This window comes from Gallinula chloropus (assembly GCF_964237585.1).
Source record: "Gallinula chloropus genome assembly, chromosome: 3".
NCBI lineage: Eukaryota > Metazoa > Chordata > Aves > Gruiformes > Rallidae > Gallinula > Gallinula chloropus.
The window spans coordinates 120,369,816-120,900,575 of record NC_140087.1 but is presented as its reverse complement, the minus strand read 5'-3'; the positions used below and the strand labels follow the sequence as shown (position 1 = coordinate 120,900,575).

The window sequence follows — 530,760 nt, the reverse complement described above, 5'->3', positions numbered from 1 at the left end:
AAGCATTGCATGCTGGGATATGTAGTCCTCCAGCACAGGTTTGGGGTGGCGGGGGGGGATGCTCCCCAAATGGCATTTGAGGGCTGTGTTGAACAACGGGGCTCTAACGGGGGGCTTGTGGTCACCTTAAGCTCTGCTTACTCATCCCCTGGGTGGCTGCGGGTGACCGTCCTCGCACCTCAGCAGTGCCTCCAGCCTTTTTTTGGGGGGGCTACTGTGGTATTTCAAGCCGGGCAGGCTGAGACCACAAACCTCACCTCCAGATTTGGGGGTTCCATCCCTTAGAACTCACGTGGCGTCGAGTTTCACGCACCGTAACCCAACGTACAGAGCGTGGTTTGGGGTGGCGGCTGGGTCTGGCTTCACCAAGCAGCCCCTGGTACCCATCAGCACACCACTTTCAATGGGCCTGTTGTGTTTCGTGGCTCACTGAGAGGGCTCAAAGGTAAAGAACCAGAGGTGATGGGAAGAGTCATACAGTTTGTCCCCCAGCAGACAGCTCCACTGCTGAACCACAGCTCCTGATCGCAAAGACCAAGAAGGAAACCCAGATGCAAATTCCAAAACGAACCCCCAAACCTCATTTACATGGCCATGCTTGAAAAACCCTTGCAGCTGCTATTTTAGTTCCAAACACAGATTCTCTCGGTGTCATTTTGAGAGGCCAGGTTTCAACAAGGGCAGGGAAAATGAATATTTTTTTAAAGAAATCAGAATTGTAATCCTTTGGCCCTTCAACATCGATGGAGGTTTTATGACAAATAAATAAATAACACATTTCCAAGTGGTCTGGAGATAAGATTTCAGAAGGCAGCGCTTTTTCCCCAGAAGAATTGAGTTTAATATCTATCGTTTCATGCCTGGCTGACCTGAAGACTATCTTGTCAAGGCAGGTAGAAAACAAATCTGAAGCTGGCATTTAAGTGACACTGGGATTAATGTCCATGAAGAGCTCCAGAGCATCCTGAGTTAGGAAGTTGCCTTGAAATTTGTAGTGGTTTGGGTTTTTTTTTTTTAATAGTGAAATAACAATGGGTCAGACTGAGCTTGAAACAAAAATTGAGTATATTTTGTCTGTAGCAGCAGCAAACATCAGCTCCTCCAGAGGAAGCTACGAAGATGATTAAGAGCCTGGAATATCTTCCCTATGAGGAAAGGCTGAGTGAGCTGGGACTGTTCAGCCTGGAGAAAAGAAGACTAAGGGGGCATCTTATTAATGTTTATAAATATCTTAAGTATGGGATGCAGAGGGAATTAGCCAGCCCCTTTTAAGTGATCTGTGGGGACAGGACAAGGGGCAATGGCTGCAAGTTGGAGCACAGGGAGTTCTGCACCAACATGTGGAAGAACTTTTCCCCAGAGAGGGTGAGGGAGCCCTGGGACAGGCTGCCCAGGGAGGTTGTGGAGTCTCCATTGCTGGAGCAATATGAGCTGGGGAGCTGCTTTGGCAGGGGGGTTGGACTTGATGATCTCTCGAGGTCCCTTCCAACCCCTGTGACTCTCTGATTCTACGATTCCTCAGCACACTGCGGCACAGCCCTGCACCGTGCAGGGTTCCTTGTCTAGAGAGGGGACATCCCGCTCTGAGCCTGCACAGTTGCTTCTCGCCCTTGTGAACTTGAGGATCCGATTACAGGATGAAAACGGGGCTTTGAACTCCTTGTGGTCTTTCCCAGCTGTGGGCTCTGCAAACTGCACCAACGGTTTCTGAAAGCCAGTGCTCTGCGATGCAGAGAAACACGGTTGTGGCTTTACAGCTGGGCACCATGAGCAGCAAGCAAAGGCTGGGTGGTTGGTGGTTTTTTTTTTGGGGGGGGAGGGTGTGTTTCTTTTTTACCTCAGTTTGAGCACCCTGGAATCTGGTTTCAACCTGCCAGATGTGCAATACTGCTGTGGATAGCAGGTGTCACCCAAATCCTCCCGCATCTTCTCCTCTGGGAGTAGTTATCCACCCGTCTCTCTGTGATACATAAAACAAGGGAGGAAGTCTTTTGGGGAAAGGATTGCATATCACCTTTATATTTGGTAGGAAGAGGTGCCAGTATGTTTCAAGCTCTGTGTACATGGAGAACACAAGTGCAAGCACGCAGCTTTCTTCTCAGAACGAAGAATTCATTTTAAAATCTCAAAAATCACCCTTTTCGCCTTCCTTCAGTTCTAAGTCACTTCTTCAAAGACAAAGACATCCTTAGAGCACAAAGAATCATCCTCAGCCTCAACGATGGGTTTTATCTGGTCTCAGGGAAGAAGGAGGGATAACTTCTTATGGGTCTCTGCAGTCCTGGCTCTGGACTTTTCCTTTCTGCAAGCCCCTACCTCCTGCAAGGAATTGCAGCAAGGCAACTTATCTTGCACTGGCACCAGCTACCTCAGTGTAATTACCCCACTGTGAATTCCTCGACAAGCCCTTTCCCTGGCTCAGTTGTTTCACAATCTGTGGGAAGCATCTCCCTGGAGGGGCACAGCTTGGAGGGAGGATATTGTTTCCATTCACAGCACTGGAACATGCTAATTATGCTGGGAGGAAAAGGGAGGAGGGGGTGGCAGCTTTCACTTGGGAGGGACAGGCTGGGCAAATAGTTTGTGAAACGCCAACTTAACCCCATCTTGTAGGGAATTGTCTCCAGCTCTTTCCCCCCTTCCTAGTTACTGTAATGAGGGCCTGACTTCCCAGATTAGCTCTGGCTATTTAAATGCTAATTTAATTAACAAAACATCCTTGAGGGAGAGGCATTACTTGTCCCTCCCATTCATTTATCGAGTTTCTGAATGCAACACTATTTTCATCAGGTTGAAGAGCCACAGTTACTGCTCTACCTACCTGGTCATAGCAGGGATTAAAGCAGTGATGGGGTGGAGAGAAAACCAGATCCTTCATCTCTCTCATTTTAAATCAGCAACTAAATACAATTGATTGTTTAGAAGGAACCAAGTCAAAAGGATTTCATCTGTCCCACATAACTGTGATGCCTGGGGTGTGTGTATCACCAGGCAAAGTTGGCTTTTAGTTTTTATCTTGATGAAGGTGCCTATGGAATCGATCTCAGATCATCTAGATATGATTATACCTCAGGGCAAGGCAGAAAACACGTCAGCCTTTTGGATATCTTCTTCCAAACCATAACAAATACCAAATCAAGTGTATTTTAAATCCATTGTTTTCATTTGTTAGACTGAGTATCAAAAGAGACCCATCAATTATGAATTTGCTGTAGACCTACTTTCTGCCCATAAATCATTCAGATGATGGAAAACTAAACCAGGGGATCTTATCAATGTTCAGTTTGTTGTAGGCAAACTCTACAGTGTCACTGGGGTCCACTTTTGCAAGAAGCTGAGCACCAACTGGGACAGTCCCAGTCAGAGACTGAGAGGCATTCAGGGCATCCAGCAGCTCTTTTGGTGGCCAGGTCCTCTGCACCAAAGTATTTAATGAAATGTTTAAAAAAATAAGACCTGTTGCATATTTTTCATAGATATTTGTTTTTTCCAGTCCCTGGGTAATGAGCTTTATTCTGATGTGCTAATGTTGACCTCAGTTTTATCTTGCTTTTCAGCCTGAAGGTAAGAATATATAAATCTAGTAGAAATTTGTAGGCACTTCCAGGCAAAAACAGAAGGTCAGTTTGTCTGTTTGTTATAAACTCCTTTCACCTGTAATTGAGAGCGAAATCACTGAGGGAAATCAGTATTAAGAACAGGTCAAAATAGCTGGATAAAGCAGAAAATCAGTTTCTCCAAATCAGTTGTGTCCAAATTCTGCTTGTTGTCCACATGTTGTTGGTTTGTTGGGTTTTTTCCTTAAAGGATTCACTGAAATTTCTCATGCAACACTCTGTACCAGCATACAGATTCAGGTGACTCACGTTAATTTTAGCAAAGCACTTTCTGTGCTCTATTCTTGTAATAGGAATGTTGTAAAATAGAAGGATGGATCATTTCCAGGATCATTTTACTGATCCTGGGATGGACTTTTAAAGCGTGGCCTCTTGCCCTCACTGGGAACAGCATCCAGGCTGGGAGAGTTGGGCTGGTTCAGCCTGGAGAAGAGAAGACTCCAGGGGGGACCTTATAGTGGCCTTCCAGTCCCTGAAAGGTGCCTGTAGGAAAGCTGGGGAAGAACTGTTCCCCAGGGCAGGGAGCAACAGGATGAGGCGGGATGGTTTTAAACTCAAAAAGGTGAGATTTAGGTTGGGTGTTAGGAAAAAGTTCTTCCCTTTGAGGGTGGTGGGTCACTGACCCAGGTTGCCCAGAGAGATGGGGGAGGCTCCATCCCTGGAGACATTCAAGGTCAGGCTGGATGAGGCTCTGAGCAACCTGCTCTAGTGAAGATGTACCTGCTCACTGCAGGGGTGGGACTAGATGATCTCTAGAGGTCCCTTCCAACCCAACACATTCTGTGATTCTATCCCCAGGCAAATAAATGAACTCTTGAAGTGTTCTTGCAATACTGGATAATAACAGAGTGAAACCTGAAACAAACTTTATGTAGACAGCCACCACTTTTTTTAAGTTATTCCAAAGTTCAAAGTCCTGGTCATATATTTTGTGACATTATAGGACATAATCCTCTTTTCTATATTACTCAGAGGGAATCCCAAACCGATAGCCAGGTTCTGATCACTCCATAAACCTATTTATGGCAATGAAATTTCTTATATCTACACTTATGGTTTAGCACAGGACAGGGACGGTTGGACTCAATGATCTTAAAGGTCTTTTCCAACCTTGTGATTCTGTGATTGTAGATACAAGCTGCTTGTTCTGTAGTGGGCTTTAGACACAAATTCAAGCCACCACCAGCAACGCAGGGCCAGGTAATATCAGCAATTTATGTCCTGGTAGGATGAGGCTCCTGATGAGAAGTTTCTCATTTCACTGGCCACGGATTTCTATTTATTCTTATCAGCTGGTCAGTTTGCTGACACAGCCCTTTTCAAATCAACTGGTTTTACCAGGCACGCTGCATTCTTGAGCAGTTCTTTCCCCAGGAAAGGATTTCATTTGCTTGAAAATAGAATGGGTTTGTGTCACTGAGGAGAATGGACAAGATCTACAGAGCTTGGAAAAGACAAAATTAGCAGGACAGTATGTTTAATACTTGCAGAACAAGCTTGTAATCCTTGAGAAGCAGAAAAAAACCCCGTACCTGAAGGGAGCAGAGAAACAGGAGGGATATTGACTTGTTCAAAGGGCAGAGACTGGCAGGACAAGGGGGATGGAGTGAAGCTGGAGGAGGGAAGGGTTAGAGGAGAGATTAGGGGGAAGTTCTTTGCAGAGAGAGTGGTGAGGGGCTGGAAGGGGCTGCCCAGAGAGGGGGTGGGTGCCCCGTCCCTGGGGGTGTCCAAGGCCAGGTTGGCTGGGGCCCTGGGCAACCCTGTGTAGCTCCAGGCCTGGAGGTTGGTGTCCCTGCCTGTGGCAGGGGGTTGGAGCTCTATGATCCTTGGGGTCCCTTCCAACCCAGACCAATCTGTGATTCTATGAAAACCCCAGAGCAAGGGCAATTGCCATCCACTGCAGAATGCATGGCTAGGGAGCTGTCTGATGTTCACAGTGTTTATCTCCTGGTACGTCTGAGATACGTGATCGGTGGGGCCTGAGCTGCCTTGACTTCAAAGGGTGGAATACATAATGTGCTGAATCATGTTGTCCTTGCTTCTTTTTGCAGAGGAGACACCTGCAAAAGCCACAGGTTTTGGGTTTTTATTTTCTTTACACATCCACAGTTATTTTCTTCTTCATTTTCCCACTCTCCAGAAGCTATACAGCTTCAAAGTGTGTCCTAGTGATCCAGACACTGGCCAAGCTCCTAATCCAAACCCAGATCTACATTTTCCAGCTGTGGTTACACTGGGGATAATAATATTAATTTAAAAAACCCCAACAAATTAGTGTTTTACTTCTCTTCATCAAATAGCACCGCAGGCCTAAATGCCAACTCCAGATACCTCCCAAATTTAATGAGCTGGTGATTTGATGCAGAAACCTGGGGAAGTGTGATAAATGGGAATGCTGCTGTCAGCGCCGGGAGGTTGCTGAGGAAACAGGATTCCTCTGTAGCTCTATGGACAAGAGTGACACCCGGTGGCTATGGAGCAAAGTTAAATCAGGTCTAACTGCACAGACTCACAGAATCAGTAAGGTTGGAAAACACCTCTGAGATCATCAAGTCCAACCGCCCCGCTACCACCATGTCCCTAAGTGCCTCATCCAACCTCTCCTTGAACACCCCAAGGGACGGTGACTCCATCACCTCCCTGGGCAGCCCCTTCCAATGCCCAACTGCTCTTTGGGAGAAGAAATGTCTCCTCATTTCTAACCTGAACCTCCCCTGGCACAACTTGCAGCCATTCCCTCTCGTCCTGTTGCTGGGTATCTGTGAGAAGAGGCTGAGCCCCAGCTCCCCACAACCTCCTTCCAGGGAGCTGGAGAGAGCAAGAAGGTCTCCCCTCAGCCTCCTCTTCTGCAGATTAAACAGTCCCAGCTCCCTCAGCTGTTCCTCATCAGATTTGTGTCCCAGCCCCTTCCCCAGCTTCATTGCCCTTCTCTGGACACACTCCAGGGCCTTCTTGGAATGAGGAGCCCAAAACTGGACACAGTATTCAAGGTGTGACCAAAGCTGAGCACAGGGGGATGATCACCTCCCTGGTCCTGCTGGCTCTGCTATTCCTGACACAAGCCAGGATGCTCTTGGCCCTCTTGGCCACCTGGGCACACTGCTGGCTCGTGTTCAGGTGTCAACCAGCACCCCCAGATCCTTTTCCTCTCTGCAGCTCTCCAGCCCCCCTGCCCCAAACCTGTAGTGCTGCTGGGGGTTGTTATGACCAAAGTGCAGGTCCTGGCACTTGGCCATCTTGAACTTCATCCCATTCGAGGTGCAAGTACTGTATTTGAGGTGCATGCAGTATTTGAGGTGCAATTGTAACCTTCTCCTTTCCTGTCCTTATTTACTCATTTTCTCTTGGTGCTTTTAAAGAGCTGGGGACTGGGAAGTACTTCTGCCCACTTCCAGCATAAGCATCCTTCCCCTGGACCAGCTCCTTTGGGGTGAAACCGGGAGACCAAAGGCATGCTGGCAACCCTCCCACAGCTCCTAAAGCACTGGAGCTGATACAGATGTGCTCCTAGTAACCCCAGTTTGGGCAAAGGATTTCCAGTCATCCTGACACAACCTTTATGTGGCCCTTCCCAGGACCTGTGCTCATTAGGATGGTTTTTAATTGTGTTTCACTTAAAATGGCAACAAATTCATTAGCACAGGTTATTAGAGAGGTAAATATTGAGAGGGGGTCTCCTTTTTGCTTCATGCCTACTAGGTATTGCTTATCATACACTAAAGAGTAGTGGGTAAAAAGAACCATTGTGGATGAAATCCTGGTAATACCTTCAGCTGAGTGATAATTTCTGGCTACCTACCTCAAGGAAAGTATTACAACCCAAAAAGCAGTAATCTTTCCTGAAGGACTAAACCCATATGTTATTTGGACTTGAATTTGGACGTCCTAAAAATGACAATGGAAATGCCCAGGTGCTGACATCACTCAGTGACCTTTGGCTTTAGTGAAATGTGGAGTGTTGGCAGTGTACTGCTAAAAGCTGATGTCATGGGTCTTTATGGAAATGTGCCCCTTGAGCAAACCAACCAGTTTGTATCCTAAATCAAAAGTCACCGTGGTGTTTCTGTGTGGGTGAGCCTGGATATTAGATGTTCCCTCTGGTACCTATCCATACCTCAGTGTTAGATAGAGGGAGCTCAAGCTGGGGCCTGGGTCTAAGCCCAGTTCTGACACTTGGACCTGACTGCTGACTGTGCTTCCAGACCTCCATGTCACTGGTGCTGGTGATACCCAGATTTAGGAGCTTGCTGATGCTGTTTCTGATTGAAACCGTGGAGCAGAGGAGGCTTGTTAACGAGGCAGGTGAATGTGCCCTGTTCCCTCACCCATGGGTGTCTGCCAAATAAGAAAACACAACATATTGCCTCTTAGACTTTGAGAACATCTCTCCTGAATGAGAATACCTGGGATAGGAAGGAGCATCGGGTTTATGCCAATGAGTTTTTAGAGTTTTCAAAAAGGGAAGGAACCACGTTATTATAAGCAAAGAGCTTATAGTAAGAGAGGTTGTTGCCCAGCCCAAAACCATCGCAACCAGAGAAGCAAGGAGCAATGTGTTGCTGCCAGAAGCACCAAGCCACCTCTTCCACCATGTTTCAGCTCAAACTCTTTGTGCAGACATCCCTCTTGCACAGAATTGCTTCATGTAGCATGTGACCTGTTGTTTGCCTGTAGTAGATGTTGGGTCTTAAGAGGCTCTTCTATAGTCAAACAACTTCACAGCTACTATGTCACTCCTAATATTCAGCAAATATTGGATCAAAAAATTGCATCTGGAGAATGAGATTGCACCCCCACCCCCCAGCTTCTGCTGTGACAGACCAGGCTTTTTCTTCTTTACCATTCCCTTCTTCATCTTCACCTGTCTTTTCCCTTCATGAAGTATTGTCACTGGTGAAAATGTAGCAAAATGTGTGTTTTCAGAATCTTCATCTCAGAAAGACACAGCCCTAAGGTGACACAGAAATCCTGGCTCAGGCTCAATACAGAACCTTGGTTCTCGGAGATTTTCTGCTTCTTTGTCTCCCTTGTGAAATTAAAATAATGAAAAGCCAAATAAAGGCATCAAAAGAGAGACAGGACAAGGGGCGATGGCCTCAAGCTGGAGCACAGGGAGTTCCCCACCAATGTGGGGAAGAGCTTCTTCCCAGTGAGGGTGAGGGAGCCCTGGGACAGGCTGCCCAGGGGGGTGTGGAGTCTCCTTCTCTGGAGAGATTCCAGCCCCATCTGAACACCGACCTGTGCGCCCTGTCCTAGGGACCCTGCTTTGGCAGGGGGTTGGACCCGATGAGCTCTGGAGGCCCCTTCCAACCCCTACGATCCTGGGATTCTGGGAAAAGGTAGAGCATCAGGAAGAATCAACCAGCTAACAAGTCCTAAAGCTGACCTGGATGTTTCATGATGGTTCTGTCTGGGGAGATGGACCGAGCCTTCACTGCCTTAAATGATTTGAGACATCTCCTGTAACATTAAACATTTCACTGTACATGCTCCAGGTGCTAAGTCACTGCTAGGCTCTGGTTAAATACTGAATTGTCTGTATTAAAAAGATGAAGGAAAGCCATCGTGGTGGCCAAGAGGTTGGTGGGATCTTTTCCCACTGCCTTCCACAGGAGCTCCTTCACCTTCAGCTTTGCAAATCCCTTTCTTCACCAGTTTTCAACTGCTCTGCCATGCTGGAAGCGGCCATCCCTTACTCTCCCACCCTATAAGTCATCTGAGTTCATGGGTGATGCTGTACACATAGCTGAGGGCTGTACTTGGATTGTAAGAGACACCTGCAAGTTGAATATTCACACAAATTAGCTTAACAAATTACCCTGCACAAGGAGCCCATTTTCATTAATTCAAAGCAGAACCAGAAATACCAGAGTGGTTGCCACTAGACTTGTCAGAACACACCTGGATTAATTTCATATCAGAATTTGCCTTTGATGATAATATCCTACAGCCAGGAGAGACCACTGAGGTCTCTGACCCCTCTGCTCTACATAAACTATGAACTTGCAGTTCTTGAGTTCTTTCCATAAAATCACAGACTGGTCTGGGTTGGAAGGGACCCCAAGGATCACAGAGTTCCAACCCCCTGCCACAGGCAGGGACACCAACCTCCAGGCCTGGAGCTACACAAGGGTGCCCAGGGCCCCAGCCAACCTGGCCTTGAACACCCCCAGGGACGGGGCATCCACTCCCTCTCTGGGCAGCCCCTTCCAGCCCCTCACCACTCTCTCTGCAAAGAACTTCCCCCTAATCTCTCCTCTCCCCCTTCCCTCCTCCAGCTTCACTCCAGCCCCCTTGTCCTGCCAGTCTCTGCCCTTTAACAAGCCCATTCCCCTCCTGTTCCTGGGGTCCCTTCAGGGACGGGGAGGCTGCACTGAGGTCCCCCCACAGCCTTCTCTTCTCCAGGCTGACCCAGCCCAGCTTCCTCAGCCTCTCTCCGTAGGGGAGCTGCTCCAGCCCTCTGAGCATCCCCGGGGCTCCTCTGACCCCTCTCCAACAGCCCCACATCTTCCTTGTGTTGGGCCCCAGCTCTGGCCACAGGACTCCAGCTGGGGAGGGCAGAGCAGAGAGGGACAATCCCCTCCCTGTCCCTGCTGCCACCCCTCTGCTGATGGAGCCCAGGATCCCATCACCCTTCCGAGCTGCCAGAGCCACTGCTGGCTCATGTTGAGTTTCTCATCCACCAGAACCCCAGGTCCTTCTCAGCAGGGCTGCTCTCCAGCAGCTCTTCTCCCAGGCTGTATCCATGGCTGGGATTCTTCAGCCCAAGTGCAAGACCTGACAATTTTAATCCGAGCTGCTTCCATTTTACCTCCAGTTTGAGTCAGACCATTCTGCCCTCATGATCCAAACAGTGTTTTGAATAGACGAGATTATTGCTTCCCACTCCATGCTTTTCTTCTCTACAGAGATGCTCAGAAACCTGCTGAGAAATTGGATAGGAACTGAAGAGCACCTTTCTCACTTTCTTCAGCTCTGAAAACCGCAGCATCCAGTCAACTGCAGTTGGCAGTGAGGAGGAGGGAAGTGTCTGGAAGATAATTTTCCTTTCCTAAAATAGTTGTTAAAAAACATGTGGGAGAAATCACCCTTTGGCTGGTGCAGGTCTCTTTCCAGGAAGGACAGGGAGAGTTGGGCTTCCTAGTAAAGATTTAGATGACCTAACTTAGTGTTTGGTAAAGTTAAAGAAAATGCCCAGAAAGCCACTGGTGTCGTGGGCTGCATCCCCATCAGCAGGACCAGCAGGGCTGGGACAGGGGGATTCTTGTCCCTCTGCTCCACTCTGGGACACAGACCCCCCGGCAGCGCTGCCTCCAGCTCGGGGGTCCCCAGGACAAGGAGGACATGGAGCTGTGGGAGCCAGTCCCCAGGAGCCCCAGAGATGATGGGAGGGCTGGAGCCCCTCTGCTCTGGAGCCCGGCTGGGAGAGCTGGGCTGGCTCAGCCCAGAGAAGAGAAGGCTGCTGCTGGGGAGAGCTCCCAGCCCCTTCCCGTCCCTCAAGGGGCTGCAGGAGAGCTGGAGAGGGGCTGGTGCCCAGGGCAGGGAGGGCCAGGCCCAGGGGAACGGCCTTCAGCTGCAGGAGGGGGATGGAGAGGGGCTGGGAGGCAGAAATCCTTCCTGGGCAGGGGGGAGGCCCTGGCACAGGGTGCCCAGAGAAGCTGGGGTTGCCCCTGGGTCCCTGGCAGGGTTCAAGGCTGGGTTGGATGGGGCTTGGGGCACCCTGGGCTGGAGGGGTTGGGGGTGGGGGGTTGTCCCTGCCCATGGCAATGGGCACTGGGGGGGCTCTGATGTCCCTTCCCACCCAAACCAGTCTGGGGTTGTGTGATTCTGTGACTCCCACTCCAAACAATCAGATGGCTTTTTTTCCATTTGTAGGTTGCAGATGCTGCTGCCTTTCCAGGTGTTACAGAAACCAGTGCAGCTCCCCTGCCCTCCCAGCACCTATCCCATGAACGACGAGGTGTGTGGCTCCAGGAACAGGCTGCTCCTGCTTCCCATAGACGCTTAACCCATCTCCCCGTGTATTTTACAGGAGGTCTCAGCATTTGGCTCTTCAGAAAGTCTTCCTGACCCTTCTTTTACATGCATTGATATTCTCAGGCAGAAGGGGGAGCCCATACATTAATTTTTGTGTGTAACCATCTCAAAACAGTCATTACAAAGCCATGACACCAAGTAGATTTTTTTATGAACATAAGAGCTTCTCCTTAGCTGATGTCACAGCCACATACAACTAGGGGAAGGCTTGTGAAGCCCAGATTACTGTTATCTATTCCTCTGCAACAATGAGAAATCAAGGAAGATTTGAATTCTAAACAACTTGATCATGTGTCATCACGCTGGTTCAAACTCTAGAAGATGGAATTTAATTAACAATGTGTTAAACAAAGAAAAATACAGAGGGGAAAACAGATCCTTTAGAAACAGAATAAGTCAGAGGCGTGTGACACTTATTTTTTGCTAATTTACTTACACACCCACTGGGAACCCAGGTCAGGTACTGCTACCCTTCTTTGCATAGAAACGGTATGTCAGATGTTTCCTAAGGATGCATGTGAACCTTAAACTGTTAAAACAAGCTTTGGACTTTTGTTGGGTGCTTCTAGAAGGATGAGCAACTAAATCAAGGCACTGTGCAGTCTTTTTTATCACCACCCAAACACCCTTCAAATCCTTTCTCAGCGTGGAAGCTCCCAAGTCATGTTGCTGTCATGTCCCCCTCAGTCACAGCTCCTTCTCCACCCCAGCACTAACCTTTTCATTGAATCACAGAATCATTCAGGCTTGGAAAAGACCTCCAAGTCCAAATGTCCCCCTACCACCTCTATCACTGACTAACCATGTCCCTAAGTACCACATCCAACCTCTCCTTGAACAACCCCAGGCACGGTGACTCCACCACCTCCCTGGGCAGCCCCTTCCAATGCCCAACTGCTCTTTGGGAGAAGAAATGTCTCCTCATTTCTAACCTGAACCTCCCCTGGCACAACTTGCAGCCATTCCCTCTCCTCCTGTCGCTGGGTATCTGTGAGAAGAGGCTGAGCCCCAGCTCCCCACAACCTCCTTCCAGGGAGCTGGAGAGAGCAAGAAGGTCTCCCCTCAGCCTCCTTTTCTGCAGATTAAACAGCCTCAGCTCCCTCAGCCACCTTGCATCAGACTTGTGTTCCAGGCCCTACCCCAGCCTGGTTACCCTTCTCTAGACACACTCCAGGGCCTCAATGTCTTTCTTGGAATGAGGAGCCCAAAACTGGACACAGTATTTGAAGTGGGGCCACAACCAGAGCTGAGCACAGGGGGATGATCATCTCCCTGGTCCTGCTGGCTCTGCTATTCCTGACACAAGCCAGGATGCCATTGGCCTTCTTGGCCACCTGGGCACACTGCTGGCTCGTGTTCAGGTGAGTGTCAACCAGCACCCCCAGATCCTTTTCCTCTGTGCAGCTCTCCAGCCCCCCTGCCCCAAGCCTGTAGCGCTGCCTGGGGTTGTAATGACCAAAGTGCAGGACCTGGCACTTGTCCGTGTGGAACTTCATCCCATTGGCCTCTGCCCATTGATCCAATCTGTCCAGGTCTCTCTGGAAGGCCTTCCTACCCTCTGGCAGATTGACGCTTCCCCCCAACTTGGTGTCATCTGCCATCTGTGATTTGGTCCATACATGTCCATCCAGGGAAACCCTAAGTCCACTTTAGCTCCAAGGACTGCTGCAGTCCATCTCTGAAGGAGATGAACTTCATTCCCAGCCTCACATTGCGCAGTCTTTCATTCTCACACCTTGCCCATGTCTCTCCTGCCCTTGCCAAAGGCAACATCAGGGAGATTCCAAGAGGGATTATGTAAGAAACGAGCCTGGATTGTCTTTCATGCCTGGTGTCCTCTCAAAGATAGAAGGATGGAGCAGAGAGAGAGACACCAGGACAGTGCCCATGGGCTGCACTCAACACTGTGCAACTCTGAGCACTCTGGGTGATTACTTTGGTCTCTTCGATGGATGAGACAAACAGGAGTCCACAGCAGCACAGACACAGCCAAAATCCCCAGAGGATCAGGAGGCTGCAGGGAAATGTCCAAGTAAGAATCTCGGTGCTGCTGAAGTGGGCGACGAGTGAAAATGTTGCCACTAAAAAAAGAAATAAATTTGGAACTGAGAATGAAATTGGATTCCTAGCTTCCATTTAAAGGAAGAAGATCAAGTTGTCCTGCAGAAATGCAGTGACAAAGTACCCCTGGAAAGTGTGAAACTCCTAAGAGATATCAATTCTATGTCAGAAATGTGGCTCACGATAAAGGTTTCGACACTGTGGAATTAATATGCAGGTTTGGAGGGTTAAAAGAATCCCAGGTCAGAGTGGGAGCTGGAGACAAAACTCTGAGCTGAGGACTTGTAGGAGTTTCCTTAAAACTAGAAGGATTGAGAATCACAGACTCGTAGGGGTTGGAAGGGACCTCCAGAGCCCATGGGGTCCAACCCCCTGCCAAAGCAGGGTCCCTAGGACAGGGCGCACAGGTCGGCATCCAGACAGAGCTGGAATGTCTCCAGAGAAGGAGACTCCACACCCCCTGGGCAGCCTGTCCCAGGGCTCCCTCACCCTTACTGGGAAGAAGTTCTTCCCCACATTAGTGGGGAACTCCCTGTGCTCCAACTTGAGGCCATCACCCCTTGTCCTGTCCCCACAGACACTGAGCAGAGGCTGCCCATGGCCCCCTGGGTCCCACCCTTCAGATACTGATAACCACTGAACTTTTCTCAAGGCTGAACAGCCCCAGGTCACTCAGCCTTTCCTCATAGGGGAGATGCTCCAGGCCTCTTTGTAGCCCTCCACTGGACTCTTTCCAGGAGAATTTAGAGAATACTGACTATAATCTGCCCAAGAGTACAAATGAAATTCTTACTACTTACAACTTGGATGCTGGGGTAGAAACAAACTTTTATTTGAAACTTCAGTGCAAGCTTTGCCAAAAAAGCCCCAAAACCACTCATTCTGCTGAACAAGGACAGGTTTCAGGCTATGTGGTGGAAGAATCCCTCCTGGAGTTGGTGTTTCTGCACCTGATGTAAAGATAAGCTGCAAATTGTTTCAGGAAATGGTGTGTCTGTTCAAAGGCTGACGATCCGTCAGTGTCTGATGTGCTGCTAGAGATTACATGCAGAGGAACTGGAATTTGTGGAGATAGCAAAGCAAAGAAATACAAATAACAGGCAGGCACATGTGTAAGAATAGAAGTAGAAAAGGAAAAGCAAAACTTTGAAATGGAAAATGCCACAAATAAAAATTCAGGAGAGAAAACTTTAGCTCCGTTGAACAGAGAGACCCTGGTCCTGGGAAGTCTGCTGGGTAGTAGTTTCATGGCAAGGAAAATAAAATTTCCAGTAAGAAATTATGCAACAGTGCAATTGAAATGCACAGGGGCATTATACTGCAGCTTAAAACCATTCCCATCCCAAACCCATCTCTGAACTCGGCATTGGTGAGGCCACACCTTGAGTGCTGGGTCCAGTTCTGGGCTCCTCACCATCAGAAGGACATGGAGGTCCTGGCGAGTGCAGAGAAGGGCAACCAGGCTGGGGAAGGGGCTGGAGGGCAAATCCTCTGAGGAGCAGCTGAGGGAGCTGGGGGTGTTGAGCCTGGAGAAGAGGAGGCTGAGGGGAGCCCTTCTCCCCACCTCCCCTGCCCTGCCAGGAGGGTGCAGAGAGGTGGGCGATGGTCTCTGCAGCCAGGGGCCAGGAGATGGGACAAGGGGCAATGGGCTCAAGCTGCCCCAGGGCAGGGTCAGCTCAGCTGGGAGGGCAAAGTTCTTCCCTGGCAGAGTTGTGGGGCTGTGGCACAGGCTGCCCAGGGAGGGGGCTGAGTCCCCAGCCCTGGGGGTGTTGAACAGGGGGGAGATGAGGTGCTGAGAGATCTGGGTCAGCACAGGACAGGGACGGTTGGACTCCAGGAGCTTAAAGGGCTTTTCCAACTGTGTCATTCTGTGATTCTGTGATCAATTCTGTGATGGCTGAGCATCTTCTTGGACATGAAGACGGTCTTGTTTTCAACTCTCCAGCCTGTATTGAAAACAACTTTCACCTGCCTGTGCCCTAAAGCACTCGTAAGGGGGTTGCAGCAGCCCAGCTCCGTAGGACTAGCATTAGGAAAATCAGGTTTGCTTGGGTAAAACTGTAAGCAAGCCCAGTAAAGTTTTACAGACTTGTTTTACGAGCAGCTGTAAGTGATTTAGAAGATTCCCTCTCCAGACACGTTAGTTTATTTGGGTGCTGCTGTGGCGCAGGGGCTGCCAGCAGCACTTCCCAGCCAGGACTTTCCAGCTGGAGCTGCACTTCCCTGTTACATGTCTCCTGGGGGTGTCCCAGGACCTAATTTCTTGTCTCACCCCTGATTGCACCCTCGCAGCATGTGTGTCCCGGAGCTGGTGTGTTGGGGGCCAGTTGGGCTTAGACTACTGTCCCATGGGAGTGACAAGGAGCATGGCTGAGCTCCCATGCAGGAACATCACTGGATGTGGGGGTCAAAGCAGAGCAGTGTGTTTCCTTGTGTTTCCTCATGGGCTTTTGAGGATTGGGACATCCTGCAAGTCTGGATGTGCTGCCACATCAGTGTCACGAGCCTTTTGGGAGTAAGGTCTCAGATGCTCTGGGGGAACCCTGTGTATGGCCACACAACAACAGTGGCAGTGGTGCTCTGGTTCTCCCGGACCCCTTGGGGAGACAGCACTGCCTCTATGCCAGCCCTGCTCCTATGTTCCCTCTCAAGTGCTAAGAAGTTGCTAAGCAACCTCAATCCATCTAGCAACCAGCATCACCACCGCAGCAGGGATGCTTGGGTACCATCTTGCCCTGCTGCAGCTATTGCACCTGGGAAAACCCCATCCTTCCCTGCGTCCTCCAGCCAAGAGTGACCCCTGGGCTGTCCCCAGCTTTGCACAAACATGCAGATGTACCAACAGATAAAAAATGGACAGACCTGCTCTTTACACAAAGCACCTTAGCTTTGGGTCATGGTGAGTCATTTGGGCATGGTGTGGATTTACATCAGCATGAGAAATATGAGATATATCTAGATCCAGGTCTCTGCTGTCACCCAAGGGTTGGGTGATACCATGTGGGTTGATAGGGAGTGCATGGGGACAGAGTAGGAGAGGGGGAGCACCTTTCTCAGCTCCCACAAACCCTCAACATGGGTTATTGTCGTAGGCAGATGGATCTCACCTGACTTAGCTGAGATATTAGATATGTCCATCTGGGCTTCTCACCTTTGGTATCCTGGCAAACCTTCATTGCTGAGGCTTTTCTTTTCTTTCCCCACAGAAAGTAAAAAGCTTGGCTAAAGGTTAGTAGTCATGGACATTTAACAGCAGCTTCCTTTAAAACTAGGAAATCGTCGCCGTGTTTCTCTCCAGTGAAAAAAAATTGCTCCTTCTTTTCCTTCTAGTGCCTCCCTCCTTCCAGCAGAGGGGTATTGCTCCCAGCAAGGCACCCACAGGTATTTAACAGATGGCTATTTGGCTTGGGGACAAAGCTGATGTGAACCACACCAGCATTTTGGTGTGGTTCCCTTGGTGCATTGCTTGCATCGGTCCACCCTCGCAAGCCTCCTGCCTTCCTTCAGTGTGGAGTTTTGAGTTGCTCCTTCTTCCCACAGACTTTTAGGGATTTTCTGAGTGCCACTCCTGGACTGCGCTGGCGTCTGTGCAGTGCTGAACCCTCCCTCTAGTGGCTGCCGCACTGAAATGTCGAGAGAGAGAGATGCTCTGCAAGCCTTGGATAATCCCTTGCTCAGGAATGGACAGCGGTGCCAAACCCAGATCAGGCTGCTAGAGGTTCCTGCAGGCTGGGAAGCCAGCACAACCCCTCCCTCCCCAAACAGCACACGCTACGCTCGTGCCGTGCCCTTGGCTGTGTGTCACGCTGATGCAATTCCCATCGTTCCTTGATTTCGATGGACTATTCACAGGGTGGGATTTGTCCTCTTGAACTGGCAGAGAGGGGTGTGAACTGGGTCAGGCTTCCCGTCTGCGGCTCGCCGGTCAAGGGCACTTCTCCCTCTCATGGGTTTTGTGCTGCTAACGTTTTGGATTCATCCAGACCAGGCATGCCAGGGTAAACACTGGGTTGATTTTTAAATCTCATTACGGTTCCTCTGTGTTTCATCATCCTGCAGACACGCTGTTTGCTGCAGCATCACTCCTTGCAGCGGGAGGAATTGCAGTCAAAGCCTCTGCGGCTGGTGGGAAGGGAGAAGCGCTGCTGTCCAGCACACAGGACTCCTGCTGGCATCTCCACCTCTACTCCATCGCCCTTAACCTCAGCCAACATAAGTGTATGTGCAGGGATTCTTGGGGTTAAACTACCAAATCTTGTGCCAACCATTCTTCTGCCCAAGCAGAAGATGCTGTGTAGAGATGTTGTGAAGACGAAGCTCACGCAGGGGTGCAACGCAGCATCTCCTCCTGGCTCAGGTGCAACTAGAACAGCACATCTGACACTACCCAGTATGAATACATCTGATGGGAGCTGCTGGAGCCTGAACAGTCCCAGGGAATTGTGCATGATATTGCTCACCTCTGCCAGATCCTAGATCCAGAGTCCTCCGAGGAGAAACAGCTTTGATAACCTGGGGTGACTATTGAAGCATAAGCACTACTAAACCTTCTGTTGGTGGTTTGAACAAAACCCATCCACACTGAATGGAGCAATGGGTCTATCTACCCACAGACCCACTCTTTCAACAAGCAGAACATGTGGCTGTGCTGATTAACACCAAGAACGATTCCCAACTATGGCAAACTTTCTGTAGTTGTCTTTTAAGATCGTGAATCTTTCCTGGATTATTTCTGCTCTGATCTCGGTCTCAGGGCCATTTGTCTGGCTAATTAAAAGACAAACGTTTTTGTAACTGGGGACCAAATTTTCAGCAGCCATTGAGTTATTTTGCATTTCGGTCAGCTTGACTATTAAAATAAACTGGACAGTTGGAAAAGCCCTTTAAGCTCCTGGAGTCCAACCGTCCCTGTCCTGTGCTGACCCAGATCTCTCAGCACCTCATCTCCCCCCTGTTAAACACCCCCAGGGCTGGGGACTCAGCCCCCTCCCTGGGCAGCCTGCGCCACAGCCCCACAACTCTGCCAGGGAAGAATTTTTCCCTCCCATCTGAGCTGACCCTGCCCTGGGGCAGCTTGAGCCCATTGTCCCTTGTCCCACCTCCTGTCCCCTGGCTGAAGAGACCATTGCCCACCTGAGGTTACCCCTTGAATCCAGGAGCTGGGATGTCTCAGGGACTGCAGGAGAGCACCTTGGCCACTGCATGTTGCATGGGATAATGGATAAATGGGAGCCACGATGTGTCCCTGGCTTTGCTCTCTTACATACTGGCCCAGGGATGGAGATATATAGGATGGCATACGTTTTAGTAGGTGTATAACTTCTCCTCCGGGCTGGAGTGAGCTGAGGTTCAGCTGTGAAACAAAAAATGAATACAAAATATATGAAAAGCTCTATCTTAACCCCAAGATATGTTAATAACAGCATGCTTGCCACCTTTTGCATGCTCACAGAAGAGCCCCACTGCCTTCCTTTGTGCTCCCCATCAGCCGGGATGCCTGCACTACCCAATGCTGTCTGCATCGACAGGCAGGTTATTTCCCTACACTACAGCCAGGTATTTATAGGCAGCAGATCTAGGCAGTAATTAGGCCATAGGATAATCGCAACTTGCACCGGGACCGCCGAGCATTGCTGGTGGGGAGCAAGAGACCTTTGCCCAAAGGGCACCAAACCTCCTTCTAGCTGCATGGCTCCTCAGATGGAGCAGAAGATGCCAGCTCAGTGTGTTGGATGACAATCCTTGTCCCTCTTGAAGGTCATCGAGGGCGTATCATGGTAAAGAATAGATCCTTTTAGGCCATGTGAGATATTTATATACATAAAGGCTGCCGGTCGCTGGGAAGCTGCCCAAGACTTTAATGGTTTAATTGCTGTTTCCTGTATGTTCCCCTCTCTGTTGTTCATCACAGATGACAATTGTGGTTTCGTGTCCGTGGGGCTGGGCTGGGTCTCCCTGGGAATCTCAGCTCCTCGTGCAATTACCGCTCTGCCGGTCTGGGTATGTCCTTGAAGTCTGCCCCCAATTAAGATCATCCGTACGGGGCCTTATTTCCTAATGGGAACTCCTACAAGATGATGCTGGTCCCTCTTTGAACCTGAGGCATGAGTGAGGGATGCAGCACAGATTTGGGCATCCTTGCAATAACCTATAAAACATATTGTGCATGTTGGGGTGAGACCATCCCTGTCCCCATCCCTGGATGTGTTTAAAAAAAGGGTAGATGAGGTACTCAGGGATATGGTTTAGCTTAGGTCAGGAATCGTTGGACTTGATGATCTTAAAGGTCTTTTCCAACCTTGTGATTCTGTGAGACAAGATGCATGGCAAAAAACAGGGGAGGACTGGGAAACAAGTGCATTCAGGTACCCTGGTACTCACTGGTGGTGCCACAGAGCTGCATTAGTGTAAAGCAGGGCACAATTAGACCTTTTAAGACTTGTGTGTGCTAGCAGATAAATACAGCACTTGCTCCACCCTGATATTGATCCTGAAATAAAACCATGCCACGCTCCACTCCCAGCTCCATTATCTCCAACCCCAAACGCCCAGAAATCACAGCCAGAAACCCCCAGATCACAAACCCAGTTCGAAGTTCTCGATTGTATTTTTAGTAGCCTTTCTAATGTGCTTCGAGTTTGCCTTCTGGTTTGTTTTAGCTGCTTAGAGTAAACTCAGCTCATCCCTCAAACCTTTAAAAATCAAGATATTTTAAAAAAAATCTGTTGCCTCCAGGTCCTTGGGCTTTAAGAAAAACAACATATATGTCTGTATGTGTATTCCCATGTGTATTTATACCTTCAAAAAATGAGATGCATGGCAAAATTACACGAGCTGGCAACCCAACCACCCCGTCACAAGCATCCCTTTGAAAGGGTGACAAGCCACCTACGCCCAGCATCGTGCTTTGTCTTCCCAGGACCGAGATGAGAGGACAAATGTTGGCTCAGCTAAATGGAGCCCTGTCAGCCCTGATCCTTCACGTCACCCACTGGTGGGTTTCACACGTGCACATCACCCCCCCTCCTCACCTGCTCCTCCTTGCCCTGAAACATTTAGATACCTCCCTGAAGTCAGACTGGGCTCCAGCCAAGGACTGGATGTTTGCTTTAAATCACAGAGGTCTTTTCTCCGTGCTTTAAAAGCTGATCCCGGGCTGAAGTCGTGCCAGGATGAGTTTTATCAGGGATAGGAGGGAGAACCTAACAGAAATATTATAAATCTTTCAGAGCTTTTATTTTTATTTTATTTTTTTTTTTAAAAAGGGCTTTTCTCCCATGGGCATTTTAACAAAGAGAGTTGCCCCAGGATTGAGTCGGTGCCCACCGCACGCCCCCTCACACGTCTCTGGTTAATTCATCTTCTTGGCACTTCTTCCTCAGCGCTGTTGCTCTGTAAATCTGCTGGGAAAACCTGCTGGGAAAGTGTGTGTGGGCATTTGTGTGCACAAGGATGGTGCCACCTCTGGTGCGGGGAGCTGCGTGACATGTTGATTTTGGGGACAGGATGCAGCATCAGGACCACCACTGGGTAATCCCAGCCAAGAGACCTGCTCTTCTGCCTGTCCTGGCTGAATAAGCTGAGGCTGTTCAGTCTTGAGAATAGAAGACTAAGGGGGGATCTAATTAATGTCTATAAGTATCTTAAGCATGGAATGCAGGGGGAATTAGCCAGCCCCATTTCAGTGTCTGTGGGGACAGCACAAGGGGCAACGGCTGCAAGTTGGAGCACAGGGAGTTCTGCACCAACATGTGGAAGAACTTTTACACAGTGAGGGTGACAGAGCCCTGGAATAGGCTGCCCAGGGAGGTGGTGGAGTCTCCTTCTCTGGAGATATTCAAGACCTGTCTGGACGCCTATCTGAGTGATATGTGCTAGGGACCCTGCTTTGGCAGGGGGGTTGGACCCAATGATCTCTCGAGGTCTCTTCCAATCCAGCCTGGTTGCCCTTCTCTGGACTTGCTCCAGGACCTCCATGTCCTTCTGATGCTGCGAAGCCCAGAACTGGACCCAGCACTGGAGCTGCAGCCTCCCCAGTGCCCAGCCCAGGGGCGCAATCCCTGCCCTGGCCCTGCTGGCCACGCTGGCTCTGACACAAGCCAGGATGCCATTGGCCTTTTTGGCCACCCAGGCACACTGCTGGCTCACAATAATCACTATTAGAGATAATCACTATTAAAGATAATCACTGCTGAATGACCCCTTCCCACTCTGTATCACATCCTGTCCCATCACCCCATGTTAAGCAACCCAGGACATTTCCCTTCTCTCCAGGAAAACCTGACCAGCAAAATTCCTCCCTATACAGCAGAACCCACAATAGTAGGGGAAGGGACAAGAAAAGGCAATATAATAAGGCAGATATAGTGCTATCTATAAATACTTCACCAGGAAAGGTATGCGACTGGTATTTTGAACAAATCCCCAGCCAGAGTTTTAATAAAGTGCCTTTAGCATGCCACATAGCATGCCATGTTTAAATCTAATTCCAGTTGTCAGTCAAATCACTGTATGTTATTAACCTATGGGCATAATTGCCTATTCCAAGGCTGCAGCTCTAAGAGGCTTTATGTACGAGGGTAATAAATGAAATAACTTTGGTGGTTCCGACTCGCAGTTGAACACACTGACATTGAAAATTACACACACACACACGTATCACTTTTGTCTTTCCCCATAGAAGGTATTATCAGCATGACTATGGGTTGGGAGGAGGGCTGATATTAGCTCCTCTCTGCAGCTGATGCCACAGAATCACAGAATCCCAAGGTTGGAAAAGCCCTTTAAGATCATCAAGTCCAACCGTCCCTGTCCTGTGCTGCCCCAGATCTCTCAGCACCTCATCTCCCCCCCGTTAAACACCCCCAGGGCTGGGGACTCAGCCCCCTCCCTGGGCAGCCTGTGCCACAGCCCCACAACTCTGCCAGGGAAGAACTTTGCCCTCCCAGCTGAGCTGACCCTGCCCTGGGGCAGCTTGAGCCCATTGCCCCTTGTCCCATCTCCTGGCCCCTGGCTGGTTGTAGGTGGTGATAAGGTCTCCCCTCAGCCTCCTCTTCTCCAGACTAAACATCTCCAGCTCCCTCAGCCGCTCCTTAGATGATAGGACAAGGGGCAATGGCCTCAAGCTGTGCCAGGGCAAGTTTAGATTGGATATTAGAAAAACATTTTTTACTGAAAGAGTTGTGGGGGCCTGGAACAGGCTGCCCAGGGATGTGGTTGAGTCACCTTCCTTGGATGTGTTTAAAAAAACGGTAGATGAGGTACTTAGGGATATGGTTTAGCTTAGGATGGGATTGGTTGGACTTGATGATCTTAAAGGTGTTTTCCAACCTTGTGATTCTGTGGTTCTGTCATGATTTGCCCTCCAGCCCCTTCCCCAGCCTGGTTGCCCTTCTCTGGACTCATTCAAAGACCTCAATGTCCTTCTTATGTTGAGGAGCCCAGAACTGGACCCAGCACTGGAGGGTGCGACCTCCCCAATGCCAAGTAAATGCTTCACATGGAAATGCTTCATCCCAGCTTGGTTTAAAATCAGAAGTCTCCATCTGAATGAGCAAACATTCATAAAATTGCCCCCATGTGTAGCAGCGATGGAGAAATCCTCCTACCCTGCCATGGCTAAAGTGATTTATATTAGATTTAGGTGCTGATGGCTGCTGCCTCTTCATCCCCAATCTCTTCTTTCTTGCCCACAATGTCGTATTTGTGACTGTCAGAGGCAGCGATGCCGAAGGGGAGGCTGGTTTGTTGGTTTGCTTCTGATATGTCACCACTGGGGCATGGTGAACATGAAACACCAAGAGCAAACAGGTGTTGTCCAGCCTTTTTGTGCTGCCAAAAACCACAGCACAAGTTGGAGAGGATGGCAAAGGGTCACCCACCACCAAAGGATGTAGGTGCTGCAGGCAGCAGGTCCTGAAGAGCATCCTCTCAGTGTCTCTTGGGTGTGACCAGACTTTAAAAGATGTCATGGTCCCCCCCAGCTGTACTATGTGGTGGGAGCATCTTGCTTGGCAGTGTTGAACCCCTTGGCCTTTATCAGTTGGGCAAACCATTTTCATATTTGTATACAAGGGCTGGGGGACATCTCTCTTCCTTTCAGCCTTCTAGAAGGCAGGTGGATGGTTTTCACTTGCCTGCTGGACAGCTTCCCACATGGGTAGAAAGAAGGGCATCTCCAGAGGGCTGTTTGTCTTGGAGACAGAGGATGGCTGTCTGTCAGTGATGGACATTCACATAGTGAAATTCACAGGGCCTCTGGGCAGCTGAGACCCCTCTGCCATACCTCTACCTACCTAAGCTAAAGGCTTGGAACACACTTGCTGAGGATCAGCACCTGCTTGAACTACAGCAAAGGATAGGAGGAACATCCTCCACTGAGCCTCCAGCCTGTCCCCATCCCCCTAAGTACCCATGGGAGAGACAGCAAGAGCGGGACAAATCCCTTAGCCAGCCTGCTCAGAGCTTGCCTTGGGTATGGGGAGAGGCTGTGCCACTGTTCAGCCCCAGCAGCCAGCCCCTGGGATATTTTATCCTCTTGCTATCCTGCAATTCAGCTGGAATGGTCTCAAAACACCTCAGGAGAGACGCGATTGCAGCCGTCTCCCTTGAAAACACCATGTCCTTGCTGCAGGACAGGAACAGTCCAGGTTCCTATTAATGTGGCTTTTAGTGCTGGCACAGGTTCATGTCCTAAAATCAGGGTGTTTCTAATGAATGATGTGATGGACATTTTAGGGACAAGGGTTTCTGGGATCAGTATAGGTGTGTTTATGTGTCATGATGCCGTGATGCATATGTTCACCGTTCCAATCTCTCCTGGCACTGGTAGCAATTAAAGACCTGTGATTTCCCCTTGGATGAGTTTGGACTCTTGCCCTCTGACCCATCAGATCTTGTGGAGAAGGTCAGGGTCTGTCCTTCCAACCGCAGCACAACAGGAACCACAGGAGTCCCTCACTTTTCTTCATCCCCTGGCATATGGGTCCATTCCCACCCTGGGATTCAGCCCTGGGTCCCCTTCCCCTGTGTGCAGTGGATTTTGGCTCTGACCCTTGACTGCAGAAAGAGCTCTAGGTACCGAGATGCCATAGCAGCATCACCACCCCATAACTGCAGCACACCTTGGGGACCGTATGTACACACAACTGTGCAAGTGCCATGGTAACAGTGTGTCCTCCCTCATCACCAGCTGCGTAGTGAAGGCTGGATCTGCCTTCCAGATCCAGGGCGGGAGGAGATGCGAGTGGCTTCTCCTCCCAGTCTCTGCACTGGGCAAAGCTCATCAGCTTCTCTCCTTTGGTTGCTCATCACCCGCAGGGCTTGGAGCAAACCCGGTCACGCTGAGCATCTCATCTCATCAGTGCTGATCCATCGTCCTCGGGGTCCCTGCGGTCTTTAAGCGCAGCTCCTGCTTGGAATTAATCTAATTCTGGGAATTTAGGGTGATGGGGAAAAGATATTTTGAGGGGATGCTTTGAGATGCCTTAATGGGAAAAACTGGATGGCCATGGTGTGTGGGAGCATGGTTAAACTGCCATCCCCTCTCCTTGGAGATCTGCGTTCGGCTTCCCTGTTTGACCCCTTAATTCCCAGCAGTGATGTCATCGAAATCCCTGTTTGTGGTCTCTCTGGTAGTCTAAATTTAGAGCATTTGAGGTGGTTTGTGACTCTGTTGCTGGGAGGGAGGCAGAGTAGGAGGGGATCGGGGAATGACATGTGAGTCCTGTGTCATTGAGGCTTGTTTGGGCTTTGAAGATGGTGGAGCGGTGTGTGGAGATGACTGTGCTGTCCAGGAAGAGCAGAGGGGGGGAAAAAACACCATGGGACTTGATCCTTTTTACAGTCTAAGCAATTTAATTGAGCTTGTTGTTTAGCCAAGACATTAAGAAAGGATTTCCCCTTGAATCCTGATTAAATTTCCCAATAAAATGCCCAGTTTGACTGCTGCTGCTAGGACATGTGTTGGTTTGTGGTTCAAGGAAACACACAGCATAAAAATAAACCCCAAAAAAGGAGCTTGGATGCTGTGGGGATGGGGAGGAAAAGGCCTTTCCACCATGGAGACCATCATCCTTCATGAACAGGTGAATGGCAGAGCTGGATGGGGCTGGGACTCAACAGAGAGCTGAAAAATGAGGGAAATAAATAGAGGAATTTCCCACATCTCCCTTCCTGCCTCCCCGCTGGAGCCAGAGCATCTCCAGGCAAAGCAACGCTGCAACCATGAACGAATCGGTCAGGGGGTGGGCGTGGGCGGAGAGAAATAAAAATGGCATAAAACTGCAGATGGAAGGAGCTGCGAGCTCTGCTTCTCCACTCCATCCATCTCTTGCCTCTCCCAGCGTCGCGGGTACCCAAGAGTCCCTCTCCCTGGCCTTGCCAGCCCCTTGCAGCACCACGACCTTCAGGCCAGACGCCTGAAGGTTATTCAGGGGCATCGCTGTGTTAATCAAACGTTCACACAAGCTGCTTAATTCCACTCCCCCCCCCCCTCTATAATCCAACTGGGGATGGAGACTGGCAGGTTTCGAGCCGTTATGTTTACATCGGACTGCGGGTAGAGGGAGGAAGGAGGGGATGGGAAGGGGAAGGGGGGTGGGGGGAGCTGACGTGCTTGGAATAATCGTGCCACCTCCTCCTCCATCCCTTGGAGAAAAAAAATCAAACGCATCTGTCCACCCCCCCCACCCCCACCCCCCCAACCCTCCACTCCACACCATTTCCCTACCCAAAGTGTCCACCCAGAAGAGGAGGGGCAGAGCTGCAGCTCATCTCAAGGGGGCAAAGGTCTTTGAGAACACCCCCCCCCCCCACCCCCCCGGCCTGATTTATTCAGGGCATAGCAATATTTCTTGGGATTAATATTAATAAGAGCCTCCTGCCCCCCTTCAATCCATCCCCCTGAGCTGAGCCTGAGGGAGGCAGCCGGGTCCCGGCGGGGTACCAGGCCTCCAGCTTTCGTGTGCGAGGTCATGGCGTCTCTTCAATCCTGTCCCTTTCACAGGCAATAAACTGCTTGGTTATTTATTTGGGGTTATTTAGATCTTGTTTGTCTCTCCTGTGCCGCAGCTCCTTAATGGAAAAGCCGTTTCCCTGGCTCTCCGGGCGAGGGCTGAGTGCGGCTGGGGCCGGCGGCGCTGCAGAGGGATGCTGGGCGCGTAGTGCGGCAGGGATCTGCCGGTAGGGATGGAGGCGGTCGCTCAAATAGAAGTCACCCCAAATGTCTTTTTTATTCATTAAACAGGAGCCCTCTGGCAGCTCAAGACTCTCCTGGAGGTCCAGGATGCGAAGGTGCCCAAGGTTGAGTGGGTGACGGTTGGCCGCCCAATGAAAAGGTTGAGGATCTTATTTTGGGGTGGATTTTAATAAGCATCCCCCACCTGGTGCTGAGCATGGGTCCTTTTTTGGGGGGGGAACCTGTCTCCAGCGCTGGAAGAGACGGGTGAGAAACCTCCAGAAACAAAGGAGAGGATGCGGGAGCCCGCAAGGAAAGAGCTTTATTGGCACGGCACGACCCGACGAGCTCCTTGCAGCATCCGCACCCGCTGGGATGCGAGCCCAGGGAGGGCTGCCCGAAATACCTGCAGTACCCCGGGATGGGGGGGTGTGGCGCAAAGAGGCGTCCCAGGGACCCTGAGCTGCTGTCAATGCTCCCACAGGCACCGTCCCAGAGGTGAAGGTCCGCACACAGAGCTGCAAAGAGAGATGGAACCCCCCCCACGCCATCATCAAAGGGCCCCCAGCTCGGGTGCAGCTCTGCAGCCACCCCGCAGGGTAGGGGACAGTCCCCTCCAGTAAGGCCCTTCCTTGCCCAGTGCTGGGAGCACTGGGATGGTTACTGGGCCGGTCACGGAGATGGAGGGATGCGGGGCAGGTTGGCCTCCAGCTGCAAAGAGAAGGGATGGGAGAAGGGAAGGAGGGAGGGAGGTGAAGGGCAAGGGGGGGGTGGGGTGGTGATGGGCTCCCAAGCATCTCTCTAGCTAAAAAGGTGGGGGAAAAAAATCAACTAAAAATAATAAACCGTGAAAAGGGAGGGGGGAAATCAAAAAGCTGGGTGGTGTCAGGGCAGCCCCTGCGGTGCAGGCAGCTCTGCGGGGGCACCCGCTCCGCATTAGGCCGCGGGGTCGCAGCATCCCTCTGTCACCCTCCCCCCCCCTCCCCGCCGCCTCGGGCTTCCAGTTTCTTCGATTTTATTTTATTTTCTGAATAATTCAGGTGCTGTTATACCCCTTTCCCCTCTCCCCCCCTCCCTCCCCTTCTCCCAAACCCCCCTTCCCCTCTCCTTTCCCCCAGCCCCCTCCCCTCGGCTTCTCGCACACACACACACGCCTCTCGCCGGGGCTGTGTTAGGGGTATAATGAGGCAGCCGATGGGTAATTGGGATCTTTTGTAGGGAGGATGTATGGCCGGGGCAGCTGCCGGGGGGTTGGGGGGGGGGGAAGGTGAGGGGGGGGGGGGCAGCTGGGGAAAAGAGGGGAGGGGGGGAACGGGACACGACAGCATTACCATACAAAGGGAACAAATGACATGTTTATCCCTCCAAGAGATTTACGCCCGGCCTCGCCCTGCAGACACAGCGCTTCACCACCCCCCCTCAACCCCCCCCCCCCTTTTTTTTTCTTCCCGGCACTTTTGATTTAAATTATGAAGATTAAAGGAGAAGGGGGTGTGCAGAGGGGAAAGACACACAGCCACCGGGGGAAAAAATGATATTAATAATAATAAAGCTTTAAAAAATAAAGGGGGGGGGGGGAAGAAGCCGCTTTGCCCCAGCCTCCCCCCCCAAACCCCCCGCCGCGGTAGCAGCGGGAGCCCCCGGTGACCCCCGAGACCTGCCCTTGCTTTTAGCAGGGGCTGGGGCGGGGGGGGGGAACCCACCCCCCTCCCCATGGCTCTGCGGGGAAAAGGAGAGAGAAAAAGGCAAAGCACAAAGCGGCGGCACCGGAGCAGCCCCGGGGGCAGCAGCCGCGGGTTCCCCCCCCCTCCCCCGGGCCCACCCGCGGGTCACCCCGAGTGACAGCTCCAGATTTCACTCGCGGGGTGCGTGTGCGCGCAGAGACCGGACCCCCCACTCCCATCCCCTTCTCCTTTTCCCGGGGACCCCCCCAAAAGGTGGCTTCCACCCCCCACACCTCCCCCCTCAATCCCTCTCCGCCCCCCCCTCCCCACACCCCCTCCCTCCCTGCGCTGCGGGTGCCACCTGCGCCGGTGCGCAGCGCAGCGCATCCTTGCGCGCAGCCCCGCGGCCGGGCTTGGGGAAGGTTTGGGCGGGTTAGGGGGAGGTTGGGGGGTGTTTCCGCGGGTGCGGAGAGCCGCGGAGCTCGATGCTGGTCAGCCTCGTTCTTGGCATTCACCGCGTGCCTTAATTGTATGGACATTTAAATCAAGGTCCGCTGTGAACACGGAGAGAGGGGCCTTTCCTTGGGAGGGAAATAAGGGGAAAGGGGGGGGGGATTATTAAAGAAAATTAAAGGGAAGGAAGGAAAAGGAGGTGGGAGAGGGGCCGCGCTGCCCACCGCCCCCGCGGAGCCCAGCCTTTTGTTCTCCGCGCCCCGCGGAGGGCTCGACGCGCCCTTCCCGGATGGGCGGGGGGGGGGGGGGGGGATGTAAGGGGAAGGGGGGGGGGGGATGTGTGTGGGAGGGGGATAAAATCCAACCAACACCCCCCCCTCCCTCCCTCCTCCCGGGAAAAAAAAAAAATCATAAATATATAAATATATATTAATTAAATATATAAAATAAACCAAGCCAAAGGCTGTGGGGTGCTGCCCCGGGGAAGGGGCCGGGGTGGCGAGGGGAGGGTGTGTATATGGAGGTGGGGTGGGGGGTGGGGGGGGCCGGCGCTGCCCCGTTACCTGCCCTCCGTCTCTGCCCGCCGCTGCCCGCTCTCTGCCGCCTTCCCCGAGCCCCGCCGCGCTGCTATAAAGGGGGGGTCTGGAGGAGCGCAATAAACCTTCCCCCGTTCGCCTGCTGCAGTCAATCCTTTCGCTCAGATCCCAAGTGGTGCAAAAAAAAGAGGAGAGGGGCCCATCTGGCTTCTCATCAGCTTTGTCAAGTCTTGCATACGCTAAAATGCTAATGACCTAGATAGCTCATGCAAAATGCAGCAGAGAGAGAGAGAGAGGGAGAGGAGAGAGGGAGGGAGCAGCGAGGGAGGGAGGAGGGAGGAGGGAGGGGGAAAGGCAGAGGGAGGGGGAGAGCCCGGGAGCATCACACCCCCCCCCCCCCTTCCCCATCATCATCCATCCCCCCCCTCCTCCCCTGTCTTTGCTGGCCAATGCACCTTGGTAGGTACGAGCCGGGGCTTTGATTTGAAAGGTCACCCGGGTACGGGGAAGGGGGGTGTGGGGGGGGAGACGGGCAGAGCCGACGGATAAACGGCCGTGGCTTCACCCCCCCCCACACACACCCCCCCCCCACACCCGCTCCAGCCCTCCAAGGGAGGAAAGAAAGGGCGCGGGTGGGGGGGTGGGTGAGGGGGAGCGCAGCCCCCATCGCATCCCCCTTCCCCCTGGGTTGCTGAGGGGTGTCGTGTCTGTCACCCCTCCCTTCCCTTCCCGGCCCGACCCCAACCCCAACCCCAAACCGCCCCCCCTCCCCGTAAGAGAGGAGAAGGAAATACCCCCTGCGGCAGCCCCGCCGTGGTCCCTCCGTCCGGCAGCCGGTTGCAGCAGCGCGGCCAGGCGCGTAATCCCGCGGAAGATGCTCAGGGCGGGGGAGAAGTGCCCTCCCCCGCGCTATGCGGGGAGGTGAAAATTATATATATATATATATATATAAAAATATATAAAAAGAAAAGGAAGGAGGGGGGGGGGAATAAAGTCGGGCCGTCGGCGGGGAGCGGAGCGGGCGGCTGGAGGGGTGCGGAGGGAGCGCGCAGCGCGGAGCAAGCCGGGCGGGCGCTGCGCGGAGAGAGAGGAGCTGTCAGCGGCGCCTTCTCATTTATCATTAGCCAGCCCTAATCTTGCTCGCTGTCCTCCTTCGGTGATGTTGATCCACTTTCCCTCCCTCCTCCCCCAGCTCCCCCCCCCCCCCCTTCCTCCCTTTCCCCGCACACCCCCCTCCCCGTAAAGGATTATTCAGCCAAAAAAAAAAATCAAAAAAAAAAAGGGGGAAAAAAAAAAAATCACAGCTGCTGACTCCGTGCGCCGAAAACAAGGCGGCTGCAGCCCCTCGCCCCCCAGCCCTTCTCCCGCAGAGATGCTCCGGGTGTTGTCCGCAGAAATGCTGCCTTTTAAAACAAGGAGCGACCCGCGGGGAGAGAGCCTCCAGCCCTGCCCAGCTCCCCCCCGCCGCCCCCCGCCGCCTCCCGCACCCTCCACCCAGGTCGAAGGCTGGGGCGGTGTGTGTGTGTGTGTGTTGGAGGGGGGAACCCCCTGTCCTAAACCCCCCCAGCATCACCACCACTACCACCACTACCACCACCTCCTCCATCCCTGGCCTCCCCCAGCCCCGCTGCAGAGAAAGGATGCTGCAGAGCTGGGTGCAGCTTTGCAAGGGGGTGGTGGTGGAGAATTAAAATAAATAAATAATATTTTTTAAAAAAAGGACCACTTTTGGATGAGGCTTTGCTTCTCCCCCCCTCCCTGCCTCCCTCCCTCCCTCTCCACCCCCCATCCCCACTGCTGGTTTCATGGCTACGCTACTGTAATTATGAATTCTTCTTCTTGCGACTTGTGCGTGTGCGTGTGTGTGTGTGTGTGTGTGAGGGGGCTGGGGGTGGAAGTGGCTGTGTTTTGCGGCTGACATCACTGCAGTGGCGTGGAGCTGACAGCTCCCAGGGCTGCGCTCGCTCCTCAGGGCTGCAGTGGCTCCTCAGCTTATTTTTTTTTTTTTGCATCCTCCCTTGCTGACAATTTGCAGGGAAGGGATGTGTGTGTGTGTGTGTAAGGGAAGGGGGGGGTTGGGATAAGAAAAAAAAACCCCAACAACCCCAAACAAACCAACAAACCCACCCCATCTCAAGGTGAATTTCAAGGAGAAGAGCGTGGGTTTTGTGTTTATGGAGGGGTCTTGCTGTGGCTATCTATCCATCCAGCTATAGGGGTATCTATGGATTCCCAGCATCACCGGTACTTACTGAGCGCCCCTTAGACCCCGTAACCTTGTCAGGGCGCTGCGCAGCACAACGTGGGCTGAAAACCTGGCCAAAGCTGGTTCTGAAGGCAGGAAATCCTTTATTACTTGCCAGATGATTTCCGGGCATGTGCCCACTCCTGGGATTTTTTTTTTGCACAAGCAGCAGCTCCCGTGCTGTTGAGATCATTTCAGCTGCGTGTCGCCGCATCGCACACACACACACATATATATATATCCCTTCCCATTGCAGGAAGACAAATCAAGGCTTTTTTTTTTTGGGTCTTTTTTCTTCCTCCAGCCCTCCTCCCTCCCAAATCTAGGCCTAGAAGTTGCTGTGAAAAATCCGCATGGAAGTACAAGCAGGTTCATACCCTCAGCACAGACTCTGTGTGTGTGTGTGTGTGTGTGTGTGTTCAGAGACAGGCAGAAGCATCCAGCCCTGAATAAGCACAAGAGCCCTGTGCACATTGGAGGGGTGGGGTGGGGATGGGGATAGGGGGGGTGTCCCCGCGGATGCACTTGGAATCTTCGTGCTGAGCTGGCTGAGAGCTGCGGCCCTTTCTTCTTAGTGCTGTTTAACAGGAGTACCATTTTGTTTCCATTACGTTAATGACATTTCATCTAATGCACCAAATCGGAGGAGTTTTCAAGGAAATACTGGAAATTAGATGTCAAAAATTGCTCGGGAGAGTCACCGGCCCTGGCACAAAAAAATCTCCCTGCCTCCTCTTTATAAATGTCCCCCCCCCCTCCTCCAAAAAAATAAGGATGGTGCAATATTCTTTGCCTAAGCAATAAAATAACAAACCCCACGTACCCCCTGAAGGACCCGACTTCTCCTATCCCTCCTTTAAACCCTTTGCAATTCAAATCAGCAATCGTATAGCACGGGTTTTAAAGGTCTCGCTGACAGAAGCCAACAGCCAGAGCATCCCTCTGAGACCGCCGGCGCTTCCAACCGCAGCTGGAGCCACGGGCCGCTCGAGCATCAACCCCTGCCCGGCAGGCAGCTGCCTGATGGGGACCGCGCCGGCTGCCTGCGCCGGGGACGGGGTCGCGACGTGGTGTTATTTATCTCTGTCTCAGAGATTTATAGAGAGCTGGGGTTGTTTCGCTGACAAATAAACGTACACGTTCCCTGGGAGGTAAGTTGGTTGGAGGGGGAAAGTTGTAATTTCAAGTGCCCCCCCCCCCCGAAATGACTTCTGCCTTTCTATTTTTAAACAAGTAGCAGAGCTTTATCCCCCTGTAAGACCTTCCTTTGGAGGATCCCAAAGCGCTCTGCGTTGAGCATTGATCCCCACTGGCAACTGACATGAAGGAGCGAACCGCAACTCCCCCCTTATGCAAGTGGGGAAACTGAGGATCAGGGGCCCCAGGGATGTTTTGCTGCTCATCCTTTCTAGCTTCAAACACAAGCGAGATGCCTTCAGAGCCAAGCCATGGGGATGGAGACACTGCTCGAAAAGCATGGGGGTAGCTAGAGATGTAAACCTTGCCCAGGGTTCCCGTCTCCTGCAGCCTGTGGTGATGGGTAAAATGGCTTTGTAACATGGAGATGGGGATTTTCAGCCTGAATTTCACACAGGGGGCTTGATACAGCACTATAAACCTGCGCTGGATTAAGGCTCAAAGGGATCTTTCAGGGTCTTTCCTAGTTCACACTCTTGCCCGCTCCCCATCACGTTTACCGGGCGTAAAACCCACTCCAACCCGCTCCCTTAAAAACATAAATCCTTGGACTTAAGCGATGATCCATTCCCTCCCTCTGCCCTATTAGCACATTAAGAAATTAAACGATAAAACTCCTAAAGATCCGATTGACCAGAATCGCCTTGCTCCATATGGCGCGGCATATGTGTCCGGCCCTCCTGCGCATCCCGTCCGGGATCGCCTGGATGCCTGCTCAGGCAGGCTGGGATGGGAAAAAGGGTTTCAAGGCAAATTCAGATGGATTTAGAGTTGGCTTTTATTTTTTTATCCTTTCCCCCCCTCCCCCCGTCCCCACCTTTTCACGACATTTCACTTCTCTGCTCCACCTCCAGTGCTGGAGGTGATGTATGTCCCTAAATAAGGATGCAGAGCTTTGCCTTGCTGGAGAAGGTCAGGTGAGGCTACTTAACGCTTTGTAGGATGGCTCCCAAAAGACAATGGGCTTAAGGAAACTAACCCAAACCCCAAAACTAAGTCCGCACCATCAGCTTAATGACTATCTGGACCCTGTGGCACAGGGGACCCTGGGGAATGGGCTCCTGTGGGTGAGTGCTGAGCACCCAGATAGGGTGGAAAAGTCCCTTTCCTGCTGTAGCAAACAAAAGGCTCTGGGCCTCATTGGGAGCTTTCCCAGAATGATGGTGGGTTTCTAAACATCTTTATAAGCTTTTTTCCTCTGCTTTGCTGAAAACGAAACCTCTTTCTTTTTTCATTCTTTTTTATTTCTTTCTTTATTTTCCTGGAAGTCACCTGAATTTCTGGATACTGGGAGGCGTGAAGGGGGTGAAGACTGCAGAGCTGGGGCTGGCAGCACCTTGCTGGGTTCAACCCCACACCCAGCACTGCAGAGTTGGAGGGGCAGAGCCCGTACCTAAAAAACCTTAACTCTAAACATGACCTAAACCAGCTTAGCGTGGATATACATGAAGGAAGGGATTACCCCCTCCCCACCTCTCTCTCTCCCCCCCACCCAGGAGCAATAAATCCCATTAACTTCCCATCCCTAGGAGGGGGAAACTCCGTACCCGCTGACCCCCAAAACAGGGACCCGCTGCATTTATTTAGTTATTCATCCCAAGTGAAAATCCCAGCCTGTGGCAACGTCTCCCTCAGAAGCTCTGTGCTGAGAATTAACCATGGTTTCTGCGGAAGGCATCGGCATCGCTGCGAACCAGCCTGACCGCGTTACTCCGGTGCGACGCCCGTGTCGGCTGCTCACCTCCTCAATAGTTAATTCCTGGAGACTGTGAGAAGGTTAAATATGTATCAGGAGCTGATGCAGTCACCTATATACCCCCTCCCCCACCCCCTTCCTTTTTCTGCAGGATTTCTCAGGGCTACGTGAAGAATCGGGAGCGAAATTCAGCGAGAGGGGGGATGAGAAACCTCTCTGCCTGAAAAAAACCCCAGCTTGATCCCGAGTTGTAATTTGCTTTAAACCAGGAGAATTACTCACCGAGGTGATAGGTAGGAACCGCACAAAATAGAGCTGGGGGGGGGGGGGGGAAGGAAGAAGAAGCTGTTAGAGACAACAGCAGAGGAAAAACTGTTATCTATGGAAACAGTCTGGAGACTGATTTATACGGCGTATAAATAGAGCAGGAGAAGCTTTCTTGATGTAGGCAGTCATGGTGAAGCCAGAGTTTCTTTCCACGTTCATCTCAAGACAAAAAAAAATTGCCCATCGAGGTAGCGGGTCCTGCTCAGCAACGTGCCACATCGCACCGATTACCGTCGGAAACGGGCCCAAACCTTCGCTCCTCAACACCATGCTGGGTGCAGGGGTGGAACACCAGCCCAGCCATGTCCATCCCCCATCCCCTTCCTTCTCCAAGAAGCCATTTCATCTTAATTAAACCCCCCCCCCCCCCCCAGCTCTCACCCGAGCAGCCCCCTCTAAGCCCCCAAACATTATTGCTTTGTTTACTACTGGGCGAAAGCTGAGGGATGAGATCCCTATTCCAAGTACTTATTATTTTAATAATATTATTTAATCCACTGGCTGCAGAGGGGGAAAAAAATCCCCCAACCCAACGCCCCAAATCTCTTGTACCCTGTGATTTATTTCTGAATTTTCCTTGAGGAAGGAGGGGGAAAGAAAATAATCACCTAAAGGTCTCTGAGCTGAGGGTTTAAAATAAAGCATCATATTTAAGGAAATTATATTTGGAGTAGCAGAGAGGGGGGGGAAAAAGGAAGATGTAGTGCAGGGCTGGAGCATTTTGAGTAATGTAACATGTATTTTAGAGAATAAAATGTGTGTGTGGGGTGGGGGGGGTAGCAGGGAGATTTCAGGGCTCATCTCAAATACACCCCAGGCTGTGGATGCCGCAAAACCCCACAGCGCCGTTTGTCCCCTCTGCATTTTGTGGCAACCCCCCATCATTTTATGAGCATTTTGCAAAGCAGATTAAACACCCCCCCCCCTCCAAAAAAAAAAACCAAACAACCCAAACCCTCTCCTTGCTGGAATTTGCTATTTATTTTCCCAGCTGCTCCACTACGGCAGCGTCGGCCTTGAAATCCCGCAAGCTTCGGGTGGGTTTTTTTTTTTACGGTGACATCTCCCGGCGTATACATTATCTTGGCTCCTATTGTTCTATAGGTCAGCCTGAGGAATCAGGTAAAAGCACTTTCCTAGTCCCTTTTGTGCCGTACGCCACAATATAAATGTCTGCCTAGCCTGTGCTTCCCGTGCGCAGCTTCAAACCGGCGCTGAACGGCAGATGGTTCAGGTAGCGGATTTAAAAGCTCTCCTCATCAACGTCCCCCCCACCCCCCAGTCCTGACCTATATCGCAGGATGAATGCCAGGCATACCTTTGCTTTCCCTTATGTCGATCATATATCTTTGGATTTCCAACCTTTCCCCCACCACCACCCTCCCCATCCATCCCCCTCCCCAAACCATCAGCTGTCAAAAAGAAAAAAGGAAAATGAAAAGAAGAAAAAAAGGAGAGAAAAAAATTAAAGCAATACCTTCCCAGCTGATATTTGCACAAATATACATATATATATGTATATATGTATTTTTTTAATGTATATACAGGCGGGATGAAATGATTTCTAATGAATTATCTGTGAGGGAAAACAGTTCTGTAAATCAGCGAGGGCTGCAGGCGATTTTTCCCATATGTCGGCTCGCGTTTGCATCACAGAAATTTGGGCTTTGAGGGGACAAAATATCGCCTTTCCCTCCCTTGCTTGCGTGCTGGAGAGTGGGATCTACATAACCCGATGCATTTCAGCGAGGATATTGTCTGCTTTTATTGGACTATTATTAATGCAAAGGCGAACGCATCCTATACTGTGCTGAGCGCCCGGAGAGCGAGGCAGGCAGGCAGAGCTGCACGTTAGAAGCCGAATGATATTAAAAATCCCTTCTTTATGGGTTTTTTTCCTCTCCCCAAACCCCTCCCCAAGCTTCCTTCAGACCTTTCTCCAGGAGGTTTCTACGAGTGAACGGGCAACTTGCACAGCAGAAAAAGAAATAAATCTGCAAAATACAAGCTGCGCTCTGAGCACATCCCTCCCTTCCCCCCCTCTGTAAAATAGCATCTGAATTCCTAATGGCAATAAGGATGAATTACTTAATGTATGGAGGGGGGTGTGTAGGGGGGGGATGTGCTCAGGGTTAAAAAACACACTCTGTAATAACGCCAAGCTTTATTGTCACCGTATTTACCCACAGAAGTGTAAAGCTCGTCGTGCGTGAGAGAAGCCAGAGCCCGAGATGAGAAATTGCCACTGTAATACCCTGCAAAATGCAGGTTAAAACTTCTGACTGATCCAGGTTAGGAAGAAATCGCTCTCCTAAATTCAGTTTACAAAACTGAGATGGAAAGTAACTGGGGGGGGGGGGGGTGGGGGGGCTGGGAGAGGAATCACAAAACCAAACTGAAATTGCCACAGAGATCTCTTATTCCTGCTTTATTCCTGAACTCCTGGGGATTTTATTCCTGAGCTGGTGGTGCTGAGGAAATGTTTCCATTCTCTTTTGAAAAAAAAAAAATAAAACATTGCTGCAGTAAAAATCAAACACCAGGTTCTCCATCGTTTAGATGGGGATAAACTAGAGCAGGGCGGGGGGGGGTGGGGACGGACAGGGATGGGGACTTGACCCGCCTCGTGTTGATGCCAGGAGGGAGGAGAAGGCCTCCGGTGACGGTGGTCCTCGCTCTGCCGCGCCATACCCCGAACAAAGAGAGGTTGCCCCTATTTGTATACGGGTCCTGTATATCGAGCGATGTGCCGCTGACTTCAATGGGAACAGGATGCTTTCCATTTGCCCACGGGAATATTTCTGGCCGTGCCGCCTTGGGCAGGGGGAAGGGAAAGAGGATAACAGTTTTGGGGGCTTTAAACATTTTTTTGGTGAAAGAATAAAAATAATAAATAATAAAAAAAATTTAAATAATAATAACAATAATAATAAGCCAAATTCTTTCTCCTCTGCCCCCGTTTCCATCCCCTCCCCTCTCCCTCTCTGGCTGCGCGGCGAGGATGCAGCCATGAGACAGAAAGACGGCGATTATATAATAACGTAATGCTCAGATGAAAAATGTCATAACCATTTGTCACCAAATGCCCCGTGCACCGAGATGAAGCAAACAGTATGAGACTGACAGGGCTGATGAAAAACAGCACTTAAGCTAATTTTTTTCCCCTGCTAAACTCTGTTGTGCGCTATGCAAATATGATTGCGAAAGTGGGGCATTATCAACACTTAACGCTAGTTAACTTTGGGAGATGATACTCAGAGCAATCAACATAAACTTAGCATCCAGTAACTTAAATAACAAAACTGTTTTGCCGCGCTCGGCGCTGACATTTGGGTTCCAGCCGGTGTAACGCCGCGTGATGGATTGCGCCGTGCCCGCCAACGGATTAAAAATACACTCGCTTCAGATCACTTGTGGCGGTAAGCGGAGAGGAACGGGTTTTAAACCGGAATAACAATAATAGCAATTATATACCAATCTGGCCTGAATCATCTCGCCCCGCTAGCAGTTATTGATTATTAATAGGGTAATATTTGCAATGAGCCCGCCTTAGACCGCATCCCTCATCCCGCTGGCTCAGTGCACAGCAAGAACCAACCCGCTCCAGACAAATTCACGGTCCAGCGGCGGGCGCTTGCCGGCTCTTAAATTCATCAAGTTCCTCAACAGCCTGTTTTTCTTTTTCCCTAACAGTCCAGTTCCTAACTCCACGGCATCATTTCATAATCAAGGATTTCCTTGCCTGTTTTTTTAATATACCTTTCCCCTGCCTCCCCTCCTTGGAATGTAAATTTCTCTTTATCCATCAGAGCTGCGCATTGCGAACCCTAAAGGTCAGCCTTCCAAAGGAAGGAAGAATAACCTGCAATTTGTTATTTTTAAAAGCTTGCAGCAGTCGGAGAGGCGGCGTATGAAAAGATGAACTGATTTACAGGAGAGGACGGGGCGCGCATCTCCCTCGTTAGCATTCGCCCCGTTCCCTGCAGCAATAGGGAATAATAATAATACCTTAAGACCTCCCAGCGGGGCTCAAAGGAGCTGGAAAAAAAAAAAAAAGGATTTAGGGTGCAAACTGAGGGGAAAAAATACCAAACCCGTGCTGCAGATGAACCCAGGGAGAAAAGTTGAAGCTGAATTTTATGTCGCGGTGTTATTGATTGGGATGTTAACAAACCAGGAGCGGAGGGAGTGGAGGGAGATTGGATGGCAGCCAGCTGCCGCTGCCGGTCCAGGCCTGGAAGGATGCCTGCTCAGATACGGCAAAAACCCACTTCCCATCCTAGGTCTTCCCAGGGCTTCTTCAACAGCATTTATTAATTAAGACTCTAAGTCAAGTACAGAGAATTAGCCCTATTTTGCGTGTGCAGAACTGAGGTGTGGGGAGGAGAAGCGCCGTAGTGAGGGTGGTCCAGGGAGTCCACCAAGCATTGAGCACCATCTTCATGGTGTGACCCCCCCCCTCTTTGACTGTGCCTCCTCTGGTGTTCTCCTTAATCAAACTGTTGGTGATCCTATCTAGTTCATGAATGAAATGCAACAATTTGTAGGAAATATTATGGATCAGAGGAACAAATGGCACAAATTCCAAAATTCAAGAGATGTGTCTACACATACAGTTGGTGGAGAGACTGGAGACACGAGCTGAGCACCAAACCACCATGGGATGCCTGGCAAAGGAAATAATTACATCCAAGGCAAAGTCTTCCTTCTCATCTCGAGGGCTTTTTGAGACTAGAACTGTAATTTTATGGATTAAGAAACCAAGAATGACCCCACTGGTTTTGGTGGATCAGATCTGAATTTATGCTGGCCCTGTGGAGTGTGGGCTAGGCCTGTTGCTGGTCAAAGCAGAGAGCAGAGAAATCCCTAGTGAGACCCTTTTGCATTACTTAATTCATCATAAAAACAATAAAACTCTTTGATACAGAGGAAGGGCGAGGCTTAAATGTCACCCAAGTCCCTCTGCTCATGGTGGGGTGGGATTCACCCCTCCAAACCTCAGCTATTTTGATGCCAAGTGCCAAGACGTGCTCCAAGGTGTCTCCAAAGCTGTCAGCTCTTTGCAGACACCGAGGAAAGACTGAGACTGCACAGGTACCCCATTGTCACAGCTCCCCCACCCCAAAGACATGGCCCCCGTGGCCTACTGCACAGGTGTATTTCTCAGTAAATGCATGGTAAATGCTATGATTTATCCCAAAGTGTCTGTGTATCTGCTCTAGGCCTGGTCAGGGGGAATGAGAGATGGGGAATGAGAGATGGGGAAGAGGGTCAAACAGCTTTTTAGGTCAGGGATGGGGAATTTTTGGTTCATTAGCCCGTGCTGCCACAGCAGCTCTGCTTGAGGCTTTATTCTGCTTTGTCTCCCTGTGTTTCAGTGGTAGGGCATCACCGAGGTGGTCACCAAAGCCAGGTTCTTGCTAACCCCAAGATACCACCAAGGTGAGTTGGCTGGCCTTTCCATCTTCCCCACACCCAGGGTCTCACTGGACTTAGCCCACCTGCAGCTCCACACCTCCGAAAGGGTGTCTGACCCCAGGAAGTAACCGTAAACCACCTCGCCACGGCAGAAAAACCTTCTGTAGCCGCGGCTGCTCAGGAGGGGAGCTGAGGTCAGCCAGCACATTGCTGTTTGATGAGAGAGCTCTCCTCGTTCTCACCCAACACAGAGGCACTTCACCGCTGAATTTCTGAAGCCGTAACAAGCCCAGTCCTAGTCCCCGGCTGCCTCTCACGGCCATCAGCAAGTCCTGGAGAGAGAACATAAATGCACTTGTTCTGCCTTCCTGAGTGCACGGAAACCGTCTCAACAAAGAGGATGAAATTTTTCTCGTGGCTTCCTGTAAATGAAGGGAGAGAAAGCAGGGCAGCTTCTCAAGCCACTCCACCCCGCAATTCGTAGCCTTCAAGAGGCTTGCGGGACCGCTGGGACAAGGGTTTTCTGCCCCAGATGAACCCGGTTCCTTATCACCTCTGCCCACATTTCCTTTTCATAACAAATAGCGGCCCAGGTCTCTGAAGGGTGAGCAAGAACAGCGCCCCAAGGCCTCTTGTTTTGCTCCCCACCATACCCCCAAAATCCACGTCCTCCTCTGCGATGGGTTTTTGTGTTGCCTACAGTAGCGGGATGCTACTACTGTAGGCAAGACAGTACCACTGCTATCACCAACCTCGAACAGCAGAGGAGTTGTGTTAGTGGGCTTGTCTTGGGCTTCATTTTCAGTAAGGCAGAGAGATTTGGGCACAAGGGAACCGTTCCCCATCTAGCCGACGCTCACCCTGAAGAACCTCTTTCAAAGTCCCTTTCTGCACTTAAAATGGAAGCCAAAAAAATGTCCCAATCACTGTCACATCATCTCAAATCACTGCTGGGTTTTGGTGGGTTTTGTTGGGTTTTTTTTTCCCCCCACTTCCAACATCCAGCATCAGCCATCATCCTATATTTTATACGTGGTCAGCAAGAGACAAACCCTTTCATAATAGGGCAGGAGCACATCCAATTAAGCTTGCAAACAATATTACATTTTCCTATTACTTCATGGAGAACATCCTTTCTGGTAAAGAGAAGCCCAGAGGTTATAGAAATTTTAAGGATTTCTTTTTCAAACTGTTACAGGGCTGAATCTATGATCTCAATTTGAATTAGCTGGTACCTGCTGGTTGGGCTGTTTGTTGTTGGATGTCACCGGCAATTGGTGATACCAGAAAGGCTGTAACACAATAGACTCAAAAGGCTCTGAGGTCAAGGGCAATGAAGTTTAAAATATAATCTCTTCTTGCTTGGAGATATTTTTGCACATATATATATATATATCCTGAAAAGAAAACTCAGAAGAATAATGCTTTCAAACACAGCCTGGAGAAAGTCACAGGGAAAAAAGGCAATATATTTTGTAATGAATTCGTTTAAGCAACTGAGGTGATACTGTTGATTTGCTGCTCCCTGGATTGTAATTTATTAGAAATTGCTTCTGATGTTTACAGGATGCATAAAGAGTAGTTCAATGTAAATAAGGCGCTGCTGTATGTTTAAGTGTCCCTTCTGGTGAATTAAATAACTTTGTGAAAGGACTTCTTGCATATATTTATCCCACTTCCTACTCAATGTCATCTTGGCTCAGTTTAACAGGAGGAGAAAAATTGGATTGCACGGGAACATTTTCCCATGCTCGATGGACCCACACTGTGATGCAGTTTGGGAAAGCCCTGATCGCCCTGCATCTTCTCCCTTATCACCCTGGGGACCTGGATGCTGCTTTCTTTTGGGGTGAGATGCCACCATGTGAAGCAGAAATGGTCCCTCCCCTCCCTTAACCAATGTGAAAGTGCTGAGCCCAGCAGACAAAAAAGCTTCCGCTGCCGAACAGGGTGGGACGGTGGCACGTAGGACAGACAGAGCACATGATGTTATTCAGGAGCCACCTTTTCTCTGGAGCTATTTGCTTCGTATGAAGCTTGCTCTCAGTGCAGAAATAAACCTGAAAATCTATATACAACCATCTCAAATTGATCTGACAACTCTTGCATAGCCAAGGCTAATCAGAAGGAGTTGTAATGCGCAGATTCCTTAAAACATCTTAAAATGAATCACAGGATCTATCCCAGAGCTATATATTTTAAATTTTTTTTTCACAGTGTTTAAAGGGGGTTATGCAGACATAATTCAGCTGGGTCGAAGAGTCTGATCTGAGATTTACATGATGGGTAATGCTTACTTCTCCAGTAATCAATTCTTGCAGCGCGAGGAGGAGCCCTGAAACACACAGCCTTGGTGTGAAGCACATTAATTCCCTCTAACTGGTTTATTCCTCCACCCTTCGTTTGTGGAGCGCGGTTTCGCCTCACGCCCCTCGCAGACAAACCCAGCAAATCAGGTCTGTTGATTTAACCGATTTACAGCCGAACTTTAAATACCAGCACCCGCTTCCACTGTTAACCGTGCCCTCCTGTTAATGCAGAAGCATCCTGCAAGCCCCCAGCCAGCTGTCAGAGCACGTCATCCCACGTTTTCTCTCCCAGCAACGCCGCCAGCGTGCTCGAGCAAGCCCTCGGTCTGGTCTGCTGATAACAGTGATCACCCTCCTCTTGGCACTGAGGCTCAGCACAAGCTCTATATCCCTTATGGTCTTCAAAATGTAGGGTTTTTTTTTTAAACTAGGGTTTTTTTTCCAGTGTCACTGTGATATTCCGGAAATAAGCAGGAAATTCCTTCCTTTTCAGGACAACACGTGTTTAATCTTATCCTTGTGCTTTACTTGGAAGGATTCAGGCACATACGTGAAGCTGAATTGGCTGGGGCTGCTTCCCCATGATGCAACCACACAGTGCTCACTGCCCAGCCCAGAGACAAACCCACGAAGCTGTTTACGCCTCTTGCCATGGGTTGTAGCACATAGAGGCAGAGATTTAACCACACACCATGTGGGCCACACTCTGGAGATGTTGGTGGCACAATTTGTGCTCCTTCATGAGACTAGAGCTTGCTGGTCACCCACATAAACAAGTGAATTTTTCAACTAATATCTGTCATGGTGTTAGTTGTTGCTGGTGAGTCTCTCAGCACCTCCTGACATTGAAATGTTTGGTTTTTTTAAAAATAAGGATTTGTTTTAGCTGTGCTGTTTTCAAATAAGGTGATTTAGACCCCTTCTTCTTTGCCACCAGATTTGGTCAGGAGGTTTTACTCCATGCTGGCAGTGTAAAAAGAACTTAAAGGAGGAGTAAGCCAGGACTGAACCAAGCTGTGTCCACAGACTCAGATCTGAGGGTATAGCATTGCTGAGTCTGAGCCCACATTGTGTAGGGACATGGAAACACCTTTCTTGCCCTGAGGCTGGATCATGGTTCCCAGCTCATGGGAAATGTTCTTTGTATTCTATATTTTAATGAGTACATTCACAGAATCATAGAATCCCAGGCTGGTTTGGGTGGGAAGAGAACTTTAAAGGTCACCTAGTCCAACTACCTACCCTGGGCAAGGACATCTTCAACCAGATCAGGTTGCTCAGAGCCCTGTCCAACTTAGTCTCGAGTGTCTCCAGGGATGGAGCCATCACCACCAATCTGGGCAACCTGTTCCAGTGTCTCAACAGCCTCAGTGTGAAAAATGTCTTCTGTATATCTAGTCTGAATCTACCTTTTTTTTAGTTTAAGTTTACATTATTGCCCTTCTCTTTTGCTAATGTGTTTTTGGTTTTTTCTTTTGCCAGAAGCTCCAACCTCTTCCCACTGGCAGAAGTACCATGAGATGCAGGGCACGGCTGTGTGCTCTGGGAACTTTCTTGTCAGACTTGCATTTTCTTTTGAGGTCACAGCTTTTTGCCATCCTTTCCTAGGAGCTTTCTTTCTCCTAGGAGGGTGGTGATGGCACGGGAGCAGCTGGTCGAAGAGGAGCATCATCTGCAGAGCACTCTGTGACAACACAAATGCTCCTTTGCTCCAGGCTTTTGAGCATGATGCAAGAGAGAAAAAATACAAATAAAATTTCCTCCCTCTTAGCAGATGCAGCCAAAGATGGTTTTGTTCTGATCTGTCCAAATTCAGATATTACAGAGCTGCATGGATGTGATGGGGGTGACTTGTCACTGGGCTCCTGCAAGTTCAGGCTTGAGGGTCTGAATGCAAACCAGAATCCCCCACTCAGGACTTTTCTTCACTTTGAAGTGTCATATAACAAACATGGTAAAATTCACATGACAGTTGAAATATTTTTGAGTATTTCACCCTCCTTTCTGGGGTTTCCATCCCCAGGAAGTGTTTCAGGAGCAGGGCTGTAGTGTCATTCGCAAGCTGGGCTGGCAGCCTGCATGTCCTCCAAGGGAAGTGTGTCAGGGAATGCTGCACAACAAAGCAAGAAATTGCAAGATTATGATGGAAAAATGTGGAAAATGGAAAAAAAAAGTTCTAAAATAGAAGGAAAGGTGTAATAGTCAAGTCATGGTCTGGCATCTCTTCTGCTGGTCCAGCAGGAGTGGCCACATGGCTGTGTATCTACACACAGGGATGAACTTGTTTGGTTGGGGCAATGTGCCAAGGGTTTTGGGGTTTGCCTTGGGTTCACAATGGGTTAAGAGTGTGTGTGTGAGCAGCTCCCCCCCGCTCCATCTATCCACGGGAATTCATTATGCCTGGGAAGCTTGATCACAGTGGAGTTTGAAACGATGCTAAAAAGACATCATGGGGTTTCCTGGTGATTGTCCTCTATAGTTCCAGATGAGCTAAATTTGAAGAAGTTCCCCCATAGGCACAAGTCTTTAAGCTCTGCTTCAGGTCATCTGGAAGTCAAAATCTCTTCTCTTTCTGCTTCTTCCACCCTCTGTGACCATATGCTGGGTTAGAATTCAATCACCAGTGCTGGTTCCTGAAGCAGCAGAGACTCCAACTTATTCTCCCTTCTGTATCTCAGCAAGGAGATGTTTGTGACACAAGCTGAGTTACAATCAGACTGATTCATATTTCTGAGAAGAAGCCTAATGTTCCTTATGTTTGATCTTGCAAAATGCTGGTTACTTTAGCCCTGATCCATGACCAGAAATCATGCATGCTAGGTCATAGTATGTCTGGAGGATGTTTGCAACATGCCTATAAATTCTGGGAAGTATGGAATGTGTTATTAAGATGAAGTAGTTTGTTCTAGTGCCCATTCTGGGTTAAAACATGAACAGGAGTGATGTCCAGCCAAGGAAGGACCATGCCCATGACATTGTCCAAGGAAGAACCATGCTTGTGGAAGAAGGGACACCAAAGTCAATCATGAGCTGTGGAGGAAAAGGAAAGATGGTGTTTCCCACTGTTGATGCTAACAACCCGAAGCAACCTCATTCATCTGAAATTAGTGCTCTTTTGTGACTTTGTAAATGGTTTGCAGTGACACAGGAAGGAAAAGTGGTGCCATCCCAACAGGATGAGGAGATCCATTTGGACCATGTTGTCTCTCCAGATCCCCATTCCCTGTGTGCAGCACTTATGCTAATGGAGCCGTGTCTAATGGCAAGAGGCATCCTCTTTTTGCAGCTCAAATGCTCACAGGACCTCTTAGATTTGGCTTTTTTGGATTCTCTGGTGGGACAGGAGAGAAGAAAGCAGGGATGGGATTAGAGAATGGGAGCTCATTAGCAGAATGCTCCTGCTACCTCTTTTCTTCTAAAGCCTGATGAATGCCACAAATAAGAGTAGAAAATCAGAAATCAGCTCTTGGAGAGCTGTTAATACCTTGGAGTTAGGCTGGGATCCTGCCATCCCATGGCTGAACCGCGGCACCGTGGAGAATGAACCTGCAAATGAAGACTCCCCTGCTACGCTGTGCTGGTTCAGCTGAGTTGAATGTGTCAGCATCAGCACAGACAGTTTAATATTTATAACATGTTTTGACCTGTAATATATTCAGCCTATTTTTAAGCTGCATGGCTCTGCAACAGAGGGACATCTCACGCCTCTGAGCCCTATGGGAAGCTCCCGGCCCCTGGAGGCAGCTAGGAGAGCTTTGCAGCTGATGTCCACACTTGAAGGAGAAGGTTTCCAGCCTGGCTCTGGTTGGACACCCAGGGCTGGGAGTGGGATTTTGCATGATTCATGGAGTGGGAGAGCATGTGGTGTTGGGTTATGGATAAAGGATGCCTGGGAATGGCATGGGCTTGGCCAAGGTGGGATCAGCTGCAATTGCATGACATGTATCCACCTAAGTTAGGTTATCTTGGAAAATGTTTTCGCTGTTGCTTTAGGAAGAAATTCTCCTGCAAGCAGTTTTCAACCCCAGGTCAGTTTATTTGCACTAAGAATGTTTCAGATAATGAGGAAACACCATTGTGAGCCCAAATAAACATCAAATCAAGTTCTTAAAGTGGGAGATAATTTTCCAGCAAACGAACTAGTTAAAACTCAGGTTCTAATGAGAGACCAGAAGGAAAACCTATAGCAAAAGGAAATGAAACCTGTCTTGTTTGGATTATGTGATTAGAAGTTTTACTATTTTCAGTGTCACTAATCTGAAAAAAAAAGTAAGCAATGTCAGCAGAAAATTAGTCAACGTGGGAGGACAATTTGGTGAATATTTTGGGGTTTATTTCTGCATTGGAAATGGGTTGTTAGTTAAAAAACACGCAGGGAGATTCAAACAGTTGATGTTTCACCTCTTCTGTTGCATGCAGAGCTGTGAGAAATCAGCAGCTTTTTGGAAGGGAATTTGCACAACAGCAATTCTTTTCACAGGAAACCTAATGTCTCTCATAAGAGAGTTGGGTTTTGGGTTGTTTTTTTTATATAATTGAAATTTTGGGACCCTCAGAATTGTTCCTAATTATGTATGTGAAAGAGAAGGGACTGATAATGAGGAGGACTTTACTTCATGTCTCCCAGGAAGCCTCACCTAGAAGAGATTTGTGCCTACGTGGGGCTTTACAAGTTGCCTGTGCATTATTTGAAATGTAAATAAAATATCCCCAACTGCTCAGACAGGGAAAGGGAGGGTAAGAGTGAGCTGTGATTTGCCCAAACTCAGGTCTAAGACGTAAGATGAGGGCATGGGTCTCCTGGCTTGATGTCTTGTGACATCCTGTACAGCATGCAGGAAGGGGAAGAGATTTGGAGGTTGCTTTTCACATGAGAAGTCATCCCATTTTCAGCTCCATGTAACCTGCATAGCAGCTGATGTGGCCGAGCTGTAACCAGATCCCCTACAATTTTGGGGAAAGCAGACACGATGGCAGCAGGTCTAACCCAAAACTTAGTAATAGGTTAGGATGGGTTCTGAGATCAGAGATCCTGATTCCTACTTAGACTTAATTCTCTCCCATCTTGTTATCAGTGTAAACCAGCCTTAAAATGACTGTGCAGTATCAAATTCTTCCCTTATTTCCCCAGTGGTTGCAGAGGTCTCTAAGGACAAGCCCCATGAGTGGCTGTGTTGAGCAAGGCTAAAGAAGAGCCAGGGGATTTAGGCTTTATCTCAGACATAGTATTTCAGTGCATCACCTTGAATGAACTACTGCTGGAGCTGCTGACGGGTCAGCGATTTCCTCACCAAACCTCAGGAACAGGTGAAACGCTGAGTAGGGCTTGGAGCATCATTCAGAGGAACTTTTAAAATAGCAATCCCCATAATAGGATTAAACAGAGCCAACCAATAGGGGCAAAGGCTTGAAGAGATTATGGGAGGCATGTGGGAGGAAGGATTAGTGGGAGATACAACAAAACCAGAAGCCACGAGAGTGCACTTAACGCTAAAGGCGAGCGGTAACACGCGCCACGCACGCTTGCGGTTAACCTGTCCACCTCTACTCCAGGACAGCCTGGACTCACCCTCTCCACCCATGAGAATGGTCCCCATGCTGTGCTTTGAGATGCCATCCTCACTTGGACACCAGCTCATGCCCTACTCTAGTACTGACGTGGTCCAGGGGCTGAGATCTGCTGGGACCTTGGACAGTTGTATGCACCAAAACTATAGTATTTAAGGCCAGTCTGGTAGGCATGGAATGAGTGTTCTCTCAACTACTCTTATTTTTCTCATCCCAAAATGCCCTGACAGGTGTGACAGTGAATTCAGGCATCAAAAATAGTCATCTGAGTATGGACCCAGATTCACCCTTTTGGTTCCCTTCTGAAAAATGAATCTGTTAATGTATCTGTTCCACTTATGACACTCTTATGAGACAGCAGTGTGCCCAGGTGGCCAGGAAAGCCAATGGCTTCTACTTCAAGCTTGGAGTTCAGGTCTCCTCTGGAGAGGAAGATTCGCTTGCAGAGGGCAATTTTTCTTACCTACCATGGGATGGGATGAGCTGACCTCTAGCAATGCCTGTCTTCTGCTCAAGAAAGGTTCCTTGCATGGGAGGACCCTTCCCAACTACCAGCTTCTTAGGTCATGAGACATTTCTTTTTAGCCACCTTCAAAAATAAACCCAACCCAGAAACAAGCCCTTGAGGCCACTTGGCACTTTGGGGAGACTCTAGAAAAGTCCTGTCCTGTGGGGCAAACACCTAAAACATCCTGCAGACCATCATCGCTCAGCTGTCCTGTGCTTGAGCTGCGGGGCTGCGAGCGTGATGGGAGCTTCTCCTTTATCTGCTTTGAATAAATCCCAGATCTCTCCTGCACTGAGCTATCCCTGTGTCATCCTTCCAGGCAGCCTGCCTGCAGCAGCAGAGACAGCTTTACCGGTCTGCTGAGGTCATTCCACTGCGAATGATCTTTGTGAATGATGGGGAAATGCTCCTGTGTCTCAGCAAAGAGCTGCAAGGGGCAGTTACAGTAGTTTAAGATGCATATCTGAGGTTCAACCTCTCCTTGTCATGCAAATTAAGTCAGCCAAAGTGCTCTCACTAAGCCTGCATTTATTTTATGTATAAATATATCTATATATATGGCTAAGATTAATTACCTGAAGCAAATTTCAATGGAGAACATTTATTTTTGTAAAAAAACCCTCAACAATTCTGTTCTTCAATGAAGAGACCAGGGAGAGAAACTGCACGTGGAAAAAGCCTCCAAGCCCAATTCCTTTTTTGTTTTGTTTTGTAAAAAGAAAAAAACAGCCTTGACTACCCTTTGAAAAAATGGTATGGGATTATGTGGTTTTTATCTTTGTTTCCTTTTAAAATGTATTTTCAAATACATCTTTGAGCATTTCTGAGAAGCTCTGAAAATAAAGTTAGCCAAACAAAGCTTAAGTTAGTCATCTAGAGAGATATGGCAGGATTCTTTCTTCTGGACTGAAATTCTTCATTTTTTCAGCTAATCCCATGCAGATTCTTATGTTGACCTGTTAATACAACATGTGAGCTTCTGTCTGCTTCTCCACACGAGCTGAATATCACTGCAAGAAGCAAAGACTTCCCTTCAACAACAGTCACAATTCATGTTTCTCATGAAAAGTCACATTTTCAGACTGTTTTCTCCCAACCTCCTTCTTGAATCCAGTCAAGAGTCAGAGGATAAGGCAGGTATCTGAACCTCAGGTAAACACATAATGCTGATGAGTTGTGGGAGGTGAAGATGAAGAATGGAGTCATACCCACATGAGGTGCTCTGCGGAGATGGGTGCTGGATCTGCTGCTCCTCAAGGCCTCAGTTGCTCCATTGTTTTGGAAAATTAAAGGATCCCCTGGAGGAAAGAGCTCTATAGGTAACTATTTGCATCCTACCTAAGGATGCATTAATAAAATTATGATTTCAGGGAAAGGAAAACAGTCCTTCCAGCTTTTGGAAGCTCCTGATTTTCTGACTCCTGCCTATGGATGTCCTGAAGCTATTCAATATTGGAAGGGGATTCCTTCCTGCCCAGAGGCCATCACAGCCATACACTCTATCCTGGCCCTGCTCATGGCAAGGGAAGAAGGGTTTCTGCATCATGTGGGTCTCCAGCTGCTGGGTTGTGTTGAGGACCACTGCCAGCCTCCACAGCCCTTGGTGACGCTGAATTTTGGAAGGTGACTTCCCCAAGCACTTGCCAACTGTGGCTGAATTTGCCTTGCAGACTATTAGACAAGGAGGGTCTGTAACATAAAACAAGAGCCTGATGAAGGCCCAAGGGCAGTCATGTTTTTACTGACTCTCATTTAAATTTAATTTAGCTTTAATTTCAGTATTGTGGCATGGTCCATAAGCAAACAACTCCAATTGATGCTGCTTCTTGTTTTACCCAAGTCTGGGGTTTAGCCAGAGGGGTGGCAAGTAGCCCTGGATGGCTGGTGGGGATGCTGATGGGTGAAGCCTTGCCAGACTGAGAGACTCCCGTTGTGGCTGGCATGTGGGTGATCACATGTGGCTGCACTGAGATGCTTATCAGTGCTGTTAAAGCCAGCTATAGCATAATCTTCTTGCCAATGCTGGGGCAGGGGCATGAGATGTCACGCAACCCTCTGTCACCCGAGGAGCCTCCTCTACAAGTTGGCTGAAAGTGGATGCAGCTGGCGAGCCCTCGTGGTATGCTGTGGGTTATTTTTGGAGGCAGAGCCATGGAAAAATGCTGAGGACTCTTGTTTTGATCACTGCTGCTGTCCCTTGTTGGCCTTGCTGAGTTCTGCTTTGCATCTGCAAATGCTGCCCCATACTCAGAAAGCATGATGACGGTTGCCTGTCTTGCTTAAAACCCTACTGAGGTGGTTTATCCTGGTCTATATTGGGTGCAGGTTCCTCATCCACATCTCAGAGGCTTGTTAACCATTATCCTGCAGATTTATCTATGTAACCACCCAATGAGACCTTTTCCACTACTACTAAGGAGGTGGCAATGCTGTTGATGTGGATAGGATCCCCCCTTGAAAACATACTAAAGTTTTATTCCCCCTCTCAAATAGTGCTGAAGCACCTCAGACCCACACAAAGGTGCAACCAAGGTGGACCAATGAGAGGTGGAGGAGATGACTTGAATAATACAGTATAGCTGCTCCATGGCAGAGATGAGCTGCATCCTGGATTTTGCCCTTTACAAGTAACTTTATGCTTAAACCCAGGAGCAAACTGGCAGAGTCATGCCATGTCCATATAATCAGAATCGCCATGTGGGTGGACACATCCCAACTGCCTTTTGGGACAGGCACTTGTGCTGAGCAAGCCATTGTAAGATCTACCAATAGAGGTAGGGTTTAAGGTTTCCAACTACATCCTGCAGGTACCACTGCTGAATTCCTGCACTCCCCCATGGCTGGGTTTTCTTCCTGTCCCTCTGACTCAAAGATCTCTTCAATGCACTTTCCATGTCACATCCCTGAATATTAACACAGCAAAAAAAGAAAAAAAGGACCTGAGAAGGTACATATCTCTTAATGACTTAAAAAGCCTTTTTTAAAGGACTGCAGATGGATTTATATATTTATTTTTATAGAGCCACTCTTTGGGGACGTACTCTTGGTGTAAACTTGAGCTCTTACAATCCAACATCTGAAATTAAAAAAAAAAGTTGAGGTGGTCCTTTCGAGCTCAATCTTATAAAACACTGAGTACCATCCCCACCTGGAATAACTGTTCCTTTATTCCACCTCTGGGTGCAATGGAGTATCTTGCCAACCTTTTTTTATAGAGCTGAACACTGTGTTCCCATCTTCGTGATGCTCCTGTTGTGAACCTTGAAGGTGGCTCTGACACTCTGCTCCTCTCTCATGAGAAACACAGGCTACAAGATCTTCCTGAACAGCCTCTTCTTATTAAATACACACATTTTTTTTCCCACAAAATTCCCTTGAAGCATGCAAGTGCTTTCACCTGTTTACTGAAGTGCGTATCATATTATCCGTACCAACATTAACGTATAACTTACATATAGCAAAAACCTCTCAATATATATCAAGGGTTTTCTCAGTGCTTTCTGTAACATTTGCATTTTCAAGAGGAAAGGCCTGATCAACCTAAGGATCAGTGCTGGTGTTTCTCCACCAAGCAGACTGGTGGAGTTCAGTGCCTCTTTGCTCTTCCATTGCCCACAGGCTTGTGTGGGTATAGGGCCTCCATCTCCATCGCCTTCTGCCTCAGGCAGTTACAAATTGGATTTAATACCCAAGCATCATGTCCTTGGGGACCAGTGTTCATCTCACAGTAGGCTCTGTCACAAACAGTGAATTTAATGGATGTTGGACCCCAGTGGTCATTGGCAGCATGTCCCTGGCGTGGGTTTGACCTGGGACGAGTAGCATTGAGCTAAGGGGCTCTGAGCAGCCTGATCTAGTTGAAGATGTCCCTGCCCATGGCAGGGCATTCGACTAGATGAGCTTTAAAGGTCCTTCCAGCCCAAAACATCCTGGGATTCGATGAGTCTGTTAAATAATCCCCAAACCCAGATTAGCATGGGGTTAGAGACTGTTTTTAATAGTTCTTCTGGGCGCGATCACCTTGTTCAGGAGAAGAAGTGGGTTTGACAGTATGGATGTCTCCATTTGCTCTGGAGGGCAAATCATCTGAGGAGTGGCTGAGGGAGCTGGGGATGTTTAGTCTGGAGAAGAGGAGGCTGAGGGGAGACCTTATCACTATCTACAACTACCTGAAGGGAGGTTGTAGAGAGGTGGGTGATGGTCTCTGCAGCCAGGGGACAGGTGATAGGGCAAGGGGAAATGGGCTCAAGCTGCACCAGGGCAGGGTCAGCTCAGATGGGAGGGAAAAGTTCTTCCCTGCAAGAGTTGTGGGGCTGTGGAACAGGCTGCCCAGGGATGTGGTTGAGTCACCTTCCCTGGATGTGTTTAAAGAAAGAGTTGGTGAGGTACTTAGGGATATGGTTTAGCACAGGACGGGAACGTTTGGACTTGATGATCTTAAAGGTCTTTTCCAACCCTGTGATTCTGTGATTCTGTGATGTGCCTCCACCAACCCAGCTGTGCTGAGGCCAGAGTGCAGCCCCTGGTGCTGTTTGTTTTACCAGGGCAAAGGCAGCCTTAGCATTACCGTTACATGTGCCGGCATCCCAGCCATCTCCCAGTGCTACCCTGCACTTATTTTATCCTGGACTCTGGCTGTATTTTCTAAAGCTGTGCTGTGAGAAAGTTGTAATTGGACTCTTGAAATTTAATTTAGCGGTTGCCTGGTTGTCGGGCAGTTTTTTTGCTCATCATACAGCAGACGTAATCATATTCCATCAGAGGCAGAATAAGCCAGCATGTCCTGCATTGCTAAGTGTAGCACAAGCCTGTTGTGTTTCCCTCTTGGTTTTTTTATTCATTTGGTTGATTTTGGGGTTTTTTTTTAATGACAGATGTATATATTTGGTTTTGTGACTCTTGCCTGTGGAACTCTGTTGAGTTATCATAGTACATGGGGAAATCATGAGAAGATGGTTGGAAATGCCAAGATGGAAAGGCCAAGCAATGGTTTAGGTAAGAAAAAACAACAAACCTCATCCCTGTGGTTGTCATATTGCTAATAATATGTATTTTGCAAAGAGGGAAGGAGAAAGGTGTTTGAGAGGATGGAGAGGAGTTGGTGTCACAGATGACTCAGGAGCAGAAGAAAAAGTGATTTAGTGCCTGTCCATGTGGATGATCTTCCCTTCTCCTGTACTCCTGAGATATGAACACCTCCAGGGAATGTGGCAGCCCTGCTTGAAGAGGGACATGGCCACATCAGTGGCTAGGCTCCCTGCCCAGTTCAGACCAGTGGTGCATCTGCCTGTGCCCATTTCTGCTGAAGTACCCACAGAAAGGCCAAGGAGCCACATAGTGAAGTTAACAGGGCTAAGATGCATTTTCCAAACATGCATGGAGAGCTTGAAGTACAGGGAAACCCCACATATTTCAGCTGTTCCTGCTTTTACTCTGTAGCTCTGAGTCAAGATAGAGAAAATTGAAGGGTTAAAACCACCACAGAAATGAGTATGTTCAATGCACACGCCTTTAAGACAATGTCACCTAAAATTAATGACTATCCCTGCTACAGCTTAAATTTACTAATAACCACTGAAATGATGAAGTGACAGCCAACAGCATCATTTAAGCCACAACTATTTGTGAGCTTGTTACTGAGGAATGTGACCCAGGTTTGGGGAAAGCACTGATTTGGGTTTTGACCAAAAAAAATATTAAAATCTCTCTTCTGCAGGTGCAAAGAGCATATTTGCTCCAGTCACTGATCTCAGCACCATAACACCACATGGAGATGCTCTTGGATGGAGGGCTGCTGTGAAGTTGGTGGAAGATGCCCAGATCCCTTGGAAAAACTCAGCTGCCTGTCCCCTGGCAGCTGCTTGCTCCTGCAACGGTCTTCGGTTGACATTATCTCCTGGCTTTGCCACTAAATGCTTCTCTGTCCTCTTTTGCTCCCTGTTGGAAGCCCTTTCCCTCTGGCAGATTGATGGTGTTACTGGGGTGTCCCCAGCGGCCGTGCTGCCATCTGTCCCCACCTCCCACTGGCACAACCCAGAGGCATAACTGCTTTGGGATGGGTTTCCTGAGTGCTCCCAGGGGTCAGGTTTTCCCTCTAATGACTGCTGAGTGGAGAAAACATCTCTCTTGGTGAGATGCAAACACCTGAAAACCATGCCCAACCACAGGACAGCCAAGCATCCTGCCTAGTTAAGACATAGTGGATACAGTGGGTCTTCCCCAGTGCTGGAGGGTGTGCTCCAATCTGTTGTAAAAATAACTTATTCCAAAACGATCTGGTCCCAGGAGGGAGCAGAAGACCAAATCTCCTGGTTCCTCTCCTAGCTTCGTCTTTTATCCATCCCTGTGGCTTTTCTATCCCCTGCCTGCTGCTAATCAGCATTCCTTGCAAAGAGCAGCTGCTAATCTGCTGGCGGTAGTTAGTGCGTGCGGGAGGATGGGGAGGTGGTGGGGGGCAATGAAGCGATACCCTCCCAGCAGCTCCTGCCTGGGCTGCTCTCTTCAGCATCACCAAAACGCCCCAAACTGCTCAGAGCCACGGTGGCAAAACCGGATTCAACCAGGTGCACCAAGTCCCATCCATCAAAGAAAAGGCTGTTTCAAGGCCCTTGCTTTTTAGGTAGGGGGGAAAAGAAGTATTTGTATATGTGTGTTTGCGTGTGCGGGCGTGTGTGTATATATAAATACATATATATATTTTCCCCTCTGAAACAACTCGCTTCCCTTTGGGAATAAAGGGGATCTTTAAAAATGCAAAAATTCCTTCCAGACAGTTTGTCATGTCTTACTAGAAACAGCCGATCCCATTAGCAATTTAAATGATGCCTCCCATTAGCATAATTTTTAATGAAGCAGAGCACGTGTTTCACATTTGTGTTTCGGCTGCGGTGGGGGGGAAGCACTCGGACACTCACTGAACAGAGTAGGAATTGGCTTTGAGGAGATAAGGAGAGATAAGGAGGTTGGTGGCCCTGCCTGTGGCAGAGGGGTTGGAACTCTCTGATCCTTGGAGTCCCTTCCAACTCAGACCAGTCAACATTGCACACTCTTGACCTGCTCTCCTGATTTCTGAGTCCTGGCCAGGACTTTATTTTAGATATTTCTCTAAAAAATGGGTTTGTGTTACAATGATTTTCTCCAAATTCTATGTATGATTTGGTGGAAAACCTACACTGACAAAAAAGGCCATGGGAATAAACCATCACCCATCACCAACCTCAGCCTGCAAGATCTGTAGATGCAGGAGGAGTGAACGAAGGAGAGGTGTGTATGTGTTGTGTGTGTGTGGTTTTGCTCCTAGAGCAGCAGGTGTGAGTTATGGGATGTGCATCCTGAAGGTCTGTGCATTATTTCTGCAGGGGATACTGTTGGTGAATAGCTAAAGTCATCTCCATCATGCGGCCAGCTTCACTGGTGAGAGTAAAAGCGGGGCCCACTGGAATATGTTTAGGATTCAGAAAAGGTTGCAAATCACCCTCTGTCAGCTGTGCATGGAAAAACTGTGATTTTAATTTATATTTTTAAAATTTTTCTTCCAAAATCTTGAAAATAAAGTCTTTGGAACCTTTCAAACATGATCTAGAAGCTTTCTCAGGCCCTTGCCTGACAACCCAGGCTGTGATTGCAACCCCAAGTCCTCCCTACCCAGGGGAGGATCAAATCCAGAATGACTGATGGCAATAAATGCTAAATAAAATCACTTGCCACCCTACATCTGTTATTATTATTTCAAATTCCTATTTGCTTTACAGTACCCTCGTGGCAGCGTGCAGGAAGGGAATGCCAATGGGTTTTCAACTCCATCAAGCATCGGATAAAGCCAATGCTGTTGCTTAGGGTTTATATATATATTTTTTTTTTTTTTGCTAAAGACCTACATGTCTCCTCTCAGATGAAATGGTAACTGAAATTTGCTCATCTTCTGCTCTGGTTTCACCCTGTTTTTCCCACCTCTTCCCCGCCTGCGATGCCGATCGGCTGCGCTCCGCCAGGTCCTCGCGCACGAGCCATTTGCGACGTTAGAAGGGAAATTGTGCGTGGGTGTGAAATCTTGTGTGCACACATGTTCCACATTTTGTTTGCTTAAAAGCCCGTGCAAAGCTTTTTTTCTCTCTCTCTCCCTTCTTCTTCTTCTTCTTCTTTTTTTTTTTTCCCCTTAATGGGAAAATCCTCCTGGGAACCAAAGTTACACAGGCAATAACACACAACACAAACCAGTAACTGATCCCTCATGGGAAGGACAGAAATGCCCTTGTGCTGGGACAACCCTTTGGGAAAGCAGAAGGTCACTTGGACCAACCTTTCCCCCCTTGCCAGCCTCCCTGTCTCGTGCGCGAATGGTCTGCCACCATACGGAAACATCCTCATTAGGATAATAGGCAGATTTCCAGGATCCACTTCTGATTCCCTCGTCCTGGAACGGTCCCAAATATCACAGATGTTTTGACGGCTCTCCCAGAGGGTGGCAGCAGCTCGTCCTCCACTTTCGGCACGTTGAGCCCTGGCATGCCGTGAGCAGCAGGCTGCTGATGCCCTGCTCCACACCCGGGATGGCAGCCCCCCCCCTCCCCACTGCTCCCAGCGAACCAAAGACCTTCACCCCAGCAGAACAACGTCTCAGTGTAGGGTATAGTTCCCAGCTGGGTTTTTCACAGCTGTGTGGCATCCTGGACACACTGTCTCCAACCTGTGCATGCTGCAGCAGCTTCTGGGGAAAAATAACAGTATTTTTAGGATAGGCTGAGAGCAAGCACTGCTTCTTGAGAAGGTCTGTGTGGCCCTGTGTGGAGCCAGGAGTTGGATTCGATGAGGGAAGGGTTAGATGCAATATTAGGGGGAAGTTATTTACAGAGGGAGTGGTGAGGGGCTGGAAGGGGCTGCCCAGAGAGGGGGTGGGTGCCCCGTCCCTGGGGGTATTCAAGGCCAGGTTGGCTGGGGCCCTGGGCAACCTTGTGTAGCTCCAGGCCTGGAGGTTGGTGTCCCTGCCTGTGGCAGGGGGGTTGGAACTGTCTGATCCTTGGGGTCCCTTCACCCAGACTATTCTGTGATTCTGTGATTTTATGACCCTTCCAACTTAGGATATTCTGTGATTCTGTGATCTTAAGAAAGATGCAGAGGAGAAGGATGGAGGCAGGTTGATGCCTCCTTTCTACAGGCCAGGAAATTATGGGTAGCAAGCAAAGTTCTGATTATGGCAATGACAGTTTGAGCACTGGGGCAGAAAGCAGGCAATAAACCTTCAGCATCAAGGTGGCCTTCAGCATTAGGGTGACCTTCCTCACTGCAGCCCAGCGTGGGGCAAATTCAACACTTTATTTCCGTTATGGGTCCTATCCTGGTGGTTAGAGGATGGGACAAGGAGTGGAGAGAGATGAAACCATGTCTTCATTTGTCAGGTAACCTGAGGAAATTATTTCCCTTCCACCTACCCTTCCCACCTGCCTCAGAAGAGGCTGTGAAGGTTACATAACTCGGGATTGCCAAGTGCTTGGGAAAGTTCAAGTGAAAGACAACATCGAGCTGTTATTGTTGCTGATGTTTTATTTTTCTCTGCCAGTCAATTAAGGGGGAAAACCTGACAACCAGAAGTTATTCATTGCACTCTGTAACAGCCTCTTGTAGGGCATATCTTCCTTGGGAAGGATACAAGAGCTGCCTGTTGTTCTCTTCCAGAGAAGACTGGAAATATCAGACAATAAGAGAGAAGCATCTCTGCACGTGTCCGACCTGGCCCATCTCCCAACCTGGTGTCCTCATTTATATCTACTCAAAGCGACTGCAAAGTGGGTGCAAAGCGCTGTTCTGGCAGGGGAGCATTGCTGGTTGGTGCAGCACTGACACTGATGCCCCAAATCAGAAACCATGGGGCTCATCTGTGCTTTTGGGACAGCTGAGATGGGACCAGGTGGGCTCTGAAAGGCTTTATCTCCCAGCCTGGATACCTGGTGATGGGGAAAGGATTATGCTGCTGCAGTGATATGGGATGCCCAGGTCAAGTCAGTGGCAGGCAGGAGATACTGTTCATTTTCTTTTTTCTCCATTCATTAGAAAGAAGTTACAGAAAATCTGGAGCTGCTCAGCATTGCAGCACTTAGTTGATGTGTCCTGCTCAGTGAGATGCCTGTGGACTTTGTGGCATGGCAACAAATTCCAAGCTTACAGTACAAACAGCAGATAACCAGGAGAAGAACCATCCTTAATGCTGCAGGCACTTGTGGGCCTTTATTCAAAGCCCTTCACAGATACTAATCAAACTGCACTGAAGTACCCTGTGAACTAAGTTAGGGCTCCACCTCTAAGGCTGTGCAGTGCTCCCAGGGCATGCCCACAAGTCCATCCATCCCCTGGGGCACCCACTGGAGCAACCCTGATGGCGTTCCTTGGTCCTCATGTTGTATTCTCACCTACACTGTTGAAGCTCCTGGGCCTAGAGCTAGTCCTTGGAGAGCTGGTGTTGTATTTATCCAGTGAGTGAGCAACTTGGAAAGCACTGTGTGGTACAGCATAGACACAGACATAAAGCTAAAATAGAAATGTATATATTAGATATTGAAGTAAATAAATAAAAATATATAAGTATACAAATAAATTATATATTTAAGTACATAAATATATATAATGAAATATATATATAATTGAAAATATTCCTAAAATATAGCCCTTTCTGTATCTTCTCCACATGGCTTTTTTCCTTTGAAAGAAAGCCCATGGTCATTCATGTTGGGGAACCATGAACAGCCATAAGATGGGATCCCACATGCTCACGAAGAACAGCTCCTTCCTTAGAGTGCCAAACTGACTTCAAGTGTCATAAATTCCAGGACAGACCATAATTATTCAAGTTAGATCTTGGCCTGGGCACTGCAGTTAATTCTGTAAATCAAAATGTGTGCTGGTACCACAAATGATCATAAGTGGTTACAAGCCAAACTTCTCTGGAGGATGTTGCCATCAGCAGCACAGACCTACACAGGACCATTCAAGCACAGAATGGAACAGCCATCTGCAATGTTTGGTGTCAGTTGGAGGCTGGAGGTCCCAATGTCATGCAGCTAAGATTTGTGATTGTCTATAGAAGGAGGTACATCCACCAAATACAGCCCAATGAAATGGCTGACCTATCTCTTCCTTCTCAGAGGGCTGTTTGTCCTGAAACGATGTGGATCTGGCAAACAGAGGGATCTCAACTGGTACCTGCAGAGGTTAAGGGATTTAGAAATTACACTCTGCCTAAAAGAGATCCTTGAACTGGTAAATGTCTACTCTGCTCTGGTGATACCTCACCTGGGGTGCTGTATCCAGCTTTGGAGTCCTCAACACAAGGACATGGACCTGTTGGAGCGCATCCAGAGGAGGCCACAAAAATGATCCAAGGGCTGGAGTACCTCTCCTGTGAAACCAGGCTGGGAGAGTTGGGCTGATTCAGTTTGGAGAAGAGAAGGCTCTGGGGGGACCTTAGAGCAGCCTTCCAGTCCCTGAAAGGTGCCTGTAGGAAAGCTGAGGAAGAACTGTTCCCGAGGGCACGGAGGCACCTCGCAGGTAGCTCCTGGTTTGCACTGGTCACTTGGTTAAAAGCCTATGAACTGCCTTTTCAAATGTGCTGCAGAGTAGATGTTTTTTTCCCTGCTCAGTTTGTTGCTAGGAGGATGTTGTGAAACACCAGAATAAGCCATTTGCAATTGTAATGCCAAGCAGTCAAGCACAAGCATGTGAGCATCTAACTGGGCAGTGGTGCCTGCGGATTGGCAGCTGGCTCTTTAGGTATAGCCCTTCAAGCTTATTAAATTGATTGCTCTTTGGAGTTTTAAATCTTTCCTACAGCACCATATCCACGGGCATTCACGCCTACCGGTTGCTCTGCTGAGGTTAATTGGGATGTCTCTGTGGGACGTGGAACTTTGGTCTGTGCCACGTGCATTTCCTGTGGCACAGGAAGAGGAAACATGCTGGGCTCTGTCGAGGGGTTGCACTGGCACTGTGGGATGGAGAAGCGATGGGATGGTTCAGCAGCCCCATCTGAAGCTTCTGAAGGGGATGGTACTTGGATTTATTGTCCTGCGCAAACCGCTTGGCAGAGGCACTACTTCTCCCCCACAAGGATAGTGGGAGGCTCATCATCTTCCTCTCCGCATAGTTGCTGGCGAAGCCGTGAAATTAATGTGACCATATGGAAGTAGGCTGCAGATCTTGACTGTCTAACACACTCTGCTTTCCAAAATCATGCTCCTGACACAACGCAACCATGGGCTGCTCCAAGCCCAGGGCTTGCGGCAGGAAGGCAATTTCGTTCCTTTACATCAGCCAAGGTACTCTTTAGGTGTGAAAGATAAAGGTCTCTAGCAATTTATAACTGCTAATGTTCTGGCCCTGAAATCATCGTGGAAGACATTTTATTTTCTGTTTATTCATCCTGACTTGAAGTGAATCAACTTCTGAGCTCACACCATGTGACGGTGGCAGTGGCGCATGTGTTTTCTGTGCCAGGAGAGAGAGTATCCAGGCAACTAGACCAGATATCAAAATCTTGTCAGATTTTTCCCACCCGGTATTTTGTCTGTCTTAGGGGCCTTACTACCACTGAGTTTAGGACCCGTTGATCTTGCAGCTGCCTTTTGCAGACAGAGCGATGGCTCCGTTCTGCAGAGGGAGACTGGAGCCACAGAGAGCTCTGAAGGAAACCTGGCTGGAGCAGGGATTGAATTGAGACATCCCAGGTCATCAATGAGCAACAGAGACCTTTGTTTAAAGGCTGGAATGGTTCCGAGTGTGAGGGGTTCAAGTCAAGGAAAAGAAAATGAATACCAAGGATCATGGGAGAATTTGGGCTGGAAGGGGCCTTGGGAGGACTCTGGTCCAACCTCCTCCTTTTGCAAACAGGGTCAATCCTGCATTTAGACCAGTTTGGTCTTGAAAACATGCAAGGACAGAGACTGCACAACTGCAACCTGCTCCACTGTTTGTGCCCTTTGCCCACGTCTGAAGCCTGCGTCCTCCTGCCAAGCTGTGCTGGTTTGGGCTGGGATAGAGTCATTCTCTTCTCAGCAGCTGGTATGGGACTCTGGTTTGGATTTGTGCTAAAACAGCACTGATAACACAGGGATGTTTTTGTTCCTGCTCAGTAGGGCTCACACACAGCCAAGGCCTTTGCTGCTCCTCAGCCCATCCCAGCAGCGAGTGGGCTGGGGGTGCATAAGGAGTTGGGAGGGGTCACAGCTGGGATAGCTGAGGGATATCCTCACCAAAGGGATATCCCAGACCACATGGCATCGTGCTCAGCATATAAGGGGCTTGGGAGTGGTGACTTTTGGAGTGCTGGTGTTCACCTTCCCAAGTCACCGTCACACGTGGTGGATCCCTGCTGTCTTGGGGATGGCTGGACACCTGCCTGCCCACGGGCAGCAGGGAAGGAATTCCTTGTCTGGCTTTTGCTTTACCTATTGAGCTCGATCTCAACCCACGAGTTTTCTCCCTTTCACCCTTCCCATTCCCTCCCCCATCCCACTGGTGAGAGCGAGCTGCCAGCTGGGAGTTAAACCACAACACAAACACCAGCCCAGTGAGTCCCCACACCTGAGAGACCAGGCTCACTGAACAGAAGTTTCTGCTTTTTCTGTTGAGACCAATGAGTTCTAGTCCCAGCATCAAAATCTGGATATAGATAAAATACAGATCCCTGAGTACAAGTTAGAAGTGGGTTCTAAGCTACCTAATACCCAATCAACACCTAAGTTTTGCCCCTGTTCTGAAACACACAGTACTTGTTACCTGCTCAGGACAGAGAGGCAGATACTCTGAAGACCTCCACAAGAAGTTCCTTAGACTCTCCATAGCTTCCCTGAACTTGTCATCCCTCCCTGAGCAGGAAAACCAGATCAGTTCACCTGTCACTGTAATTCCTCCTCAGTAGGTGAGAAGCAAAAGCTGAATCCTATGGCGTTAACTTTTCGTGCTTATCCTTTTCATCCCTGCTTTTTGTTCAGCACTTCACTGTCAAGAGGAGAAATCAAGGAAGACAGGCATCATTTCGTGTATGACCAAACAGCCAGAATGAAAACGGAGTATCTGACTTCTTTTCCCCTAGTAGTCAGGAGTGTGGAAGTCAGTCATGGCCATTGCAGCTGGATACCAAACTAAATTAGACTTTAAACAAGTGAGGAATTTTGAGATCTGGAAATTGTTTGATAAAATGCAGGGCTTCACCTCCCTCTCCATCTCTGTTAGGGAAAGAAGAAAGTTTTTTTCTACTTTAAGATTAAAAAAAAAAGTATTGTTGACCCAACAATCTCAACATGATTCTTCTGGGGCACAAGGGGAAATCAGGAGAATCATACCCATTTTTAATTCCTTGTCATTTTAGCTTAATGTCCTCAGGTTTTATTTCTTCAGCGATTCTTCTTAAATGCACTTTTTTTATCCAAAGCTTATGTCCTAATTAAAAAGCACAGTGCCCTGAAATAAGAGATGGCATGCATGAATGTCCTAAAAGAAAGGAAAATAAATAAATAACGGCCCCGCTAAATTTTCTACATAATGCCCATGAATGAGGAAGCATCCCCCTCTTCATTTTTTGACCTATGGATATCATTAATATGGACTGTTCCAGCACAATGAACTGGAAAGAATGGTAATATTTTTAATTTCCTCTCTTCAGCAGAAAATAGTTGCTTTACCATATTAATGTCCGCATGGGTAATACGCTGACTTCTGGATGACATGAAATGGGACTTTATCTTGGGTTTTGTGGGTCTGTCAGAATAGAGTTTGATTACTTTGGGAAACAATATTCATGCTGCAAATTCTAATAAGTCTTCAAGAGATGACTCACAGAGGCTCTCACCAGCTCAAAATTCCTGTGGGCTGCTTGGACACCCCTGGTTATAAGGGCAAGCACTGGAATAGGCTGCCCAGAGGGGTGTGGAGTCTCCTTCTCTGGATGGAGATATTCAGACCCATCTGGATGCTGACCTGTGTCCCCTGTCCTAGGGATCCTGCTTTGGCAGTGGCTTGGACCAGATGATCTCTTGAGGTCCCTTCCAACCCCTATGGTTCTGTGATTCTGTGAAATCCACAGTTGTTTGGTGGCAAAAATACAATTTTGCAGTATGTTACATATGTAATTTACCCAGATTTGACGCTGTTTTTCCCAAGAATATTCTACAGATTCTTGAAGTGTCTCTATTGAGTTAGAAATGAGGTATCAGAGCAGCTTACATTGACCAGTGACCCTACAACTGAGCGCAAGTGAAAGGTGAGAAGCAAAACAGACTCAGAAGTTTGTAAGGGAACTTGTTAGTATTCTCAGCCTTTCATTTTCCTGCTTAGATTTATTTTGGCAATAATCTTAGTGAAGAAATGCAGGAGAAACAGCAAAATCAATAGGCCTTTTCTCTTTTTTGCCTTCCACAGAATTTTCTACTTGTGGGCTATGTGGTCCCATCCGATGCTCGTTGTGGAAAGCTGTTTGTTAGATGACTGAAAGGAGCTCATCTAACTTACCTCTGCACTGTATCTTTTCAAAATAGAGGAGAAAACCAGCTTGGAGTTTGGTTTATTTGCAGAAAATCACACTGTAAGTAACATGCTGCAGTTTTCCAGCCCTCAACCATGGGCAAATTTATGTTTGATCTTTCTTTGTTATATATAAAACATGGGAAGATTTATCCAAGGAATTATTTCGGCTGAGGAAAATGCCCCTCAGGTTTTTGGTGGAGGAGAAAGAATGAAAAAGCAAGTCCACTGCTGCCACGCAAGACAGGATGTGGGATTTATGACAGGGTCCCAAAGGAGGAGTTGCCCATTCCCATGTGTGATCTGGACACCATGGTCCCGTGATGCCTCCATGCAAAGCCGGGGATGAGGTGCATGGGGTGAAACCCAAACCCTTGATCAAAACCACCCAAATGGACAGGACAAATTGCAAACATGAGCCAAGGAAAGAGCTGACAATGTGTCTTGTGCTGCTGCTTCAGGATTAAAGAGGAAGGAAAGAAGAAATCTGGATTTGGGGGTTATCAAAGAGCGAGTATGACAATGGGACTCTGGAAGAGTATGCACTTGTGAAAGGCTGTTCTGGAGCAAATGTAGGTTGCTCCACAGGAAGAGGGCTGGAAGAAAAAGGCTTTATCTGGGGGAAGAATTAGGTTAGATACTAGGCAAGTTTTTCCATTCTAAGAGTGGCAGAAGGCTATTCCAGTAAGGTCTTGGAAAAAAGGTATGGTTGTGACTTCTTCAACAAGAGTGATTTTGGGCAACTTCATGGACCTAACAGGACTCATGTCATGTTTCATATAGGTCCTAGCTGTAGGTGATCACTCTCCCATGTTTTTGTGTTGGTGCATGGCCTGGGGAAGGTCTCTGAGAACCCTTGTTGGGTTGAAGGGGTGAGACAAATATCTCCCTGGAGCAGGACGAGCCTACTTCATCCCACCTTTGGGCAAGGGGAGACTGAATGCTGGCTGAGAGAGTTTTTGGAGGTCTGTCTGTCCGTCCCTCTGGCTCTTAGCCCTCGGAGTAGCACGGAGCATTTCCCCTCAGTGCCTGGCCCAGGCACAAAGCTCAGGAGATCTAACACGAGCACGCAGGAGGGGGCACGGCTGCAAGCATAAATGATCAAAGTGTGGAGCAGGCTGATGTGCATAAAGATGCTCTGATACAGCAGAAGAGATCCCCTCTAGCCCTCGCCGATGCTAATGCATATATTTACCTCCTGATTGACTTCATAATTAATTGACTACGCGGGGTAGATCCTTCTCTCACCTCTTGTGCTCTGAATAGGGCTGCAGAAGCCCGCAGAATGACATGGGTGTAAAACCAATCCGTGCAAGGGATGAATGAGGCCCTTTGTCTTTATTTTCTCTGAAAGTACATAAATGCCATAAGGAGCCTGTAAGGATATAAATAAAGGCAAAAAAAAAAGTATTTTTTTTCGATTCCCAAAATGCAGCAGGAGGAAGTCAGCATAGAGAAGGGCTTAAGCAGTAGTTAAAAAGAAGAAGGGTTTGTGTTTTTGCCTCTAAGGTGGATATATTTAAAAAAATACGGTAGAAAGGTAGGGGAAATTAATACTTCCATCCCAACCAGAACAAGGAGAAGAAGCATTTGTTATGCAAATCTTTTCATTATTGCAAATCCTGAGTGCTGATAAGAGATAAGCGTTGTTCGAGCTTTATTTCAAGTAGCTCCTGCACAGACGCGGGTGTGTGATTATATTGCCGGGAAAGAAAGAAACAAACATACACATTTTTCCCCTCTACATTTATTTCTGTTACTGGAACATGAATTCTGGAGCCTGCCTGAAAAGGCATTTGGTCCATTGAGGCTTGTTCATTTTACTGCTTTGTTTTCTGCTAAGGTGACATCTGCTCCTGAATGACCTTAGCATCTTTTCTCTCTGCAGCCTGGCCCGGGTGGCCGTTCCTTTTATGCGCATACATTAATGTTTCGGGTGAATCGCAGCTTCATGAGGTCTGTTCTTTATCCCTTTCATTTCCACTAATCCTGGAGTCTGCAGGAAACAAAGGGCTGGATCCTTGTGGTGTAAACGGCCAGACCCAACCGGAGGGATTTACATCGGCTACGGCGCGACACCAGTTATCTCCAAAACCCATTACCCACTTTACCATCTCCACCATCAAATTCCTTGTCCTTGTTGATAATTTATTGCTTTCCCCCACCCCCCCCTCCTGCTTTTTGTCTCTTTAGGAGGCAGCTGTAGAATTGGCTTGTGGCAGAGGGTGCATGGAGCAGTGGGAGCTCCCCTCCTCAGCACCCCCAGTCCCAGTCGGACACGTCCCCATTGCACGCTGCAGGATGAAGGAGGTGGTGGGTTGAAGGGTTGATGCCACCTGAATGCCATGGGATGCTGCTTTCTTCCCCACCACTGTGCCAAGGTGCTCCAGTGCAGGATTGGTCCCCAACCGCTGCTGCCTTCCCATGGAAGTCACTGAGGTTTGATCAGCCCTGCATTCAGCTGAGACACAGCTATCAGTCTCCGTGGCTATTAAATTACTTTTCCACGTGACAATGGAGATTCCAAAGTTTGCAGTATAATTTCTCTCTTCATCTTTGAGATTATTTCCCCCCTCCCCTCATTGTTTTACCACTCTCTCCCCATTCAGAGACTCGGTGTTGCAACAGGAATATTACATTTGCCCCATCTGCCTTTGTCTGGCACCTTTGTTTTACGCATCCCCACCAAATGAAGTCAATTTTATAACTGATTTCTCCGACCTGGCACCAGAATGACATGCCTACAGTTTCTGCTACAAATTCTCCTTGCTGTCTGCAATAAGTTACTTAACCATTCCATTATTTCATGTCGGGTCCCAGTGGGTTTTAACTGCACAGGACGTCTTTCTGATGAAATTGGCAACAGCTTTTAAAAAATCCAAATCAATTATATCTCCTGGGCCCCACTCAAGACTTTAAAAGAGGTTAGTTAGGCAGGATCTTCATTTTACACATCTGGGTGGAAAATGCACAGGCATTTTTCTTCCTCCCTCACCCCTGCAAGTACAGACAGCTCACATTGTTTCTTCAGTAAAACTGTTTATCGTTGGGAGAGTCGGGAGCTCACCCAGGGAGGAAATTTGGCTGATATATATGGCAAGGCTCCAGTGGCTTTAATGAATGCAATGTTGATCACTTGAACAACAGGATCAGCAATATGGCATGGATGCGATAGCCCTTTTTTCCAATCCTGGTTATAAAGTACCAGATAACACTGTTATGTCAGAGGGCAACTCCCATCAGAGGGGAAGAATTATGATCTGGGTGTTGGATCTGGTTTCTTCTCCCATCTTCTCCCCAGGAAAACTGGTCCCTGGAGCTGGTCCAATTCTTTTTCCATTCAAAGTAACTCAAACCCAATATTACCTATCTTGGCAAGCTTTCTGGTAAGAAAACAACTAATCCCAATGAACTTTTAAACAACTAGATTTCTCAACCAAGTGCTACTCAAAGTATTTTCTAAATGAATACTGAAATTCTCAATTATGGAAAGGAAGAAAATTGACTCCCTCACTTCTTTGAGGTCATATCATTATGCAAAAACCCACATGTGCACAACTTCCCACTTTTTTTTTTTTTTTAAAAAAAAAATCAAACCTAAATTTGACTTGTTCTAAGTACCTAATGGGAGCTGCAATTTCTTGCTAATTATATAATTACTCCAGATTGTTATGTAGCACTGGCAATTAAACACTCGAAATACTTTTAGCTGGAAGAAAGTAATTACGTAATTCCAGTGAATCTTTGCAAGCAAAGCTGCATTGGTTGCTGCTCCCTTTCCCCTATGACTTCATGGCTGCAGCTGCTCACACAGAGATGCAGCGGTGAATTCCTGAGCCGCTGCAGACCAGCGGAGCTCAGCCAACATTGGCACATCACTTCATAGCACCTGACAGCCAATTTTTTATTTAATACAGACAGACAGAGTGGTATGGGTGTGTGAACGTATATATTTGCATTATATTCTGGTTTTAGAAGCCTTTTTCCTGTTAGAGCCTGGCAGGGCCTTGCTCAAGGGAGCATCCCAGAACTGCAGCTCCCCAGGTGACTTCCCTGTCACACTACATGACGTGGTCCCAGCCCTGGGACTTCCCAGTGGGTATTTTCAAGGGAAGTCTTTCCCTACACCCAAAAAAGAGTTTATTCTTTGTTTATTCCATGGTGTGGCATCTCCCATACAGGCACAGTGACAGCTCAAGTGTAGCCCAATTGCTATTCACCACCACCTTCTGCATGTCTGGACCAAGGCCCCACAGTTACACATGTCTGACCAACATCAAAAGGGAAGTGTCCTTGTCCCAAACATCTCAATGTAATGTCCCTTGACACCTAATGCTTTTAATTCATGAGGCAGTTCTGTCTCTGAAGTTTCCACAGTCCCTGCTCTCACGCTAAGACACTCAAAAGTTGCATTAGACTTCAATCCTACACTCCTTCCCTCATAATGTCATTCATAATAATGATAAAGAAATCTGGCTTGTCTTCTAGGCTTGGTATCTATCAGGGAGCAGCAAGTAATGATGCTGGCAACAACTACCAAGTTCTATGACTCTTCCCCACATCCTTCATGGTGAATGAAGTTGTATGTGTACACACAAACTGTGCAAGATTTCAACATTGCATTAACATCTCCAGTCAGCTTTTGAGTAGGCTTTGAAGATAACTGTAAGGCTTCACACAGGGAGAAGGGGAAAGGAGACACAGGTTAAAAATAAATCATAAGAACAAAATCAGTTAAGCACCACACTGAATTTTCCACAGCACTCCAGAAAGATAAAAGCTGGAACCTGATGCCCTTCAGTTGGGAAGAATTCATTGATGTCCACTGATTTAAACAAGAACTTCCCTGCTCTATTGCTTATATGGGAGCTATCATGGTTCAAAGACCAGGATTCTCCATGGATTCTGATTCTGTTGGACATATGGGAAGGTTCTAGCAGCTTCTTGCAAGAGTCACCCCTGCAACCCCTGCTATGAAAACCTTGCCATGCAAACCCAATGTAACAGTGTAGGCACCAGCTTTGAACAGGTAACTGGAGATCTTCATCCTAAGCTTATTGCACTGTTGGAAATGTTTGGCTTGGCTCCAGCAAACTTTGGTTAATCTCTGTATTAGACATATGTATATATCTATACAGTAGAGATCCATCTCTATACCACCAATAATTTCAAGCCTCTATCTTGCTGTCCTGGTGGAAATAAAAACCTCAGTGAAGTAGACATGGCTTTTACTTGCATGAAATCCAACAAGTTTTGTCCTGACTTCACTAGAAACCATTTCCATCCAAACCCACCTAGCACAGGTTGACCTGGAAAAAAATGCCTCTGTCACTGAGATGATCAGAAGTGATCTGTTTTGACTTGACAGCCCTCCCTGCCCCAAATTAAATAAATCCAACCTCTTCCATTTTCTTTGCCCCTCCTAAGCCAGGGGCAGTTCTTTGTTTAGTCATTCCTGGGGCTGAAACCAGCATGGAATGCTAAATGGATTAATTAGTACTACATCACTCTAAATTTAGACAGCTTCCTTTCAGAATTAGATTTCTTCAGGTTTATGCCATTACATTTCTTAAATGTACATTCTCAATCACATTAGCAATTATGAATACATTACATTTATTTTCTTTTTGAAATATTTTACTGTTGTACCTTAGGATATAAAATACATACACTGTCTTACCCAGGCAATTGTGAGGTCACTACCGCTCATGGTACTATTGCAAATCTCATGATTTTTAAAGATAATCCTGAGACACCCCCAGGAGCTATCAAGTGTCTCCTTGTATGAGAAAAACAACTTTAATTTTTCATGCAAGTTTTTATCTCTTGGAGTTGCAGAGATATTATTGAAAGAAAAAAATATGGAGCATCTGCAAAACCAACCAGGAGGTGAATAAAAGCATTTGTTTGACATTCAAATTAAAACTTGCTTTGTCTAAGGAAATCATATAATTCTGGGGACTAATGTCATGACCTCTCACCATTGGAAGTTAATGTTGATGAAAACTATATAAATTGATACAAGAACCAAACAATCAAAGTTCCTCCTGCAGGGAAGGATCCTGGGACATCGGCATTCTTTCTATATTTATTTCTCAGAGACGAATAAAAGTGTGGAACAGCATCAGACCTTGTTTTGATCTACATGAAACCTTCATAGACATCCCTTCTTCTGAGAGATTCTCCTCTGTGGACAGTTTTGTGAGATCTTCCTGTACTGAATCCGTTAAAAGGAGATTTCATTGACATTGTAGTGTTATATGGTGCTAATTTAATTGCTTTACTGAAATCCAAGGACATTGTATTTACTCAAAAAGTGACAATTTTTGGCACTGATTGCCCATTGACAAACATTGTTAAGGTGCTGGCTGTTTGGTATGAGTTACTTCCACAGTGTCTCGGACAATCCCACCCATACCATGTTGTTAAGGCCTTGCATTGGCTGAAAGAAAGCCGAACAAGAGTGTCTGCAATTTGTCTCGATATCAAAGCCTTGTTGGTCCTCCCTGTTTGTGGTGGTTTGACCCTGGCTGGAGGCCAGATGCCCACCAATGCCATTCTGTCACTCCCCTCTTCAGCTGGACAGGGGAGAAAATAGATATTGAGAGGCTCAGGAGTGGAGATAAGGACAGGGAGAGATCATCCCACAATCAGCATCACGGGCAGAACAGACTCAACATGGAATAAAAAGGAAAAAAAAAGTATCTAAATTACTACACACACACACACACACACACAGAGTAAAACTAGAGCAGGCTAATGAGAAGTATAACCAGATCTTAAAACACATCCACCCACTTCTCCCTTCTTTGCAGACTTAACTTTATTCATGATTTCTCTCCCCTTTCTACCACAGGTGGCAGGGGGTTTGGACGGAATGGGGACTGGGAGTTTCAGTCAGTTCCTTACCCCCTCCCCCTGCTGCACCGTGGGGTCCCACCCACAGCAGACAGTTCTCCATGAAACTCTCCAACATGAGTTCTTCCCCACAGGCCTTCAGCTCTTCCCCAGCTGCCCCAGCGTGGGTCACTGCTATGGGTGCAGTCATCAATCATACAATGTTGCGCAGTCTCTCAGGCCCAGACTGCTCCAGCCTGGTCCCCCATGGAGTCACAAGCTCCCTCCCCGACCCCAAAAAACCTCCTCTGGCGTGGGTCTCTCCCTGGCTCATCTCTGTGTCTCTGTCCATCCCCACAGGCTGCAAGTGCTGGCAGGGGTTTGCTACACCTTTCCAGTCCCCATGGACACTGTCACAGTGTGTGACATCTCCGTTGACACCGATGTCCCCATGGAATAGGACAGCCTGCCAGGCAGCACCATCTTACTTAGCTCTGTTGCAGGGATGGGGGGAACTCAACAGGAATGGAGGGAGGGAGGGAATAAGGGTGTTGATTATATAGTTTGTACTTTTGATGACTGTTTTTTTTCTCGTTTTTCCATTAAAATCCATTTATTCATAACCTTTCTGTGTCTGCATGTGATGAGCAGGGAGTGCATGGGCAGCAGAAAATGACACCAAAGGGGTGCAAGAGCACCCCCCCAAATCACATCCATTGCTCAAATAGAATCCAGTTGTCACTATTAATTTACAAACTGGGAAAATCGAGCTCTAAAGCAGAAACAGCCCTCTCAGGAAACTGCCTTGGCATTTTAGTTCAATCAAACTGCCCCAGGGTGGGTCCCTTCCATGGGGTCTGTTTCTTGGGCCCAGAGTGCTTCAGTCTCGTCACCCACAGGGTCACACGTCCCCACAGCAATCCCGCTCCGGTGTGGACCTCCCTCTCCATGGGCTGCAGGTGCTGCCTGGAGCTTGCTTCAGCATGGGCTTCCCACTGCATCACAGCGTCGTCCATGTGTCTCCACCCACTTGAGCGTGGTGTCCTCCATGGCCTACGGGGGGGAACTTTGCTTCTCCTCATCCTCCATAGAATGCTGGGGGACCACTTGCTTCACCGTGGTCTCCTCCACAGGCAGCTGTGGCTTCCCCTGGATCCCTGGCAGGGCTCAAGACAAGGCTGGATGGGGCTTTGTGCAGCCTGGGCTAGTGGGAGGTAGATAAGTCACCATCCATGGATGAGTTTAAAAGAAGGATAGGTCAGGTACTTAGGAAATACGTTTTAGCATAGGACAGGAACGGCGATGAGCGAGGGGGAGAGGTCTGTGGCTGAGCAGGTTTGCTGGGGGTGGTGCTTACGATCATGTGGTGAACAAGCTGGTGCAGTGTGGTCCTGAGAAACTGAGAGACATCTCTCAGAAGGAGCAGCATAGGCAACATGTGATGAACTGACCAAAACCCTTGTTCCCATCACCTCCTGTCCCACTTGGGTGGGCAGGTCAGGGGGAGTTGGGGGCAGGAGGGAAATCATGAATAAATTTGAGCAGAAAAAGGATCTAGGGGTGGGGGGAAGAGTTTGAAGACTTAGTTTTATTTCTCATTATTTGACTTTGCTTCAATTGGGTACTTTCTTGGAGGAGGGTGATATATTTCCTCCCTTGTCCAGCTGAGAAGTGACAGAATAACTTTGGTGGGCATCTGGCCTTCAGACAGCTCAACCTACCACAGGCACAGAGAATTGGTACTCACTGAAGAAAGCACCAGAGAGGCATCACAATGCCACCAAACACAGGCATGGCCCCAGCACCCTTTTTGGGAGTTTCACCCCACAATCTTCTCCCTTCACTGCTGCCATGGCACTAGCTGGAGAGCCACCCCTAATGAAGCCAAGCCATATTATCTTTGTACTTTGCATGGTTGTATGGTTTTAGCAGCTCATCATCTTGCAACTGCCAGTAAAGTACATATATCAGAGCGGTAATCAAGGTAGAATTCTGCTCTTAATTATACCCTTTGCGACACGTTGAAATCAGCAGTGTTGCACAGCCATGTCTGAATGCTCAAATGAGAAAAGTGGCAAAATGGAAGTGAAAGGAATTTGGTAAAACTTTCCCCTTTCTGATGGATGTTCAGGAATTGTGTTTGGTTTTATGGAACTCTTGCTGGAGGCAAAATTTGGTCTTTTTGCTCTCTTTTCTTGCCTTCTCTAATGAAGTCTTTATCTTTTTGTACCACAGGACGTGCTGGTTTTAAAAAAAGACTGAATGTCAAAACTACTAAAGGCTAACTTTGAAAACCAAGTAAGAATTCATTTAAAATCAGCATCAAACCCATGCATCTCCCTAGTGCTCTCCACAAACTCCTCCAAAAATTAGGTGTTTCAACAAGAGCAGTTAATTATACAGACATAATGTGGAGCAAGACATTTATCAAGTCCCCTAACAGCTGATGGAATGATCAGAGAATCACACAGTGTTTGCAATTAAACATAGAAATATTCTGGATTTCTGGTTGTGAGTTGCACTGTCAGTGGTAATCTTACAGTGGGGTGTAGTACAGCAGTTGTAAAAGCAAAGACACCTCCCTGGAAGATCAGGTGATGAAAAAACACATTGGGACCCTGGTGTAATAGAAATCTGTGCTGGTTTTTCATCAGCATCAGGTGAATTAACTTGTTTCTTTGCTCTACACTTTCCTAAGTTTCTCAGTGAGACAACTGCATGTTGTCAAAGACCAGGTTGGATGGGGCTTTGGGCAACCTGGTCTAGTGAGGGTGTCCCTGCCCATGGCAGGGGGCTGGATCTAGATGATCTTTGAGGTCCCTTCCAACCCAAACCATTCTATGATTCTATGATTCTCAGCCTAAAGAAAGATTAAAAAAAGATAAAAAATCCAATCATTATTTTTATCTACAAGAAAGTTTGCATAAAGCAAAGGAATAAATTAAGGAGTTGCCCCATTTCAAAATAGTAGTATTTTTTTTTACAAGCAGATATCTCTCCTTTCCTTTGACAAACATTTGGCTTAGGTAATTCCTGAGAAAATTTTGTTTGGTAGAGGATCCTACCTATTCTCCATGCTGGGAGTATGAGTCCCATGTTAATGCCAACACAGATTAAAAAGTGACTATAAAATTTTGGGGAAAGCTTCCTTTGTGAGCTCTGGAAGGCTAACAACCTTCCTTACTCCTACATATTTGCAATGAAGTTGAAAAGCTTTCACAATATCCTGTGGAGACATACAATTTGTATTCAGAACAGGCTTCAGAAGTGACAGTAAGATTTTTCCATTGGAGATTTCCTCAATTAACCCCAAGACATGCAAATTGGCGTTTTTACTAATATTCTCCAAGGTCTCAGGCTTGTGATGAGCAGAGCACCGTCTCTCATTAGCACACCTGTAAGAGCTTTGCAAACAGGAACGTGCACCTCCCAGAATCTGAATGTTTTCCAGCTCCATTTCCAAATCAGCAGCTCCACTCTTGTGGGAAGCAGATGAAGCACAGACCCCACCAGAGCTTTACAGTTGTCAAGAACATGCAGACCGACACAATCACAGGGTTTTGGTGGCAGTCATCTCCAAAGACCTTTAGGAGTAGGACTGAGAAATTCTATTTATATGTTTTATATGTTTATATACCTAATATATAAGTCATAGAATCATGGAATGGTCTGGGTTAGAAGGGACCTTAGAGATCATTTTGTTCCAACCCCATTGCTATGGACAAGAACACTTCTTCCCACCAGACCACGAATCTCCATCCAACCTGCTCTTGAACACTTCAAGGGAGGGGCCATCCACCACTTCCCTGGGCAATCTGTTCAATTTAGTCCAATTTTCACAGAATCACAAAGTTGGAAAAGACTTTTAAGATCATCAAGTCCAACTATTCCTGTCCTAAGTTAAACCATACCCCTAAGTACCTCATCAACCCTTTTTTTAAACACATCCAGGGAAGGTGACCCAACCACCTCCCTGGGCAGCCTGTTCCAGACCTCAACAGCTCTTTCAGTAAAATTTATTTAGTTAGTTAGTTAGTTTGGGTTTTTATTTATTGGTTTGTTTTTTTGTTGGGTTAATTTTAATCCAGATCAGTTTTGTGGTCTTGCTCAACCCACAGACATCCAAATGTTTGCCATGGTATAAAGAGAGGAATGATGCCTCCAAAGAACAGCTGCAAGCCTGGGTAGGTGGGACAGCTTTGGTAAATCTTATGGTGATTTTAATGTGTCCTTTGCAGGCCTGACCTGTTAAACCTTCCTTGTGTCTGAATCTCACAAGGACTGATGAAAAAATCAATTTCTGTGTTCTCCTGATGGGCTCTGTGTGGGAGGAAGGTTTTGAGTTCATGGAATCATTGAATCATAGAATCATCAAGGTTGGAGAAGACCTGATGTCCAACTGTCAGCCCTACACCACTATAACCACTAAACCATCTCCTGAAGCACCACATCTATCTGATTTTTAAACATCCCCAGGGATGGCGAGTCCACCACCAACTTGGGCAGCCTGTTCCAACACTTCACCACTGTTTTGGTGAAGGAATTTTTCTTAATATCAAATCTGAACCTTCCCTGGTGCAAGTTCTCTAATAATGTAGTAAATGTGGTTCTACCTGAAGATGTCTGACTTATCTATCCCTCAACTGTGAAAGAAAAGCAGCAATCTCTCCCTTTTTCTCCTTGTGCTTTCAAGGGGTGTCTTTCCTCAGTGATTAGATGTTCCCTGTGTGTGAGGGATCTTCCAACCTACAAATCACAAGAGGATGGAAAAGTCCTGTACCACTGTAGGAGATTTGTCTGCTCTGGAGTAGAACAAGGCTTAAGGCACATTTTCCATGGGGAAGGTCTGGATGATGTGTCGACTAGGACTATGGGGCATGATGGAGAGGGTATGTGCAGGAGATATATAGTGATATCATCGGAGATGGTGGGTGCTGCCAGGCAGGAGAGGAGTCCTCTGCCTATTTAGTGTAAGGGTCATTAAATGAAGTGCATGAACAGCATTAGATAAGAGTTCCCATGCTCAAGGCAGTGTCCTTTCATTGCCATGAGTCCAAACTCAAGCTCCCAGCTGTGAAGTTGCTCTCTTCACCTTTAGCTTGTCCTTCTTGTCTGTACATCGTCCTGTTGTGAATGTAAAGGAGAGTAGTTGCCTGAAAACTGAATCCTGTCCAAGAATTGTGCATTCTGGAGTGAAGGGTATGACTGAAGGTGAGAAAAATACAGTTTGTAAGTGGGCAAGATCTATTTCATAGAATCATAGAATCATAGGGGTTGGAAGGGACCTCCAGAGATCACTGAGTCCAACCCCCTGCCAAAGCAGGGTCCCTAGGACAGGGCGCACAGGTCAACATCCAGATGGGGTTGGAATCTCTCCAGAGAAGGAGACTCCACACCCCTGGGCAGCCTGTCCCAGGGCTCCCTCACCCTCACCGGGAAAAGTTCTTCCCCAGATTGGTGGGGAACTTCCTATACTCTAACTTGAGCCCATCGCCCCTTGTCCTGTCTCTACAGACACTGAGAAGAGTCTGGCCATTTCCCCCTGTGTCCCACCCTTCAGCTATTGATCCCCATTGATCAGATCCCCTCTCAGGCTTCTTCTCTCCAGGCTGAACAGCCCCAGGTCACTCAGCCTTTCCTCACAGGGGAGATGCTCCAGGCCCTTGATCATCTCCATAGCCTCCTCTGGACTCTCTCCAGGAGATCCCTGACTTTTTTTTCCCAAGGAACCCAGAACTGGACACAACACTCCAGGTGGGGCCTGACCAGGGCAGAGCAGAGGGGGAGGATCCCCTCCTTTGACCTGCTGGCCACAATCCTCCTGATGCCCCCCAGGATCCCATTGTCTCTCTCAGCCCCCAGGACACACTGCTGGCTCATGGCCAACCTGACATCCACCAGGACCCCCAGGTCCTTCTCCACAGAGCTCCTCTCCAGCAGGTCATCCCCAGCCTGTACTGATTCAGATGGTTATTCCTTCCCAGGTGCCAGACTCTACACTTGCTTTTGTTGAACCTCTTTAGGTTTCTCCCTGCCCAGCTTTCCAGCCTGTCAATTCAGATCCTACTTTCAGTGGGCATGTGAAACAGGCAGTTGGTGTGTATGTTGATGTGCTCCTCACATCCATACAACTGGTGTAAAAGACAAGATGGATGAACTGGATGGTGTGCCTTCAAGTACAGGATGTAGTAGGCATTGCAGCAAATTACTGGGGAGAGGATAATCAGGACACTATCTGAGTAAACTATAAATTATAGGAGAGAGGGAGTAATTTGCATTGTGCCACCATTACAGAAAACATAAGAGCTGCATTAAATAAGTAAGCTAAGTCTATCAACAACAAGCAGCACTGATGCCAACAGTCTGAAATCCCACACTCAAAGAGAGGACAGTAACGGAGTTACTCCTCCATGGCCAGGGTAGGGATGCTGGAGGTGTGGTCAGTGGAGAAGGAACCAGTGCAGCCCAGATTCGCTCTGGTACTACCAAAGAGACAGTCTGTACAAGAAGCCATAATGTACTGAGATTCAGTGTTGTCAGAGGAAAAAAAGAAAGCCAAAAATATCACCAGTGCAGCCTTGGGTTTAAAAAGGAGCCCTGGAAAAAAACCACGAGGCAACTTGTTAAAAGGAAATTAGTAAGAGCCACGACTGGGTGAAATGTTTGCAAGCAGCAGAGATATTGTTTAAAGACACTGCATTAGAGGCTCCTGGAAAATACATAGAGTGTATCAAAAAAGACTTTTAAAAGACCAGAAGAAAGCTACTGTAATTAAAGATCAGAGCGAAGGAGGCTATTACAAGTAAGAAGACTTCATGTTCAAACAAGGAAAAAATAGAGAACATACATTCTATTAAAAAGGTAGACTAAAAAAGATTGGAAGAACAACTTTCTCAGAGCATGAACAAATTAGCAATCCTTTTCCAAACATGACTGGATTAAGAAGCCTGCCAGGCAGCACAGAGGGCCAGGATGTAAAGAATGGTCTGGGTTGGAAGCGACTCCAAGGATCACAGAGCTCCAACCCCCTGCCACAGGCAGGGACACCAACCTCCAGGCCTGGAGCTACACAAGGTTGCCCAGGGCCCCAGCCAACCTGGCCTTGAACACCTCCAGGGACGGGGCACCCACCCCCTCTCTGGGCAGCCCCTTCCAGCCCCTCACCACTCTCTCTGTAAAAATCTTCCCCCTAATATCTAATCTAACCCTTCCTTCCTTCAGCTTTAATCCATCCCCCTTGTCCTGCCATTGTCTACCCTTCTAAAAAGTTGATTCCCCTCCTGTTTGTATCATGTGAAGAACATCAGGCCATAGTGTATGTATTGAAGAATGCCAAAGAAACCCAAATCTGAACTGTTTGTCCAGAGGAAATGGCCAGTAATTAGAACAGAGAACAGAGAGGTGAAGTGCATGAAGTTGGGGAAGGTTCCACAGGGGTCTCACTTAGCAGAACTGCTGGAGCTCTTCACCCAGCACCAGTGAGTGTGTAAATCTGGTTGTCTTCCTATGGGTTTTTTCAAAGACCCTTACCAAAGGCTGTGCAGAAAAGCAAGCTGCCATGGGCATGAGATGGTGTGAGATGGTTTGTCACTGATTAAAGGACAAGCAACAGAACATTTTGCAAGAGAGGATGGTTGTTAACGGGATCCTGGGGCTGGGAGGTGGGCAAATCTGATGATGTGGATTATGTATTTGTGGAACAAATCTGGTGATATTGATGGTATATTTGCTGATGATATTGGATCATTTGAGGTTGTGCAAATGAAAACCAACTGTGGAAACCTCATAGCACTGAGAGGCCAGGTGATAAACTGGGAGATGAGATTGAGCATCTGTCATGGCAAACTGAAGTGCATGGGGAAAAGCAGCTCTAAACCTCTGATGTGTACTGAAGCCAAGTACTGTACTGCCAGGTAGTGTAGCTGATGGAACTGCCATCCTTGGAGATACCCAAAACCCTGAGCGACCTAAGCTGGCCCCACTCTGTGTGTAGGGTTTGAGTGGAGGCATCCAAAGGCCCCTTCCAAGCCAAACCACTTAAAATCCTGGGATTGCTTTGCACCTCTGTGGATCATGGTGCCCCCATGCACTGAAGAATGTGTGTTTTTCATGTCCCCTTCCCCCTTTAAAAAGGAGACTGTGAAACTGGAGGAGTGTCAATGAAAGGAGTGAGGATGATGGAACAAGATATACAAGAACATCAACATCAGCACAAGAGGAGATGAATCTGACTGAAATGGATGGCTGAGGCTGGAGAAGAAAGGAGGGATGTCTACAGATCGACGAGTACTGGAGGGAGATAAGCAGAGAAAGATTATCACTTCATAGTACAAGGTCAAGGCAGCACCTGAGGAAATATTTACATGGGCAAGTAGTGACAGGACAAGGGGTAATGGCTTTAAACTAATAGAGGGTAGATTTAGATTGGATATAAGGAAGAAATACTTCCTGGGGAAGGTGGGGAAGCCCTGGTACAGGCAGCCCAGAGAAGCTGTGGCTGCCCTGGCAGGGTTCAAGGCCAGGATGGACGGGGCTTTGGGCACCCTGGGCTCCTGGGGGGTGTCCCTGCCCATGGTAGGGGGTGGTACTTGGGGGCGCTTGGAGGTCCCTTCCCCCTCAAACCAGTCTGGGATTATATGAAATACCAGGGCTGCTGGTTCACCATAAGGCAAGAGGAGGTCCTGGAGAAATGTCATGGTATGTTTGCCTTATTCTCCAATTTTTCTACAAGTGTTTGTGATTGACCTCATCAGAAAGAGTAGACAGAGGGGTCCATGCAGTCCTGCCGAGGCTGGACCTGTGCTCCAGTGAGCCTGGGGAGGGGACACAGCAGAAGACTCAGGCACAGGAATACCTCTGCAAGGCTTAATTCAGCCTAGCATCTTCTATAAACTGGTAGAGAGGGGAACCAGCCAGCTCAGTTCTTTCTCTGGCCTCAAACACTGTGTGCATCCATTAGCACACACCCTGCCTGCTCACACGTTTCTGTAGGTGAACTCAAGACTAGTGAAAGCGTTCTAGATGGAAGTTCATGGTGGATAAAGAGAAAAGCTTCTGCCAGTACCCCTGTCCCTTGCGCTCTGAAACCTTCTCTCTTCCCTATCTGCCTTTTTAACTGGAAGAGCACTTGGCAATGTCTGGATTTTCATCCAGCAGGTTCTGAAGGACAGAGGAAGGAGGAATCACAGAGTCGTAGGGGTTGGAAGGTACCTCCAGAGCCCATGGGGTCCAACCCCCTGCCAAAGCAGGGTCCCTAGGACAGGGCAGTGTCCAGATGGGGCTGGAATCTCTCCAGAGAAGGAGACTCCCCACCCCCCTGGGCAGCCTGTCCCAGGGCTCCCTCACTGGGAAGAAGTTCTTCCCCACATTGGGGGGAACTTCCTGTGCTCCAGCTTGAGCCCATCGCCCCTTGTCCTGTCCCCACAGCCACTGAGCAGAGGCTGCCCATGGCCCCCTGTGTCCCACCCTTCAGCTATTGATAAACACTGATCAGATCCCCTCTCAGGCTTCTTCTCTCCAGGCTGAACAGCCCCAGGTCACTCAGCCTTTCCTCACAGGGGAGATGCTCCAGGCCTTTCATCATCTCCATAGCCTCCTCTGGACTCTCTCCTGGAGATCCCTGGCTTTTTTATCCCAGGGAGCCCAGAACTGGACACAACACTCCAGGTGGGGCCTGACCAGGGCAGAGGAGGTTTGGTGGTTTTTTGCAGGAGTCCTTACTCTCCCTCACAGGAAGCTGTATTTGTCTTTGGGGAAAGGTGACTGTTGCATGCTTTCCTGGCATCCAGTTAGATCTTGGAATGCTTAAAATGATAGGAAAAATGCATTTCCCATTGACTTCTTTGGGAGCAGCTTGCACATTACTGCAGGCAGATGGTATGATGTATATTAAATTATCACTTATGTCGGGGGGCTTATTTTAAGGATGGAAGTGTCGTCTCTTGGTATTTGTGCCAGAACTGCTCATCCCTAAACCAGGGTTTTTGTATCCTTCCAGCCATCCTGGAAAATATTTGAAGGAACACATCCAAGGACAGGTAAAAACTGTATCATTTTGCTCTTGAGCTGGGGAGCCTGCTTTGGCAGGGGGGTTGGACCCGATGATCTCTGGAGGTCCCTTCCAACCCCTATGATTCTGTGATCTTTTAATGAAAAGGGAAAGCAGTTTTATAATCCCTGTGAATAAAAGAAGGCCCCAAACTGGCATTAATTGTGCCAAAGGCAAATGCCCCCCAGACTTCATTGTAAATCTCCTCTGCTCGGGTGAAGGTTCACACTGACGAGCAGTGACAACATGAATAAGTAGTGCAAACATGACTGGCAAAGACCAAGGAGTCTAAAGCAAATGCTGAGTCATCAGCAATATTTATAACCTTCCGCGCTCAGAATAGATGACACCAAGGGACTGCAATTACAGAGAGATGACAAATGCTGAATTTTTAATGATTCCAGCTGTAGGACACTTCATCGGCCAAGAACTCTGCTGCTCAAAGTCATGACCTGGGTTTAATCTGTGTACACAGGTTGTAAGTTGCACCCAGTCCAGTTTGTCCATAAGAAGTACTGAGGACCTCAGAAGTTATGCCCAGTTTTGCAGGTATCCATACCCCATTCCCCCCCCAGATCTCCTCCTCTCCATAATCTGCCTTTCACAGAATCACAAGGTTGGAAGAAACCTTTGAAGATCATCCACTCCAACCATTCCCATCCTAAGCTAAACCATATCCCTAAGTACCTCATCTACCCTTTTTTTGAACACATCCAGGGAAGGTGACTCAGCCCCTCCCTGGGCAGCCTGTTCCAGCCCTGAAAACTCTTTCAGTTAAATTTTTTTTTTTAATATCCAATCTAAACCTGCCCTGGCACAGCTTGAGCCCATTGCCCCTTGTTCTATCTCCTGTCCCCTGGCTGAAGAGACCATCACCCTCCTCTCTACAACCTCCCTTCAGGTAGTTGTAGGTGGTGATAAGGTCTCCCCTCAGCCTCCTCTTCTCCAGGCTCAACACCCCCAGCTCCCTCAACCATTCCTCAGAGGATTTGCCCTCCAGCCCCTCCACCAGCCTGGTTGCCCTTCTCTGCACTTGCTCGAGGACCTTTACAAATAGACTGCTCTCCTGTGTTGCTCACAACCCTCTTACACTCATTTTGGTGCCTTACACCATCCAATTATCAAAACACACTCTCCTCTGTGTGATCTGTACTTTAATCCCCTTCACTGGTGCTAAACTAGCCTACTGATTCCACCTCCACCAGCACAAAAAGCTGTATTCAATACACAGCCCCTGCTCTGGGCTCATTGTGGCTTTGGGATACTCTGTCCCATTTGGAATGTTAAATTCCTGGGGGGGGGCAGAAGAGGTGACAAAGTCCCACTTGCTCCCCTGGGATCGTTGATGATCTGGACCTGTGCCTTCCTTTACTTACTGCATAGCAATACTCTGTGAAGTGATTCCAATAAAGAACTGAATCAAAAGCCAGCACATCCCATGGATGATAAAGAAGATCATTTAATAGGCAGTCAGATATATTTTACATATGCTGATAATTTCTTTTCTTCCAAATAGAATATTACCTGGCATTTGATTTCCCTCAAGAATCCAGATGCTGCCAGGAAACATCCTGATATTTCAGTTTTAAACCAAGAGGCATTTCAGGTGTCTCTTAATCCATTTTATTATGATTTCTCCAATGAAACTATCACAAATATACAACCTTTCCATTTACATCAGCACCTGAGTGCATTTTGCCAGGCAATGACAGGCTGCGCTGCGTATCTATTCCCAGAAGAGCCTTCTGGGTTGCAATTCAATAATCACTGTTATTGCTGGATGCCAGAGCAAAAAATAAGATATCTGTGGTCAAAGCCTTGAAAAATTCCTCATCCCCTTTAATGAAATACCAGTTGTATTTTATTTTCATGCCATTTTCTGCTGCGGGGAGGTGAGGAAACAGCTCACGCTTCATAAAAGATCATCCTTTCAGAGCAGAGTCATCGCCTGGGTTGTAGGAACTGCCTGCTGCAGTGGAGGAAGGAGCCCACCAGAGGGCTCAGGGATAGCAGCCTGCATCCTTGGACCAGCAGCCCTGGACCAGCATCGCTGGGATGCTGCTGGGCAGTGCGAAGCAGTGCCCGGAGGGAAAGCTCGTCTGTTCAATCTTATTCACCGGGCTCCTTCCAACATCTCATGTAGGGCGAGCAAATAAAGAAGCAGTCCCAATACCATCAGCTTTTATTGCCGTGGATAGTATCCTACGTGTGTTTTTAATCCTTCACCTGGGTATTTCTCACAAACTTGACTAACAGCAGGGAGTGTTGCTGGAGGGTGATGTATGATCACACTTAAAGCTTATGAAGGTCCCTTTTGTTTGGATAGTGCTGGCACAGCGGGCTCTGCCCAGCACCACATGAGCACATTTATAAACAGCTTATTACAGCACAGAGCACAGGAGTTGGGGTGGGTTTTTTTTTTTTAGCCCTGTATGGGAAACCAGCACTATTAAATATGTTTATTTCCTTGAGTAGGGCAGTGTAAACAGCTCCTCTGCCAGTTTCAGCCTGGAGAAGAGAAGGCTGCAGAGGGACCTCATTGCAGCCTGCCTGTCCCTGAAGGGAGCAGAGAAACAGGAGGGGAATTGGGTTGTTCAAAGGGCAGCCACTGGCATTACAGGGGGGAGGGATTAAAGGAAGGAAGGTTTAAATTATGTATTAGGGGGAAGTTTTTTAGAGAGAGAGTGGTGAGTGGCTGGAACAGGCTGCCCAGAGAGGTGGTGGATGCCCCGTCCCTGGGGGTGTTCAAGGCCAGGTTGGATGGAGCCCTGGGCAACCTTGTGTAGCTCCAGGCCTGGAGGTTGGTGGCCCTGCCTGTGGCAGGGGGTTGGAGCTCTGTGCTCCTTGGGGTCCCTCCCAACCCAGACCATTCTATGATTCTATAATTTCATGATTTGTCATCAGTGCCACTGTATACTGACCAGCGCCGGCTGCCGAAGCCAAGCGCTCTACAAGACACTGTGTGATGCATTTAACCAGCAGAGCATGTTTCCATGGCACAATTTTCCACCAAAAACCCCTGAATTGATTCCATTGTTTGGGGGTTTTAATATATTTTTTTATTGTGTGTTTTTGCTGTCAGATGGAAACAGAATCACAAAGAAATCCACAATATTTTGTCCAAGTGTAGATCTGTGCATGTAAGCAAAACAGGCTGCCAAAAACACACGTTAGGTGACATGTCAGACTTTTTCTGCTCATCTCTCACAAGCCATTGTGCTAAGAAAAAAATACCCTTGCTTTACTTCCAGAAGGGACTTTTTAAGAGGTTTTGGAGATATCCTGTGTCACATGCAGAATTTATTACAGGGCATGATAAAGGAAATGCAGTTAACAAGCCATTTATTTGTGTTTACATGGTAGAACACATCAGCACGTCCAGCAGTTCCACTCTCATGGGAAGAAGATAAAGCACAGACCCCACCAGAGCCTTACACTTGTCAAGAACATGCAGACTGACACCATTCAAGGCCAGGCTGGCTGGGGCCCTGGGCAACCTTGTGTAGCTCCAGGCCTGGAGGTTGGTGTCCCTGCCTGTGGCAGGGGGTTGGAGCTCTGTGATCCTTGGGGTCCCTTCCAACCCAGACCATTCTATGATTCTATGATCTCTAGGTTTTGGTGGCAGTCATCTCCAGAGACCTTTAGGAATAGGACTGAGAAACTCTATTTATTTATATTCCTTATATAGAAGTCATAGAATCATGGGATGGTTTGGGTTGGAAGGGACCTTAAGAGATCATTTTGTTCCAACCCCACTGCTATGGACAAGAACACTTCCCACTAGACCAAGGTGCTCAAAGCCCCATCCAAACTGGCCTTGAAGACTTCCAGGGATGGGGCACCCACCACTTTCCTGGGCAAGCTGTTCAAATTACTCCTATTTTATTTGTTTGTATAAATAATCATAGAATCATAGAATGGCATGGGTTGGAAGGGACCCCAAGGATCACAGAGCTCCAACCCCCTGCCACAGGCAGGGCCACCAACCTCCAGGCCTGGAGCTGTTACTCTCTGATTCTGTGACATAAGGAAAATGTGGAGTGGGGAATGTAAAATAGATGTGATGGGAATGTGAAGGACACTGTGCTCAATACTTTATGTCAGAATGGGTGGCCAATGTGTAATGTGAGTAATATTTTTATGGGCTTGAAATTTGCTTTAAAATTTGGCATTTTTCCTAGGTAGAGGAAACAATTTCTGTCTAACTTCAGTTATAAAAACCTCCAAATAATCTATGAATGCCAAGCTACTCACCATGGCACTTGAAATGAGTTGAATGAACTAAACCTCTCTGGAGAACAGTCCATCCTATCTGCTCCACTCTGCTATTTTAAGATGGGATGAATTACTCTGTAAGACACCCCTCTTGCTTTGTTTGTACAGAAAACATGTAGGTGTCCAGCTGGGATGGGATGCTGTACTTCTAAACAGCTAAAGTTAGGTGCTACCCATCCCACTGAACCTCCTTTTCCTTCTCCCTCACCTGCAGTGATTTCATGGAAGTCCATCCTGCAAAACAAGAGTTGAGGGTGATAAAATCACAGACATCCCAAAGTGAACTGCACAGGAAATATTTATTGAGAGATTTATTACCAGAGGTACAGCTTTCCCAAGAGAAGGGCAGCATCACAGTGGCTTCTGAGCATGGAGATCTCTGTTACCCTTTCAGATCTGAGGCAGGAAACGATGTGAAGGATGATCAGCCCTGATGGGTGCACCACCAGCACCTGCTCAGTGCACCCAGTGATTTGCTCTCTCCTAAACTGGAACCTGACCTCCAGAATATTTTGTACCACAGGGGGAAATCTTGATTTACAAACCCCAGGGCTGAGCCTCAGCTGCTGGTAACTTCTCTAAGTCCAGGAAATTTATGGAGCTGTGAGAAGCTACACCACTGAAGACCTCTGCTAATGCTTGGGCTACTGGCTACCTGGCTGCAAAGTGTTAATTCAGTTCTAGCAGGTGTTTGCATCTCCACAGGACACAAACGAAGAGATGACAGACAACCCAGCACAAAGATGTTTGACAACTAAAGCCTTTTCATGTCTGGGTAGGACTTGGCTCAGGATTCAGACACGTTTTAGGTGTCCACATACACACGTGGCACCTGAACTCTGAAGACAGGTAGGGGTTTTCTGTTAGATGCTCACTGGAAACCAGGGATCATTTCACAACTGACTCACTCTCCTCACACTGCTGATGGTAGGACCTTTTTCACCATGTGGGTGCTGGAAGCCCTTTGAAATGCTTCACAGCATCTGAGATGTCTGCATGGAGCTTGCAGGTATGACAGGTGTTTGGGAGATGTCAGCCCAGAAGGTGTCAGCCCAGAAGGCCAACAGCATCCTGGGCTACATCACAATGAGTGAGCAGCAGAAGCAGAGAGGGGATTCTGCCCCCTGCTCTGCTCTGCTCTGGGGAGACCTCACCTGCAGTGCTGGGTCCAGCTCTGGAGCCCTCAGCATAAGAAGGACATGGACCTGTTGGAGTGGGGCCAGAGGAGGCCACAACAATGATCTGAGGGCTGGAGCAGCTCTCCTGGCTGGAGAGTTGGGCTTGTTCAGCCTGGAGAAGGCTCCAGGGGGTCCTTATAGCCCCTTCCAGTACCTGAAAGGTGCGTATCACTGGCCCAGGTTGCCCAGAGAGGTGGTGGAAGCCCCATTTCTGGAGACCTTCAAGGTCAGGCTGGATGGGGCTCTGAGCAACCTGACCTAGTGAAGATGTCTCACTGCAGGGTGGGACTAGATGACCTCTACAGATCCCTTCTAACCTTACACATCTATGATTCTATGATTGTGAGATCAGTGCCAACCCGGAGGAGCACCTAAAGCGCAGGTGATGTGCCCCAGGGCATCATGAATGGTGCTACACACTTAAGCACAGGCAACCTCACTGTCTGGGTGAGAGATGCAGCTGGTGATACAGCAGTTGAGGTCTGTTACTTCCAAAAAAGCCCTGTGGCACTTACAGCCTCCAGTCCCTTTGATTGAAACCCCTTTCAACCAGTTCGCGTCTCTTCTGACACAAGGGCTTGTTCTGAGGAAAAATACATGTTTTTTTCAGCAATCTTGTTACCTGACCAGTCCCAAAACGTGACTGCAATGAGGCAATCATCTTAAGGTCAGTGTGTTTCCAGCCATGCCACGTCAGCATCGGTCCTATGCTTCCTTATTTGACATTTTTATTATCAAGGACATGAAAAATGATTTCCAAGTGCTAGCAGCTGACCCAAAACCTGCAGGAGCAGACAGGGGATTGGAAGAAGTCTATATGAGTGATTTAAATGGTGCTAAGGACAAGGCATAGAACATAATTTTCAATATATCTGCCATAATCTTCTATCTATTTCCATATATTGGTAATAAATTCCTTAGGAGCCCTCGGGAGCTGCAGCGGTGTGTCTGTGAGGAAGGAAGGTCTAATGCTGCCCTTGGATGGATGTAAAACCTAAGCAGGAATCACAGATTCACAAGGTTGGAAAAGACCTTTAAGATCATCAAGTCCAACCATCCCTGTCCTGTGCTGACCCAGATCTCTCAGCACCTCATCTCCCCCCTGTTCAACACCCCCAGGGCTGGGGACTCAGCCCCCTCCCTGGGCAGCCTGTGCCACAGCCCCACAACTCTGCCAGGGAAGAACTTTGCCCTCCCAGCTGAACTGACCCTGCCCTGGGGCAGCTTGAGCCCATTGCCCCTTGTCCCATCTCCTGTCCCCTGGCTGCAGAGACCATCGCCCACCTCTCTGCACCTTCCTGGCAGGGCAGGGGAGGTGGGGAGAAGGGCTCCCCTCAGCCTCCTCTTCTCCAGGCTCAACACCCCCAGCTCCCTCAGCTGCTCCTCAGAGGATTTGCCCTCCAGCCCCTTCCCCAGCCTGGTTGCCCTTCTCTGCACTCGCTCCAGGACCTCCCTGTCCTTCTGATGCTGAGGAGCTCAGAACTGGACCCAGCACTGGAGGTGCAGCCTCACCAGTGCCCAGTCCAGGGGCACAATCCCTGCCCTGACCCTGCTGGCCAAACTTTGGCACTTGCTTTGGTCTGACTGGTACCAGGATGCTGCAGTCATTATTCACATCTTCAGCTAAGTTAATAAATAATAAACCCAGGAAATATGTCAGAGGAAAACCTGGAAAGGTTTCAGAGAAGAATAATTAGAGAACATACTTCATTGCAATGATCTCCCCGAGTCCTGTTTACCTTCTCTTCAGGGATGGCTGCAAGTCTGCAGCAGAAAGTGGGGTAACAAAACCTGGCTGAAAGAAATCTCTTCATTCTAGGAAAGGTAAGCAAAGATTTAATGAGTGGGAGCTGAAGCTAACCTAAAAATAAAGCGTGTATTTTTAACAGTAATCAAGCACTGAACAACCTGCTAAAGCCTGTGGAGGATCTTCTTTCAAATTAAAAAGGGATTGCTTTTCTGGGAGATGCACACTGAGGCACAAACCCGCCTTCCTGATCAGCATCTTGCCATGGAGGAAGTTACATGGGGCTCTGTTGGCTTCAAGATACAGCTCTGTCACCCTCACTGTGTAAAAGTTCTTCCCCAGATTGGTGTGGAACTTCCTGTGCTCCAACTTGACACTATTGCCCCTTGTCCTGTCCCCACAGACACTGAAAAGGGGCTGGCTAATTCCCTCTGCATCCCATACTTAAGATATTTATAAACATTAATAAGGTCCCCCCCCCTCAGTCTTCTTCTCTCCAGGCTGAACAGCCCCAGCTCACTCAGCCTTTCCTCACAGGGGAGATGCTCCAGGCCCTTCAGCATCTCTGTCCCTCCTCTGGACTCTCTCCAGGAGATCCCTGGCTGTTTGATCCCAGGGAGCCCAGAACTGGACACAACACTCCAGGTGGTGCCTGACCAGGGCAGAGCAGAGGGGGAGGATCCCCTCCTTTGACCTCCTGGCCACACTCCTCTTGATGCACCCCAGGATTCCACTGGCTCTCTCAGCCCCCAGGGCACACTGCTGGCTCATGGCCAATCTTTCCATGCCCCACTCTGTCACTACCAGCCTCACAAATGAAGCAGCTGAATGCCAACAAAGCCATTTTCCCTGCAAAAATGAATGTACCAATGAGGACACCTATGATTTAAGAGATACACACCCCATGTAAGTACACAGGGGCAGCCTGTGAGGCGTGGGGGATCATCACCAGAGCAGAGACAATGCTGGTGTTTCAGCAGCTGGCATTGCAGAGCAGGTCAGGGCTCTGGAAGATCTCAGCCACTCCACGTGTGAGGCTGAACAACCAAACATTCAGTCTGTCCTTCTGCCCTTCACCTCTGACTGACCTCAATTCACTGAGGAGGATGGCAAATGGAAATGTAAACGTTCACAAGGAGGCAGCAAGGATGCTCCCAGCTAAGGCTTCAGGCTGGGCATTGTCTCACATGTACAGCTAGTTTAACTCTTGCAGGAAAATTGCAGCACCAACCATCAGAACATAAACCAGTGCCCTTTTTAGCAACACATCCTGGGCAACCAGTGGCACCAGTATAGATATAGATGGTGAAACAAAGGATCAGTCAGTATAGAACCAGTGGGTGCCATCATCCTTAGTGGCTTCTAGAGCTGGGAAGTGTCAGCATGACTCTAAATACCAGAAGAGCTAATTAGGTGAACGTGTTTTAAATGAAGTTCACACTTTGTTATCGAGCACTTCTGGTTCTTACTACTTTGTAGTGTCAAAACATCACACAGTTATTTATCACAGGCATCTCTGTGTTCACTTATTCTTTATTTAATACATTTTCTTCAGGTTCTTGCAAGAAATGGAATAAAAATTGGAAAACTGACTGCAGTCGTGGGACTACTTGTGCTCAAAGATGTTCACCTTTCAAACACACTCTGAAAACAGGGATGGGACAGCTTGTTTCTCTGGTTTCCCATCTGAATTCTTCATTTTAAGGAAAGCCTGACTCCTAAAAGATGATTTTCCTGCTTTTTTTTCTAGATTCTTTTAGGAGCATCTGGGAATTCTCAATATTCCTGTAAATACCCAACTCCTTTATAAATAGGAATTCAATGCCATGTCTCAGGAGCATCATAGCTGTGTAAAACCCAGCTTGATGATGAGCTGAATGGAACTGCATTCCTTTGTCACAGACCATTTCTGAGAGAATTATCTGGCCTTCCTCCCACAGAACAGGCATCAGTCTGTTGTTTTATTACCTTCTCTCCTATTCAGCCAGAAATCCAACTTCTTCAACCCCCTCCAGATGAATTTTACATCGAATCACTCTAATTCCCTTTCTCTGCTTCTCCTTACTTGCACATTGCCAGTTCCCATTCCCTGGAATTCTCAGTGCAAGACCCATGCCTAGTTCACAAACCCTCTTTGCAAGGTGTTGTTCAAATTCCCCTTCTGTCTGTTGACCATAAGCACAGAATGAGCTTCAATTAACACACAAACACCACTGTTCTAGCCTTGGTAAGCCTTCTCCAGTTAGAAACCTGGTGGTTACACATTCAATACACATTGTATTAACCCCTAAAGATACAGTGGCTATTTCCCACAAGTACTTCTACTCAGTTTGCTTTTTGTTTCTGTATTTTTGCTGCAAACATGCATGCAGACACTGTTCTCCAGAGATGCATGCTATTTAGAGCATCTTCACACAAGAAAGCACTCCACAAGACTGGCATGATGCAGTATATTGGCTAAACAGGTAACACAGGGGAGTGCTGCATCTATCAAGAGCTACAAAACTGTGGGGAAAGAAAAGAAGATGTTATTGTACAGTAAAACATATGACTGTGTGCAGAGCCTGTGAGGCATGTTTTGCTGAGTGTGCTGGCACAACCCTTCCTTTCCTAACTGGGAGCATGGACAAGCCAGAGGATGATGTGGATGTGCCATAAAAGGGGTGCATGTACAAAAACCCTGCCTGAGGCTGAGCCCACGTGAAATTATACTGGGTATAAGTGTGCAAAGGGGAGGGGTGAGCAAGGGGGGGCTGCTGAGCAAGGGGCACTACCCTGCAAGGGGTACAGCTGAGCAAGGGGCACTGCTCAGCAAGGGGGGATGGCTGAGCATGGGACATTGCTCTGTGAGGGGGGGCTGCTGTGCAAGGGGCACACCTCACTGATCTTTACCTTACCAGGAGTAAGGCCAGGGTCAAAGCTCGGCAGGCAGAGCTCAGGGAGCATGGACAAGCCAAGGGATGGTGCATGTGTACTCTTAAGAGGGGCACACATCCAAAAACCCCTCCAGAGGCTGAGCCCATGTGAAACTATGCTGGGTATAAACGTGCAAAGGGCACTGCTCAGCAAGGGGCACTGCTCAGCAAGGGGCACACCTCACTGATCTTTACCTTACCAGGTGTAAGGCCAGGGTCAAAGCTTGGCAGGCAGAGCTCAGGGAGCATGGACAAGCCAAGGGATGGTACTCTTAAGAGGGGCATGCATCCAAAAACCCTTCCAGAGGCTGAGCCCACATGAAATTATGCTGGGTATAAACGTGCAAAGGGCACTGCTCAGCAAGGGGGACGGGTGAGCAAGGGGCACTGCTCTGTAAGGGGGGCCACTGAGCAAGGGGCACACCTCACTGATCTTTACCTTACTGGGAGTAAGGCCAGGGTCAAAGCTCGGCAGACAGAGCTCAGGGAGCATGGACAAGACAGGGGATGGGGTGTATGTACTCTTAAGAGGGGCACACATCCAAAAACCCCTCCAGAGGCTGAGCCCACGTGAAACTATACTGGGTATAAGCGTGCAAGGGGCTCTGCTCAGCAAGGGGCATTGCTCAGCAAGGGGCACACCTCACTGATCTTTACCTTACCAGGAGTAAGGCCAGGGTCAAAGCTCGGCAGGCAGAGCTCAGGGAGCATGGACAAGCCAAGGGATGATGCATGTGTACTCTTAAGAGGGGCACACATCCAAAAACCCCTCCAGAGGCTGAGCCCACGTGCAACTACACTGGGTATAAGCGTGCAAGGGGCTCTGCTCAGCAAGGGGCATTGCTCAGCAAGGGGCACACCTCACTGATCGTTACCTTACCAGGTGTAAGGCCAGGGTCAAAGCTCGGCAGGCAGAGCTCAGGGAGCATGGACAAGCCAAGGGATGGTGTGTATGTACTCTTAAGAGGGGCACACATCCAAAAACCCCTCCTGAGGCCGAGTCCACATGAAACTATACTGGGTATAAGCGAGCAAGGGGCTCTGCTCAGCAAGGGGCACACCTCACTGATCTTTGCCTTACCAGGAGTAAGGCCAGGGTCAAAGCTCGGCAGGCAGAGCTGAAGGAAAGGGCTGCTCCTCCGGAGAGGGGGGGTAGGAAGGGGGTGGAGAGAGGGGAGAGAAGCACAGGGCGGCAGCTACGCCCTGAGCGAGGGACGCCAGCGTGACCCGGGGCTCTCGGCACCGCTCCCGGCACACGGCCCCGGGGCACAGGGAGGCGTGGGCCCCGTCAAGAGCCCGCAGGCCCCGGGGTGCCCCGGCTGTGGGAGATGGAAGGGGGGGGGGGAACACACACACAGACACACGACACACCCCGGGAAGCAGCGGCCCCTCCCCTCCCCTCCCCTGTCACCCCGCCGGGGAGGGGCGCCCCCTAGTGCCCGGGCCCGGCTCTGCGCTGCGCTCCGCTCCGCAGGGGGCGGGACTCGGGCCTCGCGCCCCCGCCGCGCGCCGCCCTCCCCGCCGCCGGTCCCAAGGGCCAGCGCGCGCCGAGCCGCTCACCCCGCCCCGCGCCGCGCCCGCCCCCCCCCCCCACTCCCCACCCCCCCGCCAACCCCACCGCACCCCTCACCCGCCCTGACCCCCGCCACCGTCCGGCTCCCCTTGCGGGGTGATGCCCACAGCGCCGCGGCGCCTCCTCCTCGCCCTCTGCGGCTCCACCTTCAGGATGGGCGACTCGGCCTCTCGGCTGCCGCAAAAGGAAGAAGCGCTCCCCGGCAGGAACCAGCGCATCCCGGTGGCAGGTAGGGACGACCCCAGCCCACTCCCCCTTCTCCCCGCTCGGCCCTGCGGTGGCGGGGGATGGGAAGCGGCCACGGCTTGAGCGAGGGAGGCGGTACCGCTCCCTCAGGTGGCGGGGGGGAGGCAGCGCGCATGCGCGCAGCCCTCCGAGCAGGGCGGGAGGAGCTCGTTGTATTGCCTGCGCGCAGGGCTATGGCGCATGCGCGGTGTGGGGCGCGTCTGGAGAGTGCGTGGGGGGGTGTGAAATGGCGGCCGTGGCCCAGCCGCGAGGGGTGCGTGTGTGGGGAGCCTGGGGCTCCTCCGGGAGAGGCCCCGTGTCGCCGGGTTGCTGCATAATGATGTCTCCTGGGCTCTCCTGTTGTACGAACAGGAGCTAGTGGGCTGCTCAGGCAGCTGATAAGCACATACACCTGTTGTTTCTCCTGTTTTCTTGTTCAGTTTTTAGCCCAAATCGGCCTGTCCGGGGTTTAAAACAGCTCTCCCCAGCCCTTGTTTTTCCCCTTAGGTACCAATACCTCAACATAACATCCAGACATGACGGGGATGTTCTAACCCTAATGTTTGCAAAGTGTTTTAAAGTTGTTAGCAATTCTTCAAGCCACTGGCCAGTAGCCTCCTTGGTTTGAGCAGTTGTGTGCTGTCAGCAAGTTTGCTTAATGGAATTAAGCAATTTCGCCTTGTGTCAGCCCTCCTAGGAACTGAAAACGTTGTGAGATGCCATCTCCATGAGGTAGGAAATACAGTGGCATCTAGGTGCCCTAACACGTGGTCATTCTCCCACAAGATGTATTTATATCCAGGCACCAGGCTGTCAACTTAAAAAATACTTAAACACATAAGGTATGTAAATGCTGGTGGGAGAACAATAAACGGATGGTGGTGTAAGTCCAGGGAGAGAAGTGTTGGAGAGCACAGTAAGATCTTGCATTGTATAGATAGTGGGTAAAATGCTGGAGGTAGCAAGAAGGTAGTGGTGAAATTAAAGGTGTGAGGAAGACTACTACACCTGGTGTGGAGGATGTGTACTCAGAGGAGTGTTGCAGAGATAGGGTTGATGTCAGTAGGGCAATGAACTCAAGATATGATACCAAGAGTAGCGTGTTGCCTAGATTAAAGTAGCACCTTCATGTTGCTTGCTGATAAAAGCCTAGAAAGAACATACACTAGACCCATGTTATGCTCTGTAACTCCATGGGTAGAACAATTTTGTGCTGCTGAACAAAAAGTGTCCTCAGAAGGTCAAATAGGGTGTTGTTTTAAATTCTGTGACTGAACATGGTATTGTGTACTTAATAACAGCATGGACTCCAGTGTTCTATGAAAATAAAGATGTAAACTGCTTTCAGAGAGAGACAATTGAAATTTTAACATTGTGTAACAATTACTCAGCAACAATTCTTTTGTATAAATTGCTCTTAGATTGCAGAATCAGAGGACCATTGGTTGGAAGGGCGCTCCAGTTCACCCTCTGTGCCAATGCTGTGCTGCTTTCTTCTAAAAGGGTTTTTCCTCATGTCCGATATGAACCCCTTAATGCACAGGCAGGGCTGCTGCCCTTTCTGATGCTAACTGGTGCTCTTCATTTGCCTGAGTTGTCATTCCTGCTCCCTATTAAGCTGCTGTGAAGTTGCCCCTCTGTTTACCCTTCACTGCCTGAAAAATGCTCCCAGCTTCTGGGAGCTCTGGAGGTTTGTGGGCTGTAGGCCACTGATCAGCTTTCCCATTGACCTTGCAGATCCTTGCCCTTTTATTTATGACTCTCTTGATCTCAGGACCCCAAACTGGATGTGGTATTTCAGGTGAATTATTACCAGTACAGCATAGAGTGTTTTTTCCTTACTCTGCTGTCCGTGCTCCTTGTAACACAGCCCAATAAACAGTTTGCTTTATTTGCAGTGAGAGCACATTCCTAGCTCGTGTTTAACCTGGAACCCAGCATAACCTTCCAGCAGGGATGAGATTATTTTGCACTGGTGCAGAACTTCTACTTCTCCTTTTTGACCTTTGTGAAGTTTCTGTTGGTGTAGACCTGGAATTTTTCAAGGTCTCATTGGACTAGAGGCTCTGTTGTTTGGCACAGCCATTCCCCCTCTCTCTTTAGCGTTGCCCTCAAATTTGCTGAGCGTGTTTTCTGTCACATCATTCATGTTACTGTTTAAGATATTGAATGATATTGTCCCCAGCATTGTCCCCTGGGGTAACCTGCTGCATGCTAGACATAGAGGTATTGATCACTGCCTTGTGTGCCTGGTGGTCCTGCCAATTTTTGACGTGTCTAGTGCCGAGCAGTCTGCTCTTCAGCCAGTACTTTCTCAGCTTCCAAATGCAAATGCTGTAAGAGGTGGTGTCAGAAGCCCTGCTAAAGTCAACATGCATTACATCCACAGCTTTGCCCTCATCTGCATAGCCAATCATTTTGTCATAAAGCCAACCCAGCTGGTCAAGCATGATTTGCCTTTGGTAAATGTGTTGACTGTTCCTGATTACTTTCCTGTTCTCTTTGTGTTTGGAAATGATTTCTGAGGACATTCTCCGTGATCTGCCCTGGGACTGAGCCGAGGCAGAGCATTATACAGTTCCTCAGCCCTCTTCTTGCCTTTCTTAAAAATGGCTGTCACTATAGCCCATTTCTGGTCATCAGAGATCTCCAGGATTTTTCAAGGAGGTCTATGAAGGTGGTTAAGGGCCTGGAGCATCTCCCCTGTGAGGAAAGGCTGAGTGAGCTGGGACTGTTCAGCCTTGAGAAAAGAAGACTAAGGGGGGACCTTATTAATGTTTATAAATATCTTAAGTATGGGATGCAGGGGGAATTGGCCAGCCCCTTTTCAGTGTCTGTGGGGACAGGACAAGGGGCAATGGCTGCAAGTTGAAGCATAGGGAGTTCCACACCAACATGTGGAAGAACTTTTACCCAGTGAGGGTGAGGGAGCCCTGGGACAGGCTGCCCAGGGGGTGTGGAGTCTCCTTCTCTGGAGAGATTCCAGACCCATCTGGACACTGACTTGTGCAATATGAGCTGGGGAGCTGCTTTGGCAGGGGGTTGGACCCAATGATCTCTCGAGGTCCTTTCCAACCCCTACAATTCTATGATTCTATGATTTATATCTAGATTCATGACTGTTGTGATGTCACACCAGCGAGCTTCCTCGGCAGTCCTGGAAAAACTCCACCATTTTTCCTCACATTGCTGCTTTTCTTTGTGTCTGTGCCAGTGCACGCTGAGGGTTTGGAGCAGTCATTCTGAAGATTTAGGCAAAAGAGCTTTTGAGTTCTTTAGTCTTGCTGGTACTAGCTCTAGTGTGTCTTCCCTAGTCATCAGTATACCCAGATTTTCTCCCAGCTTCTGTTTGCTCCTGTAATTCCTTGTTACTGTTTTAACTCCAGCTTTAGCATTTTTGATTTTGTGCCTAAATGCCTAGGCAAGGCGTTTTCTATACCTCCTTTGTTGCTCGTTATTGTTTCGACTTTTTGTATGCTCTGTCTTTGCATTTGGGTTCATTAAGCAGCTCTGTGCTTTTGATGCATCTCCCAGTTTTTCTGCATGGTGTTTTGTTCCTCAGCTCTTTTGGAAAGTGTTTTTGTCAAAAGTCAGACCACTCTGAAGGGCAGTTTCTCCCTTTGAGAGTCTCTTAGGGCGTCTACCCAGGAATTCTCTAAGTAAGCTGGAGTGAGATCTGAAAGTCCAAAATGCTAAATTTGCTGTTGACCTTTCTGGCCGTGTTTTGGATCCTGAACTTCATCAACCTGTGGTCACTGCAGCTCTAGGCCATCTGCTGCAGTGCCACCAGTTCTTCCCTGCTTCTGAATACTGGTTGCAGAGTCCCAGACTGGTGGAGGTTGGAAGACACTTCTGAAGATCACCTATTCCAACCCCCCGTGCTAAAGCAGGGTCACCTCAAGTAGGTCGCATGGGATCATGTCCAGGCGACTTTGGGATCTCCCCAGAGAAGGAGACTCCCCAACCTCTCTGGGCAGCCTGTTCCAGGGCTTGGGCACCCGCAGAGGGAGGGAGTTTTTCCTCCTGTTGGGATAGACTTTCCCATGTTCCAGTTTGTGCCCATTTCCCCTTGTCCTGTCACTGGGCACTACTGAAAACAGTCTGGCCCCATCCTCTGGACATCCCCTTTAGCTATTGGTGGGGAACTCCCTGTGCTCCAACTTGAGCCCATCGCCCCTTGTCCTGTCCCCACAGACACTGAGCAGAGGCTGCCCATGGCGCCCTGTGTCCCACCCTTCAGCTATTGATCCCCATTGATCAGATCCCCTCTGGGGCTTCTTCTCTCCAGGCTGAACAGCCCCAGCTCACTCAGCCTTTCCTCACAGGGGAGATGCTCCAGGCCCTTCATCATCTCCGTAGCCTCCTCTGGACTCTCTCCAGGAGATCCCTGGTTTCTTCATACCAGGGAGCCCAGAACTGGACACAACACTCCAGGCAGGGCTTGACCAGGGCAGAGCAGAGGGGGAGGATCCCTTCCTTTGCTCTGCAATGCTTCTTCTGATGACATTATATAATATATATACACACACAGATACAAAGTTTTGCACACACACAGAGTTTTTTTTCTCCTAGATAGCCAGAGATAGCAGAGATAGTGAATTAAATGTCCTGTACCACATGTCCCAGTGAGTAGTGTCAAGAAACACCTTCCCTCTGTGGTCCCAGCTATGTTTCTGGCAGAGGTACTTAGGCTGTGACATGCTATCTGCAGTGGGCTATCTTTTGTGAAGGCAGTAAAGGTACAGCTCATGGATAGACAGTCTTACAATTGTTTAAACCCATTAAGCTTCTTAGCTTTATAGTTATAGTTTAATAGAGCAATAATTACTGATGTGGAGGAGGTCACAGTGAATTTTACTCTGACCTTCCAGAGAAAAAAAGAGCACCAGCTTTTCCAGGAATTAATTCTTGCTTTTATCAGCTCATGCTCTTTAAAGAAAACATTGATTAAAAATGTCATTTGACAGAGGAGCCCTGCTAAAATCTTAGATTTTTTTTCCAGCATTTCATAACTCTCCATTAATAAGGAGCATATTTTGAATCACTTTGGTTTCTACCTCTCACCATTGCAGTACAGTTTTCTTCTTGAAGATGAGAAGCATGGGTGTATATGCTTTCTGGTTTTCATGAAATTCGTTTAGATTGTAATTAAATTGCTCGTTAATCTGTTCTTTTAAAAATGTGAAGACTTCACCCAGACACAACCCAAGCAAAGCAAATAGTTATTGTCAGCAGAAGGCACTTTTTAAAATTATTTATTAATTTTGGTTTCTTTTCTTGAAATTGTCATGAATTTCTTAGGGTGTCCCTTAAGTTTTGGATATTGGAAATAGAGACTGGATTTTACTAGTGATAATGTCAACTGCTGTCTTGTTCATGCTCATATTTTTCTGTTGGTCAATCAAAGGGTAACTGACATTTTGGGTTGAAGTGTTGCACCAGGAGCTATTGTGATCATCTCCTGTTTACCTGAGAGCTTTTCAAGTTACTGGTACCATGTCTGATTCTATTTTTAACTTCATGCACTTCATTGGGTGTCACAGGCCAAGAGGGAGAGGAAACTATTGGAGAGTGTCCAGAGGAGGCACCAAGGATGGGGAAGGGTCTGGAGAGGGAGTCTTATGAGGAGAGGCTGAAGTCCCTGGGTTTATTCAGCCTGGAGAAGAGGAGGCTGAGGGGAGACCTCATGGGGTCTGTGGCTTCCTGCTGAGGGGAGCGAAGGGGCAGCGCCGATCTCTCTCCTCTCTTTGGGGACCAGGGACAGAACCCGAGGGAACGGCGTGAAGCTGCCCCAGGGGAGGTTTAGGCTGGGTGTCAGGAAGAGGTTCTGTGCTGAGAGGGGGGTCAGGCACTGGCACAGGCTCCCCGGGGAAGGGGTCACAGCCCTGAGCTGGGCTGAGGTCAGGCAGGAAGCATCTGGATGATGCCCTCAGTGCCACCTCTGACTTGGAGCCTGTGTGGAGCCAGGAGTTGGACTCGATGGTCCTTGTGAGTCCCTTCTATGGTTCTGTAGTTCTGTATGATTCTGTGTACAGAAGCTTTACAACAGTGACCACTTGCTTTTCCTTCTGAGACACGCTTCTTTCATTAAATTTATGCAGAATGGTATGCAGGTGTTTTACATGAATTGCTTTACTCTGCCTGTTCTCTCCCCTGCCTGCTGAAGTAGCACTCGCTTTTTGCAGCGTGTAGACAGATTTGATTTCACCCCAGTTGACTCTGTGTGAGGAATAGTATACCTGATATTCTTACAGGGACTTTATTTCCCAAGAGATTTTTAAATGAGATGATTTTAGGTATCATATGTCCCGTTAGGACTCCATTAGTTGGTTTCTAGTGTTGCATTTAGTTGGGTGTCTTTTGAAGCTTAACAGTTCCCAAGCACAAAGAACACTGAGAAACAGAAATAACCCTTTATATGTTTTTGCTTCTATACCTATTTCTTTTAGTGGAATTTCTGCCCATGCTGATCTTTTTTTACCAATCTTGTAACACCGTACAGAAATTATTATGGCCAAACTAGTGGTCTGTGCTCCAATACTCTTAATTTTTCTCCTTCCATGCCCTTGGGGGAGATGGCCAGACTCATGAATCGGTGTTAAGGCTGAAAGACTGTAACTTTTCTTATCTCAGAATCACAGAATGTTAGGAGTTGGAAGGGACCCCGAAAGCTCATCTAGTCCAACCCCCCTGCCAGAGCAGCATCACCCAGACTGAATCACACAGGAACACATCCAGGTGGGTTTGAATGTCTCCAGAGAAGGAGACTCCACAACCTCTCTGGGCAGCCTGTCCCAGGGCTCTGTCACCCTCACAGGGACAAAGTTCCTCCTGACATTCCCATGGAGCTTCCTCTGCTCCAGCTGCGCCCGCTGCCCCTTGTCCTGTCGCTGCCACCCCTGAGCAGAGCCTGGCTCCCTCCTCCTGACTCTCACCCTTTACATATTGATAGACATTAATGAGGTCACCCCTCAGTCTCCTCTTCTCCAGGCTAAAGAGGCCCAGCTCCCTCAGCCTCTCCCATGAGGAAGGGGTTCCACTCCTTTCATCATCTTGGTGGCCCTGCACTGGGCTCTTTCAAGGAGTCTATGCCTGTTCATGGCCTGGTATGAAAACTTCCCAATGGAATTTGATCCCTGTGGGGATCATCCAGTAATTTTCTCAACAGATAGTCAACGTGTTGACCTTAAATTACGCTGACTTGGAATGATACAGGGCATTGCACTGACAAAGCAGACAGGGTATCACTGAGCTATGATCATTGAGTAACTTACTCTTACATCATCAGTACTTCCCTGCCAAGGGTGAATGGTAAAACAGAGAACTGCTGAGTTGGACAGCTCAATACCTTGCTGAATTAGTATGTCATAGAAATCTCCACATGCTCACAGCCTCTTTGTACTGTACAGAATTTGGGGGGTGTGTGTGGAAATCTAGTACCTTATGCTTATTCTGTGCCTAAATATGTATGAGGTGTTAGGTCGAGAAGTTTTAAACAGATTTTCCCTGATATCCTGACAGTTTGCTGGCTTGTGCAAGGCACAAGATTTTGCAACAGAAATGCAAACTGAAAACCAAGTTTAATGTTTTCTAAGATGTTTTTTCAGTAGAATATAAGGAATAAAATGAAAACCAGTAGATTTTTTTTTCTTTTAATCATTAAAATTCTGTTAATTATGGGCAAATGTAAAACATTTTTTAAGACATGAATTTAGTATCAGAATATTGTAGGCCTAAAATAGGGATTCTTGAGTCACATTATGCCTCAGAACAAAGCCTACAAAGGAAATAGAATTTCTTTAAAGGTTTAGAAGGATTAATCTATTTAAAGTTTTCACAGAATCCCAAGGTTGGAAAAGCCCTTTAAACTCCTGGAGTCCAACCGTCCCTGTCCTGTGCTGACCCAGATCTCTCAGCACCTCATCTCCCCCCTGTTAAACACTCCCAGGGCTGGGGACTCAGCCCCCTCCCTGGGCAGCCTGTGCCACAGCCCCACAACTCTGCCAGGGAAGAACTTTTTCCTAACATCTAATGTGAACCTGATTCCACCTGATTTCCACCACTTTATTTACCTGATAGAGTGTTTTACATAAAGAATTAACTAGTTACCCATTTTTACTGAAATTTATACAGAACATGGGCCAAAAAATGTCATGATCTGACTTGCACTGATGTACAATTCAGGACCATGGTGAATAACAATGTCATATATGGTCTAGCATTTCTCAAATTTCAATTTACCTTTCTAATTCAGAAGAGTTAATTTGGTATTTCTTCATTCTAGGAGATGGTTTTTGCCTCAAATACACTCAAGCCATTAATTTCCATAAATTATTAAATTTCATTACAATTTCCCTGTGTATGCTGAGATTCAGAGCAGAGCAGAGTAGGTTTCTTTGCAGAAGCAACTCACCCCCAGTAATCGTTTATTAAGACAACTTCTGAAATTGGTGGTTGCAACATCTTTATAGGTACATGTCAGAAGGATTTGCTTGGAAATCTTGCCTGTAATAACATGTTCCTTTTCTAACGAGGGTGAGGGAGCCCTGGGACAGGCTGCCCAGGGGGTGTGGAGTCTCCTTCTCTGGAGAGATTCCAGCCCCATCTGGACACCAACCTGTGTGCCCTGTCCTAGGGACCCTGCTTTGGCAGGGGGTTGGACCTGATGGGCTCTGGAGATCCCTTCCAACCCCTGTGATTGCCCTTCCCCTTCCCCTTCCCCTTCCCCTTCCCCTTCCCCTTCCCCTTCCCCTTCCCCTTCCCCTTCCCCTTCCCCTTCCCCTTCCCCTTCCCCTTCCCCTTCCCCTTCCCCTTCCCCTTCCCCTTCCCCTTCCCCTTCCTCCTTTTCCTTTTTCCTTTCCTCCTTTTCCTTTTTCCTTTCCTCCTTTTCCTTTTTCCTTTCCTCCTTTTCCTTTTTCCTTTCCTCCTTTTCCTTTTTCCCTTCCTCCTTTTCCTTTTTCCTTTCCTCCTTTTCCTTTTTCCTTTCCTCCTTTTCCTTTTTCCTTTCCTCCTTTTCCTTTTTCCTTTCCTCCTTTTTCTTTTTCCTTTTCTCCTTTTCCTTTCCTTTTCTCCTTTTCCTTTCCTTTTCTCCTTCCCCTTCCCCTTCCCCTTCCCCTTTTCTCCTTTCCCCTTTCCCTTTTCCCTTCACCTTGTCAGTTATTTATATCTAAACACTCAACAGCTCATTTTCAAGCCGAGGGTACAACTATAAATATTGTACCAGCATTGGAAACCCCAGGAATTACTTCCTAACCACCCACCCATTGCATTTGCATTTGGGAAGGTGTTGCAAGAGGAACAAAAGGTTAAGTCAATCTAAGGGGATTTTTATATGTCGTTTGCGTGTGCTTTTTGCTCTTGGCAGCTGGAAAGCAGCAACAGAGAAAGGAAGTTAGCATGCACAGACGAGGCTTGGTAGATTAAAAGCAGGCAGGAAATCTGTTTACAGAGCTGTGCATCCAGCTGCCTGACACTGCTCCCAAGGTAACACCCCCGCGATGATCAACCTGCCGTTGCCTTCTGACCTCTAACTGCACGGCAATAGAAAGGGCTACGTCATTCCATCACTAAGCCTTCTCAAAAAATAAAAAATAATAATAACAATAAAGGATAAAATTGTCTTTCTCTTCTTGGGAGTCCCTGGAGTTCCTGGTGGACTACTTAGCATGCCGCTCACAGTCGGATGTGTGCGCTGGCATGAAGCAGCGCCGTACGGTGCCGTACCCCCAGGACTGCGTCGGGAGGAAGCTCTCCCCAGGGTTTCTCCTGGCAACAGAGCGGGTTGCTGGGAAACAGAATTACTTAAATGGGGAGAAACTTTACCCAACTGGCAGCCTCTTGAATGCAAATAAGGCTTGGAGGAGACTCCTCTTTCTGATCCCATAATTTCCCCCTCCGAAATGAAAACTGAATCCAGAGGTTCTTTATTCAGGGCTTTATGTGTGGATGCTGCTCTGAGGAATCATTCAAAGTTGTGTAATCAAAGAGGGTAATTATTTTCAGCAGAAGGTAGAGGCGTGTTGCACAGGATTCAATAGCTTCTGGTTGCTGTGGGTTTGAAAAGGGATGGAACATCTGAATTTGCCAAATTTCTGTTGTTAAATAAACCTGACAGTTAGGATGATTAAACACAAGGGTTATATTTACACAGGTTATTTTTTTCACTAGAGAATATTTGGTGTTAATTCGTGTGAATCTTGGGATACATTACACTTGTTTGGCTACTTCTGTCCATTTATCTTTAGTGCAGTCTTTGCATGAATGACATTGACCTGACATTTAGGAAATTTGGTGGTTTTGACTCAGAAAATAAGAAGGTTGAGAGGAACATCTCACTTTTTTTCTCTTGATCTCCAAGCTACCACTTAAAAATTAGGTGATACAGGGAAGACTCAGTTGTTTTTCAAATGATGGACCTTTGCAGCTATTCACACACAAGTAGGCATTGCTAAAATACTCTGTGATGAGGAAGTTTGCAGGTGACACTAAACTAGGAGGAAGTGTTGATCTGCCTGAGGATAGGGAGGCTTTTCAGAGGGATCTGAACAGACTGGACCCATGGGCTGAGACAAATGGGATGAGGTTTAACAAGGCCAAGTGTAGAGTGCTGCACATGGGACAGAACAACCCCCTGCAGCGCTACAGGCTGGGGGAGACTGGCTGGAGAGCTGTCAGGAAGAGAAGGACCTGGGAGTATTGGTTGACTGCAGGCTGAACAGTGTGCCCGGGTGGCCAAGAAGGCCAATGGCATCCTGGCTTGTGTCAAAAATAGTGTGGGCAGTAGGTCTAGGGAAGTGATTGTGCCCCTGTGATGCAGCTCTCCCCAGCAGCAGCCTTCTCCGGGCTGAGCCAGCCCAGCTATCCCAGCCTGGCTCCAGAGCAGAGGGGCTCTTGCACCTCTTGACCTAACGAGTTCATATACAATGTTCCATGGATCCACTGACTTGTATTCAATTATGTTGCTCTTTATGTTGGTTAAATCTTCCATTTGAAAGGGTTTTCCAAGAGCGAATTGTTTAGAATCTTTGAAATGTTCTTTTAATTCTGACCCTGTTATTTATTGCTCTTCTCTCTTTTGGTGTCTACATCGTTATTTAGCATCTCTCCTTTTTCTTTTATTTCCTTGATGAGAGGAGAAAGTGGTCCCATGCCACTTTCTCCTGTGCTCTGTTAATGAGTAAAGCTGTTTTAATCTCTTCTCCTGAAATAGGTCGTGTTTCAGAAAATCTAAGCCTAACTTTCAACACGATTAGATCTCTGTTACATGTGGCATTCTTAAAGAAAAAGGTAACTGCTATGGAGAACTGTTCACAGAATCACAATCACAGACTGGTCTGGGTTGGAAGGGACCCCAAGGATCACAGAGGTCCAACCCCCTGCCACAGGCAGGGCCACCAACCACCAGGCCTGGAGCTACACAAGGTTGCCCAGGGCCCCATCCAACCTGGCCTTGAACACCCCCAGGGACGGGGCATCCACCCCATCTCTGGGCAGCCCCTTCCAGCCCCTCACCACTCTCTCTGCACAGAACTTCCCCCCAGTCTCTCCTCTCCCCCTTCCCTCCTCCAGCTTCACTCCAGCCCCTTGTCCTGCCAGTCTCTGCCCTTTAACAAGCCCATTCCCCTCCTGTTCCTGGGGTCCCTTCAGGGACGGGGAGGCTGCAGTGAGGTCCCCCCACAGCCTTCTCTTCTCCAGGCTGACCCAGCCCAGCTCCCTCAGCCTCTCTCCATAGGGGAGCTGCTCCAGCCCTCTGAGCATCTCCGTGGCTCCTCTGACCCCTCTCCACCAGCCCCACATCTTCCTTGTGTTGGGCCCCAGCTCTGGACACAGGACTCCAGCTGGGGCCTCCCCAGGGCAGAGCAGAGAGGGACAATCCCCTCCCTGTCCCTGCTGCCACCCCTCTGCTGATGGAGCCCAGGATCCCATCGCCCTTCTGAGCTGCAAATGAGCCGTGCTCATGATTTAGGTTACAGTTACACAGACAGATTAGCTCAGTGTAAGCCAGGTGTGGATTTACAGCATAATAACTACTCCAGGTAGCTGCCACCATGGATGCCTTTGTTGTGCAGTGAACACAAAGTAATCTGCCTTGGGTTCATTGAAAGTTAAGCTGTGTTACATTTACTACAGGGTGAAAAATTGTGGTTACCACAAGGAGATGCAGTAATAATTTAATTTAATTTGCTTGAATCATTTTTAATCTTTCTTTTTTTTTTCCCCTCTAGAACAGCACAACTAAAATTAATTGAGGGAATAATTTTTTCTTACTCTCTTTATCAGCTGCCAGTTCACAGAATTGTGTTTTTTTTCCTTCTCTTCTTTGATTTTCTTGGGGAAAGTTCATGTACAACATTTTTACTAATAAAACAATTTCCAGAGTCAGTCAATGCTAAATGAGGGTTAAATTGTTCACACATAGAACTGTAGATTTTTAGTTCCCTCAGAACCCTCAGGAAGTACAATAGTAAAACACCTTATATATATATTTTTTTATATACTTTAATTGATTTGGAAGAAGATAACTGCAGAATAGACCTTACATTAGACTGCCATAAGGCAGATTTAACATTGTTTGAATGTTTTAGCTATTAACCTCTATGTTTTAATCCTTTTGGGTTTCTTTGATGTGTAGTATTTACATTGAATTTTTTTTCAGCTTAAGAAGTTTCTGTGGTTTAATTAATGCCTTCCTGTCAAACTTCCACCTTCAAACTGCAGTGGGGTATGTTGCTTTAACTGTAGGTTTATGTCACTTTCATTAACTTTATTTTTGCTTTGTGACCACTGAGTTGGCTTGTAATTTGATGTGTGATAGGTGTTTTAGCTTTTAATGCTAATATTTTATTTATTATATTTATTGCTGAGACCAATGGGATGAGGTTTAACAAGGCCAAGGGCAGAGTCCTGCCCATGGGACACCCCGACCCCCAGCAGCGCTACAGGCTGGGGCAGAGCGGCTGGAGAGCTGCTGGGGAGAAGGACCTGGGGGTGTGGGGGGACTGGGACTGCCCAGGAGCCAGCAGTGTGCCCGGGGGGCCAGGAAGGCCAAGGGCATCCTGGCTTGTGTCAGAGCCAGTGTGGCCACAGGGCCAGGGCAGGGATTGTGCCCCTGGGCTGGGCACTGGGGAGGCTGCAGCTCCAGTGCTGGGTCCAGTTCTGGGCTCCTCACCATCAGAAGGACAGGGAGGTCCTGGAGCGAGTGCAGAGAAGGGCAACCAGGCTGGGGAAGGGGCTGGAGGGCAAATCCTCTGAGGAGCAGCTGAGGGAGCTGGGGGTGTTGAGCCTGGAGAAGAGGAGGCTGAGGGGAGACCTTCTCCCCACCTCCCCTGCCCTGCCAGGAGGGTGCAGAGAGGTGGGCGATGGTCTCTTCAGCCAGGGGCCAGGAGATGGGCCAAGGGGCAATGGGCTCAAGCTGCCCCAGGGCAGGGTCAGCTCAGCTGGGAGGGCAAAGTTCTTCCCTGGCAGAGTTGTGGGGCTGTGGCACAGGCTGCCCAGGGAGGGGGCTGAGTCCCCAGCCCTGGGGGTGTTTAACAGGGGGGAGATGAGGTGCTGAGAGATCTGGGTCAGCACAGGACAGGGATGGTTGGATTTTATGATCTTAAAGGTCTTTTCCAACCTTGTGATATGTAGAATTTCAGTGGTGGACATATTTCTATATTATTTTCATTTTGTTAGTTGCACATTTTTATGGTACATTTGATATGAAACATGCATTTAGATTTCTAGTATAATTAAAATAATACACATAAATAAGTCCTTTGTTGGTGTAAGATAAAACCCTGTGCAATACAGAATGTTTATATTCTATATATAATTCTTATGTCTTGCTCATGTTTTATTCCTGTTGCAGATATGCAAAGTTAGGAGTTAGTGGTGTTTCATCTGTCTGGGTGAAGAGATTATTTTTTCTTAGTTTTGAAGATAGGATGTTATTTTCTGTTGAGGGATCATAGAATGGTTAGGGCTGGAAAGGACTCTGAAGTTCCAACCCCCTGCCATGGGCAGCAACACGCTCACTTGACCAGTCTGCTCAAGGTCCCATCCAACGTGGCCTTGAACACCTCCAGGGAGGGGGCAGCCACCACTTCCCTGAGCAACCAGGGAGATGTGGCCATGTAGATTATATCTGCATTTTTACTGCAGTTTGGAGCTGATTTTTCAGGGAATTTGACTTTCCAGGAGCCTTCACAGATGTTTTAAGGACTGCCCAATTTTTCAGGAATAGCTGTGAAGCAGAACCCTAGTGGGAACTGATTTTTCTGGTGTCCCTCAAATGTGAGACAGAAGGCTCTCCTCTTGAGGATGCATTCTTTGTTTTGGGGTATAGATGTGGTGTCTGTGATTCTGGTTGACAGCTTCTGCTTGGAACCCATTGAAAAAATCAGGAGTATGGTGTGCAAGGGATGCTTGTTCTGGTTAGGCAGTAGAAGTGCTCATAGAAAGCCTAAATATTAGTAGCAAAAGCACAACACATTGTGACTACACCTCTGTAAGCAGAAAAAACTCAACTACCACTATGGGATGTTAGATGTTTTCCACAATCATAGCCAGCTCTGGCCATTAGGTAGGAGAAATGTTTGAGTATTGTGCTGTTGTTCTCAAAGGCAGAGGTTAGTTCTTCTTAATGGCAGCACTGGGCTGTCTGCTTTCATTGAGGCATGATCTGGATGATGGTAATGTTTCTCCAGAGATCTTCCCTTTTCTGACATTCCCCATTCATCTTTTACTATTTACAGGCTCAGAAATGCCCTTGTTGGTTCATGAAATATTCAACTCTTGAAAATTTTATCCCAGAACCTGTTTATGCATCTGTGGGTACTTCAGTCGATGCACAGCCTGTTCCTAGAGCAGGAGAAGGAGTCAGGGAGGACAGTCGTTGATTAGCTGCCAGGCTGGATGAGGAAGGAGTGGGGTGACTCCAGACAGTCCTTGGGGACAGCAAAACAGAATGCAGAGATGGGGACAGGTTCCTGCTGTAGTGCAGAGAAGGATCATAGGATAATCCAGATTGGAAGGGACTTCGGGAGATGATTGATTTATGAGATCAGTAGAGTGACAGCTGATCTGCTGGTCTTGTAGAGAAAATATCTGTAATCACCTGCTACTTTTAAATATTGAGTTTACATTCTTAGAAAGGACAAAGTACTAAGTCATGGAATCAGTGGATGATTTCCTGATATGTTTCAGCACATTTCCCAGGGGACAGGAGATGGGACAAGGGGAAATGGCACAAAGCTGTGCCAGGACAGTGTCAGATTAGAAGGTAGGGAAAAGTTCTTCCCTGGCAGAGTTGTGGGGCTGTGGCACAGGCTGCCCAGGGAGGGGGCTGAGTCCCCAGCCCTGGGGGTGTTTAACAGGGGGGAGATGAGGTGCTGAGAGATCTGGGTCAGCACAGGACAGGGATGGTTGGATTTGCTGATCTTAAAGATCTTTTCCAACTGTGTGATTTTGTGGCACTGTTTTAAACAGGGTGGGGTAGGGCTTTATACCTTTTATCTTACTGTTGAGTGAGGTAATGCATTTGTTTTCATACAAAGTTATCTAAATCTCTTCCTGTTTGATTTAATTTGGTTCCTTCTGTCATTGTCATGAAGCTGCTTTTCAAACTCCCTGTAAGATGTTCTCCCTGATGGAGTCAGATGCCACCCTGCTCTGAAGAGGTGTCTCCTGACTCCAGGACTGAGCCCACAGTGTGGGCACTGCAGGCTGCTTCTGTGCCAGTAAACTGAACTGCATCAGGGCCCCAGCTCTGCAGATGCCTCAGAGCTGGGGTTAAGTTGGTTAAAGCCTTGGTTAAATTGTTAGAGAATCCTGGGTCTGCCTTCGTCCTGGTCAACCTGTATGTTCCTCTGAAATGTCTGGACACAGCTCAGGAGTTAGTAAGAATGTGGAACTATTCCCAGCTGGCTGTTCGAGGCAGACATCTGTTTTTGGAGGGTACAAATGTGGTGTGGCTGTGCCTGGGCTTTTGACACAGGCCCAGAGCATGGGACCTGTGCTCCCAAAGTATCCATCAGCAGGGCTTAGGTACCTCCCCAATGTTTGGTGGTGTGGAAGTGCAGATTTTCAGACTCCTGCATTTAAATGACTAAATTTCTCCTTAAGTCCTCATTAAGGAGTTATCCTGGTGTTGAGCATTCCCTGTGCCAATTAACACCTTACTCAGTGTTTGATTTAATTTGCAACAATTAAAAGCAAGCTTTTTGAATGAGGGGAAAAAAAAGAAGATCATCAAATATATATCCTGTCTATGTGGAAATCTGTGCAGAGCCATTCCTGGGTATCCCTGTTGTAAAAAATATTAAGTATAATGTGAGTGGAAATGAGGAAATTGTGCTCTCCGGGCTGATGGCTGGATGCAGATGAAGAATTCTGAGATATTAATCTCTACAGAACCATTTAAAATACTTGATTTGTGAAAATTTGTCATCAAAGAGAACGTTGAACACAAACCAGGACTTTTCTGATTAAAGCCCTTGCTTGGTGCAAAACAATATATTCATATTCCTCCCACATGGAGTGATAATTATGAGAGGGTAACCTGACCCTAGTTTGGATAAATTCTCTTTCTTAGTGATTTCATTTTTCAGAGACTCCTTTTCCATAATCACTGAAGATAGTTGAGAGTTTCCATCCACTTCATTACAAGTCTATTTTCCCTCCACCCAAGTTAACCAGAAACTGATTCCCTCATGAGTAACTACTACATAAAGTGCTATGCAGATAAGTTTCATGTTGCACCCTGTAATTGCTTTTGTAAATGACAGTCACAAATGCCTGGGAAGCTGAATTCCTAACATTTTGAATTTTATAAGTCTATTTTTTCTCCAGAGATCTAAAAGGAAATTATAAACAGTTAAGGGTACAAACGATGTTTAAACTTCTGTGTTTAAAGCCCTTGATTCTGTGTGGCACTTGTATATAATCTTGGCTTGTATCAAGAATAGTGTGGCCAGTAGGGCTAGGGAAGTAATTGTGCCCCTGGACTGGGCACTGGGGAGGCTGCAGCTCCAGTGCTGGGTCAGTTCTGGGCTCCTCAGCATCAGAAGGACATGGAGGTCCTGCAGCGAGTGCAGAGAAGGGCAACCAGGCTGGGGAAGGGGCTGGAGGGCAAATCCTCTGAGGAGCAGCTGAGGGAGCTGGGGGTGTTGAGCCTGGAGAAGAGGAGGCTGAGGGGAGACCTTCTTGCTCTCTCCAACTCCCTGGAAGGAGGTTGTGGGGAGCTGGGCTCAGCCTCTTCTCACAGATACCCAGCGACAGGAGGAGAGGGAATGGCTGCAAGTTGTGCCAGGGGAGGTTCAGGTTAGAAATGAGGAGACATTTCTTCTCCCAAAGAGCAGTTGGGCATTGGAAGGGGCTGTCAGGGAGGTGATGGAGTCACCGTCCCTTGGGGTGTTCAAGGAGAGGTTGGATGAGGCACTTAGGGACATGCTTAGTGAGTGATAGAGGTGGGAGGGGGATGGTTGGACTGGATGATCTTGGAGATCTTTTCCAACCTTAATGATTCAGTGATTCTATGACATCTCATCTGTCTATTGATCGGTCATCCTGAGAGACCTGAGGTGCACACTGGAGGTCCTTGCAGTTCTAGTCCTTCCTGTTTGTGCTTTTAAAAGCCTTTATGCTGGTTTTCTTGTATATTTTCTCCATTTCTTGTGGTTCAATCTTGGGATGTCCACTTCAGCTCCTGTCACCTTCCTTTGCAGCCATATGGCTGCAATACTCGTGGGTTTTTTTTGGTTTTGTTTTTTATTTAGTAACTTTTCCAACTGTATTTCTCTCAGTATTCCTTCTCCTCTTCTATTAGTCTCTATGTCATAGCTGCATTCACTCACTCACAGACCCTTAGAGATTCACCAAGGTTTGGCTATTTAATAACAAATGAAAAACAGAAGTGGAGAGTCATGAGGTAATTCATTGTCATCATCTGTCCTTAAGAACAGCCCAGGTAGCCTTTTTTCTGTCATGTGAAGTTCTTGTACCCTTTAATAGTAAATGAAGCAACAAAGCACCTGGCTCCAAAATTCGACTCCTAAAAACCACCTGGCTTATTCTCAGAGCTACTGGCTTTCCTTATCTCTAATGGGAATGCCCAGAAATGACAACAGGAGTGTGGTAGAAGAAAGGCTGATAGAGTTAGCCCTGACATGACTAACATGCCAGGTTAAGAATGTGTTTATTCTTAAGAATAAATTGGTTTTGGGGGGGAATATCATGTGCATGCTGCTTTTGAGCAGTATTCTTGTATCAGGAGGTCAGGATGAAGCATGAAACGGCTTTCATTGATTTGTAGTGTTTAGGTGTCTTGTCAAGGAAAACAAAAAGGGAAATGAAAGTCAAAGCTGGCATCAAAAGAAGTGTGGGAAGCAGATGGAGAGAGGGGATTCTGCCCCTCTGCTCTGCTCTGGGGAGACCTCACCTGCAGTGCTGGGTCCAGCTCTGGAGCCCTCAGCACAAGGAGGACATGGACCTGTTGGAGAGGGGCCAGAGGAGCCACAAAAATGATCCAAGGGCTGGAGCAGCTCTGCTGTGCAGCCAGGCTGGGAGAGCTGGGCTGGGTCAGCCTGGAGAAGAGAAGGCTCCAGGGGGACCTTAGAGCCCCTTCCAGTCCCTGAGAGGTGCCTGTAGGAAGCTGGGGAAGAACTGTTCCCCAGGGCAGGGGGTGATGGGACGAGGGGGGATGGGTTAAACTGGGAAAGGGGAGATTTAGATTTGGTATCAGAAAAAAGTTCTTCAACATGAGAGTGATGAGACACTGGCACAGGTTGCCCAGAGAGGTGATGGAGGCCCCATCCCTGGAGACATTCAAGTTCAGGCTTGATGGGGCTCTGAGCAACCTGATCTAGTGAAGATGTCCCTGCTCACTGCAGGCCTTGGGACCAGAGGGCTTTTAAATTTCCCTTTCAACCCAACACATTTTATGATTCGAGTTTTAAAAGTGTCGTGGTGAGTTTTCCAGTGGCCTTTTATGTGTCCAACCACGTTACCAACTGCAGTTTATCTGATCGGTATTTAGGCTTATGCAGTTACCATGTTTCATGAGAAAATGTATTTTCATGAGAAACAGTATCTTTGCATTTTGTACATCAATTCATTTCACAAAACTCACAGGGTAAATTTGCTTTCCCTGCAAGTGAAGAACAGGATCTGTGGTTCTCTGGGGAAGGAGAGCCAGTCTTGTGGGTGACTTCTCAATTAGATTCCAAATATAATGAATGAGTTATTTCTTGTACTCCTGGGTTTTTCAGTTTGTGAGGTGGGACATCATGCTCATTTGACAGGTATACTAGGACAGGTATCTTGGATATACTATTTTTGTGAGTCACAGGTGCATTGAAGAGAGATGTAAAAAGACATGAATAAAGGGATTTTTCAGAAAAGACAGAATAAGGAGACACCAGGAGGCTTTTGTTGAGATAACTTTAAATGAATAAATTCTAGGGGTGTCTAAATGAAATATAGAAAAGAAAAATAAATATGAATTTAGTGATGACCAAGGCAGAGATAAATATGAGGTTTTTTTCCCTAATTCATAAAAGAAAGATCAAAGTGATGTGTAAGAATAAATGTTGGGATATTTCTATGAGCTTGGGGATGTAGACGGTGTTGAGGGACAGACCTACATGTTGTTCTGTAATGCTAAACCTGTCAACAATGAAGATGGTCAGATTTGGACTAAAGATGGATAGGAGAAAACTGGGAGAGAAGGAGAGGAATCCAAGTCTCTCTCTCTCTCTTGTGCATTGGAAGAGAATAACCTGAAAGAAATATCAGGAGCATAGCTGGAGATATGAGAATGTTCAAGAAAAATCATTAGAGTCAAAAAGTACTTTGTAGAGTTACTAATACAGAGCATGATGTCATGACAGTCAAGTAAGTCATGTTACTTGAGTTCTGGACTGATCCATCTCCTGTGGAAAAGGCCACTGTCTTAGTGGGAGAAGGAAAGATGAAAGAACAGATATCAGAACTGAGGGAAAATAAGGAGAAAAGCAAATTGGAGAAGCTACTCAGGGGAGTAAGGTGAAAAAATAGGCAGGAAATGTAGAAAAGAGCCCTGAACCATGTGGTGTGGAGAAAGTTTTGTATTTTCTTCCTGTCTGAGGGATACTGGATTAAGTGAAAGGCTAGATTGATCCAGGCTGGAAACTTATTTATGAGAAGGAGGAGAAATTGGTTGTATTGAAAGGTTTTGTAAGCTGAAATTGGAGGAAGATGCATGGTGGAAGGTGTCGCTGAGGCTGGTGTAAGAGATTTCAGTGGAGTGATGCAGGAGAGCAATTACAGAGTGTTTAAGGGAAGACAAAGGGAATTAGGAGAGCCACAGTAAACTGCAGATTTGAAAAAAAACCCTGCTTTAAGACAGGAAGAGGGCAGTAATTTCTGCAAATGAGATGTCCTGCACTTGAGCAGTGTATATCAAGAGATAAAATAAGGCTCTCCTTCCTATTAGCAAGGCTCTTCTTTTCAGGGAAGCATTTGGCTGCTAGGGAATGTATGTGTTTTTCCTGCCTTACTTTCACTAAGAGGAATGAAGGAATAGTTAACAGCCGTAATCACTGCTGGAAATATATATATATATATTTGGAATATAGCTGAAACACTCTGTTGTCAATACATAACAATTTTTTTGGAGAAAAACTAATTAAAAGATGGGTTTCAAATAGTGACTGCTGCAGTAGTACAGCCTTTCAGAGATAATTCTGCTGACAGTAGTTCTATGAGGTCTTTTTGTTCCCATGTTGATGCCTGATGGACTTTCAGTGAAGGCAAACTGACATATCAGAGCTTTCTGTCAAGTGCACAAAGAAAAGAAATAGGAAAATTATACAGAGGTACATTTTTTTCCCTGGTTTGGCCTGTCATAATGATGGTGAGTGCTAATTGAAACGATGGGATATGCAATATTTTGAGGCAAAAATGTGATTTTTGGAATGTGATGGTGTTTCTTCTGGAGTTGGGAGGCTACTGGGGGGAAGAAAAAAAAAGGGTGGATCTGTTGCAGTCACTGGAAACAGGCCAAAGGGAACCTTGGGAGGATGTCTAATTATGAACCTGCCTGAGGGTCGGGTAATTAGCCTATTAAAAAAAATAAATCAGCAGTTATGATTCCAGAATCTCTTGCAGAACGTGGCAGTTATCTTTGGAAAGGGTTTTCATAAGGGTTCTGCTAGATCTCCATGATCTCCTGAGGTCCCTTCCAACCCCTGCAATTCTGTGATCTTTATTGTTCTAGCTGAACTTGTCTGATTTCTTGTCCTGCTCATGGTAGTTACATAGAATTTATATTGTCTCTTTCTTTCTGTCTCCTTGATTAAATAGCTGTAGTTTGGGATTTAGCTCTGGTTTCAGACCTGAATTTTAGATACCTGCATACAGATGTCTGTACACTCTGGATGTGTGAGCTCCCGTGGTGTTATGTGGAGGTAGAATCCCGGAGTGAAGCCTGGAGAACTTGCTCATGGGCTACTCAAATGCCCTGGGAGAGCAAGGGAATTCAAATTTCTTCATGAGTTTCTCAGGAGGAACTACTGATTTCACAGCTGAATTCCCTTACTTGGTGTATCGCAAGTGTGTGTCTGATGCAAAGATGGAACAGATTCAGTGACTTTGGATTTGCCCAACAATCCCACCCAGCCGTCTCGTTTGCCATTTGTCTGCTGCCCAAAGACCTTTGATGAATGATTAATGGAGCATGTCCCCTATGAGGAAAGGCTGGGGCTGTTCAGCCTGGAGAGAAGAAGACTAAGGGGGGACCTTATTAATGTTTATAAATATCTCAAGTATGGGATGCAGGGGGAATTGGCCAGCCCCTTTTCAGTGTCTGTGGAGACAGGACAAGGGGCAATGGCTGCAAGTTGGAGCACACGAAGTTCCGCACCAACATGTGGAAGAACTTTTACACTGAGGGTGAGGGAGCCCTGGGACAGGCTGCCCAGGGGGTGTGGAGTCTCCTTCTCTGGAGAGATTCAAGACTTGTCTTGACGCCGACCTGTGCAATATGAGCTGGGAAGCTGCTCTGGCAGGGGGTTGGACCCGATGATCTCTTGGGGTCCCTTCCAACCCATACGATTCTATGAATGTGGATATGAAAGTAACACTTTTAAAACTACAGTGAGACAAAGTGTGCCCTGACCTTAAATTGAGGAAGAATATTTCCCCCCCTTTTTTTGGCCAAGTGAACTTTAACCCTGAATCACACCTCTGGGAGGATTGTATCACTTGTTCCCAAATAACAACTTATCTCTAAAACATCCAGGACTCTCTAATTCAATCTCTCATCAAGAAAACTGTAGTATCCATAAACTCATAAAATTAAACATTTAGGGAAGTTTTTTTTTCCCCCCAGATAATCTGTTTTGCTCATTAATGCAATGCAAATGCTTTAAAAAATTGGCACTTTGCCTTGGCAAATAGCTGGAAGATAAAAGAAAGTTGTTTTTTTTCCCCTGTAATTCTCCTCCTATGAATTCTTGTCATTTAGAATCTCTTGAATGAAGTTCCAAATCTTAATTTGCTAAAGACTTAAAAAGTCTTGTGGTATATGGGGGAAAAAAAAACAAAGGTTCCCACCAAAGTTAACCGTTAATGCTGAGCCGTGAATGCCACAACAAGAACTCTTGTGCTTTTGAATTACCAGATGACATCACTGGCATCTACGGATGTGTGGAGATGGCTGAAGATTTTTTTGTGTGTGTGTATTAGCTGGCATCAGACGTGGTATTAATTTTCTGCTGGTTTTTAATAGTGGTGGAATTGGAGAAGAGCCGGAATTGTTTTCAAGCTGGAGTTTAGGAAGTGAAAACGCACACGACTTGCGCCTGGGATCGTAAATTCAAATCTCCACGTCTCCTGCTCCTGGCACCTTCCCATGATTCTCAGGAGGAGAGAAGGGAAAACCATATTATTTTAAGGAGTATTTGGTGCCTATTAAAATTGGCACGTCCGCCCGCCTTCGAAAGCATCTTGATTTACTGCAGGTTGTTCGTGTGTCGCATGCGGACATGGGGGGTTGTGGGGTGGGTTGTTTTTTTTTTTAAGAGAACAGATTTCTTATCGCTGCGAACAGCGAATGGCTTCCAGTCCTCCCCGCTCAGCCAGCGAAAAAACACCCCTTACACCCATTGTAAAAGGTAGGAAACCATGAAATTCTATAAGCCGGTTTGGCAGAAGAAGCGGCTGTTGGTGCCAAGATTTGGTTTACTGACCCACAGCTTCCCTGTTTTTAAAGATATTTAATTGATTCGCAAAGAGCATCTTTTCTCTTTTTTTTTTGGGGGGGGGGTGAGTGGGGGGGAGAGCGGGGAGGGGGGAAAACAAGAACTCAGACAGGCTGGCACAGGCTGGAGCTCCGCCAAGGCTGCGCGGGAAGGTTGCCATGCTGGGAGTGAGCGAGCGAGAAGAGGCGAGCCGAGCGAGGGAGCGCGATGAGGAAAAGGGGGGGATGAAAAAAAAAAAAGGCAAGACTTGGCACGGCTCAGTCAAATCAGCTTCTTTTGTCTGCTTTCTCGGCTTGAGCTTCGGGAAAGAAAACCGTCCTGGGGTACAGAAAAACTCAGAACTTTTTTTTTTGGTGTTTTTTTTTTTTTTTTTCCCAAACTTAGATGGCTTTTGAAGTCTCTTGGGTTGGTACGTGAAGTGATGGTCAGTTAGCAGCGCTAAGAGAAATAAGACTTCATTTAACCAAGCCTCCACAATCTCAGTTTATACTTCTGGGAAATACAATATTTGATTATTTATTTTTTTTATCCCCCCTTTTTCTTCCCCCCTCCCCTCCCTTATTTCTAACTAAACTGTAAAGGGAGCCGAGTCACTTGGAGGATTACAGCCTTAAATAAAAGGAAGAATTTTCATTTCTTTGCAACAAGAGAAAAAGTTTTCATCGTCACCAATCTTCTTTAAAACCAAACCTGACCTCCTTGGGAGCATGGTCAGAATGGGAATCTCAGCGTTTCTCTCCTATATGCTACAGATAACGAACTTTTAATGGAAGCTCCTTAAAGATTTCGTCTGACCCAGCCATGGATTAAGAGTAGAGGCAAAGTTGTGACAGCTGAACATAAAAAGTAAGTATGTTCTTAAAGCGACAATATTTATTTTTGCTGCTTCCTGCTGTCTTACCTCCATCTCCCAACTAGTAGTGACAACACTGAAGACCAGGAGGGCAAGCTGAAGATGCCCAGCCTATGCCTGAAGGGCAAAGAAAAGAAATGAGAACGTGGTTATTTTGTTACTGGTCTAAAACATTTCCTCCCGTGCATCTTACTAGAAAGCATGTGGAATTGCTGGATTTTCTACTTGTGGAGGAAATCAGAAAAATATTGAGTTCTGCCAAGTGAAGATACGTGTGACGATGACAGAGCTGGATTTGAACAGGTGACACTGGATACAGAAACTTCAATTTGTAGTTACAATACCTGTTTGCTGTAAATGGTGAAAAAAAAAAAAAACAAAACCCAAACCCTGCTCTTTTCTCATCCGTGGATTAAAAAACCCTCAATAAATCTGTGACGACTGAAGCGTGGATGTCTTGTGATTTCAATAAAATTAAGGACCTAAAAATCCATTGTTTGTTTTCTCCAAGGGTGCCTGGATTTTCAGTGAGACAAGTACCTTATTTCTGATTTCATAGGAACAAATACGAGCCCACTGCCTATTAGGCCTGGATGTGGTTGGATTATACTACCTCTGCTGTGACAATCAGCAATATTATTTCAGAGAGTAACTGTAAAGCATAGATTTTTATGGATCGGCTTCACTTAGAGTAAGTATCATGCTATCCTTAAAGAATAGATTGTTCAGCCTGTGAGATGTGTAATTTCTGGCATACTGCTGAAGTGCATTTTCCTAATTCTTAGATGCTGAAGGAAAAGCAGAAACAACAGTAATGGAAAGCATTTTAACAGGAATGTGTTTGTATTTTAACTGTACATCATGGCATTTTGATTGCTAGGCTTCTCCAGGTAACTGGCCTTTTTGATTATGTAAAAGAACTTGGGTTACTTAATACTACACTAGATTGGCTTCATAGCCAGATATCTCAGATTTTTACTACATCAGGTCCTGTAGTTAAATCGTGGGTAAGATGCTGCTGTGATTACCACTTGATGTACTGAAACCTTTTAACGTGGTTTGTCAGTGATTTTTAGAAGGAAGTGTCTCCATCAGATGATACTATAACCACAGCAACCCTGCTTTTCTAAAATGCTAAAAAAATACATTCCATAACCATGTGTTGGAATAGATATCCCACCAAATCCATACTTGGGGGAAAGGAAGTGTTTGATGGAGTTCAGTTTTGCTTTCTGGGTGGTTAGCTAGTGTGTTGTTCAGGCGTTAGCATGTGATGTGATCAGGGGAACAGAGGGATGTGCTGGATGTAAGTTTTCAGTCACGACAGAGCAGTAAGTTTGTCTGTCTGGGTACTCAGTCTGAAACAAAATTCCTGCATTTCTTAGAAATAGTGTGTAGTCTCAGAGCATATGCTATTTCATCACATTTCAACCCAAATCTTTAAGGGGTCTCCCTATTAAAAGTCAGAAAGCAATAGAAAACAGTTATCGTGGTGCCTCTAAGTGAAAACAAGCCCTGAGCGTTACAATAACCCGATTTCTCTCCTGAGTGCTTCTATAATTTCATAAATGATTTCTCAGGTTTTAAACATCATCAACACGTGGATCCTTGCAATGCGTTTGCAGACAGAAATATTTATACAAATATTTGAGCGTAGACTGAAGCTGAAGTTATTTTGAAAGCAGTTATTGCAATTTTGAAAATATTATTTATCTTTGAAAATTTCTCCTCAGTACATTTTGGTTTCCTACATGAGATACACTCCACTGCGTATTTCTTTTGGCCTGTGTAAGAAAGAAAGTATGTTTTCTTTCTTCTTTGCTTTTCAAAGTTCATCTAACTGCTTATTATTGGAAAATACCCCAACTTGGCAAGTTAAAATCAGAGTTTGAATTGCAGGGTTGAAGAGGTTGGTTCCAGAATGCTGATTGGATTGTGTGAAAATGTGATGAGCGAGTGTAATTTGATGTGGTTTATTATATTTATATATTTTACTTACCAACTGCATAATGATGTGGAGTTTTTGGGATACTTTAATCAGATTATTCATTATCACCGTTCATTTATGATCCTTGATTGCTAGTTAAGTTTAATAACTTCCTAAATGAGCAATTTGGGTTTAATTCTTAACGAATCGTTAATCCATAGTTTGATTTGGATTGTGCAGTACCTCGGTGCGGGGATGAGGATTAGGGTTTAGGGTTTCACTTGATTTTTCTAATTAAACTAGAGAGAAATAACGTGATGTCACAGAGGAGCGTCGCATTTGAGGCTGTGATGGGCCTATGTCTGATCCCACCTGTATGTATTAGTAATATATAAGCCAAGATTTTACTCTTCTGTTCATATTGAAGCAGATTGAGACCAAAATGGGACTGTCAGGGCTTAGCTTGTGCCTTCAGTACTCATCTGTGTAAACCACATTGAACACAGATTTGTAGGAAGGTTGAATGAGCGCTTACTACGAACCAATAGTTCATAGTATGGATGAGGATGAGGAAGAAAGACACAGTTCTAAGTGTGGCTGGGTTTTTTCCTAAATATGACTGTAGGATAATAGTATAAATCTTAAAATACAGTGGATGCAGATTTTGCACGTTGTTTTCCATGTTGCTATCCACATGGAAACCGCTGAAGATCAGCTTGGTATTCTACACCTGGTAGATTTCCCTATTCTGCCACTGCTGAGGTAACCTCATCTTCTATATCCAGTATTTAAAATAAAACCCCATATATGTTTCAGGGCTCTTTCCATTTGCCATTACTCCAGAGTAATTGCTCATTTTACAGCCTACTATGTGGCAAGGTGTTTCCCCTCAGTATTCTGAGTTTTCAGGCACTGGTATCATCATTTAAATAATTCCATATAACTGTAGTATGTATTTCTTCAGATCTTGCTCCATTACACAGCAAGGTATGTAAAACTGTCAGTGTATTCCTAATATTTTATCTAGAAGTCCAACCTTGTCCAAGGTGGAAAAGTGTCTGAGAAACTGCAGGAGCAAAGCTGTAGTATTCCCCTCTTTCCTATCATCTGTACCTTTATCATAATTTAACATACATTTCTTCTCCACTTACTTGTGGAAACACACTTATTCTTCATTTTAATGAAAACCCTTTGTTCCATACTATGTGGTCATGTCCTCCACATTGTCATAGCAGGATTGACTTGGAATTCCATGCCTTTATTCCAGCTGGAGGTATAGGTCACAGTCTTTACCCATGGGGTAGAAATTCTGAGCAAAATCAAGTTCTCTTTGTCCACTATAACTGTTCAAACAGCACACAAGCACACAGTTAACAACAGTTAACTAACTGTTGTTACCATTATGGAGGAGTAAGTACCTCTAGAAGGAGGTTTAGGTGGCTGTCACATTGGTCCAGTGACCTGACTGTAAAGGTAACCCAGAGCACCTAGCTTGGACTAAGACATCTGGCAGTTGTCTAAACTTGAAGAAGACCAATCAAATTCATAGTAAGTTGATTTACAAAAAAAATAAAGCTTTAAAATGAAAGATGGCAGTGAGGACTTGGATGGGCTTGTGCTCCTCTACAGTGCAGTATTAGCTATATTCAGTTTCAGGGTTAAGAAGATGGGACAACAAATGATAAGAAATGAAAATATTAATTTGTAATATTTTTAAGTTGTCTTAACCATACTGTCTGCTATATTTTATAGCTAAGGAATAATCCAAAGTTTAGGACCTGACTTGTAGCAGTTTTTTTTCCATATTTGACAAATGCTAAGGAATTGGAAAAAAAGTTTGTGTCTTCCACCCACTTAATATAGTGGAGAGCTCCTTGTCTTGGACACCTTTGTCTTGAGCCTTTTATGTTCACAAAGATGCCACGTACTGTGGGTAGAAAAAAGAATAACAAAAATGGATTGGCCACTGTGTTTTTTGTCATCTAAGTCATGGAGATTTTGGGATTGAAGTGTGGACCTGTTTTGAATGTTAGTTTCATTACAAGGGCATGAGTTACAGGTCTTGGAAGAAATCCCCATTATTGTCCCTTCTTTACATTTGTTAAATTACTTGCCAAGATGAAGCAGAACAAGGCTATAATTCCCTTTAGCTAACTTCATTTCATTTTCTTAGTGTGATGAAGGTCAACTTTTCTGGGTCTTTGGTTTTAAACATAGTGAAGACAAAGACAGTTGAATCCCATCTGTTCTGAGCTGGAGAGTGACTTCTGCATTTGCTACCTCCTAATAAAAATATAATTCCCTTATCTGTATTGTTTCAGTGAAGGTAAAACTGCTTGGTGACACGTTTTCCATATTCTTAAGTATCTTCAAATAGATTAATTTGATTTTTTTCTCCATTTTTTTCATACACCATGTTGTTTTTCCAAGTCTATGTGAGAAGATACTCTATGCTTAATAGTTGTTCAAAGAGAATCTGTGAATTTCCTTTTCATCAACCATGAAATAACAGCTCAGAAGAGGTTCATATTGATGCTGTCCTCATTCTTCTCTTGACTGTGGAGGATAGGAAAACAACTTTTTAAGGAAATAGGATATATTGTCCAGGAACATCAGGGGAGTTTAGGTGTCTAACAGCAGTGTATACATCCTAGGCTGGCTAAGATATCTTCTATCTGATCTAAGGCTGTCTGAGATACCTTCATGGAGCTGGCTGGCAGGACACAGGGTGTACAGAAGAACTGGGATCTTTTGGAGGTAGAGCTGAAGCCAGGTAGGGGCATCTGGAGTGGTACTGGGCATTGGGAATTCTTTTTTCTTTATCATTTTACTGATGGAAACCAGAGACCTTTTTCAGAGATTCTTCTTCTATCAAGTATCTAGTTTCCAAAGTGAAGTATCTAATTGGAAGGACCACAGCTCTACAAATAATGTAATCCATCTCCTGAGTAATGACAAGAGAACTTGTGAGTACAGGAGCAGGATCCCTTGTAACATGTCCTCTTGGTCTTACATTTTGGCACATGAACACCAGTTGTAACACTTTTGTTCACAGCAGTGCAGTGATTTGCCTATCTCCAGGTCTTTTTTCTTTCTCAAACCTGTCTTTTTTCCCTCTAATTCTGGAATTTTTCAGTTCTAAAATGACTGATGTAGTTTATTTTAGTTGCTCTAACTAATTCTGCTGTGTCTCCATTCTTCCCTGTTTTTCAGGGATTCAACACTGAACAAGTCCCTCTTGAAAAGAGAATTTCTTTCTCAGTAAGGGACAGGGGGTTACAAGGCATCCTGCTACAAAGAATTAAGGCCTAAATTTGATCTTCTACTTCAGCAATCTCATAAGGTAGATAAAGGGTGTTTGAGTTCTTTGGGCTTGCTTTAGAACTGCTGTATTATGAAGTCGTTCTTTGCCACCCTCTGAAGATGTTTGTGGTTCCAGGGCTATTAATGGGTAGACAATGGCAGGACAAGGGGCTGGAGTGACGCTGAAGGAGGGAAGGGTTAGAGGAGAGATTAGGGGGAAGTTCTTTGCAGAGAGAGTGGTGAGGGGCTGGAAGGGGCTGCCCAGAGAGGGGGTGGGTGCCCCATCCCTGGAGGTGTTCAAGGCCAGGTTGGATGGGGCCATGAGCAACCTCATGTAGCTCCAGGCCTGGAGGTTGGTGGCCCTGCCTGTGCCAGGGGGGGTGGAGGTCTGTGATCCTTGGGGTCCCTTCCAACCCAGACCATTCTATGATTAATTGTGAGCACAAAAAGAAAACAGAGCTTGAAATGTGTTAGAATGTGTGTGAATGAGGATAATTGTGGCTGCAGAAATAATAGAGAATAGCATGGTGTAGCAGTAGAGCGATGGACTCTCAATTCCCCAGAGTATTTTGATTTAGCTGGGGCAGTGAGTGCTTCTCAGAGCAAAGGTTCTAGCTGGGGTAAAGGATGTGCTTCCTGGATGGGCTTTATGGGAGTGGTAGGAAATGTGCTTTGTACTATTTTGGTGTAAATTAGATGCCAGGAGGTATCAGTCTCTCCAGCTTGGTAAGCTGGATTCTGAAAGGCAGCAAGATTTGACCGTTTTGCATGACCACTTCTGATCAGTCTGACTGGTAATTTGCTTGGGGACATTATCTGCCTGGCAAGACGACTCTCCTGGTGTCATCTTTACTCCTAAATTCTTATTCCTGCTGACCCTTCAACCTGTGTGAAAGTCTGGCTTTGTTTGAAGTTGCAGCCTCTGTATTATGAGATATTAGGTTTATAAAAACAGCAAGTACAGTGTTTGTAAGACAATGTTTGCCCTGTGTGCTCTTAACAACTTGTTAATGAAGCATATTAATGAGAGAAATTAGAATAGTCACGAAGTTGGGATGTCATATTCACTTCATTCCTTATTTATGGGGCACCTGTGGAGACTTCCAAGTCCACTGTTTTCACAGATGTGCACTGCTGTAAGGAAAGCAGGTGTGACAGGTAGATGTTTCAGATGCTGCAGGAAGGTGATTAGAAGGAGGTCTACAACTTAGGAGGTAACCAGATCCCAAGAACAGCGTCTGATATGGAGATAATATATTTACTGACTTTGAAAGGAAGCTGAAGGTGTTTATTTTGACTTCACCAAACTATCATGAGAAGATGCATCGCTGCCATGCAGATCCTTTAGGAAGCTATTAGTAAACTCTTGATTTAATATGCAGAAGCTATCTAAGATTACACTATCCTTATGTAAGACAGAGTAGGTCTGTTACAAGCCGTTTCCCTGACTTTTTTCAAAATGTTTCAGGCTGTAGAAGAGCAGTGTGGGTGGCACGGAGTGTGGGAGAGCAGGTGTGATTTATATTTAGTTGGCAGGTTATCTCTCTTCTTGTGGATACATAATTATACAGAACCAGTAGGTTGGAAAAGACCTTTAAGATCACGGAGTCCAACCGTCCCTGTCCTGTGCTGACCCAGATCTCTCAGCACCTCATCTCCCCCCTGTTAAACACCCCCAGGGCTGGGGACTCAGTCCCCTCCCTGGGCAGCCTGTGCCACAGCCCCACAACTCTGCCAGGGAAGAACTTTGCCCTCCCAGCTGAGCTGACCCTGCCCTGGGGCAGCTTGAGCCCATTGCCCCTTGTCCCATCTCCTGTCCCCTGGCTGAAGAGACCATCACCCACCTCTCTTTACCCTCCTGTCAGTGTAGGAGGGTGTCACATATGATGTTTCAAACTTTTGATTTGCACAGCCAGTGCTTTTGGCAGTGGGGATTCCAGCCCACATGACAACATCTGCAGAGCCTCTGAGGAGGGGACAGACTGAGAGAAAAATCCTGTGTTCAGGAGAAGCATATTCAGAAAAACCTTCACAATTTGTTTGTACCACATTGGTAGAGATACATGGAACTGAATGTTATAGGATGGAAAGTTGTGCACTGAAGTGGGCAGTATCCACATATATAAAATCTCTAGGAGGCTTATGGCTGCACAGAAGACTTGTCTTAGGGGGTTTTCCTATTTGTAAAGAACAGCATCGTGTTTGTCCATATATTGTATCCTGTTCCTAGTTGGAAAGGGTTGCATTGTTCTGTCCCGAGCTGTGAATTGCTTGTTTATTGTTCATCTAGAAGAGGACTGGTTTCTAATCTCCATTGGTGAGAAGGCAAGGGAGCATTTCAAAGAACAAGAGCACCTCTTCTTTAACAGTAACTATTATTATAAGTCTTGCTGCTTTCACTGACATTAGTTATCTTTCACTCTACCTTGGACTTCTGGACCATGTCAGGTACCTGTAATTTGGGAGGTGGAATAGAGGGGGTGATAGGTGGATGCTGTTGATGAGTTGCTTGTGTATTGTCTTCATACAAAGACAATCCTGCATGTAGTGCCCTGTGCTGTCGTGTGTGTGGTTCTGAGATTGAAACAGCCACTTAATCCTTGGTTACAAAAGCTGTTGCAAGCCAAACTTCTTGGCTACAGCCAGCTGAGGTTTTAGAAGAGAGCCAGTGAGGACAGATAGGTCTCTTGAGGGCATCTCTTTCTTCTGCAGCTGGGTGGTTGTGATGCTTCAAAATAAGAAAGCAGAGATGACATCATTAGAGAGGTACAGGTGAGTGCTGGGCTGAAAGTGTGTTACCTCAAGTGCTTTAGTGTTTCAAAAGGAAACCAGTGCTGTTTGCCAGTAGAACCAACACTGGATTATATCTGAAGTTAGAGATGGAAGCACTTTTCTTCCTTTGTCCATAGCTTTATCCATTGAGTGAGAAGATCTTAAGAGTAATCCCATGTCCTCATGCTGACCTTACGCCAACATCTCCATTTGTGGCACTATCCAAGGGATTAACCCATTGGTAGCAAGCTGGGAAACCACCTTTATAACCTACAGATAAAAGCTTCTTGGTCCCAGAACACATGAAGTTATGTCTATATGCCTTTCTATTAGTTGTGCACAGTTGTGGTGCATTTCAGTGCTTGAGGCTTTTTATTCTGATAAATAATTTTATTCTCTTTTTCTGAGTGATTTTTGTGCACTCAGTGTAGGAATCACAGAATCACAAGGTTGGAAAAGACCTTTAAGATCATGGAGTCCAACCATCCCTGTCCTGTGCTGACCCAGATCTCTCAGCACCTCATCTCCCCCCTGTTAAACACCCCCAGGGGTGGGGACTCAGCCCCCTCCCTGAGCAGCCTGTGCCACAGCCCCACAACTCTGCCAGGGAAGAACTTTGCCCTCCCAGCTGAGCTGACCCTGCCCTGGGGCAGCTTGAGCCCATTGCCCCTTGTCCCATCTCCTGTCCCCTGGCTGCAGAGACCATTGCCCACCTCTCTGCACCCTCCTGGCAGGGCAGAGGAGGTGGGGAGAAGGTCTCCCCTCAGCCTCCTCTTCTCCAGGCTCAACACCCCCAGCTCCCTCAGCTGCTCCTCAGAGGATTTGCCCTCCAGCCCCTTCCCCAGCCTGGTTGCCCTTCTCTGCACTCGCTCCAGGACCTCCATGTCCTTCTGGTGCTGAGGAGCCCAGAACTGGACCCAGCACTGGAGGTGCAGCTTCCAGTTCCCTGGAGGTGATTGTGCCCAGTCCAGGGCACAATCACCTCCCCAGACCTACTGGCCACACTATTTCTGATACAAGCCAGGATACCATTGGCTTGTATAAAAATAGGAACTTTTTATAAATGAGCCTATGTAAAGTCTGTTGTACTTCTTCTCCACACCCCTCACTTTGATTAAACTCATAAACTCCTAGCATTTAAAATACACTGTGCTACTGTAATAAGATATATTGTCCCAGTGTAATGTTTTGCCTTTCATACGATTTCACTCTGTACGATATAATTCCTTTTATTTCTGTTATAACACTTTTTCTGTGTAAATTCATCTGAAAGGGAAATGTTAAAAGCTGATATATTTTATAGCAGAGAGAGCAACGTGCTTCCCTGCAATCCTGTCCCAGTCTCTTCTTTCACATCGCTGTGGTGCAGGGAGGCTATTGTGGTACTTAACTTTTATAGTGGGGAAACATTTTTCTTGTTATTTAATTCAGATGCTGACATAATGAGTGCTTGGCTGTAATGAATATTTGATGTGTTTATGCTAATGTAAACGCCCAACTATCTTGCCACTTCTCTTCAGCCTTTATAACTTCTTAGACAACAATTTTCAGAGCCATGCACTTTGTCTGCCCAACACTGTTTGATGAAAAGGGAGAATATGTTTATGGACACTCAGTTAACAACTTCTAGAATCCATTTACTTGTGGTCTTGGCTGATATTCAGTGAGATTTTTAACTTGAAATAGACTCTTTAGGCTCTTGTGAGAGAATCGGGCCAGGATCACAGAATCACAGAATCAGAATCGTAGGGGTTGGAAGGGACCTCCAGAGCTCATCGGGTCCAACCCCCCTGCCAAAGCAGCTCCCCAGCTCATATTGTACAGATAGGCGTCCAGATGGGTCTTGAATCTCTCCAGAGAAGGAGACTCGACACTCCCCTGGGCAGCCTGTCCCAGGGCTCCCTCACCCTCACTGGACAAAAGTTCTTCCCCATGTTGGTGCAGAACTTCCTATGCTCCAGCTTGCAGCCATTGCCCCTTGTCCTGTCTCCACAGGCCATTGAGAAGAGGCTGCCCATTTCCCCCTGCATCCCATACTTGAGATATTTATAAACATTAATAAGGTCCCCCCTTAGTCTTCTTTTCTCCAGGCTGAACAGCCCCAGCTCACTCAGCCGTTCCTCACAGGGGAGATGCTCCAGGCCCTTCAGCATCTCCGTAGCCTCCTCTGGACTCTCTCCAGGAGATCCCTGGCTTTGTTATCCCAGGGAGCCCAGAACTGGACACAACACTCCAGGTGGGGCCTGACCAGGGCAGAGCAGAAGGGGAGGATCCCCTCCTTTGACCTGCTGGCCACACTCCTCTTGATGACTCCCAGGATCCCATTGTCTCTCTCAGCCCCCAGGACACACTGCTGGCTCATGGCCACCCTGTCACCCACCAGGACCCCCAGGTCCTTCTCCACAGAGCTCCTCTCCAACAGGTCACCCCTGATTCCAGCAGTTATTCCTTCCCAGGTGCAAGACTCTCCACTTGCTTTTGTTGAACCTCATTTGGTTATCAGTATCTGCAGTGTGGGTACGTAGGACTCATTACTCCCGTTTTCCTTCACAGTCAGCAGGCAGAGGTAGGCACTCTTAGGCAAACGTGTTCATTATATGATACAGTGCTGTTGGAGCCTCAGGTGGAACAGTTCCTAGTAAAACACGGTATCTCCTAATTAATTTGCTCGTAGAAGTGCTGAATTATGACTGAGGTGCTCATGAGCAGTGAGTTTGTAAATCAAAGGCTTTCTGCAGCTCTCCTAATCTGGAGCAGATAAATGGTCTTTAGAAATTACTGGCGGTACGCAGAATAATTTGTAGGCACATAATTACATCTAGCCCGTTGTGTAGGGCTATGAGTGTGTGTGTGTCTGTCTGTCTGTCCTCTGGGTGATGCCATCAAGTTACTCAGACCCATGGGACACATTTCAGACGATGGTCTGTACCAGGGGATGTGGCACGTTGTCTCTGTCATCTGCCCCACTGTCCTAGCAGTAGGTACAACATGAAGTAATGCACATGGTAAGAACTTGGCACTGTGTTCCAAGAAAAATCTGGTCCAACTGGAACTAGTCCAGAGGACAGCAATGATAGCCATCAGATGCTGAGAAAATACAATCATTGAGAAAGCAAATTTGAGTCGTTGAGGAGGAGAAGACTGAAGGAGGACATGAGAACACTGGTCAGTGATGTGAGAGGCTGCTGTAAATCGGGTCATGATCCATTCTCCATGCTTGTGGTGGTGCAATCAGGATACTGTGGGTTTAAACTGTGTCAGAAGAGCTCAAGATTAGATATTGGGGCCAAAGTTCTAATGGTACAGGTCGAGCAGTACTGGAATAGATATTCTCTTGTTGTTATAGATGTTTTAGTGGAGGCCTCATCTCTGGAGATATTCAAAGTCAGGCTTGATGGGGCTCTGAGCAACCTGGTCTAGCGAGGATGTCCCTGCTCACTACAGGGGGTGGGACTAGATGTCCTTTAAAGGTCTCTTCCCACCTTACGCATTCTGTGATTCTATGATTCTCTGGGTCTTTGTCACATCAAACTGTACCAATCTTTGAAATCAGGTTGGACAAGCAGCTGTCAGAGATGAGAACTGATAGTCCTACTGTAGTCCTACCATCAGACAGACTAATGGGCTACATTTTTTCTCCAGGACCTCCAAACCTTGTTTGCTTGTTAATACAATACATGAAGAGATACAAAGTGACCCAAAGAGAAGGACGCTTTGATGAAACAGGAACATTTCTAAAACTACATTCCTTCAGTTGGACTTGCTCCTGGTTTGTTCTGCTTTCAAAAGTGGTCCCTCTGCTTAGGAAGGGTAACAAAATTTGAGTAAGGCTGGAGTTTTGTAGCAATGAATCTGGATGATGGTAACTGGTAGGGGTGGCAGAATCCTGTTGAGCAGTTGAGATGAAGCTGGAGTAGCACCCTGCCCTGAGGTCCACTCGACATAAGAGTCATAGAATCATTGAGGTTGGAAAAGACCTCCAAGATCATCTAGTCCAACCGTCCCCCTACCACGTCTATTATTCACTAACCATGTCCCGAAGTACCTCATCCAACCTCTCCTTGAACACCCCCAGGGACGGTGACTCCACCTCCTCCCTGGGCAGCCCCTTCCAATGCCCAACTGCTCTTTGGGAGAAGAAATGTCTCCTCATTTCTAACCTGAACCTCCCCTGGCACAACTTGCAGCCATTCCCTCTCATCCTGTCGCTGGGTATCTGTGAGAAGAGGCTGAGCCCCAGCTCCCCACAACCTCCTTCCAGGGAGCTGGGGAGAACAAGGAGGTCTTCCCTGAGCCTCCTCTTCTCCAGGCTGAACACCCCCAGCTCCCTCAGCTGCTCCTCAGAGGATTTGCCCTCCAGCCCCTTCCCCAGCCTGGTTGCCCTTCTCTGAACATGCCCCAGGACCTTGATGTCTGTGAGGGTGACCCATGGAAGGTCTTGTTTAATACTTTGTTTGCTTTATCGTTTTTATTTTCTTCTTACAATATTTTGAAACAATTCTGTGACAGGAAGGAGAGATGTGTTGAGTCTTTCAACCTGCACACCCAGCTGTGTCAAAGAACAGCACCTCTGCCTGCATGACGTGGATTTTGTGGTCTTGTAGTGCAAGGAAGGTCATGATACTCTGGCCAGCCTTTCCCTGGTAACCTTTCAGCCTGTTTTCTTACTCTGATTTTTAAGAAAAGGAAAATATTTCTTCTGCTCTCAGTTGATCTTGTCTACTGTGTGTGTAGCCAGAATATCTTTATCACAACAACCCAGATGATCCTGATGGCATAATGTTACCTGCTTTTGAGGTCTATGTTAGAAGTGATGAGTTTTGCATGTGGTATTTTCCCTGAGCTGTTTCATTCTTTGGGATGAGGTGGAATCCCACTGTTGGGAACTGTGCATGATTTTAACAGAAAACATTGCAGCTGACCATGTCTTGTAATGAAAGGGCACAGTGCTGTGCCCTGGAGTGGCCAGGCTTATATTTGCTTTGTGGATTCCTTTTGAAGGAGCTAATTGAAATAAATCTTCTGGGTATCCAGCAGCCAAATGTAGTTTTAAAATGGAAAAAAAAAAAACCCAGGGAAAAAAAAGCAAAAAAAAACCCACACCCCAACAACAACAAAAAACCCCAAAATAATCAGATAGTGAAAAAAATCAAAGAAAACTGCAAAAATGGTAGGAAGAAAAACAAGTAAAGCAAGGGGGAATAAGAACAAATGTTTTTAGATGAGTCTTCCAAGAAGTGCCTACGTAGATGTTTTCTGCAGTCCTGTTTCTTTTCCTATTAGGAACAGAAAATCTGTTGATTACAGAAGTTCTTTTACTCCTGTATCATCGATTTCCCTTTTCCTACATGGTCATGTAGTAAATGAGCAGCCTCTTACCCTCAGAGGGGAAAGGAGGGCACTTCATCTTTGTCCTGTATTGCTGCAGGATGAGGGAATGTAACCAATTAAAATAATTTAATTTTGGACAGCATATTAAGAGTCAGTAATCCTATTGCATTATTACAGCATATCAATTAAAGTTATTTACACCCTTTGCTTGCTTGATTTTTTAAAAACATATTTGGAGTTTCCTTTGTTCAGTATGATCTCTTGTTTGTTTGTTTGCTTTTGGAGAACTGCAAAATCCTTATGTGCTTTTGTATTTCTTTTAATTCCTATCTTCCTCATGTGTGTTATTGCACTTATCTTTCACATAGGAGGTTTTACTGAAGAGATGAGAGGGGTGTGTATAGAAGTAGAGATGAGCGTTTGAAGGGGGGTGTGTGTGGTGAGTGGGGAACTTTCTGCTCGTATGGTGCTCAGAGATAATGAAAGCATTTACATTTGTGTCATTGCAATCAGATAGCACAGAGCTTGTTTAATGATTTGGATGTTGGCTGGTGAATTTCCCAGGCATTCTGGTTTTTGACTTTATACACTTGCTTAAATTTGAGTTTCTGAGTGACATTTAGATCAAAGGCTCTGTAATTCACAGAATCATAGAATCCCAGCCTGGTCTGGGTTGGAAGGGACCCCAAGGATCACAGAGCTCCAACCCCCTGCCACAGGCAGGGCCACCAACCTCCAGGCCTGGAGCTACACAAGGTTGCCCAGGGCCCCAATTTCTGCTTTATTTAATCTCCTCACTTTTCCAATTTTTCTTCCTTCGTTTTTAATGGTCACCATAATTTGTTTATTGTCACAGTCCCGTTCTCCCTTGCACTCTAACTGAAGTCAGCAGACCTTTGTTTGGTAGCCTCAACATCCAAGTTAATATTTCTTCTGCTTTGCTTTTTATTGAGAATTACACCTCCAAACATTCTGTTCTTAATCATTCTGTACTGTTAACTCTGTTTTGGCACAGTCTGAACTTGCATGTCTGGGAATTCCAGTCCCTGAAGGAACCTAAAGGAAAGCTGGGAGGGACTGTTTGTAAGGACACAGAGTGATAGGATGAGGGGTGATGGTTTTTAACTAGAGCAGGGCATGTTTAGATGAGGCATTAGGAAGAAGTTATCCCTTCTGAGGGTGGTGGATCACTCTCCCAGGTTGCCCAGAGAGGTGGGGGAGGCCCCATCCCTGCAGACATTCAGGGTCAGGCTGGATGGGGCTCTGAGCGCCCTGCTCTAGTGAAGATGTCCCTGCTCACTGCAGGGGTGGCACTAGATGGCCTTTGAACATCCCTTCCAACCTAATACATCCTGGAATTCAATGACTTGAATATAATAGTGGGATTTGAACCTTTGCTGTCTCTTCACAGCTTCTTGTGCCCTTCTGTCTGTTACACATAACGTGGAGTTTATTTTTATGACAGTAAGTGAAAGGAAAACCTTCTCCTCCCCTTCACAGCCTCAGAAGTGTCACCTTTCCTGTAATTCTTTATCCAAAGATTTTTTTTGCCAACCTGTTGCAGATTCCTGTTACAAGGACAATTGCAGATATTTTGTGCAGTTCAAATATTTTGCTATTGAGCTGTAATTTTGCTGGTGGTGGTAGCAGTTATTCCATAAAGACATCCGTGAAGCAGTTGGAACCCAGTGAGTTCTGTGCCTTAGGTAGCAGGAAGATCCTTTCAGGGCTTTCCAGATTTAATTTCTGCAGTGTGGCCAAATATTTCAAGCACATATGTTGAAACTGGCTTTCAAGATGTGTATTTAATCTTTGATTTGATTGGAAGGTGCAAGAGACCGGTCCTTTGGAAAATCAGGCTCCTCTAATTATGTAGGTAACATATCTTAAAACGTTAGATTCTGTCTATGAATCATTCTCTCCCATTACTAGAGATGACATTTCCATTTAATTTCCCAGTGGGATTCCATTTAATGTTTTCAAAACAACGTCAGTTGAAATCATATTTGTTTTGGTTGTTTGCCTTTACAGCAAAATCTTTAGGAGAGGAATTGCAAAGTTCTTGAAGTAGGGAGAAAGAAGAGTTTCTAGACTTAAATATTAGGAAAAGCTCCATTTGCTATTTTCTTTTCAATTCAGTGCCTTGAATAGATGTCAGACTTGGGAGGCAGCTGTGGTGCTTCTAAGTATGATACCAGAAACAAAGGATTTGGGAGTCTGATGAATTATCTTGGAGTGTTTGTATTGTCTTACCAGGAATATATAATATTGGTATTAAATAATATATATAATATAATAGAATCATAGAATCACAGACTGGACTGAGCTGGAAGGGACCCCAAAGATCAGACAGTTGCAACCCCCTGCCACAGGCAGGGACACCAACCTCCAGGCCTGGAGCTACACAAGGTTGCCCAGGGCCCCAGCCAACCTGGCCTTGAACACCCCCAGGGATGGAGCACCCACCCCCTCTCTGGGCAGCCCCTTCCAGCCCCTCACCACTCTCTCTGTAAAAAACTTCCCCCCAATCTCTCCTCTCCCCCTTCCCTCCTCCAGCTTCACTCCAGCCCCCTTGTCCTGCCAGTCTCTGCCCTTTAACAAGCCCATTCCCCTCCTGTTCCTGGGGTCCCTTCAGGGACGGGAAGGCTGCAGTGAGGTCCCCCCACAGCCTTCTCTTCTCCAGGCTGACCCAGCCCAGCTCCCTCAGCCTCTCTTCGTAGGGGAGAGGTGGTGCTCCAACCCTCTAGTCATCTTCATGGCTCTAATAATATATAATCTATAATATATATTATATAGTAGTATACTACACCATATATTATAATATATCATTATATAATATGTAATATAATATATGATATGAGGTAACTTGAATTTTTATTCAATTACTAGCTATGATGCAATATAGTTGTTTATTCTAAAGATATCAGTTCTAAATAAAAGATGGCCAAGTGATTTTTGGACCCTGAGACCAGGTGACACTGTCAGTCAGTCCCAGATGTGGATGGAGGCACTGAGACAAGATGCTCCCTGTTCTCTGAGAGTCCTGTGCTTTCAGAGGTGATGAAGGTTGGCTGTGGCTTAACGGTTTATGAGCTGTCACTGATAAGATTCTCCAAGATGTTTGAGCCTTTGCCCTGTTTTAGGTTGGGTGAAATGTGCTGTGTTGAGCATAATGTGAAAATTATATGTGTTAGGAAAAATTCTAGATAAAGACAAACTGCTCATGCATTTGGGAGAGTGTGAAGAGGGAGAAGATGAGCAGAGAGGGGAAACAACACATGTGTGAGGAATGAGAGAGACGTAAAATCCTAGTGTGCTGCTTATTAATAGGATTTATTGCTGCTGCTTATAACAACCCTGATTGAACCAGTTTCCTTTACATTTCTTACTTGATACATTTTCAGGAAATTAGAAGGAAATATTAAATGTGTTACGTTCTACCCCATGTCCCCTTTCTCCTCTCCTGATCTTCTTACTGGTTAGATTTTAAATATTTATGGGGAGAAGAACATTTTAAAAGAGCATGTAACACAAAGGTAATAATCACAGTGCCATGCTGGTTTATGGGGCAATAATCCAGTTGCCTTGTTTGAATAAACTACTCAGCCTTCATTCTCCTAGGCTTTCCCTTAGGGAATGGTCCTGGATTATTGCCTTGTAAAGCAGCGCTGCATTCCTGTTGTTGATTAATTATAAATCTTTCCCTATCACCAGTCATGGAGACTTTCTGTCTTACAGCATCCCTGTTCCATTCCTGCATGGCTTTCTGCTGCATTCAAAGAATTCACCAATAAAAGCTGATTTCAGCCTGATTTGTGGCACTCTTCACGTTAAGCTCCATTCTGGGAGTTTCTGTATGAGCATGTTGTACATTTATTTTCTTCAGATGAAGGCGAATCACAGCATCCCCCCACCTGTGAGCAGCTTCTGACTGAGATTCAGCCTCCTAAATGTCACTGAGGTTGTTTGGTGTTAGCAGGAGCACAGTGAAGGAGGATCCCCTGCCTTCCCATGGGAGGCTACTCAACTTTAGATGACATACCTGCTTCTTTTCTGCAGCTACTGGGATGTGTAAGCTGGTAGTAAGTGGATGCTAGCAACAGGCATGGGTTAGTACCACCCAAATTTTACATTTTGATTTTTTGAACCTTTAAGGAGTTTGGGATCTCATTAGGTTTGAACTGGGAATGTGGGCTCCACTGCCACATCAAGTTTCTGTCCTTGCTAGCACTTAGCTAGAAGGGCCTTGTGAAGGGCAACCAGGCTGGGGAAGGGTCTGGAACACAAGTGTGATGAGGAGCGGCTGAGGGAACTGGGGGTGTTCAGTCTGGAGAAGAGGAGGCTCAGGGGAGACCTTCTTGCTCTCTCCAGCTCCCTGAAAGGAGGTTGTGGGGAGCTGGGGCTCAGCCTCTTCTCACAGATACCCAGCGACAGGAGGAGAGGGAATGGCTGCAAGTTGTGCCAGGGGAGGTTCAGGTTAGAAATGAGGAGACATTTCTTCTCCCAAAGAGCAGTTGGGCATTGGAAGGGGCTGCCCAGGGAGGTGGTGGAGTCACCGTCCCTGAGGGTGTTCAGGGAAAGGTTGGATGAGGTACTTAGGGACATGGTTAGTGAGTAACAGAGGTGGTAGGGGGATGGTTGGACTGGATGATATTGGTCTTTTCCAACCTCAATGATTGTATGAATCTATTCTATGATTCTATGAATGCTTATCCTCTTCTATGTGTGGGTAACTGATCCTGTTGGGGACTTCCTGAGAATTGTGAACACTTTCCCCCCTTCCTGGGACTTTTTGGGAATGGGAACAGTCCAGAAATAGCTGAAGGAGCAAGAAGCCAGACACAGCCACAGTCATATGGTTGCGGGTGTGACATACAGGAGATCTGGCTGCAGAGTTGGTTTTGAAGTGTTGCCAAACAGGGTTACAAATAGATAGACACTGTCCTAATTGGAAGAGTATAGGATTTGTAACATATTTGTTGTTTGTCCTGAAGAAGAGTTTGAACAATATTCTTATAAATTACATCTCTGGGAGGGGGAAGGAGGGAGCAACCTACATATGGTGCTGAGTTTGCTCAGTGTACAGTTACTGAATGAGTGTTTTCTGATGTACTGTGTATGATTTATGCTTGGTGACATGACCATTACCATTCCATATTTAGTTATATATTGACTTGGAATCAATGTTCTTCATACTTGAAAGTTGTTTGGAAATTAAACCTGGAGTTCTCATGACCACCAGCTTTCTAAATAGTGTTTGATGCAGAGGACCTATCACACATCCAACTCAGTCATCAGAGATGACTATCAGTTGTTTTCCTACTGGAGAGCACAACACTAACTAGGAATAGTTTCATTTCATACAAGGAAAAAATTCTTCCCATTGGGAGTGTGAGTTGCCATCCTTAGAGATTTTAAACACTTGTCTGGATGTGGCCCTGAGCAGCCTGACTTAATGTTGAATTTGTTCTGCTTTGAGGAGGTGGTTAGAGTTCAGACCTCAATGGTCCTTCCACACGACATCTTTCTGTGATTGAAACAAATGGTCACTGTCTTTACATCCCTTTTACAAACTGCCCAGGTGGCCTTGGATCAAATGTGTTGCTTTTGTGTCAGACAGATTTTTGGGGGTCTCACTTGCTTGTGGGAGTCATGCTCTCTTCTCTTACTCCTGCTTTGGTAGCTGGATGGAGAAACTTGTTACTTTCTGGTTATGTTGGAAAATACATCCCAGGGGACTGGTTGTGCTGCACAAGTGCTCCACTCCCTCAGTTTCAGGTACAACATCAGAAGTTGGTTGAATAGTTTTGTGATTGTCAGATACTTGTAAACCACATGTCATCAGTAAGGTGAGAGTAAATAGCATGGAGAATATTTGCAAGCTTTGCAAATACTTGATGGAATGGAGATCAATGCACACTGCTTGACCCTTCCCAGGATCACACCCTGAAATACATTTCTGTGTTAAGATTAGGCTACATCATCAGAGGAATTGAATGGTTGTCTGGTCTTGAGTCAGTCTGACCACATCCACAGTATGAGTCTTTCACCTGACAGAACACTACAGCAACACTCAGAACATCTTTTGGAAAGGTTCCTGGTCCATCCTGATGCTGACTGAGTAGCTATGAGGATAGGCTGAAAGAACTGGAGCTGTTCAGTCTTGAGAAAAGAAGCCTGAGAGGGGATCTGATCAATGGGTATCAATAGCTGAAGGGTGGGACACAGGGGGACATGGGCAGCCTCTTCTCAGTGTCTGTGGGGACAGGACAAGGGGTGATGGGCTCAAGTTGGAGCACAGGGAGTTCCCCCCAATGTGGGGAAGAACTTCTTCCCAGTGAGGGTGAGGGAGCCCTGGGACAGGCTGCCCAGGGGGTGTGGAGTCTCCTTCTCTGGAGAGATTCCAGCCCTATCTGGACACCGACCTGTGTGCCCTGTCCTAGGGACCCTGCTTTGGCAGGGGATTGGACCCCATGGGCTCTGGAGATTCCTTCCAACCCCTGTGATTCTGTGATAAGTACACCAGCCAGTCTGCAGGGCCAGGGGCTTGGATCTAGTGCATAAATGACATCCTACTTAAATTTGCTTAAATTAGAATTTCTCCCCTTCCCCTTCCACCCAGCTTCATGATTTCTTGTTCATCATTTGTCTAGGAGGCAGATTCTGCTCCTCTTCCTGACAGCTCTGTGACCTTACATGCTAAGATACACTACTTTTTTTTTGACATGCCATATGCAAGAATCTCTCTTGTGCTTGCATGAATTACAAGGAGGTTATTAGCTTTTAGAGGGGTGGGCTCCTCTTTCTCACCCAGCAAGGCAGGAGGCAGGTTTCACAGCGCAGTTCTGTGCACTGCATTTGGTAGTTTTTATAAATATACACAGTGAGAAATGTATGTTATAGGCATATAAATGAGACAAATCACTGCAGCCCACTGTTGACTTGTTTGAGATCAGAGATAGGCTGGAGCACCTCTCCTGTGAAGACAATCTCAGAGGGTTGGGGTTCTTCAGCTTGGAGAAGAGAAGGCTCTGGGGGGACCTTATAGTCCCTTCCAGTGCCTGAAAGGTGCCTGTAGGAAAGCTGGGGAAGAACTGTTCCCCAGGGCAGGGAGCAATGGGATGAGGGGTGATGGTTTAAACTAGAAAAGGGGAGATTTAGGTTGGGTTATTAGGAAAAGGTTCTTGCCTCTGAGGATGGTGGGTCACTGGCCCAGGTTGCCCAGAGAGGTGGTGGAAGCCCCATCCCTGGAGACATTCAAGGTCAGGCTGGATGGGGCTCTGAGCACCCTGCTCTAGTGAAGATGTCCCTGCTCACTGCAGGGGGTGGGACTAGATGGCCTCTAAATATCCCTTCCAGCCTAATACATTCTATGATTCTGTGATTCTCTATTAATTATTCACCACCTAATGGTGACAGTGAATTATGTGGGCTTGATTCTCAATCTTATATTTGAGGAAAACCGTGATACTTACTTCTCAGAGTTCTCAGTGCATCAGAGGCTTGGCAGAGCCTGAGTATGGAATGGTACCAGGCATGGTCACCCAAGAAGTCTGATTTTTAAGTTCTTTGATTTAACTGATCAGTACTGATGGCTACTCACCTTTACAAAGGTTTTTGAATCATGAATATGTGAAAAAGAAGTACATAAATAAAGGTAACTCATAGTTTGCCTATGTAATAATATCAGAAGGATTTTTATGACCAGTGTGTGCTGATGAACAATGTTGTGTTGAAATTTTATATCGATAACAACTATTTAATAATTTGTAATGTTGATTTTTATTTTTGCTGTGTCTAAATTTGGCCAGAACCAGGGCAGGAATGTAATGGATAAATATATTTAATATATATATTATATATATTATTTAATAATGAGTAGAGTTAGGAATCCCAGAATCACAGAATCGTAGGGGTTGGAAGGGACCTCCAGAGTCTATTGAGTCCAATCCCCTGCCGAAGCAGGGTCCCTAGGACAGGGAGCACAGGTCGATGTCCAGATGGGTCTGGAATATCTCCAGAGAAGGAGACTCCACACCCCTGAGAACAGCATAGGTTGTAGGAGGGTCAGTTTTGGGAAGCAGGAGGAAGGCATTGCGTACTGAAATAGCTGAACTGATAGGTTTGGGTTGCAGCAACTCTCCGAAAAGGCTTGCAGTGAAGAACCAATTGTATTTTGGAAAAGAGGACTCCTTGTGCTATCACCTGCATTTGATATCTGCAGGTTAATAAATGTTTTCCCTTTATTTATCATAGAATCACAGATTCAGAAGGTTGGAAAAGACCCTTAAGATCATTGAGTCCAACCGTTCCTGTCCTGTGCTGATTCAGATGTCTCAGTACCTCATCTACCCTTTTTTTAAACAGTTGTAGGTGGTGATAAGGTCTCTCCTCAGCCTCCTCTACTCCAGGCTGAACACCCCCAGCTCCCTCAGCCGCTCCTCAGAGGATTTGCCCTCCAGCCCCTTCCCCAGCCTGGTTGCCCTTCTCTGGACTCACTCCAGGACCTCCATGTCCTTATAGTGAGGGACCCAGAACTGGACCCAGTACTCAAGGTTTGACCTCACCAAGATACTGAAGAAAATATTATTCCTTAAAAATTAAATACATTTCTGCACCCCTACCCCCTAATTGTTATTGTTTGTACAAATAAAGTCAGAACAGAAGCATGTTTTAACTTGGCCAGGAGCACTGTAGTCGGAAGGATATATGATACAAATAATTTGGCTCAGTTTTTCCCCTCATGCACCACTGTTCCCTGGTTCACTCGCTGCCCTTGTGAACTGTAGTTATTGTTCTGGCATTGTGGATGTTCTTTGAAGAGGCAGGGTTGCCTGTGGCAGCTGAAGAAAAATCAGAAGCAAATTTAAATGATTAATTAATGTAATCTAGTGTCTGTTTTACCAAAGGCTTTCAGGGACTTATTTGGCTCGATTAATGAGAGAAATTCCAACAGCAGGTTTTTGAGAAGAGGTTTCTGAAGACTGTAGAAGACACAGCTGCTGGAGGGAAAGCGATCCTGCATCTCTTTATGCTAAGCCACCCAATGAATTACTACTCAGAAAAAATGTTCTTTTAAAGCTTTTATTTTTTCTTTAGTTATTATTTATTATTGGTAAATATCACAGAATCGTAGAATCATAGAATCATAGAATGGTCTGGGTTGGAAGGAACCCCAAGGATCATAGAGCCCCAACCCCCTGCCACAGGCAGGGCCACCAACCTCCAGGCCTGGAGCTACACAAGAATCACAGCATCATAGAATGTGTAAGGTTGGAAGAGATCTTCAGAGGCCATCTAGTCTCATCCCCTGCAGTGAGCAGGGACATCTTCACTAGAGCAGGTTGCTCAGATCCCCATCAAGCCTGACCTTGAATGTCTCCAGGGATGGGGCCTCCACCACCTCTCTGGGCAACCTGGGCCAGTGACCCACCACCCTCAGAGGGAAGAACTAGTCCAGTTCCTTGCTCTGGGCCTGGCAAACTTCAACGTTAGGGCCTTGCTCGGTTAAGCACTGAGAATCTCTGAGAATGTAGATTTCATGGGGTTATTTCTTTCTTTCTGGTGATATTTTTATTTCAAAAATACCCAACTAAATGTTTTAATACTTCTGAAGCATTTGCAGGTTTTTCTTTCAAACGACAACAACAAAAACCTCTAAATTGATTGTTTCCAGCGAATTTTTAATGTAAGAAATGTTAGCAATTGCTGTTGAAGGATGTCATCAATGCCTATCCAGCTGCAATTGCATTATTAAATGACAGTGAAAATGTTTGTTAGCCCAGAAGTTACAGCTGTCTATGGGGATGCAAAATAACTTGAGTTGAGATACAGGGTTGGTGGGTGGAACAGTGATGAACACTGAGAAAGACACAGAGAGAGATCTTCAAAGTTGCTTTAATTGTTTTTCTCTAGCCTCAAAACTATGCAGATGCACAGACTTTCTTCCTCATTCATAGAATGTGTTAGATTAGAAAGGACCTTCAAAGGCCATCTAGTGCCACCCCCTGCGGTGAGCAGGGACATCTTCACTAGATCAGGGCACTCAGAGCCTCATCCACCCTGACCTTGAATGTCTCCAGGGATGGGGCCTCCACCACCTCTCTGGGCAACCCTGTCCCAGTGACCCACCACTCTCAGAGGGAAGAATTTTTCCCTAACACTCAACCTAAATCTCCCCTTTTCTAGTTTAAACCATCACCCCTTGTCCTGTCGCTCCAGGCCCTCAGGACCAGTTCTTCCCCAGCTTTCAGGGACTGGAAGGCTATAAGGTCCCCCCAGAGCCTTCTCTTCTCCAGGCTGAACCAGCCCAACTCTCTCAGCCTCTCTTCATGGGAGAGGCAAGAAACTCTGCTGGATTCATCATGTGTTGCTGCTTCAAGCAAAGGTAAAGCATTAAAATAGTCAAACTGATAAATGAGAATAGTAAGCTGTTGGCCTTTGAGCTTATTATGGGTTCCCAGACTGTCTACCTAGATCCTCTAGCAAAAAGAGATGCAGTCTAGAGTGACATTGGTAGCTGAACTGAATACATCTGATCCCCCTGTTTTGGGGAGCCTCACCTTTCAGAAAAGATGGAGCAGGACAGCATGAGGTATTGATGGTAAGCAAACTCCTCACTCTGAAACCTTTAAGTGGCACTTCAGAGAACGTGGATGGCCATACCACTGTGATTCAGAGTGCCTCAGCCAGGTACCTCATCATCACCCAAACTACTCACCTCTGGCAAACTTAACTGAAATCTCTGTCTCCCCTTAGTGACTTCTGGAGGATGAGTGAGTTCTTCTACCCAACAATTACTCCCATTATCTTCCCCTAGGGGTTGTGCAAGCAATAAATTAAAATTACCCAAATTGTTTTGGGGCTTGTGTTTGTACTTTGAGCTTCTCTCTTTGCTTTTCACTCCCAAGTAGCAAGCCCACTGAACTCTTCTTGTGGTGTTCCTCAGATTTTATTTGTATAGCTGAGTTTTGTATTTGTGTAGTGTGATTCTTGCTGCACAGCCACGTTAGTTCTTGCTCCTAGAAGAAAGCAGGAAGAAATTTAACCACCACCATATCCCTGCTTTTAGTCTTAATTGCTTTCAGTTGGATCAAAGGCTGCCTACTAAAAGAAAGAGAAACTTCTAGGCTGAATTTAAAAAATCTTCACAGACTTATCATCAAACCCCAAAGAAACATCAGTTCTCTTATTTTTTTTTACTTTCTTCTATTTTCCCAATACCTGTAATCCGTCTCATGTTTCTATTGACTTTTTTTTTTTAAAAAAAAAAATCCTTGCATTCTTTTTGATGTTTAGCCTCAGAAAGTGCTTTTCAGAAATGGTGGCTTTTCAGTATGTTAAAAATAATTTAGCTTTAATATTGTAGCTGCATACAGAATTTTAATAGAGGTAGATGAATTTTATAGCTTGCCGTTTTTCTGGGCATTCAGATGGAAGAAGTGGAGTATTATGTGTTGTTATTAAAAATGAAACTTTAAAACATGAATCCACCCAACAAATAAAGAATCCTGGAAAGCATTTGATGTTGGTTGCAGGAATAATGCCACTGCTGTATCAACTCAGTAAAGCATTTTATGCTTTTCTCTGGTTTATGGTCTCTAACACTGCGTTGATTTTTACCCAAAGCTTCTGTTGGACTCTTCTTGTTGAGATTATTTCTTCTCTCTATATGGGGGCAAAGAGACACTTTTCACTGCTGCCTGTTTTCAAATTTACTTACATCTCATTTTCATGATCCTGTAGTAATGTTGGATCAATGTCTGATCGTGTGATAGTTTTAGCATAAAGATCATCTGACTCCATCCTCCTTTAATGGGCAGAAGCAGATGCTGTATTTGATCAAGGGTTGTACAAACCTTTCACCCGTTTTCATTATCTCTTTTATTATATTTTTGGGTGGTAAAAATGCTGGAGCAGTTATGATAGACTGCTGAGCTGTACATCACACATCATTTAAGCAGCTACCAATCCTTGAAGACGTTGAGCTATTGTGTTAAATTCTTCCTGAGTTAGATTTTTTGGTTTACATTGTTTTTAAGGTAGAAGTTGTTTTGATCATTCTTTAATAAAAGAATGATAAATTTAATATAATGTCCTTCATCATTATTGATATGTTGGGATTGTAGTCTCCTAGCAACAGAAAAGATGACAATTTGGGGGAAAAAAAAAGTGTAGAGAAATCTACTTCTTCCTACTTGCTTATTATTTTCAAGCTCATACAAATTGGGAAAACTGCAGCCAAATTAAAAGCAAAGTCTTTGCTCCTAACTACTTTATGGATTTTCTCAATACTTTTTTAGTGGAGAAGCAGGCAAAGTACTTGTTTTGTGATCCCTGCAGCCCAGCTGTGCGTGAGGAAACGGTGAATTTTTCTAATGAGGTTGAGCTTAAACACCATTTTTAACCACATAATATGAGGTCATTGATTCTGTCGGGTCATCCCAGCCTTGTCAAGGGTGAAAGAGGCTCCAAGAGTAAATAGTCCCTCTGTGCTGGGGAGAATCGGTCTTTAGGGTCAGTGGTGACTGTAGGTCAGCTCATCCCTCGCTGTATTTCCCCTCGGTGGTTGGTGTAAGTTGGGTCAGTGATGGATGAGTTCCCACTCTGTATGGACAAGAAGCTCCTTCCTGGAGGGTGTGTAAGAGATCACCCACAGCTGGAAGCAGAACTCAGGCCTCCTTGTCTCCATCCAGGTGCCTCATATGCCAGACCAGAAGTCATTAATCTATAGCTGATAAGTAACATCTTGCCTTTGAGACTCTGATATTGGATCTAAGTGGACATGGGGAGTAAGGGATGATCTTGCCCCCGGCATGTTACAGGACTGTTGGCTGTGTGTCTGCCAAAATTCAAGGACATCTGCTGTTAACCCATGTTTTGCTTTTGGTTAGTGTTGCTACCTGCACGTTGTTCATCTCTGTCATAACGCCACAACTCTTAGAGAGACAAAAATGTGTATTTAAAGTACTGAATAGATTAAAAAAATTAAACCCATGCACAGCCCCAGAATTCTTCTTCCCCAAACCAGTGCATGGCTTCACATACCCTCTTCTCCAATGTCACTTTCTACTTGTTTAAAAGAAGGCTTCTAAATGTCCTTTATACCCATGACTTACAATGTCCTAGTGCTCCAGATTTCTGACCCACGGTCGATATGGGTCTTGGTGTTCATTTGATTAATTTTGACTGCTTCATTAATCCATTATGATTTTATGTTTGGCCTAATCCACCTCTTCTTTTCACTCTGTCTTTTACCAGCACGTGATCCCTGCATCATGGATGCTCGTAAGCATTCATATCCAAACTAAGTTAATCTTGCATTTAGAAAACAAATACTGTTTTAAAATAAGCAGAAAAAGCTCATATGAAGACATAACCTTTTCATTTGATATCTGTAGTAACTGCAAGCTTTTGGGATATGGAGATAATTAAAAAGTTACTGTTGAAAAATTTGGATGCTAGCAACGCTGTCTTGATCTCTCAGCGTTGTCCCATTTCAAGTCATGCTTTGAGTTGTTTTTTTGTCCTTATTTACACTTTGTACACTGTGGGGTTTTTTTCTGCACCAGTAAAAATTCCAGTTTCTAAAGATATTTTAGGTGAGGGTACCAAGTTGCACTGTTGAAATTGGGACAGGCTATGTGAGAATCTCTTCATCCCACATATCTGGGCAGTTCAGAAATCTTTCTACACTTTATAAGATGCTGTCTTGAGCCATGAGAGACATTTCAAAGAACTTTCCCCTTCTCACAGGGGTATTTTGCGTAATCATCTTTGCTGGAACAAGTTCCTTTGGCATGCTAATGAATTCTCAACTCCAGGAGGTTCTTTCTACAAAGTTGCCTTACATCAGATTTAATGCTGTTAAAAGCAGGCAAGCAAATTTAACCCACAAAACATGTGCCATCTTCATTTATGTTGTTTCATGACAATGTGACGTGAAGAGATGATTGATTAAGGTAACTGATTAGAGAGGGAGAAGAGGAACAGGGTAAGGTGTAACCTTGCTCTGCTGGGTGTAAGCAAAGCCCTGGGATGTTGCCATTGTTGGTCTGCATTAATTGCTCGGTAATTATCAAAGAAGAGAAACAATTTATGGGAGAGGATATTAGAAGGGATATTGGATAGCTCTTGTTTTAATTAAAGAAAAAAAAAAAAAGAAGAGTAGGCTTTTCTGGAAGCTGTCCTCTTTTGCTGATTTTCATGAGTTTTTTCAGTCCCCCTTTAAAATGGGCCAGTTTGGGGTATCACAGAATCACAGGATCGTAGGGGTTGGAAGGGACATCCAGAGATCATTGAGTCCAACCCCTCTGCCATGGGGAGGGACACCTTCCACTAGATAAGGGTGGCCAAAGCCTCATCCAACCTGGCCTTCCAGGGATGGGGCTTCCACACGTTCTTTGGGCACCTTGTGCCAGGCCTTCCTTACCCTCATAGTAAAGAATTTCTTCCTAATGTCTAACCTACCCCTACCCTCTGTCAGCTTGAAGCCATCACCCCTGGGCCTGTCACTACGCTCTGCTGTGGGGTAAGTGATACTCTCTTTGCTTCAGCGATTTTTGTGAAAAACAGAAGGTATTTGGCAATGCATTGAAAGTAAATTTGATCCTGGCCCTGTGGGAAAGCCTTCTTGCCTGAATCTTGGATCGACTCTCAATACAGACAACATGGGGAAAGAACTGTCTACGCTGACGAGCCGTACTGACCCAAGGATATGGGCACAGTTCCTGGCATGATGAGGAAAGGAATAAAACTACCTGAAAATCAGAGGAGCACTTCCAAAAATGAGAAACATCAAGTGCCTGGCTTTCCAATGGCAGCAGTATGGGCAAATCACTTAAATGTGTAATTGGAATGGCTTACCTGGGGTATTGTGTCCAGTTCTGGGCTCCCTGGGATAAAAAAGCCAGGGATCTCCTGGAGAGAGTCCAGAGGAGGCTATGGAGATGATGAAAGGCCTGGAGCATCTCCCCTGTGAGGAAAGGCTGAGTGAGCTGGGGCTGTTCAACCTTGAGAAAAGAAGCCTGAGAGGGGATCTGATCAATGGGTATCAATAGCTGAAGGGTGGGACCCAGGGGGACATGGGCAGCCTCTTCTCAGTGTCTGTGGGGACAGGACAAGGGGTGATGGGCTCAAGTGGGAGCACAGGGAGTTCCCCACCAATCTGGGGAAGAACTTCTTCCCAGTGAGGGTGAGGAAGCCCTGGGACAAGCTGCCCAGGGGGTGTGGAGTCTCCTTCTCTGGAGAGATTCCAGCCCCATCTGGATGCTGACCTGTGTGCCCTGTCCTAGGGACCCTGCTTTGGCAGGGGGTTGGACCTGATGATCTCTGGAGGTCCCTTCCAACCCCTGTGACTCTGTGAGTCTGTGACTTGTGCATTGCTGGGAGCATGGGATTTGACTCAGTGACTGAGATGGTCCCTTCCTAATAGAATAACAATTAAATGATAACTTACACTATAAAATAGTTTCCAATTTGAATTGTGTTTATCTTAATATCTGACTTTTTTTTTTTGGAAAATGATTTGACTACTTAGCCTTTATGAATAGCACAACTGTGGGCTGAAGATAAAGTTTTAACTCATTCAGGAAAATATTCTTCCATTCATAGGGAGTCTGAGATGTGTTATTCCATTTTATATTCTCAGCGAAACGCCTTAGTGAATAAAAGCTTTTTTTTTTTATTAAATTCATGCTATCATATCTTCTTTTTTTTTTACATTTGGTAAAGATTAATATTACTCTATCGTTTAGTCATAAAAGAACATGCCCTTATAATGAACTGTGACAAGAGAGAGGTGAAGAAGTACTTTGATAGACAGATCTGATATAATGACATGGAAAATAATATACAATCCCCTGTCCTTGTATCTTGATCTTTTATATATGTTCAACTGCAGGAAAAAATAGAGGGGAAAAGCTTTTCATTAAAAGAAAAAAAAAAAAAAAACTACTAGACAGTTTGCTTACAGAAAGCTGATTTGAATGACTGCAGAGGAGGAGTAGACAGTCACAGAATCACACAGAATCACAAGGTTGGAAAAGACCTTTAAGATCATCAAGTCCAACTGTCCCTGTTCTGTGCTGACCCAGATCTCTCAGCACCTCATCTCCCCCCTGTTAAACACCCCCAGGAGTGGGATCTCAGCCCCCTCCCTGGGCAGCCTGTGCCACAGCCCCACAACTCTTTCAGGGAAGAACTTTGCCCTCCCAGCTGAGCTGACCCTGCCCTGGGGCAGCTTGAGCCCATTGCCCCTTGTCCCATCTCCTGTCCCCTGGCTGAAGAGACCATCGCCACAAGGTGGAGGGAGAAATGTTTGTAGGAAACCAGATTTTTCTGCTTTGCTTCATTCCAACATGTGTAAAATCATAGAATCATATAGAATCAGAATCTCCTGAGTTGGAAGGGACCCACAAGGTCCATCGGGTCCAACTCCTGGCTCCACACAGCCCCAGCCAAGTCAGAGATGGCACTGAGGGCATCGTCCAGATGCTGCTTGAGCTCAGCCCAGCTTGGGGCTGTGACCCCTTCCCTGGGGAGCCTGTGCCAGTTTCTGACCATCCTCACAGTAAAGAACCAAGGATATACATCAAATCACATGAAGCTTTTACTACATACAACTGTGAGAATTAACTCTCATATGGAGATGTTCTCCTCTCTTTGCTCCCTCCTTCAGCATCAATCCCTGAAATTCCCTTTAATTCTCAGATGCTGCAAAAAAAAAAGGTTAAAAAGTTTGTGAAGGTGGAAGTAAAGATAGCTGATACCAGTTTGACATTGCTCTTCCCAGGAAATATTTTCTACTCAAATACTGTCCTCACTTGTTCTAGTTCAGCGTGACATTTACATGTTAATTTTATTGGTGGCTGGAAGTGTCACCCTGAATCCAAAAAGCTGCTTGGTTTTGAAGAGACCAAGCTTGTTTTTGCTTGTAACTTTAATCTCTCTAAAACTCCTTGAAAGACTGATTTGAACTCGGTAGTCTTTGTTTCTTTTGTTTAAAGAGGTGTTTAATTCTTCTTTAAAAAACTTTTCCGAGGAGATATTATCATTAAAATGACTGGATGAAACTCAACGCCATGAATAATTCATAGTGCAATTTTGAAAAGAGAAAAAAAAAAATTGCCAGGCAAAACTACAATAATTAGTTTTATGTGATAGGAAAAGCATTATTTTCATATTTAGACAGGAAGTGAACATTTATTTAGATACACTATTCACGGTATACTAAATGATGGCATAAACTACTGTTTGTAATTTAAAAAAAATGTCAAGTTAATTTGAAAACCATCCCTAAGATGCGAAGTTATATGTTGCCACCTACCTGATAAAATTGATTACTTTGTATATTTATGCATTTGCTGTAAAGTGGGTGGTTTTAAAATGTGATTGCACATTTAAAATTAGACTTAAGCCCATGATGTTGCCTTTCATTATTTTTTTTCCCCATCTTCTTCATAATATTTTGAGTAGCAATAGCTATAATTTTCTGAGGACACAATGACAATTCTCATGAGTTTACCTCCAGTCTTGTAGATAATTTTAAAGAAGTTATGGGATGCTTGGATGGAGTCATGGCATCAAAATATTACTTGCCTGAGTCTGGGACTGGAAGCTGCCTAAATATTGTCCTACAAACAGTAACCTACAGCTCCCCAAAGGAGACCGTTTGGCAAGTCTTGAGTGAAGCTGTCCTCTTTATTACTGATATCTTGAAAAATCTGCTCCTTCTCTCAAACAAAGAGTAAGGAGCTGTGCTAAGTACCCTGAACCTAAACCCTGCATTTCGGAGCAGCCTGAATTTGTGGTGATTCACTGAATCAAACCAAATGACCTTTTCTTTTTGTTCTTCAACTTAATTAATCACTGTGTATACAACAAAGAAGAAAAAAAAACCCCAGATTTCTTTCTTTAAGTTGTGATTGGCAAGGCTTCCAGGCTTCTGTAGGAAGAGGGGCACAGATGTTTTCAACCTTCTCTGTTGACCGCAGACCTTGAGCTGCTGGATGTTGGCATGTGTTTTTCAAGAAAGTAATTTGTGGAGCTTCACATCACAGAGTCACAGAATCACAGAACTGTAGGGGTTGGAAGGGACCTCCAGAGATCATCGGGTCCAACCCCCTGCCAAAGCAGGGTCCCTAGGACAGGGCGCACAGGTCGGCATCCAGATAGGGCTGGAATCTCTCCAGAGAAGGAGACTCCACACCCCCTGGGCAGCCTGTCCCAGGGCTCCCTCACCCTCACTGGGAAGAAGTTCTTCCCCAGATTGGTGGGGAACTCCCTGTGCTCCAACTTGAGCCCATCGCCCCTTGTCCTGTCCCCACAGACACTGAGCAGAAGTTGCCCATGTCCCCCAGTGTCCCACCCTTCAGATATTTATAAACATCCTGTGCTTAGAAAGGTTTTGGTGAGTTAATTTCATCTTCCTGGCAGCCCCTGGGAACAAGCTTTTTAATAAGGCTTGAGTAATAAACACAGCACATTCATCACTCAGTCCCATGGGACACATTTCAGACGATGGTCTGTACGAGGGGATGTGACACGTTGTCTCTGTCATCTGCCCCACTGTCCTAGCAGTAGGTACAACATGAAGTAATGCACATGGTAAGAATTTGGCACTGTGTTTCAAATAAAATCTGGTCCAACTGGAACTAGTCCAGAGGACAGCAATGATAGCCATCAGAGGCTGAGAAAATACAATCAGTGAGAAAGCAAATTTGAGTCGTTGAGGAGGAGAAGACTGAAGGAGGATGTGATAACGCTGGTCAGTGATGTGAGAGGCTGCTGTAAATCAGGTCATAATCGGTTCTTCATACCTGTGGTGGTGCAAACAGGGCACTGTGGGTTTAAACTGTGTCAGAAGAGCTCAAGATTAGATATCGGGGCCAAAGTTCTAATGGTACAGGTCGAGCAGTACTGGAATAGATGTTCTTTTGCTGTTATAGATGTTTAGTGGAGGCCTCATCCCTGGAGATACTCAAGGTCAGGCTTGATGAGCAACCTGATCTAGCCAGGATGTCCCTGCTCACTGCAGGGGGTTGGACTAGATGTCTTTTCAATGTCCCTTCCTACCTTATGCATTCTGTGATTCTATGATTTGTATATATATTACATACAGCAAAGCTGCAGGAATACTTTTCTGTGGTGTTGGCTGTTAAGTGATGCTGGGTGAACAAAGCTGACTCTTGTGAGCTGTAAGCCAGGAACCCTTGGATGTGTGTTGGTGGCCTGCAGGTCTGATGGAACAATAGCTCAGGTGTAGTTGTTGGGGGTTTACAGACTGTTAGACCCAGAAACTGGGTTAAAATAAAAGTCCTATTCACAAACCAGAGCTGAGCTCCTTGCACAAAAAAACCCCTAATGACATAACTGCATCTGTATCGTGATGCATGCACACAGCAGGATGACTGTAATGGATGTGGACACTCACAATTCTGGCATTTCCAAACTTTTGAGCACCTGATTTTGCAATTTTTTAACATGACTTGAATGAATTATTTGAATAGAGGACTGCTGTGAAAAAGGGCTTGTTGAAATGCAGTCAATGGCTCAGAGCAAACCGATGGAGTTTTTATTCACATCTTCTATAAATCTGAATGGCAGGCATGTCTGAATCTCACAGTGGGCTGTGCACGTTGCACTTGGTGTTTTTCATATGAGCAGAAGCAAGAGAACCATTCCTTTCCATGTTAAAGTATTACCATATGGCTTTTACTTAACCTGAAACCTTTTCAAAGCTTTCAGTAGAGTGAGGAGTTCAGCATGGCTCTGTATTTGTGGAATCCTTTCTTTGCTATCCTTTCAGTTTAAGATCTTTTCCTATTTTTGGCTGTGCTTTAATAAAACTGTTAGCATCGTGAGCAGTACCTGGACATTTGTCATGGGAAGAGCATTAAAGTCCCTTTCAACCCAAACCATTCTAAATAAGGCATGCTGAGAGGGATTTGGGGGTCTTGGTTGTCAGCAAGTTACCCGTGAGCCAGCAGCGTGCCCAGGCAGCCAGGAGGGGCAACAGCACCCTGGGGTGCATCACACACAGCGTAGCCAGGGAGGGGATTGTCCTGCTCTGCACTGCGCTGGGGTGGCCTCACCTCCAGTCCTGGGGCAGGTTTGGGTATCACAGGACAAGAGGGACAGGAACTACTGGAGAGTGTCCAGAGGCAGTGAGGATGGGGAAGGGTCTGGAGGGGAAGGCTTACAAAGAGAGGCTGAAGTCCCTGGGGTTTGTTCATCCTGGAGAAGAGGAGGCTGAGGGGAGACCTCATGGGGTCTGTGGCTTCCTGATGAGAAGGAGTGAAGGGGCAGCACTGATCTCTCTCCTCTCTTTGGGGAGCAGGGATAGAACCTGAGGGAACGGTGTGAAGCTGCCCCAGGGGAGGTTTGGGCTGGGTGTCAGGAAGAGGTTCTGTGCTGAGAGGGGGGTCGGGCACTGGCACAGGCTCCCCAGGGAAGGGGTCACAGCCCCTAGCTGGCCTGAGGTCAAGAAGCATCTGGACAATGCCCTCAATGCCATCTCTGACTTGGCTGGGCCTGTGTGGAGCCAGGAGTTGGACTTGGTGGTCCTTGTGGGTCCCTTCCAGCTCAGGAGATTCTGTGGTTCCATGCACACTGGTTATTGCTGTGTGTTGAACATCATATATATCTAAATTATTCCCAAGGATTCATTTTAGTGTGGTTTTTTGTACCTCCACTGTGATTGATCTCTTGAAGTCCCTTCCAACCCCTATGATTCTGTGATTCTGTTATGAAATTCCACACCAATCTGGGGAAGAACTTCTTCCTGGTAAGGGTGAGGGAGCCCTGGGACAGGCTGCCCAGGGGGGTGTGGAGTCTCCTTCTCTGGAGATATTCCAGACGCATCTGGACACCAACCTGTCCTAGGGACCCTGCTTTGGCAGGGGGTTGGACCCCATGGGCTCTGGAGGTCCCTTCCAACTCCTACGATTCTGTGATTCTGTAGCTACCTCATTAATGACTGATACTTAGTTTAAAGACCATGAAAAGGTTTTGTTACATCAGCTGGGAAGATCCACCATTGTTCTTTGTACCATGCAGTTTCCTCTTACATAAGAGGCTATAAAATGTTAGCAAATAATTTTTTCCTCTGTTCCATTAAAGGCATCATCAGAATAGTCTTCACAGCAGCTTTGACACCTTTTGTAACTTCATATTCCACGCAGAACAGTGCGTACTCATTTCATCAAAGCTTATATATGCAAACTTTTGTTGTGCTAATGTAAGCTCCCTCAGGGTTCTCCGTGGCACTAGCACAAATTTTAACATTTTGACTTCTGCACTGCTGGATTTTGTGTATGTCACCTAAAAAGCAGCAAGAATTTTGTATCTTTTTTTGTTGTTGTTGTTGTCATTGGTAGTTCTTTGTTCATTCAAAGGCTTTTCAAGGCATTTTCCTCTATTTTTGTGGATGCACTGATTTCTTCCCATGATTTAAAGTCAGAGGAAGATTTTCTCTGTTACTTTTTGAACTGGCAGGCTCTTTTTGAGCTTTCAAAGGCACTGCAAGACACAGGGTTGTGTCGTTATCAACACCCTCAGATTCTTTCTGCAATAACAAAAGAGCCATCCAAAGACTCTGTAGCAAGAGGAGAATTTATTGTGGATGTGCAGAAACCCTGCCTAAGGTTTCTTCTCATTGCTCCTAAGGTACCAAGTAGCAACATAACAATAGCATTGCTATAAGTAGTACATAACAGTCACATTGCATATGCAAAATAAACCATCAGTTCCTCGTGCAGGTACATTAGCCCCAGGAAGAGATAGAGCAGAGTGAAAATATAGGTGATAGGGGGACGGTTGGACTAGATGATCTTGGAGATCTTTTCCAACCTTAATGATTCTATGCTGATGATTTTTGGTTTTGTATATGAAATTTCTACCATATGGTGGTTGTGGCTTGATGTAGCTTCTACTGGGTTGAAGGGGAACCAGCAACCAACCTTGCCATCCCTCAGAGTAAAGAGTTTCTTCCTCACATCTAACCTACCCCTGCCCTCTGTCAGCTTGAAGCCATCGCCCCTTGGCCTGTCCCTGCTCTCCCTGGTGACCAGCCCCTCTCCCACTTTCCTGTAGGACCCCTTGAAGGATTGGTAGGCCGCAATTAGGTCATCCTGGAGCTTCTCTTCTCCAGGCTGAACAAGCCCAACTGTCTCAGCCTGTCTTCATAGGAGAGGTGCTCCAGCCACTGATCATCTCCGTGCCCTTCTCTGGCCTCGCTCCAACAGCTCTTAGAACCCAAGGTGCTGGAAGGGGCTGCCCAGAGAGGTGGTGGGTGCCCCATCCCTGGGGGTGATCAAGGCCAGGTTGGCTGGGGCCCTGGGCAACCTTGTGTAGCTCCAGGCCTGGAGGTTGGTGGCCCTGCCTGTGGCAGGGGGTTGGAGCTCTTTGATCCTTGGGGTCCCTCCCAACCCTGACCAGTCTATGATTCTATGATTCTATGACCCCCAAGCAGGACACAGCACTGCAGGTGGGGTCTCCCCAGAGCAGAGCAGAGGGGCAGAATCCCCCCCAAGCCCTGCTGTGGCCAGGCTGTTCCTGCTGCAGCCCAGGACATGGTTGGCTTTCTGAGCTGCCAGCACACGCTGCCGGCTCACACTGAGCTTGTCATTGATCACCACCCCCAATTCCTTCTCCTCAAGGCTGCTCTCCATCCATTCTCCACCCAGCCTGTAGTTGTGCTTGAAATTATGCAGACAGAGAAACAACAGAGTAAGAACTAAGGTTCTTCTGTAATAACTGTGAGCCTACACTGTCATGACACTGCAGGTCTTGAGGTGTGAGTTTAGATAGCTGTAATAAAAAGGGGAATTTTCAGGTAACTCAGATGTTTGGAAGATGGCAAGCCCAGGGTGAATTCATTGGCTTCTGTGGTTTTAGCTTAGAAAAAGGTCTATGTCTCTTTGATATGACATAATAAATAATCCCATCTTCAGTACAAGTTATGACTTAAAAAAATGCCAAGGATCAAGGATCTGATTTGACTCTTCCTTTTATCAGTTGTGAATTTTTTGACAGCTTGCAGCCTTAAAGCCAAGGATAAGTGTACCAGCAAGATACACTGTCATATTACAAGATTTAATGTTAGTAGAATGAAGATGAACTTCTAAAAATAGGCTGATATTTGCAGTTCAGTTTCTTAAATATATATATTTCTACTCTAAGTGCTTTTATGGTACATCTCTGGGTTATTCAACACATCATCCTTTAAATTTGGCCTAGTGTAATTAGGGAGAAATATGATGTTTATTAATTTGGTGTTTCATTGGCATTTTCTGTTTACTTTGCTCAAGTAACTACTGAGAATAAAGCAATTACTTTTTAGAGGTGTGAAAAACTTTATTGTTCCATATAGATGGTAAAAATTCACTCTGCTTTATTTACCAGGACAATAAATAGTAATTATTTATAAATGACTATATGCTCTATATTATTATGATCTTAAAAGTCTTTTCCAACCTCATAATTCTGGGATTCTGTATATGTATATTTATAAATACCACATGTTTTTAAAGAATATAAAATTACTTACATGTTCTTAATATAAAACATCCTTTTAGAATAAGAAATTGTGACCTTTCATGGTGTTTTAACATTCGCTGTCACATGGAAGTGGTAATTTCTCTGGGATGTGTTTTAAAAGTGGGTCTCACTTTAAAAAGTCCAGGCAAAATTTCAGTTTGATTCTCATGGGAACAAGATTGGGCCAGTATCTCTTAGATGCCTTTTAATATGGTGATTGACATTTTAAACCAGTTGGAGGTTTAAAAAAAAAACTCCAAGACTTTGAGGACTGAAATTGAGTTAATTGCAATAAGTGAAGAGATGAATGCATGAGCTACTGATTTTATGAATTTTATGAAAAGAGCACCTGTAAAGTCACAATGGGGGAATCTTTTAGCATACATATTTCAAGTCCTTTCCAGTCCCTCAAGGGGCTCCAGGAGAGCTGGAGAGGGACTGGTGCCCAGGGCAGGGAGGGTCAGGCCCAGGGGAGCGGCCTTCATCTGCAGGAGGGGGATGGAGAGGGGCTGGGAGGCAGAAATCCTTCCTGGGGAGGGGGGATGCCCTGGCACAGGGTGCCCAGAGAAGCTGGGGCTGCCCCTGGATCCCTGGCAGGGCTCAAGGACAGGTTGGATGGGGCTTTGGGCACCCTGGGCTGGGGAGGTCCCTGCCCATGGCAGGGTGGGACTAGAGTAGCTCTGAGGTCCCTTCCCACCCAAACCAGTCTGGGATTCTGACATCCCATGACATTCTACCCAGACAACAGGAGCAAGTGATTAACAACTGATTTTATAAAACTAAATAAAAAACTTGGAACTATAGTCAATATAATTATTTAGGAAAAAATATTTGGGATATAGATTGCTATAATACTTTCTGCAGTTTGTATTTCCATTTTTCAGTGTTTTAATGTTACCTTCTGAATAAATGTTGAAGCATTGGCAGGATTAGTTTTGGGTTTTTTTCCCCAGCAGAAATCAATAAATAAAATTGTCTCATTTCCCTTTTCCTGTCACTTTCTTTGACAGCTGTACAATTCCAAACTAGTTCTTACAGTTTGAGTAGAGAAAATCGCATTAAAACTGTGAAAAAGAGAGCCAGAACTAAATGTAGATGTACTTATTCTGTTCAGCTGTCCAAAACTTCTGTGCCACTTTTCATTCCTTCCTTCATGAGCTATTTCTGTGAAAAAACAAGCATCAGCTCTGCAAATACAATGTTAGAAACAATACACCAGTATTGGTGCTGATGTGTTGGTGCAACCAGTGTTGCTGTATGGTCATCTATGTCTGTAAAAGGAGAAGTAGTTACTGTCCCAGATTAGATATACTAAGTCAAGCTGAAGTTTGGGAGTAGAAAGAGATAAAAAATTGGTGTATGCTGGCTGTGCACGTGCTAGTAAATTAAATAGGGCTGAGAGCTGCAACTCATAGTCTGTAGATCTCACGTATCTCTGATATGTACTCACATATCTCCATACCCTTATAGGCTTTGGTGCCACCCAACTTGCATTTGATCAAACACATTTTGGCCCTGAAGGCAGGAGCCACTGCAGTAGTTGTGCACCCATCTGGATATGGCTTTCCTTGTTAGGAAAATGAGGGAGGTTTGAGGGATATGACTAGGCTGACATTGTGCTGGAGAATGAGCTGTGATGTCCTGCACTTCGCTGTGATGGCAGTACCTAGGTAGTTCCTGGGATGAAAAATGGATGTTGTTACCTCTACCCCATAGTCCTACACATTTACCCAGTCATTGGACTGTCCTTTAACCTCTAACTGCTTGCCAAGTCTATGAAAAATGGATTTTATGTCATAATTTGGAGAAACAAGGGAATATTGGGATACTCTTAATGTAAAATTCAGCACAAAATAAACAAAAATAAAATATAGTAGCAGGTGGTTAGAGAGGTTCAGAAGGTCTCACAATTTGTTTGAAAGTGTTAAATACAAAAAGTTTTTACTTGGTGGCTGTAATGGGAGATAACAGAGAAATTCAGTGACAAGTCATTGCCATGATCACATCTGTGTTCTGTGTAGAAGAGGGAAGCACAATGAGCGGACCTAGGAGATGATTCTGGGGGGAAACAACATGCCTATCATTTATAATTTTAGCTGTAAAGCCAGAAAGGAAAAGATCATAGAATCATAGAATCTCAGAATCTCCTGAGCTGTAAAAACCATTGAGTCCAACTCCTGGCTCCACACAGGCTCCAAGTCAGAGATGGCACTGAGGGCATCGTCCAGATGCTTCCTGACCTCAGCCCAGCTCAGGGCTGTGACCCCTTCCCTGGGGAGCCTGTGCCAGTGCCCGACCCCCCTCTCAGCACAGAACCTCTTCCTGACATCCAGCCCAAACCTCCCCTGGGGCAGCTTCACGCTTTTCCCTCAGGTTCTGTCCCTGGTCCCCAAAGAGAGGAGAGAGATCAGTGCTGCCCCTTCACTCCTTCTCGGCAGGACGCCACAGACCCCATGAGGTCTCCCCTCAGCCTCCTCTTCTCCAGGCTGAACAACCCCAGGAACTTCAGCCTCTCTTTGTAAGCCTTCCCCTCCAGACCCTTCCCCATCCTCACTGCCTCCTCTGGACACTCTCCAATAGTTTCCTGTCCCTCTTGTCCTGTGATGCCCAAAACTACCCCCAGGACTGGTGGTGAGGCCACCATAGTGCAGTGCAGAGCAGGACAATCCCCTCCCTGGACTGGTTGTGTTGGAGAAAAAGCAGTAAACCTGCTACCTATTGTGGAGTTGAAGGTGAGAGAGAGGTTGTCTCTGACGTTGAAGACCAGTGCCTGAAAAGAGGAAAATGATGATTTAATACACACACACAGATATATAAAATACCTAACCTTTCACATAGATGTCAAAATAAAGGTACATCTTCTGTTTTATAATCTTCACTGATTACATTAACCAACACAGATTATTTTGGTCACTTCTGTGCTCGTATTTAGCTGAGTTACTTCCTGATATCACACTATTCACTCAAGCCAGGGTGTTGGGAAGAATAAATAGAAGATAGTTTTTGGCTGAACTTCAGTCTATAATCTGTAGTCTGGGTTGAACAAAGTTTTGCTTAAAATACTCTTGTTCCCAAAATACCCCTACTGAAAATCTTACCTAAATACCTATGTCCCTGGGTTTTGGCAGCATTTGTTCTGTATCAATAGAACTGCTGCACAGAAATGTCAAGAGCATTTTAAGTTCAGATCTTGATGCTAGCTTTCAGGACAGGATGCAATAAATACCATATCCAAAGCTATTTTTTTTTATTCATACCTATTCAGCTATAATAATAGCTGGACAAAGTGCATTTTTAAGTCTTACTATCCTAAGAGGCTCTGGTTGCTGGTTTGGTTTATTTTCTGGGTTCCAGCTCATAGTTAAAGTTCTGTTAAGTTGCTCTTCTTGCTCTTTACCATCATTCTTTTCTGCTGAATCCTTTGGTTCTTGTCATATCTTCATGGTTTTACGTGAGATCCCTCTCTAGGTCTGAAAGCTTTTTGGATTTAAACCAAGCCCAGGAACTGCTGGAGGCTGAAGCACAGTCTGGGTCCTCTCTTTATCTCTCTTCGAAGAGCTTAGATGTGGTGATTTAACTCTTCAGTTGTTTGAACTTCACTCATATGGACTCTCTATGTTCAAGAAATCCTGTTATTACCAGCACTCTGCGTTTGTGGTTCAGAGACTCATGAAAGATTAAGCAAACAGACTGTGTTTACACAGCTTGAAAGGTACACAAGTACAGATGAAAACAGTAAATTCTGGCATCCCTTCCATGTCTCACTGTCTCATCAACACTGAGGTTAGATTGGGATTCCAGAGTCCTCCTCCTGTGGCTCTTGGCTTGTCTGAAAGATGGTCTTTCTCCTTTGTCTAGTCTAGTCTTGTCTTGGCTAGCTTCTTGTTTGAAAAAGCAGCCCCTTTCTCAGCTCCATTATGATAATGTTCTTTTGTTTTCTAAGATGCTCAAAAGGCTTTTCAGTTTTATAGAGGAACTGATTTCTCCCATCTGTTTTCAAAGAATTACTCTGGGGTTTTTGTTTGAATGAAGGATCCTTAAAATTAAAGAGGTGAGTGCTGTCCTTGGCCTCATGGAGACAGAATCCTAGGACCACGTTGGATGGAAGGGACTTCCTCAGGTCCTTAGTTCAACATCCAGCAGTTAGAGCAGGTGGCTCAGGGCTTTGACTATTCAAGAACTGACAGGTACCACTGTCTTGCTGAGACAGAATGATAAATTTATTGTTCTTTCTTATTTTGAGTTGGAATCTGCCATGTTTTGACTTTTGTCTGTTGCCTCTTCTCATTATAATTTACACCTGCAAGAGGAGTCTTGTTTCCTACCTGCAGTTAAGTAGCCAGTAACAAAATTGACTCTTAATGTCATGCAAACCAAAATCTTTCAGCATCCCCTCACTGTATCAGGAATAGTGGACCCAGCAGGACCAGGGAGGTGATCATCCCCCTGTACTCTGCTCTCATGAGGCTGCACCTTGAATATTGGGTTCAGTTTTGGGCCCCTCACTCCGAGAAAGACATGGAGGCCCTGGAGTGTGTCCAGAGAAGGGCAACCAGGCTGGGGAAGGGGCTGGAACACAAGTCTGATGCAAGGCAGCTGAGGGAACTGGGGGTGTTCAGTCTGGAGAAGAGGAGGCTGCGGGGAGACCTTCTTGCTCTCTCCAGCTCCCTGAAAGGAGGTTGTGGGGAGCTGGGGCTCAGCCTCTTCTCACAGATACCCAGTGACAGGAGGAGAGGGAATGGCTGCAAGTTGTGCCAGGGGAGGTTCAGGTTAGAAATGAGGAGACATTTCTTCTCCCAAAGAGCAGTTGGGCATTGGAAGGGGCTGCCCAGGGAGGTGGTAGAGTCACCGTCCCTGGGGGTGTTCAATGAGAGGTTGGATGAGGCACTTAGGGACATGGTTAGTGAGTGATAGAGGTGGTAGGGGGATGGTTGGACTGGATGATCTTGGAGGTCTTTTGCAACCTCAGTGATTCTATGATTCTGTGATTGTGTCATATGTTGCAGACCCCTAATGATGCTGATACTCTCTGTAGAGCTCTGTCTGTCTGTCTGGCCGTATATATACAGTCATTATAGCAACTGGCTGATGCCCTAAAGCCCTGGGCAGCATGCAACTTCATTAAGTAGTTCTGTAGTAACAACTTCACAAAGTTGAACTCTGCGTGGGTTACATAGGTGGAATCACACATTCACACATTCTTAAAACCAAACTCATTCTTACTGGAGTTTGATGGAGATTTTGTGTATTTTAAGTGAATATATAATTTCTAATTCAAAGCTTATAGTGCACATATTTGCTGGATACAGCGTTTGTCTCCATAAGCAGTGCATACAAAGAGGGTGACTGCTGTCCTGTGTTTCACAAAGGCAAAATATCTAAAAGTAATAATGCTTTTGGAAATGGAAATGATGGAAATCCCATAAAATAAACATAGAATGAATGAAAAGTGAAAAAAAAAAACATCTGGAATGTGTTTTTTGGGGTTTTTTTTTAAACTGCCAGGATATGGAATGAGGTTTCAGATGTTAAATGCCATATTGTCTTCTTATTACTTGTATAGTGTTCATTTTAAGTTGGCAATTAGAAGAACAAATGATGGAATTTAGAGGACAAGCAGAGCAGATCAGCAGCTTGAAGGTTGTATTTGCAAGTCCTTAAAGATGAAGGTAGCAGAAAGCCAAATGGTTTCCAAAAAGGGACATTTCATGGAGTGATTTATCTGATGTGGCATTGCCATTTGTTGTATAATTTCAGTCTTGTTGCTATGGGAACCAATTTTACTGTTGCAGTGATTGTTAATCAGGATTTGTAGTTAGACCATTTTTACCACAAGGCCTTATATCCTTCCAGATTAAATCATGGTGCTCATTGACAGTCCCGTACATCAAACATTATTGCCAGAAATAAAATCTGACCAACCTTCCTGTCATTTTTCTCACCATTACCAGAATCAGAGAGCAGAAGCTTAAGTTAACTTTTACAGGAATTCAAGGATTCTGCTTCAGTGACATGTGTCAGGCTTGTACAATTCCAGGAAAAGAGAAAGAAAGAGAGAAAGAGAGAGAGAAAGAGAGAAAGAGAGAAAGAGAGAGAGAAAGAGAGAGAGAAAGAGAGAAAGAGAGAAAGGGAGAAAGAGAGAGAGAAAGAAAGAAAGAAAGAAAGAAAGAAAGAAAGAAAGAAAGAAAGAAAGAAAGAAAGAAAGAAAGAAAGAAAGAAAGAAAGAAAGAAAGAAAGAAAGAAAGAAAGAAAGAAAGAAAGAAAGAAAGAAAGAAAGAAAGAAAGAAAGAAAGAAAGAAAGAAAGAAAGAAAGAAAGAAAGAAAGAAAGAAAGAGAAAGAAAGAAAAGAGAAAGAAGGAAGGAAGGAAGGAAGGAAGGAAGGAAGGAAGGAAGGAAGGAAGGAAGGAAGGAAGGAAGGAAGGAAGGAAGGAAGGAAGGAAGGAAGGAAGGAAGGAAGGAAGGAAGGAAGGAAGGAAGGAAGGAAGGAAGGAAGGAAGGAAGGAAGGAAGGGAGGGAGGGAGGGAGGGTGGAGGAAGGAAGAAAGGAAGGAAAGCTTCTGCCTTACAGTATAATAATGTTATTTTTCATTGAAGTGGAAATGAATTGAGGACTCTGGAGATACATTTCCTATGTGTTGCTTCTTTAAGCATCTCTTAAGGTAGAATTATAACTTAAGGTCATCTAAACTTAAGAACTTTTCACCCTGTGTTATGAAAAGAGACGTATTTGTGTTTGTAGAGGGAGGATTCAACACTTGAAGCTTAGGTATCTCAGTGTGAATATTCTGTGTCTTCTCAGTCTTCCCCCTTGCTTTACAGCTGTCCTTGCAAAGAGGAATAGGGACAGAAGGGCTGATGTGGTGGTGGTTTTGGCATCCTCTGCTGTAACTAAAGGAGGATACGAGGGTTGAAGAGTGTTCCTTCTCTGGTCCTGGTCCTGGTCTATTCTCTCTAAGGTGAATAGAAATGGGAAGAATTCTTATATCTCTTCAAATTTACTCTTTTGGTGCCCTGAAGAGCTAGACTGAAGGGTTTGTCTGGACACTAATGCCTTAGATTAGCAAACATACTAATTTCTGCTTGATGTCTTTGATATATCTTACTAGTATCTTTGCTACCAAAAAAAGTGGTTTCCATTCTGAAAATAGCTACTGGTGAATTGTGAACTGATGAAACACTGAAAATCCACAGAAAACTTGGAAAACATATGAGAATGGTGAACTTCCCATTCCTCTCCTTTTGTTTTGATGCTGAAGAATCCCAGAATCCCAGAATCGTAGGGGTTGTAAGGGACCTCCAGAGATTATTGAGTCATATCCCCTGCCAAAGCAGGGTCCCTAGGACAGATCACACAGGTTGGCATCCAGAGGGTTCTGGAATATCTCCAGAGAAGGAGATATTATTGGTGCTGATCAATAATACTGTTTGGTGTTCTCTGGTGATCAGTTTAATGGAGACGTTAGGTGAAAACACAGAATCACAGAATCACAAGGTAAGATCATCAAGTCCAACTATTCCCATCCTATGCTGACCCATATCCCTAAGTACCTCATCTACCCTTCCTTAAAACACATCCAGGGAAGGTGACTCAGCCGCTTCTCTGGGTGGAGGTGCTTGTCTCTGAGCCCAAACCCACCGACCTGGAAGGGTAGAGCTCTGGTCCTTCGCTCCCCCTGCTCATCTCCTTCAACTCTCACAAACACAAAGTCATCAACATGAAATTTTGTGATGGATCACGAGGTGAAATGACATGGAACACATCCTTTGAGTACCGACTGGGCTGGGGATTATTTTCATCTCTCTTGAATTCAAGTGGCGTTTGGGCAGAGTTTCTAAAGCCCTAAACCCCATCGCTGCAGTGGCCTTCCCAGCTTTCTGTTTATCTGACAGTATATTATTCAGTATGCTCCAGCCAGGTAGCATTTTATGTGGCGTGTCACAAAACCCTCTTGGCTTTCTCCACCCCCCACCCCCTGAGGTACCAAATTCACAGCTTCTCTCATTTCAGCTCAGCCCCATTGAGCCAGGAACATCTATGTAACAGTTTTGTTTTCACTTCATTGTATTCCAAGTGCACTGAGGGATGCAGACTCAAAATATTAGCAAGGTGCTAGTCTCGTTTTTATTTGTTTAATACATTTTTTTGGATCCCTTTCCTGATTTTTCTTTCTCCCTCCTTTCTCCTTTTCCACGTTCGCTGCTGCCGCCGATACCCAGCCCCCACTATAATTCTGATTGGCTAAATTAATTCTGCAGCATCCTGCTGTGAATAATTATGTTCATCCAGTGTAGAGCTGGATGCCTTTCTCTCCCCCTACCCCCCCTAAACTTCCCCCCCCCTCCACCTCCTCCTTGCCTAAATTATAATGTGACAATTGAAGCTCACAGCTGGCTCATCAGAGGTGGCCAGTTTGGGAATTGGCACATCTGAATGTGCCTCTCCGTTAACTCTCTGCCTTGATTGCTTAAGACAAGACATATGTAAACCCCATGATTATTACCATTTTGTGCATTTCACAAAGATGCTGCTTTAAACTGCAAAAGCTGTTGTGTTTGTTGGGGGAAGGGAAATTACAGGAATTTTTTATTTTATTTTTTTTTTTAGCCTCTTTTCCCCTCCCCACAGTTCCCTCCAACAATAAATAGCTGTCAGACTTATGTCAAGAATGAAATTATAGGAGCACATGAGGCCTTGATTACATTGTTTTGGATAGATTGCTATTAGCATACCGCAATGAAGTCTAATTTTTCAGTGCTTTAGCTCAGTCAAGAATCAAGTGACACACGGGAGGGGGGGGGGAAGGGGATATCGTCTACAAGAAATGAATGATGTAATTGTGTGCAATCCTTCTGTAGCCTGTTTCAGTTAGCAGTGGTTAAAAACAAATAAATAAATAAGTATATTCTGCTGAACTGTGTTATTAGTTGGGAGGTAAGGCAGAGCTGGCCACAAAATGATGAGAGGGCTGGAGCAGCTCCCCTACGAGGAGAGGCTGAGGGAGCTGGGCTGGGTCAGCCTGGAGAAGAGAAGGCTGTGGGGGGACCTCACTGCGGCCTCCCCGTCCCTGAAGGGACCCCAGGAACAGAAGGGGAATCAACTTTTTAAAAGGATAGAAACTGGCAGGACAAGGGGGAATGTATTAAAGCTAAAGGAAGGAAGGTTTAAATTAGGTATTAGGGAGAAGTTCTTTGCAGAGAGAGTGGTGAGGGGCTGGAAGGGGCTGCCCAGAGAGGTGGTGGATGCCCCATCCCAGGGTGTGTTCAAGGCCAGGTTGGCTGGGGCCCTGGGCAACCTTGTGTAGCTCCAGCTCTGGAGGTTGGTGTCCCTGCCTGTGGCAGGGGGGTTGGAGCTCTGTGATCCTTGGGGTCCCTTCCATCCTAGACCAGTCTATGATTCTATGATTCCATGTTTCCGAACAAAACATTCAGGTTAGATGTCATTCTTTGTGAATTTATTAAAGACATCTCAAAAGCAAATTGCTATTTAATCCATTCTCATGCAGCTTCTAGTTGACTCGGTGCATTCAGATTTTAGACTTGAAAAGAGACTATTTTTTTGCCTTATTTGTTTGCATAATTCATCTCATATTGCCAGTTTCGGCTACTGTTCATCCTCTGATGATGCAGGCTTATTATGGGATGATGTGTAGGGCAAGTGCCCTTGTTGTGGTTTCCTTGTTTACAGTTTCTGACCATGTGCACACATTGCTTGCTTAGTTTGAAAATCTTTTGTTTCATATTCCATGAGTGACCTGACCTTTAAATGTTTCACTCTCTGTGGCTCTTAAAGTGGCAGTTTTATTGGCCATTGTCTTAACTACCTCTGTTTTGGTGGGGTGGAAATAAATAAAACTTGCTTTGTGTGATTCTTGAAACAATCAACCTGGAGTTTGGAAAGGGTCAAGAGTGACAACTGAGAGCAGCAAGAAGAAGGCATGAGCTGTGCATGGTGATGCATACAGACTCTACTGGCACGAGCTCGAGTTGGCCGTGTTGTTTCAGAGTGGCAAAGTAGTGGGTGAGATGCACAAGGCATCCAAACTGAGCTTTTAGAAAGGATTTATCCCACACCACCATGAATTTTACAGATGACACACTATGCAGAAAGTTCTTACTGAAACCCTAGACATTTTATCTGTCTAATTTGAAATGCTGAGCGCTTTGTTATGACTTCAATTAATATCACTGCATTGGCCACAGGGGGACATGGTAATTACAACTAATTCAATCTGAAATAGCCCTAAAATGAAACAGAATTCCTTGCTTATTCAGTCAAAAGTCAGCTATGAGATATAGTTTTGTTGGATACCTCTTCATACTTGAAGAAAACATGGTTTACTTAGTTGGGAAATTGGGGGAGCTCTTGGTTGAGTGTCTCGTGGAGCTTGTTGGAAAGGCTGCTGTGAATGCCAGGAGTTTACAAGAGCTCAGATGGTGCTTAGAGAAAGTCAGAGAAGAAAAGTTCATGAAGACTCTGAGAGTGGCCTTTAGTCTTGGTAACTGGAAGTGGGAGAATGTATGAGGAAACACCACAGTGTGCTTACTCTAGTAGACTGGGCAACACCAAAGTGCTATCATGGAAGGGGACCCGGGTATACTTTTGGTCAGATCCAGTGTGTATGTTCATAGGTTGGTATGGAACAGTGACCACCTTGCATTTTAGTTAGTGTCTGCCTAGGGTTTGTCTTTATGACTACTGCAGGTGGATGGCATTAAATTCTAAAGCTGAGAACTAGGTGCAGACTGTAACGAAGAGTGAGAGAGAAAGAGGGGATGTCAGGTGGTGTGGAACCAAAGAGCTTTCTAGGTCAAAGCTGGTAACTCCACTCGTGCCCAGCATTTCCCTGTGAGCATGGACTCATCACTAAATCTTCCTAGTGGCATGCTCCATGTATGATTAGTCTTCAGAGTCTTAGTTGAACCTTATTGTGGGTCTCCTCATGACCTGAAATGACCCAAAACCACTTCAGCCCTTGCCTGATTGTCTGACTCATGAAAAGCCCATGGTATTCAGATTATAGAACTGAAGAATCTTAGAATGGTTGGGTTGGAAGGGACCTGATGAGTTGCTACAATCTCGTGGTGTCCCACTGGAAACATATCTGGCTTTGGGTAATTTTTTTTTTGCAGTTTCTCAGCTGTCTTGGCCTGTGATGTGATGATGAGGCCAAAATAGTAAATTCAATGCTTGAAAATTTACTGCGGCAATTTTGAGGAGCATTTAATATGTTCTTTGGTTACAACTCAAAGCTTGGTAATCAATTCTCTACTGGTTATGACATGACAGCCAGGGGAAAAATGAAAATAACACAGCATGGTTTGGTTCTCCATCATGCCTGGGGCTTCCAAAGTGAACTTGGTAGTTCTCTACTGCACCTTTTATACCCACTGTGGTGAATTCTTGCTGAGATTTTGGTACAACCTCATCAAACATATTGTCTTGTCACTGGATCAGCTGACTAAGTCATCTATTTCTCACAGTTAGGTGAATAGGGCTTTTGAAATTGGTGTATAAGGTCTTGAAGTGACACAGAGCTCAAACAATTAAAATTATTGTTAAACAGACAAATTTCAGTTCCGTTGAAATCAGAGGAGAATGGAACTAACTGGAAAAGGACAAATACACAGAGAAAACCAATTTTGGATTCTAAATGGCAAGATGAACTCAGATAAGAAAGAGAACAATAAATAACAGGTCTTTAATATTATTGTAAGTATTTTAAACATCATGTAGAGAATCTGAATCTGATGAATAAAGAATCTTAACAATTCTCTATAACATTACCACATTCTAAAAACATAAAAATACTTATTCAAGGAAGGGCTAAGCAATCTTTCTTGCTGAGCCATGTTTTCCATGGAGTAGTTCTACTCAGTTGTTCGAAACGAAAGTCCCCCTCAATAACAGCAGTGCAGCCACTTGAGCCATGCTGAAGTCAACGCTGTGTTGCCCTTGATGACAGTAGGAACCAAATGTTGCTCAGTTTGAATAAAGATCTCACATGCTAATGTGAAACAAATCAAACCAGATTTTGTAAATTCAGAGGATGCTCGTTTTCCTGTCTGAGGTGTCTGCATTTTTAATTTCGCTGGTGTGAATGTGTTCTAAATATAGAAGCACAGAATCACTGAATGCTTTGGGTTGGAAGGGACCTGAAAGATTATCATGTTCCAACCCCCCCTGCCAAGGGCAGGGACACCTCTCACTAGACCAGGCTGCTCAAGGCCCCATCCAACCTGGCCTTGAACACTTCCAGGGATGGGGCAGCCATTGCTTCCCTGGACAACCTGTTCTGGTGCCTCCCCACCCTCATAGTGAAGAATTTCTTCCTAATATCCAATCTAAATCTACCTCCTTCCAATTTAAAACCATCCCCCATCGTCATATCACTCCAGGCCCTTCTAAAAAGTCTCTCCCCAGCTTCCTTGCAGGCCCTTCAAGTACTGGAAGGTTCTATAAGATCTCCCTGGAGCCTTTTCGTCTCCAGGCTGAACCAGCCCAGCTCTCCCAGCCTGGCTTCACAGCAGAGCTGCTCCAGCCCTTGGATCATTTTTGTGGCCTCCTCTGAACCCATTCCAACAGGTCCATGTCCTTCTTATGTTGGGGACTCCAGAACTGGACACATTACTGCAGGTGGGGCCTCACAAGAGCAGAGTAGAGGGTCAGAATCACCTCCCTTGACCTTCTGGCCACTCACATGAGTACTTCTTATAAGTCACTGGAGTTTAAAAGGAATTAATCAGAGGAATAGATCTGTTAGACATTTCCAGTGCTTTGCAAAGAAAAGCAAGAGAGTGCAAACTCATGTTGGTATCTGTATGACTTAATAAAAGAAGCAAATGATGTGCAAACAGAGCCAGAGGGAAAATTGTTGTATCACTTATTTCCTGAGAAATGTGAGTTTCAGGCACAATTAACCCAGCGTTCATACACTTGTAACAATACTATTGATTAGCTAATCAATGATAACTAAACACACACCTCTAAATTACGTAGTTTAAAACACATTACATTATATCAATGGAAACAAACCAATTAAAGTGCTTTAAATGCATACAACTAATCAGGAATTTAATACATGCTAATTGTGACCAAAATCTCAATGAATGTTTTGCTACATTACATCATATTCCAGACTGTAATAAAACCCCATGAAGTTACCATGTTCATCCCGATCACATCAAATGATCTCTCAAACATGTTATCAAGAAATGATGGTAATTCTCAGCTCTTTCTCAACATTTTCTTGATACAGATATGGACTTCATCTCTTTATGTGTGTATATATGTCTATATATATATTGATATTTCTATATATAACGCCCAGCTCAGTGTTTCCTAATTCTAGGGTAGCCGTAGGGTGATATTGCCAAATCTATCTCTGTGTTTATAATGTTGTCTCTATCATAGAATCACAGAATCATAGAATGGTCTGGGTTGGAAGGGACCCCAAGGATCATAGAGCTCCAACCCCCTGCCACAGGCAGGGCCACCAACCTCAGGCCTGGATCTACACAAGGTTGCCCAGGGCCCCATCCAACCTGGCCTTGAATATTTCCAGGGATGGGGCATCCACTACTTTTCTGGGCAGCCTCTATCACCTGCTGTTAAAAAGTATGATTGAATATTTTAACCTGCCACGAATGATTAATGCTGGAGAGGATTAAGTGGATGGAGCCCTGGGCAACCTTGTGTAGATCCAGGCCTGGAGGTTGGTGACCCTGATGCCTTGAAAAGCTGGAATCAAGCCTCACTGGCCTTGGTGAGGATGAAGCAGGTATCCTTTCTTGCAGCGCTGGGCACACAGGGGATCGATCGCTCCTCCGAGTGTGTGCGCCCTTTAAAGCCAAATCTCTCATATTGATACAGATTAACTCTACATATCCATTATAATTTCTAAGGAAAGGCAGGGTTATGCAAATTATTTCCAGGAATTCATTTACATTAATTCCTCCCAGGTAGAGCATGCTCAGTGACACTCAGGGGGTCTTCTGGTGGGCTTCAGGGATGAAGGTTGGACGTCTTCCTCTCCCTCAGTGCATGCTCTTTGCGGTTTTCTCCATAGTTACCAAATGACTATATTAATTGTCTCTCAAGCTACATCTACATCAATCTATTCAGCATTATTACGTTTCTGTGAATCAGCCCTGCCTGTGGCAGGGGGGTTGGAACTCTGTCATCCTCTGGGTCCCTTCCAACCCAGACCATTCTATGATTTATGCTGGATCGTAAATGGCTGACAACAGGGTAAATATATTTGTGTGTAGGATCTTTTCTCTGAGTACAGTATGATTTTATGTGCTGAATTATTATATGGCTAACAAATCATAAGTCTCCTTTTGGAAAATGACCATGTAATAAGATGTGTTTGTATCATTTTCTGTACTGTTGCATTCCTTTTATTTACCTGTAAACTATGGTGATTGTCTTTAAATAGATAAAAGATTCTTAAGTATGTGGCTCTCAAAATGAAATGGAAATTGGACACTTTACAAATCTCTTTCTGAAGTGATTAGTGTAAAAATGAGTAGTAATGTCAAAATATCAACTTGATCCATGCAGGAAAAGGTGGGAAATAGGTGGGGGGAGATTTGCCAAAAATCTGAAGAACAGCCAAGAGATAAAAATACACATTGGGGATTGGATTCAGTTCCAGTTAATACACCTGAGTGTAGATGTCTTTAAGTGCAGTAGTTGTTGGTGCAACCCAGAGAGTTGCCCTGCTAGTGACGTAAACATCTGCTTAGAGCTCTGCTACTCGTGGGGCTGGTGATGTGTGTGGAGGGGGTAGAAACAGGGACATGGAAATGGAATGGTGACACTAAGAGATTCTGACTCATTAACACATTGGATATGAAAAAGGTATGAATGACATTATTAAGGATTTTCCTGTCAAACACAAGAACCTGGGTGAAACATTTGTTAAAAAATGTCTTTCCATGACTGATTTGGGTGGGAAGGGACCTTAAAGCCACTCTAGTCCCACCCCTTGCCATAGGCAGGGACACCTCTCCAACCAAGGTGCCCCAAGCCCCATCCAACCTGGCCTTGAACCCTGACAAGGATCCAGGGGCAGCCACAGCTTCTCTGGGCACCCTTGCCAGGGCCTCTCCCCTCCCTGGGAAGGATTTCTGCCTAACATCTAATCTAAATCTATCCACGTTCAGTTTAAAATCATTACCCTTTCTCCTACCACTGCCACATTTTTCCATGTTTTTACCCATTGTCCATTTCATAAATCAATAAATAAGCAATCACTACAGCAAAGGAGTCCTCCAAGTGTCCCAAAAATCCACAGGGCTTTGAGTTATTCTTAATCCCCAGCACTACTGGAAGAGATTATCACGAGATGACATCTTTCAGTGAGCGTACTTGGGAGAGTGTGCTGGTAAAGGAGCCTGAAAGCAAGCAGGAAAAAGGCTTGAGATCTTAAATATACACAGAGAGGCCAAATGACAGATGAAGTACCCATAATATGCAAGAGGTGGAGGGAAAATACATAAAGTGCTAGAAATTTTATTACAAAATGATATTGTTATTTCGTGGGCTTGAAATACAGAGTCGCAGGAGATGGGAAATCTCATGGAGTTACCAATGTGATGGTATTAAAATGTCACACACATAAAATAAGGTCGTTTTTCTGCCCTACTTGCCTGCTTTGAGTGCTGTGTTCTATTTTGGATGTTCCTTTAAAAATAGCATGAACGAACTAGGTTGACTCTATGTGTAATCAACAAACACACTGAATTTTGCAGAATGAAATTTAAGAAGATATTCCAGCAGGATTCACAGAATCACAGAATCATAGGGGTTGGAAGGGACCTTCAGAGCCCATGGGGTCCAACCTCCTGCCCAAGCAGGGTCCCTAGGACAGGGATCACAGGTCAGTGTCCAGACAGGGCTGGAATCTCTCCAGAGAAGGAGACTCCACACCCCCTGGGCAGCCTGTCCCAGGGCTCCCTCACCCTCACTGGGAAGAAGTTCTTCCCCAGATTGGTGTGGAACTCCCTGTGCTCCAACTTGAGCCCATCACCCCTTGTCCTGTCCCCACAGACACTGAGCAGAGGCTGCCCATGTCCCCCTGTGTCCCACCCTTCAGCTATTGATACCCATTGATCAGATCCCCTCTCAGTCTCTTCTCTCCAGGCTGAACAGCCCCAGCTCACTCAGCCTTTCCTCATAGAGGATAACCACTAAACCATCTCCTGAAGCACCACATGTACCCAGTTTTTAAACACTCCCAGGGACAGCAACTCCACCACTGTCCTGGGCAGCCTGTCCCAACACTTCACCAATGTTTTGGTGAAGAATTTCTCCTAATATCCAATCCATCATACCTTGAAAATGTTTTACAATGATATCTCAGTGAAGAAACAGTCTGTGAGTGATAAAGATAGAAGGAACACTCATCTTGGAAAAGTTATCAATAAACTATCTAAGAAAATGCAAATTCCAGTTTTCATTATTATTAATTATTGGTATTGGGCACAGTCTTGTGGGGAGCAGAGCAATCTGGCTCCAAGCCAGTAAGGCACTTAAGTATTTTCTTATCTTCATGCACTGAAGTCAATATTACTATTCACATGCTTAAAGTTAAGCATGTGTAAAAGAGCAGGATGTTCAGCCCTGATCAGGACTGAACCCACCAGAAAAGCACAGTTAATGGAATATGGAAATATAAAAATAAAACCCAAGGCCGGAATGTTCTCCAGATTGAAATCCTGTTCATTTTTAAATAGCTCCATTCCTCTGAGATTTGCTCCATTTCATCAGGTTGACAGTATGACAGCGCCTGTGTGTCCAACAGAGGAGAAAGATTGGAGGATTACAATTCAAATATTACCTTCTAATATTTATCCCTATATCTTATACAAAAACTGTTCAATGTTAGGGGCTCCATTCATGCCTGATGCAACTCTGGCTGAAGCCAAAGAGCTGCAGCAGAGATGAAATTAGCCTGACGTGCACGAGCATGTGCTTTTTTTTTTCCCAGAGATGTTGCTAGACTTCAGGATGTTAAGCTTTTGTAAACCTCCATTAAAGAGCTTTTATGAACTACTGTTGAGGTTGCCATAGAAACAGCAGATCATAATTTCTGTGAGAATCTAAAACCTTTTTCAACACATTTGATAGTAATTTTCTCGAAATGACCTCCAGGTAATTAGTGTGATAGTTTGACCCCTGCTTTAACATTATTTTCTAAGAAACAAGCTGTATTGCTCCTTTAAAAAGCTGAATGTGGTGTTCGTACTGAGCAAAAAAGACCTTGAAAGTTTGGGATCTACTGAAGTGGGTATTGTAGAGGTGGCCAGTTCATGTTTCTGCTCCTTTTAACGCATTTCTCTGACTTTGTGGGAGAGAACATGTATGTGGATGACCTCAGGAACATATGAAGTGAAACCAGATGAAAATGGAGCTGTCTATCTGTCCAAATCCTACCAAGAATCCCACTCCATCTGGAGTCCTGTGTCCAGAGCTGGGGCTCGCAATACAAGAAAGATGTGGGGCTGTTGGAGAGGGGTCAGAGGAGCCACGGAGATGCTCAGAGGGCTGGAGCAGCTCCCCTACAGAGAGAGGCTGAGGGAGCTGGGCTGGGTCAGCCTGGAGAAGAGAAGGCTGTGGGGGGACCTCACTGCAGCCTTCCCATCCCTGAAGGAGCAGAGGAACAGGAGGGGAATCAACTTTTTAAAAGGGTAGACACTGGCAGGACAAGGGGGAATGGAGTGAAGCTGAAGGAAGGGTTAGAGGAGAGATTGGGGGGCAGTTCTTTGCAGAGAGAGTGGTGAGGGGCTGGAAGGGGCTGCCCAGAGAGGGGGTGGGTGCCCCATCCCTGGGGGTGTTCAAGGCCAGGTTGGCTGGGGCCATGAGCAACCTTGTGTAGCTCCAGGCCTGGAGGCCTCTTTTAGTTGAGGGCGCTAATAAAATGAACCTTGCATAAAGAGGAATAATGAGGTATTTCTGTTCAGAGTGCAGGCAGGGTTCTCACTGGGGTTTTGGGAAAATTCAAAATATTGCTAATTTCTTGACAAGCCTGTTGAAGCTCAATAATGAACCCAGGAAAGAAATGTGGGTGATGGTGAGGACTGAGCCATTACATCATTTAGTGGAAGTGATTGAAGCACCCTCATAGTGCTTGCCTGCAAATATTAGTTCTCAATGATTTTTTCTGGTTTCTGCTAAGACTTTTTAACAGCTCCCATTTGTTCAGGGTAGTGAACTGCCTTCTGGAACTGAACTATTTACAGACTATCAAATTGTTAACTTTTTCCTCTGTTTGTAGTTGCTAATGAACAGTTGAGCAATTTGAGGTGAAATTAATGATAAAAAGTTTGTTCATCTGCATAGAAAGTGGATTTTCTAATTTTGCTAAATGGATATCAAATGAAAGCGGAGAGAAAAGTACAGATGAAAGGGGAGAGAAAAGTACAGCTAACATTTGTTTGCAGCTTGGAATCACAGAATGCTTTGGGTTGGAAGGGTTGTTAAAAATCATCTTGTTCTACCCCTCCTGCCCCCCGCCATGGGCAGGGACACCTTCACTAGGTCAGGTTGCCCAAAGCCCCATCCAACCCAGCCTAGAAGACCTCCAGGGGTGGGGCTTCCACCCCCTCTCTGGGCACCCTGTGCCAGGTCCTCACCACACTCATTGTGAAAACCTTAAACCTAGTCTAATTCTACCCTCTTCCAGTTTATAGTCATTACCTCTCATCCTATTGTTATATTCCCTTGTAAAAAGCAAAAAGTCCCTCCCTAGCTTTCTTGTAGGCCCTTCCAGGTACTGGAAGGCTGCTATAAGATCTCCCTGGAGCCTTCTCTTCTCCAGGCTGAACAAGCCCAACTCTCTCACCCTGTTCTCATAGGGAAGGTACTCCAGCCCTCTCATCCTCATCGCCTCTTCTGGACCCTCTCCAACTGCTCAACATCTTTCTTATGTTGGGGGCCCCAGAATTGGACACAGGTGGGGTCTCATGAGAGCAGAGTAGAGGGGCAGAATCATCTCCTGACCTGCTTGCCACTCTTCCCTTCATTGGCCTGCTGGCACATGCTGAGTTTCTCATTAACAGACACCCTCAAATCCTTCTCCTTGGGGCTGCTCTCAATCCATTCTCCACCCAGCCTTTAGTTGTGCTCGGGATTGCACCAACCCAGGTGCAGGACCTTGCCCCTGTCACATGGGGCCACCTCTCAAGCTTGTCCCTCTTGCCTGTGAATCAGTTTGTGTACACTAAGACTCAGAGTCACAGAATCACAAGGGTGGAAAAGACCTTTAAGATCATCAAGTCCAACTGTTCCTGTCCTGTGCTAAACCATATCCCTAAGTACCTCATCTACCCTCTTTCTAAAACACATCCAGGGATAGTGACTCAGGCCCCTCCCTGGGCAGCCTGTTCTAGGCCCCAGGAACTCTTTCAGGGAAGAATTTTTCCCTAACATCCCACCTGACCCTGCCCTGGCACAGCTTGAGCCCATTGCCCCTTGTCCCATCTCCTGTCCCCTGGCTGAAGAGACCATCGCTCACCTCTCTATAACCTCCCTTCAGGTAGTTGTAGCTGGTGATAAGGTCTCCCCTCATGGGTCTGTATCTGTAACCTCTTGGTCTCAGGTGAAACAGAAAATAAGTCTTCTGTCTTGCCTACATCATAACCTACATTCTTTGTCAGTTTGTTATATTGTTGTACTACCCCTAAAATACCTAAAAGTCTGCCTATTAATGAAAACCCCCCTAATTTGCCTTCCAGATAGGTAATTCTTAAAATTCTCTAACCTGTTTTCAGTGTAACATTGAAGATTACATTAGTGTTGTAATAATTAACTTGATTAATTATTTTTATGGGAGAAATGAAAATACTTGTAATAAGCATAAATATAGAGTTAACAAAAATAGATTTGTTTTTCAAGGAAGCTCTTAATTAAACACCAGTAGAGAATGTGTGATATTACTGTGCTTTTAGATGCCTGATTTCTAAGAACTTTGTGTCTCTTACGTATGTTTGCTCTGTGAGTAGAAAGAAAACCAGTGAGAAACATAGTTTAAATCTTAGTTACCTGCTTCAAAATTTGACTGTCCAACACCCAAATAATTTCATTCCTTGAAGCATTGCTGAGAATATTTATTTAATTAAATATCTTCTGTTTCCTTGTTAATATGTGGTTCTTCTTGGCTATTTTGTTGTTTCCTTTGTGCAGAAATCATCCAATAAATTTGTATCAGCCCTGATGTATTTTCTTTATTAGATGCTTGGGATGATGAGTCCCCAGCCAGGCCTTAGTTTGATTTACAGTGTACAAAGAATCGAACCTTTTTACAAATTAAAACCGAAATGAAACAAACCACAACAGAACAACCTTCACTGAAGCTCTGGGAAGTGCTATCATTTCTTCCTTTCCTTTTGAAAAGCAATATGGAGAACCTGTAAAGGTGTCACAGTACATACTTATCATAAATTTCTTCTCCAAAAGAGTGGTTGGGCCTTGGAAGGGGCTGCCCAGGGAGGTGGTGGAGTCACTGTCCCTCAGGGTGTTCAAGGAAAGATTGGATGAGGTACGTAGGGACAAAGTTTAGTAAGTATTGTAGGTGGTAGAGGGGACAGTTGGACTAGATGACCTTGGAGGACTTTTCCAACTTTAATGACTCTATGATTCTATGATAACATGAATTCTAAAACTATTTGTTTATACTCAATTACATCATCTTGAAGGAAGAGTTTTCATCAGCTTAAACCTGAAACGTGTTTGTCTTCCTTCTGTTAGGATTTTTATTTGTTTAGAATTTTCAAGTTGGATTATTGAGGTGGGTGTATCTGGGATTTATGGTAAAGTACTAACGTATGGGAGTGAGTAAGTGCAAATTATGTGTGCCAGGAATCAGTAAATAAAGTCCACCACTTCTGCTATGACCTCAATTTGCCAAGCTATAGCCTAATTGTCCCCCACCAGTTTATTACATAGATCAAAACAATGAGTATTGCTTATATTAGGATTTGAAAATATCTTAGACAAACTTTCCCTGTCTTTTCAATGGGATAGAACATCCTGGTAGTGGATTTTCACATATTTTGGTTTGCTTGAGGAAAGCACAAAGCTTTGAGGCTTCTGCTTTGAATTCCAGATGGAGAAGTCCAAAGGAATAGCTGCTGTACTGAGCAAACCAAGATTGACATTGAAATTCCTATTTCCAAACAGAGATTCAACTGGAAGCCTTTAATGAAATGATTGCAAAGATTTTTATTGGGTAAAACATTGCATTTTCTTTCTCTTAAATGGTTTTATAAGTGGCAGAATCGAATTTATAAAAACTGGGTAGATAAATACATCGGGATGGGAAAATTGTCTTCTAGCAGTGGAAGTCTGGCAGTATTGTAAGTAATGTGAAATAAATTGTGTGTGAGCAATGGCCAAGCTTAATTATAAGTGTAGTAACAGTGCAGCTAACACGCTGAGTTTCTAATTGAAAGAACCAGGGTCATTGTTTTCATATTTCCCTCATAAGGAACGGTCCTGATTGATTTCTCAGAGTGATTTCTAGTATTTTGCTGCTCGATTATACTTTCAAGTTTGGTCAGCAAATATAGACCTTCTTTTTTCATAATATTACTCATGCAGTACACCTTTTCCTGGTAGATTATGCAGTCAAATCAGATCTTCCTGTGTGATTAATGTGCAGCAGCGTGCAGTCGCGGGTCAGGGGTACATTTCTGCAGAGTAAGAGCTGCTTAAGCACAAACATAGCAAGTTCCTATGTTTTCATCTCTCTCAAATCTCAGCTTAGCTTTTCACAGGAATGGGTTTTGAGATAAGCTCTGTCTTATTGCAGGAGGCCCACAAAATCACAAGGGTGGAAAAGACCTTTAAGATCATCAAGTCCAACCATTCCCGTCCCATGCTAAACCAGATCCCTAAGTACCTCATCTATCCTTTTTTTAAACACATCCAAGGAAGGTGACTCAACCCCCTCCCTGGGCAGCCTGTGCCACAGCCCCACAACTCTTTCAGTAAAACATTTTTTTTCTAATACCTAATCTGACCCTGCCCTGGGGCAGCTTGAGCCCATAGCCCCTTGTCCCATCTCCTGTTACTTCGTTGAAGAGACCATTGACCACCACTCTACAACCTCCCTTCAGGTAGTTGTAGGTGGTGATAAGGTCTCCCCTCAGCCTCCTCTTTTCCAGGCTGGACATCCCCAGCTCCCTCAGCCACTCCTCAGATGATTTGCCCTCTAGCCCCTTCCCCAACCTGGTTGCCCTTCTCTGGACTCACTCCAGGACCTCCATGTCCTTCTTATGGTGAGGAGCCCAGAACTGGACCCAGCACTGGAGCTGCAGCCTCACCAATGCCGAGTACAGGGGCAAAAAAGCCCATATGCAGCAGTGCTAATGAGTGACTTTGACTCCCATTAGCCTGTTTGTTCTTCTATGTCCTTCACCCAGCTGAGAACCTGTACATTTGTAATGTGCTACAAATAATAAAATAACGCAGGCGTAGTACCTATTGTGATCAGAGCCCCATCAAGCCTGACCTTAAATGTCTCCAGGGATGGGGCCTCCACCGCCTCTCCGGGCAACCTGGGCCAGTGACCCACCACCCTCAGAGGGAAGAACTTTTTCTTAATACTCAACTTAAATATCCCCTTTTCTAGTTTAAAACCATCACCCCTTGTCCTGTTGCTACATGATGTCCATTTCTGAGTCATGTCTGGGGCTGAAGTCTTGCCCGCTGTTGTCTCACCCACTTCTGAATTATTGCCCACAACTTAAGGTCCTAAACTGGGTAGTTCCAGTTCAGGAAACGTGACAGATGTAAAGGCTGACACCATATTTTATGAATCTGACTTTAACATGTTTAGAGTTCACACAGCTTAGATCCGTGATTGTAACTACTGTGACTTCTTAAGTCACTTAATTTCCCTGTATTAATTTTTTTTTCCTTCTCAAGAACTAGCACTAATTCAAATTATGTCTCTTTCCGTTGCTGATTAAGTCATTAACATTTAATACTGATTTGAACATCAAAACTGCTAATCAAGCACAAATATTAATGGCTCTGTTTTGTAGCTTTTCCTCTGACCTAGGTGCTGAGCTCTGTGGATCTGTTACGGCCCATGAGTTCTTGGGGCACAACCTATTTCTGGTACAGCAGTTTGGCTGCTGAGTATGAGGAAAGGTTGGAGGGATTTTTTTACCTTCCTCCTTTTGTTCCCCGAAGTGATCCCTTGCTGGTGGTAATGAGTTTTACTTATGTTAATGTGAGCCCTGTCCCTTCCTAGTACACTCATAGAATCACAGAATTGTAGGGGTTGGAAGGGACCTCCAGAGCCCATGGGGTCCAACCCCCTGCCCAAGCAGGGTCCCTAGGACAGGTCAGTGTCCAGACGGGGCTGGAATCTCTCCAGAGAAGGAGACTCCCCCCCTCCTGGGCAGCCTGTCCCAGGGCTCCCTCACCCTCACTGGGAAGAAGTTCTTCCCCAGATTGGTGTGGAACTCCCTGTGCTCCAACTTGAGCCCATCACCCCTTGTCCTGTCCCCACAGACTCTGAGCAGAGGCTGCCCATGTCCCCCTATGTCCCACCCTTCAGCTATTGATACCCATTGATCAGATCCCCTCTCAGGCTTCTTCTCTCCAGGCTGAACAGCCCCAGCTCACTCAGCCTTTCCTCACAGGGAAGATGCTCCAGGCCCTTCATCATCTCCGTAGCCTCCTCTGGACTCTCTCCAGGAGATCCCTGTCTTTTTTATACCAGGGACCCCAGAACTGGACACAATACCCCACTCATTTACTTGGCAATCTGTCTACACTTTCCCCTCCTCGGTCATCAGTCCTGACTCTACATGAGGACTTCTCCTTGGGAAGGTGGATGGATACCATTCCAATGACAGCAACCATTGTGCTGCTGGCTTTAATAGAAGGAAGGCTGTCTGATTAAAGGAATACAATGTACTGTTCTGCTAATTAATCAGTCTAGATGACCTCAAATTTATGAATCTTTCTAAACAGGATTTTTTCATTCATGATCTTTCTTCTTGAGCTTGAATATTATTAAATAGGTGCTTTTAATAGTGTCACTTTACTCCACTTTTCTTCAGCAACCTGCCTTCTTTCTAGTGGCAATTTGGTGCTGAGAGTATAAAATTTGCATGTGTGCCGTGCACCAGAATAACCATGACATCACTATAAAGATGTCACTCTTCTTGGAGCACTTAGTGCAGGATGTCTCAGATAACTTAAGCATCTGAAATAGCATTAGGTATATTTAAGTCCTTGAATATTTCCAAATGTGTCACAGGATTACAGTAATGTTGCAGCATTATTTTTTAAATTTTATTAATATATATTTTTAAATATAGGTCCCAATAGTACTCTTAGCCCTTCTGAACCTTACCCAGAGCAGAATGGGATCTTTGCTGGTGCTTTAATTTGGTGTGGAGCATCTTGCTGAAATTCTGAATTTACTCTGAAGAATAATTGTCTTCAGCAAATAATTTAACTGTATGATTATGGGCTGGTTCAGCCTGGAGAAGAGAAGACTGTGGGGAGACCTCACTGCAGCCTCCCCATCCCTGAAGGGAGCAGAGAAACAGGAGGGGAATGGGCTTGTTCAAAGGGCAGAGCCTGGCAGGACAAGGGGGATGGAGTGAAGCTGAAGGAGGGAAGGGGGAGAGGAGAGATTGGGGGGCAGTTCTTTGCAGAGAGAGTGGTGAGGGGCTGGAATAGGCTGCCCAGAGAGGGGGTGGGTGCCCCGTCCCTGGGGGTGTTCAAGGTCAGGTTGGCTGGGGCCGTGGGCAACCTTGTGTAGCTCCAGGCCTGGAGGTTGGTGGCCCTGCCTGTGGCTGGGGGGTTGGAACTGTGTGATCCTTGGGGTCCCTTCCAACCCAGACCAGTCTATGATTATCTATGATTCTGGCCACTTTCTGTCTTCCATCTGGCAGTGTCCTTTTGATGTGTATGTGCCCGTGCCCAGCCCCTTGGATGTGACTGCTCTTTCCAAGCAGGATGAATGAGTTTACCAACTGGTCTCTGTTTTCTCTTGCATGAGGAGAGCTTATTCAGCACTCATCTGAGTATGCTGGAGGGCATAAGCAAAAAATCATTTGACTTTAAAAAAAAAAAAGAAATCAACCTCTCAGGCTGAGAGAGTTTGGATTGTTCAGCCTGGAGAAGAGAAGGCTCCAGGGAGACCTAATTGTGGCCTACCAATACTTGCAGGAGTCTTATAGGAATGTAGGAGAGGGGCTGGTCACCAGGGAGAGCAGGGACAGGCCAAGGGGCGATGGCTTCAAGCTGACAGAGGGCAGGGGAGGTTAGACATGAGGAAGGAATTCTGTACTCTGAGGGTGGGGAGGCCCTGGCACAGGGTTCCCAGAGAGGCTGTGGAGGCCCCATCCCTGGAGGTGTTCAAGGCCGGGTTGGATGGGGCTTTGGGCACCCTGGTCTAGTGAGGGTGTCCCTGCCCATGGCAGGGGGTTGGAACTAGATGGGCTTTCAGGTCCCTTCCAACCCAAAGTGTTCTATGATTCTGTGATTCTAAAGAGAAGGGAATCCAAAGCACTCTGAAGCTTCAGAGAATGGTAAACTGATGGCCCTAAGCCTCTTACACCCTTTATATTCCTGTGGCAATGGTGATGCAGGGTGGTGGAAAAGAGAGAGAGATTAAAGAAGGAGGTATATTTGAGAACAGTTCCCAAACCAAACACTGCCTGTCACTTTGTATAATTTATCAACAAGCCGACAGCCTATTTCAGATTTGGATACCTCCCAGAATTTTCAAATAAATCAAGTCACCCTTCTCAGTGTAAGTAGTGCTTTGCCCCTTATCTTAGCTCTGCTGTTTGTGGAGTAGCGTAAAGGGAAGGTGGCATAATCTAGCTCTAAATTAAATGGCTTGGCTTCTTTCCAGTACCTACTTTTGCCTGCTACCATGAACTGTGTCAAGATCTTTTTTCCTCTCAGTTGACTGCAATCAAAATGTCATTTTGTCATTATTGATCCTTTTTTATTAGTGTCTGAAAATGCTGTGCTTGAAAGTGCTGCTTCCTTGGTCCAAATTTACCATCAATATACCAAAGTTTCCTCATCCTGACATCTACATGAGTATCTTTTCTTATTTCCCTTATCTTTTCATGTATTACTTTTAGTGAAATTCATGAAAAATGTCTGGTCTGGATGAGGAGGGAGGAGGGAAGAAGTCAGGACTTGTGTAACCTGTCTTCATGCTTATCTTTCTTATGTTTGTTCCTTCTTTATCTCCCCAGTAACTTGTTGAGCTGTGATGTCTCAGAAGCTGTCAGTCATGACATGAAATTATGATAACATCTCTCTTTCCAGTGCACCCTTTTTTCTCTCTTCTGTTATGCCATCACAGTGGTGAAATAAATGATCTATTTGTGTTATCAATTGACTTACCTTTGTACCTTCAAATCTCCCCCCCGTGATGGAACACCTCGTCTAAATGATCCTGGCCTGAGTGACATTACATGTAAAATTGACTACTGCTGTTCTGCTGATGGAATCAGAGTCATAGAACTGTCTTGGTTGGAAGGGACCCTTTAGATCATCAAGTCCAGCCATCACCCTGACCTGCCAACCACCACTAACCCATGTCCCTCAGCACCACATCTAACTGTCGTTTAAATACCTCCAGGGATGGAGGTTTTACCACTTCCCTGGGCATCCTGTTCCAACATCTAACAACCCTCTCTGGGAAGAAGTTTTCCTAATATGCAATCTGAACATCCTCTGTCATAACTTGATGCCATTTCCTCTTGTCCTGTCTCTTCTGACTAGGGAGAAAAGGTCAGCCCCTATCTCTCCACAACCTCCTTTCAGGGAATTGTAGAGAGCAATTAGGTCTCCCCTCAGCCTCCTCTTCTCCAGGCAAAGAACTCCAGTTTCCTCATCTGCTCCACATCACATTTATTCTCCAGTCCTCTCATCACCCTTCTCTGGACACGCTCCAGGACCTCAATGTCTTCTCTGCAGTGAGGGGCCCAAAACTGAACACAGTACTCAAGATGTGCCCTCACTAGTGCTGAGTACAGGGTGACAATGACTTCCCTAGGCCTACTCACCACACTGGTCCTGACACAAGCCAGGATGCTGTTGGCCTTGTTGGCCACCTTGGCACACTGCTGGCTCATGTTCAGCTGACTGTCAATGAACACACCCAGGTCCTTCTCTTTGGATCAAAGAGCCAAACTCACATTTTCACACTTTTTGTTTCTATCTGTTGATGATAATTTTCTCCAACCTGGGCATAAATTGTTACATTATCCATTATGCAATTTTTTTGGGGGGGGAGGGAAATTTGTTGGAATAAGATCTCTGTCCTTTTCATCAGTTCCCTATTGACTTCTCAGAAATTGCTGTTGACAGAGAGCGGTCGGTAAGCGGTTTGTTTGCAGGATACGTCTTCCATGGGAGCATCATTTAGAAAGGACCTTTGGCCAAAGGTCTTGACTATTGCTGTGATTTTGTTTTTCACTTGTTGATTTCCAGCTGACCTGTGCTGGCAGCTTTGAGGTAAAAAAGTTTGAAGTAGCAAACTGAGGTAAAGAGCAGGAATTATTTTTTTCTGCTTTCTCCATGGGAATAAAAAAGAAAAAGAAGAAGAGAAAGTTACAGAAAAAAATCTCATTCCCTTACTTTTATAGTCCTACTGACTGTGAAGCCTATTTATCCATTGACTCAACTAGACAACATTCTGGGTCCATGTCTCATGTGAGTACAATTTTATATAGAGAGTAAATATGTATATATTTAGGTGAAATATGTATATATAGGTAGTCAGCTACATACACATATATTCTTTTACCTATTTGTGTCTATTTGTATAAAGCAAATTGAGAAGACGTGTATTGCTATGGGATTACTTAGTGTTTAGTCTTGGGAAAACCCATGGTAGAACAACACTCAGTGTTTAGGCTGTCCACCAAATCTTCTGCTAGTATTATAAAATTCAGAAGATAAAACTGTTTTCACTTCCAAATATACTCATCATCCAGGCCTGGAGGTTGATGGCCCTGCCTGTGGCAGGGGGGTTAGAACTCTATGATCCTTGGGGTCCCTTCCAACCCAGACCATTCTATGATTCTATGAACATTGTGGTCTAGATCCCTTTTTACTTTTGAAATAGAGGGAACACAAAGGAATTCCCAGTGTGGTGTTCCACCCTAGCCTTAGGATAAAAAAGATCTAAGCTGAATGAGCTAGGCTGGTTCTAAGGTCAGTGAGCTGGCTGCCAAAAGGTGTTTCTAGATTCCATCATTCAGCACTTTCAAACAGAGAAGGGGAATTCATTTGGTTGGTGTCCACTTTCTCTCCATTGCCCACAGAAAGAACTTTATATCTTCATTAAGAGGTTTTAGATAAGGATATTAGGTGAGATAAATCTCAGGGTTAGAGTTTGCAGGTCTTGTTTTCCTTCTATTCAATCAGTTGACAATTTAGATTTATTATTTTTTAGTAAACAAAGACAACAGTCCCCAATGCTTATGGCACTGGTACCTTACAAGGTGGGAACTTCACAGAATCACAGAATCACAAGGTTGGAAAAGACCTTTAAGATCATCAAGTCCAACCATTCCCGTCCTATCCTGACCCATATCCCTGAGTACCTCATCTACCCTTTTCTTAAAAAAACCCCACTTACTCTACATGTAGTTACACCAAGTTTTATTACTTATCTGTGACACATTTTAGAGATTAGTTTCAAAAAGGCTGTATATTAAAAACCACTTTCTACGTGAAATATAACAAGGAAAACACTTTAATTGCATTTTGATTTTCAGTTCACTGTCCAGTAATTTTATATAATTGTTTATTAAAGATTATTGTAGTCACTACTACAATAATTAAAAGTGGAAAAGCAATAAAAAGAAACAATCTTGTGGCACAACAATGTAGCTGCTAGATTTTCTGTGTTTTCTTTTGCAGTTACTAATCAACAAAGACATTTTTCAAGTCAAAGACATTTTGCAAGAACTGCATTACCAGCTAAACAATTTCAGCTGCCTTTGATAATATTGTAAAAGGAAACTATTTCCCATGGTTGACTGAATGATGTAGCTTCTTCGACTAGTAAAACCCTTAGCTAATTAACTGGATGCTTTCATATCAGGAGCTGATTATTGCTTCTGGAAACAATCATTTAGCCACTGAGAGAAGAACAACACATGGTAATAAAGATATTTTTCCTTACAGATCAGAAATAAAAAAGTTTCTAATGCATGATGTGTGGGGACAGGACAAGGGGTGATGGGCTCAAGTTGGAGGCCAGGGAGTTCCCCCCCAGTGTGGGGAAGAACTTCTTCCCAGTGAGGGTGAGGGAGCCCTGGGACAGGCTGCCCAGGGGGTGTGGAGTCTCCTTCTCTGGAGAGATTCCAGCCCCATCTGGACGCCGCCCTGTGTGCCCTGTCCTAGGGACCCTGCTTTGGCAGGGGGTTGGACCCGATGATGTCTGGAGGTCCCTTCCAACCCCTCTGATTCTGTTATTCAGTCACCATCAAGTTGTTTTGATGGTTCCTCTAAGCTTTCATGGATTTCTGTCTTTAAAATGGGGATATAATGTTTCCTTGGGAGTTCTTTCACAGAAACTATATGAACTAATGAAACTGGGGAATGTAGTAGGGTGACAAAGATGTTTAAGTAAGTTCACTGGGTTTGGGAAGATGTTTAAGGGACAAGACAGTAAGTATGACAACAGTTGTGACTCCAGATATTATGAATCTTAGTAGACATAATTGCACCATGTTAGAAACTTACATGAGAAAGTTAGATCTTCTTGATCAGTTAGGCATTATTTAGCTACTTAAAACCCATCCATGTGTAAGAAACAAGAGCAGGGAGCTGGGATGATACCCATACACATTTGTTAGAGATTAGTATAAGCACAGGGTTTCTAAATGATCTGAGTTTGGCTTCAAATTAAGTGCATTTCTGAATTACCAACAGAATGAAAAATTATTTTTTTTAAAATAATGACCACAAAAAATAATTGAAAGTGCCTTGCTTTGAAAGGTATTGCTCTTAGAAAATGTCAACGATTTTAGTAAAGAATCTAGAGATTTGCTGATAGAAGCTTTTGTAAAATATCTTGGAAGATTTTACTAGTTGAGGTATCCAATTGTCAAAACTGTTTTTGATGAAAGAAATCCATCAGAAAACATTTTTATCCATGATCAGCACCAAATATTGATATTAGAAATACCCCATCTTTCCTTACTATTGTGAATTTACAAATTGATTTTGTTTGTTCCAGAAAAATATAATTATAGGGAAGGAATTATTGGTATAACTTTTATTTTGACTTGAAGAGACAAAGTTCAGTAAAATCAAGGTTAAACATTATTTTTACTTAAACTAATGAGCTGCCTTGAATAGAGAAATCAAATGTAAATTTATTTTTATAATGAAAGACAGAATTCACACAGACCAGACCATGTTTTTCCAACCAGAAGCCTGCTTTTGGGAATCTCTATGCATCTATTTCAGTATTTGGCTGTCCATTTAATTGTGGACACTTATCTGGAAGTATTTATTATGCTGTTACCCTAGACAGTGAAACCATCTAAATCCTTTGTAAATCTTTTGCTGACAGTGATGTAAATGTAATTCAGTTATATAGACATCAGTAAAAGAATAACTCAGAGAATCACAGGCGCTGGACATGTGGTGACATACAATCTTTAGAGTTGGGATTGAAGTTCATTATTCTTAAGTTATTTTATTTTGACACTTGATGTTGCCTATATGTTTATTTGGATACTGACAGGGATGGCAGCTCAGTCATCTGCTGAGATTTCTCTTTTCACGGAGGCATATTATATGTTAGAAACACACACTAACACAGGATGGACAGGACAACAGGAGGTCTCAGGTCAAACATCCTGCTCACAGCAGGGTCAGCACTGAATTTAGCCATATAGCAATATGTCCAGTTGTGGCTTGGAAACCTCCAAGTAAAACATTCTACAACCTGTCTGTACGAACTGTTCAGTGCTCCTCAGAGTCTCCTTTCCATCCAGCTGGAACATCTCTCCTCTTTCAATCTGTGACTGTTGCTTCTCCAGATGTGCAGCTCAGTAAAGAAATTGAGTTTCTCAGTCACCTTTTGTGCTTCTTTGAGAAGAGGGTGGTATATTGGGAACACATTGGCTACAACCTGTTCACAGATGCAGTAAGATGTGTCTCTCACTCTTCCCTCATAAGCAGCCAAGAGTCACTGGGTGTTGTTCTGACCTGGTTCTGCAGCATTATAAATCACAGAATCGTAGGGGTTGGAAGGGACCTCAAGACATCACAGAATCATAAGGTTGGAAAGGACCTTTGAAGATCATCAGGTCCAACCATTCCCATCCTAAGCTAAACCAGATCCCTAAGTACCTCATCTACCCTTTTTTTGAACACATCCAGGGAAGGTGACTCAACCCCCTCCCTGGGCAGCCTGTTCCAGGCCCTGACAACTCTTTCAGGGTCCTCATCAGGTCTAACCCCCTGCTAAAGCAGGTTCCCTGGGACATACTGCACATGTAGGTGTCCAGAGAGGTCTTGAGTATCTCCAAAGAAGGACAGGTCTGGGTGAACTTGATTTACGAATCTACAATTGTTTGACTCCCCAGAGTAACTCTTACTCCTAGGAAAGAGAGCAGATCCTGTGATGTGAACAGGTAAAACCATGCCCTTTGCTTCCTATGGTCTCTATTCCGCCTACACTGGCAATAAATTCAGGTCTTGTGTTCCTCTGTAACATCAGAGTGAACAGCTTTTACCTTTAATGCTGTGTGAGGAAATAAACCATTGAATTGACAAACTTACTCAGCGTTTGATCGTATCAGTTTTATAGTATTTGAACATTTCTCAGTAAACATAGCGATGGGGCACGAGTTACAGCTGCAGTGTTTTCTCACATCGCTTTCTGTTCTTTCATCAGCTTTGTGCTCTTCATTTATTGCCTCCCCTGAGTCATCAGTATTGGTCTAATGGACTGGAACAGCCTAAGGTGGATGGTAATTACTTATTGAGTTGCTGATAGCCCAGATGAGAATAGGACTTATTAGATCAGTAATAATGGAAATCTGTGTTTAATGCAGAAATTTTACAGTCTAAAAGTGTCTGAATTTATCATTTTTTTTTCCATGCAGGCAGTTAAAATATTGTTATAGAAAGGTTTAAAATTAATCAGATGAATCATGTTGTCAAAAGAAGACATTCTGGGCGGTAAACATAGTAAAAGTGCACTGATTGTGGTCGTTCCTAACCAAACAATAAGATGAAAACAGTTTTGAAATGGATTATTTAGTATTAAAAAATAGGAATAAAAATATTCTGTTCCCTAGCAAGTAATATATGCAGCCTCCTTCTCTCTGCCAAACACATGGAACCCTAAAGTGTCAGAAAAGCATCCTGAGAAACACTTCTGTTGCCCCTTCTCCCACACTGGGATGATCAGGGCTCAAGTCCAATTTAGCTTCTGAATTTCAGGTGTTCTGGGTTGAGATCTTGTTCAGTCTTTTTACCTACCATCATTAGGCTGGCTGAGTGCTTGGATGGGGAGTTAGGAGGGAACAGAACCTGTACAAAGTGGCCACTGATATTTTGTTTTTCTGTTCAGATTAATATGATCTGGTTTTTATTTCCAATCTTTAAACTTTCATGTATTGTTGACAGCGTAGACTTGGCTTCTTTTCATTATCCCCCAAAGTCATTTTCTAATTCATCATCATGAAAAGTCCTTTAATAAAAGGTCTGCAGCTGTGCTGTTAAATAAAATAACACTAATAACAATAATAATTTGTATTAAACACCATGCCTGATCAGGAAAGTGGTGCTTTGCTATAGAGGGTAACACAGCACATCTAAGGAGACAAGACCCTTTGCTCAGAAAGATTGTAAACTGCTTTAAGAGTAGATACAACAACTATAGATAATAAAACCCAGCATGATTAGAAGGTTGAGAATAATTGCAGTCATACCCCTCATCTACAGATGTTCCCAGCCTAATATTTGCCCTGAAATTTCACTGGGTTTACTACAATATTTGTTTCTCTAGTGAGCCAGTTGTATAAATAAAGTGGTAAATAAGATATCAGAGCAAAGAGAGCCTGAGAACCAAGAATAAACGAGGTCTCTCTTACATGATCACTAAAAAGATGAAGTATACACTTCTATGTGCTGTATTTTTCTCCAGTAAAAGAGAAAAGGTTTTAAAAACCTTTTTTAGGGGAAGCATAAGTGATGCTAAATAACTAAAATTAGAAACTCTGTTATCTTTTCAGGTTCTTACGTGCTGTTACTTCAAACAAGAGACACATCTTATAAATATCCAGCCAGATGAGCAGCCCCACTGATGAGGGAAGCAGTTTATATTGCTGCTGGGTGGTTTACCATAGAGAATGGTTAGAGATGATCTTTACCTGAAATAGGAGATAACTCTTTTGAGCTCCAGTGTCACAAAAACTGATTCTTTCTAAAACAAAGAGCCTGTCTTTTCCCTCTAAATTCCTATTTTTATGATGCTGCTGAGCCATTCTGACAGGTAGCAATAAATACTTCTTAGAATCTCAGGTTTTCAGTAAACAATATTTGAAATGTCTTTATTTTTTTAGATCAAATCTGAAAGACCCTTAAATGTTTTTTCCATTTCTAAAAGAAACCTTGCATTTAAGTAAGCCAAGAGCAGACTCTGATTTCTGTTGTGTTACTACATCCTTTAAGATTTACTCTTTACCCTATTTAAAATTCATGGCTGGACTTGTTGGGATTCATAGGGTCCTTTCCACTGTTATGACCATGAATTATTTTTAATATCAAATAAATCCCAGGGAATCTCAGCTCATTCCAGGATTTGTTACCTTGTTCCTTCCTCATCTTTCAAACAGACTAATCCTTCAAGGCCCATCATGCAGTGGTAGATATGGATTAATACCACAAGCTGTAAGGCAATATCAGATATTGTGCAACATCTGTGTGGAAATATTGAATGAGCTGTATCACAGGGCTTGTTCAAATGCTTTGTATTAATTTAAAAAACACCCAAACCAACATGTTTTTACATCCAGGCTACATGGAGTGTGTTCTGACTCTAATAGGTTAAAAGCAAGTGTATTTTATCTAACTAAGCATATAGTGTTATGGTTTCTTATAGTCAGTATTTGAAGAACTGTCCAGAATTGCCATGTTATTTTGTTATCTTGGCTTTTCTTTCTTTGTTTGTATAACAAAGAAAAAGCTTGATTTGGTTAGACATTGGAAGGGGCTGCCCAGGGAGGTGGTGGAGTCACCTTCCCTTGGGGTGTTCAAGGAAAGGTTGGATGAGGTACGCAGGGACATGGTTAGTGAGTGATAGAGGTGGTAGGAGGATGGTTGGACTAGATGATCTTGGAAGTCTTTTCCAACCTTAATGATTCTATGATTTTATGATAATCCTAGATAATCCTAGCCAGGAACTGAGTGCTGACTTGATTTCTTCTCTCACTTTCAGTTGTCAGATGAGGGAACATTTGGTATTTGAAGGCAGTTCATTCCCTACTTTGGTGGGTGGTTATTGCTCATTATATTGATATATATTGCCTTCTTTATTATTTTTTTAGGGTGCTTAGAGAGATTATATAGAAAAGCATTTCAGTTTACATTCACTGTTGCTTCAAGTTTCTTTCAAGCCAAGAAATCTGAACTCCTCTGGGTAGACAAGTTTGTGTAGACATAACCTATACATCTCAACAATATGCTGTAAATCAGTGACTTATTTTCAAAACTACAGAGTTAATAATATTTCTGTCAGGAATTTGCAACTGAGATTAATTACTGAAGTTTAATTATACAGTCCTACATGAATGTAGATATATGAATATATTCAGGGTAGTTAATTTGAATTTGCAAGGTTGTCTTGTTTGTACTTGCATTACTAAATACTTTTGTCCTTGTTAGATATTAGTGCTTGACCCTCTTTCCATCAGCTCACGTGTTGTTTACCTTCATTTGAAATAAAAATTGTAGTGCTTAGGTAGGTATATTTCCTGTTTCAGTTTTCTTTACTGTCAGCTGTGATGAAGTGCCCCTGTACTCAGCATTGTGAGGCTGCACCTTGAATGCTGGGTCCAGTTTGGGCTCCTCAGCATCAGAAGGACAGGGAGGTCCTGGAGTGAGTGCAGAGAAGGGCAACCAGGCTGGGGAAGGGGCTGGAGGGCAAATCCTCTGAGGAGCAGCTGAGGGAGCTGGGGGTGTTGAGCCTGGAGAAGAGGAGGCTGAGGGGAGCCCTTCTCCCCACCTCCCCTGCCTTGCCAGGAGGGTGTAGAGAGGTGGGCGATGGTCTCTGCAGCCAGGGGACAGGAGATGGGACAAGGGGCAATGGGCTCAAGCTGTGCCAGGGCAGGGTCAGCTCAGCTGGGAGGGCAAAATTCTTCCCTGGCAGAGTTGTGGGGCTGTGGCACAGGCTGCCCAGGGAGGGGGCTGAGTCCCCTCCCCTGGGGGTGTTTAAAAAAAGGGTAGATGAGGTACTTAGGGATCTGGTTTAGCATAGGATGGGAATGGTTGGACTTGATGATCTTACAGGTCTTTTCCAACCTTGTGATTCTGTGATTCTGTGAAGTTGCTGATACTTCTAGGACAGGTAGCGTAGGCCCTATGACATGCATCTTCAGTTTCCTTCTCTGCTGCTGGTTTCTTTTGTAGCCAGGAGTATGTCAGGTATCTCCTAATTCTGCTCTTCTGAGGGCTGTGAGAATAAATTAATTAAAACATATCAAGTGTGAAATGCTGTGGAGGCTTTCAAAGCAACTTCTGACAAATTGGCAGGGTGTATTTTAAATTCTGCTTCTTGAATTTTTCAATTTTTCAAATTGTTTTTCCTTGAAGTGATACAGCAGGAAAATTCAATCAACTGAATGTTTGTAGAAAGCAAACAGAAAAGTGAAGCAAACATGGTAAAAGCAAATTAATTTCAAGATGTGAATGGCTTTCCTTAAAAAATGCTTCATATTATCACCAGTAAGTATTCATCCAACTCTACACTGGGAGTATTAAGACAAAATTTTGGTTTCACAAGAGGTAGGCAGTGAAATTTGAAAAAAAATGGTATCTACATACTCAGTGCCATCAAAATTAAAGATACCTGTGCTAGCTTGAACCCATTCACTTGTTCATAGAATCATAGTATCACAGACTGGTCCGGGTTGGAAGGGACCCCAAGGATCACAGAGCGCCAACCCCCCTGCAACAGGCAGAGACACCAACGTCCAGGCCTGGAGCTACACAAGGTTGCCCAGGGCCCCATCCAACCTGGTCTTGAACACCTCCAGGGATGGGACATCTTCTTTCTGGGTGAACCACTCCAGGGATTCTAATCCCACAGAGGTCATTACTGACCTCATAATTCTTTTATTAACTTATCAGCCTACCTGATAAGTCATCATCTATGTTTTGGTATTTTTATAATATTCTACAAGTAATTTATGTTTCCAGGTTTCAAATACCAAAGTAAAGTTCAGCAGCTTCTTAACAAAGACAACAATTACATTGTTATTATTCCCCGACTGCTTGTTAGACTGGATCTAGAGTGTTTTATGGATCTAGAGCAATAAACATTATTTTTGAGAGGTATTATAAAGTGTTGAGAAAAACATAATTAATTAATTATTATTATTGGAAATGTTCAGAGTTTTCATGTGAGAATGTCGAAGAAACTTAATTATTATGGTTTTTTTCACCGAGTAACTTGATATTTTGGAGCTCTGATAATGTCATGCAGACCCTTTCGTGTGTAGGTATCAGCAATGAATCTTTGCTAGTCATTAACAGGCAAAAATTACACCTGAATTTTGGCAGCATCTCAACCCTATTACATCTACTTTTGTATGAAGACAGAGATTACTTCTTGTCCCAGGTGTAGCTTTAAATTAAACAATAGCACAAAATTAGGAACCATAACTTAAAGGTTCAGCCCTTTATGCAGATTGCTTGATGTAAAACTTTTGCCTATGGCTCCATTTGTGGCAGGTTGTAGCCTCTCAGAAAGCTACTTGAACTTTATCAAATCTAATTACTGTGACGGTCTCAAATAGCAGTGCCCAGATTCCTCCAGCACTTGACACTTGACAAACCTCCACAACCTTTTAATCCTTCTAGCAACTTCCATACTAGTAAACTAAGCATCAAATCATAGAATCATAGAATCATTAAGGTTGGAAAAGACCTCCAAGATCATCTACTCCAACTGTCCCCCTACCACCTAATTACTAACCCATGTTAGTAAGTACTAAGTACCTCATGCAACCTCTCCTTGAACACCCCAAGGGCCGGTGACTCCACCACCTCCCTGGGCAGCCCCTTCCAATGCCCAACGGCTCTTTGGGAGAAGAAATGTCTCCTCATTTCAAACCTGAACCTCCCCTGGCACAACTTGCAGCCATTCCCTCTTGTCCTATCACATTCTGTCTTGTCCTATCACAGACCCAAGGCCTGTTCTCTGGCTTTGACGCCACTGGGGTAGTTTAGCCTCCTTCATGCTATTAAACTCTCTTATCTTCCAAAACATCATGGGCACATCCAGACCCTTCCAGAAATGAACCTTACCCAGCTCTAACTCATGAGCTCTGCTGGGAATTGCCTGGGAGAGCACTGGAGAACCACCATGAAACCATACCAAAGACCGTGTAACCACGTAGAGCAATTGTGATCCAGCCTCTGTGCCTCTGCCACTATTAGTTTATTATCCCAAGAGAAGCCTTTAGAGTTAATATTAAATCTTGTGTCAGTTCTCACTGCCCAGGAACATTCACAGAAATGCATTGAGCAAGGAAATCAGCTGGCATTTGTGTTTTTGACACTCAGGTGGAAAGCCCAAACCAGATCATAGAATCCTAGAATCATAGAATGGTCTGGGTTGGAAGGGACCCCAAGGATCACAGAGCTCCAACCCCCCTGCCACAGGCAGGGCCACCAACCTCCAGGCCTGGATATACACAGGGTTGCCCCATCCAACCTGGCCTTGAACATTTCTAGGGATGGGGCATCCACCACCTCTCTGGTCAGCCCCTTCCAGCCCCTCACCACTCTGTCTGTAAAAAACTTCCCCCTAATATCTAATCTAAGCGGTCAGACACAGCCTGAATACCTTTCATAGAGTTGTATGCAACCAAGAGGCAATGAGTCAGGTTCTTCAGGCTTAGGTGATGAAATGCAGATTAACTCTTTTTAAAACCCATTGTTTTTTCTGGAATATTAGTTGAAATAATACACAGGAGTCAGATTTTTGACTGATCTTACAATATTAAGTGCTGAGCTCTTAGGACAATCTGCCATCGGTTCAATGGGAGCTATTGAATGATTTTGAAAAACTGTCCTTGATTATGTAGCACCATAAGCTGCAGCTGGTCAGAATGCATGTGGCAAGAGGAAAACATACCAAAATTGGAGTCACATTTGCAACACTATTTCAGGAATATAAAGATAAAAATACTGTAGGACTGTTGGAGTTTTCTGCAAACAAGGCATAATAAGCTCAGGGTGTTTGATGTTATATTTACTTCTGGTAAATCAAGACACATTAAAGTACTGAAACTGTGATTATGTTTTGTCATTTTATGAAGGGAAAAAAAAAACACATTTAAAAAAATGTGGATCCATTATATCTACCAAAAATCTGCTTTGTCTACCATGAAATCACAAACATTAGCAGGGATTACTCATACAATTGTATGAGAAGCAACTGGTGAAGTTATAAAGCAGGATTTCCCAGCAGTTCTCTTTTCTTTCATGGTTTAACTGAGGAAGGAAAGCTGTTGGCAGCCACCAAAGTAGAAGATGCACAGACATGGGACATTTCAGAAGCAATGAGAGCTGAGCAAACTCATCCAGGAAGGAAGGGATGTGATGCAGTCAATATTCCCATGTCCCTCATTTGTTACAACTTGTGAAATCATTACATGCAAGTGAGTTGTAAAGGAGTGGTATCGGTTCAATGAGTTGTATGTCATACCATCACCATGTAGTGCAAGCCTACCCTGAGCTGTGGATGAGAAATCAAGCTTGCTGTAGGACTTCCCAACTGCATATTATAAGCTGCCCAGAGGGGCTGTGGAGTCTCCTTCTCTGGAGATATTCAAGACTTATCTGGACACCGACCTGTGTCACCTGTCCTAGGGACCCTGCTTTGGCAGGGAGGTTGGACTCAATGATCTCTGGTGGTCCCTTCCAACCCCTACAGTTCTGTGACTCTGTGAATCTGTGTTGTATGACAATTAGAGCAAGAATGGATAAATTCCTACATATGGATAAATGCCTACAATTGCCTGAAAGGATGTTGTAGAATCTTAGAACCATACAATCACAGAACGGTTTAGGTTGGAAAACACCATCACAATCATCCATTGGAAAAGATCACTGAGACCATCCCCACTTCCAGGGATGATGACTCAACCACCTCCCTGTGCAGCCTGTTCCAATATCTGACAAGCCTTTCAGCAAATAAATTTTTACTAATACCCAACCTAAACTTCCCTGATGCAACTTCAGACTGTTTCCCCTTGTCCTGTCACTAGCTACCAGGGAGAAGAGACCAACCCCCACCTCACTACTATCACCTTTTTGTTAGTTGTAGAGAGTGATGAGGTCTCCCCTCAGTTTCCTTTTCTCAAAGAGAGGTGGGTTTTGGTCTCTTCAGCCAGGGGGCAGGAGATGGGACAAGGGGCAATGGGCTCAAGCTGCCCCAGGGCAGGGTCAGCTCAGCTGGGAGGGCAAAGTTCTTCCCTGGCAGAGTTGTGGGGCTGTGGCACAGGCTGCCCAGGGAAGGGGCTGAGTCCCCACCCCTGGGGGTGTTTAACAGGGGGGAGATGAGGTACTCAGGGATCTGGTTTAGCTCAGGATGGGAACGGTTGGGCTCGATGATCTCAAAGGTCTTTTCCAACCTTGTGAATCTGTGATTCGTTACACCCCGATTTATTCAATTAACAAGCTCAATGTATCAGTTAATTTCAGTGTATAATAATAGAGCTGAGGATTCAAATTCTGTTATTAAATTGTTCAGAGCAAAAGAAGACTGGAAAGAATGCTAAATTTCTAAAAAGATGCACTTTATTAATTAGTCCTTTTTTTAGTTAATAGGTGGAGAAGGAAATCTTTAGAAGATTGATTCTGTATTCAGAGGAATGTGTTGTGTATTTGGATAACTTATACCTTATATTTCTCAGTTGGAAGAAAGGTTAAGTTCCTGTTATTTAAGGGAAGTGGATTTCACTGTAATTAGGGAATTAATTACACTGAGTCTGCTAACAGAATAAATATTGGGGTGCAACTAATGCTTCAGTAATAGCACAGTCAGCTCTTACTGTGCTTGATGGGTTTGTTTTATCCTCCCAAGAGTGACATTCTTTAGAAACATGGGATTCCCCCCAAAAAATGGTACTAAAATTAGGTTCTGCAGTGAAGATAACAAATCAGTTCTTTGCAAACAGTAAAAAAATGTTGTATTCCTTTGGCCAAAATCCAGATGCTCACAGTACTGAGCTAGTCACCCCTGACTCTGTAACCCTCATGGGGGAGATAAATTTCCTCGAGGTATGATTCTAGGCCTGGAGGTTGGTGGCCCTGCCTGTGGCAGAGGGGTTGGAAGTCTGTGACCCTTGGGGTCCCTTCCAACTCAGACCATTCTATGATTCTATGATTCGAATACTTTAGGGGACTGCTTTAGGATGAGGTGAATTCCCAGCCTATATCACTACACGCTTTCTTTTGTTTATATCTCTCCCTATAATGGGTTAAAATGTTTATTGCAATGATTTCCAACCTAAATTCTAGCTTTCAGCTGAAATTCTTTGCAATTTGTAGGGCTATTCATAGAAACTTTAGGGTAAAGAAGCTAACTTCAGCACAAGGAAGCTAACTTTAGCATAAAGGAGCTAAAATCTCCCATGCTTCTTCTTTCACAGTCAATGGAGAGACAGAGAGTGGGAGAGAACCTCATTCAGAAGGCAGTTCAAAGCGAAAAACTAATTTTAGCTTCTCTGAATTGCTCTCTGTGATGCCCTATCTCCCTGCTCATCATATAGAAGAATTTAGGGAATTTAACTTTGGGGAATATATCGCTTATGCCTGCCAAAATAACTGCCTGTTCCAGTTTCTTTCTTCTCCGAGTGAGAAATCATTTCTTGGCACAGCTCGAATGTAAGGTTGAAGTCTCTGGGCTACTGAACTGTGGGGAGGATTGGACTGTTTGTGCTCCCTTTTCCCTTGATGGCAAGATGCTCTGTGCAGCCCATGTCCCCCCAACAAGAGCCAATATCTTCCTCTCTCTTGTTCATCTTGTTCTTTGAATATTTCATGGAGCAGCCTGTTCCTCATGGTGCTGTGAGAAATGGAGCATTCTTGTCCATGGCAGATGTCTCAAATACTAAATGGCTATCCATGCTGATGACACTCCCAATTGCCCTGTAAACATAAATCTTCCCATGATACAGCAATGCCAGTAAAGAAGTGTTGGTGTATTCAGTGGAGTTTAGAAATAAATCCCTAGCTGTGCTGTTGACAGGGTTAGTATTGTCCTCCTCGTGTAGTATCTTGATACATAGAATCATAGAATCTTTAAGACTGGAAAAGACCACTAAGATTATCACTCTACAGATGGTATTTTAGTAAAGTTCTGTATATCATGTGCTCTTCACTAAGTTTTTTGGGAATAGCTAAAGGCTGTAGTTAGTGCATCTGCTTTAGGTTCCCAGATCAGGCAATGTAATAAATACTTTTAGAGGAGATGCCTTGGACAGGAACGATGACTGAGAACCTCAGAGGGTGGCTACCTGAAAGGAAGCCTCATCATCTCTGTCAAGTGATTCAGTACTATAAATGTGGATATTCTTGATAGGAGACTTTAAAATCACCACCAGAATGCATATTTTTTCCAGGTGAATAAATCCAGGTAACTCATGGCTGTGAACACATAGTAAATGAAAGTCTTGCCTACAATAGATAAAAACAGCAGGTGTGTTGAAGGTGATCTCGCCACTTACTTAGAGATACACCTTTTGTTCTGCTCTCCTGTATTCATACTGGCTTCATCTCCCTCAAAAGCCAATGTCTACATGTAGGATAATTCTGAGCCTTTCAGGGTTGATTTCAGAAGTGAATAAAGCCTGGTCAGCAAGGCAGAATCAAATCCACTTTGCTTCCTTTCCTTATAGCTGATCCAGTTTCTCTTCTGTGACCACAATCCTGCTCAGCAGATCTCTCCAACAACAATCACTAGACAAGCCAGGTTCTTTGTGGAAGTATCATGCATAGGACTTCATATCAGATGCTCTTATCTAATACTTCTTGAGGGTTTAAGTCCACTCCTTAGCCTGAGTGTGGCTTTGCGATGATACTCTTCTGGGAACGGTTGAAGGCATTTTAAAAAGGAAACTTTGGTCTCTAAGAGGCCAGGTTTCCAAGCAGAGGTGCTTAAAGATGGAGCAAAACGAATGTTAAGATGCTGTGTAAATAGCAAGCAGGGCTGCAACAAAGATAAAAACAGTTCAGTGCTTAATCCTGGCACCCTGAGGGAACCATGTGCCTTATGCTCAGGTTTTCTGAACAGCCAAATGCACTGTCATTCATTTCAAATCCTTCTGCATCTCCTCATAAATCACTTAGGCACTTTGGAAAGTACAAAATGTGAACTGGAATTTTACTGTGAAGCATCTCTCTCTGATGGATCCTTGAACTGTGGATATGGTTTTGTAGTAGTCAATGGCTAGCTTGGTGATTGATGGTCATTAGCTTCAGTAAAAAAACATGGTCTGAGCCCAGAATCTTGGGGTATTTACTTTACTTAAGATAAAAGTGAGGGAAAAAAAAGTTTTGGTAAGTATGAAATAGTTTATGATGCATTTCTAGTTGCTTGTCATGTTTTGACCCCAGCCAGCAGCTCAGCCCCACACAGCTGCTCACTCACTGTCCTGCAGTGGGATGGGGGAGAGAATTGGAAGGGTAACAGTGAGAAAACTCGTGGGTTGAATTAAAGGCAGTTTAATAGGTAAAGCAAAAGCTGCCCACGAAGCAAAGAAAGACAAGGAATTCCTTCCCTGCTCCCCATGGGCAGGCGGGTGTCCAGCCATCCCCAGGACAGCAGGGATCCACTGCGTGTGATGGTGAGGTGGGAAGGTGAACACCAGCACTCCAAACATCCCCCCATTCTTCCTTCTTCTTCCCCCAGCTTTATATACTGATCATGACATCATATGGTACAGAATATCCCTTTGGTCATGGGGGTCAGCTATCCCCACTGTGGCCTCTCTCAAGTCCTTGCCCACCCCCAGCCCACTCACTGGTGGGGTGGAGTGAGGAGCAGCAAAGGCCTTAGCTCTGTGAGCCCTGCTGAGCAGGATTGAAATTATCCCTTTGTTACCAGCACTGTTTTCAGCACAAATCCCAAACAGATCCCTGCACTAGATACTATGGAAAAATGTACTTTATCCCAGCCAAAAGCATCCCACTCTGCGACACAGAACACCAGCCTTATGCTGCAGTTCAAGATGAAGTTGTAGCACATTTTTATAACTGGGGTAACAACTTCCCATTTTGCTTCAAGAACTGTCTTTTTTAAAAGATCCCCCATTCACTGAATGTACCTTGAAAGAACCTGTCTCATGATGCTGTTTCAAACCACTTTGGACGAACTGTGAGGCTGAGGTGCAGTTCTGGAGCTTTGAGAGAGGCATATTCATCCTTTTAAGGAGATTGTCAATTGATGCTCATTGTGCTGGTTTATAACATTCCCTGTTCACTGTTTGGGGATTAGACCCCATGATCATAGAATCACAGAATGGTCCGGGTTGGAAGCGACTCCAAGGATCATAGAGTTCCAACCCCCCTGCCACAGGCAGGGCCACCAACCTCCAGGCCTGGAGCTACACAAGGTTGCCCAGGGCCTCATCCAACCTGGCCTTGAACACCCCCAGGGATGGGGCATCCACCACCTCTCTGGGCAGCCTGTTCCAGCACCTCACCACTCTCTCTGTAAAAAACTTCTCCCTGATATCTAATTTAAACCTTCCTTCCTTTAGCTTTAATCCATTCCCCCTTGTCCTGCCATTGCCTACCCTTTTAAGAAGTTGATTCCCCTCCTGTTTGTATGCTCAAAAATCACAATTCCCTTTTTTTTAAAAAAAAAAAGAAAGAAAAGAAAACCCCACTAGCCTAACCTTGGCTCTCCCTGATCCTGCTTTTGCTTTGCTGACTGGGGATATTCCCAGAAAAAGGCTGATGTTCATCTGAAACAGATTGCGAGGGGAGGCCCAGGACCCGTCAAGCTTTGCTGAGCATTAGGTCTGGTCATTTATCACTGTCAGATGGGCGAGGGGGGGAAGAAGCACTGGACCGTTCTTGCTCATCTGCTGACTGACAGCTGACTGAAGCCTAATGCAACCTCCGGGCAGATAATCTGCCATCAAGGGGGAATGTGTATGAGGGAGATACTCTATCACAGGCTGCACGCTGCTTCTTGCTCAAAGCTACTGACATCTTCACAAGGGAAGGGGATTTAAAAAGAAAAAAAAAAAAAATAGAGGAAAGAAATGTCAGTTGTGCTTTAAGAGACTGCAGTGTATTGTAATGCTGCCCTAAAACCAGGCTGTACCTCATTTCCATGCCTTCCTGTAGATTAACAGCGTGGTGGGGACGCGTGGTCAGGCATGGAAACGATAATGTGGTGACGATGCTTGGATGAGGAGAAGCCCCGTTCGTTTCACCTATCGCTTTAATTCACAGGGCTGCAGATATGCTGCAAAGCTGTGTAATTTTTTATAAAAAAACAGAAAAACACAGGCAAATCCCCCCCCCAAATCTGCCAAATATAGGCCTCTGAGTAACCTGTGTATGTGAGGAATTTGAGAAATATCTTGTGAGGGGAAAAGGGAAATGAAAGCCAGAAAAATCTAATAAGTAAATGCTATTTTCTGCAGTGTTTTATGTAACAAATCCTTGCTATGAAGGTGATTAAAGGCCTGGAGCATCTCCCCTACGAGAAAAGGCTGAGTGAGCTGGGGCTGTTCGACCTTGAGAAAAGAAGCCTGAGAGGGGATCTGATCAATGGGTATCAATAGCTGAAGGGTGGGACACAGGGGGGCCATGGGCAGCCTCTGCTCAGTGTGTGTGGGGACAGGACAAGGGGCGATGGGCTCAAGTTGGAGCACAGGGAGTTCCCCCCAATGTGGGGAAGAACTTCTTCCCAGTGAGGGTGAGGGAGCCCTGGGACAGGCTGCCCAGGGGGTGTGGAGTCTCCTTCTCTGGAGAGATTCCAGCCCTGTCTGGATGCTGACCTGTGCACCCTGTCCTAGGGACCCTGCTTTGGCAGGGTATGGACCCCATGATCTCTGGAGGTCCCTTCCAACTCCTACAATTCTGTGATTCCTGTAGGTGATAACTTTGAGCAGTTCTCTACAAGATGGGCTCCCAAACTGGCATGTGAATATCCTGCTTTCAAAATTTCTTGCTCTATGGCCCAGTGAAAAATTCGGCATCTTTAATTTTGTCACTCTTAAACTCAAGGTTTTTATTGTTTTTAATTTGCTATTATTTTTATTAACAGTGTCTAATTTCACTATTCATTACAAATCATATGCATTAACTTAACTGGGGAACATTTTAATTGAGCACTGCTGGAGATTTTCCAATAAATTAACATTACATACTTTTAACAGATGTCTGAATTAGACATTGTTATTAGACATTGTAATTAATAGAAGTATTACTCAAATTAAAATCTCAGGGCCTTGGAAAAATTAAATTGTAGGTGACTGAGTGATGTTAACTCATTAATAGGGAGTGACTGTTGAGTTCCTCCCATTGGGTTTTATTAGCCCAATAAACACCCTTTTCCAAGTAGAGGAATTGGGCAGGCTCTTTTGTATGAGGTTCTGGGAATTGAGACATGTTCTACCAGTGATACTGTGAATTTGGAGAAGTTATTTAACCTGTTGCTGTCTTATTGGTGCAACATGCATAATAATACCTTTCTGGGATGTTGGGATGTTTTACTGTCATGTGTTGATTAGATTTTTTTAGAGACAAAATTCATAATTGGCCTGTTTGTTCACTGGCTTGGATCTTCAAAATTACTTTTTTCTGTTTTCCTGGAGTATAAATACAAATCTGGTGTCAAACAGGATGTTTGTGCAAGGAAGAATCAAGCACCTGAATGTATAGAGTATCAAGGAGTAGGCAGAGAAATAGTATGAGAGTGGATTTTCTTTGATATTGCTTCTTTAAGTGAATGAAAACATCCAGTCTGGTCGGACTTAATTTGATCCTATATACGTATCGATCTGAGCTGACCACTGTAGGAACCTTTGTGGCAGCTGGGGACAAATAGTCACCTGTAGGATGTGATCTCCTCTGAATGTGGATACCTAAAAGCAGATTAATTCCTCAGTACTGCATATTTCCCCCCATTAGTTCAGGTACTTTCGGTGAGAGGAGCCTTTCCTGGGCCAAGCTCTTCCATCCTGTATTCCAGAAAAAGGAAAGAAGTTGGACTTAGGGTGATCTCATCAGCCTGAACGACATGTTTTAGTGCAATATTAGTATACTGTAATATTAGTCAGAAGCCTACCTTGGGGAATTAGTGTTTCTCCATGAGTCTCTCCTCAGGAAAAAGAAAAAAGTTTGAGTTATGTCTCTGTGTATACATTTAAAGACTTGAAAAACCACCGCTCTACTGTTTATCTGCAAATCCATGGCCAGCCATGAATTTCAAAGGGATTTTCCTGCTTTGAACCTGTACGTGAACATCCAGCAAAAATCATCTTGAGTCTAATTTTCAGAAGCTACCAACAGAAAAAAATCAATAGTAGCTTTAACAGCGTTAGGATATCCAGCATATCACTTGGCAGAAGACCTAAATGCTCTCAGGCTGAACCATCCTAAATCAAAAGTCACACTTAGAAGGTTGGTTGTGTAAATATTGTCCTGTAAGAGGAAACTATCAAAACCCAAAGTACTTAAAAGCAATTTGTGATTTTATCATTAGGTCTACATTATTTTCTGTATCCAGCTTTTTTTTTTTGCATAGGCTAGCCAAGACTTTGGTAGCTATGTTGCTGACACACAAGCAAGGAGATGTTGAGCTGAGCAGTGCCTGGAGGTGAACCTACAGAGATTATATCCCCAACAGCAGCCTCTATCAGAGCAGCTCAGGACACATGGGTTTCCAGAGTCTGGCCATTAAAAGAGTTTAATTCTCCAGTGAATCTTCCGTCCTTCCCTCAGGTTCCTGCCCTTTTAGACAGTTTTTTTCCCCTTTTCTTCCTCAAAAAAAGATGAGTGTGCAAGCTTTTCTTCTGTAATAAGAAAACAGTAGTATTCCTGGAGCTACTTTGCATCTCTCTGTGCTTCATTGCAGAATTTCTGCCTAGAGCTTTGTGCTAATTTTCATTTTTCATGGTGTACACATGATGTCCCAGTTGAGTATCCAGTGCATGTTTTATTCATGTGCTTTTCACCCCTTCTTTGAGATCATTAATAAAGCTGCTAAATAAACCCAGGCTTAACAATCCTCCTTGCCACACCCCACTGGACATCTCCTCCCTACTCGGTTTCACTCTGTTTATCATTGTCTTTTGTTTGGATCTCTGGGTTTTCCAGCCTGTCTGATAGTATTCATATCCAAGCTGGTTCAGATAAGGGTTTCAAGAGGGATTTTGAAAGGCATTGTCTCTAATTCTGAAATAAAGTCCAGTTGTATTTTGTTAGCCTCATTCAATTCCTACACTAACAACCAGATGACACTGGCACTGCCTGAAAGGGGTAGTGGTAGAGATGGCCTGGGCTGTTCGTGGTACATGGGTAACTCAGTACCACACTCCAGACTGGGTTTAGGGCTTTTTCTGTGCATTCAGTGCAGTGCTGGTCATTATAGGTAATTACCAATCCCAGTTACTCAACTGCTATCCTGTAAATGTTGGGGAAGAACTGTTCCCAAGGGTGTGTAGCAATAGGATGGGGTGATGGTTTTAAACTAGAAAAGAGATTTAGGTTGGATATTAGGACAAAGTTTTTCATTTTGAGGGTGGTAAATCAGTGACACAGGTTGCCCAGAGAGGTGGTGGAGGCCCCATCCCTGGAGACATTCAAGTTCAGGCTTGATGGGGCTCTGAGCAACCTGATCTAGTGAAGATGTCCCTGCTCACTGCAGGGATCTCCAGGGAGACTAGATGGCCCTTGAAGGTCCGTTCCAGCCTAACTCATTCTATGATTCTATGATTATATGAATATGACACTTGTGGTTGGTTTAATTTGGATTACCACAGAGTGATACAGAGCTGACAGCTGAAATCTCTATAGGTCAGTATACTGGCAACCTGAGCAGACATTAGATACCAGCAAACTAAATAGTGTCAAGTTTTTCATGTACATCTCTGTAAGGCAGAGGAACTCTAAGCAAGAAAGCACGGAGGTAGCTCTGGTTCAGTTTATGTGGATCTCCTCCCTGCTGTGAGTGGGAGTGCCACAGGAATGAGGAGAAAACTTGTTAGAAAATATAAAGAGTGATGGTTGGCATGTTTGAGTGATCAGAGGTGGAACAGATGGGTGCCAGTGCAGTCCCGGTCAGGAGAGCCTCAAAAGTAGATGTGCAGCTTCTGCTTGGTGTCATAGAGAAGCAGTTGGAAGAGGAGAGTGACACTGTCAAACTGATGGACTAGAAGGACATTATTTGCAACAATATTCTTGGGGAATTTTAGTGCTCCAGAGAACATTTCTCAAGTCTCATGGAAAGCTTATATTAGAAATCAAGGTGTGTGATAATGAGAACCTAAAGGAAACTAGTAAAGGGTGTTCCTGCCCATGACAGGGGGTGGGAACTAGGTGAGCTTTGAGGTCCCTTCCCACCCAAACCAGGCTAGGATTCTGGGATTAAAAGACCCTGAAAGAATGTGCGTATAGGTAGTGGAGCCATAGAGAGATATTGGGAAGATAAAGTCTTGAACATCTGAACGCTGAGTATCTTCTTAGAGGGAGAACTTATATTTGCATTTCTTGTTTAATTTTGAACTTTTGAATCTGGCTTTTCTCCACCTTTTCATCTCTCAACAGGCAGGTTAAAAAGCTCAGGTTTAAAAATGAAACCTGAGATTTTCATGTTAGGTTTTTAGGGAAGTGAAATGAATTGACAATCCCCAGAATACCACCAGAGTTGACTGTCCTGGTTCATAACCCAGAATCTCTGTTGGTGTCAAGGCTGTATTTTAATGAATATGTATGTACACACAGATGCATACAATCCTCCCACTGAATAGATGATAAATCTCAATGACCTTACTGCAGGTATTACAGGTGGGATCCATCTGAGTTTGTTGCTAGTTTCCTTATGGTCAGTGCTCAGAAACTGTCACTTTTAAATATGATTCATTTTATTCTGAAGAAAACATCCAAAACATGCCAGATGAATCACAACAGGAGTGTCTGGTTCTTTCCAGAGTACAGAAGGATCCAAGGCTGAGTCCTCTGATGTGGATATCCATGGCAGATGATTAATGCCGTGTGGCACGAATCCCACTTTAAGTATATTTAATTTAACCTGAATGTATCTACCCCAAAATTCAAAAGTTAGACCCCTGGCCTACAGAATGAGAAAATACATCAAGCAGCACTGTGGATACAATCAGGATGTGAGTGGGCTTGTTTCTCTAGGTGTCATGGTGTGTGGAAGTCATGTAAAGGTACATGGCTTTGTCTCCTTGAAAGCAGCAAGTCCATTGTTGTTGTTTTTAGGATACTTCCCTCTAGCCATATATCCCTGACCCCACGCCCCATCATCCTCTGTCCCAGCTGCCACGTACCCACTACCCCACACCCAGTACGTCCACCTGCCCTTTTCCCCTTGCCCTACACGTGCTCCCTTAGCCTGTCTATCTGCCCCGTCGCACACGTGGTCTCCTCTGAGCTCGCAGCCCGTCTCACGCTGCGCAGCCTGCTTCCCCCGCGCTCCATCGCTGCGTGACGTACCGCTTCCTATTAGCACAGTCACACAGCTACAGGCGCAGCTGTTCAGCCACTAATCTGCAAACCCCAGTAGACTGGAAATTTAAAAATTGCTATTTCTCCTCCTCTGCATCTCCACTGCCCTCTCCTAAGAAATGAATTCATTTTCATTTTCCAAAAACTTCATTTTCCTCTCATTCCTGTTGGTGCATTTCCCAGTAAGAACTGCAGAACTAAATCTCGCCTTTGTTCGTTATACAGAACCTATGTATTTTTGAGGAGCCCATGTGTTTTGGGGTCTGAACCAACAGATCGTGCTAGGACGCATCATATTTTGTAGCATCAATCAGTTTCTGGGTAGTAATCTCTTTGATAGAATGGATGCAGCAGAACACAGCGTGTCACTTTGTGAGACATCATCTCCAGAATACATTTCAGAACCGTTTTCAGCTACTACTCTTCATTTCCTGAGCAATTTTAATAAGCAAAGTTATTTATTTCTCAACAAAAAAATTTGTAATTAATATTTTCCATTGAATGATACCATGGTTTTTTTCAAGAATAGTTGGGAACCACCGTGTGAGAACAATAACACAATTACTCCAAATAGTTGTAGGCAGTGAATTGCCATTATGTAGCTGACCTCTCTTTCTAATTGGTAATGAGTTGACAGCTGATCTCTACTGACTGACTGGAGGATGGAACTACAGAAATGAGAGGTGAAAGAAACCCAGTAGATCATGTACGCCATCTCTCTGCCAAGGCTGAGAACCAAAATGACTTGTCAAGAGTTGGAAATGTAAATGGCTGGGTTTGGGCAGCAATGTCCCTGTGCTGAAAATATCCTTTGGGAGGCAGAGTGATTTGAAACATAACACTTTGGGCTTCATCTGATATGACATTAGATTTTCTTATTACACCGGAGCTTGCAGAACTGACAGTTCTGCTCATTGAACTAGACCTGAAAATAAAGAAGAGCTGCTATTTCATCACCAGCTATGAAGAATTTATGGACAAAAATCTGCCATAAATTACACAGCTAATACCAGCATTATCTCCACAGAGGCCTGAAGTAGAGCAGCCCTCTCCCTCTTGTGCTTCTCTGTAGTCCTCTAAGAGCGTGCTCCCAGTGAAGCTGTGCTTTCATGGATTTTTCCATTGAGTAGCTTCTTGAAATCCCCCAAATGATGAAGAGAGGCTCCACCTTCAGGGATAAGGATGAATGGGTGATTTTAGACAGATTAGGTTGGAAATGGAGGGGATGTAGAAGGTAATTCCTAACCCTTCAGCAGTGCTACAAGCTTTCTCTTTAAGAGCCAGATTTCCCCTCCATCCTTTCTAGATTGTTGTGACACCGTCTCAAAAGCATTTTCTGATGTCCAGGAGATCTTGGGAGAGGGGGTGGATATAGATAAGGTGAAAGGTTTCCTCTCTGTCTGAAGAAGTAAGGATCTGGTTCAGTGTTAATGGCTGGAACAATCCTATCCTTGTACTATTTATAAAGTCCTCATGTATGACATAATTTGGTACGTAGTACGTGGCCAGAACATCAGATGCTGCATTAGAGAACTAACCCTCCTTTTTTTTAAAGGAAGTACTTTCCAGGTTATGAAATAGGTAGATGGTGAAAAGATTTGAATTTATGCTTTTGTCTGAATGACCTATTGAGCTTATCCCTAGAATAACTGACAAAGCAATCCAAATAGCTGTTTTCATCAAACTATCAGCCATGCCTACTGAGACTGCTTGGACCAAAAAAGAAAGATTATGGCTCTGCAACAACTAAGCTTTCAAAGATTTTAGTCAGATAGACTTCAAAATGAATGAACCAGTTGTTAGAAGAATTGTCAGACTTATTAATCTAAAAAAACCCAAACCAAAACCAATTTATTCTTAAAAGATTTAACAGGGGCAAGGTACAGGAAAAAAACCCAACCCAACCACCCCAAACGTTCTTAGGTTTAAAAAGTAAGGCTTCAAGGTTATATTTATTTATATACATATATAACTATATATATATATAGTTATGGAGATATATATCTATTATATACCTGATATATATCTATATCTATCTAGTGAGAGGTATCCTTGCCCAGGGCAGGGGGGTTGGAACTAGATGATCTTTGAGGTCCCTTCCAACCTTAACCATTCTATGATTCTATGGTCTCTTCTTCAAAAGTACTGGCCAGATGCAGCTTTCAGGGAAGTTAGAAATTCTGGAGGCACATTAGTTTTTTTAGTATCAGGTAATTTACTCAGGTACCTCATTTTAGGCACAAGTAGGTCAGATCCCTGTTTTCTAAGCCAGGCAATTGAAGGGCTCATCAGATAACACATAAATATACTGAAATTGATAAATCATCATATAAATAAATACACTGAAATGGAGTTCTGTTTAAGAGATATCTAGTAAGTTTTATGCCTGGAAATGTGAACAACACATTTGTTATTGCCTTTTAATTCCACAGGCCATGTTGCCTAATGGAAGTATCGTTAGATCACTGCTAGTTAATTAAGTGCTGCCTGTAGTCTTCAATATAGTTACTGTGAAAGACATGAGTATTTGAAAAAAAAACCCCATCCCAACAAGTGTCTAGATCATTCTCTGTTGACATATGGTTAAATAACAAAGAATATATTTGTTTGGAAAATACTAATAAGCAATTTTGCTTTCTTTGAACTGAGTTTTCACATCACCTGTGTAGAACTTTTACCAATGGCAGTGAATTCCTTATTTTTACTTCTTAGTCTTCTTTAGCTTCACCTTTCTTCTCTTCAGTGACACTTAGAGACCTTTAACTCATTATGTGTTAAATGGCAATGCTACATCACCAAACTTCCACCATTTTTCTTCTGAACCGTTGCAGTCTTTCACTGGAAATAAAAATTAGATAATTTCTTGTTTACAAGACAGAAAAGAAACCCACTGGCCTTCAATTATGTACTGTATATTGATGGTGCACAGCAGTAAAAAGTGTTATATGGAAAAGCAGTAGGGGATGATCAGGCTTGATAGTCCATGTATCTCGCAGTAGGTTACCAATCATAGCGTGAGGAGCTTTGTCTGAGTGTCTTACTTCTCACAAAGCACTTCACTTGTGCCACGGGTTAGATTTGTTGTTCCATCAGTTTTCAAACTGCTGATCGTTCTGCCTTCTCCTCAAGCAGTAAAACTTTCTTAGCCATCACAGGAGTGATGAATCTGATGTCTTCTCGTTGGAGCATTCATTTTACTGTGGTGTCTCTGGAGTGTACAAACTCTGGTACTGAAATGAAACTCTGGCATTCAGAGGATTTTGAAATAAAAGAACATAGCAGTGGTAGGTTACGGTCAAATGCCATCAGTCTGTCTCCATGTTAGGAGTTTTCAAATGGCTCCTGACATCCCACTTTCAGCTGCTTTGCTTTAGAGAGGTGCACTTGTGTCTGTGGATGACATTCTCCTCTCACGTCCAAAATTTAGGAGGCATTTAAGTAGCTTGTTTATTCAGTGCTGAACATTTTTCTTCCCCTCTCTAATTAGGAGGAAGCAGCCTTTTCCACACAGGCCTGGATCTGAGTTTTAGGCCGCTTTATTGCATCTGTGACAGAAAGGCACTCTACTGCAGGGGTTTAGAAAAGAATAATGATTTATTTCAAACCCACATGCAGGTTCAGTACGTCACTATTGCAGGTTCTGTGGATACAAAGGAGAAATGCACCGTTGCAGGTTAGAAGTATGACTATATGTATCATGGCCACAAGAGATTCATGACGTGCGCTACTGCCAACACAGCAGAGTGAGGAAAGGCAGTATTGCGGCCTGCAAGAGCCCGGTTACTGCCTGCAGGCAAGTCACCGCAGGAGGTTCATGGAGCACTATCGAAGCTCACAAGCCCACTATAAACACCACATGTGTTAGTCAGTCACCTGAGACTGCAGACTTAAAGCACATCAAATATTCGCTTAGCCATCATCTCTTCAGGTTAGGGTTCTCAATACGTTCTCTCAGCCAGCATCCTGGCCAAGGGGGAAGGGTCTCCTCAGAGAGTTGGAGAAGCAGCTCTCCATTCTCAGCCTGAGGGCTTTAGTTTGGTTTTATGTCTTTGATTTATGTTACAGTGGGCAGGACTACACCACCTTCCATATTTGCCATTAGCAGTGTTCCCCTTTCACAGAATCACAGAATTACAAGGTTGGAAAAGACCTTTAAGATCATCAGGTCCAACCCTTCCCATCCTGTGCTAAACCAGATCCCTAAGTACCTCATCTACCCTTTTTTTAAACACACCCAGGGAAGGTGACTCAACCCCCTCCTTGGGCAGCCTATTCCAGGCCCTGACTACTCTTTCAGTAAAATTTTTTTTTTCCTAACACCTAATTAACCATTCCTAACATCTAATTAACCATTCCTTTATTGTATACCTTATGTGTTGCATATCTTTGTATTGCCTGGGCCCATTGAAGCCAAATGCGGACCCTCTGGCTTGCCTTTATCATACTGCTAGGCAGCTGAACAGTGGCTTGATTGGGACTCAGGATGTAGGAATTCAAGGCCCAACCCACATTTTGATTCTTTGAATAACACAGCACTGCCCTGTTTAGTCGGGGCTTACAGGACAACTCAAGTTCGAGCTATCTACACAGTTCCCCATGAGTTGTTTCTGCAGAGATAGGGCCTCAAGGCAATCCAAGGCCAAGTCACTTTTACAACCACCCCAGGAGTCGCCTGGTGCACTGGACATCACCAATACCTGTTTGTGGAATTCTGAGCCAGACAATCCTTACAGCATCCAAAATTTAGTTTAAAATAAATATGGCAACTACACTAAATATGATATGTCATGCTCAGTTAGCACTCTGCAAAGTGACCACCACTGCTTCTCTTGTTTCTTTGGTGCCCATCTTGCAACTCTTATGGTATATATTATGACTTATATACCACTTTTGGAAGTAATAACTGCTGTTCTACAAACATCCTGTATCTCCTGACCTGCTTTCTCTGTTATCTGTCTGAAATTTCCAGCCCCTCAGTGATGAAGCACTGACAGCTGAGTGAATATTTGGTGTATCCAACAGAGAATAATCCTCCACCGTGGTGCTGTGATAGAAAGTGTCAGAAATGTTGTCTAAGGCAAAACAGAAAGGGGAAAGGAGTCATTTGAGCAGTCGTTGCTTTGCTTATGGACACTCCTCCCTTGCCCCATCGCTGCTTATCCCTTTTCTTCCTCCTCTCTCCACGTACCCATCCTGTTTGTGCTGGTAGGAGACAGCCGAGGCTCGTGATAATTGGTTAATCAGCTACTTTCAATTCAATTCCTGGCTGTGCTTACCATGGAAAATTAACAGTCCTTGTGTATAAATATGACCCCTGCTCCTGGCTTAATTTGATTATGGGAGAATCTCGGTTTTCATTGAAAAATAATAACTTTCTGGCTGCTCTGCTAAAACAAGCTTGGATATGTAGTATAAATATTCCCTAAAGGTTTAAAAATCAAAAGATAAATATGAAGAACATATGAATCTCTTACTAATAAAAAATAAACATTCTGCAATCTTTACTGTGTTTGCTTGATATTAAATATATTGAGACCAGAAAATTTCTGATCTTCACTCAGTGCTGGGTCAGCATTCTCTAAAACCCAAATCTTCTTCATTTGGGTCCACAAATAAGAGAACTGATGTTCATTAATGACTCTGGGTATCTTAACTGAGAGCTCCTCTTGGATATATTCAGTTATGCAAAATGCCTTGCACAGACTTTTTCTGCACTGCTGATTTCTTGCTTGGTACGACTTTTACTTTATCTGTACTACTGTGAGAGAGGATTTCACCTATGAGTGACTGGCTGCTCTGCATTAGAGCAGTGCTTTAATTTTGCATATTTAAGAAAGAAGCATAAATCAATCTCTAATAACTGTGAGTTCGATTCTGTTAAAGGTCTGATAAGTGCTATAAATTTTGTGGCAATGACTTTATTAGGAATCCAACTTAACAGCAGTGAGTTTTTATTTAACTTGAGCATTTAATTTCCTCTGGGCTTACAACAGAAGAGTAAATCCGTTTAGAACTTAAGTCAGGCTGGTTTGAAAGGAATGATTTTTTATAAAACTTCCTCATTTGAACATCTGCTGTTAAATTTACCTATTACAGGTGTGATACCATTGACATACATGGAACTGTGAAGATAAATGAAGTGTATACTAATAAATTAAAATGTGCCAGAGAACAGGTCCAGGCACTGGAATATGAATGTCCACACCGTTAAATTGCTAGGATAGGATCTAACATGATTTCAGATAAGTTAATTAACACTCTCTCAAATAGTTTCCAGTTATGACTTGCTTATTTTAATAGTTTACTAGTACAGGCTTTGCCTAATCCATGCGTGGGCAGAATTTTACTTGAAGTTAGTGAATCTTTAGCAAAGGGCAATCGTGGGACTGTGGTAGAAACTACTGAGTGGTGCTGCAAACAGTGATTAATGCCAAAGAAATATTGAGGGTTTGTATAGCAATTTATAATTATCTTTCCATATATTATGCTGTTTCACAGATACAGAGGATCTGTGAAGTATTATTTATATAAAAATCCAGGGAATCCAAGGAGCAAGGGCTGGGCACTGCAGCTATCTAGAGCAGAGTTTGCCTGAATCTGACATTGAATGTCAAAGCCTCCAGGATATGTGTTGCTTTCAGCAACTGTACCGGTTCTGTTCAGCAGGGAGCAAAGTATGTGTAAGGTACCTCTCAGGTTTGGTTTGAAAAATAGTAGAGAGAGTTGTTGTAGTTGAGGATGGAGCAGCATCCGACAGTTTTGAGAGGAAGTTGCCCGTTCATTGTGAATTTATGTTTGTGAAAGTGCTGACAGTTTGAATCTCAATAACACAGAAATAAAAAAGAACTCCTTGCCAGTTGGCTTTCTGTGGAAACCCTGAGGATCAAGAAGAAAACATAAACCCATTAATCATAGAATCATAGAATCTGTAAAGTAGAAGGGGACTTTAAAGGTCATCTAGTCCAACGCTCTACAGTAAGCAGGGACATCTTCACTAGATCAGGTTGCTCAGAGCCCCATCAAGCCTGAACTTGAGTGTCTCCAAGGATGGGGCCTCCACTGTGTCTCTGGACAACCTGTTCCAATGATCCACCACCCTCATATTGAACAACTTTTTCCTAACACCCAACCTAAATCTCCCCTTTTCCAGTTTAAACCATTACCCCTTGTAATGCGCATTGGTGGCTCATCTCCAGCTTCTCATCCACAAGTACTCCCAAAGCCTTTTCCTCAGGGCTGCTTTCAATGTCCTCCCAATTCTCCTTTGCCAAGTGTCTGAATGCTGTGATAATCCACTGAAGGATTAACCCTGTAAGTATCAACAGTAATAGGGAGATATGTGGTGTCTTCACCACGAGGAAGTTAACTCCTCATTGCCAGATCACAGATAATCTCTCTGTGTCTCTCTAAGAATAAGTTTTATCTTAGTTACTGTAAACCCATGAGCTGGGAATGATGAAGACCTTGCAACAGTCATTTATTCTGTCTGTTGGCAAATGACAGAGAAAGACCTTTATTTTTTTTTTTCTGATTCCATGGGACCAAAGTATTTCTGGAGCTACTGAATCCAGTTGGTAGGTGAGAATTAAAGCTTACATTTTCACAAGAAAAGCTGTTCGGTAAAGAGCCAGAAACTACAATGTAATTTCAACAGTGTACTCATTGAAAGGCTCTTTATACTTCCCAAGGATGAATCTATGTTTTCAAAATTCCATTTAAATTTTGTTTATTTTTTTTCTATTTAGTGCATCCAGACACAGGACGGAGAACACTGGAAAAATTGTAAAGCAATGTGTGAATGACAGGGAAATTAATTATCTACCATCTTTGCAGCAGAAGTGTGAAGCCATTGGAGAAAAAAAAACTTGAGAATGCTGAAAATATTCTTTTCATTTAAGACCATCTTACCTCTAAAAGTTTAATTCTAATATATTGGAAGCCTCACCATTTGAAATGATAACTACTTCATACATCATGTATGTCATTCACTCTTTAGATTAAGGCTGCTATCAGGCAGGGTTAGTTTATTTGATCTTGCATGATGTTTCATGATTTTTCTGATTGTTCACTCATCTCAGATGGCTGTAGATCATGATAGTAATACAAGCTACAGCTAACAAGGTTAAAACCTTGTATGGCACTGGTCATATTACTCCCACCCTGGAACCTCCCAACAATTTTCTTTCCTAAAGCCCCTCTCTCAGCTTGTGTGGCACAAGGCATTCAATCTTCCTAAATGCAAACAATTGACTTCATGCCACCTCTTGCTCCAATTGCAGATAACCCTGATTTTTTCCCTTCACATTGACTGTTGATAAATGTTTGATGCCATATGGGATTAGTACTATGCTATGCCTCCCTGCTAATGAAAAATACTGCTTTCAGAGAATTCTCAAGGCAATCACCTGTTCTTAAAGCAACCTGTTATATTCCTCACCAGGTTCTGTACTACAGGAAGTAAAGTAATGCAAATACTGAGAAAAATCTCTTGGCTTTCTCCCTGGAAAGTATTTTGTGAACAGAAACCTGTATTTTGTGTTCAGGCAATTTCTTTCCACTGTTGTTGACAATGAGTCTTAGTAGACCAAGAAATGAATGTAGGCATGCCAGTGAAAAGGATAAGGAATATTCTGTTGTGGATCCATATATTTTATTTTATTTGGAGTTTGGAGAGCTCATTTCCAGGTTATGCATACAACACTTCCAGGTTATATATACAACCCTGATTATGCAATAGTGATAAGCCTATATTATCACAAAGAGTAGAATTTTCCTTATACTCAGAAAAGTACATTGGGATGTGAAGAATATATTATTTAGTTTGGAAACCAAGCAGTTTCTAGCCCCTGGGAGCTATCTTGTCACTGAGGGAGTAAAGCCAGGCTTCTACTATTTTATTGCATAGAAATCATCCCTGTGAGCAGCAGCGATGCCATGATATTGCACTTTTCTATGTGCTTTGTGTTCTTTGAGATTGAAAGTCTCAGTCTTGATTTGGATTTTATGCAAATGCTTTGTATAGTTGTTCTGTTTTATATCCTCCTGTATACCTGCACAAGGATACATAGTTTAGTCTTAAGGTGCAGCTTGTTGTAGTTGTAGCTCATCTGTCTGCTTCCATAGTTCAGATTTCCCAAACTCCATCTGCTCTCTAGAGAACAGGGTCTTTGATGTGAGAGTGAGTAGCCACAGTGGCTCAAAAGGACCATTTAACTAAAGTAGATGGGGAGCTTTGGGAGATGGTTTAGTGGTTTGGTGGTGTAGGTCTGATGGTTGGACTTGACGATCTTGAAGGTCTTTTATATGACTCTATGAGTGAGGTTGACCCTGGAAAAAGAGGAGGTGGGAGGAAGGTGGTGTTTTCATTTATCTTTGTTTCTTGCTGTCCAAACACATTTTAATGGGCAATAAATTTAGTTTCCCCCAAATTGAGTCTGGTCTGCCCATGATGATAACTGGTAAAGGATCTCCATGAATTTTTACCTCGATCCACAAGCTTTTCCATCTTGTTTTCTCCTCCAAGTCCTCTTGATGAGGGGACAGAAAGTGGCCGTGTGGGCGTCTGGCAGCCAACCAAGGTCAACTCCCTGACTGGTGCAGAAAATACACATATTTTCTGCTTGATTGTATAAAAAAGCTTGTGGTTGAGCACCAACACATCCTAACAGCAACAGACAATTATGACTTCCCTGCTTCTTCTGCTTGCATGAGAAAGTTGCTTTCAGGAGTGCTCCAACCTTGACAGCGCTCCGACTTTAACAGTGATTGCTACTGTATATTGCTCTGTGTGTTTGTGCCATGGTAGTATCAGTTGCCTTGTCTTAACCACTAAACTGAAATGCATTTCCAGTTTATGTCCTGGGACTTGGGGAGGTGGGAGTCTATTTTTGAAAAATAGACTCAGAGAATGGGAATTTCCACGTATTAGTGAACTGCACAGGTCAGCTTCATAAATCAGATGTAAAGTTTCAATAGAACTGCAGGAAAAAATATGCAAAACATATATTCTATTACATTTTGACTTTTTTTTTCCCTTCCAGATAAACATCATGTCAATGGAAACAGAATGGTAGAACCTTTCCCAGAGGGAACACAGATGGCTGTATTTGGTAAGACATCAATTTTAAAGTAAAAGCTCTAAGCTATAGTGTCACTGCATGCCAAATTTCTTAATTTCAGCCTGAGTCCTTAGAGTTTCAGAATCTGGGCTGCTGTTGCCATGATCTAATCATTACAGTCAGCTGAAGCCACTGATCATTTTGGGGAAAGTCCATACCTCAAAAGGAGGGGCATGGCCATACCATCCTGAGGGACCTGGACAGGCTGCAGAGATGAGGGCCCTGTGAACCCAATGAAGTTCAGTGAGGCCAAGGGCAAAGCTCTGCATATGGGTCGAGGCACCCCAGCACAATGACAGGCTGGGAGGAGAATGGTTGGAGAGCAACCCTGAGGAGAAGGATTTGGGGATGCTGGGGGACATGAAGCTCAAAACGAGTTGGCAATGTGCACTGGCAGCTCAGAAAGCAGCCCTTGTCCTGGGCTGCATCCCCAGCAGCGGGACCAACGGGGAGGGGGGCTGGAAGTAGGTGGTCTTTAAAGTATCTTCCAAACCATTCTGTGATTTTTGTTCCATAAAAATTCCAAAATAGTTGCTTTAAAGTATGATAATTCCTGTAAGATCATTTATTTTCAAAATTCTGAAGATGATCCATGATTCTTCAGACCACAAGTCATTGAAGGAACTGAAACTGTTGGGTAGAAAGCTTTATCTACTGTACTTTCAGAGTTGTTACCATCTTCATGACCCAAACTACTTTCTACTTTACGTTGTGAGTAGTCCTGTAGACTTCATGTCAGGTGCCAACAGAGCTGCAGAGTTGGCCAGCTGTGAATGAGATGTTTAATGTCATTGTATCTATGCCATTTTTATGAAAATATAATTCTTTGAGCCCTTTTGTAAACCTTGAAAAAAAGTGTTTCTCTGGAGAAAGTAATTGCATCCTAAAATAGGCCATAATCATCAGCTTTTTTATAAGGTATGGACTTTGCCCAAATTTGGCAGTCATCAGAGCTGACATTTCAGAATGTGCTAATGTTAGTCCTTAAGGGCAAGCCTATGGAATTTACTAGGGAAGAATAAAGGATATTTGTCTGAAAATTATTCTTAAAACTTATTGTTATGGAGAATGAAAAATTTCCTAACCCTGTTTTGAACTGTAAGATTGAATTGTTTAAAAAGGATATCTTTCTCTATTAACTTCTCCAGGATGGTACAAAAGTGCCTTAGGAAATTTATTATATCCTATTAAATGTTTATCTATCTGAGATGTTGAAGTAAATATTAAATTACTACTTGATACACCTGCTATATCATCTAGCCTGATGCACTTCTAAATCATAATAAGTGCAGGTCATGTATATAAAGCAGTCATCACTGGGTTTGACCTGGTTTTGGCTTGTTCTGATAACATATATATATATAAATTTTGGCAATTGCAAGGCAATTGGGCAACTGCAAATGGAGGATGTGCCCTGGAAAGCAGAAGCCTTACAGAGTCACCTGGACAGATCAGAGGGCTGGGCAATCACCAACAGCAGGAATTGGGCAATTACCAAGGGCAGGTGCATCAGGGAAGGGACAATCCTGGCTGCACATCCAGCCTGGGAGATCAGATGCTGGAGGCCAGCTGTGCCAAGAGGGATTTGGGGGTCTTGGTTGTCAGCAAGTTACCCACGAGCCAGCAGCGTGCCCAGGCAGCCAGGAGGGCCAACAGCACCCTGGGGTGCATCACACACAGCATGGCCAGGGAGGGGACTGTCCTGCTCTGCACTGCGCTGGGGCGGCCTCACCTCCAGTCCTGGGGGCAGGTTTGGGTGTCACAGGACAAGAGGGACAGGAAACTATTGGAGAGTGTCCAGAGGAGGCAGCGAGGATGGGGAAGGGTCTGGGGGGAAGGCTTACAAGGAGAGGTTGTCCCTGGGGTTGTTCATCCTGGAGAACAGGAGGCTGAGGGGAGATTGTGGGGTCTGTGGCTTCCTGCCAAGGGGGAGTGAAGGGGCAGCACCGATCTCTCTCCTCTCTTTGGGGACCAGGGATAGGACCTGAGGGAACAGTGTGAAGCTGCACCAGGGGAGGTTTAGGCTGGGTGTCAGGAAGAGGTTCTGTGCTGAGAGGGGGGTCAGGCACTGGCACAGGCTCCTCAGGGAAGGGGTCACAGCCCTGAGCTGGGTTTAGGGCAAGGAGTATCTGGACGATGCCCTCAGTGCCATGCTGACTTGGCTGGGCCTGTGTGGAGCCAGGAGCTGGACTAGATGTTCCTTTTGGGTCCCTTCTAGCTCAAGACATTCTATCATTCTATGATTCATGATAAAAGCCCAGTATGATGTAACAGAAAGAATAACTGCAGCCTTCAGTGATGAAATCGGGGATACAGTCAGTATGCATTAGCAGGCAATTTGACACCTGCACGTTGAGACAGGTTCTAAAATACATTTCACATTCTATTGAGTAATTAGACAGAATTTATTAAAAATAGTAACAAAAAGGTGAAACACTGAAATGAACTATCAAAGCAACCAAGAGAATCTGCATGTCGTTACGTCTTTGGATACAGACCAGAACAGTTACTGGGGTGGCAAAGCAGTGGTTTCAGGTGTCTCAGCCCCACCAGACTGCCAGCTGCCAAAGAAGGATGGAGGTCTGCTGTAGTCCTGTGGTGTGAATATCTCAGTAGTCCTAAGGCACTCAGAATGAACTTGTGTCAGGCACCCATTCAGGCCAGATGCTTCTCGAGTTTATCCATCAACAGAAAGCACGTTGTTGATCTCTATAAAGGCAAAAGGAACAGAAATTCTCTTTTATAGATGATACAGTAGATCACATTAGATAATCTAATCATCTCTAGTGATGCTAAAGATTATGAATCTACTTTAAAGGAGAAAGTAGCATTTTCTTGGTTACTGAGCTTAGTGATGTCAATCTGGTCTAATTTTAAAAAGAAGAAAAATAGCATTAATATTTCAAATGCCTGAGGAGCATCTGAAAGTTCTTAGGTAGTAACAGGTTACCTCTCTGTCTGAAATGAATTGTTGATCTTAATCTATTCTCATACAGGGCTGTATTGCCATCTGAAATATTTAGCAATCCTGTGTGCAGCACAAAGGGCTAAGTTATCCATAGGCACTAATTTATTACTCAAAAATGTATCTTTTTAATTGATTATTGCAAAAACCCCATCATATTAAGCATTAATTCTCCTGTGGTTGAAGAGGAGAAATGGTTTGTGGGTGTCACCTTTTAGTTACCATCATGTTTTCTTCAAGTTCTCTTTCGAGTTCCTCTAATCCAGTGTTGTCTTTCTGCCAGTATACCCTGGTCTGTTGGTTCTGGGAACATACAAACATTCTTACAGTGGTGGGATGAGAGGTTGGTTGAGAATTTTTTTTGGAGCTAATACAAATTCCAACTGGAGGCTGGTCATGAGTGGCATCCCCCAGGGCTCAGTCCTGGGTCCAGTTTTGTTCAACATCTTTATCAATGACCTGGATGAAGGGATTGGATGTTCCCTCAGTCAGTTTGCAGATGACACTAAACTGGGAGGAAGTGTTGATCTGCCTGAGGGGAGGGAGGCTCTTCAGAGGGATCTGAACAGACTGGACCCATGAGCTGAGACCAATGGGATGAGGTTTAACAAGGCCAAGTGTAGAGTGCTGCACATAGGACAGAACAACCCCCTGCAGCGCTACAGGCTGGGGGAGAGCAGCTGGAGAGCTGTCAGGCAGAGAAGGACCTGGGGCTGTTGGTTGACTGCAGGCTGAATATGAGCCAGCAGTGTGCCCAGGTGGCCAGGAAAGCCAATGGCATCTTGGCTTGTGTCAAAAATAGTGTGGCCAGTAGGTCTAGGGAGGTGATTGTGCCCCAGTACTCGGCATTGGTGAGGTGGTTTTGGTGGGTGTTGATGTGAGTATTGGTTACACCACTATTGATTGTTCATGATTTGTAAAAGTAATATCCTACATACAGAATTTCATTGGGAGAGTGCAAAATCTTATTAAGCAGCCTACACTGAATCATTCCTGAGGAACACTGTTATATTTCTATCAAGCCTGGTGACTCCCATAATTTTTCAATTGCCCTAGATTTTCCACAAGATTGTGATTGCAAATGTTGGGCTAGGTGGTGAAAACTCCTGCTGCTGCCATCTGTGCTGTGAATAAATGGAAAACCTACATGTTCTTAGGTTTACTATTAGACCTGAAATATAATAGTATACAAACATGACTCTGATGATGATTGTTGTTGTTTGTTGGCATTGGCATCCCATTCTGTTATGTGGTATAGAAAAATGGAGCTGCAGTTCCAAGGGGACAACATTTGCTGGCCCCATGTGAATGGGAGTGAAAGGAAGATCTCAAAGGAGAAAACCATTATCTATGAGTAATTCTTCACAGAATCACAGAATCACAAGGTTGGAAAAGACCTTTGAAGATCATCAAGTCCAACCGTTCCCATCCTAAGCTAAACCAGATCCCTAAGTACCTCATCTACCCTTTTTTAAAACACATCCATGGAAGGTGACTCAGCCCCCTCCCTGGGCAGCCTGTTCCAGGCCCTGACAACTCTTTCAGTAAAATAATATTTTCTAATATCTAATCTAAACCTGCCCTGGCACAGCTTGAGCCCATTGCCCCATGTTCTATCCCCTGTCACCTGGCTGAAGAGACCATCGCCCACCTCTCTGAACCCTCCTGGCAGGGCAGCGGAGGTGGGGAGAAGGTCTCCTCTAAAACTCTTCTTCTCCAAGCTAAACACCCCCAGCTCCCTCAACTGCTTCTCATAGGATTTGCCCTCCAGCCCCCCTTCCCCAGCCTGGTTGCCCTTCTCTGCACTTGCTCCAGGACCTCAATATCCTTCTTATGGTCCTCATCCTATCCATGTTAACTCCTGTTAATAGGAAGTTCTTTGTGTTTTAGAACTCTGTAAGCTAGAGGAAGAAACTATGCTAGTTTGAGCTAGTAGACTTTCTGACATCACCTTAGCAAGAGGGGAACGGCTTCTCACACGTCTTCTCTAGAAACATCAAATAGTCCTTTAATTGAGATTACACTGGAACAAGTAGTTACTAAAAAGTAATCCCTCTTCCTTTAAAAAGACCTACAAAAGCCAAAAATAGTAAATAACTGTATGATTTTGTAGATATCACCTACTGGCAGTGAAATTCCTACAGCTTGGACAGTTTTAGATTCACCATTAAAAAATAACAGTATGAAATGTAACGCTGGCTTGCAAACACCAGTCCTTTCACCTGCTTGCAAAGTGCAGTTAGATTGCATTACACAGCTCCATCTTCTGCAAAACCTCCTTGAAGATGCTCTTCCTAATGCCACGTTATTTACTTCGTGATACGGCTTCTTGTTTTGATGGAAGTACGGGGAGAATGTACACAGGTCATTGTTCCTGCAGCTTTCCCATTCGTAACAGAGCCTCCTGGTATTCAAAAGACTATTTAAATGATCTTGAGATTCTCTGGTTGTCTGTTTTGCATCATTCAGCTACCTAAGATACACCCGTTGTTCATTAGAATGAAGAAATGCATCCTTGTAACTACAATGGTGAAAAAGCTAGATTTCAAGGGTGAGGGTTACTCTTTAATGGAAATGTTTTACTGCTAACCATCCAGTGACCTCTAAATCCAGCTTCAAGCCAATATTGAAGCACTAAGAGTGCAGGAAGTGCACAGACATTGTTCATACCCTCACTGGAGACACTAGAATGCTGTATCAAATATTATTGTTGTGTCTCGAAGTAAAAAGAGAGGTCTGTTCCCAAGTTCAGCTACTGGAAGAGATGAAACTTTAGTCTGTGTGTTTGTGTTATGGATGGTAAGGAAGAGTGTCTTGGTTTTGGCTGGGGAAGAGTTATTTTTCTTCTTAGTAGCTGGTATAGAGCTGGGGTTTGGATTTAGTGCCAGAATAATGTTGAGAACGGACTGATGGTTTAGGTATTGCTAAGTAGTGCTTACACTAAATTGGGGACTTTTGGGGGCTTTTCCTGACCTACCAGTGAGGGGGCTGGGGTTGCATAAGAGGTTGGGAGAGGGCACAGATGGGACAGCTGACTCCAACTGACCAAAGGGATATTCCAGATCATATGACATCATGTTCAGTAGATAAACTAGGGGAGTTGGACAGTGGGGGATAGGACTGCTCAGGAACTGGTTCCAGAGAGACCTCCAAGCGCCTTTCAGTCCCTCAAGGGCCTCCCAGCAGAACCAGAGAGGGGCTGGTGCCAAGGGCAGAGAGGACCAGGGGAACAGCCTTCAGCTGCAGGAGGGCAGCTGGAGAGGGGCTGGGAAGCAGAAATCCTTCCTGGGGTGGGGGGAGGTCCAGAGAAGCTGGGGCTGCCCCTGGATCCCTGGCAGGGTTCAAGGCCAGATTGGATGGGGCTTGGGGCACCCTGGGCTGGGAGGGTGTCCTTGCCATGGCAGGGGGATTGGAACTGGATGGTCTCTAAGGTCCGTTCCAACCCAAACCATTCTCTGAGTCTATGAACTTTCAATAAATTAATATTTCCATCAATACCATTGTAATTCTTTGCATGTTTTAAACACATTTCAATGCATCACTCTGTCACACCCAGAAATAATTCTGGTCAGTGTTTATGAATTTTTAGTGGATTTTTTTCTTCCCAGCTTGCAAGACTCCAGTTTATCCCAGAGCACCTATATATTCACTGTACTTTATATGTACCTTATTTATCCAAGAGCTAACTATCTGCATATGGTGCTTTCATAGCAGGGCTCTTATTTACCTTTAATAAAATCTGGCAATAGTTCATATTTGTAATTATAACACTTTTAAAATATGGGCCTAAACTGTGTTGTATTTGCTTGACATATACTGACTGGTAATGGGATAATTGGTTTCTTGATGTAAACAAAATATAGACAGAAGTAGGATGTTAAGTAACTGATAAGATCTAATTAGAGACGTTTCTGAGTTGGCAGACAGATCCAAGCTTGTTCACCTTCTGCTCTGCACTTAATAGACAACAGCATGTTCTAGTTAATTCTATAGACCCGTGTTATTGTTGTGCTTTGTGTGAGCTATTATGTCCTGTTGTGATTCAGATGTACTCGGTGCATTCCCATAATTCCCACTGCTTCCAAAGGGTATTTAAAACCAGGATTGTCCAATTATCTCCCGGCAGAGCTGAGCGTCTCTTAGCCTTCCATGTGTGTGCAGCATCAGGCAATACCTCAGTGGCTCGTCTGGTTGGAAAGCTGAGCTCCTCAAACAAGACCTGCTCTTTGGTGGTTCAACCCTGTCTAATCATAGAATCCCAGAATCACAGGGGTTGGAAAGGACCTCCAGAGCCCATGGGGTCCAACCCCCTGCCAAAGCAGGGTCCCTAGGACAGGGCACACAGGGTGGTGTCCAGACGGGGCTGGAATCTCTCCAGAGAAGGAGACTCCACACCCCCTGGGCAGCCTGTCCCAGGGCTCCCTCACCCTCACTGGGAAGAAGTTCTTCCCCATGTTGGTGTGGAACTCCCTGTGCTCCAACTTGCAGCCATTATCCCTTGTTCTGTCCCCACAGAGCACTGAAAAGGGGCTGTCCATTCCCCCTGCATCCCATACTTAAGATATTTATAAACATTAATAAGGTCCCCCCTTAGTCTTCTTTTCTCCAGGCTGAACAGCCCCAGCTCACAGCCTTTCCTCATAGGGGAGATGCTCCAGGCCCTTCAGCATCTCTGTAGCCTCTGCTGGACTCTCTCCAGGAGATCCTTGTCCTTTTTATCCCAGGGAGCCCAGCACTGGACACAACACTCCAGGTGGGGCCTGACCAGGGCAGAGCAGAGGGGGAGGATCCCCTCCTGTGACCTGCTGGCCACAATTCTCTTAATGCCCCCCAGGATCCCATTGGCTCTCTCAGCCCCCAGGACACGCTGCTGGCTCATGGCCACCCTGTCACCCACTAGGACCCCAGGTCCTTCTCCGCAGAGCTCTTCTCCAGCAGGTCATCCCCCAGCCTGTACTAATAAAAGGCTTGATCAGAGCAATTTTTCAACTAAAGGAACATAATTCCACTTGAAAGTGGGATGATGTATTTAAGAATGGATCACTCTATATAGAGTTTCTTTTACTCATTCCTGAAACAGCTACTGGTGGTCACATCAGCTAAGAAAATGTGTTAGGAAGCCTTTTGGTCCAGCTCAATTACATTTTTCTGATGAGCTTTGTTCTTTTCACCAGGAAAAGGAAATCACAGGAAATAAAGTTTGGACCCCAAGAGAAATACCCTTTTCTTTTTTTGTAGACAGTAAAAAAAGAACAAGCAATTTTCTCCTGTTGTTCAAAGAAGAGCAAGGAAACTTTAAATCATGCATCATGTCAGAAGGTATTATTATATCTCTATCTGAAGAGAGTATAAGAATTCATGATGTTGGAACAGGTGTGTGTGCTGTGACCCAAATTGTAGGAGAAACATCCACAGTGATGTTACCAGATGTTACAAGGATCATTGTGGAAGAATTGAGAGCCAGAGGGAATGTCTTCCAGAAGGGATTCATGTTTCTCATGCTAATTGTTTTTCTACATCCTGGAAAATGGAAGGAAGTTTACTAACTGGCTGGGTTTGTAAAGCACCAAGGTGTTAATGTCCTGTGTTCACACTGTGGTATAAGAACAATCATGGACCTTACTACACTTCTGGGATGAGAGAATTAAGTCAGTGAAGACACTGAGTAACAAGAGAGGATTGCCTAAAGGGAAGTGCTCTGACACTAAACCAAATCATGTTCCTATTCTCACCTTCACAGTATGTTTGTTAAACTAATATATCCCTTTTCCCCTTTTTAAATCTGACATCCTGACTTATGGCCAGTGCCTTTTTGGTGCCTCTTCTTGAGAACTGAAACACAGCCCAGTTCTCTGCCTCTGCTGTCTGGTCCTGGTTCATCCTCATTGCTGCTCGTCCTAAATATCCTCTTCCTTGTAATTTTGCCTGGCTTTTGAGGCTCTGGTTTGCTGGTCAAAATTTCAGGGGAAGTGTCAGCTCTAGGCAGTTGCCAGGGGATGTTCTCTGTTTAGGATTTAAACATGCAGCAGTACGGGTTAGGGGTGACCTGCTGGAAAGCAGCTCTGTGGAAAAGGACCTGGGAGTGCTGGTGGACAAGAGGTTGATCACAAGCCAGCGATGTGCCCTTGGGCCAAGAAAGCCAACAGGATCCTGGGGGGGATCAAGAAAAGTGTGGGCAGCAGGTCAAGGGAGGTTCTCCTGCCCCTCTGCTCTGCTCTGCTCTGCTCTGCTCTGCTCTGCTCTGCCCTGCCCTGCCCTAGTGAGGCCTCATCTGGAATATTGTGTGTGGTGCTGGGCTCCCCAGTTCAAGGACTGGGAGCTACTGGAGAGGGGACAACAAAGGGCTCTGGAGATGCTAAGGGAACTAGGACATCTGTTTTACAAAGAGAGGCTGAGGCACTTGTGACTTTTTAGAGTGGAGAAGAGAAGATTGAGTGGGGATCTTCTCAATGCTGATAAATACTTGAGGGGTGGGGTCAGGAGGATGGGGTCAGTCTTTTTTCAGTGGTGCCCAGGGACAGGACAAGAGGGCACATACTGGAGCAGAGGAAGTTTCACCTAAGCATGAGGAGGAACATTTTCCCTGTGAGGGTAGCAGATCCCTGGCTCAGGTTGCCCAGAGAGGTTGTGGAGTCTCCATCTCTGGAGATATTCAAACCCTGTGATCCTGGACGCTGCCCTGTGCAGCCTGCTTGAGGTGATCCTGCTCTGGCAGAGGGGTTGGACTGGATGATCTCCAGAGGTCCCTTCCAACCCCGATTATTCTGTGATTCTGTTATTTTAAAAATCTAACCAGAGAAGCCCTGAACTGAACGTTTTCCCCTAAGCCTGTTAAATGAGGTGATAAACACAGAAATAAACATAATTCCAGGACCTTTTAAAAATAAGAATCTTAATATTCAGTTTCTCTTGCCCTATAGCATGTCAGAGGCATTATGCATTAAATGCTGGTGATCAGATCTGATCACCTTGTGCATCCACTTCATGGGAGTGTAAATGGCCAGTTGCAGAGACAGACCCAGATGAATACAAAATGCTTCAGTCTGCTTGGTCTTTGCCAAGGACATTTCCTGACATTTCTAAACACCACTAAAGGACAATAAAATATCCCTAATGCAAAGTGAAAGCTGTCCTTGATCAGCACAACCCTTCATAATGTTCTTTTATTTCAAAGGATCCACGTCTCCTTTTTTTTTTTTTTTGCTTCAGAAAACAAAAGTAAGGTGGCCTTCAAACACAATATCTGTCCTTCTCCATCAGGGACTTGTTTATGTTAATTTAGCTTTCTTGAGGTAATGAAGAATTTAGCTTTGTGTGGATTTCCACTTAGAGTTTGCATTGCACATTAGTGAAGACCTGGAGGTTTTTAAAAGTAAATCAGTTTGCAGCTTTTCAAGCAACACCATTCACTTTAAAACAGCCATTTAATGATGTTTGGGGGGCTTTCCCACTAAAATGAGTTTTCATGGGGTTTGGGGTAAGGCTCAGTGATGTCCAATGGCAGGAATCCTCTAACATACATTTTATTTTCCATGCAAAAAGCTGGCAAGAGCACCTGGATTACTTTAGCAATGCAAAAAGCCTTGCAGAGAAATAATTTCTTGCCAACAATAAATAGGGATATATCAGTGACTGGGATGAACATATGCTTGGTGTCATTCTGAGTTGGTTTAAGTTTGAAATAGATGTAAATTATTCTGTTAATGACTGGAGGCTGCCCTGATCGGATTTATGCTGCTTTGTGGGAGATATATATATATATATATTATGTGTATATATATAAATATATATGTGTGTTTATGTGCTGGGATATATGATGTACACACACATTAACCATCAGCACTCACCCTTTGATTCCTGCTAATAAAGCTCAGAGCATGGTTGCATAACCTCAACCACACATGGAACCCTGATGATTTATTCTATTCAGCCATGAAAAATGTGATGCTAATTGTCAGTGGTTGCAACAGCAGAGAAAAGAGGTTTAGGGAGGGGGGTTTTGAGGGATAAAATTGTGTTGTTTAGATCATTTTAGATGTACATTGACATTCACAAAGTATTGTCAGCACATCTTAAAGATCCTGAAGGATTTGTCTTTGCAGCGCTGCTGTCACAGGCTGACAGTGTTAGAGCTGGGGATGTGAGACTGAGCAAATAGGGTCATATATTAAAAAATAGGGATTACTTATCATCAGGTTGTTCCGTTTAGAATCATTTGGTGTCATTTTCCTGATTTTCTGGAGTTTCCTTCACCTGATGCAGTTATTGGTGATCTTAAAAAGATGCATCACTTGGTATCTTGCTTGAAGATTACAAAAATCTTCAGCTACTTTTAAAATGCTTGCTCAGAAATGTTCCTGAAAGCTTGGGGGAATCAGCTGGAATCTTTATATTGATCTCGTTGGTGCTTTCAATTCACTGGGCTGGAAGTAATCTCAATAGATTTTAGGTATGTAATCTAAAGTGGTCTTCAAGAACTTCTCCCTAGTCAGAGAAGACACATTTAGAGGTCAGCTCCTAGCAGCTGGCTCAGAAAGGAATAAATCACCCTCTGTAGGTGTCTGGTCCTGTCAAACACTATCTAAACAACTAGCTTAGACTGGGGGGAATTTATTCATTTGCATAAATGTGTTGCAAATGTTTTATGCCATTTGAGGTGTCCTAGGGCATACAAGATGCCCAGGGGGCTGGCAGGGTCTCACAGGGGATCTGTACTCTTCTGAACTAGGAGGTGAAAGCCAGACAGGTTTATCTAGGACACCTCAAATGATGTGAGATACCTTTGTTTAGGGATTCAGTGCACATATGAAGACATCTTAATGTAAAGGTAACATGTATGTGAACTTGTCCTTGATGTCCATCTTCCAAGGGTACTGGTCTACCTTTTGTCATATGTGTCTCTCTTACACCAGTGCTGTGCAGAATTGCTGCACGAGGCATCTCAGATGACACAGGATGCCTTTGGGTATGCATCAGTGTGAAGCCTGGAGCCCCACTGACCTTCGTGGGAGCTCAGACACCTTCTGTCATATGTGAAGACCTATCTGTATATCTCTATTTGAGCTCTGAAGTTCAAGTCTGCATGCTGAAGCACACCCTAGACAGCTCTATTTCATGGGCCTCAGGTTAGCTCAGAGGAATTGTTTCTGGAGTATTTATCACACAATCTCCTACAATCCTGTGTATTCCAGGTACATTATTTACCTTGTATTTAGGGTAATTCCATCACTGTTAGGATTACTTTGAATGGCAAATTGTGCTAGCTAGTACAGGCTCTCTGCCTGTTCCTGGAGACATCCACAAGTCTTTTGTCTTTAGAAGAGAGTGAAAGCTCCACCCTTTAAGAGCATCAGACAGCATTTTGTTCCAGATTTTTCTTCTAGAACACCTCCTGGCTTTGCTCTCTGTGCAAGACACAATTTAGCAATGAAATTAAAAAATAGCCTTCAACGTCTCCAAGAAAGAAAGAATATGATCAGTTTTTCCAAGAAGATAAGAACTAATCACAAAACAAATTCTGATTTGAGTTGAACTGTAAGTAATTTTGAAACAGCCGCAGTTATTTGTTTGTGAGCCAGGGAAAACAGCATGCAATATGTCAGGCTTTGAGATAAAATTTATTGGTGTGTCATTGGCTTAAATCCAACATTATGCTCATAAATAATATAATCCTAGTGTGACACATTTCTGCTTGAACCTTGACTGAAAATTATTGAGAATCATGTTATGAATTATGTAGTAGCAGTCACACATTCGAGTCAAAAGGATGTAACTTGAGTGAAATGCTGAAATGTGTTTGCAATTAGGTACACTATCTAAAGATGCATAGTTGCAGAAAGGGCAAGGGATCTTTCTGTGTATCCAGACGTATAACGTGGAGCCTTGCTGCAGACTCAGGCTAATAGCCATCCAGCTTTGATTGACTCGTTCTTCTGGGATGGAAAGTCTGCTGTGGTTGAATGTTCTTGTCATCTGTATCACCCCCTTGCATGCTATTAGCACTGTCTTTCGTGTCTTAACTTACACTAGCTCAATGTGACCCAAGCCTCCAGACAAGCCTTGACAGTGTTTATAGCTGGTCCTACTGCATGGCAAGATGAGTAACTCAGTGCTGTTTATTCAGTTATTACTTTGCCTTCTGGAGATGAATAACCCCAAGGTCATGGCCATGACCAATAAACCCAAACCATGCCAGATCTGTGCATGTTTTTCGATGTAGAAGGACTTTTGGTAGCTAACATGATCCTTCTTCAAACTATTGTATGGTGTCCTAGCCTACTACAGAAATTCACACCTGAGGGGTTTTGTTTGTCCTTACCTTACCAGGCCATGTTCTGAAGAGAACCACTTGGTTCCCTTTGAGATGAAACCTGCATGTGTTTCTGGGACTGCTTCATCCAGGGTAACATTCCTTCTAACCATGCTGTGAAGCAGAGCAAAACTTTGCTCCCTCTGCTCTTTACTATCCCCCCTATGTTTTCCTGGCCAACCTTGAATCCTCAGAAGTCCTGACGTGCTCACACGACATGCCCCAGTGCGTGCAGCCCTCCCACCCTGCCTTGGTTTTATGCTATAGAAGCACCACTCTTAATGGACTGACACTGATTTGAAATAAACCCCTAAATTGAGAAAATGGGTATGCACATATAAACACAACACTATTTCTGTCTTAGTGCCATAAGTGAAGTGTGTTTTGCATGGTAAATGGAAGAACAAGGTTGTTGACCATGATGTTTCCCATCTAAAGAGTCCCTTCCAACCAAGGAAATTCTGTGATCCTGTGATTCTGTGATCTCAGAGCTTTAGCTTTTCTTAAATTTCATGCCATGGTATATCCTGAAAACAGGGAACAGCAGCGTTGCATGAATACATGAAGCCAGGCCATGAAACCACCTGTGGGAGACAAATATCCAGCCAACTGGAGCTGAACTTAGGGTGAGAATTTAGTGTCTGTGAGGAGGGCATGAGTACTTCTGACTTGTGTTTGTTCTAATATTGTACATTCAGACAAAGATGAGTGCAGATAAGTGGAGACTTTTCTTATGGATTTCCCTTGCTGTCCAATATCTTCTGTACCCATTCTTTTTGCTTTCCTCAATAGACTTTTGAATAGGTCACCAATTCCTTGGGGCATGTCACAGGATCAAACTTTATATTTTTATAGCCTATGCTTATACCTGAAATTTTTTAATCTTTGGTTAAAATATTGCCACTTACCTCATTTTAAAACTAATCTTGCTCCCCTGCAGTTGTTTGTTCCAGACTACAATTATTTATGCCTTACGATGCTGTAGACCAAAGGCAAGGGTAAATCAAAGATGTTTGTAGCCTTAAGGCAGTTTTGTTCCTTTAACAGACGTATTGACTCTATACAAATATTTTTTCCCAAGAATTCAAGGTACCATGTGGATCCAAAATGTCTTGCAGCATGTGCTGGAACTTAGAGCAACACCATGGTGTTTGGAACCCAAGGCGATGAGAGTATCTCAGATCTCAACCACTTGTGTTCTTCCAGGCTGCAGCCTGCTGTGAGTCTAAGGCACTTAACCATTGACTCCATCAGTCATACTTTGCCCCCAAACTCCCTTCTTACACATGGTTTTAGGACAGTGTTATATGGATTTTAAGCGATGCCTACATAGGTTGGCCATGAGCCAGCAGTGTGCCCTGGGGGCTGAGAGAGACAATAGGATCCTGGGGGGCATTAAGAGGAGTGTGGCCAGCAGGTGACAGGAGGGGATCCTCCCCCTCTGCTCCGCCCTGGTCAGGCCCCACCTAGAGTGTTGTGTCCAGTTCTGGGCTTCCTAGTGTAAAAAAGCCAGGGATCTCCTGGAGAGAGTCCAGAGGAGGCTACAAAGATGATGAAGGGCCTGGAGCATCTCCCCTATGAGGAAAGGCTGAGTGAGCTGAGGCTGTTCAGCCTAGAGGAAAGGAGACTAAGGGGGGACCTTATTAATGTTTATAAATATCTTAAGTGTGGGACACAGGGGGAAATGGGCAGCCCCTTTTCAGTGGTCTGTGGAGACAGGACAAGGGGCAATTGCCTCAAGTTGGAGCACAGGGAGTTCCTCCCCAATCTGGGGAAGAACTTTATCCCAGTGAGGGTGAGGGAGCCCTGGGACAGGCTGCCCAGGGGGTGTGGAGTCTCCATCTCTGGAGAGATTCCAGACCCATCTAGATGCCTATCTGAGCAATATGAGCTGGGGACCTTGCTTTGGCAGGGGGGTTAGATGCGATGATCTCTGGAGGTCCCTTCCAACCCCTATGATTCTAAACATGCAAGTCCTTTCCCTGTCTCTACCTGTTCTTGGAAAGCAGAATAGGAATGGAAAAGAGAATAAAACAAAAAGAGAATAAAATATAAAGAGAATAAAACAAAAATCCTTATTATGTGCAGTGAACACTGTATGCATTTCTGCAACACTTAGGTCAAAAGAGATCTAACAGAACAGAAAAATATTCAGGAGGGACAAAAATGTGATCAGGAAGAAGTATGGAGTGTCTTCTGAGCCAGGAACAAGAGGGTACTAGGATTGTTTGGTGTGAAAGAGAGGTAAGTTAATAGTGAGTTGGTTGATGGAATAATGATAGGCATGGGAAATGTGAGAGGGAATTGGTTTTGCGGAGTATCTCCCCTTGTAGGAAACAGGGAGCAGAAGAAAGGATGCAAGTGGGAGCCAGTTTCAAAATAAATCAGAAGAGCTGGAATAAAATAAAAGCCCGTCAGTCTCCTTGCCAAAGGATTTTCTGCAGGCAGAAGATTTCTCAGGTTGAAACGGGGCCAGGAGAGATAGCTGGAAGAGAGATTGACTGAGACTTGTTCCAACCACAGCAGCCTCAGGAAATCCAGCAGAAGTCAGAGACTAGGACAGTAGAACTGGCAGATATCACCTCTATTTGTCCTCTTTTTTCTTCTTCCCAAGTTCCTGCTGTTGTCCAATATGAGGTGGATCTCTATGATGCAATATATCGGGTGTCATAGGTCACATGCATCATATGTGTCACCTATCATATCACATCGACTGCTCTTCTAGTAGCAGTTAATGACATCTGTGGGAGTCACACGGTGTGTGGGTTTGTGGGGAGGCACCAGGGTGCTCATTTGGAAACATGGGAGTGGTTGGAAATGGTGCTGAAAACCATGTAAATACAAACCACAGCTGTTGTTAGCTCCCTTTGAAGAAGATTTGGAATAAGAAGTAGTAAATTAAAGATGAATGTGGATCTTTGACTGCTGGACAGTAAAGTTGGGCAAGTTCAGCCTGGAGAAGAGGACGCTGAAGGGAGATCTGACGAGGTTTCCTGATGAAGGGGAGCGAAGGGGCAGGTGCTGATCTCTCTACTCTCTTTGGGGACCAGGGACAGAACCCGAGGAAACGGTGTGAAGCTGCTCCAGGGGAGGTTTAGGCTGGGTGTCAGGAAGAGGTTCTGTGCTGAGAGGGGGGTCAGGCACTGGCACAGGCTCCCCAGGGAAGGGGTCACAGCCCTGAGCTGGGCTGACGTCAAGAAGCATCTGGACGATGCCCTCAGTGCCATCTCTGACTGGGCTGGGCCTGTGTGGAGCCAGGAGTTGGACTTGATGGTCCTTATGAGTCCCTTCCAGCTCAGGAGGTTCTACAGTTCTGTGATGATTCTAAGTTTTGCAAACTTGATATGCATTCTAGTAATGACAACTGAATTGCATTGACCTTGTATGTCAAAAAAAAAACCCAACCCAAAACCCCAAAGGAGGCAAAAAGACTGATGACACAGTGAATGCTATAAAAAGGGCAGCAGCTCGTTCTGGATGCGTGTCTAGCTTGGCACGGATATGAGATGTCTGTGGCTCTGTGCTTGGGAAGCAGCTGAGCTGAAGGCATGGCAGGGAGAGACCTCTTCCTGCTTCTACGCTGGGGTAGCTCAGCTCTGTCTCTGCGGTACCCAAATTATTCGAGCCTGGTTGGGTAGTCACAGGTACACAAAATGTGTTCGTACAAAGATCACAGAATCACAGAGCTGTAGGGGTTGGAAGGGGCCTCCAGAGATCATAGGATCCAACCCCCCTGCCAAAGCAGGGTGCCTAGGACAGGTCAGTGTCCAGATGGGGCTGGAATCTCTCCAGAGAAGGAGACTCCACACCCCCTGGGCAGCCTGTCCCAGGGCTCCCTCACCCTCACTGGGGAAAAGTTCTTCCCCACATTGGTGGGGAACTTCCTGTGCTCCAACTTGAGCCCATCGCCCCTTGTCCTGTCCCCACAGCCACTGAGCAGAGGCTGCCCATTTCCCCCTGTGTCCCACCCTTCAGCTATTGATAACCCAGTGATCAGATCCCCTCTCAGGCTTCTTTTTTCAAGGCTGAACAGCCCCAGTTCATTCAGCCTTTAAAGATCTCTGACCATGGTTTGTATAAATTAATCTATACGTGTCACATAGTATATCTGTGTCATTTAATATAACACAGCTTGGGCATTCACTCTGCTGCATCTCAGGCCTGTTTGTCATGTATGACCATTGCATTACTCTGAAGTGCCGTTGCTGTAAGCGATACATATTGCATTGCTCATTTAATTGTTTTAATAATTGCTGATTCAAAAGCTGAGAAGAGAGAGGCAAACCCTGCTGCATACAACACCAAGCGTGGCTCTGCTTGTTCGAAGAGTGGCTGTGCAACAGCCACATCCAACTGTCACGATAAAGATGGGAGCTTCCACTTTAGACAGTGCTGCCTTAACAAATGACAGCGTGTCAGTCGATAGCCTGTTATGAGGCTCTCCCAAAAGCCAGCTTCAAGGTTAGAGAGGCTATTTATTTAAGCAAGAGCATGTTGCTGCAGCCCTTCAGCCAGCCAGCGGCTCTATGCCTCAGGATGCGCTCTAGCTTGATATTCCTCCGACCACAGCCAGAGCGCACAGGACGTTTAGAGGATGTCTAAGAAAACCACGGGGTTGGAGAGTGAGCAGGTCATGGACTTCGTTGTTCATAATGGCAATTCCTTTGCCAAGCCATCAATGCAGTGCAGACACTCTGCCTCAGCATTTATTATAGTTACTTTAGTTTCAACAGTGATATACCATGGGGGTTGTTTTTTGGGGAATGAGTTCACGTCAAGTGTTGATGAAATGGTAAATGGCTCACTGCATGTCTAGTTGGCCTCTGTCTGTTCCTCTGGGTATAAATTAGTTTTTCTCTGGTATTTTCTTGAGTAATTGTCTTTTTTTTGGGGAGGAGGTAGATAGGAAAGAATTATGGTGCTCGCTTTTGCAAGTGAGAACATACCATAATTTTACTGGCTGCTAGCAGGTGAGAAAATAACTGTTGGAAATTCTATATTTTCATTGTGGTTCAAACAAGATTAATTTTAATGATCTTCTAGGTACACTTAGAAGGCATTTATTAGTTGGGGCTTTTATTGGAAAAGGGTTAAGAGTATGTTTCTGTGGAGCTGGGGAGAGGAGGACTAAAGGGATGCTTGTTGAATTGGCTTGTTGTCGTTTGAATGTAATTATTTTTTGCTCCTGAGCAATTATAGATTGGAAGTTGAAATAATTGTCAGGGTGCCTACAGCTTTCTATTGTTGTTTAAAATCTGAGGTTATAAATAAAATAAGTAATACAAGATTACTTTTTGTGAAGGCAGTTAATTTTACTTAGCATTAGTTATCAGAAAAGGAAAGAAAAGGGACGGTTTCTATTCCTTGCAGTAAACAAACTTTGTCAACAAGTTATTATTTTCTGCAGCATAGCCCTAAAAGTGATTCCTATTTTGCTGTTGAAGAAAGGTTTGTGGTGCTTTGCTTTTATAATAGCAGAATGTGTTTTGTTTTGCTTCTGTGTATCTCAAGCTCCCTCAAGTCGCTGAGAGATTACAGAGATTTTCACCAGACAAGGCTAAGGCTTCGCTATTATTGCAGAGATGAATTTATATGAAAGATACAGTTTCAAGAGAATCAAATGAATTACCCAGCCCTGATGACATCTCTTATTTTATGTGTACATCAAGTTCTACTTGAGTAACAGAGCACTAAAGTGTGTCAAATGACCGAGGATGATCTAAAATGAATCTCTGCAAAGTGCTGGAATGCTTGAAGCAAAGGAAGATCACAAAATGATTTGAAAGCCTCGAATCAATGACTGAACTAAAGATGTGATGCTTTGCAATGAAGCAAATAATCAGCTTGATGATAGGACCATGTAGCTCTATCTCAATCTATTTCACATATTATTTGTACCACAGTTTCTTTTTATCCCTAACAGACTTTTGAAAGGCATTATATTAAGAAACTACTCCTTTCTTCAAAGGAGGTAGAAAAGTGGCTATCCTGAATTTATCTGTGTGTAAGGTGGCATAATTTATTCTTTATTGATTGTATCCTTGGACATTCTGCTTCATTAATTCAGATTAAGATTTGGTTCCATTTTTGCCCACTTTGGAGGTGTGCAAAGAGATTCTGATGCTTTTAGTCATACTCATCACCTTTTCATCGATCCAGTAGTTTATTTCATAAGAGAAATAAAAAGAGTAAATAATTAAAACAGCCAGAATTTTGACCATAAACCCTGACATTTTTTCCCATGTCCTTGGGACCCTTCAGTCATCACCTTTGTGGCCATAAAGAATTAGGTCCCTGCAGTACTTTAATCAATTAGACATGCAATTTAACTCCAAATATTTTGAACTTAAGGACTGATTGTTCTTACGTTGTGAATAGTGCTTCTTTTCTGCAGGTCACATCAATTTTTGGTGCAATATTGCTCTGCATGTGGTTCAGTTGTTCATTGGAAAATGATGCCAAATTGTTCTCAGCCGTGAGAATCATAGAATTGTAGAATTGTCTGGTTTGGAAGAGACCCCGGGGATCACAGAGCTCCAACCCCCCTGCCACAGGCAGGGACACCAACCTCCAGGCCTGGAGCTACACAAGGTTTCCCAGGGCCCCAGCCAACCTGTCCTTGAACACCTCCAGGGATGGGGCACCCACCCCCTCTCTTGGCATCTCATTCCAGCCCCTCACCACTCTCTCTGCAAAGAACTTACCCCTAATATCTAATTTAAACCTTCCTTCCTTTAGCTTTAATCCATTCCCCCGTGTCCTGCCATTGTCTACCCTTTTAAAAAGTTGATTCTCCTCTTGTTCCTCTGCTCCCTTCAGGGACGAGAAGGCTGCAATGAGGTTCCCCCACAGCCTTTTCTTCTCCAGGCTGAACCAGCCCAGCTTCCTCAGCCTCTCTCCGTAGGGGAGCTGCTCCAGCCCTCTGAGCATCCCCGTGACTCCTCTGACCCCTCTCCAACAGTTCCACATCTTTCTTGTGTTGGGCCCCAGCTCTAGACAGAGGACTCCAGCTGGGGCCTCCCTAGGACAGAGTAGAGAAGTATCACTCAGTTGCATTCCCAAATCCCCAAACATGAAAGAAAACAGGTGTTTGTTGGTTTCCACTTCCTGAGTTGTACAATTTGTGACAATTTCCTTTCATGTTTATGAAATGTACCCATATGAATGGCCCTATGAATAAAAAACTAAACTTTGGGGAGCTTGCTGTTTTGTTCTGCATTTGTACCCAGAACCCAGCACAATGGATTTCTACTCTGTGATGAAGGGCTTTATGTGATGTGGTTTTGAAAACAGCAATACTGCTAATGATAGAAACAAGTCACAGAGAGAAGATATTTTACAGTCTGTGTCCAGTCTTGAATTCCCGAAACCTCCCTCTTGTCTCATTTTTGCCAGTTCTATACTTGTCTAAATATAATGGAATCAATTACTCATACAATGCCAAATAAACAGAATTAGTTCAATTTCAGTAAGGAAATTCGATGAAAGAAGAAAATAAATTTTTATGAGATGGAAATCTTCAAGAGTAAGACTTTGAACTATTTTTTTTTACTAATTCCCTATTCAGTTTCAAACATTTTTGATTTGTCTTCTCCCATGTCTCTTCTAGACTGGTTCTATCCTCCACCTAACAAATATTAGGATCACCAGTTGATATATCTGGCTCAACATAGAATCATAGAATCATTTAGGTTGGAAAAGACCTCCAACATCATCTAGTCCAACCATCCCCCTACCACTTATATTACTTACTAAACCATGTCCCTAAGTACCTCATGCAAGCTTTCCTTGAACACCCCAAGGGATGGTGATTCCACCACCTCCCTGGGCAAGTCTGTTCTCTTTCTGAGAAGAAATTTCTCCTAATTTCTGACCTGAACTTCCCTTGGTGCATCTTGAAGCCATTCTCTCTTGTTCTGTTGCTACTTATCTGGACATGTTGAAGCAACGACCATGTTCAGATATAATTTCTGTATTTTTGGAAGCCCTTCTTTATTTTGTCTTATTTTCCACATTACCATATTTCAGCTATGTTCCACTGCTGGAAGATGAATTAGATGAAAATGGTATTTCTATCACCCATAGGCATAGAATGAAAAGGAGATATTTCAAACAAAGACCTGTTAGTTGGGATCTTTTTGGTATTTTTCCAAAAGGGATTCTTTGCTTTGCTTTGGGACCACTCATACCTCAGTTGTGGAGTCCTTAAAGTAATAATTTATAAATTATGGTTCATGTGAGGCTTAATTATTGTGTGAGAATGCTTTGATGTTTTTGGATGAAAGGAGCTGAATACATGTGAATTACTACTTAAGTATTTGCTTTCTAGAGGAGGGAGAAAACACAGTTCCCCAGATCCAAATGTCTGCTGCCAGGCTTCATTCTATGTTATGTTCCTGCTGGTCTCCTTTTGGGAGCTGGGAAGTGAAGCCCCTGAATTGTATGCATGTGTTTGGGCCTAATGAACCCTGCATGTCTCCCAACTCCTTTTAACCTTTCTGTCTTAATTAAGAAAATGCTGAGTGGGATTAATGCAGAACAAGTAGATTCACAGAATCACAAAACCCCAGAGTGGTGGGGTTGGCAGGGACCTCTGGAGATAATCCAGTTCTACTCCCTGCTAAAGCAGGATCACTTTGAGAAGGTTACACGGGAACACGTCCAGGTGGGTTTGGGATCTCTCCAGAGAAGGACACTCCTCAGCCTCTCTGGGCAGCCTGTCCCAGGGCTTGAGCAGCTGCAGAGTGAAGAAGTTTTTCCTCACATAGGGATGGACCTTCCCATCTTCCAGGTTGTGCTCGTTGCCCCTTGTCCTATTGCTGGGCACCACTGAGAAGAGCCTGTCCCATTCCTTTCAGATGCACAAGAATGATTAGGAATAAAGCCTGTACCCCAAGACTGCAGGAAAAGGCAGATACACAGAAGAAGTTGTCTTTCCTCACTCTTGAAAGGTCTATTTCTTCTCCTTTTCACTTTTAAGAGCAATTCACAGTGTGTGTTCTGATTATTTAGACCCAAGATAAACTTCTGAAGGGCTCAGGTGCAGCTCACAGGTGGAATTATGTTGCACAGTTGTCCTCCCAGCTCTGCCAAGTACAGAGACATTCTGGTGCATCTCTCAAAGTTCAGAAAGTTTGGCCTCTGCTGCTGTCACATATTCTCCTTCCAGTGTGTGATGACAACCTTTCAGATCAGCATGAACGATTTTTTGAGTGGGCTGTATCTTCCAGTTTCTGGGAATTAGAGGCAAGAAGTTTTTCAAAAGAGGATATTGATCGAATTTTCTTCTTATGTAGATTCAACAGAGAAGAATTTTACTGACCTTCAGGATAAATTTGATTTCAATATTCCTGCTTATCGGATGGGGAAAGAATACAGAGACAGTGAATAAGGGAATAAGGCCATCTTTGGGAAGTATTTTAATGCACTGACTTGTGTATATCCCTGCTCTCTGCTGGTTAAGACCAAAATTGCATTTAAATAGGAATATCTGAAACCTCTTGTACTACAGCTGTGAAGTTCAGAGCAACTGTGGTTTCTGCCTTAGTAACATTCTCGATATTGGCTTCAGTCTTATTTAAATCCTGTTGATTTTGTATTATGTATAACTTGTAAAATGCTTTTATGATGGATTGGATAAACACATTTTGATGATCATTTTCTCTCTCTCTTGTCTCCTTATTACTTTTTCCAGTTTCAGTGCTGTTGTCTTACAGGGTTTTTCAAGAGTCATACTTGTACTTATGGCACGTTATGCATGTTTTTCATGCTGAAAACATGGCAGTTTTTCTCTTGACAGTAAAATATTCCTTTTCTATTATGATCCTCTGGTTTTCCTCTTAGAATCCTTCTAATCTGTTGTGCAGATTTTATAACAAACAGACATACATACATACATACATACATACACAAACACGTGCCCACACGCTCTTCGAATGACAGCAGCTACCAGCCAGGCACAAACGAATTGCCTGGGCATTTGTTAATTTGAATGAACATGAGGCTTCTGCTTCTCCTATGGAAAAAAGAAGCAAACCCAACAGTTTCTCTGGGAATTCATGCAGCGTGAACAGAACACATCTTGGCAAAACGGTGAGCCAAGAAATTCCTCTTTAGTTGCTCTGTTAGGCAAACTGCATTTTAAATTTCTTGCCCAGGGCTTTGTTTGACTTGCCCCAGGCAAGCTGTTCAACATATTTATCAACCCTGTTGTAGCATTAGAGCCAACGCTTATCTAGGAAGATCATCCGCTTAATGCCATCTGTTATTGGGAGTTTTATTTCTTTCAGCTGAGCTTGTTCTCCATTTCAGTTTGTTGTTTTTTGCTTTGGGTTATATATACATATATATATATATTCCTCCCAACCATTTCTTAGTTGCTTGTTTTCCAGTGATCTCCAATATTCTGTGATTGCTCAAATATTCTGTGATTGCTGCATGTCAAACCCCTTAAGACGGCAATAATACAATTGTATTTTAAATCTCAACCCTGGATGCAACCAGATGGCTCACCAAAGCGCCCTACATATTTCAGTGTTATGTAAAAGATGATATTGCATTTCAATCTGAATCTGGAATTCTTTCCTGATTCTCAGCAGGAATTTGAAAAAAAAAAAATCAGAACAAAGACTCTGGGGTAATTGATGCTGAATTTTTATCTTGGTGCCTATGAGGACATGTCTTTGATCGTTTTAGATCTTCATTAACTGTTGTGCAAGTGCACAGGCAGTAGGAAAGTGTTCAACAAAGCTGCATTGCACATGATTGTGAGATTCAGTTCTACTTTTGAATTTTGTCCCCAATCGCAATGAAGCCAAAGGGACCAACATATTTCCCTGTAGAGAAGAAAATTCAGCTTTCTGGAAGTCTATTGCTATTGAGTTACATAAAGTCAAAAACCATCGTTGTAACCAGGCATAGAACCACTGCTTTGAGACTAGATACAGGCTGGATGTTCTTCTGGGTTGCCAGGATCTCCTGATTGTCCAGACTGGGAGATCTGCTGGGTTCCATCACAGCTTCTTCATTGCCTGCTTGCCCATCTTCTCTTCGGTGGAGGAAACATGATAGTGCCTACCAATGTCTCATCCTGACCTTTCCTGGTGAAGCCAAGGTACCCGCTTCAGCCTGTGAAGTTCTAAAAATGAATGGTCCCCACAGTTTCAGAGCACACAGCATAAATATCTCTTTGGCTCAGTACATAGAAATATCAGTACTTGGACTGACTTCAATCAATCAGCTGTACCAACTGCTCTACACAGTTTTTTTAAAGAGAAAAACGCCAATCACACTCAGTTAGCATTTGGCAGCAACGGAAGAAATGAACATTATTGTATAGGTATATAACTTCACTGAGGTTCATTTTATTCCTTCCAATTGCGGAGGGAAAAAAAATATCATTTCAGTTCAAAGCAGCTGAGCATTTCCTTCTCCAGATTTTATAGAGGAAACTAAATCAATCGTATTCAAAATTCGGGCCAAGTCCTGCACTGGCCAAGAGAAGCGGGGAAGCTGGCAGCTGTGTCTTCAGCTCCCTGAGAGATGCTGGCTAGAGCAAGATGCATTGAGGTAGGCCGGTGGGATGTACTGTTGGCTGTCCTTTACTGCTTCAATGTATAGGAGCAGCCTGTGCCCCCAGCTACTTTTGGCTGGGTACTGTAGCATTTGAGCAGCTGGCAGAATCATTGCTTCTAGGGTTTCCGAACATAAGCTGGCACAAGATCTGGTCTCCTCTGTCTAGTGTGCTCCTGAGCTTTGGATAGATCCTGTCCCTCTCCTTCCTCTGATCCGGGGTTAGGGAAGAGACTTCCAGGGCATGTTGCTCTTTGTTCTCTCAGCATACCAGCACGTTTTATTGTTTGGAATATATATTTAAAACTGACATTTTCCCCTACTTAGTGGAATCATACATCCTAAAATTCCTGTTAACAGAAGGAGGAGCAGCATCCATATCCCTTGCAGTTCATCTTCGGCAGCGAAGCATTGCTATCAACCTGGCATTGAAACAGCTTCTTAATCTGCTGCATGGAAAAGTGCCTTGAAGAGTGGGTGTAGGGACTGTGGGCTGTGGGCCAGGAAAGACTTGGCATGCCAACGAAATAATGCATTCATTCTTCAGAATGTGACAAAAAGAGTCTTCTGGATGTCCTGTTGGGCTGCTGGGAGAGCAGGGGAGAGAAGAAGCTTGTAAATAAAGCTGGCAGGAGAGAAAGGTCGTTGGGTAGTCAGGCAGAAGTCAGGTGTGTATGCACCTGATGCCTGCCAGAGCAGCACAAAGGACAAAGGTAGAGGACAAAAGGATTTTTAAATATTTTTTTAAATGAAAATACCATATAAATGTACTTGTTTTAGAGCAAATGTGAAAATTAACCAGTTTATAAGGATTCTAAATCTGCTTTGAGTTTCTCTAAATGGAAAGCTGAGAGTCCCTGAAGCATCAGGCTCCTTTAGCAGGTACTGAGCTCAGAACTTAACAGACTTTAATTAGTACAGAATGGGTGCATCTTGTTAGGTTTTAGTTTGGATCAGGAATGCCCTTCTGATGCAAATTTGGTGCTTGTGTGGATTTACCTAACAAATCATAAATAGGAATTTACATCAGGGAAACCTGCATGGAAACTGAGTGTTTTATTCAAAGATGTGATAGGAACAGATGTTGGAGGAGAGAGTGAGGATGAGTAAAGGTTACCTTTGCAGGATCTTGCAGTTGCTTGTAGGAGTTGCCTTGAACATCACATAATTTTCAATCAAGTTTTCCAATCTGCTTTTTGCTTTCTGTGTGATGGCTATTGTATGCAGGACACAAAGAATCTAACAGTAGTATATATTAGATAGTAGGGGGAATATCTATTAGTAGTATATATTAGATATTAGGGGGAAGTTTTTTACAGAAAGAGTGGTGAGGGGCTGGAACAGGCTGCTCAGAGAAGTTAGTGGATGCCCCGTCCCTGGAGGTGTTCAAGGCCAGGTTGGCTGGGGCCCTGGGCAACCTTGTGTAGCTCCAGGTCTGGAGGTTGGTGTCACTGCCTATGGCAGGGGGGTTGGAGCTCTATGATCCTTGGGGTCCCTTCCAACCCATGCCATTCTATGATTCTATGATATATAAGCTACGAGCATTATTATCACAGAGCAAGATTACCTGGAGCAGGTTGCACAGGACAGCATCCAGGTTGGTTTTGAATGTCTCCAGAGATGGAGACTTCACAACCTCTCTGTGAGGGTAGATAACTTAGTAATTAATAATTTTGCTTAGGATTCATCTCACTTATGCTGCATCATAGACTTCCACAGCTGAGCTAGCCATGCTAGCCTCCTTTTACAGCTGTGGAAGAGAAATAGGCAACTTTTAGACAGAAAACATTGTATTTTGGGTGATTTGATTCAACAATCAGTTCCGATATTTCCAGGTTTTTGTAATGGCGGCATATGCACCATGGGCTCATTTCTCCTGCTTTAAACCCCATGCAAACAGCTACATTTGCAATGTCCAGGAGTATTTTTCCTGGTCTCAAGGATGCCTTTCAAGAAGAGCACGTGCTATTTATATCAACCTTGGGTAGATAGATGTCTTGGATATCCTACAGCATCTCAAATGATCCTGGATGTCTCCGTTTAGGCAGATAAATTAATCCCTGAATGTATGAGTTCCTGTTGCAGTCCATGGACACCTAGTCAATGTGGTTAATGTGATCTGTAAAGCTGTTCCTGGGGTTCAATTCTGCTCTGTGAATGTTTCAAAATTATTATAGATGATCATTAACAATGGGATGTTTATGTCTCTTATCAGAGCAACACTTTGATTTCATTATGTTTTGGAAAAATACCTCAGTTTATGCTAACGAATTTTTTACAAGTATGCAAATTATCTGGGTTGCCTATGGAAACACATATTCCTTGGCTGAGTGTAAGATTGTGTACAAAAAGAGTTGTTTGGAAGATATATATGTGTATGGGTACACAAAGAGAATAGTTTGAGCAAATGAATGTGGGTGCTAGAAAGGAATAGGGGGTACTAGCTTTTATTCCCAAATTGTATGATTAATATTATTTATAAGGATGAATGAACCTTTAAAGATTGCCATTTGAGACTGTTTGCTTTTGAAGTTCAAAAGAAAAAAATAATCTTTAAATGCCTTTTGAAATTCCAATTAAGAGTCAGTCAAAACCCATCACTAGAAGAAGAGTTTTTTGTTTTACAAATTAGCAGCTCAAAAGTGACAAATACCTTCAATGCTTAAACGCTCTTGTGCAATACCCATTATGTTCAAATGATACTTTTTCTGGGAACATGAGTGTATTCCCCAGTATTTCCATTTTATTTTTTAACCCTTTCTCTTAGGACTGCTCCTGGAAGCTCTCTATCAAACTCTAAAGCTCCACTCACTTCACCAATTGCAATTTGATTAGGCAAATCATTTCATGAGTAGCTTAAAATCACATTCATGTTTTCTCGTTTCAAATTATAATATGGGTGGCTTATTTTGCTTTTATGTTTCTTTTCCTACAGTTTTTTTTTCTTTTCTCTCTGAATTTTATTTAGTTATTTAATTTAATTACTTTAATTATTTATTCTTTCAGTTGCTCTCCTGGACTAGCAATATTTAGGGGAAGTAAACTTATTTTTTCATACAATAAGAGTATGTGAAAGTCTTGAACTGAGATTATTTCCCTGTTTTAGTAATGGTTGTTCACGTTAAACATAGCTTAAGGCAGCCAGTGCTCTGAAGAACAGGCTTTCCATGAGCTGATGTGTCTTAACTCCAGAATATTACGTGGGGGTTTATCGTTAATATTTCTCTCCTTGTGACAGTTTCTCTGTAGAACCTGGCACCACTTTAGCAGAATAACAAACATCATCTGCTGAATCTATTAATACAGTGGAAAGCAATTTAGCATTGTATTGTTGTAAATTATGTCCCTTTACTAGCAGGTTGTTTTATTATGACAAAGATTTCAATTTTATCTGTTCTCCTGGATGGGAGGATTTATTGTTTGTGCAAGTTGCTGGTGTACTTGAGAAATGATGAGAATAGTTCACCAAGTGAATAAAATGTCTCTCAGAGGAGGAGGAGGGCAGAATGAATTCAGACAGAGACTGGTTACAGAAGAGAAAATGTGAAAGAAACTGGGATAAGGATGTAGATCACTAGGTCGAATCAACAGGTCAGAGAGGGCTATCAGTGAGAGAACCTTAAATAATAGTTATTGAGCAAGGAGAGCCAGTGACCTTGAGTATCTCCAGGGATGGAACCTCCACCACCTCTCTGGACAACCTGTGTCAGTGATCCATCAACCTCATACTGAAGAACTTTTTCATAATACCCAACCTAAATCTCCCCTTTTCTAGTTTAACCCATCCCCCCTCGTCCCATCACTCCCTGCCCTCAGGAACAGTTCTTCCCCAGCTTCCTACAGGCACCTTTCAGGGACTGGAAGGCCACTATAAGGTACCCCTGGAGGCTTCTTGTCTCCGCGCTGAACAGCCCCAAGTCTATCCACCTGGCTTCACAGGAGAGCTGCTCCAGCCCTGTGATCATTTTTGGATCATTTTGATCATCATTCTCTCTGGGTTTCATACAATGTGCTTGATTCCTATTGCCAGGAGTGTTTATCTAGTTTACACCTGTTGGCAGTCAGCTGTCCTTTGATAATTGGCCACGTGGGTGAACAACTACCAAAATTTTGACTGAACATCAAATGTCTGCATGCATAAATTGTTAAACCAAAGCTTTTTTCCCTCCTCTGTAACATATAATTTAATCCATTATCACTGCCACCTTTAAAGAAAGCATATGCCTGAAAGCAGAAAATTAAATAACTGTTTGCTATTAATACAAATTGTTGTGTTTTGACAGCTTGCTAATCAACTAAGGTAAAAATGGTGCCATACAAATAGTGCAGTTGCCTTTTATGTAACTTTTTTTAATGTGTGTGAGAATTCTCCTTGTTTGGGCCTTTGAATCATAGAATCACAGAATCGTAGAATAGTTTCAATTGGAAAAAACCTTCAAGATCATTGAATCCAACCATCTATCCAGCCCTACGAGGTCCAACGTTAGACCACATCACCAAGTATGACATCTACTCTTCTTTTAAAACACCGCCAGGGGTGGTGACTTAGATGGTCACCAGCAGCTGCCCTGTGCAGCCTGTTCCAGTATCTGAAAAACCTTTCAGTAAAGAAAATTTTTCCTAATTTCCAACCTAAATTTCCCCTGTGTTTCAGACCATTTTCCCTTGTCCTGTCACTAGCTACCAGGGAGAAGAGACCAACCTCCACCTCACTGCTACTACCTTTTAGGTAGTTGAACCCTTGCAGGATTTGTCCTCTGATATGTTAATATTCAGAAGCATGAACAAAGCTTTATTTTATTAATGTACAGCAGCAGAATGGATTTCTCTGTGTAGTTTCTCTGTCTATAACCTTGGGAAACGTTTAACCCTCACATTCTGGCTGTAGATGTTAATTACACTATGGACTATATTGATATATGCATTAGTGAGTTAGTACTGAGCAGATTTTGATATAACAGTATGTACTTTTCACAACATTTAGGTATGGGCTGCTTCTGGGGAGCTGAGAGGAAGTTCTGGAGGCAGAAGGGAGTCTACTCCACTCAAGTGGGTTATGCGGGAGGATATACTCCGAACCCTACCTACAAGGAAGTGTGTTCAGGTAAGTCTTCCTCTTTGGTTGAGGAGAATCCTGTCAGATTATGGGTGACAATGAAAAGTTAAATGAGTGACTGCAGCAACTAAAGAGATTGGGTCTTTCCTCAAATCTGGTACTGGCTTTTTATCCTAAACTGTAATGAAACTTGTGATATGTCCATCCCATCGTCATCTCCTAATAATTAAGGGGTTAATGTATGTACAAATATTTGGAGGAAAAAGAAAAAAAAGTCATTTCTTCAGGAAATGAATTCTTTCAAATTATGCAAATAGCTTCTTTAGAGAAAGCATGAGTTTCTGTTTCACTTTTATCCATGTATCAGTACAAAAAATTATGAGAAAGCAGACAATCTGCCTCTTTCTTTTTTATTTTGTACAGCTTAGCCCATAGCATCGTATCATTTCCACACCAAACCTTTAGATTTTTCATTGCACTGTCATCCTACCCTCCCTACAGTACTAATAATCCAATCCAGTTTCTTTCTGGAAAGTTGGATTGGGTTCTTTCTATCTAAAACATAGAACCACTGGCAGCCAACTGACTAATGTGGCTGTTAAAGCAAATCCTTGCTTTCTTATAGTTGCTGGTGGAGAACAGTTTGGAGGTTTTCTTTTGGTTTTATTTTCTTGTTAACACTTTTTATGCCAAATCCTGAAGTTGCTACATTGTTCTGACTGACAGTCTGTCACATAGGCTTGATAGAGTGTAAAAAGTTCAGTGGTGCAAACAAATAATGGATACTTTAACAACTGTGCACAAGTGCTGCAAGACACCCAAAATCCCCAGAAACTTCCTTGAAATAGCAAAACATGTGAAAAGAGGGGTTTTAATGTTGTATTTTACAGACAATACTGAACTCATAAGAAATTGCCTTATAAATGCTAAAACCCCCCACATTATATACAGAGAATCTCTGGTGGGAGCTTACAGCAGTATAGAAGCTCCTGAGTACAAATGTCTATTGTATAGAAATTAAAAAATAGCATGAACAAAAACCACACCACCATACCTTTAGCATCAGCTCATTCTTAGATACTCAGCCCTCCTGCAAAACCCAGCAATAAGAAGCCTCTGTGGAAAAAGACCTGGGAGTGCTGGTGGGCAACAGGTTGACCACAAGCCAGTGATGTGACCTTGGGCCAAGAAGGCCAATGGCATCCTGGGGGGGATCAAGAAAAGTGTGGGCAGCAGGTCAAGGGAGGTTCTCCTGCCCCTCTGCCCTGCCCTGGTGAGGCCTCATCTGGAATATTGTGTGTGATGCTGGGCTCCCCAGGTCAAGAAGGACAGGGAGGTACTGGAGAGGGGACAAAAAAGTGCTTTGGAGATGCTGAGGGGACTGGAACATCTCTCTTATGAAAAGAGGCTGAGGACTTGGGACTTTTTAGCCTGGAGAAGAGAAGACTGAGGGGGGGATCTTATCAATACTGATAAATACTTGAAGGGTGGGGGTCAGGAGGATGGGTCATTCTTTGTTCAGTGGTGCCAAGGCACACAACAAGAGGCAATGAGAACAAACTGGAATAGAGGCAGTTCCAACTAACCATGAGGAGGAATTTCTTTCCTGGGAGGGTGGCAGAGCCCTGGCTCAGGCTGCCCAGAGTGGCTGGGGCGTCTCCATCTCTGAAGACATTCATATCCCATGATCCTGAATGCTGTCCTGTGCAGCCTGCTCGAGGTGATCCTGCTCTGTCAGGGGGGTTGGACTAGATGATCTCCAGGCGTCTCTTCCAACCCCCATTATTCTGTGACTGTGATTCTGTGATTCATCTGTGGAAGGATCAGTGATGCCTGACTTATCCAGATGTTCCATTACTTCCTGATACTTCTGCATTTTTGCATTTTTTTTAATTTCACCATTTGCTGGCACTATCTATAATTTTCATACCCATACATAGTCCAACATCCATCTGTTAGTTATTGTCCACTCTGTGTCAATGGCCTGGGTATTAAATAATTATATTATTTCTATGGAATAGGAATGTGCAACACAACATCACTTTTCCAACACACTCACGGTTCCAGTACACTGAGGGCAGTTGTGATGGACTGTTGAGTGTTTCTCCAAAGATGCTGAGTGCTGGCTGTTAGCTGAAGGGAGATGTGAACACAGAACACCATGGTGTAGCTAGGAAAGTAGAAAAAAGGTACCATCTCTTGTAATTACATGGACTGTCAGTTGGTTTTATATTTCAGAATAACTCCATAGTTTTTTGAGCTTTGCATTTGATGATTGAGATATTTTGAAAGCCATTTGCAACTATTTTCTCTGTTGTATTTTATCAATAGTGAGTAAAAATGGAAAAGGTAATTGAATAACAAGAATTCTGGAATAAAAAAAACAGGGAAGAATCTTCGAAGTCCATTTTCTGATAGTTTTTAAAGTTACATTTGTAGTACAGAACCACAGTTGAAGTTATTTTTCTAGTGCTGGTTTTTATACACATTTGTGTTATGGATTTTCATCTGCCTCCAGATGCTGGACACTGGAGCATTTTTTGTTCAGAGATATCCAGAAGCATAAGCACACATTTCATAGCCTTGTCTGTATGAACATAAGTGGGGTATGTATGTTCTACACATTTCACTGCCTAGTTGTGCAGCTGAGCTGAATTGGAGAATTTATTGGTTTCTGCATCCTACTTTTTTTTGTTCATTTAGCTTCCTCTAGCTTTATGTTCTTCCAATTTCATTCTGATTCTTTTTTGGCAGGTTTTTTTTCATCTTTGAACATACTTTTTGGAAGTCTCTTTAAAGAGATCTCTCACAAGCTCCCCTAAGATATTGCCATCTGGCTGCTTCTAGTTGCCATAGTTCTTACTGAGAGGAACAGTTCTTATGAAATACCAGACTTCGTTATGCAGTGTGTGATTGCCACTTTCTTATTTGTCTGTTCTGACAAGATCATATCTATGGTAAACACTTAACAGTCATATCCTCTAAAACCACCTCTAGAAAGGACATCGGGGCCATCTAAACTGTATCTGCTTGGCACCTCTCTGAGCTTTGCTTTCAGCTCATGCAGTCCTGGCAATCTGCACAGGGAAAGTTATTTTAGTCCAGCATCTTTCCACTACTTTACTCTGAAGCCAGAAAGCAACAATTATTTGTATGAAAAAGTTAGCAATTCTTCTAAATGCTAACTTCTAAATGCTAATTTCCAACTTAGATCTTTAAGTCTTTTCTCTTGTACTAAGGTCACTCAAGGCATATCAACTAATGGTGGGGTTTTTGATTCAGTTGCCTAAATGTAGTATTTCATACCATTTGTGATGCCTCAGCTTAAGCACTGGGTTCAGTTTTGGGTGCCACAGTACAAGAGGGACACAAAACTCTTGTGTCCAGAGGAGGGCAGTGACAATGGGGAAGGGTAACGAGAATGGGGAAGGGTCTGGAGGGGAAGACTTACAAGAAGAGGTTTGTACAGCCTGGAGAAGAGGAGGCTGAAGGGAGACCTCATGGGGTCTGTGGCTTCCTGATGAGGGGAGCGAAAGGGCAGCACCGATCTCTCTCCTCTCTTTGGGGACCAGGGACAGAACCCGAGGGAACAGCGTGAAGCTGCACCAGGGGAGGTTTAGGCTGGGTGTCAGGAAGAGGTTCTGTGCTGAGAGGGTGGTTGTGCACTGGAACAGAATTTCATCCTTATATCTAGTCTAAATCTACTTCATTTCAGTGTAGTAACATTACCCCATATCTGGTCACTACAGAACTTGACATAAAGTCTTTCTCCATATTTTAAAAACACTCTTTCTATATTGAAAGGCTACAATTAGGTCTACCTAGAGCCTTCTCTACTCCAGGCTGAACCAGTCCAACTCTCTCAGCCTGTCTCCATAGGAGAGATTCTCCAGGCCTCTGATCATCTTCATGGTCTTCTCTGGATTTGCTCTAACAAGTCCTTGTCTTTCCTGTCCTGGGGATGCCAGACCTGGACACAGTACTACAGGAAGGGTCTCACTAGAGTGAACTTGAAGAAAGGAATCACCATTTCTCTGCCTGCTGAAAACTCTTCTTGTTATGCAGCCCAGGATGCAATTGGATGCTATCTGGACTGCAAGCACATGTAATATATGCACTCTTATCTAATTTTTCATCTACCAATATCCCCAACTCCTTCTCCTCAAGGCTGCTCTCAATCCATTCATCACCCAGTCTGTACTGATACTGTTGATTGCCTTGATCCATGTGCTGGGACTTGCACTTGGCCTTGTTGAACCTTGTAAGGTTTTCACAGGCCCACATCTCAAGGTCCCTCTGGAGGGTGTCCCTTTCCTCAAGCACACTTAACTTGCATTACCCATCCTGAGGAACAGTACTTGTTACTGATCTCTGGTCTTTAAGCAGCTCTTTTGATGCAGTCATTGAGCCAATTCCTTATCCATTGAGTAGTCTGTCAAACCAGTATCTAGAATTTAGAGACAAGGATATTGTTTGGGTTTTTGTCTTCTTGTGTGTTTAAGATGTTCTCTAATAATGTTAAACAATACCTTGTTTGGAGACCTCTGAGGACAGCACTATAAATAGATTTGATCTTAATGTCTACAGAAACATGGTATTAAATTTGATATTTCTATTTCAGTCTTGTCCTGGTTCTGGCCAGGCCAGAGTCAACCTCCCCAAGCAGCCAGCCCAGGTGAGCTGAGTTAGCCCAGGTGAGCTGAGTCAGCCTGGGCTGTTTTCCACACCCCCATAAAAGGGGCTGGGTGAGGAGAGGTACTCTTGGTGCCTCTAGGGCAGTCTGAGTGTGGCCAGGAAATCAAGTTGGTCCTCCTGTCTTGCAGCACTCTGTGATTGTCAGGTTGGTAAGGTACTCTGTGTTATCACTGGGTGTGAGTGTAATTGGCTGTTAATGGTCTTCTTTCACTGTGCATTTGTCAGTAAACTGTCTCTATCACAGCCCAGGGAGGCTCTGTCTGCTTCTACTCCAGGAGCAAGTGAGCAGTATGTGGTGCTCAGCTATGGTTTGAGGTTGAACCAGCACAAGTCTCTATCCTGAAGCTGGAGAGGGACTGTTTGCAAGGGTATGTAGTGATAGGATAAGGGGAATGGCTTTAAACTGAAGGAGAGGAGATTTAGATTAGATATTGGGAAGAAACTGTTCTCTCTGAGGGGTGTGAGGGACTGGAAATTTGTTTTTCTTAAGTATCTTCTACAGAAACCAAGAAAATGCTTAGTTTCTTCTCCCTATGCTTTTAGTCTAATTTCTAGAAAGGAAGTGCTGTGTTGCTTTGAGTGAATACAAGTCTGTTTTTCACATCAGTGGTGTTCCAGTCTTCTGCCTTGGTCTTCATTTGATGTACCTCACTGGGAAGCAAAAGTAATCTGCAGACCTACTATTAAACAATGTGTGGGGGACACCATTTCTGTTACAGCAGCCAGGTGATGGCTGTACTGTTACTGTCCCAACACTCACTTGGTACCCCATGAAAAGCTCAGCATCTAAGGGCAAGCCTCCAGCCTCATGAACCTTGAAGAGCAGCATGATTCACCTCTTCCTTGGGGAGGTAGGGAAGTCCTGATTCTGCTTGAAAGGGTAATGTTTTCCACTTCGGATGTGGGAAGGGTCATTTGAAGACTCTCCTATTGCTTGATGGGGTATTGCCTTGCTAAATTAATGTTTAAGTGATAACTGAGTTACTCTGAAGCTGATGAATATAGTGATGGAAATTATTTTTACACTTTCTGGTAACAACCATATAGCTGAAAATCAGAAGAGGCATTCTGGGCTATTTTTGATGTAGTAATCTACAACATAAATACTCAATTTTTGGCCAGCGTTAGGCAACCCAGGATGTTCATTCAGTTTGAAACATCTTTTCATATTTTGCTTACAGATGTTCAGAACAATTCTGTTTATCTGTATATTCATAAGCTTTTTGAAATCTGCAAAGCTCAAGTGGCATTGAAATCAGAAGGGGAAAACTCTGCTGTTGTTATTCATAAAGTGGTTATGCACAATTACCATATAAAATATGCAGCTAATGATTTTCTTAAAAACAGGACAGTTTATAGGCTTATAGTTCACGCTATTAACATCTAAGCAGGTTGTTTTATTTTGTTTTAGGCTTTTTGGGTTATCTTCAGTGACTACAATGTAAAAAAATAGATTTATATGCCTGTTAGCCAATATTAGAAGGCTTAGCGAACATAACAGTATAGAGAGTTAAACCAATTTGTAATCTAATCAATTCTCAGTACCTTTCTGAAGCATTCTCTTGTGCACAAGTCACAATTTTAAATAATTAACAATGTGATATATAAGTGTGCCATGTGACTTAGTTTCTGTGTTGAGTCACAAGACCTACTTTATTATGAAGTAATTTCACATTTCCTATGCAGAAACCCACATTTTTCTGAGGAATAGTATTGCCTCTTGCATGCCAACTAGTCTTTTGACTGATTCTTACATGTAGCTCCAGTTCTCCTCAGAATGTCTAGGCTTCCAGTGGTCATCTGGAAGACTTCTAAATAGTTGATGGGAAAGAGTGGAGAAAGTTAAAATTAATTTCTTGCTCTGTTACCTCCTATCCCTTTAGTCAGTTTGTGATTTACAAAGTTAACTCCATCTCTAATTCGTCTTAGTTATACTTGAGAGAGAGGGCAGGACAACCACTGAAGTCCACAGTATGGTGATGGTTAGCATGTCTGCTTTAAGAAATGAAATGTATGTGGAGGGCTTGACTCTGATCTGGGGATTATTTGACATATTTGTGCATAAACAGTGTGATTGTTACAGGGCTACAAAGATGCTCAGAGGGCTGGAGCAGCTCCCCTATGGAGAGAGGCTGAGGGAGCTGGGCTGGGTCAGCCTGGAGAAGAGAAGGCTGTGGGGGGACCTCACTGCAGCCTTCCAGTACCTGAAGGGACCCCAGGAACAGGAGGGGAATGGGCTTGTTAAAGGGTAGAGACTGGCAGGACAAGGGGGATGGAGGGGTTAGATGAGAGATTAGGGGGAAGTTCCTTCCAGAGAGAGTGGTGAGGGGCTGGAATGGGATTCCCAGAGAGGTGGTGGATGCCCCATCCCTGGTGGTGTTCAAGGCCAGGTTGGCTGGGGCCCTGGGCAACCTTGTGTAGCTCCAGGCCTGGAGGTTGGTGGCCCTGCCTGTGGCAGGGGATGGAGCTCTGATCCCTGGGGTCCCTTCCAACCCAGACTGTTTTATGATCATTATAGCCAACAACAGAAAATCTGACTAGCATTTTTTGTTATTAATAGCAATATAGAACAAACATAATATGGGAAATTTGCTTAGATTTCCCTTTCTCTACAAAATGCAGATGAATGTCCTATGACAAACTATTAGTATGTTGAGACAGTGACTTATATTACTTAAAGCCCTTCATTTACCCATCACAACCCTGTTCCAAACTGGGTCTGACTCTCCAGAATGTTTAAATGTATAATTAAACTCCAGATATTCCCTTCACTTTCTGTAGCTTATAGAGGGATCTGAAGGTTTTCATGAACGGAAACTAGCTCCACCACATTAAAGTTTCCAAGCAGTAATGAGAATGGCTCAGAACATTCTCTTTTATTATTAAATCACTGTTGAGAGAATTGGTTCTGTTGTGCCTCTGTCTCTCTGTTCTTTTTTTCTTCTTAGAACAAGATACAGGAATTTTAATCACTTACAGATTTGGTAAGGAATATTGGTGTTCACATTGTCCTTGATCTCTACAATGTGTCTTGATGCTATTGGCCAACTGCTCCACCTCTCCCTTTGTGGTTTATCCTAGTTCACCTGGAAGGAAAGAAGGAAGGGTCAGTCAATCGATGTACAAAGTACTGTATCATTCAAAGTTCATGTCATGTACTGTGGATAGTAGTGTTCTGTATATTTTTTTTTGGCAATTGAAGAACAAGACTTGGTAGAAAATATATTATCTGATAAACTAGGTCACAGTTAGAATAAGTTGTGTCTCTGTAATCATAAGACTGTAGTCCTAGGATACTCCTAGATGCATAGAAAAAAATCTTGATGTAACCCTATAAACTATAACTTTCCCTTGATGCAATTACTAAGTCATGAAATACAAGTGTGCCAATTTCACTTAAAAAAAAAATCATTTGTCAAGGTGCTGCAGTAACTGGGTAGGTCCAAGTGTCTGACAGAATCCTGGCCTGTGTCAGGAATAGTGTGACCAGGAGGAATAGGGCAGTGATAGTTCCATTGTACAGCTCTGGTGAGGCTGCACCTTGAGTGCTGTGTCCAGTTTTGGGCCCCTCACTACAGAAAGGATGTTGAGATGCTGCAATATGTCCAGGGAAGGGCAACAAAGCTGGCTAAGGGTCTGGAGTACAAGTGGTGTGAGGAGTGGCTGAGGGAGATGGGGCTTTTTGGTATTGAGAAAAGAAGGCTGTGGGGGGACCTCATTGTTCTCTACAATTACCTGCAACAAGGGTATAGAGAGGTGGGGGTTAGTCTCTTGCTTGACAAGCAATAGAATAAGAGGGAATGGTTTCCAACTGCACTGTGGAGAGTTAGGTTAGATATGAGGAAGATATCAGGGTGGTTAAGTACCGGAACAGGCTGCCCAGGGAGGTGGTGGAGTCATCATTCCTGGAGGGATTTAAAAGGTGTGTGGATATTGTGCTTGGGGACATGGTCTAGAGGTGGGGTAGGCAGGGTTAGGCTGTGGTTGGACTTGGTGACCTTAAAGATCTGTTCCAACCGAAGTAATTCCATGTTTCTATGATTCTAAATAGAACAGATACACTGAATTTTAGTTACCTGCTGTATTGCAGTTTCTACCTAGAAAATTGTCTCCAACATGATCTTTTTCTCAATGGAAGAGCTTCTTGTGGACCAAAAAGACTTCATTATACCTTAGTATGCAAAGACAGAGATCTGACCTCTGGGTTCATCTTTTAAAAATTAAAAGATAGAATATTTTTACCAACCATTGTGTGAAACCCAAAAAGCCATCCACAAGGGATGGTAGCTTCTCTGCTCAGGGAGTTCTGCTACATCTTTAATCAAGGCTAAGTTTACATTTCCATTTAAGAATTTGACTTATCAGGGTTAATATCTTGACCAATTCACACTTGAAGAAATTAAACTTATATTTATTATTTAAATACTTGATTGTGCCTTGTGGCAAATGTAAAATCCTAACAGTCTCACTGCTATTCTCTGTTCATTTCATCTATTTATTTCTGCATTGCCCATAATCACAGGCTTAGTTAGTGGTAACAGTATAAATACTAAATATATTATTTAGTATTAACATCTTTATTTGAATTGTATTCCTCTGAGATGTGTTGTTTCCATCCTTCTCATCGCTTGGTTTTATTAAAGATAGATATATATATATTATATATATAAGGTGAAAATGCAATAGCCCTGGAGGTTGAAAGAGCCATTTCAGAACAAGTCAAAGACAAAAATCTTCTGACCTGGAGCCTGCACTAAGGTCCCAAAGGACCTTCATTTTCAGAAGAGATTCCATGTAGGATTAGGCTGTGGTGTTCACTGTGTCACTCTGCCTGAAAACAGAAGAAGGTGCAGCAGGAAGCTGCTTCTCATTTTAGGCATGAGAACATGGTGTATTTGTGAAAAAGATGATGTCATCCAAGGGCTCAACATTGTTATTATGACTACTGGGGTTTTCTTACCTCTTGTTTTTGCTATGGAGACATTTGAAAACAAACAAGGAAATAAACCAACAAACAAAACCCAAACAAATCCAGTCATCTCAGTTTATCAAACTATCCTCCCAGAAGTACTGATTACTCCAGGTGGTAACTCCTTTGAGGTCACCTGTGGCTATTTGTGCCCATGAGAACCATTTGTGGCATGTAATATTTGAAGTATGTGCAAACCAATACTATAAGTCAAAAGAGAACAACAAACCAAAGGATGTCATGATGGGTAGAGATGGGAGCTGGAAGAAACCCTGGAGAAGCTCCAGCTATAGGGAGAGCATCACTCTGGAAGTAAGGAGATATTACAACATACTTATGTTTTCCCTGTAGCTCTTGTTTATTGTGATGTGTTTGTATTATTTTGCTGTTCCTACTGCTTATTCCCCCCAGCTGAAATCTTCATTCCTTTAGTGGGACATGACTGAAATGCTTTGGGGGTAATATGGATATTTGAGAATGTATTTTTTTTTTCCCCCAAACTGGGAAAGTACTGAATTTACTATGTGTAAACATAACCCACTTTGACTTACTTCCTTTCTGGAACATGTTCCTATGCTGGCATATAAAAGTCTCTAAATTGAATACTGTCTCACAATGATGATGAAGATTTTGAATAATTCCACAAATGACCTGCATACCTTCTATATCTTGGATGAATTATGAAAATATTCAATTATAAGAGTTTAACTTTCTTCTTTTTGCTCAACTGTGCCCAAGGAGGTTATTGTGTTTTGGTTTGTAATAAGGAAAATTATGATAGTCAAGTTCTACTGTCTTACACGTTCAGACTCACACACTTGCACATGAGTTTGGGTGAGAAGAATTTGGTCCATGAGTAAGATGAGGAATTGGTCCAGTGATGGCAGAGACACAGGCTTTGGGGTCCTTCTGGCTGCACTGCACTGCAGCAACAGTTTCTGCATTTGATGTGAAGTAACAGCAGGGTAAAGGATACTTTGAGAAGGAGTTTAGGAAATCCAGAGCTCCAGGGAATTACTAGTATTGATGACAAAAATTAAGAAAGGTCATGTGAAACGCTTTGGGAGTGTGATACACAGTAGTAGGCAACTGCACTGTCCTATTAGAGACTTGAAAAGAGGAGATAGTTGCCAAAGAAATAAACAGCTTGTTTACAGTTAGTTGGTTACACTGAAAAACTAAATAGAAGTAGTGGTTGGGTCAATTTACTTGTTTTTTTTCTCTGAATAGTTTTGGCTCATAGAAAAAACAAGGAAACAAGGAAATTGGGACCAAGTAGAACACTGATTTGGTTTTAAAGGGTTCCTGACTTTTTTAGGAAGGATTAAGTTGATCAAACCATATTTTTGAATGGTGCTTTGGCCTAAACTAAAAGAAAAATCCGAGTATTTCATTATGAAAAGAACATCCTTCCCCTTTGCACAATTCTACAGTGGCACCTGATAGGTGAAACTGTCACCAAAACAGCAAAATTATTTGGTCAGCCTCTGGGTGTATATTGGAAGGAAGAAGATTTATAAAAGATCAAGAGCTTGCAACTGCATAGCAGGAAATATTTTCTAAGAGAGATCAGGCAGTATGTCTGAGGAGTTCTGACTTATCTTGCTAAAGCCAAGAAATGAAGGATCCTTCAGGGAAGTCATCTTTCAATGATTTTTTGCTGTGGGCAAGGACTTGGGCACATCCATTGTAGGTGTGCTCTTTTTAGAGACAATCTTTCAAATGCTTTGCACTAAAAAAGGCAGGGATTGTAAAGTTGGGATAGGCTGTAAGTTACAGTTGGGTCACAATTCTAGTGTAAGAGAAGGTACAGGATGCCAACTATGCATTTCTGCATCAAGTCTCAAACCCTATTGCTAATTTGGCTCTGTCACTCTATGTTTGTATGCTGTCAGGTTGGATGCCTTATACTACTATAATCACAGTAGTATGCTATGAAGCCCCAGCTACTGAAAAGACTATTATCCAATTTTTATTTGAATACCCAAAGTGACAGAAAATCTGCCATTTGCATCAGTAGGAAATTTCCCCACGGTAATAAGGTGCAATAGCCCTCATAATTGATTTGTAGAAGGACTCAGCTAGTTCTGTTTAACTCTGCAGCTCAGATATTTACCACCAGAGCTCAAGGGATAATCCACAAGCCACACAAGATGCTGCTGACAAAAGACAACTGAGGAATGATTGATACATTGGGGGGGAAGGGAAAATATTTGACTACTTGAAATATAACTGCTGTGTTATATCCAGACCAAGGTGTTCTTGTCACACCAGGGATGCCTTTAATGTAACAATCTACTTCAGCAAAAGTTAGTGTGAGTCCTGTCTTCATATACCTCACAGCTTCCAGGTATTAGTGATTTATTGATTGATAAGCAATGATGACCTTTTCTATATTAATTTGTTTATGCATTAGTTTTATTTCAGGCATTCACAAATATGAGGGGAAACTGTTTTCATTAACTCTAGTGCTGAACCTCTGCAGGAAGTTTCAAATAAAACTTGCTCCAGTTAAATGATATTTTGATAAAGGTTATTTCGTGGCAGTTAGGTATCAGTATGTCTGGGAATGAAGTATTTTGAGGGGTAAGTAAAAAGAGCTTCACTTGCTTTACTGACACTCTGCCTTAATGAGTATCCTACTAGCAACTGCTTTGTCTCTGTACCATCAGTAGAGCTCAAAGTAACAGGTAAACTGTGAAGTGGAGATAAAACCAGGTAATGGGTGGAAAAACCAAACAGCAGATCCATCATAGGAGATGTGAAAAGATCACTTTTCTCTTTTGTTTTCTGCTGAAGGGTTACTGCTTTAACACACTTCTGTAGTAAATCTTTGGAGGCTTTCACTTTGGCACCAAGAAGAATGTTTTTATTCATGGTTGTACATCATGTAGCATCTGCCTCCCTGGTGTGCTCCATGCTACTGGCAGGGGGTGTGTTTTTCTTGCCATGCAGTTGTAATACTCACTGGCACTTGTCTACACTGGATTCAGATGTGAACTGTGACCACCAGCAGCATGAAGAGCATGACTCACTTCCACATCAGGGAGATCTCTTCAACCTGTTGATATGGCCTGTCTGAGGTATCTGGCCTTAACCCTGTGCTTCAAAAGAAGCTGCCTGTCTTAGAGTCCACTTGGAGCTGCCTATACACTTACAGAAATCAGCAGGCTAATGTCCCCTGAAAGGATGCCTCCTCTTTGGCTTCTAAAGAAGCTGCTTTGTTATCAACACTAATGACATCCCCAGAAGAACTGTCATGCCTGTGTGCAGGCTGTATCTAGGGCAGTAAGCTGAACAGTGTGTCTGTTACTGGCTGTACCTCTGGAGTACTTTGGTAGTCTCAGCCATGGTTGTAGCCAGGCCTATCCTGGACTGTTCCAAAACACTGCTCATGGTTTATATGGCACAGATACTCAAACCCTGTAAGGAGTGTGGATGCACAGACCCTGTTTGGAGGACAAAAGGTTTAGTTGCAAGGTGAAATCTGTTGTGAAGTTGGCCATACAGCCAGACAGCAATCCTAGGCCTGTTGTAGGCCTAGCAAACTAGCAAGCATTTTGCACTGAGTTTCTCACTGGACTCTGAACTGTGTTTCTCTTATCATCTTTGAGGTGTGTTGTCTATAATATTCAAAACAAGCCCTTTAAACCCATGGGTCTGAGGAGTTCTCTGGCTGGGAAGAAGCAAGAAGGAATCGCCAGCTTTGCCTCCTTGTCCCTTCATGCAGTGCGTGCTTGGAGACATTTCTGTACCTATTACTGAGTGCAAAAATACATCGTGGCAGCACTTGCATACACATGTACCCACAGTGCTAACACACAGATCAAATCTGCCTGGGGAAAAACCCAACCCGGACATGTGGGTAACCTTGTTTTTTTTGTCTACTAGTTCCCCACTTGGTTTTATTCACTGTTTATTCAGTGAAGCAATTCAATTAGAAACTATTTTTATTTTCTTTCCTAGGAGTGAAAAATGTTAATTGTAGCTGAAATGCCTTCAAGTGATTCTGTTCTAATGTCACATTTCCATAAAGTCTATACAGTTTGCCTTCTGCTAAAATAGTACAGCAGTAGAACAAAAATACTAAAGAAGTATCATTAATGTTTTGAATGCTAGACTTGGCATGGACTATGACCTTGCTGGGTAAAGCACAGAAAAATTAAGGTCCTTTCCTCCCAAAGCATACCATATAAGACTTAGAGAAAAGACAACAGATTGCTGCAGACAGTTGGAGAAATCAAAAGAAACTATAAGAGAATCTTAATTAATATGATAAGCCACCATTTCAGTGTATCAGCACGTACATACTGCTGCCTGCTTTTGAGTACAAAGTGATTGAATGGAAAGCATTTTCAACTATGCTGTCCATGGGTTCCCAGGCTGTTATTGGATGTTAAATTGGAGCACAATGGAGACTGGTGCTTCTCAAGAATCTCATCAGCCATAAAAATAGGGATGCACTTCCTGTTACCTAGTACTAGAGCATTTAGTAACATCTATTGTACCATCTCTGGGAGAGGTAAGAAGAGTGCTTCTGTCACAAAAAGCATTAAGTCAGCTTGGTGAGCATTCATGGTGTCCCCATGGAGGTGTGGCTTTGACTGTCACCAGGTAGTAGCATTTCAATCTGAAGATGTTGAAGGAACAAGTGTAGCCTTGTGCTTGAGGACATGGTCTAGAGGGTGGACTAGGCAGAGTTAGGCTGTGGTTGAACTTGATGATCTTAAAGGTCTCTTCCAACCTAAGTAATTCTATGATTCTGTGGTTATTAAGGAGTGACAATAAAGACATTTGTGTCAAAGGGATGGTGATCTGTGCCTGTGTTGAGTTTAGAAACTTCTCAGGAGCAATATGGTGGAGATAGCAGTAAACTTTCAGCATAAGTGAAAGCTGCTGGGAACTGGGAGTAGCTATGTATGTTAGGCAAGCGATGGTACTCTCTGAAGAGCTGTTTGGTGAGAAAAGCTTTATGGAAGCCCATGGACATGGCTTTGTTCTAACACTTCTGCCTCCCTTGACATGCCTTCTTTCAGTTTCAGTCCTCCTAGAGACTGAGAAAATGGAGTTCTTTTCAAGCAGAAGAGGGTCACAAAATTATTGGAGAGTGTTCAGAGTGGGGTAATGAGGATGGGAAGGGTCTGGAGGGGAAGCCTTATGAGGAGAGGCTGAAGTCCCTGGGCTTCTTCAGCCTGGAGAAGAGGAGGCTGAGGGGAGACCTCATGGTGGTCTGTGGCTTCCTGACAAGGAGATTCTATGATCCTAAGTGCCTGCAGGTATTCATGCATCAAACTGTTGCAGGGTGTTGTAGCTTTGGTTTTATCTTCTTTGCAAGCAGAATAACTGTTCTGTTCAGCTTGGTAACCAGCTAAAGAGCCAAAATATGCATTGATGCTATAACATGCATTATTGCTGGCAGCCTTGACTAAGATGCACCTCCTTAATTATAAAGTTTAGAAGAGATTCCAAAATGAGGTAAAAATTTTCCATCACCACAAACCTTAAAAATTAGGTTGTTTATCTTTCTAATATATATCCAGCTTAGCCATGATTTATCTGCCTCACTGATATGAAAGAATACCTTCCTCCTCAAAAGAAGATTCTGGTTTAAAGGAGTTATTATGTGCTATTAGGGAGGTCATAACTTATTCTGGCCATAACTTTCCTTTATTCACCTTGGAAAGGTTACAGGTAGTATGTACTAAATTGAAATTTTGCATTATCATCAACTACCATGATTACACATTGTTTACTTCTACCCCCCTCCCCCTTTTTTAAAAAAATATTTTTGTGTTATAATTATAGTCTTTCAGATTTTCTAGAAAGGATACAGGGTTTCATCATGTCATTATGTGTGCTGAATGCTGTGAAAATTCTTTGTTCCAACTCAAGTGGAAGACCATTATAATACTCTTATCATCTATTAAGTAATAAATTGGGCCAAATTGATCCTAGACATAATTCTGCTGATGTCAGTGGTGTTACATCAGGAAGAAATTCTTCTCAGTCTGTTAATACGATGAGAAGATAAAGTGGGTACCAAGTAGCAAACAAGTCTTGGAGAAGGAAATTCAACTCTTATTGATTAGGCCCTGTTTGTACAATGTTTTGAAGCTACAAAGCCTTGCAAGAGTGCTAACTATTGTTATTTTGGTGGTTGTTGTCATTATTATTATTAATATCTCAATGGGCTGTATATGGTCAGGATTCTATTTCATTCTTCTCCTTTCAATTTTTGGCAGTATACTTTTCTTCAGCAGAACTGACCCTGAACCAGTGGTAGGTGCAGATGGGACCATTATTTTTCACCGCTTCATTTATTTTGGTTTAACAAATGGCTTCATTTTATTTCTTGCCTCATTCCTCTCTGTTCAGACACAGTTTAGCCTTTCTGCAGGTGTTCAAAGATGTTGAAAGAAGGGAGTAATGTGTAATGAGTTCTCTACTCACAATCTCCCAGCCTGCTTTTGTGATCTGGTCTTTAAGGGAAGCTAAAGTTTTGTGGAAAAAATATAGACTGGGATCCGGTGTCCTCAGTCTGTGAGCTGAATGTAGGCACCTAGCTTGAAAGGGAAAAGGTAGGATCCAATTTTAATGAGTTTGGTATGTCAGATTTTGGATGGGAAGAGGAACTCTCCTTCCTTCTGCTTCTGAACGTGCAGCAACATCTGATCCAAAATGCAAATGTGGTGCATACAAAAGCAAACAAGATGTGATCCTTGTACAGAAGAAAAACATCAAAACAGATTTGGCTTCTTACAGTGTATCAGGTGTGAATCTGTTATGAAGTTTTCAAAAAAAAAGTTAATGACAAAATACTCTTATCATCTGAACTTGCCCTTTCTTTTCTTCTCCCTCCTATCCCTGATTGCACTGATCAGAAGAAGAAAACAAGCTTCTCATCTGGCTTTAGGGCATCCGAGGGAGAACAGTGAGCATGGTGAAGGGTCTGGAGCACAAGTCTGAGTATCTGAGGGAACTGGGATTGTTTAGCCGGGAAAAAAAGGTGGCTGAGGTGGCACCTTATAGCTGCAACTACCTGAAAGGAGGGTATAATGAGGTGGGGGTTGGTCTCTTTTCCCAAGTAATAAGCAATAGAAGAGGAAATGGCCTCCAGTTGTGCTGGGGGAAGTTCAGACTGGATATCAGGACGATTTTCTTCACTGAAAGGGTTGTAAAGTACTGGAACAGGCTGCCCAGGAAAGTGGAGTCACCATCCCTGGAGATATTGAAAAGACATGTAGATGTGGTGCCTAGGTTTATGGTTCAGTGGTGGGCTTGGCAGTGTGGGCTTGACAATTGATCTTGATGATCTTAAAGGTCTTCTCCAGCCTGCATGGTTCTATGATTGTACAACTGCATGATTCTATGAGCTTACATTTATGGCTACATAGTGGCCTTGCTTCATTGGGACCAGTAACGAACATTCTTCCTCAGTGTGTCCTCTAGTTTGGTAGTTAGTATGCTGTTTAGAAATGTTTGTCTCTTTTTGAGAGTCATTTGGGATCCAGGCATCAAACTTCCTGAGCAGGTGTTTGAACCGAGGGCTATCACACCAAAGGTGTGCAATATTTTGGTACCAGCTCCCAGTGTTTCAGATCTAATTAACTAGGAAGAATGAAAGACCCTTCCTGGTCTTTCCCATAGATTCACACACTCTGAACCCCACCAGAGTCTCTAATGATTAGCTGTATTTTTCATATAGCAGTGGGGGTTTAAGGAAGTTTCCATAATAAAGAGAATTATTTCTAAAGCCTGCTTGAAGGATGACTATTTCAGGCAGAAAATAATTAATTTAAAAGGGGAAAAAAAATTTTGTGCCAAAGTTGCATTTATTGCTACTGCTCTTGAAATAAGCAGTTTTGATATCTTACTAAAGGTGTAAATTGAGTATGCAATTGAGTATACAAATTGAGTATAAAGCCCAGTGTCATACTGCCTTCGATTCCTCTCTAATTCCTTTATTTTCAATATGATAATAGACTTTTCTCTGTGTAGATTCATTGTTACCATGAAATAGAATGTTTCTAAACATGATATGTTCATGTATAAGGTGAGGGCAGAATTCATCAAAACACTTGATCTGTGAGCAGGGGTATCACTGAGTTGCTTTTTGCCTCCTTTATTCTCCTGTTTCTGCATCTGAATTGTTAAACAGGAGCTCTGCTGCATGCCAGAGAGTATCTTATAAAAGCTGTTGCCATAGTGTTATACCTAGATAAGAATTATTTTTATATCACTGGCATGATAAGTGGTTATTTGTACTTAAGCCTGTTCAATAGCTCTTAATTAGAAGAGTGGCCCAGAGTTTGAGGAATAACTTGGCCTGTTAGAACTACTCCTCCCATTGTATTTACTAAAGATCAGATAAAAACTTTGTCAGATAACTTTTCAGAAACTTATGAGAAAATAACCCTAACTTCTTCCAAGAATCCCTGAAATCATAGAATAGAATTGAGTCATCAAGGTTGGAAGATACCTTCAAGGTCATCAAGTCCAACTGTCAGCCCTACACCACCATAACCATTAACGTGTCTCCCCAAGTGCCTTGTTTACCCTTATTTTAAACACCCCCAGGGATGGTGACTCCACCACTGACTTGACCCCCTCTGGGCAGCCTGTTCCAATGCTTCACCACTCAGGTGAAAAAATTTTTCCTAATATCCAATCTGAACCTCCCCTGGTGTAACTTGGGACCATTAAAACTACCATTGAAGTACCATAGTAATTGTCACACCAGCAATACAACTCCTTCTCCTCTTCTGAAACCCACCCTAGAAACTTCTCCCTGAACGCAATAGGGGAAGAACTTCCCATTTAATTACTGAGAACGGGCAACAGAAGTTTCTCTCATGTGACATCACAGTTGTGGTCAGTGTGTGATTTCTTCCCTTTTATTGCTCTTACCTTTCATATTCCTCAGCTCTTCAGAGCAGAACATATTGCAGAAAGAAGGAGGAACACCTCAGCTGGGCTGTTCTCTTGAGACTCAGCTGATTTCCTTCTATTCCTGGCTCCAAGGCTGACTTGGCTGACCTTCAGATCTTCCTGCCTATTGTCCTCATTTATAAAGAGGAGGATACTTTATCTTACCTTATAAAGCACTTTGAAATATGTAGCTATGTGGAATCTTTTTTGTAGTGAGTCTTGGAGGAAAGCACAGGTAACAAGGGGGAAATATAAAGTTTTCTTTTACCTCCTGCAGTCATAGAGAATTTAAACTGATATAATGAGGTATATTAATATATAAATTGTTTTATTCAGCTAAAAAAGGAACTATGTATCTGAAGATTTTGTGTTGAGCATATTTTTTTAATCACCATTTAAAAATTCTGTTTCCTTTCTAGTCATGCAGGATGCAGAAGTAGAGACTGTAGTGTATCTGATAAAATCATCTTTGGGCACTTTATAATTATCCAAATTTTACAATATGTGATTTCTGCCCCTCACACCTGCTCTGTGTATTTCATGAAAACATTACATTTGATTGAAATAAGCTTTCAGACAGGTTTTTACAGCTCTGCAGAATATGAATTGATGGCTTCACTCAGGACTTACATATATTGTGCAGATGCACTAAATGAATTTGATTTACTGTTTTTATTTATAATGAAGATACAGAGAGCAAGATATGCCACTAACTTTTTTGACATATTAAATACAACAAATGTAATGAAAAAGTGAATATTCTTTTTTTACCACATTGTCCCCTTCATTGAAGACCTTCTATGAAAATTGGTGTTTAAAAGTACTTTCTCCTGCAGAAATATTCTAAAAAAACCCCTCTTAATTCAACTCTGAAGGTTTAATTCCCCCAGAAGCATTTAAAACACTCTTTTTGTATCTCTTTAATTGGATGCTGCAGTATTTCAGTGCTGCAAACCAAGGTAGATCTTATTTCATTGTAAAACTACTACCTTGACACAACCAAAATAATAATAATAAAAAACCTGTGTGGGGGGGGAAAACCCAACCCTGAAGCCAGAAATTACTGCTTATGCAAGGATAGTGTTAGTGGTTGTGCTGTTCCCTTTTAAATAATTCCTCTCTAATTGGTAACCCAATGTAATGGGTAAGTGAACATATTTCACAGCAGCAGCTGTTGGATGTTCAATGACTGGAAAATACAGTGATGGTTAAGTGTATGGAGTACTCATCCCGTCAGTAAGAGTAAGTTAATCATATACAATTCACTGAACAGTGGAGTTGCATTTGCAGAGCAGTGGGCTGCCTTTTAATTGTTGTAGGTCTTTTTCAATATCTTGCAGTATCTTTTGTCTCAGCTGTAGCAGTTTTGGTTGCATCCCTAAAACTGTCAGTCTTCCTTATTTTTGCAAGGACCTAACAATTCCTCCTTCACAATGCAGCTTAAATTGGACCAGATGCTGCATCAATAGAACAGTCTGCCCATCTCAGAGGCATTAAGCCCAAAATTATTTAGAAAATTGAAGCCTTTAACATACTCTGGATTAATGTGATTAAGTAGAGCTTGCTTTAATTCATAGCCATCTATTCCTTTATTAATAGCCATTTCATCAACAGGAGCAGCACATATGGGTACAAGATGACTGAAAGTTAAATTGATTGCTGTAAGCCTGTAAGAAAAGCATTTAATGTTTCAATAATAACTGATGGAAGACTTCACTGTGGGGCATTTTAGATAGATTTAGACCAGCTTACAGACACAGTATTTATTAACATCTCCTAATTTTTAATACAAGCTTGCTAAATGAAAGTTTGTTTGGGTTTTTTTGTTGGGTAGTGGGGATTTTTTTCTTGTTTTTAATCCCTTCTTTAAGTCACATTTGATACACAAGATCAGTGCATTTATAAAGAGGAGTCTCTCATGTGAATGTTAACAGCTGGTCCAGGGCATAGTGGGGTTGAGACTTCTGTCAGGCTTAGGAAAAGATAAAATGTGACAGAGGTTAATTTTATATCAGTATATATACCCAGGCATCTGCCTATGACACACATTTCTGATCCTGTGTTTGTTATAGGTACTGAAAGAATGTGTGCTAGCTTGTGTATGACCTATAATGCAGGGAATCCATCACTCATACACTTAAAATCCATTTCTGGGGAAGGTTCAGGTGGTCCTTACTTCCCAAGTCAGTAATTATACATGTGGTAATGTGTACATTCACACACATGTCTAGGGAGAGGAGAGAGACATTTAGGGTAAGACCTGATGCTGTGGAGATGACCATACCAATAATTTATAGTTGAAAAGGTCTAATCCATGAGGCTGGGAATGTTCCCTGGTGCTGTCTATTTTGCTACTATAGGCACAGCCTTAAATTCTGCTAAAGGTAACTGATGCCAGAGTTTATTTGTAAGTTCAAACTGTGCTGTCTCATCCAAAATAAGTCCATAAATTTAAAATGGAGAACAAAGAACTAGCTGTGATTTATTGCCATAATTATTGTCAAGGTATGGAATCATAGAAGCTGTTGGTTGGAAGGGACATGCATAATTGTGCTTCAAACACTCATCTGAAGCAGGACTATCTTCAACTTTTCATCAGTGGTTCTGTCTGGCTAAGTCAGGAAAAGCTCCAAGGATGGAGGTCACAGGAGTGAGCAGGGTGGTTTGTTCCACTGCAGCACTCTCCTGGTGACTAGAAGTTCTCCTAAGGTCCAATTTCAGTTTTCCAGGTTTCAGCTTATGGCCACTGCCTCTTGCTATACTGTCTATCACTGCTGAAGAAAGGTGACTTTGTTTACATCATCCCTCTAACTTCCCATCAAATATTTCAGGTTGGAATTAGCTTTTCCTTTAGCTTCCTTTTTGACAGGTTCAGCTTCATGCAGGTCGTGTGTAGATCCCTTGCCACTTTGGTAGATTACTGTGAATGTACTCATGTTTCTCAACATCCCTGAACAGGCCCCACAATCTGACCTTCCTCATGTTAAAACACCCAAATGGAAGTGTCAGTGTCATGGTATGTGTAGTCACAGTTCCACACAGTTAATGGTTAAAGGGGACATAAATAATCTAATCTTCAGGCTGTGACACTTCTACAATTCACCCATATTTCCATGTTGAAGCTGAGACAACTGCAGGCCACATGCAAGAAGCAGGCAATGGAAAAGGGCAATCAACATACAATGCCAATTGAACGGCCTAAGAATTCATTAAATATTCTTAGGTGATCACAGGGCAAAGCTATTCACTTTCCTGGAGGTGAAGATGAAAGAGTGAAACACATTAATTGTCTGTCATGAGGAAAGATCTCCTGCTGTTCATCTGCAGTGTGGACCATGTAAGCCAGATGCAGAGTACAGGGCCATAGTGTTCACTTCAGGGGAATCTGTGCTTCAGTGGAAGGCAAAAATTGGAGGAAAGACAGAAAACACCTCTGAGTTATGTAGAGACATTATTTTTGGAGCTGTGGAAGTGCAGAGATGTAAGAGTTGCATGTAGTAATTGTTTCAATGAGAGCAGGAAATAGTCAGTGTTCTGTGTGTTTGTCATGGTTTAACTCCAGCTGGCAGCTCATCCCCATGTATCCCCTCATTCACTCTCCTCACAGTGGGGTGGGGGAGTGAATGGGTGAAAGTGAGATAACTCCTAGGTTGAAATGAAGACAATTTAATAGGTAAAGCTAAAGCCATGCATGCAAGCAAAGCAACACAAGGAATTCCTTCCCTGCAGGCAGGTGTCCAGCCATCTCTAGGACAGCAGGGCTCCACCACATGTGATGGCGACTTGGAGAGACAATCATCATTTCAAACATCTTCACTTCTTTCTTCTTTCCCCAGCTTTATATACTGAGTGTGACGTTGTATGGTATGGGATATCCCTTTGGTCACTGGGGTCATCTGTCCTGGCTGTGGCCCCCCTAACTCCCTTGTGCTCTCCCAGCCCAATTGCTGGTGGCATTGGCTGAGGAGTAGCAAAGGCCTTGGTTTTGTGTGAGCTGCTCAGCAGTGTTACCCAGCTGTCTTCAGCACAAATCTGAAACACAGCCCTATACCAGGTACTATGGAAAAAAATTGGCTCTATCCCAGCCAAAGCCAGCACAGTAAAGCCTGTGAAGTCTGAGAGTTAGACTGGTTCAGCCTGGAGAAGATAGGGCTCTGAGTGGACCTTATAGTGGCCTTGCAGTACCTGAAGGGGCCTACAGGAAAGCTGGGAGGGACTGTTTGTAAGGGCATGTAGTGATAGGATGAAGGATGATGCTTTTAAACTAGGCATTAGGCAGAAGTTCTTCCCTCTGAGGGTGGTGGATCACTGGCCCAGGTTGCCCAGAGAGGTGGTGGAGGCCCCATCCCTGGAGATATTCAAGGTCAGGTTGGATGGGGCTCTGAGCAACCTGATCTAAAGGTGTCCCTGCTCACTGCAGGGGGTTGGACTAGAAGGCCTTTAAAGGTCCCTTCCCACCTAACTCATTCAGTGATTCTGTGAAAGGAATGGTGGACAGAGGTGTTATCTCATGGATCCTAGTGCTGTGGATGACCACCATGACCATCACTGCTGGCTTCCTGCACCTGTGGGCCACAGAACTCAGCACTGAAGCCTGAATTAAAACTATCTTGAAAGGACAAATGTCAGACTTTTATCCTTCAATGTCAAGCAACTGCATTTTATTATAGGTTGAATATAAAAGCCTCAGCTTTTAACTACAGAATCTTCCTGTAACTCTTTGTCTTGTCAAGACTGGAGTTCCTCTCAAGGAAAAAATATTTCTAAAGATTGGTATCTGTGAGAGAAGTTTGTGCTCCTCATTTTGCCATCCTTGATGTTACTGACATAAAATAGATCAAACAGTAGTAGGTATTGTACAATAAACATAAATACAAGCACAGTGATTCACATTATTTGAATCATATAATCATAGAATGGCATGGGTTGGAAGGGACCCCAAGAATTATAGAGTTCCAACCCCTCTATCAGAGGCAGGGCCACCAACCTCCAGGCCTGGATGAATATGTTATGAATATATTATGTTTTTCAGTTTTGGGTTGATGTTTTGGTTGTTTGGGTTCGGTTTTTTTAATGTATTAACATTTACTTTTTTCCCCTCTTCATTGTCTTAAGTACTTTGGGGCATCCAAATGGAGCATTTCTTCTTGGAGGAATTAATGTCAAGGAATACTCACTTCTCTTCAATTAAAATCCTTTCTTTGCTTTTTTTAAATGTCCCATTTAAATGAGAAATTCAGAAAGGATACAAGTGACCTCTAACTTAAAACTCTTGATTTGTGCCTTGTTGAATAGAAATAATGGATAGCCAAATACAGTGAATGTTCTTTAGGTTTAAGCAGGAGGCAAATGCTTTCCCTGTCTAATGTGATGTATGACATTTAAATTTTAGCAAAAAAAAAGCAAAAAATATTTTGTTATACATAAGTAGCAGTATAAACAGTAAACTGTTTACTGCAGTCAATTTTAATTAATATCAGTGGCGAAAATAAAGGTTGCTCTTATTGGCTTATTACAGCATAATTAATCATCAGTAATAATTCATTTTATGTGACTTCCTGAGGTTAAGCATTGGCACAGCCATTCATTAAAATTGGGATGAGAATTAATAGTCCAAAAGGTTTGCCACCAAAAAAAGTGCAAAAATCAGTAAAGATTTATTAAAGGCTAATGATGGATCTACTTGGCTTTATTTTTTTTTAAACCTGATCTCAAATATGGGTCATGCAGCTGTAGAAATACATTAGCTGGGATTTGATCTGTTTCCAGCTGTTAATGGTCTTTGTGAAACCTATGGCACTGTGCACCATATTTTTCGTGGTGTCCTTAAGAAGACACTTGTCATCCCTAAGTGGGGTTTTATGGTCAGGGTGAGATTCTAGGAATGAAGTTTTCCACTTACCATAATCAGAAATGAGATGCTTTAAAACATTTGTGTAGTCTCAGATGATGCTGGCTGAAGAACAAGCTGCTTCTCATTGTAGGGACCTTCATGAAGACTGTTGGGAATAGCTATTTAAGGAGCTGTTAATTCCATCCAGCAGTTACAGCAGGTGAGGGGTCTGTCTCTTATTCTGTAGGTATACAGCACCTTGCACAGGGAGATGGCAGCTACAATTTGCAATGTATTATCCAGGGAGTATAGTAATGAAATGAAGCAGGAAAGGGATGAGATGTCTTTCTGGCAGAAAGACAATCCATGGATCTAATATACACTCCATAGGAACCCTGGAAGGAGCTGTGATGGCAAGAAACCCTTTGCTAATGTCACTGGTTTTATCTTCATGACTAAAGCCAATAGTGTTGTTGGTTTTTTTCCCAAGTGTGTCTCAGCACTAAATACAGTAGATGGAGATGACTTTATGGTTCCCTCATGGTGACGAAGAGCTGCCTTGAGCCAGCTAAGAGGTAATGCCAGAACGGCTCCCAAATTAGTCTTGGCAACATCCTGATTAGCAGGCTGTAGGCTATGCCATCGTTTGTCAGAATGCTTTGTGATGTCACAGATCAGATGTCTGTGGTGTCTACCAGATCAGAATTATTTGGGAGGCAGGGAATGTAAGTACATAGCTTCAACTTCAACTACATTTCCTTGACCAACCTTGAGTTGTACAGTTGCTATTCTGCTTTGTGAGCTCTCTGCAATTTTCTGGCATTCTGTGCCAGTTCAGTCTTCTGTGTTCACACTCTTTGACTTATCACAGTGTAGGTTTTTTTACATCACAATCTTCAGGGTTTGAAGGAACCTCTTTAGATCATCCAGTCCATCCTCCAATCTCTATCAATCAGCCAACCAACTTTTTCCCATTTTCTGATGGGAACTCCCCTTTCCTTCTCTTGAGACACATGTACCACCCACCAAAGACTGGACTTTCACCTTTCTTTCACCTTACTGTCATTTTAAATACTTATACAGGGCAAATTTTTAGCCCTCTCCCTCAATAACCTATCAGGAGAAGCACTTTAAGAGGGGCAATAGCTATAGTTTGTTTATAATAAGTAATAGATTTTCAAATGATCTTACAGGGAAGGTAAAGTCTCTGTATATGAAAGAACTAAATATAATTTTAATGTTTTAGCTTTGGAGATTTTTTAAAAGCACTTCTCTGCAGTTCCTCTGTCACATCTGTAGGCTGCTTTCCTTTTGCAAGGGACTCCATTGTATCTCTCCCCAGTCATTGGTCTTTCATCACTCTACATGCACTGCCTACTTACTTTTCCCCAACATTCTCCTAACTATTAAATACATAAATGGCAAAAATTTTACCTTTTAAGCTCTTATCCACTTTGTTTCTATTAAGGACTTTCTCAGAAAACAGGTTGCTTTGGGCATTTTTAGAATGCCCAATGTAGAATATTCTTTTATTACAATATTCTTTGATTAATTTTCATGGTCTTAGAATTGTCTATCTAGTATAAATGACTCTTCACCCAGGTACATGGAAGCCCTCTGACTGTCCCTCCGTTACCATGAAGTTCTGAGATCTGTTGCTCTCTCAGTTTGAAGCCTGTGAGATGTAGCTGGTGACACCAGGTTGCTTGTACTGCATTTTGCATATTTGTTTTGGGGGAAATCATGAGGGAAACTGTGATCCAAATCATATTTATGTATAACATATAACTGTCAGATTGGTTTAATAAAAGTTGGATATGAAAGAGAAGCTTTCAGGGTACATATATCACAATCTATCAATTTGCTTTGTGTTCTAGCCTACAATTCTGAGGTATTAAGATATGTTGGTTTTCCTTGACATGGGAGATTGACCTAGGGATGTTGATCAACAGGAGGCTGAATATGAGCCAGGAGTGTGCCCAGGTGGCCAAGAAGGCCAACAGTATCCTGGCCTGTATCAGGAACAGTGCAGCCAGCAGGAGTAGGGAAAAGATTCTTCCCCTATACTCTGCTCTGGTGAGGCTGCACCTGGAGTACTGTGTTCAGTTTTGGGCTCCTCACTGCAAGGACATCATGATGCTTGAGCATGTCCAGAGAAGGGCTACAGAGCTGGTGAAGGGTTTAGAAGACAAATCTTATGAGGAGTGGCTGAGAGAGCTGGGATTGTTCAGTCTAGAGAAAAGGAGACTGAGGGGAGACCTTATCACTCTCTACAACTGCCTAAAAGGTGGTTGTAGTGAGGTGGGGGGTCAGTCTCTTCTCCCTGGTAGCTAGTTACAAGGGGAAATGGTCTGAAGCTATGTCAGGGGAAGTTTAGGTTGGATATTAGGAAAATTTCTTTACTGAAAGGGTTGCTAGATATTGAAACAGACTTCTCAGAGGTGGCTGAGTCACCATCCCTGGAGGGGTTTAAAAGAAGAGTAGATGTTGCACTTGGTGACATGGTCTAGTGTTGGACCTAGTAGAGCTGGATAGATGGTTGGACTCAATCTTGAAGGTCTTTTCCAATGAAAACCATGATTCTCTCAAGCACTGTGTTGGTGTTCAGATTGCCTAAGAGTTGGCCTACTTCAGAAACCTAACCTTGCATTTCAGAGATCTCAGAGTGGTAACCTCATACTGAAATCACTCAAGAGAGAAAAGGATAAAACTACAATTTCTGTTCCTCTAGTGGAAAAGAATAGGGATTGGAATTCCTTACTCTCATTCCTCCTTTTTTATGTGCCAGATTATTTAATATTTTCCAACTTCTTACACCAAACTTGCTATAAATAGATGTCCCTAGGTATTATATTTACTTCTGTTTATCTCATTTCAAAGTTGGTCTCTGAGCATTGTGTATTCCTCACATTTCTATTACTCTTTGCCTACCCATTTATTTGAGGAAATTTTGGCTGTTGTGTAACTGTAGTACAGAAATTTTGCAGCTAAAAGCTGTAAACTTTAAAGCAAAGAAATCAATCATTTTCTGCTGAAATGACGTTAAAAGTATTCCCTTTATAGATGAAAGCTGGACCGAGTCCAGGCATTTTACTGAGAAATATATATATTATTTTTTGCCGCCTTCACTATTCCTTCTGTGCTTTTTCTGTACAAGAGCAGAGCCCCAACAGTGCTTTGGCTTGGGATATTACAGCCTTTTTTTGTGAACAAATATCCCCTTAAGACTCTTTTCTGCAGATTTGGGTGTCTATACATCCTTACTCCTGAGCTTGCTTGTAGTTCTCCTCAAACATCACTCCATTTCCAACCGATAAGGAATTCTTGGTTTCCAGTTGCCTCCTCAGGAAGAAATCACAGTTACAGCAAACAAAGAAAGCTTTATAGGAGATGGCAATACTCAGGCTGTTGAATGTTTTTTGACTTTTTCTTTAGGAGCTACAAGAAGCATTTAGGCAAACTGAGATGCAATCTAAACATAATGGTCTCAGCTTCCTAAAACTTGTGATTGTCTGATTTAGTGGGTTTTTAGGTTGTTACTACTAGGAATGGGCTCTGGAAAATTGCTTGAGTCATTGCTCTCTGCAATCAGCTGCCTCTATTCCTAGCAGATGGCAGCAGTTGGAAGGTTCCTGCTCTTTGAAGACTTGCCTTTTGTTTCTTTCTCTCAGAGCGTTTTGAGAATTCTATTAACATTTCATTTTTTTCCACTGCTCTTTAAGAAAAAATTCAATGTTTCAACCATCTTCTGTCATTTGGATGGGGAGAAATTTAATGAAATATAACAAGGGCAAGTGTAGAGTCTTTTATCTGCGGAAGAACAACCCCAGGTACCAGTATAGGCTGGGACAGATCTGTTAGGGAGCAGTATAGGGGAAAGTGACCTGGGGTTCTGTTGGACAGCAGGATGATCATAAGCCAGCACTGTGCCCTCATGGCCAAGAAGGCCAATGGCATCCTAGGTTGTGTTAGAAGGGGGATGGTTAGTATATTGAGAGAGGTTCTCCTCCTCCTCTGCTCTGCCCTGGTGAGGCTGCATCTGGAATATTGTGTCCAGTTCTGGACCCCTCAGTTCAAAAAGGACAGGGAGCTACTTGAAAGAGTCCAGACCAGGGTCATTGACTTGAAGGGAGTGGAACCCCTTCCTCATGAGGAGAGGCTGAGGGAGCTGGGCCTCTTTATCCTGGAGGAGACTGAGGGGTGACCTCATCAGGGTGAGTGTTGGTAGAACACAGCTTGGCTCTTCTCGGTGATATCCAATGATAGGACAAGGGGTAATGGGTACATCTGGAGCATAGGAAGTTCTGTGTGAACATAAGGAAAAACCTTTTCCCTGTGAGGGTGACAGAGCCCTGGGACAGGCTGCCCAGAGAGGTTGTGGAGTCTCCTTCTCTGGAGACATTCAGAGCCTACCTGGATGTGTTCATGTGTGACCTAATCTAGGTGATCCTGTTCTGGCAGGGGGGTTGGACTAGATCTCCAGAGATCCATTCCAACCCTCATCATTCTGTGATTCTGTGTGGTTTTTCAGCTCTTTGTATTATGATTCTGCATTGTCTTTGGCAAGAGGAAGACATGACTTCACATCCACCAAGGCAGTAACTGTGGTACCATTTTTATAACTGTCAGGATTCAGCCATTATACACAATCCCATTTCTGAACCAATCAGTCTGTCATCTCACCCATGGTGTCCATCTCAAAGAAACTATGTGCTTTCATGCCACAACTAAATTAGTGTCTTAATTTTATGCATCTGAAGACAGCAACCTATTTACTGAGCTGTTGAACCTGCCAGAAAATATGGGTTTTTTTTTCTGAAAATGGTAAGTAGCATAGCCAAATTCTTACTGTATAAAATTATCAGAAGTCAAAATTGCATCACCATGTATATTCCCCACATGACAAAACCTCTGGGGTTTTTATATTATTTAAGCATGGTAATATTGTTTCCCTTTGCCCCACACTAATTATTTATATTAGGGAAGGTTTTGCATTTGAGTTTCAAAATGACAGAAATGCTGTCAGGCCAGGGCTTGTAGTATTTAGAGAAATTATGTTGCATGTATGGAAAATTAATGATGAAGAATGCAATGTAATAGTGGGTTATGCTCTGCAAAATGGGGATAATGGAATCCTAATTTAGGAAGTACTTTGAAGTCTTTCAGACAAAGGCATGGTGCAACTGTGACGCAGCATTAATCTTTTATCCTCAAAGTTTTTCATGCCCATGGATAACAGGATATATTTCTTGAGCAGATCTTTATTCACTATGTTTATCTGTTATGATAAAAAATGTCAACATAATTTCATTAATTTAATTTTTCAAAGCAGATTTGCAATGAGGCAATCTTCTGAGCTGCTAAAATTATAACTGCGTGACAGCAGAAATTGATGATACCAGAAGCAGACCAAAGCTGTGTGGAATGTCATGTGGTGAGGGTAATAAATCTTGTGTTTTAGTGCACAAAGTCCAAGTTAGTTTGGTACAGGTCTTACCCCTGAGCAAAGGGGAACGAGTTTAAGTTGAACACCCTAAGGTCTTTATCTGTTCACAGTTCTCTTCTATAGCCATACTCCTTTTTATATGTTGTTCCAGAATGACCTGTGTACTTAATACTAACCAAGGAATCATTGTGTTCATAATTTATTAAAAAAGCATCTATAAAAATAAGAGACAGTCGTTTATTCCCTCTCTGGAGAACTGTCAGGCAGAGAAGGACCTGGGGGTGTTAGTTGACTGCAGGCTGAATATGAGCCAGCAGTGTGCCTGGGTGGCCAAGGCGGCCAACGACATCCTGACTTGTATCAGAAATAGTGTGGCCAGTAGGTCTGTGGAGGTAATTGTGCCCCTGTACTCAGCATTGCTGAGGCTGCACCTCCAGTGCTGGGTCCAGTTCTGGGCTCCTCACTATCAGAAGGACACGGAGGTCCTGGAGCGAGTGCAGAGAAGGGCAACCAGGCTGGGGAAGGGGCTGGAGGGCAAATCCTCTGAGGAGCAGCTGAGGGAGCTGGGGGTGTTGAGCCTGGAGCAGAGGAGGCTGAGGGGAGCCCTTCTCCCCACCTCCCTGCCCTGCCAGGAGGGTGTAGAGAGGTGGGCGATGGTCTCTGCAGCCAGGGGACAGGAGCTGGGCCAAGGGGCAATGGGCTCAAGCTGCCCCAGGGCAGGGTCAGCTCAGCTGGGGGGGCAAAGTTCTTCCCTGGCAGAGTTGTGGGGCTGTGGCACAGGCTGGCCAGGGAGGGGGGTGAGTCACCATCCCTGGATGTGTTTAAAAAAAGGGTAGATGAGGTACTTAGGGGTCTGGTTTAGCTTAGGATGGGAATGGTTGGACTTGTTGATCTTAAAGGTCTTCTCCAACGTTCTGATTCTGTGATTTTAAGACATTTCAGTTTTTTAAGGCTTTGTTACAGTAGCCTTGTTATGGTTCTTAATAGAAATTTCCTTATCTGAGCTAAAAGGCACAAGTCTGTCAGATAAGGAATGAATTCAAGGGGAAGTGAACAAGTAGGACTGCAGAATACAAAGACTTAAGTTCTGAATTACTTTTTTCTTTTCTTCTGAGGAAACTAAATTCGGTAGAAACTGAAGCTGAGCAGGTTGAGACTGAATTCTCTCCAGAGTCTGACATTGTGGACCACTAAAACTTTTCATGTAGTGTGTGTAATTTTAGTCAGGAGAGCATATTTGCATTCGTGATGTGTTACTGTATTGATAACAAGTTTGTCATGTAGAATCATAGAATGGCATGGTTTGGAAGGGACCTCAAGGATCAGACAGTTCCAACCCCCCTGCCACAGGCAGGGCCACCAACCTCCAGGCCTGGAGCTACACAAGGTTGCCCAGGGCCCCAGCCAACCTGGGCTTGAACACCTCCAGGGACGTGGCACCCACCATGTATTTGGGACATACTTTATCCTAAGGAGATGGTATAAAAAGAAAGTCTGTCTTCCCTTGGTTTGAATTTTTTTCTATATTACTGATGTGCCTATTATCTAATACAGGGTAGAGGAATACAGTCAGAAAATGCAGCAACTTTGAGGAAAATCAAACTAGAAAGTGATTAAATAAAAAAAAAGTATAATCTTCCATATAAAATGAGGCAAAAATATAATCACAGAATCACAAGGTTGGAAAAGACCTTTAAGATCATCAAGTCCAACTGTTCACATAATATGCTAAACCATATCCCTAGGATAAACATGTATATAAAATTATGAGTATGTAAATGATCTTATAAATATCATATAAACAACAGATATAGTATTAGTGTGCTGTCACTGTGCTGTTAGGAATGCTTTTGGACAAATAATAGATCTTTTTGTGTGTTCTTTGAGGAATAGGAATAAATATATCTGGAATGAAATACTATGGATCCCAGACTATTTGATACTCTTACAAAGTCTAGGGGAGAAAATAGAATGTTTTGTACTGCTTTATGCTATTAAGTATTTCAGTCCCAGCTAGGAAAGTGATAAATTCAGTGACATCTCAGAAGCACATGTCTTTAGTGCAATGTCTTCATTGCATTGTTGTGTGTTTGTATGACCACATTGTTGACCTTTTCATTAGATACATTGATTTTTCAGTATTTGAAACTCTGCAAGAAATGTTTTTGTTCCCAAGACAAAGCTTAAAGTTTTTGCAAGAGCAACAGTTTGTTTTAGCATGCCATTTTTACAGAAAACTTATGGTATGAACCAGCTATGCTGCTGATTCTGGGCTCCACAGTGATGTAAGAGGCTGGCAGTAATGCAAATTTGCTATTAGTTAAGAGGCTTAAGTTTTATGATTCCCAGTGTTCCTTCTGTAGTTAACCCTCCATTTTGTTAATTAACTTCATGGAATCATTGAATGGTTTGGGTTGGAAGGGACCTCAATAATCATAGAATGTGTAAGTTTGGAAGGGACCTTTAGAGGTCATCTGGTTCACCCCCCCCCCTCCCCGACGTAAGCAGGGACATCTTCACTACATCACCTTATCAACCAGGATGTTGAAGAATCACTAAATCCTCCAATCCCAAACCACCAAGATCATCCAGTGCAACCATCTTCCTACCACCTGTATTACTCACTAAACCATCTCCCTAAGTACCTTATCCAACCTTTCCTTGAACATCTCAAGGAATGGTGACTCCACCACCTCCCTGGGCAGCCCCTTCCAATGCCCAGCTGCTCTTTGGGAGAAGAAATGTCTCCTCATTTCTAATCTGATAATACAAAGATAATAGAAAAGTCCCAACTCTTAGTACAGATAGCAGTGTTTGGGGTAGAAAGGCTTTGTTGAAGCCAAGGGAGCAAAGGAAGAGCAGCAATTCATTCATACTGATGCAGCATTTAAGACTAGTAAGGGCTTACTACATTATTTAATTTGAGAACTTTTATATCACAGGTCATTACATTTCATTGAGAGCCCTGTCACTTTTTTCTTTGCATTTACCTGGTATTGGTCCAAAATGTCGCTTCCAGAAGGAAATTTTAATTTATTTGAAAACATCAAAAGACTGAAGAATCCACTACTTCCCTTGGCTTATAGAGCATAGGGTTATATGAGCACAAAAAAATCCAATGATGTAATTGAGCATTATAGTGCTTTACAGCAGATAACAGACCATGTATCTGAAATACATGCCTACTTTTCCATCTGCATTTCCCTGGTTTCCACTCCTACCACAGGTTCTTGATATGCATTTTCACTGCTTGTTCAAAGACTCCTTTTCCACTTAGTCATTCTCTTCTTAGGAAGATGCTTATATCCTTTAATTAAAACCCTCTGGGTTTCGTTTTTGAAAGGCTAACATGTCATGTTCTTTGTGGCTGTCAGTGAAACTACTTTTGAGGGTCTAGTTGATGTCAGGATTGATCTCTCCAGTCTTACCACCAACCTCTACTTACTCAGGCATCCCAATTCAGTCACTCCCATTTTATTGCAATGTTGCAATGAAATCCTGTATTAACTTGCTTGTCTAATGCCACCCTTGTACTTTCCACAAAGATTGTTCCCCATCTGTAGGTATGATGTGTGGAGACTTTACTTATGACTGTTTTTAACATGTTTTTGAGTGAATGGGCCCAGCACAGCCATGAATCGCTTCATAAAACCATCCTATCCCACTTCTGAGTTGCCCAAAGATTCTGTAAGTTGACTTTTTATTTCTTTAAAATTACTGATTCAGGACTTTAACAGACTTTGGACCAATCCCTGCAGAGGACAGATAAAAATGTTGCCAATCAGTGCTTGTTGCCTTTAGATAATTTTTTTCAGAACTGTCATTTAGACAATTCTTAAGCTGTTTGATGTGCACTATTGATATTGTATAGTGCTAATTTTTTAATCAGACTGTCATGAAGTAGTAAGTCAAATGCGTTAATAAAGTCTATTACATCCATGCTATTACATCCTACACTTATTACCACTAGACTTGTAATTTCATGAGAGAATGAAATGGAGTTTTGCTGACAAGACCTGTACTCCATACAACTGCGTTGACTGGCAGTAATTATACACCTATTGTCAACTATTTATCTTCAGTTGAATGCCACATGAAATACACTGTTGTGTTGTCCAGGAGCAATATCAGGACAAACCCTGAAGATGACCTGGTTCATCCAGTTCAGTGATCTCTGCTGTGTGTTGACTAACAAAGCAACAGAACTCAAAGCAGAGAGAGCCCATATCACATATCATAACCCAACTGGTTTCCCTAGGATGTAGACATTTCTCCCAGTGCAAATGCTAAATAAGCTTTCTGCTGACATCTGCAAGAAACCACTGGGGTATCTTATAAACCTGAGAAACCTTTTCCATTATGTTAAGTTAAAATATACTCTAGGAGCACACTTAATGCACTCCAACTGTGCAAAACACTCAGTGCAGAGTGAGCCCAAAGTAATCCCTCATGAAGTGCTTGGAGTGTGGACATGCAAGAGCAGTGGACAAGATAGTAAAGTTTTGCTGTTTCCTTTTGTCCTAAGACTATATAACTGTCTGTTATGGGTTTTCTTTTTCCTTTTATGGTTCTTCAATGTTCAGCTATCTTAAGAATAGAGAAAGTGTTGTCAGTAGTCAGTAGCATCTTGCTTTCAAGTGTTCTGATTATCAAAACCAACTTGCCCCTCAAAGAATATATAAGATTTTAACAAACAAAAGAAAGAACTTCTTTTATAGCTATACCATATAATTTTTAAATACTTGCAAATAAAACAGGTTCATTCAGCTTAATTTTAAAATTTGACTCAATTTCTGTGAAAAAAAGTTACCAATAACAGCATTTTGTACCCCAGTTTTGTCACCTTTATTCTCTTAATTTAGATTTGATGGGGTAAAAAAGTGATCCTAACAGTGGCATTTTATAGCCACTCATTGTTCTATCAGCAAATTTGATTGTCTTTTAAAATTTTCATTTACTGTGTGGTTAATCCTTCCTCTACTGAAAGAAATAAATAAAACTTAAGAAAATTCCCTCTTCAGATGTATGCACCACATACACCACATCATAGTTGCTGTAGGCTGCTTTCTGTAGGTGCTGGAAGAGACACAATTTCCTGTGGTCCAGGCAGAAATTTCTAGAGTTTATGGAAAATTTTATTTTGATTAACAACTTCAAGATTGTCTGGCCCACAGTGATAAATTGCCTTCTTGCTGTATAAGATTGGCATATTTAAATACAACTGTATAAAAGAGCATGGATCACACTGAGAAGGTAAAGCATTATGTTGTAAAGCAGGAATTCACAGCGGATAATAAACCAAACATTATCTCCCAGTTCAATGCTAACAAAGTCATTAAAGTTATTGGAAATACGAAGAAGAAAGTAAAAAAACGAGTAGCCACATGTTAGTGCTATTGTTTGCCTGAATATATTTTATAGTCTCTTCCCAACAGTGGGAAAATCACCCTGAAAAACTACAGAGTAGTCTGGAAACTGAGTTGCAGGAGGCTGCTCACCATCTCTGTGAGCTTACAAGGGGCTCTCAGAAGAAGCCAGTGGGATCCATGAATGAAGGCAGTTGGATCTTCACATAGTGTGGTGGATATCTCACATACGGGTTTTCAACCCTTCCTTAGACATCTGCTTATGGCCATGGGCAGAGAGAGGCTGGTGGCCTGAACTAGGACATTTTTATGCAATCAAAATTGGTTAACAAAATGATTGTGCAATGGATTAATTAGATTGTATTGTATCAGCAATGGTGTAGCAAGTAGGACCAGGGCAGGGATTGTTCCCCCTCTCCTTGGCACTGGTGAGGCCACCCCTTAAGTGCTGGGTTTAGGTTTGGACCCTTTGCTATAGGAAGGATGTTGAGGTGCTGGAGCATGTCCAGAGAAGGGCAATGGAGCAATGAAGGCTCTGGAGCACAGGTCTGTTGGGCAGTGGCTGAGGGAACTGGGGCTGTTGAACCTGGCAAAGAGAAGTCTGAGGGGAGGGTGTAGTGAGCTGGGGGGTTGTTCTCTTCTGCCAAGGAACAAGCAATACGACAAGAGGAAATACCCTCAAGTTGTGCCAAGGGAAGTTTAGATTAGATATTAAAATGTCTTCCCTAAAAGGGTTCTCAAGTGCTGAAACAGGCTGCCCAGGGAAATGGTTGAGTCACCATCCCTGGAGATAATGAAAAGATGTGTAGATGTGGTGCTTACGTTTAGTGGTGACCTTGGAAGTGTTAGGTTAACACTTGGACTTCTTTATAAAGGTCTTTTCCAACCAAAACAATTCTGTGATTCTATTCTGTGATTCTATTAATTCACTTAAAATATTCAGGAAAAAAATATCACAGATACAAGGGATGACTTCCTAGTAGGGGGAAGAAACCAGAGGTTTCATTAATAACTACAGCATAATAAAAATTCCCAGCCTAGTTGGAGAAATAGATGCACAAAAGACCTACTCCTTTTTCAAGTAGTACTTTGCATATTCACTTGGGCCTGGGCTTTAACCACAAAAATTGCTTTAGCTCCAGAATCAATAAGGGACTAAATGTGCATCAGCTGAATATCTGCCACCCAGTTCTTCACATTATATTTAGACATTTACTACACTTAGACCCAGTGGGTAAAGAGAGGCAAGTCCTTTTTTTATTAAAGTGGGGCAGGAGGGAGTAGTTTTGTCATGGCTTGAGTTTTATTATTTAATTCACCCAAGGCTGGGCTGGATAGAGATGAAGCCCACATGTCATGTAGCTCCTGGGTGGCTGGGTATTCACAGGTGAGGTGCTCTCAAGCCTGCCCTTTGAAGTTGTTCCACTTTGCTGGAAATAATTAAATGCTTACTGGATACAGCAAGTTAAAAAGAGTAAGTTCACTTCTATAATCCGTCAGCTTGGGCACTCACCTGGGAGATGATTAAGAAGGTGAAAATCTAAACACTATTAGGAAGAAAAAAATTGAAAGGAAGCACCGAGGTGTCACTCAGATGTCTTTTTTTTCCATTGCTCTTTACAGGAATATTTTTTGCCAGAGTTTGAATCCCTACTGAAAGAGCTCACTGTAGCTAATCCTCTGAGAGTGGCTATGTTTTCTAAGTGGGAAATGGATATAGGATAAACAGACAATCTGCTGTTGGCACACAGCCCTCTCTGCCACGGTGTAATAAAGTCTTATCATCTGCAGTGAGGTTCTTCAATGGCTAAGCTCCTTCTAAAGCTGAAGGAGAACTGAGCACCATAACTGGAAATCCAATAATGGCACCTATAAATAAAGGATTTCTATTTGCACAGTTAACAGCAAATGAAATTATATTTAGTGGTTCAATACATTATTCAAAAAACACGGTTCACACACTGAGCTTTTTTTGGTAGAAGGCTTCTAGAAATGTTCTTGTTAAAACTTTTGTAAGTTTAAGTGAAGCATGCTTTCACTGGGGAACATTGGAGATCGGCTAATTAAAAGCAGTAGGTGAACTGAGGACACTCCCTGACTTAATATAAATGGACTTTTCATGAACAATTCTGGAGGAGGCACTAAGGTGAAGAGCTGAGCATCACTGAAAGAACAGAATCTATCACTAGTCATTTAAAAACATTTCAGCTGCTCAGTGTCAGCCTGTTAAATTCCTTTTTTAAAAGACATGCAGCTTTTTTGAGAACAGGTGGGTTCAGTGTTTGATTACTGTCTCTCAATTTTAAGAAATCTTAAAAAAAGAGAAAGATGTGATTAGAAATATTGGAATGAATTTATTTTCAATACAGAGGAGTGGTTAGCTGGGTTGATGCCTGCTCTGTTCTTTTGCTGGTGTAGCACACCAAATATATGAAGCTCAAACTGAAATGTGATTATTCTGTTTGCATTGTCAAACTGAAGCCTGATGCTAAAAGTGATATAAGATGAACAGGGAGAAGCCAATTTAAGTTCCCTTTTGCCACTGTGGCTGCAGCAGAGTTATATTCAGCATTGATGAGCTGGTAGTTTCCATGTGCTACTCAGGGTAACCTCCTAGTATCTTTTGATTCCTTTTTCTGTGAAACATATTGGAAAGATGGCTCTTTTTCTCTTCCTTGCTCCTTGATGCTGTTTACTCTCTGCCCTTCTGCTAGGAAATTTTGTGCTTAATCTGTCCTACATGGAGCCTTTTACCTGTCTATTTGCTCATGTGTGCCCAGCTGATTGGCATAGTTTCCACTGAAATTGTTGAGAAGTAGGAGTGATCACTAGAAATGATTAAGATTGTTTCTAGTAGATATTGCCACACCATACTCTCAAAGAAAATCCACTAGATTTTGGAAAGGCTTTGAGGAAAATTAGAGGTGAATCTGATAGAACCAGTGGCATTACCTCCTTGCTTTTCCTCTGAGGATGAATATTGATTTTAAATATGCTCTAGGTTCTAACAGTCTGTTAGCCACACATCTGAGGGTTTTTTTTCTTGAGGTCAGGCTATAGTTCTAAGAGTAGCACCATTATTTCCTTATTCAGAGGAAAAGAAGAAAGCTGATTCTTTGAACTTCTGGATTAGTCAGAGCAGACAGTGTTGACAAGATGTAATTGCTGCTTCAATTGAGAGGAAAGGTAATGCCTCTGTTGTTTTGAAGTTCTTTAAGAAACTCTCTTGTGATCTAAAGCTAGTCATCTCAGACAAGCAATTTGCTCCTGAGTGATAAGAACCTTTCATAAGGTTCACACTGGCTTACAAAAAACCCCCCCAACAACCAACAAAAACCCCATAAAAAAATAACCCCACTAATAAGTCAGAAGCCACTCCTTAATCTCGTTTTAGTTATACAATGTAGGCTTGTAAGAGCTTGAGAAACCACTGTCCTTTATTTCAAGCAACAGCAGAAGTTGACCTGGGCTTCAGCTGAGGCAAACCCCATTATTTTCACTGGTAATCCATACTAAATCATGAAGTCTGGAATAAATTCTATCCCTGACCTAAACTGACCATCAGCTTCACTTTATTATTAAACCAGTTATTTCTGACTAGTATTTTTAATCTACAAAATGTATGATCCCTGTCTGCTAATCTACCATCAAAATTTGACTTCAGGTAGCAAGTTGTTTCCATGGACTTCAATAGTTGTAGTGCATGTGATGGAAGAGTTGGGCTATTATCTGCCTGGGTAGGACTGATGGACTGGGGGACGTGGCTTTTGCCATAGGTTACATGAAACTTGTGTGTTTTAGTCTTTTAATCCCAGTGAGCAGATCTTTGTATTGAGGAGCATGCTGGATGGGGACCAATTTCACTTTATTAAAATGTTCACTATAGATACGTGTTCATTCCTACTCCACAGCATTCTGGACTAAATTTAATCCTTATCTTTTAAATACTTTTTCATATCTAGGTCACCTCTCTGCCTCATTTAGGTATTCTTCATTTTAGATTAAGTGCATTGATTAAGGGAGTGGAACCCCTTCCTTATGAGGACAGGTTGAAGATGCTGGGCCTCCTTAGCTTGGAGAAGAGGAGACTGAGGGGTGACCTCATCAATGTCTATCAATATGTAAAGGGTGAGAGTCAGGAGGATGGAGCCAGGCTCTGCTCAATGATGTCCAATGATTGGATAAGAGGCAATGTGTGCAAGATGGAGCTTAGGAGGTTCCATGTGAACATAAGGAAAGACTAAAGACTTTTTCCTTCTGAGAGTGCTGGAACAGTCTTCCCAAATTGCTTGTCGAGTCTCCTTCTCTAGAGACATTCAAACCCCACCTGGATGTGGTGTTGTGTGACCTAATCTAGGTTTTTCTGTTCTGGCAAGTTCCTTCCAACCCCCATCATTCTGTGATTCTGTGATATAATGCTAGCATACTTTCCATTGTCTCTAATATAACATCCTTTTTCTTTCTTTATAGTTTTGGGGTTTTTTTAAATTCAAATTTCTCTTGATTTTTCAACGATTCTCTTGAATCATTGTTTCTGCCAAACATTGCTCCCTTACTCTTTGTCTCTGATTTTGCTTGTTTGGTGATAGCTAATCCAGAACCCATCACTGGGACAGATTCACCTGCTTGTTACACTGTGTGAAATTCAACAATTCTGACTAAATCTGAAGTTTATGCTGATATAAATGAAACAAAAACCTGGCCTAGCCTGATCAAGGAGCCTATTACATACCCACCCAACAGCAGGTCGTAGAATCAGCATGGTATGGGTTAGATGAGACCCCAACGATCATAGAGTTCCAACCCCCCTCCCACAGGCAGGGACACCAACCTCCAGGCCTGGAGCTACACAAGGGTGCCCAGGGCCCCAGCCAACCTGGCCTTGAACACCCCCAGGACAGGGCACCCACCCCCTCTCTGGGCAGCCCCTTCCAGCCCCTCACCACTCTCTCTGCAAAGAACTTCCCCCCAGTCTCTCTTCACAGCCTTCCCTCCTCCAGCTTCACTCCATTCCCCTTGTCCTGCCAGTCTCTGCCCTTTAACAAGCCCATTCCCCTCCTGTTCCTGGGGTCCCTTCAGGGATGAGAAGGCTGCAGTGAGGTCCCCCCACAGCCTTCTCTTCTCTAGGCTGAACAAGCCCAGCTCCCTCAGCCTCTCTTCATAGGGGAGATGCTTCAGCCCTTTGAGCATCTTTGTGGCCTCCTCTGAACCCTCTCTACATCTGTCTTGTATTTTGGGCCCCAGATCTGGCTGTCTAGTTCACTTTTTTTACTATTTATTATGATTTAATTAAACAACAGGATAAGTTTTCTGGGTTTTTTTTCCCATCAAGACTTATATTATGACAACAAACATGCCTATATTTAGAAAAATTGAAAAATATATACAATTTATAAAGTATAATGTATAAATCCTTGTGTAGCAGTGAGTGTAATGGACTTTTACCCTGAGTTGTTGGAACACTCTTCAATCTATTAGTTAGAATTGGAGTAAATTATGTGGCCAGATCCTATGCTTTTTATGAAGCAGGAACTTTCAGTACTATTGTGAGTGATTATACACATAAGGAATGAAAAAGTCATGCCCAAAATGTAACGGAAAAATAGGAATAATAGGTTTTAACATGCTGTAATACCTGCTGATCTTCCTTGAACTTCATCTGCTGTCACGAAGTGCAGTCAGACTGTCTTTGACTCTTTTTGAAGCCATTTAACATCAGTGATTTGGGTGATGTGAAACAGCCTGAAAAGATTTGTATGATCTTGTGTAAACAGGCCCTTGAAATTTATTTTTGTCATCAGTCAATTGTTTTTATCCACATCTTACTTCATGGAAATGAAGCCCAGTTTTATACTGTCAAGACAACTTGGACATACAAGTGTTCATATTTTAATGTTGCATTTAGAATATTTTGGAATATTTTAATAGTTTTCAGTTACAAATATTTAATATTTTTTAAAAATAAATCTCATTTAGTCATAATTTCTGTAAACTGACAAACTACTGTAGTAACATCTCTATCTTACCTTATTGCCTCTCTGGATAGTTTATTTCATGATGGCCTTGGCCAAATTAACAGATATCTTAGAGTTGGCATGTATATAAAATTGTGTAGAAAAGGTTTAAATGTAACTGATGGTAAATCAAAACATCCTTAGGAAAAGAAAGGATTGTGCTTTGAATTTCAGATATTAAAAAAAAACCCTAGAAATGGTCTAGCTAATTGTCACTAATAACATCTGATTTTGTTTTTTTCTTTTAAGGTAAAACTGGCCACACAGAGGCTGTTCGAGTAGTATATCAGCCAGAAAACATCAGCTTTGAGAAACTGCTCAAGGTCTTCTGGGAGAATCATGACCCGACACAAGGTAGAGTGATGAGTGAGCCAGTATTTAATTATCTTACTAATTACAGCTGGGATAATTAGTGTTTGAGCTGCATGGAAGAGATGAACCTTGAAATCACACTGGAGCTCAAGAATATGATTGCAGACATTTATTGACAGAGAAAGAGAGGGAGCGAGAGAATGAGAGTAGAGAAGCTCACAATACCCCTCCTCCTTTACAGCTGTCTGTGCTGGGAAAATTCCCACAGAGAGCCACAGTAGACAATAGAATTTATTTTTTTTTCAACTTTGATTATGACAATTTCTTCTGTAATACTATCTTTTGTCTCTTAAATTAAAGCATATTTCTTTTGCAGCTTTAGAACTGGTCATTTTACTTGTGCCAAAGACCTTTATCCTTCATAACAAATTTTAGGGTTTTTTCTATTTTCAATGGCAGTGAATATCTTTTATGATTAGAAAAAGAAAACCAAAAGGGGTAAGAGATGGTTCATAGCTAGAATGCTCTATTACTGCCTCTATTTGCTGTATTCAAACCTTTTGCTTTAATTTATCTTTCTTGGAAGAGGCTTCATGATGACATTACACACATCTGTGCAAACATAAATGGGAAACTGTGTTGAGAAAACATTTTACATGTTTATATAGTTTCAATAAACATCATCCTTTCTACCATTTCCCAGAAATATTGCACACAGTAACTCATTTCAATATTTTAACAGCTATCATAATTATGCCACTTGTTTCTACATCTGGGAACAAAAAATGCAGATGATACCTTCAAAATGTGATACTATCCTGGGAAAAAAGTAACTCTGGGAAGGATCCAGGGGTTACTGGGGCATGAGTGTCTTCCACTGAGCCCACAGCACAGTGCAAAGACAAAAACGGCTATTACAACTCCTGCCTATATGAAAAGGGAAGCCGTAGTCAGGAGCATGACAGCTGTTTTCTGTATCCACATTCAGTAAAATCTCAGACCATTTAGTGCAGTTTCTGTGTGTACATAGCACACAGAGCTGTGCAGAGATCTTGCTGGCAATTCAGAAGAGACAGAAAAAGGATACAGAGCCTAAAAAACTAGCCTGGTACTGTGAATAAACATGTTCAACTAGTTGAAGAGACGTAACACTGTGATCAAGTAATCTTTGTAGGTACTTACATAGCCACCCAACAGCAGATCATGGAGTCATAGAATGCTTTGGGTTGGAAGGGACCTCAAAGATCATCTAGTTCAACTCCCCTGCCATGGGCAGGGACACCCTCACTAGGCCAGGGTGCCCAAAGCCCCATCCAACCTGGCCTTGAACACCTCCAGGGATGGGGCTTCCACAGTCTCTCTGGGCACCCTGTGCCAGGGCCTCCCCACCCTTAGAGTTAAGAGTTTCTTCCTAACATCTAATCTAAACCTGCCTTCCTTCAGCTTGAAGGCATTACCCCTTCTCCTGTCACTGTGCTCCCTGATGAACAGTCCCTCTCCCACTTTTCTGTAGGACCCCTTTAAGTATTGGTGTGCTGCAATTAGCTTTCCTTCTCCAGGCTAAACCTCAGTGAGGTAGACAACCCAACCACTGGTAACCCATTACAAGTTGCGGTAGCTGGAAGCTAAAGTTTGAGAAGTTCCACCTCAGAATACATTAATTTCACAGCTTTCAGTGTAATTAAACATTGGAGTCTTTTTCCATCACCATCCTTTTGAGCCTTTTAAGATGAGATCATTTATCATTTTAAAAGAGGTGCTAGATTCAAGTCACAGGAAGAAATTCTCTGCCTGGGTGTGAAGCGTGGTGGCCTATACTGGGATCTGTTGATTTATGAGCCTCCCTTTTCAACTCCTTTCCTTATAGTTGTGTCAGAGCAATTTGTCTGCACCAGCCTTGAAATACTCACAGCTCTGCTTTAAGACAATGACTATCTTCAAACATGCTTCAGGACTTTGGTGGTTTGCTCATAAGGGTCAGGAAGGAGGTTTTTTTTTCTCCCTGTCCTACCAGTGGTTGTTTTTAGGGGATTTTTAGTTCTTTTTTCTCTAGATCATCAGATATTGGCCATCACCAGAGGGTGGCTTTGGTGTAATGAGCTGGTTATTTTGATATAACAGAGAATCCTATTTCTAGATAATTGGCTCATGTGTCTTGCTCAGATGTTGGGATTCATCCTGATTGCCAGAGCTGGGAACTGATGGGCAGGGCTATGGCATTCTTCACCTTCCAGAGCAGTATGAGGAATGGACTGTTGCTGAAATAATCTGGGCAACTACCACCTAATCAGTTGTCTGCCATGTCTGTAGTCTTGGCTTTGAAGTGTATGGTTGGGCTCTGCCTGTGGCTCTTATACAACAGGTCAGTTTCTAAAGGACTTCAGTGACTTAAGGTGACTGAAGTTCATATGCTGGACACAGTGGCATGTGGATGAAGTGTAGTAGTTGTGAAAACAGGTCAGATCAGCTGAATTTGATTCCTTCTGGCTTCAACACAAAATAAAATGCTGACAATATGTCTTGATATTCACTTTGCATTCTCACATAACTGAGGTTCAAAACAGTTCCAGTCTGTGCTTTCAGAAGAAGGGTGGATGCTGGTGGATGTATGAATCAGTCTTTGATTTCTGGCAACTGGGGAAACCACCTAATTAGCTTGGGCACAGAGCCATGCTAATGTGGCTATATTCCTTCTGGGATGCACACTAATATGTCCACATGAAACTGAGCTGTGTAGATACCCAAGTCATTCACAACTGACTCAGGTATCTGTCTATGTGTCGCTGCAATGCTTGGTGTAAACATACCTAAGCCTTAATCTAGGCTTGGCTCAGTGGAATTTCCAAATGGTTCTTCTGTAATAATTTGCTAAAAGTAAGAGCATCACTTTACCCACAGAGAAGACCATTGTGTTCTCTGAAGACTTTGCTTACCTAGACTTGGACAGGTTGCTTTACTTGGGTATCTTTGTGGTTGCTTAATGCTGATCTCTGTTTAAGAACTCTGCAAAGCTCATCACTTCTCTACCACCTTTCTTGATTTTTAGGAAAACCTAAACCATAAGGATCCACTTCCAAGTTTCATTGTTTTGTAAGACAGAATCACAGAATCTCCTGAGCTGGGAGGGACACACAAGGACCATCCAGTCCCACTCCTGGCTCCACACAGGCCCAGCCAAGTCAGAGATGGCACTGAGGGCACCGTCCAGACATTTCTTGACCTCAGCCCAGCTCGGGACTGTGACCCCTTCCCTGGGGAACCTGTGCCAGTGCCTGACCCCCCTGTCAGTACAGAACCTCTTCCTAACAGCCAGCCTAAATTTCCCTGACAGCTTCATGCTTTTCCCTTGAGTTCTATCCCTTGTCCCCAAAGAGAAGAGTGAGATCAGCACCTGCCTCTTCTCTCCCCCTCATGAGACAGCCACAGACCCCATGAGGTCTCCCCTCAGCCTCCTCTTCTCCAGGCTGAACAAACCCAGGGCCTTCAGCCTGTCCTCATAAGACTTCCCTTATATACCCTTCCCCATTCTCTGGACACTCTCCAATAGTTCCCTGTCCCTCTTGTCCTGTGACACCCAAACCTGCCCCCAGGACTTGAGGTGAGGCCTCCCCAGCGCAGTGCAGAGCGGGACAATCCCCTCCCTGGCTGTGCAGTGCGTGACGCACCCCAGGATGCAGTTCCCCCTCCTGGCTGCCTGGGCACGCTGCTGGCTCATGGGTAACTCACTGTCAACTGAAACCCTGAAACTCTCTCAGCATGGCTCTCCTCTGGTGTCCAATCCCCTAGTCTCTATGTGTAGCCATAAGATTATATGTTTATATACCCTTTCCAGTTTGAGCAGTTTGCAGTTGAAGATCTTCAAGGTGGCATTGTTTCTTTGCTTTGACTTGTATCTACTCCTTGCTTATAGCTTGCTATGAGAACATGATTTTATGTAAAAATACTAAAAGTGAGAGTTATCTTCTGACCCATCATGTTTTTCTCCTTTCCTGAGGTTCAGCTGCCTGCACACTGTAAGTCTTATTTAGCCAGCCTTGTGGGAATGCAGGACTCAGTCTGTCAAAGAACTTTTTTTTTCTACTAAGCAGACAAATTAGGAAGATTTCTTATTCATGAAATTCAGCACACTCTTTGGATGAATCCAGTGTCTCATATATCCAGCAAATTCTGGTCTTCATGAGAGTAGCTCTTGCTCAAAATTAAAAAGGTTTCATCTGTGGAACTGACTTATTTTTCACCAGAAGTTGGGTTAACACCATTTAAGCCCTTCTACCACCAGCAGAGATAATGGACTTGTTTAATTCTTCTGATGTCATTAAACATCAAATGTGTACATTCTGTTGCAGTTAAAGACCATTCAAATAGCAGTCTAGATGGTACCAAGTTGCTAAAGAGTACAGACTGGCAGTCTTACGATTCATTCTTGTGTATTAATATTCAAAAGTTCCTGCTTTCCTAACAGTTGGACCTCCTGCCTTTAAGATGAGACTGACATCTCACTGGGATTCGAATGTTCTCTGGGAGGCAGGCTGGCCCTTGTTTCATGAAGCTCTTGACTCTGAGTATTATTGAGAAGTCTATTCAAAAGCAAGAACCTTTGATCAAGTCAAACAGCCTAGGAGTTGAAAGAGATTCTCCCAGATGAGCATCTCCTATGTGTGGGGCCCTGATAAAGTCCTCCTTGACTTATTAATTTAGGCTCTATTTTATAATTCATTACATTTGGGATCCTGAAGAAGCAACAAACAACCCCCCGACTTCTGCCAAGTGACATATGGTTGTCATCTCTGTTCAGCCTCTAATGCACAGATCAGCATTCCTTTTCTCTTAGGAATGATCTTATAGATAAGAGGATTGCTCTGTATAGCTCTAGAAGTGCTTGAGGTGGTTGCTTCTTTGTCACTGATACAGAAAATGAGAATCAATGTGATATGCCTAAAATATGGGAAAAATATCTTATGGCTGTTCTCTCTGTACATAATTTTAGTTTTCTGAAGTCTACAGGGGTGTAGGGAGATTCTGTATCACCCTAATTTGGGGCTATGAGGATGCCCTTAGAGCCTTCCAGATTTTTTTAGGTATAAACCTGACCATCTCTTCCCAGATTTTTAAGATAAAACCTGATTATCACCCTCAAATTGCTCCCTGATGATTGTCCTGCTGGCACCTCCATGCTGTGTACCTAAAGGGATGTGGACTTTCAGACCTACAGTTTGTGTTGTCTCAGCCTGTAGTTCCACCATTGCTATAAGCTAATCTTTAACTGTTATGGAAAGGGGCAATTTCCTTCTCTCTCCCTGACCTGTCTGCAGGATACAACCTCTGTCTCCGTGTTGGCACTGGCAATCGTAAAGTTCTCTGATCAAGCTGAAAATTAACCCTGCATGAATTGAAGTAAAATGTAATTTTCAGCCAGGACTGAAGTTGCCAGGAGCATGAGTGCTAGTGGGACCACCCTTCTGGCATTAGCACTGTCATAGAGTGTGTCAGCAAAACCCAGCTGTGCTTATGTTCAGGGAAGAAGATGCCATATTTTATCTGATGAGAAAGTTTGGCTGCTCTTTGTGGGGTGTCAGAAACAATTTCTCCAAACATTTGGAAAAATCTTATTTGATACAAGGGGAGTTGGCCGTGGTGCAGATGTGATTCCTGTAAAGCAGATAACTGTTCATAATTATCCTTACCCTGTGTGTGGTTGTAGGTCTGGGGAGGTGGTTGTGCCCCTGTACTTAGCATTGGTGAAGGTGCACCTTGAGTGCTGGTCCAGTTCTGGGCCCCTCACCATAAGAAGGACATGGAGGTCCTGGAGTGAGTCCAGAGAAGGGCAACCAGGCTGGGGAAGGGGCTGGAGGGCAAATCCTCTGAGGAGCAGCTGAGGGAGCTGGGGGTGTTGAGCCTGGAGAAGAGGAGGCTGAGGGGAGACCTTCTCCCCGCCTCCCCTGCCCTGCCAAGAGGGTGCAGAGAGGTGGGCGATGGTCTCTTCAGCCAGGGGCCAGGAGATGGGCCAAGGGGCAATGGGCTCAAGCTGCCCCAGGGCAGGGTCAGCTCAGCTGGGAGGGCAAAGTTCTTCCCTGGCAGAGTTGTGGGGCTGTGGCACAGGCTGCCCAGGGAGGGGGCTGAGTCCCCACCCTGGGGGAGGTTTAAAAGGGGGGAGATGAGGTGCTGAGAGATCTGGGTCAGCACAGGACAGGGATGGTTGGACTTGATGATCTTAAAGGTCTTTTCCAACCTTGTGATTCTGTAATGTGTCAAAGATTTAAGCCCAGCCCAAGGAAACTTTAAGGAAAGGCTCCTTGTTGATTTCAGTGTCTGTACATAAGACAAAACAAGTGTGGTTTATTTCTCTTTAAAACATGTTTGGGGCAAATGAAAATTCAGCTTGCCTATTTTAACTCTTTCTTGAACGTGAGCAAAAACAGGTGCTTGTTTTGGTAGTTCTGCTCCCCATCTTTATCAAGAGGACCTAATCCTTCCCAGCCCACAAAAAAATATGTACAACTACTGTTCTCTGGGGAACGCCGTGTTGTATGCAGATCCCATCCTTTCTCATTGATGCTTCTGGCTTTCTGTTTGGAATTTTGAATTCATGGAAGGAGCTGAGAGGAAGCCAGGACTCCATAGCTTTGGCTGGTGTCTGACAAGGGGTTGAAGGGCAGAGGCACCCATGGTCTTCTGCCCACAAGCTTCTGGAAATTTTCTTCTAGCTTCAATGATTCTTTGTCACTGGTGAGGGATCTCATTCCTCCTTTCTGTCGTGAAGAAGTCCTTATCTTGCCTGTGTTTGCACAGGAAATGTAAGCAGAACTGATATTTTTCCAGCAGTTGAGGACCATCTGTACTACAACAAACTCATCACCTGCCAGATTCATTCAGAACATCTCTTAGTCCATATGTCTTGTGTATCCACGATAAAGAAGAGATGTATGAGCTGTTTCTCCTCCCTGTGACCTTCCAAACATTTTGGCATTTAGCCTTGGTGCTGATACATGAATTCTCCAGATTAATATCTGTTTTTCATTGTGCTGACCCATTTTAGTTGCAGAGGGTATATTTATTTCTCACCAGTTTTGAAGGACTGTACTTTTTTTAGACATTGCATAAGGAATCTATCATCTGCAAATAATTAAAATTAGACACTAGAAATGACATTGTATTGCTAATGAGCAGATGTGTCTACTTATACCAGTGGAAGAACAGCTGTACACATAAAAAAACACTACAGCGACCCTAAACCAGCATTATGTATTCTGCTACAGGCCTGTAACTTCATTTAGGGATTAAAGGGAAAGAAAGTAATCTCTCTATGTAAAATATAACCATTTCTGATTTTTTTGTCTTAATGTTTCTGTAACTCTCTTGCTTTTATTATTTGAATGAAATTTGCAAGTCGGAGATTAAAGCACAGAGCACCTTTTGTCTTGCATTTCAAACGTTATTAAGAGTCCTGATAGCTTCAGTGTTATTACAAGGTGTAACAAAAAGCAGTAGAAATACAAAATCTATTGTCAACAGACATATTAAATATATTCAAAATAGAATTACCGACCCCTCAGGGAGCCCTTCTTGGTCCAATACTCTTCAATATTTTCATTAATGACTTGGAGGATATAGTGGAGAGGATGCTAATTAAATCTGTGGTAAAGACATTGCTAGGAGGCTCTTGGAGGAAACGAATAAAGCACAGCCCTGTGTTGATAAATTAAAAAACCCATGGAAATCGATAGGCTGAGACACAATAAAGATAAATGTGTATTGGTTCATGCAGCACTGAATACTTGACAATAGAAACATGGGCTATGTTAGTTGTTTGATAGGAAATGCTGTCTTCTACTGCCTTCAGGTTCCTCTAGTTCCTGCTTCAGCTGATGAACTCTCAGTGATGGGACTTAGTTTACTGATGTCTAGCCATCCCACCAGCAACCAGTTTAGTGATTCCCTTGCCATAATCACTCAAATACCTGCTCTCTGTACTTTTTTGCAGAGTAGCAGTGTCTTTGCCAATGGTCCTAACCCCTATTACGCTTTAAGAAGGCAACTTCCTTTCTTCCATGAACTGAAATGCCTAATTTTATGTTGTTCCTGTTCTTTGTCCCTTCTCTAGAACTAAATATGCATTAAAAATAAATACGTATTATTAAGCTACTTTGAGTCCCCAGGAATTTTAGCTGTCATGACCTAATTTGCATATGAGACTCCTTTTATCCATGTAAATTAGAATAGACTCTTTCTGACCTATATTTCTAGTTTAGGAAATGTTGTTTTTCCATATCACAGTGAGAAGCTGAGATTTGACTCTGCATCTTTTTTAATGAAGGGGATTATTAGCCAGTGCAGTGGTTGCTGAGATGGCTGAATAGTTTGCATTATGAAGCAAGTGGTGCTGAATCAATTCTGGCTCAAGGGGGAAAAATCCTTCTGGGCTCTGATTTCTTCTTACCTTTAAACTACTTCTAGCTTGCTTATTTTATATGTGAAAATGCTGTGCTATCCAGTTCCCCAGAACTACTAAATATTAACTTTTATCTCTCAATATTGCTAGTCAGTAATAAAACAGTCCCCTGAAGATGGGGGAAAGCCATCAGTCCTTTGTGCAGTTGAAGATGACACTGTCACAGGGGGACACATGACACAGGCTGGGGGAAAACATGAACCCACCACTATCCTGAAGGGATTTCTTTGTTCATAATGCTGTATCTTTTAAGAACAGCCTTGGAAAATGCTTTTATTCCATTTTATTCCATTACAGCCATCCTTGGGATCACTTCTGGGTTGCAATTGTAGCATAGCTGTATTTGTAATTGAAGAGAGGAAGTGGAAGGGATAAGAAAGGGAATCTTTATTTTAATACAGGTGTGTTGACTTTTAACTTCTGAAGGAAAATCTGGACTTCTCAATGCTTAGGACTGTCTTCAGTAGCTTTCAAATATCCACGAAGCCCAAATATCCTTGGGTATGTGGCATGAATAACAGCAGCTGGATTTGCATGTGTATTAATAGAATTAGAGAGCAACCTAAGAAGGCCTTTTCCTGCAGAGTTGTGGGGATTTTTTTATGGACTGTTTCTAATCTTTATGCAAGAAAAGCAATAGACAAAGTCAAAACAAAGTAACAGCAAATATTCTTTTATTCTTCAAATAACCCACTAGTGAATTTACTGTACTTGTGTCTGGAAATCTGAGGCACTGAAGCATGGCATCATTAATCATAGTTTATGGTGATTATTAGTAGGCTTTTAATCTTTGTTTTCATGTATAATTAGGTACAAGAGGTCAAAGACGAATCTATTCTAAACAACAATATTTTCAGTGAATGACTGTTTTTCTCTGCCTGCAATTTTCTCCTGAATATTTATAAGAGCATACTTGTCTGTGTTTTGAGAGAGCAGTGTCCCATGAGTTTATCTGCTGATAAAAGCAAATGACAACACTGTTATTTTTATTATCACTAATTATTTTTATTGCTATGGCAATAACACCTGGTTGGATCATAGTAGGTTTAGATTCCTACTGGTAACACATGCCTAAATATAGGCAAGACATTAGTGAGCAACAGAGAAATGAAGGGAAAGGAGATGGCACATAAAGCACCAGCCAATTTGTGTGATTCCATAGCTGAGCTCTATGTAATATCTGATCTGATTTGCTCTATTTTTAATTCTATTTTATCACAGAATCAGTAGTTGTCCAGCTTTTTGTAGGCATCACAGCACAGCTAGTCCATGAAAAAAGGAGGCAACGAGGTCCAGTTCAGATGCTTAAACAGAAATGTCTGTTGTTACACCAGAATCACAGAATCACAGAATTATCAAGGTTGGAAAAGACCTAAAAGATCCAAGATGTTCACCAGATCACCAGATCCTCTTACACATTCTGCCTGCCTTCCAGTTATGCTTTGGAAAATATGGGGCTCCCTTATACCCTGTGTCATGTCCTCCAGTCTCTCCCAGACCTCTCTGTTCTGTGCATTTATTTGATTTTGAAGACAAGATCTTCTGTGTGACCTGTCCTAGGGACCCTGCTTTGGCAGAGTGGTTGAACTCAATGATCTCTGGAGGTCCCTTCCAACCCCTGCAGTTCTGTGACTGTGTGTGAATCTTCATTCAGATTTGTCTGACCAGCATGGACACAGCAGGGGTCACCTAAATACAGATGTCGCAGCTCTCCTGGTTTAAGTGGAGATCTGGTCAACATGGTTGACTTTCTCCAAATTGTGTGTGTATTTTTGGTCAGCTTTTGGTTGCCTAAACCTGGAAACTTAGGTCCAACAGCACCAATGAATACTATTGAAAGATTTCACTCCCATCTTACATTATCCAGCCCTAAGAGAAGGCACCTCTGAAAGACCTTAATGTCTGGTTTTGACCCACAAAAAAGTCTAAAAATTTGTCTAATCATTTAACTTCTGATTGAAGTTACTTGAAAGTAGTCTCCTACGAGATGTTTAATGCTGTCAAGGTCTGCAAGACAGCTGGGGAGGGGCTTTTTAGAAGGGCATGGAGTGACAGGTTGAGGGGGGATGGCTTTAAATTGGAAGGGGGGAGATTTAGATTGGAAATTAGAAAAAATTCTTCACTGTGAGGGTGGTGAGGCACTAGCACAGGGTGTCCAGGGAAGTGGTGGCTGCTCCCTCTCTGGAAGTGTCCAAGGCCAGATTGGATGGGGCCTGGAGTAGCCTGGTTTAGTGAGAGATGCCCCTGCCCATGGCAGGGGGTTGAAACTTGATGATCTTTAAGGTCCCTTCCAACCCAGTGCATTCTGTGATTCTATGACTGATGTATGTACTCACCATTCTATTTGCCTTTCTATGCAGTACTGGTAAAACTGTATTTTCAATTAATAATTAGAATTGGGTTAAAATCCATTTACCAGGGAGATGTAATACTTAAGCATTGTTGCACCCATCAAAAATAACCTATGAGGGTTTTTTGTGTGGGCTCGAGTAGATCATGTGCTTTGTTAAAAGGTCAAAGAGCATTCAAGATGCATTTAAGCAACGTTGTAGCTGAAATAATTAATAAATAATTCAGCATACAGGGAAATTTTCTTTCAAATCAAGTCTTTATTCTGAATTTCTAGATGTCCAAAATATTTGAACTGTCTTGAGAAACAATGTGATGCATTTTTCTAACTACTGAATAATAATGCTAATAAAGAACAAAGAGAATTGGTCTGAGATGCTTAGGGATATGAAGGAAGATAGGAGGGGAACATGATAACTCTTCATGTTCACCCCAGCACAGTATAGAGCGTGACAATCTCCTCCTTGGACCAGCTGGCCATGCTGTGCTTGATGCACCCCAGGATATGGTTGGCAAGTTGCCCCTTTATATCATATTGAATATAAATCAGGTTCCCAAAGCTGTACAGATCGATACTCAGGAAATGAGTTTGGTAAATACAGAGGAGCAGGAGAGATTTATTCAAGATAGGAGAAGGAGGTGAAGAATCTCCTGAGAGCATTTATGTTGCCAACTTCTAGTTCTTGGGTGACTTTTTTCCAGCAGATGCTGCAGCAGCCCATACTAGTTAAGTAAGGTGGGGTGATGGTATGTTATTTGCAGAATCACAGAATGGGTTGTGTTGGGAAGGACCTTCAATGATCATCAAGTCCAGCCCCTCTGCCCTTGGCAGGGACATCTTTCACTAGATCACATTGCTCAAAGCTGCTTCCAAACTGACATGGAACACATCCAGGGATGGGGCATTCACAGTTTCTCTGGGTGACCTGTTCCAGTGCCTCACCACCCTCTTGTAAGGAAATTCTTCCCTATGTCCAATATAAATTAGAATAAATACTCAGTGGGAAGTGACCTGCAATGATCCCCTAGTCCAACTTCCTGACCACTTGAGGGCTAAACAAAAGTTAAAGAAGGTTAAAGCATATTATTAAGGGATTTCTCACACATGGTCACATTGTGATGGGTTTTCATATTGCAGTGTTGTTTAAACCTTTTGGACAGGGTGTCATTAGGGTCTACAGACCATGATGAACTACTCTTCATCACTTTTACTGTGCTGTCTGCACTTCTCCCTAGTGAATTGGGATGGGAAAGTGTGTAAGAGATGAGGAGGCTGTAGAAGGCCTGGCAGGAAAGTGTATCTAATTTCAGGACAGTGCTGAGACTAATTCTTTTTAGTCCAACACCATGGGATCTCTTTTCTTGGCTGTTCTTCCCATTGTCTCACAAACCCATTTGCATGGCTTCTGTATCTCAGTTATTCTCTGGTATTTTGCTGGAAGACAGGAGGAAGGCTTTCCTTCTCACATCTGCACAGAAAAGCAGCGCAGGTAACGCTGCTCCAGCTTGTGGGAGAAGGTGGGGGTTTCATGTAGCTGGGTGGTATAGGTCAGAGTCAAGCCTGGCCACAATGAGAAACAGACATGACTGCCATGATCCCACAAGATCAAGGATTTATAAAGCTGCCTTTCTCCACAGTTACTTTGGTTCTGTTGTATCAGTGTGCTGGCCATCAGTGGTGGGAACAGACAGGCAGCAAATTGGTGTCAGCAGCTCTTGCCTTTCTCACAAAATGTCATTGCTGCAGAAGTGATGGAGTGTGTTCTCCATCAGTATTTCTGGGTGTTATGTCATCAATGAAGAATCTCTTTTCTGTAAAACTCTCTACTTAAAAGAACTGTTGCTATTTCATACCGTGAATGTTGTATTGACCATCACCGGCAAGCTCATTATCCTTGAAACATTAAATAAATGTTTTGTAAAGACTTTGTCCTTGGAGATCATAGAATCACAGACTGGTCTGGGTTGGAAGGGACCCCAAGGATCACAGAGCTCCAACTCCCTGCCACAGGCAGGGCCACCAACCTCCACACCTGGAGCTACACAAGGTTGCCCAGGGCCCCAGCCAACCTGGTCTTGAACACCTCAAGGAATGGGCACCCATCACCTCTGGGCAGTCCCTTCCAGCCCCTCACCACTCTCTCTGTAAAAAATCTTTCCGCCAATCTCTCCTCTAACCCTTTCCTCCTTCAACTTCACTCCATCCCCCTTGTCCTGCCAGTCTCTGCCCTTTAACAAGCCCATTCCCCTCCTGTTCCTGGGGTCCCTTCAGGGACGGGGAGGCTGCAGTGAGGTCCCCCCACAGCCTTCTCTTCTCCAGGCTGAACAAACTCAGCTCCTTCAGCTTCTCATAATATGACTAGACAAGACCATGGACAAACTGCTTTTAGCTGAGACTATTTTTAGCTGGTGAGTTGGGTGGAGATCTTCAGATACCACCAGAAAACCTGTAATCTGGTGGTTGGATGGAGGTTAAAGACCAGGTGTTTTTGTAGCTGACATAAATTATTAAATAATCACTACTGTAGCCAGGATATTCTAAGTATTGTATATGTGCAAATCATAATTTATAGGGAAATCTGGTATTTCTTGTCTTGATCCCAAAGCAAATGGGGAAAACCAGAACTAGAGTTTCCTCCTTGTACACCAAAAGCTTTGTAAACCTTTTGGTCTCTTGACAGTGTAAAAGTTTTCTTTCATATGCACAAGCTCATTAACTGGTTGTAACCTTCTGAAGAAACTCCTTTATATTTCATTTGTCTTTCTTGCACCCCAGCACCTTGAAAACCATCAAGAACTCTCAATCCACAGCACTGTAACTAACTCCTTTGCTATTAACATTTTTCTCCTTTAATCATATGCAATAAAGAGTTTTACTTTCCCTTGGCAACTTTTAAGCTGTATAGATGTAATCATTATAGTGAGTGATGACATCAAGCCAGGGTGACATGGTGCAATTGATTTTTACTAAATAATTATATGATGAGCTGGAAGAAGGAGTTTTATTAGTCTTAACTCAGCAAGGATTGATTGGGGAAAAGAAAATGACCAATCAGTATATCAGGTTTCTGCGGGTGTAAGAAAATAAGTGACAGCTGCAGAAAAGTCTATAAATCACAGGAAAAAATCATGATAAAAATAAGAGCTATGAACTGCCCTTTAAAATTTCTCTGGGTGGCACAGAAGAGTCTAACAGACCTTAGTCATTTATCTCCATTATGCTTGGGATCCTCTGAGAATAGCAAGGTTGACGAATGATGCCATTACATTTTTTTTATTATTTTTAAATGGAGAGGAGATAAGGAGTGTTGGATAAGTATTACTTCCAAGTCATTAGAGGGTTGAGTCTTCAAAAGAAATCCCTGATTTAGCCCATAAAATAAATAAAGTATATTTTGCTTTAGCCCTCTGTAGGTAATATATTCAAAAATCACTATTTGGAAACAAATCTGCTGCTTTGCAATTAATTTTCCATTTTTAAAGCAAAAATAAAAAAGTCATAAATTGGGAAATATGTTTTATTAATGCTTTGGATATCTCTTTTCTTATTGACCTGACTACACTCAGGAATTTGATGGGAACAACAATGACTTTTACCTAAAATGCATCTAAACTCAAACTGGAGCATAACAGCAGTGTAAGTGGTTTAAAGGGGCAAATCTTTGCCCCTGCCAAGAAGACACCACGGTTTTGGCAAGGCGTGAAGCTGTGAAGGAAAAAGCACTGACTGGCTGAATAGAAGTAGGGATGATTTAATATATTCTGATCATTCAAATCAAAGGAGGGGTATCAACAGCTAGTGCCAGCCTTTTGATTCCAGGGTATATTTGTTCCTGCTATTGTTGGATGTGTCTCTGATCACCTGGTCATGGAGACAGATACTTCCCTTTTTACCAGATACTGTCTTGACAGTATGAGAGGGGGTGATTTTACAAACCCTGAGCTGGTCAAGGGGGTTCTGGTGTCTGAACTCTGGACATCCTGACGTTGGAGGTCAAGAACCTGCCTCTGCTCTGAACCTTCTTACATGAGATACAATTCACATTAATCACCTAGGCTTTGGCTTCCTCCACATTGGGATATTAGGTAACCCTTGAAAACCTGCTACTAGTTACAGAAATTCTTACCAACACTGGTGATGGGTCCTCTGGGTGTACTTTGTGACTGAGCAGACCACGTCTGATATTACATATAAGATGCTGTTCTGCTTTCAGACCTCAGGAAGCTTTCCCTTAGAGTAGTTGTTGGAGAGAAATGGGTTTCAGATCACTCAAAATATATCTACTGGTTGTTAGAAGTCTTTTTGTTATTTCAGTCGTCCATTGCAAGGTTTCTGAAAGAGTTGAAGATCTTTCTTCCTGTAATAAACATTCATTCCTCAGTGTTAGTACATTTTGTTAACATCTGCAAGAAGCAACCTGGCTAACATCTCAGTCTAGAATGGAAAGGACGTTCATGTCCTACTTACAGATTTCACCATATACTGTATCCTTGAGGAAAAAAATGAAGTTATTTCCTGGATCTACCCTAAATTCTCTCCCTAAATTGACAAGTTTTGCACAGAGTAACTTAAAGACTTCTTGCAGAAGATCAGTTGTAGGTAATAAGCATTGCCCTGCCCAGATGATCCAGCTGCTTTCAAGATGGGCAGCTGATGTTCTGTAGGAATTACTCCTCCTTCCAGTAGTGAAGATTTAGACAAACCTGATTCACTGGCTTGATTGGGAATTAAAGCACAATCATAAGGATCTCTTAAAAACTGAGCTTGACACAGGTGAAAATAACATCTTATCTCATAAAATACTTCGTAGAGATTTTTTACAGGAAATCTGATCCTGAAATGCATCCATTAGTGGTAATAAATACTGCTTTAGTCCATCCAATCCATAATGTCAAGGGCTTTATTCATTTTTATGTGAAAATGCAACAGAGAATGGTCATTCACTGTACTTCCAGATCTCAATGTCTGTACAATCTATGACTAAACTTTAAAATAGTTACTGTTTTTGAGGGGGTGTTTAACAAATGTGTTAAGGTTGTCCTATGTAACTGCCTGGAACCTTGTAAGCAAGGTGAATGACTTGAAGCCAGTGGAGATTGTGTGGCTTTAGCTGTATTAATACACACTTAGAACAAGTTTCATGACTTCAGTGGAACCATTCTGGTGTGCTGATGATTGTTCATTGTTTCAGCAGAAAAAATTTATTGAGTCTAATGTGTATCCAGTATATCTAGAATCAGTGGCAGCAATGTTGACAATGCCTTGTGAGAATGGCTGTTGATCTATCAGTACATGATATCGTCCTATATATATCATCTTTATTAATTTAATTATTTGTATTCTCTCATTCTTATCTGAATCCTAATGTGTACCATCTGTGGTGTTATGTTAACAGAGAGAGACAGAATGTCATGATAGACAACATAAGAATGACATATCAGGAAAGAAAGGGATGTTAATTACAGGTGACTCTGTGGAATTATTAGATAGCCAAGCAGAGATCATTTTTTATTTAGTAGACTTTCCTTCAGATGAAGACAAGGTTCTTAAGCTCAATCATCCTACCATAGGTCTGTCTTAAATTAAATTTCTTGCCTTGTTTGCTACTCATTGAGTTAGCGAATCCCAAGAAGTAAGACTTGCCAGTGGGTTTTAAAAAAATCAGTGATGGACCCTTGAGAAGTAATTTTACATGTGTGAAGTACATTAAAATTAAAAGAGCAGCAGTAGCAATTGATTATGTCTATGCACATGGAATTTATTTTATTTTCCTATCTGGTAGTCTTTGTGGCTTAGACAGCATATTAGCTACTTAGAGCAGGAGATTTAGGTCCAAATTGATTAAAGTAACAAGTAAAACTAAATCATGTTCTAGCTTAGATGAGTGATAATTTTAAAACTACATTTTGGGATAATACTTAGAATACCTGTTCAGTCTTCTTTACAGCTAGTGGATAGTGTAACAGTGCAAGCCAACCCTTAAGTGCTCGGATGGGCTGTTATTATCACACAGCCTGACCTCCTTAGCTTTAACTCTATAATTCCATCACTAACCTTGGATGGCTCTTCAAGCTTTGGTATATCTTTGGGGAAAATGTATATTCTTGATGTGAAGACCACAGGAAAGGACTGTGGCTTTAGGTGCCTTGTTCCAATGAGAAATGTGCTTAATTATGTGAAAGTCGCCTTATTTTCCATCTGGATTTTTACATATCTGCTTTCAATTGCTCTATCCAGTTAAACAGCTTTGGTAAGACTGAAGACCCTGCTTTCTCAAGTTACTTCTTGTACATATTAGTAAATCAGAGTCAGTTTTCCTCCTAACCTTCTCTTCAATAAATTAAGATGACCACTTTCCTATTACTGTGTAATAGTGGCATGTGCATATATCTTCTCACTCAGAGCACTGTGCACAGGAGCTCCTGCAAAACTCATACTCTTGAAATACATGAGAGTCACAGAATCGTAGAGGTTGGAAGGGTCCTCAAGAGATCCCTGGGTCCAACCCCCTGCCAAAGCAGGGTCCCTAGGACAGGGTGCACAGGTCGGTGTCCAGACAGGGCTGGAATCTCTCCAGAGAAGGAGACTCCACACCCCCTAGGCAGCCTGTCCCAGGGCTCCCTCACCCTCACTGGGAAGAAGTTCTTCCCCACATTTGGGGGGGGGGAACTCCCTGTGCTCCAACTTGAGCCCATCGCCCCTTGTCCTGTCCCCACAGACACTGAGCAGAGGCTGCCCATTTCCCCGTGTCCCACCCTTCAGCTATTGATCCCCATTGATCATATCCCCTCTCAGGCTTCTTTTCTCAAGGCTGAACAGGCCAGTTCTTTCAGCCTTTCCTCACAGGGGAGATGCTGTAAACTGGCTTTGGGTCAGTAGGGATCCTCCATTTATAGGGAATTTTGAAATGTACTCCATGGCTGGTCATTAAGTAGTTTGTTAAGCAATGAATAGATTTGTCAAATGCCAATGCTTAAGCTCAAAACCCAATTGGTATTAGCATACCCTGGCAAAAATAATGCTTTACTGGCCTGTAATCATTCTGTTCCTGACTCTTCAGCATCACTTACTTTACAAGAACTCACACCACCATGAAATAAATTTCAAAGAAAGGAGAAAAATACCCTCTGCCTTGCAGGCCACGCTATTAAGTATTGATGAAGAAGGTAGATGTTGTTCTTATGTGTAATAAAGTAACATTTTAGCTGTTAAAAGCAACCCAAATAATCAAAAAACAGGATTTTTGGAATAGCATTCACTCATGCCTACTGTTGTTCACCAAATGACTTTTTGTCCAAATGCATCTCTGAAAACATTTTGGTGTCTTTCAGTTCATAAATATTTCAGCCAGGTTTCATTTGTTTATTGTACTATCCTTTAAACCATTTTTTTGTTTCCTTGGAAAATGCAAGAAGGATAAAAGTTGCCCTCTGTTAATGAGCAGTATTATGTTTATAGCATCTTTTCCCTCAGCATCACAGGCTGTTTCTCTACCCTCTGCCCTTTGCTAGGGGGTATCAAGACCTACAGTTTTTCTTTGTTTCATCTCCATAGTCCTCAAAGTTGATGGTAATCTTCAAAGGGGCTTCTGTAGCCTAATGGCAGTCAAACAGCAAATCCTGATAAGTTCCATTCTGTCTTGGGTTGCAGTTGCTACAGCGTTTTCACTCACCCAAGGTCATGTAAATCATCAGACAAACTCAAAATCAATACATTTTATTACAGCAAAGCAAAAAGTTCTGTTCTAGATCACAAAACTGCACCTCTGGATCATTCTTATAGAACCCCAGACTGGTTTGGGTGGGAAGGGACATCCAAACCCCCTCAGTGCCACCCCTGCTGTGGGCAGGGATACCCCACACCAGCCCAGGGTGCCCCAAGCCCCATCGAACTTGGCCTTTCACCGTGCCAGGGATCCTGGGGCAGCCACAGCTTCTCTGGGCACCCTGTGCCAGGGCCTCCCCCCTCCCAGGGAAGGATTTCTGCCTCCCAGCCCCTCTCCAGCTGCCCTCCTGCAGCTGAAGGCTGTTCCCCTGGGCCTGGCCCTCCCTGCCCTTGGTACCAGCCCCTCTTCAGCTCTCCTTGGAGCCCCTTGAGGGACGGGAGGGGGCTCAGAGCTCTCCCCAGCAGCAGCCTTCTCTTCTCTGGGCTGAGCCAGCCCAGCTCTCCCAGCCTGGCTCCAGAGAAGAGGGGCTCCAGCCCTCCCATCATCTCTGGGGCTCCTGGGGACTGGCTCCCACAGCTCCATGTCCTCCTTGTCCTGGGGACCCCTGAGCTGGAGGCAGCGCTGCGGGGGGTCTGTGTCCCAGAGCGGAGCAGAGGGGCAGAATCCCCCTTTCCAGCCCTGCCAGTTCTGCTGCTGGGGATGCAGCCCAGGACACGGGGGGCTTTCTGGGCTGCCAGCACACAGTGCCAGCTCACATGGAGCTTTTCATCAACTATTTAGCATTCTCAATACTAAATCTCCTCTCTGAGGCTGTTGTTTGACTTCATGGAATGATCCACAGCAAAGCTGGCTTAACAGTATTGCTGCCTGAGGGAATGGGAATGGATGATGGTGAGAAGCAGCAATGCCTTTGGCCAGCGTGGATGCACAGGACTGCATAATGCCAAACCATATCTAGGCTAGTCACCTAAGGGGATCATAAACTTCACTCTGCTTTGGCCCATTATATGTAGAATCAATCTCATACTTTTGGCAATTTGTACATAAGGAATTTCATACAACTAGTCTTTTGAAGGGATTACATATTTCAGCAGTAAAGGGGCTAATCCTTGTACCAAAATTATTCATTTATGATATAATTTCAAGGAGTTACTGAGTATGTATAACTAGGGTTTTGTTTTTCTAATGGTAGTTATACACAGGATCACAGACAGGATCATCATCCCCCTGTGCTGCTGGGGGGAGTGAGAGAAATGGGGAGAAGAGTTGAGCCTGGGAAGAAGGGAGGGGTGGGGGGAGGTGGTTTAACATTTGGGTTTTATTTCTCATTATCCTACTGTTTTGATTTGGTAATGAAGTAGATGCCTTTTTTTCCTGGTTGAGTCTGTTTTACCATGACAGTAACTGCTGAACCATCTCTCAGTGTCCATGTCATATCTTCTCTCCCCTGTCCAGCTGAGGCTGGCAGTGATGGAGCAGCTTTTGTGGACATCTGGCTTCCAGCTAGGGTCAACCCACTACACTCAGCATTACTTGCTCCATAACTTTACTAATGCAGCCAAACTTTCTCCAAACCTTCTCTTTAGCATACTTCTCTATTGGAGTCCTCTTTGGAGCTCAAATTTCAGAGCTTCCTAAGAGTCTCTCTCCATAACTAGTGGTCTCTCTCTCCATAACTAGTGGAGGGTCTCTCTCTATAACTAGCAGTGATCATGCTAAGGAACTGCTAATTTCAGAGTTAATTCAGCAATACATGCCTGCTAGGCTTCTAGTAAGATCCTGGCTCTGTGAACAGATAATTGTCTTCATTATCTCTAAGGGTATTTGGAACTTTTCTCCCATTCAGATGTGCAACTTTACACAAGGAAATTTTGAAGCACTTGGTAAAATATTTTTTGTAGCCATTTGCATGGTTCAAAATAAATATTTTGAGTACCTTGATTACAGTAACTGCAGCTTGATTATTTAAGGTTTTACATCTGTATTTGACTACTGTGTGATGTTCTGAAATATAAACCGCATTTCATTTGCATGACGTTTTGAAGGGGGTATCGGAGTTGAATCTCTTCAGCTCTGTTTAGCCAGAGAGAGACTTGGACTTGCTAAAAATACCTACTGAGTATGCATGTAAGAATCACAGACTGGTCTGGGTTGGAAGGGACCCCAAGGAACATAGAGTTCCAACCCCCCTGCCACAGGCAGGGCCACCAACCTCCTGGCCTGTAGCTACACAAGGTTGCCCAGGGCGCCAGCCAACCTGGCCTTGAACACCCCCAGGGGTGGGGCACCTCTCTGGGCAGCCTCTTCCAGCCCCTCACCATTCTCTCTGTAAAGAACTTCCCCCTAATAATACCCAATCTAAACCTTCCTTCCTTTAGCTTTAGCCCAGACCATGCTAATCCAGGTGTATGGGATGTTCTAAGTCTAGGTCTGTCGAATTTATGCCTGCAGCCCAGTCAGGTAGGAAGGATGATCCTCAGGGTGTGCTGTGCTTTCTCTCTCCCCAGGAATGCGCCAAGGTAATGATGTTGGCACACAGTATCGCTCAGCCATCTACACATTTTCTCAGGAACAGATGGAAGCTGCCTTGAGATCTAAGGAAGAATATCAAAAGGTAACATTGGGCAGGGTGTGGAATTACTTCACATGTGAGTGGAGGTCAAAGACATCACCTGGTAGCAGAAAGTCACTTTGGAGCTGTACATTGTCTCAGTGTTGCTATTGGAAATCCTTATTCCAGTACTGAACATGCTTCTTATTTGCTTTTAAATTCCAATTATTATGATTTGGTTTTTGTGTATGTGTGAGTCATTTTATAATTATGCAGAAAGAAAAATAGCTACTTGTTCAGAAATAGTTTTAATATCTCCTAGAGAGTCTTTTTTAATTGTTGGTGTGCCAGAGCAGAACTCTCTGATCTTAAATTTCTTCAAGTGTATTTGGACCCCATTCTCTGAAAGTTGTAGCCAAAATCTCAGACCTTAGAGTTATTGAATGTAGGGGAGAAGTCCTTATCAATATTTGAGCTTGGTAACTCAGGATCACCCACATGCTGCTTATAAGATGCTTCTATCAAGACATTCCATAAATGTCTTTGATTAAATGTGACAGCCCATAACTTGAGAAGACTATTTGTTTCGACACTAGGATTTGTGTGAGAGAAGATCAACCCTTTCCCTTTCAGTACATGGCCCTGCTTTTCAGTGAAGGTGGATTCTGTCTCTTCCCTGCCACATAAACTATTCTTTGACTAAAGGCAGAGGGATTAGTGTCTCACAGTGCTGCTGCATTGTAATTGCTCTCTGATCTGCCTAATGGTCTTGACAATGCGAAGCCCAGCTTCTACAGCAGAGATTTGTAAATACTTCTATGAGATAAACTATTTACCTAGGATATCAGGGCAATAGACAGAGTACCTGTTGAGTAGCACTAGAGGAGTATCACCTTTCCTCCATTCACTTGTAGTATAACTTCACTAAAGAGCTATGTTGAAGAACCAGGGGTTGTGGTGAACATCTAAGTAAAGAACTGTATTGTGAAGAGTGAGGGTATATCAGTGAGAAGCATGACTAAGGTGTGGAAAGGAGGTGCACGTGCTGCAGGTCTTGTGTGGCACTTGGGTGTTCTCAGACCTGTGTATGACATTGGTGAGCTGAACTCTGTGTGCACGTGTAGGGCTGGTTTGTACATGCAGTTGGCGTTCCTCTGCATTTAAAGAGATGCTCTGAACTGCAAGCAGCTAATTTGCAAGTCGTTCCTGGCAGTGTGATAACTGTGCATGTCAATTAAGTGTTCAATGACATATATATTTTCTCAGGAGTAGCTGAACACATGGGAATAAGCCAGTCTTGCAGGTGTTTATCTTTGTTAACACAGTGGTTTCTGAAGGTTTGGTATTCGCCTTTATCATGCACAACTTCTTTCTACTCATTGTTTACCTTCAATCCATTCCTTTTCCAAATTGTTTTTGATCCTTTTTGTTAACATCTGCTGACCAATATCATACTGTAAATCTTACAGCTTGCAGTTTGCTTTCTGAACTCTATTATTCTCTGCTGTTGTCGTTAAATTAATGCTGACTTGAAAGCAAAATTACGATGTAGAAGATTGCAATATGATATTACAGAAATTTCCATCATCAAATAGATTTTCTTAATGGCACAATTTAAAATTTACCTACTTTGAAGTCTATCACCATTTGAACAGTGTGTATAATTAGTACATTTATATAATTAGGCAGAACTCTGTAAGTGATCACATGTAGAGTTTGTTTTTGCACTGAAGTAAGAGGAAGGAAGGGACTGTGTTGCCAACTAAGGAAACAGAGCAAATATGTACTGAAATTCCTAGAGGATATAGGGTTTTTATGTATTATTAATGACAATGTCTACAATACTTGACTGGGCATTGTAGTAGCAATAGGATCATTGTGTTGGAAACAGTATATTCAGGAATCCATATTCATATTAAATCACAGAGTCACAGAATGTTGGGAGTTGAAAGGGACCCTAAAAGATCATCTAGCCCAATCCCCCTGCCAGAGCAGGAGCACCTAGATCAGGTCACACAGGAACGCGTCCTGGTGGGGTTTGAATGTCTCCAGAGAAGGAGACTCCACAACCTCTCTGTTTTTTGTGTATTACATTATTTTAATGTAAATGTAATAAAATCATTTTCATTATTATTGCAGCCATTTAAAATAAATACCAAGCTCTTCTGGCAGTGACACATGTGTATCTATGCACCTGATAATGATTGATAAAAACATATGGGGATGGCATAACACTGGATTATTCCATAATAAGCAACAGTGCATACACCAAACTGGGGAAGGACTAACAGATATTAAAAACCTGATAACTACAACATGTATGAGTGACTCTGCAGGCTTTTGGCACAGCAAATTAATAAAAGCAAAGGCAGTATATTTGCCTGTTGACTCATTAATTGAGCATGTGCCCTTAGATGTCTTCTTGGGCTGAGGACCTGGAAAAGAATTAAGAATGTCCTTCAAAGAGAAGTTTGCTAGATGGCTGGGTTTTTCTTCATAAAGCCAGATATGAATGTTAATTTAAAGGAAACATTCTTGTTTGTTGAGGATAGAATCCAGCCATCCCCCAGGATTATATCATGAATTCTTGTCTCCCTTGCAGGCCAGCCTGAAGCACTAGCTCCTCTCTAGAAGCCACATAGCTGTGCTCAGGTCTGCTTACATTTATCCAACAGTAGTATGGGTTGAGAGGAGCAGATCTGCAGAACCAAACCATTTGTACTGAGGACCCAGCACACACGATGTGCATTTCCACAGGGTTTGCTCTTCTGTAGCTGCAGTTGGGTGCTCTGAGCCACATGTCACTAGCAGCTGGAAGTCAGTGGTGCATTTCTGGTTTAGCTCCATCAAAAAGCATTGGGTTCATCCATCCCCAGATCGCTCTGTGTCGTGAACCAGAGCATGATAAATGATAGTGAACAGGAGATTTACTACCAAACCCCACCAAAACACTAATGTGGCTTGCACCTTTAGGGTTGTGCTGTGCTTCAGTGGAGAAATACTGTAGTTAAGAGTACCACATCCGTACCTCCAACCAGCCTACGAGTGAGAATCATAACACACATTGATCCCAAGTCTCCTGCAGGATTGATCCCAAGTCTCCTGCAGGGTTACATCTATTTTAAGTTGTGAAGCTTGTTGCTCATCCATGCAGCTGTTTTAGCAGCTGAGAAATGGCGACAGGGCAATGAATATGCAGTGAGCCATGAGTCCTTAGCTGTTGATGAAGCTGAGCACATAGAGTCGGAATCAGCTAGTGGTAATATATATTCTAATACAATAGTGCTGCTGGTAAATGGTAACACAATGTAAGCATAATCAGAAAAACATAAAATGAGGGCCAGGTCTTGGTGAAAGTACTGCAAATGAGCTGTTCCATCAGTTTTGCCTGAAGCTGAAGTTTTTTAATACAGTTGAACCTGAGGTTACTCAATTTTCAAGACAGTTGCTAGGCTGGGCTTGGTTCTCAAATGAGTTATGTAGGCAATAATCCAAATAGTGAAATCGGGGTGGGAAGAAGATTCTGTTTATTTTTTTTCCCTGAATTGGAGGCCTGCATTTGCTTTCTGAAGCTCTAACACTGGTGTTTCAGGCTCCAAGAATACACTGAGTCCCTCTCCACCATTAAGGTAGCATCCAAAAATTCCAGTGCCTCTGCATCCTCATGTAGGACAGCCCCAGAAATGACCACTGTGCACAGAGAGCAAAATGCTGGTCTATTACAAAAGCAAGTATTTGGCAGGAGAAGATCCTTCAACAAAGCAGCTAAATGGTGTCTCCATGAAAAGTTATGAATTAAATGAGTCTTGAGCTCATGACAGAGGTGCTGGGTGATGTGAGCAGGTAATAAGCTCCTGATTTGTTATAGCCAAGAGAAGTTCATGGGGAGAGTTGCTGTCATTTAATCTCCATAATCTGGAGACAGTAATAAGGACTCAGAGAGACAGGAGTATAGAAATGTTGAGATTTTATGAAGACATTAAAAATGTGACCTTTAGTAAAATCCAGAGAATTTGAATGACATGGTTTTGTGCTGAACATACAGGAAATATAGATGAAGTACAAAAGTCACTTTTTTCCTGATTGTAGATGGATGGAGCTTTGCTAGAAGTAATACTTTTTTTCTTTAAATTATTTGGACTGTAAGGCTATAATCTTGGAAAGTTTCTCTGCAGGAGTGTGTTATGATGCTGATAGAAACCCTCTCTGAAATCTAAATCAGGTGGTCAACAGATTGAGAAAACAAATCAAATAAACACAATAACTGCACCAAAGCCAGAGTTACAAAGGGGGGGGGGAAAGAAAAAAGAAAAAAAAAGAAAGAAGTGATGCTAATTGTTTGCTTTGGGGCCTGCAAATATGTTGAAGAAGGTCAAAAAGTATTGTAAGTACAGGTGAGGAGATTAAATTTAAAAGTTAAAATTTACAGGATCACAAGGTTGGAAAGACCTTTGACATCACCAAGTCCAACCATTCCTGTCCTATGCTAAACCATATCTCTAAATACCTCATCTACCTGTTAAACACATCCAGGGGCAGGGTAGATTTTTTCTTTAATTTTGTTATTTTTTTGACTTTTAAAGCCCATAACAGTGAAATGATAAGTCATGGATAACCATGGGAAGAATGTGAATGAATATTATTTTATACAGACATGGACTTGGAGTACTGTCCTTCATTTGCAATGACCAACTGGCATTGTGGCCACAGTTATATGATAGCTCTCCTGGTCCTGAACTTGCTCACAGGAGGTCTGGGAACACACTGAATTAACACTTTGGTAGCTTGCATGAAGCTCCTCTGTGGTGGGATAGTCAGATGGCATTGTCTCTTAGCTTAGAGCTGAAAACCAGCTGCTGGCTGGTTGAAGCTCTCTTATTTCCTTGGGAAGGCTACGCTCCACTGGAAGGACTCAGCTAACTGCTGAACTGGGAGCTCACATTTACCCCCAATGGAGTGTGTACTCAGCATGGGACATGTTCCCAGGGCCTGATTCAGTTGTTTACACCTGGTGCTCCTCAGGAAACTCTAGCACATCTTAGTCAACCTCTACATAAAAATATCACAGAATCATAGAATTGTCTTGGTTGGAAGGGGCCCTTTGGATCACCAAGTCCAACCATCACCCCAGCCTAACCAGTAGACCATGTCCCTCAGCACCACACCTAACCATCTTTTAAATTCCTCCAGGGATGGAGACTCCACCACTTCCCTGGGCAGCCTGTTCCAACATCTAACAGCCTTCTCTGCGAAGAAGTTTCTCCTAATATCCAATCTAAACCTCCCCTGGCATAACTTAATGCCATTTCCTCTTGTCACTGGGGAGAAAAGGTCAGCCCCTACCTCTCCACAACCTCCTTTCAGGAGAGAGACTGTATCATACCTGCCAGTCCCATGTAGATACCTGAAATCCCCTGAGAAGCTGAAATAACACTAAATGCCTGTGTTTACATAGCTGATTTCAGGTACACCCTGATTTTTTGTGACTCTAATAGAAGTTTGCATACCCAATTCACATGGGTATCTCCTGTGGTATAAAGCAGGTATAGAACAGGTAGTGATGGATGGAATTAATGAATTAGTACAGAAGACCCAACAGTCTCTGCAACTCAGCAGCCTAATAGATCCTTTCATAAGGTTGTGGTGGGATGATGTCAGAACAAACCAGCAAACCCCTCAGTTGCAAAAGCAAGAGTTTTATCTTTGGTATAGTAGAAAAGAGGAGAAATTTAAAAACATGGAGTTTCCTGGTCAGTGCAGTGAGCTTTGGAGCAGCAATCTGGGCTCCATCAGAGTAGGAGTGGCCAGCAGGGACAGGGAGGGGATTGTCCATCTCTACTCAGCTCTTGTGAGGCCCCATCTGAAGTCCTGTGTCCAGAGCTGGAGCCTGTAATACAGGAAAGATGTAGAACTGTTGGAGAGGGTTCAGAGGAGTCATGAAGATGATTAGAGGGCTGGAGCAGCTCCCCCACGAAGAGAGGCTGAGGGAGCTGGGCTGGGTCAGCCTGGAGAAGAGAAGAGAAGGCTGGGGACCTCATTGCAGCCTTCCAGTACCTGAAGTGAGCATACAAACAGGAGGGGAATCAACTTTTTAAAAGGGTAGATAATGGCAGGACAAGGGGGAATGGATTAAAGCTAAAGGAAGGAAGGTGTAAATTAGATATCAGGGGGAAGTTTTTTACAGAGAGAGTGGTGAGGGGCTGGAAGGGGCTGCCCAGAGAGGGGGTAGGTGCCCCATCCCTGGGGATGTTCAAGGCCAGGTTGGATGGGGCCCTGGGCAACCTTGTGTAGCTCCAGGCCTGGAGGTTGGTGTCCCTGCCTGTGGCAGGGGGTTGGAGCTCTGTGACCCTTGGGGTCCCTTCCAACCCAGACTAGTCTGTGATTCTCTGAATCTGCAAAGAAGTGATGTGGTCAGGATTGTATTTGTCAAGGCTGGAGGAAAGGCTGTTTCCAAGACTGACAGTTTTAATTGCATGAAGGAATGCCTTGTGGAATGAATTTACAACATTCAGCTGTGGGTTTATGTAATGTCATTTTTTCACATGGTTTTTGTTGGGTTTTTTTTGTCTAGGAAAAGTTAAATAGGTCTTTCTAAAAAGTAGGTTGTTGTTATTAAAGCAATACAATAGCGTCGATAAAAAATAACACCTGCTTACTCTTGTTCAAATTATGTCTATTTCAGAGCTTTATGTATCAAATTATCTTTGCTTGCCTCTGATGTGAATAGGAGCTACTTGATTCCTGATTGATGGTGGTAGTTCTTATGAAAATAAGCAAACCTGATCTGATAAGCTAAGCCATTATTTATTTTGTAATCACTCATCTGTGCTGTGGAGATGCTTTTTTCTATGTTCATCCCTCTCTGAGAAAGCTGCATGCAGCTGTCGAGGAGGAAGTTTTGTGTGAACAGTCACTGACCCATTTTATATTACCTTAAACTGTGGAAATTTTGACTTCTTTGTCACTCCAAGAAAATTTGGTCACCTTGCAGCAGAAAGATAGCTGAAAAGTAATACACTCTGCTGTGTTTCTTGATGACAGTGGCAATAAAATAATCACAGAATCACAGAACTGTAGGGGTTGGAAGGAAACTCAAGAGATCATCGGGTCCAACCCTCCTGGCAGAGCAGGTTCCCTAGGACATAAAAGCTTCAACAGCATGAATTTAGGATACTGTGGTTAGCTTGTTTGAGTTTCTTAGAATAAATGTCTTTAAGATGGCCTGTCCTGTTGTTAACATTGATTAACATCCCACTCGTGCTTTCTTTGATGAGCTTATGCTGAAACGGTTTTGTGCTTCTCTGTTTTGTGCTTCTCTGCTGTGCCTTGTTTTTCCCCACTATCTTGGCAGGGATTTCTCTTGGGACTGACATGGTCAGCATCCTGTGGGGTTTTTTTGCAGCCATAACTTAAAACTTCAGAGTTCTCACAATACTATAGTTATTGTTCATCTGGCTTTCTTAATAAAAAAAAAAAAAGGGATGTAGAATCCTGTCTCATGTTATGGAAGGAAAAACATTGTGTGTCACCTCCATTTGAAACAATGAAAGGTACAGGATGTATATCATAGAATCATAGAATCCCAGACTGGTCTGAGTTGGAAGGGACCCCAAGGATCACAGAGTTCCAACCCCCCTGGCACAGTCAGGGCCACCAACCTCCATGCCTGGAGCTACACAAGGTTGCCCAGGGCCCCAGCCAACCTGGCCTTGAACACCCCCAGGGACAGGGCACCCACACCCTTTCTGGGCAGCCCCTTCCAGCCCCTCACCACTCTCTCTGCAAAGAACTTTCCCCCTAATATCTCCTCTCCCCCTTCCCTCCTTCAGCTTCACTCCATCCCCCTTGTCCTGCCAGTCTCTGCCCTTTAACAAGCCCATTCCCCTCCTGTTCCTGGGGTCCCTTCAGGGACGGGGAGGCTGCAGTGAGGTCCCCCCACAGCCTTCTCTTCTCTAGGCTGACCCAGCCCAGCTCTCTCAGCCTCTCTCCATGGGGAGCTGCTCCAGCCCTCTGAGCATCCCCGTGGCTCCTCTGACCCCTCTCCACCAGCCCCACATCTTCCTTGTGTTGGGCCCCAGCTCTGGACACAGGACTCCAGCTGGGGAGGGCAGAGCAGAGAGGGACAATCCCCTCCCTGTCCCTTCTGGCCACCCCTCTTCTGATGGAAGAGATACGGCCTTACGAAAACACTAATAAGCATCCCTGGGTAGTAGAAGAGGGCTAAGGACACCTCTCAAAATCCACTGAGGCAGAAGTGCCACCATCCTGTAGTGAGTGCAGCATCCTGACAGTGGCATGCTATTTCTGTTGCCCTGGATGCAGCAGCAGCACGTGTTGCTTTTATCAATGGCGAAGAAGGCAAGCTTATTTTTTTTAGCTTTCAATTCTGTGTATATGCTGTTTGTTTGATCAAAGGCTGGGTGTTTCACTTAGCCCTTTGACTGCTGCAAATATAGCTAATCATGCATTTGAAGTTAGAACTATGAACCAGATTATGAAACCATACTTTCTATTTTACGATCATTTTTTTCATCCGGAAAGTCATGGAGTTCAGCAAAGAACACATTTGCTTTATTGTGCTGTGAATGTGAAGCCAGTGCTTCAAGCTGATGCTTATATTGCACATTTAAACTAATATTAGAAATTGCTCCACAAGAAACTCCTGTAAATATCCAATAGATTTGACTCCGGGAGTGCGTTGGAAATAAAACATTTCCTGCTTTGTATTGCTTGCTCTGTTCTGCTTGTCAGTAATGTAAAACATCCTGAAGTTGACTAGGCATCAAGTTTTCATATACTTAGACAGATGAATTCTCAGTCTTCAGGCCAGCTCTCCATGCTGACCCAGAAGATGAAGATTTAAAGGGCTGAGTTGACTTGCTTACAGGAGTCTAGTGCCATTGGAGACGCCCTACCCTGATGTGTTTAAAAAAAGGGTAGATGAGGTACTTAGGGATATGGTTTAGTATAGGACAGGGACGGTTGGACTTGATGATCTTAAAGGTCTTTTCCAACCTTGTCTTTCTGGGATTTCACCTGGCCTCCAGCTGCCACTCCAGGTGGGTGTAGATCTCCTTTGGGTCTTAGGTCATACCAGTGGTAAGGGAATGTAGAGTCTGTAGCAACATCAACACACTGAAGATAAACACCTTTCCATCAGCCTCCGTACGTGTTCCCACATGGCCTGGTGGCATCTGGGATCCTTCTGAAGGGCTTCTTTGAATTTCTTAATCTTTATTATGCAGCTGTTACACCACTCAGAAAGTTTCCAAAGTCTATTATGTCAGGAGCATAAATTTGGTAACAGTATTAATAACAATGGTTTAATTGTAGATAGTGCTTTACAGGGAACATGATGTAGTTCCTTCTCTTAAGTAAGCTCTCAAGGATCCTAGTTTAACAACATGATGAGGGAAGACATGGTAAAATGGTTTAGAAGAAGATTGAGGCAAATCAAAGATGCTTATGATTACCTGCTCCTCTTCTGTGTCAAATCTTCTTGTCTTTGGGTTATAACTAACTGAAGCAAAAATTTCCAGGAAGCAAAAACTGAGAAATCATCTCAAGATGTGCTGAAAATGGTGTATCTTAATTCTTCTCTATCCTTTGAATCCCTCTGTGTCAATGTGAAAGATGAGGCTTGTAGTGGGACTCTGCACTGAGCTGGAGAGGGGTGGCCTAGCTTGGAATTCTCATAGAAATTAAAAAGTGAAACAAAAAGCCTGATTCATTTTGTTTTCTTAAATGACACATGCATGTTTAATGAGCATGGTGAAGTCTTGGAGCATTGCTTCTGCTGTCCAGTTTGTTTACCCCTCGTGTAAAGCTGTGGGATCCAACAAACACTATTCAAACATCAAGTTTTCTCAGTGACAAAAGTTTGCCTAAGCCAGAATTAATTTAATTAAGAATTCAAGTAGGTACTCATGGAATATTTTTCCACTGTTTATCCAACTCCAAAATATAAAGCCAAAAATTGATCTGAAACAGAGCTTTTCAAGTCACATCTAAGAACATAATGGCACTTCAGAAAGTTCTGAGTTCCACAAAGCTCACACATGGAAATAACAGATACTCCACATTTACAAAATATGCTGCTTGAGAGTCTAAATATGGACAGCACTTGGGTTCAGACAATTTGATAACCGGATCTCCTGCAGCATTTTAACACTCCTTTCTAATCTAAATAATTCTCTGATTCTATGTATCAACAATTATACCCTAATGAGGTTGCTTTCTAACTGATGTTAATGTTTGCTTAATTAACTCTCAAGCTTTTCTTGCAGGACCCAATGCAGATTAGTTGTACAGTTGCAAATCCAGAGTGACACCATTATATTGAATGGAATTACTTTGGATTTCCAGTAATGCAAGTGAAATAAAAATCTGGCCTAGGAGTTTCTTTAGTTTCAGTATTTTTGTTCCCCAATAAATTGTCAGAGAATTTGGTGAGATATTTTCTGTTTGAAGTATGCCACTCAGTCAAATATAGCTCTCAGCTTTTGGGAAAACAAGTCAATACTTCCTGGAAAGAAAAATCAGAGCATGCTTTAGCAAGCAGCATTGTCATGTCTGTTTTGATCTTGTGATCTTCTTGCATCAAGATCTTTTTCTCCTTTATTTACTTCCACAGATTGTAAATTAATCTATTTTTTTCCTTTAGATCCACAATGTCCCTGATTTCCTTAAAAGCTAGATTGCAAAAAGAGGTCAGAATGGGCTTTTTGGTTGATGGGTGATACCATTAACTGTATTATCAGTCTTGCACTGAAGCTTTGTAGAATTGCAGGCATTAAAACCAAGCCAGATAGGAAAAGCTGGAAGATCTCTGTGATAAGGTCAGGGAGACCTTACTACAGTCTTTCAGTAACCTAAAGGTGCCTACAGGAAAGAGTGTAGTGATAGGACAAGGGACAATGGGTTTAAAATGAAAGATGGTAAATTGAGATTAGATGTTAGGAAGAAATCCTTGCCAGGGAGGGTGAGGAGGTCTTGGGACAGGGTGTCCAGAGAAGCTGGGGCAGCCCCTGGATCCCTGTCAGGGTTCATGGCTGGGTTGGATCACAGAATCACATTAAAGGAGTGAGGTTGAAAGGGACCTCTGGATATCATCTAGTCCAATCCCCTGCCAGAGCAGGATCACCTCAAGCAGGCTGTACAGGACAGCATCCAGGAGGTGTTTGAATGTCTCCAGACACTCTACAACCTGTCCCAAATATTCCTCCTCATATCCAGGTGGAATGTGTGTCTATCACCTCTTGTCCTCTCCCTGGGCACCACTGAAGTGGGTGGGGCTTTGAGCAACCTGGATTAGTGGAGAGTGTCACTGTCCATGGCAGCTGATGGCACTGGGAGGGCTCTGAGGGCCCTTCCCACCCATACCAGTGTGGGGTTCTGTGATTCTGTTATAATGCACATTCCATATTCCACTCCCAAGAAAGCTTGGAGTTACAACTGATCCTAACATAAGTATTTTCTCAGTGGTGTATCAATGGGCTTAATAAAACATTTCTATGCAGGCATATAGGAGTATATAAAGATATTTTGTTAAGAGCTCCAGTGAAATACAAAAGAGGAAACATGCTGGGCTGATGTGGCTATCCCTCAGTATTTGGGGGTGTTTGAAGGATGAGATTTGCTTGAGTTCAGTCCAATTTTAAAAAGGTTTTAGTTTGGAAATCTCTACTTCTGTGGTTTAGACTGACTTTATTCAGTGACTCTGTAGCTACTAATTTTGTCATCTTACAATACAAGGTTTACAAACCTAACTGGTGAGATACCAGCTAGATGGATGTCTGTGCTCACACCATGTGGTGCTGATGTGCGTGGTGTCAAGGAAGATCAAGCAAATCCCCATTACAGCTCACCATGGAGTTAATGTAGAAAAAGCAGTTCTTCTGCCTTACTCTCTTCGTTTTCCCACTGCAAACTTATTTCAGCCTTTATTTGTAGCTTCCTCTCCACACTGATTGCTGGCTTTTTTTGCTGGCCAAGGTCTTCTGTACTTTCACCTTGCTCCACATCACTTCCTTCCTATTTATACATTTTCCCCAGTCTTCAGATTTACCAATTTCTTCCTCAAGCCTACATTTTGAGAAAAAGTAAAAAATCTTCTTTTAGCCTTGCAGAGAAAGATAAACTTGTGGTTTTTCTAGTTGACCTTTTCTGTATGCCATTTAATTGCAGGGTCTAAAAGTAGATCTAGCTAGCCAGCACATCGAGGTGGAAAAAACTATATTCCATCTTCCTGCTCCTTAAAGCATCCTAAGATACCTCTTACTGCATGACCACGTAGGTGTGTGCTCTCCTAGGCTGTTACAGAAAGTGTCCTCAAAGTCTGAGAAATATCTTCAGTGACGCAGTGCTCCCAGCCCCCAGGATGTTTTGCTTTGTAGATTTTTGGTCCTGACCTTTCTCCAAGCAACCAGCTTCCTCTGGCTTATTGAGGTTAATGTATTTCCATTCTGGTTGCTCCTTTCTCCTTTGCTTTAGTTATTTTTAGGTGCCTCAGTTAAACCAAGTCTTTTTCACTTTTTAAAGGAACTGTATTTAAGGTGTTCAGAGAAGAAAAACTCTTTTACACATAAAGGCACTTTGTGAGCTGGTAGGAAAAGGCATCATGAAGACCCATAGCCAGAAGCTTAAACTACGTGGAGATCTGTATTTATAACTGCAGGTGACTGACATTGAAGGCCATGGATCATGGTGGATGAGAAACTCAACATGAGCCAGCAGTGGCTCTTGCAGCTTGGAAGGCCAACGGTATCCTGGCCTCCATCAGAAGAGGGGTGGCCAGAAGGGACAGGGAGGGGATTGTCCCTTTCTACTCAACTCTCGTGAGGCCCCAGCTGGAGTCCTGTGTCCAGAGCTGAGGCCCAACACAAGGAAGATGTGGGGCTGTTGGAGAGGGGTCAGAGGAGCTATGAAGATGCTCAGAGGGCTGGAGCAGCTCCCCTATGGAGAGAGGCTGAGGGAGCTGGGCTGGGTCAGCCTGGAGAAGAGAAGGCTGTGGGGGGACCTCACTGCAGCCTCCCCGTCCCTGAAGGGACCCCAGGAACAGGAGGGGAATGGGCTTGTTAAAGGGCAGAGACTGGCAGGACAAGGGGGAATGGATTAAAGCTGAAGGAAGGAAGGTTTAAATTATATATTAGGGGGAAGTTTTTTTCAGAGAGAGTGGTGAGATGCTGGAACAGGCTGCCCAGAGAGGGGGTGGGTGCCCCGTCCCTGGGGGTGTTCAAGGCCAGGTTGAATGGGCCCTGGGCAACCTTGTGTAGCTCCAGGCATGGAGGTTGGTGGCCCTGCCTGTGGCAGGGGGTTGGGGTTCTGTGATCCTTGGGGTCCCTTCCAACCCAGACCATTCTGTGATTCAATGATTCTATGATCCACCATCTCTCCAGGAGAATACTCAGTATTATTCTATTATAATAACTGTAATTATTTCTCATCAGGAAATGTGCGTAATCAAATTGTAGCTTTATATCTCAATGTTCTCATATCAGTGACTTCCACCAGTGACTTTTTTACTTTAGTTTTGAACTTTCTTGAAGTTTTTGTCTTTTAAAATCGGATTTCTTTTTTCTTTTAAAACATGGCTTCCAGAACTGGGCACAATAACCCAGAATGAGCTTAATCAATGACTTAAATAAAGGTTAAATTACCTCCCTGGGCACATTCTTGTTTATACCCACTTGGTTTTTTTCATTCTTTCTTCCTAGATTTAAAATTTGGCATTTGACTTCCCTAGAGTTTGGGGTTTAATTGTGTTACAATGATTTTAACTGGGCACTGTGAGCGCCCCAACATTATTGCATTTGCTGTAACTCTGACCTTCATGTGGTCTTCCAATTCTACCAGCACTGATTTTATAACTCTTTCTAGGGCTTGATCAATGTGCTCCACAACAGTTCTAGTGAAAGTGCATTTTAATCCAGGTATTATTTACTGTGTAGCACTTCTTTTTGTATTAAAAAAGTTGGAAGGTACTATATCAGCCATGAAACGTTAGCTGTATTGTGTCTACAAAGTTTCATTTGTCAGCTAAACCTGTAATCTCATCAAAGCGGGATGGTGGGTTTAGATTTGACCTGTTTTCTACAAAAACATGTTGATTGGCACTAATTATATTCCTTACCATTTGAATGTCACTGCTTTTTTTTTTCATTTTTGTTTTTAACCAAGTACAAATTGGCAGAGTTACAACTGGGAGAGTTGCATGTTTGTCTTACTTGTCCCTTTTGAAGTGCGGCTGGAAACCAGTGCTCCTGCCTGCTTTTAGAATATTCTATACTAAACATCCACTGATTGTGTATAACCCACTCTTTTCCTTAAAATTTGAATAAAAGGAAACTATTTTGGGGTTATTACCCCATTGTTCTTGCTGTAGGACTTCCCAATTGCATATTAGAGGCTGCCCAGGGGGTTGTGGAGTCTCCATCTCTGGGCTTATTCAAGACCCATCTGAACCTGTGCAACCTGTCCTAGGGACCCTGCTTTGGCAGGGGGTTGGACTCGATGACCTCTGGAGGTCCCTTCCAACCCCAACTGTTCTGTGAGTCTGTGAATCTGTGTTATTTCATGGCTCAGTTTTTGTATTCCTTAAAGAAAGTGTCACATGATTTTTTGTAATAAGGAAAATATGATATTTTCCCCAGTTGTATTTCTCAGAAGAGGATCAAGAGTTATCCTAGAAAATTTGGAAAATTAATTGCCCCTGGCAAATACAATTGGATGACAACTTTCAGCCCCAAAGGTAAACTTTCCTGGATCTTAAAACACCCGAAGAAAAATTCTGTAAACACAGGAGTGAGTTAGAAAATCACTAGGGATTCCAGCATCCCTCTTCCTTCTCCACATACACACAAGAGCAGGAGCTTTTAATATCAACTCCCTTTTATTTTCTGCAATATTTTTTATTTTTATCTCAGCTAATTATATCTTGGATGATAATTTTTCATCCAACACTTCTTCCCATTATATATACGTGGCTGCTGGTTTATGTGCCAACAATCATAGGAAATAAATTTCCCCATTATCCCATGATATATTATTATAGGACAAACCTTCAGTGCAGAACCAGGGGATTTAACAGGGTTCAGAGGAAAACTTGATTTGTTTCATTGCCCTCTAGTGGCTTCACATCACGTCTGCAAAGCCATGGGATGCAAGTGCTTGTTTTCCTTTTTCTTTGTGTGCGACAAAAACCATCAGGTTTCTGGTCATTTCTGCACCCTAAAGTTCTTTGTCCATATTTATGTAAACTAAAGGAGGCTGTTTTGTATATCAGATAAAGCAGTATTATCTTTCTGGGGTTTGTAAATTAGGACAAGAGGGGATTCTGTGGGTTTTTTAGTGTTTTGTTACACAAAAGATGATGATGGATGCATGGTACCTGATGTACATTAGTTACCAAGTGAGTTTTGGGAGGGACACTCATATATGGTGGCCCATCATTTAAATATATAGTCTACAGAAGTAGACATCACTCTTTAGGCATCAGGACTGTGTTCAGTTTTGGGACTTTTGCTACAGAAGAAAGGCTGAAGGAGCTAGGCTGGTTCATCCTGGAGAAGAGAAGGCTGTGGGGGGACCTCACTGCAGCCTCCCCGTCCCTGAAGGGAGCAGAGGAACAGGAGAGGAATCAGCTTGTTCAAAGGGCAAAGACTGGCAGGACAAGGGGGCTGGAGTGAAGCTGGAGGAGGGAAGGATCAGGTGAAATACTGGGGGGAAGTTCTTTGCAGAGAGAGTGGTGAGGGACTGGAACAGGCTGCCCAGAGAGGGGGTGGGTGCCCCATCCCTGGAGGTGTTCAAGGCCAGGTTGGCTGGGGCCCTGGGCGACCTTGTGTAGCTCCAGGCCTGGAGGTTGGTGTCCCTGCCTGTGGCAGGGGGTTGGAGCTCTGTGATCCTTGGGGTCCCTTCCAACCCAGACCATTCTGTGATTCTAAGAAAAGGCATAGAGGTTCTGGAGCGTTGTCTGGAGGAGGGTGATGAGGCTGGTGAAGGGACTGGAGAATAAAAGGTATGAGGAGCAGCTGAGAGAACTGGGCAAGTTTAGTCTGGAGAAAACGAGGTTGAGGGGAGACCTAATTGCTCTCTACAACTCCCTGAAAGGAGGTTGTGGAGAGGTGGGGGATGACCTTTTCTCCCCAGTGACAAATAATAGAACAAGAGGAAATGGTGTCAAGCTATGCCAGGGGAGGTTCAGATTGGATATTAGAAAAACCTGGTTCCCAGAGAGGGTGGTTAGGTGTTGGAACAGGCTGCCCAGGGAAGTGGTGGAGTCTCCATCTCTGGAGTTATTTAAAAGACAGTTAGATGTGGTGCTGAGGAACATGGTTTAGTGGTGGTTGGCACGTCAGGGTGATGGCAGGACTTGGTGTTCTAAAGGGTCCCTTGCAACCAAGACAATTTTGTGATTCTGTGATTTTCTGCTCCTGTTGCTTTATATAATTGTGAACTCAGCAGAGTCCAGCTGAAGGAGGTCTTGGCAAATGTTTCATCCCATTTATTTGAAAATTATCTTTCCATCTTGGAGTGGAACTCCTCATTGGCATCCGTAGGGGCTGAGCATTGGGTATATGTGGGTCCACTTGCAGGTGCAGAGATGTCAAAGGCCCTTGAGTGTTCACGGCTTTGCATCTTGAATGTGCTGAGCATCTTCAGCCACATTGATACCCATGGAAACTGTGAGCACTTGGCACCTTGCAGAGTGAGCTCTTCACAGTTGTCACGCTCGATCCTTGACATTGGACAGAGACCACAGAAATCAATGAGATTTAATTCTCCTTTTTCAAATGGAAAGAAGGTGGGTTTGTTTCTCCTCCTGATTTCATTACAAGGTAATGTTTCAATAACTATATCGTACAAGACACACCAAGAGAACCAAGAAAAGGGAATAATGCTTGTGTTGGGAAAATCACGGAATCATAGGGGTTGGAAGGGTCCAAAGGAGGAGAGCTACAATGATGATTAAGGGCCTGGAGCATCTCCCCTATGAGGAAAGGCTGAGTGAGCTGGGGCTGTTCAGCCTAGAGAAAAGAAGACTAAGGGGGGACCTTATGAATGTTTATAAATATCTTAAGTATGGGATGCAGGGGGAATTAGCCAGCCCCTTTTCAGTGCTCTGTGGGGACAGGACAAGGGGCAATGGCTGCAAGTTGGAGCACAGGGAGTTCCACACCAACATGTGGAAGAACTTTTCCCCAGTGAGGGTGAGGGAGCCCTGGGACAGGCTGCCCAGGGGGTGTGGAGTCTCCTACTCTGGAGAGAATCCAGACCCGTCTGGATGCCGCCCTGTGCAGTATGAGCTGGGGAGCTGCTTTGGCAGGGGGTTGGACCCGATGATCTCTGGAGGTCCCTTCCAACCCCTATGATTCTGTGATTAATTTAGCATCACAAGAAAATCAGGGCTTTCATTAGAGAGCAGAGCACGAGTGACTTGAGCACCTGTGCAAGAGAGATGAAAGCACATTTATTTGTACATCCGTGCTTTCAGAGGCACATTGAGAGCTTAGGGGAAATATATATATATATATATACTGCAGCTTTGCACTTACTTCAGAAATGACTCACTCCCTCTGGTGGGAACATTTAATTCTGAACGTGTGATGCTGCTTCTCCTCCTCCTCCTCCTCTTGCATCCACCCCCCCTCGCCACATCGCATTCATCTTGCTTCGCGTGACATCTGCTCCGTGTGCTGCAGAGCAGCACTTTGGTTTCTATGGCAGCTGCTGTAGCCAACGGACCTGAGGACCCAGTGGGGAGAGGAGGAAGAAAAAGCCCAGAGTGGCTGGATTGAGGTGCACAACAGCCATTTGCCCTCAGCCAGTGGGCTGGGATGCGTTCAGAGAAGGTCCCCCAAGAGAAGGTCACTCCCGTGGCCAACAACTGCTTGGGCATCTTGGGCCAGGGGCATTTACTTTCTCCTCCAGTGTGAAGTGGATGAAGGACAACAGTCAAGTGGAGGTTTTGAAGAAGAGCAGATTGTGGCTTTGGTTGAACTTCACGTTTCCTTTTCTCTTGTTTAGGTCTACAGTTCTGCAGCAAATAGTCCTCAGCTTCTGCATTTCAGATGGTGAAAATGCAGATGCCAGACCTAAGATATTATAATTAAGTGTCTATTTATAACATTAGAATTACCATGTCATTTTTTAAACAAGAGAGGATAATGCCAGTTCACAATCTACACCTGTAGCTGGGAATTTTTTTAGGTTTGTATTTTAACTGCAGTTCTTCTTTGATTTGTTCTGGCTCTGAATTCATTAGGAGGTCTGAATTAGCATCCTGCCATATTGCCTGTGGCTTCTTCGTTCCTCCACCCCCCCAGGTATAAACACCAGGATTCTGAGTCGCCTCAATTCAGCTACAGTGAATTGAATAAAATGCAGAGCCCACTTCTTCAGTTTTCTTTAGTTCTTTATGCAGTGGAGTCAGAATATGCTTTGTGTTTCTTAGTTGAAAAACTCATGAGGGTTGTCATTCAGGTTGCAATGTCATGGCTTGTGTGCCATTGCTTATTGTGGGGCACTGCTGCCATGAAATGTCCTGAGTTCAGAATCATGGATGAGCCACCAATGTGCATCTGCAGCTCACAAGGCCAACCCCATCCTGGGCTGCACCCCCAGGAGTGTGGGCAGCAGATGGAGAGAGGGGATTCTGCTCCTTTACTCTGCTCTGCTCTGGGGAGACCTCACCTGCAGTGCTGGGTCCAGCTCTGGAGCCCTCAGCACAAGGAGGACATGGACCTGTTGGAGAGCATCCAGAGGATGCCACAAAGATGATCAGAGGGCTGGAGCAGCTCTGCTGTGAAGCCAGGCTGGGAGAGCTGGGCTGGGTCAGCCTGGAGAAGAGAAGGCTCCAGGGGGACCTTAGAGCCCCTTCCAATCCCTGAGAGGTGCCTGTAGGAAGCTGGGGAAGAACTGTTCCCCAGGGCAGGGAGTGATGGGATGAGGGGGGATGCATTAAACTAGAACAGGGCAGATTCAGGTTGGGTGTTAGGAAAAATTGGTAGGGGTGGTAGATCACTGCAACAAGTTGCTCAGAGAGGTGGTGGAGGCCCCATCCCTGGAGATATTCAAGGTCAGGCTTGATGGGGCTCTAAGTGACCTGCTCTAGTGAAGATGTCCCTGCAGGGGGTGGGACTAGATGACCTTTGAGGATCCCTTCCATCCTACCACATCCTATGATTCTATTATATTACCATGTTATACTGTTACAAAGATGTATTTATTTTAGAACAGCTCATACAGGGGAGACTAAGCCTGCAGTAGCTAGGATTCTGTAGTAAAATTAACATGAACTTGGCAAATGTGAGAGGAAACATTGTCAGAGATCAATATCACTCCTGTTTCCCATATCTGGTGCAACGAAGGGAGTACATCATGTGCCAGTGTGTGGTGTGTAAGGTCATCAGAGAGGCAGCTACTGGCTTGGTGAGGTGAATAAAGTTTTGGATGTACTTTAGAGAACTCGGTCTTTTTTTTATAGAACAAGTCCTTTTCATGGCCATGCTTTTTTTTTTTATCCTTTAAAAAAATCTTCGTCTTTTGTTCCATTTTCTTCAGTGCTTGGAATTTCAGGAAGCTAAGGCCAAGTGGTTCATCTTGAACAACATTTTTACATCTTCAGGCCTGCCTGCTATACTTTGTATGATTGTATTACCTAGCTGTGTTTGTACCTATCATCTTTTCCATTCCCATTTAATCCTATACAATCTTTCCTGGAGTCTTTTATCAGCTTGCCAGACCTTAGATCCACCCCCCCTCCAGACTGTTTTAAGTAGCTAGTATCATGGGACATCCTCTAAAACTCAAGTGTAGTCCATTGCATGTGGTGCTCTGAAGCTCTCTTAAAAGAACATAAATTAGTCTTTATTAGAAAAGTAAATCACAAAAAACTATGCCAAAAGAAGAGCAAGACTTTTTACCATGTTCCTTAAGAACTGCTTATCTCCTAGTTTTAAAGTGCTGCCTGGTTGCTTGTTCTACCCTTTAGTCTTGCTCCTCTTCCTATCTGCAGTGTGCAGCCTCTTCCAGTTGCATGGAAACCCTCCCTAGCCTGTCATTTATAAAGACATTTCATTCCTGTTTATTAATAGTGATTCTCCTTATAAACAACTTTTCTGTTTCCTCTTATTTTTCTTTTATTTTTCTTTTTATTTTCTTTTTTTTTCTGGTTTTTTTTCTGTTTTTTTTTCTTTTCTTCTTTTTTTCTCAAAGAGCAGACAAGCTTCCTTGCCTTTATCCTGACTAAGCATCTGACTTGGATCCCTTGAGTTGTCTAGAGGTCACACTGAGTAGCTTAATACTACACTGGCCTACTAAAGGTAGGTGAAAAAATCCCTTAAGTTTCTCTAAAAGATGATAGGAGTTATCTTGGTCCTCCCCCTCACTTACAGAGGGCACTGTAGACTCCCTCCAGGTTTATATTACCCTGTAATGGTGCTGTTCATTGCTGTAACTTCAGCTGTAAATGATTTCTTTAGGGAGCCAAGATATTCCACTATTTGGCCCTGAATGGTCCTAGACCCCGTGATCCACTTTGGAGAGGTGGAACGTGAATTCTCCTTGTAGGAGACACCAAATCATGAGGTGGGGGTACAGCCAGAGCAGTTACTTGGAGAAACTTAAGATCTTTTCCTAAAATCATGCTGTAAGGACACCAATTGTGATCAGTAGGGACATAAAACGAAAGACAAATATCCAGAGGTCGTGGGCTGCCTGCTGTTGTGCAGACACCTGGTTTATTCAGGTTATAAGTTATAGCCTTTTAGAAGTTTCTCAAGCCCAGCATGAGTTTTGTTTTACATGCATGGCACCATGTTCACATTCTCAAGTTATATTTGCTTTTTTGGCTACTTTCTCAATATACATAGCTCATACCACTCCTACTAGTATAATGTATAATACAAATTTCTTTCTTATCATTGTTAGAGTCCATGACATCGTGGTTGTAAGTGAAGAAGAGTAATATTTACATTTTTAAATGCTTTTTTTGACCCAGTTTTTGCAGGATTTCTTTCTTGAGATCAGTCAGTTTATGACTTATGTGTCTGTATATTGATCAGCGCTTGAAGTTAATATTAAAAATGGGATTAGCACATAGCAATGATATATTAAGTAGTGTAATTCATCATTCTGCAGAGGCCATCATTAATTTAATTTGTTTAATTAAAATAGCCCATTAAAAGGCTGGTGCTGGATTTAGTTACTGGCATAAAAACACTGCTTGCTTCCTTTCTGTTAATGGGACATAATATTATACAAGGTCTCAACAACTTCAACATTTTGCTAATTGAGTCAGCGGTTCAATTTGAAATTAGTGTTGCTGGGAAGGAAAAACAAATCAAATAGAGAACCTAGTTAGCATTTAAAACTTGAAAAAAACAGGGGGTTTCCTTACTTTGTTTTTAGTGAATGTGAGCAGGAGGTCAGGTTGTTATGTGAACATTAAAAAATGTCATCACCTGACCCGCTGTGTGCCTGACAATGCGTCATGTTTATCCTGGCAGAAAGAAGCAAACAAAACAAAATGGAAAGGTAATGAGGTAGAGCATGGAGGGGTTGGGAAATCTTCCCCTCAGAAAGCTCTGCAATGTTTATTAATGCTGCTGGTTCGATGTAAAAATGCAATTGTGCCTGCAATACAAGAAAGATCTGGAACTGTTGGAGGGGGTTCAGAGGAGCCACGGAGATGCTCAGAGGGCTGGAGCAGCTCCCCTACAAAGAGAGGATGGGGGAGCTGGGCTGGGTCAGCCTGGAGAAGAGAAGGCTGTGGGGGGACCTCACTGCAGCCTTCCCGTCCCTGAAGGGACCCCAGGAACAGGAGGGGAATGGGCTTGTTAAAGGGCAGAGACTGGCAGGACAAGGGGGATGGAGTGAAGCTGAAGGAAGGAAGGTTTAAATTATATATTAGGGGGAAGTTCTTTGCAGAGAGAGTGGTGAGGGGCTGGAAGGGGCTACCCAGAGAGGGGGTGGGTGCCCCATCCCTAGGGGTGTTCAAGGCCAGGTTGGCTGGGTCCCTGGGCAACCTTGTGTAGCTCCAGGCCTGGAGGTTGGTGTCCCTGCCTGTGGCAGGGGGTTGGAGCTCTGTGATCCTTGGGGTCCCTTCCAACCCAGACCATTCTATGATTCTATGAATCAGTGTGTGTTTTTCCATTTCAACTTGTACTTTTGGAATTTACCCGTGGTAGAAAGGACAAAACTGAAATATTTCCATATCTCAGTGTAAAAGCACTATATATGTCCATGCTGGTAAACAGGTTTCATTTTGTAGGTTAATGGGTGGACTTGATGATGTTAAAGGGCTTTTCCAACCAAAATAATTCTTTGATTATATGATACCATCATGGTTTTGAAACATCGTGCGCAGAGTGGAGAAAGTCCAGTCTTAACCCCTTTGGTGAAGCCTTTGTTTACGTTATAGCCCTAACCTTGAACGAGTGCAGAGAAGGGCAACCAGTCTGGGGAAGGGGCTGGAGGGCAAATCCTCTGAGGAGCAGCTGAGGGAGCTGGGGGTGTTTAGTCTGGAGAAGAGGAGGCTGAGAGGAGACCTTATCACTACCTGAAGGGAGGTTGTAGAGAGGTGGTCAATGGTCTCTTCAGCCAGGTGACAGGTGATAGGACAAGGGGCAATGGGCTCAAGCTGTGCCAGGGCAGGTTTAGATTGGATATTAGAAAAAATTTTTTTACTGACAGAGTTGTCAGGGCCTGGAACAGGCTGCCCAGGGCGGGGGTTGAGTCACCTTCCCTGGATGCCTTTAAAAAAAGGGTAGATGAGGTACTTAGGGATATGGTTTAGCACAGGACAGGAATGGTTGCACTTGATGATCTTAAAGGTCTTTTCCAACCCTGTGATTCTGTGAACCTTCCTGCAGGCTTTTCTTCTGCATGGTTGTTCTGGGTCTGCTACTGCAGTCTTCCCTCTTTGGGTTGAGTTTGTCATGCCCCAAAGCGAAACCCCCAAACCTTCTTTTTCCTGTACAAAAAAGGCAGTAAGTGCCAGTGCTCTGGGCTGGCTGATCCATCCTAGATGACCTACACCAGTTCCTAAATCTTGGAAACAAGGGTGTAATGACTTGGTAATTCTGTAGTAGACGATAGGGTAAAATTTGGTGCCTACCTTAGCACCTGGTACAATATTTGAGATGGTTCAGGATATCAGAGATATTTGTATGGGGATGTTAGACCAAAGGACCTGCAGGAACTTTGTGTTCTTCTAGATCAGCATCTGGAGATGAAAGCAAAGTATCTGTATTTAGGCAACTGAATGCAACCTCCAGTTCACTAGCAGACATCTCTGCTGTAGGTTTGTCCAGAGCAGGGTCATGGAGTGAGCTACAATTAAACAACTCACTTGGGCTCTCTCCTTGGATATTATTGTTCTCTAAAAGAGGTGCACATGAAAGCTATGGTGATGACAGTGTGGTAAGCATGGTCTGGGTCCAGATGCTGCCCTGTGCACACCCTTTGGTTGTTAGCGTGGTCTCTGGCATGGTTTTAGCTTTGGCTCACTAACGATCTCCAAAGAAACGCCCATGAGGTGTCTGAGGGTGATAAGGTGAAGGACAGTTCCCAAGAGGCAGTTTGAGTGTGACCAGACTGTTGGGAGTAGGAGAGTCTGGTTTCTTGGATGTGAGCCCAGCTGCACCGCCTGGCCTGCGGACCGCGTAATGAATAATGAATGATTCAGCACACTTTATGTTCCAGTATGAATGAAGCTGTTCCACATCAAGAATTGCTTCTGTGAATGAGAAGGGCTTACACCATTGCCTTTGATCACAGTAGAATCAAGGAATACTCTTGTCCTCAGTTGTTTTAAATAATGCACTTCACTTTGATGTCTGTCATTTTGCCTGTTGAGAAAATTGATGTAAATATTTAGCAAAAAAACAGTGTCATAACCTTCCCTGGTGGCTGGAGGTTTTTAGATGCTCAAAGCATGAGAAGGGGTAGGATCAACAAAAGGTAGGATTCAACAAAAGCAAGTGTAGAGTCTTGCACCTGGGAAGGAATAAGTGCTTGTATCAGTACAGGCTGGAGGATGACCTGCTGGAGAGGAGCTTTGTGGAGAAGGACCTGGGGGTCCTGGTAGATGACAGGTTGGCCATGAGCCAGCAGTGTGCACTGGGGGCTGAGAGAGACAATGGGATCCTGGGGGGCATCAAGAGGAGTGTGGCCAGCAGGTCGAAGGAGGGGATCCTCCCCCTCTATTCTGCCCTGGTCAGGCCCCACCTGGAGTGTTGTGTCCAGTTCTGGGCTCCCTGGGATAACAAAGCCAGGGATCTCCTGGAGAGACTCCAGAGATAATTAAAGGCCTGGAGCATCTCCCCTGTGAGGAAAGGCTGAGTGAGCTGGGGCTGTTCAGCCTGGAGAAAAGAAGACTAAGGGGGGGACCTTATTAATGTTTATAAATATCTGAAGTATGGGATTCGGGGGAAATGGGCAGCCCCTTTTCAGTGTCTGTGGAGACAGGACAAGGGGCAATGGCTGCAAGTTGGAGCACAGGGAGTTCCGCACCAACATGGGGAAGAACTTCTTCCCAGTGAGGGTGAGGGAGCCCTGGGACAGGCTGCCCAGGGGGTGTGGAGTCTCCTTCTCTGGAGAGATTCCAGCCCCATCTGGACACCGACCTGTGCAATATGAGCTGGGGAGCTGCTTTGGCAGGGGGGTTGGACCTGATGATCTCTCGTGGTCCCTTCCAACTCCTATGATTCTGTGATCTGGAGACACTTCTGGGTGATACTGTGAGGCACCAGTGGGGTACAGAGGGTTAGGTCTGGGATTGATTGCCCAGGTCATTTTCTGTACAACTGGGGAACTGGAGCTGCAATGATAATGTGGAAAACATTACTTCACACCCCTCTGCAATATTGTGTTCAAGTCTGGTGATTCATCCTGGGCAGATGCAGAAAAGTCTTACTAGGTTGATCAGAGAATGTGGAAATATTAAATGAGAAAGGTCTGTGATGTGTTATCTAGCAAACAAGCTGAGCAAAAAAAAATCATCTTTTTTTCTAGAAACAGGCAAAGAGCAAATATCAGGAAGAGGGTAAAAAGCTGTTCAAGGTAAAGAACAATGTTAGCACAAATCCAGGTGGGTATAAATTGGCCATCTTTACATTTAGGCCTGGAAATGAGATGTTTTATGATCATTAGAGCAGCTGGTTTCAGAAACAGCTGCCCAAACAGAATAGGTGGGGTAAGAAATCTGTCGATTTATGCGCCGTTGCTTGCCAAGTTCATGAAAGGATGTAGGTGAGCTTCTAGTGGCAGAAAAATGAATTTGGTAACACAGGAGGAGGTCTTTCACATCTGTGGCCCTATCAGTGCAAAGTACTACTATTTATAAACTAACATCCTCAGATTTTCCTGATTTTAAAAGAGCTGGTAGTGCATGAAGCCATTATGCTGCATCCATGCCTTGTCTTTATACATTTATAGATTCTTTGGGAGAGCCATGGTTTTGTTTATCAATAGTGAATTTCCTGGCCCCTATGGTACGCCTGTTTTGTGTGTCCTACTGGTGTATTGTCACAAGTTGCAAAGCCTGATGCACCCAAAAGACATCGTGTACAGGCAATAAGAAATTCTATGGCCAGAGAGTACTCTGATGATGGTAGAAAGTTAGGTTTCCTGGGGTCATATGCTGACAGCCACCCAAATTGCAAATACCTGCTCATCAACATCATCATAAAATACTTCAACGTTACCTGACATTGCTCATAAAAGCTCATATGCTAATCACAGGCTCCCATCATCTTAACATATATAGAGAAAGCTTAACACATCTCTTTCTATGCACTGATCACAACGTAAGATGGCTTTTTGTCTTTATTAATTATGACTAATTAATATAATCCTTAGTTTATATTTTGTATAGATATACACACACATATATATTTATATATATTTAATTGAATCATAGAACCACAGGCTGGTTTGGGTTGGAAGGTACCTCAAAGCCCCTCTAGTTCCAACCCCCTCCCACAGGCAGGGACACCCTCCACTAGATCAGGTTTTTACCACACTCATAAGTCAGGTAAATTCATATAATTATCAAATCATAGGATGCTTAGGTGGGAAGGGATCTTTAATGGTCATCTAGTCCAACCCCCTGCAGTAAGCAAGGACACCTTTCACTAGGTCAGGTTGCTCAGAGCTTCATTAAGCCAGACCTTGAATATCCCTAGGGATGGAACCTCCACTACATCTCTGAGCAACCTGTACCACTGCCTTACTACCCTCAGAGTGAAGAACTTCTTTCTAACATCTTGTCCAAAGCTGCCCTGCTCTAGTTTAAAACCACCTCCACCTCGTCCTATCACTCCCTGCCCTCGGGAACAGTTCTTCCCAAGCTTCCTACAGGCACCATTCAGGGACTGGAAGGCTGCTACAAGGTCCCTCTGGAGCCTTCTCTTCTCCAAGCTGAAAAACCCCAACTCTCAGCCTGTCTTTGTAGGAGAGCTGCTCTAGCCCTTTGATCACCCTTGTGGCCCTCCTCTGGACGTGCTCCAAGACATCCATGTCCTCCTTGTGCTGAGGGCTCCAAATCTGGACACAGCACTCCAGGTGAGGTCTCACTGGAGCAGATAGGAGGGGCAGTATAACCTTGTCATGCAAGTGGATCTGATGAAAGATGAAGTGGAGCAACCCTAAAATGTGGAGAGACATCTCATGCACCTAAGTTCATTCAGGTCCTTAGTAACTGATACTGTGAACCTGAGCAATAAACAAGTCAATAAAAATTTGTGTGAAAACATTCTTGTAAATCAAACTTGCTAGCCTAAAGCCAAAGTCCTGATTTTAAAGCTCAGGTGTTTTGGTTGTCAGACAGAAGTGACAGTATGTCCTGGTTAGCCAACCACTTCACTGACAAACAGTAGATTTAGGATTTAATTCCACCAGTGACTTTCAGAGGGAATGCAAATCAGAAACAGGTGAAATCCTGAAGTTAGCCTCCTTGAATGAATCAAATGAAAAGGATTGTATTCATGGAGTAAACCAGTCCAACAGTCTGTGAGTGGATGCAATGGGGGTTTTGCATCTTTTGAACTGATCCTCATGTTTACTTTCAGGGTCTGTTTTGCCAAAGACATCAACGCTTTAAATGAGTACTAGATGTTGGTTGATTAGGAGAATCAACTTTTAAAAAGGGTAGATAATGGCTGGACAAGGGGGAATGGACTGAAGCTAAAGGAGGGAAGGGTTAGATTAGATATTAGGGGGAAGTTCTTTGCAGAGAGAGTGGTGAGGGGCTTGAACAGGCTGCCCAGAGAGGTGATGGATGGCCCCATCCATGAAGGTGTTCAAGGCCAGGTTAGATGGGGCCCTGGGCAACCTTGTGTAGCTCCAGGCCTGGAAGTTGGTGGCCCTCCTGTGGCAGGGGGTTGGAACTCTGTGGTCCTCAGGGTCCCTTCCAACCCAGCCTATTCTATGATTCATGGTGTCTTCTGCAGTGCCAGAGGTTTCCTGTCAGTAACCACATTGCATTCCAATGATCGATGTATCTGAAAACACTGCTGAATATTGAAGCATAACCCTGATGTGAAGGACTGGATTGCAAATGGGGTTTGATTTTCCTTTTTTTTTTTAAAAAAAGAAACTACTAGGTTAATTATTGCTTTGATTATAGAGATAGAATTGCCATCTGTCACAAGCTCTGGGGGATGACCAAGCTTATTTTGGCTTAGTGTTTTCCTACATGTAATGTTTATTATTCCCAAAATAATAGAATGTGGGACTGATACTATCATCCTGGGACGAGTTGTCATGTGATGACTTTACTCATCTCATCATACTGTACTGTGATGCAGTTCCAATTTCATGTGCCTCTTTATTAGGCTGTGAGCTACATGATATTATATTGTGTGTAACTCAGAGTTGTGACACGGGTAGGGAAAAAGGATGCAGCTGACTGACATATCTCTTCTGTTTAATTAATGTTATTTCCATGTAATGAGTGTCTAGCAGTTAGCCAGTAGCTTTCTTGAAAGTTGAGAGCACTTGGGAAAATAGGATGTTACCGTCAGATTAAAATAGACTCATTTTGTTAAGGATCCTCCTGAGATGTATTGTAAAAGAACCTTCTTCTCCTTTGCACTGGGAAGCTGTAAGATCAGGTCTCCTGGTGCCAGCTGCTATTGCTGCATTCCAAGGAAAAAGGCATAAACACATCCAGTTTTGTCTCAGGCTCTGCAGATGAAAGTGAATATTTAACTATCATCCCAAACTGAAATTACTTCCAGGTAAGGAAGCACAAATCTGTGGATATGCTACTGAATAAACAGACAGATATGTTAACCCCTAGCTCAAATCTTAATTGAGCTTGGGCTCTAATTATGGGGAAAATGCATTGCCATTATCTGCCTCGCTGTGATGAGGGCTGCAGCTAGTGGGAAAAGTTTCAAGCTTTTGGGAAAAAAACCCTCACATTCTGGGCCAGGACTAAATTAAAAGATCATTTTACATACTGGCAAGTTAATATAGTGACAAAGTCTCTTGCAGGTATTTTTCCTTAAAAAATAGGTACAGGAAAACTGTAGGATGTCACTTACATATTAAGGAGCTAAAAAGATACCTCAGTGTCTTCACATGGTATTCCACCCTGTCACTTACTCCTTGCTTCTTCAGGCTTTCCTTTTGCATTTCTTGATGTAGAAACAATAAAATAGATTAGAACCCAGGATGTGTGTGGGGAGCAACTTCAGAATTAGTGGGAGGTTTTCTCCCAATGTTTCATATTAAGCTGATCAACCATAGAGGAGAGGGCTAAGGTGTTCCCTCTTTTTTCCATTTATTGAAGTGATCCTGATGGAAATCCATGAGACCATTTCTAATGACCTGAAAAGGAGGAAAATAAAAGTAGAAAAATTAATTGCCAGCAGCCTGGCTTTCATGCTGAGCTGTGCTGGCAAAATGCAACGTCTGTCTATAGGCAATGAATAAAGCACGTGTGATTTCAAACTCCAGGAGATGAGAATATAAAATCTGCAGCAAGTCCATCATCACCATCTCTTCTGGTGACAAGAATCCTTTGGGTTTGGTTTTGGGGTTTATCTTTTACATTTTTTCACAGTTTTGCCATGGAACACTGTGCAAACAAACTTCAAAACCCCAAACACCAAGCTTTTCAATTAAATTCCCATCAAAGCCACAAAGAGGAAAAAATCAATATTATTCACCTAGAATTTCTAAAGTTGCTCAAATACTGCCTGAGGAAGGACACTCTGGCAGCTGTTTTTCTGGGTTTTCCTCCCATTGTTTTGTTACCAATTAAAAAAAAAACCCTGATCTTTCAGGATCTTACCTCCAAAATCATAGAATCATAGACTGGTCTGGGTTGGAAGGGACCCCAAGGATCACAGAGCTCCAACCCCCTGCCACAGGCAGGACCATCAACCTCCAGGCCTGCAGCTACATAAGGTTGCCCCATCTAACCTGGCCTTGAACACCTCTAGGGATGGGGCACCCACCCCCTCTCTGGGCAGCCCATTCCAGACCCTCACCACTCTCTGTAAAAAACTTTCCCCTAATGTCTAATTTAAACCTTCCTTCCTTTAGCTTTAATCCATTCCCCCTTGTCCTGCCCTTGTTTACCCTTTTAAAAAGTTGATTCCCCTAAAAACTTTCCCAAAACTTGGACACAAACTCAGAAGCTCGTTTTCCTCTTGGAAACCACTCGGTTATTACTTTGTGTGTGTGTATTTATGCCAGCTGTTTCACTGGTACCATACCAGTAAAAGCAAATTCTTCCTTGGGAAACAGTGCTGAGGACCTTTCAAACACTCTCAAGCACGTGGGGCTGTGCGTGCTCCGGAGCAACCCCTTCCAGCCATGCCTGGGGCAGCTCTTGCAAATCCCAGCACAGGGCAGAGCTCTTCTTGAGGCTGGACCTCGGATGATGCACCAGAGACCCTCGAGGAGCTTTGCAATTTCAGATGAGGTGGCAGGATCAGCTCCCTGAAGCATTGCCAACGCTTCTGCTGACCGACTTTGCGAGCGGCTGCAAACGCAGCGGCGAATAGCGAACCTAGCTGCAGCATCAGCATCATGTTAATTAAATATATATTGCTTTATTTAGCTGTATGGAGAAGCATCAGTTGTGTTATTTCTTTAAATGAAGGGCTGGAATGCAAAGGGGGGTGCGTTGAAGTATAGAGAGCAAAGGATGGTATTATAGCTGGGGAAAACATCGAAATGAAACGTGGAGAAAAGAGTTGAGGCTCGGTGGCATTACTGCTGGTGGCAAACTTGGTTGAAATGTGTGTTTGCCCATTATCTTAACTCCTCACGTGCACATGAACCGCATTCCCAGCTCCTTCAGAGCCTGCATACTGTTAGCACAGTCACTGGGGTGTTTGGGCAGCATTATTAAAACAGCATTAGTATGCAGCAAGGTGCTCCTCGCCCTGCTAAATCACTTTGTAAAGTGGGCCTACAAGCTCTCCCTCTCTTTGTTATGACAGCATTACTCCTCGCGCTTCTGATGCAAGACTAATAAGACTTAAAAGTAGGGAGCTAAATTAGGTAGATGGGAGATGAAGGCAGGGGTGGAGACTGAACCAGGGCTGATGGAAAGGAGTGGGCTGGTGGGAAAGGCAGAGAGAGAGAGAGTGAACGTAGATGGGGAGGGACCCCGGGGAGTCAGGTACATGAATGGGGCACAAGGGGCCTGAGCAGAAAGAGAATTGAAGCTTATTCTGAGTCTGGTAAGATAAATATGGCTGATGTATCAATATTAAAAAGAAAAAAAAAATAAATTAAAAAATCGAATATTTGCAAAACAAGATGATCTGGTGAAATGACGTGTGTGGAAAGAAAAAGAGTGAGGAATGAGGAGGGAATAATACACAAAGGAAATAGGTATATGGCTGGAAAAATAGAATATTTCTGTCAGAAGAACACTCAAGTCATCTTTTCTTTTATTTTTTTTTCCCCCTGCAGACTTGTAGTTCAAGAATGCTTCTAACCAAACAGAGCGCCGTATTCCTGGTCCTATATGGTATTTTTTTAACACTTGCCAAATGGTGTCTGCTAGCTTGTAACAGATGTAAAAGATTATTTCCCAAATCTGCAAGAATTGTCACTTTACACTTGCAAAGTGAAGACATCTTGACTGGAAATACAGGAAGAAAATGAATTAGGCATGGAAAGTGCTCTGCATGCCTATTTTTAATGGTGCATGGGCATAGGCTGAAATATTATTTGTTTCTTTGGCTTTGGTTTAAGAGGGGGGGGTGAGGAAAGAACGAGAAGGTTAACAGGGAAACGTGCTGAGTTTTCCTGATTACAGAGACACCCATCCAGCACTGCAGAGCAGTACTGTGAGGAGCTACAATCAGTATGTATAAAGTGTTAGTAACTGCATTGTACCTTTGTTGCCATCGCTAATAGGATGGCGTTATGGCTGCGGGGCAGGACGGCTTTAGTGGTTGGCTTCCAAAATTCAGCCTAGTTAAAAGGTTCATTTCTTATTTAGCCATATAGAAGCAAACCAGTCCTGATCAGAGCAGTGATTTCCCTTGCAGTGTGGAAGAGGAATGCACATTCCTTCCTGGTGTTTTGAAAATCGTGATTTGGCACATGAGGTAGAAGAAGTGATGAAAGAGTTCACTGAAAGAGATGTCAGGGCCTGGAACAGGCTGCCCAGGGAGAGGGTTGAGTCACCATCCCTGGATGTGTTTAAAAAAAGGGGAGATGAGGTACTTAGGGATATGGTTTAGCATAGGACAGGAACAGTTGGACTTGATGAGCTTAAAGGTCTTTTCCAACCTTGTGATTCTGTGTGTGATCCTGTGTATGACTTTCCCACTGTGCTGGCTTGTCATGGGTGATAGGTGCTCTGTGCTTCCCCATCAAAGGCCTCAGGCATCCCCTGTTTATATCCAGTTATAAAGGATTGGGAGAATGAACAGCTTGCACATCAGAAACTTTGTATTGGAGAGGAAGATGAATGAGATGAAGATGTGCTTGCTAGAGCCATTTGGGTCCTTAGACGAGTCCTAATGAAGGGTTTCCAAACAGAGGATGTGTTCAGGTTATATCTTCAGTACATCATAATACATATAAGCAGGGATGATTAAAGAGGTAAATTTGCAATTAAAATTTCTTAGTGAATTGCATTTTGACTCCCTTAGTTAAGAAAAAAGGATTTATTTCCAACATTTCTATTATGCTTTGTAGACTATGTAGGTTAGGTCAGAAAACAAATTCAGTTTCTTAGACAACATCAAGATTATCAAGGCTTATATCTGCTTCTGTTTTACATTAAAACAATTAAAACCTGGTTTGATTTGTGTGTGTGAGTGTGAAAGAACAGAAATATCCTGAGAGAGGAAGGTTTTGTGCATACTGCCCAGTTTGTGATGGCTGTGAGATTGCTCCCCAGGGATTGGGATGAAACCTGCACTGATTCCTTCATGATCCAGATGAGGTGGGTTGTCCTGATGCATTATGACACTGTGTCATCACCTGATGGGAGGTGATCCCAACCTTGAGAAGTGTTCGTGGCAAACAGCAAATGTTTCAGTTCTGATCTAATGAATGTAGGGGGTTTACTGGAGAGCTGCAGAAGAGAAGAAAGTTGACCATGGGGTAGATTTAAATTGGATATTAGGAAGAAATTCTTCACTATGAGGGTCGTGAGGCCCTGGCACAGGGTGCCCAGGGAGGTGGTAGATGCCCCCTCCCTGGAAGTGTCCAAGGCCAGGTTGGATGGGGCCTTGAGCAGCCTGGTCTAGTGAGGGTGTCCCTGCCTATGGCAGGGGGTTGGGACTTGATCTTTAAGGTCGCTTCCAGCCCAAAGCATTCTGTGATTCTGTGCCTCAGTGACTGAGGTGACACGAAGAACAGGATGCAAAGCTTGGTTAGGGATTTTCTTCCCAGCATCTCATGATGAATGTGATCTCTTGGGTGTTTCCCTTGGCTAATTCTTCCCTGGTTTAGGAGACCACAGTGGCCCCTCAACATCCTCTGGTTTTCCTTTCTCTTACACCAGCTCAGTCATTGCAAATATCAGGCTTCACACTGTTTTTTGTGTTATTTTGCTATTTAATAGCTAATAACTTTATCACAGCAGCATAACAGAGATGGTTTTCATTGAGAAAATTTGTAGTTAGGCTGTCAAGCAGACAGTCCCCATGCTTTGTGGGAATACTGCTATGGAGCTGGCATTGCACACATGATGTGTTTGCCTTCCACTTCTGCAAGAAATAAGTCATTATACAGTAATACTCCCTCCTGGCACTGCCTCTTCCTTTTGGAGGGGGTGGGAAATGTGTTTCGGCCTCCAGTAGATTGGTTTGGCAGGTGCCTACTGCCGGCATGACTTTGGCAGCTGTAAGACCCAGATGCCCCTCTCTGACTAGTTTATCCGTGGCATCCAGGAGTCAGCTCTTGTGTGCCTTGGCCAGCTTGCTTCTTGAAGGATGTGGTGTAAAGAGGTATGGTTAGTATGTTACTTTCTTCTTAGTTTTTTATCTGATACTTTATTTTTTGGTCTTGAAACTATGGGTAGAGAATGCATCACTATAGTGGAGGAGTAACTGCAAAAACTCTGTGGAGCAAACAAAACACCCAGCTGTATTGAATATTTACATCAATGTTCAATGCCTCTAACAAGTTTTCAGATAACAATAAGCTTAAGGATGGCATCTTGTGGTGGGCATCACACTCAATCATGTAAAACCATAGAGCAGTAAGGAAGACACATTCCAGGCTAAAATGACATTAAATTTTTTACATGCCCAACAGCTTTTTGAAGTGAAACTGAAATCAAGATTTCTTTAAATTCTGGGCATGGGGCTCATGTCACATGTTGCAGTCATGGTTTTGGGCCTCTGGACTCCAAGGGAAGCAATTAATCCCATTTTGGGTGGTAGATTGATCTGGTATAGATCTGGTTTTCATCTTTTGACAAGTGTCTCTTGGTTCCTTGGAGGGAAAAAAAATCTTTAGTATATCCTTGCAGTGTCATGATTATTATTATTATTTTTTCAAGTCTTTGTTTTACATACAGTTACATCTTGTGTACTACACATGAAAATCACAGTGACCTCACATGCAGACCGATCGTTAGCTGGTATAAATAATCACAGCCCTGGTGGTTTTCAAGCACATGCTTTGTTTTATGCTGGCTAAGTATCCTTTCAAACCAGCTCTGGTAACAAACTCAGAGCCCAATCCCACTTTCAGCAAACTCAGGAGACTTTTGCAAATGGTTTAATAGTGCCTGAGAAGGTCTCAGATCTTACAGCTCGCTTTATGTGCTGCTTGCAGTGTTAAGGTTGGGAAGGATGTTAACTGAGCTCTGATGAGAAAGGGGAAAAGGCAGCAGCGCTGTTCTTCATCTGTGGAAGTACATTTGTTGGGTAGGCTGTGTTCTTTTAATGCTTTCCTCAAATGCCATTTTGTAACAGTAAAAAAGCTCGCTAAAAATACTCAAATATTTTTAGTTGTCGAGTACAAATCAGATTGAGCTGCACATTCCCCTCGTGAGTAAAAGTGATGAGTTTGTGTTCATTAACTCGGGGCCATCTGGTGCAGACATGCTGCAGTCTGTGAATCAAACATGCATCAAACTCCAGGGATCAGAATAACCGCCAGACCCAGTGTATGGGGGGCTTTGGGGTTGGAGGGAGGAGGAAGAGCCTAAGTCGATTGTAGAATTAACTCTTTTTAAAAATTAACTCTGCTTTACAAGAGATTTCAGAGTTTAATGTTACACTGGTGTAAAACTGTGTTCTGGGCTCATGAGTGACCATTAGAGTAACCTTCAGGGTGCTCGCCTGCCGTTACAGTAATTGTACCTGTCATCCTGGCTGTTTTCTGTATGTAATGGCCAAATAGTACTGTGTTTCTCTGAATTTTTAAATAATGTATCTTGAGGGTGCAGCCACACAGATGCATGCAAGAAATAAATCTAAACAGACTTTCCCCCCCCCTTTTCTGGGTTTGCACTGCTGCCAGTCAGCGGTGTTTCCACTTACATCAGCGTAACTGGGTCAGGTTTTGTAGCATTTCGTAGAAAATTTTGAAAAAAAGGAGGAATTAGAGACCCTGATTCAATCTTGAAAGTCTTTTCCAACCTAAATGATTCTGATTCTATGAAATCTACTCTGATTACCAACCTGGCAGCCTTGATATGTTTCTCACCCAAATGTCTTCAGTTTTCCTTCTTCCTGCCTCTCCTGTATATGTTTTTTCTGGGCTCAACCTTCATTTCTTCCAAGCTCATGTCTGTCACAGGTTGCAGTGATAGCTGGGTGGTCTCATGGGTGGGGAAGAGCCAGTTCTAAGCCTTGAACGTATTTTGAGATGATCCAAAGTCACCAGGCTCCACCTGCAAACCTGTCCAACCTTGTGAGTTCATCGTTATCTGACTCTGGCTCCTCCCTTCTGCACTGCATCATCTTTTCATAAATGTTATTCTATTAACCCTCGTATGAGCTTGAGAATGACATAGACTGGGGCTATGGGCAGCATGATAACACTTCTTTTAAATTATGGGAATGTGGTTCCTGACATGAAAGAAATAAGTGTGACATGTTTTTTCCCTTTTGCTCCTGAAAAGTCTGGAGGGGTGAAATTCTTCCCCACAAATGATGAGTAAGAGGCAGGCACAGGCCAGGCAGGTGTGACTGAGCTGAATACAACCAGTGTGAATGGTGTTACTGGGGGAGGATGAGGACAGACCAGTAATCACACATGGGTGTCGCAAATGCAGTTGTTGGGAAGCCTATGGGCACATGATTGCAGCAAAGCTGGAGTGTGAAACAGTGGGCAAAAAACAAGCTGTAGTTAAATGGTAACAAGGACCTCTTGCCAAGGAGAAAGGGAAGGATTGAATTTAGTGTGTGTGGGGTCAACTCTCTAGTGGTAAAAAAGAAAAAAAGAGGATCAGGCCCATCTGGTGACTCTGAGGCCAAATTGTCACCCAGAAGTGTCTCCAGATCATAGAATCATAGGAGTTGGAAGGGACCTCGAGAGATCATCAGGTCCAACCCCCTGCCAAAGCAGCTCCCCAGCTCATATTGCACAGGTCAGCATCTAGATGGGTCTGGAATCTCTCCAGAGAAGGAGACTCCACACCCCCTGGGCAGCCTGTCCCAGGGCTCCCTCACCCTCACTGGGGAAAAGTTCTTCCACTGTCATTGTCATATAGTTCTCAGATAAACCAAACCAGGGTGTCTGTGTCCATAGTGTCTTTGGAGGTAAGTGCCCAGCCTTCTGTGACCCCTGGTACAGGCAGTGCTGGGGCAGACACCAAGGACTGCCAGGTGCCATGGGCCACCCAGCTGCATCTCTGCCTGTGACTGTGTCTTGGCCCTGCTTAGTCTACTCATATAAAGATGACCTTGAGCACTGGGAGGGACTTTACCCAGTCAGAATTAATATGTATATAAACTTTGCTTTTTCTTCACAGCCTCAATAACTTATTACAGTATTTTTATACAATTTTACCTCGTTTTGACTAGGCCATCTGTGTCACTGTAAACCTCTCCTTATTCCCAACTTCAGTAGCTTTTTCTTTTCTTAATGTCAGGAGGTGCAAAATCTTTAACTGGAAGTGAAATTATTGTGAGCTGTACATCTCGAGCCATAGAATCATAGAATGTGTAGATTGGAAGGGACCTTTGGAGGTCATCTAGTCCCACCCCCTGCAGTGAGCAGGGACATCTTCACTAGATCAGGTCGCTCAGAGCCCCATCAAGCCTGATCTTGAATATCTCCAGGGATGGGGCCTCTACCAAGGGCAACCAGTGATCTACAACCCTCAGAGTGAAGAACCTTTTTGTAATATCCAACCTAAATCTCCCCTTTTCCAGTTAAAAGCATCACCCCTCATCCTATCGCTCCATGCCCTCGGGAACAGAAGAATAAAGAGTACTGGGGTCATTGTCCACGTCAGTTGAGTTGTTTCAGTGGGTTTTGCCCAAGACAGCAGTCATTCACTTGAATATCTCCTGTAGGCAACTGAATTGAACTCCCAGAGTCTTTAGAGCGTTTCTCCTGACCAGAGGTAAATGTTTCCTTTAGGAGGAGCTGAGTTGCACTCTGAGCTTCACTGAGCTCCATTAAGTTGCCCACACATACATTTCGAGTGCTGTTAAAATACAACCTGGGTTATGTGAGATGTCCACATAAAGCTGGCAGACATGACTTGGTAGCCACAGGAGATTGGAGCCATGGGAACGACAGTCAGGAGCTGGACAAGATTCTCCATGGAATCTCAAATAATGCCTATGGATGCCTATGTTAAGGCAACTATATCCTGCAGTAAGACTTTATTATTATTATAGGGAGTTTAGAGACCTTCATGTAAATACCCAAGTCAAAATTGCTGGAGGAGAATCCCATTTCACCTATCTCATTAGATGTCCTGGGGTGTAAGTTGTATTCTCCACATCTGTGTATATCCATATCCACCGGATTGTAGTCTAAAAGTCATGTCCATGCTCACAAAAGACAAAGTACTGTGTCTCCTTACTAAACCAGGAGCAGTCCCTGGGTGGGAGCTGGAGGCCAGTTTTTCCTGTGGGCTGTGGCAGTACCTGTGGGCCACTACTGCAGTCTGCCTGCAAATGAGAGATGACACAGCTGAAAACCAGGATGAAATCCATACAGGAGGTAGGAGACGATTCAGGTCTATAGGCTGTCACTGCCTTAATTAGAAGAAATAAAAAGTCTATTATTAATATATGAAGGGAATGAGAGCAGGAGTAAGTAATCACTTCTGAGCAGAGATCATGTTTCCATGACAATATCCCTATCACCAGATAATCCATATAGCATGAGCTTGTCTGTCCTGCTGGGATGTATTTTGGCATATTTGGAAAGAAAAATTCTGAAACTCAAACAGAATTATGCCTTTGAAAAAGTTGTTTTTTTTTTTTTAAAGATTCCCACTCTTTTCATCACTCTCTTAAATAACTTGTTGCATTAATGGGACCCAGTCAAAGGAGATAACAGTGCTGCACAGCCCCCTTGTTTCCTTTCTCTGTTCTCTTTGAGTCTTCTCATCAAAATGACCGTCCCTGCTCTGTCTCTTAATTCCCTGCCTGGATTCAGGCACTCTGCTCTCCCATTAAGGGCAGTTTTGTGAATGACATCTTTGAAAGCTCATCATTGCTTTCATTTGCCTGCGAGGGAAATGACTGCTTACTCATCCCCATTGGGAAATCAAGTTTACCTTCCAATGAAGACTCTTTTTTTCAGTACTTTGAACCAAAGTCTTTGCAAAATTCTCAGTATGCTTGTTGGCTCTTCCTTTGTGCCGCCTCTAGGAAGAGAAATACACGTTCATGTTCATTTATGCAAGAAAACAGGTGACTTTTGGGCTCTAATAGCTCATTTCTTGAGTAACTTTTTCCATAGGACATCTTCTATTGAAGGATGTTGCAAAGTCACACCAATTTCTTCCTTTATAGGATTTCTTTTCCCCCTCTGGTCTCATGATGTTTCAGTTTGAATCTTTGGATTTTGGATGCTAATAAAGTTCTGGATTCTGATTCTTTTCATATTACCTGCCTGTTACTTAAGCTCCATTTATACTCACTTTATGGCTTCTTTATACAGTGAGAGGAGCAAGTTTACAGCAAGCCTTAGCAGAGATTAAAATCAGGTGCAGAGATTTTGTTCAGGAGTTGCTCCAGGTTCATTGCAGTACTTGACTTTGCATTGCCTTGAGAAGTCTAAAGGCTCCCAAGCCTTTGGCATGGGAGAAGAGCACACCAAAACCTGATCTAGGGCAGCTCCCAACATTCAATCTCATTGAGGTTCATTCACTAGAACCACTCATTCTTGTGATTTGGTCTCCAGACTTCCTGTTACTCCTGCTTTCTGAGAGAGACTTTATAACTCCTCATCTCCAGGAGCGGCGATCTCGTGGGGCCGGAGTGGATAAAACAAGGTTATTTTCATAGAGCTGCACTTGCCTTTTTTTCTGTTCCCATTTCCTTTCAGAAATTGCATCTTGTGTCAGCGAATAAAAAGGCATTTCCTTCAGTTCTAGTGTCCTTACTGTTAGTCTGCCCTTTCCCCTTTTCTTTATTTAGCTATGTGCATACCTCCCAGAGTAGGAGGTAGCATTTCCTACAGCCCCTCAGTGATTTAATAGGCTCAGTCCCAATAAACTCAGCAAACTTCAGGCTTTGGGGCTTTCAAATATGTTACTCTGAAACCTAACAGGGACAAGGACTGTCACATACGATGCCAACGTACTGTGTCTAGAGTGCTGCCAGCGTGCTGTGTCGTGAAGCTATGGCACAATATTAACTGACGGGGTAGAGCCAGCCCATCTCCCTTTATAAACATGACTGTGGTACAGCTGTGCACTCACACTGGGGTATGTGGGAACAGTATTAATTTAAATGCTTTAATTCCATCTGGATCTTCTTGGCTCTGATCTGTGACTCCATAAGAGCTTTTCTTCTATTTTTTTTTTCAGGCAGTGTGTCTGAAGAATTCCATTTAATGTGGATAAATAATCCATTGGTATGTGTTGGTCAGGAAAGAAGGATGAAGAAGTCCTAATTAATCAGATTTCTTCCTAATTGGCTATGGCAAAGAGATTTCCAAGCGTGCCAAGTGCATAAAGTGGCTGAATAGCTGGCTTTGCCTAAGATAGAGACTGTTTCTGGAACTGTTGTACTGAATTTGTTTGGATTTGCTTTGAGGAGATGGCAGAAGAATGTCAGGTAGATTAATCTTGGCTTTAGTACATCCTGTCCCGGAGTGTCATCCCTTTGCCTCCAATTCACTTTACCCAGGAGTTTGACTGCAGCATTTTTAGCCTTGGATTTTGAATAGTTCTGATGAGGCTCACATGAACCAAATACAGTTTGACTGGCACCTCTGGAGTAAGCGGTATTTCAGTCAGTGAGTAGAATTAAATTGTTGACTGTGTGTCATTAAGGGAAAGGAGAAGGGATTTATAGTCTTACCCATTAATTCTCTTCGTTTTGGTTCACAAACCCTTTTTAACAGCCTGTTTGGACCATATATAGGGCACAGCTTTACAACATTTCCAAGCAATAAAACACGATGTTGACAATTTCTATTGGCTTTTTCTCTTGCTCTTGGTACATTTGGATCATGTTACTGGCCTAAATCTGCTCCCTTGGTGGGGAACAGTCCAAACTAAACTCACTGGGCAGCAGTTGAAAGGTGGAGAAATCTGTGATGGTATGTCACATAGAAAAAGTTCTGACCCTTTGGCCCTCTGAGATTTTGCATCTTAGAGATCAGCCCAGGAAACACTTTGAGTTATGCCCTGACATTTGAGATGATCATTTGTTATCCCATTTTCTGGATGTGAGCAAGGATTTAGCACAACCAGTAGCCCATTTGTGTCTAACTGGTCTTGGGGAGATGCTGGAGAAGAGGAGAGGGTCTCCCCCTCTATTCTGCCCTGGTCAGGCCCCACCTGGAGTATTGTGTCCAGTTCTGGGCTCCCTGGGATAAAAAAGACAGGGATCTCCTGGAGAGAGTCCAAAGGAAGCTACAGAGATGATTAAAGGCCTGGAGCATCTTCCCTATGAGGAAAGGCTGAGTGAGCTGGGGCTATTCAGCCTGGAGAAAAGAAGACTAAGGGGCGACCATATTAATGTTTATAAATATCTTAAGTATGGGATGCAGGGGGACATGACCAGCCCCTTTTCAGTGTCTGTGGAGACAGGACAAGGGGCAATGGCTGCAAGTTGGAGCACAGGAAGTTCTCCACCAACATGTGGAAGAACATTTACACAGTGAGGGTGAGGGAGCCCTGGGACAGGCTGCCCAGGGGGTGTGGAGTCTCCTTCTCTGGAGAGATTCCAGCCCTGTCTGGACACCGACCTGTGTAACCTGTCCTAGGGACCCTGCTTTGGCAGGGGGCTTGGACCCGATGATCTCTGGAGGTCCCTTCCAACCCCTATGGTTCTGTGATTCTGTCTGTCCAAGCCCAGCTCTGTGCCCAGCCTTTAAGCTCGCAGTGATACATCATTTTCTCCCAGTATCCCAGATAAAAGCTTCAAGGTTTTCTCCTCCAAGAAAAATAAAAGTCAAGATGGGTAAAAGCAAGGAGAGTGCAACAGCCCTGGCATAAGAATGGTTGCAATCAGGATACAATGAGATTATATCAAATGTGTTGTGAGAGTTCTAATAATTAATTGTTTCTTAAACTGTGCAGCCTACTTTTTTGATCTTTCTTCTGTGTTTCTGAAGCAGCGTATCATTTATTTTCCTCCACTCTTTTTTTTCCTCGTGAACCCTATTTCTATACTTCATACTTGATTTAGTAACCATAGCAATGAAATAAACGCATTGTCTTCATTTACAATGGTGTCTAAATAGGTACTCATCTCTCTGTAAGTCCTTTAACAAGGGATAGTTCCCTACCCCCATAATGAGAAGGCTACGGGCTATGTTATTGAAATAATTTTCACTTTGATTTTGTGACATCAAGTCCAACAGTCTCTGAAAATGCATTTGTGCCTCCTTTATTTCTCAAGAGTATACACAGCAATACACAACCAGAACTTTCCAGGGGTGTTTTTTATGTGTAGAGAGAGAACACGGTTAGCATCATATCTTTCCAGATACAAAAGAGATGCATTAATACCTTTTATTTCCCTGCACTGCCTTCACATTAGCAATAACCCAGAAGTTTCTATAGAAAACTCTCTAAGAAAGAGGACATACTCTTGCACTTGGGCAGCCCTTACAGGAATAGATATAAACTCTGTTCATTTCCTAAGGCTAAAAATAAAAGCTGCAGAAGCAGGAAAAAGAAAAAAAAAAACAAAAGAAAAAAGTGGGGAAAAAAGAAAAAAACCCACTCCTTTTGTGTTCTTAACACATTGCCTTTGCAACTCAGTGGTGGATACATGACTCCCTTTAGCTTATTCACCTTTTATATATCAATTCTGCTCATTGTAGGCTTATGCAAACATAATTCAGTCATTTTCCAGAAAACCCACATAGATTTCTATACCTTCACTCTTCAGTCGAGCTGTAACCTTACCAGCACTTGTAGGATTTGAAGACCACCTTTGAGCAGCAGGTTGCACCCATTTCATTTGGCTAGGATCATATGGCACGACCAGAGAATGCAGATTTCTGCTCAAATAACAGCATTTCCCCTGCCCATCACGTTCTTCCCATACCATCCAAGTGAGAAATGCTGAATTAGTGTCGACACTGAATCCTACTCAGATAAATGCAAGCTGCATGTTGCTACATGCACCGTGAGCATCTCTTGGATGGAGTGGCGTTACAGCTACTGAGATTTAAATTTAAATCTTTCCCCTTCAGGCATATTCTTTAAAAGAAAAAAGGCTTATTATGCCTTTTACATATGGAGCCTAGATTTCCAGGGAAAAGAGACTGGGGAGGATTCGAACCGCTAGCCAATTAGAAACCTAAATTAGACATCCCTGAAAATTTTGTGTAGAAAGATTTCTACACCAAAAATGTGTTTTAACTAAAGAAATTGTCTCACGAGGATGAATTTTATATCTTCAGATCTAAAAAATTCCATTTTAGGCTGTAGATTGTGTATATTTATGTTGACATATATATGTGCTGTATAAACAGCCATTATCTGGATTTTTTTGCTTTTTCATAGAAGTTAAAAAAGTCAGTGGGGGAAGAACAGATTAAAAGGCAATGCTTTTATTAGATTTGAGGGTTTGGGTTGGGGTTTTTTTTTGGTGAAATGAAATAATTTTCCTACTAGCTCTACTTTTAACTGTAAGTCTTAGCTTCTGGCCATTGTCTGTGTGTTATAAATGCCCAATTGCAAAAGCCAGCTGCTGACTCTGGACTTTTAAACTCTGTATATCTCTAATAGGCTAAATAATAAAAAAATTCTCTTGTAAGTGCATAGCAAGGCTAGCAGCAGGATAGGTAATTTATACATTCCCTGGGGTTCCCAGGGAGTCTGAAAATTGAAATTGAAGCTTAGCCCTCTGTCCTAGTAATGTCACTTCTGTATTACCTGCCCATATGTTACTTAAACAGTTCTCACCTGTGTCACTACTGGGGTTTGAGCCTTTACTGCTGGAATTAAAGCTGTGCCTTAGCTGTGGGGGGGTGCAGTGGAGTTGTACTTTGTATTTTAGGCATAGAAAAGGGAGCTGGGCAGGATACAGGGGTTTTGTGCTGCGTGTCTTCAGAGGAGGTAGGTCTGGGCTATCTTTGACTCAGTGGGAAAATCCTTTTATCTTGTGAGAGCCTGAAATGCTATTTCTTTTTACTTGCAGCACTGGTTTAGATGACAGTGCACGTAGTTTCTATAGAAGGATGAGGAGTTTGGGGGGTGATAATATTTTAGAGGGAGGTGTTAAAGGCAGAGGTTTTTCCTCAAGAATGCAGTAAGATGGGGGTTTGGAGACCTCTGAACCCTAAATAATTCCAACAGATATAATAATATTCTGGTGATGATCAGTCCTTTCTTTCATGTCCATCTCAAAGCAATAGTGAACAGAGAGGTTATAGGAAAACAAAATGCTCATCCTGTCTCACCAGAAAATTTGAGGGCTCCTTTCCCTTAATCCTTTGAGACAAACCTTTTCCCTGCCTCCTTCTTTCAGCCCTTTCCTCATGCCTTTTATTTGCCCATTAGGAAACAGTTTTGCCAACTAAAATTAGGGTGTCATCCAGTCGTGGTAATGACACTCCCCAAAGCCCAGAAGCTGTGCTTTGTTTTCATAACTGCAGGGGAAAAATTCCAATTCTATACATTTTGAGCCCCATTTTACTTTACATACATCTTAAATTCTATACATTTTGAGCCCCATTTTACTTTACATACATCTTAAAAATAATTTAAAAAAAAAGAATCAAAAAGGGGTGTTGCTTTCCATTTATGTTAAGGACACTATGAAATAGTGCTTGAAATAGCAAAGATGAGGGCTAGAAGGTGGTAGTTGCTCCTGGGGAGATTCCAATTGGACACAAGAGGAAGATTGTTCACAATGAGATCAGGCACTGGAATAATCTCCCCAGGGAAGTGATGGATTTCTCAACAAGGGACACCTTTTAAGATTCAGCTGGATGGGGTATTTAAAAGATGTGTAGATGTGGTCCTTGGGGTCATGGTTTAGTGGTGAACTTGGCAGTGTTGGGTTAACAGTTGGACTGGATAATGTTAAAGCTCTTACCCAACCAAAACAGTTCCATGATTCTATGGAAGTATCTCTGTGTGGCACTTGAGAATGCTGAACTAGGAATGACTGACTTCTCTAGCTGCTACAGAAAGGTATTAGCATGAATTTCCTACCAGACAGGACTTGACCTAACACAACAGAGTGAAGAAGGCACTAGTTCTTCAGTATACATTTCTTTCCCATCGTTTTCTGTCCAGGGTCCTTCAAAATCCTTGACCTGAGTGTTTTCTATCACCTCTGACTTCCTTTGGTATGTGTTCCTACACAGACTACATCTGTTTTCCTTTTGGTGTAATATCCTGGTGTTTTATCCTGTCCAGATTTATAACATCAGATTTATGAATCATATTTGAAATGTTTCCTTTTCTAACTGGCATGCTAGGAAATGGCTTCTATGGTGAGATGCTGCTTCTGCATTGAAGTGCCCACAGGTAGAAACTACCTGTTCACTAGTCAGTAGAGCCTGTGGAATCCAGAGAGACATCCAGGTGACCAGATGTCTACTCAGGGAAAGCATAATTCCTCCTATGTCCCAAGTCCCCAGTAACTCTGCAGGGAGTTTAGACACCTGACATGCATGTGGACCCATATAGGTGTCAGTCCCAAACTCAATTCTTCCCTTAGGACAACATGATCTGCTCTAGATTAAATGGTTTTGTGTCATTTGAAACGTTCTGACATACTCATTCTGGTGTGGAGCAGCCTGGCCAGATAGATGCAGGTCAGCTGTAGGTTGTGTATCTCACCTGCCATCCCTAAGTAGATGGTTAAGATGCTCTAGGGCATCACAAATGATGTTGGATGTCAATGTGTGGTAACTGAATTGGCCCATGCAGATATCTAAATATAGGTGTCTGAGCCTGATGCTGGATGTCACTCCTGTTTTTCTAGAAAGACATTCTCTGATCTGTCGTGCAAGGGTATAAGGGAATTCAGTCTACAGAAGTGAAGCATATGTCAGTGCAGTGGATGACAATGTTCCTGACACTCCTCAGTTTCCTCAGGACATTTAAGGAATTCATTTCAGAGGCAGTTTCTTTTCATGAACGTAATTTGATTCTAATCATCTTTATACACGTAACATTAAGTTTTTCATTTGCCTCATTAACCGTTGCTTTAAAACTGAGATGGTCATATATTGACGAAGTACCAAGCTCTAGGACAGACCATATCCTCATTCACCAAATCTACACAGTGTTTGGGGTTTTTAATCTTACAAATTTTCATTAATTTCTCTATATGCACAGATCAATCACTTCTCCTTTTGCCAGAGGAAAATTTATAATAGCTGAATAGAAATGGCCCAAATTACCCCAAAATACTGATCCAGAAGGGGTGCATCTTCTAGACATTGTGTCCTCTCTACGTTCTGTGTGATGTCTTTGATGCTGTATGTGCATCTGAAATCATAGAATTATAGAATGGTCTGGGTTGGAAGGGACCCCAAGGATCACACAGTTCCAACCCCCTGCCACAGGCAGGGACACCAACCTCCAGGCCTGGAGCTACACAAGGTTGCCCAGGGTCCCATCCAACCTGGCCTTGAACACCTCCAGGGATGGGTCACCCACCCCCTCTCTGGGCAGCCCATTCCAGCCCCTCACCACTCTATCTGCAAAGAACTTCCCCCTAATATCCTTCCTTCCTTTAGCTTTAATCCATTCCCCTTTGTCCTGCAAGTCTCTGCCCTTTAACAAGCCCATTCCCCTCCTGTTCCTCTGCTCCCTTCAGGGACAGGAAGGCTGCAGTGAGGTCCCCCCACAGCCTTCTCTTCTCCAGGCTGACCCAGCCCAGCTCCCTCAGCCTCTCTCAGTAGGGGAGCTGCTCCAGCCCTCTGAGCATCCCTGTGGCTCCTCTGACCCCTCTCCAACAGTCCCACATCTTTCTTGTGTTGGGGGCCCCGGCTCTGGACACAGGACTCCAGCTGGGGCCTCACAAGGGCAGAGTAGAGAGGGACAATCACCTCCCTGTAAATAGCATTAGATGACTGTCTTCAGGCAACAGAATTGTACCCTGGACAAACCCTCTGCCTGACAGTACAAGCTTTCCCACTGAGGCATCTGGGAACAAATTATTTAGCATCTATGTCAGGAGTGGTGGTAATCGTGGTTCATGGAGAAGCTACCTCTAACTTACAAAGCTGAGACTTGCCTTCCTGGATGTCATTGTTTCAGATATTGAATTCTAGTAGAAGTTAAAAAGAAACTAAATGTTTCTTAAAAATAATGATTCTTAAACATTTCTTTAAAATGTTTCTTAAAAAGAAAGCCAAATGTTAGGTGTCCTGACAGGACCACCTAATTGCTGTGTTTTCCTTTAAGACATTGTACTCCCACAAAGAAAATCATAGAATCATATAGAATCATGGAACGGTTTGGGTTGGAATGGACCTTAAGGATCATCTTGTTCCAAGCCCCCTGATATGGGCAGGGACAACTCCCACTAGACCAGGTTGCTCAAAGCCCCATCCAGGGGCTTATTGACCAGGATGTCATGCAAGACAGCATCAAACACTTTGCAGAAGTCCAAATAGATGATGCCAGTTGCTCTTCCTTTATCCACTGAAGTTGTAACTCCATCATAAAAGGCCAACAAGTTTATCAGGCACAATATGCCCTTGGTGAAGCCACATTGGTTACCACCAACCACCTCATTTTGATTTTCTGTGTGCCATAGTAGAGTCTTCAGGTGGATCTGCTCCATGATCTTGCCAGGCATGGAGGTGAGACTGACTGGGCTGTAGTTTCCTGTAGGGAAGACAATGGTCTGTCTGAGGTCTAATGAAAGAAGATGCTCAGCAGAGAACCTTTAACTGAGCAATATATACATGGGATGATATATTTTATTGAGAAGTCATGGATCACAGCTGCAGGTGTAAGGCATGTCTCAGTCACTTTGGGAATCCTTTTCTTACTGGCTTGAAAATGCTGCTGTCCTAGAGATTTAAAGATGTTGCTGACCTGTGACTTATTTTTCTTCATATACGATTTAGTTGTAGAATTTGTTGGTTGCTAATGAAGGTGATATGAAAGGCTTGCCATTTCATTAGCTGAAATTATCTTAGAAGATGTGATACTGCTAGATGGGCTTGTAAAAACTCAAGTTATGGATGAGATTTCTGTATGGGGAATGTCTCTGTTATTATTAAAGAAGCAAAAATAAACCAACCCAATCGCTTCTGCACTCCTTGTGCAGTTTCACAGGGGCCCAATAAATGAAGGGTTTAGGTTTTAATACCCAGTGGAAAAGGAAGTAATGGGATAGAGTGAATCAAGTCTTTCATTTTAAGTCACTAGTTCTCTCTGTGATGAGGATAATGATGTGGAAACTCATTGAATTCTGAAATCTGTTTTGTAGGTTTTACCTGTTGAAAGGTTTGTCTTGTTGGTGTTTTCTTTCACGTCAGTTGGTTCAAAGTAATTAAAATCCTCAAAAGATGACAAAGCCAAACAGCTGTCAGATTTCTGGAGGTGGGCAATGGGGTGAACTGTTTTGAGGTTCAAAATTATTGGTGTAATACAGCCACTAAAAGTCACTGATCAAACTTTTTTCCGGATCTCATGAAAAGTAGTGCAAGTATCTTCCTAAGTCACATACCACAATTTATGTGCTCTTAAGAAATATGAAGTTTTCTGTATCTCATAACATTTACATCAGTGAGATCTTGAGGAAAATCCATGGGCTGCCACAGCTCTTGGACAACGGCTTCCACATAAGAAGAGTTTGTGTTTCCTGGGTTTACAGAATTTGAAGCCGCTCACATGGAAACCAGAGGCACAGCCTCCAGTCCTGAAATTCCTTCTGTAGCCCCTTCTTACACCACCCCAATTTTTTTAACATCCACTAAAAATATAGTTGGCAGGAGTAGATTTAATATTCCTGCATTAGCCTCGATGCTGCTGTAAATGAAAATCAAGTCAGTGTCTACTCCTACTCTGCTGTGCACATGTCCGTGGATTGCATTAGTGCTTTTCATCACGGCATCCTAATGGGAGCTAGTGCTAAGCTGTTTGGCTACTGTGACCCCTAAATTACTTTCAGATGTTATTTTCCATTATGTAATCCTTTGTTCTCTCCGTTCCTGCTTTCCTTCTTCCCAGCTGAACACAGAGTCATAAGTCTATATTAAAATATGGGTTTGCTGATTGAGCCTAATGTACTAAGGAATCCAAGCTGATTTTTATGGCTACCTCACTTTCCTTAATACTTATTATGATGTCAAACTTTGTGTCATTCACAAATGTTATCAGCAATGATTTTATACTTGTTTCCAGGTCCCATTTAAATATATATATATATACATAATTTAATAATGTTAGACCTAAGACAAGGCCTTTCAAAGGTATTGCAACACTTAGGAGATGGCTCAAATGGTTGACTTTATAGCCAGCATGAAACAGGGCACGTTGAGGAGTAATTCCCAGATTCTCAGGGGTGCAGATCAGTGGTGAGAAGCAGTGCTTGGGGTGTTTTATCAGTGGTCAATATGGTGCAATAAAACCCTGCTTTGCCTCCAGCTCAGAATAAAAAAAAAAGAGGAAGCATTTTAAGGGTGAAAATGAGTCAAGTGTTGGTAGCTAACTGGGCCAGCTGGTTTTCCCCTGCTCCCATTGCAGCTGATGAGAAGAGAAGGGCTCCTCGGCAGTCGGAGCAGGCTCGGACTCGGGCACGCAGAATTGCCTCCTGTCTCTGAGGACTGGTGAAGGATGTCAGCTATCTTCCATGCCTGAAGCTGGGAGATGTGAATTACTCCTCTCCCCCAGCTGTTAAATAATAATCTTCACTTTTTACGACTCTCTAATTTGAGGTGCCAAGCACCTCTGAAATTCCCTCAATAAATACCGTAAAGAACTCGCATTAACATCTTAACGTTCAGAAGCCATTTTAGGCATTAGAGTGGTGACAGCACTAACATTTCACCAGCAGCCCTAATGCTTCCCCTGCCTGCATTTGTTTTACAGCGATCTTTCCTTTCCCAACTGCACACTGGCTTCCAAATAACACACTGTACGTTCTCTACAGTACTTAGAAAACGTATAGCATGGTATAAGCAAAGCGATGATGCAGTGTTACTATATAATCCTCTACTGGTACAATGTTGTAGATTGATGATGTACATCTGAGGAAATGCCTAACTCAGATAAATTAACCATGTATCTAACTGCCTCATCTGCCACTCTGCAATTTGCATGTGCTCACAGGTATATTATTTTTGTGTCTAACTGCTTAATTTCCATGAATTGTATGCATCAAGGGGTTGTAGAGCTCTGCATCATGCGATGCTGCTGGCTAAAATATCGAAATGCTTCCCTTAAGAGATAAGAAAGATCATTTAAAGTTGATTAAGGTCAGGGTAAGCAGAGTAAACGTACCATGAAGGAATGCTGCCTACCCTTACGGACCATCACAGGGAGGTCTGTGAAATGAGAGAGAGAGAAAGCAAGCAGAAAACAGCAGAATCTCCTTATGAACCAAATATTCCTCCTCTGAACAACTTTGTTAAATTCAGGGGAGTCAGACCTGAGTCATATCTGTCCAAGATCAAAGAGGGGTCTTGTCACTGTGCACTGCCTGGGGGGGGTAAGAGGGAGGTGTGCAGGTACAACTCTACTTGCATTGTGTCCTGATTTTTGTTGATTGTTTAATTGCAATGATCTCAGCACACTTCTTTCGGAGTGGAATTGCTCAAATGACCACTCAGAGCTCACCAGCACTCACAGGTACGCAGCAGCCAGCATTAAAATGGTGAAAAAAAATACCCAGAGGAAGAAAACCTCATGGGTTGGGATAAGGATAGTTTACTGGGATAACAAAAAGATAGATATAATAATAACAGGACTTTATAGCAAAATATATGAAAATGGTGATATACGATGCAGTGTCTCACTGAACTGCACAGCTCAGGTTGTATAGCTCAGAGCCATCCTGAAACCGGACCATCCCCAAAACCACACGTCCTGGAGCTGCCTACTCCTCCCCCCACCAGCCCCCCTTTTATGCCAAACATGGTGTAATTGGCATAGGATGCCCCCTTTGGCCAGTTCGGGTCACCTGTCCTGGCTGTGTCACCTCCCTTATCGTTAGCAGGGAAATATGAACAACTGAAAAGTCCTTGATTGCTTGGCAACAACTAGAAACATCAGTGTATTACCAGCACTGCTCTCATCCTGACTCCCAACCGCAGCATTCCACCCGCTGCTAGAAATAAATTAACTCCATCCTAGCTGAAACCAGGACAGTCACCCAGACTAAATCACACAGGAACGCGGCCAGGAGGGTCTGAATGTCTCCAGAGAAGGAGACTCTACAACCTCTCTGGGCAGCCTGGCCCAGGGCTCTGTCACCCTCACAGGGACAAAGTTCCTCCTGACATTCCCATGGAACTTCCTCTGCTCCAGCTGCACCCGCTGCCCCTTGTCCTGTCGCTGCCACCCCTGAGCAGAGCCTGGCTCCAGCCTCCTGACTCTCACCCTTTACATATTGATAGACATTAATGAGGTCACCCCTCAGTCTCCTCTTCTCCAGGCTAAAGAGGCCCAGCTCCCTCAGCCTCTCCTCAGAAGGAAGGGGTTCCACTCCCTGCATCACCTTGGTGTTCCTGCACTGGGCTCTCTCAAGAGTTCTGTGTCCTTGAGCTGAGGGGCCCAGAACTGGACACAATATTCCAGGTGTGGTCTCACCAGGGCAGAGGAGACGGGGGAGAAGGACCTCTCTTGTCCTACTAACCACCCCCCTTCTAATCCGCACCCAAGATGTCATTGGCCTTCTTAACCATCCAGATTTTTGGGACATTTGATCAGCTATTGTTGTCGAGCATTGCAATGAACTGTGTTTCCATAATGCTGCTTCTGTATTGCAGCGCCACAGAGTGTGTTCAAAACCAGTTTATTCCCTTCTTTGTGTTATTTGCCTGTGGGAAGGTTGAGGTTGGCCAAGACTAATGGTTGACAGCAGACTAACCCTGCAGGTATTCTCACAGGAGAGCTTAGTTCTGTGTTACAGCTTGATTATCTGCCCAACACAGTGTGTGCAGCCTCAATCCACACAACTGATCTTGCACCAAGATGATCCAGGATCCTTCCTTGGAAGGCTCCAGTGCTTTTAGTTGTGAGGATAGAGTCTATAGGCATCCCCCTCTCAGGTTTGCTGACACAGTGCTGAAGATTTGCATTTGGGAGTGCCTGGAGGGACTTACTGGCATAGCCTTTGGCTATATCTGTGCTGATAAACATTGCCAGGGCACAGGCCCTGGCACCGGATTGCTGCTGTTCCTAATGCCTGGGTGGTCCTGGCAGGGTTTTGGCCCTGGTGAACTTTCCAGACACTTCCCAAGCACAGTTTGGGAGCTGACTCCTGCCAGGGACCATTCCCAAAAGGCAGTTTGGATGCCGCTACCCAGTTTTGGAGTGTAGGAGAGCATAGGCATGGCCAGACCATGCCAGTTGGCCTCCACTACCAGGTTAGCTGAGTTGTGGAGACGTAAAATTTTGGTCCATAGTTTGGGCAAAGTTCTGTTTTAGAGCTCCCATCCTCTGCAATCCAGCACAGCTACTTTTAGCTACCACGAAGAGACACATCTCATCTAAGCTCGCGAACTGGGCGCCTGCGGCAGTGCCGAAAGCTGGGCTCCTCCAAAGGGCGATTCATCCCACATAGTTACCAATTTGGGAAAGACTGATAGCGGGTGATGAATGCTCTCCTCTCGCAGTTGTCAATGTCTCTGTGAGGGCAAACACCTCTGGGGAAGCTGATGGGAATGGGGATGGATGGACTACCAGCATACAACAAGGGGGCAAGCACTGGGCCAGCTTGGACAACACGGATGAAGTTCATCTCTCTGATGTTAGGCTGAAAGAACTGGGGCTGTTCAGCCATGAGAATAGAGGGCTGAGAGGGGATCTGATCAATAGTTATCAATACCTGAAATGTGAAACACGGGGAAATGGCCAGTGGGCTGTGGGGACAGGACAAGGGGCGATGGCCTCAAGTTGGAGTACAGGAAGTTCCGCACCAATCTGGGGAAGAACTTCTTCCCAGTGAGGGTGAGGGAGCCCTGGGACAGGCTGCTCAGGGGGGTGTGGAGTCTCCTTCTCTGGAGAGATTCCAGCCCCATCTGGATGCCGACCTGTGCGCCCTGTCCTAGGGACCCTGCTTTGGCAGGGGGGTTGGACCCAATGATCTCCGGAGGTCCCTTCCAACCCTTACAATTCTGTGAAGACCAGCACAAGGTTTGTGTGAACTCACACCCCTTGTGTGGGATGTGAGTGGTGCAAAAGCTTTAGAGCGGTCTGGATACAGCTCAGAAACGAACTCTCAATGGCCAAGCGATGTGTTCACGTGAATCGCACTGTGTTCTCTCTCATCTCCGATAACTCGAATACAAAAAGTGCTGACTGGGAGAAGAAAACTTTCAGCTAATTACTGTCATTTTTAAATTTTTTTTCTAATTTTTTCTTTTTTTTTTTTTTTTTTCCCTGTGAGCTCTGACTACTGTTCTTAATTTCCTGACCAGCTTGCGCCCTTCCCCCGCGCCTCTCCGAGCATCTGTGGTCGTTTCAAATTGAGCTGTACTACCTGCTGCTCCGACTTTCTAACATACCATACCAGTTGGTTTGCCAAACAGTGAACTGCCAGCCATCTGCCATCCGAATCAGAATTTACATTGTTTCATCTTAAAATAACGCCTTCGGAATATCAAGTAACTCTCTCTGCATCAGGTTTTGCGAACTGAAAATCGGCCAGGATTAAAAACAAATACCAAATGTGCCTCTGAAAAGGAGCGGTGAGGGGAGGGCGGGGGGGAAAGTTGGAGAGGTAAAGTTTTTAATTTGTTATTTACCTGATCTGGAGTGAGACGATAAGGCTGATAATTTTACCCTTGCAAATGCAATCTCCTTAACGGGAAAGCAATTTCACGGTGGCTGGTGAGGTGGAGAAGGGGGAATGGGGACTGGTTTCTGCGCAGAGTGTGGTACTCTCTGACTTTTTCTTGAGTCAAATACTCCTTGGGCCTCAGTTTCTCTGTCTTCAAATACTTGAAGCTAAGTATGCATGAGTTCTTGGAGCAGTTTGGTCTTTAGGTCTGCCCCTTTGGGTATATGGTTCTCATTACTACAGCAGGTAGCTGTAAGTTAATGAGTCAACTGTGGCAGGGTATTAACTTAGTGGAGGTCTAATTTGCCTAACTCCTTAGTACCAGTCATTAAGAGGAAAAATAATAGATTTACTCAAAATGTGAAACACATTCTGCTGTTTTATATAAAACACTTTTAATGATGAGACTTCAGGATCTATTTTGGTGACAGTGTCAGGCAGCTGATAGGTCACAGAATCACAGAATGGTGGGGGTTGGCAGGGAGATCTGGAGATCATCCAGTCCAACCCCCTGCTAAAGCAGGATCAGTGTGGGCAGGTTGCACAGAGTCACGTCCAGGAGAGTTTGGTATGTCTCCATAGGGAGAACCTCCCTGAACCTGCTGGCCACGCTTTTCTCAATGACCCCAGGTCCCATCGGCCTCTTGGCCACGAGAGCACAGTGCTGGTCATGGAGAGCTTGTTGTCCTCCAGGACTCCCAGTTCCTTCTCCAAGCAAGCCAACCCTGAACTGTACTGGTGCTGGGGGTTATACCCTACACTTGCCCTTGTTGAATTTCATTTGGTTCCTCTCTACCCAACTCTCTGAGATCTTTGAAACTCAAGTAATATCCACCACTGTATTCCTGTAATCAACATTTCCATAAGTGATATTTGCTTGCAACACTAAATAAAAGAGGGATCTGATTGAGTGATCATGGTTCCTCTGTTGCCGTCATCTAAAATACGATACTGGCCAGTGTATTTCTACTTAGAAAAGTCCATCAGCATGTCATAACCTGTGGCCTGTTACGAAAGACAGTGAAACAGTAAGGGGTTCAGATGTCACCAACAGACCTTAACTGCAAACTTTCCATGTGATTCTAAAATCTCTGGAGCCCTAAAAACTACTTTAGTGTCATAGTTTCTTTGAAGCGATGTCTTACAAATATCCCTGCTGCTGAAGAAGTCATGAAGAGTGTAGATGCACTTAAAAGTCCAATTAGATCAGTTGCCTTTAGTAATGGAAGGTGCAGGAACATAGGCTACACACAAATGTGTTGAAATGTCAGCCCACAAGATGAATTTCTAATGTATTTAGTTCCTAGTTAAGGAGAAAATATGTACATATTCCCGCCCTCAGTATAACAACAGTTTCAGTCCTCTCATCTTCCAGGACTGTGGGGAAGGTGTATTTGAAGCAATATCTGTCAACAGTAAAGCAATTCCTTCAAATAGAATTGTCACAAAATTGACATGCCTGCATCTAGGCCTAAGGCACTGAGTAAGAGTCAGACTCTTTATATGTGGTGCCTAATACACGCTAAATACCCAGAAACGGTTCTTTTCAGCAACATCTCCTCCAGGATCTGTAAACTCAGATGGAACATATGTTTTGGGCCAGAGAACAGAAGCATGTCAGTTTGATTACTTAAGCACTCAGAGGGAGATTACTCTTACCTTGCTTTAGTTGTTTAAAATTAATGGCCTTAATCTGGACTTGGCATGTAGGTTGCTTCCATTATCAATGGAAAGAGAGCAGCACCTCCAGGGAACAACTCAACTCATCCAAGTGAAGGTCTGGAGTTAATATACCTCAATAGCAGTTTTTCCCACCTTTCTCCTGAACCACAAGGCTTAGCTGAAGCTACATGCCTACATTTTAGATGAATGTAAATTCATCTACTATTCCATCTACTATTTTGGGTTCCTGTTTGTTTTTTACTTTACAGAAACTACACACTAGGTCTTTCTTCCACCAGAACCCAACAACTACTCTAGAAAATTTTTGAAAGGCTCACCTCTTTACAGTTACACATTTGGCCTCAGGAGACCAATTCAAATTCTGAATCTGGGTTTCACACTGGTAGTGTGAACCTCTCCTTCAGATGTTTCAGCTTCTAATCAAGTTGATTGACCCATCTTTGTGCTGAGAATTTTAAATGGGAAGTTTAGAAATTAGTCTCTAGAAGTACCTGCAGCTACATTAGTATTATTTTGTTGGAGAGATGGGTGGAGCCACATTCTCCTCACATTTACATTCTCCACACTATTAAATTGTTGCTATATAGTCCCAGATGGGTTTGGGTGGGAAGAAACCTTTAAAGATCCTCTAGTTCCATGGGCAGGGACACACTCCCCCCCAGCCCAGGGTACCCAAAGCCCCATCCAACCTGGCCTTGAGCCCTGCCAGGGATCCAGCAGCAGGCCCAGCTTCTCTGGGCACCCTGTGCCAGGTCTTCACTGGCATTTATAAGGCTTCTTGGTACAGTTCACCAGTTTTGGTCCCACAGAAACTCTCCTGGATAGTGACCAGACGTGGTCAGACAAGGAACTAAGTTCTGAGTTGGCTCTTTGGAGTTTGGGACGTAGGAAATTTTAGCTGTGCCATGTTAGTTAGGCCTCAGGGGCAGAAAATGGGACCTGGCACATTATTTTCCTGTATAGGTGGTAGCCTGAGTCTCTGCATTATCTGCAGAGTGCTTAAGTAGTCTGAATTAGTGCCAGGCACCTGCATTTTAGGTATTATAAAATCTAAGGAGGGGCCTGAAGCAGGCCCAAATTGTGCTACATGTGCCTTGGTTTGCTCAGAGCTGGGCATGGACCCAGATTCTGTTTTGGGAGCTTTCTTTCTACATTATTTATCTACTCATGTCTTAGTAGCCGCTACATGCCCAAAACCCACTTATGCAAAGTGTTCTGCTGACATGTAACAGCAAGATTGTCCTGCCTCCAAAGCCACTTATGATTCATGTATAAGATGAGAGGTAAGAAGCATTTTCTAGAAACAGATGGTGGGAACACAGAATAAAAAAAAAAAAGAGATCTGATCCATTAGTAGAGGTATTCAATGAATTTCCTTCATTGCCTCTTCTCCCAAAGGTCTCACAAAAGATAGCTTATGATAAAAGTACTAATAAAATAACTTCTGATAGGGCTTGAGGTTGGTAAAGCTCAACCTGGTGGATATGTCTACTGGAACCCCACAAAAAAAACCAATGGGGCATATTGATACCCAAATTACTTCCATTATTTTTTATTCCATTATTTTTTACCACTTTTCAATGGTTCTGAACAGGGAAAAATCACAGAATCACAGAATTGTAAGGGTTGAAAGGGACCTCCAGAGCCCATCAGGTCCAACACCCTTGCCAAAGCAGGGTCCCTAGGACAGGGAGCACAGGTCAGCATCCAGACGGGTCTGGAATCTCTCCAGAGAAGGAGATTCCACACCCCCTGGGCAGCCTGTCCCAGGGCTCTGTCACCCTCACCGGGAAGAAGTTCTTCCCCAGATTGGTGCGGAACTCCCTGTGCTCCAACTTGAGACTATCTCAAGGCTGAAGAGCCCCAGTTCACTCAGCCCATGTTGTGGTCCATGCCCTCACATTCAGCCTGCTTCTCAGGAAAACCTGATAGATTAAAGCTATCTGAGGTGCCTTAACACAAACACTTCATTTTTCTAGTTGCCAGTGTTTCACACCTCGTTCATACAGGGATGTTTCTTCAGAATTGAGTTCCAGTTATTCAGGGCTTATAAACTCTCACAAAAAGATTTTAAAAATTACATTTGAGAAAACCAAGGATGAGGGGTTAGATCACATTCTGTGATTTGCATTTATCAGTAAATGCATTTACCATCCAATCTTGTGGTTTCTTCTTCAAACCTAAGCTGAAGTTTTGCCACCTCAAAATTCTGTTCCCAGGATACCGTGGGAACTGTCAGGCATCGTGCAGCCTTACAGAAAAGGAAAAAGGAGCTACAAGAAATAAAGCCTAGCAAAAATGACTCTTATTTAGGGGGTGGGAGAGGTTCACATGGACTTTCTAGGTGAGGTCAGGCTCTAAGAGCCTGACTATTTCACGTTTGTGAAAGATTTTATAAATCTGTGTTTGACTTTTAATGTCTTTGATGTCTCTCTGTTAAGGAACTGTTTATAGGGGGGAAAAATGTGAAATTCAGTGCCTTTTCACAGTATATTTTTGCCTTTGGGAAAGAAATATCCACAGAAGATCAGACTTATATTTTTTTCCAGTTCTCTAAATAACTTCAAGCTTTTTAAGCCCCAAGAAATTTATAAACAAAAATATTTGAGATATAAATATTAGTGTCCATAATCCCTGTACTGTTTATTTATAGGAAACCAAGGAAACACAGGAATGGTAGGTGGATGAATTGAAAAACACACTTCATTAAAGAAAAAGACATAATGAGCAACCATGTACTGTGCTTGGTGGTGTGCCCAAGTTAATTTGTGGAAGACTTGCAGACTGTGTTGTCATCTGAATCATGGCATTTTTGAAGGAAGTGCTGGAAAGTGTGGAAGATCTTCGTGAGGAAGATCATTTCTATCCTGATGCAAATGGACTCTCAAATGGAAAAAAGAAAAGCCTTTCAGAATTAATTCAAGGTCTTTATGTTGGCTTTTAATAAGACTGAAATAGATAACACTTGGGCAGAGGAAGGGTGACGCTACTGAGGTCAGATTTAGAGGTGGGAGCAATGGTATTATTGAGAAGCAGTCAGTAGAAATGTTCATAAATATGGTCAAGAAAGTATCATTGCAGGACAAAACCTGAAGATGGACCTGCACTAGACACAGGCAAGATGACCTGTGCTGCAACTTCCCCCCTCATTTCCAGTTGCTGCATGTGCCTGTGTCTGAAAATGGAAGTGCATCTGCCTTTGGCATGAGTCGGTAGCTTGAGCGAAGCTTTGCATCTGGGCTGAACCCATGCCTGGTCCACAGAGCTGTAATGATCTGGCAGCTTAGAGTGCACAAAACCTCCGTGCTGCTAAGCATCTCTTGGAGCAGGAGAGCAGTGTGTGTGATTAATGAGAAGGTAGTTATGGATCAGGAGCCCTGGGAGGTCCTACACTCCTAATGCCTTCTGAGGACTGCAGGAAACAGAGCAAAGAGGGGTCTGTGGAAAGGAGTGAGGCAGGTGGTGATAAAAATTGCTTTCTGAACAGTTCAGTGAGAGTCTTTTTGGAGTCCTTGCTATTTCTCAGTGAAAGCACCAAAAGCTGGTGCTAGAACTTTCCCTGTGTACATTTTCATGCCTTATACAAACTTATTTACCTTTCTCACCCTGGACACCATCTCTGCTATGTGTAGAAAGGGATGTTTTGAAGGCTGAGAAAAGCCATTAGTTTATCTCCCTCTCAGAGATACAGACTCCTACATACTGCATCCTGCATAAGATGCTGTCTGTAGGAAGGGTGGAATTCAGAAAATGTTCTATCACCATACTGCAAACAAGGGCTGTGGACTAAATTCCACTTTGGTTTGTAGCCACAGTGGTTCCAAGAGGTTGTAAGCTGTTTGTACTTGACAGAGCTTGACTTTCTCCATACAAATGGAGATGATGTCATATAAAGTTTGCTGAGACAAAACCTGTGCAGGTATTCATTCATGAAGAAGGCAGGTTGTGGGGACAATCTCCTAGAAAATTACTCAGAAAACAAAGTTTTAGCATAGCCAGCTGCTGAAAACAGACGAAGTAGGAGATAACAAAGTAAAAATAACAGACGTGGTGTGAGTGGTGTATTGAGTAGAAACAGGTAAAGGATCTCATTTTTGCATCTGATTTCAAGATAGTTCTGGATACATTTGGAAATGAAAATAATAGAAATTACTTAGGATAGAATAGAATAGAATAGGATCATTACAATGGGAAGGGACCTACAACAATCATCTATTCCAAGTATCTATCTAGATAGATACAGAAAAGAGCCACTGGCTGTAAACACAGCATTTCCAGCTTACAGAAAAGGATAGATGAGGAAAGAGGTAATTTTACCATGAATCTTAAGTGCTTAAACATGAAAGAGATCTCAGGTGTGGGACATTTCAGTCCTTTGATGAAGACCCGGTGAGAGACAATGGTTGGAAGTTACCACTGGACAAAATCTAACATGGTGTTTCCTGGAAGTGAAGGTAGTTGAACTTTAGGTTTGTAGGAACTTGGAATAAACTTCCATGTCTTTTATGGGACAGACTCAGCTTTTGAAGCAGGGACTAGTTTGCCAAGGTAAATTGTATGTTACAGTTAAGTTTTAGGATTACAGAACAAAGAAGTTGTAGATGAGGTCATACTACAAACCAGATCAGTAGACTCCACTTGCTGCAAAACAAATTTTTGATGTTTTTTTTGCTGGGCTTCATTTCATCCATTCCCTGGTGTGGCTCAGGGAACATTGGTTCAACCCTTGCTTACTGGAGATGCTTTCCTTGAGAAACTGGGGTGCCTGCTATCTTCCACAACTCCTTCAATGCCATTAAATCCTTGAAGTGAAATAAAATAATTGTCTTAATAGCAGAAAGAGAAAATTCGTAGCCAAAAACTTGAGGTTGATCAGAAATGACCAGAGATGGTCAGAAATGTTCAGTATGTGTCTATGTGTAAAAACACACAAATAGACACACACATACACATATACATAAGTATTCCATATATCCAGTATATTCTGTAAGACAAAACTTTTTGATCCACAAGTCCTTAGTTGAGCTATTTTGGGGGAGGGAGGCGGAAAGGAGGGGGAAGTTATAAAGAAGTTGGCATTTTAAAGTTCTGTTTTTACAAGAATCTTTCCATTGAAATGTTCATGAAACCATTTTGGAAGAAATTAAATTTCACCATGTCTTTACTTTCTTTTTTTTTCCCCCATTTTGCCCTCTAATACAATATAAAAAGATGTAGTTCTTTGATACTTTTTCATTATTTCATTGCTCGATTTTATTTCCCTGATATTATTTTTTGAGGGCAAGGAAGCAAAAAGGTGGGGGAAAAAGGCTGGACAATGGTGAACATAATTCTGATGCATACAGGAGAAGAGAAGAACCCTAAAGTACAGTTTGAAATTAGTGGGTTTTTGTTAATGAAAGCTAGAATATTTCAACAAAGTGCAGCTTTGCTACTGAAGCTCTCATTTTCAGACAAAATTAATTTTTCCAAAGAAAATACAATGAATTCTGGCATTTATGTCTAGAGATTCTGATGCTTAAAAACCCCTTTGCTGATGGTTGCTATAGAAAACCTTTTGATAAACAGGTATATATATATATATATATATAGTAAGCTTTTAGCCAAGTGCTTGCTTCATTTTTTTTTCCCCCTTCCATTCCCACACAATCATGACAAAGTAGATTTACAGATGGCCACATCCTAATCTCATTGTAATTAGGGCAAATCAGAAGAACCTCATGAGCATCCCTGAAAATAATGCTGATCTGAAAATGGACCAAAAAAACCCAATCTAGCTCCCATGGTGTGTGTGTTTCATGGTTTTATTTCACGTGGCTCTTGCAATTATTTATTTATGTCTGGCTTAAACATCCCCAACCTGAAGGTGACACAAAACCTAGTTTTAAATGTTTTTCTATAGCAGTCCAGCTAGTGCCCCAAGCCTAATTTGGCTCACTGAGCACAAGATCCTTTCACACCCCTCCAGCAAAATCTTCCATCAGAGAGTCATGAGCCCTGAGAAGACTCGGTGAGAATTTATTACATTATTAATAAACTGGCTGATTAAAGGACACAGTTCCCTCTGGCTTTTCCTAAACTGGTTTTGTTCGTGGTATTTTAATTCAGGCACATTCAGTAATTAAGACATTTTAGTTCCATTTCTATTAGTAGTGATAAGGAGCCAAATCATTAAAAAAAATCAAATAAAAAGTGGAGAAAGGCCTGAGGGCACAAGCCTCAGAGAGCACCCAGCATCCTGCAGTCAACTACAGGGTGTTTTCGATATGAAAGGTGTCAGATTCATTCAGTTCCTCAACGTCTCCTTTAGAGTTAAAGAAAATAAGAACAGAGGAAGAACAAAAGTAATGCATCTCAGCCAGGGAGTGCAGCGTGTGTGTGTGTGTCTCACGCCCAGCACGCTGCCTTGGCTCCACCACAGCAATCTCAGCTGGCACAGCCTGGGGTTGAAGACCTTATGAATTGCAAGGTGTAAGGGAAAGAAATCACATTCACAAGATGTACATTTGCACAAGAATCATGTTAGTCCTTTCTCTGCTGTTGTACTGAGATTTGAGTAGATTCTGCCTTATTAGACAAAGACAAAGGGTTTAATTGAAGAAAGAGGCTTTAATTATGCTTAGCATACGTGGCACAGGCTGGCAATCCACTTTCAATAAAATGGACACCAAGACCCAAACGAGCTGAGAGGACCACCAGGAAGGATCACCTATTTCCAGCTGCAATGAGCTGAGCCCATGTATTAATCACCCCTGGTGAGCGCCTCCTGGCAGAGCTGAATTTCACAGACCCACAGCAGTTTAATTTGCTTTAACTGTAGCCTAATACACTACATCTATATTAGTAAACTAAACCAGCCAGGGCATGGGCTCAGTATTGGCCCAGGATTTTTAGTCAAGCCTCTGAAATACTTTTGGCCAGATTAATGATGCCATTCCCAGACGTGGTCTGAGAGTCAGCATGTGCCAAAGACCAAACTGAAGTTGGGATGCAGCCACTAGTTTTGGGGTATTTAGCTGAATGTACTTGCACAGGACCAGGACAGTCGATCTTTAGGCCAAACACTGGTCCTTTATCCCTTATAGGAACCCTCCAAAACTTCTTAGGAACAGGTATATAAAATGCAGGAGAAGAGAAGTATAAAAATTCTGTATTAACCCAACACTTCAATAAACACAGTTGCTAGATGTAGGGCAAAAAATGTTTCCTGTCGACACTTCTGAGTGCCTCTAAGTACCTATTACAGAGCCATAACTTGTCTTTTTATAGTGACTAGGATGCAAGGCATTCACTGTATGGGTGTACCACAGCTCTTTGCCAACTCCAATCACAGAAAAGTGTTTTCTCTGCAGCAGAAGTGCCTGAAGAACTGCTGACAACTCTGAGGAAGTGTTTGTGGTTCAGTACCTGCAGCAAGGGATGGAAAATAAACATTGATGTTGTCAAATAGCTGCCTACAGGTGTGGAAATAGGTCAGCCAACCTGGAAAACTTTGGGTTAGCTCCAAAAAAGAATTGGCAGGTCATAGATAATGGGAATGTGGGTCTGGTCAAATGATGCAGAGATGCTTTGAGGCAGAAAAAGCAAGATACAGGACTGAAAATAGGTGGGAGGGTGACTGAATACTGAGGACTCAGGGCAAATATCAGAAATGTTGCTGTGCTTTAACTGACGTCTGATCATGTCCTACTCATTTACTGGAATGTATTCCATATACTTTCAGTAAGGAAGAGCTGTCAAGTTTGTCTTCCCTCATATTTGTCGCCTGCACTTTGGCATATCAGGGCAGGTCACCCTTCACAGATTCACAGAACAGTCCAGGTTGGCAGGGACCTCTGGAAATCATCCACTCCAACCCCCTGCTAAAGCAGGGACACCTCAAGCAGGTCACACAGGATCGTGTCCAGGTGGGTTTGGGATTTCTCCAGAAAAGGAGACTCCCCAATTTCTCTGGGCAGCCTGTCCCAGGGCTCAGGCACCCACAGAGAAGAAGTTTTTCCTCCTGTTGGGATGGACCTTCCCATGTTCCAGTTTGTGCCTGTTGTCCCTTGTCCTGTCACTGGGCACCACTGAGCAGCGTTTAGCCCCATACCCTGGACATGCACCCTTTAGCTATGGATTAGTGTTGATGAGATCCCTTCTCAGTCTTCTCTTCTCCAGGCTGACCAGCCCCAGCTCTCTCAGCCTTTCCTTACATGAGAGATGCTCCAGGCCCCTCATCATCCTCATACCTTCTGCTGGACTCTGTCCAGCAGCTCCTTGTCTGTCTTGGACTGGGGACCCAAGCATGGGACACCCAACTCCAGCTGTGGCCTCAGCAGGGCCGAGCAGAGGAGAGGAGAACAGAACCTCCCTGGACCTCTGGCCACCCTCTGCTCAAGACCCCCAGGTTTCATCAGCCTCTTGGCCACAAGAACACAGTGCTTGGCTCACCTACAGGAGATGCTGCTAGTCACAGATTATATAGCTCTGTGCCCTCTTTCTTCATGTCATGGAGCTGTTCTGGCTTCAGAGAATTATACCAACATAAAACCAGTGTCATGAAATGGAGGACTGTGACTTATGTAGTCGACTCAAATCGGTCGTAGCAGCAGCTGGGTGATTATCTTGCTGTAGTGCTAACGTGGAGACCATTGAGGGCTGAAGCTGAATTCAGGTGGCCTGTTGGCCCTGACACAAGCATAACTTCATCAAGTGTCGTGGCTTTCAGGTAGGCTGTGGGGTGGTGGGTTTGTTTTCTTTCATTCTGACTCACCACTGGCTCAAGAAAAGAGTTATTTTTCTCTCCCTACCGATCAGTGAAATAAGCACTAAAAGAAGACTGTGCATTATAGGTCACCTACCCACTCTTCTACTTTACAGGTTTTAAAGTGCTTCTTCACATGTAGCTCTATAATTTTCCAGCCTTTCATAAAAGATAGACTCGAGCTATCTGTCAGGGTCATAAAATGAAGACCATTGTGTTCTGTGTCTGATCTAACAGATAAAGCTGGGACTTGCTTTCACACCGATGCCTGAAATAAATAAGCCAACCCATGAGCTGTAAGCTTAAATCCACCTTGCACTCTTAACTTCAGGGCTTCTAAAGACATTGTCAGAATTCTTGCCTTCCTCTTTGGCACTTTGAGGCTCTTCTAGATGGATGTGCAAAGCAGAAAAACATTTTAATTTTTTATTTAAGATCTGGTTATTCAGTATTGTTATCTCAGAGTACTGCTTCGTACTGATGTGATGAGCATGTGCCAGCTCAAAGCAAGCTCAGAGGAGGATAAAATTCCAATGCAGAGACACTTCTGGTGAGAAAGCAAATACCTTCTTTCCTAGTCCCCCTCCCCAAGCCCCCCCGAATACACGCAGTCAGCTCTTTCTGTATCACCAAGGGGCTTTTATTCCTTTGCAATATGGCAAGCTATTTCTTCCTTCTTAAATTTAGTTTAATCAGCACTTATGGCACAGTGTGTGGCTTTTCATAATTCTACTGATGTTTCTGCAAATGATTACTTAGCGCAGGGCATTATTATTACTGCGGACGATCGCTTACAACATCTGTCAGGACTGACATAGGTAGAGCTGTGCCTGCCTTCAGGTGGAAGGATGGGTTAGAGGTCCTTCCCAGCCTGATTTTTATAACTCTGCTTACGAACCTGCCTCATTTTCTCTTTTTTTTGGGTATGTCTTCCACACTGGATGCCATTATCTGCCCCAAATAATCTTCTTTTTTTTTTCCTGATGCCCTAATAATAAGCTTTTGTCCTGTACAATGACTACATCTTTTTTTTTTATCTTTTTTTTTTTAATCTTTTTTTTTTTCACCCCTTTTTATCATAATATCATCTGCTTGGGATGTTCTGAGAAAAATGCAACAAGCTATGATAAATCACCTTGTCAAGTTATACAGTAATTCAAGCTGTTGCTGAAGTTAGAGATAAAAATCCAGCAAGAGGCTTTGTGGAGAAGAAAGGTGGAGGGGGGGGGGGGGGGGGAAAGGAATTCAGTTCTTCAGAGCCTGCGTGTCTCTTGTGTCTGTAATGAATCTATGGGTGGGATGAAATGTGGGGGATGTGTCAACCTTGCTGTTGTTCCTAATGAATCAAGAAGCTATTTTGAAGAGTTTCTCTGTCTCTCAGGAGCCGTTTCCATGTCGCAACGTCGGATATCCATTTTGAGTCGGCTCTGCCTTTTCAACCCGCACCCGCAGTGCAGTAAAACACGTTAAGTTTAGTATGGTGCGTGCTACCAAGCCAAAGGCTTGGGCAGACCTGCCTGCAAACTTTATAGAGCCCTTTGCAGGCTGAGGGTTTTACAGCAGCCAGAGAAAGTAGAGACAAACTCTGTCGGTATTGCAGATGCCGTGTCTGTGTTTGTTGTTGGGGACCTCTGAGCTTTCCCCTTTTCTCTTAAAGAAGGTGAGCGAGGGCACAAGTGCTCCCAAGATGTTCAGACCAGTTAGTCTGTAAATAACAGAGGTCTTAGAATTTCCCTTTGTAGTCCCTTCAGCCAAAAAAATGAATTCTGGCAGAGCTGGAGCACACTCCTTTCATAGCTGCTCCGTCTGCAACTAAAGAGCAACTGCATCCTTTGAGAATGCAGGACTTTGCTTTCAGATGAAAGGAAAAGGCCACAGAAAGTCCAGGTATAAGGGTAGGACACAGGATGTGTTTCTTTTCTATGGGAGCAGCCATCTTAAACTGAAATCACTCTCTGAATTGCAGCTCCTCATGGCAGATGGGTAGGAAAATTGCCTGGATACTGAGCTGTACATAGAAATGAAAAGCAGAACAGATCCGTGATTATAGATAAAAGAAATAGCTAAGTTTTAAAATAGTTTTACTCCCAGTTTCCACCACCACCACCTCCTTCCCCCTGTGTGGAGATACTTCAATAGTTTAACACATTAATGGCAAAAATAGCACCCAGAAAAGGCATCATCCAGAGGAATTAAGATGCCATTATTTATAATATCTAGAAATGGTCTGTGTGCATGGAGGGTAAAATAAGCCCAGTGTAAATTAGTGCATAAAGCACAGCCTGAACCTATCCTTGTGTATCAAGCACGCAGTGTTTGCAGGCACAGAGGCTCCTTCGTCCTCAGAGGTCACTTATTAGGATGTCCTTGGCACTGGCTGGCACTAGCTTGGGCAATTCCTGGCCACGGTGTACAAGCTAACACAGGCCAGAACCCATTCCCAGTATGAAATCTTCACATGGAAACCCATCTTGAGGGGCTCAGAGAGGTTAATGGGATGGATGCGAGATGTGTCGTAACATTTAGCCTCTGGGCCAGTGAGCAGTCTCAGGTGCATTTTATGGAATACAGGAGTTGGTGAGCACAAAGACTATTATTTCCCTGACAAAAGGGAGCTTCTTGTAATCATCCTTTGTGATGGGGGAAAAAAAAAACACAACCCTAATAATAAAATTATTAGATTACCTTTACACGTGGTATTAGCAAGAGTTAGGCTGGGTAATAGACATACTTTAGGCAGTAAAATAGCAGGAGGAATGCTTGCTAGGAAACACAATTACAAATCCCGACTTTGCACAGATGCTCATGTGGGGCCTCTGTTGTGTAATGCCAGATGCGAAAATATCCCTTTGTTCAACAGTTCAACGCAGTTTGTTCAACAGACGGTGACAATTTTGTATGGGATTCATTCAGCTGAGCTCGTAGATAAATTATTGAAATGGCCTGGGACTTCCCTGCCTGGGAGAGAACCTCTTTTTTATCTGTGCTGCATACCTAGAGCGGAGGCCAGTGATGCTCTCTGTCTGTCTGTCCCTCGGAAGAAAGCTCTAGGCAATGCACCCCGGGTCCTTTTGAATTCTCCAAGCAAACCTTGCTCTCAAGGGCAATAAAAAATCTCCAGGATATACTGCAGGACTCAGCTGCTTATATGGGGGTGGTGAGAGATGAACAGCACTGATATCATAGTTTAGAGGAAGGGAGGTTTTCCCCCACTATTTTTCCTGGGAAAAGCTAAGAATCATAGAATCAGCTGGGTTGGAAGAGTCCTTTAAGATCATTGAGTCCAACCACAGCCTGACCCTGCCCAGCCCACCTCTAGACCATGTCCTTAAGGACTTCATCCTCACACCTTTTAAATACCTCCAGGGATGGTGACTCCACCACTTCCCTTGGCAGCCTGTGCCAATGCCTGACAGCCCTTTCAGTACAGAAATTCATCCTGATATCTGACCTAACTCTTCCCTGGTGCAATTGGAAACCATTTCCTCTTGTCCTATCTCTCATCAGCCAAGAGAAGAGACCGACCCAAACATCTCTACAACCACCTTGCAGGTAGTTGTAGAGAGTGACGAGGTCTCCCCTCAGCCTCCTTTTTTCAAGACTTAAAAGCCCCAGCTCCCTCAGCCATTCCTGATAGATTTGTGTTCCAGAGCCTTCATCAGCTTAATCGCCCTTCTCTGGATGTGCTCCAGCATCTCAACACCCTTCCTGTAGTAAGAGCCCCAAAACTGGACACAGCACTCAAGGTGCAGCCTCACGAGAGTTGAGTACAATGGAACCATCACCTCCCTACTCCGTCTGGTCACACCATTCCTGCTACAGGAATGAAATCCCATCTGTGAAATGTATGTTTTCTCTGGCTGTGTTTTTTAACTGCTGTAGAAAATAGTTCTGGTCTGGTTTGCATCTTTGTGCATAACCTTCCTAACTGTCCCTTATGTAGATGCTCCGTGCCCTGTGATGCCTACCTTGGTTTGTAAGTTCCTCAGGGCAGAGCCCCATCAGTCCTCCTGTCACGAGCCATACACACCCTTGCTGATATATATATATATATACAAAATCATCCTGCATGTAAAAACAGGGTTGTCATGGTGATTTGAAACTCCCTGAAAGCCTGCTGTAATGCAGTTAATCTTATGCACATATCTCCACTTATTTAAAATCAGCCACATGACAAGTCACCTTAGATGTAGCAGCATCCAACCCACCCCTTAGGGAGCAAAAAAATCTGCATAGGTTGTGCAGCTGCCTTTTTGGGGGAGTAATATTTTGAGCATCTAACTGCTTCTGACCTCACCTGGCTGCCAGATGCTGTCAGCTATTACTACAACCATGTGAACAGTCCTCCACATTTATTTACAGAATAGAAACCATAGCTTTTTGGTTTGGGGTCTGGGGCTCACACAGAGGAAAAAGCCTGTGTATAATTCTTAATGACACCTCAAAGTTTAGATGAGATATTAAGGGGAAGTTTTTACAGAGAGAGTGGTGAGGGGCTGGAACAGGCTGCCCAGAGAGGTGGTGGGTGCCCCATCCCTGGAGGTGTTCAAGGCCAGGTTGGATGGGGCCCTGGGCAACCTTGTGTAGCTCCAGGCCTGGAGGTTGGTGTCCCTGTCTGTGGCAGGGGGTTGGAGCTCTGTGCTCCTTGGGGTCCCTTCCAACCCAGACCAGTCTGTGATTCTATCAAAGTTCAGTGTAAAGGTGGGAAGCTGCTCTTTCCTCCATGTGGTATATTCCTTAAATATTCCATGAAGAGACAACCAGAGCAGAAAAGAAAAAGAAAAAAGAAAAGAAAAAAAAGAAAGAGGGATTAATTTTTTTCCAGGGATGCTCTGTAGGGAGGAGTTCAGCTCCTTTGGAAATCAGTGGAATGGGCCCAGGTCTGAAGAAGTCTCTGTGAAACAAAAAGGAGATGGTAGCATGAATATTTAATTTTCTAAGACTGTGAGTTATGTGCCTTTCCTGAAGAGACCCCTTTTCTGTACTCATCATTAAGCACAAAGTGTACAAATCCCTCCAAACCAGTACAGAAACTTAGTCTGTAGATAAAGACAAGATGTTCTTACGTAATATTGCACAATAAAAAAGAAATTGTACCACAATGAAATGAAATGATGACCTCATTCTGTAATCCAGCTCTTTTCTGGAGGCTGTTGTGCCCAATGAATGCTAAAGAGCCCCAGACACCGTGGGTGTGTTAAGGATGGACGCCTGTAGTTGGTTTGTTTTCAGGTTCTATTAACTGAGGGCTCCCTTTTTGGGTGTCACTGCATTTAAACTTCTAAAACAATCGTTTGAGCAGTGCCAATTAGGTTCTCAGATGGAGATTGGGAGAGAACGAATAACAGAGAATTTGCAGCATTTGGTTCAGATGAAAACTGTAATGTCCTTGAGTCTGGAGGAGTTGAGCAGCATTGTAAGCAATTACCTCTAATGTTCTAGCACTCCTGTTTTACTGGGTTCCCATGGAGCTGCCAAACCCATGTTGCTCTTTCCATATCCAGTCCCTAGATGGATTGTCTTCTGGCTCTCATTAAAGACTGGGAAATACTCCATCCATCTCCAGCCTATGTGCTTTTCCTTGCTATATTAATCTACCACTATTTTAACTTGCAGCTGGTTGAACAGATTTTATCACCAAAGATATCAGATTCTCGAGGTGTTTCAGCAACGGGAAGGACATCAAGTTATGCCAGGGCAGATTTAGGTTGGATATCAGGAAAAGCTTCTTCCCAGAGAGGGTTGTCAGGCATTGGAACAGTCTACCCAGGGAAGTGGTGGAACATCCATCCCTGGAGGTATTTCAAAGACGGTTAGATGTGGTGCTGAGGGACATGGTTTAGTGGTGATTGGCAGGTCAGGGTGATGGTTGGACTTGATGATCTAAAGGGTCTCCTCCAACCAAGACAATTCTTTGATTCTGTTCTACTATCCTGTGAATTTCAACTTATGATATTCAATACAGGGGTCACATGTTTTTAGTGCATGGGGGGAGCAAGGGGAAGAAGGCAGGGGTACTCCAGTGACCTTTATTGGTGGTTCCTTCACGCATCATGGTTCAAGACTCAATTCTGTGCCTTTGCTCAGTGTGGTTTTAGTGTCAGGCAGGGTTTTGCTTCTTTCCCTGGTGGCCTGGAGCAGGCAGCAGCACTGATGAAGGAGGACTTGAAACAACTTTTTGTCCCTCTGTCAAGGAGAATTAGCAGCACTTGTCTTAATTCTCTCCCTTGGAAAAAAAGAAAGAAGAGTTATACTGAAAGGAATAGACAAAGTCTGCAGGGTCAAGACAGGTTATGAAAAGAAAAGAGAATCTGTAAGCCTTGTGTTCAGCAAAAGCCCTGTAACTCTTAGAGTAAGTCTTTTAGGAACAAGTTTAAAGGTGTGTGGGGAAATCAAGTGGGTGTGTACGTTCAGTATCGATCTGTTTTTCCTGCCTGTGTCAGAGGATTAGCTGTTAGCCATCAGAAGGGGCAAAACGCTGGCCTCTGGCTTGGTGTGTTCTGGTTCTCCTCCATGAGGCCACTGAGGACAGGGGAGAGACTAAATAAAGGGGGAAAAAAATCCAAGACAACTCCTTTTTGTTCCCTCCTCAGATTCTTCTCCTTCTTTTCTGATTTAGGGATGAATTTCCCCTTCCAAGGAGAAGGAGGATATTCAGTGCTTAAAGCTACCGTCTCATCCTTTCCTGGTGGCAACAAAGAGAAGCTATAGTCAGTCTTTGGACTTACTCCTGCTGATGGTCACTGGCCTCTGTTGCTCTTGAAGGATTAGCTATGGGGAAAACTAAGAGGGAAGGACTCACTTGGCACTGCAGTGAGGCAAACAGCATACAGATACCACTCCCCACTGTGCCATCCCTCCTGCCTTACCCAGATGAATTTTGTGACTATGTACCAGCAGTCATAGAATCATAGAATCACAGAATCATAGAATGGCATGGGTTGGAAGGGACCCCAAGGATCACAGAGCTCCAATCCCCTGCCACAGGCAGGGACACCAACCTCCAGGCCTGGAGCTACACAAGGTTGCCCAGGGCCCCAGCCAACCTGGCCTTGAACACCCCCAGGGACGGGGCACCCACCCCCTCTCTGGGCAGCCCCTTCCAGCCGCTCACCACTCTCTCTGCAAAGAACTTCCCCCTAATATCTAATCTAAATCTTCCTTCCTTTAGTTTTAATCCATCCCCCTTGTCCAGCCAGTGTCTACCCTTTTAAAAAGTTGATTCCCCTCCTGTTCCTCTGCTCCCTTCAGGGACGGGAAGGCTGCAGTGAGGTCCCCCCACAGCCTTCTCTTCTCCAGGCTGAACCAGCCCAGCTCCCTCAGCCTCTCTTCATAATCATGAACTTAAGCAGTGTCCTGTGAAATTGTTATTGGGGTTCCCTGGCATGGTCTTGGCCCAAAGCAATGAGTGCTCTCTACCAAGCAAGGTCTAGACATTTGGCTCTTTTAGCTGCACCAACTGGCATCCAGAATCATTTTGTTTACTGGTAGAAATCTGTGCCACTCATTTAAAGTAGTGTGATATAAGGACTGGACTGTGTTTTCCTCTGTTCCTTCCTCATTCTTTTGATTATGCTTTAATTTTCTTATTTTTTTGTTTGCTGGCTTGTCTTCCTCTCCCTTCATCTTCCTCACCTTTGTTCTTTGCTCATTGCTTGCTAACACTTGTTACTATATATACAGTATTTGTGAACTGAAAAGCTTTCATGCAGTACCTTTATTTCTTGACTAGCTAAGTGCTTTCCCTGTTACTTAGTACTGAGCCTGACAGACACATGCCTCTGGCTTATTAATCTCATAGAGTGAGGTTCATTATGAGAATGTGCTATTAGCAAACAGGAAAGTGCTTACTTATAATTGCCGTTCTCTAAAGGTTGCCTTGTCTGTGGATTCAGATTCATCATCGTCTTTGTTCTAGAAAGTGAAAATCTGTTTCTGCTAATAGGGCTGGCCCTTATTAGACTGAGCAGCAGTCAGCAGTGGCTTTAGGTGAAGACCTATGGTCCTTTGGGGTTTTTTTCCAAGTTCTCCTAGGGATTGCTGGAGAGATGGTGTTAGAGGCACCTCTGCATTTGTGCTGAAGACTAGATTCAGAGGTCCTTGGTCCTGTCCATGTTGCAGCACAGATAAAGCATGCATATAGGTGTGATCTATCACCACAAACTCTGGCCAGGAAAGCCAATGGCATCTTGCCTTGTATCAAAAATAGTGTGGCCAATAGGTCTGGGAAGGTGATTGTGCCCCTGTACTCAGCATTGGTGAGGCTGCACCTCAAGTACTGGGTCCAGTTCTGGGCTCCTCAGCATCAGAAGGACATGGAGGTCCTGGAGCAAGTCCAGAGAAGGGCAGCCAGGCTGGGGAAGGGGCTGGGGGGCAAATCATCTGAGGAGCAGCTGGGGGTGTTCAGCCTGGAGAAGAGGAGGCTGAGAGGAGACCTTATCCCCGCCTACAGCTACCTAAAGGGAGGTTGTAGAGAGGTGGGTGATGGTCTCTTCAGCCAGGGGACAGGAGATGGGACAAGGGGCAATGGGCTCAAGCTGTGCCAGGGCAGGGTCAGCTCAGCTGGGAGGGCAAAGTTCTTCCCTGGCAGAGTTGTGGGGCTGTGGCACAGGCTGCCCAGGGAGGGGGCTGAGTTCCCACCCCGGGGGGGTGTTTAACAGACAGGTAGATGAGTTACTCAGGGATATGGTTTAGCATAGGATGGGAACAGTTGGGCTTGATGATCTTAAAGGTCTTTTCCAACCTTGTGATTCTGTGAAACTCCTGCAAGGGAACTCAGCAGTCCAATCCAAACCTATTTCTGACCTTGATTTTCTCTAGGAAGCATAACTGTCAACTCCAAGTTATTGTCCTAGGGGAGCAGGGTCACCTGCCGTGACTCCTCTGCATCACTCTGGCCTTGTTGTCTCTGCATGCTCTGCTGAGTTGCTGCACATGGAGAGTGAGAAAGACAAAAAAAACTTAGGCTTCCAGCCTAACTTCATGCTGCAAGTGATTTTTCTGGGCACACTTCACTGAGACCATCGTACGTGGGTGTCTTGTGTAGGACATGTAGGATGTAATATATAGGATGATACGTAGGATGGTGTCCTCTTGGTGTTCTGTTTTGCTAGTAATACCCAGGGAATGGGAAAGCTCCTTCACTGGGTTTGCAGGATCAGCTTTGGAGCAGATCCACAGAGAATCAGAGAATGGTCTAGGTGTAGAAGGACTTCAGACCCCCCCCCCCCCCAGAGCTCCCTTGCCACAGACAGGGACACCCCCCACTTGTCCAGAATGCCCAAAGACTCATCCAACCTGGCCTTGAACCCTGCCAGGGATGCAGGAGCAGCCCCAGCTTCTCTGGGCACCCTGTGCCGGGGCCTCCGTTGCTGAAGACCTAGTTAACAGTCTGTGGGAGTGGCTGAAAGTCTCTTAATTAATGGACATCACTACCCAGGGAGAGAGATGGCTTATTGTTTAGTGATGAATCTAACTGAGTTTGTGACCTCTTAGCTGATGGAAGTCCCATCAGGTTGGTGTCCTGCCAGCAGCAAGTAAAAGCCTCCCCATGGCAGAGCTACCCTGTATGGCACTTTTGTTTCCTCTGGAGGCATTTTTAAAGGCTTGAGTGTCCTTGCTGTGCATGTTATCAGATCCATAATCTATGGACTCAGTCATAAGCAGCCAAAAATGATAGAGGACCTCTTGGGAATTTCCATACCCAGCCTAATTCACTACTCTAGGTATGACTTGGACATTTCAAGTGAGGTCCAGTGAAGAGTTTTGTCCAGGTAAATCCTCAAGGTAATGTCTTTGGGCCTGGGAGTCTTTTAGGGTACTTGTAAGAGTGCAGCAGCAGCTTATAAGAGCCCTCATCCCCAGGATACTAGATGTGGAAGCTCCTACTGCACTCTTAAAAGTACCCTAAAACTGTCTCTGGATGAATGTGTGGGAAGTGTGGTCCCACAGGCGTTACTGAGGGTGTTTTTGCAGGGCAATTTAGATGCAGCCTGAGTATGCTTGGAGGCATGTCTTCAGTCATGTTCATTTTCCTAAAAGGAAAAGGTCAACCTAAATTAAATAAGAAGTCATTTTTCTTCTCACTGGGGGCCATACAGCACAGCAGAAAAAAGAAGTGGCAGAACAATCACTAAAATATTGCAGAGAAGAGGGTTTAAAGGGTCCAGTAATTTAAGAGAACTCTATTCACTATGTTGTCCCACTGGTATAACTATGGAAGATCAGCTGAAGGTCATAGCCAGGTTTTTCATGTCTGTGGTAATAACTGATGGCTCCTTCTAATGTTTTGAGGGAAAGATGAAAATTACTCCCCTTTAAAAACTCCCATTTTCAATATAATCCTGTATTCAGTCCATCCCCCAGCATGCAGGGGTCACAACAGGTTGATCATGAGACAGCAATGTGCCCTTGGGCCAAGAAAGCCAACAGCATCGGGGGTTGGACTCAATGGTCTCTTGAGGTCACTTCCAACCCCTACAATTCTGTGATCCTGGGTTCTGTCAAGAAAAGCATGGCCAGCAGGTCAAGGGAAGTTCTTCTGCCCCTCTGCTCTGCCCTGGTGAGGCCTCACTGTGAATATTGTGTGTGGTGCTGGGTCAAGGACAAGGAGCTTGTGGAGAAGGTATGAAAAAAGGGCTGTGGGGATGCTGAGGGGACTAGAACATTTCTCTCACCAAGAGAGGCTGAGAAACTTGGGAATTTTTAGCCTGGAGAAGACTGAGGGGGGATCTTCTCAATGCTGATAAATACTTGAGGGGTGGGGGCAGGAGGATGGGGTCAGTCTTTGTTTAGTGGTGCCCAGGGACAGGACAAGAGGCAGTGGGCACAAACTGGAATATAGGAAGTTCCACCTAAACACAAGGAAGAACTTCTTTCCTGTGAAGGTGGCAGAGCCCTGGGCCAGGCTGCCCAGAGAGGTTGTGGAGTCTCCATCTCTGGAGACATTCAAACCCATGATCCTGGATGCTGTCCTGTGCATCCTGCTCGAGGTGATCCTGCCCTGGAAGAGGGTGGGACTAGATGATCTCCAGAGGTCCCTTCCAACCCCCATCATTCTGTGATAACAACAGGGAAATGCAAGCAGTATTTTAACATTTCAAGTTGTACAGTTTAACTCTGGGAAGCTGAGGAAATCAAAGGCAAAATTGCAACCTGAATCCCTCAGCCTGTCCTCTCATCATTATAAATTGCTGTGGTCTGCAGCAGAGCCATCCTGGGCTGTTCTGGAACGTATAGATGTGTGAAAGGTGGCGGAAAAAAAAAGATTATTTAAGAAACAGTATGCAATGATCTGATGAAAGATGACAACATAATTAATATCCTCGAGGAGGCAGAGTTAAAGCTCTATGAGCCTTGCATTTCTCATTTCCTGACTTTTGAGTGCTTAACTGTGCATTGTTAATGTTATATTAAAATAAAGGAGAGGTGCATGCTATAAGCAAATAGTCCCTTTCCTGCTACTTGAGGATATTGAATTATTTCACGGAAGATGCATTGTTTTGATGATATCTGCATGATGCGAACTGAAGTAACATCAGCAGCAATTCACATTTATAATTCTGACTTATAATCACAGAATCACAAGGTTGGAAAAGACCTTTAAGATCATCAAGTCCAACCCTTCCCGTCCTATGCTAAACCAGATCCCTGAGGACCTCATCTACCCATCTGTTAAACACACCCAGGGAAGGTGACTCAGCCCCCTCCCTGGGCAGCCTGTGCCACAGCCCCACAACTCTGCCAGGGAAGAACTTTTCCCTCCCAGCTGAGCTGACCCTGCCCTGGCACAGCTTGAGCCCATTGCCCCTTGTCCCATCTCCTGTCCCCTGGCTGAAGAGACCATCACCCACCTCTCTACAACCTCCCTTCAGGTAGTTGTAGGTGGTGATAAGGTCTCCCCTCAGCCTCCTCTTCTCCAGGCTCAACACCCCCAGCTCCCTCAGCTGCTTCTCAGATGATTTGCCCTCCAGCCCCTTCCCCAGCCTGGCTGCCCTTCTCTGAACTTGCTCCAGGACCTCAATGTCCTTCTTATGGTGAGAAGCCCAGAACTGGACCCAGCACTGGAGGTGCAGCCTCACCAATGCTGAGTACAGAGGCACAATCACCTCCCTACACCCACTGGCCACACTGGTTTTGATACAAACCAGGATGCCATTGGCTTTCCTGGCCACCCAGGCACTCTGCTGGCTCATGTTCAGCCTGCAGTCACCCAACACCCCCAGCTCCTTCTCTGCCTGACAGCTCTCCAGCCAGTCTCCCCCAAGCCTGTAGTTCTGCACAGGGGTTGTTATGTCCCATGTGCAGCACTCGACACTAATATCTCATTAGTAAATTGGGCTGTGCATTCTTCCATCCAGGATCAGGTACAAGCTGCTTTTTTTTTTTGGCAGACATGAGCTAAACAAGAAATAGAACGAGTGCTGTTCTGACTGGAAACAAAAAGAGGCCAAGGCTGTTTTGCTGCTCTCCAACATGCAGTTGCATACAGCGACTGGTTAGGACTGGGGAGGGAAAACATGGTCTGGGGAAGTGACCTAGAATGTATTAATGACTTTGCTGCTGGGGTTGTTGGAGCTCTGCTATTATAAGATTTATCCAAAATGCTGTAAAGCTGCTTAGAAACAGATTTCCAAACATAAGGGTAGGTAGTGGCTTTTTCAGAAGCAGTGGGGCAGGGGCTGAGTGGGGATTATTCCCAGAGATGTCACTGAGACACACTGCAAGTGTTTCCTCTTATAACTTCTTAAATGAAAACAGCGAATTCACAGCAGGCAGCTTAGGTGGAGTGTCACTGGTTTGCTGTCTGTGCCACCATCTTCCAGCTCCAGTACCTCAGGTGTAAAAGTCACAAGTCTTCCACTTGCAGATGGAAGCTCCACATTAAATAATAAAACCCCAAATCGATGCACAGCACTTGGCAGAGGTGGGGTACCAAGGTGTTGCTGACAATGACAGCAAGCCTGTTGCTCTGTCCATTGCCCTGTGCTTGCTGTAGACTTGTAAAGTCTGTGTTTGGGGCTGTGAGTTATTTTCTGTGCTTCAGGGAGGGTGAATGCACGAGCATCTCTCTGCTTGAACACCAGCGTGTTGGGAGGAACCATGGACTATGGTGGCAGCTCTGTTTCCTTTTGAATAAGCAAATCACACGCTTATCCTTGTGTCCTCAGAGCATCAGGGCTTTTCCTCACTTCCAGACCTTCTTTGTGTACCAGGAACCCATGTAGACCCTATCAGAGTACTAAATTTGGTTACCAGCAGGACTGGTTAAGAGGCAAACGTGCCTTGGCTGTAGTCAGAATGTAAGTGAGATGATTTTAGGGGAAATTCCACAGATAGAATCATAGAATAGAATCATAGAACTGTCTTGGTTGGAGGAGACCCTTTAGATCACCAAGTCCTACCATCACCCTGACCTGCCAACCACCACTAAACCATGTCCCTCAGCACCACATCTAACTGTCTTTTAAATATCTCCAGGGATGGAGATTCCACCACTTCCCTGGGTAGACTGTTCCAGTGGCTGACAACCCTCCCTGGGAAGAAGATTTTCCTCATATCCAATCTAACCCTCCCCTGGTGTAGCTTGATGCCATTTCCTCTTGCCCTATCACCACATGTGATCTAACACAGATATAATGTCACTACGTGTATTTTACTGAAATTTTCCCAAACCCACATATCCATAAAAACATCTTTGTATCTGTCTCCCATGAACCCTGCCCATAATAAGTATTTTTATCAGAGCAATAAAATATCTGGATAGGTGTGGAAAGGAAACTGGAATGGATTTTAATGGATATTTAAGGTTTTCTCTCATTTTCATGGTTCCTGGTATTTTCTACGTATGCAAACCTGGAATAAATGTGGGTTTAGATGTAGACCTAAATCAAGGGGTGGCCATGGTTTGCTGGTATTTTGATAAGTAGGGTGTGGACTTTGCTATAGTTTTTTCTGGAGTTCTGGTTCATGTGGCAGGGGAAAAGGTGTGCCTTTCTCAGCCTAAGCATGATGGGGTGTGGAAAAAGCTTTTGATGGGGTTGGAGAAAGCCAAGCAGTAGGCATGCTTGGAGATAAGGTGACTGTAGCAGGAGATCATAGAATTGTAGAACCATTTTTGTTGGGAAAAGACCTTGTCGTGGTTTCACCCGGCTGAGGGCCAAGATCCACGCAGCTGCCTGCTCCTTTAAGGAAAAGGGCAGGTTAAAGGGAAGGGGAAGGGGGGTGAGAAGTAAGGGAAGGGAAAAGGAAGAGAAAGGGGCAAATAACCCCAAGATCAAGAAATTAAGAGGCCCGTGGGTTGGGATAAGGATAGTTTACTAAGATAACAGAAAGATACAATGTAACAATACTAACAGGACTTCAAAGCAAAATCTATGAAGCTGTTGATACACAAGGCAGTTTCTCACCAAACCACACAACTCAGGCCGTGCCACCCAGAGCCGTCCCAGAACCCGACCGTCCCCCATGAACCGCGCGTCCCGGAGCCGCCCCAGGCCTTCCTCCCGTCAGCCCCCGATATCCTGGGCAGGACGTAACTGGCGTGGAATACTCTCTTTGGTCAGTTGGGTCACCTGTCCTGGCTTCGCCCCTCCTTTCTCATGAAGAGCTGAGAAAGTCCTTGACTGTCTGACAGCAACTAGAAACATCAGGGTGTTATCAGCAGTACTCCCATTTTACTCTCAAACACAGCATTCATCTGCTGCTACAAATGAAATTAACTCCATCCTGACCAAAACCAGGACATTATCCACCCCTTATTCCATACCATTTACGTCATGACCAAATCCAACCATTTCTTGTTTCAGACACACATATATGTGTGCACACATGTATACACACATATGTGCATACGGGTATTATTCCCTTAGTCTATGGACCATTCTTCTGAGTTTGTTGAGTGAATGAACATTTAGTCCATGATGATCTTCAGGCTTCATTCGTCGTAACAGTCTCTCGTGGTGTCAGTATGCGTCACTGGATCGTTGTATCTTGGGCTCTCGGGCGATACAGCTGACATGGTCCATGTTCATAATCTGTGAATCAAAGACATTCATTTTCAAAGGGAAGGAGGAAAAAGTTCTTGGAATACCAGGTCTTGGTCCCGTCGTCATGGCACTCTTCCTTCATTGACTTGTATGACTCCGGCTGTAACTCCATTGGTACAACATACAACAACATACAGCAATAATAGCAATAATGAATGTACAGAGCAATTATTATAATACAATTTCTACCTTATTAGTTGTATTGGCTATTCTCACCTAAAATCAAATCCCTCTGGGGTACACATCGAACTTCTCCATCCTTCTGCATTACCCACCAAGTACAACCAGGTCCTTGAGCAAAAGCAATCCCAGACATGGGTTTACCTTTGCCTGAAGCAGGGATGACCCAAACTGTCTTCCCTAATATACTGTTCATATGCACCACTGGGACTCTGTCTCCTTCCACAGTACGTGGAGATTTTGACTGGGCAGGACCAGCTCGATTGGTGGATCCTCTAGAGTTAACTAACCACGTGGCTTTGGCTAAATGTGTATCCCAGTGTTTGAATGTTCCACCACCCATCGCTTTCAGGGTAGTCTTTAAGAGCCCATTATATCGTTCAATTTTTCCAGAGGCTGGTGCATGATAAGGAATGTGATACACCCACTCAATGCCATGCTCTTTTGCCCAGGTGTCTATGAGAGCGTTTCGGAAATGAGTCCCATTGTCTGACTCAATTCTTTCTGGGGTGCCGTGTCGCCATAGGACCTGCCTTTCCAGACCCAGGATTGTATTCCGGGCAGTGGCATGGGGTACAGGATATGTTTCCAGCCAGCCGGTGGTTGCCTCAACCATCGTAAGCACGTAACGCTTGCCATGGCGTGTTCGTGGGAGGGTGATGTAATCAATCTGCCAGGCCTCCCCATATTTGTATTTCATCCACCGGCCTCCATACCAAAGTGGCTTCAAGCGCTTCGCTTGCTTGATTGCGGCACACGTCTCACACTCATGGATAACTTGTGCAATAGCATCCATGGTTAAGTCCACCCCTCGATCTCGAGCCCATCTATATGTTGCATCTCTCCCTTGATGACCTGAGGAATCATGAGCCCATCGAGCTAGGAATAATTCACCCTTACGTTGCCAGTCTAGATCTACTTGAGCCACTTCAATCCTAGCAGCCTTATCTACCTGATGGTTGTTTTGATGTTCCTCCCTGGCCCGACTCTTAGGCACATGGGCATCAACATGACGTACCTTTACAACCAGCTTCTCTAACCGGGCAGCAATATCTTGCCATAAGTCAGCAGCCCATATGGGTTTGCCTCTACGCTGCCAGTTGTTCTTTTTCCACAGCTGCAACCAACCCCACAGGGCATTGGCTACCATCCATGAATCAGTATAAAGGTAGAGCATTGGCCACTTTTCTCTCTCAGCAATGTCCAGGGCTAACTGGACGGCCTTCACCTCAGCGAACTGGCTTGATTCACCTTTTCCTTCAGTAGCTTCTGCTACTCGTCTTGTAGGACTCCATACAGCAGCTTTCCATCTTCGTTGCTTTCCCACAAGGCGACAGGAGCCATCAGTGAAAAGGGCATATTGCTTCTCATCCTCTGGCAGTTTGTTGTAAGGTGGGGCTTCTTCAGCCCGTGTCACCTCCTCATCCTCTGGTGACATCCCAAAGTCTTTGCCTTCAGGCCAGTCTGTGATCACTTCCACAATTCCTGGGCGATTAGGGTTTCCTATCCGAGCCCGCTGAGTAATTAGTGCAACCCACTTGCTCCACGTAGCATCAGTGGCATGGTGTGTAGAAGGGACTTTCCCTTTGAACATCCAGCCCAGCACCGGCAGTCGGGGTGCCAGGAGGAGCTGGGCTTCAGTTCCAATCACTTCTGAAGCGGCTCGAACCCCTTCATAGGCGGCCAGTATTTCCTTTTCTGTTGGAGTGTAATTGGCCTCAGAGCCTTTGTAGGCCCGACTCCAAAACCCCAGCGGTCGACCTCGAGTCTCCCCTTGTGCTTTCTGACAGAGACTCCAGGTAGGGCCATTCTCTCCGGCCGCAGTGTAAAGCACGTTTTTAACGTCTGTCCCTGTCCGGACAGGCCCAAGGGCCACTGCATGGACTATCTCGCGTTTGATCTGCTCAAAGGCTTGTTGTTGCTCAGGGCCCCATTGGAAATCATTCTTCTTCCGAGTTACGTGGTAAAGTGGGCTCACAATGAGACTGTAGTTTGGGACATGCATTCGCCAAAAACCTATAACACCTAAGAAAGCTTGTGTTTCCTTTTTGTTGCTTGGTGGAGACATAGCTGCAATTTTATTGACAATGTCCATTGGGATCTGACGACGCCCATCCTGCCATTTTATTCCTAAAAACTGGATTTCTTGCGTAGGCCCCTTGACTTTACTTTGCTTTATAGCAAAACCAGCTTCTAAAAGGATTTCAATTATCCTTTTTCCTTTCTCAAATACTTCCTCTGCTGTATTGCCCCATACTATGATGTCATCAATATACTGCAGGTGCTCTGGGGCTTCACCTTTTTCCAGTGTAGTCTGAATCAGTCCATGGCAGATGGTGGGGCTGTGTTTCCACCCCTGGGGCAGACGATTCCACGTGTATTGGATGCCCCTCCAAGTGAAAGCAAACTGTGGCCTGCACTCTGGCGCCAGTGGTATTGAGAAGAAAGCATTTGCAATGTCAATTGTAGCATACCACTTGGCTGCCTTTGACTCCAGTTCATACTGCAGTTCCAGCATGTCCGGTACAGCAGCACTCATACCTGGAGTGACTTCATTTAGGCCACGATAGTCCACTGTCAGCCTCCACTCTCCATCAGACTTCCGCACTGGCCATATGGGACTGTTAAAGGGTGAGCGGGTTCGGCTGATCACTCCTTGACTCTCCAGTTGACGAATCAGCTTATGGATGGGGATCAGGGAATCCCGGTTAGTACGGTATTGTCTCCTGTGCACTGTCGTTGTAGCAATTGGCACTTGCTGTTCTTCGACCTTCAACAACCCCACAACAGAAGGATTGTCTGAGAGTCCAGGCAATGCACGCAATTGCTCAATTTCTTCTGTCTCCAAAGCAGCTATTCCAAAAGCCCATCGGTACCCTTTTGGGTCTTTAAAATAACCTCTACGGAGATAATCCATACCTAAAATGCACGGAGCTTCTGGGCCAGTCACAATTGGGTGTTTCTCCCAGTCCTTCCCAGTTAAGCTCATTTCAGCCTCTAACACAGTCAATTGTTGGGATCCCCCTGTCACTCCAAAAATGCTAACAGGTTCAGTCCCAACATGATTCGATGGCATTATCGTACACTGGGCACCAGTATCCACCAGAGCCTTGTACTCTTGTGGGTCTGACGTGCCAGGCCATCGGATCCACACAGTCCAATAAACACGGTTATCCCTCTCCTCCACCTGGCTGGAGGCAGGGCACCTCTATTGTTGCTGACTGTGTTGGCTGTTCACTGGTGCAGCGTTCTTCCTGGCAGAACCGCGTTGTGCAATTCCTTTACCTCGCAACTCATTTACTCGTGCTTGAAGGGCTGAGGTGGGCTGCATACCCCACTTCATCATGTCCTCACCATGGTCACGCAGGTAAAACCACAGTGTCTCTCGCGGTGTGTACCTACTGTATCCTCCCTTCTGGGATGATGGACGCTTTCTCCCAATAGCTGCAACATGGCTGCATACGGGTTGGGAGATGGACACATTTTCATCAAGTCGCTTGACCAGTTTCTCTACTGCTGCGATCACAGAGAGAGAAACATTGTCCTGATATCTCCGAAGGTGGCCGGACACCTCAGATACGGTTGGTGGATATGTATCACTCCAGTCCATTGTTGCCAATGAATTGGTGTGCCCTGCTGGTGCACTTCGTACCACCTTACGCCACATATCTGGGGTGCATAGGACGTCATCAGGATCAGAGGGAAGCTGTGGGTTGTCCAGATCATAATAAATTACCTCCCGTACAGCTAATTCTCTCAGGTGCTGGATAACTGCCTCTAGGTTGTTACACTTGGGTGTTTGACATGTAATGTATTCCTTTATGGGATACCTTTCCCTCACACTTGACAGTAGTCGCCTCCAGAGGCTGAGGATTTCAGGCTTTTCACCAATTGCCTTATCAATGCCTGCTTCTCTGGCTAGGGATGCCAACTGCTTGGCCTCCCTGCCATCTAATTCCAGACTACTGGCCCCGTGATCCCAGCATCGGAGCAACCAAGTGATGATGTGCTCACCTGGGCGGCGGCTGAAATCTTTTCGAATTTCACGCAGCTCACTCAGGGACAGGGATCGTGTGACAACAACCTCATCCTGAGATGGTTGAGATGGAACAACCTTATCCCGGGATGGTTGAGATGGCTTTGCCTTATCCTGAGATGGTTTGGATGGCCCTGCCTTATCCTGAGATTCATCAGATGACCCCGCTTTATCCTGACCTTCATCGGGTGGCCCTGATTCAATTTCATCCTCATCCTCATCCTCCTTCACTACAGGAACAACCTTCTTTGTGTATTTCCTCTTTCGTACGGGAGCAACCGACACTGATGTGGGTTGATTTTTTGTTTTACCGGCAGTATCTGCTGTAGAGGCAGCAGTAGCTGCAGTATCAGTTGGGCAGGTTGCAGTAGCCACAGTTCTAGTCACAGAAGTTACAGTGGCCTCAGTGTTAGTCCCAGTGGTTACAGTAGCTGCAGTTTCTGCTGGTCTGTTTTCCTTCCTTTCCCTCTGACAGTGCTGACTGCTATCAAGCAGTGTTTGGTAAATAGTGGCCAGGGCCCAGCACAGTGCAGTAAGCTGTGCATCTCTGGGAAACTTACGGCAATTTCTTTTCAGATATGCAGCCACTTTATCAGGGTCCTGTAACTGTTCGGGAGTGAAACTCCAAAACATCGGACGTGAGAAAGTGCCTAGGTAGTTGCCCATACTCTGCCATGTACCCTGCCACTCGTGATTATCTGGCCTCGCAGAACACTCTTGAGTGGTATTCATAAACCTTTGCTTAATATTGAACAAAAGCAGAACCATATTCACCAAACATAACAACAGCAAAATGCTAGTTTGAATATTCCAGGGATATTGGAAATTTTCAAAAACTGTTACCAGAGCTGTTGTATTTAGCCCAAAGGAAGAGAAAGCAGCATAGATATTTCTTTCTGCACTCCCACCATACCAGCTGCCATTATTAATCCCTCCCTGTCTAAAGAATAGAGAGGGCAGAAAAATCTTATACACATACCAGCACAAGTTCACGATCATCGATATCACTGTATCATAAACTGTTTTCATAAAATACACCAAAATGAGGTACGGGAACGAAAACAGGAGCTGCAGTCCCAGGATGTTAAAGGATCCTGCTAGGATTGCATACAACAGACGGTGCTTTTGCTGCCACAGCTGCGAGCACAGCCTTGTAAGTAAATACCAGAGCATCGTGACCAGAGACTGCTTAAATCAAAGTGCTTATCACAACTTTGACTTAATTACAATCCAGTCAGGGTCAGATCTACCGTTATCCCAACCTTTCGTGCCCCACGTTGGGCGCCAAAAAGACTGTCGTGGTTTCACCCGGCTGAGGGCCAAGATCCACGCAGCTGCCTGCTCCTTTAAGGAAAAGGGCAGGTTAAAGGGAAGGGGAAGGGGGGTGAGAAGTAAGGGAAGGGAAAAGGAAGAGAAAGGGGCAAATAACCCCAAGATCAAGAAATTAAGAGGCCCGTGGGTTGGGATAAGGATAGTTTACTAAGATAACAGAAAGATACAATGTAACAATACTAACAGGACTTCAAAGCAAAATATATGAAGCTGTTGATACACAAGGCAGTTTCTCACCAAACCACACAACTCAGGCCGTGCCACCCAGAGCCGTCCCAGAACCCGACCGTCCCCCATGAACCGCGCGTCCCGGAGCCGCCCCAGGCCTTCCTCCCGTCAGCCCCCGATATCCTGGGCAGGACGTAACTGGCGTGGAATACTCTCTTTGGTCAGTTGGGTCACCTGTCCTGGCTTCGCCCCTCCTTTCTCATGAAGAGCTGAGAAAGTCCTTGACTGTCTGACAGCAACTAGAAACATCAGGGTGTTATCAGCAGTACTCCCATTTTACTCTCAAACACAGCATTCATCTGCTGTTACAAATGAAATTAACTCCATCCTGACCAAAACCAGGACATTATCCACCTTTAAGATCATCAAGTCCAACCATTAACCTCACACTGCCATGTCCAGCCACTAAACCATGTCTCCAAGCACCGCACCTACATGACTTCTAAATCCCTCCAGGGATGGTGACACAACCACTTCCCTGGGCAGCCTGTTCCAATGATTGACAACCTTTTCATGAAGACATTTTTCTTAATATCCAATCCAAACTTCCCCTGGCACAACTTGAGACCATTTTCTCTTGTCCTATTGCTTGTTACGTGGGAGAAGAGACCAACAACCTCCTTCCAGCTAGTTGCAGAAAGCAATAAAGTTTCCTCTCAGCCTCCTTTTTCCAGGCTAGATGACTCCAGTTCCCTCAGCTGCTCTTCATCAGACTTGTGCTCTAGCCCCTTCACCATTTTTGATGCCCTTCTTTGGACAGGCTCCAGCACCTCAATGTCCTGCTTGTAGTGATGGGCCCAAAACTGAACACAGTACTTGAGGTGCAGCCTATGAGATGAGAGCTTCAGGTTAGGAAGGCAGCCAGAATGCCCAGGCTACTAATCCTTCCTTTCTTAAAGGCATTAGGAGGAAAAGGATGAGCTCCAGGCCCTGAAAGATTGTGACATTTGGGTTGTCATCATTCTTTTTTCATCGAGTCATGTATCTTACTCCATCAGTAGGTGGATCACAATGTGTGCTTTCTGCACAGAGGAGAGTTCTTGGAGAACTAGAGTAGACTTAAGAAGGAGTAAGGGACCCTTCTCCCTTGATCTCATTGATCCCAGCACTTTTCAGGCACAGTGGAATGGGATTTGAGGACCCACCTGGTTGACCAGGTTGGGATGGAGAGCTCTTAGTCAGGCCAGGTTCTCAAAAGCCCTCTGCTCAAGTGCCTTCTAGCAAATGCCAGATGTTGAGGGCCTTGCTCTGGTGTTTTACTGCATGTTCTGGGACATGTGTAGTCCAGGTTTTCTGTTAAAGATTGGGAACCTCTGTAATATGAGGACCTGGAGCCTAGTGCCACTCCTCAGCAGGATCTACAAGACCTCATGGTGGCTAATGACAAGGGATGAGGAGAGATTTAGATGCCATAGGGAAGCCTGGCCAGACCAGAGCAGAAACATATGCCCTGAATCCTGCTTGAATCTGGCTCTGGCCAATAGAGGAGAATGGAAGGCTTTGCAATATCATAAACCTTTAAAGGTTAGTTGAGAGGCTGCATTAGGTGAGAAAAACCCCAGCCTACATGAGAACAAAGTAAAAGACCCCACTGTCAGTCACTTCCTTCTATTAAAGTACAGTTAGAACAAAGTAATAATTTCTTTTATAAAGTCACAGTAACTTTCTGGTCACTGATAGTATCCTGGATATTGTCTTCTGCTATGTTTGTACTCCTGATAGAGAGCAGAGCTGCAATAGAGAGCAGAGCTGCTGCAGCTGCAAAGACTGATTGCCAGGTATGGAAATAATAAGGCCAAAAAGCTGTCATGATGTCAGCTTTGAAGAAGAAATATCTGTGAATGCGAAACGTCAAGGTTCTGCGTCAGGACTCTGCAGTACTATCACTACCTCTGCCAGCAGACCACTATGTAGGACACCACAGCTTGTTTTCCCTTCACACCTAGTTTGCACCATAAGAACTCCCCTGACATCAAAGGCCCTACATCTGAGCTGCAGGGAAGGGAGGAGGAGGAACAGAGGCTTCAGGTGCAGCCTCACGTCACAGTCAAGCAACTCGCGCAGCCGTCTGCTGTTGGGAGAGGTGATCCTGAATCCTGAATTCTCCTCTCTTCTGCTGCCCCCCTTCCACCCCTTCTTTTTCACCAGCTCTCATGTGAGACTGTGCTGAGCCACTTCAGAGAGCTAAACTGGCAGAATATTTTGTACTTTGTGGGTTTGTTTTCCACTGATACAATTCCCAGGGCAAGTTGCCCAGAAGCTAAGAGGAGCAACACCACCAACCTGAGGAAATTGGGAATGTGTGAACAAGAATTCACAAGAACTGACACTGCCCTGCATGATATCCTTGTCTCTAAATTGAAGATTTGACAGAAGTATCACTTGGTGGATAAGGAACTGGCCCGATGGTTGCACTCCAAGAGTTGTGGTCAATGACTCGGTGTCCAAGTAGAGACCAGTGACAGGTGGTGTTCCTCAGAGTTCAGTTATTGGGACTGGTGCTGGTTTAACTTCTTTGTCAGTGACATGGGCAGTGGTATTGAGTGCACCCTCAGCAAGTTTGTCACCACCAAACTGTGTGGTGGTTCAACACGCTGGAGGGAAGGGATGCCATTCAGAGGGACCAGGGCAGGTTGGAGAGGTGACCTGGTGCAAACCTCATGAAGTTCAAGAAGGTCAAGTGCTAGGTTCTGCAGATGGGTCAGGGCAATCCCCAGCACAGCAACAGGATGGGTGGAGAATGGATGGAGAGCAGCCCTGAGGGGAAAGGCTCGGAGGTGTTGGGGGGTAAAATCTCCACGTCAGCCAGCAGTGTGTGCTGGCAGCCCAGAAAGCCACCTGTGTCCTGGGCTGCATCAAAAGCAGTGTGATGAGCAGGTTGATGGAGGGGATGTGTGATGTACTCAGTTACATGCTCTGACCTGGCTGGTCCTGTGTGGAGCCAGGAGTTGGACTCAGTGATCCTTATGAGTCCCTTCCACATGAGTATATTCTATGATTCTATGATTCTGTCCCGCTACTCCACTCTGGTGAGGCACTCCCTGCAATGCTGCATCCAGCTCAGGGGCCTTGATGTAAGAAGGATATGGACCTGCAGTGGTTCCAGAGGAGGCCACAAAGATGATCCCAGGGCTGGAGAACCTCTGCTGTGGAGACAGGCTGAGAGACTTGGGCTGGTTCAGCCTGGAGAAGCTGGAGAGCGCCTTCCACACCCTACAGGGGCTCCTGTTTACCAGGGGATGTACTGATAGGACAAGGGGAATGGCTTTAAACTAAAAGAGGGGAGATTTAGATTAGATTACAAAAAAATTCTTCCCTTTGAGGCTGGAAAAGGGTGCCCAGAGAAGCTGGGGCTGCCCTTGGATCCCTGATAGGGTTCAAGGCCAGGTTGGATGGAGCTTTAGGCACCCTGGTCTGAGTAGGGGTGTAGGGAGTTGGAACTATGTGAGCTATAGAACCCAAACCAGATTGGGGCTCTAAGAGTAATGAGGTGAGGTCTGAGTGGGACTGTCCATTACAACAGCATCATCTCCCTTCAGCTGAAGTTAACACCTCAGCTTGTTCAGCAGGCATGTTTACTTGATAAGTAGCATGACTTTTTGTATGATGCTTCTCTAATCTCCAAAGATATTGAGGCTGAGTTGGGTTTTGTGATTTTTAAGTTTAAAAAAATTACTGCTATTATACTATGGTGAAGAGAAACATGTCTTTGGGTACATGGAAAGGAACAGTTTATCAAAAGGGAATTTGATCCACACTGACTGGCAGGCTGCAGAATCAATTCCAATGACCTAATGACATTTGCTATTGATGAAGAGCCTGCATATGAATAGTCAGGAAAAATCTGAATGTCACCCATTTAACTTCAATACAAAAGTATGAATGAGGAAAAACATAGAATTATTAAAATTTCACCCAATTACCAGGGCCAGAGATGAAAGTCCTCACTTAGGTCTTGGCATACTTTTGTTTCAGAAAAATAGTTGCTGGGCTGAATCTTACAGGTCTTATTTCCTAACTGAATCCAATGGAATTTTGCCTGAAAATGGTTGAGTTCATTACTTGCCACTCTGATTTCAGTGTCAGCTTTGAGATCTAAGTCTAAATTCAAGATCTGGCCCTTAATTCAATGTTTGCAAATTACCCCTTTTTTAAACACATGGATTCAGAAACACCTTAAGAGCTTTAGCCTTGACACTATGATACTTCACTCAGTATATGCTCAAGGAATCATTAGTATGTTGAAGAGCTGGTGCATGTATCTGATGTATGAACTTGCTAGTGGCTAAATAAGGAAGACTGAGACTGCCACGTTAAACTTGCTGGTGTCACAAGGAAGAGAGAGGAACATCCTTGAAGTCATTACAGGTGAGAGGACCAGTGCACTCCTACAAATGTGATTCCATTAAGACATTTTCCATCACATTCTCTCTTACAAATCTGGATGTTTTATTGATGCAGAGCTAAATCAAGTATCTGCCATCACTACATTCTCTTCTTCCACCCCCAGCTGGCATTTCATGCAGCACATATTGCAGTTTTCTTTTTGAACAGAAGCCCTTTCATCTACTGGAAAGCAGAAAAATGCCATAGGTGACATAGTTTAGCAGCATTTAACACATTAAATAGCTCTCTGAACTGCTGCAGATGGGGAAGAAAAAAAAAGAGTCCTTGTATGCATGTCAAAGTGACAAGAAAACACATTCTCCTTTCAGAAATCAGCACTGCATTTTCCATGCACATGGTCTAAAGAGAACAGAAACCTTGGTCTGGAAAGGATTCCCTAGGTCATCTAATCTGATTCTTTGTTATTCTGGGCAACCAGCTCATCGAATCCTTCCCATAAATGAATTGAGTCCCATTTAACATCTAGTGAGGTTTTTTTCTCTCAGCAATTCCCACTGGGAGGCTATTTCCTAACTTCATTTACTTATGAGAGTTAAAGATTATATATATTTTTAATACATTTTCTTAAAAATACAATTTCCTTGTGGCCAGTTTAGCCACATCTGTTGTTCACATTATCTCACGAACCCTGTCCACATCTGCTGGTTGCTCATCGGGCTTGGACAGAGTACAAAAACACTTTAAAGAACTAGGATAACATGGTATGGCAAGTCTTCTTTCCCAGATGGTACAATTTTTTAGAAGAAAGCTGTCAGTCACTGCCTGTTGGGTTAATTCTTTATGCCAACCAGTACAAAATCACGACATGACAAAGCTGATCACAGACACTTTGCGAGGTTGAAACCATGGGGGGTTAGAGGTGTAGTTACACTGATGGCTTGAGTGAGCTTTTCATCTGAGTTTCCACTTTGACTAAGTTGTCCTCTTGTCCAAATATGTGGTAAGGTGCTGTATTGGTAGCCAGGGCAAAAGTAAGGCTGCAGATTTCCTGGTACAGCACAGAGATTCGAATGGAGCAGCAAGATGCCCCATCCCTGGAGGTGTTTAAGGCCAGGTTAGATGGTCTCTGGGCAACTTGGTCTAGTGAAGGTGTCCCTGCCCATGGCAGGGGGGTTGGAAATAGATGATCTTTGAGGTCCCTTCACACCAAAATTACTATTTGATTCAATGATTCTATGTGACAAATTGACCTCAACTGAAGTATAATATTCTGCTGCTGAAGAGCAAGGGGAGAAAAGGTCAGTGTCAGAAGACTGGATGCAAGATCTTTCACTAGATTCATTTGGCTTGCCAAAAAAGCTAATTTGAAAGCCAGTTTTAGCCCAAAGTGTTTGCAAGCAGTTCCTGGTACAGCAGCTCCCATCAACTGCAGAGATCGGTTCATAAGACTTACAGACATCATGGAGGCAGAAATCACGTCATTCTGAAGGGCTTAGCTGCAAATATCATTTAATGGCAGAAGATGGATGCTAATGCCAGAGTCAAAGTGTCACCAAAATGAAAAATGACTTAAGAGTGCTTACCCAAGCTCGTGTCATCAGCACAGATAAATTAGTGGAATAATATTTTAAGCTGCTTGATAATGTACAAGTGGGGAAAAAAGCCCAAACCAACACAATGGTGTTAATATGGAACAGATTTAGAGATGCTCCAAAACAGCCTCTGAAATTAGGCCATGTAAAAGTTCTTCAATGTGAATAAACCATGTGGCAAATGCTCTAGACAGTCCCAATAGCAAGGTGCTGTGGTTTACCTTGTCATGGGATGAAGGCATCAACCTATCTTTCTCTCTCCTAGAGATTTCTTGAATGATTGCATCCTTGGATTGCACTTGTCTTAATAGGTACATCATGTCAGTGGGGCAAAACTTGAAGGGCAGGGTCTAGTTTCACCCAAATTATTTAGTCCTTTACTTTCAGAAACAGGGTGGCCATCTGCAAACTGTCTTTTGGGAATGGTTTCTGGCCAATGCTTTGTGAAACTATGCCTGGAAAGTATATCATGGGCTGCTATAGAAGAGTAGCAGTGCTGATGGTTGAGTTCCTCTGCCCATGTCCTGGCACAGTTTAATTTACTAGTAAGGCTGTAGCTGTATTATGTTTTATTAGCTCTGTGGATATAATGGAATAAAACAATCTTTTGGGTGGCAGTGGGTAGATGCAGTATGCTTCAAGCTAAGTACTGGTTGAGAGCAGTGCCTTTGAGTGTAACTTTTTAATGGTAATTAAGAATGGTGCAGAAAAGCCAGGGATCTCCTGGAGAGAGTCCAGCGGAGGCTACAAAGATGATGAAGGGCCTGGAGCATCTCCCCTGTGAGGAAAGGCTGAGTGAGCTGGGGCTGTTCAGCCTGGAGAGAAGAAGACTAAGGGGGGACCTAATTAATGTTTATAAATATCTTAAATATGGGATGCAGGGGAAATGGGCAGCCCCTTTTCAGTGTCTGTGGGGACAGGACAAGGGGCGATGGTCTCAAGTTGGAGCACAGGGAGTGCCCCACCAATCTGGGAAAGAACTTCTTCCCAGTGAGGGTGAGGGAGCCCTGGGACAGGCTGCCCAGGGGGTGTGGAGTCTCCTTCTCTGGAGAGATTCCAGCCCTGTCTGGACGCCGCCCTGTGGGACCTGTCCTAGGGACCCTGCTTTGGCAGGGGGTTGGACTCAATGATCTCTGGGGGTCCCTTCCAACCCCTACGATTCTGTGAGTCTGTGAATTAGAGAATTTGAAAGAAATAGTATTTAGTTCCCTCAGAGCAGATGTGGCTGATAGCAAAGGAACCAGTGATAACTTCATGGTCATCATATCAAAAGTTGAAAGGAAAAATAAATAAACAAAAGAAGCTTCTCTCCTTCTTCACTTCCTTTTTATAGCAAAGGATCTCACTCTTCATGTCTGGATTTTAAGTCTTCCATTTTAATCCATTTCTAAGTGCTCCACTCTTCCAGATCAGTGATTTTTATCCTTTTTTTTTTTTTTTCCTCTGTGATATTCCAGCTCTCTCTGTATTGATCTCAGAGCTGTTAGCAGTTACAAGTAGCTGGAACTTGTGGGAGACAGGTGAGGTACTGGGGGACTGGAAGAAGGCAGGTTCTGTGCCTGTCTCAATACAAAATGGGAAAGGAGGGCGAGGCAGTGTAGAGAGATCAGCCACTCTAATTCCTAGAAATATACTGGCACAAATAATCAAAGCCTTTGCAAGCACCCAGAAGATAACAAGAAGCTAAGTAGGAGTGAATGTGGACTTGTCAAGAACAAATGACATCGAACTAATCTAATTTCCTTCTGTGACAGGATAAAAAGCCTTGTGGACAGAAGAAAAGTAGTAGGTGTCGTATATCTGTGTGTAAGAAAGCTTTTGACACTGCCCCTCATGACATCCTTGTAAGCAAAGCCAAGGCAACAAGGTCTACATGAAACTACTATAAAATCTGTAAGAAATTGGCTAGGAAGCTCTCGTCAGAGAACTTAACAATAGTTTAGACATTTAGTCTGAGTTAAAAAAAGATGAATTGAATGGAATTGCACCGCAATGGGGAATGGGACCCAACAGCACTGTGGTCTTGGAAAACCTGTAGATGCATCCTGGGGTGTTTATTTATGAAGTCAGCCTACCAGCCATATGCAGTGAGCCTGCTTTATTCAGTTCTCACAGAGCTGTAGCTGTCTTTCTGTGTGTGGTTCTGGGTAATGTCCTTCAACAAAAGCAGGTATTGGGTGGTGGGGATGTAGAGTAGAGCATTAAGAATGGTCAACGGTGAGAAAAGATCAGGCAAATATCCATCAGAAAAGCTGGAAATGTAGCTGCTTCTCTTGTGGGACAGTAGGATGACCTGCAAAAGTCTGGGCAAACTGTGATATGCCATGGTGGGTTTTTTGTGCATGTGTATTTTGTCAACTCGTTTCTCTTCTTCTGTGTCAAAATAGTGAATGAGCATATGAAATGGGATTAGCCCTAAGGATGTTCCTCAAGAAACTCTACTTTTAATCTTCCTCTGATCTAATCTTGCTCTAATTTAGGGTGCTTTTCTGTCATCTTTCTTTTAGCCAGAGTCCTTGTATTAATTAGCATCTTTACTTTTATCATAAATAGTTTCCTATCTGGCATGGAATCAAGTACTTAAGTATATCCAGTATTAGAAGTCACAACAGAGATGTTCAGTCAAAATTTTCCAGAAAATTAAGGACTACTAACTTTGTCCATTTTTTGACACTCTTATGGATGCTAATATTGCTTATGGATGCTAATATTACTTCAAGTGATGCATTTAACTAAGCTGTCCGACAGTTTGTACCTGCTAATGGATGCTGAATGTTCAGGGTGTGCCTTTCCTATATTTGGTAGCTTGAATTAAGCTTCAGCATCACAGTAGCCAAGGCTGTCATGTTACTCATCTGTAATAATCTGGATTTTTTGTATTTATTGCATCCTTTCCTCTGTAGCTGGACTATACCAACTGCAGGACATAGTTTACATGTGTAATATAATGAGCTTCTTTGGAAAAAAAAAAAGAGTGAAATTAGTTTCAGTTCCAGCATACCTTCTTTCCAAATGGAAAGGAATCTCAGATGATTAAGGGCCTGGAGCATCTTCCCTACGAGGATAGGCTGAAAGAACTGGGGCTGTTCAGCCTTGAGAAAAGAAGACTAAGGGGGGACCTACTTAATGTTTTTAAATACTTCAAGTATGGGCTGCAGGGGGAAATGGCCAGCCCCTTTTCAGTGGTCTGTGGAGACAGGACAAGGGGCAATGGCCTCAAGTTGGAGCACAGGGATTTCCCCACCAATCTGGGAAAGAACTTCTTCCCAGTGAGGGTGAGGGAGCCCTGGGACAGGCTGCCCAGGGGGTGTGGAGTCTCCTTCTCTGGAGAGATTCCAGCCCTGTCTGGACAACGACCTGTGTGCCCTGTCCTAGGGACCCTGCTTTGGCAGGGGGGTTGGACTCGATGATCTCTTGAGGTCCCTTCCAACCCCTATGATTCTATGATTCAACCTATATAATTTATTTTATATTATGTGAAATTTCACAACAGAATCAGGATCTTTTATAGTAACTTGACTACCACGTGTGATGGCTTAGCTAGATGTCATCCCAGATCCAAAGGAATCTACCCCTCATTCTTGCCATCTTCTACTTCACCGTGCTGGAAGTGCAGAAGCAGTTAAATAGCTCTCTTTCCACCTTGCACACACACAGGCAGGCAGGCTAACACACCACTTTTATCCCATGTGCCTGCTTGGCAACTCGTGAGAGTTTTGCTGGCGCGTGGGAGAGACCTGCAGGAGTCAAGTGCAGCATTAATGTAAGTTCCCAGTGGCTTAGAGGGAAGCTCATTACTGACCTGGCTGGTGCATCTTGTTCATTTACAGTAACACTTTAAATATTTAATCAATCTCTCATTCTTTCCTGTCATGGACCATTTTCCCTCAATTGATTCCTTGTTGGGGGGGCAGGGATGGTTGGAATGCATTTATGTTAGTGGAATTCTATAAATTACACTCATTAAGAGGCCAGATACAGGAGGCCAGTGTGGAATTAGTCGAAGCTTCATATTGTATTTTTTTTTTGTCCCAGGTTCTCAAAGCACTTCAGAAGCACTAACTAGATAGTGGTGAAGAGCAAAGCTCTGTTGGAAGTTAAAATAGCTCCTTAGGTTCCCAGGAGCTGCTGCTTAGGAGTCATCGCTGCAGAGGTAGCAGAGTTATCCTTTCTGTAATGCATGGCTCAGCCTCAGCCTTCCTGGGTTTTCTGTCATGATGAGGGATGGGATGCATCCTAAATAGAGGGATGGGATGCATTCTAACTAGAGGGAAAGGAAGGCTGCCCAGAGAGGTGGTGGATGCCCCATCCCTGGGGGTGTTCAAGGCCAGGTTGGACGGGGCCCTGGGCAACCTTGTGTAGCTCCAGGTCTGGAGGTTGGTGTCCCTGCCTGTGGCAGGGGAGTTGGAACTCTGTGATCCTTGGGGTCCCTTCCAAGCCAGACCAGTCTATGATTCTATGATTCTGTGATTCTATGATAAGTGGAAGATTGGCATGAGAATCATCACTTTTTCCCGCAAAAAGGTGTACAGTCATCTTGGTTGCATCTCCTGAGACTCCTCAGCAGGTCAGACAATGCTGAGGCACTCGTGAGGTTGAGCAGTGCCCTCATATTACACAGTTTAGCTGTGAAGCAGCTCTTCTTTAGGTGGAGGTGTTGTAACATTTGTTTTACAAGTGGGCAAATGGAGGCAGAGGCAGCGAAGGGGCCTGCCCCAACCTCTCATCGACAGGCTCATAAATCTTGCGTTGGCTTTGCAGAACCACACATTCATTTTTACCACAAAGGGCTTGATGACAACTCTTTTTTGGTGATATTTTTAATAAAGCCCCACTTTTTAATCCTATAAAACAGGCATTAAAGCAGCATGTGCTTGTAAAGACAGCCAGAGCAGGCACATTGAGTTTGCACAGCTCCTGAACGCGCTCAGGGGAATCATGAAAACAATATCACACCTTTGGGGTTGTACGGAGGTCTTGGAGCACAGTTTGGCCTTGTTCTTGATGAAGATGGTATCACTTTATAAAGCCTATAAAGAACCAGCTGTGGGGTATTTGCCTTTCACCAGGCCAGGCTCAGAGAAGATAATAAGAAACCTGGAGGCAACGGGTTTTAATAGGCAGGCAGAGAGGGCTTTCAGCAAATGTGATTTAAGACAGAATAGCAAAACAGATACTCAGAGCTGCTTCTGGGCCTGGCAAGTTCCTGGCCACTCCTGGTGAATGTGGAAATCACCTTGAAAATGTGTTGCTTTCAAATCGAATTAAATCCCTTGCACACTTCCTCATTTGCCATTGATTTTTGTTTTATTGATCAGCCCAAGAAACACTCGGGTATTTCAGATAGGCATTTAAATTATCCCTGTGTTATCTGGCTGTGCGCTGCCAATCTTCAATCTACATGTCCTCAGTTAGCTGAAACAACAAATGGGAAAAAAACCCAACCCACCCAACCTCAAACCTGTCCTGTTCCCTGGTAACTTCACATGAAGTGCCATCCCACGAGCGTCACAAGTGTTTGTCTGCAAATCGCAGCGACATAGTAGGGAAGAAAGAGAAAGCCGGGTTCACCCTCTGTGGGAACAGGGCATTTTCAGGTGTAGGAATATTTGCTTTTGAACAAAAATACTTTGTAATCCTATCCATTATTACACAGCTAAAAAGCTCAGCCTTTGAACTCAGAAGCCAGTATCGCCTAACGACAAGGACCAGTGTCTGTCCGACTCCATTTAAGCTATTACTGTTTAAGCAAGCATTTGAAGTAGTGGGCTCTGAATACAGTTAAATTGCAAAGACAAATGCTACTGTTGTTGTTATTGATGGTGTATGTCCTTGATACAAGTGCTGTATCTCAAGGAGAGAAGTATTCATGCAGTCGGCCACTGCTGACTTTCTTGGCACCCTTCATTTCAGTTTTGTTTGGTAAGTGGTGGAGTCTTTGAATGAAGATGCAACATTTCAATTACTCTTCTCTTTTCTCTCCTGGAAACTGTCAAGGGATAAGAGCCGTGATTGTAATTGAAAATATCCCTGCAAAGCCTCAAAAATTATTATAACTGAAATTAAAATCTTATTCTTTTACTACTGTTAGGTTTCACCTTGAAAATTCATGCCTGACTTTCAAATAAGAGAATTTAATGGCTAATAATAAGCTTTGAGAATTTAGCAGGTTTTGAACATTCATTTTCCTAATTTGACCATTATTTCCTGGCCACAAATAAATACCAGGGAAGTTTCAGTCTTCTAATTGCCAGTTTGATTTGCTTTGACCTGGACTCACCATCAGAAATTTTAACACCCAGCTGATGCCCTTAACACAGGAGCACAGAAATGACAGGGATCTTCTCTAGTCAATGGAGCAGTATAGGCACATCTGGATGGCAAAGCAGGTTTTAGGAAGACCAGACTGCTCTCTGGAGGTGGATATCTGTTGACATTAACTGTGGAGTGGCCCATGCTCCCAATTTAGAATTAGAGACCACTAAGATCATCAAGTCCAACCATCTTCCCAACACCACCATGTCAACTAACCCACATCCTGGAGTGCCATGTCTACATGGTTTTTGAACACCTCAAGGGATGGTGACTCCACCACGTGTCTGGGCAACCTGTTCCAGGTTATGCAGGAGGTCCTGAGCGTGTTGCTGCTCCTAGTTAGATGGAGCCATCCCCCTGCCAGTCACCTTTTACTGGCTGCTCAGAGAGACATTAATAAAAACACTTCTGTGTTAGCAGGAGTTGACTGCTAAACTAGTGAAGCAGTGAAAGAGAAGATACTTCCAACCTTAGTCTTGCAAGTGGAGCTGTATGCTCCCCATTTCAGGGATGTCTGATGTCTGACAGAAATCTTTTCCTCAATTGATTGATACTTTAGCAAAGATTAAAGGGGGGAGGAGGGGGATAAAATTTTCCATGCCAGGTTTCTGCCTCCTCAGACCGATACTTTTAAAGATTCAGCCAAAATTATTAGGAGAAGGAAGCTGGGGAAAAAACATGCTGTTTTCAATACTACAATATTTCTGGTACCTCCCTGCTGCAGAACAGAGATTTGAAATTTGGTAAGGGGGTGTCTTTTGTGCATCTTCTGCTGGTTTGGGGGTTTCTTTTAACTTTTTGTTCTCCCACTGGAAATTTCCCTAGCCTTTTTTAATTTACAGGTGTAGGGGTCTTTTAAATAAATAAACAAACAAACCAACCCCAGAACCCATGCATTTGGGAGAGTTGTCACAGCCTTTAACAGCTGAAGCCTTCAAGAGATGCTGTGTGGTAAGCATTGTGCTGCTGTGAGTGCTCATGCCCTGTTGCTGCTGCTTGCTTTCCTACCTAAGTGATAGGGATGATCCTTACATAGTGGCTGATGTTTGGGACCTGGGTTCTGGGATTTTAAAGCAATGGCAGCCAGTGCAATGAGGAGGAATGAGCTGCCTAGCTGGAAGGCAAAAATGAAATAAATGGTATTTTTAAATGGCATTTTTAAGGAGGGGGATGTGGGGTGGGGAGGAAAGGAGCAGGTTGGGAAAGAGAGAGGGGAACTAGTGGGATTAGAAATTGCTTAGGGATGATTGGATGTATCAGAGAGGGAGCTGTGACCTGGATTCTGACTGCAGGAAGCCCTCAGTACCTGGGGCTGCAGCCTGCAGAGCTTGGAAAGGGGGTGGCAGAAGTTAGGAGAGGGGGAAGGGATGAGCCAAGGGTACAGAGGGGAGTGAAAAGCATCCGATGATGTGAACAGGAGGCATCCCCCAAGCAGAATTCCCGTTGCTTAGCCCGAGTACTGTGGGTAACACCACAAGCCAGCATGGAGCCTATGTAAAGGCTGACTCATGCACTACAATATATACAGCTACAGCCTTCCTCCTTTTCCCTGGATCTCATTTTTAAAGCCCTGTGATCCTGCACCTCCTTATTTTCACAGCTTCAAATACAACAGCCACGTTAAGCTGACCAAAACAAAGTGCTTGTCTCCAGATTTGAATCCAGCAAGCCCAGTAAATGTCCACCTTGTTTGCCACGTTAGGTATTAGAAAGGAGCAAGACAGCGAAGAAAAAGAAAGGAAATCAAGCTGCTTTCATGTATTCTTTGTAATTATTTTCCCCCTGTTGTTCAGAATTCAAGTTTAAAAAAAAAAAAAAGGGAAAAAAAAAAAAAGAGGACTCTAACATTTACTGGCAGTAATCATTTCACCATCTGCTCAAGCGTGCTGCTTCCAGAACACACGTTCTCAGCTGCTGAGCAGTCAGCTCTCCACTCCCCTTCCTTTCGGAGGCAGGGATGCCAGCAGTTCCTAAACTGTAACAGCACGAACAAGGCCCTTTTTTTTTCCTCCCCTTTTTTTTCTCCCTTTTTTTTTCCTTCCTTTTTTTTTCCCTCCCTTTTTTTCCCTTTCAGTAGCTGGAATTTTTTGTGAAAAGGCAGGACTTTTCACCACAGATTGTTTCCAAGACTGAGCTGTACCCTGACTTGACAGTTCTTCATCTGAATGCTTGTGAGCTGTAGAAATGTGGAGAATATTAATATTTTAATATTTTGGGGTGCTCCAAGCAGGCTTGCTTTGGAATAGAGCTCCACTGATGCCTGGGCTGCTCTCAAGGATGGGTTTAGCCTGTGTTTCTTCAGCTGTACCTAGGGGAAAGCTTTCCTGGTGGGATCCTCTCATGCCAGAGCATGGACACTTCTATTTCCTGCTCTCATGACCTGTATTGCTGAGCTCAGGACTCCTCTTTCTAAACAGCTTCATCCTGTTCTCTTCTCCATGGTGCAGCTAAGCCAGCACAGAGCTGTTCAGCATCCCACTCTCCTCCTGACAGCCCAAACCCAGCAGTGAATCACAGCACATAAACAAGAAGGAGCTGTACCTCGCTAGCGAATGGGCTTTATCAGCTGAAAGGAGCCAGAGTTACCCTCTCCACATGCTCCTGCACCCCTGCCCTTCAGCTAGTGCTGAGCTGGAGCACTTAAGTAAATATATGCCTAATTTAGAGGCCAAAGGGTAATATTAATTAGCTCATCCTGTCCTTGAATGTTTCTGTGTCACTGACTCCCTAATCTATGGCTCCTGCGCTTTCTGTTGTTGTTTCTCGTGGCAATAACAGCCCTGGATCTCAGTTTGTGCATTTCAATTCAAGATGAAAAATACATCCATCAGTGAAAGACCCTATTCAGTTCTCCCTCTGCATAGCCAACGCTTCACAAAGAAATGAGCCGGAGTGAATTCCGAGCCCATCAGGCATGTCCCAGGAGGCACGACTCTATATGCTTACAGATGTGCTTACAGATATAAATCTGCATTAAGGAAAAAACAACCCAAAACCTGCTTGACCAAAGGTATTTGTTCTCAACCACACAATTTAAAGTGCAGCTTTGTACTGAGAAGTGAATCTGGGGGATGGCTTTATGTGATTTTATGCGTGTTTCCTTGCACCAAGATGAAATTTACTCCTTTACAAGCAGAAGAAATGTTATTTCCCTGTCAACCTCACGTACTTGCTCCGGTTTCTGTAACCCAAGCTGGATGGGTGCTTTCCATCTAGGAATCAGATTGGGGTATTTTGATCAGAATTTGATCAAATTGGATATTAAGGGGAAGTTCTTTGCAGAGAGAGTGGTGAGGGACTGGAACAGGCTGCCCAGGGAGGTGGTGGATGCGCCATTCCTGTAAGGGTTCAAGGCCAGGCTGGATGGGGCCATGGGCAACCTTGTGTAGCTCCAGGCCTGGAGGTTGGTGTCCCTGCCTGTGGCAGAGGGGTTGGAGCTCTGGGACCCTTGGGGTCCCTTCCAACCCAGCCCAGCCTGTGATTCTATGATTCTATGATCCAGCTGGGCCATAATGCAGACTGCAGAGGTTGGAACCTGAGAAGCACTTTGGGAAAATCCCTCATTTCTCAAGACAGTGTCTGTATTCACAGAATCACAGAATGACTAGGTGGGAAAAGACCTCTGAAATCATCGAGTCCAACAATACCTGTCCTCTATTAAACCATATCCCTGAGCACCTCATCTACCCATCTTTTAAATACATCCAGGGATGGTGACTCAACCCCCTCCCTGGGCAGCCTGTTCCACATCCCCACAACTTTTTCAGGGAAGAACTTTTTCCCAATGTCTAAATGTGTTTCTAATGTGTTTGCACATGAGCCTCTGTATTTTCACCTTTGAGCATGCTGTGACACTCTGACCAGTTCTTTCCTGCTATTTAAGAAAATATCAATCTCTGAGACTGAACAAGAACCACTTATAAAAAGGTTATGTGAGCCAAATATTGATCATCCTCTTAGCACAGGGTGGTGACACAGGGCAAATCAGAAGACAAGCAGGTAGAAAAAAAATGAGTTGGGAAGGCAAGAAATGAAGGCTAAAGAAGATCATGAGGAACCAGGGAAAAGAGAAGAGGAAAAGAGATGTTGGGGACAGGAAGAAGCTCCTAAATGTCAGTGCCTATTGCAAATTTTCCCTGTTCAAGGGGAAACCCATCAGTTGGCCTCCTGTGGTGGTTACATAGCTGTAAGCAGGAGTTCCCTATAGTGCTGTTATACCTCATTGGAAATACACAGGTACTGTAAGGGCAGCAGAATTGAGACCATCCATCGTGTCAGGCTTGGTAAGAGAGGCAACACTGATTTGTGATCTTGGCTGTATCACTTGGAAGAGTATGGGAAATCCATTAATGTGTCTCTCCTGCCCACTTTGAGTTGCCTAGATGGTGGGACCCCCATTGCTTCCCCTGGAGAAACGACAGCCTTGCAGGGTTGGCGTCTGTTGGTCCCTCTAACCTTGATCACAGCAAGAGCTTGGACCAAGCCCCTTCATTCCCTTCTTGTAAAACTCTCAGAGGACCCACACTGAGATGGATGTAAAGAGGCAGCAAAAGGGAAACAGTTGTTCTCCAAAGGAAGGACTAGAGGGGTGTTGCTAACATGGCAATTCCTCAGGGCAGCATTTCCTGCTGCAACCTGCCATGCCAAGAGAGGCATGAAGCCACGTCTGACATCTCCAAAGGGTCTGTTAGCTTTCCCCATGCTCTTCCTTCTAAAATAAACAATCCAGGAAAAGGCAGGGGAGAGAGCAGAGAACTCAAGAGAAGCTGGGGAGGTATTTTAGGGGGGGTGGTGGGGGGACCCCCATCGTTTCTCTCTACTTGCCGTTAATAACCTAAATGAACAGTTTTGAGATTTCATAACACTAGCCACTTCCTAATTAGGACAAGCTTAAAAAGGACCACTTGGCATCCTTGTTGGTGAGAGCCATGTGCTACCTGCAGCAGGCCAACTCCAAAATGAAACTGATTTCTCTCTTACCTACATTCCGCATTCAAGCAGCTGCTCCTAACAGGTGCTTGCTCTCTTCCTAGCAGATGGCGACAAAAAAATGGGTTTGTTGGCAGGTTTTGCCACAAAGCAGCCTTCTTATCACACATATTGATGTGTATACAAACATACAGGCACGCTATCAGGCTTTCAGTTTAAAAAGTAATTCTCCTTCTGATAGAAGGTCACTCACGTGGGGTCTTAGCGAGCGCGGAATGTACTTCTCTCTTTTGTTGCCAGGGTCTAAAGGCATTTGTGACTTTAGCTGCCACATCAAAACCCTGGCAAACATTTGCCCATTAGTTCAGCTCTTCTGCTGTGTCTAAAGGGCTGTGTGGTAGGAGGAATATGTAATGTCAGGCTGCGTGCCTCTGTATTCATCGGTACGTCTTCAGGCGCTGGTGTTAGCTTAAATAACAGTGAACTAGAAAGTCAGGAGGTTTTAGATGGGGGAAAGCTTTTAAGGTGTTCTCCTTGCTGTTGTTGAGGGTAATATAATAGAAATGCAAAAAACAAATGATTTCTATCCTTAAAAACAACCGGTTGGAAATCTGCAGTGAAAGAAGAGGCATAGTGATGCTTCTGAACAAAGAAATACAACTGCAGTGTTTTATCACTGGGAAAAGCACCCAGGACTCTGTGTGCTGCAATGTGTTCAAAGCTGCCTTGGGGAAGTACACGGGGAGATCATTTGTTCTGTATTCATCACCCGAAGAGAGACAGCTGTCAAACAAACCCTTACATCCTGTTTTGTTCTTGGCCTGATAACTCGGATCCGATGGCCCAGATTTTGCCCAGTGAGGGCTGTAAATTGGACAAAACGGTGCAAGAGCAATGCCAGGTTCAGAGGGCTACAGCATCGCCCAGAAGACCTTTCCTACTTCTATTTCTTGTCGTGCAAGTAGCACCAGGAAGACCCCATGCTCGCTCTGTTTTGCTGTTCATTTCAAACAAACAGCCCGAGCCAAGACAACCAGATGAGGATGACATCTGGCTATCAAACCTCTGCCAAGTCGCTGCTGTTCCGTAGCTGGCAGGAAGACCATGTGCTGCAAATGCCAGGTTCTTGCTAAAATGTAAAGTGCATTCCCTGCATTTTCTTTGCTTCCTCTCCAGCCACAATCAGTTCAGTATTTTGTTTTACTGACAGCCAAATTCATATCTCATTTCCAGATGCATAAATCCTTTTCATTGATGCTCGGAGGCTTCTGTGACGAGCGGAATTTGACCCTGAAGTCCAAGATGGTCTCTAGTATTTTCCAACCTTACTGACAAATTAACTTGTTGACTGTGAATCTCATTCAAACATCCAAGCCCCTCCTGCGGGGTATGCTTCTGGTGAGGATTGCTAATCACATATATCGGAGCAGTTTGCATCTAAACTCTTCCAAGAAGGAGAAGGAAGAGCTTCGGAGGGCAATCCTCGCCATCAGTACAGGCTGGGAGATGATGTGATTGAGAGCTGCCCTGCAGAGAAGGACACAGGGGTGATGGTGGATGAGAAGCTTGACATGATCTGGCAGTGTGCACTTGCAGCCCAGAAGGCCAATCATACCCTGGGCTGCATCAAAAGGACCATGGCCAGCAGGTCTAGGAGAGGGGATTCTGCTCCTCTACTCCACTCTTGTGAGACCCAACCTAGAGTATTGTGTCCAGTTCTGGAATCCCCAGCATAAGAAGGACATGGACATGTTGGAACAGGTCCAGAGGAGGCCACAAAGATGATTTGAGGGCTGGAGCACCTCTGCTATGAAGCCAGGCTGAGAGAGTTAAGGTTGGTCAGCCTGGAGAAGAGAAGGCTCCAGGGAGATCTTATAGCACCTTCCAGTACCTGAAGGGGGGGGCTACAGGAAAGTTGGGGAGGGACTTTTTAGAAGGGCCTGGAGTGATAGGATAAAGGGGAATGACTTTAAATTGGAAGGGGGAAGATTTAGATTGGATATTAAGAAAACAATTCTTCACTATGAGGGTGGTGAGGCCCTGGCACAGGGTGCCCAGGGAGCTGGTGGCTGCCCCATCCCTGGAGGTGTTCAGGGCCAGGTTGGATGGAGCCTTGAGCAGCCTGGTCTAGTGAGAGGTGTCCCTGCCCATGGCAGGGAGATTTAAGGTCCTTTCCAACCCAAAGCATTCTGTGATTATATGATTCTATGATGAGCTAAAGAAGCTCTGGAAGTCTCCTTCACTGCTATTTTTTTCTATAAGCCTAAAGTGCATTTCTTTAATAAGAAATCACTACAGCTTGTGAAGAAAACACTGCTTGTGAAAGAAATCTGTTGCTAACCAAAGGTATGTGGATGGAGTTAACAAATACCTGTAGTATGTTGCTCTCTGTTGTGCTCAGAAGCAGCTTGGTCACAGCTATGCTGAGGAAGCTCACTCAGGGATGGTGTGTGTGAAGGAGCTAAGCTGTAAGGTTTGCCTGGCTTTCTTATGAAGGACTTTTTTGTTTTCACTCCTCCCTACATGCTGCTGTACTCTCAGCATCTCTGGCAGCTGCCAGAGGGCAAGAAATAACTACACTGGTTTTGTAGCTGATGTTCTGGCCAAGTGGATTTTTTCCTCTCTCCTGGTAAAATAGTTTTGCTGCAGGCACAAGGAACTAGTTTTCAAAGTGGTGGAAGGAAAGTAATTGTTTTAAATAAATAGGCACAGAGCTTGGGCTGTGGAAGTGAACTTGCTTCACAAAGGGCACAGGTTGTATTTCTACTTTTAGAGTTAGCATTCAAAGTTTGACTCCTTTGCTGCCTATCTGGAGATTTTAGGAGCATCATTGTGCTTTCAGTCTGTGGGCTTGTAAGCAGAAGCCATCTGCTTTCGAGGACACGCACGCATGAAGTGGCTATTAATGCCTGAGGAATAACTCAGATCTTTTAGGTTTTCTCTGGTGATCCAGCTTGCTATGAAAATGAAAAAACCAAAACCTTCACCAAGGAGTCTGGGGATGGATGGGGATTAGAGAAATTAGATTTGGTGACCGGTGATAGAACCTGAGGGAATGGCAGGGGAGGTTTAGGTTGGCTGTTAGGAAGAGGTTCTGTGCTGAGAGGGGGGTCGGGCACTGGCACAGGCTCCCCAGGGAAGGGGTCACAGCCCTGAGCTGGGCTGAGGTCAAGAAGCATCTGGATGATGCCCTCAGTGCCATCTCTGACTTGGCTGGGCCTCTCTGACATCAGTTGGTTTCAGCATTAAATAAGCAAAACTGGAAATTCTAAGGATTATACATCCTTTTTCAAAAGGTGTTTTCATCTGCTGGCTCTGGTGTAGGTCTCATATGCAGCAAATTCAAACCATAAAAAATGCTATATTTTATTTTTTTTAACTTCATCAAAAGTTACCCTCTACCTCTGCCATAGGAATAGGTTAGAATATTTTGAATTAAAATCAAATTTGATCAAAGCTTTGTCAAATATTGGGGGGGGACCTTTGCATTGAAAGGTGTGTGCAAGTGCTGTAACTAACTCAAATCATGTTTGATGCTATGGAACTGCTCAACGTGATATATCACTTGATATCTACCTGGATCTACCTGGTACATATCACTTGATATCTACCTGGATCTATGTATCTTTAGATTCTGTGCTTATCAGAGATCATAGTGCATCCTCCTGTAAAATAATCTGTTAACTCCTGGAACTATCATGGCAGTATGGTTTATTCATGTCTGCACAAAAAAATAAATTGCCTGATATTATCCCAGCACTTGAGAGCCAAACTTCTTGTTTTCAGAAAAGAAACTCCTGATTTGGGTTTCCAAAAGCATATGTACTATTATCATTAGTAAGAAGCTTACCCAACCTGAAAGCAAATGCTAAACGATCCAGATCTTAGTCTTATTAAGCTTGTGTGTTTTCTGCCACTTAAAAGCCTATCAAAAGCTAAAGATCTGGGTAAATGAGATTTTCTGGAAGGCAAGCTTTCAAGTTTACCTCCTTTCCTTTTTAAACAAGAAGGCGATGCCTCTATTTACATGCTGTTTCTGGAACTCAAACGGAGCGAGTACATCACTGCTGCAGCGTTTCATGGAACATCCTTTGTTTATTCACACTGTGCCACTTTTAAACTTCAGATGTAAACAACAAAGGCTTCTTTGTATTTCACACTATCTCATACTCACTACCTTCTGAAGTCCAAAGCCAAAACACTGTGGAATTTTACCCTCCTTACACTTTCTTCTGCTTGTCGGATACATTTTTCCAGCCTTTTCTATGTATAGTAGCTGGAAAACTACTTATCTTCTGATTAAACCATGCTCTGTTCATTTTCTCCTGACTTTTCAGGCCTTGGTATGGATGAAAATTGTATTCCCTGGTAACCATTCCAGATATAATTTTAGTAGTAATTATCCATACATTTGATAACAGAAACAGTTTGTCATTCTGAAGGACCCAAATTGCTTTAAAGTGCTCGACCTGTCTGTGATCTGTTACACAAATGAAAAATCCAGCAAATATTCCACAGAACTCAGCTGGTCAGACAGAAATGTCAGAAAGTCCCGGGCTGGAAATACAGCAGCTGTCAGACAGGGCATTTGGTAGATGACAGGGTGGCCATGAGCCAGCAGTGTGCCCTGGTGGCTCAGAGAGCCAGTGGGATCCTGGGGTGCATCCGGAGGAGTATAGCCAGCAGGTCAAAGGAGGGGATCCTCCCCCTCTGCCCTGCCCTGGTCAGGCCCCACCTGGAGTGTTGTGTCCAGAGCTGGGCTCCCTGAGATAAAAAAGCCAGGGATCTCCTGGAGAGAGTCCAAAGAAGGGCTACGAAGATGATTAAGGGCCTGGAGCATCTCCCCTATGAGGAAAGGCTGAATAAGCTGGGGCTGTTCAGTCTTGAGAAGAGAAGACTAAGGGGGGATCTAATTAATGTCTATAAGTATCTTTAGTATGGGATGCAGGGGGAATTGGCCAGCCCCTTTTCAGTGTCTGTGAAGACAGGACAAGGGGCAATGGCTGCAAGTTGGAGCATAGGAAGTTCTGCACCAACATGTGGAAGAACTTTTACCCAGTGAGGGTGAGGGAGCCCTGGGACAGGCTGCCCAGGGGGTGTGGAGTCTCCTTCTCTGGAGAGATTCCAGCCCCGTCTGGACGCCGCCCTGTGTGCCCTGTCCTAGGGACCCTGCTTTGGCAGGGGGTTGGACCTGATGAGCTCTGGAGGTCCCTTCCAACCCCTATGATTCTGTGATTCTGTAGTGTAGTGTAATGGTGAGTCTGTTCTGTCGGTGACACTGATTGTGGAATGATCTCTCCCTGTCTTTATCTCGACTCCTGAGCCTCTCAATATCTATTTTCTCCCCTGCCCAGCTGAAGAGGGGAGTGACAGAGCGGCTTTGGTGGGTGTCTGGCCTCCAGCCATGGTCAAACCACCACAGAGCAGAGAAAGAGATTGGGTTTGTTTTGCTGAAAATCACCAGGACAGTCAGAGGTGAGCTGAGTGAGAGTCCTGCTGCTCTAGAAAGTAATCTCAGGTCTTTCACCACAAACTATCTTCTAAAGAGGGTGGCCAGCACAATGCAAATCATCTCTCAGCTTTTGGGGGATGAGATGGTTTAGCATTACATGCTCATGGTCATGACAGGCTGAATAGAAAAACAGAGCTTGTTGTAAGAGGCAAAATACGTGGCAGACATGGCAAGTTACCCAGCAATTTTCATTATAATGATCTTCTTTCAGGTATTCCAGCATACTCATTTTTATCATTTCAGAGGTAAACATTCATGCTTGTTCTCTGCCTGAAAGTTTTTCCCTCCAATCACACCAGAAGTGTTTTCTGGATTTTTCAGGATAAGGAGAAGAGAAATTGTTTACTTGTCTTAAAAATCCATATGTTTTCCTGAGAAATTGTCGTGTGTTGTGGAAGGAAAACTTGATATAAATCCAGTGTTGACTCCAGTCAGAAAAATAAAATTGTGGCAATGTAGCAGTAGAGCTGAACTAAACCTTCTACATTATATATGTGAAATGAACATTTTTACTTCTACACTGCAACTCAACTCCCCTGAATGAAAAATAATTGGAGTGAGTTCCATTTGTTGCAGATAAATTTGGGGTTGGACCCAATGATCTTCTGAGGCTCCTTCCAACCCCTCCAATTCTGTGACTCTGTGAAAGGATACATGCACAAGGGGGTACCTTGCATTGAACAGGTTAGTCTGTACTTTGCAGTGAAATGTGGTTCAGAGATAAGTGAGCTAATGGAAGTGGTAACATCTTGTCTACACAGTATTTTATATGTGGAATGTTTCCTTCTGCTTGGAAGTGACATGGATCTACCTGATCATACCATTACACTGCTTTTGGACCTGAGTTGGCTTCTCAGAGTCATTCCACACCACGTGAACATACCAGCTCTGGTCTGCAGTGGTTTGGAAGATTCTGCTTCACTGCTGTGTGTGGGGGTTGTTGTCAATGGCCCCGTCTCAGTTTGGACCTGACCGTTTTTCATTTCAGGAATAGGAGAGTAATGGATGAGTGATTAGTGAGGAACAGTCTGCTTGTCTCAAACCACGGAATAGATTTTAGTTTTAGATCACTGAAAGTCAGAACAGGGCGTAGCTTTTCTTGGCCATCATAAATTATCCATGCAGGATGTACAGTAAAAGGCTGTTTGGCTGCGTTAAAATTGGCTAGACAAACAGAATTTCCATCTCTCTCAATGGCTCCTTCAACACCTAATTAGTTCCCAGATGCTAGTTGAGCAAGATGTCTTTTATCTTTGCTAATGTTTTCTTCCTATACCTCCTAAAATGCCCCCTGGTGCAATTCTTCACCTTCATCTTTCTTCCCTCAAGAGAAACCAGGATGGGTGTTCAGGAAGCTCTAGTCTGAAGGTCAAGCTTGTAAAGACTGTGGGTCAAGTTGATCCTGTTACGCCAGTCAGTTTGTGGAGCAAAAGCTTTGAACCCAGAATTTGATTAGATCCTGGAGAGCAGGATGCAACTTCTTTTCTATGCATAGATCATATCCTTCATCATAGGATCAGTATCCAACAGGAAAAAATAGAATTGCAGATGTTTCTGGGTTGGTTTTTTTCCCACTGTCAGCTCCATTTAATATAATTTAGGACAAATTCAGTGTTCCTCTTTTCCCGTGGCTGGAAGGTACAGAGAAGTCTGTATAAATCCACCATTTCAGCTATCATAGCTGGTTGTTGTGGGCAATGAGGAAGTACACTCAGATGTAAAACAGTAGGAAATATCAAACTGCACTCCTGATCCTTCCTAGACCCTCTGAGCAGAACCGCTTGGGGCTTCAGATATGTTAAATAGCTAGGCTATCGGCCAACTGTGATTTACCTTGGCAGGTCTGATTTATATCCAAGCCCAGCAATTCTTTCCCCTCTGGCAGGAATGAGTGACCAAACAGCCTCCTTCAAGCTAAGTATTTAAGAGAAAAGCATTTCAGAGGAAGCAGATCTTCAAACCAATGGACCAGACTCTATATATATATATACACATGCAGCTTTCCCCTAAGGCTCATGAAACTGTCTCTCTAGCTGGGTTGGGTTTGTTCGATTCAGATGACGTCCTCTGTTGGGGGGGGTGGGGGTTGTCAATTGGCAAAAGCTCTGGAAAAGTCAGTTCTGCAGTTTGGCAGATGCAAATCAACATTCTTCAGCTTCGACTTTGCACAGCTATCTTTTAAGTTTCTATTGTATTTCCCTCTTATCTGCAATTTCCCCTGTGCTGCACTGGAAGAAAACACTTGTATGACAATTCCAGCAGGCCCATGTAACAGCATTTCTCCTCTTTCACCAGGTTATGCACAGTCCCTGTAGGATGTTTATGTCTTCAGATTTATAATGTGGTCGCATTGGTTTCTATCACAAGGCAGCTTGGCTTCCACCACAGCAAAGACCAAAGAAAATTGCAAAGTCAGTGGGTGTCACTATTTCTGATCTGAGATGTGTTTCGCCATTTCTGCTCTGTGATCCACGTGCCCACACTATGAAGGATACACAATTTATACCGACATAGTTTGATCATTCCTGGTTTCAATCTCGTCCAATTCCTGATAGACACGCTGCAAACTGAGTTCTGAGACTAGATAGCTTCCCTGCAAGGATATTAATAACAGTTAGAAATCCTATAGCACTCCAAACCCCTTTGTGAGCATTAGCTAATTATATAGCACTCCAAAGCCCTGTGCAAAATATTAGCTAATCAATTCTAGCAGCATCTATCAATATCATTGAATCCACTGAGCAGAGAAGCAACTGGAGACAGGAGAATGGATATCTGGTCCCAGGCATTGCCACTGCCCAATGATGTAGCTGGGGTTAGACTTCAGCACTTGCCAGCCACTGCTCCCACATTTTCCTTGGCAGGATCCTTCCTCTCCTCTGGCTTGTTGTGGATAAACACATGATTTCCAAAAAGAGGTCACCTACATTGGATGTGAATGCAGATTTTACCAGCCAGGCATGATTTCAACCCATCCCAGGGCATTGGAGAGGTCACAGGCATCAATTAGCTTGGAAAAGCCAACATCAATAAGTGACATAGAGAAGACTGGACCCAGCATGGCAAACTGAATTTTAATATTCACTGGAATAGCAGTTGAGTGTTTACCAGTGAGGTGCTCCAGCCAGCTGAAGGCAGCACAAAGGAAACAATCTAAAATAATGCATCACTGAGATATGATGCAGCGGAGCAGGCTGCCTTGCAGAGCAGCAGAGGTATATCCACATGACACTTAGCAAATGAAGGAGAAAATAAAGCATTCTTTCTGAATTGCACATTACTGAGGCCTCGTGCTACTCATTCTGTTAGTTCCTCTGGACCAAAGTTAGTTACTCTGGGCTGAGCGAATTTCTGCTCCCAAGCCTGCCAGGAACTAATCCACAAACTTGGCAAGTCAGTTAATTTGTTTTTCAGTTAAAAATATCCCAGTAATCATGTGCCTAGGATGGATGCATACTCGCATCCTACAATCCTGCAGAGGATTGAGTCTGTATGACCAATTCCTGCAGGCCTTCTCCTGTGGTAGTGTAGGTCCTTTAATTCTTGGTGCTTTTAGAAACAGAGCTGAATTTCAGTATTGCTGCTGACATGAAATTTTGAGGAGCCAATATAATCAAGGGGTAGCTCTGGAGATTTTAAATAAGCATTCATAGAATCATAGAGTGCTTTGGGTTTGAAGTGATCTCTAAGATATCTAGTCCCACCCCCTGCCATGGGCAGGGACACCCTCACTAGCCCAGGCTGCCCAAAGCCCCATCCAACCTGGCTTTAAACACCTCCAGGGATGGGGCTTCCACAGCCTCACTGGGCACCCTGTGCCAGGGCCTCCCCACCCTCAGAGTACAGAATTCCTTCCTCACATCTAACCTACCCCTGCCCTCTGTCAGCTTGAAGCCATCGCCCCTTGGCCTGTCCCTGCTCTCCCTGGTGACCAGCCCCTCTCCCAATTCCTGTAGGACCCTTTGAAGGATTGGTAGGCCACAATTAGGCCTCCCCAGAGCTTTCTCTTCTCCAGGCTGAACAAACCCAACTCTCTCAGCCTGTCTTCATAGCAGAGCTTCTCCAGCCCCCTGATCATCTTCATGGCCTCCTCTGGCCTCACTCCAACAGCTCCATGTCCTTCCTGTGCTGAGGAGCCCAGAGCTGGATGCAGCACTGCAGGAGTACTTCCCTTCTTGGAGCCCTCAGCATTGCCAGAGTACTTGCCTTCCAGTTTTACATCAAGCATGAACGATGGCACAGAAGCAAAAGCTGTCATAGATGTCAAGATATGCTGCAGTGTTTTCAACAGCAGTGACTTTAAAGGGGCCATTAGAAATACAGTAGCTTCATGTAACTTTCTGAGACATGAGACAAGCTGGGTGCTGCAGCGGCCTGACTACATGCTCTAAGCTTGCTTTTAAAGCCTGCATTGAATCAAACACAGGATGATTCTATTTTTATTAAAAGCCACAAAATGCTTGAAACCAATTAATACTCTGCTGCTTTCCTAATGCCTCTGCTCAGAAAATTAAATGGTTTCATTTAACAAAACCAATTTTAAAGCTTTTTTGTGTGTGTGTCAAATTTATAAGTGTGCTCAAGCCCTTCTCTAAACTTCCATCAGAGATGTATTTCTAGCACAACATATCGAAATGTCAGTGGCTTCCACTCTGTTCCTTCAAGTATTTGGAGGTACAGGAGAATCGTGCTTTTCTGGCACGGTTCATTCCTTCTAAAGGCACTTTACAAGTATTATCTGCTCCCATCTGAATATAAACAAGGAGCCAAACACCTTGAATATGTCGTTGCCATGCTGTAATGTCAAATGATTAAATATTTTGACATACTTTGGCTCAATATAATCAGCTGGCTACAAAAAGCTGAAGCAGCAATTACTGTCAGTTCAGAGGGCAGTAGCACATCAAAGTGCAGAAGTATCACGCCTTAAATGCAGGTGGAAAACAACCTTCTGTGGTTACACTGGTTTGGTTCATTCCTTGGCAGTCTATCATATAATCTCCCCCCATTGAGGACAGAATTTCATGTCACCTAGCATAACTACATGTATTGCTGCCAGTGGAGCAGATCGATTTTTGCGAGCATGAAGGATCTTCTGTGACCCAGTGACCCAGCACGTGGCCTTCAAGTTAAAAAGTGAGAATGCCTGTAAGATGATACCATGTCCCTAAATCACTAGGACATCCCTGAACATCTTTCTAAGTGAACCTGCATGCCATGGGATCACAGAATCACAGAGTCGTAGGGGTTGGAAGGGACCTCCAGAGATCATCAGGTCCAACCCCCTGCCAAAGCAGGGTCCCTAGGACAGGGCGCACAGGTCGACATCCAGACAGGGCTGGAATCTCTCCAGAGAAGGAGACTCCACACCCCATGGGCAGCCTGTCCCAGGGCTCCCTCATCCTCACTGGGAAGAAGTTCTTCCCCACATTGGGGGGGGGAACTCCCTGTGCTCCAACTTGAGGCCATCGCCCCTTGTCCTGTCCCCACAGCCCATTGAAAAGGGACTGCCCATTTCGCCCTGCATCCCACACTTGAGATATTTATAAACATTAATAAGGTCCCCTCTTAACCTTCTTTTCTTAAGGCTGAACAGCCCCAGTTATTTCAGCCTATCCTCATAGGGGAGATGCACCAGTCCTTTAAGCATCTCAGTAGCATCCTCTGGACTCTTTCCAGGAGATGCCTGTCTTTTTTATCCCAGGAAGCCCAGAACTGGATCCCCTCACTGCATTGGAGATGGGACTGGTAGCACTGGGTTAGGTGGCAAACAGTTGGATAACCAACTGGTATGGTTCAAATGGGGAAAAAAAACAGGGTTTGATTTGCTGTGATTCATTGTCCTTCCAAGTCTGTGAGTCAAAAAATAGGTCTTTGTTGAAAGTGATGTTTGTGCCTGTTGTGAGTCCTACACATGCAGTGTTCACTGGCTATTTAATGGCCCAGTACCTGTGATGCAAGAGCTTTGGACACTGCTTTGGTGCGCAGAGTCTTGGTGTCACCAGGAGAATTGCTTCTTGCCAGTATGTGCTGCACAAATAGATGCAATAATAGATGCCACTATAATTCCTGCAGCTCACTAGTTCACTAATAACTTCTCCTTGGGATGGTTGAGCATTTTAAGAATCAGTTCTGGAGAAAAAGCATCTTTAAAGCCTGGGCTGTCCATGAAGGACTTGCCACAGGTAATACCATAGAATCACAGAATCTTTAAGGTTGGAAAAGACCTGTAAGAGCACCAAGTCCAACCATCATGATTGTGTTCACAGCTGAGGAATTTGGGAGTTTCCCACACCAAGTCATGGTTACACCTTTGAGGAGCTGTCTCAAAGGCCAAGCTACAGCAAAAGGGGTTCAGAGCAAATCTCTGAAATGAACAATTGGCAGGTCAGGGTAACCAGGTGGTGGTTGGCTTGAGGTATGAAAAAATCTTAAGTTAGAGATTTCTCTCACGCTAGCATCACGGGTAAGCTTCTGTTTAAATCAACCCTGCTACTGGAGGAATAAAAAGCAGGCTGCTTCTGTGCTTAAGGTATCTCCAGGATGATCCAGCAGAATTACAGACAAGCTAGGTCTGATGTTTAATGCTGCAGATTGCTGGAGTTATCAGAAGTTAGCAGACACACACATAGAATACAGCATTTTAGAGAAGTGTTGATGTGAATTCAGCAGAGGAAACTTGTGTCTTGCACACATAGTACAGTTTGTTTGAGCAGAGCTGGTGGATAAAAGGGAGCCAGGCGCTGTGGAAGAAGAGGAAAGTTTCTCTTCTGATTGAACAACTCATTATATATACAGGGAACAAAAGATACAAATAAGCAGGCAGTTTTGGCAGTGAAGGGAGATTACCAATTACCTGTCTTGAGAACCTGTGCAGTTCAATATACTCATAAAAGAGTTGGGAAAGGGAGACAGACGATAGTGACGTGCCAAAATCTGCTGATGGTATAGAGTTATTCCAGGTAAGCAAAAGTAGACTTGACTACAGAAAGTTGCAGAAGAATCTGACAATATCAAATGTCTGGGCAATAAAATAGCTGCTGAAATTCCATGTCGATAAAAGTCAAGTGGAGACACAATGATAGGGTTTAAATTAGCCCGCGAAAGAGGTCCTGGCGTCATTGCAGATGGTTCTTTGAAAACGTCTGCTCAGTGCTCAGCAGAGGTCAGAAAGGCAAGTGGAATGCTAAGAATTGCTGGGAAAGAGATGGAGAATAAAAGAGAAAATGTAAGTACAGCACTGAATAAACCCGTGAATAGAGTGCAATTCCAGTCACCCCCATCTCAATGCAGCAGTAAAATAGAACTAGAAAAGATGCAGGAAAGGGCAAGAAGGCTGACCTGAGTTATGAAGTGGGGAGTCTAAGCCTGTGAAGCTAGCTGAAGAAATGAATGAGCAGGATTAAGGCAGAGGTGTAAAATCAAGATTGCTGTGGAGAGAGGGAATAAGGAATTATTCCACTGCAGCAGAGGATGTAATGACATGGCCAGGCAATAAATTTAAAGCAAACAACAGGTAAAAACTTTCACAGGTTATAATAAATTAGGAAACTTGACAAATAAAGTCTTTTACGTGCTTGAAGTACATATTGTTTTAAAAAGTAGTAGTGCTGATGTTCCTGGGGCTACGTCCAGCATTTATCCCCATGTACTGAGTTGTACATGGCTCCTCTGTCCTATACAGCTGGGTGAGATTTGGTTTCTGGTTTGGTTTGCCCTGTTGCCAGTAGAACTTGCCAGGTTTTTCTGGATGGCGTTATAATTTGTTAAAGGATCACTGTGATCTTCTAGTGTGAGCTCTCCTGTGACAAAAGCCACAGAAGTCCCTGGAATAAATTAATGAATTGATTCTCTTTGAATTACAGTGGAGTATTTTGGGAAAAAAAAAAAAGACATCCAGCTTTACCTTAAAACTTTGTTGGAGAGGGTTCAGAGGAGGAAAACAAAGATGATTAGAGGGCTGGAGCACATCCCCTACGAAGAGGGGCTGAGGGAGCTGGGCTGGTTCAGCCTGGAGAAGAGAAGGCTGCAGGGGGACCTCATCGCAGCCTTCCTGTCTCTGAAGGGAGCAGAGAAACAGGAGGGGAATTGACTTTTTAAAAGGGTAGATAATGGCAGGACAAGGGGGAATGAATTAAAGGAAGGAAGGTTTAAATTAGATATTAAGGGGAAGTGCTTTGCAGGGAGAGTGGTGAGGGGCTGGAACAGGCTGCCCAGTGAGGTGGTGGATGTCCCATCCCTGGAGGTGTTCAAGGCCAGGTTGGTTGGGGCCCTGGGGTTGGAACTCTATGATCCTTGGGGTCCCTTCCAACCCGTATGATTCTATGATTCTAACTTTGCTGCACCAACTAAAGGGTCCCAAGGGTTAATTGCACTCTCCCTAATTTGGTTCTTCCCATCTCTGCATGAGAGGCTGCAGAAGCCCTTTTGGCTGCAGGATGGTAATGGGAAATCACGTCGGAGGGCTCAGGAATTTTGAGACAGCCAGGACTAAAAAAGTCTGCTAGAACAGGATTATCATCAAATTATATCTGCCTCAGTGGCAGGAAATCAATCAACAGTGGGCTGATTTACACCTGCTGGAGCCAGCACATCATGAACTTCATCATCTTTCCCAGTGATGTTTTTATCTTCGCATCGACACAGTCAGTGCGAGGAAAATATTTTCCCATTTAAAATCAAAACATTCAAGGTAGTGTTTGGCAGAGTGTCGGAGCCTGGGGTTCCTGCTGCTTCTGACAACAGTGCTGGTATCTTTTGCTAATGACCAAAGTGCAATATAATGAGTTGTCTTGGGCTTCTGCTTTATTCAGCGTGCGGGGTTTTAATAGACTGTTAGCGATTCGGAAAGGGATAAATGATGTTTATGCCCTCTTGTGGTATGTTATTGAACAGAATGGATTTTCTAACTGACAAAATTAGGCCAATGATGGAAAAGTCCCAGGTAAAAATCTGTAATGAATACTGTTTTGCACAGTTAAAAAAAAATATATCCATCCCCCCAGCAGCATCCTCATGACTCACTTGGGGAGGGGGAATCCAATTTTACATGCCTTTACAGCAGCAAGTAAATGACTAATGCCCACGATGACAGAGTTTGTGCCATCTTTCTGGAATGAAGATAATTTAAAAAGTGCTTTTCTTTGCTAGGGAGGTTAGAAAAATAAGTGAAATACCTCTATCTAAAAGCAGTTGTGTTGCCACCTTTGTGTGAGTTGTCGCCGACGTGTTGCGTTACATACCTTCAGATTTTTGTATGGGTTTTGCACATTTTGACAGGTAAATAATCTGATTCCCTGTTCCAAAGATGCAAAATGCTGTTTGGTGATTTTTACCTGGAGAAATAAGGCCAGATTCCTGTTAAATTTGGCCTGTTATCCCGCTGTGTTCAAATACAGTGGATTAACTAGTTGACGTCTTCCTAACCTGGGCTAGTAATTCAGATGTAGGATTGGGAACCCAGGGGCTCCCCACACAGGTCAATCACGGATTTTGCATCAATCTTATTACTTCACTCCTGACTGAAAGCTGAATACAGTAAAATGGATTCTCCAGACAGTGACATTACAAGAATAAATCAGATTAATGCTCTATAAAGTCCAGCAACTGACGTCAGACTGTGGTCAGTACTTAGCTGTGCTGGGCAGGATCTAGGAAACCCTGCTGTAGGAAGCATTATTTCCATTACATGTCTCCTTTCTCTCTGTCCAGCCACCACGTGTCTAGAAGCCTACTGGTAAGAGGAAAGGAATAATTTCATTTCCACATCCATGATGAGCACAACCACAATAGTGGGTTTAAATGAAAGTATTGGTCTTGATTGGGCTAGGCATTAGGAGAAGCTTTCTGACAGGGTGGTAAATGTAGGAATGGCCTCCTTGAGGAAACTGGAGGATCTCCATCTCCAAAGATCTTCCAGAAACTGTTAAATGAATGTTTGGTGGGAATAAGGTGGCTATCATTTGTTGTATTGTGATGAAGGAAGTTGGACTTGACTTACAACAGGTCTGCCAGCTCTGCTCTTGTGATTCTGTGGGATCATGTACTCCTTTTTTTGGTGGTTTATTTATCACTATGATGAGAGAACACGTATTTGGCTGGTAATCTTAAATGCTAACTGCTCGTTCTTTACAGCTGATCTTACTGCCAAGTCTGGCTGATAGCAATGCAATTGTATCTACATCCAGTACTTTACAAGTATACTTTGCAACAGTAGTCTGACAGCAATTAAAGTGCTTATTAGGTTATCATGGACTTCAGTGAGTACAAGTTATGTCCCAACTGAGATAAGAATTTGCTCCAAAATATTGGTGCTTGCTGGTTTCCTTAGAAAAAGAAAATTCAGTAGGAAAAATGTCATGGCAATTCATGTTAAAAAGAAGGTATCTCAGAAACTTTTCAAGAGCTTCAAATTCAGTTAGGGGATATCAGAAAAAAAATAAAGTCTAATTTAAAATCTCTACCCACATTCCTCCTCCTTTTTCCTGCAAAGTGATTACTCCTAGTCCACATATTGGCAAATCTTTCAGAATTGAGCCATAATTTGCCTTAAAAATACCATCCTGGTCGTGATGGAACAGATCTTTTTGAAGAATGGTTATGCAGCAACTGTGAAAAGAGCCCAAATACTGTTTTTTCTCAATGACATTACTGGGGTTAAAATTTCACCCAGAAATTCTTCTTGGTGTATGGACATTTGGGGTGGATAGCACATTTCAAAGCTGAGGCACTTTCTAGATGAAGCATTTAGGACACTGCAAGGCAGCTGGCCAGGCTTGATCAAAGTGTGCTCTGCTGCCTTTCACATTTGCTTTCCACTTGCATTGATGGCACCGCATCCCTGCCTGGCTTGGTTAATAAAGAGGAGAGAATAGACGTGTGGGCATAGGAAATTAAACAAATGAACTGTTAAAACAGGAGGCTGTGCTACCTCCTCTCACCAACACCTACTTTGGTGCCCCTAATGCCTTCTAGCAACGTAAGATGAGAGCAAGGATAAAGGGGTTTTGGGGATGTGCTGCAAACGTGGTCCAAGTACTGAGAGATGCCTGGTGGCTCCTGCTGAGAGAAAACCTAACATCACTCATCAGCAGGCAAGCCAGCAAACCACTAATGGCTTTCTGTCATTTTTCTTGACAGGTATTGACGGAGAATGGGTTTGGTCCCATCACAACAGAAATCAGGGAGGCTCCGGAGTTTTATTACGCCGAAGATTACCATCAGCAGTACCTCAGTAAGAACCCCGGCGGATACTGTGGCCTCAGGGGAACAGGGCTTTCCTGCCCTGTTGGGATCAAGAAATAGCCTGTCCTTACCCTAATTTAGTTTAGAGGGTTTAAAAAAGAAAAAGAGACAGGCAACCCTAGCAGGTGTTACAGGGTGGCTTTCCATTGTCTGAGCGATTTCCCATTCACCGACTTTAAAAGCCAAAGCAGAGGGAGGAATTGCTCCTGCTGGCAAATGCAGCTTGTTGCTCTGTGCAGATCACTGGGTTCCCCTGTAATCTTGTGCTGTGGAAGGAAAAGAAACTTCTGGAAAAGTTTGGCTTGCGCTGCTGTTAAAAGGATGAATTAGGAGGTGGTTGCACCTGCTAACTGCATTGAATAGCTAATGCCTTCAGACGTGTTTATTTTCTTGGGTTAATGAATTTGCTGATGTTATGAGAGCTTTGACTTTGGGAGATATGGTTGGGCTCATCTCAGCTCTCACAACCCTGTAATTTGATGTCTTGGAGAATGGTGAATTTATGAGATCAGTAATTCTCTCCCAATTCCACTTTCACAGCAACATGTAATATTACCTATAGTGCCTATTTTCTGAAATGATTCTAGTAAGAAAAAGTAAAAAACTCCTAATGTGATGCTTCTTTTTGACAGTTCCAAAAAGTGTATAAACACAAAAAGAAATCAATTTTGTTTCCTCTGCTACAATAAACTAAAATAATAATAAAAAAAATAGTCAGTGATGTGTTCCATGTCTTTAAATACATATCTGGGTAAGTCTAAAAAAAGGATCAAATATTATAAAAGGCTGCAGCCTGCTAATTAAACACCAGGGCTTTTAAATCTGTATTATTGTGCATGACAGTGCAGAGGAGTAGAATTCATATTGGCCACACTGTAACGTAATTATTCCTATGATTAATTATTTTCACTTCAGAAGCTTGTGGAGTCCCCACTAAGACCAGAGCTGGTTATGGCAGGCAGTGTGCAAACACAGTGTTGGGCAGTCTCTGCCCCAGAGTGTGTGCAGTCCAAATAACAGGACAGACAGAAAGAATCAGCTTTTTAAAAGGGTAGATAGTGTCAGAACAAGGGGGAATGGAGTGAAGCTGAAGGAGGGAAGCTTTAGATTAGATAATAGGGGGAAGTTTTTTACAGAGAGAGTGGTGAGGGGCTGGAAGGAGCTGCCCAGAGAGGGGGTGGGTGCCCCGTTCCTGGGGGTGTTCAAGGCCAGGTTGGATGGGGCCCTGGGCAACCTTGTGTAGCTCCAGGTCTGGAGGTCGGTGGCCCTGCCTGTGGCAGGGGGGTTGGAGCTCTGGGACCCTTGGGGTCCCTTCCAACCCAGACCATTCTATGATTCTATGAAAGAGGCAAAATAAATACTTGTTTTATTGGTGGAGTTCCAAGGGTGGAGACTGGAAGCTACAGACAAAGGAATGTGGGGGATGCAGGGGTTATCCTATATGAATATGGGATCCTATAGGTTGTACGTACCCTAGGAGTACCCTAGGACATACAGCTTCAGTGGGAGAAATGGGGAAGGGTTTGTCCCATACATCCAACTTGCTGCTTGCCAGAGAGCAGTGGGAGGTGTGGCTTCAGCCTCTCACATTTCCTATTTTGCAGGCTGGCTTAATTCCTAAGTTTGAAGAACATGTGTCCTTGGTGTGTCCTCTTAGATGGTGGGCACCCAGAGACACAAATCCACAGAATTTCCTTTTGGATAGCTCTCCATGGCACTTCACATCTTCATTTGGTGTGCTTTCCTGCTCACTAGCTCAGGTTTTAGTCTCAGAAAGGCACAAAACAGTCCCCTGAACATCTCCTGTAGTTACCCAACAGACCAGATCCTGAGCCAAGCTTGAAGACACTGAAAATAGGCATCAGATATGCATTGGGCTTGTAAATCCACCCCTGAAGTCTTGCCTGTTTGATCCAAAGGCAGATTGTATCAGAAGAATGCTGCCACAGAATTAATTCTGGTTTGAGTGTAGGGTAGAGTTTTGGCCTTAACCCCGTGTAGTTGCTGAAGGTACAAAAAGCACCAGGGATATAATCAGTAAAGGTGAAATGCTAAGGGTTCCAACTTATGGATGAGGGTTTTTTTAAGCTGGATTTGGTCATGTAAACTACCCTTGCTCAGAAGGAAGAAGGGAGTGGCTGCCTCAACATCTTTCACACTATAATTTTGACTGTTTGAAATTTACCCTGCTACAAAGTTGCCTCTTTCTTCCAAGAGCACAGAGATAGTTTAAATGAAGAAAATTAATTCAGAGTTTGATAGGCTTCAGAGCTTCTCAGAGTGGAAGATGAAAGCTGATGCAGGATTGAGTATCTAAGGTCTTTGGAGAGAAGGACATTGCTCAAGATCCAAAAAGGGCTACAGCACCCACCCTATGAAGTCCAAGTTCGTAATACCCTCCAAAAGTCTGTCCAGGATACAGAAAGGAATCTCACTGCTTCCCTATCCTTATCATAGCTAACGTAAAGCCCAAGCTGCTTAGAAATCACAGAGCTTTCCCTCATCACTGTTGGAAGGCGAGCATCTGTTGTAGTTTTGTGTGGTTGGGTTCTGGTGGAGCAGGGGGCTGGCTGCAGGGGGGGATTCTGCAAGGAGCAGCCAGAAGCTCTCTGCAGGCCCCACAGAGCAAACACCAGCCGGCTCAAGGCCGGAGTCGCTGCTGACCAAGACCCAGCCCATCAGCCATGGTCACAGCACCTCTGGGAATCACACTGAGGAGAAAAACCTGCAAGCAGCTGCTTTTTGCCCCCAGAGAAGGGAGTGAGAAGATGTCAAAAACACTGCAGGCAGCAAGGGCAGGGAATGGGGGAGGTGGCACCCCAGGTGCTGGAGAGAAAGGTTCTCCTGCAGCCCCTGGAGAAACCCATGGTGGAGCGGGTGTCCCCCCACAGCCCATGGACAAGGCCCAGGCCCCACCTGCAGCCCGTGGAGAGGCCCCACACTGGAGCAGGGGGAGACACACAGGAGATGGTGAGACCCAGGTTGGAGCAAACCCCTGCCAGCACTTGCAGCCCGTGGGGAGGGACAGAGACACAGAGATGAGCACGGGAGAGAGATCTGTGCCGGAGCAGGTTTGCTGGGGGGGCTTGTGACCCCGTGGGGGACCAGGCTGGAGCAGTCTGGGCCTGAGACACTGAGAGACACTGTGATTGGTGACTGCCCCATAGCAGTGACCCACGCTGGGGCAGCTGGGGAAGAGCTGAAGCCCTGTAGGAAAGAACTCACGTTGGAGAAGTTCGTGGGGGACTGTCTGCTGTGGGTGGGACCCCACAGTGCAGCAGGGGGAGGGTGTGTGTGTGGAATTCCCCCCCAACCCCGGCTAAGAAGAGAAACAACTCATGAGGAACTGACCAACCCCCCATTTTCCCAGTCCCTGCCCCTCCCTGTGCCACAATGGGGAAAGAACGGAGTGAAACCATGACTAAAGCTCAGTCTGCTGAGAAGGGAGGGGGGGGAAGGTGCTTTAAGATCTGGCCACACTTCTCATCACCTAACTCTGGTGTCACTGGGGGTGCAGGGCAGGGTCATCAATTAGAGAGTTTTCTGTCCTTTACTCTGTGTTGAGTCTGTTCAGTGCGTGACACTGATTGTGGAATGATCTCTCCCTGTCCTTATCTCCACTCCTGAACCTCTCAATACCTATTTTCTCCCCTGTCCAGCTGAAGAGGGGAGTGACAGAGTGGCATTGGTGGATGTCTGGCCTCCAGCCAGGGTCAAACCACCACAGCATTCACTGTGATGTCAGCGGAAACCAATGCATTGCGTGATGTCACAACCTGGTTGCCCCAGCAGAGAGCTGGTGTTGCCTTTGGTGGGAACACTGAGTCGGGAATGTGTCCTGAGGTGCATGTGGAAGCACTGCCACTCTGAAGGTGGTCGAAGAGTGTGGGTACAAGACTGGCATTGAAATGCTGCTCTGTACCCTCTTCTGGTTCACTGCTCTGATTGGCAGCGTCAGTGCAGGTTTTGCTTCTGGCAGACAGAGAGGATATACACGTATCGGTAAATGACACAGGCCTTGGCTTATTTCTTGTACCTGATGGTATGTACGTGCAGCTTGTGCTGCAGCCCGATCCTGAACTCTTCCACACATCTCCCTAAGCAAGGATTCTATCCAGCCTGGCTATGGGAGAACAGTCTATGGCCCTGCTAACCCCCAAACTGCCTGGGCATTGCTTGGCAGAGTGCGGGTTTGGGAAGGCTGCAGTGATGCCAGGGGCTTTGGTAAGGGTCAAGTATCACTGATAATTACAAACCAGTGCTTTAGCTGATGTCCTGCACCTCTAGTTCAGTGGCACTGCTGTCCATGAGCACCGTGTCTCATTCTGTACCCAGAGTGTGGCCTCCGACCGTTTTACGAGTCCTTTCAGGAGACCGGCAAGAAGATCACAGTAGGGAGATACGCCAAGACTGGGGAGGTCCCATGGCTTGTGAGCATCCAGAGCAACGGGAATCACATCTGCGGAGGCACCATCATCAGCGCGTTGTGGATTCTGACTGCGGCCCATTGCTTTGCAGACGAGGTGTAAGTACTCAGCGAGGACAGCCCGGGCACAGTGCATTCATAACATCTCTTCTTGTGGGTGTAAGGATATGTATATCCTCGGGGTCAAGTGTGACATACATGTGATTGAACCAAAGAGCCACAAAACCAGGAATTGGCTCCTTTAGGGAAAACAGGCCTGGTTTTTATCAGAGGTCTTGCTACAAACAGAAATGTGTAGGAATCCGCATAACCAGGTTATGCAGAAGGGGAATATTTCGAAGGATGGTCCAAGCAGCCTTGTATAAATGCCTGTGATGCTGTTCTGATGGCCCCAAGCATTTCCTGTATGTCTACACACATTGCAGTACCTTGTAAAAAGGGGTGTATTCCATTCCAGCTTAATCTAACCCCCAAATTATCTTTGCTTCCATAAAGCAAACACCTTTACATGATAGACAGTCTTGATTTTAAACCAGCAGTTTCTGGATAAATCAACCCCATCCAATGCCCAGGGTCAGAGTCCAGCCCTCTGTGAACCCCCTCCAAAATTCAGCAGGTCCAAGAACTGAGACTGCTCAGTGACAAATGACCTGTGGCATCACAACCTGGAGCAGCTGGCTGGGAGCAGCACGCTCCAGAGCAGGCAGCCCAGGGCACAGTGATCCCGAGGATCCAGCCCACTCCATCTGTTGTTATAGACTAGGCTATTTATAACTTGGTTGCATTTATGTTCCACCTTTGCACCTCTCTCCCCTGTAAGTTAGACATTCCTTTTTTTAAAGATTTCTGTGATATTTGTAGCTAATCTACCTCTGCAATTTGCTGAGCACCACCCTCTGGGTGAGGAGGGGTGAGGAGGCACCAAGCTTCATAAGACAAAGACTTCATGTTTGCTTATGACTTCACTGCTTCTTTTTCATTTTTAAGGCCGACAGATCTCACTGTTGTAGTGGGAGTAACTGACCTCAGCTTCCCACTGGAAGAACATAAGCCAGAGAGCTTGATCCTCCATGAAGAGTTTAACAGCGAGAGCATGGAAAATGATATCGCTCTGATCCTGCTCACCTCTCCCATCGAGTTCAACGATGTGAAAATCCCCATCTGCTTGCCCTTCGTGCATGAAGTCGACAAGTGGCAAGACTGCTGGGTTGCTGGGTGGGGAACCAAAAGTGAAGGTGAGATGCTGTTGAGAGATGTATTTGCTAACAGAGGCTGGGTTTTATCTATTCAGAGTAGATGTTGTCTCTTAGGAGGGTTTGCTCACACTAGTTTCTACTCCCTGCTAGACACACCCAGACTCTCTCAGCCTCTGCAAGCAGCAGTCACCTACTGCTACCTACCCCTGAGAGAAAAGTCCCTAGTATATAATATATAATTATAATATAGTGTGTAAATATTCTATTCTATTCTATTCTATTCTATTCTATTCTATTCTATTCTATTCTATTCTATTCTATTCTATTCTATTCTATTATATTATACTCTGTGCATGTATGTTCAAGTTGAATGTTCACCTTTGCTCTGCAGGAACTCAACCTCTTGCTTGTCTTTTTTGGCACCCAAAGTAAGACAGGCTCCACCCTGGTGGGCAAGTTAGGCTGAGTCTAAAGCTGTCTGGAACAAGGGTTGGCTTAATGCCTCTGTGAACCAGATTGATTCAATGGTACTGGCTACCCTTCTTCTTCACTCGTTTAGAACAGCAGATTGCTACTGCTAATTGCTCTTGTTTAAGCCCTAATGAAAGTAGCTCCAGCATTGAGTGTGACCCAAAATGCCTACCCTGAACAAATGTCACTAAATGGCTAATGAGCGATTTCATTATTGGAATTAGGTGATTGGGACAGAGTGGGCAGGGTGGTGATGCCTTGGGGCTTTAGCAGTCTTTCCAAGGCTGTAGTAAGTGAATGTCCCATTTAATCCTTGCTCTTCTGCTCCATAGGGTTACTCTTTCCTCCCTGAACCTCTGCATTTTCCTTCTTGGGCTTCATTTGCCTCCTAACAGTAACACGCAACACAACACTGTGTTGCAGTTGTGAAACTCCCCCATTTCACCAAGGTAACGTCCTCTTAGAAACAGAGAAGCAGGGGGCTGCTGCAGAGTGACTCTGCAGCTTGGCAGGATTGCTCTTTAGCTAGTGTCTTTGAAAATGCATCATGTAGCTCTGGAGATCAGGCTCATGCTGCTCTGTGGGATCGTGGAATCATAGAATGGTCTGGGTTGGAAGGGACCCCAAGGATCACAGAGCTCCAACCCCCTGCCACAGGCAGGGACACCAACCTCCAGGCCTGGAGCTACACAAGGTCGCCCAGGGCCCCAGCCAACCTGGCCTTGAACACACCCAGTGACAGGGCATCAGCCACCTCTCTGGGCAGCCCCTTCCAGCCCCTCACCACTCTCTCTGCAAAGAACTTCCCACTAATATCCAATTTAAACCTTCCCTCCTTTAGCTTTAATCCCTTCCCCCTTGTCCTGCCAGTGTCTGCCCTTTTAAAAAGTTGATTCATCTGACATTGCTTCTGCTCTCCAAATTGCACCCTGTGAGAGGTCCATGCACTCAGCCCTGGCACACACCCCTTCTGTTGGGGAGGTGTTTTAGAAGGAAAAGAGCAGAAGCTGAGTTTGGGGAGAGGGAAGTGCAATGGTGTGATATGGGTTATACCAAAACCATGAGGGGTTGTGCTTCAGCAGGGGGAAAATGGGCCCTTTCTCATCTCCATCAGCATTTTGTAGGTGGAAATTTGTCTCAACTGGCACTTCAGGTGGCATTAGCCTGACTTCCCTGCAGTCAGTCAGACCTAAGGAGAAGCTTCCTCCTTTGAGATGCCTCCATTAAAGCCTTTTAATCTGTAGGCATGTCTATTGAATGGCCCCATGTTACCTGGGAAATAGACCTGATAACTTCCTATCTTTTAGATCTTACAGAATCACAGAATCAGAGGGGTTGGAAGGGACCTCCAGAGATCATCGGGTCCAAACCCCTGCCAAAGCAGGGTCCCTAGCACATATTGCACAGATAGGTGTCCAGACAGGGCTGGAATCTCTCCAGAGAAGGAGACTCCACACCCCCTGGGCAGCCTGTCCCAGGGCTCCCTCACCCTCACCGGGTAAAAGTTCTTCCACATGTTGGTGTGGAACTCCCTGTGCTCCAGCTTGCAGCCATTGCCCCTTGTCCTGTCCCCACAGACCACTGAAAAGGGGCTGGCTAATTCCCCCTGCATTCCATGCTTAAGATACTTCTAGACATTAATTAGACCCCCCCTTAGTCTTCTCTTCTCAAGACTGAACAGCCCCAGCTTATTCAGCCTCTCCTCATAGGGGAGATGCTCCAGGCCCTTCATCATCTTTGTAGCCTCTGCTGGACTCTCTCCAGGAGGTCCCTGTCCTTTTTTTCCCAGGGAGCCCAGAACTGGACACAACACTCCAGGTGGGGCCTGACCAGGGCAGAGCAGAGGGGGAGGATCCCCTCCTTTGACCTGCTGCCCACACTCCTCCCGATACACCCCAGGATCCCATTGGCTCTCTCAGCCCTCAGGGCACACAGCTGGCTCATGGCCACCCTGTCATCTACCAGGACCCCCAGGTCCTTCTCCATAGAGCTCCTCTCCTGCAGGTCACCCCCAGCCTGTACTGATATGAACGGTTGTTCCTCCTCAGATGCAAGACTTTACACTTGCTTTTGTTGAACCTCATGTGGTCTCTCCCTGCCCAGCTCTCCTGCCTGTCCAGGTCTCTCTGGATGGCAGCGCAGTGTCCTGCCTGTCAGCCACTCCTCCCAGCTCTGTATCTTCAGGTACTTGCTGAGGGTGGATGCTGTTCCCTCATCAAGGTCGTCAATTAAGATATGAAACAGGACTGGACCCAACACCAAGCCCTGGGGAACACCTCTAGTCACAGGTCTCCAGTCAGACTCTGGTCCCACATTCGCAAAAGCACTGGGACCATTTAGCTCAGTGAAATGTGGAAGGAGAGTGTTTTCTGAGTATCTGTCGGTCTCCTCCCACAGCAACATCGTGGGTGAAATGAGTGGGTTTTCCAGGTGGCCCTGCATGTTTTCAGCCTTTTTGTGGTGTGCTGGTGCCCACAACAATTTCTGATTTTCCATCTCAAGGGAAGAATAAAGCAATTATTTCCATTGTGTGCTGCCAGCCTGACAGCCACTTTGTGAAAGATGCAGCTGGTCCCCTGGGTGAGGAGCAGCTTCATGTCCCCCAGTGAAAGCACAGGGATAACAACATCATCTGTACATGGAAAAGCTCAGTGGGCTTTCCTCTGGAGGGCTCTCACAGGACTCCATGAACTGTCCCTCAAACCAAGACCCCAGAAATGTGGCTGGGAAATCCAGGCAGTGCAGTGCAGGTTGTCTCAGGTCATTACCAACCAAGAGGATATTCTGGCCCTTCGGGGGTTTTCCAGCTGTAACAGAATTCATCTACAAAAATAAGTGATTTTTTTAAAAAAATCCTATTTAGGAAGCCTCCACTCCCCAGGATTTCAGCTTTGCCTGGTAACACTCACCACCACCACCTCCCTACCTATCTTATAAATTGGCATATAAAAGCACAAACTTATCTTTGCTGATATTTGGACATCCCCTGTAAGACCCCATGACCCCAAGACCATACAGTTGTGCCCTGAGACTCTCTTGCCCTGCAATGCTTTAGAGATCCAGCCAAGGCCTCTCCCAAGGGCTAGTCTCCAGCTGTGGCTTCACCACAGAATCATAGAATCACAGATTGTGGTAGGTTAGAAGGGACCTTTAAAGGCCATCTAGTCCCACACCCCTGCAGTAAGCAGGGACCCTGATCTTTACTAGATCAGGTTGCTCAGAGCTTCATGCAGCCTAAACTTGAATGTCTCCAGCTCCTGATGTCTAACCTAAACCTTCCCTGCTCTAGATTAAAACCATTGCCCCTTGTCATATCACTCCATGCCCTTACAAACAGTCCTTCTCCAGCTTTCCTGTAGGTCCCTTCAGGGACTGGAAGGGGCTCTAAGGTCTCCCCTGAGCCTGCTCCACTGCCTGTCTTCACAGGAGAGGTGCTCTGATCATCCTCATGGCCCTCCTCTGGCCCTGCTCCAAGAGGTCCATGTCCTTCTTGTGATGAGGGCTTCAGACTGGGATGTTTACAAGTCCAACCTTACAAGTCTGTGCTGATCTGCAGGGTTTGTTAATCATTCTCTTCTCACTTGCTGGTTAGGGGTTGGTGTCCCAGTGAAACATGTGCTGCAGAAAGTGTGGATGAAGCTCATCAGCAGGAAGCAGTGCTTGGAGCAGATCCCGCAGCTGGGGGAGAACATGCTGTGTGCTGAGCTGGAGGAAGGACAAACAGGCACCTGCCAGGTAAAGAAAACAGATCCTTGAACAGCCATGCTGCCTGTGGGGGCACAGAGAATTTGGAGGAGAAGCACCATTGCTTTAGGAGTGAACATCGATCCTTTCTGGCTTCCTGGGTTTGCTAAAGCTTCTCTACAGGGGCCAGGGCAGGATGTCCAGGGAACTACCTGTGAAGGTGTATTGACCTGGGGAGCAGGGGTACAGGGCTCTCAGAAAGCAGTGGTGCTGCTGGAAATGGAAGAGACAGGCATCATCTCACACTCTCCCCCCTGCCCCATTTCCTTCCCTACAGTGAGAGAGATGGGAGCTCTGTAGGGGAAACCACAAGCCAAAAGGGAAAAGGCTGGTTTCCAACAAGTGCCTGTGGATGAGACAGTTGTGGGTGGCTCTGGGCACAGCATTTTGGACCATTCTCTCATACCAGTTTAAGTGCCTGCTGTGGCCAAGCTGTGCAGTGGTGGGAGAGGTGGGAGAAGAGGTCTCATGTCCCTGTAGAGGTGGCTTGGTTGGACACAAGCTGTGTTCTCCTCCTGCCTGCTGAGCTCATAGTGCTGGGCTGGGCAGTGCTGCTCTACTGCAGGTTAAATCCTGAAAGAATATGAGAAAGTTTGTCCAGGAGAGTCAAAGCAGAATAACTGTGTGGGAAATTGAGTCTGGGGATCTTTAATTTGAGTATTAGAAATCTTTCTTGGATAAGGTCTTGGCTCTGATCCAAATGCCCTTGGATAATAATATGGCAGGGTGGTCTCTGGGTGCCAGAACTAATCTCATCTTACTGCAGTGATCACAGACCCATAGAATTACAGACCAGTTGGGGTTGGAAAGGATCATCTAAAGCCCATCTAGATCCAGCCCCCTGCCATGGGCAGGGACAGCCTCCACTAGACCAGGCTGCATATGATCAAGTGATGTAGGATGACTTATGAAGCTAAATAATAGAGTTCACAAAGTATTTGATATCAGGGATTGCTAAGAGCTGACACAAACACCCAGGCATGGGAAAACCTCACTCAGAACATGTGCCTTCAGAACATACAGGAACTCTGTCCTGGTGTCAAAGTCTGAAAGCCAAAGGCCACCTTTGCTTTCCTATCATCCAACCCCCAAACCCCTCCTCTAAAGCCTGATAAGGACTGAGCTCTCCCTGCAGCCTCTGCTTCAGGAATAAGGTCTCTGTCCTTTGCTGGGGAAGGGTTTTCTTAGAAGTGTGCATGTGTTTGCAGGGGGAAAGATGGGCATGCACAGCTTTATCCTGTAGGAATCCTTCATTGAGGGCATTAAACCAACACCCAGAGCAGAGAGAGAGAGAGAGAGAGATCCCCTGCCCTTTAGGCTAAGACAACCAGGGGCTGCAGAGCCCTTGCAAGCTGGGTCTGTGGCTGAGCAGAGGAGGGGAAGCTTTGCTTTGCAAAATAATTTTTTGATTAGCCAGAGAGCATCTGTCTCTGAAACCATTCATCTTGTGACTTTCACCTCCATTAAATTCAATCAAAAAAATTTTGAAAAGAAAACTGCCAGAGGATAACATTAACATGATTAAAGAATGCACTTCCCAGCCCAGCCTTAAGTTCTGTGGCTGAATTACGCCGGTGAAACAGCAAGAGCACTTGTACTGGGTGAAATGAATCTCCTGGATTCAGAAAGCTGATGAAGGTGCTATTTTGATCTACAGTGATTTTAGAGTCGTCTGAGAAAGGGACTAGAAATGTGAGATTTCCAAGCAGTGGAAGTACACAATGGCTGTATATGTGATAATGCTCTTAACCCAACTGCCCACCTTTAGTGGAACCTTGACCAGGTAGAGATGGCTTGTGACCTAAAGTAATGCAAGCAAGGCAAAACCATACCCTAGGCTAGAGGTGGAGCTCTTCAGAGGAGAAAAAGTTGTGGCAACTCTTCATCAGAATTTGCTAATTTGTTGGAAAGGAAGCATTCTTCTGATGGATGGTTTTCTGGGAAGTGCTGATTAAAATCAGGTAGGGCTGTTTCAGAAGCCTGGTGGCTTGCCTGTAGAAGGCTGTCTGGTAATGAACTGGGAATCCAGGTCTGAATCTGAATCTGATACCTGCTCTGCAGAATGGACCACTGGACACCCAATTCATCTGCCCTGGACAGATAGCAAGGGACGCTGTAGACAGAGGAATTGATTGACCTATCCTTGTCTATAAAAATTACAGGCTTTGTGTCAAATGACAATGAGGCCAGTTTTCAAAATACCCAAATCCTTTACAAAGTCATCACTGTCAGGGAAGTAGAGCAGCCCTGAGCATGATTTTCATTTATGCCAACCAGCTGTCTACTGAATGATTTCCAGACACAGCTCAAAGTTTTCCATGGGTCAGAAGAATAGACCCAAAATAGAATCACTGGATCACAGAATCACAGAATCACAGAATCACAGAGTGGCTTGGGTTGGAAGGGACCTTCAAAGGCCATCTAGTCTACCTTCCCCTACAATGAGCAGGGGCATCTTCCACTAGATCAGGTTGCTCAGATCCCCTACCAACCTGGCCTTGGATGTTTCCAGAGATGGGACAGGATCACTTTTGGATCTTGACAACCCAGTTTAGAAGCCAGGATGGAGCAGCAGTGCAAGCAGGGCAGAGACCCCTGGTATGGGAACAGGCTCTGGAGTGCTGAGCTTGCTAGTTATCTGGTAAACCCTGGAGTGATGAGCTTGCTGGTAAACCTGGAGGCCACACACTGCAAAGATGCATGATCTGTCTGGATAAAAACCTTGTGTTAAACTTACATGAGCTTTTCTGACTATCATGATACATTTTTTTCATGTCCAAAGCCAGGATAAGATGGGTAAGTTGCATCTAGACCAAGGGTGTAGGTCCACATGGTCCTGGTCTGTATCCAGAGGATTACCATCCTAGGTCTTTGTACTGTGTGCCATATGTGTGTTAGATTTTCCTTGTTGCAGCAAGCTGCTTTATATGAGAAACTAAAGCCACACAGATACCACCTTCACCAAGGCATCATGTAGAAGTTTCATTCTACTGACCACTGCGTTACCACCCCTCTGTGGCAACAGGACTTGAATAGAAAGGCTCAGACATTTCACCAGCTGCCATCATACTAGTACCAGACAAGTCTAATTTGTGGATGACTGACCATGTTTCTGTAATAACTTAAGGAGATTGAGTAGCAGAGCTGCCAAGTAGTTGTAGTTTAAATATATATATATATATATATATAATCCATTCACTTAAAGAAACCCTCTATTGTATACCAATTCCCTGGTGGTTCTGCAGACAAATATATAGATTGACTGTGAATTAACACTAACAGGATCTGTAATTGACTTATAGTTCTATTTAGTCATAAACATTAGCATTAATGGATGTTCATGGGGTACAAGTGCTAAAGAACAGACACTAGAGATGGCCTATGTGTTATCTTTTTTTTTTTGTATGCTGCATTTCTTCCATGACCCCATGAACCACAATTGATGTCTAATTCCTTGCTTTCTTAAGCATCTTTTGTTAGGCTCTGATGCGACGGTAACTTGAACAATAATTAGAGTATAAGGGACTCACAAAGCAAATGCCTCTTCAGTGTCTTGCCTATCCAGACAAAATTCAGTAAATGGCCCAATTATATCTCACAGAGTTTCTGCAAAGGAGGTCTGTGGGGGTAGCTGGGCGCTGTGGTGATTAGGACAGAGTGTGTTCAGCTGGAAGTCACAGTTCACGTACAGTTCAGGTCAGATGAAGGGGGGGCCCAGCTCCTGGCCTGACTTTCAAGGGAAGGGATCATTGTGTGGCCACAAAGAAGCAGTGGATCCTTCCAGCTCAGCTCCACCGTGCTGTACGCTGTGCCCTGGTGTAGGGCTGATCTGAAGGTATCTACCCCCTTTCCACCAACTGCAGCAGGAGGTGATCCTGGCCATCTTTGATAAACCCATGAAGAGATGCCAGGATGCACCTAGTGCTCTGGGTTTTGATGTCTTCAGTTCTGTAAAAAAGGTGGGGAAAGACCTCTTTCCTTCACCTGCATCTTGCCCACACAGACTGCCATCACTTTGGAAAGAGCAAATGCCTTTTACAGCATCTAGGATGCTCAGAGCTCTCACCCCATGTAGCAATAGCAGTAGTTGTACAACCCTGGGTGGGATTTATCCAGCCAGGCACAAATACCTTTTCAATAGCCATCTGCATCTCCCAAATCATCTTTCCATCAACAGGGAGAAAAAGAAGTACTTCTGATGTGTGAGTCATTGAGGCTGTTTTAACCATCTAATTTAAAATGAGATGAATTCTGTGGAAGAGCTTATTGCTCCCCATTAACTAAACAAGTCCCAGGTGTTTAGCTCATAGGGGAGACACATGGCTCCAAGGCAGGACAAATGTCTGCATCGAAGTCTCCAGTGCTATTTTAGATAGCCCAGGATATCCTCCTGGCTTCCCACTGCTCCCATCAATCCATGCCAACTGCTGACACTGTGACTACAGCAGGAGCTTGACACTTGCACTGGAAGCACCAAGGATAGGTGACCAGTTCACCTTCTTACAAGCTCTTCATCTTCTTACAAGCTCCTGCATCTCCTTACAAGCTCCTGCATCCTTTTACTGGTGCAAATATGGCTCCAAAAGTGTAAAGGACAACTTGTGAGAAAGGAATTTTTTTAAAGAAAAAAGTCTTTAAGTGAAAATTTGGACCATACAGATAAATTATCACAGGCACAAAGAGAAGGTCACAAACCAGGGAAACCTGGCCAGTCCTTCAGGCTGCTCTAAAAATCTGGGTGGAAGTGTGTAGATGATGGTGTGACTCCAGTCTGGAGATGGAGAGTATCTATATGAGGTATGAGGTTCTAGGCCCTTCCACCAATCAAAGGTCTTGTGTGGGCCAGGAGTCAAAGCTAACCACATTTCAGTTCAAAGTTACTACCAACTACACAACATCACTTTACTATTGTACCATACCTTCAACATTCAGGACAGTGATCCAGTCTGCACCCTCGTGGTGGATTCTCCATCACTGAACTATTGCTAATGTAACAGGGTGGGTTGGTTTTTTTTTCCCCTAAGGGGCAGATTGGTTTAAATATGAAGTTATCCTGGGAACCCCCAGAATGAAGCAGTAGAAAGGTGACTCTGCATTTGCAGTCTCTTAAATTTTCTTCTGAAGGATGCTTTGATGTGCAGCTCATAAGAATTAGAATTCTTTTCCTGTGTCCCATGGTTTTATAAGACTTTCACCATTTGATCATTTGATGATATGGGCTGAGAAGTGAACACGTTCAGGCTATGGTGGCTTAATTCTTTAATCTGTCAAAATAATTTCTTCATATTGGAAGGTCCTGGGATGTTGTTTATTCTTCCTTCTTCCTTTGGGTTGTAGCTGTTAGTCCCTCAAATGGAAGCTGTTTACAGCAAGGGGCTCCAGCATTACTTGGTGTGCCTGGTGAGTGAAGCTGTGGGGAGCAGAACATCTCTGGATCCAGCTGAACAACAAAACCACCCTACTTTGTGCTTGCCCTTGGAGTGGGGGAATGGGTGTGATGACTCAGAGGAGCTGCTTCTCATTCAATTACAATGAGTCAACACAGCTTTAAGGGAAAGTCATGACTCACAGGCAGATTTAAATTCTTTGAAGGAGTCGACAAGCATGTGGCAGAGAGTGATCCAGCTGATACAACTCACTGAGGCTTCCAAAACTCTTTTAACAAGATTTTTCACTGAAGGCTCATGGAGAAACTGAGCTGTCATAAAGTAGAAGGGCTTCAGTTTGAAAGGGAAGCAACATAGAGGAAGGATTTGGCTGGAGAATGCTCTTACAAGGGGAGTTGTGTTGGGATCCATGCAAGGAACTGTGATGTTCAAGGAGGGCGAATGCTGAGATGACCGAGTTGGCTGATGCCACAGCATTTTTCAGAGTGGGCAAAATTCAAACTGATTCTGCAAAGGTGCAGCAGGATCTCATTATTCTGGGTGACTGGAGGTTAAAATAGCAGATGCAGTTCACTGTTGATAAAGTAAAAGTAATGAATATAGGGAGAAGCAACTGCAGCTGTACGCATACAGTAATAGGCTCTAAATTAGCTATTGCCAGTAAGGAGATCAACGTTGGAGTAACTGAGGATAGTCCTTCAAAATCATCAGCACAAGGCTCTGTGGGGGTCAAAAAGGAAACAAGTGTGTTATGAGTTACCAAGAAAGGACTAAGTAACAAAGCAAATGTGTGTTATGCCAGGGCATTCATCTTGGAAGCCGATGTCTTGTGCGCTGTGATTCCTGTCCACCCCATCTGAGAAAGGAGGAGTAGTTTTAGTAGTGTAGGAAGGATGAACAGAGACACAGAATGGCTTCTGGGGGGGAAAAGGGAATAACATCAGGACTCTAAGGCTTGTAAAAGTGATGTCTAATGGGGATATGACACAGATTTCTTAAGTCATGAGCAGCAAGGAGAGGACAGTCAAGAGCAGCCCTGTTGTCACTACTGTTCAGAACGCACTCAGGAGGGGGTGTCAGATGGCTGTATCAGGCAGCAGACTTAAAACAAAGAGAAGGAAGTGTTTTTTCATCCAACAGATAATTAAACTATGGAAGTCACTGACCAGGATGCTGTGGGTATTTATCCTAAGGGATAAATGGATTCAAAAAGCAATTAGATAACTTCCTGGATGGAGATGTCTCTAAGGCTATTAACCACTATGATGTAAATACAACTCTGCAAATACTTGCCCTGTTTCTCATTCTCCTTCCCTGAGCACTTCTACAGATGACGCTTTGAGACAGAAGTCTGGGCCACATGGGTCTTTGGCCAGATGCATTATAACCGCCTTTATGTCTGTGCCACCACAGCTCCTAATGGACACAGCTGACATCTGCGTGGATGGAGTAGAGGGGTCTTGTTCTCCCATTTTTCCAGCAAGGGGATGGAGGGACAGGGTGGCTGAAGGCTCTCACCTGAGATCTCAAGGGGATCCCACGAAAGGAGTCCAGGTGCCCCCCTGTTGCCTGGTTCATTTCCAATTCCCTCGTGCTGAAAATGGCCATAGCCTCCTTCCTTCCACTTTTCTCTGAAGACAGCCTGTTCAACGGTGCAATAACTGAAGAAATCATCTGTTTGCAAAAGCCTCTTTGCTTCCTGCAAAGAGCCAGGGCAGCTCTAATGGTAAATGTTGTTATTCGCACGCTGATTCTCTCCAATTTACACAGAACTTACCAACGTGAAAATGAAACCAGCAATGACTTGCAAGAATCCTCTGTCCACCTAATGAGTATCAGATGGGTTGTTCTCCCTCCCCCAGCTCTTCTCCCACCTCAGATGATTTGTATGGCTGAACGTGTTTCTTCTGATCAATTACCATGTTGCAGACACGAATACAAATATGGAAGGAGGAAGATTACACCCTTGATCCAAAGCCCACTAAAGTCAGCAAAAAAAAAGCTCCTGATGTTCACAAAAAGGCTTTGGCCACAGTGAAAGGGATGAAACTTTTGATCAGCTTCAGTGAACAAAGCGCCTTGTTAGGTGGTGACAGTTTTTATCCAAGCCAGAGCTATTTATCAGTGAATGTACCATTGCTCTCACCTCTCCTAATGGGAGGATTAACATGCAGTTGTGGAAGGCATGAATTCAGCACCAGATCTGATTAGGTGTGGTTGCTTTTCACTCCTCTTTTAGTTGACAAGAAACATGCAACAGAAGATGCTATTTTTAGGGTTTGGGGTTTTTTTTTTTTGCTATCCAGAAACTTGGCACACAGACTGAAGAGCAGGAGCAGGTATCTGGTGTGTGTTTCTCACCAGAAGTATTTTACCACCAGGATACAGGGGGCTGTATGCTGAATGCAGCTTTTAGTAAGTTCTTCGATATTCAGGGTCGTTAACCTGAGCATTCATTAAATTAGCACTACTGGAAACATCACAGAGCTGAGATAATTGTACCAGTGCTCAAAAGCTTGCTCCTCCCACACCCTCTCCTACACAAGGATGGAAAACCTTGGGCCAAGATTTTTGAGAACTTAAGGTGGATACAGGAATATTCAGAAATGTCCAAGAACTGAATTAATTTTCTCTATCTTTATCCCTATAAAAATCAGGCAACTGATTCATCTGGGCTACTTCTATAACTATGTGAGTAAGATTATCACATGGAGAGGATGATTTAGCCCACTTTGTGATAAAACCATTGAGTTAAATAGCTGAAGTTAAGCGAGGTGGCATGTTAAGACGTTGCACCCATAAAGCAGACCAGCTCAGCCCAAGTGGAAAGGGATCTGAAACAGGATTTGGGTCTCAGGGCTTGGGGATTAGAGAAATAGATTTGCAGCTGCTGCCTGGGTTTTCATAGCATGGCCTAACTCCCTCTCTAAAAGAGTTTTAAATCGCTTCCTGCAGCTGACAGTCCCCCAAGCCCTGCAGACAGCTTTCCCTTTCCTCCTAGAGAACAAAATGAATGTGACTAAAGAGGCAAAGAGGGAAAGAGCAGATCTGATTTGAAAGGAAAACCGCGTGATGTGTAGTCTAAATAGGGATTCCTGGCTCTGCCGTTGCCTCCTGCAGGTCTCATCCCTTTTCTGCTGTGGTTTTCTCAGCTATGAAATCCGATCAGACTTTCCCCCCTCAAGGACAGTCACAAGGTATCAGGACTTAACTGATATTTTAAGTAGGCTGGGAAAAGGGTCCTTTTGCAAGTGTGAACAGCCTCCAAATTGGGCAGTCTGAAACCGATCTGCCCCTGTGATGTATGTACAAGGGCTAAAAATTGCCTGTGCCCTAAAAAATTGCCTGTACTGGTGTGTGGAAAAGCCAGCACGACCCATCCTGACATATCACTGACGAGGGATCGTCAGCCGCTCCTGCGTCACTGGCTTGCCAGCGGCTCTCACTCTCTTGACTTCATTCATCATCTTTGTGTAGGAGGCTGGAAGTGCCTTTCCTTTCGCTACTGGGATAATATGCCTGGCCTGTTCCTGCCCTGAGGGAATTAGCAGTAAAATTCCCAGTAATTTAATTGTGCCTACAGCCTAGGAGATGTTCATTCATTCATTCAAACAGGATGCCATTGCCAAGGACACTGATAACTCCTGGACCCAAGGTCATGGCAAGGTCACTTGTGGGATTCACCCACATTCTTGGCTGAAACAGGGTTGGGAGATGATCCTGGGTCTGAGGAGGGTCCAGCAGCACCAGCTGAGATGCAGATATGTAGCTACAGCAACACCATTTCAATCCAAAGAGTACTGAAATTAGGCTTGGACTTAGTGATCTGAAAGGTCTTCTCCAACTTATGTGACTCTGTGATTCTATGATTCCATGAATGCTGAAGCTACATTTACAGAGGGGGGAAACATAAACGGGGGTGGGGGGGGTGGGTTTATCTAATGATAAACCTATTGTGGACCTAGACCCTCCATCTAATGAAGTGAGTAGGAATTCTGCAATAAACTTCAGCGGGTGCTGATGGGTTGCACAGGGGACTGCAGCCACTTCCTTACTCATTAATTAATGTCTTAGTTCAGGGTAGCTGCTGGCGGAAGGGGGTTCATGCATTAATGACAAAGACATTTCTCAAAGTCATGCACACAGAGGGAAGGGCAACATTTCCCAGGAAAGCTGGCTGCTCAGGAAATGGGTTTGTATTGAATTTCTTATTTGCCACGTGAAGTACTGGAGATAGGGTAAAAGAAAAAAGGTTCAAGGCCACTGTAGAAGGAAAATTTCTTGTTTAGAGCAGGGGCTGCACAGCACTTCAAATATAAGTAACCGCTGGAAAAGTGCTGCACCTGTTCTGTCCTGGTTCCTTTTCTTCCTGGGGTTGTGCTCATAGATTGCACACTGAGGTCACGCATTCAACTGGATGTGCTCCCAGTGTTCAAGTCACAGCAGCCAGCAGAATGACATTTTGGAGAGCAGCGTAGGGGAGAGGGACCTGGCGGTGCTGGTGGACAGCAGGATGACCATGAGCCAGCACTGTGCCCTCCTGGCTAAGGCAGCTGATGGCATCTTGGGCTGTATTAGAAGGGGAGTGGTTAGTGGGTTGAGAGAGATTCTCCTCCTCTACTCTGTCCTGGTGAGACCACACCTGGAATATTGTGTCCGGTTCTGGGCTCCTCAGCTCAAGAAGGACACAGAACTCCTTGAGAGAGCCCAGCGCAGGGACACCAAGGTGATGGAGGGAGTGGAACCCCTTCCTTATGAGGAGAGGCTGAGGGATCTGGGCCTCTTTAGCCTGGAGAAGAGGAGACTGAGGGGTGACCTCATCAGTGTCTATCAATATGTAAAGGGTGAGAGTCAGGAGGAGGGAGCCAGGCTCTGCTCACGGATGGCAGCGACGGGACAAGGGGCAGCGGGTGCAGCTGGAGCAGAGGAAGTTCCATGGGAATGTCAGGAGGAACTTTGTCCCTGTGAGGAGCCCTGGGCCAGGCTGCCCAGAGAGGTTGGGAGTCTCCTTCTCTGGAGACATTCAAACCCACCTGGATGTGTTCCTGTGTGATTTAGTCTGTGTGATCCTGCTCTGGCAGGGGGGTTGGACTAGATGAGCTTTCGAGGTCCCTTCCAACCCCCAACATTCTGTGGTTCTGTGATTCCCCTTGCTGGGTGGCTGCAATGTGCATTTGAAGGCTGGCACGTACTGGGTAAGTGAAGGTTGACTTGCAGTAGCAGGCGAGTTTTCAGTGAAAGTAGTGTGGTTGCAAGAAGGGTTTGTCAGGATTAGTGTTCATCTCTTGTTCAGTTCCTGGATGCTAGCCCCCAAAATTAATGGTGGCAGGTACCCAGCACCTACGTGCACCACTTCTGTAGAGAAGGCAAGGGCTGAATGAGCAGTCACAGCAAATGTCCCTTTTCACTCCTGGATGTTGTCTCTAGGTGACAGGATTCAGGTATCCTTTGGGGTCACAGGAGCGTGTGGAAAAGGCTGAGAAGGACAGGGCATTGCCCTGAGCCAGAGCTCAGTGACATCTCCTACCTTGTGTAGCCATTTATTCTGCAGGGATGTCAGCTGTGAAATTTTGAGTCCCAGCATTTCCTTGTTGCCCCAAATCCTCACAAACTCAGGACAGGGTTTGATTTTCCCAATCAGCCTGTGGGCTGCAGCTACTACGCCAGCCCTGGGGTTTGATCCTGCTGTAACATCCTCTTTGTGCCATAGGTGGACAGCGGGGGACCTCTGGTTTGCAGCTACTGGAGCACCATGAAGTGGTTTCAGGTCGGCATCGTCAGCTGGGGAGAAGACTGTGCAAGAAAGCCAAATCATGACGTCTTAATGTCTGTTTACAGCTACCGTAACTGGATTGAGACTGAGACAGCTATAAGGGGGAAACCTTTCTTAATTGAAGGCGTGGATGCAAATGTCAGGGTCGTGCCTTCTGGGGCTGAGACTCAGCTGGCATTTCTTGACTATTCTCTCCTTTTATTTATCTCTCTAATAAAATTAATATTACTTTAGAGGGGAATTTAAACCCCCCCCCCCAAAACCATAGTAAAAGTCAGAATTACTGTTTCATTCATCTTTTCCCATATAACCATGTCTCAGGTCAACCTGCTCCATCTGATGTGGACATAGGCGCCAAATGACATTGAGACAGGTGAGTGATGGAGAGAACAGAGAAATGAAATGAGAGAGCCAGGATACAGATGAGAGAAGCCATAATCCTCTGATAAACACAGATTTTCCACACTGGTGGGTCACATCAGGCACAGTTATTTGCTAAATTCACATGCAAAGTCAAGATATGGCATTCGTGGGTTCAGTGGTAGAACCCGAGGGAACTGTGTGAAGCTGCACCAGGGGAGGTTTAGGCTGGGTGTCAGGAAGAGGTTCTGTACTGAGAGGGGGGTCGGGCACTGGCACAGGCTCCCCAGGGAAGGGGTCACAGCCCTGAGCTGGGCTGAGAGCAAGAAGCATCTGGGTGATGCCCTCAGTCCCGTGCTCTGTCTTGGCTGGGCCTGTGTGGAGCCAGGAGTTGGACTCGATGGTCCTTACAGGTCCCTCCCAAATCAGGAGATTCTGTGATTCTGTGATTCTATGATCTGAAGGAGCTGCTCCCCTTGTAAAGCACCTGGCCCTAAGAAAGGTCTGAGCTTACTCAGTTGCATCTTGTCTTAGCTGCTGGTAGGATAGCTCTGAGTTTATGTGTCTTACAGCTAATTATTAGCTGAGCTATTGTATCTTCTATCTTGCAGCTGGCTCAAGCTAAGAGCATCTTCAGAGACAACAGCAGCTGCTTGGGTGACATGTCAAGCTGCTGAGACACAACTACCCGTCAAATTCAGTGTCTCCTTAATCTAGAAAGAGGACAAGAAATCTTTTGGGGGCAGTTAGAAAGAGTAGCATCATATGCTCATCACTTTTATTTACCTGGATTGCAAATGTAGGGTTTTGGTTGTTAAAGGCAATGGGGGAAAAAACTGGCTGGCTGAAGAGAACTGTTTCTGAGCTATCCATAAAACACTGTCTACCACAGTCCCTTGGCTTGGTAATTAGCAAAAATTAATCCCTTGCAAGTAAATGGTAAATGGAAATCAAGTAGTGTTGGGTTTTTTTTTCCTCTGTTACAGGACTATTACATGTATAACTGAGAGGTTCATATCTGAGCTGGTCTTTCATTCAACACATGGTCCTTCACTGCCTCTCCAGCACCAAAGTGCAGAGCAAAATGCATTCTGGTCTTCACAAGGAAGTTGCTTTACTTGGAAGTGATGGGGAAGGAGGCAAGCAGCAAGGTCTCCTTCATGTCCCACCTCTGCAACAGCATAAAAGCACCTGTAATTTGCAGCAATGATAAAACTCAGTGAATGTGCAATGGGACAGAACCTCACAAATTGGTTTTAATTACCTTGATATTTTCTGGCTAGCTGGTAGAGAAGCCTTGTAAATGAGAATTAATTCATCTACCTTAAGCTAATGCAAACCCATCTTGGCATAAAAGTCAGACTTTATTTTCTGTGTTATCTGAGCAGAAAATAATGCTTAATTATTATTAGTTCATAGTAATGCTTATTAAAATTGCTCCACATTAATTTCACATGGCTGACTGGCTAATGGATGCATAAGGGTCTTGTAACCCTTTGCAAAAAGACTAATAAAAGCTAAAAACAAGGGGAATATATTACTTTAGCAGCTATTAGTAGTAGACAGTGTCTGCTGGCACTAATACCTATATTTATTTTCCTTTCTATTAATAATAAATCAGCAGATTCTAGAAGCTGTGGCAGGGGCTGGACATGAAGAAATATTTCCTAATGCTGCAATCTATTCAGCTACAGAATTGTTTCCCCCAAAGGGAACGAAAGATGTCCTCCTGCTTGAATTATTTTAATGTAGGGATTGTATAAAGCACTCTTGTCTGCATGGAAAAAGCCTGTGCTTACAGGGAATTGCAAAAGGACTCAATAGGTCTTTTCCATGGGCTGCATTTGCAAAGTGATAATGGTCTGTGTTAAATGAAGGTGATGCTACTTAGTGGTTACAGCAGAGCACTGCTGCTGGGGGTTTAGATGGGGTTTAGATCCATCCTGCTGCTCATTTCACAGAATCCCAGAATCGTAGGGGTTGGAAGGGACCTTGAGAGATGATGGGATCCAACCCCCCTGCCAAAGCAGGGTCCCTAGGACAGGGCTCACAGGTCGGTGTTCAGACGGGGCTGGAATCTCTCCAGAGAAGGAGACTCCACACCCCCTGGGCAGCCTGTCCCAGGGCTCCCTCACCCTCACTGGGGAAAAGTTCTTCCCCATGTTGGTGTGGAACTTCCTGTGCTCCAATTTGCAGCCATTGCCCCTTGTCCTGTCCCCACAGACACTGAAAAGGGGCTGCCCATTCCCCCTGCATCCCATACTTCAGGTATTTATAAACATTAATAAGGTCCCCCCTTAGTCTTCTTCTCTCCAGGCTGAACAGCCCCAGCTCACTCAGCCTTTCCTCACAGGGGAGATGCTCCAGGCCCTCAATCATCTTTGTAGCCCTCCTCATTTACTCAATAGCCTTCAGAACTGAAAGTTTGTGCTTTGTGCCTCAGTTTCCCTACTTGTAAATGGAGATAATGGAAGTGGTTCAATTTGCTATATGGAAGCAGCAGTTCCATGAACTAAGACCAGCTATGTAGCTGCAAATATTAATAAATAGGAAAGACACTTTTTTCTCCTTATTTAAAACATCATAAATTTCATTAAGGTGAATTCATCTTTGCCATGACATACACTGCTCAGTGTTTAGTGGGAGAAAGGAAATGTTTATTTAAGATTTCTACGCTGTAAGTGGGTCTGATGAAAACATTTTGATGGATTCTGTTTGAGAGGTATTTGTGTTTTGAGAGAGAGGACATCACTTCTGATTATAGGTTTGATGGGAATGTGTTGGAGGCACACAAAATCAAAATGAAATATATTGGCCTTGTCATTAACATTTCAATGTGCTGCATTAAGCTACTACGTGGTAGTAGCCCATGTTTGTGGGTTTAGATAATCTAAGTGAAAAGTTTCCAAACTAAGCTACCTCCATTTTTATGCTTCAGGCAGTAGTTTGGGATGCTTCCCTTGTGAGGCCCCAGCTGGAGTCCTGTGTCCAGAGCTGGGGCCCAACACAAGGAAGATGTGGGGCTGTTGGAGAGGGGTCAGAGGAGCCACGGGGATGCTCAGAGGGCTGGAGCAGCTCCCCTATGGAGAGAGGCTGAGGGAGCTGGGCTGGGTCAGCCTGGAGAAGAGAAGGTTGTGGGGGGACCTCACTGCAGCCTCCCTGTCCCTGAAGGGAGCAGAGGAACAGGAGGGGAATGGGCTTGTTAAAGGGCAGAGACTGGCAGGACAAGGGGGAATGGATTAAAGCTAACGGAAGGAAGGCTTAAATTGGATATTAGGGGGAAGTTCTTTGCAGAGAGAGTGGTGAGGGGCTGGAACAGGCTGCCCAGAGAGGTGGTGGATGCCCCATCCCTGGGGGTGTTCAAGGCCAGGTTAGATGGGGCCCTGGGCAACCTTGTGTAGCTCCAGGCCTGGAGGTTGGTGTCCCTGGCTGTGGCAGGGGGTTGGAGCTTTATGATTCTTGGAGTCCCTTCCAACCCAGACCACTCTGTGATTCTATGTTCACTTTTTGTTTTAATTTGCAGCTCATGTCTTATCACCCCTTCCCACTTTCCAGATACCTCTTCCTCATGTCTCACCAGCCCAATGGAGAGCATCAAACAGTCTGGGCAGAATAAATACGTCTCTTGCAACACCCTTTTCTCACTAAGCACAGGTGGCCAACATAAAACAAGAGGCTGCTGCATGAGGCATGGTGATGGATGCAAAGCAAATGAGGATTTTCTTCTCAACACTACACCTTTAGCTTTAGCTTTACCAGAAAAGCACCAGGTGTTGGACATGCTTGGAGATCTGGGGTCACATCCCTAAGAGGATTCAGGGGACAAAATTCTGAGGATATGGGCTCTCAAGGAGACAGAAAAGAGCTGGACAGGCCTTGGTAGGGAGATGAATGAACTTGTGCCTTGGATGTAGATGGGAAGGAATTTTGGGTAAAAGGTAGGAGAGTTTCCACTGAAGAGGCTCATCTCAGTCAACCTCTGAACAGAGTCACAGGGAAGGTCCAAGGGAACTCTAGGAAATGATTAGCTGCAACTACAAGTTTACAAACAACCCCTGAAATGGGGGTTATTATTAGCTGCACTAATAATTTGCCCTATTTGGCAACTTTTTGGCCAGACACTCTAAATGAAGTGATGCTAGACAGAGCAGAGGGCTTTGTTAGGATGGGAGAAAACCCAAGAGTGATGCAACAACTCAGGGACACTGGAGAGGTGTTGAGAAACCTCCAGCTGTCAGAATGTCACTGCCCCATCCACGCTCCCAGCAAGTGCTGAGGAGGTAGGGTGGGATGCTGCAGCTGGATGTGGAGGGGAGGGTGGAGAATCACAAAGTGTTTATTCAAGGCGGGTCCAATTTCTGGGTGCCTTGTGACAAGGGAGTTATTTTGTGGATGAGTGAGCAGCTGTCACTGTGTTTGCATGACTGGTGATATCAAAATGAAGGTGTTCATGCAGAAGGGATTGTCCTGGCAAATGGCTGTTAGCACATCTGAGGTGCCTGGGGTATGGGCTCAGGGTGTGCTGCCACTTGCAAATGCCTCTGGTGCCCCACGTTTGAACCTGTTTCCCAGAAGAACCTGGCACACCACATCCTTCAGGGGAATAGAGTTGTCTCCAAAGTCCTCCACACTCTGCCAGACCTCAGAGAATGATCTTTCACTGTTCTTTGTTTATTGCTCATCCAGTATCAGGAGGAGCCCAGGCTTGGGCAGGACTTCTTAGGCTGCACACTGGCTCTTTTGGGGTTGGAGTGTGCTTTCTTTGTACCAGCCTGTACAGTGCTGTGCCTTAGATTTGTGACCAAATCAATGTTGGTAACACACCACCAGTGCTTGCACAGCATCAAGGCTTTCTCTGTTCCTCACACTGACCCATCAGTGAGTGGGCTGGGGGTACACAAGGAGTTGGGAGGGGACACAGCTGGGACAGCTGACCTCAGTGACCAAAGGGGTATCCCAGACCATATGGCATCATGCCCAGCAAGAAAATCTTGGAAAAAGAAGGAGGAAGGGAGGATATTTGGGGTTATTGTATTTGCCTTCTCAAGTACTGTTAAGCATGATGGAGCTCTGCTTTCCTGGAGATAGCTGAACACCTTCCTGTCAATGGGAAGCAGTGAGTGCATTCGTGACTCTGCTTTTCTTGCTCACACAGATTTGTTTCACTTACTAAACTGTCTCTGCCTTGATCTGTGTGGGTTTTGCCCTTGCACAGGACCCTTCACTTGCATTTTGCTGGTATTGTTAAAGCATCTAAATCTCCTTTTTTTAAATGCACTCCTGGCATAAGCTCCAGGTGACTCTCTTATATTTCCCCTGCAAACAGCATAAGATCTTGTGACTTCATATCTCAAATAACCTAAATGGTGCCAAGGCCTCTTCTCCAGCCCCCAAACTAACTGGTGGTGTCCTTCCTGATCCATACAGTTAAACTCCCAGCATCCAGATCAGGGTGGCTGATAGAAACTGCCTCCCTGCAACAGTCCCTGTCCCGTGCTATGATGGGAAGTGTTTGGATCGCTGCTTGTTTGGGCTAAAGCAAGTCCAGGGCTATTGATGAACTGTATAGGTGAGCAAGTTCCTCTACCCACTCAAGCCTGTCTGATTTATGTGGTTTTTTAGCTTGTGCATTGGTGCCTCCTCCAAACCCTGCTTCTTTCCCAACTCTTCTACCAACAATTCCTCCTCTACAGCCACCCCAAACATCCTCCTACCAATCTGGCAGGCTCACTCAAGTCATGAAGCCATTATTCAAATCCTCAAACAGACTTGAAAAGTATAGTTTGGTGGTCTGTTTTTCCCCACTGTGTTTAGAGGCACACTGAGTCACTGTTGAAAAGGCCTTTGATCGACCTGCTGCCTGCCGTTACGGGAAGGGGTTGCATCACCAACTTTTCAATATCACCTACGTACCTGCTCAAGCTGCCAGGATTTCAAAGCAATCACTGCACAATTACAGCCCAACTATACAATAAAGAAAAGGGAATGGTACCATCCCACTGTGAGCTCGCAGAGAGCAACAGAACTGTTCTTTAATAAAGGTAAATGGCTTTCTGCTTGGCTGCATAATGAGGCTCTGATGATTTCAGCGGGAGAATTCCCAATTAGAAATGGGTGGAAAAGGGACGTCCCATCTTGGGAGCGTGTTGGAAAGCCTGGGGATTTTTTTCCTGTTGTGCTTTGTGGTAAAACTAAGGCTTCTGCATTTAAAAAAAAAAAAAACAGCCCAAATTAGCCAGGCACAACGCTGTGAAGCAGGATTCAAACCTGCCTACTATCCCTTTTCTTTCACTTACTACAGTCTGGTGAGAAGAACATCACCTTCCACTCCAGTTATGATCCAGAACACTGGTGTATGGTCTGGTTGGTGGTGGGAGTCTCTGTAGGAGCTGTTCTGCTTCAGATAAATGACTATGCACAAGGATAAAAGGGTAAGAGAGTGACATATTTCTAAAACAATTTTAAAAGGCTGCTGCAGTAGTGAAGGAGGAGGCAAAGGCATCTGCTGATTCAACCTGAACCAGACCTTGTAGAGGGTTATAGGAAGCACAGTTTTGCACCTGTAGGTGCACTCTGTCACTATATAATGATGGTGTCACCAGGAGGAAATCTCCCAAGGCCAAATGGCCTATTCTGGCCATCTCCAGGCTATTAAGTATTCTCCTTGTCCTGTGTAAATGCTCCCATCCCAACTGTATCTTGGGAAATGACTGCATCTGAAGCATGGCATGCAAGCAGCTGACTGAATGCCTCCAAAGATGTGACAGCCTGCATGGGAGCAGGAACCTTCCTCCCCACATGGGAGATGGTTTTCACTGGGACATTGTCTAAGAGGTGGTGCAGCCTGGTGTGGTTTATTGTACTGCCTGTACCTGCAAGGCCAGTGCAAGCAGATGTGTTAAGAAGGGTGTCCCTCCAGCACTTAGGTGTTTGCAGCTTCCAGGCTATCTAGGGTGCAGTTCCACCAGGTCTTTGTTGCTTCGTTTCTTGAGGGAGGAAGGAAATTTCTGTCTGTTTTTACTCTCCTGACAGCTGAGGGAGCCCTGTACTGCTTTGGGACCATGTGAAAAAGCAAGTGCTGCCTGGAGCTGGCTGTAAAGGGAATGCTGGACTGCAGTAAATGCAGCAGGGGGAGGGTGTGTGTGTGGAATTCCCTCCCAACCCTGGCTAAGAAGAGAAACAACTGGTGAGGAACTGACCAAACCCCCCATTTCCCCAGTCCCTGCCCCTCCCTGTGCCTCAATGGGGGAAGAAGGGAGAGAAATCCTGACTAAAGCTCAGTCTGCTGAGAAGGGAGGGGTGGGGAGGTGCTTTGAGATCTGGTCCCACTTCTCATCACCCAACTCTGGAGTCACTGGGGGTGCAAGGCAGGGTCATCAATTAGAGAGTTTTCTGTCCTTTACTCTGTGTTGAGTCTGTTCAGTGCGTGACACTGATTGTGGAATGATCTCTCCCTCTCCTTATGTCCACTCCTGAACCTCTCAATACCTATTTTCTCCCCTGTCCAGCTGAAGAGGGGAGTGACAGAGTGGCTTTGGTGGGCGTCTGGCCTCCAGCCAGGGTCAAACCACCACAGCATGTAAGACCAGTGTGAGGACAGGACCACCAAGTGATACAGCACATGGATATTTGGAGGTTTATTTAAAGGTTTAAGACACCTCATCAGTGTCTATAAATATGTAAGAAGTGAGAGTCAGGAGGACAGAGCCAGGCTCTGCTCAGGGGTGGCAGCGACAGGACAAGGGGCAGCGGGTGCAGCTGGAGCAGAGGAAGTTCCATGGGAATATAAGGAGGAACTTTGTCCCTGTGAGGGTGACAGAGCCCTGGGCCAGGCTGCCCAGAGAGGCTGTGGAGTCTCCTTCTCTGGAGACATTCAAACCCACCTGGACTCATTCCTGTGTGATTTAGTCAGGGATTAGACTAGATGATCTTTGAAGTTCTGGGCCTCTGTGAATCTGTGCTTCTGTAATTTCTCCATTGCAGCAGTAAAACCTGCAATACTGACATATTGAATCTGCACATGGTTTTTAAATAAATTATTATTATTATTATTATTATTATTATTATTATTATTATTATTATTATTATTATTATTATTATTATTGTTATTTTAAAGCTCTGCAATCAAATGTCTTTCCATCACATTGCCTAAAAAATTTCTTCCCTTTCAGGAAATAAAAAATCAGCTTTGCTTTCTCATGTGCTTTATCCTTTCCAACACAAACACTGCTGAGATATTGCAGTAAGAATAATGTATTTACACGTAGGTCCCTTCCAACCCAGACCATTCTATGATTCTATGATATCTTAAGAGAGGTTGAAATATGTTTTACCTTTTTCAGTCCTCTAGATGGCAGAAACTCCCTCTTTTGGGCTTTTTCCATTTTTTTCCCCTAATCCCTTCACAGGATGCCACAAAACCACGTTTTAGTGTAATAGACAGATTTATAAATACTCAGCATTATCCAAGACTGAAGATATCAGGGCATAGTATGGCATCATCCAGCTCTAAGCCACACTGAATTTACTGAATTTGCTCTATATCATGCTGTAAACCTCACACCAGCTCTCTGTCCTCTGAGCCAGGCAGGTCCAAATGCTTTTTGGTGGCTGTTTCACCTGAGTGAAATCGGGATAAGCCAAGTGCCTAAATATTAGAGGATCTAGATTTTTGGGGTGCATGGTGCAGCATCAGACAGAGAGGTGATGAGGGCATTATGGAATTGTTTGCACACTCTGGCTGATCACAGAATCGCAGAATCAGAGGGGTTGGAAGGGACCTCCAGAACTCATCAGGTCCAACCCCCTGCCAAAGCAGGGTCCCTAGGACAGGGCACACAGGTCGGTGTCCAGACAGGGCTGGAATCTCTCCAGAGAAGGAGACTCCACACTCCCCTGGGCAGCCTGTCCCAGGGCTCCCTCACCCTCACCAGGAAGAAGTTCTTCCCCACATTGGGGGGGAACTCCCTGGGCTCCAACTTGAGCCCATCGCCCCTTGTCCTGTCCCCACAGACACTGAGCAGAGGCTGCCCATGGCCCCCTGTGTCCCACCCTTCAGATATTGATACCCATTGATCAGATCCCCTCTCAGGTTTCTTTTCTCAAGGCTGAATAGCCCCAGTTCTTTCAGCCTATCCCCCATAGGGGAGATGCTCCACTCCTTTAATCATCTTTGTAGATATATCTACTAGGAAAGAGATTGATTTGGGGTTAAAACTTGGATCATTAGCTGTAAGTTTATTATCTAGGCTAGGAGTCAGTTAGTTGGGTTTTTCTATCCCTGGAGTGAGATGGGTGATTCATTCCTCCTACTTGGGACATCACCTGAATCTCTGCTGCCTCACACTTATAGCCTTGTATCTTCTTCCACCAAAATTTACAGCTTCCATCCTCACCTCTGAAGCTGGGGACAGGACAAGCTGGGCACTGGTGGTCTGGTCTGGTCTGCAAACAAGGTGGTCTCACATTGCTGCCAGCAGAGGAAGAGATACTGGGTCAAGTAAAGTGAAACAGGCTTTCCTGTAATGACCTTCACATGGTATCAGGGCCAAGATACACCTTGACCTTTCTTTTTTCTGGCTCTGGGTAACAGGCAGGGATTTTCTTCATCCATTTCTCCTTCTTTATATATAGTTTTTTTCCCATCTCTGTTCTCAGTCAAATGTTTCTAGACCTTAACCAGAATTATGCTCTTCTAACAGTGATGTCCTACACTCACAGCTTGTTACCAAAATCACCTGTCTTGAGCTATGGGAGAGATGGGCCAATCTGAGTGACAGGAGTCAAAAATTTTACCAGTAAACTGGAGCACATGAATGTAGGAAGCACCAAGGACCAAAACCTTGCCTATAGCTCACCACTGACCAAAGAACCTATGATAATAATCCTTGGTATTAATTAGTGAGAAGCCTACTTTCAAACAAGGATTGGGTAGATGAATAAATAAACAGCTTGTCAGGCAGCACATGATGCAAGAACCTAAGAGTGGCCAAACAATCTCAGATGGTGAGTCCATCCAGTCTCTCACTGAGCAGGTGAGCATGGTCAGGGCGCCCAAATGCTGGTCTGTTTGTTCCTCCTGAACCTTGTAATAAATCTGTTGTTTTAATGGCCAAAAAGGACCACTATAATTATGTTATGCAAGCTCCTCTATAGGTCCAGATCTTCAGTTTCATGCTGAATTCCCTGCTTGTCCATAAGCCAGCATGGAGGAACACATACCCATGCAGCTCACCAGATAAGCCTAGCTTTAGCCCAGAGACAGGATCTCCCTGGGAAAGGTGCATTTCCCAAGGCAGATGTCATGTTGATACCCTGGGGTCCTACAGCCCTCAGGGTCTGAGTGCTTTGGGCTCTCAAGGATTCACATGCTCCCTGACTGTGGGGTGGGGTGGGTCACTGTGTGCTGCAGGAAGGTGTCCTCTGCTCACTGGGGGAGATAGGAAAGGACTGTAGCAGGGGGGTTGGAACTCTTTGATCCTTGGGGTCCCTTCCAACACAGACCATTCTATGATACAGCCCAGGGACAGTTGCAGTGCTGCTAAGCACAGCTCATCCCACCTCTCTATAGATGCTTATGGCACATGTTTTTACATTTGAACAGGTCTTTAGTCTCCTACTGTTGCCTATACAGCCCTAGAAAATGATCCCAGCCAGTGATTCACCTCATCCTAAATCAGAAACCCACATTAGATCTGATGACTCACTTCATTGACTGTGCTGGCTGGGCTTCTGTTGACGTTAACAGGAGGCTAAGCACCTACCTCAGATGTAGATGTCTATGCCATAGATGTGAGGTGCTTGATTCAGCTGCCCACACACAGGCAACTAGTGCCATTTGAGATGTCCTGCAGTGACTGAGGCATCTGCATCCCCTGTCAGGTTTAACATGGGAGATCTGTCTTCAGTGCTGGCACCTGGAGGTCAGATGGGATAGGCTTAGGCATCTCACAGGGCACGAAATGTCTGTAGTTAAAGACCTGAACTGAAAAATCAAGTTTTCAATAATGAATCCCCAGCAGATTGGTTGAATGACCTCTCTAGGATACTTGCATGGGAGATGCAGGTTTGATTTTCTGTGGTGATGGTGCCTACAGACACTGGAACCATGAAAAAGGAGTGAGCTGGGACATTCTCAGCTCATTCTCTGATGCTCACCTGTCCCCATCTCTCACTTGGCTATTCAGTGGTGCAGGGAAGACTTGGATGATGAGTGATACAGCCTCTAGACATGCTTTGTCCTCTCTCTGCATTGACCTCTGTCCTGAAACAGCAATCAATTTAAAATCAAGGGCAGGAAAAAGGTGACAATGTAAGGAGATTAAAGAAAGACAGATGCATTTTGCAATTCAGCAAGGCAGTGAGCCAGGATTGGCACTTCCACTGCCAACGTTTCTGCTGTGGGAAAGAGGGATTTGTGCAAAAACAAATCACATCCTTGGATGTCTGCTTAATCAAGGCTGCTTGCACTGAAAGATGTGAATGGTTCTGTGTTGCCCTGATGTGTTGGGGTAATAAAAACTCCACCAGTGTGTGGAGTTGCATGGCAGGGGGGGGAAGAAGTCTGGATGAGGTTTTGGCTTGTGCAAACTAAGAATCTCTGGAATTACACTAATAAAATTCAAAACACATTAAGAAATTAAAATTAGATCTGGAAGGAATCAAAGTGCTTTGAGCTGAAGGAAAGAGAGGTGAGGCAAAGAGATAGAGGGCATCACCCCTGAATTCAGCCAGTCCTAGTGCAAGAGCTGGCTTCTATGCAAAGCCAAGGGTACCCCAAGGGACAGAGAGGAGCATCCTGGGGGAGGCCACAGACCTCAGGAAGCATTGCACTCTTCCATCCTAGAGCATGTAAAGGGTGACATACAGGGTGACAAGGAGGTGAAGCTGTCATTTCAAAGCTAATGCAGTCCTCTGGCATTCTCTCTGAGTGTTGTTGCAGCCTTGATGCTCAAACCAAAAGGACCATTTCATGCTCTCAGCAACCCTGGGATATGTCAAGCACGGACTTTCATACCTGTCTAGAGTAAAATACCCTGAAAACTGCTCAATTCTTGACTGGGATGCTACAAAGCAGCAATGGGGATCACCAGACACCAGTTACAAGGTGAAACACACTGGAATCGGGATTTGTGATGAAATAACCCTGCCTGGTAAATACCACAAGAACAGGAGCTGAGCTGAAAAGCCACAGGTCCTTCCAAACTGGCTGCAGTTTGGGTCCCAAAAGCTCCAGGCACGTAAGCAGTCTTTGCCTGGATGTTGTTATTTCCTGAGAGTAACAGCCCTGCGTGTGACATCTGTGGCCATGCTGCTGCCTTGATGTGGGGGGCAAAGAGGGGTCCATCTGACAGTGGCGTTAACAGGCTGGTTTGTGTCCTTATGTCCTCCCTGAGGAGGGACCCTCTGACCCTCAGAGGGGGGAAGGTGGGTCTCAGCTCCCTCACCCCATCACGGAAAATGAGTTTGGCAAGGTAGCAGGGTCGGGCCCCGCATCATGTCCACGGCTCCGTGGTTTGGCACTTTCATCCCAGCAGCCGCCTGTCTGGGGATTTGGAGAATACTGTTAGGATGGAAAAAGGAAGGAATAGAGTTTCACCTTCTATTCTTTTATCTTGGCAACAATATGTGGTGGGAAGAAAAAAAAAAAATTGAAAAAAAAAAAAAAACCCCAACAAAAAGACAACAACAACGAAGAAATTATGAATGGCAGAATTAACAATAATATAACCCCCCCCCTCCCCATCCCTCCTCCCTCTCCCTCTGCCGTCCATTCAGGAGACCGACAATAAACAAGGTCATTTGATTCATTTGGCTTGGGGTGTAAACAACGTCTTACAATAAAATCCCCCCACCAGGGCCCCCCTTTTTCTCTAAGAATAGATGTTCTCCCCCCCCCCCCCTTCTCTCTCTATGCCGGGGGCCCCCCCTGCTTTGCTGCTTCTCTCCCATCATCCCCGGATCAGTGACTGTGGGCGTCCAGCCCTGCTGCCACTTCCGCAGTCCCCATCCCGGCTCCGTGAGGCCCCGCTTCCTACTTGGTGTGGGAACCTCAGCTTCCCCAAGCAACATCTGTGCTGACAGGCCTGCTTTCTCATGCCAGGACTAGCACTGCCTCATCCCAGGCTCCTGATCCAGAAGGAGAGAGAAAAGAGTGTGTGTGTGGGGGGGGAAAACCTAACAAAACAAACCCCAAAACCCCAAATCCCAACCCAGCAATAAAGGGATTTGCATCCCCCTCCCCAGCCTGTGGGGATCAGATCCCAAAAGTGTGCTGTCACCTTGGTTTTTTCACAGGCTTCTCTGCTATCTGTGTGACAGATGGAAAAAGAGAGGGTGTGGGGTGGGTGTGCAAGCACAACAGGAAGGTTATGGGTTGTGCAGGGAGCTGTGTAGTAGGATCAGGCCTAGGATGGGGTTCAGGCTGTACATGACCCTCTCTCTGCCTGCACCAGGCAACGTGATGAGGCTTCATAGAAACATTCAATCCCAGACTGGTTTGGGTTGGAAGGGACTTTTAAGTATCATTTAGTTCCAACCCTCCTGCCATGGGCAGAGGCATTTTCCACTAGATCAGGTTGCTCAAAGCTCAGTCCAAACTGACCTCAAATGTTTCCTGGGATGGGGCATCTACCACCTCTCTGGGCAACTTGTGCCAGTGTGTCAGCACCCTCACAGTAATTTAATCTTTATATCTAGTCTGAATCTACCCTCTTTTAGTTTAAAACCATTACTATGTCCTATCACAATTCCTACTAAAATATCCATCTCCATCTTTCTTATAAGCCCCACTTCGGCACTGAAAGTTCTCCCTGGAGTCTTCTCTTATCCAGATCAAACAACCCCTACTCTCTCAGCCTTTCTGCAGAGGAGAGGTGCCCCAGCCCTCACATCATCTCCATGGCCTCCTCTGGGCTTGCTCTAACAGCTCCATGTCCTTCTTATCCTGGGGACCCTCGAGCTGGACATAACACTGCAGGAGGGATTCTCATTATAGCAGAGGGGCAGAATCCCCTCCCTCAACCTGCTGGTCATGCTGCTGGGGATGCTGCCCAGGATACAGTTGTGTGGGTTGTGTTTCTAGCAGTGTTGCTCTGTTTATTCCCGAAGGCTGGATATTAAGTTGGATGGCTGTGTGTTGTGGGTGACAGGGTTGTAGCATCATACAGGATGGGATGTGTAGAGTAAGGATCCTTTTGGTGGCCTCTGAAGACAGACAGCTTAAACAGTGTCTCTGGCTAAGGTCAGTTCAGGGTGGATTCATGACAGAAGGCAGGCTTGGGGAGCTCTGAGAGCTTCTTTGCCTCATAACTTACTTGCCTGAAATAATTCCTACTGAGCATTAAGTGGATGCTAGGCCAACAACTCATGCATATGGGGATGTATCCCCATCTCCACTGCCATCTATACATGCTGGCATGACACTTACGGGTCCTACCTGTGGATTTCTGCCCCAAATGTGGGGATTACCCAAATGTGAGGTTACCAGAAGCTCCCTTTACCTTTGGGACTCCCTTTAGTGCCTTGCAATGGCTCCAGGGCCTGCAGAGGATGGTGAGATGCTGGAAGGGAGATTGCAGCATGCACGTGGCACGTAAGAGGCTGCACTTCAAATTAGCAATAGCTCTCATAGCGTGTGTAGTTTTGCTCTCTGTGTGCCAGCAGCATGGATGCAATGCTGGATTTGAGCACTGGGAAAGCTGGATCAGCTTTTTCTCTCTTGAGTCCACCATATACTTTATCTGTGTGACCTCAAACAACCCAAATCCTCAGAAGCACCTCAGTTTCCTACTCAAAGGCACCAAAATAACACTGGGGCAACTCACTCCCTGTGCCTCAGTTTCCTACCTGTGTTTTTTCGGTATTTGACAACGTGCTCTGCTTAAATTGTAAATCTACAACATCAGGGGTTGTCTCATGGTATTTCCACAGCACTTAGCAGGACAGAAAGCAGCTCATCTTTTACAATTTATCTAATGCCACAGCACTTTCACAATGGTGTCTTGAGCTCTGTAATAATAATAAAAATAATAAAATGGAACGAGTTGCTCTTTCTCAGGGGAGGAAGGCTATTTTCAGAGATGCTCAAGCAATGGATAATAACATATAATTCTAATACAAAGCCTGTGGGGTTGTTTGGGGTTTTTTTTGTAGTTCGGTATTTATAACACCATGAATCTGGCTGCATTTTTACGTGCTGTTTGCTCAGTGGGTTCCTTTCCACAGTTTCTTGACAGGAGAAGCAGTTTCTTTTCCAGTATTTCACAGAATCACAGAATCACAAGGTTGGAAAAGACCTTTAAGATCATCAAGTCCAACCATTCCCATCCTAAGCTAAACCATATCCCTAAGTACCTCATCTCCCATTTCCTGGGAGAGAGAATTCTTCAAAATACAAACTGCAAGAGACTGAGCTGTGAGAGGGAGGAAAACCACAGGCTAAACCATCGGGTAAATGTACTGCAAGAAAACACGGCCAATGGCAATGAACTCTGCTTCAGTTCTCACCTGCATAACATAAATACACCCTCTAGGCAAGGAAAATGCCTCTGTTCCTCCCTCTCTCGCACACACTGTAAAAGTTTCTTATTTAGTTTACTAAAACGTTGGCAGGTGCATTGCAGTCCCCACCGACAGGTCCCCTCCAGAAAGACATCCAATTTAGGTCACCCAGCAACCTGCAGCTGCTTTGTCTTCTTTCCAGGAGCAGATCCATGACTGTACACTCATCGTTGTTAGGATGAAGTGGGAAAGACCTATCTGGTAGGAACCAAGTGACTGATGTTCTGCTGGAATTGCTGGTGATGTCCCTGAACAGAGGAAAGAGTCCAGAGGAGGCTACAGAGATGATGAAGGGCCTGGAGCATCTCCCCTGTGAGGAAAGGCTGAGTGAGCTGGGGCTGTTCAGCCTGGAGAGAAGAAGCCTGAGAGGGGATCTGATCAATGGGTATCAATAGCTGAAGGGTGGGACACAGGAGGATATGGGCAGCCTCTTCTCAGTGTCTGTGGGGACAGGACAAGGGGCGATGGGCTCAAGTTGGAGCACAGGGAGTTCCCCCCCAATGTGGGGAAGAACTTCTTCCCGGTGAGGGTGAGGGAGCCCTGGGACAGGCTGCCCAGGGGGGTGTGGAGTCTCCTTCTCTGGAGAGATTCCAGACCTGTCTGGACGCCGACCTGTGCGTCCTGTCCTAGGGACCCTGCTTTGGCAGGGGGTTGGACCCCATGGGCTCTGGAGGTCCCTCCCAACCCCTGTGATTCTGTGATTCTGTGACAAGGGAGAGGTCTGAAACTTCTGTGGAAGATCTGTGTAGCAGAAGTCTTCCTGTACAGGCTTAGCAAAGTATCTGAGGTGCATTAACAGAAAAGCCAGGCAATGGGACAGTCCTGGTGTGTGTCACTGGGATTTTTCTAGCTATATCAGTACCAAAAATTGCCCTTGATCTGGGAAACTATGAAAAGGACAAAATATGCTACAGTGAGCTTCTCAGAACTGTAATAGGATTGCTCTAGGTTGGACTTTTTAAGATTTACAGCCCAGATTTTCCATGGGCTTGGCACCTGCCCTTGGGGAATGATTTGCCCCCTCAGTGGGGCATTGAGAAATGGGGGGAAGTTCCTGGTTTGAATCTGTTTGAGGGGATGCATTACAAAGGCGAAGGAAAACTTCAGCACATTCCCTGGGAATTCTTCTACAGCCAAGAAATGCGCATTGTTGGAAAGAGTCTCCCAGAGGAAGTGATTGAAATATCATCATGTGAATCATATCTATAACAAGGTTGGCTTGTAGGAAACAAACCTTTGTTGAACCCTGGGAATAGATTAAATGACCTAAAAAGACTTTTTGTTTTTCTTGCAGGAATGGCCTTTAGCAGCCTGTGATAACTGGAGGCTATTGGGTTTGGAGGTCCAAGGTTTTGGAGGTTGGGTTGTCCCACATTACTGGTCACCAACTCTGTTGAACGAAGTGATCAAGTACAGCTGTAGGGTGGCTCCTCTGTTAATTGGAGAGGGCTGAGCTACCTCAAATGATCACCCTTGCTGTGACAAAATCTACACATGGTGTATTTGTGTGGTGTAGCTGATGTGTGGTGTTTGCTGAGGCCAGAGCAGCCATGATCAGACTGGTACTATTGGGACAGTGATGGGGCCATGCGTACAGGGGACAGGGGAGGGTGAGGGCAGCATATAGGTTTTCAGTCCTGCTCTGGGGATAGTGGCTCTTACAGGGATGGGAAAGGATGTTTGGAGAGAGGAGTATGGTCTGGGGAGATGAGTGTTGTGCTGGGGTGAGGAGGCTGGATTGAGCCATGAGATAACTTCTCTGGGAGGAACATCATCCATGCACACATTTAGGACCTGGACCACAAGTCTTGCTTAGGGCTGAGCAGGGGTTAATACCAGACATACTTTCCATGCCACACCTTGCTCATTACTCCTGCCATATTTTCCCTGTCACCTCTACCAAGGCACTGTATGAAGACAGCAAAACATCAGTTTGCTCCAAGGATCTGAAAACCTGCATGCACCTTGCATGAAATCACTGGAACAGTTGACACATACATGAGGTACTCAATGCACCACAAGTCTTCTCCATCTTAATGGGTCGAAGGAGGAACACAAACCCCCACCTAAAATACTGTTTATTAGGTAGCTTTAACAAATACCTATTTTTTCAGTAGGTGCTTCATCCTGCCAGACATTCTTACTGCCCTCTTCGACTCGGTCTAACTGAAGCAAACATTAACAACTCATCCCATTGCCTATATTTAACACTCCAAACCTAGCACAGATTTATACCAGGAGTGATAACAATGGCACTGAACACCTGTCAGTGACTGCATTTGCCCAGGGATTCGCTTCATTCCATGCTGTGTTTTTAATAATTCCTCTGAACAATGGGACAAATAAACATTTTTGTTGTTTAGCTCTTACCCAAGCCAACACCACTGTCCAAATTGTACATGAGAGGCCTGCAGATGCTGGTGGTTGTTTCCTAGACTTGTTGCCTCTTTCCCTCAAAAACGATGGTGTCAGCAGCTCTGTGCTCAGAGAGGGCATTTACCACTTGTATGTAAGGAAGGAAGAAGGAAGAATGCTCAGGAAAGGGGCAGCATCATGCAAGGCTCTGAAGGCAAGGATGATGAATCTGAACTTGAAGCAGTGGATGACAGAGAGGTCTTCAAAGAAAGGTCACTGTGGACTGTGCAAAAAGAGTGGGAGACACATAGTGCATGGCTGAGGTTGGAATAGCAAGGGTTTACAAGATCAAGCACTGGAAGGTGGAGCTGTTGATGGTTGACCAAGGGGAATACATCTGTTGCAGCTGTGCCCTGGAGTAGGATGTTGGAATGGGGATGGGGAGGATTGGTAGAATTTGACATACTGTCTTTGGATGGGGAAAGGGCTTGGGAGGTTGTTTCTGCTGGGGAGAAGTTGGCTTGACCTGGTGTCATCCAAAGAGCTGTTGATAACTGAAGGGTCTCTGACCCTTTGGACATTTTAGGCCTTTGCCTAAGTGAGTAAGGAACACGTACCAATTTAATGCTCTGGCTAATGCTTTTCAAGGCATCAGTCAGTGCTTAATATCATCAGCTCTTTCAACAGAGATGAGCTCTGACCTGTGAGGTTGAGTAGCTCTATTCTCCCCATCACAGCTAGTGTCTTGCTAGAAATTTGTGGATGGGCAAGAATGGGTGCTCAGCAGTTGCTAACCAAGGATGATGGGTCTGTTTAAAATTGAGGATCTTTAAGCCTTGGATACTTGGGGAAACTTTCCAACCTGAGTGGTGTGTTAGCACATTTCTACCAGTCAGATCTGGAAAGGGAGAATCTTTGCTGTTGACCTTGTGGGACCATGAGCTTGACAGTGGTCAAGGAGACAAAGTCACCTTCACTCAGATCAACTGAACCCTGGGTTTTAAAAAAAAAAAAAGTAAATTTTGGCAGGCTATGTCTGTCCAAAGTCTGAATGAATAGAAACTCCAAAGGAAGCACCTGCTGCTAAAGGAAATCCAGGACAAGTTTTATTATCCTTTTTCACAGGTCTATTCAGGACTACATTAGGGGTTTCCTCTTTCCTTTTCTGGTACTTCACACTCATTCACAACAAAAAACCATATTGTGCTTATGAATTATATTCCAGAGAATATAGCTGGAGCTTATAAAGGTGCTAGCCAAAGAACTTTATTTTTAACCTTACTCCCTTGTGGACTGACTTCTCAAATGAAAGCTTTGCAATTGTTTGGGGTTATTTTTCTCTCTTTTTCTTGGACGGGGCACAAGGGCAAATCCTGCCTGTGCCGTGTTAACAAAAAGTGCCTCTCAAGGAATGAGGAGCAAAGGAGGTGAGGCTCTCAGTGGAGCTCAGCTACAGGGGACAAATGGAAAATATTAATGCTGTTTCTCCTAGATCAGCAAAGTGTAGAAGGCCCCTTCTTAAGGATGCCTTGACCGCTCTGGTGCATGCAGAAGCTGATGGCAGTTTTTCCTTTGCTCATGTGCTGTAGCTGCAGAGCACAAGGAGAGAGAGAGAGAGAGAGAGAGAGAGAGAGAACCTCTGTTGGCTGCTGAAGGTTGTGTCAAAAGCAACTTTTGTGCTTAGTGCACAGACCATTCAAGCCACTGATGAGGTACCAGGAGGCACTGAGGAGTTTGCTTATCAAACACAGCTGCTCAGCTTAACATCTTCTGGGTAGAAAGTACATAAAAGCTGAAGGGCTTGCAAACAACCCAAGTGTAACACATGAGCCACTCGTGGACCAATATGTTTGCTTTAGTAGGTCATTTTGCACCTGTGCAAAAAGGATATGGCCAACTCCCTGAGTAGCCTGGGAAGAGTTTGCACCCTTCGGCACCAGGATGGATGCCCAAGAGGCAGCACTGGGCCCCTCTGTAGCAAATACACTGTACCCCATGAGTGCAAATACCTTCCTGTGTGTGAACATGGAGCTTTTTCTTGGTTTACCTCTGATCTGTACTTAAAAGTCCCCTATTTTGCTTTTAAATGCCACTGTCCATCTGCTTGCCATCCGGGATGCCATCTCCACACCATCAGGACCTTATAGCCCTGAGCATGGCTTGTCATTGCTGACACCTTCCTCTGCCCCTCTGGTTACTGGTTCTCTTTCTCAAGGGTTATACTTTGATTTAAACCTTTTTTTTTAGGAGAGATGTCACACTCAGATTTTGAGCAGTAACCAGCACAGGTATTTCTTCTTCAGCCTGAGGCTCCTTGCTGCTACTGCAGTGGAAATAGTAAATTAGAGCAATTAATGGCAGCATAAATCAGAAACCATGACCAGATGAGGTCACTGAGGACTCGAGGGTTGCATCATACCAGTAAATTATCCCAGACAGGAATTCTTTCATCTGCACTGCTAAATTGTTGGAGTGTTTCTTGACATGGTTTTGGCTGAGGCTAATGACACTGACCCCAGAAATGGTTCAGGTGTTAGCATGGGCCAGCAAACAGCTGAGCAGCTTGTGAAGGACCCTTGTCTAAAGGGTTAGAGGGCAACCATCACTGGGACATGGCTAGGCAGCAAGTTCTGGCAGTGGTTAATAGACATCCATCCCATTTTTAACGAGCATGGACTCATTTTTCATGAGTATGTTGGCATGGAGATGACACTTCTCTATGGGGAGAACACGCTCTGGTTCCCAGATTACCATTGCAGTTTTCACTGCCCTTGATGCTTGTCACACTTCTTCCCTCACAAGGTGTTAGCTAAGGGTGTTTTAATGTATTGCCCCCAGGGTCAAGCTGTTGGTCCTTGGGATTTCCAAGTGGTGTCAGACAGAGTAACGCTCTGAGCTGAGGTATGGCACAGCTCCTGCCCTCACAGACTGCAGTCTCAGCTGGTTGGAAGGTGCAACACGCAAAGTCCTGGAAGTCCTTGCTGCAGGATGTTAGCACAACAGGGGCTTCTCTGTCCAGATGGGATTGCTTTTCTGTTTCTTTCTTAGACCTTTAGGATGCTTTTCTGAGTGTTCTTGTTCTATCTTGTTTGATGGCAAGAATACTTCCAGATGTCATCTAATACTTTGCAATACAGGTACAGAACATGGTTGACTAGCTCATTTTCTACCCTGACAAGCTGTATTGCTCCTACAATAAGGCAGCTGCACTGTTTTACAAAGTAATATGAAATGTAAGAACTAATGGCAATGTTTAACTTGCATCTTGACTGGCCAGGCTGGGGAAAAGGTTGAAATATGGATTGCTTCTAACTTGGTACCTTGAATTAATATTTCCATTTGTGGGCAGCCTGATCTTGGGCAGTCAGTTAATCCCACTTCTCCTAGGAGCACAGGGGGGCAGGGTCCTTCCTAGCTGATCCCCTAACTGGTTTGTCTGCTTGCAACACAACAGTGCCAAAAAACAACATCCATTCTTTAGACCTTTAGGTTTTTCTCCGTATCTGAACTGTTTGCCCAGGAACATCAGTGATGATGCAGGATGTTGCTGAAGTCAGCAGATGTGATCCTGTTCTCATGTTTGACCACCACCTATCCTTGTTTCATGGATGAGACAGTGCAGACAGGAATTAGGATCCTGTGTGCAAGTGGAGAAGCTAGTACCTGCCCACTGAGAGGGAACCGAGCTAGTAGTCAGGTATGTCAGAGTGGGACAAGTATAACCTAGGAGAGTTGTGGCTAGGAAGAAGTATGCACAAAGAGGAAAGAGTCACTCCAGGCTGACTCCTTTTCCTGCCCTGGATGCATCATTCAAAAGCAGCACTCAGCAGTCTCTCCCCACCTAGTCCCTGAGCACAAAAAATGTCTCCAAGAACCATTCATTTGGTGCTTGGTTTTTATATCTGGGTATGTCCAGTGTCATCACCACCCTGTCAAGCCTTGCCAGTGAGACAATCCCCACCTATCCCACCTTGTGTGTGGCCTGAAATCGTGGTCTCAGAACCCATTCTGAAACAAAAACACCTCATTGCAAAGAGCAGTTGCTCCCATTCCCACACTGCTGCATATCCTTCTGCTCTACAACTGTTTGACAGCTTGAGGTCTTGATCAGGAAGAGGGAACAGGATCATAGAATCATGGAATGGGCTGGGTTGGAAGGGACCCCAAGGATCACAGAGTTCCAATCCCCTGCCACAGGCAGGGACACCAACCTTCAGGCCTGGAGCTACACAAGGATGCCCAGGGCCCCAGCCAACCTGGCCTTGAACACCTCCAGGGATGGGGCACCCACCACCTCTCTGGGCAGCCTGTTCCAGCCCCTCACCAATCTCTCTGTAAAGAACGTCCCTCTAATATCTCATCTAACCCTTCCCTCCTTCAGCTTTAATCCATTCCCCCTTGTCCTGCCATTTTCTGCCCTTTAAAAGGTTGATTCTCCTCCTGTTCCTCTGCTTCCTTCAGGGACTGAAAGGCTGCAGCCTTCTCTTTTCCAGGCTGAACCAGCCCAGCTCCCTCAGCCTCTCTTCGTATGGGAGGTGCTTCAGCCCTCTGAGCATCTTTGTGGCCTCCTCTGGACCCTCTGGAATAAGCAGTATGGGATTACTTTTGTGGCAATAAAATGCCTATCAGTCATCTTGTACTTTGTGCTTTCATCTCCTTGTCTCAGGATTATCATATAGGACACCCAATTCAGGTCCTCACATGTGGAAGTAATTTGTGATGCCCACTGGACCTGTGAAGATGGGTTGGATATCTTCAGGGGTGTTATATGGCACTAGCCACTTTAGTGTAGGCAATGGAATCCTGGCTTTCCTCTCCTCTGGCTCTAGAGTTTAGATGAAGTCACGTGTAGATACCTGCTGGCAGGCATCTCAGTTGATGTGACATCAGTTGCCTGAAGACAGGTCCTAAGAGCAGTCAGAAATGTTCTGGGGTTCTACACAGAGCAGATGTGGCACAGGGCTTAGAAGGGAGGTACGTGTCACTGCATCAGCAGCAGTGGGCCATCCAGTTTAGACCTCAGACCCAAGTGACTCCAATCCCACCCACAAACATAGTTCCCCTCCATTCCAACGTCCTATTAATCAACAAGTCAAAATATGCTGGTAAGGAGCAGTTGTGCAACTTCCTTGCACGGCTCCTCTGTTTCTTGTCCACTCATTTATTCCTTGTATGATAATTACAGTGGTACTTTGTGTGTGGGGGGATACAAATAGATGGGAAATCTTCATTTTACAACCAGCCAGGCCTACCACAAGTATAATATTAATCCTAAAGCAGAAAAGGCAGAGAATAACACAGCTGGCATGACAAGCACAGAGTACAATTATCTACCAAAGGGTTATTGAGACCCACATCTCTCTCCATCTTATCCTGACTACAGTCCCAGCATCCCTCCTGCAACAGGGACTTTGTGTCATTCAAGGAAAAGCAGCAACATAAAATCCAGCCTGAGATACCAAAGCATGGTAGAAGGAAATCAAATACCTTCAAAAGCATAGAATTATGGACCTTTAGAGGTCATCTATTCCAACCCCCCTGCAGTGGGCAGAGACATCTTCACTAGAGCAGGTCACTCAGAGCCCCATCAAGCCTGACCTTGAAATGGGGCCTCTGCTATGTCTCTGGGCAACCTGTTCCAGTGATCCACCACCCTCATATTGAAGAATTTTTCCCCAATATCCAACCCAAATCTCCCCTTTTCTAGTTTAAAACAGTTACCCAAATACTACCTCTTTTGTAATAAATTCTACCTCTGGTCAGGTATTGCATATGGGAGGTAATCATCCTGCACCCAGTTTGCACCCACCCTCCAGTCTCCTCTGGGTTTGAGATGCACTGCTGGGATGGGAATGCTGGCTGGTTTCAGAGGAAGCTTCAAAGGAAGCTGCTTTGTGAGCAAGCAGCGGAGGCAAGGGCTGAAGGGACTGAGCTGTGACTCCAAGGAGTGCTTCAAAATTTTCCATGCTATGGAGCATATCCTCCTCTCCACAAAGATTTCTTCATCAGAGACAGCTTGTCTTTTCTTTGAGAGCTAAACGATGAAGATTAGGCTGTCTCCCTCCTGTCACCACTGCCTGAGTGGTACCCAAAAGGCTGTGAGTGGCTCAGTCTTTACTGCTTTCCTATAGGATGTAGGGATGGAAGTGCAGTTCAGGGAGATGCTCCACTGAACCTCACAGGGCTTTGTTTATGGGATGGAAAATGCCTGAAGCCCTTATGAAATACAGGAGCTGAGTAGCAGTGGAGGAGATGCTCTTCTTTTATGTTGCAGTCACTTTCAGGTGGGGGAAAAGTCTGCACACCATGCCTATTTGGTGAGAAATGGAGATTATCTGGTATTTCTCCTGCAGTCACTGCAGTGGGTGCTGTATGGAATCAGGGAGGAGAAACAGCAGCTCCAGCAGCCATTACCAAGGTCAAGGAGGGGGGAAGAGGTTCCCACTCTTTTCTGTTTGGCTTCTGGAATTTAATTCAGATCAAGGAGGTGAATTTGGGGACAAGCTAGATGAGTTCAACAGCTGCAGCATTGAAAGGCATGGATCATAAATGGCAGGAGGAAGGGAAACCCAGTAAACAGTTTTCAGATCTCAACCCAGCATTGCCTCTGAACTACAAAGACCTGCGAGAAAGTGGTATCAAACACCCAGCTCCCACTTTGACCCCTGCCTGAGGGGAAATGAATCAATGTTGGGAAAATTCAGAGAGCAGGATGAGATTATCTACTGTATAAAAGAAGCTGGAAGAGATGGCTTGGGATATTTGTGTATTGAGGCTCTTTCCATCTCCTATTCCTTTATTGGGGGGGGGGGGGCTGGTGGGGTGCTATTGTACCTATTGTGGCAGATCTTTATCGGCCCTGTTTATCACGTTGGGTGCAGGGAATGTCAGATTGCTGAATGTCAGGTTGTTGACTGTTTTCATAACAGGAAGCTGCCTGCTGTCTTGCTGTGTTAAGGAACTCCTGTATGCACAACATTTTCCAAAACAAGGAGGCAAAAAAAAAAAAGAGTTCTAAACACTCTGCTGTGGTTGGGTGGCTGCACAGATTCAAGCTGCTATTGTTCCTTGTAAGGCAAAATCCTGTATAGATAAATACACTTGATACACATATGCCTGTTATTTCTTTTGTGTAAAGACACAGGAAATATGGCTGTTGTTTTGTCAAGATGAAATATTTCCCAACGCTAAGACTAAATCTTGACACTTTCATCAGTGCTTGGGAGCCTGGAGAGCTGCCCACGTTCGGGTGCAGGTGGGACGTGGGAGAGAGCAGGACAAGAGTGGGTTAGTCATTGCAACACCGAGCATCGCAGGGCCCAGCTTTTAAGTGCCTTCGTGTCTGCGAGCTGAAGTTAGGCATCCGGCTTCCCCTGAGCACTGTGGAGAGGGGATGGCTAATTCAGATTTCTTACTAGAGAACTCTGCCTCTCCTCACTGGGAAAACAAGTGAACCAAATGCCTCTTGGCTTGTATCAAAAATAGTGTGGGCAACAGGTCTAGGGAGGTGATTGAGCCCTTGTACTTGGCACTGGTGAGGCCGCACCTTGAGTGCAGGGTCCAGTTCTGGGCTCCTCACCATCAGAAGGACATGGAGGTCCTGGAGCAAGTGCAGAGAAGGGCAACCAGGCTGGGGAAGGGGCTGGGGGGAAAATCATCTGAGGAGCAGCTGAGGGAGCTGGGGGTGTTGAGCCTGGAGAAGAGGAGGCTGAGGGGAGACCTTCTCCCCACCTCCCCTGCCCTGCCAGGAGGGTGCAGAGAGGTGGGCGATGGTCTCTTCAGCCAGGGGACAGGAGATGGGACAAGGGGCAATGGGCTCAAGTTTTGCCAGGGCAGGGTCAGCTCAGCTGGGAGGGCAAAGTTCTTCCCTGGCAGAGTTGTGGGGCTGTGGCACAGGCTGCCCAGGGAGGGGGCTGAGTCCCCACCCCTGGGTGTGTTTAACAGATGGCTAGATGAGGTACTCAGGGATATGGTTTAGCACAGGACCGGAATGGTTGGACTTGATGATCTTTTCCAACCCAGTGATTCTGTGATTCTGATTGGCTTTCCTGAACGTTAAAATCACAATGATTGAGTCTGTAAGTGATCCATGTGAGTTGCCTGAGAATGCAATCCAGAGGACACACTTTGCAGGGTGGACACATCTCAGTTGGTCACTTTGGACATGAGGTATTGCAGTTTGGGTGAGAGGAGATCCTAAGCACCTTTGCTTAGAGTCCCAAGCTGCCTGCTTGTTTGAGTAGTGCACTGACCAAGCTTCTACACAGGTGGTCTCCAAGTGATAGTCACTCTGAGTGGTCCAAAAAACATGCATGCATTTGTGTGTGAAGTAAAGTGCCTTTGATCACAGCCTCACCCACTCCAAGGTACACTATACCTTAGTACAACTAAGAGATGTTGGTCTGAACCACCCCTAGGACAAGGAATTTGAACCTGAGTCTTCCCTAATCCTTCTGACTGCTTTAATCAATGGACAGAGGTGAGGATAAAGTTTTTCTAGAAGGCTAAAATAGCTCAGACAAAGACAGAGGGGACACCTGAACTTTGGACACGGGTTCTGGATACCTCAAGGGTTTTCTTTTCAGGCACCAGACAGCAGGATTTTGAAACAGGGTTGGTGTGCTTTCAAAATTTGGTCAGAGCACAGCCTGTCTGCTGTTTCTGACTCTGATTCTCCAGAATTCAGGCCACAAGATGTGCATCCTCCCATGAGGTCTTGCAAGGCTGTCTTTGAAGGACATGTGCTCTCTCTGATTGCTGCCTGGGTTGTAGGATCATGGCACAGGCAGAGAGCAAGAGATATTAAATTAGCAAAGGGATTTCTTACAAGTCCCTGCAAATTAAAGAATCTTGTACCAATGGAAAATGCAGCATGCTTTCTGTATCTCCAGATCTATCTTGTGGTCAGCATAGTCATATTTCAGCCTGGATATAATCCCCCTCTGCTCTGTAGTATAACCAGAATTATTAACTCAGGTTATTCTGATCCTCCTCATGAAACACAATACACCCTTTAAAGAGCACCTCTCCCCTCTCCAGTGATCTGATAACCTCATGAGGCTGCCATCCCAGTGCAGGAGATCCTAGCAGAAAAAGTGGGCAAGTCACCACGAATGATTTCTAATTCAAAGGTCTGTGAGCAACCAGCTGGTCACCTCCCAACAGGGTATCAGGTTCCCTCTCACTGCTCTTCTGTGGGGAAAAAAAGATATATTCTGCATCAGAACAAAGAGTAATTATTCTTGAAGGAGGAAATTGCCAAATCTATGCTTGGAAAGAACAGATTTATTGGGATTAGAGAATTTTTGGAAGAAGATTCAGAAAGGTCAGCTATGCTTCTTCAATTATAGCTGTGCCATGCAGGGATGAGGAAACTGATGATCCTGAGAGCTAAGGGTGAGACATCCTCTTCAGAGCTTCAGAATGTCTGTGAGGTATCAGGCAGATGATGGTGGGGACCTCACATGTTCCACTTTGCTTCTCCTGAGCAGCTCAGAGCTGATGGCTGCATCCATACTGACAGGATCACCAGGATCATAGTATCATGGAATCACTTAGGTGGAAGAGACCTTTAAGATCATCAAATTCAACCACAGCCTAACCCTGCCTAGTCCACCTCTAGACCATGTTCCCAAGCACAACATCCACAGGCCTTTTAAATCCCTGCATGGTGACTCCACCATCTCCCTGGGCAGCCTGTGCCAATGCCTGACAGCCCTTTCAGTACAGAAATTCTCCCTGATACCTAACCTAAATCTCCCCTGATGCAATTTTAAATCATTTTATCTTGCTCGTTACCTGAGAGAAGAGACCGACCCCCCCACCTCTCTACACCCTCCTTGCAGGTAGTTGTAGAGAGCAATGAAGTCTCCCCTCCCTCAGCCTCCTTTTCTCAAGGCTAAAAAGCCCCAGCTCCCTCAGGATTTGTGCTCCAGACCCTTCACCAGCTTCATCATCCTTCTCTGGACACGCTCCAGCATCTTAACATCCTTCCTGTAGTGAGGGGCCCAGAACTGGACACAGCACTCAAGGTGCGGCCTCACCAGAGCTGAGTACGATGGAACCATCACCTCCCTACTCCTGCTGGTCACACCATTCCTGACAGAAGCCAGGATGCTGTTGGCCACCTTGGCCAGCTGGGCACACTGCCTACTCATGTTTGACTGGCTGTCCACTGTCCACTAATACCCCCGGGGCCTTCTCCTCCAGGCAGCTCTCCAGCCCCCCTGCCCCAGGCCTGTAGCGCTGCCTGAGGTTGTTGTGACCAAAGTGCAGGTCCTGGCACTTGGTCTCGTTGAACCCCATAAAGTTGGCTTCTGCCCATCAATCCAGCCTGTCCAGGCCCCTCTGCAGAGCCATCCTGCCTTCCAGCAGATCCGCAGTCTCACACAATTCGATGTCAGCTGCAAACTTACTCAGAGTTCACTCGGTCCCCTCGTGCAAATGCTGTAAGCCAGCTGCCCGTGCTGTTACACCTGCAGACCAGCAGCACATAGAATCATAGAATGGTCTAGGTTGGAAGGGACCCCAAGAATCACAGAGCTCCAACCCCCTGCCACAGGCAGGGCCACCAACCTCCAGACCTGGATCTACACAAGGCTGCCCAGGGCCCCATCCAACCTGGCCTTGAACACCTCCAGGGACGGGGAATCCACTACCTCTCTGGGCAGCCTTTTCCAGCACCTCACCACTCTTTCTGTAAAAATCTTCCCCGTAATATCTAATCTAAACCTTCCCTCCTTTAGCTTTAGTCCATTCCCTCTTGTCCTGCCATTATCTGCTCTTTTAAAAAGTTGAATCCCCTCCTGTTTATAGCTCAAGCACATGCCAGAATGGAGCAAGGAAAAAAAGTAAATCTTTCAAAAGAAGTTGTAAGAAGATATATTTAATCATGGAAATAAGAATTCACGCAAAACCTATTTTTGTTTTGGGGTAGGGCATGTCCTGGAAGGCCCTTCCACCCCATATTTTTATTATTTCATGCTTGTGTGAGAGCACAGATGTTAAAAACTCAGCCATACCAGGTCTGGCTTCGAATCATAGCATTAAAGATAAACATAATATGCTCATATTTGTTATATAGTCAGCAGAGGGCGTCAAATGCACACGTGTCTCTGAGCCCTGGTGTGGAATTGGAACAGCAAATCCGCTGACAGCCAACTATTCCTCCGAGCGTGGCTGATGCTTCCCCCGCCAATTGTGTGGTTGCCCCAGGTTTCCTTCCCTGCTCCTCGTGTGCTGTGCCATACGGTAGAGGCAGACCTAATTGTTCACCCCGCGGCCCCAGCAGACAGGATACAAGTCCAATGCCAGGTGTTGAATTATTTTCCTGCGTGGTGGTATAGTGCATGGGAATTGTTGATAACACTAACAATACAGCAGAGGAAAAGTGGGAGAGGGGGAGGACAATTAAGCAGCCTTTGAAGGCCCTGGGGACACTTAAAATACCCTCCCTCTATTCATGTGTCACCAAGTCCAAGTTCTTAAGTATAGAAACACAAGTGTCTTTACTAGGAGAATCTTTCTTACAGCCTGAAATCTTTCAGTGAGACCCAATCTGTCTTGCAGTGCCATTCACCCCACTGGTTTAGTGGAGTTAAATCTGATTTATCCCAAGAGGATGTCAGGATGGATCATCTTTCCAGGGAAGAGCTATATATCTCTGTTACAGTTTAGGGGTGCTGAGGGCAGAGTTTGAGTTGGGGTGCCAGCTTGCTGGCCCAAAGGCAGATGGGGTAAGGTGACTGCAACAAAGCGGTGGAGAGTTTGGTGAAGCAGAAAATTTTGGGAAAAGCAGACCTGGGATGTAGCAGATCTGGGGTCAAGCTCTGGCTCCAGACTCACTTTGATATCCAGAAAGTCACTAGTCCCTTTTCACTCCTGAATGACTTTAGAAACAGACAGATCTTTAGAGTTGAAACCACAGGAGGTGGAAACAGTGGGGTTTTAGGGTCAAAACACTGATCTAGCATCGTATAGAGCCATACAGCACCCAGCTAGGCAGTCAAAGAACTTGTCACCATCCTAGATGTTGCTGCATGGCAGCATCCTGTAGGTCTTTCAACAGGGTATTAAAGGTTGATATACAGAAAAAAAAAGAGCCTGAGGACTTTTGTCCTGGGCTCCTGAGCTCTCTAGGGCTCAAGATGAGCCTTTAGACATGTTTCCAGGTCTGCAAACATCTCTTGCACCAAGTCTGTGGCACCAACCCTTTTCACAAGACCGAGCTCTTTCACTGCCCAAGATGCCACTGTGTCCCAGTAAGATGAGACCCCTTCAAGCTCAGTGCCACGACAACACTTTCCTGTTGTCCAGCATGCAAATCCCAGTGCAAATCACTGGCACTTCTGATTAGGAACTGTTTTGATGGCATTTGGCACTGTCCCAGCAAAAGTGACACCAATTATTTGTGTCAGCTCCCATCTGAAAGCAGGAGATATATGAAATCTCACCCCGACACAATCCATCACAGCTTGCAATGGGATTTGGGACCTGTCACACTGATGGGGTATTGACTGAGCATGGTTTCTTCCAGGACAGAGAGGTTATGGAGAGCATTATATCATACCCAGAGAGGCTTCGCAGATTGAAACTGAAAAATGAGGCTCAGAGTCTCTGGACTTGGGTAAGTGGTCCAATGAGAGCTACTGAAGTGAATTCAGGCTTCTTCTGGTTGATGTTTATCTGAGGAGTTTTAAAAACTGATACATGATTAAATAGCAAATGTTTGTTTTAAAGCAAACTGTGACCAGGCCTTATTTTTCTGTTTTAACATCAGCTTAGGCTCACATTAAAGTCTTTCCACCATGGTGAGTGCTTGCTTTGTTCAAGGATGACTGGATTTTTCAAACCATGCCTGGTTTTGTTGTTTGGTTTGCTGGTTTGGGGTTTTTTCTGACTCAGGTTTTGTCCTGATACCACACTTTTCTTATAGGTGGGATGGGAAATGGTGGGTGCTCGACTTGGAAAACAAGAATTGGGTTGTGCCAATCTCTGGTGCTGTTTAGGGAAACTCTCATTGTACCCATGGAACCTTAGTGCCTCTCTACATCTACTGAAAAGAATATGAAACATCTTGAGTTATTGAAATATCCTTATAACAGCTAAGGGTTAAACACAAAGTTACAGCAAAGGCTCAGCAAGACCATGAGCTGGGTTTACTGGGGAGTGTCCTGTACACTACTCAATTCTAATATACTCTTCCTAAAAATTGCTAAATATTGCAGAGATATAGTAAGGGCTAGAAGACACCTGGCCAGGCCCTATAATAAATGTTCTTTCACAGAACTATCATTAATATTTAGCAAAACATGTCCATTCCTGTTTTTCAGTTGTTGCTTTCTGGTTTTCCCCAAGATGCAGTTTGCTGTGTGCATCAGTAATATGTAATGTCATGTGCTGATCTTTCCCTTCATGTGTCACTGTCTGCCTGTGACTCTAATTATCCTACAGCTCATGTCAGCTCTGTTCTGGGCCTTATTCCATACATTTTGGTGTCTGCAGCTCCACCTTTGTGCTAAAGGGTCATCTTGGCTGAGCACAGGACATCTCTTTTTCTTCATAGCTTCATCCTGGGATAATCCATGGTGAGGATTTGGAGATCTCATCCATGGGTGCAAGAATGACTAGCACAACCCATGTCCTGTATTCTGTGTCAGTCAGAAACTAGCCATCATCACCATGAAGCTGTCCCCAGGTAACTCATCTCCTAACCTCACCAGCACTCAATCTACCAGCCCACTCAAACCCAAAGCAACTAGAATTAAGGAGTGGGTACTACTAGGCAGAAACATGCCCCTCACAACTGCCCTAGGTATTGAATGAACACTCACATCACCCACTAAACCTATTGACAAACAAAAGCACACAGCAAAGCATTGAAAAGGGGAAGAATCAAACCAGGAGGTGTGCTTGCAGAGCAGGTTAAAAGTGCATTTTCCCACTATTCAGAATATTTATTCTGTTTTATTATTGTCCTTCTCCAAACCACGAGGGATAGATGCTCTGCTCATGGAGGAGAACAGTAACATAATAATATAACCTCTGAGGTCTCCGTTTCCTCAACTCCGTGGCTACATTTGACCTGCAAGTTTTAAGCCTCCTCTGCTGCCCAAAGGGCAAGTTCAGCCTGGTGCAGTGGTTATGGGATTTCTCAGTGTGTGCAGAGTACCACAGAGTGCTTCCTGTGTCCCAGCCTATAAGGGAGCCAGAAAATTTGTGTTTCTCAGACAGCTTCAAAAATCACCCCAGATCCCAGTGCCAGTCAGAACTGGAGTCACAGAATCACAGAAGGTTAGGAGTTGGAAGGGACCTTGAGAGATCATCTAGTCCAACCCCCCCGCCAAAGCAGGAGCACCCAGACTAAATCACACAGGAACACATCCAGGTGGGTTTGAATATCTCCAGAGAAGGAGACTCCACAACCTCTCTGGGACACAACCTCTCCGGGACACAACCTCTCCGGGCAGCCTGTCCCAGGGCTCTGTCACCCTCACAGGGACAAAGTTCCTCCTGACATTCCCATGGAACTTCCTCTGCTCCAGCTGCACCCGCTGCCCCTTGTCCTGTCGCTGCCACCCCTGAGCAGAGCCTGGCTCTGTCCTCCTGACTCTCACCCTTAACATATTTATAGACATTAATGAGGTCACCCCTCAGTCTCCTCTTCCCCAGGCTAAAGAGGGCCAGCTCCCTCAGCCTTTCCTCATAAGGAAGATGTTGCACTCCATCATCTTTGTGGCCTTGTGCTGGACTCCTTCAAGGAGCTCTATGTCCTTTATGTCAGAACTGAAGGGCCCAGAACTGGACACAATATTCCAGGTGTGGTCTCACTAGGGCAGAGTAGAGGGAGAGAAGGACCTTTCTTGACCTACGAACCACTCCCCTTCCAATACACCCCAGGATGCCATTGGCCTTCTTGCCCACAAGGACATATTGATGGTCATGGCCATCCTACTGTCCACTAGGATCCTCAGGTCCCTCTCACCTGTGCTGCTTTCTGACAGGCCAGTCCCCAACCTATACTGGTACCTGGGGTTGTTCTTCCCCAGATACCAGACCCTACACTTGCCCTTGGTATATTTCATTAAACTTCTCCCTGCCCAGCTCTCCAGCCTGTCCAAGCCTTGCTGAATGGCAGCACAGCCCTCTAGTGTGTCAGCCTCCCCTCCCAGGTTTGTGTCATCAGCAAACTTGTTGATTGTATACTCTATTCCCTCATCCAGGTCATCAATATATTGGATAGTATAGGTCCCTGTGCCAACCCCTGAGGGACACCACTAGACACAGGCCTCCCCAGGACAGGAAAGATGTAGAGCTGTTGGAGCGAGGCCAGAGGAAGCCACAAAGATGATCGGTGGCTGGAGCACCTCTCCTATGAAGCCAGGCTGGGAGAGTTGGACTTGTTCAGCCTGGAGAAGAGAAGGCTCTGGGGAGACCTAATTGCAACCTCTACCAATCCTTAAAGGGGTCCTGCAGGAAAGTGGGAGAGGGGCTGGTCACCAGGGAGTGCAGGGACAGGCCAAGGGGCGATGGCTTCAAGCTGACAGAGGGCAGGGGTAGGTTAGATGTGAGGAAGGAATTCTGTACTCTGAGGGTGGGGAGGCCCTGGCACAGGGTGCCCAGAGAGGGTGTTGGAAGCCCCATCCCTGGAGGCATTCAGGACCGGGTTGGATGGTGCTTTGGTCTAGTGAAGGTGTCCCTGCCCATGGCAGGGGGCTTGAAACTAGAGATCCTTTCCAACCCAAAGCATTCTATTAATCTGATTCAATGACAGGAGTACAGGGATGACAGTACAGTACAGGAGAGGAGAGGAGAGGAGAGGAGAGGAGAGGAGAGGAGAGGAGAGGAGAGGAGAGGAGAGAGAGGGGAGGGGAGGGGAGGGGAGGGGAGGGGAGGGGAGGGGAGGGGAGGGGAGGGGAGGGGAGGGGAGGGGAGGGGAGAGGAGAGGAGAGGAGAGGAGAGGAGAGGAGAGGAGAGGAGAGGAGAGGAGAGGAGAGGAGAGGAGAGGAGAGGAGAGGAGAGGAGAGGAGAGGAGAGGAGAGGAGAGGAGAGGAGAGGAGAGGAGAGGAGAGGAGAGGAGAGGAGAGGAGAGGAGAGGAGAGGAGAGGAGAGGAGAGGAGAGGAGAGGAGAGGAGAGGAGAGGAGAGGAGAGGAGAGAGAGGGGAGGGGAGGGGAGGGGAGGGGAGGGGAGGGGAGGGGAGGGGAGGGGAGGGGAGGGGAGGGGAGGGGAGGGGAGGGGAGGGGAGGGGAGAGGAGAGGAGAGGAGAGGAGAGGAGAGGAGAGGAGAGGAGAGGAGAGGAGAGGAGAGGAGAGGAGAGGAGAGGAGAGGAGAGGAGAGGAGAGGAGAGGAGAGGAGAGGAGAGGAGAGGAGAGGAGAGGAGAGGAGAGGAGAGGAGAGGAGAGGAGAGGAGAGGAGAGGAGAGGAGAGGAGAGGAGAGGAGAGGAGAGGAGAGGAGAGGAGAGGAGAGGAGAGGAGAGGAGAGGAGGAGAGATCATTCATAGCAGAAAGATGTATAGAACATTTTAAATAAGGGATGAGTGGTTTTCTTCTTTGCCTTTTGCTTTACACCACATACCCTTTCCCTGTGTCGGGAGCACAGAATTAAATCCTAATTAAAGGCTGTAAAAACGCAGTGAATCTGAGAGGCCAGGAACAGATACATATTACTGCCCCTTTCATAGATCATATGAGCACTGTGGTGACATAATAAATAATCCACCCAAAGTTTTTAAAGGTAAAAACCAGCAAATCATTAATAATGTTTCTGGCACCATATATCAAACTGAAGCCTTCCTCTTACAGCTGATCCCCAGCTATTCCCAGCTGCCTTTTTGCATTGCTGTGTACATTTCTATCTCCCGTTGCACTGCTCTCTCTTCCTGCCTTCCTTGCCACCATTTTTCTGTGCTTTGTCCATCTGTATTTGTTTCCACAGTTCACCAAATGCAGGGAAGAATAACCCAAGAAAAAACCACACGTGATACTGTTTAAACCCATTTGCTCAGGAGGTTTAAAACTTGCCCAGACAAGAAATGATTGACAGAAACTAGTTTTCAGGGTAGGGAGCAGAAATGGATGATAATATGGTATCACAGAATCATAGAATCACAGGGGTTGGAAGGGACCTCAAGAGATCATCGGGTCCAACCCCCCTGCCAAAGCAGCTCCCCAGCTCATATTGCACAGGGCGGCGTCCAGAGGGGCTGCAATCTCTCCAGAGAAGGAGACTCCACACCCCCTGGGCAGCCTGTCCCAGGGCTCCCTCACCCTCACTGGGAAGAAGTTCTTCCCCAGATTGGTGGGGAACTCCCTGTGCTCCAACTTGCAGCCATTGCCCCTTGTCCTGTCCCCACAGACCACTGAAAAGGGGCTGCCCATTTCCCCCTGCATCCCATACTTCAGATATTTATAAACATTCATAAGGTCCCCCCTTAGTCTTCTTCTCTCCAGGCTGAACAGCCCCAGGTCACTCAGCCTTTCCTCACAGGGGAGATGCTCCAGGCCTTTCATCATCTCCGTAGCCCTTCTTTGTACTCTCTCCAGGAGATCCTTATCCTTTTTACCCCAGGGAGCCCAGCACTGGACACAACACTCCAGGTGGGGCCTGACCAGGGCAGAACAGAGGGGGAGGATCCCCTCCTGTGACCTGCTGGCCACAGTCCTCCTGATGCCCCCCAGAATCCCATTGTCTCTCTCAGCCCCCAGGACACGCTGCTGGCTCATGGCCAACCTGTCATCAACCAGGACACCCAGGTCCTTCTCCACAGAGCTCCTCTCCAGCAGGTCATCCCCAGCCTGTACTGATACAAGCAGTTATTCCTTCCCAGGAGCTTAGCAAGGGCTCTGTGTTGTCCATCTCTCTTTGTGCTGCAAATCTTTAGTGCAGTTAATTTCCAAAAGCAAAAGCTATGTGCTGAGGAGACCTTGTGTTGGAGCAAGTCCAGAGGAGGCCACAAAGATGATCCAAGGAATGGAGCAGCTCTGCTCTGGAGCCAGGCTGGGAGAGCTGGACTGGCTCAGCCCAGAGAAGTGAAGGCATCTTCTGTGAAGATCTCCAAGTCCCTTTCTGTCCCTCGAGGGGCTCCAGAAGAGCTGGGGAGGGGCTGGTGCCCAGGGCAGGGAGTGTCAGGCCCAGGGGAACGGCTTTCAGCTGCAGGAGGGCAGCTGGAGAGGGGCTGGGAGGCAGAAATCCTTCCTGGGGAGGAGGAGGCCCTGGCACAGGCTGCCCAGAGAAGCAGGGTTGCCATGCTCACACCTAAATTGGAAACCATCAACAGGCACATTTTCTTTGGGTGGTAACTGCCTGAACATCCCATTTTCTGTTGTGATGAGCAGCCTGCCTTTGTAGCATAGATTGCAGAACATATCATCATTGAGTTGGGAAATCTTGGCAAAAAGTCTTGCTCCATGTAAACATGCCACTGGTGCCAGCACAACACTGGCTGTAATTCAGATGGAAATCACATCTTCCTTTCTGCTAGCACTGAAACAACCCCAGATCAAACTCATTTCTGTAATACTCTTGTCTCTTAATGTCTCTCAGCAAAAAAATTCTGTGTTTCTTTTATGTTTTCTAGGGAGGAGAATTTCCCTCCTGGGAAGCTATTGTCAGGATGTTCCATGTTCCATAGCTGGGCTAATTGAAATTTTCTCTGTGTCCAGAAAATAAATTAAAGATATTAGAAAGCTTTAAACAGAGATCACAGCAATGTCTGTTCCACCTGCTCACAATAGCCCTTAACAAACTCATGTCCTGGTTGGTGAATTTGTAATGCCCAAGTGATAGTGTCTGTTTTGGAAACCTCTTTATAACCTCAATGATTTCCTTAGGATCATTTTTGCTCCAGTATTCGAGTGAAGGCTGCTGATGTAGCCTGAGCCCACCCACTTCTGAACTCATGGTAGTGTAAGTCAAATGACATGGTAGCAGTCAGCAGGGATAGAGGGATAAAGATTTGGGTGCCTCCATCAGTATTCTCGTATTGACTCCTCAGTAATAAATTGAGGAAACTTTTGGCCTCACACTGGACAAAAGGACATATATGGCTGAAAACCATTACTTACATCAAAATTTAAAGCTGTGTAGTCCATATTTAAGTGTTCTTCTTCAAAAACAAAGTACTTGTTTCAATATGCTGCCATTTATGAATCCACCTTCTGCCCTTGCATTTTCTTTCTGTGTTTTTCATTTTTGATCTAAACAGCCAGTTTGCATCCACTTATCCCTGGAAGCACCAGACACTCTTAGTCCAGTCCTTTCTTCATTTCTGGACATGTTTGGAACTGCCCAAGTCTCGCCAGTGATGATCAGTGAGGAGCTTACTCACCTCTAAACCCCGTTGGGATTCACCAGCTGAGCATGTCCTTACCTGCTTCGCTTTGGGGACTGATCCACTGGGTGTATTCAGAAGATGCCAACCTGTGCCTTGCACAGATTGCAGCAGCAGGCAGAAGTAACTGCTTGCCTGTTTAGCAGTGAAACCCTCTCCCCTAACTCTCAAGGCCCTTCTCAAATAACTCTGTATGAAGCTTGAACCTACATTTCCCATGCTATAGGGAAGGACACTATTCCACTGATATTCCTTACTGTTTCTCTTCCATTAAAGCTACCCAATGGTCTATAACAGTGATTTCACACTTCAGGACTAAGTGCATTATCCTGAAAGACCAAGTTCTCCTCATTGATATGTTCTGCAAAACAAAACAGCTTCCAGATGGGACTTCTTGAGGCCACTCAAGATTTTAGTTCCTGACCAAAAGACACTAATGGGACATAGAAATCATTCCTATGTCTATTTTTGCTGACTGTAGGTGGCATAACCTGTTATGAGAACACTGACCAGGTCAAGGTCAATGAGCATGATGACTGGAGAAATACCAGTTTGTTAACCCTGTGTTTCTCAGTGTGACCAGGGTTTGAGTGACTGTGCATAAGTAATAGAAGGACAGGTACCTGCAGAGTTAGCCAGACAGCTGTAAGTGCTAAGGGAAGATGTGGTTTAAGCACAATATCTAAATGTCTGTGGCTGGAAAGGCAATGTGGTAATTTCAAGGTTCCTCTATGGGTTTGTACAACCCACGCTAGAGGATTTGGTCTTTCTCATAACATGGATCCCTATAAAACAGTAAGAAGCAATTACAAGACCTAGGCTGTGGATTAGTCTCCAAGGTCCTGAGGGTCTAGACATTGTAAAATGTCTTCCCATCCTAGCATCATCTGCAGATGCAATTAATAGAAGCTTGAATTCTAATTCTTGGTTATTAATGATACTAATACAAGCCCAACCCTTTTCTTTTCCATGTCGGTCTGATACAACATGGCAAAAGCCAGGAGCAGAATTGTTTGAACCACTCCTGATTTGGAAGAAACTCTATGACACCTGCACTTGCTTGTGTATCCAGAACCCCATTTGGGCATGGGGGTCTGTCCCTCCTCTTTTCCTCAGTGGCTTTGGGACATGGGATCTCCCAGCTCTCCTTGGTGCCTTCCCCACCACCCTGGAAAGGAACAGCCCTTAGACCAAGAGGGATGTTGGGTTCCTGTTATCTTACTGGAAAAGAGACAGTCTCTGTCAGAATCACCAGACAGGAAGAGATAGGGAGGAGCAACAGGAAAGTGAGGGGAAAGGGGGGTGGCTAGCTCTTTCCCATCTTCTGTCCTTCCTCTCTAGCAGCAGTAGCACTCCCACACGTGATGTGAATCTAGGGTGCAGCCAGAGATGCACAATCCTCTTTCCTTGCTCAAGGGATGTCACAGGAAGGTGAAACTTGATGAGATTAGATGAGGTACCTCGCTGAGACTGGCTGGCAGCTTCAAAAGACATCTGATGTAACTAAATCCTTGCATAGGCAACAGCTGTGGGAGATAAGAAAGACCTCACAGAGCAGATGCATTTTCCTCCCCACATTCTCCTTCCCTCCTGGCACAAGTTGCTGTTGTGGACTGATTTTGCCAGGAACTGCTGTCCTTACTAGCTTGGTCTCATCCCTGTTGTTCCTGTATTTATTCAACACATCTCCAGGGCTGCAGCTCAGAAAACTGTTTCATGAGTACCTTCCAAGATGTGACACCTTTGCTGTGGACTTATCTTCTTGAGATGGGATTTTCAGGTGTGCAATGTGGTGTTGACTCTGGATGAAGCTTTCCTCACCTCTGGGGTGAGCATTATGGCTCAGTCCCCAGGGAATTCCTTTGTGTCCTGCTTTTATTCTCCAGGTTTCTGAGGAAGCCAAGCAGAATACAACATGCTAGGAGTGATGAGTAACTGTTTTCAAGGTTAGGGTTGGGGCAAGGGGGGGAGACTGAGGAAGAGAATAAGGCCTCAGTCACAAAATATAATCTGTGGTTTTCAGAAACACAGGGCTGCTTTTATTAACAGGAAACCCCTTTTTCTACAACTCATTGTCATTTTAATGTGGAATCTCTGTTCTCTTGTCTGCTCCATCATCTGGCTGGCCTGAGATTTAGCAGCCCAAACCAACCTTGTGTGTCTAATGCTACTATAAAGAAGAGGGGGAGGCTAAACACTCTGCAGTCCACACCTTGGTTGGCACATGGGGTCAGCAAACATCTTGGAGCCCAGGAGGTGAAGGAGAAACCAGTTTGGGTTCCTGTCCTTGGGACAACTTGGTGCATGAAGCCCTGCAGGCATTGCAGCACTGGGCTGTGGCTGCCCTCTGTGATGCCTGACATGGGTGTTTGGTGAATCATGGATCTGACACATGGAGGCATGGCAAGGGAGAGCCTGCAGCACAGGACAGACAGACAAGTGAGAGCCAGACCTGGCTGCATCCTTTGCCTGTTCCTGAATAAGGGTGAGTCCTCCTGCCCAGTGACACTCTCAAGATCAGGGGTTGGTCCCTTCTGCTTGAACAAAGTTCCTGCTTTGGATGACCTGGGGGAAAATCGATGCTTAAAAGAGAAATACAGAAATCTGAATGTTTGGCAATCAGAAAATTATTCTTCAAATGTTTTAGTGTACAGCAGAAACGTCCACATATTCCTGAGGCTTGTTCATGTGATTCATGAAGTTTAACATGGAATTAGCATTGAGTGGTTGATGTTGCTGGTATGGATAGGAGAGGCCCTGCTTCAAGGTAGCATTGCAGAGGGAAGCGATGTTGTTTATTGAGTCCTAGAGCTATAAGTCTTCTCTGCACAAGGCATCAGGATTGCCAGAACAGGAGCCAAACTAGCCATTGTCCTGAGGCAGTCCTGCCACGTGGGACCATGGAGAATTCCCAGATCAGGGATGGGTGAAGGGGGAGGATTTCTGTACTGTAACAGACTAATTAGGTACCACGGCGAAGCATTTCCATCCGCTTAGGAAGCACTGTCCTGACCTTGCTCCTACGCCTACTCCCTCTCTGTCACAGGACTGAAAGAGCCTTGCTCAGCTCTTTTACAACTGGAAAAGGAGCCCAAGCACCATCCTTTATGCAAGAGCTGAAAGGTTAATACATGTCACTTTTGTTAGCCAGGGCTCTGCAATTGGCTAAGGAGGAACCAGCCCTTTTTACTGGGGAAAAAAGAAACAGGAGCCTGCCACAGCCTGCCCTTTCAACCCTCACAGTTCAAACCCACTTTCACACCACAAGATTTAAAATAAATATATCCTTCTCTAAAGCAGGGCTGTGTCCTTCCAGTTGCAGGCTGCAATTCAATGCAGTGCAATGTAAATTGTGCAGGTTGCCCTTAGGTACGTGTTTTCTCGTGGATTGCAGGGATAAGCAAGCATCAAGCTCCTGAAATTAGAAAGGTCAGTGGGGGTGCTTCCTGTTGGAGCTGCACAAACCCTGGTGCTCAGCTCAGAGGGCATGGAGTTAAAATTAGAAGTGACTGCAGGGTTACAGAGATTGCTCCTTCGGCCTGACGTGGTGACAGGGTCGGTGGCTTAGGGGCACGAGTGAATAAACATCTCCAACCTGAGAATGTTCTGGAGGATCACAGAAAATACCATGCCTTCTATCTCAGACACAAAATTTGGGGTATTGGGAATCTATTCCTAAATAATCCCTCTCCTTCCCTGCATACAGAGGCTGTATATGCACCTAGCTATCCAAACTGAATTAAAAGGGACCAAAATAATTAGGGAATCTGCAGTTATGTTGCTTCCTGGAAAGGCTTTGGGTGGACACAGCTCAGAAGATGTTATGTTATCTGGTACTTTTCTGGGATATAAAAGACTGAATAATTCACCACTCAGAAGCCCAGAATCTGACCACCCAAGTACGTCCTGCATCTCTTTCTGATTCTGGGAATATTTATTCACCAAAAAGTGGGACAGCAGCAGCAGAAAACATTGAGTCACACAGCCCCAGAAATCCTGTGTTTGTTGCAGACCTGAGATACCCTTTCTTGTTTGTTTACTTTCCATGTACTCAAGGTATCTAACTTGGAGGAGGGCAAGTTGGATGGTCTGACTACTGCTGAAGATGTAACATGTGGTCATGTGAAACATCTGCTGCCACAGTTCAAACCATTATTTTTTAGTCCTTATCCCATGTCTTAACCACAGCTCACTCGATCCTCAGTGTACCTCTCTGGTACGGTACCTGTACTGGTACAGGGACTGATGGATTTACCCCCAAGGTCTCTCAGGCTACAGGAGAATAGCACTGCACTTTTGGAGCAAAGCACTGCAACTCCCAAACATCTGATTTTGGAGCTTGATGTGTGCATGGATTTGAGTTTTCCCACCCCTGGATGGGGTTGGGCCGCTCTGAACCCTGTGTGAGCCGCCCCTGGATGTGTTTAAAAAAAGGGTAGATGAGGTACTTAGGGATATGGTTTAGCTTAGGACGGGATGGTTGGAGCTTGGGACTCTAAGCAAAGGTGCTTAGGATCTCCTCTCACCCAAACTGCAATACCTCATGTCCAAAGTGACCAACTGAGATGTGTCCACCCTGCAAAGGGTGTCCTCTGGATTGCATTCTCAGGCAACTCATGGATCACTTAGAGACTCAGTCATTGTGATTTTCATGTTCAGGAAAGCCAATCAGAATCACAGAATGACAAAAGACCTTTAAGATCATCAAGTCCAAACGTTCCTGTCCTGTGCTAAACCATATCCCTAAGTACCTCATCTACCCATCTGTTAAACACACCCAGGGGTGGGGGCTCAACCCCCTCTCTGGGCTGCCTGTTCCACAGGCCCACAACTCTTTCCAGTTAAAGAAAACAGGGACATTGCAGGGCATATACACAGCAAGCTGGGAAACTCTCCCTGCCCTCCAGAGCAAAGTCTACTGGAGGAGCCTGAGGTCCAGAAATAACAACAAATGACCCCTTCCTGTAAGGCAGCTGGGATTTCAAGTGGCTGGAGCTAAAAACAGTGCTAAGTCAGCAAGGACCCGCGAGGAAAGGGGGGGGATTATTACTCTCCATTAGTGAGAGGAGCGACTGCTTGCACACATCTGCAAAGCCTTCAGCTTTAGAAAGCACATTTCTTTTATTTCAGTGGTTTACACTTTCATTTTCACCATGCTCTTCATCACCTTTCACAGAATATTTCCTATTTAAAAAAAAAAACAAAACAAACCAACAGATGAGCAAACAAAACCAACTTGCATCAAGAAGCAATTTGTCTGGCTGGTAAAAAATAAAACAAACAACAAAACAACCAACAAACCAAATAAACCAAACCAAACAAAAAACCCAAAGGAAAACAGAGATGCACGGCCAAACATGCCACACAGCCGTGCAAGTCTCACATTGCCTCTCCTCCCTCCTCCTCCTCAGTGCTGCTGAAAGACAGCAGCTGTAATCCCTTCCAGGTGGTGACATGCATTATCTTTTGAGCTGGTATAAACGTGACAGCTCTGGAGCTGGCTGGTAACGTGTGTTCCTGTGCTGGAAGAGGGGAGAAGGAAGCTGCAAGACCAAACACGCCTGTGAGTCATACCAGCCAAGGGGAAATGTAAACTTTGGAAGCAGTGCAAAAGCAAGAGATGTAATTGTGAGGGATCCTTTTCAGCCACGTGCTTTGTTCATGGATGCTCTGGGCGATGGAGGAAAGAAATGCTTCTCCTGTCTCCTGGACCGACACTGTGACTGCTCCCCAGCTGCTCTGAATGGGGCTTTTGGGGGGCAGGCTGTGTGGGTGCAGAGCCCACGCTGCCCCAGCGAGGACAGGCACACACGTGAGTCACTGTCCAAACACAGAAGGTGACAAACAGAGACGTGAGTGGGACAGGTCTCATGGAGGGGGGAACTCCAGGGATTTCAGTTTTCATGGTTTGCTGATTGCATTTTTTCGTGTTTTTTTTGATTTCTTTCCCCTTGTCTGTGCTGCAAGTGTGGAACTTAATGACTGAACACGGATGTGGTGTGATGGTGACTATGTACAAGCGGCTTTGAAACAAGCAAAGTCAACAGCTGGAGGAGAAATCCTGGGAAATATTTGCCCTTTCACTAACCCATTAAGTTCCAGCCATGGCTTTTGCAATAGGGTGATCTTGTAACCAACAAACTTCTTTAAAACTTCCATGGGATGACTGGTTTGAGCTGCTGCCTGGCAGAGCCTGGAAGTCAGCACCGTGAGCATTGTAAGATGTTTTCAGGTAGCTACACTGGGATCAGCTCTTCCCACATGAGACATCTCCATCTGAGCAACCTGTCTAGACTCCCTGTGCACTCAGTAGGGAGAAATGGGGCTGCTGAGAGTGTAATTCAACTCCTAAGGTAGCTGTCTACAGCAGATGAATCACACACTCCTTTGCCTCTCTCTCCCCACTGGTTATGACGGGAGTCTGGATGCTGGGCTCAGAGGGAGACATCATCACCAGAAATGTTTTAAGTCAACATACCACTTCCAGAGTACATCTCATGTCAAGATCAGAGCTGTGACTACCCAGCTCGGTGCATTTCTGAATCCTGCAAGAACCAGTGCATCAGAAAGCAGGCATTTCACTTCACTCCCTGTGAAACGAAAATGCTTCTACACAGATCTCTGTACCAGTTGCTGCCAATGTGGAGAGGGACACTGCAGGGCCACTGAGGAACCATGCTGGGCCAGCAGTTCTCCTGCAGGGACTGGTGAGTGCTGAATAACAGGCTTCTTTCAGTGGCAACACATTTTCCCTGGCAGTTAGAGCATCTCCCTAGCATACATCAGTGAACGAAGGTGCTGCAGCCTTCACCCAATGACACCCAATGGGTTTTGAGCCAAGCAGCCTGGTGGTACTTGGCCACCTTGCACGCTGCAGGGGTAGATCACAGTTTGAATTCAAGCTGTGGCTCAAAGTGCCTTGGTTAGGATGCTACAGTCCATGGGCTTCACCCCTCCAGATGGCAGTCCTGTGTCACACTGAATAATTTGCTGGGAGACCTTGTCTCCTCACATTGTCTGGAGAACCCTGGAAAAAATGCCAGACACATACCCCTAGGGTTAACCATATGAATCCAATCCAGCTGTAACTTTCTCCTTGGTGCCTTTCCCTTAATTATAGGTCAATGGATGTAACTATGTTTTTGACATTTCTCACTTTGGACAGCTTAGAAAGTGTTTTTGAATTGATTTGTGGAAACCTTGGAAAGGTTTAATACAGAGTCAGAATGTTAGTGTCATGGGGCATCACTACAGAAGGGGAAAATCGCCCTGCTGGCTTTTTCTGACCCAGACAATGAATGCCAGAGGGGTCGTTGATGCTGTGTGGGTGTTGTCTTAAACCCTGAGCATAGGTCAAGATGAGGAGGATTCAATAGGGCTCTCAAATTTGCTGTGAACTGTGGGTGCCTGAAAGCTACTGAATCCAGTCCATGCAAGCAATTCTCATGTGCAAGGCCCAGCACTGTGCTCATGCACAACAGCTTCTGCTTGAACCTTCAAGTAGCACCTAAAAAGGAGCCTTTATGGTACAGAAGCTACAGCACTGGCCCTTGGAGCAGGTATGGAGTTTGTCATGTGGGGATTAACCTGTTAGTGCAATATTGAGATACTAAAAAATGCCTTAGTATTGCTTGTGATATGACTCTGGACCAGTAGGATAACTGCACCTCTTCAGTCCAACGTTGGGACACGACACTGCATTTCCTAGGCGTTCTCAACTGGCACTGGACTTCTGTGATTAAACAACTACACAGACCCTGAGCTGTTTGAAAGCCAGTGATCTTAGGTCTGGGAATGTCTACAGAGACAACATGGAACTGAGACTACTAGATGAGCTAGGTTCAGGGTTCAGCTGGGTTGCATCTAGAGAGAGACGTAGTCCCACCTGAGATGTCCTAAGAAACCCAAGGCATGTACATGAGGTTAACAGATGGGGTTGCTCTTCATATAGGAAGGCCCAGGTCTTTCTCAACTTCTGTGTCTTGAGGACCGAGTGGTTGTCTTGGACTCCCTGGAGGGTCTCAGATGGCACTGTAAGCCTCTGTGAGGGCAGCTGAGCTGACATCTAGCACTTCACTGACTACTTCACATAAACCCCTATTTCTCAGACACCTAGAATTGAGTGTACACATCTGGAGCTGAACCCAATTCTTAATTTGTGAAACGAATCTCACCTCTGGAAATAACAGAATCACGCAGAATCACAGAATGTTAGGGGGTTGGAAGGGACCTTGAAAGATCACCTAGTCCAACACCCCTCCTCCCCCATTTTCTACAAGTTTAAGAAGTGCATTCTTAAAATGATGAAATGAATTGATTTTGAATATTGATTATTTCAACATGTCTGCACAAACCTTCACAAACCTGACACGACACTACACACACACCTTTTCATCATACAATTTAAGGCATTTTGTTTTCACCCTCTCTCTTTTTTTTTTTTTTTTGCTGTTTCATTCTCCCTGCAAAGTACTGACAAAAATGGAGCATTTTTCAAAGTTGTATACCCATGTATGCAGCTGAGGCATGGTCAGACTTCTGGCATTAGCTGGGCATTTATTCAGAAATGTATATATTGCTCCAGGGGAAAAAAATAACCTGGTAGAAAATAGTTGAAAGAAGTTCTAACATGGTTTTTCAAGTCCAACCTTTCCAATAAATTCTTGAGCCTCTTCCAGTTGTTTGCTGCAGCACAAATACCCAAACCTTTTCTAAGTTAAAGGTAAAATTAGTTTGAATATTATTGGTTGTCTGCAAGGGTGAGGCACTGAGAAACTGCAAATACTGTCAGCTTCAGAACAGGGCCTCCTATGAAATTGTCTGAGGGATCCCAGGTGATTGTAAAGTGCTTAAATACCATCATTGGCATAGCGAAGGTAATCACAAGGAACTCAGCTTCACTCCTTTCTAATTTGGTCATTATGACATTAAACCACTTCTCAGAAACATGACAGGTGAATTAACTCTTCTTTGTTATCTATCCTTACATCACTAGATACTACGGTGATGGGCACAGTAGGAACAGATTGGTGGTTTGGAAGAGGAGAGATCTACTGGAATGACCTTTCTCAGTGCTGAGGGTTTCAGTGAAGTCAGCACTGATCACAACCTCTACTAAAGAAAAATGGAGAAAGTGGGGAAAGACTTTGATATCTCAGACCCCTTTTGTGGGTACAGAGAAGGGAAGATGGGGAGACTAGTGGGGAAAATGAGTGTGCATCTCTCTGGGCTCTGACCAGACTTTGGCAATGAATCCAGATTTTGTCACTTTTCTGTAGATATTGGCAATCTTTCCAAGAAAATGGCATGCAACAGACAAAAGGCATCCTGAAGTCACTCTGAGATGGTGCCCGGCAGAGCCACAGATCGCTCAAGCAGCAAACAGCATGGCTTAAAGACTGGGAGCAAGAAGGTATCACAAACAAAACAGCCTTCCCTTTCCCCAAACCACTCTTCTATTGAAACCACTAAATCTTAATGAGTTTACTAGCCCTCTAGAAATGAGGGCAGGTGATTGTAACATTACTCACGGGATTCAAATTCAAGTTTACCACATTTAACTCAGAAGAAAAGCCAAATATGATGGCTCGTTTCACTGGAGATACTGTAACATGCCATGAAAATATACTTTTAAAAAATAAAGAAAGGAAGAAAGAAAAAAATAAATCAGTTTTTGATAAGCAGTTCTAGAAGTCCAGGTCATCCTGGTCAATCTCATCAGAGGCTTCTTTCTTTTTAGAAGCCTGAACTTCCTCAGCATGTTCAGCCTCCTTTGGATCGGCTTCCTCAGCAGCTGCCTGGTCCTCATCTCCTAAAGGATCGGTGCATGAAGATGCTTTGTCCTCTTCTTCTTCCTCACTGTCAGGATACATCTGTGATGGTTTGCTGCTCTCATCACTTTGAACCTGTCCATTGGGGTGGCTGTTCACAGGTTCATTGTCATCTTTGCATTCCTCTTCATTTTCATCTTCAGACCCTTTCTGGGATTGCTGTGAGAAGTTTCCCACAGAAGAGTAACAAGAAATGGCAGCTGCTTTGTTCAGAGTCTCTAGCCTTTTGCTGATTTTATGGGCTTTGGCCTTTGAGGCTTTCCCAGAAATCTTGTTACATTTGACTTCATCTTTTTCTTCTGCTTTCTCAGGATCATCACTGGTAGGTTCCTCATCATTCTCATCATGCTTGTCACCTCCTTCACTGTTGTTTTCTTCCTCAGGTGAACATACCTCCTTTTCTGACTCTGGATTTGCATCTTCCACTGCCTCATTCTCATCCTGCTCAGCTTCCTCACCTTCTGCAGCATCTCCTTCAGGACTATTGTCAGTTCCAGAGCCATCAGCATGTTCTCTGCATTCAGATGTCTCTTTCTCATCCTCAGCCCCAATGTCCCCATCATCTTGCTCTTGTGTTTCTTCAGCTTCATTGTCAGCTTCCTCTTCAGCTTGGGATGCCTCTTCAACTTCATGCTCTTCATTTTGAGTTTTTTCATCTTCTTCATTTGCTTCCTCCTCCTCTTCTTTTGTTTCTGCCTCATCTTTTTCTCCCTCTTTTTCATCTTTTGCTTCTTCCTCCTCATTTGGGTTTTCTTCCTCATCTTCCATTTCGTTCTCCTCTTGTTTTGTTTCTTCCTCATCTTCTTTTGCTTCCTCATCCTCCTTTGTTTCTTCTTCCTCTTCTTGCACTTCTTCCTCCTCTCTTGTTTCTTCTTCTTTTGCTTCCTCATCCTCCTTTGTTTCTTCTTCCTCTTCTTGCACTTCTTCCTCCTCTCTTGTTTCTTCTTCCTCTTCTTTCGCTTCCTCATCCTCCTTTACTTCTTCTTCCTCTTCTTGCACTTCTTCCTCCTCCTCTTTTGTTTCTTCCTCTTCCTTCATATCTTCCTCATCCTCCTTTGTTTCTTCTTCTTCTTGCACTTCTTCCTCCTCCTCTTTTGTTTCTTCCTCTTCCTTCATGTCTTCCTCATTCTCCTTTGTTTCTTCTTCCTCTTCTTGCACTCCTTCCTCCTCATCTTCTGCTCCTTCTTCCTCCTCCTTCATGTCTTCCTCTTCTTTTTTTTCTCCCTCTTTCTCGTCCTCCTCTGTAACTTCATCCTCATTTTCCTCTCTTGTTTCTTCCTCTTCCTCCACTTCCTCTGCCTCTTTTGCTTCTTCCTCCTCCTCCTTTGCTTCTTCCTCCTTCTCATCTACTTCCTCCTCCTCTTTTGTTTCTTCCTCTGCATCCTCTTTTGTTTCACCCTCCTCCTTTATTTCCTCTTCCTCCTTCACTTCCTCATCTTTGATTTCCTCTTCCTCCTTTGTTTCTTCTACTGCTTCTTCTGCTGCCTCCTCTTCTGCTTCCTCATCTTTCACTTCTGTTTCTCCCTCTGCATCCTCTTTTGTTTCCTTCTCTTCTTCTGCATTCATAATTTCTTCTTCCCCTTTCTCTTCTTCCTCCTCTTCTTCTTCCTCTTCCCTCTCCTTCATTTCTTCTCCCCCTTCTTCTGCTTCTTCATTTTCTTCTTCTTTGATTTCTTCATCTTTAACTTCATCCTCCTCACAATTTTGACTCTCTGATATTTGAGGTCCTTCTTCATCTCCATCCAATGTTTGGCTGTCTCCTTTGTTTAATTCTGGCTCCTTTTCTTCACTGCCCACCACTTCTGTTTCAGTTGGCTGGACTTCACCCTCATCATTCTCCTGGGCAGCTTCTGACTCACAGGCTTCCTCACCGTTTTTCTTCAATCTCAGGATTTTCTGTAAATCAAATGCTTTCATAACTGGGGCGTTGGTGGCCACCACTGGGTTTCTTGGGGGCTTGGAAGCCAATTTTTTCCTCACACAAGAGTCACATGGGCAGTATTCCTCTTCACTCATTTGTTTACTAATACTGGCCTCAAAAGCCCCACTGAATGCCATATCTTCTTCTATATCAAGTGATAAATCTGTTGTGTCATCTAGCCTACTCTGGGTTCCATTCTTGTCACTGAAAAGTGACTTCTTGTGCATAGTCTGCAATCGCCGTCTCCTCTGCTCAGTTTGGAGAGTTGACTCACGCTTGAGTGGTTCATCTGGAGGTCTTGGTATCCTCCTCCCTGCCCTGCTTTTGATCTTCCTCAGCTCCTTCTCTATGCTTTTTTGTATCCTTTTGCTCACTTCCTCCTTCAGCTCCTGTATCATTTCATCCATCTCCTGGTTATTCTGCAGGTTCCATCTGACTTTGAACTCGTTCATGGCACTGACATAGTGAGTCATGAACTCCTTCTCAATTTTCTTGAGCAGCCTCAGGACCCAGATTGGGTCTGGGTCCATTGAGTTTTGCTGGACAACAGATGTGCCTGCTTTGGTGGCCATATTGACATCGGGCTTTGGGTCATTTGCAGACTCTTTTTCAAGTTGCTCTTCCAAATCTGCTTTCAGTTCTGTCCCACAATCAGCATCGTTCACTTTTGTATCATCAGTGGTGGCTAGCTGATCAGCTGCTTCTTTAAGACTTTCTTTTGTGAGTTCATCATTTACAGCTTCAGCATCTTCCTGTTCTCCATTTTCAGCTAATTTGCTGTTTTCTTCATTTGCATTTTCTTCCCCTTCCTCTTGACCGTTTTCACAGTTACTGCACTGATTGTCTTCATTCTCTTCCACCTCCTGAATTAGAGATTCCTCCTTAGTAGACTGTGCTTTTTCTTCACTTTTTGATTTTGAGCAGCCTGTTGAAGGTCGAGACGACTGCTCTACCTCTTTACTTTGCTCCTCAGCCTCAGTCAGTTCAGTGCCAGTCTCTGTATTATTTTCCTCTTGTCCAGCTGATTGGAATTCAGCAGTTTTCTGTGCCATTAAAGTGCAGTTCCTGGCACCAGCTGTAGTCTCTTCTGCTGAGCCACCAGAACCACTGCTAACATCAACCCCAGAGGAGGACATAGGAGTGAAGTCACATACAGATTTTTGGGCTTTAAACCCAGATGATGTCTTTGCCTGCTCACTTGCCTCTTGACCTGAGCTTGGACCACTTTTTTCAGCTGTGCATCCAAACCATAGGGCTTGAAAAATACTTAGCAGCTCCATATACCTTGACTTACTCAAATGTTTTGATTTATCTGAAGGATCTTCTGACTCTTCATCAAGAAGTTGGAGACTGGCAAGACAAGTAATCAAAATGTTGGCAGAGTTACTCAGTTTTCTCCCCATAGTGGGGGACACTTCAGGCAAACTGTTTGATCGGTCAAATTTTGTTTCATGTTTTGAACTGAGCAAGGCCTTCATGATCTGGACAGAAGTCTGGACAGAGGTTGGCAGGTCTCTCTTGTTGTTATTTTGGATTGATGCAACTGACTGGCTGCATTCTGCCTGGTCTGCCTTGGCAGCCTCAGACACGGTCTCAGAGATTTGCTCCTCATTCACACATTCTTCAGCCTCTTCATTGATAGCAGGGGTTTCTGCTGTCTCTTTTTCCACTTCATCCTTTGCCTCATTTTCAGCCTCCTCCACATTCTTTTCCTCAGCTTTTTCATCCTCTGAGATTTCCTCAGCATTTGTACAGTTTGATACCTCAGTGGTTGCCTCTATACATTCCTCTTTTACATCATCCTCCATTTCATATTTCATAATCAGTGTTTCTGAAGGGATTTTACTTAGCCATTCTTGCACAACTTCTTCTGGAGTGGTATTTGGCAGAGTAGATGGCATTAAATCACTCCCTTCCTCCTGCGTGCCTGTGCCTTCTAACTCTTCATCACCTTTTCTGTTGCAAGAGTCATCGATCTCTTTATTCTTGAGATCATTTACTTCTGTTGCAGCTGATTTAGACCCATAGGAAGTTGCTTTGGAGGAATCTATAGCCTCTTTCTGCTCATTGCCTGCAGCCACCACCGATTCAGTACCTATGCTGCTAACTGAGGAATTCTTCAGCACAGTTGGCCGTATTTTTCTGCTGTGTGGCTTCCCTTTTGGTGGGACAGGGCAATGCATGCTACATACTGACAAAGTCTCAGACAATGATGCTCGGCTTGAGTTCGACATCTTAACACGTAGATTTCTAGTTTTTATTGGCCTTGATTTTGAAGACTGAGATATGTTTGATTGTGAACACCTATCGTTACTTTCCTGGGATAGCTCTGTGAACAAACGTTTATCTTTCACTTCTGATTTTGAAGAGACACTTGCAGGATTTCCATTACTAATCCCAGTCTCAGCTGACAGGTCACCTTTTGAACATACACTCTCACTTACACTTCCATGTCTTGAAGAAGGGGACTCTGAATTCATCTTGGGGTGACCCTCTTCAGCTTTTCCATTAGGATTTGAAACACTTGAGCAGAGGGATGATGGCTTGCTGTTTTCTTCTCTATGGCTTCTCTTCTTTGAGCCTTTTGAGGATTCACTGTAGCCATTGGTGGCACTTTTCAAGCTTTTCTCCTCTGTAAAACCTGCAATTGCCTCTGCCTCACTAGTAGATGAAATGTTAGAATGAAAAGATCCTGAGTTATGGGATGTGGGGTCTCCAATAGATTTCTTCTTGATTTCACATGAGCTTTTGGAGTAATTAGATGTCTTGCTGGATGGTCTCAGATCATCTGCATGTAGGGAATTCTTTTTATTTGAAGTGGATTCAAGTGAAGACACAGACACTTCAGACTGTGCATCCAAATTAATATGGTTGTGTTTGCTTTTTTTGGATCCTCTGGAAGAACAAGAGGCATTGCATGGAGTGACCTCACCACTGCCACTTTTGCTGTTCCTGTCCCTAGGTATGGAATGGTGGCTTCCTTGTGTGGAGCATTGCTCACCTTCACTGCTCTCATCTTTAATTGATTGGCTGGGCTTTGTTTTTGCTGAGACTGAGCTGACTTCATTGATTTCATTTTCTTCTTGTTCTGTTTCAACCTCTTCAGCCTCTTTCTTACGGCAGGACTCACTTGAGAAGGAAGAGACCACTGCATTGTCATCAGAGTGGTCATCCTGTTCACTCTTCGCTCTTGGTATAGTACAGTTACTAGACTTGCTGTGCACACTGTTGGCAGGAGTGGAGCACCTGGTGTTACCTTCTTGATTTGCCTTCTGAAGGCTGGAGGAGGACATGCTTCTACCCACGCTACTTGTTTCCTCACATGCATTCTTCTTGCTTCGCCTGGACTGAAGAGATGACCTTGACATGACACTCCCACATCTGCTGCTTTCAACATCTTCCATCTCATCATTTAAACACTTCACAGAGGAAACTTCAAAACAATTATCATCTTCATTTTGTGAATTGGTTTTGCTGGCCTCATGGTCTTCAGGGGTGTCTTGAATATCCAGGTTGTTTTCACAGCTTGAATGGGACATTAGTCCCAAGGATGAAGGTCTCTGACTATTGCTTGTGTTTGTCCGAGTGTATTCGTGCTGATCTTCTCCATTGGAAGCAGCTGTAGACAGATCACTTCTACAGGCACACTTCTTAATGGACCGATATGCCACTCTGTTCTCTATGGTCTCTGAGTAGGATGAGGACTCCTGTACAATGTGCTCGGAGAATTCCTCACTGGATGTGGTGCGGAGGCTATCCACAGAAGCCATTTTTTTGTGGACTACTCTCCTCCGGGAAGAGGTGCTGGAGCATGAGGACCGCGTGTGCCAGGTGCTTCGTACACTAGGCTCCTCCCTTTGGGATGTGTGCATGGGATTTTTCCAGATGTCATAGTCCTGGTGTTTCTTCCCACAGCTATGACAGTGAGCCTCATCACACTCCGATTCCTCAAGTCTTGACATGTAAGAGTCAATATCACAGGGGTATAACGACTCATCTGCCTCTGAGCTGGCTTCTGGGTTCATTTTCTGTATGGGATCTACTCCACTGTCCTCCTCTACGCCTGACTCTTCACAAGGCATCTGGTTCATCAGGTTGGACTTTTTGATCTGGGTGGACCACTGCAAAGTCTCATCATTCAGCAAGCGGAAGCGAACTTTCATCTCAACGGACAGGCTACCGTCCTTGTTCACATGTACCCGTTTTTCTATGTCATCATTGACCAAAGAATGGACCAGATCCCTGGGTTTTGGATGTGAGCAATGGTTTGAGAAAGGTGCACCATTATCTGGTGAGGCAGCGAGACCGTTGGGATACGACTTTTCTGATGATAAAGAAAATCTCATCGACCTATTGCTTGATGATGACCGTGGATGGATAACACTTTTTTTGGCTTTCAGTCCAAAGTTCACTGGAGTTTGAAATAGGTAAAGAAAAGAAAGATGGAGAAAAATGTTAATTAATAGGAAGATGACACAAAATACATACATCAAACCCTCAAACTAGAGAATATTGATATATAATTCAATCTAAGCTTAGGCTAATTTACATAATTTGAAAATTTGGCTTTGACTAAGTGATGGCCATGAATGATAAATTTTGAATGAATAGCCTGTCTTAAAACCTTCTACACCTCAACTTTATTATTTTATCCAAATCTACTTTGAAACACAAACACTTTTTTGTTATGTGCATGCCAGGAAGAAAAAAATATACAAAATGATTTAGTTTAAAAGTTTCTGTATTTTATCACATTAAAAATATCCCTTTATTTAATTGTACAAGTATTCATCCTTCTTATTCAGCTAGGGAAAAAACCATGTAGAAGTGACCCTCTTCCTTAGAGGTCAAGTATCACAAGCTTATTGTGCATCATCCACTTGTCCACTCACATGCCAGGAAACACAGCTGTGGACGTGTAGACTACAGAAGCATTTAGTCCCTGCAGGTATGTGTTACTATGAATAATTATAATGCTTATTAAAACATAAAGGAAAAAATGGAAAAGGAATTGTAAGCTGGTGGTAGCTATGAAGAGAAATAGTGGCAATTAATGTAGATAGTCTGTATCAGTGATAGTAAGGGAATTTTAAGAATTGTAGTCAAAAGCACATTTCTACAGTCCAGTGCAGTGATCACAGAATCACAGAACAGTTTGGGTTGGAAGGGACCTCAAAGGCCATCCTGTCCACCGTCAGGTATGGTCAGGGACACAATTAACTAGCCCAAGGTGCCCAAAGCCCCATCCAACCCAGCCTTGAACCCTGCCAGGGATCCAGAGACAGTCCCAGCTTCTCTGTGCACCCTGTGCCAGGGCCTCACCACCCTCCCCAGGAAGGTTTACTGCCTTGTATCTAATTGAATCTTTTAGTTTAAAGCCATTCCCTGTGTCCTACCACACCATGCCCTTGTAAAAAAATCCCTCTCCAACTTTTCTGGAGCCCCTTTAGATACTGGAAATCTGCAGTAAGGTCTCTCTGGATCCTTCTCTTCCTCAGGCTGAACCACCACAAGTGTCTTAACCTATCTCCATTGCAGAGGTGCTTCAGCCCCTGGCTCATTTTCATGGCCTGTTCTGGTCTTGCTCCAACAGCTCCATGCCCTTCTTTCCTGGGACCTGAAGAGCTGGACACAGCACATGCAGGGGGCCTCTCATGAGAGCGGAGAAGATGGGGACAATCACCTCCCTTGATCAGCTCAAGGCAGGATCTGCATAGATTTACTGAGGTCCCAGGCCTTTCATTTCAAGTAGAGTCTATTGCTATCAGGCTCTCTTGCAAGATGTGGATCTATCTTGTTCGTAAGGCATATTTTTGTTCACAGCTTACTTTACATATCTAGACAAGCACCTGCCTCTGGAGGTTATGAAGCTGAACAGAGGCCTTTTTAGGAAGAAAGTGTTGAACAAGGAGCACAGCACTATCTAACCATCCTTATGGGAAATGGATTAAAGCTAAAGGAGGGAAGGTTTAGGGGGGGACGTTCTTTACAGAGAGAGAGTGGTGAGGTGCTGGAACAGGTTTCACAGAGGGGAGGTAGATGCCCCATCCCTGGAGGTGTTCAAGGCCAGGTTGGCTGGGGCCCTTGGCAACCTTGTGTAGCTCCAGACCTGGAGGTTGGTGTCCCTGGTTGTGGCAGGGGGTTGGAGCTCTGTGATCCTTGTGGTCCCTTCCAACCCAGACCATTCTATTATTCTGATTCCAAGATTATGCATTACAACTGTTCTATTTTCTCAAGTCTCTTGATGGACAAAGCTTCAGCTCATTCCCACTTGCTTCCTCCAATTTTTTTTATGTCTCAGGAGTGAGTGTGGGATTCCTCTGACCTTAAGATTCTACAAGAAGTTTTCAACACATGAATGAATCTTTCCTGGCTCCTGGCATTTACAATGGAGAGAAACAGGTGCGCCTCCAGAGTACATTTCATCCTAAAATAAATGCCTAATAGAGGTGAGATGAATTCTCCTCTGGAAATGGGAAGTTTCTCTCCATAGGCTACTGAGGGTGGCTGGTGTAATTATCTGTAACCTTAGATAACTCATGATGACGTGCCTAAGGATTATCATCTGGAATAACTCATAACACTCCTTCCTGAGCATAACCTTTCCATAAAAACATGCTTTCTTTCCAAAGGGCTACACTTCAGCTGTAAGGAGAAACTGAGTCTCCTGCTGACAAAACCAGGGCATCCTCTGATGCAGGCAAATGCAGAAGTGCAGGCGTTATATGACAGACAGACAAGGGCATAGAGCATTCGTGGGAAATCTCATGGGTTTGGGGAGTCTCAGAGGCAGACACAGGAAAGGAGGGAGTTCTGGAAGGAAAAGGAGACCCAGAGATATGAAAGAGGAAGGGAAGTCAGCCAGACACAGGGACCATGTAAAAGAAAGACTGGAGGGTGTAGGGAGGAAATCCTAGAAGGAAACCAGAGAAAAAGAAGGGGAGGATGGAAAAGCCTGGGAGGCAGAGAGAGGGAAGCACATTTTGCACATGAAACCTGCACGTTGGGGCAGTACAATAGGTTCCTGTAATCTCCATGTTGTGGGACACAGGGCTTGGAGACGACTGTGCAATGTGCCCCAGAGCTTTTCTTACTTTCATTGTTCTCGTTGACGTTGTTGCCGTTGGAACGGGGAGCGAGGTCGGGCAGCTTCTCCACCGAGTGTTTCCTCAGATTCTCCATGGACACAGGTTTGAACGGCTCCCGGCCGACACACACCAGCGTGCTGGGGCAGTGAAGCAGAGCCTGCATGCTGTCGATCTGGAAAGAGATGAGCAAGTGGATCACCTTTAGCAGACTGAGCACAACTGGATTCTTCCATGACCAGAATCAGTTGACAATTTGAGGTCACCTACAATGAAATAAACACCAGGTCTACCTGTTGGCAGGCTCTGTCGCAGCATTCTTCCATGGAAAGACAAGAGTGCTGTGTTTTAACCAGATCTCCCAAGATATAGGAGTGGGAAACATTGCACAGGGGGGAAGATAACTCATTTATTGGGAAGTTTTATAACGTCTGGGAAAGATTTAGGTATGATCATAGAATCATAGGGGTTGGAAGGGACCTCAAGAGATCCAACCCCCTGCCAAAGCAGCTCCCTAGCTCATATTGCACAGATAGGTGTCCAGACAGGTCTTGAATATCTCCAGAGATGGAGACTCTACAACCTCCCTAGGCAGCCTATTCCAGTGCTCTGTCACCCTCAAATGTGGTAGTGAGGAAAGGGGTGGAAGCAGAAGCTGGGAGAATCTTCAGGTTTCCCTTATAGACATTTATACTCTTTAATTCTAATTCCCACATGGAACAACATGGTAATTCTGGTAAATCCTGCATTTCAGTTTATCCATTAATTCTCTTCCTTCCTCTGCTCAGGAAGGGGTGAGACCTGCAACTTCCCCTGCTGTCCAATACTGTCAAATACTGTCTCAAATATTACCTCTAGTGTTGTCTCAGTTCTGGACAATGTGAGACAGTGTGGGAAGTGCCTGTGAAGGACTCTTCATTCCTTCATCTATGACCTGTTTCTGGAATACACATCAAACCCTTCATGCCAAGAGCACCTAGTAATGGGGAGCAGGGATAGAGGTGACAGAAAGTCACTTTTACCCAAATACAACCTCAATACAATGTTTGCCAAGGATCTAAAGGATCTAAAGGAACTGGAATCAGTCTTGTGATGAGCACTGCCTGGACAAAGCCTGGACTCATATCTTGCTTCTGCAATCCTGCCTTTGTAAGACTGAACTTAAGGTGTCTGGTATAACACTCACAGAAGGGTGAGAGGGCCCTCTTGCTCTCCGAGAGAGCTTTAGAGATGACATCAGATGCCAATATCTGGCAGTTTTCTGCTTTCAGAGGTCTCCACAATCCAGCTAGCATGTTATTTTCCTCCTCTGACTCCCATCAGGTGAACATCTCTAGTGTATGTGAACACTCACCAATAAAAAGTGATGATGCAATGATTTACACAGATAGTAGCTATCACCAGTGGTGAGCACTATCTCTCATGTAAGATGCACCCTGAGCTCACCATATCACTTAATCATCAGCCCTTTAACGAGCAACTGAGTATGGAAGGAAGCAAATCTCAGAGAAGCTGAGATGACAGTTTTCCAGCTGTCACACATGAAAGGAAGAAGAAAGGACCTCATTCTCTAAATATTGCTACAGCAGAGGAATGAGGGATCAGAGACCAAGAACTGGAGCCCCAGCCTCATTTTGTGAAATGCCCCTGGGGCTGTCTGAGGTTTAGTACCACTAGTGCTTTAAGAGGTATGAAGATAACTCTGCTGGATCTCCTGCAAATCAGGGGAGGATGAACACATGGAAAGTGAAAGAACAAGACAGAGACAGAACCACACTTGAGATCCATTTAAACACTTCTGGTAATTTTTCTTACAGCAAAGCATATAGCATTCACTTTTTAGTGGGAGCACACTAAAATCCCATCATTTTCCCATATTTTTTTATATATTCTTTGGACTGTAACAACACTTCCCACCTGAGGCCCATTGAGTTGGTTGCTATAAAATCCTCCAGTAAGAGAGGCTCTGATCTCTAAAGCTTACATTAAGCACCACTGTGTGTAAAGCAACAAAACCACCGAGCCTATGTGATAAGAAAATAGAAACAGAAAATAACCCACTAATCTCACTCCATCTTTGTCTATGCCTTGTCATTTGTCAATAAATTCACTTCTCATCCATATGTTTCTAGGGGAGACATCTTCGGACCTCACTTGAAAAGCTTATAGAAAGCCTATAATTTAATAAATGGAACATTTTGAGTATGTTTTTGCCACCTGTGTGTTTCTTTTCCTTCTTCACTTCCTTGTTCTCTTTTCTTTTTTATTCTTTTAGTGAGATCTTTCTCCCTGTCCACAGTCAGGAAGAAAAAAAAGTGAGGGTAAGAAAGGAGAAAGAGAAAAGCAAAGAGGGAGAGAAGAAAGAAAAATAGACATGAAATCTCTTTCAACCTTAATGTTGAATATCTTTAAACTCCCTCTAAGTCTAAGAACTAATCCTATTTGTAAAGGGCTTTTTTTTTTTCAGTGACAGCTATTTTTTGTCCAGGACACTTCCTCACATGGTACTGTATCTGTGTGTAGATGCTTCAGTCACACTCATCACCGCTGCGTTGGGTGTGCAGAAAATAGATGGTGCCAATGACACAGCTTCAGGAGTAAATGGAGCTGAGCCAGCAGGTTACTGAATTTATATATACTGCACAAACCAAATCCCTTCATACAGAACTCAGTTGTGTTATGTGAATTAAAGAGCCTGTTGTGTACTATTTCTGGCATCACGTGCTCTTTAGCAGTGTTTACACCTACAATATAGCTTTTCTTCATAATATCTTCCAAGTTTAATCTCTTTGAATTAGTAATTGTAGGAATTACTCTAAATTACTCTAATGCTTCATTGTTAAAAGTATTTTGCTAGTTGTAAATACAACTGAATGTTTCCTATGGGTTAAATAAATCATTTTTCTCACGTTGATTCTGTTTAATGCAGCATCCATTCTGCCAGGGCAGTACAGCAGAGTTGGGATAATAATTCATCTCAGTTTGCTCAGCATGGAACTCTCCCACACTGCTGAATGAATCCCATCCTCTCAACAACTTGTCACTGCCCAGGCTATACAGAGGACAACTGTCTTCAGGGCAACTACTATGTCACTTTTTATTAGTGCTAAATTATCTCTCAACAGTACATTCCCCCATAAGGTGTTTAGCAACTTGCAGCTCACTTAGGGTGTCCCAGGATGAGGTCCATGTGCTGCCTCTCAGATTTGCTTCTTTTCAAGGAATATGGTAAAACTATTTCTGATGCAAAAGGATCAGATCCTTGAACCTGCTGGCTGCCAGTGTTTACTGTTGCTCCTGAATGTGCTGTGAGATGCTGTCCCTGTTTCAAACAGTGGTAGAATTTCCGTGTCACACTGCTTACAACTTGGAAACACCTTGAAAACTGGGAGCTTTCTTTTGCTATCCTGCAAGAGAAGTGATGCTGGTGTTCTGCTTGGACATAACAACCACCAGACGAAGAGTTACAACAACTTGTTAAACTATCTTTTCCACACACTTTCTGTCATTGATTTTCATGCTGGGGGAGAAAACAGAACATCAAACAGAACATTGGTGAAGTGGCTTTAGAGATCAGGTTGCAAGATTTGGCAATAACACCATGGCAAAAATCATACATAGTAGCTACTCATATTTCAGAAGCATGTGAGTCCCAGAGGAAGAAAGTAAATACTAGATCTTATAAAATTATGAGAAAATAATCTGATGTTGAATTGCTGTTGAGGATGGGTAAGAGGTGGGGCTGTTCTTACAGAGAGGATAAGAGGACAGTACAAATTCCAGTGCATGGGGGGTTGTTCAAGATGTGCATCCCTGAGCATGATCCTAGTCTAACTCCCAGGAGTTCTCTTACTCTTCAATGGTTTGGCCTGGAGACTTACAGTGCTCTATAAGCAACCTCTGTCAAGGAGCATATTGTCATCATGCCTTTTAGATACGTCATGAAAAACAAGGAACAGGCATCCTGCCATAAATGTTGAGAACAAAGCCCAGGAAAACAATAGCTAGATTTTGCCTCAGATTTTGGGCATCTAAAAATTAGCTGTGTAGGACTCAGCTAGTCAACCACAGCTGTAAAAAGGTCAATTCCTTTACCCTGTACTGGACATCTCTCCCACTGTGAGACAAATCACACTCCCGAGATGTCTCTTTCTCCCTCAGTGTAACAGCATCTTGGAATGGTTAGGAGAGACACAAACATCTAAATTAAGGCAGACTGACTCCAGCCAACATGGCCATTGAGTAGCTATCAGGAAGCACCATCTGAGCTGAGTGTTGGATATTGGGCTCCAGGGTCCCTGGCATGTGCTCCTTCTTGAAGGCCGTAATATTTCAATGCCTTGCTGCTATTTATTGCTGTTTTAGGAATTCAGTGGTTATTAACTTCAGCTGTATAATATCACACTTGGCATAATTACAATGCAAGCAAAATCAATAATAGAGCATGTTTGGCCAAACATTATAGGTCTGGCCCGAGGCAGGAAGTCTATCACTACAATAAAAATTAAATTATTTTAAAAGGTCCTTTAAATTCCTTGCAGTTGGTGAAATTCCAAGACTTTAGAGGCCATTGTTGTCATATGGGATTATTTATATATTTATTTATGTAGAAAAATCTGTTTAAACATAAGAAAATTCCTTCACATTGTGAGAGTGGTAAAACACTGGAAGAGATTATTGAGACACATTGTGGAGACTCCATCCTTGGAGATGCCTAAACCTAGCTGGACACCAAACAACCTGCTGTAGTTGACTGTGCTTTCAAAATGGGAATTGGGATGAGAGGCCTTCAGAGGCCTTTTCCAACCTCAACAGTAATGTGATTCTGTGATTTGTTGTACAAGAGATGGTTGTTATTTTCATACAGGCATCAGTTTGAGGAAAAGTGTGGTGGTACTCAAAGAGTAAAAGGTAGGAGTTCTCATCTGCCTTAGCTGTCACAATCAGTGTAGGAAAATTAATCTCAGTAGGGTGGATTCTAAAGCAGCAATACAATTTTACATAATTGGTGCTTTCTTTTAATGAGGGATTAGATCAGAAAACACCCCAGTGAAATCAAATGGTGGCTACTGGATGGTTATCACAGATTTTTTTCTGACCTTTAAATTTTCCTTGTTTGCTCAGAGATGCCATTATCTTTTCCGAGCAGTAGCCTGTAAAGAAATCCTTCTGGTAAACAGATTCCCCACTTCCCTCAGGCTGCCACAGCAAGATTCTTGAGTAGCCATGCCAGGATACCATATTACAAGAAAACAGTATTACATACCAGTCCAGCTTAGCCACAAAACCCCACATGTAACTGACTGAATACTTAAAATCCAACCATCACCTGAAGGAGTTGTGGTGGAGAAGGGAATGCCCTGCCCTATGGTTTCTCCATTAACTCATCACACACGATTATAATTAATATTTTATAATCTAGGCTTCTTGCAGATTGATGGAAGACAATAAATATTTCTGAGGGACAGGTCATTTCACCCCAGGAAAGCTACCTGATACAGGTGGTAAATCTCCCATTGGACATACTTGTCTCTTTCATTGGCTGATGAGAAAGTCAAGCATCTTTAAATTTAGATACCAAGAGCAATTTGAGATGTTCTAAGGTATCTAATATGAGGATGATTGATAGATAGGATACAAGACCGTGCCTCACCACATTGTCCCTGAAAGCTGATAACTAAACATCTGGTATATTAATACAGTGATGGTTAGAAAATTGTCTTCATTTACAAGCTGAATCCCAAAACATGGTAAGTTCAAGCATATTTTAATCTATGATAAGTGAACAGTCAGGAATAAAATGGAAGAAAAAGAATGGCTTATGACAAAGGTCTTTGGTAGGTTAGGAAGGTTCCTTTGGATCACTTAGACCCCATTCAAGCTCTTCTTTGAGTTCCTTCAATGTAATTACTCTGTCATATGAGCTCATGGGAAGGGTTTCTCACAGTTAAGACACTTGAAATTTGGAGACAACATCCACTAAATAAAATTTACAGGGAACAGTCTAGATCAGTTGGTACTCAGGGGATTGAAATAAACTCCTATTAAAGTTTTACTGCATAACCCCTGGAAAAAAAAATAATTTTCTCTTTCCTACAGTAAGGCCTCATCTAAATCCAACCGTAACCAATGGAGAGAAATTGGTTGACTTCCCCAGGTTTAGGAACCAAGAGGATTATGGAAGCTGAGAGAGAAGTTTTGTACCAGAAAGCAGAAAACTTCTGGTCAATACTGTCTCTGTTGAAAGTTTTTTGCTTGTAGCAAACAATTTCTGTCCCACAAACCACCATGGTGTCCTAAAGATAAGTGTTGCCTTGTGAAAAAAATTGCAATTTGCTTTAAACCTATATGCACAGACCCTTCCAAGGAAATGTCAGCTGTGTCTTTACGTTTTATTGAAGTCTTTGTACTTCTGACAATAAAATGGTGATTCTTTTCAAACCAGTAAAACTTTTGTTTGCTTGCATGCTTCATTATCTCATACTGCAGGAACTCCCTGTCATGGCAGGATATGTCATGTATGGATTGGTTCAAAAGAGCTAAATGTTCCTTCCAGTAACACTGTTTCATAGACATTGCTCTAAGCCCCACTGGGGAGGCCATCAGGTGTGGGGTGGAAAAGAAAGCACATCTTCTCTTCTGAACTATGACTGTTGTGTCAGTTTGGGTGCTATCCATCAGAGAATGGATTGGCTCCATCATGTTACTATTCAGTACCTAGCACAAAGGCGTTGTGATCTCAGCAAGGACCTCTAGGTGCTACTGCAACACAATAAGAAACTGTCATCAGCACAAGAGCAGAAGACAAATGAACATAATATCTCTAAATCAAGGAATCTGTGGCTTGTTATGGAGAACATGCTATCCTCTGGCCTTTCCCAGCGAAGAAAGAGCCTTTGTAAACCTTACTCACCTCAGAAGCTGAATATAGGTACCAGATTCTGTTGAAGGCAAAATGTCAGGAGATACTCTTTCTTTGTCCTCTGCTGGCTACCAGCCAACCAAGGATACTTGAAAGAGTCAGGGTGGGAAAGACAGAATGGGAAAATAATGTAGGACATAATTGAGATCACAAATCTATAAGCTAATCCACCTTCCAATGAAGTGCAGAGATGCAAGGGAGAAACAGGAAAAGCTTGTAACAGACATGTTCAAGAAAAGGCTAACAGGCTGAGTTCACTGCATGTCATGCTGACTCATTGCCTTGTTTCCTTATGCTCTTTCATCTGTTCCTTTTTGTCCTTCATTCAGATTTACAACTCCTAGGAGTGAGAACAGCCCTTCCGTTCTGTAGTAGTACTTCATGCAGAACAGGAGAATCCAGGTTCTGAACGGGGGTATCTCGGTTTAACAGCAATTAATTTTGTGTTTTATTCATGCAGAACCCATTTGCCCTTCCCTCACCCAGACTTTGCACTGGAGGAATTAGAGAGTGGCTCTTCTGGGGAGTGGTTTTCTTAAAGCTATGTTAATCTGTTGGTCAGAAGGTGAATCATGGGGTGTTGCCATTCCATGCCCACATACATATTAGCAAGCTAGCAGAAGAAAGTACATCACTTGACCTCACTTTCTCTAACATCAGTGGGGGCAACCTCTCCCACACCTTACCACAGTGGAACACCCTTGTTCCCAGCTGGTGGACGTGGCATGGGTGTGTATTTGATGAACAGGTAGAAGACTCTCCTTGCCACATCAGAAGGAACACAGAACAAGAGCTAATATTGAACTTCAAGTAGGGAACTACTGCATAGAAATGGATTTAATCCTTTGCAAATTGCAGTACCCAAACAATTATTCCCAAAGAGAGGATGCAGCATCCCTTCCTCTCCAAAACTCACACAGTCTCCTACACAAGACATCAAACCTCAGGTCTCAAAATCCACTTGCAAGTGAGACAGAAAGCTCCTGCGACAATGCCTGCTGCTACCTTTATTTGATGCTTATATCACAGGAATATGGGCCAGTCCATTGCTGAAATGAAGCAATATAAGATGATTTGTCTTATAAACACTTCTAAAAAACATCTGCATCTTCCAGAACTGCTCAGACATGAGCAGTCCTAGTTTTTTTTGGTTTGACCACTGTGTAGAGCTGCATGAAAAATTATACCTTTGGGAGTTGTGATCTGGAAATCAGGCCATGAAGCACTCAAACAGCCAAGCAAAATACATGAAAGATAGAGAAATAACGCAATGAACTGCTTTCTCAGTCAACCACAGGCAAAGACCCTATTTAGCTATTGCAGCTTTTCCCAGAGTACTCACAGATGCCTTTTCCCTGTGTGTGACAGTTGGCACATGTGTAAAGAAAATGTCCTGAGTTTGGACCTGGAAATAGTCTAGATGAATGTGTCTTTCAGCAGATGAGCAGAAATGCTGCAATCAGAAGGTCAGTGGCCACTGGAAATAATTTGGGTAGCAGCAGAAGATAAATGCTGCTTGGAAAAAGGGGGAGGAAGAGGAAAGGATGAAAGAAGTCATGAAGCAAGCAGAAAGGTTTTTTTGAGAAACAGGTGAAGAGGTCAAAAAGGGGAAGAAAACAGATTTATGGCCTGATTCAGTTTGTAAGATGGGCTTCTAGGACTGTACATGAGGTGCCACGGTTACTGCCTTCGTGGAGGATGAGCTGGTTCCTGATGAAGACTACAGAACACTTCCTGAGGACTTCCACTGTGTGCTGGATTGAGTTGGAGAGGTCCCCACATCACACAGACTTCATATGCTTGACCTTTGACAGACTTTTCCTTACCCATCTACCCTCTCCATTCAAAATGAGGTCTGAGACTGTTCTAGTTGTGCATCGGCCAGAAAACCAGAGAACTGCTCTTAAGAGTGCGACTTTCAACACAGGAGGAGGCATTTCTTAGAAAGCTTTTGCTGCAGAAATTTTCCACCTTCTGACAGGCTGCAATTCCTCACTGAAATCAGAGTCCACCACCTGCTCCTTTGGCACCAGGTTCATTAAATCTGGTCCATCCAGCATCAGCATTTGACAATCATGAGTCAGAATAATATCCACCCCACCCCAAGCGCCTGCCCTTATCCTCTGAGAGGGTAGGATTAGCTGAAAAATTGACAAGTCTTGAAAAATGCTAAGCATTTGGTTCTTGTAATTAGCCTTGTGGTGACTAGTCAGTGGGAAGGACACGGTTCATGAGTTCAAGTTTTTCCCCATGACCAGAAGTTCTCAAAACTTACTATTTTTATATGAGGTATATCTACACCATGAATGAAAAGGTACTCCAGCTGGAAGCTGTGGGTTGAAAGAGGGCACCACAACATAGATGTGCTCCAACAAGTTGTAGGAATTGGGACTGAGTATACAAACTTCTAGATCAAGCTCACAGATCCATACAGCATAGTTCCATGGTCTTACCATCTTGGGTGTCTCTTAGCATAAATATTTGTGCATTGTGCTTTGTTGAGCACTATGGATGCAGCCTATCATCTCCAGAATCTCAGGGCATAAAGAGAAACATATTTAGCTGAAAATCCTGATTTAATTAGATGGTTTTCTTGTTATTTGGTCCAGGGTTTCGCTCTCAGTTTGCTTAACTGGATTTATTTCAGAAAAGATGTGAGTTGAAAGGGAATCAGGCTTGCTAAGAGTTGCAGCAGAGTCCTTTGAATTCTCTGTGACGGGCCCGAAAGGAAGAAAGAAAGTGTTTGAAATGAAAAGCATCCTCAATTCTTGATAAAAACTCCAAAATCTGCATGTGGAAAAATGTATTTCTTGGGGGAAAAAACCTGCAAAAAGTTCTTCCCAGAATAAATGATATCTACTTAAAGGTCTTAATGAAAATTCACAGTTTTTCCAGGAGAGGGTGGAATTCTGCTATTCTTTGGGCTCTAGATAAATGAATAAATAGAAGCATCATGTTCATAGATATTATTGCAAAAGCTCAATAATTCGATTGGAAATGTCTTTGCCCTGGATCAGATTCAAAAGAATCAGATTGTAATTACACTTTGCTACATTATTATGAAAGAACAAAATCTCCTCAGGCTAAGGGAATCATTTGCATTCAGTATATGTTAGATAAGAATGTATTAGATTTGGTATATGTTAGATAAGAAAGTGGCTAGCACACGGGGTCCATTTAACTACATCTTGTAAGGCACTGGGCCAAATGATTTCAGGGCATCTCAAAGGTTCATAAAACACACCTGGATATGAGTCTTCTTATGGATCAGGTTCATGGAAAGTTTTGCTGAGGTTTACAGATCGCTTGTGTAAATCTCATTGGAGTCATTGTGGTTTTGGCATGGAATCAGAGAATATTGAACCTGAAACCTGTGGTTTGTTTTTTTAGACTGTGAGTCACACACATGGTGGGTGGAAAGTGGTACAGCTCACTTGATCACAACGGTTTGCACCAGACAAGGGGCTGAAATGGGTAGCAATTATTCATACCTGAACACAGCATTGAAACCAAGTGTCACAATGAATATGTCAACATGGGGCTAGAAAATTAACTATCCCACAGAGGGAAATTATCACCTTTCTTATCTTACTGTTTATATATACACACATTTTAAACCAGCTCCTTTGCTTCCATGCATCCCATTTCCTTCATCCCATCCCAGTTCCAACAGGGTCTTGATGACACCTGTCATTAAGACAGATGAGCTTGGTAGACAGCCCAAACATGAGTGGCCTAGAGGATGCCTGCGGGCAGTCTACAGATGTCCTAGAAACGGCCAGATGGATGTGTAAATCCGAGTCAGGAAATATGTCAGACAAGCCTGTTTCCTGGCCTTGCACCCTAAGGTCGCTGTAAATGTAGTCATTATTATCAAGAATGATTTAGTAATAATAATTAAGCCAATGCCTTTACTAATAACAACTACAAATGAAATTTCTGTCTTTTATTCCTAAATTAAATAATTATGGATCCAGGACACTCAAAAAGTAGTTAGATTGGTCTTTGGCAGAAAATCCTGGACCAGCTGGCACTCTCCCAAGAAATTTCTGGGTAGATCTGTGAGTTAGTATCTGCCAGGGACCTTTCCTAAGCAGCAGCTTCAACGTGGCCACCCAGTTCTGGAGGCTGTGGGAATTAGACCTTGTTTTGGAGGCTACGTAGTATGAGAGTGGCATGGTAGTGCCATTTGGCTGGAGTATGTGCCCTGAAGGAAGATCTTAGCCTACAGGTTGCTGGAGAGTGGGAAGATACCCTGGGGAAACAATCACTTCATATGTGCCCTTTTGTCTTTCTCCAAGACGGCTCCAACTGGCCAATGCCAAAGATGGCTTGATTTGACCCAAACAGCCTTGCCACAGCATCTAGAGTGTCTCATTTCAAACTCTACACAAACACAGAAGAAAAATGAGGGTACTTACCCCAAGGACTTTCTAATAACTAATCCTTCAGAGTCTTCAGTTAGTGGTGCCTGAGGATGCATTCCTTAACTCATGATTGCTCCCTTGGTTAACTTGCACAGTAATTCTCTGATCCCTCAAGGAAATTCTGTTGCATACAGGGCTCATCCTGTAACCTTCTCACTTGTAGAGTCTAAAGCAAAACAGAGTCTTTCTGGTCATCTACTCTGCCTTTCTACATAAGTGACTGGACCAGATTCACTCATTAAATATAACAACTTACGGTCAGCCTTGAGCACCCCTTAGAAAAAATATCTAAGACTTGGCCTGACTCCAACAAACATAAGGCTAACCACATCCCTTGGAAAACTCTTTGGATGGTTGATAAATCCCATTTGAGAAGCTCATGGTAATTGCCACCAGTACCCATAAGCTATGTAGACTATTTGCCTTAACACAATGTGGTTTCAAATGCCATACAAGGAGGAGTATTGGATTTTAAGGAAGAATTTGGTTTTGTTTTAACTTAAGACAGTCTGTAAAAAGGAAGGCTTAGTGATTCAAGACTGTGTGCAGAAATCAGGACATCTATGACTAGACACACAGTCATATTGCTAGGTTCCTGTGACTGAAAGAAGTTTTAATGACTGTTCAACTGGTGGACCCTGGATGGTTGCCTTTTGCAAGGGAAATCCTCTATTGCTGTGCAGTTGCTGACACATTATCCTACACATAATTTCTTATAGTTTAAATGTCTGTGAGGAGTTCTGGCCTTTCTATGATCTCTGACCTTTTTGCCCCTAGAGGCATTTTTCCCTCTCCAAGGTAGGAGGTGGGGATCTACACATAGCTGCATCCTTCCATGGTTTAGACTGTGGAGAAGGAAAATCCACTGGGTTGTATAAGACCTTCCCTGAACAGAGACGACAGTCCATCTGAGGAAGAAGAGAACCTATGAAGCATACCATTTTTAATCAAGATATCTATTTTTAAGAGCACACCTGGTTGATTTTTAGTGTAGAACCGATGTCCCTAGTGAAAACTGTAGTTTTCAAGTGTCTCATCAGGCAAATGAAGTTCAGATGCAGAGTAGCATGTCCCATGTCTGCTAATATTTAAATAGCTGTAGCACCTTAAAACAATTGTATGAAACCTTGGCCCTGCATTTTGACTTCAGGTGACTACTCTGAGTCAGTCTTCTGATCTTTTTCTATAGTCAATAGAGAGAGGCCAACAGGCAAAGAAAAGCCCCATCCTAAATGCCTAATAAGCTGATCAGATTTAGATTAATTAACTCCAGGTCTGTTTATCTTTCAGTGTACAAACCTGCAAAAGCAAAGTTTCACTAGCAGGTTAGTGATGTGTTGATATTAACCTAAATAATGGATTTATCTATTTGGGTGCTATTTCTAGTCATTCACCTGGAAAACAGGAACTAGTGCCTTGACCTGAAAAGAACTGTGTGATTTACACTTCTTACTTGATGAAAATATAATTGATTTTTCCAAGCTAAAATAAAATTAAATGTCTCTCCTGTCTCATAGTCTTTGAATTAGAATTTTTTCATGTAGAAAGTGACAAGTAAAATCATGGTTAGTTTGGGAAGAGAGGCTCTTGGCACTGTTAAAATCAGTGCCAAAATACTTAAACACCTAATGACTTCAGTGGGACTGGCTCTTCCTTCCTAGTAGGCAGTCTGCTTGATGCTCAAGAGTAAAAACATTGGTTTCACCTCATTCAAGGCATCATGGGTTAGAATGAAAATTCAAATGTGTAAATTCTAATAGAACCACTCTGGATTAACACTAACATTGGAATCAGGATCTTTCAAACACACTTTCTACTGCCCTGAGATTTTCTTAATTTTTATAGGCTAATTCTGAATTCACAGCACTGAAAGATACTCTGACCCAAGAGCCATGCATAATCCAAGCCACAGAAGAAACAATGAGAAAACAGACTAACCTTTCATAGGAAGCTCATAAAGTTCAGTTTTGGAAGTATATGAGAGGTAAATAAGCAGAGAAATGGGAGCAAGAAAAGACAAAATAACAGCAAAATAAGTGTGATCACAAAAGAAAGAACTCTGCTGGCCTCTGATGGATCTTGATGCTACAACACAACCTTTGACCTTACAATGACCTTCATCTGTATTAGGATTCTGCATAGCTGCCCCGACCTTCTTCTCACTTTGTTCCATGAAAAAGAAAAGGGGGTAAAATGTTAAGTTCATTGACTTTAAGAAAACACTAGCATTTCTTCCTTTTTTGGGTAAAACCTTAGGCTAAAAGCATTTTTTTTTTTTAAATGAGAGCTGTAAAAATAAATGTTGCAAATGTTGTCTGGAAAAGAAAACGTACTGATGTGCGAAATCAGTGAGATTTGCAGTCCAAAATGTTTATTTCCCTGTGAGTTATGTTTATTGGAAACATTTGTGGACTTGGTGAATTACAAAAGGAAGACAACACTTTCCTCTGCCTTTTCAAATCAGTACTACATGAAAGGACCATGAAACAACAACCCTGTTCCGTGTACAACTAAGTTTATAACTGCATAAAGGCATAATAGGAAACCAGACTTGTAATTTTGAACTGTTCTGGATTTACTCAACAAAACAGAGAGACTGGGACAGTATATGCCAACCATACATTATATTGCAGAAGTGATTTAACTTAAAGATTCAAGCTCTGGAGTTACAGTAGTAGTAGAAAACAAAAGCAGATTGACAGGGCACCACTCTCAAGTCTATGAATAGCACTTTCATTGAGATCAATTCATCTATAGGAGAGGATATTTTTCCTTTTTTGTGTTCACTTTTCAAGAGATTATAGAAAAACTGCTGGTGAAAGAGACATTGTGAACCTGCTATTAAATGCTGTGCGTTACGTTATTCTAAGCCAGACAAATACAAACTCAATCAAGCAGTCGAGTTCAGACACATTGCTTAGCAATGAATCTTACTGTTACTCAGTTAATCTGTCAGATCTTGGAAATAAATGTCAAAAGTCGTTATTCCTCCCATCTCCCAGCCCCCTTTCCAGGACATAGTGTCCTCCATAATAAGCCTAAACATAGTCATGTGATAAAAGAAGTTAACAAAATTATTAAAAGATAATTTTAAATATTCAAAGATAAAAACATGAAGAATAAGGAAATACCCAAGAGATACGAAACATCCAGACATCTTTGAATAGTCATGGAAGAATGGTATGAAGCTGAGACAGGGGTAGTTTAGGATGGATGTTAGGAAGAGGTTCTTTACTGAGAGGGGTCATCGGGCACTGGCACAGGCTCCCCAGGGAAGTGGTCACAGCACCAAACTTGGTTGAGTTCAAAGAGCATCTGGAGGATGCTCTCAGTCCCATGCACTGACTTGGCTGGGCCTGTGTGGAGCCAGCATGATCCTATGGGTCATTTCCAACTCAGGATATTCTATGGTTCTATTATTCTAATAATCAAGGCTTGTTTTCACGTCTTTAACAGAAAATCCAAATGTAAGGACAAAAGCAAGGTATACGGTCAAACTTCAGCACAGATTGAAGCAGACTTTCCAGGAAATAACCCCAAATGGGTGACAAATTCATTTTTTTCACTCCTCAAAGAAACCATTAGTAGATAGTGACAACCAATTGTGTATAAAGAACAGAGATCTTGAAGATATGCAGCAAGAAAACCTAGTCACAAGAGCAGAAATGGTTTAGAGAATCCTTATGAAAAGAAAACATCAGAAAAACATAAGACTGGGTAACTTTTTTGTGGTTTAAATGCTCTGCATCCAAGACTAGGGTATCAGCTCCAGGAATTCTTAAGAGGAATGGCAATTGAATGATCAGTAAAAAATTGTTAAAAAGCAAGAAGCAAATGATTGAAATGAGGAATGGCCAAAAAATCACTTCAGAAGATATTTTCTCCCAGACAAGATAATCATAATCATGTATTTCCTTTGCACATATTAGCTATGTGTAAGCCAATAACATTGATCAGGTTAGATCTATAGTCAACTATCACTGTGATATTCTACACCAGAATAAAAAGAATGCAAATTAAATTAATAATGTACAGAAAAAGAAATGACTATTGGAAAGATGGTAATGAAAATGTTCATGTCCAAAAAAGAATCTTGAGGGACCATGAAGAGATTATATGATGGTGTTTGATCAACAGCTACATTTCTGCAAATGGAAAACATGGGACCCCTAGAAATCATTGTGGAAAATATCATTATCTCTACACAAAGGATAATGTTAAACTCTGTGGCATGCTAGAGAAGATAATCTTTCTGCACCAAGGGGGATCGATATCTCTTCAAGTGATGTTCATGTGCAGGTTGTGCTGAACCATTTCTAGAAACAAAGGCTGAACTGGGAGTGGGGATGTAAACCAAGTGACAAAGCTATTGGCACCTTGTCTTCTGAAGAGACATACAAAGCTCGTCACAAACTGTCAGCAAAGATGTTAGCATGCAAAACTTAGTAGGTGCCATCAGCTTCCAATACTCTACAGTGACCACTTCTGGTCAGTGTCCATGTCATTCGAGCCATGTCATGCCACGTCCTGGCACACTGGGATGAAAGTAAACTCTGGGAGAATAGGATTCATCACTGCAGAACTGAAAATGTAAAAGATGTTTATATGTCTTCAGATAGAAGGATGGAGGTTGAATAATAGTAGAAGATACTGTGGTTACTGAGTGAGTTAATATAAGTATCTATTGTATGTCCCAGCTACAGTATCAGTGTTTATAATGACTCAGAAAAAAAGGCTTTATAATAACTAGAAGGAAAATTGTGGGAAACATTTAAGAACCACAAGGAGAACATTAGGCCTGCATTAAGAAGTAGGAGGCAGGTCTTTTCTTTAGAAAAATGGGTGAAAAAAATCTCAGAAATAGAAGTAAGGAGGAAGTTACAACTGCTACACAAGATTATTGTCTCCATGTAGACTGAACAGCAGTCCCAGTCTTGAAAACTGGAGAAATCAGTGACAAAATGAAGTGCTCATCCATAGATTATAACATATTCTGGCAGCAGGGTTGGGTTTGTTGGGATTTTTTTCCTAATTTAAGTTGGCTCTATTAATAGCAGTAAAGTGAGCAGTGCCAGACCCTGGCCTTCAGAATGGAGGTCAGTTGAAGCAGCCTGGCTACTTGAACACAGGCTGACCACATCCAAACCGCCTACGATGAATGGTCCCAAGCCCTAACTCTAGACAACTGGTAGACTGTTACTCTGGGCCAAGACCAAACCAGAAAAGGTTTTACAAGTTTAGTGGAATGGAGAAAAGAAGGATGAGGTCCTGCTCTAACACTTTTAAAATTAGCAGTATGGCTGTAGCTGTGGTATGCAGCAAACTTCACTTTGCAAATAGCACCTAAAAAAAAAAAAACCCCTAACAACCTGATTCTGAAGGCCTCTAGATGCCTATTTTTGTGGAAGTCCCATCCCTGGAGGTGTACAAGGCCAGGTTAGAAGAGGCTTTGGGCCACCTGGTATAGTGGAGGGTGTCCCTGACCATGACAGGGGGGTTGGAACTAGATGATCTTTGAGGTCTCTTCCAACCAAACCATTCTATGATCCTATGATATCCAAGTATAATGGACTGTCAGCTTAGTCTCAACAGCTGTATGGGAGCTTAGCCATTTACCTCACTTACAGAATTTACCTCACTGGCATTCAGGGACAGGGAGGTGATCGTCACTCTCTACTCTGCCCTCGTGAGGTCCCATCTGTGTCCAGATCTGGGGCCCCCAATACAAGAAAGATGTGGAACTTTTGGAGAGGAGTCAGAGGAGCCACAAAGATGATTAGAGGGCTGGAGCAGCTCCCCTACGAAGGGAGGCTGAGGGAGCTGGGCTTGTTCAGCTTGGAGAAGAGAAGGCTGTGGGGGGACCTCATTGCAGCCTTCCAGTACCTGAAGAGGCTTATAAGCAGGAGGGGATTCAACTTTTTAAAAGGATAGACAATGGCAGGACAGGGGGGGATGGATTAAAGCTAAAGGAAGGAAGGTTTAGATTAGATATTAGAGGGAAGGTTTTTACAGAGAGTGGTGAGGTGGTGGAACAGGCTGCCCAGAGAAGTGGTGGATGCCCCATCCCTGGGGGTGTCCAAGGCCAGGTTGGATGGGGCCCTGGGCAACCTTGTGTAGATCCAGGCCTGAGGTTGGTGTCCCTGCCTGTGGCAAGGGTGTTGGAGCTCTATGATCCTTGGGGTCCCTTCCAACCCATGCCATTCTATGATTCTATGATTCAGTTAGATGAACCTGAAATGAATCCGGATCCAGATAGCCACAGTCATTAAGACAGTCACTTGCAAAGTAGCTGTCTGAAGAGTCTATTTTTTTCCACTGACTGCTGAAATACCCTAGGGCATGGGATTCATCTTGCCTACCATGCAGTTGCCTACAAGCGAGCCAATTTTTCCTGCTCTCCCATTAGGAGAAACACAGATGTTAGACACACTTAGAAAAGATGAATCCCTCAGTAGGGGTGGCCACCATGCTCGTCTTGGACTTAAACAACTGACTCTTAAGTCATAATGTTTGGGGAGACAAATTATTTTGCTTATCCTAAGCCACACTCAAGCTGTCCACAGCTAAGTTCCCTCTCTTGCTCCTGGGTCCCTTTTCATAAATCCTTAGTTTCTGCAGGACCCTCAGTTTCTCAGCAAGATTGCAATATTCTCTTGTCTGGCATATGCAGAGTTGCACTGCCCTTTCCCTGGCATTTCATTTCATCTCTACTCATGGAATTTAGCCTCTGGATAAGTAGGGTTGGCAAAGCTCTAGCAGTAGACCCAAGTCACTTCAGTCATCTGGTTAAGAAAGTGAACACCACAAATGGTTATAACATTACTGCTGAGGAGCTGGCTCACAGCGCTGTGAAGGTGTAAAATGTGGCAAGAAGCAGGGTAACTGCTCTGCTTGGCTGCATTGCCCAGGACAAGTGATTCACAAGTCAGGCTAATGTGAGAAACACCTTCAGAAGAAATGGAAGTACAGGTTAGTCTATCTCCAAAGAGATGGAGAAGAAATCAGGGAAATCTCAGGTTTGTCAGGAAATTCCTTTGGGAACAGAAAACAAAGGGGTTGTTATGCCCCTAATTTATTATGGGAGTTGGCGAATTCATCAAATCATCAATACAAAAGTGTCTTCTGACCCCACTCATAGCCTAATTACTTATATATGTATTACTTATATTACCATAATCCTGAGGATCCCATAGCATGAGCAGGACCCTGTTTTGTTAGGAGCTATGCAACTGCAAGGTGCCTCCTAAGGGTCACCTTATTCTGTTGAATTACTGGTTCTTAGCTAAAGAAAAGTTAAGCCTCTATCTGAACATATTTCCCAGGAAAAGGTGGGAAACTCCATTACTAGAAGTTTATTTATGTTTTTATACCCAGCTGCAAAACACTGAGCTTCTGGACTTTTACCAGAAGTTGCCTCCTATTGATCCAAAACAATATTAAAAAACACCCTGATGTATGAAGTTCTTGAATGGCTGAACAAGAACCTTCTACATCGCCCCTCCATGTAATTATTGAGGAAGTAACTAACATGACAGATAGCTACACAAGCCCAAATGATTAAGGTAATAGGGGTAAACTATTGGCCCCATGAGTTAAAGGATTTACATCACAAGGAATGCAGACTGGTGTGATAACACCTGCTAGAATAACTGACCAGCAAGAGGTACCAGAGATACTTACCTTCTTCCCATCAACAGTATAGAGCTTCTTCACTGGGAACTGCAGGATCTCTGAAATCTCATCCAGGAGGGTTTTGAAACTCCTGGCGTTTCTGCGGTTCAAGATAATCGAGCGCCGAAAACCACTTTCTCCGTTCTTAACTAGAGTGATTTTCTTGGGTATTCTGGGGCCATGATGAGTGAAAGGGGTGGAATAATCTTCAAGCTTGCCCTCCTGAGCCACTCTTCTCCAGGTACTGGAGGGACGACCATTTCGCGGAGGGGCTGGTCTGTGGACTCCAGAAGCGATGCTAATAGGCTTGACGTATTTCTTGTCAGAGCAAAGGTAGCATCCTCCATCCTCCAGCTGGTCCAGCTCACTGATGCAGTGTATTCCTCGTGGGGTGGTGATGGTCCGTACCCCAAATGGCAGTGGGACCCGATGAGAGAGGTCATCCATGAGCGCGTTGAAGCTCTTGAAGCTTCGCTGGTTGATGGCCATCTTGACTCCTGCAAACTGAGGATCTCCACTCTTGAAGAAGGTTATTTTTTTGGCTGGGGGTACCTTGGTGACAGTGCTTGTCCGAGCCACGGAGGAAAAGGGTTGATCATAGTTGTAGGAGCTGGTTGACAGGTAGTCAGCAGGCACCTGAGTCATCCCTCTTGCTTAAAGGTAACTGCAAGGGAAGCAGAAACAGAGGATTTGCTTGAGTCCTGCAGAATAGGTCTTGCCTGTCTAAAATTGTGGCAAAGTTTGTTTTCCCCACAACAGTTTTACTATCTATGCCTGATTAAGAGCAGATTGCACCACCATGGAGTTATGAATTTCTTGTATTTACCTTGGCTCAGGTAGATACAAGGAAACTCAGCAGGAAGAGTAGCCATAACCCTGTCCCCCACAGTTAAACCATCCTTGTCCTGAGATGCCAGTGAGAATTCAGTCAGAGCTAGTCACCCCTGGGCCACAAAACACATGAGTCAGACCCCCAAAAACCCCACAAAAGATGACATTTGTATGTTGTTGTCCTTTTGAGTTTTGTGTCTTTTCTTGCTTATATTTTTGAGGTTTTCTCTGAAACAGTCACAGCCAGTGATTACTTTGGTTTTATTTTTACCAGCAGAGGTTCTCATGTAACCCTTTAACTCTGAACCAGTGCATAACAAAAACCAAAACAAACTGAATTTGTTCATTTACTAATGGCACGTTTTAGCACACGACCTTGCCTGAGTCTGTCCAGGGGCAGAGTAGCCTGGTTTCAGTGTGCTAAGGGAAGATCTGGGTGAAAATCCGTGATACTTAAACAAACATGGTAAGAAATACCACAAGACCTCAGATAGAACTACAGAGGCTGATTCTGCTAAAAAGTGGGAAAAACTGAATTCAGCCTGGTAAGCACAGATGTGAGAACAACCTGTCTAATTTGTGTCTTCACTTTTAAAGTTAACCTGGCTTTAGTGCTTCAGTCTGGAGGTTGAAACCCACCTTTTAGAAGCCAATTGTTTTTAATGTCTTTGCCATAATGGAAACAAGTGGAAAAGAGACTGAACTCTACTCTTTCAATCTTACCCTTACCAAATGCATTGTCTTGGAAGTCAATCACTAAAATATTGAGACATTGCATGGAATGAAACTGTTAGTATGCAAGAGAAGAAGATGCTGTATTTTTGACATGGAAAAAACCCCAAACAACACTAATTCCAACTGCTAAATATTGGCTGTAATGGGTACTACAAGCATCTATTTCATGAATATGAACAGTGACTCCACCATTCACTTTTAGTTGCTCAAACTTAGATGGAGACTGTCAAAGTGATAGAGATTTATGATCAGACATTACTGCTCACATACAGGCAGCAAACCATTTGAGTTCTTACTAAGGAATACAGTAGCTTGTCTTGTAGGTGGTTCTGGCTACAAACACCTACATCCAATTTACTTTCCAAGTTACGTTCTTGGTGGGTAGCAGTTTTCTATGGCAACTTCAAAAACAATCTCTCACAAGAAAACAAACCAAAAACATTAGTCTTCACAAATGTCTATAAAAACAATAATTGTGTTTCTAACAATGTTTCCTCCAGCATGCCCCTGGTTACACTTCTTGCAACAGCTTAACAAATTCCTTGTTTTAAGAAAATTATCACTCTATTCAAAGTTATTCTTTGGAGAATCAGTCCAGTGCCCACTGCAATTAATGGGAATTTTGTCATTGATGGCAGAGGTGCAACATTCAAACAGCTGTAAGTGCTGATTTGCTCTACATTTTAGAATAAAACCATTCTCACTATGCTACTCTTACCTGAGTAAGAAAGTGCAAATTCACTCCAGAGATAAAAGGAAGTTTAACTTAGGCTAGATGAGAATAGACATTAGGCACATTTGAAATATTATTTTGAAAAATCTCTGCTTTTGTATATCCATGCACACTGACAAAGATTTCAGCATGATTTATTCTTTCCATGTACATATTTCACCAAGCAATTATTCACTTATTTATTGCCCAGCTAAAGGTCAATCCATCACTCTACTTTCCAGAAAAAAAATTAAATCTAATTTCTCTATTTTTCAACAGCTTTCAGAAGGGTGGCTCTAACTTTTTCTCCATGAATCCCACATTAATGCTTTCAGACATTGGCAAAATAATTGCCAAGCAAGCCCATTATCCAGACAAATTGTAGTCTATGGACCAAGAGTGGTTCACAATATGTTGGTTGTACTCCAAGAAATCTAGAACTGCTTCACAAGGATTTATTCCACTTTTTTCAAGCTGTTAAATTATACTGAAAGTAGTATTAAAAATTAAAATATTGGAAGAGGTATAAAAAAAATTAAATATACAACAAATCATAACCTACTTTCCCCATACTAATTTTCTTTGGGAATAATTTCACAAGCCTGTTAAGTAATCACCAATGTAAAGGAAACTTGTCCCTTAAATTTTGCATGATACCGTTGATGACCCACTGAAGCCGAGATGGTCTGTCAGATCTGTTTTAAGAACCAGTATATACTGTGAAGAAAAAGCCTTCCACAAACCCTTGTATGAAATTCCTACAGGCTTAAGTATTTTATTGTCTATTTGAAGTTTCAGAAAGGGAAGGGGATTCTACTGAATATCTGGCAAGGCAACAAAGATGGTCATCTTGCACAAATACACCTTCTTACAGATATATAACAGAGGAGTCTCAATGCATATTTTTTGTACTTACATTGAAATACTTCATGCCTCTTGCTCAAGATGACTTTCTTTCAGAATATCCAAGAGATTTAAAATAAATCAGCAAGATGAATTAAAAAAACCCCTAACACAACCAGCCATCCATCCACAGGATCTAATGCACTGGTCAAGGCAGGGAAAAAAATGTTAGCAGGTTACATGCTGTCAATCAAACTGTCCTCAAAATGACTGACCACAGCTTGGAGGGTTAATCAGGACTGTGTTGCTAAGGATAGAAAGAAAAGCTACCTAAGCTGCGGGAGAAGGCTCTCAAATCCACTGGGGCTTTAGGCATGGTTTGCCCAATCCTTCTCTTGCTTGCACCCATGTAACTCAGGTATAAACCCAATGCAGTGACATTCCTCTCAAATCATACCTGTATAGAACACACTCAAGACCAAAGAGGTAGTATCTTCCTCTCCCATAAAGGCCCGTAGAGATCTGGATATCTTTCTTGAGCCACCCCGTTCATCAACTCATCAATCCACACACTCATTAACTTTATTTGGAATCAGATTTCTCTTTTGAGTAATTCCAGGGAAATCAAGGGAGCTAGAGTAAAGATGATGGTAGCTCTTAAAGACTTGAGTATATGTTTGTTACTTCTCAGGACATAGATGGATGAGATTCATAAAGATTTTTCAGTGAAATATTATCTTAACATGGGAGTCTGGTGAGTCCTAACACAAATATTTTCAAGGTGATGGCAGATGATGAAGTCAGATTCCCAGATGAACGCTCAACAGCTGGATCACTGAGATTTGGCATGAAATAAGGACAGACAAGAAACCTGTCAATGATGAATAATGGGAAGTGTTCATGCCTTCTTTTACACACAAAAAATAAGCTGGATTCAGGTGTAAAATCAGTAGAAAATCTCACTTTTTAATGTTCTGTAAGTCTTGTCTTCTAGCAATACTTATTCATGACTTACATAGCCACTGCACCTGTGAACCAGTGTCACTTCCAGCACTAAGCACCTTCTTCTGTAGAAAGCAATTACTTGCAGGGAGATCAGAGTCATCAAGGGCTTTTATATGAAAGGGCAGGGATTTGGGGATCATGCAGAAACAGGTCCATCAGGTTTTACATCTCCAATCCTCCACATGAATCTTCCAAGCTTAAGGTTAGCATTCGAGCCATTGTAGTCTTCTTTATAGAGTGTTGCTTTTCCACCAGTGGATAGCACACATTTCAGGGTCCAGAGATCAATCCTGTGGGGCCCTTAATCCAGAAGAACAAGGTCATCTCTCTCTATAGGCTTGCATCTGCCTTAAGAGGTCAGCAGCTCCAGGGGAAATTTTGTAGGACTCTATCCATGGTAAAGACTGAACCCCTCATGGAGGCCATCCTCAACCAGGACTATGGCAGGCAGCCTGGCCCATTTTTCCTACCACAGCTCAAAATGACATGTCAGACAGATGAAACCACAGCAAACAAGCCATGCACTTCTAAATCCTATCAAATCTCTACTATCCAGCTTCATACAGAAGCAGCTGTGTGATCACGTGTTTAGGAACCCATTATATAATCCCTTAGCCAAAATCCCATATATCTGCAACACATCTCTCCACATCAGCCTCCAATTCTATTCCTCACACCAGGCTTGTTGTCTCTGATGTTTTTTTACAACCATGTCTCTGGTAGGAGGAGGAGAGAATCCAGGTACCACTCTAGAAAGTGCCTGGGATGAGGCAGGGGAGACATCAGAGAACTTGACTCAAAGGATTGAGCATCAAGTCTATAGCCTCTATTTGAGAGATGAGAAGGCCTTTTTAAGAAGCATCTAGACTTGACTTAAACACTTCAAATTACCAAGAGTATACACTGTCCAGCAGCAACAGTTCCAATGTTTGATCCTGCTTAGTGCTAAACATCTGTGCCTTTTCTCTAGGCAGAATATGCCTTGTGTTGATTTTTGTATGATTTCTCTTGATAAATTAATGTCCAGACTATTACTGGAAGTTTCTTAACCCATACAAGTAATTGTAACTTCCATTTTTACAAAGTCCTTTCTTCCAGACAGAAGAATATTGAGACTCCCAGACAGAATTTACAGGTCACCATTAACATTTGGAACGGGGCTGATTGAAAAAAATCCAGGTGTGCTTTCTAGGGAAATCACAAACGAGTTTATTTCATTTGAAGTTTTTCCCAGAAAAGGTGGGAGTTTCTGGCAAGAAAAATGAATCACCATTTCCTAAGATCTAACCACGTTTCTCTAAAAAATACTCATTTCATTATGCTTTTTGAGAAAGAAAAAGATTTTTTAAATGTCAAAATGATCTTATTAATGAGGAGTACTTATGGTCTGACCAAGCCAAACTACTGTATGGAAAATGGCAAAGTTTAGACACAAAGGGGGACCTCATTGCAGCCTTCCAGTACCTGAAGGGAACATACAAACAGGAGGGGAATCAACTTTTTAAAAGGGTAGACAACGGCATAACAAGGGAGAATGGATTAAAGCTAAAGGAAGGAAGGTTTAGATTAGATATTAAGGGGAAGTTCTTTCCAGAGAGAGTGGTGAGGGGCTGGAATGGGCTTCCCAGAGAGGTGATGGATGCCCCGTCCCTGGAAGTGTTCAAGGCCAGGTTGGCTGGGGCCCTGGGCAACCTTGTGTAGCTCCAGGCCTGGAGGTTGGTGTTCCTGCCTGTGGCAGGGGTTTGGAGCTCTGTGATCCTTGTGGTCCCTTCCAACCCAGACCATTCTGTGATTCTATAATGATTCATAGAAAGGCAAAGCATTGAACTGGAAGGCAGTGCATCCTTTTGCCTGTGGTTACATAAGGCTTCCCTGCAAACAAAACAGGTTGATTGTACATTTTTGCCTCAATGCATTTGTAACTTAAAATTACTTGAAAAGAACTGTCAAACTCTATGCAGGACTTGAAGGTTTTAACTGTGTGGAAAAGAGGTTTCTGCTAGCCAACACTGCCAATCTGTTCCATGGCTGAGTGAGCTTAAAACACAACACTCTTTATCCAGGTCCTTGTCAGGGGTGGTGTTAAACACAAGCAAAACCAACTCTTGGTAAGAACAGTGCGTTAATAATCATGGCCATTGTGATCATCCCTTGAGCCACACCACTGGACCAGATAGCTAGAAAGCATGCTGAAGACACAAGTCTATATCTTCTGTGCTAGAAAAATCTTGATTTGATGGCACCTACAGCTTATACCACTTCACAATTCTCAAAGAGGCATATGGGCACATCTGTCTAAGAGGTCTTGGATTCATTAGCCTGCTTTGGCAGGGTGGTTGGACCCGATGATCTCTTGAAGTCCTTTCCAACCCCTATGATCCTATGATTACATGTAAGATATTTTATTCTCTTCTGGGATTCAGTTGGGAATCTATCACATGGATACATCCTCCATTACAGCTGCACCACAACCAGGTCCTTCCTATTCTTTATAGGCAAGGACAGTCAGGGTCCTAAGCAGAAAACCCCACAATGTCAGCTTCTCACAAGCCCTCTCTTGGAGTACACACTTACCCAAGGTCTTCCATTGATGTCTGTGCCTATGATTTGGATGCTTTTTTACTCAAAGCAATGGTACAACAGACTGTAGGGCTGGAATGGCAGGAGCAGCACCTGAGATGGCTACTCAGAAATCATCATTAGTGACCTGGATGGCAACAGAAGACACCCTCAGCAAGCTCCCCAGCAACACCAGACTGTTGGGAGCAGCTGACCTACTGAAGGATAGGATCACCATTTGGAAAGATGGAGAAATTAGCTGACATGACCCTCACAAGAGGAAAACACCAACTATGTGTCAGGGACCATAAACCCCTGTGCAACAGCACATGCTCAGACTGACTGATAGCAGCTTTGCAGAAATGGGTGTCTGTGCATCCACTTCGACACCAGTGGACAAGAAGTTGAAGAGCAACAACTCTCATATCAAAGAATAAAATCCACATACTGCAATGTATTAACAAGAATGATCTAAACAGGCCAAGAGAAGTCATATTTCTATGGTTCTTTTGAGGCCATACCTGGACACTGTGTCCAGGTTCACACTCCATAGTATGAAGAAGATACTGGCATACAGTAGTAAGTTCAGCAAATGCCACTGAGGTGACAGGACAAAAATAGGAGCACACGATGTGCAGGGGAAGGGTAAGAGCACTAGTATTACTCAACCTGGAGAACAGACTTGGAAGCATTCTCCTCATTGTCTGTAACTACCTAAGATATGGCTATAGAGAGCCAGACTCTTCCAGAAGCACTTAGTAAAGTGCTAAGTTGTGGCAGATACCAGTGGAATCATGCAAAATGCCATTTAGAGATCAGAAAAAACATTCTTCATGGCAGTGGTCAAAAACTGGGACCAAGGAGGTGGAGGAGTAGTTAATTCTGGAGAGATTCAAAACTCATCTGAGCAACCTGATCTGTGGGGCCGGGCTGTGAGCATGTGGTTGCACCAGACAACTCCCAAAGTCATTTCCAGACTAGTTTATACTGTGGTTCAGCAAAGGCAAGACAGCTTCTCCATTGGTTGTCTGCTCTCAAGCTCCTGGGCTAATTAAGATCCAGCTAAGTGCCAGTTTTATATGATCCATCCTTTGTAGCAATCAACTTCTTCCATCCTCAGAGATGTTTTTTGTGATCTGATACTATATTCCACCTCTGAGAAAACATTATTAGTGCTTCTCTTTTGTGATTACTGGGTTCCCCATGGGGTGACAAGTGACCACAGCAAACCAGTTCTGGCATGGACTTCTCTCTCCATGGGCTTCCCATGGGATCACAACCTTCTTCAGGTGTCTCCTCCTGCTCCAAGGTTGGGGCCTCCATGAAATGCAGGTGGGATTTCTGCTCCACATCATCCTCCATGTGCTGCAGAATGACAGCCTGCCTCACCATGGTCTTCTCCAGAGGCTGTGGGAGAATCTCTGCCCTGGCACCTGGAACACTTCCTGCCCTCCTTCTGTACTGACCTCACATCTCCTCAGTCCCCTCTCTGTCTGCAAAAGGTACTGCTAGTTAGGCTTGGGGTTTTTTTTCCCTCCTTAAATATGTTATCAGAGGTGCTACCACTATCTCTGATAGATTCAGCCTTGGCCAGAGACAGGTCCATCTTTTATTGGCTCTGTTGGACCTAGGGAAAGCATCTAGGAGTATCTCACAGAAGCCACCTCTGCAGCCTGCACTACCAAAACCTCATCATACAAACTCAAATTAAAAAAAAAATGTATTTCCTTTCCTTTGTTTGAGTCCATAGCTGTTTGAAACCGGTCAATCTTCAGAGCACAGGAGTCCAAAATACTAGCTGCTGCCTCCAATGCAAAGGATTACATTGCACTTAACACAGGTAATCAAGAAGCCCAGCTTTCTGGAGGATAAGAATTAGTCTCAGGGATCAGATTCACCTACAGCAAATCTCCCTCTTATTCTAGGTACGTTATGTAATTAGATTTTCAGCCATAAACCACAAAGAAAAAAATTCAATGGTCCTTACTTTTACAAATATTTATTCTGTAGGAAGTGTCTCTAGCTGATGTATCACTCTCTATGGACTTAAATTATGAAATTGGGTCCCTTCATCCATGAGAAAATACAGTTGAGAAACATCTTAAATTATGAAATTGGGTCCCTTCAACCATGAGACAAAATACAGTTCAGAAACATTATTACTTTGCCAGGAGTCACCCTGACCATGCAAATAACAGGTGCATTTGTGAAGCTGAATACCAAAGCTCAGGGCATCATTAGCAGTTCAGACAATAGTTGAACTACATGATCTTTAAGGTCCCTTCCAACCCAAACCACTCTATGATTCTATGAACAGGGACTGAGCCATAAAGATCTGGTTGCAGGATCAGGACCTCAGACCCAACAGATCGTACAAGAGTTGGGTCCTCAGCACTATGTTGAGACTTCACTGAACCTCCTGAGGTATGAGATCTGCTTTCTGCTTGGGAGGAAATGTAAGGACAGTTGTACATAAGTACAACATAACAAAACAAGATGATACATGACACAGAGCATCTGTTAGTGGTCTCTTAGTGAGCAGAGACAGGGGCATTGGGATGCCCCATATGTTATTCCTTCCCCTGTTATCATCTATCAATCAGTTCTCCCAGTTCCTCAATGCCATTGTACTACAACAGCTGCCCTGGGATGCTGTTAACCACAGTCCACTGTGAAATTAAAGCACTCTTCCACAAAAGCTCTAAGACACAGCCCTGATTACACATGTCCCTGCAACAGGCTCCAATAGCAACAGTTGCATCTGGGTGTTTCAGC

General features: G+C 44.6%; 2 protein-coding genes across 2 annotated transcripts; both read left to right on the top strand.

Annotated features, from left to right (window-relative positions):
- Nucleotides 1-92,992: 92,992 nt before the first annotated feature.
- Nucleotides 92,993-425,563, top strand: MSRA (methionine sulfoxide reductase A; the record flags this gene model as incomplete). Its single annotated transcript, XM_084261893.1, has 6 exons — nt 92,993-93,122; nt 214,076-214,144; nt 243,983-244,102; nt 285,555-285,659; nt 306,590-306,696; nt 424,738-425,563. The coding sequence occupies 6 exons, from the start codon at nt 92,993-92,995 to the stop codon at nt 424,900-424,902; spliced, it is 696 nt and encodes a 231-aa protein (XP_084118019.1). The 3' UTR covers nt 424,903-425,563.
- Nucleotides 425,564-428,235: 2,672 nt separating this feature from the next.
- Nucleotides 428,236-447,206, top strand: LOC311189525 (serine protease 55-like; the record flags this gene model as incomplete). The annotated part of the gene is made up of 6 exons (XM_084261188.1): nt 428,236-428,251; nt 429,178-429,367; nt 430,256-430,503; nt 434,528-434,670; nt 445,777-445,977; nt 447,186-447,206. 6 exons carry the CDS (start codon nt 428,236-428,238, stop codon nt 447,204-447,206), a joined length of 819 nt encoding a protein of 272 aa, XP_084117314.1.
- Nucleotides 447,207-530,760: the final 83,554 nt, after the last annotated feature.